This window comes from Amblyomma americanum, chromosome 3 (assembly GCF_052857255.1).
Source record: "Amblyomma americanum isolate KBUSLIRL-KWMA chromosome 3, ASM5285725v1, whole genome shotgun sequence".
Classification (NCBI taxonomy): Eukaryota; Metazoa; Arthropoda; class Arachnida; order Ixodida; family Ixodidae; genus Amblyomma; species Amblyomma americanum.
Window position 1 is genome coordinate 215,890,088 of NC_135499.1, and position 576,716 is coordinate 216,466,803.

Below are 576,716 nucleotides of genomic sequence, written 5' to 3' on the forward strand. Positions count from 1 at the left end.
ACAGGCTCTTCTCGCTATCTGAAGTGGACGAAGTGAAAGCGAGGACTCGCTGTACTAGGAAAAGAGCATCGCTATTGAGGAACGGGTTTGGCGAGCGTGATGGAAAGAGGGAGCGGCGGAAGGGTGCTCGGCAGCCAACACTTCGGGATGGCGATCGACGAAGGACGCGTCGCGGATGCTGTTGACCGAGCAAACAGTTCACTGGCCGTCGGTGTTTGCACGCCCCGTCGGGCGCGGGTGTCCTGGAATTCGCTCGTGCCTAAGCCAGCGGCAAGAGCGTCGACGACTGACTCGCGACAAGGGGCGTGCCAGCAAAGCCAAACTCAGGCTGCATTTTTCGCTCTCATGACATTTCGCATTCTGACGCAGTTTCTGTCTGCGCAACATATCGTTTCTCCCTGCTGAGCTAACTACTGCAAGAGACAGCTTGGGGAGCGTAATGAAGCAAAAATCTTATATTCTACTCATGCGCATGGAGACGTTAAGCCTATTAGGAGCTTATAAACTCGGTTCACGTTGGGAACCTAAAAAGTCGGTCGCGTTATGGAAATATATTTAAAAACAATCCATATGGCGTAATTCTCTGGCTGAAGACAAATCATTCTTATTGTAACTGTTTCCGGCTTTGACCGTGTTAATTTGAATAAATACTGGAGCATGAACGTGAACATCTTTGAGGAAGTTCGTCTGGTTGTCTTTCTTACACGGAGGGTACTGTGGCACCAAAAAGGTTGGAAATGTAAACCGAAAGTTAGGAACCAGGTCGACCAGTTTTTCAGGGTCGACTAAATGGTCTGCAGGCAGCAAGCAGTTAACGGCACTGCTTCTCTGTTGTCAAATTACGGGATCCATTCATGTAGACGGAGGGCAGAGGTCCTCATGCACCTGTTCACGCTCCCTTTTGGTTTTTGGATTTCATTTTCAACCCTTGGCTCGCTCCAGAGTGTCCTCTATGCTAGACCTTAGTACGCTTAAAACGTGAAAAAAGGCAACAAAATGCACCGAAGGAGGCACCATATTGTGAAGAAATTCGCATTCTTCACACCTAACACCCCGTTATCATAACCTCATACTCTCACAAAGGCAGCCAGGTTTTGTAAATGTGATTTCAGGCCGATACTCGATAAACACAAAGCAGAACACTTGATTCCATAAAATCTATAAACGGAACACCATAATATTTTGTCATCTTGCATTATTACTCTTTTCTTCATACCACAGGTGAAAACTGTTACTGGGTTAGTGATGTATTCTCAATGGAAACAAGTTTAAGCGACATAGAAAAACGTTCAAGAGGGAGGCACACACAGCTAAGTGTTTTTTCTTGTGTGCCTCCCTCGTTAACGTTTTTTCTGTTATGTGTTTACTTGTCCACGACTAATTCTGCTGAATTTACATTTTAAAAGAAGAGTGAAACGTTTATTCGTCAAAATACTTAGCAAATACGTTTTAAGCTAGTACGCAGCAGCTTCCATGTAAAGGCATTTCATTTGCATTTTAGCTTGTAGTGGGAATCTCATGCCTATCCTAAAGGTACAAGCCTTTGAGTTGTGAAGAGAGCACGCGCAGACACCTTTGAAAGCTCTTTAGTTTTTAGGGGTTTCGTAAGTGTTCCTCTATAGGGTCCAGAAGTAAATCATGCGGCCTCAAGACTTTTAACAAAGGCTGCACATGCACTCTGATGCAGAGAGATTTGGGCCAGGCGGTAAGCTGATGCAATGCTGAAAAACAGTTAAAGAACTTGACGAACTACAAATCAGTGGTGAAAACGCATGCCCTCGCCATAGAATAAGTTTTTTTTTTTATAAGGCAGGGCTTTGTAAATTCCTGCGTCACAGTTTTCCTGCGAAAAACTAAAGTATAGTTTAGACACTTTTATGTATGTCGGCGATATTTGCCCATCACATGCCTCTTAGATGCCACGAAACGTATTTCTACATAAAGCAATGAGAACTCTCCCGGGCGTGTCTCTATTGTCTCTTCTCGTGAAAGTTCGAGCTTAAGGCTTCATTCAGATAGGAATCTGCGTTGCGGCGCAAGAGAGCCAAGGAAAGGCGATGAATTCAGTAAAAAAAAAAAAAAAAACGCCCGGGTGAGACAAGCACTATTTCAGTCAGAGCTTACCGGGCGCCACAGGTCCATGGATGCCAAAGATAGGTCTTAAAGATCTTTCTCCGAGATGTCTCAACAGAAGTAAGCACCAAACAGAGGTCAAAATGATAGGAAGCGTCACTTGATACGCGCAATAACTCGATAGCCTTCGCCCTCGAGGGTCGCTCAAGCTGGAAAGTTGTCTCCAGAATCGGGATCAGCCGCGCGGAGTGAAGGATGAAGCCTCCGCTTGGATCACGTGCAGCCAGCGGGGAACACAGACGCGCAGAAGAGCTGCGAAGTGCGTAACCGGGGTGTCAGAGAAAGAAGGCAACAACCGTAAAAAAAGAAAAGAAAGTGGGAAGATGTGGCGGGAGATCGGCGGATGGAGGATTTCTGTCGGAGAGCCCAGCGTGTTCGGTCATCGGTGTCTTTGTTCCGTTGCCGTGGGCAGCAGGGATCAAGGAGGATTGGCTCTGTCAGCCAAGAGAAAGTGCTTGTAGCGCATCTCGCGTTGTTCGTTTTTTGTGACCTTTGCGCTAATCATCTTGTGTGCGCAGTTTCTCACCTAGCATGTTTTCTGTGAGAACTTTGACCAATCGTCACCGGTACTGACTGGTAATATTGGGTTACCACTCGTTATATCAGCGAAGTTTGGCTATGAACTGCTGTCTTTTGCTAACGGGTCACGTGCCCGTCGCTGGTCACGGGACGACACGCGACGTCACGTATCCGCATATTGATGGTATATGTTATCACGTGACCGGGCATGAACAGTCTGCGCTCCAGGATCCATATTTCCAGGATCCATTATTTCTAACAAAATAAAGAATTGAATTGAAACTGAATTGAATTAATTCGTTGGGAAGGGCTGTGTGTAAGAGTTTTTGGCGCTACGAACTGTCACGAACCGCATCCGAGTGCATGTCCCACGAGCTGGCCTGCAGCAAGCACTTTCTGAATTAAATAAGTTCGATATATTTCGTCGCACTTGTTTGTGAGCTTCTTCTTCGTTACAGGACCCCGTGCCGGTTCGCTGAATTGTGCTATGCGGCGAGTGTCATAGCGAAGCTTTGCTTTGAAAATTGCTCTAATAATACGCCTTTTTTATTTAGTGTTCGCTCAAAACAACAAGCTGCTCTGCTGCCTTCACCACTTTTTCTCCGCGTACCGAGACCTGAAACACGTCGCACCGCTATCAACTGTTGTTGTTCTGCTCCAAACATGAGGCGTTTCGCTGGATTGTAACGAGTGGTGTTTCGGTTCGACTTAGAGGGCCTATATCACGAAAACGTTATTTCCAAAGGCTCATAAATTTGCGCATTGCTATACAGGTCGAAAGGTTTTGTGGTGGAATACAGAGTAAAAGCAAGAGGTCGCTGTGAAAACACACGCTGTCAAGGGGTTTGAGTGCTGTCTACGCTAGCACAAAGAATGAATGGTCTACAACCAATGCACGCCAAAAAAAAAAAACACACTGATCGAAATGGTGTGTACTGAAAGCTCGAAGCATTTGCAGAAAAATGAGCAGAAGGAAAAGACCTAAAGAGAGCGAGATAGACTGAAAGAGTGTGTACTGAAAGCGCGAAGCATTCGCAGAAAAAGTGTGCAGAAGAGAAAGACCTAAACAGAGCGAGAGAAAAAGAGGTTTCTGCGTAAAATACAATGCTCAGACAGGGCCAGGAATGGGGGCGGCCACGGCAAACAGCCATATCTGAGCCCAGAAACTGTTCGAAACGTTCGCGGCTGACGCCAAGAGAGCTGCAATTCAGCTAGAAGCGATTTGTTCGAACGCTCCAATTTCGCAGCGTTGCATTTCTTGTCCAAAATGGTCCCAGTTGCTCACGTTATTTGTGCTACTATTTTTGAGCAACGGGGAACTCTTTCCTTTATGCGCGTCATTTTTGCCGCATTTGGAGTCAAAGCAACTTGGCCATATCAACTGTCGGAACAGGAAAGTTTCGTTCGTTTTCATAAGCATAAAAAGAAGCACGCTGGGAAAATAATTGCTGGAGCATCTCAGTCGTTTTGCGAACTGCACGTTGTTAGGCAGAGAAAAACTTGCAAAAATAATAGGTCTGTTATATTTGAACAGTTGAAATAAGTCGTCTTTGAAGAGTTTTTTTTCTGCCAGACTCGAAAAGTTCTGGTAGGCGGGAGAACGTTAAATGAGACCCAACAAACAACATAATCAAAACTACTGTGAATCATGCTTCTTCACTTTTTACACTAGAAACATCCATCGTCATGTAGTTATAGCAAGTGAGAGAGCCCATGTGCACAAAGTAATTCGCACGCAAATGTGGTTTGTTTTCAAAAATAAGGCGTTCCAACCCCTCTGCCCCTGCGTACGGCGCCAGACATCGGTATCATAGACGAGGCGGTAACAGTCAACTTTTTTCTCTCCTTTCTTTCCCTTCGTCTGGCACACGTTGCTGCATTCCCACAAGGGGAGGCTGGATATCTGCCGACGCTTTTATTTTTTATGGTGGCGGCCCTGTTTTAAAGAATAAAAGATATGCCCTCTATTATAGCTGACGGGGTCAATAAGCAGGATAAAAAGATCGCAGTCATTCCTTAGACACACAGGATTTCACACAACTTAAGAAAGCACCGGGTGCTGTGCGATGTCAGAGCACGTTAAAGAACCCCAGGTGGTCGAAATTTCCGGAGCCCTCCACTACGGCGTCCCTGATAGCCTGAGTCGCTTTGGGACGTTAAAGAAAAAAAAGAGAGTAAAAAAACAACTTAAGAAAGATAGGAAGTAAGGTCGGCATAGATGTTTTTGTTCTGATCCAGAACGCTTGTCAACTCAGTGCAAGCGCGTGTATCACGTCGCTGCAAGTATCCATGGTTTCTCCACAAACTATCGCCAGCGGTTTGAAATGTGTGCTGGTGGCGTCGTTTATTAGATTTCTTTGTCATGCGGCCATGCATATGTAAGCCAAACCGGCCGATGTCTAAAAGTAAGATTAAAAGAGCACAACTACAATAGGACAAGACAGATCTTTACGCCTGGGTGTTTATTTCCGCGATTCTGGATGTATACTGGAGTTGGGAAACACGAGAGTGTTGCCCATGTGCGGAGACAAAATCATTCGTGACATTATCGAAGCATCGAAAATAGTACCGCTACGTCAGGCCGCCTTCCATAGCCCTTTTGTATGAGCAGTTGTATTACTTATCAGGAGTGGAATGGTTCTCGTATATTCCTGTTTAATTGATGTCACCAATATCTGGCTGTCTGTGTTGCTACATGTTGTTGTTATTGACGTTTTCCGTATGCTTACCGAAAGGCCAGAGCAATAAACTTAAGTTAGTAGTTCAGCGATTCTGTCGCACCTTCTATACTTTTCGTTCTCAGTGTGTGTGTTTTTGCGATGTTTTTGGCCTTCGATAGACGACCAACTGGATAAAAATGTGGCATTAATTACCTTGCAAAAGCGCAACGTGGAATGACGAATACTAAGTTGGCATAAGAAAGGCAACGTTTGGAGCAAATATCGTTCCTGTGGCTAAATCCAGAGTGCGTTACCAATTCCAAGTGATGCAATAAGAGAAATTCTCTGCTGATGATATAAAAAAATAGGTCTACCATATCGACAGATTAAAAGAAACGCTTGTGGCAAATTAAGAGGATCCCGGAGAACCGATAAATATTTAGAGTTGCAACATTTTTTTTTTCGTGAGTTTCTGGCAAATCCATGGACGCGATGGATTCCGCCCATAGAAAATGAGACAGAAGAAACAGATTGTCTTGAATGCAAACAAAAAAAAAACTGTAATTAACGGTATTGTCCTTTCGGAAACAATATTGTACTCGAATGCGAAGGTAGCGATAGCGCACTCAATTGCTGCCCTTCAGACACCGAACCCGTCAGATCGACGATCCTGTGGGCGGTTCTCTAAATGAGAACATCAATGATTCACAGGAACTCCTAGCCTGCTTTTCTTTTTTCTCCCACGAAGAAAACACATTCTACGCAATACTCTCCGCCAAAGGAGGCGGAGATGGATTCGAGAGCACAGTCGGGTCCCTGTGCCCCAAGACGCCTTATTGGGTTGCCCGACCTCCTTCGACGAGCAGAGCCGCTGTGCGGGCCGCTCGCTGGCTTCGACTGTTTTGCTCCGGCTTCTAAGCGACGTCGAGAAAAAAGTTACAGTGACAATATCTTTGTTATCGCTGTTGTGGCTTCTGAATTTGCGTTGCCTTCTTCACGATAAGGTGGTAGGGTTCTAACCTAGTTAAACCGAGTAGACGCGCGAAAGCATGTGTTCATTCTTCGCCTCCTCTTTCCGGTATGTTCATGTGCACGCAACCGCGTATCTTGCCTTTCATCTTTACACCGTCTCTCCACTCGAAGGAAACTGACGCGTCTCACTCTTCCCATTGGCTACTGCTGGCGCGACGCTCCTTCGAACTAACCCGAGCTTAGCCGAGTGACTCCGAGGCTTGACACAAGATTCTTGGTTGGAGCCGTGTTAAGTAGTGCTTTCGCAGTAAAGATTATAGACAGACGAGAAATTTGATCACAGTAAAAACCTACCACATGCGGAGACAAACAACACGGCGATAATTGCAATGAAATGAAGCAGCGCAGCCTAATCTGTTAAGATAGTGAATATGCAAAAACCACTAGAGTTGTATCTTTGGAGGCTGTCCTGTATCAGAACATAATGATGGACGGAACATTTGTGCACTTCTATGTTTGAAGTATTAAACGGCTGGAATACACCAGTTGGCGAAGGGCACGTACCTTGGTGTTACAGCCTCACACGCTTGAACAAAGTTAACTGCATCGCGCATGACCGCTACATGCTTACGTCTAGAAGCTGTGTAAGAGATTCCAATGACGCAAGTAGAAACAAACGTAAAAGAAATATTGGTAAGCGGAAATATTGCAGCATCTGTATCGCATTCTCCCTGAAGGTGAGCGCGTTTCTTGTTAAGAACGAGTATCTGCAAAAATGGGCCCTTTGTGTCCTGTATGAGAAAAAAGCACTCGTACAGCGACGTAGTAGAGTCGTCATTATGTCATCTGGCACTGGAACGATAATCTCTGTCTGAATAGATATTGAGCAGGAATTGTCAAATATTAAAATTTTAGACTTCATTAGTCTTGGCGTCCTCCTTGTTTCGTTGCGCTTTTAATTTCTTTTCACAACACAAGCCGGAGTGAGATCTTGCCTAGAAGCTTACAAAGTAGAAGAAAAAAATTACAAGACGTTTAGCAATGTGTAACGCGAGATGCAGCTACAGCTGCTTACGGCGGCGAATGCAGTATTGTCATATGGTTGTGTTGAGATTACGGATGAAGGCGTTGACGGCAGAGAAAATAATGATGGGAAACCCGGAATGTTCACTGGGCTAAGCTTTTTGTGCGTAAGCGGTGCAGGCGAGGGCTCGTTGTTTTCCTATCTTTTTTTGCATAGCATCAACCTCATTATCATTAGCAGCAGCCTGACTGCGCCCACTGCAGGACAAAGGCCTCTCCCATGTCTCTCCAATTAACGCTGTTCAGTGCCAGCTGCGGCCACCGTGTCCCCGCAAGTTTCTTAATCTCATCCGCCCATTTAACTTTCTGCCTCCTCCTTCGACGTTTGCCTTCTCTTGGAATCCACTCTGTTACCCTTAAGAACCAGCGTTTATCTTGCCTTTGCATTACATGCCCTGCCCAAGCCCACTTCTTTCTCTTGATTTCGACTAGGATGTCATTAATCTGGGTTTGTTCCCTCACCCACTCTGTCCGATTCCTGTTCCTTAACGGTGCACTCGTCATTTTCCTTTCTACAACCGCAACCTATCGAATGTTTATTGAACTAACTTCCGCCTCCAGATGGCCTTAAGTGGTGGCGATAACAGCATGCGTTCTCAGTGGTCGTCGAAGGCCCGAACAGCGGCCATTCTTGGCCGTGTTAAATTTAAAGGTAGCGAAAAACTCTCGACATAACGTGCGGAACGCATCTATAAACCTCGAAATTCCCAGAATCAGTTTTACGTGGCTACAATATTGCCAGAAAAATCTGGGTGCTTCTCGCGTCATAACGTTGAATAGCAGCGTGCCGGCCGTTTGGAGCATGAAGCAAATAATATCCCAAGGACACCTAATTACGTAATGTTTTCGCAATGCGATAACATTAGAATCTGGTAAAGAAGTGACGTCACTCTCGCTCTAGTGACGTCACTGAAAATATCAACAAACCAACAGTAATAGTTAAAAATTTAATTGGTAATAGTTAACCAGCCTAGTAGTAAGCCCGACTTAGCTGTAGCCTTGTAGTTCGCCCTACACCGCTGATAATGATATGGCGAAAAAACGCTTTTCTAACTCACACAACCTTTTTTCCAAAATTGCAGGACATCTCAGGTGAAACTCCGGGTATCTCGAACATAAAATCAGCCAGCAGTTGATCAGTTGCTTTACTTTGCTAATGTGTTCTTTTAGAGGCAGAAAAGTGATTTAGCAAGAAATAGAAGAAATCCGTGAACGAGATGCCAGCGAATTTTTGTAAAAAATAATAGAAAGCATGGCATTTGGATGACTTTCCCAGAACACTGTTGTCTTTCCAAAATAGATCGAACATCTATTTTTCAACAAATTTCCTACGTGCAAGACTTCGCTACGAATCCTCACACCATTTTATTACCAAAGACTTGCAGCAGTGAACGATGAAATATGCGATTGTTGAAACTGGGGAAACGTTTTTTTTTTAAAAAAAGCGGACATAAATGTTTCATGAGTCTCGGCAGGTGGAATGGGCCATACACGAAACGTCTTTGTAGACAGTTTCTGAGGTCATAACCTGGGCACTGAACGGACATAAGCTGCAGGCTTCCGGTCTGCCCCTAACGCTATACCCGCTAGAGCGATGCGGAAGTAAGCAACGATGCTCCCGAAACGCGCCTAACATCCGAATCCCTACACGTGCCGGGGATTCTCAGTTATGAAGGAGCATTTATCACAGCCGTGTCACACGCATGGTGCTCGTACGTAGGGGTGTCGAGAAAAAGGCCATTTCGACGGAGACGAAACGATGCAGCTTCCATCACACGTGTCCCACTATTCCACAAAACGTTTTCGTCCTATCGATGTAGTGGGTCTGTCCTCGTTGTTCCTCTGTCCATCTTCAGTTTCGTTTTCCGAACAGGATGTAATTTAAGTGTGGAGTAGACGAAAAGAGAATGAACGCTTTGAAAGAGGCTACACAGCAGTGTTTTGAGGAGAAGCATGTACCTTGAAAGTAGAGCGGAGTTGCGTGATTTTGGCAGCAAGGAAACTTGTAACCAAATGAATGGCGGATGTAAATTAGGCTGCCATCGCATCCTCCAACTAAATGGTTCACAGCGCAGTCTTACATTGCCGTATTCAAGAAGTTTTTTTTTCCTGCTTTGCTCTGATTCGCTTGTACTCCTCTCACTCCTGCCCACCAAATGTCTGCTGAAGCTTCTCACAACGTGCTGTGAAAGAGGGCCTCTGCACTTCCTTGCTCGTTAGACACCGCTCGCTATTTGGATTCAAAAGAACTATTTTTTCGCCTAAATAGCCCATAAATGTAAGTATGAGCAAATTTTCGGGCAAAGTGCGCCTATGTTTCGAAACAGTGGCATCGAAAACAGAGGAAATGTGAGATAAACGCTCGAGGGATACTGGAGTCAATTTCTCTAGCTAAGATGCACGTAAACATAGGAATTTAGAAGAAAAAAAAATGGCCGTAGAAAATGATGATATTGCTGCAGGCAAATTCTGTGTGCATAAAAATGACTGAGGACGTTAAAATATTCTTCTCGTTTAGAAAATTAATATTTGCTCCGTTCGTTGGTTGATATAAAAAGCACCTTACTGGCTATACAAAGCACTAAACGTTCGCCAGATACAAATAAATCACAGCGAGGTGTCGCACACTTCCAATAAAAGTGTTGAGTTCGCAATTTACGCAGTTGCGTACAAGACGTTTTCAAGAAATAACCCTGTCGTGGCGCAGTTATTTCTTGTAATAGCAATGGTGGGGAAGTGAGTGCTCAAGCAGGAACAAAAACTCCTAAATGTGCGACAGTTTTCTAGTTATCACGCAGTACTAAAACAAACGAAGATATTGCATGTGTGCACAACACTGCGACAGTTACGACGTGTCCCCCGCATAAACTTCGACACAAACAAGCTAACGGCACGACGAACTCACAATTCTCTTGAGAAGTGTCTTCAAACCGTTCGTGTGTTCCGGCCATTCCTCGCACTAACGCAAAGAGCGGCCTTGTTAATAAATAAAAGCTGCAGGAAATGATGAACGAACGCTGAACGTGATTATCGGGCGAGGAATTCTGGACAGAACACGTGGCCTGAAGAGCTCGTAATTAAACTTTGCGTGTCAGATCGCGTCCACCACTTCGTCGATCGAAGTTTTGTTTCCGCCCTAAGATTTCTGTTGTTTATTGGCAACTAATTTTGGAGCTTTATTCTACCTTTCATTTTGCCTCTCTCCGGTCGAGTACACGCTGCCCTTTGTAGTTCTTTCAGTCTCACTTTGTTTCATGTTCTCGTTAGCTGAAACATGAACTGTATGCGCGAATGTTAAGGGAAAATCTAAAACTAGCAACTGCCTTTCGCGTAAAGAACTTTCATGACGTACGTTACGCAAATTTGGGTAAGATTTACGTAACTTATGCACATTTCAAACATCATAGAGAAAGCATATTTTGTGTCATGTCGTGGTTCGAGGCTTGCGTCGTTCAGAAATGTTTCGTAATGCCACCTGAAGAAATTACATTTTATCGAAATTAACACCAAAAATTGTCCACACGCGTGCCTAGATCGCTTGGACGGGGCGCTCTGCTCTATATTTATGATAATCCCTGTTGCCTGCCGGGCCCGAGGCAACTTTCAAGACATGGTTATTTACACGCGATGCAAGAAAATATTTATGCACAATAAATATATGTGTCCAGCCCTAAGGCTCTTAAAATGATATTAACGTACTTCCCGGTGCGCTGCTAGAGTGCTCTAGCCAGGTGTGCGGACGAATGTACTAGCACGGCGGTATTTAAGAGATGCCAACGCTAACGAACTGTTTTATTACTGGCCCTAGAGTTAACCCCCTTCCCTACCCATGACTACCCTCCCCGATTCCCCCTTGCACACACCGTAAAAGAATGTTATTTTCAACTGCGCAACATGTATTCATTAAAGTTACCTAATTTTATACAGCATGCTAATAGAAAACCAGTTTTTTGGAAAACAAGTTGTCTTAGTGAAACAAAATAAATGTCGGTAGTACGGAGATTATTTCCGGTCAGTTATTCATTAGTGGAAAATCACGGCAGCTGGTTGTTCTTTCCGTGCTTTCCATTTTTGAAAATCTTATTTTGTCGAAGTGGCGGGATCATCATGTCTAAGCCTTTGTTGAATATTCGAGACAGGGCTGATTCGTATCGTACAAAAGAGAATAAGTCTGCGAATGTTGGTTTTCATACCTAACAAGAAATGATAGCGCACAAGAGAGGACAGGACGAACGTGGAGACGCGGACGAGCGCTAACTCGAATCGTGCCTCACTAAGAGAACTCGTATCGCGCATCACTAAGAGAACTCGTATCGTTCATCACTAAGAGAGCTCGTATCGTGCATCAACGAGAGAACCAGTATCGTGCATCATCAAGACAACTCGTATCGTGCATCACCTCTTAAGAGAACTCGTATCGTGCACCACTAAGAGAAATATCGTGCATCACCAAGACAACTCGTATCGTGCACCCTAAGAGAATTCGTATCGTGCATCACAGAGACCACTCGCATCGTGCATCACTAAGAGAACTCGTATTGTGCATCCCTAAGAGAGCGCGAATCGTGCATCACCAAGACAAATCGTATCTTGCATCACTAAGAGAGCTGGTATCGTGCATCACTAAGAGAGCTCGTATCGTGCGTCACCAATAGAACTCGTGTCGTGCATCACTGAGGAAAATCGTATCGTGCATCACTAAGACAACACGTATCGTGCATTACAAGTTTGCAGTTCACTCTCAGCTAGGCCGCCTACACTGGCTTCGTCTGCAGACTTCTGCTCTTGCCGATGCGAAGAGACAGCGCTTAGGCGTCGACTCTCAGTACTTCATCGTGGGAATGGCACAAAGTTGAAGAGAAGTCTGTCTGATAAAACTAAATGAGTCTCTGGAGGGTTTCGCCTCTAAACATTAATCGCATGCGGAAATTGAGCCCTTGTGCAGATAAAATGTTCTCTTCATTCTTTAAGCACTCCCAATAGAAACAGCACGCACTGATATTCCTTCGCATTATTTTCGGCACTACTCACCAGGTCGGTTCAGCCTTGAGATTGCTCAGGGCAGACCTAAAACAGGCAGCAAGAGAAAAACAGTGTTTTGTGATAGAGCGTACCAATAAATGCGCCGCCATCTTTGTTGCCAGCACTAGCAGCGGTGATAGGCGTGAAGAGACAGAGAGAGACGGAAAATTTTCATAAAAGTAGCGCGAGCCAAGGAAAACAGCGTTTATGGTGCAAGACTGAGTGCCTGCTGGAGGGTGCGATGTCATGTCAGCGGTCTTGAATACCCTCGACGTCGTCTGAGGCCCTTTTGGCTGCCCGCTGTGCCACTTCTTTGAATCCTTAGGAAAGATAAAAAGAACAGCTTCATATCTGTCAATAGAGCTATGACTAGCATACGGATAAGCTATGATATGTTCAGCACGAAAAAAGATTTGTCCTTGATTATTAATAGCATAGTTGTTCAGCTAAACACAATGCTGGGCATGATGCATCGATATTTTTTATATATGTGTACGTCTCGTGGACACGGCGAAGTTTCTATAACGCGCACTTGAGCGCAAGATACAAAGGAAAGCTGCAACTTGGAGGTGAACGGGACTGCAAACTTTACAATATCCCAATGTTTAAACGTAAAATTACGACTAGAGTAATAAACTTTACCAGCAGCACGCATGGTGATCTATCATCATTTTGTTCTAATCATTCATAGACGCTCCAAAATAAACGGCCGCTAGAAATTTTCCCATCTATACACCAGGCTCAATGGCTGTCTATGCTTTGTAAACAAAAGCATAAAAAATTTGCCCTCTTTGGGAAGAAAAAGTTAGGAGTCTTGAGATCGGAAGATATGTGGCTGGTTTTAAGGTTTATAAAAGCAACATTCTGGTTTACATATCTTTAAAAAGGTTGGTATGTTTTAACCTAGCATGCATTTTCTGCCAATATCTTCGTGGATATATATATATATATATATATATATATATATATATATATATATATATATATATATATATATGTATATATATATATATATGTAAGTACAGTATTACGACAAACGCGACTGTTCGTTTTAAAGGTTTATTGTGCCAACAGTTTCGGGAATGGTATTCCCTTCGTCAGGGCAGGCTTACAATGAAACAGTCTTGTCAATATAAGGACACAAAGCGGGCGAGGATGTATAAACTCCGCCCTCAAAGCAAACTGGCGCATTGGAACCCCTACAGAATATATATATATATATATATATATATATATATATATATATATATATATATATATATATATATATATATATATATATATATAGCATTGACATTAACGTCAAATATGCGTCAAATATGCTTAATTCGCGCACTGCGAACACAATACTGAGTTGTTCTGCTTCAGTGTTCGTCGACGCAGTCTAATAAAATGTGCAAGTATATCTTTAAGATGCACTTTTAGATATTCACTTGTTCTTCTAAGCGAAGTACACTTAATACACATCCGTAGTTGGTCACGGGGAAAGAAAAAATCATGCCTCTTGCGTCAGTAGAAAAAATGCACATCCGCTTGTCTAGTTACGAGAGCTAGTCTTCTTCCTAATAAATTTCATAATTACTTTTGCTTTTAACTCTTGAAAGACAATACCGACTAAAGAGGCGTCGGTTTTGTGCCTTCTTGAAATGACAAGTATAGCCAGGCTGAATTTTTTTCCACTTGTCTACCGAGATTAGCTGCTCCGCCAGATTGAATCATGCACAGTGAATCATGCAACCCAACGTACTATCGTTCAGATACACATCTGCTTGCCTTAGGTTCAAGAGCCTATTAGGAAATTCGCTTTATGATTGCGAACAGTTGAAAAGGACGTATCTTTGGCTCAACATCAAATTTTGACCCGAGACGTAGTACTCGTTGAACGTTATGCAGAATGAATACACTTTCAACGTTGTGAACCTTACCGAGCGTCCCTAATGGTCTCCTTGGTACCCACCCTCGAAGTATTAGAAGTTGCTGTTGCCACAAGAATCTGATTTTATCTGTGAATGCGCAGATATGCGTTAATTTTTCGTACCTTTTTGTTGTCCTTGTTCTTTCCGGGATGCCTACGATTACTTAAACTGTGGCATTCTAAATAAATGTATCAGTTGTAAGTCAGCGCTGCGTCTTGTCTATTTTTCTCTCGCCTTTGTGGTGAAGCACTGTTTCGCCTACATTTCTTCAACTTTGCTGTCAGTGGCTAACTTTTCACAGGGAAGGCAGTGTCAAGAACACAGGATAGTATAGTGATTTGAGACCGGAAAGCGAAAACAAGCACAGGTTAATAAATTATCAGACGACGTATTGGGGCAGAGAGTCACAATCAGGAAGCAAAAGTAGCGTCGTAATCAATGACAAGTAGAACACTTATTCTTCCAACGACTCAGACTGTCAATTTACAAACGCGAGCAACGTTTTTTCACGTAGCAAGGAAGTTTCAGAGTAAGCAAGCAAAAATCTTCCTCAGCTGTGCAGGGATGACTCAGGACACAGAAAGTATTCTTAATAAATGCTGAATAAGCAATCGCAAAGACAGCACAAGGCACTAATCAGATTTTTCAACGTGAGTTAACGTTGTGGCTCCGCTTGCCGACCATGAAAATATAATGAGATGCGATGCCAAGGTTTCTCTCTCTTTTCAGATAAGAGAAGAGCTGCATGGACATGCTATGCAGACATGAAGAAAGAATGATGTCAGACGAAGAGGATTTTAACAATGGCTTTACTGCACAGCTTCGACGCGAAACAAAAAACTTAGTTTTATTTCTCTTTCGTTACGCATATTACAGTTGTACACACCCAGAACGGGCACGACATTTGATAAAAAATGAAGAGGAAACAAACAACTATGATTGTAACAGAGTGTGGTACCAGTGAAATGGAAAGACACCAGCATACGATTTTTACTGTGCTCTTCTAACCATTTCTAACTTGCATTGAGACTCAATGCGGGATTGTGGACACGGCATGGCTGAATTTCTTTTGTTCGTAAACACTTTCATTCTTCTGATAAATTGATTTCCTTATACTGTTGCCCAGCTGCTAGTCAATATAAGTGGATAATTTTCTCAATCAGATGTGCTCATGCAGGGTGCCACCACAATGAAATTGCTTTGTTACGTGCTGGCTACATTGCAGCGGAAAGATCGGAAACGCACTTAACGAGGCTGAACATTGCTGAACACTTATGGTTTCTCGAGGCGGCCATTTAGACCAGATGTTCTCGCTATGCAAGCATCTAACAGATTTGCTCACTGGGCACCTCCTGAGCCATGACTAAGCCTCCTGAGGAAAACACTGACTGTGGCGAAAGGAGAGTAATGACAGGAGCAAAACGAGAAGATAAAGAAAGGCAAAAACAAGTTTTCTCAGGCGCAGACCTCAAATCAACTTAATGCCCTTTAAATTCTGTCAAAACGAACTTTATATCAGCATGAATTTATACCAAAACCACTTCGCGGAAAGCAACCGCCCATTAATCATTTAATAGCATTTTGCACCAAGAAACTACACCATGCACATCAAAGCAGTCATTTTTCCAGAAACCGTCTACTTTCTTCGTCTTACTTAGTGTTTGCTGCCGTCAACGTAATACAGAAGCGAGATTCCTTCCTGTGCCATTGATCAAATGCGCATATTCTCTTGATTTCAAGAAAGTAGTTGGGTTGAAATTTTGAAATGCTCACTTCATAGGTGATGAGATTCTAACATGTCTTAACCTAAGACTGTACACATTCATGCGGCTTTTATTTCCCCTTTTCTCTGGCGTCCTTTTACAGGAGTAGCGTTTAAAGCAAGGCTTAAAAATAAAAAAAAGAGGGGGGATTATTCGTCGCCGAAATTGAAAGGAATCGTCCCGACGAACATGCTTTACGAAGGCTTAGAACGTTGTTATGAATGACGTTTTGCGTGTAAAAATTTCAAATAAAATATGAATGACGTCACTCAAGTCTAGCTTACGCTGAAATTATTACCGCTTTTCTTAACAGCGTTATATATGTCAACCTTAAAATGGTCATCACTTTCTATTAAAGGACTCCTCTAAAACTCTGGCGCTCTGCTTCGCTTTGTGCCAGGGCAAGAAGTCGGCTTTCTCGCTTAAAGACTGCCATAAAGGCAGAGCACGCTTTACAGAAGCGCGCGCCCTTTGCAGCTCCTATCGTGACAGGCTGTCCGCAGATCTCGCACGCGCGCTCGCACTCGCCTCAACACGGTCACGTGGAACTTGTATGAAGACAGCACGTCGCGAGGCTGGAGTTCATCGCCTGCATTTTTTATACTGTTAGAGAACCAGCAAGCATTAAAGAAGCCGTGGGAGGAATCCGCAACACGAATACTGTTGACAAACTACGCAGGAGAGAATACAGGCAAGAAAAAGAAGAGAGATGTCAATTAAAACCTAATTTTTTTCTATAAACGCCGCGCACATATTTAAAGATCCATCAGGTCGTTTGTGGCTGCCATTTGTGATTGATTCTTTGCTCTTAATTCTGCACTCGGTAGTTTGAAAACCAAAGGAAAGAAAGCCTGAATTCTGACAAATATATTTGCACTATAACTGTCTTTCTTTTGAGCTGAAACACAGCAATCATTACCGTGGAATACGTTGCCCGTGCCATCGATTAAGAGCCCAAATCCTGTTTAATTTTCGAAAGTAGTTAGGGTGAAATTTCGATATTCTAACTTGATTGGTGACGTGCTTCTGACGTGTTCTTAATGTTGGTAATTTTTCCTTCGTTTAGTTATTTTGATTCGTCAAGATTACAGAGGTCTAGAAATGTGAATATTAGCAGGACTAAAAAAACCGACAAGAAAAAAATGTAAGAGGTTTTTTGAAATCCGTAAGACTGAATATAGACTACTGTGTCGGTTCCCTCTGAAATAATGACCGGGAAATATATTCGTATGACTATCAAAGAGAGATATGTGCTGTCCATGTTCAGGCGTGAAATAGTTGCTCTTTTCGCTGAGTTCTCGGCGGTGTGAGTTAATTTTGTGGTTTGTCGTGATGAAAACCGCCTTTGGCGACACAAGAGGGGCAGCCCGCTCAACAAGCAGGAGAGTACGCACAGGAAAAACATTTCGTTTCGTTTGCTCGGACAGGCTGAAGCGCAACACCACCGTGTCCCTCACCTCTTTGTCTTAATATGTGCTACGCAAGACGTGCGATCCGTGTTGAGTGCGCACCATGGCGTGTTGTGTTTGTGGTCACGTGAGGTGCCCCTGGCACCGGTATAGAGTCACGGCATGTGGTCTCTTGTACATGCGCTTTTGCACACGCGTTCTTCATATGCTTTTTTGTACGCTGATCGCGAAGAGCCATCGTTTAGTATTTCGGCAGCTCTCGTCCCGTCTACCTTTTCCCGGCCACCTCAGCACACCGCTATCAGGTGTCATAAGGGAATATTGCCTAGTCAGGCGACAAGCTCTAAGCAAAGATACGCGCGAACACTGAACCAACCGGGACACCAGTGGCCACCTCGTATAGGGGCGCCTTCTCTGCTTCTATGATGCTGACACACTCTTCATACCGCTAGCTCAACCTGAAAATCACACGCTGAGCTGCCCGTTATCGATAGATGCTGTCCTAAGAGTCTAACGCGAGAACAAGACTCACGTAAGAGCAGGCGTTGGGAACAGTACTAAACTGACGATACATTTGCAAACTGTGTCATCCGTGGCTCGCGTCCCAGCCATTGTGCAGAGAGCGAGTGCTCCCTTTAGGCTTTTTCGTTTTGTCCATCTTATGTACCTTATCGATGCCGGTAACATCAAAGCCAGCAACAGAAAAACCTGCAGGAGTTTCGTTTTCCGGCGCCTTTCTCTTCTTTGTACTAGAGAACACGTCGTTCCTCTTCCTGGTCACCTTCCATGCGTTGTCACTGCAGTTGGTGCACGTTGCGGCGGCTCAGGCGTGCGAAAATGTGATCTGCCATTGCCCTGGTGACGCGCCACGAAAATAACATAAATAAAATTGGCGCCTGCACTTCCTGAGATTATGGAAGTAGTGTGGTCAAACACGCAGCCAGAATAAAAACACAGAGTTATTTTAGAAGGGATACTGTGTGCGAGGCATTCCCGTACGGAAGGGAACAGCCAGTTTGCATAAAAAGACGAACATTCGGTTACTTCTCTCCTGTGGTTGAAATTTACTTTTAAAAACTATATGGTCGAAAAGGAAAACCAGCTCCAAAGCAATCAAGGGTGTGTTTTTCACAGAGAATGATAGAGTAATTATAACTGAATCCTCAAACTTTGTTGCCCTTTGTTTTGGGCGACCCTGTAAGTATATGAGAGAAAATTTTGGAGGAAAACGCTGTGGTTTGTATGATGTAATGGTGTGAAACAAATTCGGCGCCAAGCTGTTTGAACGCAGCCACCTAGAAAGACCAATAAAAATGTTCGCTCATTCAAAAACGCACCCATTCAAAACTCATTCATAAACGTCAAAAACGCACCCTGTTAGTTTTCAAATGCAGACTTAGCTACTCGGTGCGAGAACAGGACAGAATTTAAACGCGAGATTTTTGTGCGCATCGGAACGTTAGAACATTTACATCAATATTTTAATAACAATACCGAACAGCATTCCACAGCTGGGTCACAGTTAAAAGTGATATCCAAGAAAGCTTGACCTGATAAGTTTTCCCACGGTTCACGACCTATACATGAATGGAACATGGGTCAACGCGGTCCTACCCACGGCGCAATTCGCGGCAAAACATGTCTGAACAACCTGTCCATATGTTTACGATTCTTTCATTTAGGTAGATTACTGATCTGTTGATAGTATTCAAAGATCAGTGTACTTTAGGCTCGCATTTGGGCAACGAGGCTCGGAACTGAACACATTCTGCTCGGTCAATCCGCTGCACCAGTTTTCCAAATACTTGTCCTGAGCTCCCTGACCAGTGTAAGTGGATCCGCGGATCACATTTGCCACTTCCCAGAGGCCATTGGGCAACCTTCTCTCTCTTCTAGCTTATATTACTTGCTTGTGTGCCTGCCGTCCACTGGTTTGCGTACTGAACCGTATCATTTCAGACGTCAACGTGCGGTGTCCTCGTAATTCTTTCCGACGATGTCAGTTTTTGTGATGTGCCGTTTTTATTTTTTCACTGTGCTTTCAGAAGCCACGCTTTGCAATATTTTCCCGTACAGAGGCTTCGATTGCACGCAGTCTTTCGAGATACTATTTCTGACTTCCAGGAATTTGGCATGGCCGGACCTTTCTTCTATTTTGTTGTAAAGAATTTCAATTTCTCTCTTTATTATTGACAGGTAGAATTGTTTCACCTGCTTACAATGATGTCAAAGCACACTGAGAAGCGCGCTGCATCTTCTGTAGTTTATCTATTATGCCTAGTCTAAATAACATCTCCCGTGACTCTTACCCAGCACTGCTAAATTTTTTTATTGGTTTGCCTGGTTTTGCTGCCGCTGCTGGAACAAGATGAAACCACTTGGAGGCTATGTAGCTATGCTTCTATGCCGTTACGCTCTGGAGAACTAGGTCGCGGTTCTACTCCAGTGTCTTTTGACCACGTTTAAGTGTGGAGGCGCAATGTCCAGTCCAGATGTGCAGTCCAAGTTAAACAAGAAGGGCTTGCCCTTTAGAGATATGCTGAATGATCGGAGACAGAAAAGCCTTCCGTGTTGCAGGCAGATGCTACTATAAAAGGAACATTGCTATGACGCCTGAGGCATCTCCTTGATATACAAGGACGTGGATAGGTGCACTCGCGGTTGGTGCAAGCCTGTACGCGTGCACAGAGAAGCGCAGAATGAACTTCGGGTTCAGAATAGGAAAAATGCGTACCTGTAATATTGAAAAAAAGGTTTTGCATCCTCTAGCCCTGCGGGAACAATATAGAGTGACAGCTACAACGCCGGCGGCATAAAATAAACTGGGAAGCAAGAATTTGTAGTTTTAAAAACACGAACTAGTTGCAGAAACCAAACAGGATAGCCAGAGATACGTGCGATGCTTAGAAGCACAGTCGTCCACATTGTTGTCTAGAGCGCTTGAGCGGCGCTTTCTCTTGTGGACTTGTTGCAGTCGCCACTGCTTGGAGGGCCCAGCAGAGCTTTTAAAGATATCTGGAGTTAAACACAATTCCCTGTAATACATCCGCACGATAAGGCCACGTTTCTAGCTCCATGCCACTCGTAAATGATACAAGTGAAATCCCCGGTGCAACGTTCGAGAACTCTAGATAGGTGTGTGAACGACTGCACACATTTAAAAACGAAAATCGGTTCACCCGTTGCAGTGAATAGATGATTGGGCGTGGTTGACACGGGGAGACAAATGAAAAGGCGCAGAATCTAGTAAGCGAGCCTTATGCAATAAAGATTATTCATGTTGTTCTCAGAGGATCAACAGCGAGAGATGGTGAGATGTACAACACTGGCACATGATTCTTAATGCCTGGGAGCGTTGCCTATGCAACGCCGAGGCTTTTGATGCAGCACCTCAACGTGTAGTGTCACAAAGAGCAGATGCTCACAAAACAAAATGCTAAAGTCAATGAATGGCTGTTTGCGGCACTCCTTCCTACTCAACGCATAGCTTTGAATAATTACGGGCGCAAATAGAAGGTCACCAGTTCTTATAAACTTTAAAAGGTCTGCCTTCTACAAATGCTCCTTCTGCAATGCAAATATCAACGTAAAAAACATCTTACAAATTAAGAAGACCAAAGAAGCCAGACACATTTCACACCAACGAAGGTAGGGCGTCTACAAAGCATGCAGCCTTCAGTGTGAGAGAAACACTCTTTGCAATACATTTTCGTTATTCATGAGAAGGCCTTTTCCCACCTTGCGTATAAAAAGGAAACGAAGTGCAAACACCATAACAGAGTGATGCACGACCAGTGTTATTATGCAAATCGCGCGGGTTCTGCGTCCTTATTCAGTCAGTGTGGCACGAGTTGTACTCAGTAGTGCATGCACCCGAAAGAAAGGTGCCGTACCAAAGCAAGTGAACAAACTGAAGTCTGGCAATGCACGCACGCTCTTTTATTATTCTCATCTTATTCATGCATGCTTCAGAAAAGAAACCTGCAGCTACGAGAAGGCGGGAAGAGATTCCACTGGAGACTCGAATTACACGTGGCACACGCTACGGCAAAATTTTATGCTGTTGTCCCAGCGACGCGTTGTTCCTCTGCCTATCTCGTTGTTCGTTCTATTCTCCAGTTTTTGTGTCCAGAAAATGCAACAAAAGGCCTTTCAGCTCGTTTCTTTTGAAACAAGTCACGTATAGAGCTCATCAATTCTGCAAGGTATTCCGAGTTTCTCATTAAGCTTCCATCAAAAACCTGATCACGCACGTTTTTAGCGCAAACAATAGCTCGCAGTTTTATGCCATGAGATATGTGAGGAATAACGACCAATAGCTTTGTGTAAAGACGAGAAGACAGCGTCTTGTGTAATGGTGTTCATCGCTTTCTCTAATTTGCCGAAGGAATAATACCATTGTACCGTGGTAATTTAATCCTGCGTTCTTTGCAGCAAAAAAGTAATTAACATTGAAGGTTGTGGCTTGCGTCACACTATTGTCGCAATATATATTATAGTGTTATTTTACAAGACTGAAGTATGGTCGAATTTTGAATATGTTATACTTTTGTTTGGAATGTGATTCACTGTGAAAAGTGTCAACTCCGAGTACGAATTTATGGACTTTCATGGCTTAAACACAGGCGTCCACTGGCTCAGCGAGCGAGATTTCCTTGTACACTCCCTTCGTTACCCAGAGCGGCGTTTCGGTAGCAGGGTTATGAGCTCCAATGCTGCAGGCCATTGATTCATTCCTGCCGATCACATCGTCGGCCACGTGTAGCACTTGCCTTAAGCTGTGGCGCTGACTCGCATTCGGCGCTGCATGTCCTAAGAACCATTTTTTTCTCATTGTTTCATGTACGTGCGAACGCTATAGCAGGTAAGTAAAACCGACGAGAAATGGCTCTGCATTACATTCTGCAATGCAATCCAAAATGGGCGCAAAAAAACTTAGATACTCTGCACTTTGTGTCGCTGTTGTGTATTTATGCAGAACATCATCTATAAGTTCCTTATTACTGCGCACCTGTTCCCTAGCGAAAGGCTCTCTCTTTGGACAACATCTCTCCTTGGTGTGCCAGCACAAGCACATACCGCCATCAACGGCAACTGCCGCGCAATCATAGGTGAGGCTACTGCCCCGTAAGCCTGCTTATTCTAACAAATCCGCAAATGGAGCTCGCTCACCGGTACCGGTAGCGCGCTTACAACCGTAGCAACAACTAAGCCCCCCCCCCCCCTTTCCCCTCTTTCTCTCTCTAGTATTCGTCCATCTCCACAGCAGCGCCTAGACGCTCTCACTTTTCTGCGCCACCTGGTCGCTGGGCCATGTAGGGGAAGTTGATACCTCACGAGCTCTCCTAACCTAAGTTGTGTCTTTGTGCTTCCACGTGCTTGCCTGATTCGCAAGCGCCGGTTCACGCCACTAACAAAGGCACGAAAGGCTCAGCATATTGTGCTCTAACTCCAACGATGGACGATAACGCGTACACTAAACGACCTTACGGTTTAGCTACTGCGATGCTTTGCGCACTCTCGAGGCACCACGCACGGTTGGCTTCTGCGCGCATCGCATCCTTGGACAAACTGACCCCACCACCTTTCCTCACTACCCAAGCTGCGCACTGATACACACGAAACGGCGGATGCCTCGAAAGCAACACTTCACATTACTTCATTTCTCTTACTTCAACAACGCCCTGCAAGGATGGGAGAGCGCAATACAGCGGTAGCTAGTTGGTGCTCAACCGTTCCGTCCTTTTTCTAAACGACTGCCATATTCCCGGTCTCCATTACATAGAAAAACAACTAAAGGATTTGGGTCAGCGACGAATGGCTTTTTAGTTAACTAAACAACTAAGAGATAATTTGTTAGTACCCGTCTATACGGTAAATAGCAACAAGAAGAATTGGAAGGCAAACACACCGCCTTACTGGTATGACGCGATAGCGTCTTTGGGTTAATACCCGTATAAGCGGAATTCCTTATACCTTTCCTGTGTCCTCATACCACTCCTAGCGCAGTGGCGCAATGGTTAATCTATGCGCGACTCTCCTGCGATTTCAACTGCTGCCACTGATGTGACTTGTGCGACCCAGCTTTCTCTTTCCGAGCAACCCCTCGCGACTGATCATTAAAATAAGTGTCGCCTGCCTAGTGGGCAATCTTGACACAGTACGGTGGGTAGGCTGTGATGACGTTACAAGGTCCCATGACCTAGCGGGTCCAACTAGGTTGCTTCTCCGGGAATTTTGCGTAGATTTTTCGCTCGCGGTCAACGACGCCGACGACGACGTCCGCTTTTATGTGACATAGGTTTCTTAACGCTATCTCGTTAAAAAAGGGAAAGAGGCACAGGCGTATGGTTATTAACCTTTACCCACACAAGGTCACAGGACATTTCTTCTGTCCGCTTCCTAGCGATTACAAGATAGACATTATTAAGTGCAGTCATTCGAAGTACGACATTTGATCATGCCTATCTCGTTATCACCGTGATTACTACTTTCTTAGTACTGAATAGAGGATGTAAATACAGCAAAGTTTGTTCTAAGCCCTCGAAAGCTCTATCGGATATAAGCGCAGTACCTTGAAACTACGACAGCGCACCTATGCGCCTCACATGAAAGACGGCTCCAAAACCGTAATCCGCCCAGACACGCAACGGCATTCGGCAGCCAACAAAGGTACGGAGGCATTCTCCGGAAGGACCTCAAGTTTGCCAAGAAAGCGCCGTCCAAATTGCGGCCCGTCTGCCGTCGCAACAGCTCATCAGGAGAGCACGACAATAGTGCTGTCCACAGGAGCCGGCGGTAGCACCTCACGCTTGACTCCCTCCCTTTTTTTCACAACGCACGAACAATGTGCCTCCCAAAAAAATGAAAAGAAAACGGTACAGTGTGTGGTGCTGCAAAGGAATCGTTTGTCATCGATGTTGCTGCTGCTGCCTCCTTCTGCTCGATACCTCTCGTGTCTTATTTTTCCTTCAGACAACCCCCCCCTCCCCCTTTCTGTGCTTCCGGCCAGCTCATGGTACTGTACCGGAAGTTGAGTGGTCCTGCAGGGGACGTGCTGAAATGCTGCAATGGGAGGGAGTGCTGGACCACAGTGGGTGCCCGTCGCAAGGAGGTAAACACAAGCGTAGCAGCATTCTGGTACCAAAATCTAGCCACGCAGTTAATATGGTAGGCGCTCTAAGCACACAAGAAGATCTTAGCGCTGTTGGCGGGATTTGCACGAGAGGCAAACTCCGCTAAAAAATTCAATAAGAAGAGCAAGCTCTCTATTGGTGTGCGCTTGTCTTCTATATGGTGTTTCTCGTTATGAACCCTCTTATTTAAGCGTCACCAGCAAGAGCCAGTCGTATTGTTGTTAGTTTCTGCTTTCATCTCCTGGGTTTCTCTTTTCATGATTTCATGCGGTTTAAATTCCAAAAGGAGCTCAGGCTATGATGGGCGCTGGAGTGGAGTCCTTTGGATAATTTCCACCGCCTGCAGTTCATTAACGTGTACTGACATCGCACAATACACGGGACTTCAGAATTTCGCCTCTATCGAAATGCGGTCCGAATGGCCGGGATCGAACCCGCGTCTTTCGGGTCAGGAGTCGAGCCACCTGCCCATGCTTGCTTTAGTGTACTAACATGACAATCCGAATAGATCTATCCAAAGGTTTCCTAACTCTAGGTTGCTAACCTGCATATTTGGAACTTCCTTGGGCGAAAATGTAGGTGACTATATTACTTTCCCCTAAGAAATTTCTCGCACGAGAGGACAATAAGTTTAGTTCCTCTCCCTCGTAATGTGCTCCTAGAAAATCCTGTCATCCGGCTTCGTTCCGAAGGTGGCGGAGCACAAAAGGCGCCCCTGTGTAGTGAGATGTCAGTGCTTGGTGAAGATGCCCAGATGGTTGAAATTATTCCGGGGCCCTCCACTATACTTCACCTCTTTCTCTTTCCTTCTTCTTTCACTCCCTGCTTCCTCCCTTCTAGTATGGCGCGATTGAGGTGTTCACCAAGAACTGAAACAGTTATCGCCTCATTTCCGGTTTCTTAAGTAATTTTTTTTACCCTCTGTCCTCTCCCCTTACAGCTCTCCACTCTCCAACCTCCAGACTCGCCATGAAGCAGCTTCTTGCATTAAAAATATAGCGTTCACCCAATTCACATTCCCGCATTTCCTATCTCCACTCCTTTAGGCCCCCTCACCCCTAACAAAGCGGTAGAATGGCTAAGCCACTGGCGAGGGAGGCTCGGAAGAAAAGGGACCCAGCTGGGATCGTTTAATTAACACGGCCGACCAATTAATCAGGCGCGGCAGTTAAAAGCGCCATTATCAAATGGCGCCAGCCGACGAGCGCCGACCGTTAGCCCGCTTTCGTCTCGCCGCGTAAGCCGCATGTATTTCTTATTTTTCATGGCCTCTGAGTCTCGTTTATGCCTCTCCTCTCTGGGAAGCTCTCCCTGGTGCAGTAGTGGCGCCGCGATACGCAAGTTTTAACAATGCCCTCGGGACGCAGCTCTGCTCAGCCTTTTAGTTACAAGCTCCGGAGCACGGTGCTGGATCTCTGTCCAGTCGCACCTTGCACTGAGCGTCAACGAAAAAGTGGTAGGGTTTTAACGTCATTAAACCGTGTAGATATGCGAAAGCATGTGCTTAGCCTGGTTGACCCGTGGGTTTGCTTTGCTGAGTCGTTGGCCCGTCTGGCGACGATATTAGACTGATGATCACGATCATGATTAGATAAGCATGATAAAATGTCGTACTTTGGCTGACTGCACTCAATAATGTCTATTTTGTAATCGCCAGGAAGCGGACAGAAGAAATGTCCTGTGACCTTGTATGGGGAAAGGTGAATAACCATGCGCTTGCGCCTCTTTCTCTTTTTTAACGTTAAGAAACCCGAGTCGCATAAAAGCGGACGTCGTTAAGTTCTAATTAAATTAAGCTGAGCAGATCTCTTCGCACGGTAGATGGAAATATGTGAAGACGACGATGTGCAATGCACAGAGAAAGATTTACCTGGAGGTCCCTCTCTCCAGGTTAGGGCTCCCTTTATCTTTGCCAGTATTATTATCGATTGGTGCGAACGCCAAGGGATTTGCATTGGGTTCTATTTGTGTGGGTTTCTCCACGATTACATAATTGCAACTGGTAGGTTGATGTGCTGATTCTTTTAAAGTTCTACGAGCTCTTCTTTTTTCACCAAAATGCTCTCTGTTATTTAACTTTCAATATTGTTCTGTTGTTTTTATTCATTGATTTTTTAAAATTCACGATTGGTGCTGCAATATTGTCGTCATCTTCCATGGAAACTTCTTTGTTTATTCAACTACACTTTGGCCAATCCCCCCGCGTGGGTATGTGCCATGTTTACTAGGGTAAAGAAGAAGAAGCACGAGAGTGTGCTGCAGTTAAACATGAGGCGTGTTCGACTGCTGCTCTCGTGCAGTGGCCAGTGTAGCCGATCTCTTAGCGCCGCCGCGAGTTCTAAACCCAGTCGCGGGCAGTATTAATTTTATTTCTGCACCCTCATGGTCATGCAAACTCAAGATTATTGGTTGGATTTGACCCCGTGAAGTAATGCGCTCGCACTAAAAAAAATACAACATCAAAGCTATACTGCGGAGCTATTGTGCTCGAGCGAGCAAGTAAAACAGGTTCGGACTGCGGTGCACACAAGAGGCACTATACGTCAGGTGACCTGTAGCTTCGAGGTCCAAGCGTCCGCGCAATCACAAACACCAGAAGAATCCAATCGTCGTCCTTTCAGGGCAGTCGAGGCGATGCGGCGATTCTAGACATGCGTGAAATCGCTTCCCGTAATGGCAGCGTAAGTATGTTTTGAATTCTATTGTAGCCATTGTCTTGAAATTCCAGACAATAAGTAATTACATTTCGTGTGAAACAGCTGCATTGATTTCACTAACTTTTTGCGAATTGAAATTCCCCGCATGATGCTTCCCGTGGTTTTGGGGCGTAGGGAACTACTTTCAATCAGCCAAGAACGGAATGAAATAAGCAGTTTATAACGATTGGTTGTGAAAATAGTACTCCGAAGCCTTCCATCGTCCGGGGTGAGACTTTGACACAAGATTTGCATAACCACGAAATAGCAACTAATAAACTGGCAGTGGCTTATCTTGGATAACCCTGGAATTCAGCGAAAAGCAAGCACGCTTGCTAAGCGTCTAAAGCTCGCCCATGGCAGCTCAGCTACACGCTCGCGACAGCCGTTCTATATATACCCACACGACCGCGTGGGTATGACATGGTATCACATGGTCTTACGACACCCCGATCGGATGTTATCACGTGGCTTCAGTTCAACCCATCGGATGTTCTCAAGGTCAAAGGTCAACCCAAAGGTCACCAATGTCTAATGTCAGAGGTCATGAGTCAAGGTCACCGGTCAAGAGTTCGATGTCATAACTATACTGCATATGGTCATACACGGCTAACGTGGCTGGGCTAAAGGTCGTTCAAGGTCATTCTTCGGCCTACGCGACGACTGCTTTACCTAGCGCAGTGAAGCTTTTCGCTTCAAAACTGACTCGATGCACCAATGAAAGTGGCCATACCGTAATTTTTTCTCTTTTTACAATGTTCTGTTCTGGTACTCGATCATTTTCTCCGCTTAAGTACACAAAAATTAAACGGTGTGGCGATCACAAAACTGCGTAAGCACGTTTTGGGGGCCAAAAGAAAATAAACTAGTCTGCTGGGTCTTTCTATAAACGCCATCTTGAAATTAAAGCGCGCGTTTTTCACCTTTGCGTAGCAATACCGCTTTTCAAAAATAAGCGCTGTCATTACAGCGCAAAGACCTGTGTCATGGAATAACGTTCGTTGCATCGCTTCACTTTAATAAGTGCAAACGAAGCGCTCTGATTGGCACAGCGTTGCACAAGGAGTCCTACCTCGAGTTCCTGCTGGTTTAAATCCTGTTTGAATGGCCTGAAGGCTGAGCGGAAAGCAACAGAGGCGAGTAAATGAAGCGATGCAGTGCGAGGAATAAATTAACTACGAAGTATTTAAAGTAGTTTTTGTAAACACAAGATGCGTGAGAGTTAGAGGTGGCAGCTTATGCAGATGGCTCTGGTTAAGAGCTAGGAAGACTCGAGAGTTTGTTCCCGGTGACTAAGTTAGCGCGCTTGAACTTGCGGGTTTTAGGATTTTTACTTGTGCAGAAGTTTGTTAGGTATCCTTTCGTCATCACTTTCATTTTCGCAGGTGCTGCCAGGTGGCGCTGCGCTTAGACTGCAAATTAGTGCGTGAAGCCTGGACACCGAGTTTGCACAGATCGAAACTAAGGCAAGTTTGTAGAAATTAATACTGATTAACACGGCGCCAAGCTGGAAAAACAATGCTACAGAAGCACAGGTACGGGAAAGATGTGCAGTTCTTGCTGAGCCTTCATCTAATCAAGCACTTTTATTCTTCTCTGCCGTTCAATATTTAATCTTCATCAGCTGTGAATTTTTACGCGCCGGCCAAAACTATTCATGTTTCATTTCATATCCTGTTTTTCCAGTCTATGTTGGGGTGACAGATTCTTTGTCCTTGGTAAACCGAGTCCAACAGCTGTCTTTACGGATGTAAGCTGTAGCTGCAACAGGGTAGAAAACAGCAGTATAGTTTACAAAATAGTTTATTTCAGAGGTATCTAAAGGCCAACGATGAAGCTAACGAGCGCATCAAACATACACTAAGCTTTCCTGTAAACCTTTGACAGTTACCTGCAATAAATAATCTTGAGCCAATATACCGGGTGTTACAGGGAGGACTAATTTTCAAAAATAGGATTTTTGAGGTAAAATAATGACTTTTGTGGCATGGCATGGCTAGGCTTAGCGTACCTCAGAAAACCGGTGAATCATTTTACTAGTAAGGTGATAAACTAACTTTCAGAATTTAACTTTTTAACTGATGAAGTTCGGCGCATGGTTGCAAATAGAGATTTGCAGCCCGTCGTTAGTAACCGTAATCTCAGTTTTCAGAATTTGGAAAACGTGATTACCCTCGGCGTTGTTGCCCAACAAATTTTGGCTACATAGTGCCATAATACATCAGCGTTTGAAAACCATGCAGGCAAACTGACCCTTCCAGTGCACGTAACTAGTCGAAATAGCCAAAGTTTGTCGAGCCACAGCGGCAAGGGTTTGGTTTTTTTTTTGGGGGGGGGGGGAGGAAATGGCGCAGTATCTGTCTCATATATCGTTGGACACCTGAACCGCGCCGTAAGGAAAGGGATAAAGGAGGGAGTGAAAGAAGAAAGGAAGTAATAGGCGCCGTAGTGGAGGGCTCCGGGGTAATCGCGTTTTCGAAATTCTAAAAACTGACATGGAGGCTACTAACGACCGGCTACAGGTCTCTAATTGAGACAGGAAAGTAGGTAAAACAAAACAAAAAAGAGATTTAAACACCAACAAGGACGATGCCATCGCAACAACTAGCCTGTGATGGAGCCTGTTAGTTGAGGTGTTCAGTTTTCGTCGGTTCCGCACCACCATGCGACTTCCATGTTGCGACTTTGCAAGGACGATTGCTGCTTTTCTCATAATTTTACGCTGTGCTGCGATTTTTTTTCGTGCTCGTTTTTTCACTTACTGCTCGCATTTGATCCGCTCATTGCTTGCATTTTTTCACCTCCACGTCCTGACATCCACAGAGCTTCTAGAGAAATGCCAGTGGAAAATGTGTACAGTCAGCATACAAGGGGTGTCTTTGGATAGGGGTGCTTCACTGCAGCCTTAATACGCCAGTACAGCGGGGCAGCAAGCTATAGTTTCAAGTACAACAGTATACGGCTCATGCGAGTTCCTAATGAATGCAGCCTACTTTCCCTTAAAGTAAGCACTATTATTTCCCTTCGCTTATATTGCCACAAGTGTTAGTTACAGTTGCAGCGCTAAGAGCAAACGTGCAAAAATAACCAGAGTCACAGAAAAGTTTTGTCAGGCCACGGTCGGAAGCCCCGACAAAATACGACGCCGAGACAAAGAGTGCATCCGCAAGGCGACGCCGGGAAGACCCACACCGTCGCACTGCTCAGCGGCTGAAGGAAAGCGATTTGCGCTCTGACCCGTCGCCCTGAGAAGAACCAACCGCGCTCGCTGCATAATGCAAGCGTCCACGTCGGGAGCTGCTAAATAAACGATGCGGCGACGCAGATCGGCTCACGAAGACGGCTGCGCTCGACTGCTGCTGCCGTCGAGCGATTGTGGCCTCCCTCGGTGCAGTGCGCGCCTCCCGTTGCAAACGCGAAGGTTGCGACCTTTGGAACGACAGAGCGGTCACTACGGGCGTCCACATTCACGAAAGGGCAGGCTGCCTGCGATGATAGAATTCTGCAGAAATAAAATAATGAAACGAAAACTTCTCTGTACACAACTTTCCTCAGCCTTTTCGGTTTATTTAAACAAAGCAATGCATTCTGGGCCCTGCGCACCGAATCGAATGCACGTATGCGCCCACACCACAAGCTCACGAGCAATGGGCAGTTCAGGTTCAAGCTTAACCGAATAAGGATTAAGAGCAGCCATGCATTCTACACTTAGGGGATGACAGTGTACGCAGGAGGATGAGTTATCGATCTTCTACAGGTAGGGCTTGGAAAAAAAGGAAGAGTAATCCAAAGAGAAGAAGAGAGCGTCGATATAATGCAGGGGCTTCTACAGGAGATCCCGTGGAAGAATAGCAAAGCAACTGTGCGGTAATACATCATGTCTCCTTTTTACTGTCCACGCACACTGGAAGAAAATGTGGGCGATGAAGAGAGTGAGGAAAAAGAAGATAAAATGGAGTATTACTCAACAACATCAGCCAGGTAACGCCCAGTGCAGGACAAAGGCCTCTCCCATATCTCTCCAATAAGCCCTGTCCGGTGAAAGCTGCAACCAACTTATCCCAGCTAACTTCTTAATTAGTTTCATCCGCCCATCTAACTTTCTGCCGCCCTCTACTACGCTTGCCTCCTCTTGGCATAGAGTCGGTTACCCTGAACAATGGTCACTTATCTTGCCTTCGCATTAGATGCTTTGCACAAACCTATTTGTTCTTCGTGATTTCGACAAGTATTTCATGAACAAGGTGAAGAGAAGGAAGGCATAAAACGCACCCCCCCCCCCCCCCTCTGTGTGGGTATGTGCCATTGTGTGAGGGTAACAACTACAACAACAACAGCAACAACGACAACAACGACAACGACGACAACAACAACAAGGACGACGACGACAATCATCACAGCCGCTGGGTTGGAGGGGCGCGAGTTTTCCCAGCCGTTTCACCCAGCCTATCCTGGGAATGGCTGCAAAAGGTTTCTTGTTGTTCTATTAAGACAAAACAGCGAAGCAGAAACAATCTTCTTGTTCTTTCTCGCAGGTTTCACGGTTAGAGTGGAAGCGTTTATGAAATCATGAGTCAGTGATTGCTACATGCCAGAAAGGTAATGAAATTCATCGAAATAAGAAACATTTTGCGACGTTTATAGGTTTGAAATGAAGTCAATAAACCAGCGAGCACAGCACAACACTATGAACAATGAATACTCAAATGAAATGAGGGCATCGGAGAGTAGTTCGCGATACGACAGCGAAACAACTTGGTAACACAGTTTTGTGGATCTGCATACATTATGTAAAGATGCTACAACGAAAAGGAAGATGTCAATTAGTTTTCAGTATTAATGGACCGCGCTTGTAAAGTGTGCACTTTGAAGTCAGATAATCACAGAAATGCCAATGCGGAAGCAGAAAGGCGCAGCATAAAGCGTGTACTTTGTTCTGCAGCCACATGTGCACGCAAACGCACAAAATGAGGCCCTCTACGAGTGTTCTGTAAAGACAAACCAAAAAATGAATGTCGGAGACTGGCCAACCACGCCCGCCCAAACAAGTTTCGGTAAACATGACATAAACTGCGTCACAGGGTTTTACTTTGGATCTCTAAAGAGAATTCAATACAGTAGACATGCTAGGCTGTGTAGCTGTTCACGAAGCATAAAAAGTACAACTATAGAAGTCTGTCAAAGAATCCAGCTATTGAAAACAACATTTGTCATCAATTTTAATTCGATAATTCAGAGGATTCATACTAGCAAATGAGATACTTTTTTTCAGACGACAGTGAACAAATCAATACAACCGCAGCTAGAACCGTGTGTTTTGTGAAGGTACTTGACAGCTAGTCTCGATATAGTCTAAACTCCCGGGCGCTTCTCAGAGGAACAAAACCAGTTGTTGGGCGAGTTGGTGCTGACGATGATTCATAACAGCGCGACAGACGACAGCGCGACAGCGCTGTGTGTTGTGTCTCCTCTTCTTTGTCCCGTCTGTCGCGCTGTTATGAATCATCTCAGAGGAAAATTTTTAATTTTTAATTAGAGGCTACAATGTGTCTGCGCACGCTTAATAATCTAAATAACTAACGTTTCTAGCTATTTTCTTGTTTTTCGACAGCTAAGCACAACTACACTTTAGAAAAGCAACATGATTTTGTACAAAGAATGAAATCACAAGCGTTTCAAAGCAATCCGTGATCCTTCGTACCAATTTACAGAATAGCCGTTAAATAATAGACGTAATTTAAAACCTCGTGTGGTGATTTTTTTTTGTAGAAAGCGGTCGGAAAAGACACAGTATGCGAGTTACACATTATTTGCTATGTTCTCGATTTTGGCGTGGTAAGCGGCTTTTATAAACAACCACTTCCCGTCGCGCGCGTGCTCTTGTTTCGACGACAAAATCAGAATCGTGTTTTCACTTAAGCCTCGTGTTCATCGCAATGGCTTGTGCAATGAGGTAAACCCGAATTCTGGCCGAGAGCATCGAGAAACTCAGAGGTTCCAGGAAGGAAAAGAAATAAGTGTGGGCGTAATCTCGCGAAAAGAGAGTGGGGGGGGGGGGGGGGGGGCAGCGAATTGAGGAAAGCGATGTGACCGTTGCGTGAAGAGCTAGAAAGAATCAGCAATGTCTGTTTTCGGCGCCTCCAAAAACGTGAACAGCAAGCCAAGATTTCTAGTCCCTGCGCCTTTTGTCGTTTCCTTTCTGGCACCTGTGATACGATGCTGTAAGATAGCGCATTGAAGTTTCCAGCGGGATTTGTATGAACGCGCCAAAAGTCGGCCAGGTTGGTCTTCACAACTGCGATTCGTCGGTCGAGTTCACGTGAACTCATGTAGGTCAGCCGCGTGGATGTGTGGCATGATGATTTCACCGGCCTGAGAAAACGGTTTGACTCATTGTTGCTTCTCAGGCCACACAGATCAACGCCGCAAAAATTCCACAAACTAAAAAAAACTATCAAATTGTATGCGCTGGTTATATACGAGTCCATAACCCGAATGTTCTGCGTTAGCTGGCGCGGGGCATTGTAGGGATTTCAGAAAACGTACTTTCGTTTGTGGGAAGTGGCGGCAATTGGGGGGGGGGAGTTGCCGTTCTCTTATATTCATTCTCTTCTGCATTGCCCAGGCGCGATGACATGACGTCATGCCTGACGTCCCCGCATGCTCACCAATCAACTTTTCGAGTGGTCAGGGCTTGCGGTGCGGACAACAACGACAATGCCGCCGTAAAACCGAGGTTAGGGCGAGTAAGAGCTTGCGCCGTAATAACGAAAGGGGAGAGGGGGCGGGTGGTATGGCAGGTGACACATCACCTGACTTCATAAGATTATAACTTCCTTGACCATTCAGCCAATTTTACAACAGACCACAACGCCTGTTTTTTTTTTTAAGCTGATGAGGCTTCTAATGCTACCGCGATAAAGGGCGTCATGAGCAGCTTGGCTAGGCCGCAGCACCTTTAAACCAAGCAGCGGCGACAGGCAATAAAAGCAAAATTGCAGGCACGCGCCGACTTTCTGTTTTACATGAAGGAATAAAACTGTGAAATTCGTAGCAAAATGAAAGAAATATGTCCAAACAATATTTAATATGCATTTCTTACATGCAAACAAATTTCATGCTCATCTTCGACATATGTTCAAGACGTTTATGTATCAAATAAAGGCACAAATCTCTAGAGCAATGAAAAACAGTGCAAAATAGGGAAAGTAAGACATACCTATTGCAGTTTAAGGATGCTGAATAATTATTTGATAGTACGTTCTATGTATATACAACGCTGCTCTCGATGTGAGCAGGCAAACAAGGATATTATAGGTATAGTAGGCCTATTCCTTTTTTGGGAGAAAAACGTCTTTAGCAGTGAACGACACATGTCTACTATTATGAATCTAGGAGCTATTCTCAGACTATAATTACGTGAGAAAATAAAGTTTCAATAAAAAAAACGTTCAAAATGCCCTTTAGGTATTTCTTTAAGCTGAAGGAAAAGTTATTGAAATGTAAGCTTCATTTTTGTTTAAGTTGTTACTTACACGAACTAAAGGAACTGAAGCTTAAAAACCCAACTGGGTATGCTCGTTATAGCGTTAGTAACGTATTAATACAGCATAATTGTCCACACCATGCATAATGACTATCCTGCACGCGTAAACGACGCAAGAAATACCACGGACAAGACAGGAAGGTCAAAAGTTTCGCTTCTTAATCGCCTCGAGCCTGCAGTGTGGGCTTGAACTTTTTGCACATCCTTTCTGCACAAAAGCGCAGCTTGCATCTCAACGCAAGAGAGCCAGCCGCCATCCAAAGCAGGTTTTCATGCGTTCGCGTTAAATGTTCCAGAAGAAAAGCGCCGAGTTAAGGACACGTCAGCTGGATCAGCATTTGCCGGGCTGTCTGCTGTATATAGTTAGGTGCGCCTTCCTAACGACCTAAAGTGCTCGCCTTGCGAAAACAGACAACTAGAAAGAAAGGACGCTGAACGTCGCGTCGCGTAAAAAAATAAAGAAGTTTCGAATACGCAGTATGCAAAAGAACTGTCCATAAATAGTGATAGGGGTAGAATGCAGTAAAGCTTGGTTAAGTTTATTGCAGTTAGGCGACGGATTTAGTTTTGGTAGGGAATGAGATGAACGGGATGGTTTCTAACGAAAGGAAGCCGTGGCCTGAGGAGGCCGTGAGACAGGTAGTGAGAATGAATTAGTTTGCGAAGGTAAGGCGGCGTTGACTGACGCAGGGTGGGATTGATCGGCTGTTTATACGAGGGGGGGGGTCTTTGGCCTTCAGTGGATATAATAAGACTGAAGATCATCATGGTGTGGTTGACGGCATATTGAGACTCGTCAAGTGATTCCTCCTTCGTGCCTGTACTCATTAACTGTTATTGCATACATGGTCAGACGGCTCAAGACATCTTGTTCTGCCATAGAGATCAGCCTGATACTTAACGTTGCTTTGTACTCTATGTACGCACGCAAACTGACTCGCAGCCAAAGCGCCGCATTGCCTACCGAAATAAAAAAATAGTCAGTTCCATGCTACCTATGTAGGCACATGATTTCAAATCGATATCCAGGACACTTGGATTCATCTGGAGATCACTTGCCCTGTCTCCCCTAGCCATCAAAGAACTAGCATATGTAACATATTTTCGCAGCAAACTAGAATACAGCTCAACAATATGGAACCCTCACCAGGCTTACCTGATTGACTCACTAGAGGCCATCCAAAACCGGACAGCACGTTTCATCACCTTACAGTGCAAACCTCGGCTTAGTGTTACTGTCATGAAATCATCTCTCGGTCTGAAATCATTAGCCCTTCAACGAAAATTTTCAATTCTCTGCCTCTTCCACAAACTGTACTTTAACTTTCCAGCACATCGGGAAAACCTTCTGCGCACTCCGGTACGATCATCTCGCCGCTTATTTAATTCCTCTAGCATACAACGCTTGAACGGTTCCACCAATACATTCAACAAATCGTTTCTTCCTTGTGCGATTTAATTCTGGAATAACCTACCCGAAAACATTGTTGTTGAGACCGATCCTTCTAACTTTAGGCAGTCACTCATCGAACATTTTCAAGAATAATAAAACTTTCCTATACCCGGTGTCAGCTACAATGCACTGTAAAACGACCAAACACTTTGTTGGACACGTTCTATTACTGTAGTGTGTATTTCTGTGTGCTTCTTCTTCACGTTTTCTTTGATTGACTATATTAATTTGTTTCTCTTTTACTTTGCCTAGTTTTCTCAATTTTGTTTGCCTTTTGATATGTATGGCCATCGGACACTATGTATCCTCCCCCCTTATGTAATTTCCCTACGGGACTCTTAAGGGTTAATAAATGATGATGATGATGATTTATATATTCTGCGCTTCATTTAAAGGGGCTCTGAAACACCTTCCGAGGAGAGCACATTAACTCACTTAATCACTGCACTGTGTTGCCATGAAAATCAAAGCCAAATAATGGACTTCTACACGCAGCAGACGACCCGCTATCACACGCAAAAGTTGTCGAGCCATCCCCGCGACTTTTTCATGCTCGCACCCTCCTCCGTTGCTCGCATCTACGTGTACAAGGTGAGAGGTGGCCATTGGTTAGATTCTTTCAGATGTCGGGCAGCTACCGTGGCCCCGGCCAATAAGCAGCTCCGGCGGGTCTGGAAGCTCCGCTCCCAGAGGGGGTGTCGGCGGAAGAGCGCCTACCTTTCAGCGTGCAAAAAGTGACGAGAAGAGAGGGAAAGGCGCGATGTCGCTGAAATTCAAATTTTGACTACATTTAACTCAGCTTCTACAAAGCGCATTTGAAAAATTTTTGAAGGACAGTATTCGTGAAGCGGCGTGCTTTAATATCCCAGCCATGCCGTAAGTTTATTAGAGCCCTTTTCACAGCCCGTTTAATAACTGCATAAGCCCCCTTGCGGCGTGCCTTGCAGATCAAACACATTATTCATAACGCTATTTGCAGAGCTTTCCTTGCGCCAATCAAGTGAAGTCATTATCACATCAAAGGAAAAATACGCCATGTCCGACTTGTAGAGTGAGCACAACTCAAAGTGTGCTTTACAGGCAAACGTTACAATCCCGATGACGGGTAGTGGTCGAGGAAGAAATAAGTATCTTGCGCTGGCACAACGTAATGTACGTGATCACAAGTCAAATAAAAGCCTCCGTGGTGGCTGAGTGGTTACGGTGCTCGGCTGCTGACCCGAAATACGCGGGTTTGGTCCCGGCCGCGGCGGACGAATTTCGGTGGAGGAGAAATTCCAGAGGCCCGTGTACAGTGCGAGTTCAGTGCACGTTAAAGAACCCCAGGTGGTCGAAATTATTCCGGAGCCCTTCACTACGGCGTCCCTCATAGCCTGAGTCGCTTTGGGACGTGAAACCCTCTTAAACTAAACAAAACAAACAAGTCAAGGAACATATCTAGCTTAGAATCCTTCCCCGATTATTTTAGTTCGCGTCTCTTCACCCTTTAGATCGTGTCATTCTTTATTTAACGATGAATACGTGTAATATACAGTTATCTCCGATGTCAAAGTGAACAAGTTGTCAGTAGTGAAGGAGGAATTTTGTTGTTATTTCGTCATTTAAGTTGAAAACAGAGTTTGCACATGATACGTCTAGAGGAAAACTTCTTAGATAACACAAAAAATTCTTACTTGTCACGCATACTTACAGATTAGTTATATGATTGAAAGTCATAATATGTACGGGCATAGGCGCGGACCTTACTAAAGGGAAAGCGCAGTTCAGTTTCAAGTGCAATGATGCCTGCCGCAGCAGAAATTAAGAAACACTGCGTGTCCTCGTGAAGCCCCACCACTGATAGCTCCCAGCCTTAACAAATATATCTGTCCGCGCCTACACTTTTCTATCAATCTTTTCAGACCAGTTCCTTTGCAAACCACTTCCTTCCTTTCCTCCGAGTGTCTTTCGTTTTCTCAAAAGCGCGGTTACGATTCCAAGAGCAGCAGCGATTTTCATGGGCATGCAACGCCAGTTTATGCTGTAACGCAGAGCACGAAGATGGATGTAGCGGTACTCCTCGCTGCATTTACAACGCCCATTGAGGGTGCTAGTGCATGGGCATACTGAGAAGAAAATGTTATAAAATGCGCAGCAGACTGACTTCGGGCTCTGAATGCACATCAGCAGTGATGCTGCGGAAAACTAGGGCAGATGCTCTATACTGAATCCCTTTATGGGGATTTAACATCGCTGTAAATATTTCTTACTATATCATTAAACGCTGATTGTGAAGCGGGACTTCACGCAAGAACGCACCCACACTCATAGCTGTAGGCAGCAAATATCCTATGGCATCCCGATTGCCGGGAAGGGACCAACACAGCAGCCCATTCCGCTCCGCTCAGCTAGAGCACAGAGAGACGCTGGTCCTGGGCGGAACAAGATAAGCTGGCAGCCCAAAATAGCCAGGACGACTTGTGGGCAAAATAAAACGCATCCCAAAAAAAGACAAAACAGTGGACCTTGTCTTTATGGTAACTTTTTCGCGCGTGAAGGAGAATAACAAGCCCTGCAGCGCTTGTTTCTTGGTGGCACCAGAGGATAAGCAGCTTGGTGTGTCGTTCGTTGGACGAGGGCGCCACGTGTGACGCTAACGAGGGCAGTTGGAGAAGCGGGTGAACAGCAAAGGATTCGCAAGGCGCCAGAGTTGGGTCAAGGTCGAAGGAAAACAGTGGGGGGCGCTTGCCTCAGCCCCGCTAATTGGCTGCCGTAGCGTACTAACACGCGAAGGAGAGGCGTCACCGTTGGTCCGGCAAGCATCTTCGTATTGCGTTTGGGTTCATGGAACAGACCTTCCGACTAGCCGTCAATAATTTTTTTCAGAACATTATTTGCCTTTTGCGGCTCTGCTTATAAGCCGCGACATCATGAGCGTTCATATATGTTGAAACTGTTCTGATAGACGGTTGTGGCTGGATTTTACAGCGTACTCGACAAAGTTCCGTCGTTATTAATTATTTAATTTTTAAAATTGATTTCTTGATTAATTTAACATTTATTTTCAGTATACTTCCAATCCAGGCGCCTTATTACAGCAGTGGAATGAGAGGAAATTGTCCCTTATTAACACTTTCATCTCTAGCGTTTAGAGCCACAGTGATACAATAGCCTGGGAAATATACAGAGACGCAGACACCTTCAGCAACGAGTAAAAGAAAACACTGCTTTCTGAGCATGCTCAACAAATCTATCGTACGTTGACTGCCTAGTAATGTATAGGCGCAGTTCATTCCATTCGCGTACAAATTTCGGCCAGTTGCAGAACCAAGTCGAGACGGAAACCCGGCCCGTTGGGGATTGGCGTGAAAATGAAGGCGAGACACTGACCAATGAAGAATTGAGGCTTCGGTCCCCACATGGAAGTTTTAATCCCAATGAAATACTGAAGCAAAAGGTGGTTATTTAGGCTTAAAAATATGCCCTGTGCAGTGGGCGCATGTGTTGGGAAGGACACCGTCGCTATGATTAATTGTGTTCTCGGTTGTTTGAAAGATCAGAGATCCCAGATTCGAAAATTCTTTTCCGTATTTTTTAAGATCTTTGTTATGATTTATATTATGTTATTTCAATCTATGTTATGAGCACTGGCTTCAGAGTGTTCGGGAGCGGGTTAGATGACAGTTTTTGTGACTGATTTCTGTGCTCCCGGAAAATGACCACTGTCAGCTTCACTCTCATCAATACTCTATCTATTAAATATGATCTGCAAGAGAATTCATTTGTCGGACGTTTTTTTTTTTTTCTTTTAGGTCTCTTAGGCCGCCAAGCCGCCGCGGTGGCTCAGTGGTTATGGAGCTCGGCTGCTGACCGAAAGACGCGGGTTCGATCCCGGCCGCGGCGGTCAAATTTCGATGGAGGCGAAATTCTAGAGGACCGTGTACTGTGGGATGTCAGTGCACGTTAAAGAACCCCAGATGGTAGAAATATCCGGAACCCTTCACTACGACGTCCCTCATGGCCTGAGTCACTTCGGGACTTTATGCCCCATTAAAAGAAACCATCTTAGGCCATCAAGTGTGTGTGGCATAAACAAGGATCTGGTTTACTGTAACGGCGGGGAAGAATGAGCTCCTTCAGAACGACATCCATGTTTCATGCTTTAGGTTTTCGGCAATGGCTTTGACGAGACGCCGCATGTCTTCATCCCTAAATCCTACAAGCGCGCGCTCGAGCCCGCTGACAATTCTGAATTCTTCGTCTAAAAGTAAGAACTGTGCTGGTGTTTCTGGCGCGAAAGGCCGGCGTATCAACATTTTTGCTGTAAAGTGTACATTTTTAGACTGTGCATTCAAGCGTCTAAATTACTGTCGATGCACAAACAAGGAAAGTGGCAATGATAACTCCTCTTAAGGCCGACAAAGGTTAGTTGGTCGAGACTTGCAGCAAATGAAGCGTAGTTTCAGCGACACGCTCTAGATCCTACACCCCCTCAAACGACCACGAGGAAAGGAGGTTCTTGCTAACATGGCTTCAGTTTTTTTTTATGCACCTACTTCCTTACTCACTGACATCTTTGTTGAAAAGCATTTCCTAATTCTGGCAACAGCCGCTTGCACGGGCTGTCGCTCCGGCTTTTTATCTGTCCTCGAGAGGGCGACCGTTTGTCGAAGGGATAGGCCTAACGCAGAGAGACCATTCAGCGGCAGCGCCGCTAAGGGTTCTGCTGAGAAGCAACGAGGCTATGGCGGCAGCTCAGCGGGTTCCAAGAGAAAGTTTGGAGCGAGGTGCACAAGGGGCTGCGACAGAGGGAAGCGGCGCAGGCAACGCCTGCAAGCGGTTCCTGTATGGCGAAGAGAACGGAAGCGGCTCCTTTTGTGAAGCAGCTCATCTCTCTTCTGGCCCCGCGACAAAGGCGACGCTTCGGCCAGAGGCGTCACCGCTGGCCGCCGCTGCAGTGGGCGCCATTATCGCGCTGTTTTTTCGGACGGCCAGCTCGGCGACCAACGGGACACCATTTGGACGTCGCGCAGTCGTGGGGTTACCTTTTATACCGCTGCTTTGGGCGGAGTTTAGGTGATGGCCTTTGTTGGCTGCCGAACATTGATGGCCACATTGGCTGATTGCTGCCTTTTCTGCCCGTGAGATGAGACGCCTTTTGTTTCGCTTCATAGGCGACCGGTGAGAGGAGAAAGTTTAGTAGACGGGCACCCGGAAAAAGAAAAAAATAACAACGGAAAGATGAGGAATCAGGCTTGGCGCGCCCAACGAGGCGTCGTTCAGACGCCATCTTTTCAACGGCTCGCTTCACGCAGCTTAGCTCGTAGCGTTAAACTTTGCCGAAATTCAGCATTTTAGCACTCAAAAAAAATTTTGAAAGTGTGTACTTTCTTAACGCATTCACTTTCTTCAGTCACGTTAAAGAATTCGTAGGCGTAATATCATTTCTTATAAAACGCGCTATTTGTGTGTGTGTGTGTGTGTGTGTGTGTGTGTGTGTGTGTGTGTGTGTGTGTGTGTGTGTGTGTGTGTGTGTGTGTGTGTGTGTGTGTGTGTGTGTGTGTGTGTGTGTGTGTGTGTGTGTGTGTGTGTGTGTGTGTGTGTGTGTGTGTGTGCGTGCGTGCGTGCGCGTGTGCGTGCGTGCGTGCGTGCGTGCGTGTGTGCGCGCGCGTGTGTGTGTGTGTGTGTGTGTGTGTGTGTGTGTGTGTGTGTGTGTGTGTGTGTGTGTGTGTGTGTGTGTGTGTGTGTGTGTGTGTGTGTGTGTGTGTGTGTGTGTGTGTGCGTGTGTGCGTGCGTGCGTGCGTGCGCGCGCGCGCGCGCGCTGAACACTACGTGATACGAAGAGTATTCACTCTGTTCGTTTTTGTCGCCCCGCCATCGTTTAGCATGGTCCCAAGCTGTAAGCTTCTACTTTGCGCCCACGATATCACTGTGGCGTCAACATACAGCCGCTGCTGCCTCAAAATCAGTTGTTACTGCGCATGACATTTATTGTGTCATTATCGTAAAACGGAGAAGTGAATAAAAGCTGTTCATACAAAGCCTTTCATTCCCATCTTTCTCGGACGTCAGCAACTGGCGTCATCTGTCGGCTAGCACTACCGAACTCTGTGTAACAACATGGGGACATTTTAAATGTCTACTTTTGTTGAAACCTAAATGTCTCGAGAGATTCGGCGAAACCGTGATATCATGGCCTACTCTCCTTCGTTGCTGCAAAATTAGTTCTATAAAGTGCATCCTACGCGCACACTAACTACTTCCGATGGACAGAGAAAATCAATTGGGTGTACCGAAATTTCGAATTCCATAAGCCATGTTGGGACCCGTGCTAACTAAAACCGTTTGTTCAGATCTCCCGGCCTTGGGCTGACATCGCCCCTTATTAGCGTCTGGGGCTCATATGCCGATTCCACCACTGTATCATTCTTCATTGTCAAGCCGTGATCGAAGAACAGTTCCACAAACTTTCCTGTGATGTAGAGATTTGCAGTCAGTGATGTTATTTCTGGTGATTCAAGTTTCAAGCAATTTCATATACATTTATTGCTGTTTAACTTGGAAATGTTCAAGCTTATACTTGTCTCGACTCACGAGGCAATAATAGGGCAGTATGGGTAGTAACAGGCACGTACACTGTTATACTCTCGAAATCCAAGCGTAAAAAGTTACTTTAAGTCAGCACTCATCCCGTTTTGGAACTTGTGAGCGCTAGACAACATCACACAGACGCATATGCCGGGTGCTTCAGTGCTTGGCAGCCCCTGCTCACAAACGTGGACCACGAAGATAAAAGAGGAACCGTAAACATGTGCTAGCGCGGCTGCACAAAAGTGCACAAGTTTTGATAAAGAAGCACTCCTGTTAAGCGCAGTGCTGGATACACTCAATGCAGATAGTGAGGAGATACAAATATGGAAATTGATTTGTCCTCACCTTCACAAGAAAACAGCTCGGAGACGAACCGAATTGCTGTAAGTCATTTATATTTCAGCAGAATTGCTCTGCGCCAGTGTGAATTTGGAACTCTAAAATAAAAGGCTGTGGCACAACAACCTGCCGGCTGAGAAACGACTATTTTGTGCTTCAAATAATTGCAGCACACCAAAATCACTGCACCTATCTGCTGTAACTGAATACTGCAGCCATTTGTATAGTCAACTGTACCTGAGTAACGTTTGTTGCTGGCCTAGTTGGATATGCATGAACTTCGTTCTCCGAATGAACAGTTCGAACTTGGCACCTGTATCGTCGCCCTGCCTTGTCTCGTGTGGTTTGTTGCGTCTTATTTCTTGAACTGTAACTGTACCTGAGCGTGCGAGTTCATCACCTTGTTTGAGAAGCACGGTGAATCCCCGAAGAATCGCTTAGATTGACAGAGGCATGCCATGCCAGCTGTCGCCATTTTGTAACAATATAAATGCCAAAAATCACGATTTTTATCTCGAAGCCGCGTCTTTTTATCTGAAGTTAATTAGTTAAACCTTAGCTAACAGAACAACAATTTATTAATTATTAAGGTACCACGGTGTCGATATCAAAGTATTTTCTTTCTTTCTTGTTTTCTTGCTGCAACGTGAACGTTTTAGATGACAGCAGGAGTGCGTTTGAACGGAGCACGTTGTGTCATATAGCTGGTAACACTCATCTGCATATAGTGCAGCCGCTCATCAAGCTGTCAGCTGCCTTAATACACAACGCCCTTTACGAACTCTCTGGCACCATTAGCAAGATGGTGATGTCTAAAGAATATTTCTAGTGCACGTACGCCGATGCTTCTTTCTCCGTGCTTGTCCTCGCCTTTCATGCGCTCAGTTTTTCATCAAGAACAGATCGCTCCCAAGTTCTGCGACCAAGACGGGCAAATTTGCAGCAGCTTAAAGGGGTTTTCGGTTCCGCTGACATCTGTTTAAGAAAATTGTTGTATTTCATTTCTTATATTCCGCAGAACATGCATACGTTTCGAATAAGTCCTGCAATCATTCGTTTGCTCCCTTTTCCTTGTGTTTTTGTTTTTGTTTCACAGATCGCACAACCCGCAATAGATGCATAACAACGTGTATAGGCATTGCGGCTCGCTCATAGGTACACTAGTTTATCGTATGCATTGTATTCGGTTGTAAGCGTTACCATGACATTTGCTTGTTCTCTATTTATTCAAGTGTGCAGGGTCATTATTGTCAAGTATACGCGCTAGCGACGGCTTTCATTGCGATTTTCTTGCACATAATCCACGAGATAAGATTACCTAATGAGAGCTTGATGAGCGACGGGCGATACCCCGCCGATCGGCGGGCGTCGAACGTGACTGGCGTCGGAAAGAGAAGAACACAGTCTCCTTTGTTGCCTTGCCTATAAAGCCGAAGGGTGGCTAGATGGAGGGCTGTCTCGCGACCGCAAGAAGGCGAAGAAAGACGCTGGCCTACTATGCGAGACAAACAAATAAGACATATAATAAGCCGCACGAAAAAGAAAAGAGAGATGAAAGTCTCGCAGCCACCCGGCCGCTATCTGCCTGTCTTTGTTTTTCCTTTGCTTCCCTACGACGTTGTTCCAACGTATTCATAAGAGCATCGCCCCGTCACTTATGTCGAAAAAGAAGCTTCATACGGAGCATATCAACTTTGTCTCCTTGAGCTCCCCTTCCCGTCTAAAAGCATCGTCTCTCTAAATTTTTCAAAACATGGCTGCCAGCCAAGGAAGAATTTGTGCAAGCATGCCTGCACATCCGAAGTAAGAATAAAGCTGACTAACGCAAAGAAGGGGTCTTCGCCGCTCTCTTATATTTTTATTTCTATCACAGGGCGTGCCTTTCTTCATGCATGTTTCACTAGAGGTCTTTCTCAACGACGGAAGCGCCTGGATGATGCCAGCGACAGCGTCTATCGCCGTTTCCACTGGAAGGGCGCCTCTTTTCGCTGCTTGTTTCTGCGCTGTCGTGCTGCTCGCTTATGGGCGAATATCTTCTGCCTTCCCGTCTTGTTGGTCCGACCATAGCCATGCGACGTAGCTGTATGTCCCCGGGGTCGCCTATACGCATTAGGTCTCTGTCAAGGCGAATAACATCGGGATTTGGCCGTCCGTCCGTTCGGCAGGCCTGGCTTGTGCATTTGCGTATGTACGCATTGTCCGTGCGTATTCGGCCGGCCCTAGGCGAGCCTGGATGCTCACAGCACGCTAGGCATATATGACACATGCTTTGTATAGTGGACTCGTGCCGCTGCGAGGCAATCGCAAGACCTATTTTGCACTAACAAAGCCTCGTGCACAGACGAAATACGACATCGGCGAGATGAAGAGAGAAGAATGGACTGGTGTGAGGCTGAAAGCAGGCAGAGAGCAGGAAGTAGCAGATAAAAAAAAATTCGCCGTCTTTCGACGTTCATTTCGCAAAGCCGTCGCGGCCATTGTCTGTGGAACTCGGACTATTCGCGTCGTGCGCTCTCAGCGAACCAGCACTGATCCATTCGTGCACCGCTGCCACGGCATTCCTTCTTTCATTTTTTTTATATCTTAATGTATCCGCGCTACGCCTCTCGTTTTACCAGGGTACTGCTTGTGGCAAACACAAGGTGTACGTGTTTGGGAATGCCTGCTTGCACGTCGTACGCAGGCACCTGGGTGTCTTCGATGATTTGTAACATCGGCGTAGTATAAATATTTTTTCTTTTCCTGGTTGACAAATTCTTGGTCGGTACCAGGTGCTCCGCGCAGCTGCTTCTTTTCCAGTTTTCAAAGCCACCTCGAAGGGAGTTTGTGTAAGGAGAAAAACTGACGTAATCACATTGCTGCCGCTGTCGCACCCCCCTCAATCGGTTCAGGAAGCAAAGCCTGGTTCTCATGCTTCTTCATTTTTTATTGTTCAACCTTTCAATTGATTCACTTTTGCATTAGCAGCGAACTCCTGTTGCTCAGCTTGCCTTTTTGACTGCGCTGCCAACACAGCCACCGCAGCATCGGCGTCAAAGCCCATTCTTCCAACCCAGACCAGTGAATTAGGTAGCGTATAGTTATGGGTGCACGCTGTGCGTTTTGAAGTTTCATAGTGCACTCATCAGACTACAATGCCGTTTTGCTTGCTCTGCTCCACGCGCACATCAGCAGGCGAAAAATATTTCCACACACTTTCCAATGCCTCGATATCCTTGCGTAGCTTACTATAGTCTGCTTCGATTTTCGTCTTGAAAGGGGCCACCTCTTTCTCTACTCAAACCTCTTGCTCGTAGCCAGTGCGAGACAGGTTCCCAAACCTTTTAATGTGGCAGCGTTATGGCTACCGTACAGCAGAAAATTTGTTGTTGTTGTTGTCACCGCTCGTGTCGTCGTCATCGTCGTTGTGAGCGAAAACGCAGAGGTCGCGTGACCTTGTGACGCCATCACAACCTGCCCATCGGGCCAGGTAGTAACCTGGCCAGTGGATAGTGTGCAAACAGCCTCCGTTCCAGGTGACAGTTCAGTTAATAATTTATAGCTAGAGGTTGCTCGGCAATAGAAACCTGGGTCTCACAAGCTCTACCGGTGGGTATGTTTGAAACAGCCACCTGCCTGTGCAGTGCGGAATCGCTTAACTGCTGCAGCACTGCGTAAGGAGTGGCATCTCCTGGCGGTCTATGAATATGAAGTACAGAATGACGAATTTCGCATATATGGGCATGTGGATAGAGCCTAGGCGAGAGAGGAGTACTTGCACGGGAGAAATCTCTATTCCTACCGCATTGTACTCTTAAGTGTAGATGTGCTTTACACGTATAGAAAAACGATTCAGACTGAAGATGCAGTTATCTTACGTGGCCTATTACAGATCAATTCACATGCACTAAGGGACTCAGCCAATATTGAACAAGACCGATAAATTGATGTTCCCAGCGGTCACGCACTGCAATCCCGCCAGATAGGCTACTGCACATTTTATGTATCCTACTATATTTGCAAGGCGACAGGCAGCACTACATGTAAGTCAAAAGACACAGGCAGCTGATTTTGAATCGGAGGTCAACCACGAGGCTTGCTTAAAATATCTGCAAGCGCGCAACGTTCAACAGCTGGCCTGATTCTATTCACCATTCCAATAATAACCTCATCTTTCGAAAGAGGGAAGGAAAGGCTCTTTAATGACCTTTCTCTGCAATGCCGCCTTTCATCATCTTATGAATATCGGATATCTTAATTCTTGTTGAGCAAGGTTCTATAATAGCGGCAGCATTTATATCTCCGCCGTGTAAAGAAAAGTTTACGCTTGAATGGCAAGCTGTATACAACCGCGACCAGTTTGGGCTGGCTATGTTGCGTTAGCTCGTCTCTGGCGGCTCGTGCTCGGTATTCATTTCAAGGGTGGCGTGTTCCAACGGGAGCCAGCCTTTCTATGGCGCGGCAGAGCCTTTTCAAAGTTTCCTTCTGTCGTGGGTTTTCAAGACACACCCGCCAAAGGTAGCTTTGGACACGCAAAAAATGCAAGTCTAGGTTTCGGTAGAGTTTTTCAATAGTTTTGAAATTTACTATTTCCCCGCTGCTGCAAGCTTAGACGGTCAAATTAAAACTACGGCTCAAAAATAGACTGACCAGGCATATAGAGTGATCTTAAAGTTTGTACTTTTTCGGGAATGTTTGCCCCTAATATAGAAAGCGCACTGCACCGGTCTATCAGCGAGATTTTAGGAGCGGGAAATTTTGCTTTTTATTGTTTTCACAAAAAAAATATTAATCCGCTGTTGCGTGAAAGCTACTCCTTACTTGACAAGTCAAACGAACAAAGAAACAAAATAACAGTAATTTTTCAGCAAAACAAATGTGGCCTTAGCAAAGCTGGCGGCAATGAATATAAACGAATGTCGAAATCGAGCGCCATATGTCACCGTCGGAGTAATCGAGTATCGGCACTTGCCTCTGTCGACAGGCAGTTGTTTGCTTTTACCCTTTGACCAATATTCGTTGACGGCCCCAAGTTCTCGATTTCACTGCTCGCTACGATGTGCTGTAAGCGCGTAGGTTGTGCCCATTCACCTCCCAATCCAGGCCTTCCTCAAAGGTAAAAGGCCTCTTTTCATTAAGCAGCAGTCAAGAAAGCCGTTCATATCGTGTCATTTTTTGCAGCGATAGCTACAATACGCTAGCATTTCGAGCCTTCAGCGTGGCGGCGCCGTGGCTGGTGACGTGGTTGGTCAAATGGTGCGGAGCCGCTGCCGGAGGCGCGGCGCGCCGGAGAAACCGAGTGAGAAGAGGGGGTGGAGAGGGGGAGAGGGAAGGAGAGAGTGAGTGCACGTCCAGGGACGAAGATGAAGCAAGAACGCCCAGCGAAACGCATACTGAAGAAGTTGGCGCGGAACAACGAGGACAAGCGAGACAAACAAAGACGAGCGCCTCGTTGTTCCGCGCCAACTTCTTCAGTATGCATACCAACCAACTAGCCCAACTTGCTGCCCCCCAGCGAAACGGAGCGGAGAAAGAGAGACTTAGCAATTCGACTGAGCGAGTTCCATTCGGCCAGCTGTAGCTATCGCGTCACTCCAGGTTTAACCAGAGCGAAACCACAGCCAATTTTTTTACGGAAGACCAGTTTCTTCGGGGGGGGGGGGGGGGGGGGAGAATTGACCTCGCTTCTAGCTTGACGATCACAGCGTTGTCAGCAAGATTTGTCGTCGAAACTTGTACAGGTAGATCCCACTTTCATGTATACAGCACATTTTTCAATCAAGGCTTGCAAACATTTGCCCTTCCCTCAGCTGGGCGTCCGGTGGGAAGTATGCCTTCCCGACGACAATTGTTTGGCACAGGTCAGCAGCCCGACACTTTCCTTTCATCTTGCTTCACCTCACGGCATCGACGGAGCAAACAAATCGGAAAACGGAAACTGCAGCGCTGCCGGCACGTTTCCGACGGGTCTCGCGGCGGTCGTAAAACCCATCGCGCGCGTGACCCCGTCCCTGGAATGCCTCATTTTTTTCGACTACGTCACATCTGTGTCGAGCCGGTGTGCGTGCCATTGGTGTATCCACACTCGGCTTAAAACAAAACTAAGCAGCGCAGAGAAGCATGACAGTGGACGCAATCTGGGGCTAAGTTATGCACTCTTAAGCAGTTGACACTAAAGAAATCGGGAACAATACACTGGCTGCAGGGAAAAGGGGGAGAAAGGAAATACGTTTCGGCGCTTCAGTTTTACTTTTTCGTTCTTTGGCCAGTGTTTTCCACACGGCAACCTTCCCTTTTGGGCCAGAAATTAGTACTTGTGAGCAGACGTATCGCCACTGTGTTGCAATGTTTCAGGGAAGGGAACGTCGCCAAGGCTCGAGTTTTTTTTTTTGACGCGCCCATACACTTCATAAGAGCCCATACGCGCACGGTATGCGTTTACAGAAAAAAGGTGCATTTACCAACCAGACGTTCAGTGTTAAGCAAAATGGTAAACGTTGTACCTGGCGTCGAATTGTATGACCTTTAGACGTAGAAAGGCATGAAGATTTTCTATTCATTTCTCATTTCACCTTTTGTGTTCAGCGACCCCTTACCCGTTTCGTTATTCGTTAAAAGTTTCCATATACTACGTACATTTTTTAAATCAACTTTATTGTTAAATGGGGCACAACAAAGCTCAGTTATTTTCACAAGTTGTTGCTTTTGAAAAAAAAGGTACTGCGAGGTATTAAGGGTAACCATAGCAGACAGAAAACTTTCCAACGTTACCACTGTATCATAGGTCCTAACCGCCCTCCTACTAAATACCCCTTCCGGCAACAAAGAATCTTAGTCCCTAACACAAGGACTAATTACATAAAACGACCACTCAATTGTCATATTTCAGTTCTCAACAACCCTTTTTTAAGTCTCATGTTTGATCTCTCTAAGAACAAATTAAAAAATATTAAAAGCAATGAATAAATGCTGGCTTAAAAATAATTAGATTTTTCTTTAGCAAAGCATCTTTTGTCTGTTTATAGACGTAATATTTTCGCTGCAAGACTGCCGCTTGCTGTGACTATATTGTTGGCTATTGTACTTTGTTAATATATGAAATATTTGTTTTGTGCATTGCTGTGTGCCCTACTTTGGGGAACTGGGCGCTGTTGTATGCATTGTTTTAGGGAATTGTGACTCCGTCAGGCTTTACCGCTTTTTCTCACAATTCCTTTTTTCATCCCTGATAGAAATATAAAGTCATCTTCAACGCCAACGTGAAACATAGTATATGCTCGTATTCTAATGCGCGAGTGATAATTTAGGAGCACAGAAAAAACGCATACAAGGACAACGGTCTAATCTGTTAACTGGATGTACAGACCGAGACATCCAAAGCGCGATGATGATGAGGAATCAACATTTATTGGGCCCGAAATAAATCGGTGGTGCACGCAAGCACCACACGGGGTGGCTCCCTAGTTACGGTACCCGTATGTTCCCAGCAGCTCCTCTCCCCTGTCCGTCAGTGGGAGCTGAATCGGTAGGGCGGGGCTGGATAAGAGATGTGTCACAGGGGCGGGTTGGTTTACTTTGTTCTTTGCATCTGAAGCATTCTTTCCGCGTTCAGGGGCCACGTTTCGGACAAAGAAACACTCATATTATCCCGTGAAATCGAGACCTGTGAGCACGGGCTTCTCTTCCTATTCAGCGGTGTCTGATTACTGGTTTCTATGAATATTAGCGTGCATGAACTTGCGCACGGTAACACTGGCTCCAGGTGCGCGGGATCCATTTATAGAAACAACGAGTCGCTCATTTGTCATCGTCAGTAACCCAACAGCAAATTGCGCTATCGCCACGCCATCTAGCTGGCGCGGATAAGCCTTGGCACGTTCGCCTCTACCAAACCAGATCCCGAAGGATGAAAAGCTTCGCTCGTCTCTTGAGCCTCTACGGGGCCGGAAGCAGCTGCTGATGCTGCTGCTTCCGTGTATAGCGAGAATCTACCTTCGTTACTCCCCGGCAGTTCCTCTATTCAGCTGGTTTTGCGCGCTCGCGTATTCCTCTCCCTGCCGAAGCCCCGTGGCGGGTGCGCTCGTTGCGATGCCTCCTGACTTGGGCTCGCTTGTTTACGCAAGCCTCCGCGGTGATCGCAAAGCTTATGGATGAGGCGCGGCTGCGAGGCTTTTGTGGCGCCGCACCAAGATTCGCGCGCTCGGTAGAGAGCGCTGTAGCGGCGTCCCTTTATCGCGCGCAGCATCGGGAAGCTGCGTGCCGCAAAGAGCCAGTAGCAAAACTTGCTGGCACGTGGTGTTAGTTCACGTCTTCTTTTGTGCGTTTCTTTTCGACGTGTTTTTGGCGGCTCCTTTCTTCTCTCATCCGAGATTCTTTTGGGGCGCGAGCCCTATTCAGATGCGTAAACCCTGAGCAAGGTCTTACGATGTTTGCGGGTGTGCGATGATTGTGCGCTTGTGCGAAGTGAAATGAACATGGGTTTCGATGTTTGTGGGTTTGTGCCAAGTGTAATGAAAGATAGAAATAAATCAGGTAAGTATCTGCGACTGCGATTCGAATCCGCGGCGGCGCGAACAGATCAGCTTCGCTGGCCACTGCGCTAGAGCACCAGGCTATCGCCGCTACCGATCACGGCTCTTGTTAAACTGCAACGCGCTCTCGCGCTGTGCGTTGCACCACTTTCATCATTTAATACTGCTATCAAACTAGTATTCACGCTTTGAGCTACGTGGCGATAGTGACAGAGAGATGTGCGCTGCTTGCATTGGCGAGGCCAACTTCGTGGCAGAAACACGGCACGAGAACAGTACGCGTTGGTGTTGACAGCACTGCTGCAGAAACATGGCACTGCAGCATAGGCCGGTGGCAGACATTAGTTAAATCGGCATTGATCGGCAGCGATTTACGTCAGAGTCACGCATTGCCGCTGAGTTACATTGTGAAGCCACCTATACCGGGGTGGCTTTTTCTCGCTTCGTAACGCGCGCTGAAAATTTGTTCATGAATATTTTTTCTTCTCTAGCCTGTTTGGAGGACGACCTCCAATTCTACTAATACAACATACCCCTAAAATAAAAATTAAAAATTAGTTAACGTATTCAGCTATTTAGCGAACTAATTCAAGTATTCTGCGTTTTACATGGCGTCAGCCGTAACCCCAGTTAGACCAATAACATATTGATATTGGTTAGACCCAGGGCTAAAAAATGTCAAGGTAAAGTTGCCTTTTTTTAAATATGAAACTTCAAAAAAAAATATCGCAGGCACGCAAGCTGTGAGAGGGCGCATGAAAACTCATTAAACTTCTTGAAACTCCTACAAAGAAGAGCACAGGCCGTCCGTGAGGCGTTTAAAAGCTTTTGGCGCCATCTAGCGACCGTGCGCTCCATCTGAGGTACCCCCTACTTGTTCGGGCTGGTCTCCAGATTGCGACTAAGACGTACGCGTGGTCACGTGACCCGACCGGCGCAAGACACGTGCAGGGGGTGATCACGCGATCGGTTACGACCACATCGGCATTCTTCCATCAGTGCAGCGCTGCAAACATCTCGAAAAATCGTTACTGCCGACATTTAGGGGCTTTATTTCTTCATTTCATGCTCATATAGGCTCTTTCGACTGTTATCTTTGAGTCCTTGACTCAAGAGCCAGACTACATGAATGCAACTGCACATGTCTTTTGAAAGATGAAACAACGCTTCATCACCAGGATGCACTCAAAGAGCGCTTATTAAGAGAGTTAATTATATACGCTGCACCAGACAGAAAGCAGTAGCAAGGCGGTTTGGTGTGCGAGAGCCTGAACGGAACTCTCACAGGCCGTTTTTGAAATTTAGTCGCCTTCTGAGCCATACGTAATTAAGCCGCAGACGACCCGATTATTCATAATTTATCCGGCAACAGAACTTGAGGGAATTTTGCATTGAACTTGTTGGTCGGTCTGCAGAGGTGCTGACATACATTCATTTTAGGGCTCTTTGCACTTTTTTACGATCCTTCATTTCCGCAGGATATTTAAGGAAAAAACGCGAAGACCAGCAGGCACCTTTTTTTTCAGTGTAGGCGTGTAGCAGCGTCAGCACAGATCACCTAAGAGCATCCTTGATCGCCCAGTCGTCCCTTTCCTTGCACAAATAAAATTTCTTTAAAATTTTTTCTTAAGTATATCGGAAAACCTCTAGTTAGCCCAGCAGTGCTCATTTCTTAATAAGTACAGCTGTTTCGTATTGATCCTGTCTGTGCTTTGGTCTTAGCTCAAATGGTTTTTATTCTTACGGCATGAGATATGAGCATAGACGCATATCGGGATTCAAACCGGATCCTTGTCTTTATTAAACGTAGGCTACAAAAGCTTATTAGTTTCTAATGCTGTCCTCTGTATATTTTTTTCGACGTCTCAGCAGTACAAGACCTACAGCTAAAAATACGCTCCGACATCGGAGTAGCCAGCTAGTGACACTGTGCAGCCTCGTCTTGTCAGGTTATTTTCTGCACTGACGCCAGGAGGATACTGTTTTCATGTTTATTTCTTTGTAGAATGATGTTTTTTGGAGGTATAATATACCCCTATGCTCCATCCAGGCGATTGCCGCCGCCGACACAACACTACCCGAAAACAGTCATTCTTGCATGGCCTTAGAGTTAAGCGGTTGTAGAATATATATTTCGTTGCTGTTTGAATGCGATCTGCAAAACTGGCAAACTACTTATCAAGCTGTCTGACTTGTAGGACACCAGAAAAAGAAAAAAAATTGGTAGGTTAAACATGCAATAGGACCGCCCGAACACAAAGACGTGGTAAATTTGGCGCTCTTTTTTATGCATAACTGAAGAAACTACAGCTCACGAGACGGGACGAAAGAGGAAGAAGCGACGCACACAGCTTTCTTATCAGTGCTTTGTGTGTGTGTGTGTGTGTGTGTGTGTGTGTGTGTGTGTGTGTGTGTGTGTGTGTGTGTGTGTGTGTGTGTGTGTGTGTGTGTGTGTGTGTGTGTGTGTGTGTGTGTGTGTGTGTGTGTGTGTGTGTGTGTGTGTGTGTGTGTGTGTGTGTGTGTGTGTGTGTGTGTGTGTGTGTGTGTGTGTGTGTGTGTGTGTGTGTGTGTGTGTGTGTGTGTGTGTGTGTGTGTGTGTGTGTGTGTGTGTGTGTGTGTGTGTGTGTGTGTGTGTGTGTGTGTGTGTGTGTGTGTGTGTGTGTGTGTGTGTGTGTGTGTGTGTGTGTGTGTGTGTGTGTGTGTGTGTGTGTGTGTGTGTGTGTGTGTGTGTGTGTGTGTGTGTGCGCGTGTGTGTGCGTGTGTGCGTGTGTGCGTGTGTGCGTGCGTGCATGCGTGCGTGCGTGCGTGTGTGTGTGTGTGTGTGTGTGTGTGTGTGTGTGTGTGTGTGTGTGTGTGTGTGTGTGTGTGTGTGTGTGTGTGTGTGTGTGTGTGTGTGTGTGTGTGTGTGTGTGTGTGTGTGTGTGTGTGTGTGTGTGTGTGTGTGTGTGTGTGTGTGTGTGTGTGTGTGTGTGTGTGTGTGTGTGTGTGTGTGTGTGTGTGTGTGTGTGTGTGTGTGTGTGTGTGTGTGTGTGACGAATGATAGTGTTTTCATAGGCCATTGCAGAGCCATGAGGTTGAGTCTTACAAAAGCAAACAGTCAGTGTTTATTTTTGTTTCCGTAGGCTTAATTTGTGACTCTGTTGTCTGCACCATGTCTGTTGTCACCATGTGTGATGGCTCAGCCTTCAGTACGCCTGCATGTTTCTGGCATACTAAAGAAATCTGTGATGCCGGTAAGCTCACAGAAGCAACTTCCTCTTGCCCATACATCTGGTCAGAATACCAAAACTGTGTGCACGTATACACTGATGGATCTGCGTCACCAAAGGCATCGACAGCAGCTTACGTATTCCCCGCTCCGCAGACGACCCGGAAATTAATTTTGAGAACACAGTTCTACTTCAACCGCTGCAGAGCTTGCGGGCCTTCGAGAAGCGATTCGCCACATCTGCGGAGAACCGCCTCAGTAGTGCTGCATTTTCACTGACTGTAAATCTGCGCTGCAAATTTTGAGATTCTTCTTACGCCAGACCGCCTACCAAGCTCTGGCTCTTGATATCATTAGACTCCTGTCATCTGCTCAGGCAAAAGGCCACCGTATAGTTTTCGAGTGGATCTCTGGACACTGCGGACTCGATGGAAATGAGACCTACGACGCTGAAGCAAGGAGCGCCTTCAGCAGTGGTCTGCGCACAGCTGTGACGTTCTCTAGACCGGACACCACTTGTCTCATTACGGGATCTATGAGGAGTGCGATGGCTAGATACTGGGCCCTTCCAGGCACTCGACACATCCGCCTTAAACGGCTAGATCCGGCGATGACCTTTTCTGTCCCTCGCGCAATTCCGCGCCCTATTGCATGCATAATATGTAGGTTACGTTTAAACGTCGCCTTCACGCGCAATTATGTACTTATGTATTAATTTGACGCTTAATTATGTATTAATTATGTATTAATTGGACAAGCGGACTCCCCGGACTGTGCCACATGTGGCGTGCTAGAGACTGTAGAGCATGTTCTAGTTGTGTTCCCAGCATATGTACTAGAAAGACTCATGCTAGCATCTGCTTTGACGTCTTTTGACACCAGGCCCCTCTCGGAGGATTTGATCCTCGGTGCTTGGCCTGATCGTTCGAAAACTGTACAAGCAACGCGAGCGCTCTCACGCTTTTTAAGCGACACGGGCCTTGCCTCGCGTTTGTGAAGTTACAAAGTGGGCCTTGTCTTTTTTGTCTTTTTTCATCTGCCTCCTCCCATCATCAGCATCCCCCATCGTGACCCTATTTTCTCTCCTCTTCGCATTCCCCAGTGCAGAGTAGCACACCAGGCATTAATTTTTCGGGCCAACCTCTCTGCCTTTCCCGTCAATAAACCCGCTCTTTCTCTGTTGTCTGCGACTGGAGCTATTTATTTACGGAAGTTCAAAAAGCAAAGCTAAAGCAAAAACTAGTTGTTGTTTTTTCACAAGGCTTTTTAGTGCACCTGTAATAGAGGCGCAATCAGAAGTGTTATCGTCCGCTCTCAAGCGACAAGTAAAACGCGACTCCTTCGAAAGGCTCTATGCGTTCAGGCTAAAAATTTACGGTCTCAAAATTTTAGTTTCCGTTCTGCTAAGCGCTGGTGCATAACGGCACATGCGCGCTACAACCAACTCTCCATTTTAACCATCACCTCGACAGGCCGTAACAAAAGCTACCCTGAAACTTTCCTCCCCGCCTTTTTTTTTTGTCCAATTGCGCGTACTCGTGTTCTATAGCTTTTTTTATCCTTTCTACGCTTGTTGATGAGTTTTTCGCAGTCCCATCACCCGTTTTAAACATGCAGACATCTGATAGAGACCTCGTAAACGCGAACAATGCAGGTGCTGAGAGCCACGCTCAGCAGCAAAATGAAGAGCGTGCGGCTTCTGAGATGCACTTGTTTTTTATCGTGTGTGGTTGCGCGGTGCGCTGCAAGCGAACTGCTGCTCTTACCCGCGGCGTTTCCTTGCGCAGTCGCGCACTGGCCGAATAATGCCCTCTGCATATAGCGAGCTCTGTATGCATATATATTCTTTCACTTTCGTACAAAGCGTCTGTTTTCTTTTATGGTTTAAAGCTGGGTGGAGGAGCATTTTCCCATAGAATAAACGAACAGATAAGCTTTCCTTTTTTTTGTTTGCCAACATTTTACACCGATGAAATAAAACGCAATAAACTTTGAACAGAATGAGCTGCCAAAGGCACGCCGTGCAAGGAACCACTTAAGTTTCTCATTAGGCGTTATCAACCGTTATGAGTAGCTTGTTTATGCATTTAAATAAGTCGATTCTCTTCCCTCTAGATCCTTTTGTCGAAGCGGTGGTTCGGAGTTTCTTTTTTATCCTTTCATTTGTTTGGTTGCCGCTGTTTAGTTTGATGGACCTTTTTTTATAGTTTCCAACCGCTAGCTCGCTCATTTTGAATGCAGCGATGTACCTCGCGCCTAAGGCGGTGTTCGCAGGAGCCAGTTTCTCCGCTCTTGCTAACGTTTCGAACAATGTGTCTTACAGGAAAGCCCCCCGTGGTGTCTTTTTCTTCTTTTCGGGAATGTTTTTAAGGCGCGCAGCTTTCAGAATACCAAGCCTAGTGTTTGCCTGCTTGTGCGTATGTGCAACCCTATCTGTTTTGGCTCTGTGTGCTGACAGCGCGCCCTCACGTATGGTCGGGACTGCCATAAGCTTCACGGCGTGCCTTCTCCCTGTGTCTATCTTCGCACAGCCGCTGCGTAAGGTGCATCTCTGTTTGCGATCTTCCGGAAGCATTGATCGCACGGATGTTTGCGAATACGCGAAATATTTTCGCTGCCGGCTATATGTGAAAGGAAAACGAAAAGCAACGCGTTGAGCGTGTGCACGAGCGGCACCCAGCGCCTCCTCGTGGGCGCTTCCTTTCTTTGCTTGAACGACGATGCGCGTAGCCCGAGGGCGAAAAGCAGTTCGCACTGCTGCTCAAAGAGCGCGCCGCCTGCGTTCGACGTATATAGCGCGCAGCCTTGGAACATGCGTGCAGAAATTCTGATGGGCATAGCATAAACAGGATGCTTTGAAACGAGCAAGTTGCATCTTGTCATACGGAGCTGCTTTTCAATGTTTCGCGCTGGCGATACCGGCAGGGCATCTGCGAAGAAGTTTCTATAATGAGAGGCATGTTGGGAGGGCGTAGCCAAAATTATAAGGCAGCAAGTGGCCGCATGCGCGCTACCACGCCTAAGGCCCCAACTAAAAGAAACGTCTATTTTCCTTAAAGGTCCCCTTTGTAATCAACTAATACGAGCACTGAGATTACTTATACTTAAAATAATATATGATTATATAATGCAAGCGTTTTCTTGATTATAACAAAGTGTTTAGTATATTAATGGGAATAAATGAGCTTTTAAAAAGCATAAATCAGTTGAAAACGCGCTTTGGTCGATCAAAGACACAATCACAGACACCTTCGAACACAGAACCTAACCATAGGCATATTTTTTTTTTAATTTGAAGAAGGCTTTGAATTCAGTTTAGCAAAATATTCGGCTGAAAATGAAATCAAAGTTACTTAAAACGTAGGCACACCATTAAAGCTTATTAAATAAATATAGGCCTTCAGAGCCATCCTTAATTTATTGAAATGAATAATGCGCCTTCAGCTTAGGGAATCGAGTAGTGCAGGATTCCGGAAATTTCTGCAGGGGGTCCGCTCGTTTTTTTTATTCTAGATTAATAACTTTGTTAATATTCCAGTTACGCAAACGGTTATATCATACGCATACGACACAAATATATTCTTTTCTCAATAAATCTCCAAAAGATTAGAAAAACAAGTAGTATTCGGTTAGTCTAAGTGATGGTGTGGGTTACTGCTAACCGGCGGCAATTAAATATTTTTAAAGGTAAGTAGGCGTGATTTATACGCATAGAACAAAATAATTCAACATCAGAATTCAATATAAGTCCACTTTTGCTTTGTAGGCTGCTGCTTGAAACAAAAATTATCGCAGCCATTTTCCTTGAGCATCTGTGCTGTATGCCCATGTACCGAGTTTAAAGAGAGGTCTCTCAAGATCCCTTGGCATAATCAACAAATATTAACTGTCTGGCATAAATTATTGCTGTACTATCGGTTAAGGAAATCTTACGAACAAGTGAAGTTTTACCTCACCGTTTTCGTAGAAAAAAAAAAGGCGATTCGCGATATTTTTTAACGAACTAGAGATAAAATTTCTTTCTTCTTGAAATCCGAAATGCTACATCATTAAGACATGACTATGTTTTGAACTGCTGCTTTTGTTTGCAAGTACATACGCAAGCACGTGAATATTTTCAATTCAAAGTCCATAAAACATAATGCTTACTCCCTCAGACACACACGTGTAGTCACTTCTTCCAATTTGTACTAATTAAGGAATGCAGGTGACCTCCTTTGCTGTCTGAGCTTTTATCAATAAATTTCAAATGATATGATCTTATCTCAGGAGTTCTGAACGGTTCGTTCAGTGAAAAAAAAAATTGTTGAACTGTAGGTTCTTTCATGTGCTTTTAATTAATATTTCTTTTAATGATTCCTATTCATCGAAGTGCTATAGTTTTGTTCCTGGTGGTTTCTTAATTATTGCATCATTTAAGGTAGTAATTTTTGTTTGGTTTATGGTTTGTGCGGTTTGATGTCCCAAGGCGACTCAAGCTATGAAGGACGCCGTAGTGCAGAGCTCCAGGCAATTTTGACCGCCTGGGGTTCTGTAATGTGCCTGATATGCACAGTACACGGGCCTCTAACAATTTGATACCATCATCAAAATGTGACCGCCGCGGCTGGGATCGAACTCGCATCTTTCGTTTCAGTACCACCACGGCGGCTAAGAAAGTAGTTTTCATTCTAATAGATTTAATGGTTCTTGTTTTGTGCACATGGATCATTATATTTCTGTATATGATTACCCCAGTGTTGCTAGAAACGTATTCCTGTATTCGGCATTTTTTATTTTTGGTCCAGAGCCCCGAGAGGCGAACTTAACTTCCATTATTCCTTGGGCCCTGGATTCTCGTAAATACGAAAAACAAAATTACAATTACTATTGGATAAACAACGTTAGTGAGCTCCGTCTTTATGAAACTCTGCTAGGGTCATTCTAGCGGCACTGAAGGGGACGTAAGGCGAAAGCTGCATCGTTGTAACCGCTGTTTTAAATGGAAGCTGGTTTTATTCCGTACTAAAAATACGAACACGGGCAGAGACGTCGACATGCATTTCTAAAGGTTTCTTCTGTTTGCATAATAGCATTCCTGCCAGAATCTGCGTTTTTGACGCCAAACACAGGTCATTTAGCAATCAAGATCCGCCTCGTTTCCTATATAGGGAGCACGTAGTCCATGGCAGCATGCGCAGCCACAATGATAACACTTTTTCAGCATGCATAAAAGCGTTGCCTTCCAGGCATTCATGCAGTTACCAGCAAATAACCTCAATCTTTTCACCCTGGTTCTAAAATGAAAGAAGTTCTTCATCTTCGGTCGCGTGCATTTTTACATTGTCAGCCAGTCCAGTCTGATATTTATAGGGGCGAATTCCTGAGTACCTTATTCTTCTTTTGTTTTTCAAGCAAAGTCCACCTCAATACTCTCCCCGCCAGACAGGTTTGGATATCAGGGCTTCAAGTTTAACGGCATTCATTTTTGTGTTGCCTTTATCAGCTGCTTTAGAGTATTGCTTTCCGAGATGATAGCCTTCATGGCAGGAAGAGCACGTTAAAAATTTTCCTTGTAAGGGTTACATCTTAGAGCATACATGTTGAGAAGACACTTCAGCACAATTTGGGACAAAAATTAACCTTCAAACAGATATGCAATGATCCAGCTTCTAGAGTAGCTTTGCCGCTGACAGTGAAAATTAAGAGATACTGCCCTTTAGCAGGCACTTACGAGGGTCAGGAAGACAGCCTGATAAAATTACAGCCGGGTGATCTCCCGCTTGTAAATACTGTTAATTCCACATTCACATTCACTTTATTGCGAATTTCTTCTGTACAGGAAAATGCGAGGACAGGGAGTAAAACTGCTATGTAAGCACGTTTACTAACGCTTCGGGTGGCACCTGCATAGATCCCACTTCGACTCTACTTAAAATTTGCACTGTTCATGGCTGGATGACACGACCGATGACCGCTTGCCGCACCTGTCAGCAGGAACAAAATGCTTTAGCTTCAAGAGCGGATTTGCCTCTCACTAGATGGAAAGGTTGCATGCTCCTTCATCATCCTTTTTCTTTCAGTGGCTCACTTGAGTAGCCCGAACATAAGCGTAAACTATATAACGTACAGCGGTTATCGCTGTTATCGTGAACATGTCAGTGTATTTCAATTTACACTATCGCGAATATATCGCGATATTCAAGTGACCTCAACCAGTATCAGGAAAAAATAAAAAGCAGACGGCGCGTCTGCAGCTGCCTAAGCGGGAGAGTCTGAACGTTGTTCTGCACGCTAAGAAGCGTGCAACAGTGCTAGAGGTAACAACGATTCCAATCGTACGTTCGCAGCCATTGTATTTTGGGTCTCTTTATGCCAAGTCGCCCACGATCAGCCCTGTATACTTGTAATCCAACTGACGAGGCGTTGTTACGCCATTTTTTTAGTACCACATGCCGTTGCACTGAGGAGGAGAAAAGAGGACCCAAGCTTGAAGGCTACGCCAAGCCCTGCATGCAGGCTACCATAGGAATAAGACGACCATAACCACGTGGATAACAAAAAAAAAGTCTCTAGAAGGCCAAACAAAAGGAAAGAGTAAGCCAGTAAGACCAATCGTAGAGTGATCTGTGGGTTCAGCTGAAACCTTTTCCATCAACCAGAGGGGCAAAATAATATAACAGCACGAAAAACGAGGACGGGACAAGAACCGGACAACAACATTGATCGTAACCAATTTGCCCAGAACAAAATAAAAGGGGTGGTTTGACCTTTCATAGTCAAGATTAGCTACGGGAGGAAGACTTCCAGCAAAAAGTGGACAGTCGCATGGAGGCACGAGTCAGATCAAAAAGAGAGAAAAAAAGAGAGGCTGAATATTTCCGCTTCAACTGGGTTTCCGCGTCGCGGAATACGTTCTAGTTTTCCCTCTCGCAGCGCGTGCACAAAAAATTAGACAGAAAAGAGTAGTGCGATCAAGGAACACAACGACGTGGAGCCAGAAAACTTAGTGAAAAGCGCCTTATTTCTTTATTTGCTTTTTGCTTGGTCTCCTCCGCGGATTCCACCCTTGCTTGATCAAAATATTGACTCGTAGCAATTATCCCTGGCGGAACACGGGAGCCAACGAGAAAGCGAGGAGGGATCTACGCCTCAGAGCTACGCAAAATTAAACAAAAAAAAATTGTGCGCAAAAGCAAGCTGCGTCTAATCGTGGCGGAGAAGGGAGGGCAGCAAGGAACGAGTGGCAGTAAAATTGAAATCGAACGAGCACCAGGAACAAGAAAACAAAGAAAACATGCGAAGTAAGGCGAACACAGAGAGCCCACGGAAGCGCAGTAGCTGAAATGAAAGTAGCGAGCCGCCGAATACGCAGCAGTACGAGCGTGCAGAAAGAGATTGAGAGAAGGTGAGAGATCGGACAAAGGCGGTTGGCAACGCAACGTGGTAATATAGGAGAATCCCAAACTTCTCTCGTTCCTCCACGTCGTTTCCATTCTGCTTTCACTGTTCTCGCATTTTCGACTCGGTACGATTACTTCCCTTCCCGGCTGGCTGTTTCCCTCCACAAACCTGTGCGCTTCTGTCTGCTCCGGCCATTGAAGAGTTTCGCTCCCTCGTGTTCCCTGCATGCGCTACACAGAAAATGGGAACGAGTGCTAGTTGCGCCGGTATTGCAACGCCACCACGTATTGGGCTGCGACAAGACGATATTCTTATTCTAGTGGGAGAGAGGGGAGACAATGAAAAATGAAAGGCGCCACAAGGGGCCTTAGGCGGGGTCCCGCTAAATCGATACGGACATAGTTCAGCAAGACACTGGTGCCGTCGCATGGTCTTTGTTAAGAGTAGGAAATAAAACCAAAGGTTTAAAGAAAGGGTACAAACTGAACGCTTTAATACGCTAGAGTAGGTAAAGCACTGAGCAATTCTCAATGCGTTTATTTCTACGTTTGTCCGCATGTGCGATCGTTCTTTGTTGTTCTCTGTGACAAGGGGTGGAGTCTGCCTTGTCCCTGTCGCCTTGGATCAGCGTTGACAGGATGCTGCTGAACCTGCGGCCGATGATACAGCGGTTACATGTTATATGCTTACAATTCGATATGAAGAACTTATAGGTTGTCAAAGTTATCACGGTACATTGAAACTCGTCTGTATAGCACAGGCAGCCCGTATCGTTTTCTGCAACTTGGGAAGAACACAATGGAAGTACAACGCTGAGTATTGGAGCAGTACTTTCAGGAGGTGCTCCTATTAAAGCGCGTTAGTAAAGCACAAGATGTCTTCTGGGTCTAAAACGGCTCATCGAAGAGGGTCGAATAAATGAAGTGCAAGCAGCCAGCACCCACTCTCTATGTGATCATGCCCATGAATTACTTTACTCCAAATTTCGCTCGGGTCATTTCCAAAATTTGGCTTGGGCCATATCTGGAATTTTACCCCAGCCAATTTGTACTGGAATCGAATATCCAACCATAACTGAGCATGCCCGACGCGATGGCGGCCTCTAAATTTGACCCATGCTATTGCCAAAATTTGTCCTTGGCGATTTGGGCAGATTTTTCAAATCAAAAGAAGCTTTATTTCATAACCCAAGAAAAATTTGTACAAAATATTTGGACCGATAGCCTACATGGCTAGTGTCCGGTCCAATACAAAACAAGACATTTAGGCAACCGCATAAATATGTAAAGTAAAAAAAAATTCAAACAGAGAAATAAGACAGCAAAAGTATCCAGTGCCCGATCGGATGCAAAACAAGGCATTTGGGCAAAGGTATAAGGAAGCTGCACACCAGCATTTCAGCAAACTATACGCGGGGAATACAGGCAAAATGCAAACACAGAAACACAAAAGAGAAATAACACCATTACTTTATTATGCAAGAAATATATATTCGAAGACAGTTTAAAATTTCTGGCAAGCTTTATTTCCAGTGGCAATGTATTCCAGACTTTCGTCCCAATGAACTCAATTAATCTCTCACCGTATGTGTTGTGATGAATCGGAAGATTAAAATTACCGTTAACAGCGTGTCTTGTGTTGAGAGCAGGCAAAGTTAATAAGCTCATCGGGAGTGGAGAGTTAGTTGTTAACATGCAATTTACTAGAAGGGAAATTTTGTGGTCGCGTAGAGCGGAAAATTTTAGTACTCGAATTTCTTCAAACAGATTGTTGCTTGGATGATGCAATGAACAAAATGTTATAATCCTTAGTGCTCGTTTCTGTAAGCGTAGCAGAGGTGTGAGATAAGTTGAATATGTGTGCCCCCATGATTCGCTGCAATAACTCAGGTGACAATGAACGAATGAAAAGTACAAGCTGCGTAATATGTTGCGTGGAAAGTATTTTCTACCCTTAATAAGGACGTAGCAGCCAAACGCAGCTTTATTACAAACGCTGTTCACTTGATTCTTACAGTTAAGGTTGTTGTCAAATATAACACCAAGATATTTAAATGAAGGAATTGATTCAAATACACAACCGTTCAAAAAAATCCTAATATGATTAAGGTCAATGTTTCTCCTTCTTGTATGGAAGACGACATATTTAGTTTTTGCAATGTTTAACGTTAATATATTGTTACTGAACTAGTTGGAAACGGCCATTAAATCTTGCTTCATGTCGGTCTTCATCGCAGAAACCGAATTACCCGTGAATATGAGGGCCGGGTCGTCTGCATACATGAGAATCTGCGAAAGTGAGACTGAACATGGAAGATTATTTATATAAATGGAAAACAGTAGAGGCCCTAGGACAGATCCTTGGGGTACTCCGCATTTGATATAGCTATATGTAGAGTCAAGGTTGTTAATTACCACTTTCTGTTGTCGACCTGATAAGTAACTCTTGAAAAATTGCAGTGTGTCATTAACAATCCCATAGGCGGCTAGTTTGTTCAGTAATATTGGATGCGATACAGTGTTGAACGCCTTTTTCAGGTCTAAAAATATATCAATTGCGATTTCGTTTTTATTAAGAGCTGAATTTATCAACAGGGAATGCGTTAGAACGGCTGTAGAGGTCGACCTGTTTGGGACGACACCATGCTGCTGATGACAGATTGCATTATGCTGACTAAGGAATATTTTAGTTGGATGGCAATTAGTTTCTCAAAAACAGTATTTAGAATGCTTAGTACAGATATTGGACGATAACTACTTGGGTTGTTTTTGTCTCCAGATTTGTAAATAGGAACAACTTTAGCGATTTTTAGAATTTTTGGATAGCAACTAGTCTCTATCGCATGATTTTCTTAATTAGTCATGGAAGAGGAGTCGAGACCGTCGATCTAGCCATGTAAGAGCTATCGCTCGATCTTTGGGTATAACCATGCTTAAAGGCTGCCTAACGTTTTTGTAACAACACGCTTCCGTCCAACGTTAGCTCTGTATACGTCCGAAGCCCAGGACTGGGTGGCTATCGTCTGCAAGGCTGTTCCTTAAGCTGCATCCAGCCCCCAATTCTTTCCTTCGATCACCGTATTGCTTGGTTTGTTAAGGACAAGCCACGTGGCATCAATTTGCTAGCAGCTTGCTCAGCGTCTTAAGGGAATCTAGTAACGTGTATTTCGCTTGTTGTTATTGACACTTTCGCGAACGGGTTCGCCCCGCGTTTTTAACAACTGGGAGCTAAAAACGAAAAGCAGAAGAATTTAATATAAACATCAACGTAACTTGATACGTCTGGTGATCTCCGGCTTTCGGCGGCAGGTGTTCCTGTAAATGCGATTACAGAAGGATCGAATCAGGGGCTTCTCCTAGCTTTAGGAACAACCAAGCACTATACGATCGCTTTAAACTGTGGTTAATCCACATGCGGCAACACTCGCCGAGTTTGCCGATTCATTCTGTCATTGGGCCTTGAACAAGCTCGCGTGATATTACTTAAAAATTGGTAGGGTGTGCACTTTAAGACAAGTAAAGAATATATTATACATATTACGCTTACCGTCTTTTTTGTTCTTTAAATTCTCCGAATATATGATTTGGAAACAGCGTAAGTGGCTAAATAATTCGAAGTCTTGTTTCCACCCATCTCATGCTCATTGTAGTTTAATTCGCCTCTCGGAGTCAAAACCTTGAGGCCACTTGAGGCTAGTGAAGAATTTTTCGAGGAATCCTTGCAATCGTCGAAGCAGCCTACATGTGCTCATGAAATTCTTTCTCTTTTCGCTGTCTCAGACTTTCACCTTTATGTGTTATTTGTTGAAGGCGCAATCTAGAAAAACAAGTGGCGAAATCTCACAAATGACTACACACTCTCGTTACCTTTGCTGGTCAAACACTTCATTTCTCTCTTTTTTCGAAATGGATGTATAGAGAGTTCTTTTCTGTATTTGTTTACAATAAAAAAAATATTTGGGTGCCAAAAAGGTTAAAATACGTTATGCCATGTCGTGGCTCAACAACTTGGCTTGGTTTGAAGTATGTTTCATGGAACGTTTAGAAAGTGCAGTGCCGGAGAATATAGCGGTATGATGAATGCTTTACCAAAAAATCGAATCAAAACGCAGTCCTAATTTCACGCACAAAACTTGTATTCGCACTTGCGGAAACTATGGCTGCTCCAAACCTGACGTTTGCATTCTAGAGGCAGTTATAGAATTGAAGTTCATGTTTTCAGAGGGTCAAGCAAGTTAAGAAAGGTGTCTGTATGGCCTAGCTGGCTGCTAAATCTCACTCAGTTAATCGTAACTTTATCCTACCAGCTAACCCCCCACCCCCAGCTCGTTAGTCAAGGCCACTTAGATGCCATAGGGAGGGAAGGGTGTCTTAAATGTGCTTTTCATTTAATGCTTCTGCGCGGTGTAAATGAAACGATGTCGGCTGCTAACACGCATTTGTTAGCAAGCCGCGGTGGCGTCACCCCTGGACGCCAAATCTCAGAGACAGAATTTTGGCACGTCCAGAATTTACTTGACCTTTTTCATATTCCTGTCATTTGCCAGAAAGCCACCAGCTTATTTTCTGTATTTCAAAAGTGCTAAGCCAAAAACTGTCCAACAGCTTAGCTACCAACTAAGAGCATACGTGGTTGCTAAGAAGAAACTCCAGCAAACAAAGTTTCATCCTTTTAAGTCCAGCTACTGAAAGGAACGTTTCCTTGGGAATAACGCCTTGTTCTCTAAGCTCTTTTGTCACATCCTCGTAATACAGCTAGTTAACTGGGCGAAGCGAATTACCATACGTTCGCGCGCAAATTAAGCAGTAACAGAAGAATAGCGTCACTTTCTGTCATAAATAGCAATTTCCTGAATGCTTGAGGACACAGTGTAGACGAAACAATGTGAATCACTTGTAGCAAGCTGTGATAAATAAGAAGAACAGCGCTGCTTCTTGTGCTGAAAAGTCAGTAAGAGTAATGTTTGTTGTTTTTGTTTTTGATATCAAAGGAAAAACTTGTGAAGAAAGTTACATATGCCAACTGAGTAATATCGAAAATGCTAGAGAAGTTATGGGGGTAGTTGTAGAGCAAGTTCGTCCATTTACTTATTTGTCTCTTTGTTTGTTTGTAGATTTATTTATTATCCATTTATTTGTTCAAACTACTCCGAAAAGCCTTCACAGCTGAGATTATTGGATAGAAAGTAATACAGAAAAATAAAATACAAAAATCTCAAACTTACCACCCTCGTTTCTCAGAGTTGCATACACTGGTACGGAGAAATAAACGCTTGTAAGCTTCCATACGTGAATGGAAAACTTTGCACTGCCATTTGCAAATAACCACATCAACATTTAATTGATTAAATAAGCACACACCGATTGGGAATTCGCAATTATTAAGTGAAGAACTGAAACTAGCGTAAATAAAGTAAGAAGCTTGAAATAGAACTGTAGATAAAGAGGAAAAATGGAGAAAAATTGAGGTTCAAATATGCAGGAGTTGCATGAAACTTTAAGAACATCCGTAAAAGAAGAACTGCAACGCAAGAATTGGGCAACAACGGATATGTGCTAAAACCAGTGTGCGGTTATCTTCACGGTTATATCATTTTCAAAATTGTTTTATCGACCCGAAATTCAACAATGAATATCTGCCTTATTTACGTCAAAGTGTCAGTGCGTCAATCTCCCACTGGAGTATGTGCCACTACATCAGAGACCAACAGCAACAAAATTACATAAGGCAATTACTGAACATCGATAATGCATATGAAATTATGAAATGCAGCAGGATCACAGACAGTTACGATGAATTAAGGCAGAGCATTTCATCCGGGCATTGTCCGTGGCATGAATGAGCGTACTTAGTAAAGTACAATATGTCAACCGCTTCACTTTCGGGGAATTACTTTATGAGTGAAAAGTGAAAGTCGGTGAAATAAAAAACCGTCATTGAGCGCTGCGTGATGGTGAGGTCAATAAAAATGTTTAAAGTTTGCCACATTGGAGCTGTTTTACAAATCATGATGCCTTAGGAGTTGTGTTTTTCTTTTGCTTTTAAAGCTGTGTTGCTGGTGCGACATAAATTATCAGAGAGGAATTAGACTGCGTGGTTCAGTTGGGTCCATTGGGATTCATCAAGTATACTTGTTCAGGGACCCAAGTGCGTAAGGCTCATACAACGTTTGGTCGCATAAGCGTGCACGTGGTGTAAGCAAGTTTACATAGGTGGGCCAAAGCAAACACTAGGCTCTGTGTTAAAAGAGTGAATAAAAGATTAGTGCACGCAATAATAAATTTAATGTGATGATTCTATGCTAGGTCTGTTTGACAGTGCTGTCCTGGGTACTTGTAGGTGGCAGCAAAATTAACTGGAGCAGTATTTAAACAGTAGGGTGTTAAAGATATAGACGTTCGGTTAGTATAAACGACGAAAACTTTGTTTTCCAATGGTAAAGTTGGATCAGCCAGGTCGTGCACCAAGATGTTAATGACCCAAGGTAAGACGCAAGAACATTGCTGTTACCGTCAGCGAAAATTTTACAGAATCATCAGTGAAAAAAATTCGGAAAGAAATTGAGTAAGCTAAATCACTCATAAATATTAAGATAAGGAAGGGGTAAAACGCACTTGCTTTTTTACGACAGCCGCATCGCTTGGATTTACGCAAAATTAGCGAAAACAGGCAAGAACGCTTAAGCGCATTAACCGTTATTCTCTGTCTTCGTCAAATATAGAGGACGGCTACAGCTTAGGATTCCCTGGCAGGTGCAGTTAACGTGGACCGATTAATTATCGCAAAAATTTTCGTAATAGCCTGAATTCCCGAAATTTTCATTCATACGTGTATAAGTGACAGTATGCATGCGCAGCCCCTTGGAGTTATGGGAATCGCACCCCATCAAATTCGACCGTCTCGCGTTCTCTGACGTGTTCTCTACCTACGGTATTCTTTACGATCCTGTGCTGTTGAAGAATGGACCTATAAGGGGGCGTTTTCGAATTTCGTCTATATTGAAACCGGCCGCCATGATCACGAATCAAATCCGTGAGCTCCTTCAATGTCATGCCATTGTCACTGTATCACTTTAGGGCAAAAGTTCAGTAAATTGCGTGCGCAAGGGCCCCATTTCAGCGCCTCGTCCCAGCCTGCAATCATCGTTAAAGGTCGTTCATCCCTTGCATCTTTTTAAACTGCGAAAATAGATAGTAGTCATTACTTTGCGTCCGTAGCTAGCAAGGATTGGAAGCGTATCCTTCACCGTAGAGCACAACAATTCTGCGGGAATTTACACAAGCTTTCGCAATCGTCTACAGCACTGCCTCGTACATTCCGTGACCTTCCTAATCTTGATCGTGCACATGCGGCCGAAGCAGAGGAACTCTTTAGAAAACGCTTAATTACGTGTTCCGCGACCCGTCCTCCAGACGCAGACGGCGCTGATTACGACCCTCCGAGTGTGCGGCAGCGTGGGAGGCTCGTTTACAGCCTGCGCCGCCATGGTTGTTTGCACAATTCTTCCGACACGGCTCTTTTGCGATGCCGCCATAGCAGTGCAGAATCCAAGACAAGGGCGGCGGAAAACGTTCAGCCTAAAGTGCTAACAACGCGGCTGAAAATCGCGTCGTTCTATGCTTTTGTTTTCTTGTTGAAGCCTTGCAAAGAAGAACCTGCATAGTTCAGTGAGACAGGCGGATTGAAAAAAGGCAGCGAAAAAATGACCGCTAAGTAGCGAAAACCGTATTTCTCTAAATTAAGAGAACAGGAAGACAGAGAACAACGCAGTGCTATAATCAGTGCACTAATTGCTTTCCTTCTAATTCGGCGGGGGTCAATGCTCGTTGCGCAAACAGAGATGGCGAATCCGAAATTACGAAGGCATGAGAAACAAGGAGAGGAAAAAATATAGCTATTGCATGCTGCCGACAGAACCGATTTCGCGGCTGGATGGTTTCGCCAGAGAATGCATTGGTTGCCGAAGAATTAAAGCATCGCGCCGGACACGTTTGATACCGCGCGAAATATATATGGGCGCACAATTTTAATCACTGTTGCTTCCCACAACCAGATTAGTTATATCATTACTGTGCGACCATTCCTCTTCATTATTTATGAATGCGGCATCCTGATGTTAGAGACTGAAACAAGCTTCTCTTGATGAGGTGTTTTTTTGTTGGTTTTTGTCATGTTTCTTTATGCTGGAAAAATAACTTGACATTACGTGTTCAACGCTTCATAACATCACGGTGAATATTAGCCCAATGATGCTTTTATGCTTTCATTATTTCATCAAGACAAAAAGTATAAGAAGTGTACCTTTGTCTGATCTACTTATTGTTTTTATGTTCACTGTCCGAGAACGCCATGACAGCTTCCAGAAAGTTCAGATTCAGGGGGGAACTCAGCACACGTTAGCACATGGACACATTTAGAGGTGCCATTGTATCAGACAGCACACGTAATGCGCACCTCAAAAGCACACACACTCCCTCCGACCTCCGACCCAGACCGGGTCACAGTTAAGTGGATCCCTTGCTACTCTGGTGTCTGAGGCAATGAGCTGGTCCACAAGCCGCCCTCGGAACTCCCATTCAGGCTCCTGCAATCCCCTAGTCAAGCCCTCTAACCTGGTGCCAGGCTCTGCGCTACAAGCACTTTCAGGCACGACACATAAAGCTTGGTCACTATTTTCAGACGCTGGCACAGTGACCGTCTCACATATCTCGGTGCACACCTGAATCGTGCCGTAAAGAAAGGAATAAAGGAGGGAGGGAAAGATGAAAGATTAAAATGAAAATTGAAAGTTGAATTTTGAGGAAAGGCGCGGCGCTGCGCAGCGGCGGAACACCTGTGGCTCGGTGCTACTAGTGGCGCATGCGCAGTTTTGACTAGGGAGCGGGATAGAGAGGAACGCGCCATGTATCGTCACTGCTCCTCGCGCATGCGCAGCACGGCTCTCCAGAAATCGCGCGAAACTGCTCGACCTGCTGCCAGTAAAGCTCTTGCTTTAAAAGGCGGATATCGCGAGAGCTGAGGAATACGCAACTTATAAATTATTCCATTGGAAGGAGGAGATTATGGCGAGCGCATAAGGCGAAACCTGCGGTGGGTTATGCCACCGGATTGTCGGGTTGCGCCACCTGGATAGCAGTTACACTAAAGGAAGGAGAAAGGTTACCGTGCAAGGAGGAGGGTAATGCGAGGGTGTGCAGTGGCGTCAACGGAAGGTGGTTTCCACTGAAACAGTATGAATGGGGGTTACCGTGCAAAGAGGAGGGTACGGCGAAAGCTCTGAAATTGTAACAGGAGGATGGTTTCCATTGGTACCACCCGGAGAATGGTTTCCATGTCACCCACCGGGAGTGTGGTTATCGTGGAAGAATAGGAGGAGGATATGGCGATAGCTAGGGAGGAATGTGTAATCGGAGGTATAACCGGAACTATCTGAAGGATGGTTACCACAGAAGGAGTAGAGCTTGACGAGAGAAGAGAATGCGCAAGCGGAGGATTGTCACCGCAGAAACCATCCAGGGAGGGCAGTTATCCTGGAAGGAGGACGGGGAGTAATACTTCAACAGCCGTCCCTGAACCTTGCGTTACACAATAGTAACCATACTGTGAGTTTTTTTTTCGCGTGTTTTTAAGCGGTATTGCATTTTGACAACGTAAGCTGTCTTTAAGTTTTTTCGTGCCTTCCCGGCGCTCTTTTACCGTTTCTTTATAATGCGAGAACATTAGGAGGGCCTTGAGGGCGAAAACTGTCTGGAGTAGGCGTCAGCGTCTGTGTGAAACCCCTACCTTGCAACCTTGGGAGCTGCATTAATGGCAGTTCTCTCTCCCCACCTGACATCTCCCAGGTTAGAGCGGAACACTGGCTATAAAACACCAGCTGTAAGCCAGCACCACGGTTCTAATAACACTTCAGTGACAGGTAGCAGCGATTGTATTCTAGTGATAATATTGGCTTAGTGAAGTAAGAGGAGGTAGACAAGAATGTTCTCGCATTTCGTTCGTATCAATCGAAGTGACCGCCCCTCAAATTTTTTCTCTCTTTTTTTCATGGCACAGGCCACCTATATTTAACCTTTCCCTGGCACTTCGTCATTCCGCTCTAGTGATGCTGTGCCTCTTTTTAATTTCGATTTCGCACTTCATTCAAAGTTATGTATTTGTGTTCTCTGAGCCCTGTTAGTTTATTTTGTTTGGTTAAATCCTATGAGAGCGACGCTGAGCCTGTAGTTCTCTAAACTTTCTTTATTATTTAGTCATGGCTCATGCTCTCATACGGAGTCTAAGATGAGGAAAGGAGGCGCTAGATTTGAAACCGACGCAGCGGAGCTAGTGGGGGCGCCGGAGCGACAGCAACGAATCTGTGCAGATAGAGGGCGCCACGGCTGACGCGACAGAGTGGCGCGTATGGACGTAGCAAAGGCACGGCGTCGCCGTGCTTTATATGAACGGCAGTGCAATGAAATAAGCATAACAACGACGTACAGAAGCTCGCTCTCGCGGCGGGGCTCGCTAGCGATCGCTCAGATGGCGGACCGTCAACAAGCGAAGGTTAATGATGAGACCGTCACAAAACATTACGCAACCTTAAAGCAAGCTACAACACCACGCAAAAGTGACAGCATAGCGCAATACGTGGGTGCGTTCCAATACCTCCGAGTAGACGGCTACTTATGGTGACTTCCAATCGCAGAGTTGGAGCACTTCTAGAGCAACGTTTCCTGCTCTTTTCGGAGCAACTGTATTTCAATCGCAGATCTGAGGCACGGATCGCGTCTTCCAATCGTAGACAGGGAGCGGTTGCCGAGCCGAGATTGCTCCGTGGAGCAGTCGGGACTGCTCCGCCGAAATCGGCGGATCGGACCGGAAGTTTGCTGACGTTCTTTTTCGGCGGCGATAGCGGCGCCCTACATGCTTTGGCCAGAGCAAGTGTAATCCAAACGCAATTTCAGGTCGCGCGCTCTGCGCCGGATTCAGGCGCTCTGTCACAGAGCGTGCAGACCGCCCCGAGCCTGCGATTGGAATTCACCATTAGACGTCTAGCCGGACAGCCGCCATCTTGGGACGCGTTCCATTTCTCACGAAGCCGTCTAAGATGACTTCTTCGCCGAAGTCTACATCGATGCAGGTTAACTTGCTCTCTAAAGATGGCGGAGCTGATGTACGCGGATGAGCGAGTCGTGCTCTTGCGGGCGTCGGACTGTACCCAGAGTATAGGAAAAGAAAAATATGAGTCATTCTATTATGTTATTTGAAATGCAAACTAGTGGCTATATAATCTTCGTGGACGTGCGATTCCGAGCAGTGAAACACGCAGGAGAAAATCGTGACGTTGAGAGCTTTGCTACAGCAGCGGACGCTGTAGGTCTGTTTACGTGATCCGGCATCTGACGATGCCGGATCTTAATTAGCACCTTGATTTTAGGGAGTAATACTCGTCGCTGTCGTTGGGTTCCTCGACGGGCGTTAAGATGGCTGGCGTGACGGTTAACAAATGTGTTTTTCTGTTGCTGTATTAGTTGCATCAACTCTTTCGCGTACATTCTATTTTATCTCTAGTCTCAGAACAAACACACCGGCATGTTGCGAATTGATTTTAGTCTTTGCAGGATTAAAGCTCGCTGCTTTCTTTAGGTTGCTCGCCGTCGCAGAGTACCACGTACGGCAGACAGCACGTTTAATGGCACGCATGTCCTGTTCCAGTGTATATTAGCCGTATCGCATTTCGCGCATATTGATTACAGTCTTTCGTATTCTTTCTTATGTTTACAGGACCGTCTGAACGAGCACGTTCGAGGAGCATGTACAGTTTAGCATCAGTAATAAAAGAATATTCGCATATCTTTTTAGTGTCGTCTTCGGAGAGCGGCCCCGTCTGCTACAAGTGGACTGACCGATAGGCGCATCCACCAGTTCGATTTACGCGCTAAGTTATGGCAGAAAAAATGTGCAGACTTGTTGAAAACACGTTTCTAATAATCGTTATTGCTCAGTTCAAGAAAAAATGTAGTACAACTGTTTATAAGCTTTAGTTACATTTATATGCCGCGAGGCGGCTTGAGCAGTAGACAAGTTCCAATATTTTGACATGTATACGGCTTCCTAGACGTCTCACTAGACGTCTTGTCGGACGTCTAGAGAATTGGAACGCACCCCGTGATCCGCTACCACGGCGCACTGCTGTGTACACGCTGATTGGTCCTGACGCGGCTGGCGCGCGCACCTGGCGGGAACGTGGCGCCATCTGGCGCTCCCGAGCGATCTGCTCATACGCAGTGGCGCCTAGCGGAAGCGGATCACGGTAGCGGATCGCGGATCGCGCTATGCTGTACACCATAGCGTGATCCGCTTCTGCGGGCACCACTGAAACAGTGACACGTGACCATTAGTACGCGATGATTGGTCTCGATGTGGCAGGCGCTCACGCTGATGACGTGCACATGGCGCCATCTGAAGCCCTCAGGGCGCTCTGCTCATGCGCAGTGGCATCCCGCCGAAGCGGTTCACGGTAGCGAATCGTGCTATGCTATAACTCTGCTGGCACAAAACGCCAACATTTTGAGCTGACCATCCTCATTACCGCGAGTGTAATCACCCTTTAGGCTTCTCTTAAGTAACTTATTTTGCTGTTACGGGTCAGACAAGGTTTTTCCGCCTGCCGACGAGCTTGTTTACCGTCCTCATGACAGTTTTCAAAGCTGGAAGGGTGTACTTTACGAGCCATGTAAGTGTTTACAGAAAAAGAACAAAACCTACGCGAACATGAAACAAATAATTAGAACCAGTATTGTGTATATAAGCACATGAGCACGTCTTTCGAACATATCGAAGCAAGAGCGCCAAGGCGAATGCGCCAAAGGCTGCAAAATAAGCGAGGCCTGATCTCCGCAGCACTTGAGACAGGGCGCTCCGAGAAACATTATGCAAATTGGATGCAAATCCGGACTTGAGATTTACTCGTGCGTCCTGCCTGCTCTTTCTTCTTTTTCCTTCTTCTGCTGCAGGCAGCGCTTAAAGCGTGAAAAATTTGTCGCGCCATTGTTTCTATTCGCCTGCCATTTAATACGGTTTCCTCCTTCTTATTTTCTTTTTGTGTCGAAAAATTTTCAGTTTCACTTCCTTCGTAAATGCTTCAATGCTGTGCCAATTTTAAATACGCTGCTCTTCTATTTTTCGAAAAGAAAGTACAAAAATGTGGAGAAGCTTCCTTCCGTGATGTCATTCAAGCGCGTTCACCACAAAGCGAGCCTTGGTCGATCATGATAGCTGCGATCGATGCTCGTCGCAGTGTTGTTTTTTTTTGCTTTGCTCAGAATATTTTATTCTATATCACCTCCTTTGCCTCCTTGCGCCTCCACGGATATTCAACGCGGGTGCAGGAAACGGGAAAAGCTATAGGCATTCTCTGGGTAAAGACGCCAAAGGGAAAATTTGCTGCACAGCGATGGCTTGTTTTTTTAATAGGGTTATCTTTTACAGGTTCACCCATATTATGAGTTCGAAACCAATTGCTTGCTTAGGTTTTTGCTTCTTGAAATTTACTGTTTGGGCACCTGCTCACGTGTTTTGCGCATGGATTGTGCTTGCACCTTCGTAACGGCAGCAAAGTAAGGGTGGATCGAATGTTGGGGAAAAGTAACACAGGAAACTTGCCGCAAGGGAACATTGTATATTCTGCTACTACCCATCGGTGGCCATGCAGCTTGCCGATCAATGTAGTGAACTACATTCTCTTAACGATCCGAGTAAGGTTAGCTCTTTCGACCAAATAGACTGCTCATCAGAACGGCAACATGATTTCGCAATCGCAGTGCGGGTAGCATCCAAATTTAACGGCCGTTAAGGAACACTAAAGACAACTCCATTCAATTTTGATTTCCCCTAAGAATCAATTCTCTGGCTGTATCCAGCAAGAAAACACGCATTTGGTTTTGCTGAAAATATTGCATTTAAAAGTTTTCCTCCACCCGATTCAAATCGGTGACGTCTGCAATGGAACGAAATCTATTATCTGCGTTTTGAAGTGAATAGGGGTGTAGACTTGTATCTGTGATTCGCGAAAAAAAAAATCAACCTGTGCTGATGCACTGCAGTTTACCTGTCAACTCGCCTTGTGACGGGAACATCCGTACTTCATTTTTAGGTACTTTTATGCTTATTAAATTTCTTTTCTTTATTGAAACAGCGTTTTTCTCGTTAAAATGCGGTAATAAAACGATGCAGGTAAACTTTTATTGTGTCCTCTCTCTTCCTTTAAGACAGCGCGCTCACAGGTGCTGACGTCATGTCTTTTACACTGTCATTAATGCAATGAGACACTAGCTGCACACCAAAGAAGCATCCAGAGTACCTCTATTGAAGGAGAAGAATACACTTCTACCGAAACTGAGATTTATTACATTCACTAACCGAAATTTTCTTCTTCTATTAAAATTGCATTAAAGTATTTTCTTTTTCTTCTTCCTTCGTAACTTATAAGCCACTAGCTGTCATTTAGGGATAAAATACTTAAAGATTACAGTGCGATTGGTACTATTTGAAGTCCTAAAACGTAAAGGTTATATCGCGCCATATCGTAACGAATTTCACCTTCGTGATGTGTTAACCGTTATCTTTGCCACAAATATAGCATACTTACAAGAAAATTGCACTCATGAATTAAGTCATAGAATGAGTGTGTTGTAGACGCATTTAACGTTTAGCCTTCTTTCACCAATCAGTGTGTGCTCTATTGCTCTTTTGATAAACAACTCTTACATTAAATGCGCTCATTACGCATTATAGGGTCTTTCCTAGCACTCTTGAACCAAACATGACCCGGGATACTATAACCCAATCGTCAACATCACGATTATGTTGTCGCTCGACTAAAGCTGTAGCAATTTTTAACGAATATTCATGCCTTCGGCTAGTAAGAAAAACTGCGTTGTATTTTTAGAGGCCATATTTTGAAAATCTGAGCGTTTTCCCAAAATATTCCTCATGATAAATTATGGAATTAAAATACAAATTCTTTAATCCCCTTAACGAAGCTACGACGTCATGGTTACATATCTGTGTATCAGTATATTAAGGTCGGGATTAATGTGCTTCGAAGACTTGGTGTGTCACGAGCCGGCGGCACAAAACATTCTTGAGAACATTTGAAAAGAGGAACATTTCGCATGATTATGCGAGAACATTATAAAAGAGAAAATTTTCGCTTGAATGAGAAAAATCTGAACCATGGTTTGGATTGTAGTTAGGCTCGAAGCCACATCCTGTCAGGAAGTCTAATGGGGAGTCTAGTTAATATACACACAGGTGTTTGCAGTTATTTGAAACCTATGGAGGCCAAAGCGACCGATAATTGAGCGTCGGCTGGTGATCAGGAAAGCTTAGCCTTGCAAATATTAAGGCACGGAACACTAAGTCCCACCCGGTGGTGAGAAACTACGACAAAAAGTACCAAATGATCAACGAGGAGAAGTTTCCACCCCACGGAGGTGTGAAACATAGTTAGCAACTTCACATTACATCTACTGAGGTTCTAAAAAGCAGCTTCTTAAGCCATGTGGGAAATTCAGGCTTGTTAACCTGATATCATTTGTTTCTACTTTTTGAGCAGAAAGCTAAAGACTGCGGCAAGAGTGTTATGTGCCTTAAGCCAGAGAGAAAAAAAAAGAAACCGGTAGCAATATAGATCTCACCTGTTATTTGTACCTTTTCTTTTTTTTCTGTGCATCTTTTTTACTTTGTGTCCAACCTAATAGCCTCTGTATTGTTTCTGCTCGAAAGTAATCCCAAATAAATAAATGGCTGGCAGTTTAGCATTGCTCAGGGCGAAATTTTGTGTGATAGCAGAGTTTTTTGCAGGTGGACACTATCGCCACGTACCTGAAAGCGCGATTGAGGTGTCCACTCACCCAATGAGCCAGTTGTGGGCGTTTTTAATTTTTTTCAACGTCAGTGCCAAGTTACCCTATATACGCCGGCAGCCTATGCTCCATTGCTGCGCTCCTGCAGGAATGTTGTCGATGCAAATGCGTATTGCTCTAGTGCCATGTTTCTGCCACAACGTTGTCCATGCCAACACATCCAGCGTATATCTCTCTGTCACTACCGCCACACAGCTCCAAGCGGGAATATTAGTTTAATAATATGGTATTTTTTGACAAAGAAGACAATGTGGAATGCACAGTGCGAGAGTGTGTTGCAGTTTAACACGAGGACCCGCCGCGGTGGCTCAGTGGTTAGGGCGCTCGACTACTGATCCGGAGTTCCCGGGTTCAAACCCGACCGCGGCGGCTGCGTTTTTATGGAGGAAAAACGCTAAGGCGCCCGTGTGCTGTGCGATGTCAGTGCACGTTAAAGATCCCCAGGTGGTCGAAATTATTCCGGAGCCCTCCACTACGGCACCTAATTCTTCCTTTCTTCTTTCACCCCCTCCTTTATCCCTTCCCTTACGGCGCGCTTCAGGTGTCCAACGATATATGAGACAGATACTGCGCCATTTCCTTTCCCCAAAAACCAATTATTATTATTATTAAACCGGTTGCAGAACAAAATATTTTACTGCAGTGCAAACTATTTTGAATCATTGGCTGCGTCATAGAATTGAGCTCTGCGTTGCGGCCATCCGTATAATCACTTGCTCTCGAAAAAAAAAAAAAGAAATGGTAAGTTTTTCTTTTCTGTTTGCTTGTGCAGTGAGCAAAATTTGTGGCACACTGGTATTCCCGCAGTCCAAGTTCGTGGTTTTTTATGGTGTGACTGGTTTGAAACCGCACTGCAGTGAACGTTCGCCGTATTGCAAATGGTTCGATAAATAACTTTGATGTACTGTGATACTCATCAGTTGAATAATGGAAAGATTGCTCTTTGCTACGTGATCCGCCATTTCTTATAGCTCCATAGTATACCTCGAATGAGTGAGCAAACCTTAACGGGTATGGAACCCTGATCACAAGAGTGGCTTAATGTTATGCGCCATAAAAATCACCGAGAGAAAACTGGCGCCTTGAAGCATGTAGATGTGTTAATTGTCTTCAGCTGCATATTTCGGAGCGTCCACTCTCTTGGTACCAGAATAACGTAATGGTTTTCTGACTGCAACCCATTTTTGGCTGCTTACAATTCACATAACCAGTGCCCCAAGATGTTCTTTACTAGGATCGATCTAATAATGACGAAGGAACGTGGAGAGCAGCGTCGCCCAAGTCCTGCCTAAACTATGAAAAAAAGTAATTGAACGAAATTTTATCTTTAGTGTACCGGCGGTGCTGTTTTTATTTGGTTCGCTTTTAACTATTCTACAATAAGCAATACGCGCTGACCTTTTAAGAAAGGAATAACTAGGTACCCTGCTTTTAAAAACATTCCGTGAGGTCGTCTTGATGACTACGAGTAGCCATGTACTAAGTTTCTTGCGGCAGTTAAGGACTTTAGACCGCAGGAAGATCATTGCTAAACACTACCTAATGTAACAAGCGAAAATAGACGCCAGTGCTTCACAGTTGTGCGAACTAAAATTGTAAAGAAAAGTGGTCGAGTATTCTCGAATTTCGTTTAAAAGCAATCGACAGCAGAAGATCTAAGGTCACTTTTACATTATTATAACCAATATTTGTGAGCGGTTCGAATCAGGGGTGCATTCCGCAGCCCAAAGTGCATGTGCTCCTGTTCCCCGAAGCCGACAGAAATCACAGCTTGAGTGTCCCCACCCTGCATCCTCTGTACTTACCTACGCACTAGAAGCTTCCTCATATGAAGGCAGAAGACTTCGCCCAGCACAACAGCGTCGTGGGCGGACAGGCCACGAGTCTGAGCCGTCTTCCAGAATGGAGGGGGAGAACAAATACCGATGCCCCGAGATGCCGGCAGGGGTGAAGGATGCGGAGGCAAAAAAATTCCACTTATTTAATTAAAAGCAGCGTGTGCTTCAACTCTGCTGCCGGTGCTGTTGGCCAGTTGTCCGCGAGCACCGCAGACTAATCTTCTTGTCTGGTGGCGAGAGTCTGTAGGGCTGACTTCACTCACGGTGCTTGGGCGCTATGCACGACGGGTAAAGTGCGCCGTCGCTGGTTTTAGCTGCACCTCTCGTCCCACTTTCTCACTCCTAGAAGCCATCGTCTTAGCAACTCCCCGCTTTATTGCCGCCGAGTTTGGGGAATGCCGGGGGGACTGAATTTATTGGGCGTGAATTCGTGGTCCACTGCTGTGGAGGCAATTTGAAAGCGGCGGGCCAAGTTGAAGCCGATTTTCATTATTTTTCTCTTGTTTATTTCTGCGCATGACAGGACGCGACAAAGTGACACTAACACAATGTCTTCCAAAAAGGCGAGTTTTTGAGCGTGTGTCCTATAAGAAAATTGTGGACGCATGAGAGGGGAAAATACAAGACCAAGAGGAAGGACGAGTCTTCTTTTACTGGTTTGCGAGAGGCATTCCATAAAGGAATAGGAAATATTCTTTTAGTGTCAAAGCTATAGAGAACTCTTCACAACTGGCGTGTTTAATATGTTTCGTCGTTCATACCAACGTAGATCAAAAGCAGATATGTTACGTAGAGAGTTTAACACCTTGTATTGGCGATAATATGCGTTATAAGCCTTTTATACATATAGGTAGCCAACTGTTATATGTAAGGAGGTATGAGCATGCGTATCGCCATCGTTTTCATTGTCGTAAAATACGATACCAAGCACCGAAGACATAAGCACGCAAAGTTTGATGCTAGAATTAAAAATCAGCGTTCGACATTCTTCCAAAGAAACAACGCATTCTGATATGGTTGGTGAGGTGCCGGATGTTGCAAGCGAATTGATAATTTTGAACCAAGAATTAATAATAGGTCCTGAGCTTTAGAAAGCAGTTAGCAGGAGGATACAAATAGGTTTGGTAGTGCTCATCAGACAATGCGAAAAAATGAACGGCAGCTTGTTGATAGGCCTCATACTGAAGCTATTTCAAAAATACAAGCACCCTGTGTCAATTACTGTGACTGAACTTTAAAGGTAATGTTCCCATGAAAGGATCACCGTAGTTACTCGAGCGACAGCATTGTATGATAATATCCTGCCTTCCATTATCCCCCCCCCCCCCGTTTATACATATCATAAATGTGCATACATTATGCGACGTGTTCCTTGCAAGACTGCCTTTCTGTCGGCTTTGTGTGTTTTTTCACTGCTGATAATTTGTGTGCCAAAGAATAATTAAAGCGAGAGTCAGCTGTTTGGGAGGAAGATGCCGGTATATGTTCTGGCTCGTTATGCATTGTCTAACAAAGAGTGAAATGCGTCAGAAAAAAAAGAAAAAAGCAGTTCAGCGGACAGTGCCCGGCGGCACATCTGTAACCACGCGCCGCCTATGTAATGCAGTGACGGCTTGGTCTCTGCGTGGCACCGTATTTCCTAAAAAATACTGTGAGCAGTCTAGCGCTGCGTGGGTGCCCGTCAATCCCCATTCTTTACATGCGTTGCCGTGCGGTTCGTTCAATCGCTCTGATCGAAGCGCTAATTTAAGGCGGCGTGTGCCTTGCCCAGCGTTAGTTCAGTGGCCCAGGCACCTCCTCCCCACCTCGCGTCGAGTCCGTCGATCGCACTGAAGCACCGAGGCGCGCTCACCCGGACGAAGAGGGCACAGCGCCACGTGCAAGCCAGCCAGGGAGACGAGGCCTTCAGAGGCCACGGAGGCGAAGAAAAGGACGGGAGGAATGTCGCCGTCCCCTCCGCGTTCTTGTCGTAGTACATCGAAGTAAATTAATGTTTAGCGAAACCCGCTGGATAGGGGCCGATTGCGTCGCCCTCTGCTGGCCGGCAGGACGCAAGGGCTTGCAACACTGCTACCATTAGTGGGAGAGAGTAACGGGTACAGCTTGCTGCCCTACCTGCTTCGCGTGCTGTTCGATCGGCGGCCAACCCCTGATTGAATCCCTATCCTCCGCCGCTCTCCATTCCTTGAGTTCGAGGCACTGACTGAATCAGCCCTCTTGTTAATTTTCCCCTTGGCCTGTATTCTGATTCTTCCGAGATCTAGGAAGACTGGCTCGGCCGGAAGCCGCCAATTGCCGTGCTTCTGGCTTCGGTTTTCCTGTGTGAGAGTGATGTGAGGCTTTATGGCGTTGTGAAGCAAAACTACCGGTCCCAGTGACGAAGCTTCGACGTGAATGCTTGCCCGTGGAAAGCATCTTTGTTTTTTCGAGCGTGTGTCACCGAAAGGCGAAAAACAAATGCGAAGTGTCATCACATAAATTGCAACAGCACGCGCTTAATGTTTATTTTGCCATATTTCCGAGCGATTCACCGTCTTTGTTTACGCTTCGCTGCCCTATAACCTCTCCTATATTTTTCTGCTATCTATCACCGTGTGTCCTGTTTTACTGCCTCCTTTCTCAGACTGCACACAGTGCTAAAAGATCATATGGCGATGCGCGGCTCAGATAAACGCAGCTATGCTTACATTGATAATGAAAAATTTGGTACTTCTGGCTGTGTGCAGAATTGTCTCCTGAACTTTAACTTTCAGCTCAAGCACTCTAACAGCATCGTTGTTGAGTGCCTTGGAAAAAACAAAAATGGTCGTGTGGTCTTCGCGAAAGCGGCATTCCTGCTTCAAAATTGGCTCGTGTCAATCATGGAGTGCATGATTAAAGAAAAAAAAATAACGGAGCCGCCCAATACAAATGTGGGTTTTCTAAATGCATGCTTTAAATCAATCAGCCAATATTGCCTTGGTTTGGTTTCGTGTTTGCAGTTTAGCGTCCCACAGCGACCCAGGCTGACGACGTAGTGGAGGGCTCCCAATCATTTCGACCCCCTGGGGCTCTCTAACGTGCACTGACATCGCTCAGTACACGAGCTTCCAGCATGCAGCCTCCATCGAAATTCGACTGCCGCAGCCGGCATTGAACCCGCGTCTTTCGGGGCAGCAGCAGAGCGCCATAACCACTCAGCCATCGCAGACGTAATGACTGAACAGGCAGCTAGTAAAGGAAGCGCCTCTACGCTTTCAATCCGTGATTTGAGCTTAACAACATAAGCATTCGATGAATTGTCTGATCCAGGTGCACTAATTAATTTACCTCAGTGAATTCACTTAGTTCTTACAGCAGCGGCGCAAAGCGTGAAGAATGATGTTCAGCTAATTTTCCACCTGTAATAGCAGAAAACTTTTCTTGAATCGATAATTATCGTACCGCAGTGTCCGGAACTCTCTTAATATTGTGTCCGGTGATGAGAAACATTGACCTCGTGTTTGTTAATAAGTAAGACATCATTACCACTGACTTGTTTTTGTGTGTGTGTGTGTGTGTTTTGAGAGCCTTAGCGCGATAATAGGGAAGACCAAAAATACACATACAAACATCTATGTGCTTTCTTTCTCTGTTTGTTCGTTAATGCGCTATGTTTTCAATGATCATTTTGTCTGAAGCACTATGATTATGAAAAGGGGAATCCCGTACTGCTTTGAAGAACACTACGTCTTCTCTGTTTTGGGCCTATTTCGTTATTGATTTTAAAAATCCAAGGCACCAACGTATCGAGCAAGGCAGAAAGCCGCACGCGGCCAGTGCGGTCGTATGAAATCGTCTCGTGGTCGCCGCCGCGGCAGCGCACTGCGGGTTCCTACGCCCTTCGTGCAGCAGCGCACATGGTCCAATCGATCACGCGACGCGGGTCAGAGAGCAGGAGCTCGGCGGGGTACACGCTCGCCGGTCGGTGGCCGCGCGAAGGGTTTATCGGCGGCGGATCCTCGTTTTGGTCTCCGATGGAAGACTACTCTTCCCTTCATGGCCCCCTCCTGCCCACCTCGCGCAACTACTCCCCCCCCCCCCCCCCCGCAACCCTCCTACGCCCTCACCTCCCCCAAGGGAACAATAAAGGCCGCCTTAATAAAGCGCATGCCTCTATCCGTAGGTCCTGAGGTGAGAAACGACCCCATCGGGCCGTTCAATAAATTATAATTAAGAGGATTTGTAATAAGCACGGCGCCCAGGCCCCACGTGAGCAGCCGCCTCCGGCGCTGCCCAGAGCCTCGCCCGGGGCGAGAGATGATGGTGAACACTGGCTTCCCGGGCTGGCAGCAGCCTTTCTTAGCCTCTCACTGCAGGTGAATGACGACCGGTGGCTGCGATGAGGAGGAGAAAAAAAGCGGTTATTCGTAACGACGTTCACTTCTTCACGAATGGAAAAAAGTAAGAAGCCACTTTTCCTGGGCATAAAGAACGGGGGTTGGAAGATTCAGAAATGGTTGCGTCAAAAAGCGCGCAAGACGTGATCGAAGACAGATCAGCATCCCGAAGAGGAGAGAAAAGGAATATAAACAAAAGAAGATTGCTGCTCAGATAGCACCGATCGATTATGGCCTCGACATGCACTGTGACCGGTGAAAGCTGAGTAGCATGATGAAATAGAAGTGGAAAAACAGGTTGCAATAAACGCAGTGATTAGGTATAAGTTACGAGGCACATACGCAGCGAGCACGAAGTTCTCACGCGGGTGCAATTAAGGAAATTGTTAAAGGCAGTTGTGCCACTACGTCTAGTAGAAAAAAGCCTTAGAAGCGCTCCTTGTGAATGCAACGAGTTGGTGTGTGCGTTTCAGCATTCAGAAGCAGATCGCGAACAAAGTGCCGTCACGTGCCGAGCGCTGAGCGGCGCCGCCTGGAATGAAGACAATGCGTACCGGCGCGCAAATGATTAGAGGACCAAAAGGAGGTCGCGGTAAAAGAAAATAAAGCTGAGCTAGGGGAAGAAAGGCGACCGGTGTTAGGAAAATAGGATAGAGAGAAAAAAAGCAGTATAATAACGTGCTTCGATCAAATACTGTTATCGGAGCTTGCATAGCATGCAAGAATGTTTTTTTGATTTTGTGCGGGCCTTTGCCGTCGGCCCACGTAGCAGGCAGCTCCCTGCATTGTTGTGCTAAGGCCTCTCACGCTGATGCCTTCGCTGCTCCTGGCGCCGCTAAGAGCACAAAGGCGAGCATAGCTCGATGAGGGTCCGCCATTGTTCGCGCTTTATAAGTGGGACAGTGTGAAGAAGCTCTCGCCGCGTAGGATAATTTTATTGGAGACAGCGTGCTACGCTGCTTTGGAAAACAAAACAAAAGGAGCCCAGTTTTTGACGAATGTGTTCTTTTGTTTTTCTCTGCGTTTTGTAAAGTGCGCTTGGCTCAATGAACCGTGCTGGGCGCAGTGACGACGGCGTTGCACAACGCTTGTTCGACCACGCCGCTGAGCAAGATAACCCGAGGCAGTCGGCCACTCACATGGGCAAGCTTTCGGGCGGAGAAAAGCATACACTGCTTCGAAGCTTGTTTGCTTTAATGCTTTGCCACCTCTTTCTTGGGTTCGACAAACATTCCGCTTTTAGCCGCATCGTGCATCCACTGAACAGCCGAGATCAGTACAAGGTGCGCGCAAATTGTCAGCGTCGTTGAGGGCCTTCTTTTCTCTCCTGTGTTTGTCTGAAGGCTTAAGCTCCAACTCCATAAGAGTTAAAGGCGTACGCGCCGCGCGCCCGAACACACGGGCGTATGCCGTCGCTAGTCTGCGCATGCGCGTGGCATTGTACACCAGCAGACGTGACCGCATCGCGCAGATCTGTACATGAAGACAGACATCAGCGCTCGCTTTCAGGTCCAGGCGCACGCATCGTAAGCGGCGACAGGTTTCCAACAAACGAAAGACCGGGCGGCTCCACCTGATTATTTGCTACAAGGTGTGAAATTTATTCAGTTGACGCGAGAGGGAGAGCGAGCCAGTCCCAGTCATTGAGAGATGCATGCCTGCTTCAGGCGCCTGGCGTCCAGCGGCACTGTGCGTACAAGCGCGCTGCTGTAGCGTGCTGCGTATGCAAATTATGACTCTATGTTCGTTTCTTCATCAATGAGCATGTCGGAGCTAAGGCGAGGAAGAACCAGCTCCGACAGCGTTCAGGTTAGAACTGTTTATTTGCGCTGCTCGCGCTGCGGTGGCCTAGCCGAGCCTGCGAGCCGAGCGTGGCGCGAAGGGCGCTACAAGCATTTTAAGCCTTCCGGTTCAGCAATTTATCAACTGATCGTTACAGCAGCCTTCTCTTTTCCATCAGCTCAACAAAGTTCTTTTCCATGCTAGTCAGTACATAGCGCAGAAGAGATAAACACCTGTAATGGCAGGTTTAGGCGTCGTCGAGAGGGACTATGCTGCCCGAAGCTGGTTTCAGAATTGAAAACTTTTTAACCCTGCCGTTTTCAGAAAATGCATGTGTGCATTACCCAACAGCGGCGCACGTCCATGATTTTATGGTTTGAAAGAACAACGGGAAAAATAAATACTGAGCTACATAAGAGTCGATTACAGTCCACTGCGCCAGCCTTGGTTTCGCCGCCACCTATCGGAGATTATGATTTTCACGTTATTCCGCATGACATAGACGAGTCGCAAATGCTAGTGCTAAAGACATCCTGCACAGCAGAGACAGTCGATGTGTTAAATCACTTCTGCCAAAAATGAATGCGCTGATGGAAAAGGAGAGGAAGGGAGACGTGACAAAGTGAAAAAGATGGCGCGGTAACTTTCTACTTCTTGGTGCACACCTGGAAGGCGCCCAGAGGGATGATATGGCCGAGCGCTGACGCTCACTTCAGCAATCATTCGAATTATGTCCTTGCATGAGTGGCATGAGTGGGCATTTGTGTAAAACTCAATGTGTGGGGCAGGGACAGCCGTGGGAAGAGAGGTAGGAAGAAGTGAAAACTGTTCTCGCGGTCACGCGTCGGCTCACACAGTGCATGGTCTTGCTTCTGGGCCCATTATTCTTTCAGCTCGCATTTGTCAGACGGATTACGGACAACTTTAAATCCAGCCATGACACCGCAGCGTTGCTTGCTACCGAAGATCGAAAACTGCGGAAAGAACACACGCGGAACAAAAGAAGGGAAGACGAGACAATTTACAATCGGTCCCTAAGGATTTTAAACATTGTGTATGTGTCGTCCCTAAATGTTATCTGCAAACATTGATCTAGGCTTCTAAGCTAGACCACTGTAACTTCCGTGAGAGGTAACGAGTTTCTTTGTAAAAGCGCCAGAGAAAATGCGAAATTCAAGAAGCTAACTTTTCGGCGTCTGAATCCGTCGGCCAAGAATCGGGAGTACCAAACTCAAGGTGAACGAAGGCAAACATTTCATCCGCCGCATCAGATGTCTACATATTTTGTGGTCAATATGGAAGAAGTCTTCCTCCTAAGACTTTGGTATACAGTTTTCTCTACACTACTGCAAATGTGTTAGTTTACAAAATTCGGCTTCTTTATTCGCGATAAGTGCGCGCACGATTTTTTTTTATCAGTGCTTAGCAATATAATGAAACTGGATGCCTAGCAGCGAAGCCGTTCGTCTTGCCCTCGGAGCTGCAGGAGCGACGAAACACTATCACACATTGTCTGTGCATACCATGCATACAGTGCCAAGAGCCAGTCTCTTGTGCTCGTGTGTGTGCGTGTTTCTTCCTCCCATCCTGTGCTATTCTGCGCAAAGGTTTTTTAATTATGTCGCTACACCAACTGGTCCAACGTTCTACCCAGTCTCTGTGTCGTTCACAGAAGGACCTTGACCCACACTGGCCGACGGAAATGATTGTTCTCGGACTGTGGTCGCGATGATCGTCGGAGGTGAAAGCCTGCCAAGCTTCGTCCCGTTTCTTGATAACGTCGGGCCTGCATGACAGGCCATGACTTTGCTGCATATTTTTGCCTACAAACTTCATTTTCTTCTTTCTTCTCGCCTTAACCTTTGTATGCTATTCAACCGTTCCCTCTGTGCAGGGTAGCAAACCATTTTTTCTCCGGTTAACCTCTCCACCTTTCTTTCCGCAAGGGAGATTCACTGCGGTGACTTCTTTCTCCACATTCTTTATATTTTTTGCGCGTATGTTACGTCGAGCGTGCAACGAAAATGATCTGCGGCAAGGGACGGCTGAATCGGCCGAGCAGAGAAGAACGGCAGATGGCGTCCCCTTCGCGACCGCCACGCAGTGAGCAGGACTGCGAGGCGAATCGATTCCTCCGAAAGAATGAAAAAAGCGCGAGCGAAGAAGCTCGCTGTTTCACAACAGCTTCGAGCATAAATCTTTTCCTTCTAATTCCTCACCATCCCTTACTCCCATTAACCACTGCTTCAGTTTGTATCATCGGCCTATATGAATTATACGCGTGGGATTAAATTATGCTTTTTTTTTCTTCGGCTCTATACCTTCTTCTCTTTCCTTCTCATTTCATTGATGTTGCAACACACCTGCAGACACCGAACCCTGAAATAGATCCCACGTATTACTTCGCTGCTGGTGCTTTGCCTGTTCTCGCTTGGGGTTAGAACGAGTCTTGCTCTGGCACCACATTCGAAACGCCCTCACGTAGCGCTCAGCGATTAAGCTTCTGCGGGCCCTATTATTTTGGGGACTTTTTCCCGAAGCGCCGGCCTGAAGGAAATTTTGTCTTTTCTAACCCTTTCACAACTTCGGAGAGAGAACAAAAATTCGGCAGGGCACGTATTCCTATATTTCTAAACGGTGTGTGCAACTTGCCTTATCGTTTCGGAACCCTTTTTCCTCTTTCCACTTCTCTTCGGGCGCAGGCTTGGTTATCGCGAATGCACACCTCATAGACACGTGAGCTGAAAATGCGTGCGAAGCGGCTGGCCAACAAAAAGTAAGACGAAAGAAAAAAGAAAGTATTAGGGAACACTCGAAACGATCTCTTTGATTCATGCGCAGAGCGTCCATTTTGGGCAACGTCGGGCTTTGTCCTTGGGGAAAAAACTTGGCGAAAGACGAGACCAGCTTCAGTTTCCAGTTGGCTACATCACAGCCCGCTGCTCCTGACCTCAGAAAACGCACCAACGTCGCTGGCGTTGGCTCACTGGCTGTTATTTTTTTGTTCCCAGAGTTTCTAAAGGACTTAAGGTTCTCCATTTTGTAGTTTTTTTGTTTGAGTAATTCATGCGGGCTGAGAGCCAAAAAGTGCGAATTGAGACGCCACACATAAAAAAAATATGTATGTCAGATACGAAAATATATTATACAGGCAGGTTTCACGACGAGAGTAACGATTGTGCCTGTTTTGAAATTGAAAAAAAAAAATGGTGCTCGATGGTCACTCGTCAAAACTAATCGAAATAAAGAGGCATAGGTGGAGATAGGGTTTCGACTCGATGCCGAGAACTGTGCTTGTTTTGAGCTGTATGTGAAATTCCTTTCAAATTTTCCAGACTTTTTTTTTTTTCCAGACAGCACTCGTCTGGCCTTCTTAAGGACTTTTCCCGGCTTTAGCTAGGCGCTACTTGGCTTTCTTGTGCCACATTTATGTATTCGTTTCTTGCTTTTGCATCGTGGCACCTATAAAATTTCGGACTCTATTGTTTTTCTTTTTTTTCGGTCCTCGTTCGATGGTGTGACGTACCTTGGCTGCCTTTTGGCAACTTTCAACACTTTTTTGTAGCGATAGCTGCATTACGCTCGCCGTTCGAGTCTTCACTATGACCACCATTGAGCTGAGTGGGCACCCTTGAGATTCGGGGCGGCGCCGTGGCTGGTCACTTGGTTGGTCACGTGGTGCGGAGCACCTGCCGTCTGCGCGGCGCGCCGGCGAAACCGAGTGGAGGGGGAAATGGAGAGGAGGAGAATGGGGAGAGAGTGAATCCACGTTCAGGGACGAGGATGAAGAAGGAACGCCCAGTGAAACGGAGCGGCGGAGGACTGACTTTTCAATTCGACTGAGCGAATTCTACGCGGCCAGCTGCAGCTTTCGCATCACTCCAGGTTTAACCATAGCTAAACCACAGCCATTTTTTGTATACACACCGAGTGTCCCTGTTTAAAAAAGACCCTATTGAAAGCCCCTATTGAAAGCGTCTTCAACAGCGTCACATTCAGCTCCTGTTTAAAGTGTGCACGCGAGAAGCAGAATGGTGGAATGCAATACAGAACTAGGGAATGGATTTCTTCTGATGCTTGCGAAGATGGAAGGATGTACAGCAGGTTGACTTACCATCTTTAAGCACGGATCACTTCCAAGTTGCGCGCAAGAAAGCAAGTACAATGTTGAACGGAGATATTACAAGGAGGATGAATAAATGGCTTTTTTTATTCAGTAAACCCAATTCGAGTGATGATGGTGATTATTAAATGTACTCACTAGTGTCTTCTGCTGTCCTCTGGATCCCGTTATTGAATGAACACAAATGAAAAAAACCCAGGAGTTGAAAAACGGGCAGGAGGAGGCAGGTTTGCACACACAACATTCGGCTTACAATGCTTCGCAATTTCGAAGGTTTCACGCATTATTCCGTCCAGATAATCTGCAAGAAAAGGTAGTAAGAGCAGAGCCCCAGAAGCTAACTAACAGGGCTGTGACGCACGTTACGGTGCCTTCCGCACATTGACATGGAAAGCATGCACCTGGCTGAGATGGCGTGCGGAAAGTGTACCCGGCTGTTGGTTATAGCTCCGATGTACATACAGCTCGATAGCAGTCAGGAAAAAAAACGCCTAAGTACCATGCGTTTTAGTATGCTGCCACCCGTCAGAAACCTCGTCCAGAAAAGAAATGAGTATGCTTCTCACGAATGGTGAATTCGAGCTACAGAAGTGCATTTAATCAGCAAACTTCTCTCCAGATATATGTGAATGGTACTATTAGAGCGATGTCCTCAACTGCTTTATTTTCGTAAGCTTATTTATACTATAGTTACGCGCGAAACGTTTAATTAGCGGGACTGGGAACAACTGAAAAAAGACCAAAAAACTGCTGGAGGCTACTCAGCCTAGAGAAGCAATATAGCGCAGGTCATTTACTTGGGGTATATACAGTGGCTCTAAAGTGAAGGTTTACGGCATCTTGCTTGTACCCTCAAATGCGTTTGCACGGTGAGGATTATACTCTACTGGCTTGCTTTGCGGTTTATTGCCCGAGCCAACAGTGCGCTAGCACAGCTGCATCTCTGAAGCTCTGTGTTCTGCAAGGGCTTCGCCGCCTGAAGTAGAAGCGGCATAAAACCAGACCGACGTTTGATCAGGCACATTATTACTTTGGTGGTATCTCCACAATATCAAAAACATTTATTTTCATTCAAAGCTTTGTTTTCTGCCTTGCTCATCATGACTTTTCAGAAAGATCCACGTATGTATACGCAGCATGAAGCAGTATTCTACGAAAAGAGCTGCTTTTAAGATTCTAGTAAGGTACAGCATGGAATGCTAAAGAAGCCATAAAACAACTGCTGGGCAAAATTGCAAATTCTCCTTACTGTCGAAGGATATTGCTTATGAAGTCTGCTCCAGCTAGAGTATTCTGTAGGTGGCTTGCATGTCTGGAACCATCAAGGGAAAGAATAATGATATCTGTGCTTGCAATACATTTATGTATTTTCTTCACTCCTGTTTCTCCTGAAATGGCATGCCTGCGCCATTACTACGATTTCTTGCTGTTGCTACGGCCAATGACACGCGCAGTGTAATTTATTGTGCTTTTTTTTCCTCCTATTTATGCGTGAAACGGATACTGCTACGCGAGTCGAATGGCTAGCTCATTTATTTTTCTAGTTTTTTTGCCGCCCTGTTGTCCTTTCCCCCTGTCTTACGTGACGCTGTACGAACCTAATTATTGAATGCCATCTGCCCAGCTTAAAACGCAGGCAGCGGAAGTTTAGATTAAAAATATGAGGGATTGCGGGTATTTGCGAGATGCACACAAAATAGGGAGAAGCTCTCAGACTGATAATATGGGTTCGCTTCCAACAAAACGGACAAAACTGACCCAAGTGCATTCTTGCACCTATGTCAACGATTGTGGCTGTTTGCGTCGTTCTCTACCTCTAAGGGATTGACCTTTGTTTTTGGATAAAGAGCACAGCAATAGGCAAACCTTCTTTCACATGCTGGCAAACAAACAAAGGCTGCCATTGTACAGGTAGCTGGCTGTGTTTGACAGTGACAGGAAAAAAAAGGGACGAAAGGTCGCTGCGAAAAGAGCAATAAAAGAAGCGTTTGAATAATGCGGAAGAAGGAAGGTCGTCGCCTCCTTCCTCTTCTTCCTTACAAATGAGATAACGAGGACAGAGCAGAGAGGAGAAGTGCCTTGTCCCAACACCCAGAAGGGAGGCCGTGATAAAAAAGAAAGGACGACCGAAAGAGAAAGCAGGCGTCCAGCTCGGGCCGAGTCGAAGCGAAGGCGCCGTCGGCGCGGTGTTGACTGAGAAAACAGCTCGGTGGCCATCGCTGTTTCAGGCCGCGTCGGCTCGTACTGCCTTGTGATTCGGACGCCGGCCTTCGGCGAGCACTGTGCTTCAGAAGTGTCCAAGCGACGACTATACCGGCCGAGCTAACACGCATGCACTTTCAAGCCGACAACTGGCGCCGGGCACGAGCTGGAGGGTGCCGGCAAACTCAGCCTGCCGTTTGCACACGCGCGTAGGCTGAGGTCGGACGGTTATGAAGCCGAAAGGTGAAGCACTTCGCACTAAATAATTTCGGGCTTTCAATCACTCTTTGAAGGAGTTCGTCAATGCTAAATGTTATATCAAATGCTGGAGCGTATTCAGCTATTGGATTAGGCACTCGACTGGATAACTACCACCATTAACTTTGCAGTGTGAAGGTTACGTGAGATAATCTCGAAAGACCGGTCGGTTGGATTTCAGAGCACCACCCGGCTTGTGCCGAAAGTGGGAACACGTGAGATCAGAAGCAAAGATTAGCAAAAAATTCCCTGCAATCAAATAACAGCTGACCGTTTCAGCCATCTATAAAACATATCAATGTTCATACTCAGTGGGAAGTTAATAAAGGGCAGCAACAATTTAAATGCAGATTTCTTCTGCAGCATGCGTGAGTGGCCCAATAATTACAGTGGGCGACAGAAACAAGAAAAAAAGAGAATTAAGGCAGCGTCTTTGCTTCCGACTTTTTTCTAACAGCAGGCATGACGTACTCAGTCAAGGCCGATTGATTAGAATTTCACTGAGCCGGAGAAAGTGTCTGAATTAACCGAATGTCGAATTATCGGGGTACAAAAAAAAAGTGGCTCATATCGAGTTCTTTTTAAATCTTGAAAATTATGAAATCGTTTACTGCTTCGTGCAAAAAAATTTGTGAGGCAATAAATATTATTGTAGTTGCACCAAATAATGTATGCAGAGCTCGCACGTTGTCATTAATGTAAAGCGATTGCAGGCAGCGCGATAACACGGCCAACGCTGACAGCACGGTGCTTGACGCACACACAACGGAAACAAAGGTGAAAATGGTAGAGCGATGTAAGACAGGAAAAACATCAAACAGTACTTTCACAACTGATGACCCTGCCGATGAGTTTGGTACATTCGCATTTCAGTTGGACACAAGCACCACTCATGCTAAGTGGCCAGGCTTCTGAGTCACTCACCCACCATCACCGTCACCCCATTTTCTGAGCCCTATGAAAATGTAGCCTCGCCGCATATCTAATTAGCCTAGGTGTAGACAAATCCTTCTGTTTAATTAGGATTTCAGGGCATAGAATAGTCTATACGTTTGACTGGACCGCAGGGGATGTCTCATTTTACCCTGTTTCCCATTTAAAAGGAGTCGAAATAATGAGGTATTGCTGTACATCGGGAAGTTTTCTTTTGAGTTATTAACTGCTTGTCTCACTAAGAACCAACAAAAGAATTATTATCATGGTATTCGGCGCTCTCTTGTGAATTTTTTCAGCCTGAGCTTACCGGCGCTGTCCGTACTTTAGCATTTTACTCTTATTCTCTTTTCTTTCTCAGGACCTACACCTTTCTTCTTATATTTTTTTTTTGCCAGCATACAGTTTTGCGTCGTGCCAAATAGCCGTGCCTGCAAAGTTTACTGATATAACGCATTCGCTGGAAAACCCAGTAAACTGTTTGCTCGAAAATTACGGCCTTTACGCTTCATCGTACACACTGAGACATGGTTGAAAATACAACCGTAGCATTGCAAACAAAAACACGCCGGAGGTGAAAAACAAGAACGTTAGCTTCCCCAAACGTTAGCATTCACAAAAAGAAGCTATTGAATTCCCCATAACAAAGAAAAGGCGCAGAAGAAAGCGCTTCGTAAGAGCAGCCATTCGGAAAGGTTTTCCGCCCCAGTGCTCAGTGAACCTGAAAAGTTGTTTCTAGGATCGGGATCAGCGTCGAGGCACCAAGGATATAAAGTCGTCGCGAAGGTCACGCCCCGCCTGCGAAAGTGAGGAAAGCCGAAACAGGACGGAAGCTGTGCGTATGAGCGTCGAGGGAGGACGCAAAGGGCGGCCGGAGGCTTTGTGTGTCAAATACGCCAGCGCTGGCCCTTCGCTGATTGGAGCCTCCCCCTCGCTCCAACGAGACGCGGAGATCAACGCCGGCTTGCTCGGCCACGTGGCAGCAAGAGCTTCCTAGCTCGCTTTGTCCTGGGTGAGCTTCTCTAGCTTTCCGCTTGAGCTGAGCTATTTGATCGCGTATACAGTTTTTCTAACTTTGTACGTGTCACTTTTGCTAGGCCTCTGAGACATTTATTTCTAGCGTAATATTTCTGAGAATGAGGCACCCAGCAAGAATAACCCTTCCCAGCAGCAGTAGCCGGATTTCATTCTCTGAATAAAGCGAAGTTAATTATTTTTAACTAAGGGTTAGAAGCTGCTTAATTTAAAATCCTAATAATCTATGCACTTACAAAGCCGTAATTTACTGTCATCAATACACAAACAAGCAGCGATAATTTAGAAGGCAAAAATAAGCTCAATTCTGCTCTCCTGAAAAGTTTAAAGCCTTCACTTTTTGCCACTATTCGATCTCATTTATGGCAGATTTAGAATGCGCGCCAACTAGTTCGATTTTAAAAGCTCCTTAACAAGGCTCTCAACAAGTAGAAGGTCGAGCGTGAAGGGCATGCGCACTGCGCGTTTCCTAAGTTCGGATACGCGTCTCGGTTCAATGCGCGGGCACACACACAACAACGCGTTACTCCAAATTTCAAATTCTGACGTCACTCTCTCACATTCACAGCCTTGACTTTCCGCTGTCGACAGAAGAAGAGAACACACTAACCTAAAGCTGCCTATGCATCATACAGGAGTTTAAATGGAAGGCAAAGGGAATTATGGGAATAATAAAACCCTTAATTCGTTTTTGGTTGTTTAAAATAGCATTCCATATATGCTAAAGATGTTAAAAGAATGTCGGAACAAAGCGCAGCATTCAGGTGTGAATAACATTTTGAGTTTGAAGAACTAGAACCGGATATATTGTAAAATTGGTGATGCGATTGTTTCCATCCTAAAGTTATGACTGCAGTCTCATCATCATTATCACTGCCACCACCATCAGCGCTGTCATCATCAACATGATTATCATCAGCCTGACTGCCGACTGAAGGACAAATGGCTCTCCCATATCTCTCCAACTACGGACCTCGAGTGTGACTAACGTTCTTTCCCCATTTCCGCCCACAGTGGTCTTGTACCTTCCTACCAAGACACCGGGGTGCATAAGCAGCGCTACGCTGAATATTATCGCAGATTTTAAATATGTACGTACGTACGTACGTACGTACGTGCCAGTCTCTACTCATCAGACGGGGCACTGGCTAGGCGGTGAGAACTACCGTACCACAAGCGTGGCTTGCTGCCGACGCTGCCGACTCCTCGGTGTTCAGACTATCCTGCCAGACCCGCCACCTCAGCCCTCAAAAGCATCGCGCACTGTGTTGGTTCGAGGTCACTGAAGTACAGGCCTCAGTTCTTTGCGAGGACATCGCTGTCGGGATGGGAACGGGATCCATCGTAACGTTGATGCAAACACAAACGAAGCGACGACGGCTGATAGGGACCTTCGACGTCCGGCCGGTAGTAGTTTTGTTTCGGCTGCTGCTAGGCAACACCACTCTGCTAGCAATCAAGGAGCCCACGTTTACGTCAGTTTACGTCACTTTTCGGGTATTTCGTCATTAGAGACTCCAGAGTTTGGATCAGAGTGGTGATTAAAAGTTTTTCAACTAGGAATCTAAACCTCTTAGCAATAAATGCATCTTTCGCCGCCGAATAAGCGAGAAAAAAGCCTCGAAATCCCAAACTATTGGGTTTTTCTAACGAAATGATTTGTTACAGTTTTCCTCAATGTCCCTTGAAAGCCGATCGCAACACCAAAACACTGGAGGTGAAAACATGCCGTGTTTGCATCCCGCAATAAGCTACGGCGCTTGTGGGAAAACTGCACAGCTAATGGACGAGATCGCAACTTGTTGGAGTCTCTTCTGTCACCTTGAAACGAAAGTATAGTATGATATTTCAACGTAATTACTAGTACTTGTTAAGGTATTCTGCACAGAAATTTTAGCGTCTGTGGCCCGCATGCGACACTGTGCAAAATAGAAAATAACCTTCTTTAAGGTCTCCGCTCTCAGTTTTATGGAGCGTCCGCTCATCGTGTTCGTCGCTTGTTCAGCAAGCACGTCACTGATGGTATGCAGGCGCTTCAAGAACGCGACTATAGTGTATGCGACAACTGCCCAGTGACCTGGGAGCTGTGCTTTTCATGCACCTCAAGGAATGGCTTCCGTAGCTGACAGCATTTACTTTCTGAAAGCTGAATCCATCATATACAGAATATCAATCCAGCCAGGCGTCTCTTTTTTATTGTTTTCTTCTAGGTTTCATCAGCCGTCGTATTAGGAGTTCGCATTCGATCTCGCATGGTGGTGCGACTGCGATAAAGTGTGATTTGTTAGGTTTTTTTTTTTTCGGCGAGAGCCGTTACTGGGACCTCGCTCTGAATTATAGAGTTACTGAAGTCCACTGCAGCAGTAGCTGTATTAATCCGGAAACCAAGGCAAGGGAGAGAAGAAGAAGAAATGAATGAAGAAGAGAAGAAGACGGAGAAAGGAAAGAAAGACGGAAGAGAAAGAAGACAAGGAAAATGGAAAGAAAAAGGCAAAAGCCAAGCCAAGAGAGAAAAGAAGTGCAGAAAGACGTTGAAAAAAAGAAGAATAGAAAAAAACAAGGTGTGCTTAGGTGCGGGTCCTGGCAGCTGGTTGCCGTGCTGGCTCAATGCGGTCAAGCCCTGAGGATTATACAAGCCCCGGTACCTGTTGTTGTTGTTAGCCTTTCCCTTTAACCTTTTTATCCGTACACCGTCACATTGAGTCATTGAAGTTTCTGCATGGTATCGTCAATTTTCCACGTACTATTGAATTCTCGAACTTAATTCCCGGAACAATTAGGTCACTGCCATTAAACGATTTCCTGTTAAAAGTTAACTGTACCTGATTTTAACTACTTTGTTGTCGTTACAGTGTGTTGACTCATTCTCGTTTCTGTACTGTATCGCAGTGTTGCTGTTATTTCGAGTTTCATTTGTGTCATTTGTCTTATTTCTCTTGAATTTTTAAATGTTACTCTTTAATTGTTTTTATTACTTCCTTTCGTCTAACCCACTCCTGCAATAGCCCCATAAAGGGGATGCAGTATGCATTAATTAATTAATTTTGGCACATACCATTACTGGAGTTTATTTTACCTTTTTCTGCACTTTGCGCCTTCGTCTGCTACTCGGGCGCAGTAGTCTGCTATCCTCATCATGACACCTACGTAGACCATTCGGTTGAGACAATGCTTCCTACAGTTTCTGAAGCCGATCTGAGCACTGTCAGTTGCCACGAAAAAAAAAAGAGAAAAGCTTTTTCAAAAAGAACTCACATGTTGAGTCTTGACTACTGCATGCCTCGCCTTCCATCGATAAGAATGGGTGAAATGGTAATAAGATCAGAAGTAGAGGATGGTAGAAGGGGATGACTACAAAAAAAAAAGGTAGCCCCGTAGGAATACACGAAGCGTTATCTCCTCAGACTGTCTTGGACAATAAAAGAGCCTCATTGTACATCAAGTAATTCCCGGAAATGTTTTACAAAACGCGAGCATTCCGATAGCATATCCGTATCGAATGTCTACTGTAGTACCGTTGGCAGCGGAAACATGACATGCCGAGCTTGCACAAGGTTTTTCGCTAGCGCCGCGCGTCCGCTAGCAGGCAGACCGCGAATTACTTGGGAAGAAGGCGATAGTGGCCCGTGACCACCCCTGTCGTAAGCTGCGGAATACCCCGCCAAGACGTTATACAGCCATTCCCAAAAGTGAGGGTTCCTTTTTGCGAGCAGCCTCTTGGTTGTATTTCCTCTTCCGCACAATCGTCGTCAAACTGCAATTGTTTTCCAGTCGCGGGCAGCCTTTTCGTTCCAGTAAACCACTACTCTACGACTGCGACCCCTGCAACGAGATTCTGCTTTTGTAAAGCGTGCTCTGCCTCCAGCATAGCTATAATGCCAAAAAGCCGACTTCAGTTCCATGGTGCGTACTGCGAAGCTGAATTGGCGACAACGTTCCAGAAAGCCCAACTGTGATAAATGCAAAATATCTAAGAGATACGACATTCATCGCTGAATATTATGGCGACAAAAACAAATGATACAAATAACTGATGTTTCCGATCTTTTATAGCTTTTTTTTTCTCTTTTCTTTTCACGGCGTGTGTCCTGTGTCTCGATTTAAAGCATCGAAGACTTTTAACATTGATGCATTTTTTTTCATCAGTAGGACATTTCTGACAATATACACGTTGTTCATGCGTTTTTGCATGCCTCTATTAGGCTAAACCGGAAAAGTAGCTGTAATTAGGCTACTAGTAAAAAGAACGAGAACTTCCCTGGCATCCACGTTAGCTAATTTCATGGCAAGTGGAGCCCAGTTTCATATTCGATACTGCACCCGCTGGCTTCCTGTCTTTTTAAATATGCCCTATATTAACTTTTCTACTTACATTTCTCGTAAGTTTGGCTGCCGTCTCATTGTACACAGGCCTTGCTCTGTGTTCTCAACGCCAAATCAAATGTCGTCATGTCCGCTTATGGGAACCTCCTATCGCTTTGCAAGAAACCACTTGGGAGAAAAGAAACAACAGAAACGTTCTTTTTCTGTATTTTTACTGCTACGGAGGTTGAACAGTTTCTTTTCGTAGGGCTTAAGAGTAATTCCTGAAAGAGGCATATCAAAATTTGCACAGTAATGATCCTTTGCTCCGCTAACAGGAGTAAAAAGTACGCCCAGTGCGCTCTCGTTCAGTTTAGAAGCTTCCTGATTGGGATCATAAATAATTTATATGCACGCCGCGCCCATCCCGCTCTTTGAACGGGATTGCAGTAACGGCCGTACTGTTCTGTGGGGAGGCGAGTCGATTGAGGTGTGACCCACGGCAGCCCACGCAAGACAACGGGTGCGCCCTTTGTCTTGCGTGTATCCCTGCGCATGGAGACCAACCCTCATTGATGCGACATCATCTCTTTCCGCATCCTGCTCTGTCATGAGAGAAGTCACGTGACCTTGTGAAGGCATCACAAACCACCACGGCATGTGAAAATTAAATATGTTCATTCAAATAAAATAGAATTCCCAGCTGCCCACGTTGCACTGGACGTCTTGCCAGTTCACATCTTGAGTTAATGCCAGAACTCTCTGATTGGTCGAAAATATGATGACGTCACAAGGTCGCGTGAAAAATGCGGGAAACTTCCACACTAAAAACAAGGGGAGAGTGCGCAACCGGGAAAGGGCGAGACATGCAGGTTGGAGCAGGGAACTCAGCACATGAATATATGTGTGCAAATATAGATACGTTGACAGTGACAATATTATGTATTAGTGTCAGTACTTCCGCCACATACACAAACATGTCGCGGTAACGTTGGTTGTAATGCGCTCGCATTCCACACCTATGGAGATGTTAGCGTATAGGTAATTTGTTTACTCCCAACTTGTATATCCGCTTCCCATACGCGTTATAAACTACTGCTGAAAATTCGGGCTTTTGATGGCGCTTATTTCTTCGTGGTTTGGCGATAAGCATCACACACTAAATGTCTTCGAAATGCCAAAATGAAAGTGCTTACGCTTTATATTTGCTTCACCACACAAGAAAGGTTCAAGTGACCATAGATGTATTGATTCCATGACAATGGCTGACTTGATTCTGAAGGCCTTGTTAAACAGGACATGGTGAAATGATGGCACGAACAAACCCGTGAATCCTGATCAGATGGGAGTAATACGAAGCGCGTAAAGACAAACGCTGTGCTCTCTGTGCATACAAAGGTAAGTATAGCATAGAAAAATCACATGAGGCATTCATAAATATTCTTTTCTAACACATGAACGCTTCGGCTTTCCTTCCACACGTCTTATTTCTGAATGCGTTTCTTGTTTTACTGCGATTCACTTGTAATTGTGTACTTAATAAGACACTGCTCTGTTTAAAAAACAAAACTCGGCAATCGCAGATAAACAGGTTTTGCATACTACCTGCATTGATCTGTTGTTAAACGCGCCCTCAACTTTAACCTAAATTTCCTCTTCAAAAACAGCAGAAAAAGCGTTGAATAATTGCGAGCAGCGAGTGTCTGTCTACCGCATTTAAAAGCAGCGGCACAACAGGAAATATAGTGATTCAAACTAATTGCTCTCGCCTTGCATGCTGAGAGCGGGAATCATACATGCGTGAGTTTCTGTCTGTCTCTCAGAGTTCAGGCTAACAGCGTAAAATCAATCTGAAACAGGTGGCCGCGTACTCAAAGAAGACATCGATTTTTTTTTAATGCGCACAGTAGTATCGATGACGTCTCTATACCAGTAGTCGTAACAAAGCAATGTTTAGACCTTCTCGACCTATTCTTATTGAAAAACAATGTAAACGCCGGGATCCGAGGCATCGCGATCATTCTGAGAAATTTCAAGGGGTAAAAGAGCAATACATATATTTTGTAGACAGAGTCAGCCACAAACCATGCGGCTACCGAGCACTTGACAAGACTGTTTAACTGCTACATCATAACGAGAGCAATTGTCCTCTTTTATTTTAGTTTTGTTTCCTTTTGTCTTTCAACTGGATATTGATTTCCATCGTGTGCCCTTGTTCAGTCTTTAATGACGACGCAGATGAGCTCTGCACTAACTGTGAAGCAACAGTTGTTTTGCCGCAAATGGGGTAATTGATTCCAATGTGTGCTTTAGTTGAGAAGTACGAAACACGGCTTGTAAGCGGCAAATTTGAGTGTTGGAAGGGAAGATGAATGTAGGATTAGCTAATGACAAGTGCGAAGCCCTCAGTCTGTTATTCGCATAGTTCGCACTTCTCAGTTTTGTACACCAGTGGCTTCTCCGCATGTGCACCATTGGAAGAAATTCGATCAAAGCGCACATTAACAACACCTGCTACGCTTACAACGGTCTAGTAAATATTTATTGTAGCAAGAGTTTGGCCAGATGGTTCTTAATAATCACGAAATGAGTAAGGGAGGCAAAACCTCAGGGTGCTTGCCAACGTTTCGACAAGACGACTTATCTTTGTCTGGGGACAGCGTTCATCATTAGCATAGTTTAAAAAGGGTCATCCCTCCGAGGAGGAAAGCCCGATGAGGGGAACGAGGGTGTGAAGTGGGAATGGTAGTAGGATGGGGATGGTGAATCTCCCCCTCACCGGGCCTTTCTCCTAGGAGTGATGTCCCTATTTGAAACCGTCCAATGATGTATGCTTCGCCCAGACGAAGACAAGTCCTCTTGTCGAAACGTTGGAAAGCAACCTGATGTTTTCTCTCTCTTATTCACTTTGGGATTAGTAAATTCTTACTAGGTTAATTATCCAGCTATAATCATTGTCTTACTACTTCAAGGTCTCTTGCGTATGGACATTTCCCTGCAGCAGTCACAGAGAAATTCAAACAGGTACCAAGCGCCCTTCGCAACTCAATACATGACCAGAGAGGCACAGGCAATAATATATGCGTTTACTACACTTTCTTGTTAAATGCAAACCCACTCTCATCTCCTAACAACCGAGGAATCAATACATACTTTACTTTTCCAGTTCGTTCTTTTGCCTGTCTGCATTTCCAGCGCCTTGAATACCAGACCCACCTAGACATATTGCTCGCTAGCTGATATGAAATACGACTGTGGTTGTATGCAGTTGTCCGGTAATTACCGCTTTTTTCGAATGCCGTATTGCGCATTGAAACTGACAAAGAATTACTAACTTGAGGAATATAAAGGCTAACGAGAAAAGATAAAAATGTGACGAAAAACTTAGTATGCCACGATCAATATTGTAGCTAGACAATCTTAAATGGATGTCTTCAGAGATTAATAAGAATCAGCTTTAGGTTTGCAATCCCTTACTAGTAACGAATACTGCAGGGAGAAGAAAAGAAGAAAAAAAAGCTGATAAATACGTTCAGGTATTGGGACATACCTTGAGGCACCAGCAAAATAAACCTGTCTTGAGCAGGCAGGCAAGAAAATTGCAATTCCAAACCTTGTATGACCTCGCGGACGATAGATTGGAAGAGAGGCCGTCTTTATCGACGAAGTAATAATAGTCGCCACTATCGTCGCAGCTGTAGGGTGATGCAGGAGTCCGCTGCGTGCCGTCCATAAATCCGGGAGGAGAATATTAAAGGCCTGAAATGAATGGTGCTTCAACGTCGAGCGGTAAATGAAAGATGGCAAATGAAAAGAAGGGGGGGGGGGGGCACTAAAAGAAGATTGAGTCGAAGACGCCAGCCCTTTTGGAATTTAGGCCCCGTTCTCTGGCACCCACCCTTTCCGTCTTTCTTTAGAACGCTTTTTCTTATTTCTACTGGCCATCTGGAATCATCTTTTTGTTTCGGTTTGTTTTCTTCTTAGAGTGGGAAAGCTGCGCTGCCTGTGCACCGCTGTCCGAGTTAAATTTGTGAATAGAGAAAACAGCACTACTGTTTGCCAAATATTTTGCCATAGTAGCACTACGCTTGTGTTGTTCTCCGTCAATTCCAGTCCATTACATTTTTCAGCATTGAATTTCAACGTGCACAGAAGGCGTTCTGAAGATCGTAAACCGTCCAAAACATAAACCTCTCGTGTTGTCGACGGAAGATACATTTAGAGACCGGTAATAAAATTTTTTACATACTTAGTTCTTCGTCAGTGTAGACAGTGGAAGACTTCCAATGCATTGGACAACTCTGAAGCTGCTGTCAGCCTTGAAATCAAGTAACAAACAGTCAGCAAGGAACTACCACGTGTTATAACGAATTGCAGAGGAAGACATAACTCGCGAGTTTTTCTGCTATAAAACCTGAATGTTCCCCAGTTTTTGCCGCCATGTAACTTTCAAAACAAAGCAGCCATCCTAACACACTATTTTTTTTTTGCCTTGGGTATTCAACGACTAAACATTTCTGAACGTTCGGACAGCACGCGATTGCCGCTGCCAAAACCGAAAGTCGTTTGGGGGCTTGCATCTTCGTGCTATGTAGTGTACCTCCACGGTCCAGTAGCCAACAATGCTTTTGACTCGCTTTATCGGCAAATGCACAGACCAGCAACAACTCCCAAGCAAGATTGCAATGAATAAAAATAATTTTTATTGACCGTCGTATTCTTTCAATATTTCTTCGCTGCTCCCTGGCTACTTCAATTATAACAGGCGAATCATTAATTAAAAATGTAGAGATGGTGTTTGTGTCGCGTCGCAGGACGAAAGATGCGGAAACAGGACCTTTAAGGCCTCGCCTGTCCATCTCTTATTTAGTTTCTTTTCTTGTTTCGTCATTCCTCAACCTAATACACGATGTTACTTCCACATTTTTTACGCAACTTGAATGCTTTTCCGCGCATGCCTTGATTTATTTTTCCCCAACCTGCCAAAGCAGTCCTCACTGAGGAACGTGGTCGTGCTCCTTATCCTGTCGAATCTCATTTGTTTTCGCCGGGATGACTGGTGAGGTCTGGCGCTCCTGCGGACGTTGGCCTGCCGCTATAGAACGTCGGCTGTATAAGAAGCGGACAGATAAGAGATTTATCTTGAAAGAAAGTAAATTACGCTGAAGGCGATGCAGCCGTCGAAAAAAAATGAAGTTATAGCTCAAAAAATGCTTGACTAATTAATTTTTCGACTGTTGTACGGAAGTAAGCTTAAAGCGTTTATTGTTCCAGTCCTAGGACTTAAGGCTTTAACCGAAATCCGCTAATTCTTCGGCGTCAGAACACCTGCTTTTGCCCTCATCTTCTGAATAGCAAACAGACTTGAGCAATATTTAGAAACTTCAGGAACGGTTCGTTAAAGTTATTAATCAGCCTGCTCGCATTCAGCTGGCGAAAAGGTTGTGATGAGTCTAGCTCGTGAGCCGATCAGATTTTATGCGGCTAGTTTCCACAGTGAAACTTAGGTAGGAAATATGTTCTTATATTACTTGAACAATCAAAAGAAGTGTAGCTTAGCCCGGAATTTGAGATCAAAAGATTAGTATGCTCAAGGTGCAAGGAAGTGATGCCGCCTTCAACAAGAATGCCTCACAAACGTATACCAAGGCTGTCCTTATCCAAAGTTCGCTGCACGGGTAGCATCAAGGGAGCAGATTGAGAGGCAGAACAAATAAATAATGAGCTTTTGATCATTATTTTATGCCTAAAAATTGCAGTTTTCTGCTGTTATGCCGCGGAAAACTTTTTTTTTTTTTAAGAGCTCAGCTCTTGACGCCCGTTCCTGCTTTGAGCGGCGTGCCTCGACGTAGCCGAGCGAACGAGGAGCACAGGGAAGGATGAAAGAGAGCGCGAAAGAGCAAAGCGAGGCTTACAATGCAATCGACTCGAAGTTTATAATGCAATCGTTCTAGACTAATAAGAAGTAGTCTTTGAGAAAAAAAAAAGGAGTTTATCAGAACATGCTATTTGATATCAAAGCAGTGGTATCAATATCTCGACATATCTTGATATCCCGATATATCAAGATATTTATGGTCTCTAAAAGAAAGAAAATTCAATAGATCAGGCAGCTTTTTGAGACTGCAACGCACTTAGAGCTTATACTGAGTGAGTTGGCTGCATTAGATCCCTGATGGAATTAGTAAAGTGCGAGGGCATCAATAAACTGACAATGCTGAGTAAACGGCAGAAGGAGCACTGCTCGCAAAAAATGGCCTCCGTGTTAAAGGCTTCAGCGAGACTCTAATGGCGAGCCAATAAAGAATAGAAAGAATGCATTCGTTTGCAGAAAACGTATAGAGTACGTCTACTACTGCGTACCATGAAATAGAGAGGTCAACAGCCGCAATCATGGAGGAAGCAAAGCTTAGGAGAGGCTCTTGCTATCCGAGCTCGAGGAGAAAAAAAATTCTGCCTGCACTCACGTGTTTCCGCAAGGACTACTCGGAATGAGTGACCGATGGCGCAGGCAATAGTAATGCTGGGCGCAGCAGCGTCCTGTGCTTTATTTTCTACTGCGCGTGCGCAAGCGTATTGGGACGGCAGCCAACTAGCGAGTGGGAACCCTCGCGTCTGGCTTCAAAAAATGCGCCATAACTGCGTCTCTTAAACTATTTTCTTACTCTATGGCTGCAATAAAGACTAATTGTGGGAACGTAAGTAATCAACGAGTACGCTGATACAAGCAGCAGCTCCGTATTGTTAGAACATCGATTGCTGTGGGGTGGCTTCTAGGAAGTCTAGCGTCTTGTACGACATGTGGGAGGTCTAGACTAAGGTGCCAGAAGAATGGCCATCAGTTCTGAAGTTGTCAGCACCACTGCTCAGTTGCACGATGTGTGCTGAATTTTGAGATTTCGTCACTCTTCACAAGCCCTGTCTGGATCATCCAGCGTTTCTTTAAATATGTCCTTGCATTGTCAGCATACTGCATTCTAGGGTGAAACACGCTCACCCCTGCCCGAAGACCTGTGTGAAGGTTCGAAAAACGAGAGTGTTATGAAAGCCTAGGCGACTGTACTTTAAAGCATGTAGCGATGTGGGAACGGGGATAATACATTATGAAATCGGATTAACTAATTTCAAAATTCATGTCCTCAGCGATTAAGATAAGAGCCCAAAGACTTGTGATGGCTGTTCTACTCTCGTTCATTCCTGCGTGTGTGCAAAAGCTGCTTTGAGCGCACGTGCAGAGTGCCTAGCGAAATAGCGCAGGTGCAGCCATGAGCTGGAACGCGTGGATCGCAGGACAAAGCCGGCGGGCCGAAGGCGCCCTACTCAAGAAGTGCCCCTTGGGGAACAGCACAGCACGCGTAGTCTTATTGGGCGCGGAACGAGCGAGATTCCTACGCCCAGGAAGCGGCGCCGTTCCATAACATGGGGCACGATTCACTGCAATATGGGAATCGGTATCGATCCAACGACGAGCTCCACCTTCTTGGCTCCCGGATCCCCACCTTTGCCGCTCCTTTCGCTCTAAATAGCTCCGAAAAGAAGGAATAGAAAGGAAGGAAGAGAAAGGAAGGAAAGTTGTTATCAGAAGCCGACCGCGGTGGCTGCGTTTTTATGGAGGAAAAACGCTAAGGCGCCCTTGCGCTGTGCGTTGTCAGTGCACATTAAAGATCCCCAGGTGGTCGAAATTATTCCGGAGCCCTCCACTACGGCACCTCTTCTTCCTTTCTTCCTTCACTCCCTCCTTTATCCCTTCCCTTACGGCGCGGTTCAGGTGTCCAACGATATATTAGACAGATACTGCGCCATTTCCTTTCTCCCCAGAAAAACCAATTATTATTATTATTATTATTATTATTATTATTATTATTATTATTATTATTATTATTATTATTATTATTATTATTATTATTATTATTATTAAATAGAGGCGTTGAACTAAGACCTAGCTCGGCTGGAATTCCAACTGAGCGAACGCATCTCTTGCTTTAACGTAAGCGCTTCAGCATGCCATAAAAATGAAACCGCAGTTATCATCATCATCATCATCATCATCATCATCATCATCTCAACTCTGTTTATTAAAGAATGTGCGTATAAGCGGTACTGATTAGGTTCAAGTCAAAATCACGCGGACCCTTTTTACAGCTTTAGTTTTACGCAGTCAAGTGTTAAACTGGTGAAACTGTGTTCTGGTTAAGCTGCCTGGCTTTCTTTTTTCCCCTCTTTACCTCTCAATCGATTGCATACCCTGACATTTTGTCGTGGCCGCAAGCAGCATCCTTTATAGAGAACCAGGAGACAATCTAGTCAAAAAGAGGCATGGATTCCTGTTTAAAACCGCATCCTCAAGCCGCAAGCAGCATCCTTTATAGAGAACCAGGAGACAATCTAGTCAAAAAGAGGCATGGATTCCTGTTTAAAACCGCATCCCAAAGCTTGACCGCCAAAGCGGGAATGAAAACCCCAATGGCGATGGACACAGTGAGGGTGACCAAACGGATGCCAACTGTGTTCCAATTTCTTGTCGTTTCACCATTTTTTCTGACTTCCTTTGCGGCAGGGGTTATAAATTTTTCGTTGTCAACTTTGTGTCGTCACAATTTCTCGTCATTGTAGAGCGCAATTGATATCTCAGAGCTATTCTCTTTTTTTTGCCACCAACAACAGTCGCTTAGCTGACTTTGTTTAATAGAAACAGTGCCGTGATTGTAATTCCTCGTTGCTGAGACTCCCATGCATATCACATGGAGTCTTAAAACGTCATTCGTGCGTTTGTGGTCATGTCACCCAGGTGGGGGGAGGAGTTTCACCAGGGAATTGTTGAAGTGGAAGCTATAAAAACTCCCAGTTCATTTGGCGCTCGGTGAGAATGGTATGCAAGTGCGCATTTTCAGATATGTGTCCCATATTTCCATACTATCGAAATGGCCCTGTCCCGCGTGTGGTTTTCAGTAGCACCTCTCAATAAAGAGGTCCTTTTTCTGCAGCGCAGAGTAGCCAAGATCAATGCTGTACTTGTTAACTTTCTCGCCTTTCGTATACCTTTTTTCTTCTTTATCTCATAAAAAGTGAGAAGGGTAGAAAAAGAGAGCACAGTTCAGGTATCGTTGCCACTTCTGCGCCCAAAGGGTTACGAGAAGAATATTTCATTTTGTTATTTTTGTGCTGTGTGCTTGTCTAGTGTAGGGGGGCATGTGAACGTGGCAACTTGTTTTCATCATCGCCCCTTCAGGACGTGATCGATCTGTGATGCCCACCAGTCCCTTTTAATATTTGAGCTTCCGGTTACAAGCGTACTTGGTCACAAGCGTAATGAAGCTACAGTAGTTATATTTATTTTTCGTAATTTGTAATGTAATGAATTACTTTTCTGCTCTGTTAATTTAGTTTTGTAATTGTTAGTTGGGCCAGTTACTTTTCATAGGAAGTAATTAATTACTTTCGAAATTACGCGTATTTAAATGCACTACCTCTCTTTCTGTCGGCAAAGCTGGGGTCTCTCGTTTGCCGTGTTGAGCATCTCTAAAGCAGGAGCGACGGGCGAAAAGTCTGGGCCCGCTAGCCCCAGAGCCGCCACTTGGAACTGGAAAAAAAGAAAGTTACTTAGCTTCTGCAGATTCCTATGAACGCTAGCACACCGACCTGCGGATTGGAGATTTTTCTGTTGTATCCAAGGCTGAAAATGCTTTCGTCATGTACAAAGCTGGAGTGCCCTAAACTGAGCCAGCGAGGTCGCTTTTAATAACGGCGAAGGGCTGCTTCGTAGTAAGAATAAATTTCACGCGTTCGCATTGAAGCTCAGCTGCTCCTACGATGAGTAAACTGAGATCTGAAATGCTTGTCGGAGATGCGTCCAATGCGCTTTCCCTATTCACGCGTGAAAATTGAAAAATCTAATTGCAATTACCCGCAAGTACTTGTAATGCTATGTCATTACTTTGTGTGCGCAGTAATTTGTTATGTAGTTTAATAACATTTTACGTTCTCCAGGATAGTAATTAGCAACCGAAATAATTGCACTTGAAAAGAAATTTGGCCATGTATGGTTACAAGTGCTACTACTACTCCTTGCCAGTCGGAAAAACTGGCGAGGGGCAGTACACTGCAACCAGTGGCGCCCTCTTGCCACAGCTTTTGGCTTTCATGCATACGAACGTGAAGGCAACTGCAGCTTGAGAAATCATTGCAAATCTGTAGAGAAAAGAGAGAAAAATACAAAAAATCTGCTGTAGACATTGTCTTCTTGTGCTTAACCGCAAGTTGGTAGCATGCGATTTAAGTATGATTATTAAGTATGTGCGTTAAAGTAAGCTTCTATAACCATTAAAGTGTCCATGTTCTGGTAGGAGGGTCGAAAGCCAGGCACAACAGTTTTTATGGCTTTTTATACAAATTGGGTTGTACGTCATTTTTATTGGAAAGATTGAGCCCGCCCAAGGATGGAAAAAGTCGCTCAGGTTACAGCATGAACTGGTGTGCAAAAAACGAAAGCACGATGCCTTAGTGTAGAGGATGACTTAGGGGGAGCTGAATTGTCGAAGGACGCCCTGAAGGCAGGATTTTTTCTCGCAAGCTATTTGACACCTCGTAGAAGCCTCAGCAAGTTATAGCTCGAACAAAGACGGCTAAGCACTCGTTATTAAATACTGAAGACCTGAAGGCGACAACAGAGGGACGCGTCAACGGACGGACCCGAGACCGCGGTTATTGCTGCAGCACGTCCTCAGAGACGTCCAATCTGCGCGCTCCGTAATTAAACGCGTCTTGTCGAGCCGGTGTAAAAACGAGGAGCCTTTCTTCTGCGTCTAGACCATCACCCTTAGACCTCTGTGCTCTTAGTTTCTTCATGTAAGTCCGGATTTCGTACTTCGCTCGCTGATCGCTAATACAAGCATTGACATTTCTTTTCGAGAGTTGAATTTAAACACCATGTGATCATAATCGAATAGCGTTGAATCGCTGCCATCAAAGCGGCAAGCACTCACATAATTCCTCATACATTAAACACCTATCCATACTTAACAGAATTGTCAGTACAAAATATGTCCGAGGTCAGATTTAGGAAATCTGTTCATGAATATTTTTGTTATAGCTAGTTGTGGTGTGTTTTTACCTAATCAGTTTTTGTCGTTGTTATGTTTTGCTCTTAGTTTTGTTGTGCTTAGCTCTGTGCATGACTGATTTCTGTTTCGTTGTCAATATATCCGCTGCTTTTCTAGTTTCTGTTACTTATGGAAATTTTGTACCATTGCCAAGTGCGACTTTGTTTTGTTTTTTTTTACATGGGGAGGGCAGGCCTCTGTCAGGCGCTACTAGGCGCCTTTAGCTTGCTCTCCCTTGTTTGCAGTCTCTGTACTGGCCAAACAAAACCAATAAATGAAATGAAATGAAATATGTTAGGGACTAGTGTTCACGGGATTAAACAGAACAGGAACAATAAGTTTTTAAGCACTGAAGCTGTCCCCTGCCGCTGTTAATGTTTTATTCCGAGTCGCTCATATGATTCGCAATTTCGACAGCTTTCATGAAGAATTGTGCTCTCTAGGCATTTACTCCAGCATCAGTCTCAAAAGTGAGCACTTTCTTTTTTGTTAAATGTATAGCCTCTAAAGAAACATAAAGTGTTACACATGGGGCGCAGAAGCGCAATATTTTTTCTGCCTCGAGTAAAATTATTTGGGAAACATCCAAAAATGAAAGCATAACACAAAGGCATAATTGCTGCACTCAATATGCAGTCAGATCACTGTAAAGAAAGGGAAAGAAAAGCCGGAGAGATAAAAAGAAAAGAAGAAACAAAATAAAAGAGATCAGTCATGTCATCCATCCAAGCGCATGCCTCATACACTTTCCACTATCAGCAGGCACGCTGGAGCACAAAATTTCTTTCTAATGTGCATCCTTACACAGACTGCTACAATTGTGTTATTAACCTGTTCTCTTAGTATTGTTTGGAAACATGCCTGGGCCGCGTTTATAACGGAGTTCCATACGCTCCTGCAGGGTTAGGAATGTCGGTTATTATTTTGCCGTTATCAGCGGGCAAGGCTAGCAAACATATAGCGCTGACAGGCCTGCACACCCCAAATACATCTAGCACCTTTCCGGCAGGGTGCCTCAAGCGGCGGTGGAGAAACGCACCCTTCGTGCAATTTTATCAACGGCTGAAGAAAACATCGGCAGAAAAAGGGAAGCAATAACAGGGCAGCACATGTATGCAGGCCAGTACAGCATTCACCCCTAAGTCCTGCACGCAGCGAGGCGGTGGAAGGTTGCGCACGTAAGCTTTATTTGTGAAGACGGTACGACTACGAGGCTGCAGTGCGACGGGCTGCGCGTGTCTTCCGAGCACCGGGCGCAATTCTTCCTCGCTCGTTTCCGGACGCGCACCTGTCGGAAGCGACACCGTGCAAATGTCTCCGCGACACCCTGCTTAGAAGCACACGCGCGTGTGCAGATATTTTCGACCGGAAATGACATGACGTGGCGAAACCACGCTCCATGAATTTGCCTGCATCGAAAACAGAGGACAGAGTAGGTGAGAGGGAAAAACGATCAAAACAAAATGGATTGTGCGGAACAAGGGCTACCCAAGATGTGGACGAAGAAGCAAAGAGCGTCAAATTGGGCCAACGCGGAAGTGGGGTGGAACATGATGACCTCTCATGTGCATTCCTACTTTTTTAACTCGGGATGGGAGTATCTAAACAGGCCGACCGACAGATGGGGGTAAATAAAAGTGGGAGCACAAATCCGGACGATTCATGAAACTAGAAAAGGATTAGGTGCTGTCTGTGAAAGCGCCCCGAGGTCGAATTGAGACTAAGAATGGGAATGTAGCAATGATGCTTCAAAACATCAGTAATGAACAAAAGAAGAGATATGAAGGGACACCTGTAGGTACGAAGAAGAGGGGAGGACAATTTATCATCATGTAGGCGATGAATAGAATGCAAGGAAAAATAATAAAATGAAGCCAATGCCAACAAAAGTTTAAAAAAAAATGAATGAAACGAGGCTGCGTTGAAGGGCAGTGTGATCAATGTGCAATAACAGTTTTCTCTTCTGGCACGGTTAATGGAGTTCAACATTTCAAATTGACACGATATATACGAGTGACGCTGTAGTGGGGGGCTCTGAATTAATTTAAACCACGTGGAGACCTTCAATGGGCACTTGCATCCCAGAGTACACGGGCAACTTACATTTTGCCTCCATCAACGGATCAAAGCTCCCGCAGCCGCCACAAAAGTCCTGGACTAGGGATTCCACCCATGAAGAATGTCAGGACCCTATGAGCAGTCTAAAAACGTTTTTGCTCTCTCTGTCTCTTTCTTCCTCGCCTCCAACGAAACCCGGCCGTCGTAGCCACAGTATAACACACGTCCCCAGACTCAGCAGTCGAGCGCCCTAATTACTGAACCACTGCAGCTGGCTAGGTTTTGCATATAATGCGCCCGAATACAATTTTCCGGTTTCGGAAGCAATTAAAAGTAGTAGCCAGAATAAAACAGTTGTGAAGGAGGAATACTTGCGAGAACCAAAGACCAACTCTGATTATGTGAAGCACTAGATGCGGAATGGTGTCTGTTAAAACAAGCAGTACTCAAATGGTGAAATCAAGAGATAATGGGACTGGGTAGGTAAAGCAGAAAAATCGATCTCAAAAATAATCGTAAATCACCGTTGAAAAGACAGAATAGCAAGCAGGTATTTAAACAGGCGGTATTACGTTGTAGTAGATACAGAAGAAGCAAAGCTAGAAAAAAAACAACTAAAACACACAGTGCATTTAGGCTGTACAAAATACGGCACAAGGCCAAATTTTATGCTTCGTTCCGAACAGAAAATCTGGGCGACTACGATGCATTCATATATTAAAAGGGACGAGACACGACTACGTTAGATGAGGGACGTCACAACGCAATCGCGTCTCTGGTGCCTCCCCTCTTATAATGTTTCTGCGTTCCGCGCTTCTTCAAAGGTTTATTAGGGGCTCGTCAGACGCACCAAGCAAACTTAAAAATATATTTCTCGTGCTCTCTCTATCACCGACAGTTGCGTACTGCACGTGGCTCAATTTCTTGTGGAGGCCTAATTGTCACGTTCTCTCGCGAGTCGTCCACACCTCGCTAGAAATTGGTCCCGCGAATAGTTTTGGGCAGAAAGTGGAATTTTGTTTACATGATGCCTCCGAGATCGGCACTTTTCTCCTATCTGCAACTGGAGGTGTAAATGCGGCTCTAAACGTAGAAGGACCAGAAAATTCGACAGAGCTTTGAAAAGCGTTTCCGAGCGGCAGCGTGAACGAGGTCAAATTACAAAGAGAGCTCCCGACTGAGGCAGCAGAATTCGGGGGAGCTTTGGTTACTTATAAACACACTGCATTACAGGAATAACAACCGCTTGTACGTTTTCTGTTCACACACTGAAAGCGATTGGCGTGATGAGAGAGGGGCTGGATATAGCGCTAAGCAAAATTCATGCGTTCGCAGCGCCTAAAGATTGCTAGTTCACGGGGAGAGTGGAAATATTAGAAGGGCTGACACTTGTGCTTTACGATTATTGGAAATATGCCACATATAGCCAAATTCATGAAACAAATAAGTTTTCTTTTCAGACTAAGTTTTTCTTTGCAGAAGCGAAATTTTGATGTTTAATATATGTATTAAGTAAAATTTTTATTACTGTTTCCTTTTTTTGATATTACTATTCTTGCGTATTCATGACTGCGTAGCCCTTTGTTCCCGCTGTTGCGTTTCTATTTGCTGGGAGCCGCCAGTCGAGCTAACTTCTGTCTTTGGTAGGCCCGAAGTTGTACTCGACAAAAACGGTAAAAATGCAATTGTTATTGATAAGTTTTTTAATTAGGTAGCCCACACTTCGATTTGACCTGTTCTTTCTCTAAAAAAAATATACAAACAACCCGTATCGGTGGAACGCAGTAACGAGCTCGACAGTTGTAACCAATGCGCCTATCTTCCGTCCATCGGATCACAGGCATCAGTCACATTGAGCGGTGGTGCTTAAAGTTGAACGCTGCTCTGTTTCCTCACTCAAGTAAGGTGCACAATGAAAGTTCACTCACAAAACAAGATCACTTGTTTCATCTTATGAATCTTCCCGAAAAAGGAAATCCTTGTATTCTAGCAGAAAGCGTGTGTTGCGTTGTGTTTTATGGCGCATAAACAGCTAATTATATCATGCGGCAAGACACAACATTTGAAGGTGCACGGTTTGCAGAGTAGCGGAACTTTCTCGGTGTCTCTGGCTAGCGCCGTGTCCCCAGAGCCGGAACACCTAATTTAGTTGAATTTCTTGGTTTTAAAAATGTTGCGAAGCGCCATTCAGACCGCTAAGGTAAGAAGATCAACATTTATCTAACGTTGTTTGATGCATACACAGCTACAGAGCCTCAGTGTTGTGCTTTAGGCCTTCCTCTCTAAATAGGCTTATTGAAGAGCATTTATGGAAGTCTGCTGCATGAAATGTTTGCTGCTTTATGAAAACACGGAAATAAAAACCTGAAGCTCAAGAAGAGTTTCATAACAGTAAAATGTTTGAAAAGCGCACAAGTTTTACACAGTATCCAAAACAAATAGCTCGCACGTACAGACAAGTGAACACATGTACTTCAGCCTGATCTGACAGAAAGAAAAATAGAAATGATCGACATGCATGCTGATGCTGTTACGCAGGGTCTCGTCTATTCCCGAGCAGAGCAGAGAAACCGTTTTCTCCGCTGAGGTGCTGCCGCTACTGGAGGCTCTGTTTGCCTACCGGAGACGTGCCATGGCGACGTGATAGATTGCAAGCCGGCTACAAGATCCTACTCGCGTCTCGCGCAAAGAATGGCTTCCTCCCTCGTACCTTGTTTCCTTATTCCGTTCCCCTTTTTATGTGTGCTCTTCTTTCGAACGCTGTGTTCCTTTCAGTTTTCGCGCCAAATCACGTCCGTCGTGTCGGCGCTGTGAGCGCGGGAACGCCGTATCCGTTCATAACATCGACCGCAGCGAGGCGAAGCGTCAGTCGGTGTCCTGTCTCTCGGCAATCTTTCAAGCACAACCGGAGCTTTCTGTGCCTCTCTTTCCAGGCGCCGCTGCTGCTTCACCTACCCGCTTCCTCGCGAGTTCCTCTGCAAGTCCCTTCATTCTGCAAGCTTCTGCGTCTCACGTCATGATTGAAATGGACTTGTGCAAGAACAAGATATGTCTTTGAGCCGCTCTTCAACTTTTGTTTTCTCGAGCGCCCGAGTGAGAATTACTGGAGCATATATGCGGCCATTTTACTCACAAAATATTCCTTCAGCAGTGGTTTCAGAAAAATCGTGCACGGAAATTCACGATGGTGCCAAGTTATTTCCTACGCGCGGGAAATTCTCACTTGTAGCAAAATTTTTCCTTTCTCAGAGGGCTATTATCCGTAAACACTTGTCTTTAAGTAAGATTATTATAAACTTGTTGTAAGGTTGACTAAAATACATTAAAATGATAGAAAAAAGTGATCACTAAAGGAGTGTTAGCTGAAAGCATACATAGTGATTCTGTATTCTTTTTCTTAATGGCAGGCGTTTGCTTTGAGAAAAAAATATTACTGGACTTTATAAATGAAGGAAATGAAAGGTTAGGTGTTGCAGAGCCAGCTGATACCAGGACAATAAATCATGAAAAAACTCAGAAGTCCTAAATAAATTCGCTGAGAATGTAGCTGCCCCTGACTTTGAGCTCGGCAATGTGAAGGTTGCACTTCTATTTTGTATAACCTCTTTTCCCTCTTCGGCGCTTCCTCAAGCACCTGTTAACTTCCAATATCGCCAGGATCGGCTGTTTACGAAGGTTGAAGGTGCAAATGATCAGAAAGGAATCGACTCAGTGAAATAGGAAATAGGAAATGACTGACGCCATAGACTTTACATTTGATGTTATTGTTAGATTACAAACTTCCTTACATACTAGCCACTATTTACCTTACACGTTTCTGTGTTTACGCTTTACGCGTAATCTGGTCTGGTTTCTTATCTTTTTATCTACACCTATCCTTGTCCCCAATATAGGCTTATGTGGCTGACCTCCTGGCTAACCTCCCAGTCTCTTTTCTATCCCCTTCGTTAAGTGAAATTTCGTGCCGCCCATAATACACCACGTACAGAAGTTTACATAAGGAGCAGTGTCCGATCATGTTGGTAACAGCGCGAAGACGGGACTCTAGAAAACCACAGCACAAGCGCCACCAACACAACACAACAGTTACCAACATGATCTTGAACAAGAACAACTCGCCACTCTTATTAAACAGTGTCCGAGTCGTGTTTCTTCGTTAATGTCCGTGTGCAACTTCGGCTTTTCTAACTAAACTAACTATGTCCAAAATTATAAAAAAATACTATAATCGTTGCGATGCGCACCCTGTGTTCACAAAGAGAACAGAATAGTAAGAGCAGATGTGTTTCGCTTGTGCACTGAGGGGGAAAAAAGGCAATGATTGCGCACCGCTGAATATGGGTGTTACTACTGAGACAGCCACATACGAGACAGAGCACTCTGAAACGCCAAACAACAGTGCTGTGTTTTCAGTTGTTTGTCTTTACTTTGATTCCTTGTGTTTACAAATCCCCAGCAGCATCTCTGCTTCCAGTGAAACCATAAGCCCTGAAAGCCATGCGCCGATCGCGCAGACAGGCAATGGAAGTTGCCCCGACTTAACGCCTTCGCTCCGGGGTACGGAGCGGCGTGGAACGGAAACTCGATCAAACAATCGAGAACGCAGGGAGAGAATTAACCGACTGTCGCAGGATTTTTGAATGCCGCCTCAGGACCCTTCGTGACTTCGTACTGCAACACAGTGAAACGTCAGATTAGGTTGATTTTTCTTCAACTAGTTGTTTTAATACCACAAATAAGGAAAATGGGTGAGTCAGTGAAAAGAAAAAGAATAAGAAGAGGCAAAGTTCTGCGATCAAATAATAATAAAATACTGAATGTTGCGGATGCTTTTCGTATCGCCATAAAACTACACGGCAGCGCACAGCCAAGGTTTTTGGGAAGTTTATACGAGTCGCCTGGAGAGCTCTCTGCGCTACGCGTCAATTTGCCTTTTGGTGCCAGAGGCTCTTGGATGTCGTAAAGTAGGAATCAACGCATTGCCCAAAGCCTAACGTATTTTATGCTGTTGGCAGGGACTGGCATCGCATCGAAGTGGAATGGGGAGAACTCACGGCGGTCTTGGCTGTTGCGACTTTTCGAGAACGAAATAAAAAAGGCTTGCGAACATTGAAGCTTCATCATTACTTTGTGCTCATGCACTGAATAACCCATTCGGTCCGGATATTGCCTCCCAGAAGAGGAAATTAGCGAGTTTCGGCGCCGTCTTTCCAACTTGCTCATACAGGGAGCGACTATATCAACAAGTGAGAACTCGCGCGTCTGTTGCTGCTTTGAGCCGCGATCTGGGCTGGAGGCCAGAGGGCGCGAGCACAACGACCAGAAAGAAGAAAACACGGAAGGCTACACGGGCCATGGAAGCGGGAACAAGGAGTCACAAGTTCAAAAGAAACACAGGTCCCCAGGGGGCAGCGTCGTCGCGCAGCAAAGCCCTGTCAAAATAAACTCGCTCCGGGGTCATCTGTATTCTCAAACCTGCTGCGCACTGCGCTCTCTGTCTCGAGTCATCCTGTTTTTTTTTTTCCGTCGAAAAACCGTGGCGCCTCCCGTGTTTTCTCAACTTTGTTAACTCGCTGCCGTCCGCCGCTGCGCTCAGAGAGCCCTTTCGCGGGTAAGCTGTTCTCGCCTGGCTATCGGTCGTTAAGAAGGCGCCTCTAACCCGAGGGCACTCGAGGCGATGCTGACGCTGCTGACGTGTCGTTAGCATGGGCGCTTTATTTCTGCTACATTTACCAATAATGAGCCAAACCTGGTACTAAAAGGTGAGGTGCATTCGCGATGCTTGCTTACGAGCGGCTTAGAATCATAAATAAAAAGAAAACAGCGCGTGGCACTGTAGAATGAATGAGACCCTTCCAACTGTTCCGTATAATACGAAAGAATTCTTACGATGCTCGTCGTCTAGTTTTCCTGTTTTGTGCCAAAATGTGAATGATAGCGAACGGCATAGCGTTCATGTTTTTGTTCCATTTTAAGTAAGTTACATTGGAAGCATCCCCCATCAATGATTTGTACTAGTTTCAATCTCTAAAAGGTATTTTCGGAGGTTAACTGCAAATAGTATACAGCCTGAAACTTAATGACAGTTTAGGTGCATTGGACGCGTGTACAATGATACGCCGCAGGGGAAATCTCGTCACCATGCGCTCAAGGAGGGTGCCACACAAACGGGCCCTCGTCTCCAGAGAACATTCATCACTGTTTTTTTTTTTTTGCGGAAGTTTCAATGTAGCAATAAATTTTTCCGGCAATGCTTTTTTTTTTCCGCCGACAATACTTTTCTTCCGAGGTTATTAATTGGCAGCGTGAAATAAGCATTCTCCGTCTACTGCGAACACCACTGAGAATGTTCGCGTACGCTTCGTAGTCCTCAGGTTGCCAAAGTACTAACTTGACCCAACTCGGCACGCTCAACTCAGGTGTGTTTGCTACCTGAGACACCGAGAAACGTGCTATTTGCCTGCTTGATATTTGCCAAGGCGTGATAACAAGTGATCCAACAGCCTTGCTTCATCAGCTTCGTCACCGACGCTCCAACCTGCGGAATGAAATCCAGTGCTTAAAACTGCGGCTGTTCGCGAATGATTTGTTTTCGTACTGGAGGTCTCTTAAACGTATTTTATTCGTGCGAAATTTTTCGCTGCCCATAACAGCAGAGCCACGCGGATCCTTTTACGACCTTCTCCTCACATCACTGGGCCAGAGAAATTGCGCGTTGTTCTTGGTTTTACGACTTCCGCTCATATAGCGCAGCAAAGCAGTATAAGAGTTGGTGCAGAGTGCTAGCAGTGCAAGGCGCTGGAACCACTCCTTAATGAGCACAATGTGCACCCTTGCTTGAACATTTTCACAGTTAAAATTACATTCCTTTGCATCATTCTCACTTCTATGCTTCATAAGGTTTGGTTTACTCATTAACATCTACCAAAGCGCAGCCAAATGGCTTAAAAGCAAAGCTATGCAGCTTCTACACAAACTTTGTAGTTAAAGAAAAATTCTCCCAGGTCCGGGGCTCGAATTCGAGACCACCGCCTCATCTGGGCAGTCGCTCTACCAACTGAGCTGACCGGGACGGCAAGCTTATGGTAGGGTGAGATCTATTTGATCAGCAACTCGAAGTAGAATCGATGTTCGTCTAAATGATTTATTAGAATCCGCCAAGGTGGAGTGTATTTCTAACAAAGGAGTAATTATTCCTTAGCATCCGTACGAGTGCAGCCATATGGCTACAAAGGGAAGCTATGCAGAAAACAATATAGCTTTCCTTTGTAGCCCGTATGGCTGCGCTGGGGTGAAAGCTAATAAGCAATTAATTCATAATTACAAATGTTCTTCACCTTAGGGGATTACCCAGAACATTGTACCAAAGCTTAGGTGTAAGTATCAAGGGCTTAACCTGCACCCCTCTTCTTCCGAACAACATTATTTTTCTTTCTTTCCTGTCTCCAAATCTGCTTTCCTACCATGCCGCACAGCACTGCCACGAATAAATTTTTGCTTCTTTCACTGTTAACTGCACATTTCTTACAATAAGCACACACAAACAAGTTAGCTAGACTTCACTCCAATTGGCATAATGTGCGGCGCACGACATGGAAACTGCGATATGTTTGCTTTAACTGAATAGCTAAAACGATTAGGGACATCTATTACAGTTTATTTGACAATCGTAAAAATTTTTGACTTTCTTGACTTCCTTTGGCAAAAGAGCTTACCTCGACGCTGTTAAAGTCTCGACGTTTTTTAAGATACGGTTCCCATCATGCTGCTCGTATATCGTGCCTTGATCTGCTGGAATTGTTTCGGAATGTTGTAATGCATACATTTTCAAAGAGGTTGACTCATAAAATGCGCTGCGCAACATGAAACGACACTTTTACCGCTAGAAAACCGGTCTGTGGGATGCTAAAAAGTTTGAAGCAAAGAAGCTTGAACTTTCGAAACACATTTAGGGGCCACAAAAAAAGTGTTTATAACATGACATCTCGGCATAAATTCCACATGTGATTTATTTTGATACCTTTTCTTCAGTTGTAGGCTCTCTAGGGCGAACTCCGTCTGAAAGTTTCTTTCTTCAACTCCTAATACGTTAGTTTCATTTACCTTGCTTTTAGTCTGAAAGTCTGCTCTCCGGCTTTGCCTTCCATTACATCTCAGAGCTGGCGAAGAAAAATGTTGAAGACTTCCCCGCACTAGACGAGACATCGCCTTTTGGAGCGTACGTCAGCTGTTACTTGCTCTCTCACCGGTTTTAGTGCCCCCTCTTTGGTGCTGTCGTTGGCGTCCGCACCGAAAGAAGAAGGTGCTCATAAAAGCATGCTGAAATGAGCAATACAAGCAGTAGAAAGAGAGGAGGAATAATATTAACTCTTATTTCCCAGCCACCTCCCTCCCACTTCACCCCTTCCCCAGACCAAACCCTACTTTCTTAAATTACCCGACTCCCTTAATAGCACTGAACATTTGAATTGCGGATTTGTAACTGTCCTATAAGTTTTTTTCTTTAATTTCAATTCACTGCTTCTCTCTTTTGTGTCTATCTGTGGAAACTGCACGTAATTTTTTTCTGAATGGAATCATCCCACTCACTAATTGCATATGTTAATCACTGAGCGCAAATTCAAATGCATAAATAAGCAGCATAGAAACACTCGTCAGTAGCCGCTTTGCCACAAGGGAAGCCTGCTCGCGGTTTCTTATAGTCAGGCGCTCGGGTTTGCAAGCTTAGCCGCACAAACGCTTCCCTTTGTCTAGAGCAGCGGAATTGAACTGCTATTGAATTAAGTGCTGCGCTTTCATTGGTGCACATGTCTACACTGACATTTAACTGCATCGGTCCCTCAATCATTTAGTTCGTCCCAGCAAAGCTATCAAGGTTAAAACGTCTCCGGAACTCTTTCAGTGGGTTAAAAACATAAATTATTGTTCTCCCTTGATATAAAACAGGTCTGGGAAATTAACATATTGCTGTGTCCTTAAAGCCGCTTTGTACATGCCGCTCTGCGCTGCAGATACCAGTAACTACGGCAGCAGCAGCAGCACAGTGTCGTCATCTAGGGCACGATACGATGTATCAATAGCTGTACTACAGGAAATCGCACTTTGGAAGAAGCCACCCATTGTGCCCACAGAGATGGTCTTTGCATGTCGATCCCGATTATGAGTGTGGGCGGAGCGCGCATCGGCGCGATCTTGTGTTAAAAAATTCGGGCAAGATTTCCAGCTCGCGCCTGCATACCCTGGATTCTTTCCAACTGCCCTGTTCTCCTCTTAGCCAACCACGGCAGACTTACATCACTAACCTTATTGAGTTGTCTGTGGCACGGCATCGCGTTTTGCGAAACATTGCTTTTCCTTTGTTATGAACATAGCCTTGCTTGTGGTTGTGATGAGACTATCAGGCATGTACGCTGTCAGTGTAGTCAGCCGCGCTACAGTTGCTCGCTGTCAGAGTTATACTTGATCTCCTTTTTCTTTTCCCCCGCCGCGGTGGCTCAGTGGTTAATGCCCTAGGCTGCTGACCAGAAAGACGCGGGTTCGATCCCGACCGCGGCGGTCGAATTTAGATGGAGGCAAAATTCTAGAGGCCCCTGTACTGTGCGATGTGAGGGCACGCTAAAGAACCCCAGGGGTTCAAAATTTCCGGAGCCCTTCACTACGGCGTCCCTCATAGCCTGAGTCGCTTTGGGATTTTAAAAGCCATAAACCAAACCTAAGCAAACTTTTTTCTGTTTCTTATTAGTGATTAGGGAATTGCAATCTTATTGTAATATATTAAATTCCGCGCCTTTTTTTTCTCATCTCTCCTTGCGGGGTGTAATATATAAATATAATGAGAAGTGATGATTTCCTATCGCAAATTAACGTGAGAAAAATTACTTGTGCCAGACTAACAACATGATAGAAGAAAAAAAAAGGAAGATGCATTTTTGGGGCCGGCAGAAAGTTGAGTGAAGGGTGACGGCAGAAAATTCGCTCGTAAAGGATAACTGCGGAAACTTTGCCGTGTACTGCTCTCGTCTCCTCAGGCTACGCAAAGTGATCCGTCGTTTGGTGAATGCAAGCACGTTAACTGCATGGAGCAGAGTTAATAGCATCCGCTCTTTTCAGCTTCATCCAATCAAGTTATAACCTAACTTCTTTCCTCACTTTTCTCAGGGTCCATCGTTTTCCCCGTTCCCGCCAGCGCATCGATTAAAATGCTCCTAACCATGCCGCAGTCGCATCATCCCCCTCAGCCTTTTTTCATCCCAGGGCGCTGATCGAACGCCGTACCCCGGGGTCCGGACCCCTCTAGCGCCAGGCGTGAAAGGGCGCAACCAGGAAAGGGCAGGGTGGGGTGGTGGCGAGGAGAGCCGATTCGCGTCCCCGCGGTTTCCTTGTAAAGCATGCGGATCGCGAGCCGCCGGTTACTGGAAGGGTCACGTGGACAGCGTAAAGACCAAGAGAACTTGCGAAAGAAAAAGAAACTTGCAGCTCACGCAACTCAGTGGCAGCGCGGTAACGACATGCATTAGTGAACGCCCGCAGCGCGATAACGCGGGCGATAAAAGCAGGAAACGCAATTAATTGGTGGAAAGCGGTAATTACACGAACGGCTTCTCAGCCTCTGAACTGACTCTTCTAGATCCAGAACAAAGGGGGCGGCAGAGGGCGAAAGGGGGATCTGTGCGGTTAACTGGCGAAATGACTAATGTGCCCGGAAGCATAAGCAAAACTAAATTAGAGGGAAGCCAGAAAAGTAAACAGTGTTCGTGAATGAGAAAGAAGTGTATAAAGAAAGCGATCAGGGCATAGGGCGGGTCGTTAAGGGGTTGCGTCTCGTAGCCACAGGTCTCGTAGTCAGGTTGGGGCCCTGCTTGTCAGGCTCTCACTTGTAGGGCGCTGCGGTGATGTTACGGGGATTGCGGGTCCTCGTTTTATGTATAATGACATTATCCCAACCCCCTCCCTCAATCTGTGCCTCTTACTGCCGGCAGGCCGACAGCATTGATGTCGGACAGGAGCAACTCAATTTCCTGCTACGTTATTCCCATCTCCGTTCTATTGATTCGACTAAAGACACCACAAGACGAAGACTTTTGTAAGCTAAACGTGGCAGATAACTCCGCGTAGGGACCGGGCAAGAAATAGACGGCGCAACCACAATTACTGCAGCGTTTACTACCCACTAGCGAGCCCAACACCAGGCTGTTGTTTTGGGAGGTAAGTCTGTTTGTCCTTGACTTTGTAACACAATTTTCGGGTTCTTCTTGATTGGTTCTTCTGCTCTATCGAACGTTAGACTACGTAAACTTAGTTCCCAGACTACTTTATTTCTGATTACAAAAATTATGTTTAGAATTCTCAAGCATGCGCTCTGTTATTTGTACTCAGGACAGTCAGTGCAATTTTTGCGAAAGAATAGTGTAAGTGATATCGAGCATGACGTTCTCACCAAACACGCTATCTAGTGGGGAGCGGGGAAGGACTTCTGTCTGATTGTTACGCACCTGTTTGTGTGATACGACTCATTTAAAACTAATGAAGCTTAGTCGAAGTTAGAACGTGCCCATGATTTTGCGAAAGAAGACTGCACATAAAAATCATTGCTGATGTATTGTAATCGAATAATGTATGATACCGCAATCGGTATGATTTTTGTGAAATCGTAATATCACAGTAAAGAAAAATGTCAAACAAGGCAGTACTCTTCAATAAGAGCATAAAAGTTGCGAAAAAATGTGAATAATTCAATTCCTCATTTCAAGCGCCGTTCACAAAATGATTATAAAAAGAAATCACTGATTTAGTAGAGCAACATAGTTTCAGATGACAATTCCTCAATAAATTTCTCTCGCACTCTAACATTCCGCACGAATTGAATAAGTATATGACCCATTTTGCAAGCTTTCGGCCCAGAGAAGCCGAGCACCAGGCCAGGGGAAAGCTTAGGCACATTGAGAACCTATGGGAACAAGTGGAAGTAGGGATCGAACCCTGTACCTCCAACATGCGACGTTGACGCTCAAGCAAGGCCACTGCGGTAGCCTGCGTTTCCGTTATTCATTGCTTTGCACCGCCTTCAAGGTACTTATTTCGGCTTAATAGCGGATGCTAGGGCACATCTGGCCTCGAAACGCCAAGCTAGGCGCACCTTAGACGCGTTAAAGATTTATAGCCATGATATTCGTCCCAGACGCGTGGTCACCGCATGTGCGGAACCCGCAGCGCGGCCTTGTAATGATGTTCCCCGCAGTGCCAGAAATAACGCGAGGCTCATCCCAAGTCACGCCGTCGAAGTCGCCCCGTACCGTCATTCTCCTTCCCGCCTTCGACTATTGGTAATCCCTCAAAAACCAAACAACAAGCAAAAGCGGAGATTTGATGGAGCGAACTTCCTATCGCACGTGAGTCGCCAGTTTATTAATAACGCGCTGCGCCAAATAACAACAAACACCACGTGACCCCGAAGGAAAACGCGAAAGCGGCTATTTTCTGCGTAATGGTTGCACGGGCGCTTACGCAAACACGCGCCAGGTTGACGAATATATATTTTTGCGACAGGGGACTTTCCGCGCGACAGCACCCGCGGCGCAGGGGAGGACGGATATAGCGACTCTCCGACCGGCCACGCTTCGAAGCAGTGGGAAGCGGGTGAGAACGTCGTGGTAGGAAGCGGCGAATGGCGACAGGGAGCGTATGTGGCTGAGTTATCCGCCCGGACCTGCACTTTGCGGAGGAAATTAACTACTCTCAAGCGCAGGAAAAACACCCGTTGTGGCGCGTGGCTGTTAGGGCGATGAAAATAAGGGACGGTGAGGTGCTGCCTGCGCAGCGTCAATGCCACGTATGTCAGTGCGCATGAAGTTTAACGAGAGTTGCTCTGCGGTGTGTTTCAAGAAGGGACTGGAGGAGGGATTCGGGGAGAGCTGGAGATGTTTCGGGGCTCCCCCTCTGAACTGTCAGCTCGGACCTGTCAGCACAGGAAAACAGAGGAGTAGGAATTCGTGTATACAAGCATCTCCGTGCCGCACCGGAGATAGTCGATGTGGTGTCGTACTTCAGAGCTTACTTTCCTCGCCTTGCCTAGCTTCCTTTCCATGCGCGCGTGTGAGCGGTCGGTGCGCTGTGCGAGACGGAAGAGGCCCTGTTGAATAAATAACTTTGGAAAGTGTCTGCCATAGAATTGTACTGCCGTGCTATGACGGCGAACAGTCGCTATGGCATACGTGGACGCGGACAGTGGCCAGGTGCTAGTGAGATGGGGCCCCTTGCGTCGCGCTTGGGTGACTGCACACTTCTTTAGGAGCGGTTACACCAAAAACAAAAATCATTCATGGGTAATATCCAATTACTTGCTGACGTCATGAACGAAAACTGAGGTCTGCTTCATTATGCGTGAAGTGTTAAATAAATTCTTAGATTTTATATATATCAGCATTTTCCGCAAACTTGCTCTTCGTGTTCCTTACGCTGTCTGTTACTTATTCGTATGAACTGCGTAGTAAAAGCGACGTGTAAAATTTCGTTCAGTCCTGTACAATTTCCCAATGTTCACACACACACACACACACACACACACACACACACACACACACACACACACACACACACACACACACACACACACACACACACACACACACACACACACACACACACACACACACACACACACACACACACACACACACACACACACACACACGCACACACACGCACGCACGCACGCATATATATATATATATATATATATATATATATATATATATATATATATATTTATGAAGGGAGCTAACAGTCACCGAAACCAAGGTGCATAGGGGAACGTTAATTTTTTTTTTTAATGTGTTATGCTTATCAGTAGGATAATAATTCTTAGATTAATAAATTGCTTAAAGAAAATTACTTATAAAGCAGCAGAAAAAACAACCACGCCGCCGGTGGGATCCGAACCCACGACCTCCGAATATCGCGTCCGGTGCTCTTACCAACTGAGCTACAGCGACGGCTGTCCAATCTGCTGCTCTCGTGGGTATTTATGTTTACTGGGTGTAAGCGAGCCTTGAGAGTGTTCACCAGCGGCACCCTCGACCATAGCGGCGGACGTAGCACGTCCTGTAATACCGCGAGCGTGACGTAGAACGTCATCTAACGGCGAGGGCGGAAACTGTGCGAGAGCCCTCTTATGCTACCTTTGGCATTAAGACTGCCAGAACCGAGACCCTCGTTAAGCTATCAGCAGACAAGTTAAAGGAAATGAGGGGCCCGTTTGACAAATTTATGAAGGGAGCCAACAGTCACCGAAACCAAGGTGCATAGGGGAACGTTAATTTTTTTTTAATGTGTTATGCTTATCAGTAGGATAATAATTCTTAGATTATTTAAATTGCTTAAAGAAAATTACATATAAAGCAGCAGAAAAAACAACCACGCCGCCTGTGGGAGCCGAACCCACGACCTCCGAATATCGCGTCCGGTGCTCTTACCAACTGAGCTACGGCGACGGCTGTCCAATCTGCTGCTCTCGAGGGTATTTATGTTTACTGGGTGTAAGCGAGCCTTGAGAGTGTTCACCAGCGGCACCCTCGACCATAGCGGCGGACGTAGCACGTCCTGTAATACCGCGAGCGTGACGTAGAACGTCATCTAACGGCGAGGGCGGAAACTGTGCGAGAGCCCTCTTATGCTACCTTTGGCATTAAGACTGCCAGAACCGAGACCCTCGTTAAGCTATCAGCAGACAAGTTAAAGGAAATGAGGGGCCCGTTTGACAAATTTATGAAGGGAGCCAACAGTCACCGAAACCAAGGAGCATAGGGGAACGTTAATTTTTTTTTAATGTGTTATGCTTATCAGTAGGATAATAATTCTTAGATTAATAAATTGCTTAAAGAAAATTACTTATAAAGCAGCAGAAAAAACAACCACGCCGCCGGTGGGATCCGAACCCACGACCTCCGAATATCGCGTCCGGTGCTCTTACCAACTGAGCTACGGCGACGGCTGTCCAATCTGCTGCTCTCGTGGGTATTTATGTTTACTGGGTGTAAGCGAGCCTTGAGAGTGTTCACCAGCGGCACCCTCGACCATAGCGGCGGACGTAGCACGTCCTGTAATACCGCGAGCGTGACGTAGAACGTCATCTAACGGCAGGAAAAACACCCGTTGTGGCGCGTGGCTGTTAGGGCGATGAAAATAAGGGACGGTGAGGTGCTGCCTGCGCAGCGTCAATGCCACGTATGTCAGTGCGCATGAAGTTTAACGAGAGTTGCTCTGCGGTGTGTTTCAAGAAGGGACTGGAGGAGGGATTCGGGGAGAGCTGGAGATGTTTCGGGGCTCCCCCTCTGAACTGTCAGCTCGGACCTGTCAGCACAGGAAAACAGAGGAGTAGGAATTCGTGTATACAAGCATCTCCGTGCCGCACCGGAGATAGTCGATGTGGTGTCGTACTTCAGAGCTTACTTTCCTCGCCTTGCCTAGCTTCCTTTCCATGCGCGCGTGTGAGCGGTCGGTGCGCTGTGCGAGACGGAAGAGGCCCTGTTGAATAAATAACTTTGGAAAGTGTCTGCCATAGAATTGTACTGCCGTGCTATGACGGCGAACAGTCGCTATGGCATACGTGGACGCGGACAGTGGCCAGGTGCTAGTGAGATGGGGCCCCTTGCGTCGCGCTTGGGTGACTGCACACTTCTTTAGGAGCGGTTACACCAAAAACAAAAATCATTCATGGGTAATATCCAATTACTTGCTGACGTCATGAACGAAAACTGAGGTCTGCTTCATTATGCGTGAAGTGTTAAATAAATTCTTAGATTTTATATATATCAGCATTTTCCGCAAACTTGCTCTTCGTGTTCCTTACGCTGTCTGTTACTTATTCGTATGAACTGCGTAGTAAAAGCGACGTGTAAAATTTCGTTCAGTCCTGTACAATTTCCCAATGTTCACACACACACACACACACACACACACACACACACACACACACACACACACACACACACACACACACACACACACACACACACACACACACACACACACACACACACACACACACACACACACACACACACACACACACACACGCACACACACGCACGCACGCACGCATATATATATATATATATATATATATATATATATATATATATATATATATATTTATGAAGGGAGCTAACAGTCACCGAAACCAAGGTGCATAGGGGAACGTTAATTTTTTTTTTTAATGTGTTATGCTTATCAGTAGGATAATAATTCTTAGATTAATAAATTGCTTAAAGAAAATTACTTATAAAGCAGCAGAAAAAACAACCACGCCGCCGGTGGGATCCGAACCCACGACCTCCGAATATCGCGTCCGGTGCTCTTACCAACTGAGCTACAGCGACGGCTGTCCAATCTGCTGCTCTCGTGGGTATTTATGTTTACTGGGTGTAAGCGAGCCTTGAGAGTGTTCACCAGCGGCACCCTCGACCATAGCGGCGGACGTAGCACGTCCTGTAATACCGCGAGCGTGACGTAGAACGTCATCTAACGGCGAGGGCGGAAACTGTGCGAGAGCCCTCTTATGCTACCTTTGGCATTAAGACTGCCAGAACCGAGACCCTCGTTAAGCTATCAGCAGACAAGTTAAAGGAAATGAGGGGCCCGTTTGACAAATTTATGAAGGGAGCCAACAGTCACCGAAACCAAGGTGCATAGGGGAACGTTAATTTTTTTTTAATGTGTTATGCTTATCAGTAGGATAATAATTCTTAGATTATTTAAATTGCTTAAAGAAAATTACATATAAAGCAGCAGAAAAAACAACCACGCCGCCTGTGGGAGCCGAACCCACGACCTCCGAATATCGCGTCCGGTGCTCTTACCAACTGAGCTACGGCGACGGCTGTCCAATCTGCTGCTCTCGAGGGTATTTATGTTTACTGGGTGTAAGCGAGCCTTGAGAGTGTTCACCAGCGGCACCCTCGACCATAGCGGCGGACGTAGCACGTCCTGTAATACCGCGAGCGTGACGTAGAACGTCATCTAACGGCGAGGGCGGAAACTGTGCGAGAGCCCTCTTATGCTACCTTTGGCATTAAGACTGCCAGAACCGAGACCCTCGTTAAGCTATCAGCAGACAAGTTAAAGGAAATGAGGGGCCCGTTTGACAAATTTATGAAGGGAGCCAACAGTCACCGAAACCAAGGAGCATAGGGGAACGTTAATTTTTTTTTAATGTGTTATGCTTATCAGTAGGATAATAATTCTTAGATTAATAAATTGCTTAAAGAAAATTACTTATAAAGCAGCAGAAAAAACAACCACGCCGCCGGTGGGATCCGAACCCACGACCTCCGAATATCGCGTCCGGTGCTCTTACCAACTGAGCTACGGCGACGGCTGTCCAATCTGCTGCTCTCGTGGGTATTTATGTTTACTGGGTGTAAGCGAGCCTTGAGAGTGTTCACCAGCGGCACCCTCGACCATAGCGGCGGACGTAGCACGTCCTGTAATACCGCGAGCGTGACGTAGAACGTCATCTAACGGCGAGGGCGGAAACTGTGCGAGAGCCCTCTTATGCTACCTTTGGCATTAAGACTGCCAGAACCGAGACCCTCGTTAAGCTATCAGCAGGCAAGTTAAAGGAAATGAGGGGCCCGTTTGACAAATTTATGAAGGGAGCCAACAGTCACCGAAACCAAGGTGCATAGGGGAACGTTAATTTTTTTTAATGTGTTATGCTTATCAGTAGGATAATAATTCTTAGATTAATAAATTGCTTAAAGAAAATTACTTATAAAGCAGCTGGTGCCGCTGGTGAACACTCTACTGATAAGCATAACACATTAAAAAAAAATTAACGTTCCCCTATGCACCTTTGTTTCGGTGACTGTTGGCTCCCTTCATAAATTTGTCAAACGGGCCCCTCATTTCCTTTAACTTGTCTGCTGATATATATACATATATATATATATATATATATATATATATATATATATATATATATATATATATATATATATATATATATATATATATATATATATATATATATATATATATATAATACTTGGCAGAGACTGGTCGAAACGTTGAATAAATTCGTTACGTTTTTCAATGTGCCTTCTCCAGCTTACTATATATATATATATATATATATATATATATATATATATATATATATATATATATATATATATATATATATATATATATATATATATATATATATATATATTATTTTTCTGTTCTTTTATGAAAGCAAGCTTTACCTGCTTGCAATGCTAATAGCTCTGTTGAACCTCTCTACAATATTTACAAATTAAGCTACAAAATACTCAGGCCTCTTTCTTTGCTTCTCGTTTTGCTCTCAATAAACACATTATTCGCACTATTAATCGGCCAATCTATCCGGAGTTTTTGATGCAATACAGTAGTCCGTTTCTGCTGAAGGTGTCGGCTGCAACCGGATTGACATCGACACCGTAGTCTCGCTTTCGCGCCTTACATGTGCAAGAGGCTCTTTGTTCTCTCCCTCTCATCATTCACGCCCACCTCACCCGTCTCAAAGTATGTCAAAGTTTTCCGAACAGTAGGCAGCCAACACAATTACACTCTGCCGAGATTGCTGTTTGAGAGCAGTCGGGTTAGATTTTTAGGTCAAAGGCAAATAATAAACCACCAACTACGAATGAAACTTTTTTAGACGGCCAGCCAGAACGATACTCTTTTTTCTTCTTTTTCACAGCCCGCCTTTCGCATTAGCCTAGCAAGCATCTTGACGCCATTGATGAAGGCAGACAGACTTCGTTTGTGGCGTTTCATGCCCCGCGTAGTAACACTAGGTAGCATGTCAAATAGCGAGCCCCTATTTTCTATTCAACATACTCGTCTGCTGACAATACAAAAGTAACTAAGCGCCAATTTTGTATTTCTGGTACCAAAGCAGAGCTTCGTGGGAACGCCATCTTTTACCAGTTACCAAGTTCGAATGACTAAATGGTGCTGAAGAAGCGTGACAGCAACTTTGCATTGAGCCCTTCATTCGATTCTTAGATTGTGCGGTACAGTAAATAAGACGAAAACAACTGAAGGCTTGTTTTAATATCATTAATATTCTTTCGTTGCAAAAAAAATTTATCAGCTCATTGACTCCTGCATCACATCGACAGCTTGGTAGTTCTACAGACCTCATGCCACCGATGAATATCCGTTTTTTTTTTCAAGTCTTTCTTAGAATGCAGATTTGCGCAAAACTGTGTCTACCTTAACTCGGTTGTTCGTTGGTTGTGCAGTCAACCGCCGTACAGGTTTAGTGCTTTGTTAAAGTAGGCACAGCGCCGTTTAATGTGTGCCAGCGGTAGCCTTGTAGACTGCGGGGTACAAGAAAATATTCCCCTGTCCTAAAAATAGGCGGCTTTAGATCAGCGATAGCGTAGCGCACCATATTTAGGCATTGCTGTGAAAGAGTATGTTATTTCCTTCTTCAGGCTGCTTCTTGTATCTCACAGTGGGAAAATACCTCAAGCCAAATATTATTATGCTTAAAACACATCAAATGCATTCTTAGAAGGTTCTGGTTTATTCATGTTGCAGGCGTTGCAGGCGTCTTTTATTACCCGTCGCTTGGTTTCAACCAGCCTTGCTACGGATCCCGTTCCCAATCCCGACAAAGAATTCCTCGCCAATAACTCCGGCCTGGAATTCCGCGACCCCGGCCCACAGAGTTTAAGATGATTTTGGGGGCTGAGGCGGCTGCACTAGGTGGATATCAAGAATGCCCGAGCGCCGACGAGTCGACGGTGTAGGCAGCAAGCGAAGCTACTGATGTGGACGCTATCATCACCGAACCATCGTCACGATTTTTTAGTATAGAGACCGGTACAATGTCATAGAGACTGGTACTGGTAGAGACTGCTACAGAGACTGGTACACAACAAACAGGTTCATAAATACTGTGAAACACACATGGGGTTATTACAATTACAGGTACTGTGCCGCAACGGTAGTGCAAAGTTAAAAATGGCGTCGGCAGCTTTTCGTATGGTTGTTTAGCTTCTCTCCAAGAGCGCCCCCCCGCCCCCCCCCCCCCAATAAAAATAATTGATTAGCGTCTTTTAAAGCAATCAAAACCTTTCAAACTCTAAATCAGTAAGAAAGAGGGTGCAACTGTAACTATCCCACCATTACTATGGATGTGACAAGCATATCTTACACCATTTTCGAAGGGTGCAAAAATGCCAGTTATAGACACAGAAATCTATCCTTAAGGGTGCTGTTTTTTTTTCACAGTGAACCTTGCGTAATATAAGTGCACTATAGTGTTTTCAAACCACTATAGTGCATTATTCAGACGCGCAACCTTCATGCCCATTTTTCAGCCGCAGAGATCCACAGCCATCCAGCGTTTTTGTCACAGCGCTTGTAACAGTATTTGCGAAACTGGCGTGTTGTGGTGGCAATATATATATATATATATATATATATATATATATATATATATATATATATATATATATATATATATATATATATATATATATATATATATATATATATATATGAGGTGAAAGTACTACTTCACGGGGTTTATCCCAACCACCAACCTTGCGGCGTTCCTGAACTTGAGGGTGCAGAAATAAAATAAACATTGCCGCGACTGGGTTTCGAACATGCGTCGATGCGAAAGGATCAGCTTTGCTAGCCACTGAACGAGAGCCCTATCCTATCGCCGCCGCCAATCACGCCTCGTGTAATGATGATGATGATCACAGCTGGAGATTGGCCAAGATGCATTGCGAATACAGGCCTCATGTAAAACTGCAACATACTCTCGCGCTGTGCATTGCATATCACCGATTCATCAACTTCCATCTTCGGCACGAACAGATCAGATCAGCTTAATGTCGATCAGAGTTTAGCCGGAATCTAATATGGTCGCCAGACGTGCCAACGACCAAGCAACGCAAAACAATGAGCCAATAGGGCTAAACAGATGCTTTCGCACGTCTATTCGGTTTAACTACGTTAAATCTTTACCACCCTTTTTGAGTCCCTTTTTGAGTTCTTACTCTTTTCTACATTACAAGCGCTTTTTCATTAAGAGTGCTGTCTCTTTTATTAGGAGGTCGTAATTTATCAAAACATGCCAACTTTAATTTCTAGTTATTATCCATTTAACAGTCTGGCCTTGCGGCCTCGGGCAGTTGAAAAGCGCTCTTTTATGGTTGCAGCTGAGTGGGTGTTCCGGGGTCAATGAAGCCCATCGCGTTTGAGCTCCGTATTAGAACTTTTCGCCAGAAAAACATATAGCGAAGGGAGGAGGGGGGGGGGGGGGGGCATGGACTGCTAATAAAAGTGTCTCTGTTTCGTAATGAACCTGCAGCATGGCGCTGCATTCTCTCCCTTATAGCATTTTGACATTAACCCGACGTTAGCGTGCTACGATAAAAGCGAAATTAGCACCGTGAATTGGCGGACTAGGCAAAAGTAAAACAGGGTAAGAAGGCCTAAAAGTGAACCCAGTGTGGTAGCCGTAAGAAAATAAAAATAAGGGAAATTAAAAAATTTTCAAAGCGAGAATATGCGCCTGATTAGTCGAGTGCGTTTTGTGATTCTCACGTCCGCAAGGCAGCGTTTTTTGGATCACCCGACACATTCACACTCTTTTCCTTTCAGCGAGCTCTCCGTTCTTTCCATCATTGCGTTCCTTTTTCCAACTGTTTTTTTTTTCATTCTTCTCTTGCTTTAATGGCCTTACCTGCTTTTTGCCCATCTTGAGCTGCGTAAAAACACGTAGAGCACCTTGTACTTTTTTTTTTCTTCACATAAAAACAAAAATATTCTGACATGGAACTGCAAGAACGAGTAGAGCTCCTAACAGCCACGTTTTAGAGCTACTCTTCGGCGTTTACGTTTTGATGTCACTTATTATGTGAAACGCTTTATAACTGCTTATAACATTGGTCGGAGTGAGCTGCATATAACTGGGTTGTTTGTTACTGGCAGCATCAAGACAAGTTTCACTTTCTCTGCGTTCCAAGAAAAAACGTGGCGAAGCAGGAGGTTCTTTTTTCTTTCCTGTCTCTCCAGCTGCGTATCTGCAACGAAAAATTATCACCGAACGTGGTTCGCTGTAAAAGCGGCAGCACGCGAGAGCGATCATCGTTCGTTGCTGCATCATGATTCGGGGAAAAAGGGTTCACGTGTAAGAGACAGGAAAGAGGAGAAAGAGGATAACATCAGGAAAATTAAGAGATTAAGAGGAATTAGTTGCATATTCTGTCACGCTAGATGTGCCTGTCTTTGTGTCAGCTCCTCGGTTAAGGAGTGCAGACTTATCAGTCACATGCTTCTGCTTCTCGCCAACTAATCGACTGATAATGTGCAGAGGTGGAGACTTTAAGGGAGAGAGAAAAGCGGTAGAGGAAAGGCATGGAGATGTCAGTGCACGTTGAAGAACCCCATGTGGTCGAAATTTCCGGAGCCTTTCACTATGGCGTCCCTCATAGCCTGAGCCACTTTGGGAGCTAAGCCACATAACCGAAACCATAACCGGAAGAGTCTTTCGGTTGGCTACCCTGCGCTGAGGGAAAAGGGATGAGGGGGGCGTAATGGATAAGAGGAAGTAGTGAAATGCGCTCCGTAGCGAGCACGACAAGCAATGACACACCGACTAAAGTCACAGGCCGCCGCAGCTGTAGCGTGCACACCTCCAATGCTGTCGAGCGCTGCGAATTGAGTAGAACACATCGACCGTACTCCATTGCTAACAGAAGGCAGATCATTGCTAAAAAATTATCCAGGGAAGAGGGCCGCCATTCTCTCACCCATGAGAAAAGAATAACGCATAACATACCCGCACATACTCAAACACTCGAAACTGGATGGAAAGTCTAGTTGAGTTCTCATTTCATACAGAAAGCCACCAATGTATTTGCTGCACGGAAGGAACAGGCTTTGGCTTCCTATAACTTGTCAAAAGCGTCCTTCTGTACAAGGCATAGGTCAGGACGTAAGCATAAAAGCAGGCTTTAATAGAACATGGTTTCCAAACGCCCGGCTGCCAGCGTTAACAGATTGCTCAGAATCATGTGCACATTTCACCTTAAAAGCAATGGAGCAGCGCCGTGCACTGAACATATTTGAAAAATTGAAAATTGCTTTTTGTGGAATTGAAATGGTGCAGTAGCTGTCACACATATCGGCAGATACCCGAACCACGCCGTAAGGAAAGGGATAAAGGAGGTACTGGTGAGAAGAAAAGAAGAAAGACGTGCCGTAGTGGAGGACTCCGGAATAATTTCGACCACTTGGGCATCTTTAACGTGCACTCACATCGCACAGCACACGGGCGCCTTAGCGTTTCGCCTCCATGAAAACGCAGCCGCCGCTGTCGGGTTCGCACCCGGAAACTTCATTTCAGTAGCTGAGCGCCCTAACCTGAACATCTTTATTTTGAATTTTGGGGACATCGGACTAAGTGAAAAACTTTAAAACTTCCTTGCTTCCGCTGTGATATGCATTCGCCGTGCAATCACCTTTTTTCCAGCCCATCTGCGGGACATCGAACTTCATCACTAAGTTTAAAACTTTCGTGCATTCTCATTGATGTGTATTGACTCCATTTAAATTTCGGCCTATTTTTAGACTGTTTTGATTTTACTGTTTTCTGCACATTCTCTTGCTGCCTTTCTCTCCCAAAACTCCTCTGTCTGCCAGAGCATTGAATAGGAAACCATTTAGGCTTGACTCTATGATCAAGCCTAGATCGTCACACCCATACTCGGTCACACCTACTCAGGCTTTGCGGGAAAAGTTAGTCAAGACTAGCACCAGTTCTGTGGTAAAAAAAACAGAAGAAATGTGCTGGTGCCCTGCGTAACACCAGAGAGGACACATGAATATTCCACACCGCAGTACACAACAGTCACTGCGCACTTTCTATGAGAGGGTAAGCCTCAGTGAATTCGCCATTATGGCAAATTTATGCAGGAGAATGATCGAAATCCAAATTAATCGGAGAGTGTAATGCACAATATCCTTTGTTAAACAGGCAGATGTTGTTGTCTAGTACTTCATGGGCACCTAACGATGTAAGATATTACGGAGTACCTCTTGATTTGCTAAAAAGGAACAATACCCAGGCAGACTGCTGGGAAATTCAATTGAACGGTACGGGGAGTGCGGGACTCATTAGCGTGAATGTACATGGGAGTTTAGAGGACGCCTAGACGGAACACAGACAGTGATGAGAGGTAGCACGGAATTCACGGTGTCGTGAGCGAGGATGCGGCCCTAGCACTCAGCGGCAGGCTTTATCGCGCAGCACTATTTATGCTGGACTCGATATAAGAGGTCAGGTTTTTCTTCTAAAGTCACGAGTAGATGTGTTAAGGTAGTCAATAGAGACAACGCCCACACACCACTTGTGCATGGACCGAATGCTCAGGCAGTGCAGAAACCCCAATACCTGGCGATCTTGTGAATATCAGCCAGCTTGCACCTGAGTACCTCGTTCTCCGACCATGAACCCTATTTGAGCAAGTGACGTCTTACGTTAACCGTAGAAGGCGACAGCGAGCATCACGCTGAAGTGACGCCGAGGCGTTCGAAATAATGGAACCCTTTCTGATAAAGACTTCGAAAAACTGAGCCACTGACACGTCTGTGGCCTTGTACAGAAGCGGGTCAGCCTTATTGAAATCTGCATTGTAGTGTGTGGCGATGCACGTTTACCACCCATGCCATGGGAGTATCAGATACGCGACGATTTTTCTCTTTTATTCGTAGGTATAATCCATTGATTAAACCAGTTTTTAGTTCGCTTATGCGCCGCCTTTTTTCCGCAAAAAAACCTGACATAGCGAATGATGAACGAGGCTGCTGCGAGGTGGAGGGTTTGTGCGTCGTCGATAATTTGGTGCAGCACATCAGGTGACTCCTCCTCTTTTCACCCAGTGTGCCTGGCGCTAGATTTGCTGTCTTCGGAAGGGAAGCGTGCACACCGCTGGTCACGTGACCACGCATACCTCTTCCTATATACTGGGTAAACTTCCCGTGCACGAGAGCCATGGCTCGCGCATCGTGCAAACTTTCTCGTCATTGGGTGAGTCGCGTGCTTGAAACACACTCTCAGACGCTTTTAAACGCCTCTTGAACAATCTATATGCGTCTGTATAACGGCTACAATCATTCCTACAGAAAGACGAATTATGGGCCATACAGCGAGCGGATTAAAGAAGGATTTAAGAAAGGCATGAAAGAGGCATGATTACGGCACACGGCCAAGCGTAACAACAGGGCAGCTATGTTAAACGCACAGTTTGATTGTGATACAGTGGTGCCTCGTTAAAATGGACACTTTTGTCCCCGAGCAAAAGTGTCCGTAAGGCTCGTCGCACATAATAACGAATCGTAAAGAAAAATAAACAGGAATAATGCAAAATGAAGTTATAAACGCTTTATGAGTACGGGCTGCTTCTGTGCGTGGTGGCGGGCAATGAAGCGGAAAGCGGGAAATTTTTGAAGCTCGAGGCGTGTTACTGTCATCGTCATTATCATTAAATGCGTGCGGCGCAGGTTAACACAGATTTGAAACGCCTAGTAGTCCATGAGACGCGTGATGGTGGCCCTTGGTGCGATAAAATATCTCCTGCTATATCTTTTCGCATGTAAAGAGCTGTGTACTTTTTCTGCGGACAGCTTCTGAATGTGGTTTTCAATGCAGCGAGCAGCCTTATATTTTTTCGTAGCCATTTATGCAATGAGGGAAATTGTAATACGCGCTGATCGATCACCTTGAAACAATAATGCATGAAAACACCCACATACTGCAGCATTTGCCCTTTAACACTAGAAATGCAAAGGTCGGAACATTCTGCAGAGACTCTCGGGATTTTTTTCACATCGCTGTCCGTATTAACGGGGCAAGAATGCATGGGCCGCAATGGGCTCCGTGCATTTTCACTCTGTCCATTGTCCTATTTTTTCTGCGAAAAAGGATTTAAAATTAAGTCATCTTTTGAAAACCGCGGTGAACAGCACGACGCGTCTTTTACTACCGATACTTGCTAGCGCTGCCTTGTTGCTTCCTCTTGACAGCTCCACAAGTGCGCCGCTACGGAGTACACATGCGTATTGCATTCAAGCGTCGATCATCCCGTCCAGATCACTTATGTGTGTTGACCTGATCGTTAATGACTGCGCTGACTGACGGCACTCTGCAACGATGTGTAAAAAATTTGCATTGAACTTTAATCTAGTTCCACATTACGGTCATTAATGACTGCGCTGACTGACGGCACTCTGCAACGATGCCAAAAAAATTTGCATTGAACGTTAATCTAGTTCCACATTACGGTCATTAATGACTGCGCTGACTGACGGCACTCTGCAACGATGCCAAAAAAATTTGCATTGAACTTTATTCTAGTTCCACATTACGGTCATTAATGACTGCGCTGACTGACGGCACTCTGCAACGATGCCAAAAAAATTTGCATTGAACGTTAATCTAGTTCCACATTACGGTCATTAATGACTGCGCTGACTGACGGCACTCTGCAACGATGCCAAAAAAATTTGCATTGAACTTTAATCTAGTTCCACATTACGGTCATTAATGACTGCGCTGACTGACGGCACTCTGCAACGATGCCAAAAAAATTTGCATTGAACTTTAATCTAGTTCCACATTACGGTCATTAATGACTGCGCTGACTGACGGCACTCTGCAATGATGCCAAAAAAATTTGCATTGAACTTTAATCTAGTTCCACATTACGGTCATTAATGACTGCGCTGACTGACGGCACTCTGCAACGATGTCAAAAAAATTTGCATTGAACTTGAATCTAGTTCCACATTACGGTCAAACGCAGGCGCCCACACACAGCCGTTTCAGGAGGTAAGCGAGGCTAGTCACGACTGTTCCTCCTGACTTTCTAGCCAACTGGTCATTTTCAAGTTCAAGTTCAAGTTCAAGTTTATTTTCCTTTCTTACAAAGGAGGAGCCGGGACTAAAAGCTGTGGTAACAGCTTGACTGGAGGTCCCGACTCCTTGAGACAGTGGCAGTACAGAAGGAAGGCGAGGGTCACATCATTTACATCAATTAGTAATGTCATGGGTATCCGATGCAAATCCACATTTACGCGAAGCGCGAACACACATGCAAAACAAAAGTCGCAATACACACATGTACTCAAAGCAAATGTTTTACATCACTAAAATATACTAAAATATATCATGTCTGCTTCTTTCACAGATTGAAATTGTCTCGGCAGTAGTCACGGATATTGTGTTTTGAATTTCTGGTAATATCAAAATTGTCATGGATTAGTTTGTTTAGCAAGAGGGGAAGGTTGTAACTTAAGGACTGGTTCATAGAGTAAGTTCTTGGTGTTGGAGTGATCCAAGTTTCTTTGTATCTAGTGTTACGGCAGCTGTTATTTTCTCTCAGTTGTCCAAGTACAATAAAGGGATTGTCACGTTGTTGTGAAGAGTATTTATAGCATAATAGAAGCCTGTAAGAGTATAACGCGAAGATTGGAAGGATATCATACTTTATAAAGATATTTCTTGTGGGGAAAAGGAATGGCACATTTGCTATGGACATTTGCTATGCACATTTGTCACATGAAAAACTTCCGTCACATGTGTGGATGTTATGTACCGTTTGCGAGCGACGCTTCACGAGGTCCGAGTGTGTCGAAGCGTAGCGGAGTCATTAATTCGAATCGCCAGCCCGGAACGCACCTCAGTCCGCGGAAAGGGGACGCTGGCTAGTAGCCGCGCTTTAATTTCAATGAGTATGGGGTATGGACCGCTTTTGTTTTGCATTGCTGCGTTGCATGTATTTATGCTTCTCCAACTCCAGTGACGGAGTTAGGGTCTTAATTTTTCCAGCTCCTAGAGTACCTAATGAGTACGCGGGCTTGTTCACGTCTGCCTATCTAGCGTCATCCGCCGCCAAGTCATTGTTTCCTGTCTACGACATCACAGCGACAGCCCAAATCACATTCTAGTGTTCTCGAAATACATTGAATTACAAGTTAGGTGAACGGCATGAAAACGGCAGAAATTATATCTACTTGAAAATCATGAAATGGAGTCGAAGACCCCTGGAGGCGTTCTTGACTTTTTCGTAAACGCCGCCAACAAGAGCCACCAGTAGGGTTGTGAGGAGCAGTAACAAGGCCAGGTTGTGGATAAGAATAAACAATGAGCTGATAATTCGCTAAAAACAACCAGTAAAAACAAGCATACATTTGCGACCGAGAGCTTAATCTCCAGCCTTACCTACAACAACAGCAGCGTCACTCACGCGACCACTCAGCGTGAACAGTAGGTGTGTAGCCGGACCGCTCATCGGAAGGAGACAGTCACAGGACCGTAAAAAACAACGACACAAGAAGATGGAAGACGAGTGGGCTAAAGAAGAAGGCGCAGCCGAAGGGAATAACGGAGCGCCCAGTGGAAACTCTTGCCCTTGCGAGGAGAGGGGGCGAGAAAGGAACAAGGGAGTCGAGGACGGAGGAAGTCGGCCTTGGGGCGCAGCAGTGCGTTGGTGGCCGAATGGAAACGATTGGCGAGTCGGCCGGGCGTCTTAAGAGGAACCAACTGGATCCGATCCATAATGCAGGCGGCCACGTCGGGCCGCCGCTAAATAAACGATGGGGCAGCGCAGATAGGGCACACAAAGGAAGAAACCTCCCCGCTGCTCCATTCCAGACGGACGCGCTCCACAACTGCTGCAGCTACAGCGGCGCCGTCTTTTTTTTTGTTTTCGCCAGGAGCTGTTGCACCCGTCTGCGCAGCTCGGCGATGCGGACGCCTGAGTGGTTGACCACGCCACGCACGACGAGTAGGAAGCAGTGCAAGAGCGGGGGCACAATGGACAGAGTGACCCGTTGCCCGTTCAGGATGCAGGATCGATTTACTGAGGTGCAGTTGGTGCTTTATGCTCTGCGGCGCATTCTGTGTTTCTGCTCAAAGAGTGAGTGAGTGAGTGAGTGAGTGAGTGAGTGAGTGAGTGAGTGAGTGAGTGAGTGAGTGAGGCAGTGAGTGAGTGAGTGAGTGAGTGAGTGAGTGAGTGAGTGAGTGAGTGTGTGTGCGAGTGAGTGAGTGAGTGAGTGAGTGAGTGAGTGAGCGAGCGAGTGAGTGAGTGAGTGAGTGAGTGAGTGAGTGAGTGAGTGAGTGAGTGAGTGAGTGAGTGAGTGAGGCAGTGAGTGAGTGAGTGAGTGTGTGTGCGAGTGAGTGAGCGAGTGAGTGAGTGAGTGAGTGCGTGAGTGAGTGAATGAGTGAGTGAGCGAGCGAGTGAGTGAGTGAGTGAGTGTGCGAGTGAGTTAGTGAGTTAGTGAGCGAGTGAGTGAGCGAGTGAGTGACAGACAAGTTGGAGAGGAACTATAAATGTTGTTAGGCAAGCGTAGCAGAGGGCGGCAGAAAATTACGCAGGCGGATTAGATTAAGACATATGCGGGGATACGATGGCCGCAGCTGGCAAAGGACAAGGTTAAATGGAAAGACACCGGAGCGCCCTTTGCCCTGCAATAGGCGTAGTCAGGCTGATGATGATGATAACGAGGAGGAGGAGGAATGTTGTAAAATTACTGACACACTGGAATAAAAGAAAAATCATTGAGAAAGAGAGAGAGAGAGAGAGAATCTTCGAGTGAGGGCCCGAATCGGCATAGAGCAGGGTATATTCTCATGTACCGGTAAAACAGTTAAGGGAAGCTGTCACCTCATTTCGCCAACTAGGCTTTGAATGCATCGCCGTACATTTCGTAGCAATAATAGCGAAGTCGACTTCTTTTAGGCTCTTTCGCTGATTTCTACACTAGTCTTTTTTCATTCAAGAGGATAGAATTACTTAACGCGCCTAAATACGCCAGTAGCACCGTATGCACACATATGAACTGCAGGAAAGCGCCCGCAAAGGTAGCTTTGATCTCTTGACGCTCACCGAAGAAAGGATTCGAATAAAGATGGCGAAAACGCTTCACAGGTTCCCAGCGCGAGAATAATCAGCCTTTACAGAACTGGTATTTCTGAATTGAAACTTGGCCCAGGTCTGTCGCTTATAAGACTTACGTATTCCCTGAAAGGCTGTCTAAATGCTAAGGCTGAAAGGCAGTCTAAATGCTAACAAGAAACCTAATAGAACAAAACATGTCATCGACGAACGCATCATACTGCAAAAACCAATGCCTTGGAAAAAAAATTGCGGCCACGCAAGATAAGTCTACGCAGCGTTTGGAGCTCAAAACCGGCATGTGTTGATACACGAGTGTTTTTGTGAAGTTTATATTCGTTCTCGAAGACAGGTGCACATAATTTCTAACATCAAAGGCAGGAAAGCCGCCCTAATGAACGGTTGGCTCTTAATATTACACATTTTGCGCTGCACAGTTAAAGACAAATTGGTGATAGAACTTTAACTCAAATCTATCCATTTAAATATAACCAAAAGGGCGCTTAGTAAATAAACAAAGACCACAGCTATTAGAGACTTCTGCAATAAACGTTCTGTTTTGTCTCAACCTCAATCTTATCGCCAAAAGCACGTAGAAAAGAGGAGCGGAGCCAGATGAAGTATTGAGATGTCATCGCATTAGCACAACCGAGAATTGATCCAAATGGAAAAGAATTTAAGACACGTGCGAAAATGGAAAAGGAAAACAGTAATGAAGTATTACTCTTTATGGAACGCAAAGCAGTGCGCATGCACGCGAATAGGGCAATTTTCTTTCCTTACCCAGCGTCCTGCTCGAGTGCGAAATGTAAATTTGCGACTCCTTGTAGGAGTTCCTGGGTTCGAACCCGACCGCGGCGGCTGCGTTTTTATGGAGGAAAAACGCTAAGGCGCCCATGTGCTGTGCGATGTCGGTGCACGTTAAAGATCCCTAGGTGGTCGAAATTATTCCGGAGCCCTCCACTACGGCACCTCTCTCTTCCTTTCTTCTTTCACTCCCTCCCTTATCCCTTCCCTAACGCCGCGGTTCAGGTGTCCAACGATATATGAGACAGATATTGCGCCATTTCCTTTCCCCAAAAAACAATTATATAACTCCTTGTAAGCACGTTGACATTGCAAGCTGAGTATGAAACGTTGCAGCGAAACGTCGCTCAATTGCTGCATGCAATAGCAGGAATCCTGATTGAGTGGGTGACTTTCTATAGTGACAAACCCTGGAGTTTAAAATGTGTTGAACGATGTGACATTAAGCGTAATGCCTTAAAAAAAGCTTGTGTTTACTATGCGGAAATATGCATTCTCTCTCCTGGAACTCTCCATTAGCTGTCGGAGCCTGCCGTATCACGATAGTCTGCAGTGTCTAGCAGTATGAAACCGCTCATCGTGTCGACAGTAAGTCACCAGCGACGTGTCACCACACCAACGCGTTTTACATGCCAGAGGTGGTTTTCCGGCGTCACTTAGCGGTCTACGACAACCGCGCTGCTATAGCTCTGCTCTCAGCTCGCGAGTTCGCGCGCAAGTTAGTTTTCATGCGTTAATGGACACGTGAGCGGTTCGCTGCATGAGAAGCCTCTGAAACCTTCGTATATGGCAGAAACGCATACATAAAGAAAAACGCATCAAGGAGTGTTTTAGGTCATCTCTTTTTACTTACTGCAGAAAAAAGCATGAATAACCGTGGTCTCTCGCGGTTGTTGCTGCGCCTGCATAACAGGAACGCAAACCGTTAATTACGTCGGCACAAGGTTCCGATCACAGCAGCAACATACGGTTAATGATATTGCCAATGGCATGGTCCTCAACGGCACTTGCTGGTTCAGCATGGTAGCGAGCGTGCATTGTGTATAGCGAGTGAGTGCACGCCACATATCCTTTTCTCTGGCTTTTCCCCTCGAGCTAAATGCCAAATCCCGTGCTATGCGAACAAGTTAGCTGTCTCTTATTAGTCACCGGCGTTCGGCGGTTGCAGCGGCCGCCATCTATCACTGCAAAGGCATGCGTTGTTGCGCACGATATTCTTTTTTTTTTACTTCCATTTCTGCCCTCTAGATGTATCTGAAGGTATCTGAGATATATATTGTTTGTATTTATTGAAGTCGACTGAATGAATGGAGCCTTGGTTTATTATCTCTGTACTGTTCAATCTTATAGTCAGCTTAAAAATTTACGTTGGGCACTTAGGATCCTTATGTCCTGTGAATGCCAAAGGATCATGTGACATGAAGGTCTTTACTCTGAAGGGCTCCTTCACGCTAAAGGCGTTTACCATATACACATTTGAATTAAGATCATTTGCCATAAAGGCCTTTGACCTAGAGACCTTACCATAAAGGCATTGCTACTAAAGGCCCTGAACCTAAAGGTTTTTATCCTGAAGGCCTTCATCCTAAAGACCTTTGTCAATGCCATTAATTACCGCCTTCATTATTTAGTAATGTCCTTTATCACTCCATTACTATCACTGACAGTCACAATCGCAAAATATCACTATAACTGCTACTGTCTCGTCTAATGTCTTTGCTCCATCGCCAACGATCACTCATTACTATTTTAAGGTATCTTGCTGACATCATGCGAGACCATGGTGACATAATTGCGGTTTTCGAGCCACTGCTGCTGGACAACAACGCCGGGTTTCTTTGCCGATGAGCCACACAATGCTTTCGCATTGATAAGACTGATTTCTTCCTTCCTCGACTTCCGTTTATCGGCATAGAGCAATAGTGCATGGTGTGCGTTTCCCTAAGCCAAATGTGATGGAGTGACATCCTGCCACCGCTCACAGTCGCAACCGAACTGACATCCGCCTGGGGCGTTTCTAACTGTAGGGTGTGGCAGAAAACACCGTTTTCAAAAACAGTGTTACTCAGAAGACGGACCCTACTTAAAAGCTAATTCTTGCCGATGAGCAGATATAGGCATTCACTTATAGGACCTACACTGAGAAACGCGCTCATTCCTCTCAGTCACCGGCTAACTGACTTCCAAATTAACGCATCTGACAATGGACAAAAACCAGTACATATAGAAGTGGAGACGCGAAACGGTTATTTTAAGATGCCCACAAAAGCGCCCACTGAAAAATGCCGGAAATACACCGGCGATCCTAAAGTACAAAGCGCAGAATTGTTTCATGCGCGCTTTTTCGAAAACGGTGGAACCCCTTAGAAGTGCGCAAATCTGCACAACAGCGTACGGATTTGGCTGTTGAAATGTCGATAAGTTAGGCGCATATCGCGTGCCTGCACTTACATCGTGCTCTCCAGACTTTTATTCAACGCTAGAGTGAGCCTTGTACACCTTTCATTGTTTCTAAAATCCTGTGTGTCTTGTGTCATTATCTCCAGCCTCTTCGTCACTTTTCCTCCCGCTCATTCCTTAGTTCAGGCGTCAGCACCTTTTCCTGTCAGTTCGCACGTAAGCATCGGATTCTCCCACTGCAACCGCATTACGTTTCAACCACGCAGAACACACGCTTTAGCGCAGGCATATCCGTTTGACAAACGTCGGCAGATCTCTATTTGCACAGAGACCAGAGAATGTGTGACCAAGCACGTTTCCAGCTCGGCAAGAATGCGCACACAAAAAAGAGAGAAACTGCCCGGTTGCTTGATCTGCGATGCGTGCGAGCCTTTATAGCACCGGTGTAGTTGACGCACGTACGTGGACTTGCAGCCCCCCCCCCCCCCCCCCACCAAAAACATAAAAAGAAAAACGATTCACATAAGAGACGGAAAAAAGCCCAAAGCCAAAACCAGGCATCGTCGCTTCCGCTCGCAAAGAGAGACATAAACGCGCGCTTATTGCCACGCATGTTTTATTCACTCGTTATGAGCAGCGGACGGCGGCGCTTGGACGTGCGCGCTGTCAGCCGGACGCCGACGCATGCAAAGGTAATCGCGGCAGAACGGAGCTCAGGTTTCGCCGAAATGAAAAGGGCGGGAACCGGACCGCGCGGTGGAGAGTTAAGAACGGCGCCACGTGTACATCGGGCACTGAGCGCTGCGCTTTGCTCCGTGCACCCAGTAAATAATGTGTGACTCTCACCGTGGGCCTGCTAAGGCACGCGGAAAGATAGCAGTGCGAAGGAATAAAATAAGGGCATGCATGTGATGGCTGCTGTCGAGAAGCGACCGTGCGCGCTTCGCTGAATTGTTGAAACCTCTGTCGTTGTCGCACCAAGCCTTGTTTTCGTTCTTTGCGTTTTCTTTGTTTTTCTTTTGCGTGCGTATTGTCAACTGCGAACTGAAAGCTCGGCATCTAACTCGCACGCATTAGCGAATACCTCTGCCGCCTGAAGGCGCGGGCTATTGTCCTGTCGCTGCTGCGCGGTCCCTGCGTGTCTCGCTTAATTAATGGCACCGCAGTATATTGCCAAAGAAAATTACGAGCGGCACACTAGTGCCACCGAAGCTGTGTGCTGTCGCAGCGAATTCTGACCGCTGGACGTGAGATAATTGAGTTTCCCAATGCAAGCGCGCAGGGATTAGCTACGAAGTTGTGCTGAAGGAAGGCAGACGCACTAAGGAAGCATCCTGATTCAGATTACACAAAGCAAGGTGGCTTGCGAGCTAAATTACGGCTATGACCCAATTTTCTTCAACTGCACAACATTTGTAGTTGGTTACATTGCCTTCGTAAAAACGAATTGTCAGTAATGGCAGGTTTCTTATATGACCGAACAGCAAAGCCCGTCAACGAGTAGGACTGAATTTATTTATTTATTTGTTTATTTATTTATTTATTTATTTATTTATTTATTTATTTTGCCCTCAGGGCGAAGCATCACAGAGGGGAGGGGTAATACATAATAGCACTGAAATTACAAAGAAGAGCAAAGAACAATAAATTACCAAACAGAGATAACAGTTTGACTCAGTGATCAACACAAAACGGTAAGTGCAGACCGAACAATTCAGGGTCAGAAATTGTGGCAATTGAAGTGGGAAGGTGGATCCAGTCATGTGACGTGCGAGAAATACAAGAGAACAAGAAGGTTTTAGCTTTGCATGTAGAAATGCCTACCTTATGTATGTGATCTGTAAGTTGTGAAATATATGAAGGGGAAAGAAGTAACGCGTAGCGAATGGACTCGTCATGAAAATGTTTGTGAAAAAGACGCAGCCATGCAATTTTCGTCGTGATGGAAGTGAATTCCAAGGTAGTCGTCATAGGAGTTACTTGTGTTGTACTTGTGTTATTTGTGTTGTACAATTTCCGGTACGTCAATCATTGATGAAGCTTATTCTAGTTCTGAGCGTACGAGTGTGGTATGGAATAGAAGTTTGATGTTAGTTGTGGCGGCGTGAACCGCTCAAAAACTTCCTGAGACAGTTCACTAAAAGTGCTAAATCGTTTCTTCCAAATATCAGTGCGTATAGATCGTCAGGTTCAGCTAGTAGCATGAAATGCGTGATATTAGTAGCGTGCAAACAGGCTGGCAAAGTAAGTAATCTGAAAGTTCTTCAGCATTTCTGATTCCGCCCTCCTAGTAAGGAAGCACGCCAGAATGAAGCACGGGCAGTCATGAACAGTCGATCGCTACCGAAGGTGTCAGGTAGTTTCTCCTTATTGGATAATTTTATCATCCATGCAAAAATCACTGGCTTTCCAATACCAGTCAGTCGACCGACCGACCGACCGACCGACCGACCGACCGACCGACCGACCGACCGACCGACCGACCGACCGACCGACCGACCGACCGACCGACCGACCGACCGACCGACCATCAGTTGTGCTAAATTATTAGTTCGCATTCGGAGTCAAGCTTAATAAAAGTTCAACGCAGGCACAATGCAGCTAAACAGCGTTCTGAGCCCTCGCCAGAAAAGAGCCTGATTTTAATGAATGCAAGATTCTAAAAATTAAATTTTAATGTATGTGTTTCTTGTTTCGCCGCGTGTTTCTGGCACCTGTTCTTAGCTTTTAATTCCAAGGCGGTCTGCGTAGCTCTGTCGCGATTACCTTATAATAGTGAAAGCGCTGCTAATCATGTTTCTTGTTACTTGCAATAAGACAGAAACACGTTCCGAACAAATTAGTTTTCGGTTTCTGGCAACACGTCTTCAAAGCCTCTTTGTTTCGCACGGCTTAACGTCTATCATTAACCTGTCTGCCATTCGCTTCCCATATAGTTCTCTTGGAATACATTCTTTCTAGCCTGTTCACGCAGAGAAAATGTAAATGACAAAAAGAAGACAGTTCAACAAAAAGGTCCAAGATATATAACTTGGTGCTTCAAGGAAAATTGATAAGACAGCACCTTCCGCGAAAACAAATGTCATAGTCTTTGTTCTGGATTTCACAACCGATGTCCTAAACAGGAGAACTCATTAATTTCGATATTTGTGCGAGCAAGATCGAATAGTTGAAAGAGAGCAAGTCGATAGTCATTGACTATTATAGAAAATACTGCACGAGCTGAAGCAAAACTGTGAAAAAGTTAAGAGAGGTATTGGAAGCCGTACAGTGCTTACTGACTTTACGGTGGACATTAATTTTCTTTACCTCATTGTAGTAAGAATACGAACATTATTTGAGCGCGAATCACACATTTAGCGTTCGCGAACACCTGACATTAAAGGCACAAGAAAAACGAGTTAAGGGAAATAAAAATAAGCAGGTAGGGGCTTTAAATCAAGGTTTGGAGGAGTGCGCTCGGAATAGAGAATAGTTTATCGCTAACAGCGATTTTCAAAGCAGAAGAGGGAAGGTGGGACTACTGGAAACACTGATTTTTTCGTGATGATCAGAGGGCCAGCTAGGCTTCGTAAGCCAGCCAGGCGCACTCCAAGCAGTTGGTGCTGAGTGGTCGTGTAGCTCTTTTTTTTTTACATTCAGTCATTTGCTCAAGATATTGCGAATAGAATGTTCACGAGTTTTAACAGACTGCATGCGAGTATAAGCAGACAAGACGGATAGCCTGAACACGCAGTGTACAGAAGGGGACAGTAGGCTTGAAATTCCAGATGCGGCACCGTCGTGTTGCTGCTTATTTTAGGGCCAGGAAACTGTCCAGTAAATATTCGTATTCGCGAATTGTTCGAATTGTCATATCGTTGCTACTAATGTCTGTACAGTTGTGAGTAAAAAAGATTAGCACTAGTGACGTACGACAGGAGCGACAGATAGCCACACTGGCCGCTGCGGTTACGAACACTCCGATAACGAATGTGCCAGGTGTGTTCGCAAAGCACGGCGCCCGGCCAGCCGCACGGTGCGATTTTCGCCGCTCCGGTGACGTTATTGGGCTAATATTTTTTACTCGCGACTGTACGTGACTGCAAGGTTAAAAAGGCGCTCTGCGACGCTGTAAGGACACAGGAAAGCATGACAGTCTTCGATTGCATAATATGCCATTTAATGTGCAGCTGTCATGGCGCAAGACTTGAGGCCTGCACGACATTGCAACTAGTTCATTTTCTATTCACCCATCCTGTCTCACTCTCTAACACCGCAAACACCCTCAGAGATTGCTTTGCGACGTTAAACGCGCAACGCTCTCAGGAAGCGCCAGGCACGGTCTAGTGCAACTCTCGTAGAGTCTCGCACAGTCTCGTTATGAGGCCCTGTGTCACCGGTCATCAGGTAACCAAGAAAATTGATGATGTCCTAGCCCAGTTAGACCAGGATATACGTTGCGTAAGCGCGGCGACATCTGGTTCGGAGGAGTTAATATACGAAACGCGCGCATTCACCACAAGCGCCTTTATTCACGGTTAAACCTTGAACTGTCGTGGCGGAGTGGTAGCGTCTCCGCCTCAGACACTAAAGGCCCTGGTTATACACAGGGCTTCTTTTATTTAGCAAGTGTGCGGAGGGTTGACCACGTGGTTGGCCACGTGGTCGGTCACGTGGTGCGGAGCACCTGCCTGCCGCGCGGCGCGTCACTGGTCACGTGGTTAGTCACGTGGTAGGTCACGTGGTGCGGTTTCCAGAGGATTCGCAGACCGGCGAGGCGCGCGCGGCGGCGGCTCCGGCGCGCCGTGTGACGTCACTGCTCCTCGCGCATGCGCAGCACGGCTCTCCAGGAGCCACGCGAAACAGCTCAACATCGGCCAGTGTAGCTTACGCTACAAAAAGAAAAGGCGGCACCTCTGGTCGAGCCAGTAATCAAACCTCTGACTCCTGAGTTCAAGACCATAGCTCAACTAAATCAGCCCACTAGTGCCATCATGCGGCGCCAAGAGCTAGATCGTTGGTGGCCACGCTTGCAACACTTTTCTGAGGCCGAAGAAAAAGCACATACGATGCCAGGAAGAAAACGCCAAAGAGCGTCCATTGTACGTTCACAACGAATGATAACAGCCGCTATTGATTCTAGACTTGCCTTGCTTACTGCACTGTTAAACACGGCATTTAGCTTGAATTCTTTTTTGTGTGTGTGTTCTCGAAACGTTATCTTAAAACAAACCAGGAAGGGAGGCCGAAAATGGCCAGGCCGAATTCAGAAAGGTTTAACGAGCGAACAAAGCCGCTTCCAGGCTTCTGAGAATACCCGCCTGTTTAATAGCAAAAGAAACGGCACTTGCCGGTACAATTTCTCGCGCTATAGACGATAACAAAGATCTAGGCATGGGCTAAAGTTGTGCGCACGACTTGCTGCTGAAACTGACTCTGAAATGAGAAACAACATCCGACTAGGCAAAACCGAAAAAACCGACGAGTCTCTCCTGTGCACGTAGTGCAAGCCTCGGCGAGTCTCGGCTGCTTTCAGTGCTGAACGTGTCGCTCGGCCCCGCGGTTTCGGGAGGCGGGGACGCGAGAAGAATGTGCCTCCTGCGCAGTGGCGCACATACGCACAGACAGGCACGCACGCTGCGCCGAGGACGGCTCACGCAGGCACCAGAAAAGCAGTACGGAGCGAGCGACCGAGCGCCGCCGTCTCGGGACAGGTTAATTAATAACGGCTGATTAATCGAACCGGCATGCCAAGCCATTGCCGATTCCCTTCTGCCCAACTCCCTCGTACCGAGGAGCAGCTTCTGACCCGAATTTTCTGATCCGCGCGCCGTGCGCAGTTCTTTCTTCTGCTTTTGCTAGACATTCCCGTATGGTTTTACGTATACCTTTATCAAGCAGTTGCTTAAATGAAATAACGTCTCAAATTTCTTCTATTGACTCAATCTATTTACACGGCGTATTTCAAGGGACTGTTATAAAGCACAAGCCGTTCAGTTAGTAGCTATATCTTCGATCTTTTCTATTGTTTAGGCTGATCGCACTTCTCGCTCTTGTTCCATAATGGCGCAATATTTTCCCGCGCTGTTCGTTTGTCTCTTTTGCTTTTACTGCATAATGTAGCAGGTCTGGCGTTTTGCCGGCGGTTGCGACAACTGCGGCTTGGGTTTGAGCAAAGGCCACGCGTTCCAGAACGCAGCAAGCGGTCCAGGCCTGAAGCCGCGGCTAAAGATTGATGACCCGCAGGCCTGGGACGCCAAGGTGCACTGCAAAATGCGATAACGGCTATGGCGAGCTCTGAAGTTCGCTTTATTTTTACGCCTTCACGTTCCCATCCTAGAAAAGGCCGCAAGCGCAAGTCGAGTGAGTACGTTTTAGGCGACCGTTGTACAGCAGCGAAAAAGGCGATGACGAAGGAGTCGGGGTGCATACTTCTTCCGATCGATAATTTACGTGTTCGTCCCTCGAAACTGCACAGGTACACCTCGACAGATTTAGTCTCACCAAGGGTTGATGGGCTCTGGAGTTGGCGGCGCTTGCGGCCTTCCCCAATTGGCCACTTTCAAAGCAATTTGAGGAAAGCGGGAAAGCATGTAGCTTTCAAAACTCACTCAGCCGAAAACAAAACGACGCAGAAAATTTTGCTGTGGATTCAAATACTAAGAGATTTTGTTTGCTTCGTTTTTATTAGAACCGTTTTCCACTACGCATAGAGCTAGAAAGGATGATGTATGTCATATGATAATGTTAAAACAGTAAAGACAAGCTTCGCTAATAAACGTGCAAAGTGAGTGGCCATAACGATTCTCCACTTACGTCCATTCGGACCTGCCGGGTAATTACGTACGTGAGCTCTTAACTACGTCTCATGTGACTAGTTCTGGCAGTAAAGCAACGTTTACACATATTTCACACAAAATATTTCCAGTGTAACTCAAGCTACGCCTGGCCTTCGCTTCTGCACGTATGCAGATGCTCCCATGATGTGTAAACCAAACACTGAGCATCCGGCTTGTCAACAGCAGATGTGTAAGCGAGGCGTAGCAAGTACTATACTACAAGTTTTCTGTCATTGATGAAGAACGTCTTTATTGCCTTTTTTTTGTAAATCACAGCTGTGTATTCATGCTATCTTCATTGTAACTCTCGCTGACTACGGAAACTAAAGACATGAGGTAGTTAAAGCTGTCCTCACAAGTCATGCTATTGGCATCAATGCTCCTCGCTCCTCCAGAGGCCGCACGCGAAGGCATGTAGTACGTGCGGCCTCCAATGATCACTGGAGCGGTCCCTCCCACCAGTGTTGTGCCCTTGGCTGCCACAGGCGGTGTCCTTTCTGCTCTCAGGGCTCTTCAGTGATAGTGGCCGGCGCATCGTTCAGGGAAGCTAACACTCACGTCTACGGACGTGTGTGTTAGCTTCCCCGGTTCCACGGCAACCGACCAAACTGACCCGCGCATGTCAGTGCCTGGTGTTTTCACTCCACAGATTCGCACGCATTCTCGCTCCCAAGGTGCAACAATGTCACTCGCGCTTGTAATCGCAGGCACTCTGGTACCTGCTCAGCCGCAGCTGCTATCGCGCCACTGAGAGGACGCTCCACACCTGCTATTCGTTGAGAAGCTAGAGGCGTTCAACACTTTCGGCCCAGTGTCCTCCTATGAGGAGAAACGGACAATATTTTTTTCTTGCAGCCTTGTATTCAATACAGCCAAAAATATCCCACGCGAAATTGACACAAAATGGCAGCGTAATTTATGCGGTTGTACTTTTCACACGTTCGTGCTTTTCCCTGTGGTTAAAAAGGACGAAGAAATTGTTTCTCGACGCAAATCAAGGATGTCATGGGACGTGCATGTTATGACGTTTTTTTTTTCATTAATTCCTACTTACGCATGCTAGTAAGCTGGTGCATTTTTTTCAGTTTTACTGCAGTAAATAATGCAACTATAATAAAATACAATATACTACTGACAATAACAATAAAAGTAGTCCAGCTTTCTTTACAGGTCCTCAAATCGGGACGCCAAGGTTGAGAAGCGAGGGTGTTACTCAGAAGAAGCCCGGAAAGACATGTTCGTAAAATTGGTTTGCTTTTTTATTCCGATTAGTTAATCTGCACATCAGATCTTTTTCCCGGCTAAAGTAGAAGTTGCCGAAAGAGGCGAATAACTAAAAACGTAGAGACAGTACAATAAGCAGGTGTAAAGACCGAACATTCACCAGCACGCGGTCTTGTGTTGTGCGCACGCGTGACAATACGAAAATATTTGTGAAAACGGCTAGGAACAGATTTAAAGCCTTCATTACATTCCCATTCCACGTGACGCGCAATTACAATCGGCCCCTTCTAGGCCACTGCAGCGCAATGATTCATTTTCTACGATGGCGATAACAATGCTGATGACGACGAAGAGAGAGAACATCAGGATCATCACGAATGATCAGGATGAAGCCACTTTCGTCGACGCTGCATTTTCGGTGCAGTGTTTGTCAGCGTTACTCGTCTTTCACACTGGTCAGCCTGCGCTACTGGTCAGCATGGGTAGTACACGCCGTACCTGGCGAATGCATCATTGTGTTGTTTCTTTTCATTATCCTCGTTTAATGATACACTCTGCAACGCCTTTTTTTTTCATGTGGTATGAATCTCAACACTACGGAATTCTGTTTCCTGTGATGCAAAGTTAACCAGTTTGACGCCTTATAAGCGCAGAGAAAAGTAATAGCGATAAATGCGGGAAATGGTCCAAGAAGAGTACGTGAGGACTTCTAGATGCGGTAACGTTTGCTACATCCATTGAGACAGTGGTAAGAGCGCTTGTGGCGAGCCCATTTTTGGGGGGAAGCTTATCTAGCCCGTCATAGTAAGAAGCCATATATATCGATCATTAGAGCTCAACAATAGCGCATGCTTTCAGCTATGTTTTTATTCATGTAAGCAAGGCATATTTCACAAACAAACAAAAAAAAACAGTCTGCAGGAACTGCCTGTTCCGCCGAATTAAGTATTTATAGGCCTTCCTGTTTTCTTTCCTCGTGCGTGTTCTGATTTCCTGTTCTGATGACCGTGTACCTAAAAAAAAACGCAACTTGAGAGACCGACGAACACCATACTTTATACTGAAACAAAGAGAAACAGTTCAACTCTAAGCCTCAACCAAATCAACACCAGCAGACAGTCGTGGAGAAAAGAAATCAAGATTCTCCCACTCCTGTTGTTTCCCTTGACCCCAGCGCTTATCTATGGATCCACGATGTTGCAGGAGGAAGCTGGCTTGCGTGAGGTGCCCTCATTTAAGCATGAAACGGGCTCGGAGAAATGGTATCGAGCTATTGCTGCTTAGCTGTTTTGCGCGGGCGAGCGCATCGACTGTGCTCGCATGATGTGGCCGTCGATACACAGAGACGATCATGCCGCTGTGTTGTTGTGCGGCAATAAACGGCTATTATTGCAAAGTTCGGCTGCTTTTCTCTGTCCTTCAGGCCAGTGACGTAGCAGTCACAGTTGTGCACCAATTATACCTGTACAGAGTAGTGATGTAGCTTATAAAGCTGCGCAATGAACTCCACCAACAAAATTTACGTTTTTTTGTATGATATTTGGAGGTGATCAATTTACCCTTTTCGTACTGCATCCCAGTCCTGTAATGCCCTCACAGCCAGCACTATTAGTAATTAAATAAATAAATAAAACATAAATAAAAGTTGTTAAGACAAGTGTTATAAAAATTACTGGCGTTTAAAAAGCATTTCTTTATTATTGCGAATTGAGGAATTTCCCTGTATTTTTAGTTGGCCAAATAGTTGAGAGAACAAAAATCTGGGGTCCTAAACCTAAGCACCACTTTGTATCCAATGATCTCTTTATGCTTCGTCCCACTCCCCTCCGCGTCATCTCCTTAATGATAATAAATCCTGTTAGTGTTAAGGAAAGACGCGTTCACAAAACTGTCTCAATCCAGTTACTTTGATCGTCTTCCGTACGTTCCCCAAGCCTATTCGCACTTAGTAACTCATATGTACAAAAGTACAGACGTCCAAAATGTACATCACATAATCTTTCTTATAAAATGCCGCTCGCAATAACTGCTAACGACCACAGCATAGAATGCACCAATAAGCGTCAAGTTATACTGTGTTTCTTTTTAAAGCGATTGCTTAAAAGATTCCGTTCAGCGAAGAACCCGGCGTCGTGGATGACGTTAGCGTGTCGAAAGAAATCTGGATTGGTCGGGAGTGCCGGGAGACACATGACACCCTACAACGATCACACAGTAAAGCAGTGATGACGTAACTACAAAATTCATTATTGGTCTACAGGATCGTAACGTCATTCCAGCACCAATACATAGTGCCTCTGAAGACAGAAAAGCAGTTGCTCTGAAAACAAAAAATGGTCGAGTCGGGACTCGAATTTCTGCTCCCTGGGTCATGAGCTGGGCGCACTAACCCTCGACCACTTTTTTTTTGTTTATTACCAAGGTTCGGCATTCTAATTGGACGAAAACAACCTTGCGATGGCTGATCCCAACGTCTTCAGATATACTTTGTGTATATATACATTGTGTTATGCGTATTCTTTGGGTTTTCCTTGTTGCTATGTGGTGTTTGTTGTTTTTGTGAAATGTCGTGTTATGCCGACGGTAACCCTCGACCACTGAGTAACGTTCGTTTAAATTGTTTAAAGGGAGGCCTTGTGTGTATTGTGGTAAACAACAAAACAAAATAATAAACGAAAAAGAACACAAAACAAAAAATACAAAATTGAATGCAATTAAGAACAGTGCACGTGTCGGCGAAGTGATATACAAAGACGACCCGAGGCCGCCTGAGGGACCTAAAGCCCCAACTCAATGGGCACATCCTACGCGTACGCGCAGAGCGCCTGTGCGTCCAGCGTCGCGTCGCGACGGGCGTCGCAAGTGGTGTGCACCTCCATAGCCTGTCGCTGACTCGCGCTCGTGCGCGCACTAGCACGTTGTTGCTAGACCTCATAGATTGGAACTGGCCAAAACAGTTAGACTGCCACTTGAAATCTTTAGATTTTGAAAGTAGCAAGGCAAGTTATGTAATATATAAACTGAACTGTAGCTTTAATAGTAGCTTTTCATTCAAACTGGCACGTATTTCAGTGCAGTTTTCTCAGGTCTTTATTTTAACCAACAGCATCATCGAGCTTATTTTTGTGGTGTTTGTGGCTGGCAAGCCACAGCGAGCGGCGCCTCTCAACAGCAGCGATTAATTTTTCATTGCTTATTAGGTACGACATGTTTGCGCAGGGGGCGGTCGCAGCTCGTTGACAAAAAAAAATCAGTCGGCGCGCCACGGAGGCTCATTCCGGATATTGCGGGAACTGTGCCCTCTCATTGGCCACAAACCAGCGAGCCACTTCCGGCGCGTGCGCCAGCGCGCCGCCAGGGCCGAAAATATCTGACATGAACAGATATCTAGCAACGCGCGCACCTGCGCGCGCGTCCCGCTTTGCGCATGCGCAGACAGGATCCAGCGTACGCCCGTGCGCGTAGACGCTCAGCCGGTACGCGTAGGATGCGTCCATCGAGTTGGGGCTTAACAACAATATCGCGTCGTACTCTTGAGGCGGGGCTTAAATGTCCCCCCCCCCCCCCCCCGTATTGTTTAAATCTGCGACATGGTTTCTGTTTCTCGTACTTCCGAATCTCCTGGATGCGATGTCGGCGTCAAGTAAAGTAATACGTACAAGTGTGCACACTTTTCGGGGGAACGTTGGAGTCGCGCTTGCGATCATCATGCAGTGCTCATTTTGCGGCTGTAATGACTTCCATTCTGCTATAATTTACTGTAGAAACACTGAAACGTGCGCAGTGTTTTCCGGCAAGTCAATATTTAAAGAAATATTAATTTATATTGCATAGTTCCAGATAAACGTCTTATTTTAATCGAAATAAAAAAACATTTTTTCTGTATTTCTTTTTCCTACTCTTTCTGAAAGGCTGAAACTGTTGGTTTCCCACGCTGTTACATCAGATTCCGTATTTGTCACATTCTGAGAGCACAAGTCGTCAGGCGAATTAAAGATCTTCATGCTCCTGCTTTTCGGTACCAAGAAGGCAGACGCTTTCAAATTCTCGGAGTACGGATTGTTTGTGAGTCCAGGTATATCCGTTTTGGCCAAAGTAACGACTCCACAGACAATGACGCGCGGACCTACCGTCATGTCGTTACGGGAAATTCATCCATCATTTCTTCGCTTGAAAAACCTTCCCTTCACGGGTTTTCGAGAGTGTATATATTTTTTGTTGCCTCTCCAAGGCAAGGCAAGAGCGCGCTCAGCCGCGATAACGCTTGTCGGCAGACAAAGAAACGAGAAAATAAGACAGCCGCCATTCCTTTCGGCTTAGAGCTGCCCATTCAATCGCTGTTGTTCAAAGACGTGAACAGCGAAAAAAAAAAGAAAAACTTTTCAGAGAGACGTCCAGCTTTAGCTCGGAGTGCTGTAAACAAAGATACACGCAAGGCAATGAAAAAGTTAATAATATGTCCCTAATTTTTTATTTACAGCTGTAAGTATTCATCAAGCACGTATTACTGCGCCTAAGGTTTTTTTTTTCTTTTTTATCAGCTCCATAAAGTGAGACATTTTCAATGCACCAACTGTTTTGTTTTGTTTTTTACAGCGATTCCTCGAGGTATTCGACGTCATTTCGTGCATCAGCGTAATACGCAGTATGACGGAACTGTTAAGTACGTTATTTTCCTGCCGTCCAATAGGAGCGTCGTCCTGCCTGTCACGTGGCTGCAGTGCAGGACGGTTGGCTGCCGCACTCGGAGATGTGCCATCTGTGGTCGCGCTGTTCACTGGAGCCATCGCGAAAACGAGCTCTATGTTGTCATATGCTCAAGGTGAACTTCGACTAGGGCGCCATCGCAGGAAAGAGGGAAGGAAGGGGGGGGGGGGTGCGGTGTAGCTAATCGCGGTCACTCCTTTTAAATGTAAGGCGAAATGACTCCTCGATACAACATTTACATTATATTCGTAATAGTTGACAACGTTCGTTTTAATCGACCACGCAACCCAATATTCTTGTGTCACCTTGCACTCTTAAACTCAACAGAAGAGGATTTCCGAGCGCATGGCGCCCCTTTCGATCCACGAAGTCAGCTCCTCCGATAAATTTATGCGCCTGCCGTCTCGGCCGTTGTTAAAATATAGCAGCTAAAATATATTTGATTCCAATGTGAATTAGAAAAAAATAGCGCAATCAAGGTGCCTTGTAGAGGCATACACAGATTATTTATTGCACTTAACACTGACTTGGCGTTCAGACTACCCCCCTCCCCCATATTGAGTTACTCCTGAATGCCAAATCTCTTTTGCAGCCGGTGTCGTGAACAAACCCCAGAGGCCCGCCAGCTATTTTCACCATAACTGTAGGATGACGTCCATCACCTGATATGGTATGATATGATATGATACATGATATGATATGATATGATATGATATGACATGATATGGTATGATATGATATGACATAACATGACATGATATGTTATGCCGTCCTTCGCCTGCATGAGCGCCGGCCGCCTTTCTCTTTTTACACACAAATTGATGCTTACAACTGTGTATCCTATTGAGAGGCCCCATAAGGCGTCTGACCAGATTTCTTTGCCACATAACGGGACACTTTCGTTTTAGTGTAGAAAGTCTATTATTCCTTTTCTTTTCTTTTTATTTCTGTGCAAAACGAAAAGTAGAGCAAATTTTGTTTGCTGTTAACAGAAGGAGTGCTTTGTTTTTCTTAAAACGCGAAATGATCGCTCTTCGACAAAGATGATTAGCTCTGCTGGTATTTAACCTAGATAGAGGCCAAAGGCGACTTGCTCTTACATTCTCACTTGCATTACCTAGTGATTCCCACAATTTCTTCGCACCTATGCAGAGTGCATTCGAGCGGACATACCTGAATGCGTGGTGTGTTTTTCTTTAAGTCGTGGGGTATTCATCTTGAACGTCGTTATCATCCATGCTCTATTCTAGCAAGCTGTACAGAACTCAAAATGAGTCAGGTTTAACCAACTGCGCTTATTGCAGCTCTTTACATACCATGCAATTAAATGAGAGCACCGCTAGACCCAGAACCGTGGTTATAGGCCTGGGCGGGAAAGATGAGGGAGAAGTACCACCCTAACGTTTTCATAGCAATGAAGTTCCAAAGCTGTCACCTCTACGCCCTTACTCTGGGAGTAGTCAAGCTATCATACTTAGGATTTCCTAGAAGGATTGGGTCTCCGAACGCGGCTGCGTTCACTCGCTTTGCCAACGTGTGCGTTATATAGAGGGTATTTCACCTAAGACTTTACACAATTTTTTAAAATAGGCTTTTGAGTTTGAAGAGCACTTTTTTCGGCATAGCACTGTCAGCGGTGCAGTACATCAGAATACAGCTAAGATGTGCTAACTAGCAGGCGGCTTAACTTATACTGTATAGTCCATTTTTAACTAACAATGTTAGGCGTAGGCTCCGTAATTATTGAAAGGCGTGTAGCCCATCATAATTAATATCCATATCAGTTTTTATAATTTTGAAAATGCGGTTACCCTCGGCGCTGTGGCCCAACAAATTTTGGGTATTTCGATTGGTTACGTGCACTTGAGAGTTCGCTTTGCCTACAAGCTTCTTGAAAGCGGATATATTTTGGCGCCATGTGTAGACAAAATTTTTTGGCCCACTGCGCCGAGAGTAACTGCGTTATCGAAGTTCTAAAAATTGATATGCATATTACATACGGTGAGCTGCACGCTTCTCAATAATTAAGAGGCCTAACAGTAACTGTTAAAAATTCCCTATTCAATATTCGTTAACTAGCCTGCAAGTTAGCACATCTTAGCTGCATTCTGAGCTACTACACAGCAGACAATTTTATGCCGACAAACAGCTCTCCGAACTCAAAAGCCTATTTTTATAAATTGTGAAAACTCCTAGGTGAAATACCATGTATGCCACCATTTCTTTCACTGGCCCGTGTGTCGCGCAGTGAGAGATGTCTCAGCACATTCCACAACGTTACATACAATCATCATCATCATCATAATCATCGTTATCATTAGCTTGACTACGCCCACCGCAGGGCAAATACCTCTCGCATGTCTCTCCAATTAACCTTATTCTTGGCCAGCTGCGCCCACCGTTTGCCAGCAAACTTCTTAATCTCATTGACCCAGCTAAATTTATGTCTGCCACTACTACGCTTGCCTTCGCATTACATGCCCTGCACAAGCCCATTTCTTTCTCTTCATTCCTACTAGGGTGTAGAAATAGCGCATATAAAACCAGGCATCGAAGTCCGGTTGATAAAGAAGAACTCGATAACTTGCTTCAAGGTTGCGCCGCATTTTTTTTTTCTCCCGACAGAATTTCCGGTGTCCAAAGAGCGCGTTATAGCCGCCGGGGACAAGCCCGTAAAAAGACGCGGCAGATGCAGTTTTCCCGCCCGTCTTGGGTGCCCTGCAAGCGCTTCTCTCTATTCCCAACACGGCCCTATCACAACGTCCGCCATTTGTACGACAGGCGTGAAGCGGTCCGCGGGATCTCTCTCTCTCTCCCTCCGGCCGCAACCTCGGGGCAATATACGTGTCGCATCTCTCGCCGACTGGCCACACTCTGCGGGCTGTCCGCGGTGTTCCTTGCTATTATGTCTCCGAGAGGCGATACAATTTGTTTGTGCCGGGCCGTGTGAACGTACATAGATACATCTGTCCGTTTATATATCCGCTCGAAAAGCGAGTGGGCGTTGAGATCAAAACGAGCGTGGCCGGAGAGACGGAGCGACACTTAGCGGCAAAAGAGCGGTGCGCTTCTGAACAGCGGTCATCAGCGGCGCTGGATGCTGGACACGTCCTCCGAGTTTTGGGCCACGCCGAAAAAACGGCTGTTCTGTTGGCTCCTGCGGTTCGGCGCTGGCACCGCCCATTTCCTGTTTTCCGCTCATTTTTGTGGCCCGATGTGGGCGACAAAATGTGCGCCTCCCGCGGGCACTTCGCCAGCCGATCCCGGGAACAGTATAGGCGCTGCCGACAAAGTTTGATATTACAGACGCACGCCCAGTTCCCAGCAATTTGCTTCGACCAACCAGAACTTTCGCCATTTAGAAAAAGACGAAAAACACAAGCGAGTGAAATTTTTGCTTATGGTGCCAGGGGTTCATGTTTCATTGTCTGTGATAATTTCGTACCTTTCAAGTATCGTCTCCATTAGCAATTAAATGCTGACTACACCCTCCGTAGCCTTCGGTGTAGTTTCAAGTGCGGTGCACATGTTTGTACTTAGTGCTTCACCACTTCCCCAAGAGTATTTCTTCGTGGGCTTTACTGCGGGAAAACGACTGCGGGCCCGATTTTTGCCATTTACCTTCAGCTTCGGATTTTCTGTTATGTCCGACGGTACCTAGGCGCCACAGTTGTCAGCTATACTAGTACGTTTGTTCAGCTCTAAACATGTTGCGAGACGGTTGGGAATGATCCTCAGGGCTGTTGTTTGGAGACGGGTGCGGCTTTACAAGGACATAAAGACTACCTGCATTAGAGTAGATCCCGCTCACGTTATACTGGGCCCCCGCATGATTGACACATAATGTGGCACATGTAAACCCTCCTTACACCCCTCATATAAAGCCCTCAAGGGCCCTTGAGGTATCTATAATAAATAAATGTGCGCAGCGGAAAGCTAAGGAGAAAGACTTTGTTTGATATATTCGGCATATCGCCCATAAAGAAAAAAAAAAGGTGCGTCTATCTCATCGCCTATAGTAGGCGTAAGCTTGAAGTTGAAGTTGAAAGTTCATTGATGGTTTAGAACAAATTGCAGAATGAATACACAGGACACTTCGTAAGGCAGTGAAAAATATGGAATCATATTGTTTTCAAATACGAAGGCAGCTTCCGTTCGAGCAGGGCTAGTAGCTTTATAAAGTTCAAACACTATTCCAGATCCCAAGAGAGGGGTTCGCAATCTCAAGGGCCACATCCGCATGGGTTACGCAAAGGTTGTCCGAAAAATACAAAGTTTCTTTAGTTAATCAGCTTTTCGTACGTTAGGAGCGCAGGCGAAGATACGATTCTATTCAAGTGGAAAACATACACCGTTAAAGAATGCGGCACAGTATGCCGTATTTAACTGTGCGCTTGGGACACTATGGACGGGTTTGTAACTGGACGGTAAGGGTGTTTCGCTAGGGGATGTTTGGGAGCCTTCTCTCATCGACTGTTCAATTTGCTCCACTGTATTGCCCCCGCTCAGCTCGGCTTTTGCTGATGGCGGCGGCTTTCTGACTACCGGGCCATATCCGCATCTGGGAGTTGTTAGTGCGTAAGGGGCGGGGGGGGGGGGGGGGGGAGGGGGGTAGAGGGGAGAGCAGGACTTGTAGCCCTACGATCTGGTACTGAACTATTACTTCGTCTCATGGATCCTCTCCTTCTCCCGCCCCCCCCCCCCCCCCCCCCCCCCCAATCTTGGACACAGGCCTTCTTCTGCCTCCATAAAAGTTTATTCAATCATTGTTAACCAACTTGCAGCGCCATCATTAAGCAGACTATACCGGATGGGGTGAGCAATAGACACTTTAAAGACTCAGCCGCCGCAACCGGATACACGGCTGGGTTTCTTGCGGCCGTCCTATTCGGACGGAAAGAGCGTGTAAATAGGAAGGGGGGCATGGCTGCTCCTTTATCTGCAAAGCAGCACTCGCCGCCTACCCTCGAATTCATTCAAGCGCGTGTTAAAGTGCACCGCGAGGCAGTCTTTGGCAGCTTGAAAGTTTCGTTCCACAAGCGAAAACGGCGGGAAGTTGCGTACTCAACACAAAAGCAGTAATGCTTTCTACCTCAATGTTCTTCACTTTTTAGATCGGTATCACTAAGGCTTCTGATCTCAAAGAAAACTGTTGTATTTTTACACGCTACATAGCGATGCATGTTAGGTAGCGTTGCTCCCTATGTATTAAAACGAGCATAGAACCCTGAAGCTATTTCACGGTTATTCGCTCCCGTTATCAAGTCAACTCATCGCAGCTCCTCCTTCACGAACTGTCAAGCTATTTACCTGGATTAGCCGCAAGAACCAACTGTGTCCCGAACGCATTACGCTGCACAAAACAAGACGCGCCATTAGAGGACGATTTATGGCTGTTTAAGAACTATCGTTGCAAACAGCAAAATACCCCCCCCCCCCCCCCCCCCCCAAGCACAAAACGCACCGTGACGCCCTGCACGTGCATGGTTAGGTACGTGCTAGTGTGGGGTCTGTCACTTTCACTCCAGATAATACCTTGATTTCCGTGCCGTTTCTTGTAGATGTCAAGGGGCCTTTCCACCTGCGCTGAACTCATTTCCACACACCTAGCTGTGGAATATAACATGCATTTTTTCAAGCTTTTGTGCTAAAAATTCCTCAAAACAGCTTTCGCTATGAAAAAACCTTCGAAAGAATTCAGCTAGCAGAGAAGTAATGCAGTGCCCTATTTTACCTAAGGTGCGCGCGCATCCTTATTGGCGCTGTACTCAAGGCATTGGATGAATTTGTTAAGGAAATATTGACATCTGCTAGTAAGACGCAAGGCTAAGAACTTTAAACGCTCCCTTGTGATCAGCAGGCTAAAGCGGATTGGGCGATGTGTGCTCCTGTGCAAAAATCTCATTAAGAGCTTTCGCTGTAAAAAGAAAAGTATGCATCACCTACTGCTTAAATTAACCCCCAAAACCAACATTTGCATTTATTTATCAATACCGCGGAGTTGCTTGACTCCAAGCAGGGGTGAGCAGAAAATAACAAAAAATAGCATAATGAGCAAACAGATGATACACGAACTCTGTACAGTGACATACGCATGATACGAATACAATAAAAATATCACACACGCGAGGCTCTCAGTTTAGCGACCTCCGGGTTATCCCCAACACACTTCTGAAATTTATTCCAGTCGCTAATTGTTTTGGAAAAATATGAGAAATAAACGTATTACTGTGTGCTAGATATTCTTGAATCATTTTTCCATTATTGTAACGTGTGCTTGAGTGGGAAAGAGGAGTAATGTACTCGTAACTATTTACTCTGATTTTATTGAGACCAAGAAGACAAGCTGTCATTGGCGCGGTACGGAGCGCTCACGGTAGACCAGCGGCCATCAAATAATCTCATTGTCACCGTTGATCTCGACTCATTCTTCGGCTAGCCGCCACGTAACGGTATTTTATATATTAAATAAAAAAATCAGCCTGGCATCTGCGCTTCTCGTCTGGAGCGATTCGAAGCCACGAAAGTTTATCACTGATGTTGCGTTGTCGATTTTTATGCCTATTGCACAAAAATCGGGCTGCGATTCTTCGCACTCGATTTCAAGTTGGGGCGTTTTTTTTTTTTCTGTGAATGGGTCCCATAAACATGATGCATACTCGAGGCGAGGCCACACAAAAGCCTTTTACTCTGCCAACTTTACCTGCATCGCAGCTTGTGGCAATTTACGCCTCAAACACCACAGGGACTTTGGAACACTCGTGCATATGAAGTCAAAATGCGCATCCCAGTTCAAGGTATCACTGATTTGAACCCCTAGGTATTTTACAAGTGCTGATTATCTGAGTAGTATTCCAGCTATGTAGGGTCTGAAATATGGATTTGGATTGCAATGTAGCTTGGTTAGGCGACAAGTGAACCATGGCTAGGTGTGTAGCATCTGGTTGGTTCTATTATATTAAAGAGCGCGGCCTGGACAAGGTATGACTCAGCTCGTCGCGTCGTCGTCTTTCCACCTTCATTCCCCACGCTGGCTGCCGTTTCTTGCACTGGCTCCCAGAAAGCAGTCCCCACCCACTGCTGCTGTCTGAATTCCAGGAGGCGTCTGGATATTCCTCCTTACAAGCGAGTCGAAGCGAGGATGGGAAGAGGCTTAGGGTAGAGAGCTTTCATTCGATTCCGACGCAGCGCTAGAGGATGACATGAAGCAAGGTAAAGGATTGCTCTTTTTTTTCTTATACTCAGGAGCGATCGGGATGATGTGGAGGAGGGCTGCGTTGCAAGAGATGGATATGGCTGTGAGCTGTAGGGGAGCGGGCATGGAGGAACGCAGAGGTGAAGGGGGGGGGGGGGGGGGGGTGCCGCGGCGCTGCTCCTGAAAAATGCCTCTTCGCTTCGCCCCAGGCCCGGTGGCGCACCTGCCCCAACTTCCCGTGACGTCACTCGTGACGACAGAGCCGGCGCGACGCCCTCCTTACTCTCGGGCGCACGACCACGGCGGCACCCCGCGTCGGCGGCGGCAAACATTGATCGCAGTGTGCCGGCTGACTCGGGCCCCGGAGGTGACGCTGTCGTCGTTCCTCTCTGCCGGAGCTCGGGCTTCTCCGCACGACCGATCCCGCGCCTCCCTCTCCGCGGCGCTCGTCTTCGGAGGCGCCTCTTCCCGCCCGTCCTCTGCGACAGCGCCGGGCAATGCCAAGCACCGCAGCACGCGGCCCTGGTACCGTGCCGCGTCGGCTTCTGCCGCTGCGCCCCTGAGCCGCACGCGTTTGTTGCTCGAGCTGCTGCTGTTGCACCGCGCTTTGAATCGCGCAAACATTCCTTCGCCCCTCTTGCGTGCGTCCGCGCAGTATTCGACGTTGAATCGACACCGGCATCGAGGGAAGTGACGGTGCAGGACGTACGGGCTTGATGCTACGTCGTCTGCTGGCTCCTGGATAAGGTTCGGCGCCGTTTCGCCTGGAGTCTACATTTAGTGTTCAGTGGTACTGCCTGTCTCGCAGATATTGGAGTGCTGCGGAAGATTGCGTGTATTTTGGGGGCCGGGGACGTACGATCGTCTTACTGTGTCGTGAAAATGCGAACACTAGTCAAGTCGCTTGACCGGACCCTGGATTAACCTCGCTGAGTTTTGCGTACTTGTGGCGACTAGAAAAACATCAGGGATTACCTTTTGAGTGATGGATTAGTGATCATCGGCATTCTGGATTATAGCGCCCGGGCTCACGTTCATGACGGCGGGGTGCGTGCAGGCGTTCCGTCAATCGCCCATGGATACCTGCAGCTTCTCTGACATGCGGAAGAGTGCTTAACTGATTTGTGCTTGCGCTCGTCGATCACTATCGCTAAAGCGATTTCATATAAGACACCTTGTCCAGTTAGTCCTTCCCTTGAGTATCCGTTCCCAGTGCTGCAGCAGTAGAAACAATACCTTCTTCAGGTACATATCGCAGGGTGCCCCCTGTTAAACTAGGAAGACCGCACAGTACGTCACAGAGCATATTGCGAACAGCGGTAGTTTTGCGAGTTCTTCTCGTCGATAGTGCAAACGCGTTCGCGTGAAAACATGAGGCGTGCCTTGGTGATCCTGGAGCGACTTTTGCTGTGCCTCGTCGTCGGGTTTGAAGTGAAGGGGACGCAGCTGACAGATACGACGGAGACAGCACCCACGGCAACCAATGCGTCGCTAGTCCTACCCGGACCAGGTAGGTGACGCTTGGCTCGCTTGTCCTGCGCTTTTATGGGTCCTTATGTCGACAAACGATCCGCTCGGTCGACATCCAACGTCTCTGATAGCAAAACCTGCCCTTCACATATAACAGAGCCTGTTCCGGTAGGGCTCACGTTACCTGTTCCGTTTTGACTGCACTCGTCGCTTCATTTTGCGAACAGCATATCTTAAGTGGTGCTTACGTGAGCCGTACAGTCATGAAATTTATGAGCGTGAACACGGGAGAGCGTGGCAGATATCCCGGTCCCTTCTTATGGCCATGCGCGGCGGCTGCTTACGGCAACGTGGTGGAAAGGGTTATGCCACTTTGCCAGCTTCCGGCGAGCCGAAGGACACACCTCCCTTTTCACCTTGTTTATGAAAGCGGCCGCTGCGTATCGCCACGAGTAGGGTTTGAGGCTATCGTGGCACGCGCTCCCGTGTTCACGGTCATAGAATTCATGACTGTACTATCAGCAAGAAATGAAACGCGAACAAGACAACTGAGCATCGACCAGCAAATTAAGAAGCTTTTAGGAAGGGGAAGCTCAATACTAACTCAGGTTAGTTTAAGTTCCAAGGCGCGGAGACTCTTGTTAAGGGTTTGTTGGTGCTTTTGTGTTGCTACGTCAGTTTTCTTGTTCGCGTTTCATTCGCTGCTTGTAGTACATGCGGTATTCCATTTAATACATTGAATGATAAGTGTGTATGCTCATCTGGTAAAAAAAAAGACTGTGATCTATGTTGATTGCCGTCATTGTTCACCCGCCTATCAGGCTTATTCACACATACCCATTGAGCTTGGGCCCTGGAGTACGCCAGTCAGACAGCCCTCGTAGGAGCTCGGCGCTGCTAATATCTTCTATCAGAGCACTGAAATGGAACTCATGTAAGGGGTTGCTGTATAGCTGCACCCCGTATTCAGATCTAAGAGGTAGCACCAAATTCTTTTCTGCGCTATTGAGTGCAGGCCAGAGGATAATATGTACGATCACTATGTTGTGGGGGCACATAAAAAGTGCAGACGAGATAACGCAGGCTAGCTCTTGCATGCATAGTTTCTTGATGAGTAACACCCTCCTTGCCTTTCAGTCTCCACTTTCGTCCCATAATGTCGTAGTTTGTTATTGGTAGTTCAAGGTCCCAGCGACACTGCTGGCCACTGGCAGGCGGCGATAAAAACGCCGCAAACTAGGCATCTTTAAAGGCAAAAGAACTACTACATAATACAAATGTTAGAAGCATACTTGAATACGCTTGCACATTCTGGAACCCGAAATCCTTGCTTCACATTAAAAAGCTAGAAAGAGTTCAGAATTTCTCCGTTCGTTTTGTTTTCAATAACTATTGGCAATATTTCAGTGTAACGACCGCTAAAAAAGCTTTGGGTTGGGACACATTTCAACAACGTAGGAAAGTTCTGCGTTTAAAATTGTTTCAAAATATATTTCATTCAAGAACATGAATAGACAGAAAAACATATATAGTCAACCCTGATTATGTGCCTGTGCGGATAGATCATTCACTTAAAATCAAAGAATTCAGGTGCCGGTCTGATCTTTTTAAAATGTCATTTTTCCCCAAAACAATTTCGGAATGGAACAAGCTGCCCGAGGAAGTAGTGTCCATACAATCAAATGAATCATTTTCTTCCATGCTGTGACAGTTTCTTTACTTTTATGTATAATAATTCCGTGTTCTTTCTATCTGAATGTTATCTTCTTTTTTTCTAACCACCTGCACGCGGTGGTATCTGGGGAGTTTTTCTTTGTACCCCCCCCCCCCCCCCCCCCCTACTGTAATGCCAGACAATGGCGCTGTGGGTATGATAACAAATAAAAAAATAAATCTTTGCATTTACGACAATGCGGAGTATCTCATACACACATTGTTTAACGCAGCCGTTGACTAATCATAAACGACCATCCTTCTTTATGTTTCATCATTAAAGCAGTGCCACGTCTACATGTGTAGTCACGGTTGTTAAACTTCGGCAAGTCGTGTGATTTTAAAGCATTTCGGCGTTACCTGTCGATATCAGGAAACCGCGTTCACAAAACTAAACGCAGAGAAAAGCTCATGAAGGAAAATAGGTTTCTCATTATGCTGCGCAACGAAAATGAACCAGGTCCAAACAGATTATAAATTTTATTTATAGTAGTAGATTAGGCCGCGGTATAAAGAGTTAGAAAAGCTTATTGACCAAGAGTTTGTTTTATTTACATTTTTAGCAAGTTATTTCGCCCTTGCGCTGATGTATATTACTACAACTTCTTTATATTCCTGTGTAGGTTTCAGGTGGCTCTAACATATTGTCAAAGTGATTTTTATACACACAAGGAACAAAGAAGATATGGCACTTTCAGATGCAGATGTTTTTTCTTTCTGTTTCAGATTGTTGTCAACGACAACATATATCCTAATGTGGCTATTATGATTCGCTTCACCACTTGCAACTGCAGTTCTTGTGCTCCCTAGCAAGGTTCAATAAGTACCCACATTTGCTAAGAACGATAAACTTCGCGCTACAAGGTTCTCGATTTCATCATCTGAGGATTATTCTTTTTTAGTTACCATAAGATAGCAAGCTTGCCTTTAGGTCACTGGAAATTAAATAAATCTTAGAGATGAAAGGTTTATGGCATACTTCAGAGGTGGTGCAACCGTTAATGTCCCGCTTTTCGCATGAAACAAAAGCATGGCAGGCGTCATAAAAGACGCGGAACTGTTGTTGACGGAAGAGCGGCGTGTTTGGTCGCTACTATAAGATTCTCACTTCGTAAAACAACTCACTGCTTCAAATACTTGCACAATCTGTGCAGTTTGGTGCATAAAATCTTGGAACAAAAAAATACACATCTTGTTTGCATGTGTGTTCGAATGCGTCGTCTTACTTCTGTTAAAATTATGGAATGCAGCGTTATTGCTGCCTTCCTTTTTGTTTTTGTTTGGACCTGTCACGATTCTTTTTCGTCACCAAAGCAAGTTCGCCAGAAGCGACGAAATAACCAACAAAAAATTCTTTGCGAGCTAAATGTTCGGAATTCGGGATAGATGTACCAAGAGGGCCATTTTTCTTTGTAAATCAATACTAGGTGACTAGACAAACAGTGGCTTTAAGTATGTTGCATCCATTGTATTGCGGCTGATACCACCGACGATAAAAGCAAATTACTCATGCACTCGCGATATAACAAGTCTAGTATATTCATGACGGGATGCCGTGTGACAAGGACTGTATCAATAGCGGTAGAGCAGTAAGCCATGCTCGTACGTATTGTTATTGATGATAGCGTCTATTATAATTCTGTCATTTTAGCTTTGCGAAACGCTTAAATTATGACCCATTTCGTTCGAATCTTGTATCCATCACTTGCTTTACATAGTGGGCACTGTGCGGCTATTTCGGTACACTTACCTTCATATTTATATTTGTTATTCATATCGGCGCGCTGAAATCTGGCAGGATTTTAAGTGCAAAACTTGGTTTGGTTTGGTTTATAGGGGTTTAACGTCCCAAAGCGACTCAGGCTATGAGAGACCCCGTAGTGAAGGGTTCCGGAAATTTCGACCACCTAGGGTTCTTTAACGTGCACAGACATCACACAGCACACGGGCCTCTAGAATTTCGCCTCCATCGAAATTCGACCTCCGCGGCCGGGATCGAACCCGCGTCTATCGGGTCAGCAGCCGAGCGCCATAACCAGTCAGCCACCGCGGCGTCTTAACAAACCTTCAGTTAAATGCTAAATAAATCATAAGACTCATGCCAAGGAGTGTCTTTCTTGGAATTTTTCGAGAAAAAAAATACGGCAGACTTTTAAGGCGGTCAGGTGGCCCGATGAGCTATTAATTACGAAGCCAGAGGCCTATGTTTCTCCGTGAGAGAAATAGTCGGCAACAAAACGAAACAAAAAAGCAACATGGAAAAGAGGGGCTGAGAACACGGAATAACGGATGTAAGCCTTCCTTTTATCCATTTGTTCACTATTGCAGTATTAATGACCACCCGAGGAGCTCAGCGCAGACTATCTCGAATCGGCGACTGCATACAACATGGAGCCCTTCTATAATCACCAGAATCAAAATACTTTCTCAGTAATGATGGCAACAAGGAAGACGGAATGCGTTGCCAAGTGCTGTCGGATAAGATAGTCATTTTAGGAGCAAGGCATACAAAGTGAAGGCTTCCTACTCTGCGAGAAACCGATGCGGAGCAAATTTTTGAAATATTTTTATTTTAATGGCACTGAGGCAGGACTGTGCTTTCCAGAAGGAGACAAGCTCGAGCACTTAGGATAACATTGCAGACAGCCAAGGTATAGATAAAGGCTGCAGAAACATTTTATAAGCTTAAACAGAAAAACAACAAGCAACTTGGTGCAATCAAAGCAACAAAAAAAAAAAGATGCAACATTTCACCTTCTTTACGCGGGGCCGCGCACTTATACTACCGCTCAAGAAAGCGCGTGTAGCAACTTTCAAACAGGAGTTACCAGCCAATCACGTTGCATCCTCACTTAGTACATATGTGAAGTTATTGGGATTCGTCCACTGATAATGGCAGAAATATTCAGTCTGAGATGGAGACCTCTAGTCGTCACAACTTCAGTAGGAAGCGATTCGTAATCAGTGTTGTAGACTGCAGCTCAATATCCGACAAAGTCAAGGTATTGGATCTCTGCTGCCGGATATTCGCTTGCGAAAGAAACAAGATTATTTCTCTTTTACTTTTCGAAAGCTTAACTTGGGAGAAACGGAGCGCTGTGGTGAAGGCTTCCGCGGTAATACTGGTTCCCAGAGTTCCATAACGCCCGGCAAAATAGTACAGCAGTATTGGTGTTTCCTTTTATTAGAATGCGCCAGCTCACTTTCGTGCTCAGCATCAGAACGCCATACCAACTGAGCCGAAGCGGCAGTATTGTTTCACCGTTTCATAACACTATATATTGATGTGTTACGTTATAGTGGAAATGCTGGGTACTTTTGGGGGGAGAATAAAAAAAACTGTGGCCTGTGTACAGCCAAAAAAAGGATAACGTTACACAACTCGTCATCCCCGCATCGACGATCGCGGGTTCTTATATTTTCACCATACAGGGGGTAATTTCATCACACAAAGACTCCTCGAGAAGCGCAGTGTCGCAAAGCGCATTTTTCGCGTTCGCAGCATAGGCAATAATCTTTTCATGAACAACGCAGCTCTTTAATATAGGCTGCTTTCGGTGGCGCAACTGCTTCCCGCGAAAGGCCCCGTAGCTTTCATCACACGTTTTGTTGGTTTTACCCGGCTGCTTTCAATAAAATGCGCGCTCGCCAGCACACTGCTGCACTTGTTGAAATAAAGCGCCTAAGTCTGCTGTCCTCTGTATACTGTTGCGGGATGCACGTGTCCCGGACACCCACTATATATATATATATATATATATAAAATCACCAAAAATTGAAGAAACATAACAGGATTTAATTCACGACGTTTCGGCTGGTCCTCCAGCCGAAACGTCGTGAATTAATTCCTGTTATGTTTCTTCAATTTTTGGTGATTTTATATTATATTGACCAAATCGGCTGCCAGAAATCACTTTTGGTATATATATATATATATATATATATATATATATATATATATATATATATATATATATATATATATATATATATATATATATATATATATATATATATATATATATATATATATTGAGCAGTTATATATATATACCAAAAGTGATTTCTGGCAGCCGATTTGGTCAATATAATATAAAATCACCAAAAATTGAAGAAACATAACAGGATTTATTTCACGACGTTTCGGCTGGTCCTCCAGCCGAAACGTATATATATATATATATATATATATATATATATATATATATATATATATATATATATATATATATATATATATATATATATATATATATATATATATATATATATATATATATATATATATATATATATATATATGCAACAGATAGAGATGCAGTGGATACTCTGAAGCCGATAATACAGTTTTCTGCGCTCTAAACATGAATTAGCTTATAAATAGGAATTAGAAAAATATAAGCTGTCCTCTAGAACACTCACCTTTTGGGGCAGGGTATTCTTACACTGATATATGTTTCCATAACTAAAAATACGAGGTACGTACGGTTGGCAACGGAAACAAGTTTCCTCTTGTTGCGAAGAATCTAACCGAGGTTTCAATTTCCTCAATTCGCTAGCCTTTAAACTCTCTGCGTTGCGATTAAAAGCATCCTCTCGTTGCTAATCAACGCAGCTTCTAATCAGAAAGCGGTGCTTTTAACTACGTGGGAATATGCTTCTGTTTCCAAGTGTAAGTATTCGCTTCATGTAGTGATCGAAATATACCCCAGAACTTGGTCAGCAAACCTTACCTATGGAAGGGAGTGGGATTGAGGGCACGTCACTCCCTATTTACTCCTTATATACGCTAACTCCTGTTTAGAGGGTACTGACATCGTCACAATCCCTATCTTTCATTTGGAGCGAAATTTGCAATAGGAAGGCAGCACGATCACTGTATCTTCCCTGTTCCGAAAACGCTAAATTTATATTTCCACTTGTGTATTTCTTGAGCATATAAGGCTTTCTTCTGAGGAACCTTTCGTGTTTCAGTCTCTTTTGAAATAAATCTGGTTCTTCTGGTTGCTCTGTTTCGCCCATTAACAGAGCAAAACATCCTCGGTCCGTGGCCACAGCAGTCGACTGCCCTCAAGGCATACAAGGCACTCTTTGCTTACTTGAGAGCGACTGGATTGAGTGACAAATTGTGACAGCATTGTGCGTGTGTGTGTGTGTGTGTGTGTGTGTTATGCCTTTTTTCTCTTCTCTCTTCCTCCTTTTAGTCCCCTAATCCCTCTTCCCCAGTGCAGGGTAGTCAACCGGAACCCCTTTCTGGTTAACATCCCTGTCTTTCCTTTCTCCTTTTTATCTATCTATCTGGTTCTTCTGGAAAAGTTAGACGAATCAAAGAACTGTGAGATCAGGGAGCGGCGTGCGTTTAAGAGTACACGCGGGCTTTTGTTTTATTACTACAACAGAACGCTCACCACCACCGTTTGCGCCCGCACTTGCGTCGGCTAACCCTGGGACACATACCCATTCCTCGGTGCGTATCTATGGAGTGCTTTTAACTGAATCTCCGGAGAACTCAATCCTATATTTGTTTCTAGTAAAAATTAATTCTATTCCTCTTTCCGTGTGCGTTGATATTTGTTAGGAGTGAAATCAATTGTTTATTGTGGGTAAATTTTGATTAAAGAACTTTACAGTCGCTAAATTGCCGCTCGTGAAGTCAAGACGAAAAAAGTCTCCGTGATAACAATTTGGAAGGGAATGGCGGCGTAACCTAGATCAAAGTTAAGCCTTTTCTAAATTACAACAGTTCCGCTTTCCGCTAAAGTGGAGTTTTTTTCGTTAGAATCGATTCAGGCCATCTTTATTTGTCCTCAGTGTCCCTATAACTCTGTAAATGTATAATTTTTTTAAGGCACTAATCCTGCTTAGCTTCAACCTAGGTGCCATACTACTGCTTTGAATGAAAACTTCTTGAAAAATGAAAGCCATTCTTTGAATTTCCGCTGTATGAGGCAAATTGTTCCTGATCGGGACCCGAAACCGAGACCATCTACTGATCAGGGCAGTCCCTTTTTCAGCTAAGCTTACCAGTACGGCTAGCAGATGGCACGGCGAGCCCAAATCGATCGCAACAACTCGAGGCGGGATGGACATTCTTACAGTGTGTTTTGAGAAATGCCCCGAAGGGAGTAAGTTCAGTCGAGGAACTGTTTGAATAAATTCGTTGAAATTTTTTCGCACCAGAAATTGGCTGGTGGGCCTAGGACGGAGGTATGATGACGCACAATTCTGCACGGACATCTAAGCTGTGAAAGGTCCACTCATCTTATTCCGCGTACATAGTGCAAACTAAATGTTTCTATTGCTGGCACCAACATAAGGTCATAGGGCGGGAAAACGGCCACTTGCGCGAGTAGGCAGTAGAGGAGCTTCGAAATACCCGTGAGAAGAAACCACCTTTCAGTATAACTACGCAGTGAAACATGGAAGCTCACAATGTATTTTGCTATATCCAAATCTCGCTTTAATCGCGTATGAAGCCAGTTTTTGCAGCCGTAGATAGAGTTCAAAGCTTAATATGAACGGTAGTTAAACAAAGCCACGAATGGTGAATCAGCGAAGACATTTTCGGGCACTAACGGCTTTGAATTCGGCAGTGACGCAGTGTGCAGTGTCTGCTACAGGCTGCGCACAGAGGCGAGAAAAAAGGAGCTGGGTCACTGACCTACAGAAAAAAAAATATGGTAACGATAAAGCTTCAAGTGAGAAAGAAGACAGCGCAGCATGTCTCGAAAACGAAAATTACAGGCGCAGTCTTGATCGATATAAATTTTGGACAATCGCGAATTAGAAAGAGAAAACCATGCGGTCGTAAATATTGCATCTAACTGACAAGTACAAATAAAGGAAGCGAATAGTCACCGAAACAATATAAGGCTTAAAAGGTGCTTCCTTTTTATAACTTGTGGTGCTGATCAATGAAAAAGTATTAGTATAATTATTTATGGCTGAACGACAAATTAATAGAAAGTAGAAGAAAATGCAATTGCATGCTGCCGGTGGGATCCGAACCTTCGACCTTCGAATATCGCCTGCGGTGCTCTACCACCTCAGCTACGGCTGTTCAACTTTCTACCAGCGGATGTATTTATATTGCGTGAAACCTTACTTTGAGAGTGTTCACCAGGGCCACCTTCGCTCATAGTGGCTGACGTAGCCCGTCCGGTATTGCCAGGAGTGTCACGTGGAACGTGATCTAATGGGCAAGGCGGAAGCCGTGCCGCAACTCTCTTACGCTGCCTGTGGCATCAAGGCTTGCAGAACCGAGGCCCTCGGTAAACTATTCAGCAGGCAAAGGTAGGAAATTGAAGTTCTCGTTATGACATGCAAACAAAAGTTTTCTACCAGTAAATAGCTGTACATCAAGTACAGCTGTCTAGAACTTGGAATAGCACCCACTCTGTAGTCGAGGCTTGAGAACACAGCGCGTAAACGACCTCTGGCACACAGCTGAAACTGATTCCAGAACGTAGGTGCTGCGCATTGATAAGGAGCAAAATGGAATAAATAATTATCAATTCGCAGAACTCGGTCTGCATGTTATACGCACAACCGACAAGCATCTTTATTAAAACAACAGCGTGACTACCAACACTGGGGCAGCGCAGCAGAGGGAGGTGACGAATGAGGTATAGCTATGGGGTAAGCGAAATTGAATAGATTAGGGCGAGCGCAATTAGCGGTGAACATGCTAATAATGAGAACGGTAAAATATACCTTTTTCCTGGAGAGAACAGAGTTCGGAATTCGGCTCATTTTAAGAGTGATCATAATGATAATGAAAATCGTGCTTAAAACAGCGCTGGAACAGTTTCTGAAACATATGGTGAGGGCCAAAGATTCACGATGGAGCTACTATCGCTCTCGAAGGCCAGAAAAATATGCACTGAATTCTGGAAGTCAGATTTTAAGAAACACTATAAGGAAAGAAAAATGACAAGAAGGGATGGTGATGATGTAAAAGGGTGTTGACGGAGGTTCGAAGTATTGACCGACCGACTCTCCTCGGCGTTCCATTTTGCGCTGTGGCGGAAAATGTGGAGCGCGCCGGTCTGTACGGGGATGCTGACACGAACCGCGAGTCAAGCGGCAGGAGAGTCGCATGGTCGATATTGGCGGCGTAGGACGGCGTTCGATTATCGGCGAAGACGCTGCATCCCGCGGAGTGCGCTGCCGAGGACGCTCGCTCTACTCGCTTCCTCGATCGAACGGCGCGTTGCCGAAGCTAAGCACAGTCCCTCGCAATGTGTTGCGACGCAACCTTCCCCTTCCGATACCTGTGCATGCGGGCGCCTGCATCAATCATTTAGGCAAAGTCCAATACTCCTCTCAGCCGAGGAGTGCCCTGGGAAAGAGCGAATCTGCAGTAGCAACCGCATAGGTTCGAGTCGCGTGTCGTGCAGCGATTATTACCTTGCTTAGTCGTCCGGAAAACTCGTCTCTGCTCTTGCAGTTGGCAATTTCGCGGCAAACTTTTGCTGTAGGTAGTGAAAGCTGAGCGCATGGAAACTTTCTAGCTCCAAGCACAGGAGTGAGTGAGTGAGTGAGTGAGTGAGTGAGTGAGTGAGTGAGTGAGTGAGTGAGTGAGTGAGTGAGTGAGTGAGTGAGTGAGTGAGTGAGTGAGTGAGTGAGTGAGTGAGTGACTGAGTGACTGAGTGACTGAGTGAGTGAGTGAGTGAGTGAGTGAGTGAGTGTGTGTGTGTGTGTGTGTGAGTGAGTGAGTGAGTGTGTGAGTGAGTGGCAGGGGAAAGAAGTCATAATTTTTGTCTGAGGCGGCTAAAACCTTTGTAATATCCAAGTTACAACTGAATAGAATAATAAACATGCACGACCAAAATCATTTACTTTTCCAGCGAGTGGGTGAGTTAGTGAGTGAATGAGAGGCAGGGAAAGAAGGTATAAGCAATTTTAGTCTGAGGCGGCTACAAATTTTGCATATCTAAGTTACAATTGAATAGAATAATAAACATGCACGACCAAAATCATTTATATTTCCAGCGAGTGAGTGAGTGAGTGAGTGAGTGAGTGAGTGAGTGAGTGAGTGAGTGAGTGAGTGAGTGAGTGAGTGAGTGAGTGAGTGAGTGAGTGAGTGAGTGAGTGAGTGAGTGAGTGAGTGAGTGAGTGAGTGAGTGAGTGAGTGAGTGAGTGAGTGAGTGAGTGAGTGAGTGAGTTGAGTTGAGTTGAGTTGAGTTGAGTTGAGTTGAGTTGAGTTGAGTTCAGTTGTCGGACAAGTAGAGTGAACGAGAAATGGATAATCTGCGCTTAGTGTCGTAATTAAGCAGGAGCCTGTTATTCGGCGGACTTAGTGAGTTTAAGAAGACTATAGCAATATTGAATCGTATGACGAGTAAGCCGCCTTGGTAATGGGCACTCGTATTTAGTTAGCGAGCAAGTTATTACACAAACAGAGTGAATGAGCCAGTGTGGGTTAAGCAAGGCAATTGTTACGTTAAAATTGTTAGCGAATTATTAGGCAGACAGAGTGAATGTGACAGTGAGTCGTTAAACGGATTAATATAGAGAGCTTACTTTTCAGTTTTTTATTTGAAATGGCATTCAAGAATGTGAGAGTGCATCCTCATATCAACGTCGTACATGAGTTCGGGTTAAAAATTTAAAGCGCAAGTTATTGGTCAGCACAATGAAAATGGGATATTTAAAACATTGGTCACTCCTCATTGCCAAAAAACGAATTCCAACTGCCGCCGGAAAATAAAAGTGGCTTTTTATAGATAACAAAAAAGGCACCTAGTAATTTCCTACCTGCCCTGCCATTCGTCAAGTGCAGAGTAAGTACGGGGACTGCTTTTCAGTTTACTTCATCTAGTCTAGGCCTTCGCAAAAACCCCACGCTTGCTTATTTTGCCTCCGTTTAAACTGTGCAGCTGATTTGAAGCGGGCCCTGGTGCATTTTTTTTTTTACGAGGACCGAGCCAGAATTTTGTGCCTGTTTTAACTTTAATTCATTTTCGAGGTCTTTTTTTTCTTATAAAGGAATTGCTTCTACGAAAGTCGACCCTCTGAACGCGAAGAATGCTCCGGTAGATCCCGCTGGCTTATTGCGAAACCCTTCGATCGAAGTCCGGAGTCTGCGACAATCTGATGGATTTTGGGTGTGCGATTTGCTGCAGCTTGCTGAAATAAACAACACCCGAAAGAGAAGGCGGAGCAGGGCGAGAACAGACCGCAACATAAGTTTACTCTTTTCTTCGTTCATTTTTTTTTTTCAATTGCGAAACCGTTAGTGTTCGGGTATTGGAGGGAGCAGTAGATGAAAGAGAGTGCAGAAAGCTGTTGTGAGGTGAGAAAAAACAGCGTCGCACGTATCTTGCGATAGCGTATCTGCGTTAAACCTCGGGCTTAGTTTGGTCGCACATTCGTTTTTCAAACGTATGCAAGAAAAGTTGCTATCAGGGGCGTGAGAGTGCAAGATTTTGCGGCTTAGATGACGCTGGCATTGACCTCACAGCACCCCTTGGCCTCAAGTTGACCCTGAGCGATTTTGTCGGAGTTAAAAATCAATTAAAACTGTAGCTTGGGCGAGTTGGTAATCCACTGAGTACAATGAAAGTTTTATATTCTCTTCCTTGTGTGTCTTTCTTCGTCCCTGTTTCAATTCGCGCTGTATTACTCATGATGAGCGATATTATATTTAATTATTTTTAATTTTCTCGGGCTACCTTATCAATTACTCAATAAAACGCCACATTTTCAGGGAAGCGTAAGTGCTGAACAGAAGGCAGCACGTGTTAATATGACTGTAACGAAGAAAAGCGGTGCTCATGGCATATTCCGTTACAAACAAGCAGCCGCTCTCTACCTTTTAGTGATTGGGTTACATATTGGGCCACTGTAATAGCGCAAAATATTTCCTTTTTCAGAATGAAGGCATTTGAGTACAATGAATGTTTTGTATTATTGCGTGCACTTGCCGGCGGAACTATTCATGTGGGATGAAGCTGTCTAGTCACTGGAATTAGGCGGGCTGCTCTTGCAGCTTCCGGCACCACTCCGGTTCTCGCTGAAAACGAACGGTCGGGTTACGAAAAAAAGCATGAGCTTCAGTTCACACTTAAGTTTTCTCCTGCTGCATATGCAGCGCTGCTGAATAATTCAGTATTAAAAAGAAGCATCGGTACAGAGCCCTGATGCAATGTCAGACGTTCACTTATGTAGGTGACGAAACAAGGTGCGATTGTACGGTGTGATACTCATGAAATGAGCATTACCATGGGAACCATTCCAGATGGGCCACTTTGTAACCAGCAGTGTATTTTTTAAAGTTTATTGTACAGTCGTGGAAAAATTTTACGGGCTGAATATTCGCAGGAAATAAAGCTATTTTTGCCTTGCCTCGCTAGATAGTCACCTCTTATTCATTCAATCAGATGGAGCGCGTATGTGTCCCTTTATGCTTCTATTGACATTCGTTGTCGTTCTATTGAAAATCATTGACATTCTGTTTACATTCATTGAACAGTTTTCTCTTACCCCTCAGAAATAAATTTGTTTCAGCAAAGCCACATCCAGTAAACGTTTGTTCATGACTGCACCACGAGAGCCCTGTCATGAGGCATGATATGAAGGGTCTGCTGTCTGCTGCTGCTGTAACACCTGGAAAAAGACTCTGAGAAACGGCAGTTATTGGCGCTTCGCGTATTTCAAAGGCGATGTCGAAGGTCCCATATAGTTTTCGTCGCCTGTTATCCGGTGCTGTTTCCACGCCAGTCTCTATAAGCTCCGGTCGAAGCCATTCTGAATAGGGTCTGAATAACTACGTGCCGAGTGACTGAAATTGAGTCTTGCTAACACGCTTCAGGCTTACCAAAACACTTTTTTTTTTTGCTGTATCAAGCCCCCTTCTTTGCTGCCCTATTTTTCACTCTTAGTCTTTACGCTTCAAACATACACGATGAGACTCAGTTGCCTATATATCGGGCTGACAAAACCCGATATTTCTTCTGTTAGTTTTAGAGGAGCTCGCTTTAAAAATTATCGATTCTTTTTATGACTAGAAGATTGAGTGGAGCGCCGCATAGTGTCGAAATAGACATATTCAGGTGATGTATATCAAGAAAACGAATATAAGCAGGTGTCTAGGGTGCCGTTAACACAAGCGTTTGGAGATATCCGCATGCACAAAAAAATGACGAAACTGACTAGCGATTTAATTCGAATTAATGCACACCTGCCGATAATCCAAGCTGGCGGCTGTAAAACGCTCGATGAAGCTTTCGCAATGGTCGAAGTGGAGCTGTCCAGCGCTTCAAAATAAAAAGAATATTGCCACGAAAGCCACACGCGACACGGTTTATAACAACAAAGGACATCACGCGAATCATACGAAAATTGCACCATTGCAGGAATCCATGACCACTAGATATCACGCATTTATAGTTTTTCTCTCGCCTGCAACTTTTTTTGCTGCGACGGTCTCAGTTACTAGCATTATGAGAAAAGTCAGTAGCACTTTGGAACAGTATAGTGACCATCCTCGAGAGTTTTTTTTTTTTTTTTTTGGGGGGGGGGTTTAGTGCCGCGCATGTATTACTAGCATAACTATGCCGCATTAACTATCAACCACTATCGCGTCCATAATATTGTTTAACTCAAACGGTGCGTCTACAGAGTAGTTGCACACACATCCAGCGGTTAAAGGCGTACTTGCCGCATAATTCGTCCAGCGCATTGCACGGTACTCTGCGACTTTCTTTTACTCGACATAGCTTCCACTCATTAGCTAAGCCGCATAGTGCGGCCCTCTGTGCAGAAAAATTACCTGCGTTCTACATTAGAGCATTCCTCTAAATAGCTCTTCCCGCGCTGTTTGCCACACAGTTCTGTGCTGCTCATCTTCGGCAATGTCCAGCTTTGCCGTAAGGAACTCTTGCTGGTCGGCTCCGTTTTTAGGTAGCCTTCCCGTAATGGTCCTTTATTTCCACAGAGTCAGAATGGACTTAAAGCACTCCAGAGGAGCAAAACTTACGACGCGAATCAAACAGCGCGCAGATTTATTTTTCAATATGAACCTGAGCCTGACTTTGGCAGTCACTTTTTTCACGAACGCTGCTGCGGGGACTAAACGAGCCAAATGAACCGCATGATGCCAGCTGCGCTAGCTTGCTCAGGTCGGTAGTAGTTCGCGCCCGTAACTACAACTCAGACCGAGCCGATTAGCAGGTTGCTAAACGTGGCTGGACTCTATCAGCTCGTTTCCGCACCGGGACCCAGCGTGAACGCAGCGGTCGTTAGTAAGTCCGAAGTCGGTCGTCTGCCGTGCGCGGCTTGCGAGCGACATTTCCGGCGGAGCTCGGACTGCGAACCATGAATGCAGCAGCGAGGCAGGAGAGGCCATCTAATTCAGAGGAAGGGGAGAATGAGGGAAGGACGGAGGCGAGCAGGGTGCCGCAAAGACGGCGAACTGCCAGATTTTTTTCTCAGCCGCTGGGAAATGCCGGCTGCGCTCTTCAGGTGGCCTCGTTTGGTGGCGCGTCCTGGCATCGTCGAAAACGAGCGACTATGTTAGGCCTAACCTTGTTGCCGAAGCAACGCACTGCAGACGCGGCACTGAGTCCTTACTAGACGCCAGGCTTGCGGCTTGCGTCTTGTGGTTTTCGACGTTTGCCTGTATGGGGCATCCACTTCTGTTGCCTCGGACTCTCTGGGAGTGTACATATCGTTGGGCGTGAATAAAAATAACTAAAAGAACTAACGTAGAGGATGTCAGGGCACAAGTTCAGCATGCTCACTTTCAACTACTTGAAGGGCCCTCAAAGCATCCATGCCGATCAGCACTTCTTTCAAGATTCTTTCAACCGTCATTACACTACGGTGCATAAAGCCTGCCGTTCAGAGCAGCTTGAAGATTAGACAGTTTTTCTAGATGGCTTTCTTTTATTTGCTGTGAGTGGAGAGGGCATCATGATAAACAAAAAGACGGCAACATTGAACGAAAGCTTGTCATTGTTTCTAGTTAGATGCGTGGTCAAGGAGCATATCACTTCATCCCATATCTACGTCCCGTTAGTTGCGCTGTAGTTATGGAACATAGAAACCAACTCGCCCGACGACTTACCTTGTCGAATATCACTTCACTCTTCGCTATACTCCTTTAACCCGCCATGAGCCTCACTGCAAGGAAGAGAGGACTTACAATAAACAGCAACGGTTACAATAGGGTGTTCCAGCTCTTTATAATAAAATGCAGTGTGGCGTTTTCATCGTGATGCATGATGCAAAGGAGCAGAAGCGTCAAAAGAATGCCCTTTGTCATGCCGTAATTGCTTGAAGAGGCAAAACGCATGCATTGTCTGTAAAAGAAAGAAGTAGTTACGTACATACTACTATCCACTCAATAACAGTCATAAGGCAAGAGTATAAAAAGCTGCACAGCTTTCACAACTTTGTAGTTCAAAAATAATCCGTCCTCGTACTCTGCAGCCTTTTTGGCAGCGCTTGGTTTGGACGGTAATAAGTAATCACTTCATTATTTGAAAAGTACACCACCTTTGGGAACTACTTAAACGCATTGGATTGTCTGTAACACTGGGTGGAAAGTTCTTGTGTCATTTCACCCCCCCCCCCCCCCGCGCTCCCGCCCCAATCCCCCCGCTCCTTTTTTTTTCCTTCTGCTCCTTATGTCCTTCTTACGCCGTGGGGATACTCAAGAAGATAAAAGAGCGCCCACGGAATGATACAGAACACTTGGGCCCTTCTTGACCGCAGTCTTAAGCAAGAAAATGCATAACCATTTAGGCTCCCTGCAATGATGTTTAGAACAAGTGTTTAGTGTTCTTCGGACGATTTTCCCGCCAAACTTCCGGTTGAAACCTATTCCATTGCCCTTACATTATATCCTTGAGTCATTAGCTTCTAAATGTTCTAGTACCTTCCATTTGACTAACATATGGTATTATACAAATCCTACCCATTATTTTACCTTAATCCACTCACTAGTTCCCACTAATCTACGTACATCTATTTTTCTGGGGTGGGCCAACTTCCATATTTGAATTGAGGTAATAGAATGAGGAGAAAGCTGATATTCCGCTGAGATGGGGCGCCAGGCCTAAAATGCTCTAAGGTGGCGCTAGAACCCAGATGTATGTGGTCGACTTTTCGACACTGGCATCGCAGCTGGCAGTGACTGGCTTTCTAAACACGCTTTCCAGGTAGTCTATTGCCCGGCGGCGCGGCCCTCTTGTTAGTGCTTGTTAAGAAAACAAAAAAAAAAACGTATCAAAAAGCAGAAAACAGAATCCTTACACTCATCTTGTTGGAGAAACCAATAAAAATTCGTCCTACAGTGGCGCTTAACGTTAGAAAGCCGCGCGCTAACGAATACGAAGTGATTAGTTACGGTAACGAGCTCGTTGAAAGTGCGTCGCGACCCAGCCGCTGAGAGCCTTTTTTTTTTCTAAAGTTGAGATATTATTTGAACCTTAATTTGTAATCTAATGTCTACTACTGTGTTCAACGACCGAGAGCAAAGCTGCGCGTATTTTTTCTTCTCGACGGTGGCGTCTCGGTGCCATCATTTTTTCCGCATCTCCTTTCCCACGAGGAAAAAGCTTCTGATGCTTCGAAAAGGAGAAAAGCTTGCCTCTCGCTATTTATTTTTTCCTTCGTAAAACATTAAGGACCGCTACTCTCAAGAAATGAGACCCTTGACTTTCGACCCGTCCTTGTTTTCGTGCTTCGGCGAAACGTATCGCCTCATTGGTGATTGCTCAGTCCGGGAAGCTTCGGTTCTTGTCTTTAGTTTTTTTTTTTGTCGTCCCCCCCCCTCCCCCCTTCACTGTGCTTGCTTTCTATCGAGATCAAGCGTAGTCGGCATTGTCAAATCCTTTGTTTTCGTCGCAATCCTCGCTCCTTTGTTTCTACTTTCTTTCGTTCCCCGTTTCTCGGGATTTAATTTCCTTTCCGGCCCGGTGCAAGAATCGGAGCAGAACCGAACCATTTCTCTTCCGCCGTCCCTTTGTCGTGTGTCTGCTTGTGTGCCGACGAAGGGTTGAAGCCAGAGACGAGGATACAGGCGCCAGAGCACCCAGTTCCTGAAAGCGCACGCAGCGGCGGGTGGCACGGGGTCGTGAACTGTTCGATCAGGTGCAACGCACACACACTGCGGGGATCCGCGCTGAGTTTGAGAAACAACGCGAGAAGAAAGCAAGACTAAGAAAGAGAGAGAGAGGGGGGGGGAGATAGAAAGAGAAAAACGTATCCCAGTAATCTCTCGCTCGAGCTCAGTAATGCTGTACTAAAATCAATCACTCACGCTCCCTGCCGTTTCTCCTGCTTCTACATTTTGGTATTCTGTCGTAGTTTGACTGCTCTAGTGTTCTCGTTTGCTGGAAGCGGTCAAAGGAAGGAGTGAATTCTTTGCGTCCGAACGGCCGCAAGGGTGTTCGCAGGCCGAAAGTATTGGAAATTGATTTAGACTGCACGAATGGCCTCTGTATGCAATGGATGCTCGACCCATAATTTAATTTATGCTCAATATCGAACGTAAGATAACTGAAAATATTTGCGAGACACGGGTTCGTAGCGTAGTCCTCAGCTGTCGATCTTCTGACGGTTAAAGCGCTCCGTTTAATGCTGTGAATACAAAATTGCAGCTCTGTGAGAGCTCGCAGTGGTATACGAGGAAGCAGTGCTAATTCGCAAGGTGTTCATTGTTTTGTTCCAACCCTTTGCGTTGCGAGTTTAGAACATTGCATTAAAAGCTAAAAAAATTAAAAAAAAACTTCTGTTACGCAGCACCTTCCATAGATATTGAGCACAGACAAACTCAAAAAGGAAGAGGTAAGAAACAAGTTTAATATTTTTGCTGCGGATGTGGCGCCAAACCAAACTTTGCGATCGAAACTACGTAGCGTTCGATTTTTACGCACTTTCTTTTTTCAATATTTCTTCGCAAAATTTCACGTGACCTTCTCTCAACTCGTCCAGGGCGGCGCCTGCTTTCGGCAGCAACGTATATTCTGCCAGCGGTGAGTTCTGCATTCGGCGCTTTTTGAAGTTTTTCACGTTGACGCGGTCACGTATTTATAGATCCGGAGTCGCATACGCACGCACGCACGCACACTCGCATCCAGTCGAGTATTCGCGCGCTCGGGCCGCTGGTCTGGGTGCAGTGACATACGCTCTCCCTGCCGGGCTCGGCGCACAAAAATAAGTCCGCGCGCTGAATAACAAGGAGCGCTCGCGCGCACGTGGATATCCGCCATACGGCGCAGTCCTCCGCGGCGTCGGTCGGAGCTTCTTGAGGAGAGATGAAGTGACCGAAAAAAAACGGGCAGCCTCGAAGTGCGCCTCTCGCCCTCTTTCCGCCATTTTCGGGAAGCGAAGGTGCGATGGTGGCACCCGCCTGTCTGCCGGGGCACACGCGTTTTTTCCGTGCAGACGAAGGATGCGGAGAGCGGCGAGAGAGAGAGAGAGAGTCAGGTGTCATCGTTCAAACGGAGGAGTGCGGCCACTGGTTGCAGTTCCGTGCAGTGTGACTTGGCACTCTCCTTACGGCGCCAAACGAAATAGTCCTGAGTTCGGACAGGAATTTCACTGCATGTTTTCTTTTCCATTTTATGTGCTGCCGCAGGAAATGGGAGAGGTGGATTCGAAGACACGGGCCGCATGCTTAAAAAAGTGTTGAGAGGGCTAAATTGCGTCATTTTAACAGAAAATTGATCGGAGAGGAATTAATCTTCTGTCCGGTGAGCGCATTGCCAATGATGGCTTCCCGAAGCTTAATTCGCACACCAATAGCTTAGCCGTTAAAAGATATAGGTTTGAAAGGTTTCTTGACCGAGAAACGACCCTGGAGGGCGGCTCAGAAGCTCCAATACCGGTGAAGTCGCGTAGCGATTCACTGCATTCTACTGCTGCCATCGAACGAGTGGCTGCGGTATCGTCCACAATGTTGCACGGCAGTCACGAGTGCTGTACCGAGCTCTGCTTTCTTGTGTATGCAAATGACAATCAGCTCACAGCTGTATCCATTCTGCATCTTTCATTCTTTCTTTTTTCCAGTCTCACGGGTTTTCTGCTCCATTCTTTTTTTTTTTCTTTCCTGCGCACGAGAAGAGATCAGCTTGCGGCCACAAGAAGCCCTCTCCTTCCGATGCGGGCTGCGACGCTCGCTAGAGGCCGCTAGCAGCTCAGCCGGCGGCGGCGGCGTCAAAGTAAAACGCACGAAATTGAATCGTCGTTTGAGAAATGACCCTTTTACTTCCGGTTCCCCCGCTCGACGCGCGTGCGGGCCCCATCTCCGCCCGCAAGAAAAGTGACACGCCTTCCCCTCCTTGGACCATACCTCCTCTCTTCCCCTTCCCTTCTCTCTCTAAACCTCCAGCGCCATATCTTCGCTCTCTTTCTTTTGTTGGTATCTCAGGGGCGCCGGAAGAGAATGTCTTCTACTTGCATCCTTCCTTGTGTATCAGCCGCCTCGAGTTGACGGCTACCTTTTGCGCCTTTCTTGTTCTCAGTTTTACAGCTAAAAATTGTAAACTATTATTCCGCGCCGCTTCGTAATTCTACGCTCTTTCAGTGTTTCGCAAGATTTTGGAGCTTCCTTTATTGAAGTTACCGATATAAGCGAACCCATTAACATCCACTGGCTTCTGTATTGCTTGATGGTGCAGAAGAATCTGCCTCTGAGCAAGTTGGTTCATAGCGAAAAAATAGCAACAGGCGAACCTATTAACATCACTGCACTGCTGTCTTGCTTGATGGCGCAGAAGAATCATTGCTCGAGATAGAAGGTTCATAGCTCAAATATAGCAACAGCCAACCAAAGTAGGTCATTGCTATCTTTCCTGCTTGACGGTGCCGTTTCTTTTACCTAAGTCGAAATGGTGTGTGTCCCTGATAGGATATCAACCAAAGTTTAGGGCGTTAGTTGGCCAGTAGGAAAGTTCGCCGGTCTTGTTTTTTTTTTCCGCTCCATTTTCTACTAAGCCAGTTTTTCTACTTTTCTTTTCGGCTTATATTGGTGTTGAGCGCACTTTTCGATTACCTGAAACAGCATCTAACTTCGTCACGCTTCCTCTTTACTTGGCTTTTTTGTGCTTTAATCTAATACCACTTCAGTAATGCTGAGTTCTTCGGCTGTTGTAACAACAGCTCCTCCTCCTCCCCCCCCCCCCCTCCCCGCTACCCACCAACCATTTTTTTTACCCTTAACAACAAGGGTAACGACTGTTAAGTTTTTCAAGTTCCTGCTTTCATCAAGCAAGAAGGAAGACAAATCAAAATTATATAAGGCGCAAAGCGTTTCTCGGTTCCTTTCATACCGTTTTGTAAGCACCAAATTCCTCTTATTTAGCCGGCGCGGTGAGTCAGCGCTTATAGTGCTCGGCTGCTACCCGAAAGACGCGGGTTCGATCCCGGCCGCGGCTGTCGCGTTTTGACGAAGACGAGATGCTAGAGGCCCGTGCACTGTGAGCTCTCAGTGCACGTTAAAGCGGCCAGGAGGTCGAAATTATTCGGAGCCTTCCACTATATGGCCTCTCTCGTAGCATGAATCGCTTTGGGGCACAAACCGGAAAAAACCAAGCTCCTCGTGTTTGAACCTCCTTCACCACCCCTGTCGTTCTATTTGCTCTTTAGAGCCTCATCATCCTTGGCTCGCCCACCAATAGAGCGCCTTTCTTTTTTTCCTCCTTTGTATGCCACTTCGGAGCTTGGTGCGTGCGTCCCAATTGTTTTGTCCATTTCCATAACCGCCCATTTAGTTAACGAGGCGGCGCGAATGGCGTCGCGCCAGCTTGTGTCTCTCTCTTTCTCTTCATCATTGCGGCCGCGCTCGCGGGAGCCTTGCGCGCTGAGCTGAGCTTCCCGCCCATACTAAACAGCTCGCGTCTGATGCCCGTGTCTTGCTTATGGCAGCTGCACTACAGGCACGCTCCGCAGAGCGGGTTCCGCTCTTGCTTATTCGCTTATGCCCGAACGCATCCTTCCGGAGAGGTCGGTAGGTGAACAACGCTTAAGCGTAATGGTTCCTATTCTCAACTCCTGCTTTTCGTGTAATTTATTGCGGCATAAATTCCCGGTGTAAATTAAGGTTGTCCGCCGCTTCGATGGAAAGCCAGTATTATGCACTCGGCCGAGAAAACGTTTGGTTAGGGTTTGAACCGTGGGAGAAATAGGTATCAATAGGCAGCGGGATATATCTTTTGTGAGGAGAAGCATCTGTGCGCATGCATGTCTGTGAATGTCATGCACACTTTTTTCACGTTCAGAGCAAATATTCCTACTCGAAACTTCTTTACGTTGTATTTAGTGGCCACTAGACGCGAACAAAATCTTTTTTTAGTCTTAAAAGACTGCGAACAAAATATGGGGAAAGCGAAAGATAAGAGACAAGTTGGGAGATCCCATGGACAGGGAGGGCTCATAATGGGGGGCCTAGCGAAAGAGAGAGGAGCCCGAATGGATACAATACAAATCGAGCGTAATTACACACCTTATACAGGGGCATAACTAAATAAACTCTGAACCGTTTTCTGCTATTATCGGCGACGTTTTTTGAAATCCTGAGGAAACAAAAGTGTGCAGTAAGCAATCTCACCATCCCAGCAGACCAGCGGTTTACTTTAGGAGCCAACAACCGACTAACCCGTCGTTTGAGGCGAAGATATAAACCCGCCTATTTCATGTAGTACTCCCGGTTACATTCTGCAGTGTTTTTGTGTCAAAAAAGAAGCGCAGTGTAATCAGAGGGCCAGCGACGCCCCCGCTAGGCGTCCTCCTGGGCGCCTGTTCTCGATACGCGCTCGTACGCAGCTCGCGCATGAGCGCGCTGGGATCCATGATGAAGGCCTCCACCGCTTCTGAAATAAAGAAAGGAGGCGAACGGCGGAAGTCTTCCCTTCCTCATTTGCCCTCCACGAGGCCGATGCGGAAACTGGGCCACGCCGAAAGAAGCCGGAGGTGCGGAATGGAGAGGGTCTAAGTGACATCGCTGGCTGCGCTGAGTGCTCATGGTAGTGGCGGCTCCTAGAAGTGCGCGGCCGGAATGAAGGCGCCCGAGCGTGCGTGTGTTTGCGTTAGAGAAGGTCTCTTCCCCTCGAACACCGAAGCACCCCTTACCCTCGACGGCAGCGCTGCACTCGCTGGCGCGGCGTCCTTCCTCTTAACGCCCTAAACGGGAACACGCTCGTTAGCATAATTAGGCACCGGAGGCCGTTCACCACCTCGGACGGCGCCGAGAAAGGATGCGGGTTTCCGCCGTCGCCGACCAAGGCGACGCATCTTCACGAATACTGCCGTGCGCGCGTGTGAGTGCGTAATAGCGAGAGCATGTACACTACGGCCTACCGTGCTCTCCTACGTCCCTGCTGTTGACGTTGCGTTGCGCCGCCACACATTAAGTCGCGTATGCAGCCAGCTTAACCTCGCTCTAAGGGCGAACGCACGTTATAGCTTCTGCCTTGATGCCTCAAAGTGTCTTTTTTCTCTTATACCCGAATATGTCTTCATTCGTTGCGTTCTCAGGATTGAATGTAAATGCGTTACGTGTGCACCCATGATTTTGTGTGCCGTTTGGACAAAAGTTATCTAGGGGTGCTTGAAATGCGACGCTTTCAGTCGCAACCCTGCAGATTGTTCATCATATCAATTCGCGCTATACCTCTTGTGATTCAATAGGTGTTGCTCATTTTACGCAGTGAAAGTAGTCAATTCGTTTGAAATTCCGTCCCTAACCACACGAGCTGTAATTTTAATCTGCCTGCACCTCACAATCTACACGGGAAAACGCTTTTGTAAATTAAACGGGCACTAATTTGAACTTCAATAGCAGTACACATATGGCAATCTTTTAATTTTAAGGCAGCAAGAACGCATATTTCGGCACATGCTCGCATTACTTCTATATACGCTTTGTATGACAGTTTTCTAGTGGCACTAGAGAATGTCTTTTCTGCCCCTTTTCTTTCTTTTAACGCGATAGCGTTAAAGGCCCCGTTCTCCAGAAAATCCGGTGTCGGCGTTGCGGGCGTCGATGTTGTGAGTGAAAAATCATGGGCATAGCTCTGGTAGGTGGTCCCCAGAGAGCAACCTAAAAGACAGGGACCTTGCGGTGTCATCCGAGCCTGCCCACCGGATAGTGAGCAAACTGCCCACCGTGGCAGGTTGCATTTAAATTAATGATTGGTTTCTCGGAAAGAGCACCACACAAGGCCCACCGCTGTGAGCACCTGCCAACGCAGGGCAGGGGCGCATCGCTTAACCGCTGCATCACTCCGCCGGAAGGGGTATGAGGACTGCCGGGCATCTATGAATATAGGCAATGACCTTCTGCATATAAGGAAATTAACTCATTACGTTATCGCATCATATCCTTAAAGCGGAGCTTAAAGGTGCACTAAAGAGGAATCTCAACTCGTCCTTTAACCACGGGAACTCTATCTACACGTTGCGGGCATTTTTAGAAACTTCGAATTATTGTCCTGCGCGGCCGATTGTACTAATTAAATCTGAATAAAAGTCCCGGCTCCTACCTTTTTTTTAACTCAACGCGGTAGGTAAGCGGAGTCAACCAACGCGTGGAGTGCCTTTCAGCCAGTCCAGTGGCGGCTTCGCGTTGCTTTTATTTTGTTTTTTAGGTTTCTGTGAATAAAAATTTTCAGTCACAGACAATATAGCCGCAAAATAGGCCCACAGAAATAAAAATGCACGTGGACTTTTTGATTTACGTATCACTCCGCCGCTGGCAGAGCGGCATGCCGCAACGGGACTGGTTGACGCGTTGGTTGACTCCTCCTAACTACCGGGTTGAGTTTTAAAAAAAAAAGGCGGGACCCGGGGCGTTTAATCCGATTTAATTAAGGTCAATCGGCCACGCACGACAATAATTCGGAGTTTGTAAGAATTCTCGAAGCGTGTAGATATATTCCCCGCGGTAAAAAGACGAGTTCAGATTCCTCTTTAGTGCACCTTTAAGTGTCCACCGAAATCTTTTGTCGTTGTGAGCACAAGTGCGCTCAAATAAAGCTTGCCTTCAAATTTTCACCTGCCGCACGGCTTGTTTGCCGTCAGCGCTGGGTGAAGTTATCCTCGTCGCCAATCCACCTGCCGCCGTTTTTTGTGAGTCCAAAATGTGTACAGTGCATGTGTGGTCATGCCACGCGACAGGTAACAGCAAACGCCAATTTCGAAAGCCAGAAAGCAAAGGGCTTATAATCTTACTTTCGGTACTGCGTGACGAAGACCGGTTCCGAGATCACCAGTGTTCGTCCCCGGAAACCATTATTGGCGCTTTGCTGTGCTTTGATATATATATATATATATATATATATATATATATATATATATATATATATATATATATATATATATATATATATATATATATATATATATATATATATATATATATTGTATAGAAAGATAAACGTATTTGGTTGCTAGAGGCAAAAATTCAAAGTTGAAAACGCTTCATTTAGCCATAGATTTATTTTGAGTCGACGTTTCGGACAGAGCCTGTCCTTTCTCAAGACTGAAGTTACAGGGGTCTTCTTCCTCTTCTTAAGGAGTTGGCACTGGCACACATGTACGACACATGAACAAAAGAAACAAAACGGTGGCAAAGAATACTAGAAAAGATACAGATAGAAAGGGAAAAAAGGGGGAACAAATAAAAAAGAAAAACGTGTTGTACCCCGCCGCCCACCCCGAAGCCGCGGGGAGCCGACCCCGGACGAGGGAAACAAAAAAAAAGGAAAACACGGAGCGGGAGAGGATAATGGCTACCCATCAAGGCAACAGAGCGGCGGCGTGTAAGGTGGACAGGAGCAGACGGTGGCGGGATCGCCCTACACACAAAAGTTAAAGACGCGTGCACTCGCGTGCCCCGTACACAAAGAGTAAACAAATAAACAGAATAAAATGCAGACAGGGTCGGAGCTTCCGTCATCTTGAACCACTCCGGCAGCCAGAGCCAAGGCCGAATCAGCGGCGCCGTGAGCTTAACTAAACACACGTGCACTGTGCATGAAAACACCCAGACACACAGCAGTAAAACATCCGAGCTCATGCCAGTGTCGTGTGGCGGCTAAATGACAATGGCGGGAGCATTTAAGCGAGTAAGGTGTACAGAAACAGACGGTGGCGGAATTGTCCAACATATATAAATTGGAGATGCTTGCACTCGCGTGACCTGGCCAGAAAAAGTAAACAAATAAACAAAATAAAATGCAGACAGGACAGGAGACTTCCGTCATCTGGAACCATTTCCGCAGCCCGAGTCAAGGTAGAATCAGGGCGCCGTGAGCTTAACTACACACACGTGCACTGTGCCTGAAAACACCCACAAAAGAAAAAAAGTGGAAAAACATCCGAGTTCGGCCAAGTGTGGTGTGGGAGGTAAATGTGAATGACGTGAGCAATTAGGCAAGGGTTCTTCAATTGCACCCCGTCGTCAAGGTAATCGAACTGGGAAGATAGGGGCAGGATGGGGTAGGGAATGAAGAAATTTGTGTGAGCTTGAAAAAGATGTCGCTGGCAAGAAACGACCGAGGTATGTCAAGCTGGCTCTCGTAATGTCAGCAACGGCCCTGCAAGGGGCGGATGGAGGACAATACACCTGGACTTTCATTAATGCCGTGAGGAATTGTTTCAAATTTGTAAATGAAGTACGACTCGCGTTGTTCTCTTTCCCGGGTGTTGTGGAACCCACCCTGTAGGACTGTTAGCTTAATTGCATCAAATGGGTGGTTTCGCTCATTAATGTGTTTTGACAAGGGAAGGTTGGGTAGGGATAAGATATGCGCGCGGTGGTTATTAAAGCGAATTCGTAGAGGGTTGACGGTCTGTCCAATGTACTGCATACTGCACACACTGCATTCTAGGAGGTATATTACGTTGCAGGAATCACAATCAAAGTTGCCATTAATTTCCCATTTGAAGCCTGAAGCTGTGCTTACTGCACAGCTTGATGTTTGTATGTGTTTGCAGACCTGGCATCTACTTTTTCCACAGGGCCGGCACCCCAAAACCGGCTGGTTATTTGTTTTTGAGTGTACAAGAATATTTTTAATGTTTTTTGGTCGTCTGTAGATCACGTGAGGGGGAGCAGTGAAAATTTTGGTGAGGCGCTCGCTTTGTTCGAGGATGTTGAAATGTTTTCTGAGGATTTTGTTTACGTTAGGCGGGTTACTGGTGAAGGTAAGTACGAGATTGGCCCGGTGGTCTGTTTCGTCGTTGTAGCGACATCCCTCCAGTATTTGCTCTCGGTTGAGTTTAGATGCCTTTTCAATGGCATCGTCGACAATGGCGGGGGGGTATCGTTGCTTAATGAGGACTTCTCGCATGCGTTTGGAATTTTTTACGAAGTCCTCGTCTTGGGAACATATTCTTTTAAATCGATGTGCCTGAGAGTATGGGATGCTTGTTTTAGAGTGACGAGGATGGCAGCTTTGGAAGTGTAGGTATTGTTGGCGGTCCGTCGGTTTTCTATATACACCGGTGGTAAGTGAGCCTTTGTTTACCGAAATCTCAACATCTAGAAAGTTAATTTTGGTGTTGGAGTACGTGTAAGTGAAAGATATGTTGGGGTGGACGAGGTTGAAGTTTTCAATAAAACGTACGAGTTCTTGCTCTGTGTCAGTCCATATTAAAAAGATGTCATCCAAGTAGCGTTTGTAGCGACATCTTTTTCAAGCTCACACAAATTTCTTCATTCCCTACCCCATCCTGCCCCTATCTTCCCAGTTCGATTACCTTGACGACGGGGTGCAATTGAAGAACCCTTGCCTAATTGCTCACGTCATTCACATTTACCTCCCACACCACACTTGGCCGAACTCGGATGTTTTTCCACTTTTTTTCTTTTGTGGGTGTTTTCAGGCACAGTGCACGTGTGTGTAGTTAAGCTCACGGCGCCCTGATTCTACCTTGACTCGGGCTGCGGAAATGGTTCCAGATGACGGAAGTCTCCTGTCCTGTCTGCATTTTATTTTGTTTATTTGTTTACTTTTTCTGGCCAGGTCACGCGAGTGCAAGCATCTCCAATTTATATATGTTGGACAATTCCGCCACCGTCTGTTTCTGTACACCTTACTCGCTTAAATGCTCCCGCCATTGTCATTTAGCCGCCACACGACACTGGCATGAGCTCGGATGTTTTACTGCTGTGTGTCTGGGTGTTTTCATGCACAGTGCACGTGTGTTTAGTTAAGCTCACGGCGCCGCTGATTCGGCCTTGGCTCTGGCTGCCGGAGTGGTTCAAGATGACGGAAGCTCCGACCCTGTCTGCATTTTATTCTGTTTATTTGTTTACTCTTTGTGTACGGGGCACGCGAGTGCACGCGTCTTTAACTTTTGTGTGTAGGGCGATCCCGCCACCGTCTGCTCCTGTCCACCTTACACGCCGCCGCTCTGTTGCCTTGATGGGTAGCCATTATCCTCTCCCGCTCCGTGTTTTCCTTTTTTTTGTTTCCCTCGTCCGGGGTCGGCTCCCCGCGGCTTCGGGGTGGGCGGCGGGGTACAACACGTTTTTCTTTTTTATTTGTTCCCCCTTTTTTCCCTTTCTATCTGTATCTTTTCTAGTATTCTTTGCCACCGTTTTGTTTCTTTTGTTCATGTGTCGTACATGTGTGCCAGTGCCAACTCCTTAAGAAGAGGAAGAAGACCCCTGTAACTTCAGTCTTGAGAAAGGACAGGCTCTGTCCGAAACGTCGACTCAAAATAAATCTATGCCTAAATGAAGCGTTTTCAACTTTGAATTTTATATATATATATATATATATATATATATATATATATATATATATATATATATATATATATATATATATATATATATATATATATATATATATATATATATATATATATATATATATATATAAAAATAACGTGAGCTGGGCGCACGGAGCAGTATATGATAGCGAAGAGAGACATTTGAAAGACCAATTGAAAGGCACCGATACCGGGAACCTGCCCGGTGTAAACCGTTGGACGTGTCACCTGCCCGGTGGCACTGTGGGACGCACAAGGTGTGGTCTTACCCCCTGCGAACGACGCCACCTTATTCCTGCACCAGGTTCCGAGGGGACGTCGGAGGGGAAGGCTGATTTACGACTTCAATATCCCGGAAACGAGTATATATTTCCACCAATGCTTCCACCTCTCCCTCCCCTCGTTCCCGTGTTCATCCCCTCCCTTCGTCTCTACAGCTTCCTTTCCTTCCTCATTCCTTGAAAGTGCGAGGGGACGGCGTCTTTGCGAGACGATCTTTGGCGGAAACCCCGTCGGCGGCTGTACGCTTGATCGGGCGCTCTCTTTTCACGCAGAGCCGGCGAATCGTAATTTTGCCCCAAGACCCGCCGGTAATATGCCGTTAGTTCGAAGCGACAAAAAAAAAGTAAAAAGAGCGAACGTGCTCTTAGGAACATAGCCAAATAAATAAAAAGAAGAAAAAGAAAATAAGACGTACAGCGGCGAATCAGAAGAGAGAAGAGGCGACGGGAAATGGCGGGTATATACGCTCAGAGTAAGAATGGGAGCAAGAACTCGGTTTCTGTGAAATCTTCTTCTTGTAGTTCTTTTTTATGGTGTGTACATCAGTAAATTTTCTCTCTGAAAGAAATGCAGCCGCGCTCGTAACCTTTCTTCGAAGGCTGCATTTATTCTCTCTTTCTCCTAGCACTCTGCCGCGCTCACCTTTATGTCTTAGAAGCCTCCCTTTTGTTTCCAACCTCGACGGCGCTCACTCAGCGTCTCCCCCAACCTTTTATGCCGCGCCAGTGGGCCGAGGGGGAAGATAGAAAGAGAGAAGTTCGCTCTGGACGTCTTCTCGAGATGGTGGTTCTCCTCCGGGGTTTTAGGAGGTCTCGCGCTCGCCCCTGCCTTCTCTACAGCGCTGTGATATCCCTACCGCGGTGACCTCACTCTGAGGAGTGTCGGTCTCCGCGACCCCGCAGAGCCTTTGTTTCGCTCAGCCCGAGCAATATTAAGGAAACCCGACCTCGTAGCCAGCCGGAGCCCTTTCGCGATTTACGGTAATGAGCAAGTGTGCGGCGTCTAGCTCCGCGCTCACTTCCACGCAGTTAGGCGTTTCTCTCTTTCAGAGCAGTCTGCGGGAAGGCGGTTCCTCTTCGGTGTTACCGGTTCCGATTTCAAATTGCACCGCGGAACGAAGTTTTCGTTTAGTTTGCATCTAACCGCATTCCTTCCTTTCCTCTTTCTTTTTTGCCTCCCTCTTCTCTTTCCCCCAGCCTCGGGTAGCCAACCGCAATACCATTCTGGTTAAATGGACGCTGCGGGCGAGTGCGCCTAATTTTTGTTGTTAATAATAATGTATGGCGTGTATATTTCTGGTGATGCTGGTATATTGTCGGACATCAAAAGACGCATTTCTTTTCGAAGATATTGTACTGACAACGTTTCCCGCCACACAGTTTAAATTTGTGGCGTCCATACCGACAACCAATTCGTTACCTCCATATGGAAGTGCATGGTGGTGTAGCATAGCCTCAAGGGTCTAGGTGAAAAAAAAAAGTCCTTACATCACGGGGAGAACGCAGGAAGTGGCGACACCTTTATTTAATTCTCTTACCTTTTTTTACCTTGCAAAATCTTCTTTTTTTTTTCAGTGAAAGGGGCGCTTTGTTATTAGATATCAGTAGCCTATTGATACAGGCCAACTTCATTTTCTCCTCAGTGTCTCTTAAAGCTCCTTTTCCGTCCTCTTCCACTCCTCTCTCCCTCTCTCTATGTCCCTCTCTTGACCAAGAATGCTCTTTCCACAGCTTGCCTGAACTAGCCTGTGGAGAAAGATGCGAAAGTGAGCACACATGACGCGCACGACAAAATGATCATCGGTCCTATATAACGGTGAATTCTTCATCTGTCGATACAGAAAGCTGCGCAAAACGCTTATGTGTTAAAAATAAATAAACCATGACAATGTTGTTCTCTGTCAAGCACCTTATTTATGACTTATTTATGACGCAGTTTCAGTAAAGAGCCTTTTGGGTGACCGATCTGCCCATGTGCCAAACCCTAGCGGCGCATGACAGAATCGATCTGTATTGCACTCATCCGTGCAGCTTCCATAGAAACCGCATCGGAGTTTTGTAAGTAAACGCGTGCACTTAAGGGACTTCTACGATCACGTCGCGATCTGGCGCGACAAGGAAAGAAAGCTACTTTAGTAGCATTTGTTTAGGGACCACCTGGCTCATCATCTAAGACGAACTGCAACATCTTTAGCGCTTTAGGACGTTACCACTTGCCCCGTCTACCTTTTTGTTATGTGTGCTTTGTGTTGCACTATGCAGTAGTCTACCCTAGATAAAGAAAAGGTAACACGAGCGTCGGTCGGTCAGCAAAGCAACAACAAGTTAGCGATTGAGGCAGCGTAGAAGACGGCTCGAAATCGTACTCATCGTGAGCATTATAATGACGCTACGCGTCACCACTCGCGCCGACCAACAGCCACCGACTCAGGACTACGAAGTGGCGCATTGCTGCTCTGGTGCGATTGCTACAGTTTCCGTACATGTTGTAGGTGCTGACTTTGGTATCTGGTTCTAGTTTTGTTTCGCGGACTTCTTAGCAAACAACTCGTGCATTAGGTTAGAGAATCCTTAATTACAATACCCGATCGCTAAATATCTACCCAGCGTACGCGAAGGTTTACTTTTCGCTATGCGATAACACTAGATGCTGCGTCGTTGGTGCTTTTTTGCCAAAAACGCAGGGCACGTATGGCTTCGACACAGAACGTACGCTCATACCAATAAGCGCATGAAGGTGGCATGGAAAATCACCACGAGTGCACGAAAAACTGCTGGCTCCTCTCACTTAGCTGTGTGTTACGGCGCTGCCATTGACACGGCAAAACGCAGTGCAGGCTCTTTATGCAGGTCGAAGTCTCATATCAGCTTAAGTCCTTTTTTTTCTGATCTGCCGAAGACCGGGGCTGCAACACTCCTGCATTGTTTTTCTTTTTTTTTGTATGGCTGACCTTAACTACAGTCACACTGCGGTGACATTGAGTCGGCGGTCATGCTGGAGCCGTCCTTGGTCTAGTGTGATATGCGGTGCGTATACGGAAGTCTGTCGACGTGCCCGCCAATCGACGACGCCGAAGTCGCATTAGATCGGTGTCGTATTTGCCTAGTGTGATGGTGCTTAAAAAAAACCCAGTCTTTCTTCAACATCATCATTGAGAATGCAGCCCAAGCTGACCCTCATGTCTTAGATGGCGTGCCTTTTATTTATGCTATACCATTAATAGCCTCATAAGAGAAAAAAAAATTTCATTACTCATAAAATTCGCCCATTGGCTGGAGGAAAGTGACCACACCAGACCGCATAATTCCAATTAACTTGAGGGCAATGACTTCAGCAGAGCGCAAGTGACGTCACCGGACCGAAAACTATGTCACTTCCGGTAAAGGCATCAACAGCTTCTAATACTAGCAGATGGCTAACACAAAATGTAATTAGGTGCCTTTGTGAATCTTTATCCGGTTATTTATTCTTTCTTTTTTGAGGCCATTCACATTGCACACTTGGACAAATCTTGCATTCGCTAGACACCTATCTTGTCCTCCTGGTCGTTGTCTTCCATTGCACATTGTGTCACGCATTTTCTTCCCACCAGTACTACGGTAGCCCCTCTAGCACGATGCGCTCTCGGCATCGTCTGCTACGCAGGATGGTAAGCGTAATGTTTCGAAAGGTCACGTGTATACACACCAGACAAGTTAGTAGCCACAATGTCAGCCCAATTAGGAGTCAAACGAAAATTTATAAACCAAAAGCGATAGTTGTTAAGCTGTTAACACGTGATCCTACCATCTACGAGTGGAGAACATTGCTAAGTGAGAAGCCCCAATGAACTTTCAATATATGATAGAAACTTCAATCAAATTTATAGTGAGGTGTGACATTTGATTGTTAGGCTCAGTAACCAGTTTTCTCTTAGCCTTCTACATTGATAGTAGACGACAACCTAATGGTCAAAAAGAACAAAAACAAAACACGAATTTTTCGCAAAAGCTCCGTCATGTTTCTGCAGGGCAAAAAAAAGTCCAGAATAGCTGTCTTTTAATTCGCCTTAGGTGCGGACACAAGGAGCCTGCAAGTGTTGTGGAACGGATTAAGCGGACGCAGCAGTTACGATTGATGTTGTCCAGAACACTCCGAGGTGATCGAGTTAAGCACAGAATCTAATTTACCAACGCCGTATTAACGAAGTCAACTCTACAGCTCCCGTGCACGCGAAGCAGGCAGGACGTTTGGACTAAAATTCCCCTTGCACAGCGGTTTTTCAGGCGCACTTGGTGTAGAAATAAATAGAATCCCTACAAAAGACTGCGTTTCTTCGTTCTGCGAACACAGCGAATGACAGACGCTATATCACTTTTGATACCCGGAACAGTTTCCGTTCACTGATTATGGACAATTAAAGATCGTTATCAAGTGCACCTTAGTATTCCTCGTTTTATTTACTGCTCCCAAAAAAGTTTAGAAACCATATTTTCCTTCTCAGGTTCTCGGGCGCATTCGTGAGCGAGAAAGGGGATAATTACAATTCTGTAATGATACATTTTTAATTCCACAACGGCGATTTCCAAGCAGTTTTTCCATCCTTCTGGTATGTATCAACGTGACCTTCCTTAGCGGCCAATGGTCACATGTGGTCGTTGTAGCGGCAATGGATAACTTTAAACTTACACAATGACCTGCTTCTTGCTTTCAGATTAGTATTTGTAATGCTTCCTTTAATGTGTGGGCTCAAGTAATGAATGGAGCGCGCAGAAGGCTACTGCCCCGAAGCAACAGTTATGAAGGGAGAGCATGGACCATGTGAATGCAAATCTGAGCGAACACGAAAAGTTAAAAATGCTTCGCGTAAATGTTTTTCTGAGAAATGTTGCTGCAGAAAAAACTTCCACGTTTTGTTTTGAAAGTAAATTATAGGGACACTGCGTGATTTAGCAACTGAGAGAGATAAAAAGAAAAATAGGGAGGTTAACCATACGGCACTTGCGATTGTGTATCAGCTGGGCAAAGCTAGGTATAGGCTAGCCGGTTCATTTCGAATCTTCCAAGCTGCGAGAGATAGCTAGCATTAACAAACAAAAAGCAGGAGGGGCACTAAATTTCAAGACAAAGGCTCTAAACTTTCAAATGCAATAAGAGGTTAATGCCTCGTGCTCTGTTATTTGTGTCTGGGTTATTTCGGGACTTTTTTTATTAGTGACTCCAAAGTGATGTTTCTGCAGATGTTACCCCGGATATGAGATTGACGTGCTTCAGCAGGTTCAAATGGCGAGCAAGATAAATAAAACTAATAATACCGCCTAAAACAAATAATTCAGATATTTCACTGAAGTGCACATCACGGAGAAAACTGTAGCTGTTGCTTGAAAGACAGCTCCTTCTGTTTACCGGCAATGCTGGCTGAACGGCAGTAATGTAAGCACGATTGTCAGTGAAATCTAAATCGGCGCACTCGTAAAACTTGGCGAGTAGCTCTTTTGGAAACCCTCCTTCCCAGGAATCAGCGGTGCTTCTGCAATCACCTACCTACGGTAGGTAGTGTTTACCGTTGTTAATAGCGCTGCCTGAACAAAAAGTACCCAGGCGCAAAGGGAGCAAATCAATGACCAGCGTTTGCATTTCGGAGCTCTCTGGTACAAAAATGTTGCAGCCTCGTGCCTGCTGCAGCATTTCATAGTACTCCTACCGAGCAATCACCCAATAAAATAAAGCTTCAAAATGCATAGTTTGTTACTCTCTTGATCGCTGCGTCGACGTCATTGTTAGTGCCCCTCCATTTAGTATTTTTCCTTTGTCTCATCTTCCTATTAGCGTCGTCGGGAAGCATCATTTCCGGGAATGTTTGTGCGCATAAATTCACTTCTGCTATATACGGCCACTATACAGTGTGGCGGCTGCAATCTTGCTCTGTGCTGCAATTTTGTTTCTTTTCGCTCTTCTCTCCCTAGCAGACCTCTCATTCTGTTTAGCCAGAGTTACGCAAACCGCAATCGACGTGAAAGTTTGTTTCTGGGGCAAAACCTTATTTACTGGCTCATTTCCTGCGCGCTTCCATTGCTTCCGTGCCCATTAGTCCGCACGTGAAAAAGAACGTCTATTAGGCAGGACGTCGCATCGCGCCTGGATTTCGATGTCATTCGTACCGAGTCGCAACAAGTTTATCGACTCACAAACGTACAAAATTACTCCTGTTGCGGGTATCTTTTCTTTCTAAAAATCTCTGCTGACTCACCGTGCGCTGGGCGGGCAACATTAGAAATACGCTTATTCTGTGTGCGAAACGGTTTTCATACGCATTCCTGAAGGATGTCGGCAACGCGCGAGATACTGCGCTGTCTGCAGGTAATCCGGTACGCTGGCATGCAAGAGTGATTTTCACACTCCTGCCCACATTGGCTGACTGCCTGCTAAATTCCAGAAGGTTGCTGGTGCGTGCACTTGGATATTGGAGAGTTTTAGTTTATTGGACGCTTACTACTATAGTCGAATGGAACTTGAGAACCCAGCTGGTTATCCCCGCCAAATGACCCTCTTCCAGCCAATGGCGTCGGCTGATTCTCATGATCCTGCTAGTGTGACAAATCATGGAGTGGTGGATGAAAAGGGATAATCTCTTCCCTTTATGGCCTGGGATAGACCCCTCTCTCCATTGGGGCGGCGCTCCTTGCATTGTCACGATAGCTGAGTCATGAGAATCAGCCGGTGCCATTAGCTGCAAATGGGGTCCTTTGAGGGCGAAAAGCCGGTGCGTTCTTGAGTTGCATCTGACTATAGCGCAGACGTATGCCGGATCACCGGATGGCCTGCGCGCCTGGTTATTCGGTATGCATGCATATTTATGTGCATGCGCTTGCGTGCTAGCACAGATGTGCGGGCAGCCGCATGAGTTGAAGTTTAACTTAACGTGAACTTGTTAACTGATATGCAGCTCCGGTGCGCACGAGCGCAGTTTACCACAGAGGTGCTCCCCTATAGGGAGCAAGCATCTGGCATCTGTTAGCAGGGCGTCTCTCCATCGTGCTCTTCCGCATCGCAGCGTCACAAGCGTGGCGGCAGATCGAACGGCGCTGCTCGCGGGGAGGAAATGAATCCCACGTCGGCGGCGCGGCGTGTTTCGTTTTGTTGGCTCGAACGCGCTGTTACGGGCGCCGTCTGGAGCGGGCAGCGAAATTGAAGGAACGACGACGGCACAGCCTGAACTTATGGCCCCCACCTCGCGGCGCCAGCAAGATTGAGAAATCGGGAATCGCGGGTGTGTCTCGCGTTTGCGACCCTCTCTCGCTCCACCCTTTCCCGCCCGAGCGTCCTTTGCCTAGAGAGCGTGCCGTGCAATACAGTCCTTGCCTCCTGCCTGCCTGTGTTGAGTCTGCGTCGTTTTTCCATCTTTTACATCGGCCCCCTTGTCCGATGGCGGCGACGCTGGGTGGGCGGGTGCGAGCACTCCCATACCTGTGGAATTGGTTTTTGAGGAACTGAAAGGCGTGGTAACTGTCGCAGTTCTCGGCGGACACCTCAAGCGCGCCTTGAGGGAAAGGACGGAGGTTGTAGTGAAAGAAGAAAGAGAGAACGAGGTGCCGTAGTGGAGAGCTCCGGAATAATTTCGTTCACCTGGGAATCTTAAACCCGGGTTCGAACCCAACCGCGGTGGCTGCGTTTTTATGGAGGCAAAACGCTAAGGCGCCCGTGTGTTGTGCGATGTCAGTGCACGTTAAAGATCCCCAGGTGGTCGAAATTATTACAGAGCCCTCCACTACGGCACCTCTTTCTTCCTTTCTTCTTTCACTCCCTCCTTTATCCCTTCCCTTACGGCGCGGTTCAGGCGTCCGCCGATATGCGAGACAGATACTGCGCCATTTCCGTTCCACAAAAACCAATTTTCAATTTTCAAGTAAGTTGTTAAAGTGCTCCAACGAGATAACAGCAACGTATGTGGGCACAATCAGCTCGAAGTTGTAGGTGTGTAGTGTTGTGACCCTTTAGGTATATATAACACATATGAGGAATGGAATGATAAGCTGAGGTGTGATTACGTTATAAACACGTGAAGGAGGCAGTTGCGATAGTACGTCAGCTGGTTTTACTACTTGTTAGGGCTTATACTAGCTATGAGCAGCACTAGTTATTACTACAAAGCATAAAATGTGAAAGTGGCGGTTCGTACTAATTAGTGATTTGTGCTAATGAGTGGTTAGTGCAAGCTGTGGGTAATACCTTTTAGTCGTTGTACCGGCTGGGGGTAGTAAGGGTGTGTAGAGTGACTTCGCAAACCAGGATGTTGGGTAGCGTCATCAAAGTGGCTCTGAAAAAAAAAAACTGAAGTCCACATTGGCCACGTGACGTAAAAACAGCAAATTAGCGTGGGATAACGGTAACGCAATAGTCATCGCATAATGTCGACTGCGCGCCCCGCTAATTTTTTCACCCATATCTCACGAGCACGTCCTGTGCCGCCCCTTAGGGCACTCCCTTCTCCATCCCCAATCTCCTCTATGCTCTGATATGCGTAGCATTCAGTTTCCTGTTCCCCTTCCCGCGCTTCCCCTGTGCTGCTGCCAGCAAGCTCGCGAGGTGGCATTAGTATATGTGTCCATGTGTGGGGATTGGTGAGGAGGCTGTAGTTGACTCAGGTACAAAAGCCTCCCTAGAAAGAGTCGGGCTGGGCCACACGCCCGGGGGTCGCCGGCAGCGTCTGCTTGTTCGTGTCTCTACTGTGCCTGTCCGGGTTTTAAACCCCACCGCAGCGGCTCCTGGCGTGCCCCGTGTGCTGATTTGGCCAGCTGTGTTGTTGTTCCGCCTTCGCGAGCGCGCTATGATTCCAGCGTGCGCGTATTTATCTCCAACTGCGCGGCAGAACACGAGCGGCTGAACATCGCTCGGTTAAGCGTTGGGTGCGACCTAACGGAGCACCGAGATCGCAAAGCGCGGTGCACCCTGCTTTGCCGTGTGTTTACCTCCACCGGCACGATTGCGTGTGTCGAAAGTCGTTTTCGCACACTCGCACAGCGGCGTTTATCACTTTGCTCTCACTTTCTTTTATTATTGTGTATGTGATTCAGCTGCAGCACAAGAAGGATTCCGCGGTGAGGCGCAAAAGCCGTTGAAATCAGAAATAAAGAACTGCGAGAGCTCCTGTTAATTTTGTTTTCATTAATGATTACCTCACCGTTCTCTTGACTTCCTTCAGGAATTGCGCTTTGACTCCTGTTCAGAGACTCAGTCTTGTCGGAGAGTTGATCAGGGCTAACGTTTGGTAGAAATTCATTGAAACACCGGAGTCCGGGCTTCGCTCTTCGCGAGTAAATAATACAACCGATGATGGCCTCAGTGACAAATTCAGTGATTTCAGTTTTGTGGGTGCAATTAAAGAATGACAAGAAGGAAAACGTGAGTGTTTGGACTGATATGAGACTAGCATATAAGGTTTCCATCAATCGCAAAATGTTAACAAATCGTCCACGACCATTTGTGTTGGTGTACGTATATGGTACAAAAGGAACTCAAGACTGGCAGAGGGCACGTAAATAATAAAATTGCTGTTTCGATACTTAACGTCACCGTTAATTGAAACAAGGAACCTCGAAAACACTAATGGTGCTTCCTTGAATCAAGATAACAGCTATAGAGGGTGACAACTAAATGGTTCTTTTGTTCTTTGGGTTGTGCTATATTTAAAAAATGCATGGACATAGCAACTGCATAAACGCGGGCGGTAAATAATGGAACCAACGTTGAATAAACCAAGTTCATAATACACCATACCCGAAACAAACTACGTTCCCTTGGCTTATCACGACGACGCACAACTAAAAGAAGAATCCCCATAGGAAGTGACCAAAAAACGCTTTACATCACGTTATTGGGCGACTTCACCTCAATGCCCTGCAGACTTAACCTAAACGAAATTTATTTTATAATATAGATAAGGAGGCTGCATTCATCGATGAAGCAGGTCAAGACAGTGCTGTGGAGGCGTAATTGACTGCAGTTCACTTGTCGTGCAGCGAACGAAGGTGCACCGCATAGCACGGGCGTAGTGCGTTGCCATGAATAATTAAATTGGTTACCAGAAAAACGACGCCGCAGTAACTGTCTCGCTCTTAAAGATCCCCTCAAACGCGCCGAGCGGGAACGGATGAAGGAGAGAGTGAAAGATGAGAGGGGCCGTTATGGAGGGCTGTGGAAAATTTCGATACACCATGGGCTTTCTAACGTGCTCTGACACCGCAAAGCACACGGGGTGTCTTCTATTTCACATCCATCAACGCTACCATACATCGCGCACCGGTCCACGCCGTATAACTACGCTGTAAGGGCAAACGGAATGTAGACCCGCGCAAACACCAGAAGAGATGCAGCAGCGCCGAGACCTGGCCGCAACGCCGGTGTTGTAGGACGCGCGCGCAAATCGCTGGGCTCGTTTTCCTGGTTATGCTTTTCCGTGCGTCCCCAAGTTGCCAAATATGACGGCTCATCCATCTTTCTTCCCTGATTCGCGCAGAAAACGTGGAGAGGGAGGCCAGGAGGGGTCGGCAACCGAGAAAGGGAAGGCAATGCGAGGATGCGAAGAGAAGGCGCATATTTACACGCACAGATACGAGGGTAAGGCGAAGAGAAGATGACGGGGCGAATGGAGAGAAAGATAACGCGGGGGGGGGGGGGGGGGGGGGTGAGGGGGGGCGTGCCTTCTCCACCCTCCACGTCGATCGCGCCGCCGTTACAAATCTCGTGAGCGGGATCCTAGGCTCTGCACAAACGCGCACGCACGGGCTCGCCCTGGAACATACACTGCACCGGCAACACTGACGATGGCAAGGGGATTCTCCCTCCTCCTGTTTTCGCGCTGCAGCATCAAACACACACAGGCTCGCGCGAAGCCAAGACGGAGCAATGCGCCGCGAGCGCCAGGAATCGAACCGGGCCCCCAGGAAATTAATGGCCCCGTCTTCCCCTGCAAAGGAGCCCCGCGGTAAATAATAGCCCGAGGTAACAGAAAGTACACTTCTCCGACAGCCGACGCCAGCGCCACCGGTGACAGCTTTTCTTCATTCGTCGTCCCTGTCTCTTTTGTGTTTATTGCTCTGAGCCAGGGAATCCGTTCTGTCATCGATTTTTTTTTTGCTTTAGCTTTGCTCTTGTGTGCGTGTGTGCGTGTGCTTGTCTAGGTGAGGAAGGCAAGAGCTTTTGTAGCGCGGCTTCAGCTGCAGCCGGGACTGGCGCACGCAGGGGCGAGGCCACTCACCCATGTGAAAGCGGAGCAGCAAAGACGCTAGCGCGCGTGCCGCGTTCCTCTTGGCGTTGCATCTTCAATTCCGGAGATTCCTTGTGGTGTAAACCTCTCACGCTCTTGCCCGAGGCAGTGACGCATTTCCTTTCTCTCTCTCTCTCTCCGTGTCTTTCGCTTTCCTGGTATTCTGGCCCTGACGGCGCCAGAGCTCTGTCCAGAGTAAAGATGAAATATTCTATTTTCGTCCCTCTCAACGACGATTTATACTACGGCCGAGGCACTGAAAACTTGATGCTTCGCGGCTCGTTTGTTGACCATCTGCTGCTCCCGGGCGCGAAAAGTGGTTCAGGCGCGGAAATGGCGACAGAGGAGCTTTTTACGAGCCAGAGCAAACGACGTGCGAGTCTCTTGGCACTGCGCCTTAACTTATGGCTTGCTCCTTCTTTCCTTTTTTTTGTGATGCCGTAAACTCGGCCAATACAAAGGGCGAAATAAAGTACAGACGATCATACGACGTGATGCGACAAATCTCCGTTAGCAGTGTTGGTTGTGTTGTATTTCACTTCTGCAATGATCACCTTCCCGTTGCATCTGTCAATTGGCCATCGCCATAGCGTTTTTGTTCCGGTGCTGCGTAGGGTTCTGATGGGAGAAGGCTTCTGAAGGGAGGAGGTGGGTGCTGACCTACTTGATGGTTCAGTTGGGTGTATGGCCGTGGGTGAGGGTTCTGGGGGGTGCAGGAGGGTTGGAAGTGAGGGCGATGTTTCTGGAGGGTGGATGCGAGTGCGCGGTCTGAGGTTTAGTTTCTGGAGGGCGAGCTTCGGTGAAGGAAGGAACTGGTGAGTTGGTGGTGGGCGGGGAACTTCAGGAGGGGGCGCACTGGTTGGTGGTGAGGGTGGAGTTTCTACAGGTTGGCGGGTGGAGGAGAGGGCTTGAGGGGGAAGTCGGGTAAAAGATGGTAGAGGGTGGGTGAAAGCCTTATACAAGCGGAAAGAGGATGGAGCTCCTGAGTGGTGTAGGTGGATGGCTGGGTGGTTGGTGACCCATAGATTGGGAGATGGGTACCTCCGGGCATCCACCGGGGCTGGGTTGTGAAGGATCGGTGGTGACTTTTTGAGGTTGAAGCTTGTGGGTGAATGGCGGTGGGTGAAGCTTCTATGGGTGAGGGCCTTCTAGTGGGCAAATGTGGCTGCTTCAAGGTGCTTCTGGAGGACGAAGTTGAGTGGGTGGAACTCCTGAAGGGCGGCGTAAGGTTGGCGCTTCTGGTGAATGGCGGTGGGTGGAGGGCGTAAGTAGGGAAGGCGGGTGGATTACGGTGAGTGGATCTTCTGCAGGAAGAAACTGGGAGGCGGGTTGAGCTAGGACTATACTGTTAACACAATAGAAAAAGGAGACTAAGACCGATAACTTTGGTATCCTTTATTGATTACTTGAAAACGTTGCCCTTAGTTTACACGCTAATGGGATTGTTATATTGCATGGCAGCGGCACATACTTAAGACGAAGAGCGACAACATTGAGCAGAACACAAACGGGATAGGTCTTTCGACAGACGTGTTACCTTGCGGTGCCTGAACGCTAAAAGCGTGCTGTAGAACGTCGCCGTTCGAGGATCCTAAAGCACGCCCTTACGAACCGTACCACTCACGACCTCACCTCTTGGTTTTGCCTAAACGTAACCGCCACTAATTACTTATCAATTCTTTCGCACTTTAACGAGATTAAGTGCAGCGAGTTTGATTTTAATCAAATACAAAGCGGTCTCTCCGATTGGCTGTACAAGGATCGACTCACTCGGATCTGTGACCATACCATTTGTGGAGCTCAACATGGGGAGGGAGTCAATGTTTGACGACTATAAGTTCGGAACGGGGAGGTTTGCTGACTGTCATGCCGGCTATGCAATTGAAATGAAGTGCCAAGGAGTGCTCGAAAACAAAGACGCAGAATGAATATTTGCCGAGCGCCACAGCTAGCTTAGTGCAGAGCTCACAGGTGACGCCACCGATCAAGCCAGTCCACATTTACCTCTTGAGTCCTTCGCTAACGAAGCCTTTTCCCATAAGTCAGCTGGCTGGGAGGGTAATATTTTTTATTTTTATTTACTTATTTTTGACATTCCCACATCGATAGCAAGACATTATTGTTTACAGGGTTTTTTTGCAAAGTTACATACGAAGGCAAGGAGTTGGGCCTTTTTTGAGTCAGGGACACTGCTGTGCGGGTTTCGAAACGAGTTGTAGCTGTGCGATGTCAGTGCACGTTAAAAATCCCTAGGTGGTCGAAATTAATTCCGGAGACCTTCACTACGGCACCTCTTTCTTTTTTTCTTCTTTCACTTCCTTCTTTATACCTTCCCTTACGGCGCGGTTGAGGCGTCCGCCGAGATACATGAAGCAGTTACTGCGCCATTTCTTTTCCTCAAAACAAATTTTCAGTTCTTCAAACCGTAAAGCAAATGGGGAAATTTTGGATAGCCTCTTTCTCTTTAGTGACCGCCGCATGAACAGTGAGCTCTTTGTGTTTCCTTGCTTATTTTCTTTGTCAGGTGTCCTAGCATTCATGATGTTGAGCATGGTTCGAACAATTGCTGTATTGCGAAAGATTTCCGTATCAAACACAAAAAACGTCGGTTGACTTTGAAACGGTGGGGGTGACGTAAGCAAATAGTCAGTGAACTCCTTAACTTTTTTATGAAAGCATGAAAGCCCGTATGCAAATGCCACGTTCTTGCGAAGCAGGCCATCTCAATGCCTATGTATGGCGAAAGCAGAGGTTTCAACGTGTGCTATATTTATCCGCACAGAACCGTGCCAAACTTTTTATGACCATTTCTTACCAAATCACCGCGAAGCTTAGCCAGCCCAACCAGGCACATATTTAGATTTAGCCACGTCCATAGGTTTGTCAAAAGCGCTCTATGACCTTTCAGGCTGAAATTTGTAACCCAGCAAAGAAGATAAAAACTACCGTGTTCAGAGCTGAATAGAATTTAATCGCAGAAGAGGTAAGCAAATATTCTTTATTCGGTCCTGTTTCGTGCGGAGCTGCCTTATAATAAACTCTCGACCCAGTTCTCGTCTTCTCAATAAACGACTCACATAGCCGCGTTAACTTTCTTCACTGACGAAACTAGAGTAAAGAAGAAAGCCCTCACATATTTAATCTGTGTTTCTGAAGCGACGCCACATTTCTTTCTGCTCCCTCGGCTTCACGACTCATGTTCCCTTCATCTGAAAGGGAATAGCAGAATCCCCTTTCGCCCATTTCGACACTGCCGTTGCTGAGCGATCATGCAGCGTGAACGTAATTTGTAAAACGCAACAAGAAATGGTTAGCGAAGAAACTCGAGAGTACGTATTTGCGTCACGTGTTCGCTCGACCGCGCAGAGTGCTCCGAGACGCGGCAAAGAAAAACCATTCATGTGACAAATCGCGACTTCTTTTTTTTTTTTGCCATGAACGAAAATTTCGTTCATTCGTTCTCTTGCTTTATTTCTTGTCCCTTCTCTTCCTCTCTTTTTTTTCTGTCCTATGCAGCGCGCCATGCCGCGCTATCGTGATTTGTAGAATCGCTGAGAAAGAGCTATCAACATAAGAAAGTTAACAAGCGTCTGTTCTGTGCGCGCTCCGCTGCGAATTTTTATTAAGCTGTTTTATTCAGTTCATATGTGTCCATACCGCTCTTTTTTTTTTTCTGGCATGATATCAGCCTACGGCAGGTTGCAATCTGTTATTCTGTTTTAATATTTTCCCCGAAGCTTCCCTTGTCTTTTCGCGTGCTTTGACTACCGTCGCGGGAACGTAGACTCGTCACTTCATTAGTCCCGGCACGACCAAAGCGCCCTGGAGCTGTCATGACTACGTGCGACATGTTCTGAGATATTTCTGATTGTTGTGTTTTAAGGGTGAGCTGTCGCCTTTTAAACTGATTGTGGCCAATAGCGATGGCCATTTTGTTCATGATGTCCGTCCAGTGCGCTGTTGCTATCGCGGCAGGCGAGTTGTTTTCTTTTGAAGGCGTGAGTTGTGGCGCCACCATGACAGTGTACTATACTGGAACGAATAGGAAATGAAAACAATTCGAGCCTACCCTTTCCCTGCCATTTGAAATGTAGCCGGTTGTAGGTTCGCAGTGTGTGCTAACCAAGCGTAAAATAAATAAATATTTCCGTTCAGGTAGTCACGTGCAGCACCACATAGAGCTACTAAAGAAAGAAATGTTGCAGGTGAAGCTTCAATTAGTTTTGATTTGTCTTCCTTAATTTACGCTTTATATTCAGGCTTGAATAAACGTCATGCTTTTCGTATTCCCTGCAGCAGGTCGAAGGTAGTCATCCATGGTACCCTGACGTGCGTACTGTAACGTGTTGGACCCCGTAGAATATCTGTTACGGGTTCAATTGGACTTATTTTTGGGAATGGAGCGGAGAGTTTGAAGGTTGCTTCACTTCCGCCACCGGTTGGCCCGGTATTGCACTGCCTCCGGGATCGGTCTTGTCTTTAGCGCGTCTTCACTATCCTGTCTTTTTATCCCATCTTTCAACTCTCCTACTATCTGCACGTGGTAGCGATTGTGGCTCGGCTTGAGCCAGTGAGCAGGCCTGTGAACTTTCAGACAGAACGTGTTTGTGCGGCTTGTTTCATAAAGGTGAGCAGAACGCATTATTCGTTTGTCAGAGATCGTTGGACGAATCCAGTCGTCTGCATTTTGCGATTTCTCTGCTCTGCGTCTTCGTTTTTGGCTTTGCGTCACCTTTTTGCCGCAATGCTCTTTGCGTCCGGAGACAATGAACTGACTTCCCTAATGTGCCTAGTCTCTCCTCTCTGGCAGCCACTCCGAAAATTCAGCTCATCACATGGTGCACAGACATGCCATTGGCCGTATTTTTAGGACCAGCTTTTTTTTTCTTACGTTTATTCGGGGGCTGAGGTGCGTTGGTAAAGCAATCCTTGAAACAAAAATGGGTGAACGGGAAATAATAGTAAAAACGGGACAGAGCAAAACTAGGAGAGCAGCCATCAGTGTAGCAAATTTCAGTATGTGCTTTTAATTTCATAAAGCTATTTACTTTTATTCGTCTGATCATAGCGCATGTTCTTTGCGCGCCAGATGAGCAGAGAATGGCGAAGTCCAGTACTTCTTCTGGGACAAAAAACAAACAAACAAACTACCTGAGCGTCCCTGGTTCGCCAATGAAGTCTTTTATCGCATTCTTTTTCTAGGCTTCCTTTTCAAGGCGTCGTGGATATAAGAGGAATGTTCCAGCGAACTATTCTGTGATAAATTTGATGATAAATTGAAAGTACGCCCGAGAACCGCGCACACTCAAATTGGGTTGGGCAGAATTATGCAAACCGTGCACTTTGCTTGCAGTGTGCGGGTATTATTATTATGCAAATGTATGAGCGGAGACCGTAACAAAATGTGTTTAGGGAACATTTATTCAAGCCTTACGGGGCAGAAGCTCGCTCTCTGTGGGTTAAATCTTGTCCTTCTTTGGACACAGGGCGATGACGTCGTGGGCTGTGAACGAAAGAGGCGAAATTTTTTTAACATGCTAACAAGACGTCACGAAAGTTTCTCCGCTGTGTAACAAATAATTCTCAATAACAGGGCACATTTTTAGCCCAGCTACTTTCGGATACAATGAGAGTTGTTTTAGCATGAGCAGCAGCCTCCTAACTACCGTCATTTATGCAAAGGATGGATAGCTGAAACTGAAGGCTCGAGAATCAGATATTCGATTAGTGCAAGAAAAGAAAGAAAGAAGGAAACATATCCAACATTGCACATGCTTCGCCTGACTTGTTATAAATTCAGTATTGTGTACCAGGGGCCCCTGCTAAAGATAATTAAGCTTCTAAAAAAGACGGTGTGTACTAGCCCTATAAAAATCAATAATGCGCTGTTGAGAGTCGCATGGCTTAACCTGCAGTGTACTTCTCTTTTGTCAAAATAAATAGTTCGCAAATCCTAATTAGTGAACTCCTTATCTACCGATTTAAATTATAAATCTGTGTCAATTGAGAAGTTGTAGATCGCCTTGAAAAGTAGCTGGCAGAAATATTTGCACCAATGTACCATTCACGAAGTTTTAGCCGCCGCGGTGGCTGAGTGGTTATGGCGCTCGGTTGCTGGCCCGAAAGGCGCGGGTTCGATCCCGGATGCGGCGGTCGAATTTTGATGGAGGCGAAATTCTAGAGGCCCGTGTGCTGTGCGATGTCAGTGCACGTTAAAGAACCCCAGGTGGTCGAAATTTCGGGAGCCCTTCACTACGGCGTCTCTCATAGCCGGAGTCGCTTTGGGACGTTAAACGCCCATAAACTAAACTAAACATTCACGAAGTTTTATTTACTGGCCTGAAAAGAAAGCTACTGGGACATATGAAAGCACACACAGAGCCTCGTCGAGGACACCGTCTTTGAACACTGAATGAGCGCCCCTGCCACGTAGAAGCTTTTTGTTTTTATGAGTTATCTTTTAGAATTGGTAAAAAAAAACAAACAAAAAACACCTTGCACTAATGGTACCTTGGCGCGAACATTTCAGCCATCTGTTTTTCAAGGCGATCTACAACATCTGAAGTGGCAGTTTATTTGGCTTAGTTTTATTTTGATTCGTTGAGTGCCTCCACTCCTTGCCCAGCCAAGGACGGCTAATGAGGTTACCTAACCCCCCTTGAAACCTTTAATATAGGCCATTTGTGAATCTTTTTTTTCTCACAATACTGGGCAGAAGGAAATAACTTTTAAGGCTTTCTACACTGTCATATTTTTATACCTTTGTAAAAATTTACAGAAAAGAATTTCTAATATCTAGAGCTTGGCACATGATAGCCTTAGTTCCTTATGTGCCAATAAACTCAACGCAACACAACAACAGATTTGGTTTGGTTTTGTTTTTGGTTTTATGGAGTTCAACGTCCCAAACCGACTGAGGCTAAGAGGGACGCCGTAGCGAAGGGCTCCGGAAATTTCGACTACCTTGGGTTCTTCAACGCGCACTGACATCGCACAGTACATGGGCCTCTTGTATTTCGCCTCCATCGAAATGCACCATAACCACTAAGCCACCGCGGCGTCTTGACATTTAATTCCTGCATGCAATTATTAAAATGTTATCTAATTATTCACTTTGACGAATGTAATAAATGCTTAAAACTCGGCCACTTGACTCTTAACAGCTTTCAGTTGGTTACACGTGATTGGGACACTCCTTCTTTTTTAAATTGATGATCTTGATCTGCGATGTCTGGTTTAATGCACAAATAAGTGAGCCAGTCGCAGCTTTGTTTCTTAAGTTTTTGCAATGCCGACTGACTTTTACTTGACAAGGACTAAATAGTAAACGAGCTTTTCAGAGCGTGAAACACGTTGCAGTCATTTCGTGTAGTTTGACGTGCTATCAAATGCGTAACAAGAAAAAAAAGTGTTCCTAGAGAATAAAAATACGTAAACAGAATGTAGGCCTTTTAATTTTTCGACGGAAAACCCAATAATTGGTCAAGGTGACACCTCCCATCATCCCATTCCTTTCCCCCTTCTGCCCTTGCCTCTAACAGGTTTTTCCTTTCGGACACCCCCCCCCCCCTCTTAACAGCAATGGCAACGAATGAATTTACTTTTTTAAAGGTAAACTGAGGACAACTCCATCAAAATATTTTTCTGAGTAAAAATTGATCATCTGGCTCTTTCTGGCTAGGCTAACGTTTGGTCTGCAGCAAAAGACGTATTCATAGCTGGGATAATTGCATTTAAAGTTCTTCCTGCCACGTAATGTCCTTATTGAAAAGGACGGGTTGTTACCGTCTTGAGGTGAATGACGCTGTAGCATAGCCTACGAGATCAGCGTCGGAAATTTGGTGTTGGCGCCCGCATTTTACTTGCGAAATCAGCCGGTGAGGGCGACACCTTCCTTTCGCTCTGTCGTCTTTTTAATCTTATAAAGCTCTGTTTTCGGTGACAGTTTGTACTAAGCACACGGCACCTTATCGCTACAGGACAAATTTTATCTGCCATAACGGTTCCTTTAACGTTTAAGGTTTGTTGCGCAGTGCCTTGACACAAGTTCCCCCATCGAAAATCATGGAAGGAATACAAATATTTTTTTCTTTTTACACGCGGAATCATCCACCATCCGGTGACAGAAAAAGAAACAAGAAACAAATAGAACAAGAGGTACATAGGGCAGACACAAAGAAGAAACTAGAGGCGGTCATGACGACGCTAGGCTGTAACGGGCCGTCACGTATTGTCAGCGCTGATCACCTCTACCGTGGGGTAATGGTCGATCGGAGCCACGGGACAGGCAGGGGCACGGCGCTTTTCTTTATTCTTTATGAGGAGCTCTAACCATGCCGGGCTGTCATCTCGACCCATAGCGCTCTCTCCTGTTTACTTGTATTTTTGTCTTGTGGTTGGTCCTGCTCTGCAATGTTATGCTTTAGATGGCACAAAGAGAAGCTGCTGTGTCCCCCCCCCCCCCCCCCCTTACCCACTTTCCCTTGCGTGAGCCACATTTCTACCTCGCTTTGCGCCTTGTCGTAAGATATTGTTGAACCAGCACTGCTAATTAAAAGAAAAAATAGGTGTTTAAAGAATCTTCTTTTCTAGTACCAGTACACTACGACTGAAGCACCAAAAAAAATTAGGTTGCTGCTCTGAGCATTTCGTGCTTCCGAGTGTATTGGATGTTCTAAGCTGGAAATTATAGTTCTAATATAAAAGGAATTTAGGGTTCACGCTTGAGGAATAGTCGAGGGAGACATACTAGCACTTTGGCCGCAGTTCTTAATAGAGAAAAGTAAAGCTAGTGCCTTTCGCTCTTTACTGCTATTTTACTGGAATCGTTAGGAAGAATTTCATATGCTTACATGCGCAAAATTGCATGGGTTAGGCGGGTACGGCATGAGATAAAATCGGGAATTTTACAATAGCGGTACCGTATTTAACTATAGTTCCTGCATACCTTGGGCACTGTCTACTCCCTTGCAGCACGCGCTTGCCTGGTGTTTTGTAGTCTTGCTAACGGGAATGGTAGGGTGGTGACTGTAGAAGTTAAATCATTCTACTATCTGCGCATGCAACAACCATGCATAGTGCTAGTGACCGACAGTAGTGGTTACGGTATCGGTATAACGAAAACCTATGCTAAAAAGCGTGATTTGTGAACCATGCGCACTATATTTTACAACAATGGAAATTTATTAACAACACAACCACGAATGTTTCCAGTAATTGAAAAAAAAATTCATATATGTAAAGGGTCTTTGAGAGAAATTGTGCCTTGTTAGTTTGGTAAACCGAAAGAAGCACACACAAGAGGCGTAATTACTCGCAAGGGCTAAAATTTGTTTTGGCCTGTTGTTGAGCACAGGCTTATCTATGTCATCTCACTCGCCTCTCACGCATGTCTGTCGGATGAAAGTTCTGTATTTTACTATATTGATTTATTGGTTAATGTGATCAGGGCCACATGCATTTCAGAGGGGAGCGCTTTAAAAAATTACAGTGATTAAGAAAACTAAAATAAAAAATACAAGCGTCATGTTCGTGGTTTGAACTGCATGGTTGTTCCTGGTTATACCAGGTTTGAATATACGACTTGCATACGAGGCCTTGCTCGAAGGCATTGAATATATTCCTTCCATTCAGCGACACTGAATGCCGTCTATAGTTTTTGGAGTGTGCTTCTGTACATTGTGACGCTGGAAACTATTTCTAGGCGCGTGTGTACATGCAGCATGTATTGCATATTGGCCCCGGCTTTCGTATGCAGATACTTAACGAGATATCTGAATAATTTGCATGAATGCTTCCGCTGGAGGGCATATTTAAGCTTATCTCGGTGACTGATAGTGGCGACACTCTTCTCTTGCTCGCAATACCCTTTGGCGCTTACTGGGGAAAGTGCAGTACTTTTTGGCTTCACCTGTAACAGTGAAAATGCATTCCAGACATTAGATGCACAGCACCTGTGAGTCTTCAGTGCAAATCCCCTTTTATTAAAGACAAAAAACAGAAAGAAATGTCCCTGCAAGAGAAAATGTCGCCTCTTTCCAAAGCTGCATTCGTGGCACATTGTCCGGAATAGTGACGTATCGAACAACCAAGAAAATCTAGAAGCTATGTGCGGAAACAAACGCTTGAAAAACCAATATAATTCTCAAACTATAGAACAGCTTGCACACTTCCGCCTTTGCTGCGTCTATGAAGATGCTGCTGCAGGATATTCAACGTCGGTATAGCTCCCCAAGAAGCCAAGCTAAACCTAACAATAGCTATGCGGGTGAGATTGGAGCACAGGCTTAGATAACCTGACAGATGCAAGCAGGTACAGTCTGTAAAGCAAAATAGGGCTGTATGGGAAGGTGCTTGCATATGTTAGGGCCTTCCTTTGAATGTGTTAACGCCACCAGGCGGCAAAAAGTCTAGGATTCAGTACATTTTGCATGAACTTTGGCCGTACTCTTTAGCGAATCGGGAAAAGGAAAGAACTAGAACAGAGACGAAAGGGCGATGAATTTTTTTTTTTATGTGGTGCTGCAAAGTGTTTTGGCTGCCGTTGAGTGTTTATTCAGGAAGGAGTTCCGAGAATGCGCCGGTTGTGTTGTTCTTGCTTCCGCCGTTCTCCGAAAGAGGGATCAGGTTTATTTACTCCCCAGAAATGCCGGATTAAAGTGAAAAAGAAGTCTGGGCGCCATGTGCGCAAACAATTTTTTAAGCAGCTTTGCAGACGCTGCGATCCGATCCCTAGAAGTTTTGTGCTATGCGAAATAATGAGAAACAAAATCGCACAATGGCCGTAAAAAACACCAATTTTAAGGTTTTTAAACTGTCTGCCATCTAAATATTATGCGGATTACAATAATCTTCAGGTCCCGAAGATGCGAAAGACGAATGTGAACGCACTGCTTCCGAAACCCTATTTAAATGCTCTTTTCACGACAGCCGCTGAAAGCAGCTCACCAGTGCTAGGGCCCTTGCCTCGGTCCTATGTTTTCTTCTATGTGATCTTGTTGCTAGCAACATCTTGCAGTGAAAGGAACGCATTACTTTTGCAAAAACTCGAGTTCCAGGCGTCGAATAGCACTATGGAAATGCGTACACACAACAGCCTCTATCCCAGAGGAAGCAGCTAACTAAGGTTTATGCTACTTAGCTATGTTCACTTTCAAACGAGATTGAATTCCAAACAAAACAACTCGCTTCGACGCACCAGCCGCCTATGCAGGAGTACATTGCTCGTATGGACACGCTGCCAGAGAAGCGCCTGCGGGCAACTGAATTCCCTCCCGCCACCCGCGAAGTTACCAAAGCGATCAAGCCATTCGGCACTCCCTTATACATCGAAGAGTTTGGTCGCCAACATCTTCGCCGCCAGAATGGCCGCTGATTGGTTCAACGCATGGCCAACTCGCCTCGGCCTCGATTCTCTCCGTTGCCTGTGGCGCAACTTTTTCCCTGATGGATCCAAAGTTGAGGCCGGTACTCTTCCACGCGCCAGGGAGAGGAGGACGGGGGGAAAGAGCGCAGTCTACGAGCACGTTTCCCTGGAGGCATTTGGTTCGTCTTCCGGCAGGAGAAGCACGCACTCCCCAATTCCATTTCTCTTCCTCCTCGGTTTTCTAACACTCTCCCTTATTCTCTCTCTCTCTCTACCTTTTTTTCCCTGCAGACGCCGGTGCTGCAGTTCAACGACGCGGACACTGCGGCTCGAAATAGCAGGCGACGGCCTTTGATTGGGCTTCGCGTTTGATCCGCGCTGGAAGCTGCGGATCGATTCTTTCGGTACGGCGTTTCCTCGGCCGCACGCACCTGGAAGTGGTAGGTGGGCGAGGGAGTAGGGACGGATGAGGCAATGGCAGAGAAACGCTGAAAAACATGTACCCGTTGGGGAGGGAGGGAGGGAGGGAGGGAGGGGGAGGGAGGGAGGGAGGGAGGGAGGGAGGGAGGGAGGGAGGGAATGCCGGAATGCCGGGAGAGAATGGCTGAGCGGCGGCGGACCTATCGCAATCTTGTCTTGCTTATTATTTTTTTTTGCAAAAGTGGCTTTCGCTCCTTTCGGAGCTTTATTATTTCACATTTAGCGTTCTCTGCGTTTTTTTATTCCTTTGTATCGCCCTTGTGCGTCCATTTGCTGTTCTTTAAAGCTAAGGCCATTACTGGGCGCCATCTTGGACGCACCTTCTTGTCTCCCGAGGGGACAATCCCGCGCGGGGGGCGCGTGTCGGAAAACGGTTTGCTCCCCCCCCCCCCCCTACGTTACAGTCGATTGGAGGACCGGTAGCGGGCAAAAAATCGAAGGAACAAAACCACTGAAAGACAAACCAAGCCCTATAAATTCACCGCATGCCCTATGTTCTGCCATATTTTCGTCGTCCCCGTATACCAGGCGATAAAACAAGGCCTGTGTATTCTTTTTCTTTGTTTCGTTTGCTGCCATAAAAGAAAAAAGAACTTGGAAAAAGAAATATCTGCGGCGATGACCCCGTTTACTTAACCGATGAGTATGGAACTAGAACGTGAATGGTGTTTCGTCATACGTCGGGTGATCGCTTAGATTCAACCGGCGGAAGATTTTACTAAGCGTAGACAGCTGGGCTAGTTGGTTCACAGTCGCATTATGATACATCGTTTTACGAGGGCTTGAGCAAGTTTGTTTCTTTCTTGCTCTCGGAGCAGTTAGCAGGGCTTCTTTATTCCAGCAAAGATACAAGTGCAGATGAATAGAAAGATCGGGTGAGGCGTCGACGAAACTCAATATCTCATAATTGTTGAGCTACGTGTTTCTGGAAACTAAAGCGGGTTACAGCTCGTGTGCGCTATGATAATCGGTTTGCTGCCGTCTTCATTTTTCTTTTCCAGTATGCAAGCAATTTATTAAAAATAACATGAACTGGCCACTTCATTATATACTGCGTTTTATCTTTTGGTAGCCTCTGACACACCGCTATCGCATTTTTTTGGCGCGTGCAGAAAACACTTATACACTTCTTACTTCACTTTCGCCGAAGAAAATATCAGAGAAAGTTTTTCCAAATAAATTTTGTGATGGCAGCCATCACTATAGCTGATGGGCGCGAAATGCTCTAAACTGAGAAAAGTAGTTATTTCAAAGCGATCTATGAATCTGAATTAGAGAATAACTAATTCGCGTATATCAGCATATTACCCATCAACGTTATAGCCTCATTCCTTCACGGCGAAGCTACAACAGAATCTGCAGCAACAGAAAATGTTAACGCATTCAAACGATCCACCGAAGATCGCCTAATGTTTTTACCATAAATGGCCACGAATGACACCGGGAAGCTTGCGGTAATAAAGGCGTGAGGCAAGCGTAATATTCGTTTTTCTTTTTTGTTCATCGGGCTATAGGACATAGCTTACTCAAGCATAGCATAAAATAGCTGCAGTCCTTATCCATAACAACTTGCTGTCACGATATATCTCATGACCATTGCGTTATAAAATCGTACGTAGATCGTTGCTTCCATCACTGTGCACTGCTGTAGCGGTATCCAAAACTGGTATGGAACACGCTGTTGTTGCGTTTTGATGTACCTAGTCGGTAGTTAGCTCAATCCTTTCTAATACTGCGGAGTGCCTCAGCAAAAATGAAACCGAACTCCCTAATATAAGCGCTCGCTCCAAAGGAAATTCATTTTTAAGCTCAGTCGAGAGTGGAGTGAGCTATTTTTAGTTGCTTCGATTTGGAGCTAACTGACAGTGTTTCGGAAACAAACGAAAACCTTTTTTGACGTTAACGGTTATTTGCAACGCAAGTACTGAAACTAGAAAATCTTTAGCTTCCTTTGGTGCCCCCTTTTCTTTTGGCCGTTTTGTACTGGAGGCCATAAAAGTTGGGCAGCAAATGTTTTGGCCTATATATGGACACCAGAAAATTTCTTTATTCTCAGACATGCGCGTCGGCCGATGTTAGTAAGTGGCAAAAAGCAACAACTGCGGAAGGAGAAAAAGGGCTGGAGGAAACTAAAATTGATCAAAATACTTTCAACGTCTTCGACGGTAAAAAGAATTTATTCTCTTAAAACGACGAACACAGCTTGTTTTTTCTTTGTGCGCATTTTAAGAGCGACTGTTCATTCTTGCTTCGCTAATTTTCCCGTGCATTATTTTGCACCAGCAAGTGAGCGAAATCTCGCGTGACACCTCACTGTCCTGGCGCCGTTGAGATATGAAGTGGAGGTACGCTCTCAACACAAATTCGTCTAGATGGTAATAAAAAAAGAGTAAGATGTCCTCTAGTGCATTCTCTTTTATAAAAGGCAGTGTGCTAGAGGGCAGTGTTACTCCCTTCTTACGGGATAAAGGAATGGAGCTTGCGGCAGGGAGACTCCTGAAAAGGCAGAACAAAAAAAAATGGTAGAACGTCCATGAAACCTGATGCGAGAAAGCTGCGATCGCAATTGGATCTGTCCTTGATGATTACTGTGATAATTTTACTCCAAGGAGCACTTTTGCTGTAATCTGGGGCTTCACAAACTAGACAGAATTCGTCTGGAAGATGAAGGCTGGCGTAAGTGGGTGGCCTTCTGGGGGGAAGGGGGTCTGGTGGAGAAATGGGTCGAGGGTGGCCGTAGGTGGCCGTGGGTGGGCGGGCAGCCCCTAATCTAAGGGGATGGGATGGGGAGGAGGCTGGTGGTTGGTGCTTCTCGAGGGTTGAATTCTTCACTCTCTGAGACTACCCTCACACAAAAAAAAGAAATCCTCTCTTCTCGCAAAGAAAATTCCCTATCCGCAAAGAAAATTCCCTATCTTCCCACAGATAAAGCTGTCAGTTTCGCTAAGTGCCTCCCTTACTGCTGTCGCATTAAAAAAGAGCAAAAAATGAGAACAACACTAAGCGAGCAAACAATGACACTCAGCTCACATATCAACTCGGTAGACTGGCCAGGGGCGTTGAGGAGCGTGTTAGCAGAATAGGAGCTTCTGTGATGGTTCTGAAAGGGGCGAGAAGGTGAGAACAGGGGTAGAACAAATGGCGGGCGTTTCTCCATCGCTGCCATTTCCCTATCTAGACTGGTGGGGAGGGGGAAGGAAGTGCAGCGAGTGTGCAGCTCGACAAAGAATCTAGGTCACATGACGTGGTCAGGAGGCGTGGACCATTAATTTGGAAGCTAGGCCAACAAAAGAGATTAGTCTGCTCGCTGCAGCGCCCCTCACTTAGCGCGCTGGCTGTCTGCGACCGGAAGAAGAGGAGGAGGAGGAGGAGGAGGAGGAGGAGGAGGAGGAGGAGGAGGAGGAGGAGGAGGAGGAGGGTTAGAAGGTGGGAAGGAAGAAGGTCTACAACGTCCGCCGTTGAGGAGGAGGAAGGCAGAAAAAATGAGCTGTAAAAACAGTGAAGAAGAAAAAAAAAAGGAAAACAAAAGTCGCGGAATTCTGCTGCTTCTCTTTTATTCCAGGACTGATATAATAGAACCACTAGCGCCAGCCACAATACCTCCCTGGACGCAGGGCTAGGCTAGTACGTAGAAAGTTGGGGAGAGGAAGACGAAAAATAAAGAAGAAAACACTCGGGATGAAAGGAACAAGACGAAGGAAAGAAAACAAAAAGACTTACGAGCCTCAGGGTGGAGACACCAGAGGCTGAAATTTGGAGGTCGTGTAGAAAGGGGGACGCAAGAGTGGTGGTAATGGTGTGGGTGCGGCGAATGTCGGAAGGGAGACGCGAGGGGGAAGCAGAGAGGAGATGGTGAGCGGTGCAAAGCTAGAAGTCGACATTTGTGAAATGAGCAGGACGACAGCGGAGGCTCCGAGCAAGAACGTAACGTGACAAGCTTGAAATCGGCTGGGAAGAATTAGGGCCGCCAGAAATATTTGGCCCATGCCAAGTTTTTAGCCGTTTTTCATGCGTGTGAGCAGCCATAAATGATCACGAAACCGGATAAAATGCCACCATAATAGATAGGAGGGAGGAGAGGACGAAATTTTGTCTTTTTGTTGTCACTACAGCCGCATTAAAACGGCAAAAATTCTTGCATGCCTCCTGTCAGCGTATAGCTGCGCCTCCACATCCCTTTCATAGCCGCTAACTTTTCTTTCTCTTGCCATCGTAAAAGTTCTGACCGCTGTATTTTGTTTTCTTTGGGGTCTTCTCCGTGTTCTGCAATGCGCTATCCTTTCTTATCTCATGTTCTGTCTTGTTAGTCCTGCACTCATTTTTTAATGAAGCTATACAATTACATGCCATTTGCGTTCTTTAAATGGTGTTTGCTGAGATTCGTAGTAGAAGTATCATTTGATTGCAGTTGATAGTACAAGTTATAGTTCATCGTCCTCCTTCTCACTGTGCAGTAACTCTCATTGGAGATCTTGCAGTTGTCTAAAAGTAATAAACAAAGAAATCAAATCTGCATCGTAGTCGCTGAAATGCTTGTACGTACTGGGAGCTGACAAAAGCTATGCAGCTCGCCATGAGCGCCAGAAGTTTGCGCAGACAGGTGCAGCCTAGTGCCCTGTAGGCACGTTTTCTTTGATGGGATTTAGTGAAATGCCGTTATAGACAGAAAAAAATTGGCAGAGGCTTAACTTGGATATCCTTGGAATTAATCGAAAAGCAAGCACGCTTGATAAGCGTCTTTGACTCTTCCATGGCAGCTCCGCTATACGCTCGCGACAGCCGTTCTATACATACTCACACGACTACGTGGCTATGACGTGGTATGACATGGTCTTACGACATCCCATCGCATGTCATCCCATGGCTTCACGTCATCGGATCGGATGTTCTTAAGGTCAAAAGTCAACTCAAAGGTCACCCAATGTCAAAGTTTAAAGGTCAACCAAAAGTCATGGGTCGAGGTCAGGGATCAAAGGTTCGACACGATAACTGTACTACATATGGTCTTAAACGGATATCCTTGCTTGGGCTGAAGGTCGTTCAAGGTCGTTGTGCTGCCTACCCGAAGACTGCTGTACCTAGCGTAGTGGAGCTTTCGGCTTCAGAAATCCCAGTCACATATTCCAGAAACCAGAAGTTTTGGTTATTTGTTTATTTATTTATTTATTTATTTATTTATTTATTTATTTATTTATTTATTTATTTATTTATTTATTTATTTATTTGTTTATTTATTTATTTATTTATTTATACACTAAGCCCTACCTCAAGACCGGAAGTGTGGTTATAAAACAACATAAAATGCAATGTACACACGCATGCAATGAATTTTGCAGATATTTATCGGTTCAGTACATAACCTTCCGGATAAAAAGCATAACATAATACGACTTGAACACAACTGATTTCCTTCAAACAAGTATAAGCAAACGAAGACTAATTTACCTGCAGTAACGTTAAAAAGTAAGAATAGCATCACAACATCATGTCAGGCAGAAATATTTGCTCAGCCTATTTGGGACAATATAGTGCACTGGCAGGTGCAACAGGCAAGCAACAAGCCGGATCGAGAACACAGGCAGATTCTCGGCAATTCCAGTGTGTTTACTTTATCGATTTGTTTATGGACATTATAGATGAACATTTATGAACATTTTAGCTTAGCAAAAGGACCAAATTAATGTACACACAGTGTTATGAAAAAGTAAAAGTACTGCAGGAGCTAAAATGTAGCGTGAGTTGCAGACTTCAGGAAATCTAAGCGGGCGGAAATAAAAGTGAGTTTAGTTTTTTTGCGTGTTTTGAACAATTTTTCGTACTTGGCTAACGGTCTTTTATGCAGTACAAAATCCTTCTTGGATATTCTGCTCAAAAGGCACTGCATAGCTTCTGTATTTCTTGATATCACATCCTAAGGCGTTTTCTTCATTCTCGACGTCATGTTTCGTTAAAACGCTTTAAATTTCTATTGCACGTTGCACCATCGACTTGCACAGTAACATACTGCTTGTCTCGTACTGTCGAGGATATCTTTGTACTGATGCAAGATTTAATTTGTTCACTGCAAAAAGCAAAAACCTGCCTGTTCACCCGTGTAACCATTCACATATTGTAGGCTCTTCCAGTGTTAAGTTAGGGTTACAAGTAGTCGGGGACGTATTTTGGAGAGTTTCGAAGAAGGGTCCATGCATTCTCTATTCAGACTTTTTATCCTCTCCTATAAAAGCGTCGGATTGCGAAGGAGCTTGTTGTAGACTTTACACTTGTGTGGTAGACTTTACTGGCACATGCCCAACATTCTTGCACAAAAATATTGAATATTGGAAAATTGTAAGGTACTGGTATTGAAATATTGAAGGTAGTGGTCCATTCTTCTAATATGTAACAAAACCTTTTACAGTGTTTCCATCTCTCGCATGAAGCATTTAAGACTCTCATAGAAAACCAATGAGGAATGCTTCTGACGATAGCTAAAACGTTAGTAGCAAAAGATACATGCATGGCGACGGGAGATCTGCAGATGTGCCGATTTTTATGCGTAATTTACAATTTACAATGTATGAAAAAATTACGCTCATAAACTCTTTCCCGTTCAAAAATTCTTTCGCCCAAAATTGTTGGGTATGATTCTATGGACAGTCTATAGACTCTAACGTAAGCAGACCGTAAGCTTAACTTCTGCCGTACTGTCATTAAAGTCTGCAGTTCGCGCAACGCTTTCGAAAAGTATGGAATCACGTAAGCAGACCGTAAGCTTAACTTCTGCCGTACTCTAATTAAAGTCTGCAATTCGCGCAACGCTTTCGAAAAGTATGTAATCGTGTACGCGGAGATGCGATGGGCGTTTCCAGCTTCGTGTATGTCATCCAGACGGCCTCCCGGGTTTTGCGAGACGCGGAAACTGGGGAGAGAAAGAAATGGGGCTAAAGATGCAGACTCGTCTAGTCTCGACCTGAGGCCTCAGCGGGGTCACGTCTCCATTAGGGCAGCTAAGGTAAGCACCTTCCCGCAGGCACGCGCTCTGATTTCTCTGGGGATCGAGGTCGCCGCCACTCGCTCAAAAGGGCGCCTGTGCCGTCGGTGGGTGAAACCTTTTTGTCCTGATTTCCCGCCGCTCCAAATCTCTGCTCTCAGACGAAGGTTGATGACGACGAAGGCGATGTTGCCTCGACTTCGTCCCTGTTTCAGCGAAGTCCTGCACAGTGAAGCCCTCGGAGATGAAAGATAGCGTCCGGAACAATTCAATTTTCAACGCATGCTACTTTCGGGGTCGTCGCAGAGGTGCAGACAATTCAACCGGGACTTCGGACCCGTCTGCAGAATTTTTGATTACTTCTTTATTCTTCCTAGCGTCTCTTCGCAATGCTCGGAGAGTGTGCGATACCCCCCCCCCCCCCCCTCCCCTTTTAGAGAATTTTGCTACTCTTGTGATGAGCTCTCGTCAGATCTAGAACAAAATGCTGTCGCTGAAAAGTGAGCACGGTCAAGTCTTTTTTTTTTTTTGCGTGCCCGCTGTGAAGGAATGCGATTGGAACTAGCACCAAGAAAGGACACTGGCGTTGAAGTCAATACCAGCCGGGAGGACACAGTACTTTGTTTGCGCATCGTTTGAAGCTACAGAGTGCTGAACGATGTATTAATGCGAAAGCATTCTTTGCCTCATGAGTGGCGTGGACACGAGGTGTCGCCACGGGCTGTGGACTGGAAGTGTGGACCGAGCGTGTCCTCATGGACTGTCGATCTACCAATAAAAGTGTAATTGTTATTTGTGATGAATAATAATGATTAAATGGAAAGTTTAAGTGACCGAATTACTGAATAAAAATTTATTCAAACATTAACACAATTAATTTCGCTAATTCCTTCGACTAATTCACGAATTGGTAAATTACCAGGAATTTATCCAGAATTGAAGCAACAATAACAATAATAAATTAATCGATTAATAAAACCGATGGGTTATTGATTAAAATTAACAATAACTAATAACAATTTCTAGATGATTAAAATAAATTTCTTAATAAATAATTAACTAATACGTCTGACAGAGTAATTAAGTAAAAAGTCGCCATAAATGAATAATTACATTACTAACAGAGGATTCAACGGAACTCGAAATGCTTTCGCATTTCCGCACGTAAGGAGCTTTAGTTTTTGTGTTCTCATTTCTGAACCTCTCTTGATTTCTCTTGCATTCAGTACACTCATTTATTATAGGTTTCCATCCTCCTTTTCTATTCTTTATCCCTGAAATACCGTACACCAAACAACGTGACAGCGGTAATGAATTATGAGCGGCCAGAACGGCAATAAGAGAAGACACATGGCGTGGTCTGAATGAGCGGCTGGAAAATTAGTTCTCCTTAGTACGCCTTGCTTTGTTCTTTTTGGTGTTGTTCTGCGATATCAGGAAGCTGGAGCAGCCACCTGATAAAGCAGCTAGTTTATCTTGACGAGATGGTTTGTTCACTGCGTTTTACTTCAACCAAACCCGTGACGTATTTCGGGAGGTACAGAAATGGCATAATCCGTAGCGGAGCCGCATGTTTTTATAGAATACCGCCTCGCTGTACTCTATAGTGTCCGTGTATTCGTGAAAGATGAGTGGCACCCAAATGACAACTGTTCTACTGCCAATCATAACTATTGCTGATATACAGCCTCGCCAACTCGGCTCTCGATTGGGTGGCAATATCTGTACTGTATGTGCCGTAATGCGTCCCGAATTCGCCGGTGCGGGTTACACATATCTCCACTTCTTTTTCTGCTGCTCGCTCTTTCGAATGAAGTGCTGCAACATTTTCTTTCATTCTTGCAGAGAAATATCACCTCGCGTAACGTGTACGCTTCTGGAGCTAGGAACCACCCATTCGAAATGGTAGCAAGGTATATTTAGCGATGCCTGATGAGAAATCAATAGCGGCGTTTCTCTCAGGCCCTAATAAAATTATTCGGGAAGGAGACCCCGCGCAGGGGAAAGCAAATAAGGGCACCGGTTTGATCGAGGGATGCGTATTAGTTGTGGAGCCCTTCCTGACTGCAAATAGGTCTAAAAAAGTCTGCAATCCTGATAGCGTTCTCTGGAGCTGGCACTCTTACATTGCGTATGTACCCTGGGCTTATTATCAGGGAAGTGACATCGAGAGTGACTTTGTAATCGATACACGTTCGGGCAATTTTTGCTCGATATTCTGGCGTTATTCTGCGTTGTGCTGTGAATGCACTTAACTTATACGTGATACGTGCGCCGAGAACGTTTTCATACTGCACGATGTGTAAGAACAGTTGCCGTAAAGCTATCAAAATCGAAAGGCTACAGGAGTCACTTCGCTCTAAAGTTGAGGCCCATAAATGCACTGCATTTTGTGGCTAATCGAGATATCTGGTATGTTACAGTTGAAACATCTTCTTTACTGCAAATTTTTAGAGAGCAGTCCTGTTGAGGCTCCTACCACAAGAAAAAAAAATCACAGGCCGGTTACGTGTCTCTAATTCAAATCATCCAGCCTTAGCTGGTTTGTGATCGCGAAGAACTGGAGGCACATTTATGGTGAGGAAATATAGGGAATGTTCTAAGCACTGGGCCACAGCAGCGGTGGTCCAGTAGTTAGAGCATCCGTCTCGTACTTGGGGGATGCTGGGCTCGTATGTCAGAGGTGCATTTTTGGCGATGGGCGCCCAAAGGTGCAGTTTTACACGTGAGTGCACGGAGGCAGGCTTTTGGGCGCCGTGGCCAATAGCCCAAAACTGAGGAAAAGGCTTAGGACAGCTAACGCTGTAAGTACTATAGTCGGCTACAACTCAAGACCGAAGCGGCTTTTCCCCTTCAAAGGATCCTGTTCCAGCCAATGGCGTCGGCAGATTCTCATGAACCTGCTAGCGTGACAATGCAGGAAGTAGCAGAAGAAAAGGGGTAGCCTCCTCCCTCCATAGTCGAGGATAGTACCCTCCCTACATTTTTCACGTTAGCCGGGTCGTGAGAATCGGCTGACGCCATTGGCTGGGAGAAGGTCTTTTGACGGAGAAAAGTCGCTTTGTTCTTGAGTTGTATCCGACTATAGGACACTCCAGTGGGCGCCAAAGGGTTAGAACATTCGCCTCGTACGGTGGGAGCCACGGGATGTGCTGGGCTTTCGCGTTGAAGGTTAATTTTTACCGGTTGGTGCCGCTGTTCGGAGGGCAGTGCTGACGGAGCCACCGGCGCTACGTTTCTGAGGAAGCAGCTAAGAACGACTAACGCTGTAACATGAGAATATAATCCGCCGTGGGCTGTAGCTGGCAGGCTACTTTCGAGGCCTCAGTATTGATAACAACCATTGTATTCTGTTTTTTTTTTCTGTTCTGCCTGGTACTGCTGTTAAAGAAGAAAAGAACGAAGTTGAAAGAGATAAAAAAAAGTTGTAGTTTCTGGGCTTATTACGTTTTCCTTGAAGCAAATATACTGTTCTTAAAATTCCCAGCAGGCTTGATATTATGGTTAAAGTTAGTCTAGAAGTGTAAAAAAACAAGCTAGCCGTAGACAAAACCCGGGGGGGGGCAGAGACGGAGACTAGGCGGCCCACACACCGAGAGCAGCTCTATACATAAGCTGAGGCGGTGATGCAAACGAGCACGTGTGGAACGAGGCTGACTTCTTACACGCGCGGTGAGGGATCGCCAGAGAAAAGGCCAAAATACGAAACAACGTCGCAGTGGGATGCTCGCTCAATCACTGGCTCGAGCCACGTCCTCACGGTTAGCAGGTTGAGCTGCAGGAGGGACGCCTGATGGGGTCGGAGATGTCCGGAGAGAACAACATATAGAACAAAACACAGAGAGGAACAACGAGATATACAGAAGAGAGCCGCGGGCTAGGTTCAGCGACAAAAACACCAGCAGCAGCAGCAGCTGCCGCATCACCCGCCACGCTGGAAGGCGACTCATGGCGACCAATCGACCCTGGCTCCCCCTCACAGGCACTTTTTTTGGCCCGAGGCTTTCGGGGAGGCGTGTCGAGAATCCCCAAGTATGCAGGAGGGGATGATGCAAGAATATCGGCACGCTACACGCAACGGTTACTTCCGTCTTCTTTAGTGGCATCTTTTCCTTCCTTTTCCCCTGGAACGCCCTCTAACCTCTCGCCTGGTCTTGTTTCCTTTTCCCACGCTTCCGGGATGACACCGCCCACCTCCTTCTCCTCTCCCTTTACCCCGTTTCCCTCGCAAACCTTGGGCTGACTTCCGAAGCGCTGCGTGATGAGTCCGCCGCCACCGCGGCGCTTTGGGTGCGCGCGGCGGTCGCGCATCCGAAACTCATTAGCGAGGCGGGAGGTTCGGGGAAATGCGTCGCAGGCGTTGGTTGTTGCTTGTGCTTGGATTTTGGCGACATGCACGGAACCGCGGCGTTGGGGTTGGCTTGCTCGCCTCGGTTAAACGGGGGTAAACGAAAAAGTTTGTCACGTTGCTTGTTCTTTAGCGATGAGGGCCCGGGGCCCGAAGGGCCGTGTACACGAGAATGCAGGGGCGCACTAAAAGGACGGCTGTCCGACGTTCCTTCACTTTTCTCGTCGCTATGGAGCGACGACGGCTTGCTGCAGACGACACTTTCAAAATTATTTTTTTTTGTGTGTTTATCCTGTGATGAAAAGTGAAGGAAAAGTGTGTTTGTTAGCGAAGACTGCGTAGGAAATGCCTCTTATTTCAATGAAAATCTCGTTACCAGCAATGCTACGGTGAACGCGTCGGTTCTGCCTCTCTTCGCTCTTAGTTCCCATCGCTCGTTCGCGAATAAGCCTGCTGTATTTTTGAAGCCCGCAAAAGAAACAAATTGCTTCGTGAAATATGGCGCCACCCGTAATATGCATATGAAAGAGCGAGTGAAATATAAACGTATCGGAAACACATTAGAGGGCCTATTATCGAGATGGTGCCTTGGGGGCTGGTTTGCATTGAAGTTATATTAGCGTCTTCCGCAGCGATTCTACGTACTGATATCGAGGCTGCCGCCTTCACACGCACGAATATCAGCTTATTTTTCGTGGAACATATCCAAAAAGCAGATTGTTTAGTAAACAGTAAAATCACCATTATTAACCTACATAATTGCACGCTGGCTTTGGCCCGTGGAACTTATATTGCCGTATTGACTGGACGACAATTGAAATGTCGACGATTTGTTCTCTTCATTACTTATTAGGTCGCGGTCTTTAAGCCTCAAGACAATGCGGATGCCTGTGCAAATCAGCTTCACATATCTCCCATAGCTTTTGAAGTAACGTGCATGCGCTGGTAACAAAACAAACCCTTTCTCTGCTGCACCACTGCGACAACCCTATCCATTTGCATAGATGACTGCAGCCCACGAATGCATATTGTCATCAGCAATTCAGTTATCGACTCTTATATCAAAGGGACGCTGAGGACAGATTCAATTTGACCTGTAACAATTGGCTACGGCATTCTTACAGCAGCGATACCACTTTTAGCGGGAACGGAGCTTTTATAAGCTAGGAAAGTCTAGAAAGCGAAATACAAGTGTCGCCACCACCGGCTCATTTTACAAGTAAACTGCCTGCGTCGATAGCTAATTTTTCGACGTGGGCCCCGGAGGCTATGTTGTACCGTCATACACTTCAAAGCGGCGGAAACCAGCAGGTGTTCTCAGTGTGGACGTCACAAGCTTGTATCGACTGGCAGGAAAAAAAAAATTTTCTTACTGCTGGACAAGCGTTAGTGCGCCCCGCAAAAGCCAGAGAATTAATTTTGTTCTGAAAATAATAATTGCATGGATTTGTCCTCAGTGCACCTGTCACATTTTTCTGGCGCATAATACGAAGCAGCTGCTCACCGCACTGTTGCACTCGTGCTTTGGTTCCTCTTTATTCCTTCTTTCCTGAGTGATACCGCAGCCACTAGAGAGTGCTAGATCTCACTTACTTGAACAGTCATTGAATTTACTTCTAAAATTTGAATAAACGAAATTTTTATAATTGTTATTTGCTGTAGAGCAAACGAATTAGAAAAAAAAAAACTATCGCCATACCATGCACACCACAAGAAAGGAACGAAGACGAGACACAAGCGCTAACTCACAAATGAATTTTATTGAAGCCAGGGAGCACCTTATATAAGGTCAAGTTTCAACGGGAAAGAATGGTGACTTGGAGGAGTAGGTGAACAAAGGCAACTTATAGGGAACGCAGAAACAGGCAGGCAGCCATAAATCGCAAAAAAAGAAAAGTTACTTGATAGCTGAATCTAAAATTTTGAACTCGGAAGCAAAAAGAGTTAAAGATGGAGTGCCGACACACCTACAGTCAAATTTCTTTGTGTAAAAAGACTCCAGAATAACACGTGCAGTTTTATCTGTGCTCTTGCCAAGAATCTTCGTCTCATTTAACCGCGCGTCGCAACCGTCGCAGCTCATTACGAGCGCAACCAAATACGTGTAGTTATCTTTCAAATCTGATCAATTTCCGGCATGGTCCCCCAAACGCCCGTTGAAGCAGCGGCCAGTCTGGCCGACATAAAACTTCCCACACGCTAAGGGGATAGCGTAGACCACTCCTACGGAACACTTGGTACATGGAGTATCGCGGTTCATCTGGCAGCCCCGCTTTTTTGAGTTGCAGATTCGAGGGCACAGCTTTTCCAGCTTGTTAGGAGCCGAAAAGACGACCCTCACGCCGTACCTGTTGGCCACTTTCCTCAAGTTGTGCGAGATTTTGTGCACGTAAGGCACAACTAGCGGCTTCTGGCTGCGACGATCATCTCCGGTGTTTGTTCGTGTTCCGCGCTTAAATTTTTGAAGCAGGGTCTCGCAAACGGCGACCAACACAGTGCAGGGGAACCCAGCCGCCGAAAGTCGGCTCATCAGATTTTGAAAGCTATCTTGCAACTGATGCGGGCACGATTTCTTGAGAGACGATTCCAGGCAGTGCGACACTATTCGTCCCTTTACTCTCCTTACGCTTCTATGCACTCCAAGACTGTAAAAAGAGCAATAGAATCGCACCATCGGTGGCCTCGATGCATGCAAGTAATCGCATTACGTGACAGGTCTCAGGTCATGCTTGTCATTATAGCTTGACCAGCGGCTCAAGCCACAAGGTGCCAAGTCGCACTAAACAATGGCCTTCTTGTTTTTTTATCCAAAACATGAACATTTCAGAAATTTATATTTCTGAAATCTAGTCTTGAAGGGCCTTGCTGGGTCTTGCACGGTTCTCAAAACGGAGCCACCAGTAATGTTACCAGGCGCATAGCAAGCGTTTGAAATGAAAAAAAAAACGCAGTGCAGTCGCTTAATAATTTCATCGACGGGCATAAAACGCAATAAACATGCTCTGGAAACTCTCAATTGCGCGTTATCGAAACTATAAATATTGTATAAAACTGCATTCAGTGTATATTGCGCTGTTATTTTTGGTTCACATAATTTTGTTCTTTTTAAACGAGCCGTCCCAGCTGCTATGTGTCTCAGAAAAGCATACATTTTATCACGTTGGACAGGTTGAAGAAGGTAAAGTTTTAACTATGGCGCACTGCTTGATTGCCGACAGTGGCCGTGAGGGAAGTAAGCAGGATTCATTAAGACGTGAGGCAAATCCTTATTGATGGATTAAGCCGGACCTTCTATTGTCCCATTAGGAAGGAAACGGCCACGCTTTAGTGGAGGACCGCGCTGGTCGCGGAGATTCCTGTTATTATTCTATCCCAGAAGAATTTCTTGGCTGCCGTAACCTAGCTGTGACAAATTCTGTCCATTTCTCCGCACTTGAGGTGTAAACAGTACCAAAATAAGCTTCGAGCAAGAAAGTATTCAGTGCTGTTTTCTAGCAGTAATTAGAGCGAATAATTTACTTTTTTCGCAAGATGCTGAAGTCGCGACCCCACACCCGTGCATTCATGTGTGTGATTGCTTGTGTGCGTGCGTGCGCGTGCGCGTGCGGGTTTGTACCATCCGTCAGAACTTGAAGGTGAGATTGAAGAGCGCTTATGCTGCCTAAATTTATACCCCTCTTTCTTTTTGCTATACTTTGAAACGTTTAAACTGCTATTGCGAGTAAGTCTGTAAGTTACCGTGGCTTCAGGTGCTACCCAGCTACTTCTGTAGCCATAAAGTTCTACGTAGCGTGCACATAGTCTCAGAGGATGATTCTTGGCGGCTCTTCGTACAGAACCACGGCGGTTCGTTTTTTTTTGCGCTGCTCGTTTGCGTCACGTGTTTTTTCGTGTGGCCTATGTGCGGTCGTTGCATCATCGATGACACGCGCTGAGCGAACACGCACGCTCGCATCATTCGCCCTTACTCCCTGCGACGAACACCGCGTGAGTAATGAGATTTTAACGAGACCGAAGACGACCGACAAAAGATTCGAGGCTACAGGCCCCAAGGGTGGGCCCGCTTCCCTGATGCGGTGTTGCGGAGTCGACAGGATCGGACAGCCTGGCCCTGAGATATGCGTGCACGCACTGAGAGACACAAAAAAGGCGTGTGTGAGAACCCTAAAAAATAGGGTATGTTGAAATATCCAAAAAAGAATAATATCAGGACTTGGATCGATGAAGCAGCTTACCTTCTGGCAGAAAAGCGAGCGACAAAATGCAAAATGAGAAGAGGCAACAGCGATGTCGAAACTTAAATCACATTTGCTGCAAAGTATGGAGCACGGGTAGGCACTGAGCAAAAAAAAAGCAGCAAGCAAGTAGAAGTCTTTTACGTTCTCACATGGCGCGGTGCATGCATTGTCACGGCTTTCGTTCCACAAGCACCGAGCTTCCTTTTCTGACGGAAAATTTCGAAGTCAGGAGAGGAGGAGGAATAAGGAGACAGACACGGAGATGGGGAGACAGACAGCGCACAGGAACAGAGAGGTAAGAGCCGCATGGAGTAAGTTCCGTGGTACAAGCGAGGTGTGGCCCCGTACACCCTACCCGTGCTCACTGGCAGATCCTCTAGCGCAGAAATAATTGGATTCTTGACGGCTGCTAAGCCGGGCTTCCGAGGTTGGCGCATCGAAAAACGATACGCGTTCCTCCGGAGGGAAAGGAACGCAAAATACGAAAGTCGTTCACTCGCTCCCACTTTGAAACCTTTCTCGCGCTTCGCCGAGCGTGCTTGTTGCCGCTGCTGCTGTCCATCCTTGCCGGCTGACATATAAATGCGTGCGATCGAAATCTCTAACGCTTTTCGGCATCTTTTGTCTTGGTACGAGCACTCCATATCTGGCACCTTAAGTTTGTGCGAAGTTGGACAACTGTTCGGTATTCAGTTCACTCCTCCTTAGCACGAGTGCTGTGTGCACTGAGTCGCTGAGTTCACAAAAAGCATGTCAAGCCTGCGTATGGCTGTAGACAGTCTATAGATTTCTTATAGACTCTATTGCCTTCCTAGAGATATTTCTTTTTTTTTTGTCCATTCATAGTCTATGAACACTCTACAGACAAAAGTCTACTCAAAAGTGTATGCCATAAATCTATAGATTGTATATAGACGGTCTCTAGGATTGGTATTGCCTATAGACTGTTCTCTAGTGTTTGTCTAGAGAGGGTATATAGACTTTATAGACAGGAGTCTGTGGACAGTCTATAGACTCTCTAAAAATTTTTTTGTAAGGGTAGCCGCTGATAGTCAGAAGCAGGTGTGCGGCGGCTTCCTCAGGAGTAGCACTATACCGTCGCCGAAGGTTCTGCTGCGGAGTGACGAACTGCATGCTCAGCGTCCTAGTTGGAGTTTAAATCCTGGACAGGCCTCAAGTTGAACTCTTCTCCCGTCTGGCATAGCTGGTGTAAATTAGCGGTTGCGGAAAGTCGTAAAGGCGCTACTGATTTTTTTCTGACGTCCGCTCTCGCACATTGTACATTTCCTCATCTTGGTTCAAAAAATTGGATGGGACACTTCAGCTCCACCTTAAAGGTACGATGCGATCCCGTAAATGGGTTAATGCCTGAATATGCAGAATCGGTCATTCTCTACTTTACATTCATAGACCACTGGGAGCCCTCATACCACGGCTTACGCAGTGGTGCATCGGTTAAGCGATGCGCTACTTCCCTGCGATGCAGGTGCTGCTACCGGTGGGCTTTGTGCGACCAAGGTTGCTCTTCCCGAGCGACCAATCATTAATTTAACTGCCACCTGCCATGGTGGGCACTTAGCTCACAATCCGGTGGGCAGGTTGTGATGACGCCTCAGGGTCACGTGGCATAGGTGGCCCACCTGCCCCTCTGGGAATTTTTCGTGGATTTTTCACTCACGGTCAACGAAGCGACGCCTGTTTTTCTGCGAGACGAGCTCCTTAACGCTACCGCGTTAAAGTATCAGTTCTTGAGCCTGAATTGTGAAGCCGCGGAACAAGCGCAGCGAACTTACCAGGCAATTCAACACTAGCGAGATTCATACAAAGGGCTCACCCCTGCATCTTACGTATGCGCCAGCTCGCTGGCCAATCACAACTACCAAAACAAAAAGAAAGAGGCAGGATAATGGAAACACATAATTCACCACTTGGCTGCCCTACACGTGGGAAAGGGCGATGAAGGAAGTGAAAAAGAAAAGACAGAGCAGGAAAGTTCAGTGTACCCTGGCCATCAGATTTGGCCGTAAAAATGGTCAACCATGCGATAGCTGAGGAATGGGCCAATCACGGTTCAATACACCTCACATATGTTAGTAGTATGAGAGGTTCAATCTGCAGAAGCGATACATGGGCTACGGAAGACGCTGTAGTAAAGGTCTCCGGATTACATTAGACCAGCTGGGTTATTTAACATGTACCACTATCGCGCAGCTTTCGGGCGTTTTTTTCCTTTCGCCCTCCTCTAAATGCCGCCGCCGCACCCGAATTCGAACCTCCTTGGTATCAGAAGCCGGAATGCCAACAATTGTTATGCCTCTGGCTTGATTAACAGAACCAAATATAAAACTGCTCATTTCGTTTTCAGCTGCAATTGGTGGACGCGGTAATACAGTACCGCGCTATTCATGGTCAACTGTTACAAGCTGCTGATCTCTTTAAGTTCTGTCGTACTATAGCACTCCTGCACCACGTTTTAAGCTGAAGAAATAGCTTTAACGGCAATCAAATCACTTTCATATGTACTCTGGGAGGGGGGGGGGGATGATTTCCACAGTACCTGAAACAAGCTACCTTGTAAGATGAATGCGCACAGTTCTTCGACAAAAAGTAAACAAAGCATAGCTCTTACCAGTAATCAGTACTTATTCCACACCCTCAAAACACATTCAATTTCTGGCCGCCGCGTTTTCTCAGAGGTTATGGCAATCGGCTGCTGACCCGAAAGACGCGGGTTTGATCCCGACCGTGGAGGTCGCATTTCGATGCAAGCAAAATGTTTGAGGCCCGTGTACTGTGAGATGTTAGTGCACGTTAAAGGGATAGTGAGGAGACCTCTATCAATTTTTTTTTTGCTAGCAAAATCTGATAGTTCGGCAATTCATGGCTTTGTTGCCGCTTGTCCGGGAGGGAAAGATGCATTTGTTTGAATGAAATTTGAATTCGAAGTTCAAAAAGTTTTTCCCACCCTCTGATTCAAACTAAGCGCCCTCTTATGACGTCACGGCAACTCTTATGACGTCAAAGGACGGAGTGACGTGAAACGTGACGTAAACGCAGACTCTGTGATTTCTGGTGGCTACCGGTGCAGTCTAGCAGCAGCCGAAATGAAAGCTACCGCCGCCGCACGTTTAAGGCATCTATCGGAGGTCGCTTCGTTTACGTTTGCACCGGCGTCTTGCCAGCGTTACGATTGATCCCGTTCCCGAACCCGCCAACGAAGTTCTCCCAAAAACTCCGGCCTGCATTTCAGCGACCTCAGACCCACAGAGCGTGCGATGCTATTGAGGGAGCATGGTTAGGTTAGGCGCCGGCAAGTCGTTTCCCCCTTCCGCCGTGAGCAGCCGTTGCTAATTAAATGCCTTCACCCCAGTGCGGGAAGTCGCCAGGGGCGAGGACAAGGTCGGCACGTCGCGCCCATCGGAGGCTGGCCGAGGCTTTGGGGTCAATGGATTGTGATCCCTTGAAAGGCGCTGTTGCATGGTGCAGCAGGCGGCGTCGGGAAGGTTTCTCACGGTTGCGAGGGCCAGGTTATTTATTTTCTTTTCCACAAAAAACGGGTGGGTGCTCAAGGGCGCTCGCGTTTAAAGTTGGCTTCTTTAAAGTAAAGCCGACGCACGACGCTTCAACGGGTTCCGCGCGTTTCCGGAGGTACAGGGTCCACTGGATCGTGTTCTCTCGCCCTCTTGCATGTACCTTCAGATGTGTACTGTGAATGGATTAAATTAGCCGAGAGCTCGAATAGAACAGCTCCGCCCAACTGCCGAATGTATTGAATGGAGCCGCGAAGAAACGAGTCGGCAGACAGCGGAGTCACGCTCTCTGCAGGTTCCAAATCTCTTTTAAAGCGAAAGCTTTACTGGCCGCGAACTTGCGATTTCGCCGTGGCGGTGCCCCGAGGAGGCACATGAGGTCACAACGCGCGCCTCGCCGCGGAGCCGAACCGGTCTGCCCGGGCCGGCGGCGGCTGGCGCACTCGGGGCGAAGTAGAGACGTGCTCCAAGCCTCCGCCAGTGCGGTCAGAGTGCGCCGAAGCCGACGAACGCGTCGGCGGTGAAGCGCAGTTGGTGTATAGAGGGTCTCGCTTTGGCCGACGTGATGTCGCCGTGCAGCGCGCGCGTTACGCAGGAGTATAAATGCGCCTTAACAGAGCCTGCCCTGAACCGCTAACCAACGTATTCGGTGGCGGCATCTATGGGAGCCACTGAAGCCCCCCGCACACTCACTGAATGAAAAAAATGAAAACCTGTGGCGAGGCTCGGAATTGAGCCAACGCCTTTGGTGTTTGAGGCGGAGACGCTACCACTCCGCCACTACGGCTCAAGCTTTAAGCATGAATGAAAGCGCTCTAGTGAATGCACTCTTCCGATGCAGAAGTCTCCGCGCTTACGATACGGATATCCTGGCCTAACAGAGCTAGGCCATCAGCAATTTTTTCTTAATTGCCTTGTATCCTGTCTCCCGTCCCTAATAAACGATTTCCGCTAAGTAGTTCGAAGTTGACTGACACAGCCGGGAACGTTTCGCCGGGCAAGCGTCCGAAGACACAAGTGCTCTTTACGCTGCTAACTGCCTTGTACGATCACCGACTTTGGCGATCATCTGACCAGCCTTAACAGGCTCCTTCAAAGGTTGACTAGCGCTTGAAGCGGCACTTGGAGATGCTCTGCTGTTCGGCGCTTGCAAATCAAGGCGCGTCAAAAACAAAAACCACGGGGCACGCAAAGCTCATAGACGCGAAGCGCCATTACAAACCAAAACTCTCCTGGACGCCTCTGGCGCCACCACGCATAGGTTTTCTTTGCTTCCAACATTCAGGTTGTCTTTTGCCTGCCTTCCTCTTGTGATAAAAGTGCACTATTGGTTTTAAAACAATACATACTTCAATATTGAACTGCGCAACCTTCCTTTGTCAGCCTCAGAGATTCGTCGCTCCATGGAGCAAGGAAAATTCCTCCAAGGTGGCGTCTCTTGTCCTATGACGTAATCACGCTTGTACTTGCGAGATTATCCTGTGGCGGCGATACCTGTATTTTGGTTCTTGGTATTTTCTACCTTACAAGAGCTTTGTTTTCAGTAGGAATGGCGTTTTTGTGATCAGGAGCTGGTATTCTAACGATACAAGCCAACTTCAATTTCCCCTCAGTGTCTCTTTAACGAAACTCGAGGTGGTCGAAATTTGCGGGGCCCTTCACTGCGGCAACCTTCATAGCCTCAGTCGCTTTGGGACGTTAAACCCCATAACACCATAAAAACGTAGAATGACGCGGCCTGGAAACGGGTTTCCAGAAGAACGGGAGCGCAATTTTGGGGGCATGAAGTGTCGCTACGGTACAAAACCATCGAAGGAGCAAGCCTACCTCCTTTAATGGAGATTCACTGTACAAAGCAGGTAAGCTTCCATTTTGCAAGAAGAACTGCGAAGAGGCGGCTGCGTTGCGATATTTAAGGAAGAAAAAAAATATGTTCTAGCAAAAAAAGCAAAATCCCGATCGTTTCATTGCACAGCGGTTGCGCAATGCTTGGAACACAGATAAGCATGTCGCAAGACCATTGCAACTGCAACCACAGGTTCACGCAGCTGTGGAAGAGAGAGAGAGGAAAAGGAAATGGAGGGAGGTTAACCAAAAGGGTGTTGTTGCGGTTGGGAAAGTGGAGAGAGAAAGTAGAAGGGGTACAGGGAGGAGAGGGTTTGAGCCGGAGGCTAAGACATCTCGTAACGACCTGCATTCTGCAATGTAAGTCTGTCGCGCAAGGACGACCTTTTCAGGTACCGTATATAACTGCGTAAGAGTTGGGGCTGCGTGCTTACGAAAAGTTCCCCTGTCACAGTCCCGACTTGCGTTTCGCGCCATTCGTTCCAAGGACAGGACGTCTAGTGATGGAAAGAAATATTTGCAGAGCGGAGCAACGAGGCAGTTGTCTCCGTTACTCTTCTTTCCCGTTCTTGTTTTTGATCACCCAGTATACTAAAGAAGACAGCGAGTTTCCGAGAGAATACTGCAAGGAACACTTTCCTCTTTCATCGTATATTTTAGGAATTTATGATTACTGGAACATACTGGCAGGCGTTGCAAACTGATCTCATCGGAAACTGCACCTAAACAATCCATTCGAACTAGTAAGATGTCAATGTATGCTGTTTTTTTTAGTTTCGATAACGATTCTGTTGGGCCTAGTTGGCGCATGATAATAATACAGATGATCGATGTGCGCAGAACTTTAGACGAACAACGTACACTTGTTTCTCTCGTGTACATGGCTCGTTCATTTTCTGTTTGTTCTCTGTTTTCCAGTTCCTGCTTTGAGGCTTGAAATACAGTGCTGTCTATTACACCTCCAAATTCCTTGGCGTGAGGCGCACATACAATATTTATCTTATTTGACTAAGAGCGATAAAATCTCGTGCACAGTAGATATTTGTTGATAAAAAAATAGAGCGATCGACATAGAAAATAGTGAAAGGTGATTACAATATCTTTTTTTTAAAATGACAAAGAACGTGAACAGCCAGTGCATTGCTGTGAATACTCTGCGGAAAAAAAGCGGAAAGAAGAATATTTAGTAATGAGGGCTTTCGTGTCCCTGGTGGAGAAGAAAAGTGCTGTGATGAAAACTTTTTTTATGCGCCTCGTGTTTCCCAGTGTTTCGGGAAAGCAGACTTTTAAGGGAGGCTGAGGCTCAGAAACGGTTGACTGGTGCGCGCTTTGCGAGTCACTCTTGCGTGGAGGTCGACAGCTCCCTCGACAGCCCTTCAACGCCACGAGGTCGTAAATCTTCCAAACTCCATCAATAATGGTAAAGGAACGTTTCGCACTTTCTGTCATTAACCGCATCAGCCGAGCTTACAGTGACCGTCGTCGGCAAGCGCTGATTGATTGTTCTCGCTAATGCTGGCGACAGGGTTTTCATTACATTCACTCGCCCTGCCAATGCCACGTGACGCCAGGCGAAAATTCCTCTCGGGCGTAGTATTTTTTCTCTGTTTGTTCGTCATGTGACTTAGTGTTTCCTTACATATCCGGATTCTGGCTGTGGTACTACCGATCTGAAATGCAAAATGGAAGTGCTTTTGAAGTGCGCGTAAATAAAGGCAGGCACGACGAAACGTTCAACAAAGTCATTTGGTTAGGCGGGTTTTTGTCTCGCTCTGCTTTTTATTGAAGTTTTTATTATTCTAAGTAGCTTCTTTTTCAGTTTATTCCTGCAGCCGTGAAGAAAGAAGTGTCAAATTTCGGAATAACAGTAAAAAGTTCTCAAAAAGGCGTCTGTGATTCGCTCAACTTTAAAGACACATCTTTTGTGAACTATTCTGAACTTTAATGCCTTTTTTTATCTCTCAGTGTTGCGAAAATAATATACCTGTATTTTAAAACGGCGGTGCAAATGAACCGTGCCTGAAACTCTTACCGTCAGTGCACGTTAACGAACCCAAGGTAATCGAAACTTCCGGAGCCCTTCACTACGACGTCTTTTATAGCCTGAGTCGCTTTGCGACGTTGAACCCCCATATACCATAAATCTTAGTTTTACCGTTTTTCTCTTCATCATATGTCGAATTTTTTCACAAAGAGAAAAAAGTGGCATAAAGCACAAGATTTCAGTCCATCCTTATCCCACGCATACAATGCATAGTTATTTTCATTTTTATATTTGAGGTCCCGTGATGCCATTTTCTGTGTGATGGCTGTTATCGTGAAGGCAAGATTTATGCTGCGAAACACTGCGTAGCGCGTGACTTGCTCATGATGCTTGTTACCAGACTAGACCGTAGCACTTGTTGAAGCTCACGAATTTCGTGATCTATAGCTGAAATCTTACAGCTGACAAGATTTGGTGTCCTTATTGTTCTGCGCCGCGTGGAATCGCACCAATAATATCAGCAGGTTTCTCGACCTCGGGACTTTATTTTCAAGCGCTGAATGTTCTATTCATTCTATCGCTATTTATTCTCATCATCAGCGTATCAAAGCACCTCCATTATTGTACTGCTGGGATATAAATATATCAAAAGTAAAATATCAGAGAAAGGAACGAGTGCGACAATTTTCTCAACAGCAGGCTTCACGAGTTAGGTTTTTTTGTAATGAATTTTTCTGCGCTTTCATTTCACGAGTTGATCCGTTTTGCTTCTCGGCTCATCATCAGAAAACAAAACAAAAAACAATGAAACAGCAGGCAGCCGACTTCCCCACAGCCTTTTAGAACTCAGATACTTTCTTTCAAACCAACTTCCGCTTCTTCCTGAAGCCTTTCCTCAAGGAAGCTTTTCTATTCTGCGAAGTCCCGCCAGCCATCGGGACTTCGCAGGCGCCCCGCTCGGGCGTCTTTCATTTGCCGCGGCGGAGCCAGTGTTCACTGCCGATCGCTGCAGTTCGGCACCGCGAGTTGCTGACGGCGAATGAAGCTTTTATAATGCACGGTACGCAGCTCTGCTATGCGCTCCGTCGTTGCATCGTCCGCTGCCTCTCCTCACTCGATGAGCAAAGGCGCAGAGAAAAAATAAATAAATGCAGATAAACCGCCGCCTTTCCTCGCGTTTCGAATTATTCATTTCCCGAGGGTGCACATCAGACAGGCCTGATCCGGCTGATGGCAGCACCAGCGCCAGCGGCGGAGAGGCGGCGAGATTGCGCATCGTTTATAGCGCGAGGCGCAGCCGAGGAACAAAATAAGAGATATCGCAGGTACCGCGTCGAAAGTTGAGTTCACGTGCGCGTGGCAGATAACGCGCGGGCGGATGAAATATTACGCGTGATTAACTCGGGTGTTTCAACAGGATGTTCGTTAGTTGCGCGCGCCATTTTAGGATTAAAAACGCTAATGAGAGAGGGCTTTTACCGGGGGGTAAGGGAATTGGGAAAGAGCGGAGGTAAGCTTTGATTGGTCCCGTCGGGAATTATCGTAGTCATTAGCGGCGAAATGTTCGGTACAAGTGGCAAGGACGCCAACGTGCCAGCGAGTGCTGTGCCTTTGTTGCGTTGGATTTTTATTCCAGACTATATTTTTCTCTGTGATTAACGTTAACAACATTCGTGTTCTATATTCCTTATAAAAACATTTGTAATGCAGATTCTGTAATGTTAACTTCAACAGCAGTTCTGATCAGTCGCGATTGTTTTATGCAACGCTACGATCGCCACATGCGGCGATTTAAGCAAGCCTCAGAAAGCGCAAAAGCGTCTGAACCGATTGTATAAGTTTTAAAAGTGTGAGAAACAGATCAGGGGTAACTATGACGAAGACTGAACATACCATCACCTGCAGGTTGCATCCCTAACTTTCAGAATGCACAATTAACCTCAACGCAGCACTTTGCAGGAGCGACTAGACAGAAATATTCGTTAATGGTGGCTTTATCTGGCTATTTTTTTTATTTGGCAGCTGGTTAGATTTTGGAGATTTTATACTAAACGTGACTTTAGTGGAGAAAATTTTCTGAAGGCATTTTGCGTTCTGGATCTTTTCGCATTAATATGCACGTAAATGGGCCTTCAACTGTCACTCAGCCTCGTTTTTGTTCTCGCTTTTATGTAAGGCTTGCGGGCATCTTCCTTCGTCAGGCGACTGGCATCCAGCGTTTGTATTGTCTGCCGCTCTCGTCATATCGCCACTTTTGTTTTCGTTGCCATCGCCTGGTAAGCGCCTTCAAACCAACAATAGAAAAGAGGCTTCTGCGTCCGTCGCTGGCAACCTGGAGGGACTCCGGGCTTTCGCCGTGTCCCAATATCGAATGCGAGAGAAAGAGGCCACATGGCCTTAGTGCGAATCTCGCGTAGCGAGGCACTCGTGGGCAAGAGGGAGGAAGAAAGGGTGGGTGGAAAGGCGGAAGCAAGTGCGGAAGTGTGGCGGCATTAATAATTCCCTCGCTGGCAGCCGCCATTAGGCCGCCAGAATGGCCTATCCGAGGCTCGGATATATGATGTACGCGGGCATGTCGGCGCCGGAACCTCGCGTTTCTCCGGATCCATGTCGGCGGTCGGGGACTTCCTGGTCGCACCGCGCTGACCCTATACGTACATATAAATCGCGCCCATATCCTCGCCATCGCCGTCAATCGCGCACCCGTCGTATTAGCTGTGCTCTACCGCGGCGGCAACATTTACTTACGCCCCACCACACTCCTCGAGAACTGCCACGCTTCACTGGGCCGTATCTTTGGCAAGAGAGGGCGCTCGTTGCTTGTGGCGATTGATGGGCAGTTCTGCGCCATTAATAAATAAATACCTCGCGCGTTTGACAATAAGGGAGGTGCGCAAAGATTGCTTCATCCGATCGTAGTGATGGCCGAGATGTACCAATGCTTTCCCGGTGACGGTTCGGATGATTACTGCCTCATTCATTTCGCTGCAATAGACGCACTTTGAAGTACGCAAACCTACTGGAAATGTCGTGCGCGTCGAGTAACTGCAAAGTTGTAAGACCTAACGCTCCCTCAATCCGAATACCCTCCCAAAATGTGATATGGCCTTCCGGCTTACTATGGAAATTAGATTTTTATAAAAAAACGCTGCCACTTTAAACAAAAAGAGGCCATTTCTATCACAATCTTTATCGCCGTTGTCGTCACAATAACCATATTTATATTCTATTTATTGGCATGCATAATTTTCCTAGTCGTTATATCGTCCTGCCTCTGCTATATTTTGGTGCGCCAGTAACACAACAGTGCCCTTCTGCAGAATTCACCAACTAATGTCGACTTATTCCCGCTGGTCTCTCACTCTGGAGTGAAAAGAAAATGAGCTTCAGGGACGGGAACCATAATTAAAGCTGTCTCCAAAAAAAAAAAAAAAACGTGCGCGCAACTTCAACGCGTCAGCATACCTTAGCAGTGTACGAAAGAAGGAGGTTAAAAAACGTCGCCCACATAACGCACGCATAAGTTCGTGACAGTTTTCTTGTCTTCTTCATTTCAAGGGACGCACTTTGTTTTACTTTTTTTCGCGCGTGTTTGTAGATACTGCTTTGCGCATGCACGCTGCGGATAAAAACGTCACGCAGGTTTATGGCCATGAGAGCCTGGAGAGAAAGCAAAAAGCATTCAACGACGCAACAAAGGCAGCAATGCAGAGGAGGACTAAGGCAGCACGGCGGCGATGCGGCGGACGTTGATCTTTCTTTCGTGCGTAGCAGTCGCCGCGAGCTGCAGAGACTGCGGCGCGTGAGGTGCGCGGCGCGGGCTCCGCCTGGGAGGCGTTTACGACTGCAGCTCTCTCGTTAAGTTATTTTATCGCCTTCCGGGCTGTAAAAGGCGAGGCGCGTCCGAGGCGAACCGATCGGGGGGCCTAATAAAAACAGAAAGCCGTGCGCCACTCCAACGGTGCGTCTGCAGGCTGCTGCGAGCCGCAGCCGATCTCACTGCACAACCCTTTCCTACCGGCCTTTCTTCCCGTTTTCTACCACCGTGGATCGCGTGACTGGCTGCTGGGATGCAAGGCCGTTTCAATTCCGAGCTCGTTCTCGGTGAACGGGTTTAGGGATTTATACAAAAAGAGAGAAAGTGGATATCGAAAGAAGTTTTCGTACAAAATTGGCGAAAATGAGTCTGAAGCGGTACTCGGAGCGCGGCTCGTACCAGGCCACTTCTTTTCGATTGCTTCTCGCTCTTTTTAAGTCACTGTCGCGACCGTTCGCGACGAGATTTATTAGCTTTTTTAGCGTTTGTGTGCATGTGTGAGTTTAGCCTTGGCTGTTTGCTTTCTTAGCACATTTTTGTGCCCGCGCGGCCTTGTGCAATACGGCGTAATTTCTTCTGAGAAGACAAAAAACTTCTCGTTTCCCCTTCCCCTCTCAGCCCTTTTCTGCCTGTCCTTCCTCTTCCGGTGGACATTATGTTGAGTTCTTTTTCTCAGCGCCCACTGAACACGATGTACGATATAGTACTATCTCGCACTCAAAACCCTACTGGCACTACTGACTTCCCTGGCGTGATCGGGTTGGCCAGGGTTGCTTGGACTTTCTTTGTGTTTATATATTATACCTAGTAACCTCTAAGATGTTTCGTCCAGAAGAGTATGCTTTGCGTTATCGTTTAGTGCGTGTTGCAGCTCTCAACCTTTTAAAGCTTCTTAATATTGGCATTGCTTGATATCATTTCACCAAATGATCACTGAGGGGTAGTCGAAAGTTATATCTGCTGACCGGCAAAGCAACGTATAGCCAGCGAAGCACAGCACGCCTTTGGCACTACGTCAGATCTTTGCCTATCATAATGAAAAATAAGGCAACAGAGGACCATGAAAGAATAAAAAAGAAGGAACCTCTATTTTGAACCAGTATTCGAGCGTAAAAGGGAAAGGATATATAAAATGAAAGTGTCCGCACCCTTCCTTCGCCGAGGTTATCGCTCGTATACGCTTCTTCCGCGTATAGTGACCCGCTTGTTTCGTCGCTTACGTTTTACGCTCGCGTAAACCACCGGCACACACGGCAGCACCTACGTTACCGTACGTGGGAGCGTGCACCCAAGACTGGCGTTGAGTCCTACAGCTTCCGAACTGCACTTCCGTTTCGCGCCAGTTTCGTCCCCGCCGTAACTTGCGCTCTTTTTCGATGAGTCTTTCTTCTCATTTCTCGTCTTTTTTTCAAGTTACCTTTTCAGGGTTGGAACGCCAAGTCGTAAACTGGAGATTACTGCACTTTCTGGCTCTTGATGTAGCTTTTCCCTTTCTTTCTTGCCTGCTTGACTTCATGAAATCCTAAGCGGAATACGTTTATGAAAGGAAACAGAAAATAGTGAACATATACACAGAGAAAAGCAGGAATCGAGATGCTACCGCGCGGGGGTTGTTGATATGCGAGCACATATCTTTTCCTGCATGTATCTCTATTCAATTGCTTGGCCCCTTACGGGTTCATCCTGTATGCACTCGAAGGCTGACTGAGACTGTTGTCATTGACGGAGGCGTAAGCGTTGAAAAATATTTTAGCTTTGCATCGTGTTTCTAAACTATTTGTGGATTTCTGGAGCCCAGTATGTGAATGTAACGAGCAGGTCCCGAGAAAGTCGTCGGATGAGAGAAGGGCTTCTGAATCGAGTTGCTTCTTGGCGCCGAACTGCGCATGTACCTGAACTCCCGGAATCGAGGAGGAAAAGGCTCTCGGCCACAACGTCAGAAGCTGACAGCAGCTTTTCTCGGAGACCGATTTGGTGCGGCGCTGTATCAGTCAACTGAGGCGTCGAATTACGTCCCGCGCGTTGCTCGCAAACAGCGGCCGAGATGCCTGGACAAATAAATGAAAATCCTTGGGCACGCAACATCGAGAAAACCACCACGCTCGTAGACCTTTTTTTGATTTACACAATTTTTCGGATTTTCGGACAATATGTAACATTTTTAATAGAAGCATTTCGCACTCCATTCAAGGTTTTTCTACTTTCTGGAAAATTATGTAAAGATTTACATAGCAAGCAGACAGTCCACGCAGCCACCAGCGTAATAAGAGAAAGAGAGAGAGAGAGAAGCAGCCAGAGATAAAAATAGATTCAAAATGAATGGAGTGGTAGAAATAGATTGTGGAATAGCCGCTCTATAAAACCGCACCTCCAGAATGAACTCTTTCAGATAAACGCGACTTGTGTGTGCGTCAAATTTCAGTTGAAGTGTTATAGAAAAGTTGACCTTGTCGGTGACTGTGAACCGGCGAAACAAATGCTGGTGCATCGTGCGAGGCTTGAGGGACTGTTATTTTCAGAAAGAAACCGCCGTCACATGTGAGACTTCCTTCAAGTTCATCATTCGGACGACAAGTTGCACAACCCGCAAGTGATTCGCTTTTTTAAAGTGGTAATTATGTGAGCTCCTTCTTGCAGAATTTCACTTTATTCGAGAACCAAATTACATGGAATAAATGAACGTACTCACTAAGTGTTGAGGTAGCTCTACACTGTCACGTGCTGAAAAGTTTGTATTTGCAGAAGATCCTTATCTCTAAACTAAACCAGTTCTGCTGACCGTACCCATATGTTCGAGTACTAGGAATCTCAACCGTCCTTGGGCATCATTAAGAGACCGGCACGAGGAAAAGTATAGAGCGCAAAAATAACACCAAGAGATATCTTCCTGCTCCCTTGTTACAAAGCTTCCAGTTCGTAGGCAGGCCAACTCAAGCTTATGCTATGCTGTCTCTCTTCCCCCACAAAAATTGCAACCAAGAATGAACAAGCTATTGCAGGAAATGAAACTGGAAGCAAGGTCGACAAAAGGAAATAATACTTTTCTAGCTTTTTATGGCGTGGCCGGTAACCTTGCAATATGATTAGCATGCAATGGCTGTTGCCTAAAGGATAACGTAACTGCTCGAATACACGCTCAAGCTGGGGCTTCCAGTTCTAGCGTAGAGGAAGGAAGCACAAGTTAGAAAACATTGGAGTGGAGTAGCAGCAGTCGCTTTGTGAAAAGAATTCGTAAATAACTTCTCTGTACTTCTAAATGGACTCACGCCGATCGATTCCAAGTTCCACTTCGCCTGAACTACCCCCTATTGAATATTACGGAACTAATCAGCTGCTGTCGCCGCGCAAAAAAAGCAGTTTAAGTTTCGGCTTTCACATTTCATGAGAACAATAAATACAAAATAGTAGAACTCTAATTGCACTTTAGTGTGACCCTATGCAGGCCTTGAACTTCTTCGTCCGCGTGCCAAATTTCCACTGAAACGTTTGGTATTTTAAAGGGACATTGAGGACAAATACACCCATTCATTTTTATTAGTAAAGATTGATTATATGGTTTCCTCTTCGTATGGTTATGTTTTTTTCTGGCAGCAAGAGACGCTTTGACGTTTCCCGCCATTCGATTCAAACTTGTGACGTGTACGCTGAGAAGGACTGGTTGCCGTCCTTTCGAAGTGAATTGCGGCACAGCATAGCCTCTGAAATCCCCGACAAATCCATTGCTGACGCACGCAGTCTTCTTGCGAAAATGGCCGATGGTGGCGCCACCTGTATTTCGCTTTTTTCGGTGTTTGCTAGCATTAAAAACTTAAGCTTCGGTCAAAGTGGTCTCTGTGTTGTTAACATGCCGAGGTATGTCGATAAAGGCCAACTTCAGCTGGGCCTCGGAGTACATTTAACTTATTAAGCAGTGTTGTTCAGAGTTTGTGATTAGAAAATTGTAGCTTTTTTTTCGGGCGAATTCTTGGAAAGGCTCTAAGGGAGACGGTCTTTATTCTTTGCTGCAGTGAACTTTACGTTGTTTTTAGGCTATTGCAACACACAAGATATCCGCCTCTATTGATCTGTTACAAAAACTTAAGGCAAAACGAAAGGTGCTACAGCGTAGTAAATGGAGACAAATTGGCGAGCTGTCACTACCACGAAAAACGAAGTTCGCTAAGCAGTTAGCACACAATGGAGAAAATGACGCAACTGGCGACACGAGAAGCGTTCGACCGAAATCCAGCCCAGGGTCGACTCACTTCAAAAGATATCGTCAGGCTCCATAAAATGTCTGCCTGAAGACCTGAAAAGACCCGATTTCGTAACTGCATGCAACTTTCTTTTCTGCATTCTGACACGTGACTTTTTTTTCTTGAGTCTTCGCGACGCAGCGGCAAAGACTGACACTAAATTGCAACAAAATGCATAAGAGCGCGAGTAATTTGTCATATTTTGCTCGCAAACGTGCCAACACTGTCCATAGCAGGCGGGCTCTATGACGCATTCTGGGATAGCGCGAACTTGAACAAGCACTGACGTGTGCCCTTTGGGATTGTTGGTGTGGCATAGTGAAGAGATGCAGCGTTCACGGTTTCCCGTCTTCCCGTGCTGTTTCTATTCGCTGTTTGAACAAACTAAATGACGGAGGGAGACCCCTTCTTGAAACGCTGTTCACCGGATTGAGGCCTCCTTTCTTCCACTTGTTGAAAATTTTGCTTTAAACAATCACCCTTTTCTCCTTCTGCTGCGTACCGGCATAGACGTGCAAACAGAGTTATTCGCCATGAATGGTGAACTACTTGGATATAGTTAAATAAATAATTCTTAACAATTTACGTGACAAAGAACAACAAGAAGGACATCTGAAAGGACGTTATGCGAGACCACGGACTTTGTTATATTAGTGTCAATTAAGCTGGGAACAGTTGCGCAAAGCTGACTGTTTTTATTCAATGCTACGAATCAGCACATCGGTTATCACCGCTAAAGAAGGGACAACCTTGTTATGGAAGATAACAACGTAAGCACCACTTCATGCATGTTATCGCCGTAATCATCATCGCTGTTATCGCCATTCCATATACGTTGACTACAAAACAAATGACTCTCTCATTGATCTTCAAGGAGTTCGGATTTATTTACCTCTTTATTCTGCTCTCGAACCTGTCATGGTATATTGCATGAGATGCGGGTATGGAGATGGCACTTACGGGGAGAAGCGTAAAGGGTAGGCACAATAGTCATCGATACTCATTAGGACGGTATTAGTTTATCAAAGCAGTGTCGCAGTTAGGAAATTCACTCTAGGCTGAACGTAGGAAGAAGACATTGCCAGTCTCACTCCAGTTCTGTCTAGTCAAAGCCATTGACGGCTTATAGTTACTAGCATTAGAAATTAATTACCAAATTTCCCCATAGCAAAGCGATTTTCGGGAGTTTGAACCTGATGAAGCCTAGCTTTAGTACAAAAAATCACAAGCGATCTGGGGCAAAGTTTTAGATCTGCTGTTCTTCCTCACGATTTTGCTAATCTTTCCTTATTTCTACTTCTTTCAGTGACGTTAATAACTACTGAATGCTCTCGAGACTATAGGAATGTCAGTGCTCTCTGCTGACATCAATCGATCATGTCAGTGTGATAGAAAAGAGTTGAAGGGCGACATAAACCATCAGCATGAAGTCGTCAGACTATATTTCATCACTTTGTGATTTAGAAAAAAAAAATGAGCGGCACAGTCCTTGAAAGAACAAAATTTCGAGCGGTTTAATAATAATAAAGAATTACCTTTGAAAACATGATCCTTTCGTTTTGTTGCACCATTTGACTTCATTCGCGGTCTCATAAAACAGATAAGTCAGCGGAGAATTCTTGAGCAGGGAAGGAAAGAACGCGTTGAGAGAGCATGAACAGTCAGTCCTATCTGCTTTCGTGCATGGTAAGCCTCTCATCTGCGACACCGTTCCCGGCAGCGGCTGTTATCTCCACTGGTTACGCCACCGCATCGTTCATCAAGGCCCCCCCAACGCACACTGAGTAACGCCTCTGCGCCGACTGAATTTTCACGGGGACCAATGCGCACGCGAGAAAGAGCAAGTTGATTACAGCTAACCTCAAAGCAATCCATCCGCCTCGGATGGATTGACAAGCGGTGGTGCCTCGTAGAATATTCGCACGACACTGCTTATGGATAGGTTCTCAGGGAGTCTGTGTGCAATGTGAGCGCCTCCGCTCAAGCGGCGTTGCATGCCCCTGGCTTAGCGTTTCATCAAAACTCTCAGAGGGGCCCGTCGGCGCTCTGTGTAATAACACTGACTACGCCCTCCTTTCGTCTTCAAGTTCGAGAGCATAAAAAAAAGTGCTGCAGTTAACTAATGCACAGCCCCCCTACCCGCCTCTTGCTAAGTAAACAAACTTGAATCATCTTGCGTTAAGCGTGTTTGTTTGACTTAGGATACAGGATGCTCTGCTAAGAAACCAAACACATCAGAGCTGGTTTCCTACAGCAGTCATAAGTAATGCTCTTCGGCACAGACTGTATATATCAGAATATCTACATATTCCTCGTCGCCTTGCTTATGCCACGCTCGTCTCACTGCACGCAATTCCGGTCTCTGCCAACCGAGCATCGAATACGCTGAGCGATGTCTCCCAAGAGCCGTGTCGCCCGCTTCCCTCCTCGCGCGTCCCTCATTGATTGACGGGAGCAAAGACGCGGGTTTCTACGCATAGAGATTAATTTTCTTGGGCGACTGCACCTCTTTGTTGTCTTTGCTTTTAATATTTACGCCCATGGTTTTCACTGACGGGAGCAAATCGTGCCCCGCTGTGAGCAGGAACACGTCGCTCAGAGAGGAGCCTATCGCCACATATCGTAGAGAACACACTTGTATATCTTCCTGCAGTAAGCATTCAGCGCTGTCGTGGTCTAATGAAGGCTGGCTTTGGCGGCTAACAATAAAGCAAGTATCTAAATAACACGTCGTGTGACTATTTCTTGGAGTGGAATGCCTACAGAGCGATTCCTGAGCAATGAGAAATACGCTATTACCTTTCACTAGTCAATTCTATTTATTCAATATACGAAACAATGTGTTACCCGGATAAGAGTGTGAAGGCTTTTTTTATGCCTTAGTTTTGATGCAAACTTTTTCAACAGGATCGGGGTTTTAAGTATTCAGTTTTTGTGAGCGCTGGAGAGACTTCGAGAAACAATGTGAAAGCATGCGCTGATGTGCGAATGCGTTTTGAACAATGCGGCTCTGCCTGGAAATCGCAACGGCTATGGTCGGCTCCAAGCGACAGGAATATCACTATTTCACTTTTTTTACATGGTTTCTATTTTTTTCTTGGTTTTTATTTTGTTTTCCATTTGAGGCAACCTTAATGCCGTGGCTAGAAACACTTTGCATGCTATTACACTTGTCGGCAATGATAAGAAAAACAGGCTTAGCGACGATGCCAAATCGTTGATTGCATTCACGCAGACAGGCACCACAATTGCTCGCGCGGAAGAGAACACATCTGGCGACTCCGCGTACATGCATCGTCGGTAGAGCCGCTCAATGCGGATTAGGGTAAGAGGGAAGGGGGAGGGGGTGGTAGAGAAAAGTGAATGACGCAAGTGGCGGTGTGCTGCAGAAAATCACCCAAGGCCGGTCATTCATCGGCGTTCACTTAATTAATACCTCGTGTGGGCGGGATCGCGGTCGTCCTAATGACGAATTCGCGCGCGATTAAACGAGAATAATTGTAATTCCTTAGAAGCGGTGTCGGGTGGGAGGAGCGGCGGTGAGTGTAATGACTGCTGCGCACACCTCGTCCCCCGGAACTAATTAGGAAGAGATTACGGATGAAGGAGAAGCAGAAGGGAGGGGGAATAAAAAAAAAAACATCATTCCACATTATACGACGTACAATGACGATCGAGAATCACGGTGTACGAGCACTTGTACCATGTGTGGGCTAATTAGGCGCCTTGAAAGTGTTCTGCAGCTGGATTTTACTAGCTCGTGGACGTTTTCAGCTTAAACTGAGTCTGATCATAATTTTTCCCTCTCTTTCTTCTTTTGCTGACTGATGATGACGGCCCATTTCCGTTTAAGGGAGCAGATAGGAGCAAATTTAATCGCAGTTTAGATTGAATGAAATCATTTATTCAGCCAAAAAAAACACGAACGTCTAAATATTTAAACTCGCACAATGCTAGTGACCTTAGTGAGGGCGAAGATCTTAGGTTTCTACGATGTGCTGCTCTCTAGGGATGTTATTCCGAATTGATAGTAATGAGAGAAGTTTGCAGTAAACCACGTTTTGCTGTGGTCCTATTTCAGAACGCTCCGAGGTATTCAAATTCCCCTTCAAGTGAGATTCGGCGGTCGCGCTTTCAAGGACAACTTCAATCCTTACGACCAATTTGGAGTAACCTTTAAAATTGCTTATGCTAATGGTTTGAAGCATTGCCAAATAGGACTGTTTCTGAATTATATGATAAATATGGCTGCCCAACGAGCAAGCAATACACGCGTTGTCAGACTTGGTAATAAAGTATAGTTGTAGATACCCACGATATGCTTGGGCATGGCTGAAAAATGGCGGACAGTGTATACCCTAAGATTTTTCGTGAGTTTGAAACGTTTGAATCCTTGTTCTATTCGTTAACATTGGGAGAAGCGCCAAAAGCACAAAGCCATTCCTTATTCATAGGCGCCAAGAGCAGATTAGCAACTGCAGTTATGGTGCGGCTTCTTGCCAGCACTTTGGACAGTGTGTGATACATCACATAGTGCGCTGTTTTAATTTGGAACACGTTGTATAATAACCACCATAGCTGTGATCCGGTTATGGCATCGTCGTGAAAGTTGAAAAGTGATAGCCACACAACGCAATATAACTGGGACACCACCAAGCCGACATTTCTGAGCCAGTTTTCACTTACCCGCCAGCAAGCTTGCCAAGTGCAGCCCGAGAGTTCAATTATTAGTTAATGTCCTACAATACGAGGTTTCTTGAGGCGATGCTGCACACAAAGTTACATATTACATTGTAGACGCCAGCATGTACAAACATACGGTTATTGTGTCACGCTGAATATACATCATCAGCAGCAGCATTCGCTGGTTTTAGTTCCAATGCAAACCAAACAGCCCTTTTACCACTAATTAGCACTCTCCTACGCATGCTGCAACCACTCCAACTACAAAATTTCATAGCTATAGCTCACTTCACCTGGCCTTCTGTCACCGTTAACGTTTACCTTCCGTTCTGTATTGAATTATCGGTTGTGCCGGTATCGTGCGTGTATTACACACCAAATGTCAGAATCCATGACAAGACGGTTACTCATGCGTCCCTCGTTTGCTGCTATCTCTGTGCCGCTTGACTGCCTCGACGCCGCGTTTCGGGTCGATCGTATTCCGGACACACCGTTCTGAGCCTTTCGATCCTTCGCCAGCGCTTTCGAGCCGTGCATGTAGTAGTACGTGTAGGTCTGCACGGAGTGGCTTGCGGAGACGGTTACACAGCCAATCGATGTCCGGTACTTCGCTAGCGCGAACTGACTAACGTCATGTCGGGAACGCGGTACTTTGATACGTGTCGCGGCTGTGTCGATTGAATGGCCTGACACCTGCAACAGAACCCGTAACGCCGACGAAAGCAATGGGTACTTGTGCCATATAGTAGGCAAGACTGTGATTGTTACCGAGTCATTCTAAGAAATGAGAACACAGCAGAAAGACATAGGACAAGTGAGCCTGTTTGGTTGTTTTCTGATCACCTGATTTCATTTTTGTTTCTAGGATAAAACAAGTAACTATTGTATTCATTCATTTGAAGTCTTAGCCGTGTCCTTAGCGTGACAGTAATCAGGGGTATTTAGCCAGCAATGTATGATCAAGTGGTAAAAGCAGGGAGCCTGTCTACAATTAGTACAGGCCGTGCATGGGCGTCTGGCGCGTAGGTGTACGCCCCTCAGTCCTGTCGGCATGGACATGCAAGTTGCCTTCAATTATACCGCAGCGTAAGTGCAGTGTATTTTGGGAACTGATAAGGGTTCAGAATATTTCAGTCTAATTATTGCTGTCATCCCCCAGATGAGCGAATCCATACGCCTAAAAATAAAAGCTGGGCAGCTCTCCCGGAACATAATGGTTGTAAAGAATTGTAACCACGCGTAAGCACTCACCACTGGAATAATTCGCGCTATCAACCAGGCTAAGCATGGCCGCTAGCAGTGGGCAGGACGTAGCCTAGTGTATCTGCAACTCGAAACGGAAAATTTATCAGTCCATTGATGTCAGCGGGAACGAAGTTGGGCCAAAATCGCATCCGCTTTGAACTTTTGCTCTACGCTGACTCCTCCTTCAATTTATCAGCGGTCCTGGTTAACGCATAGTCCGTAGAGCAACTGCCGCGAATAGCCGGTGGTTGTGAGTTCAAGCTCTAGAACACGATTAATTCTTCTTCGACTATGCAGGCATGAGAGAGCCGCATATTTAGCCTATTTGCTGGAGTGAGCTTTTTACTATTGACAACTATTGTGTTGTGTTCGGAACTGCATCGCGTCATTGGATACCGAGTGAAATCCCTGATGTACGAAATATTTGTTACTGTCCTTCCGGTCAACTAAATCAGCGGCAGAGAGTGAGCAGCCAGCCAGTTAAGATAGACAGCTTAAAATGACGGCTCTCTTTCCGGCCTAGCAGCTTCTGTTGGATTAACTGGTTGTTTCATGCAAAATGGAGCAAAACGCTGCAACAAATATTACACATCGTAAAACGCGCGCATGGTAGGCGTAACTTTGTCTTCGCATGGAGATGCAAACACAGCGACTTTCAGGTCCTCTGGCGGAGAGCGCTCGCATGGGCGCCGTAATGAGTGTGGTTAGTGCTAGGAAGCTCGTTCCCGCAGTACAGTTTGTGAGACTGCACCTTCGAAGAAGAGGGCGCCCTTTTTTAAGACACACTTTCAGAGAATGCAGCTCATTTCCTGTACATGCCTGGCCATGCTTGTTTCGCGGCGCTGCTGCGTCGCTCGATAAAGCGAAAAAATATAAAGATAAAAGCTAATAGAAGGCTCTGTGAAGCGGGATTTTCTTGTCGCAATTCCATGTGCAGATTAGAGCCGCTAAGCGGGGAGAACGGTGCAGGTTCGGCGAATGCTGAAGCAGATAACGCACCCGATTTATTGCTTGCAGGTAATCCCGTTAAGAATTTCCTTGGTATGTGCTTACGACTCCTGGGAAACAAGCAGTCAGTCCGGAAACTTGCCGACGTCTTTCCGGACGCAACGATCGGAGCCAAAAGGCTTTCAGTCTCTAGTCGCGACGCTTAAGCACTAGGTAAAGCTGAACTTGTTGCTGCTGAAGGTTGTAGCATTGGCCTATAATTAAGGCTCAAGCTTTTAGCCGTGCATAAGGAGTAGAAAATTTAGAGTAAGCAAAAAAAGGATAATTCATCTTTGGTACAAGGTGCGAACACACAGAACACAAGGAAGGAAACGTGACAAAGCGCCTCCCGTTTCCTTCCTTGTGTTCTGTGTGTGTTCGCGCCTTGTACCAAAGATGAATTGTGACCAACTCGCCACAGAAGACGTTCTTTTAAAAAAGGATAAAACAAAATATTGTAAAACACATGAAATTAGAGCTCGTAGGGATTGACAAAAAATTTCAGGGGCAATCAATTCGATTGATGGAGAAGAAACTGAATAACATTCTTCCTTCGCCCGCCAATCTTTTGGAATTCTGGTTCTATTTCGAATCTGAGTCAATATTATATCACTCCCCAATATATTAAAATTCTGATTCTATTCCACGGTCGATAACGCAACTGCGCAGAATGTGTGACGTTGCTTGATCGCGGCAAGCCGTCACACCACTACCGGCGCAGTGGCGCAGCGGTTAAGCGAAGCACCACTGTACTGGCAGGTGGGTTTAGGACAGCGCATTAACGTTTGCTGCTAATTTTATCGTCGGCGCTAGTTTTCAACAAACCGTGCTATTCTTCACATGTCGTCCGGGGGATTCAACGGTGAGGCAAGTCCCGCAAAAGAATAATTACGGTACGTCAAGACGGCTCAGATTGCTTCCTCATATTTTCCCCGAAGAGAAAACGAGGCGCATTCTCTTCACTTTTGCTTTTAATTTTGTGTTGAATCTCTTTCAATTAAAGCGCTGAAAGGGAGCTGTTTTTCGCGGATGTTTTTCCTCTGACTTCTAATATTTTTCTCAGGAGTGCTTGATGATTGTAACTAACAAAAAAAGGAAACTGCTCTGAAACAGAAACCGGTTAATTGGGTTTACAAATGCACTAAAATTGTAGAAGCCTTTTTCTTCAATGACATGCTCTACATTTATTCATTGTTCCGTTAGTATGTTTGCAAGCTAACATTATCAACGAGATCGGGATCGCTGTTGCGCCACAGTTACCCGTGTTTCGGGCGCAAGCTGCTAAAATGTAGAAATGTGAACAGGAAGTCCACAAAAGTCAGCAGCTGACTTTCCTGCTGACTATCAAATTTCAGCTGATAGTCCAGATTTGGTCCTGCTTTCTTCTCTTATCCAGTGTTGCGCCTTTTGGCTGGTTTTAAGGTGTACCAGCAATTGAAAAGGACCTGAATGAGAAAGCGAACGCTGATGTGAACATTTGCAGCCTTATCGTTTGCCATTTTCTCTGCCTTGTTACAGGTAAATTGCCCAAGCAAAGGCATCACGCATCGAGTGTTAGGGGCTCGGTTATAGCAGGGGCAAATTGTTATGCTTGTTATTCTTTCCCTGCTACAGCGAATGAGTTTCACATTACAAGTTCGTTCTTTCTGTGCACCTTTCAGTACGATGCACAGAACCTGCATATTTTGGGATGCAGACTGAAAATGCGCAGCCAAAAAGAAAGCAGTCAAGAGAGCCCAGCACTATTATATTGTACGCCTGAAGTCAGCAAAGCGGGGCCCTTGTAACAAAAAAGAATAATTTTTTTTGTTTGGTTCTTTTTTCGCCTAGTAAACTCTTTCTGCTTTTCTTCTAAGTTTTCTCTTTTTCCCCGAAGGGTAATTAGGGCACGATTGTTCCCCCGCGGATTGGCCGTTTCTTTCTCTGTTCCATTTCTTTCTTTCTTTATTCCTTTCTTCCTTTATTTTTTTTCTTTCCTTCTTTTATTCTTTCTTTCCTCCTTCCTTTCTTTCTTTCCTCCTTTCCGTCTTTCTTTTTCCTTTCTTTCTCTCTTCCTTTCTTCACTTTCAGCGACAGCTTCTCCGTAATCCGGGCAGAGTAAATCGGAGTGTGCTCGTTGGATGAGCTTGTCCGTAAAGAAATAAAAGAATTTGCAGCTTAAAAAATTACGAGACACTTTGGCCACTAAAGTATTGAGAGGCGAAAGCCTACCATTCTGTGACAATTTTCACTATGCCCTGACAAGTTCCGGTGGATGTGACGTCACACCGTCCCCGTGGCTATATCAATACCCAGATTATACATATTTCAAGAATCTTAAATATTAATTACGCTTAATTACACATTTTTGCATCTAATTTGACACAAATCCGACGTTTTTCTCACCATTCTGTGATAATTTTCACTATGCCGTGACGACTTCCGGTGGATGTGACGTCACACCATTCCCGTGGCTATATCAACGTCCGCGCTATTTCGACGCATTTTCGACATTTTTGCCCATAATTAATTAACTAACCATTCTACAGCCATCAAGCTTGGCTTCTAGGTTTGTTTTTTCCTCCTCTATCTGAAGCAATTATTCTTTTTCTGCTATGTTTTTTAGTTCATGAGTTAACCGTGCGGCGCTCTCTGAGAACGGACGGACGACAGTATGAGCCAATAAAGGCTTTCGTATTAATACAAAAACTCTGGCCTCTTCCGGATGACATCGTTTGCGTGATCTCAGACGAACAAGCCTCGCTTTAAAATAGCGATGCGCTAATTTTTTTTCTTCCTGTGTTGATACAAGCTCTGCTTTGTTTTTTAACCTCTTCATCTATCGCCAGTTGGGTCGATGATGAAATAAAAAAATATGCTTTCTTTTCACAGCACTAACTGTTACTATGTCATGTCTAATAGTTTCTGGTCGTCTGAAGGAGTACCGTTTTCTGACGTCAGTATCATGGTGAACCTGACTGAGTACCACTGCCATCTTTTAAAAATAACCCGGTTGTTTCCATTGGAATAACATTTTCTATGGCGCTCGAAAATTGGCTCGTAAAGTTTCAGACTAGCAGCATGCAAATTTGGTGTGGCCACCACGCTTTAAAAAAAAAGTAAGTGAGGAATTGAGCGCCCGCGAAGCCGAAGACACTGTATCGAGACACAAGCGTGGCACAATTCGGAGACCTTTCGCCAAGAGGCAGCCTATTTCTTCCTGCCTTTAGTTACTTTAGTGCCTACCTGCTTTGACCTCAATTCATATACTCCCCCTTAAGGTGCCGGCGATGTCAAAGCTTAAAGCGTTTTTCTTCGCTGCAGTTGTTCTTTTCCTCTGTGCCCATTGAGCGAACAAACTTACCAAACATATCTCCAGAGGTTGAGGCTCCAAAGACCAATCCGGTGATAAAAGTGACTAGTTGTCGAGTTGGCGCAACGTGTGCACTCGAAGACTACACGGATCCCTCGGAGCCTCTTGGTTCGCTAGCACCCTTTAATAATCAGTCATCGTTGCTGCGAAAATCCCAAATGGTGCGAGAATCGTCCAAGGAACGGCGAACAAATGAAGTGTTTTGGGGGCGCCTCCTGGACCCCCAAAGCGAGAGCACAGCGCGAAACGTACGCCACACAGAGCTTCTTCTCCTCCACATCGTCACCAGTGGGGAGCGTACGTACACTCCGTGCTGGCATCCAAGCACAACGATAAGCAGGGGATTCCCGGGTCGACACATTGCGGCGGACTGTCGCCCACCGGCGCGGAAAACGTAATGAGAAAGCGCAGCACGCGGTTGCAATACACGGTCGCCCGCGCGCACACATAGGGATGCCACGTATCGCGCATGCGCCACATCCTACATATGCATACCGGTCTACAGTGACACTATCATCAGTCGCATCGTGAGGCAACGGACCGCGGGTGCGAAACAAAGCCCCTTCGGCGCTCGCGCCTGGTTGTGCCACCGAGAACGCGATGGGGACCTTGCTTCCCTTCACCTTCCTTTCGTTATTTTTTCCCGCTGCGTTGCCGCATGGCACCCCCCGCTGGCTCGAGTGCGCGGCGCGAATGGGGAGAGCGGCGGCCAACTAGCGAGCGAGAAACGAGAGACAGAGATAGTTCTCTCGCTTCGCTTGTCTGTTTGTGCTTTTCTGCGTCGGTGTTGTGTTCTCAGTACGGCGATGGGATGAAAGGAAAGGAAGCAGTTAATAGGGAGGAGAGGAAGCAGGTTCATTTATTCACTGCTAAGCAGAGTGGGAGAGGGAGTAGGTAAGGAAGAGCTTTGAGAAGCTCCACTCCCGTACTGCTAGCCCTTTTGCTCCTGCGCGCGCCAGACAGGGGCTCATTGTGGGAAATCTGTGGGGCGATTAGCACTAATTCCCGTTTCCCGGGAGACCACGCGGAATTGGGGGAAAAAGAGATAGAGGAAAGAAGAAAGGCGCAGGAGAGCTGATAAAAAAAAAAACGGAAAGAACGCGGAAGAAAGAAGGAGAAATAAGGATGCAAATGCTGGCAAGAAAGGGCTACCAGGCGCGGCAGGAGAATGACCACTCCGAGCTTTTTCTCGCTCTTTTCTTCCTCTTTCTTACCATTTCGGCCAAAGAAACAACGTCCGGGCGGCAACGGCTACAGCAAAAGACAGGAAGACGAGAATGAGGGAGCTAACGGGGATGATGACACTATTTTATCCTAGCGTGTGCATAGCTATTGCAGCGTTGACGACGGTAAAAACCAGCTTTCCCTGCAAGGAAGCTCGATGTGCAGGTGCGGGCGAAAACAACTGAGGAGAGACCCTTCCCGCTTTTGTGAGAGGCGTATAAGCCTTCCAAGTTTTTCAGAGCCGAGCTCTTAGGCGCCCGTTCCTGGATTAAGCGTCGTGGTCGTCGGCGTAACAGCTTGTCCAAGCACTAGAGAGAAACGCCACCTGGAAGGCGGCTGCCACGAGAAGACCCAGGAGTGTGAATAGCAGCGTAACACGCTGCCTGCCAGCATTACCGGCTACCGAATCGTCTCTCTTTATTTATCTATTTTTTTTGCCGGAGGAATGGTCTGGGCACTGGCTGCCATAGACAAATGACGACTTGCTCTTCAAAGGACCCAGAGGTTCTTGTCAGGCCGTGATTTCAGGATTGTTCTTCAGTCGAACCTCTGTATCCTGTCTAGTGGATCCCATTTCATTCTATTCGGGAATAGCTCTTTGTGCAGGCAACCTTGCCTCGGGATAAATCCCTCCGCTGAGATTGTGTGACACCGGATGACATGGTGTGGACGGGCTGATTAACAAGACACACATTAACGCCCCGCGAACAGATACGGATGAAAGAAGCGAAGCGTACAAAACAGACACCGACTACCAGCTGATTTATTGTAGCATCATATCATCATTTATTCCTAGACAGCGGCATTAACGGTGGCACAAAGCAGCAGAAAATGAGAAATGATACAAAGAAAAATAGGCGAAAAATTCGCAAAGCGAACGCATGAAGTCATTGCTTTCTTGATCTACATGCTCTGTAGGCCTACACGTGTAAAAAGAACCGCGCTGTTTTCATTTGCGTTGGTGCAATATATCTGCCTGCCGCGTACTCCCTGGTAGTGCTATGTGTTTCCCTTTTGTTCCTACTTTTATTCGATCTTTGCTTGATTTTATCTTTGTTACTGCTTTTGCGTTTGTATATCGTGTTTGTGGCAATCGCAGTCATGCATCACCTTTGTTCTGAGCCGAACCTGGGGATCTCGCGAAGTCTCGGGGCGCTCGGAAAAAGCTTCTGTTCAATCCCCAAATGTACACAGACGAGCACGACTGAGCAAATGAAAGACGCTAAAGCCGAAGAAAATAGCACCTAGGTGTTTTTCGTAAACCTGGTCCGATTTTTTCACATTTATTCTTGCAGCGTTCGCGCTTGCATCGCATAATATATTGACGCAAACTATCTGGGTCATGTATTCTTTTCATCAGCTCTTCTACGCATAGTGTCAGCGGAAAATTCGAACATGCATGGTCTTTTTCTGATGGCTTAAAGATATGGCGATGCATGTCTTGATAAAATTGTGATTGTATTCGTTCAAGGCACTAACGCCACTATTTCTCCTTTCTTCAGTTATGGAAACGAAGCCGATAATAGTCCCTGCAGTACGGGTGCCTGTAAGCGTAATAATTTATTGCGGTATTCGGTTAGTCATCATTCGAGGTTTTGAAGAAAGGTAAGCTTGGATACCTGGTGAAGCAATAAAAAGAAACCAAGGAATGAGTGCATCCGCAAGAGTCTTAGCTCTTGAGGAACATATTTTAAATGTAATGGTGGGATTATTCGACAAGAATCACATCGTGTAAACCGCGTCTCCTTCGTTACCCAGAATAAATAGCCGTTCTATTTTTAAAACACAAAATGCCCTTTCAGGTATAAAAATGCATAAAAAAGGAAGGCATGCTGCACATCTCGTAGTTACTCCTTAAATCAACGGGCGACAGTGGGCTGGTCAGTTTGTAGGTTAACTACCGACTAAGCACGCGTGGTATGCGTACACCTGGCTTTTCTTTTGCGTAATGTGACAAGCATGCGCCTATCACTGCTTTCGATTGTTTTGGGCGCTTTTCCATGACATAGCTACAATCAGGCCAACGTTTCACACTTTCACGGAAATCCCACTTTTCCCGAGTTACTTTCAAATCACTTGGCATTCTAAAAAAGCTGGCTGCGAGAGCGCGATCGTTTTTTTAATTAATATAAACACTCGAAAGCCTATCTGAGTAAAGAAAACAGAGTCGGACTCAGCGGGATAAATCTTAAGCTGTAAAAGCCGGTGGGAGGCTGGAATTTTCAGTCACACATTTCACTTCCGAAATCAGTGATGGCCGTGAAGGTTTAAGGTCGTTGCAAATTGCATTTGGTGCATTCCTGAGTTTGAAAAGGAGCAGTAAAACTGTTGTTTGGGAACAGACATTACGCAAATGAAATTGCAGCTCTGTCAGGGTGCGTTAGCTCGGGTGCTGCGGGTATGCGGAGCCATCCGATAAAGGACTCATCGCGGGCCGGGGTGTGCTGCGCAAACGTAGGAACGAAGGGAAAAAAATGGCGGCCAGTCGTTAAAGAAGAATAACCAGCACCATTAAATACTCCCCGCGGCTTCTTTCTATTTCCGTGCTGCCATTTTCTGCCGTCGTTCATCGCGGCGTCGCTGAAATCGCGACCGTCATAGACCCTGACGCTTCCTTTTCGGTTCCCGTTTCCCCATTTGCCATCCTCCTCACTCTCGTTGGCTTCGGCTGAACAGAGCGCGCCATTGAATTACCAGGCTGTTTCTAGCAAGACTGCGTGATAACGGTAGTCTGAAACGGCGACCCTTTTCGGGAGCGCGGCGGTGTCGTTAACGCGGTTCTCTCGGTTGCATATACGGTCAATGTAAGGAGGTGGGAGGGACGCTGGATGGTGTAGGGACGGAGATTGATACTGCGTCGCTTCGTGCTTCCCTCTACGTGCCACCGGGGGGGGGGGGGGGGGGGGGGGGGGCGCAACGCTCGTCAGAAGCGATAAGCGTGTTGCTCACCTTATTCCAGTTCTTGATGCAGCCACGACTACTGAAAGCGTTTAACGTTTCCATGCCATGTCCTCCAATACTGTTCGTAACTCTGTCTAAGTATCAAGAAAAAACATTTTACAGCTGATGCTTATAACACCTGTTCACAAAGTTTTATGGAATAAAAAAAAATAATTTAGCCGCTACCATTGTTGTCTTCTTTTTTTTTGCATGTCAGTCGCGCCAACAGTTAGCATTTGCGCAGATCAGGTGAAACCCTAACTTTTGTGTGTTCGTGAGAAAGGGAGCGCGAAGGGAAGGGGATGCAGAGAAAATAGCTCAACTTCAATTCCGTGATTTAACCAGAAATTTCTGGCTAATTCGAGCACAAATATAGAGCAGTCCGGGGTCATTCATACGATCGTATTTATTTGTTTATTTATATACGTCCATACTGCAAACGTGGTTACGTCGAGGCGGCCAAGGCACATTTATGAAAAAGAAAATTATAGCAACAAACAACAAGATAGCAACAACAATGTACAAACTATAATATAGCAGAAATAATATACAAATACAATAATATAGCAGTACAACGTTATAGCCGAAATAAAATACATAACACGGACACATGGACTATGGCAAAGAAAGTAGGTTTGATTTTTTGGGGGTTGATAAGGTTCCTTTACGTTAATGAGTTCTAGACCGTTATAGTGCGCGGAAAAAAGCAGAACTTGTACACATAGGTCCGGAAAAAATACGGCATTATAATGTTTAGTGATAGTGTCGTGTACTTCATGTAGGCGTGCTAAAGATATTGGCTTCCTGCATGTCGCAAGGAGTGTAGCAACTAACAATATCTTTCAGTGCTGTGGGAGGTCCTCCAGTGCTTGTGCTGAGCTTCGATGAATCAGATCAAGCGAAAAATTGGAGAGCAGGGGGGGGGGGGGGGGGGGGAGTGGTCTGTATCTTTTGTACCTCTTTCGTTAATGACATTCAAGAGTGTTTCAATATTCGCGTTTTCTGTCCTGTGTGGGCACCTTCTGCCCATTTTATTATAACAAGCTGTGTAATCTGTGGCATAAAGCCGTTGTCAACAGCTAACCGTTGTTGTTTATGGTCATTAATGTAGGAATCAATCTGCGTAAGGAATTCTTATTCGGTCACCTCAAAGGCTCTCGGAATGACATAGACAGCCTAAAAATCTCCCTCGAGTATTATACATTCCGGCCATGATGCACGTCCATGCAGATAGCAGCCGATGGCGAGATTAACCCCCGTTGGTCTTGCGCTCTGAAGGCGGCCGGAAAAGCATCAGAAGAAACGTCAAGCTGAGCCAAGAAAGACCTCATCTGCCGTCCTTATTTGAGACCTACGCGCTATTTTTTTGGCGTGCGCTCTTACTCACAGCACACAAAAGTATAGCCGGCTCTTTTCAAAGGAAGAGCTGATAGAATGGGGTGGCAGGAGCCGGGCGCGGAGGACGCAGAGACGGCTTCCTTTAAGGAGTGGCCGGAAGCTGCAAAGAGCGTGTTGAAGGGGTCTGAAGGAAAGAAGGAAGCAGGTCCGTTTCCGGGGACGCATTTCCGGTGAGGACATCACGAACGCTCGCCGCTTGCCATTTGACCGGTACTTTTTGCATTCCTGGGTCTTGCCTTATAAGATGACGTGTTTTATTTCATTCTCTTCTCTCCACCACTGGTTCTTTCAGAACGTGCTGTTCAGTGCATCGTGCTTCCTGGAATACATAATCGATAGGGTTTGCACCTTTATGTACACATGCTGGCCATATTGTTACATGCAGGGTGTGCTTTCGTAGGGAACACAATCATTTGTTTTTAATTTCATGGATGCTGTTTCTGGCACGTATATAAATCTTGTTTGTGAACGCTAGCTGCACGCATGACAGTTAGGCTCAATGACACAACTCATGATGCAAATCACTGAGAGTGTACGTGTATTCATAGCCAATCTGGAAAACGGATTACAAAGGTCTTCACCATCGCATTCTACTTCTTAACACGTTATCAGTTATCTCTGCCGCTATTATTGAGCATATAAAAATGTGGGCTTTTTAAGGAATTAAACCGGATGATTTATACGCAGCAGTGCTCGCAAAGACGATATGAACAGTTTTGGTCACATTGTTTCACCACAACCGGCCTCGATTCCCAAGCGGGGTGGTATTGCAGATTAGGCGCATGCTGAGCTTACCATGGCGCCACTTTGATCACTGAATAAATCAAAGGATTCATTATTACGCTACAAATTGTGTAAGACGTCGCCCACTGTTCATTCATAACTCAGCCTTTAGGCGCCCATTTAAATGAAATCGCTCGAGAGTGTTCTACCGCTGCTTCAAACGTAATCCGCTTTACCAATTATTCACGCGCAAGTTACTCAAGTAATACCCGTTTTTTTTTTTATGTAGCTCTATCAGTTAAAAAAAGTGCACCAAGGCTTCGAGCAATAAACGGAAAGAAACTCGTTCAAGGCTAACCCCTTATCTGGTCGCTGCAATGTCACAGCCATACATTTCTGGACCAAGCAAACAGTCAGTGGCATACAGTGGCCCACTTATCACGCGATGACGTAATTTACGCTGACGAAATCTGCTGCTCTAAGAAGACGATAACATCAAACAGACCTCCTAGCTATATTTCCCCTATTTACAACTACTGAGTTTTCGAGCGCAGTGGCAGAGGGCCGAAATGCAAATGAGCGTTACGCATGCAATTAAATGGGCGCAAACATTCCATTTCTGCCTCGTTGCTTTCTGCCTTCATGCCTTGCTGGCGAAGCCATTGTTTTGTCGCTATCAATTCTTCCTTTCAGATAAAATGCTCGTGCCTCAGGTGGGAAGGATGACTTTCGCGAACAGCGCAGCAGAAATTTGGCGCTTGCTAGAGAACAGCCCGTTGAAAAGGCGCGACGCGCTCGTGCGAGGCAGGAAGCACCAGAGCGGACCACAACACGGACGTGTCGATACCTGTGCAGGTGCCGCAGTGCGCCGAAAACCGAGTTATCAGCAAGTTAGACTTGCCGAACGACGCGCCACAGCCTTTCTTATCTCGCGATTCAGCGCTTTCATTGTACGATGCTAACGGCTCTTTGCCGACCAAATTCGCTCGCGGCGATTCTACAAAGTGAGGCGCCTATATTACGGCACGCGCACCTGTCGAACTCCTTTCCCAGCCAGAAACTAAAAAGAAGTGCAAAAATAAAGAAAAAAAGGCCCACCTTTTTGTGCGCATGCTCTGAACGTTCGGCGCCGTTCGGAAAGGAAGATCCAGTCTCAGCAAACAAAGCGCGAACTTAGCTTGTGCGTTCATCGTGCTTTGTCCAGCGGTGTATGAGCATGGACGAGCGAATACGTTCATGAATAGATAGATAGATAGATAAAGAGAGAGAGAAAGAGAGAGAGCGGGGCTCCGGTAGCTGGTTTTGAGAACCGTGTGATGTGTATTGTCGCTGCGGGGATCTACACCAGCGAATCGCTTGGGTGGTTTCGTGTTGAATATAGGCGGACAGAAAATAGCGATACAGTGAAGAATGTCTCCGATACAGCCGTTTCCGTGGTAGCGAGATGACTGAACACATGGTCCAGAAGAGAACGAATAATGCGTCGCGGCTTATAACAAGAGCGTGCAACAAAAATGCTCATTTCGGGCTTAGGAAAACTCTGCAAAGTTTTAATTTTGATATAACTGGACAAAAACCGCAAAGAAACGGAAGAGTTATTAAAAAAATCATTATATTGTGTTCTTTCCCACCCACCGCAAGCCACTTGCATTGTTGGTTCTCCTACATGACGGTAATAAAGTTACCAATTTATTTGTACGGTTGGTTCCCATAAACGTCGACTGTGGTGATTGATTTGTGGCGGACCCGAAAGCAACTCGAAACAGAAAAATCGCATGTGAGAAACAGCTCAGAGCACACGGAAAAAACTACACACAAAAAAACAGTAGGAACAGCGGACAGCGTAGGAAAAAGCAACACGAAGACAAAACAGCACAGCGCAGTTCGGTGCTGACTTGCGGGAGGAGTTACGACTTCTGTACCGGTACAGCGCAAATATTAAAGGCTAATTCTCAGTCTGTAAACGCAGCGAAAGAATATTGCTTGATCTCGAAACTGGCACATGCTCATAATTGATTCTTGACTGCACACGACACGTTTACGGCTTCTTTTGTTGCACTTTTAGGCGCACACCCAGTTTTTACCCGGTGTAAAGGGGAAGGCTTTAAGTAATTTTCAAAATAAGAATTTTGAGGTAAAAATATGGCTTTTGCGGCATGGTATTGCCAGCGTTGGTGGACACCAGAAAACCGGTGAATCATCTTAACTAGTAACCTGGTTAACTAATTGCTAATAATTAACTTTTTAACTGTTAGAGTTAGGTGCCTGGTTGCAATTAGAGATTTGTAGCCGGTCGTTAGTAACCGCGATATCATTTTTTTCAGAATTTCGAAAACGTCATTAGCATTGCCGCTGTGGGTCGCCAAAATTTGGCTATTTCGACTAGTTACGTTCACAGGAGCGGTTGCTTTACCTGCATGCTCTTGAAATGCGCATGTATTTTGGCACGACGTAGCAAAAATTTGTTGGCCCACAGCGCCGAGGGTGTTTTAGAAGTTCTAAAAACTAGTATGGCGGTTACTAACGACTGGCTGCAAATCTCTAATTGCAACCAGGAGCCTAATTCTAATAGTTAAAAAGTTAATTATTGAAAATTAGTTTACCACATTAATAGATAAAACGATTCACCGGTTTTCTGGTGTCCGCCAAGTCTGCAATACTATGCCGCAAAAGCCATAAAAATGAAAAATGCTATTTTTGAAAATTATTTAAAATCTTTCCTGTAACACCTGGTATATAGAAAGCACGGTATGCCAATGGAAACTTACGTCTCGGAACCTGCTGTGTTAGATCCCGCCCCACAGCCCCAGTCCGGAAAATGGTAAGCAAGCAACGCTGCGTAGTTCTCGATGCGTCTACCGGCTCCATCTTCTTTTCAAATATATCAGCCTGAAATTTCCCGACTCGAATTTAACAGAGTTATCATAAGCCGCAGCGCTGTGGTCGAAATCGCGAAATCGCGTTTAGTAGCTCAACTCAGCGATGAATGAGCCACTTGCAAGGTGTAAGGGAAATATTTCAGTTCTGACACATCCAATACTGTGATAGCGCGCAGCTGCTACAAATACCTAGAGACTAATGTTGGCCAATAAAAGTAGTGCACGTAAAGCTTGAGCCCAAACACATCCACAATGACAAAACTAATAACGCCGGCCGAATCGACCAAAAATTCGAGTTTTCTTGGGGGGGGGGGGGGGGGGGGGGGGAATTCTGACTGACACCTAATTACCTTTTGTGTTGGTAAGAAGCGTGCGATGCCTTTATCGGAAGTGACGTTACTTAAGGTCTGGTGAGGTCACTTTCTTCAAGCCAGCCCTGTCCTATACAAGAATTTGTTGATGCTAGCCATTTTCTGCTCCATTCAGGTGAACACACAAGAATACCAGCGCACATGCCACCACTGTCAGGCGGTTTCGGCTGCACTGAACAGCAGCCCGCAAATAGTCTATCGTATGTATCAGCGTGGGGCTTGTGCATGTCTTACGTTTTTCTGCGTCTATGTATGTCTGAAGCATGTAACACCAAGAACGAAATACGCAGCAAGATGTTTTGTTTAAGCTACAGAATGGGTATGAAAGTGGCAAGGCACTGTAAGTTCTTTAAACTGAGCGTGTAAGTAATGGAAAAAAGAGCATATTTGGCTTACTCAAGGATCCTCGAAAAAGCAATATCATAACGCAGTTAGTCTCAGGCAATTTTCTGTGCCTCGGTTTCAAAATTTCGGTTACGTAGATTACTGGTGGCGTAGCAATATGCTTAAATTTTTTTCTTGTTGCTGGCTGTAAAATTAATGAGGCATCGTTCCATTCTCGCGAACTATTCCGCGGATTACAATGAGGCGCTGCCGGAACCCATATATGTATACAATGTTTGGCAGTTCTCCAGGTCCCCACGCGTGACGTATCATGCAGGGTGGATAAGCGGTTCCTATGTATGCCTAGGCCCCAGTACCCTCAGATCTGAACGACGCTTGCGTGGCCCGGACTGCGCATCTGGTATCCACAAGAGCCGTCGTTTGAGGATGATGGGTGCCGAACGAAGCTTCATGGTATAGAGAAACGTCTGGGACATATCGAATCCGTGCCGCCGCCCGCTTAGCGCCTGCAGGACTGTAAATATTTTTATGGTCGCCTTCTCTTTCTATCCCCCCCCCCTTTTTTTTTCGCACCGTACTTGCTGCTTCTGAGCTGTGATCAGCAACCGCCTTCCTCCTCCTTTTTTTTTCTCCCTTTTTCTTCTTCAGTGTTCTTTCCTCCCAGGCTGCCCTTATTTGTATCTCGACTCTTCTTTCGCGATGACTGCGCTGCTCTTGATGCCTGAGGCGATGATGTGATTCACGCCTGCTTTTAGAGGCCCTCCCAGGAGGCGCCGCGTTTTCGGTTACGTTTTATCTGCGGCACAGGAACGCAATGCACCAATGGAGAGCGAGAAGTGAGGGAGAGGCGGGAGCTGTTCCAGAAACTAGGCCGGCGGCGTCGCCTCAGGGGGTAGTTGATTCGGTGCGACCATTGCGAGCATTTAAGTGGAGCGGTTTGGTTTGGCGTGCCAATATGCCCCCATTTTGAAGCGGACTGCTTTTTTTTATGTCTGCTGTGCTTTTTGCCACTTCCCTTTGACAATGCCTCTAAGTTAAAAAGGCACGGCGCATATTATGGGTCGACTTCACAAGGAGATCAGACTTTTCAACGAATGTCCATCACATTTAGCTGGAATGTGTGGATGTGCACAAAAGCACGGTACGTTATATAAAGATTTGCACGTTTATACATACTACTTCTCCATATTTTCAGAGTACATTTGTCGCTGCAAAGGATGTTAAACCCCCTTTCCTCAAAAAAAAAAAATCTGCACGTGATCATACATGATTAACAATCAGCGGATATGTAGAGTGAGCACTAATTAACGTGCAGTTCGTTCTTTAAATCATGCGTTGATATGAGGTGTCACGAAATCTACAGTGCAAACAGTTGTGCTCTCGAAAACTAGTGCAGCTTGCACAATAAATATCGTAATATAAAGTGTGAATATTTTAGAGTACATATGAAATAAAAATTACGTTACTATCAGAAGATACAAAATCACTTCAGTGAGTGAAGCCTGGTTATATTTTCGACGTAGTCGCTGATACTTCCACTCAACAAGCAGACGTTACAAGTACGATTTCGTCAGCGGCTGCTTTTTCTCACAAAATCTGTAACCTGTGTTGCCACCTGGTCTTCTGTAAAGTGCACCACGGGGCTCTTAGAGACACCTGTGTGTAATGGACGCACATACACATATTCGACCCTCGTGGCGGAAAAAGGGCGCCACCGCCTTCTAAAACCATATATTTCTATAGCCAGGTTCGGGTCTAGAATAGTTTGCCGACGAGTCACAGATTATTTCATAGAATATAGAATAGTATACAGAAAAAAAATTAATGCGTTGCCAACCAGTCACTGGCAGCGTGATTTGTACAAGTAATGCTCCCACAATTTCTTCGCCTCTTCTTTCGAAATAACACAAAATTTTGTACTTGATGCACTTTATGTATTTAACACTCTTTCCCAAATGAACCTACTAAGTCACCTGCATTGTGGACCCTATCATATAAAGCTTTGTTTCTTTCAAACTACACCAGGGTTGGTCCTGAGGAATGGCAGTCTGCATACCCGGTCGCCATTTTCAATTTCAATTTGAAGGTATTTGTGCAAGCGCCGACACGCAAACCAGGCTAGACGCTTACTGATGAAACTGGCCGTCGCGTTCCTAAAAGCTTCGTGCTCATGTTGTTCAGCTCTCGAGCATATTCCTCCACTGCGTGCTTCAGTCGCGTGTTCTTCACCAGAAACACAAAAACAGCCCGGATATCTTCAACAAAACAAGAAAGTCTGAGACTGCATCAGCCTTCAAGAAAAGTTTGAAGGGTTCCAATGCCCAGAATTGATGCACGCGTGCTGCTTTGAAGTTCTGCGTTGAACAACGCCAACAAGGACCTTTCCAGTGTCCTCTCCTGGACTAAAGCGCCAACTCGGAAGGTAGTCACGTTCCAGACGGAGACATTGCAAGGGACAGAGATAGCCATATGAAGAAAATGAAGTTCCTATAGCCCGCCATCTAAATGCGAGTTCTCGTCAAGTGATGAAAATCCTGTGTTGATTTGGCGAGTATGGTAAAGAGAAGAGAAAAGGGTATCAAAAAAGCTACCGGAAGCAAGGCCTCGATCGGAAAAAGATCAGTGCCAAGGATGGAAAGAAAAATCATGAAAGACTTTTGAGTTTGGAGCTCTTAGTTACGATAGTTGTAAACGGAACAGGGCTAAAGCAAGGCAGAAAGAAAACATGAGGAGGTGATCCTAAGAGTTGAGAGAGTGTGACGGAAAAAAGTGAACGTAAACACAACATTGTGAATAAAAGTAAAACAGTTGAAGGATGGTACGTGATCTGAGCCATTTATCTGCACATCAGGGCTGAAGTTTCAGCTAAGAGCATTCCTTTCTTTTTCTCGAAAACATCGAAGATTTCTTTTTCGAGGAGAATACTCGCGCTCGCGCGTGTCTTGTTTGTGCTAGAGCAAAAAAAAAAAGAGGGAAAGTTGTCTTCAGACCCAAAAATGGGACAATACAAGTTTCTCGTGTTCCTGTGATACGTACTTATGATATCCCAGTTTTGAAGTGTCGTTGAAGGACGTCTTTCTAGTGGCATGCCAACTGGCACTCCCCGGAACAAAAAGAAGCAGTGTTGGAGGTGAGTTTAAGAAGAAAGAGGGTCCTGAAAGCGAATACTTGGATGGGAAGCGTGCGGAGATCATCTGAACAAGGATTGCGAAGGGCGGTTGAACGTGAGCAGCATAAACTAGCGAATATCCACAAGAAGGCGCGGCCTCATTTATATCGCAGTGAGAGGCCACTGTTCTTCGCACAAAACAGTAAAAATGTAAGGTTTTGCAGAAAAGAAAACCAAACAAGAAGCAGCTGAAAATCAAGGAGAAGGACATATAGTATGAAAGCAGGTTCCTTACTTTGGCTGATTAGAACTAAAGTATCATTCCCTCAACTAACGCATTCTCTCTTTCAGTCTTCTTAAAAGCCCGGCAAGAGTAGATCGGGCACATTTTTTTTGTCACATGGAACCCGTGTGTGCTTAAACGTTGGTGCACGAAGGTCCAAATAAAAAATCCGGAACACATTCACGACATGCGCACACTTTGCGATCCGACGAAAAAAACGCACATGTAGAAAAAGAAAAAAGGAATACAAAATTTCATCCTCGTAAAAACAGTAAGATCGAGACGAAGTGGCAACATTTTGAAGCGAAAAGCTCCAATACGCTGGGTAAAGAAGTCTTCGGTTAGGCATCACAACGACCTTGGACGACCTTCAGCCCAACCAAGGATAGCCGACTATGGCCATATGTGGTATAGTTAAGGTGTCAAACCCTTGACCCCTGACCTTGACCCATGACCTTTAGTTGACCTTTGACCTTTAACATGTGGTGACCTTTGACCTTAAGAACATCCGGTGGGGCCATGTGAAGCCACGTGATGACATCCGATGGGTGCGTCGTAAGACTATGTGATACCACGTCATAGCCATATATAGAACGGCTGTCGCGAGAGTGTAGCGGAGCTGCCATGACAAGCCTCAGACGCTTAGGAAGCGTGCTTGCTTTTCGCTGAATTCCAGTGTTAGCCAAGCTAAGCCACTGCCAATCTTTCTAGACACCGATCCATCAGGGACTGCCCACCTTCGCAGGCGCAGAGCCAGTGGTCGATCCTGCCTGGAAAATCTGCTGCGCCTTCAGCGCCAGCAGCGATAACAACAACGGACGCTTCGGGAGTTAACGCGAGGCTCCTCTTCACAAACGCCACCAGCGTGAAGTAGAAACAACACACCTTCCCCGCCTACTCTTGCAAGGCGCACGAACAGCTGATTACAAGCGCCGCAGCAGAAAGCGTCGCGCACGCCGGAACGAGCAAAACCCGGCGCCACTTTTGGCGGCGGAGAGGTGGGCTGAAAAGCCTCGGATTTCGAGGACCTCTCAGCGTCCCTTGAGCCCCGAATCCCTCGGGTCCACCTCGCTCAAACCTTCTCCTCGATGTTCCTTTTTTGAGCAGAAATCCCTCGGAAGGGCTCTTTAAAACGTCGCTGCTAGCGCCCCCCGTGCCGCGTCGAGCCACCCTGCCCATAAAAGAGGGATTAGCGTTGGGGCTCCGGGATTGATCTAAAACGCGTGTATTGTATCCATCTTCCTGCTTCTTTCCCCTCGCGCCTCAAGACGCATGAGCAGCGTGTGCTCTCTCTCTCTTTCAAGAAGACGCACCCATGGACTACGAGCGCCGTGAAAAGAGGCGCAGCTTTGTTGGCAGGCCATACTTTCTATGCTTATGCCTCTATACTTCACACCTCACTTCATATGTGGTATTACGCTTTCGTTTGGAGTGGTACACTTCAGTTCTGCTGTTACGCTGTGAGAAAGGAATACATTCCCTTTCCCTCTTTAGATATCTTTGCGGGTGTGTTAGAGGGGCATAAGCAGATTTACTTGGTCCTGGGAGCGTGATGTTTCCTGATCTCACTGGCGGAGCGCGCACCGGATTAAGTCACCGGAGGCATGAAAAGATGAAAACTGTGCAGGCTTAAGGGCGGGTCGTCCATCGCAGGCCTCGTGATGTAGCTTTCACGTCGCCTCCTACTGTGAAGTAAGTGCAGGAATAAAGTAACTGTACACATAAAATCACACAACTTAAACGCATCGAAGAGGCTCTCTAGGCAGCTAGGAATGATTTTATTGCTTGAAAAGCTCACCGCTAAAACTTCAGTGCATCACCCGTGTAGGTCGTGGATTGGTTTATGCACTCGATCTGAGCTCATTGTCCTGCTGAAGTACGTTGGCATATAGACGCGTATAGTGCAATGGCGTACTTGACGCTCCTGTAGCGCTCGAGCGTTGTGGCACACGTTTCCCACCATTCATTCGGGCAGTGCTGCTCCTAAAGAACCAAACCTCCCAAGCCGAACTCTGCTGACACGTGTCGGTGGGAACGTGGGAATCTTAACAAAAAAAAAAAAAACACTTGGCCACTTACTTCAAAGGTTAAAGCTAGTGATCAGCTCTATCTGATTCGCGCAATTGCTGACAATCACGTCATGTGTAGTCTGCCTCTTCTTGCGTCTTTCTTCTTCTCCTACACTCCTCTGTCCTCTTTACAATCTTGTTACATGCGATGTTACCTGTGCAGGGGCGGCGGCAACAGTGTTTATTGTAAAACAGTGCAACGGTTCGAAGCCATACAAGAAAGGGACAAACACCAGCATGTCTTTTGTCCCTTTCTTGTATGGCTTGGAACCGTTGCGCTGTTTTACAAGAACCATGTCCGACCAACTCGCCCACCAGTTCATGTTGTAGCAATGCGAAACCTAAAAACATCAAAACAGCCGCGATTAGTTCCGCACCTGCACGAAACGCGAGTTAAGCCATTTGGACAAAAACTGCGATAATGAGAGTTTAGTTCGGGCACTTATGCGCATAGCACTCGGCGGTAGTGAGCCATTCTCACGTGGATTTACTGGAATATATGAGATATGTGATGGTTGAAACATGATGACCGGGTTATCCTGTGCGTGCGTATATACGTGCCCTTTGCAGTGTCATTTCTGAGGCTTTTTTGTGCAGGTCACGCACATGCCACGTAGTATTGTGAAAGAGAAACTACAACTAAATTAAGGTGGACTATAATTTCTTGGCACTGGCTTTAAACAAGGCCCGAGGTAGACAGTCGCCGAGTTTACAAAGTTAGCAAGCTAAGCTCTCTATAGCGTTCTTATCACGCAAGAATTCTAATTACCAGTGCTGTAAATTTCACTTTTTTATTCCTCAGCACGTCCTTCCTGTCATAATATCTGGCGTTTGACGAAAAAACGTATTCTTTCTGATACTTTAATCCTGAAAGCACGCAAGAACTCCCTGTGAATTTTGTTCGCCGCTTTCGAACAGAAATTTCAGAAATATTCTTAATTTCACCCCGTAATCAGTGGAAACGAACGCACATAGGTGGTCGTATTTTCTATCCCTGTAAAGTTCCAAGGCAGCAATATAAAATTGTATAATGCTTAAGTTATTGATTACAATTTTGCTACATTTATGCGCTGATTAAGTCTATAGGCGACATTTCAGAATTCTGGGTCGACCCGCCGCGGTGGCTCAGTGGTTAGGGCGCTCGGCTACTGATCCGGAGTTCCCGGGTTCGAACCCGACCTCGGCGGCTGCGTTTTTATGGAGGAAAAACGCTAAGGCGCCCGTGTGCTGTGCGATGTCAGTGCACGTTAAAGATCCCCAGGTGGTCGAAATTATTTCGGAGCCCTAGGTCCACTACTTCACCCCTTTCTTCCTTTCGTCTTTCACTCCCTCCCTTATCCCTTTCCTTACGGCGCGGTTCAGGTGTCCAACAATATATGAGACAGATACTGCGCCATTTCGTTTCCCCCAAAACCAATTATTATTTAAAGGTTTTTATGTCCGCATTTTAAGCTCTCACATCAAATATCGCATAAGGGGTCGTAAGTATTTCCATAAAGTTAAGTTTCACAACTCTCAGAAGATATAAGTTCAAAATATATCTAGCGACAAGTGCAATTTTTGATGTGTTAATTAAGGCGTAGGGATAACAAGGAAAATGCAGGGTTCGAGCAGTTTCCTTGGCACCTTGCCAATAACGCTTCACTTCTGAGCGCTTAAAGTGAACAGAGCACTGGCTTTCTCCTCGTCTCCTCCTCTCCTCTCCGCCTCTTCTCGCCCCGTTTTTGGTGCGTTTTATCTCCAGGTTTGTCTGTGGTTTCGCCAGAATGAAGTGCAATCTGCAGCATATGAACTCGGGGCCAGCGTAGCTTCAGCATGGCAGAAGGGTGGCGAGTAGCATTTGGCTGAGTTAGAAATGAAAATAATGTAGAAGCATAAGCTGAGCGCACTCTTGGCCTCAATACTCGAGCACTTCTTTTGGAGCTTCACCTTTACTAGGGTTCCCATGGAATACAAGATCTATTCATTGAAGCACTCGAACGCACTAGTGTTTCATTGCTTCGTGAAAATCGCGCTAAAATGAACTCCTCAGGACCCGGCGATGCCTTCCGTTTTATGCTGCAAACTTCAACGAAATCGTTATGGCATGCTAATTTCGCATTCTAAACGCTATTTCCGTGAGTATGAGGTAGGCTCTTGAGGTCTGTTCTACATTTAGATTAGGTTCTTGAGATCTTTTCGACATTTAGAAGTATCCCTAATAAAGTATTTTATTAATATTTTGAGTGTTGCTCCATTATTTCGAGCTCCTCAGATGGAACTAATTTAATTTTTCTCACATTTCCTTGGACTCATGAGGTTGTACCTTCGATCCAGCTCTTTTCAAAACCTCAGTCCTGGGCACGAATGCATGCGATTGGATTTTGTTTTCGTTTATTCTCAAAGCAGGCCCTCATAATTGATTTTCTCGCACCGTCCGACTTTCGCTAGTCTGACTCAAATGGAAGGCCCTCCTGCCACAGATAGCTCGAACCGCAGTAGTCAGCAGTTTTTGGCGCAAAACATTTCCTAGAGCGACAAGAGAATATAGGAGCCATTAAAGGCAAAAATTGAGTTTTCGAGAAAAGCAGGTGCATGAGCTGTACCGCTGGTTGTTAGCGGGCTTTAGACTAATTGAAAAACAAAAGGGAACTGAAATTGAACTTTCCCACTCTGAACAGAAGGAGACATGCGGTAAACGTGGCGGCACTCTTTAGAACTCAGTGAACATCTGAGGAGCCGCCCACAGTTTCGATCGTATTGAAAAGCGAAACCGGCTATCGGCATGGAAGTTCTGTGCCGATGGGCGGCCGCCATTCTAACTCCGCACAGTGGGGTTGTCCGTGCGCACTCGCCCTTCGTTTCAGTACTACTTCCCATCAAGGCTCTAACCTAATTCGCCTTTTCCATCCACCTTCCCGCCCCTTCGGAGTGCAGGAGAGTATATCCAATTTGCATTCCGGTGGAGACATAATGAGCGCCACCCTACGGCAGGCAGTTGTAAATTGATTTCCAGGCCCTCCACGGCCGCTATACATACGGGCGGCAGAGTAGAGTGTGCTCCAATCACACAGCGCCGATCCTTATGGCGGCCACGTATGTAGGGCGACACGCTACGAGATTGCCTGTGGCACCTGAAAACTAAAATGAGGATCCAGACACGGCACGCACTTCAAGAAAGAAGAGAGAGTGGGGCTCGGCGGTACAGCGAGCTGCAGTTTGCCCAGAAGCCCGGCCAGCGCGCACCGATAATAGTACTGCCGGATTCGGGGGCAAGAGACCAAAGTGCCTGCCGGAAACGGGCAAAAAGACTTGTGAGCGCGTCGTGTGTGTGCGTAGAACTGCTTGCGCTCTTCATGCATCCTTCGGTCTCTTCCTGCCCGATCGTTATGTGCGTGTGTGGTGTAAGTGCTGCGTGCAGCTTTTTCTGTGGGTATTCGTGAGCGTACGAGTATGTGTCGTGCCGGAGAAAAGAGTCGTTGAGTGCACCTCTACTGATGACGTCTATGCTTCGTGGCCGTCGAACAATACCGCCTCATATAAACAATTTTGATGGTTTCTTGGCCTTCTTTTCGTTTTGTTAATTGTACCTGAAGCCAACACACACAGGCCACTCTCCTGTGGTACTCCTTCACACAGTGCAAATGAGCAGTTTTGAAGTTTCGAGTTAGCACTGAAGCAGGAAATTATTTGTTGATATATATATATATATATATATATATATATATATATATATATATATATATATATATATATATATATATATATATATATATATATATATATATATATATATATATATATATATATATAAGAGGCCTCCTCGGTGTGTTCGTATTTCATAGCATTGACGAAGTTGGCTGATTAGGTCCGGCTTCAATTTAATTTTTTACTAAATATTCTTTCTTCGTTTCCGTTTAAACTTAGACCCGAGCAAAAAAAAAGTAATTTTGTGAGTCGCTTACCAGCGAAGCCACTCGCAGTGGTACTTCCACATGCTTATGAGTGTACGGTGGTCTTTTACTATTCAAAAGTTCAAACAAACTTTGCTGACTAGCACGTTAAGGCCTAATGAGCGATATGCAACTCGAAACTACGTCTGCAGGTCACTGTACGTTTATGCATAAGCTTGTTTCTTCAGCAAGAAAACAAAAGTGCAAATGTAGAATAGCAGTAGGCGATGGAAACGGACGGCAGGCGTTCAGGAGGTTCACGTAGTGGAGTCGGCACAAGTGGAGTACTTCTGCTACGTTATAGACCTTTGAATCTTAAACTACCCAAAGAGGAAAGAACGGCTGTGATGTTACGTTGTAAAATTATGATATAAAAGCCGTGCCCAATAATAATAATAATAATAATAATAATAATTGTTTTTTTTGGGGGGGAAAGGAAATGGCGCAGTATCTGTCTCATATATCGTTGGACACCTGAACCGCGCCGTAAGGGAAAGAATAAGGGAGAGAGTGAAAGAAGAAAGGAAGAAGGAGGTGCCATAGTGGAGGGCTCCGGAATAATTTCGACCACCTGGGGATCTTTAACGTGCACTGACATCGCACAGCACACGGGCGCCTGAGCGTTTTGCCTTCATAAAAACGCAGCCGCCGCGGTCGGGTTAGAACCTGGGAACTCCGGATCAGTAGCCGAGCGCCCTAACCACTGAGCCACCGCGGCGGGTTAAACTACCCAAAGAGGAAAGAACGGCTTTGATGTTACGTTGCAAAATTATGATATAAAAGCCGTGCCCAATAATAATAATAATAATTGTTTTTTTGGGGGGGGGAAAGGAAATGGCGCAGTATCTGTCTCATATATCGTTGGACACCTGAACCGCGCCGTAAGGGAAGGGATAAATGAGAGTGAAAGAAGAAAGGAAGAAGGAGGTGCCATAGTGGAGGGCTCCGGAATAATTTCGACCACCTGGGGATCTTTAACGTGCACTGACATCGCACAGCACACGGGCGCCTGAGCGTTTTGCCTTCATAAAAACGCAGCCGCCGCGGTCGGGTTAGAACCTGGGAACTCCGGATCAGTAGCCGAGCGCCCTAACCACTGAGCCACCGCGGCGGGTTAAACTACCCAAAGAGAAAAGAACGGCTGTGATGTTACGTTGCAAAATTATGATATAAAAGCCGTGCCCAATAATAATAATAATAATTGTTTTTTTGGGGGGGAAAGGAAATGGCGCAGTATCTGTCTCATATATCGTTGGACACCTGAACCGCGCCGTAAGGGAAGGGATAAAGGAGAGAGTGAAAGAAGAAAGGAAGAAGGAGGTGCCATAGTGGAGGGCTCCGGAATAATTTCGACCACCTGGGGATCTTTAACGTGCACTGACATCGCACAGCACACGGGCGCCTGAGCGTTTTGCCTTCATAAAAACGCAGCCGCCGCGATCGGGTTAGAACCTGGGAACTCCGGATCAGTAGCCGAGCGCCCTAACCACTGAGCCACCGCGGCGGGTTAAACTACCCAAAGAGGAAAGAACGGCTTTGATGTTACGTTGCAAAATTATGATATAAAAGTGGTGCCCCAAAAAACTAGTTTTCCTCGAACTTGTTCTGTCTTGCTTCTACAAGTGTCGCGATAGCAACTCCTCGCATAGTGCATCTTGTACGTTCGTTCATACTCAGTTTTCTTGATTAGGCCCCTATAAAGCCGTTCATGTGGACTGACAGCCTCCCAAACTATAATGGTTTCAAATTTGCGGCGAAGTTCTACGGTCAACATTTGCGAAAATAGAAAAAAAACTGTGCTTTTGACAGTAGCTTTATTTGTTAAACGCTTAGGTCTGACTGTCCTCTTAAAATTAAGCCTGTTATACTTAGTGGCACAGGCAGGGGCATATTGGTTTACATTCTTTTTCTGGCTGCCCCACCATAACTTTTTGTCTATGTGATGTGTAAGCCCTGTTATACTTAGTGGCACAGGCAGGGGCATATTGGTTTACATTCTTTTTCTGGCTGCCCCACCATACTTTTTGTCCTCTTAAAATAGCGAGAACAAATAGCGCGGCCCATACGCCGCGCGAGTGTCTCCCCGCCAAGGAGCACGCAACAGGGCAATTTCGACGGAGCTCCTTAATTACGACATCCATGAAAGCACGGGCGGCTGGTTTTCAGGGGGAAAAGGTACCGGCGCAATTTTTTGCGTTGTGAACAGAACGGCGTCTCCCTGGCTCTTGCTTTGGTATACGCCCCAGCGATGACGAAATGTCTCTGCCGCTGCTTTTTCTGCCAATAGCCTGTAATTACGAGTATTGCTCTCTGAACACAGTTCATATATATTGTTATATTGCTTGCTTCTTGTTCCCACAGTAGCGGTCTGCAAACCATATGCGTCGCTTTGCTATTTAAGATAATTCTTGTCATGGACACTTAAGACGGCTTACACGTGAGGATCGGAAAGTATGTCATGGACGCAAGTCGTAGACTTTTGGTTGCTGTTTGCGAATTGAGTTTATTTCCGGAGATGGGTGCATTTTTTGTCTCGTGGTATATGACACCACCCACTCACACAGGCGCGCGTATGGCACCACCCGAACGATGTACGACGAACGGTTGCATCGTAATTTCGATGCGAAAGTCTGAGAAGCCATAAAAATTGAAGGTGTATATCTCGTCGGTTCGAATTCCTGTCGCAAGTGAGGCCCTAACATGTCGCAAGTGAGGCTTCAACAAGAACTTTCTAAGAGAAAGTTTTCAAGACAGTCCAAATAAATTTTGAAACTTGCGTTATATATGGTCCCTCCTACTTTTCTGTAAGTTCACAGCAGATGCTGGAAGCAGAGAAACGGTCGGTTTAAGGCTGGACATTACTGAATATTATCTGAGTTGTCCATAGTCGCGTGCTTTGTATGCACACGGAGCCGCGTCTACTGCAGCGCACTTCATGATGAATACAAATGAATGAGCTCATGAAATGGCGGATACCAAAAGGCTGGTAACTTATGAATATTAATATTATAAATGACGATGTACATTTAAAGTTTATTATGTTGTGTTTCTGCGCTAATACAAGGTTAATAGCCGGTAAGTTCAGCTGCCGTTTAAGACAAGCAGCTTTAAGCATCCTTTGATGCTTGAGAGGCGTCTGATGATGCTGTAAAACAACATGCGGTCATCTCGTGGTGACATAACATTACTTGACAGTGCGGTCACCGGCACGTCACTGGTCTCGTGACATCACGTGGCCGTGGCGTCACTGGGAATACAGATCTGTCCGAGAACGCACCCTATACAGGTGTTGATGGAGTGTTGTCATCGGCGTTGTTGTTGAAGTCCATCGCGTGACAAGCGCTACCCCACGTGACCAGCGCCAGTCATGTGTCCCTGCGACGTGACGCCACCACTAGCATTCAACCATACGGGCGTGACCAGCGTGGCAAATACACAGGGCCAGCATCGGTCGCCCACGTGATCAGCGCCAGTCACGTGACTTCTCCGTAACGGGGTGGCGAGCGTGCAGCCATCCAAACATTCTCGCCGCCGTGACGTCCCCACGGGATTGGAGCCGTCCGAGGGAGCTCACTGCCCGCTGATCACGTGACTAATTTATGCGCACTCGACATTGAAGTTAGTTACCTTGACAAAGAAGATGGAGCAGAAGGGGCTAAAAAACGGGGTCGTGGAGCGTAACTTCCTCCAGGATGACGCTGCGCAGTTCCCGCCGCAAAAGCATTAATGAGGAAACATAATCATAAAGTCATTTTGTTTTTAATTCCTCTCAAAAAAGTTTCATTCATTTCAGGAAGCCTAGCACGGCTTACGTTCACAGTCTAATTACTGACTTGGACTGTGTTTGAAACGGCTTTTATCCTCCAAGAATTGTTTGCGTAATCCTGCCGCCTTCAGCATTTCCGAGAAGAATGCGAAAGCCAGTTTGGTGATTGGGAACAGGCAGCGGGAGAGTGAAAATCAGCTACAAGGACACAACTTTCTAGGCCCGTTTGCGGTTCTCCTCTGATCATAATAAGATAGGTAGCCAAAAACAAGCGTAACAGTAAAGAAATGCAGCTGAAAGCAGGCCCGAGGCGTCCTTAATACGTGGGCGGCCAGCTGCATGCCGCAACAAAGATATTCCGTCGTCGTCCATGCCGTCGCCGTCTGGGCGGCGGGGGTGCCGGTGGTGCCGGTGGATGGGGAAGAGAGGGAAACGCCGCACAGCTGCCGATGCAGCAACAGCAGCAGCGGCAGCCGGGGTCAGTCGGTTGACGCCGGCGCAGCCCCAAGGGAGGCGGGCGGGCTGCTGCCCGGTCGGCGGGCGAATCGATTCGCCTTCGTCTTCGCCAATCAGAGCAAGAACAAAACGGGACCCAAATGGACGCCGGAGGAAGTTTTTCCCGAAGGGAGCAGCGCTGGGGACGGCGCATAAATCGAGCCCAATTTATGCGGCTGGGATTAGGGAGCGTCTTTGGGGAGGGGAGGCGAGTGCCTTGTTTGCATCGTCTCGTGGCAACGACGGCGAGCGCACCAGTCGTCGGCTCTACTCCCTCTCTCTCTCTCTCTCCCTTTCCTCCTCCCTCCCCTCCTTACTGTCCGCCTCATTTTTTCATCTTCATCTCTAACACTTTTTCACACAAGACGCATCTGAGGAGTCTCTCGGTGTCCAGATCTCCCGCCTTATCAGCTTGCTTTGTGCTTCGCTTTGTGTGCTCGCGTGGCATCTAAAGCAAGTCCCCCGAGAAAGGAAGAACTTATTCCTTACAAATTGAGGAATACGACTGGCAATGCTGCGCATCCACATAGCATCGTTTTCCTTCTACGGCCACTTGTCATCGCTTCCAGAAAGTGAAGTATCCGGAGAGCCGCCCGTAAGTCGCGCCCGTTCTTTCTGTTACTAAATCGATGTTGGGCCAAGGACATCGCGCAGTTTCCTTTTCTTGCTTTACGCTTAAATAAAGCCCGTATATTGTTATTGAAAACGCAAACAAAAACTATATATAATCGCCAGCGGCTCGAAGACTGGTTTCTCGAAGGTCTTCACCCGATCGTCCTCACAGCTATCTATAAATACATATAGAGGAGTCAGTACAAGCAGGGGACTCAAAAAACGATGTCAAACCTCCTATAAACAACCTTTCTGCGATTAAATTTTGTCTTGAGCATAAAACATTGTCGGATTGTCGCAATTTTTTATTAAGCGAGAATGTGAGTCTCCCTTTAGATAATTTGGTGATAAGAAACAAGTGTGTAGGCTAAATAGAAATCTGACTTCTGAGAGGTAGTTAGCAAGCAGACTTACTATTAGCCTTCAAATCAGTTATTTTGCTTCCAGAGCATTCATTTTTGACGGGAACGCCAGTTTGTGCGACGCTGTGTTTTCGAAGGTTGTTAAAACATAAGTGCTGCTGCTTAGTATAATTGCCATACTACGAGGCCCTGGACCGCTTCTCTGTCTTTGTGTAGGGAATAAAGGCCTGTTCGAATCTTAAGCTTAGAAATATAACAATAATTACGAAGAAAGGCTAGAGAAAAAACATCGTATGTATAAGCTCCGAGCTTGCGCTCCGACAATGCTTCTTTTACTTCTGTCGTCTGCTTACGCCGCTACAGCTTTTCCTCTGAGTTTCGACCTATGGTTGAAACATTTTCGTTATAAAGGAAGGGAATTTAAAGGGAGTGCATAGTTAAAGGTTATGTGCAATGCGGTGTATACTAAAATTTAGAAATAGTTCGAAGTTCGTCTAGTCGCTATGAGATCATGTCGCTGTGGAAGCGTTGTTACAGGGCGTGGGAAAAAAATGGACACGTACAACACGAATGCTAAACTGTCGTGTATTTTGGCTCGCAGCCAGAACATCGCAACTTACTTTATCATAGGTGGGCTTATCGACATAAAGCGTAGACGCTGCAAGATCACAGTGAAGAACGTGCTTATTAAGCGTGGATATTTATTCTGAACACGGTGAATTATTGGACGAGTTCGTTAACGTGCAACCCGCAGTGGATGCACATGACTGCTTGCGCCAATGGCTGGTGCCCATGCGTGTCCCTCCGCATGCACATATAATGCATTTAGATTTACTCGATGCGCCGATTATCGCGTACAGTGTGTTTCGTTTTCAGGGTCCCTTAGGCTGCTTGCGCATGCGACGTACTACGGCACTCGGAGGTGTTTCCGAACGACCAGTAGAGTTGCCGTCTGAGATTATTGAAAAACATGACTTCGATTTTACTTTTACTCCCTGTATGTGGGCGTTTTCTTCTCTTTGTAGCTTTTTTTTATCTCTGTCATATTTTACCGTGAGCAAAATAAATGTAAGTTGTTACACTGATGGTTGCTTTAGTTTCACATTCTTGCTCTGCGCTGCTTTGTGAGACCGATGTCTTTAGCGAAAGAAACGTTGAGTTGGGAAAAATAGTACGACAGCAATAAGAGCATTAAGTAACTAGAACAACATTAGGGAGCCTAACGGCAGCGCCTTGAAGCAGGCCGCTCTGTTCCAAACAAAGGGGCATATCAACGCCGTGGTGTGAGCGTTGCCGGTTTGATTGACTGTCTTAACATGGCGCTTCTGTCCAGGGGTTTTTCTGGCTCTCCTTTCTTCTTTGCACACGTCAACAACCTGCCGTCGACGCCGTGAGACTGTCGCGTTGGGATGGTGATCTGCGCATTGGCTCAAACCTTTGTCTCGGCCTCCTCAGATGCGCTGTCATGTAGCGACATCTATTGGCCCGCAAGAGTAAACCGGCGCAATTCTTCTCTCTGGCCGAGACATCTTGACGGCTTGGCGCTGTCGTGGGCAGCGGGAGAGCATCGGAAGGAATCGTGAGAAAACAAAAACAAAACAATTATTCCGGCGCTATGGAGAGAAGAATATACAGGATCCATAGCGCTCGGTCTCACAGGCAAGAAAACAGCTCTGCCAGCGCAAACGGAAGGAAGCCGAGGGGTTCTCGCCGTCAAGCAGCCTGCGGAGGGAATCGCAGCGTCAATTCCTCGTAATTCTCTACCCTGTTTCTGTTCCTTTCCTTCAATTCCCGCTGCTGCTGTCGCTGCTGGTTTTGTGTTTATTTTCTTGCTGCCTTCGGTCCCTGCAGCCCGTTCGCGAGCCGCACAAAGATCCGTGGAAACGAAGCCGTTCCAGCGAGAGCTTGTTTTCTTCACGCGACAGGGCTCACCTGCCAATCCGCCAAAACCAGCGTCTGCCGGCTTTTCCCTCGTTACCGCCCGAAAAGCCTTTCCGTCTCTACGTGGGTTCTTCGGCGGGTTCGGTTGGTTTTTACTTGCCGTCTCCACGCTTCTCTGTAATGGGAAGTGCTTTGTTGTCATTTGCGTTAGCACAGTAAATGTAGCAAACGCAGGCAGACTACTGGGCAAAAACTGGAAATAAACGCCAGAGAGAATTGATCGGCCACAAGTAAAAAACCCTTCTCAGTGCGTCCTTTCATAACATAAATGAAGAAAAGAGCACGGTTATTCAAAATATCAAACAGGTGATTTCACTGAATTTCGTCGTTCCAATGCGATTTGTTTTCGTCGTTGTTGTTCTTAGCGATATTAAACACTTCCGTGTTTTCGCCTGAGCGGAGTGCCGTTTGCAGCGACTGCAAAAAACGCTACTTAACCGACAGAATTCATGCTATCAAAAAAGGTTCGGCGCACTGCATCTCCCAGTGAGTTCCTCGGGCAAAACTTCTACACAACATGTATGCACAGGTACCTTCGGGCGGAATTCAGAACGCACGTTTTTTTATTGGTGCCTCCCGTCTTCCTCCGTGCCCATTTCGAAGTTGTTTTTTTTTTCATCTCTTTTTCTTCTTTCGTTCTATCTGTTTATTTTCTTTCCTGTTTCATTCTTGAGAACAATTTTTTTCCTTTAATTTTTTCTTAGTCAATGTTAACGCTTTGTGAAAACTTACGCTCGTACGTAATATCCTGTACAACATTGGCCGTTGGCCAGTGCCACACTCAGATGAAGCTAGCCTGTCAGTCCTCACTCGGAAAGAGTAGCGTACGGAAGGCAGTGGCCTAAAGCTGGGCAGAGGTGTTATTCGACTGCAATGCAGAAGAGAACACTGTACAATGTGATGGCAGCTTGGTGGACTCAGCCAAGTAGGTTTACTTTGGTTTATGACAAAATTTAAAAGATGCAAAATGCAGCTGGGTATGGTAATCAGTAAGAGCAATATGATAAGGCCATCGCTCGCTCTGAAGTGCTGAATCTTATTGGCTGACTAAGCACAGTTTCCATAGCGCTAATGAGTAGTAGTTAAAAGATGTGCGCTGTTTGGCTTTCCTTGCACTGGCTCTTGGTGTTACAAACGAGAAAAAAAAAACGAAACAAAAATGCGAAGACAGGAGCTATATAGAAACCAAGCCGACAACATTGTTCCTGTTACTCCTTTCAGTTCGCGCGTATATGTGACCCTGTGGATTATGAATTCAATAGAAATAAATAGCTGCTGGTCAGAAGGGCTTCTAACTGCAATAAGGAACACGTATGAGGGAAAACCTTCTCAAGAAAGACACGCGGTGCTAAGCGCTCATTCTGCCCTATGCGGAGCGAATTCCCGAGTTGTTGCGTATTCTTACCGTCCGAAGCATTGAGTACTCTCCGGGTTTTTTAGGCTGCGCACCTTGCTGCCTCTATATCATGAATTGTAAAGTGCCAACTCGGAGCTGTTTTCCAGCATTCGCCGGAAATTGAGAGGCATTAAAAATTCGGTCAGCGCAAAACTAACAGGAACCTTGAAAAACACAAATCAGGTTTCGAACAGGAGCGATTACGACAAAACAGTGACGTCACCGAAGCCCATTGTCCAGCAGGGCGTATGCATGCATAAACAGAAGCATTGGATGCGCTAGGCTGCTTAATAATGAATAACACGCGGAACGCGACACAGCTGCTAGGAAACTATGTTTGCTCCTGGCGTGCCCAATCTTCGCCCGTAAGCGAGGCCAATTAATAAACCCTCCGGCAAACAACTACGAATTACCTTTTCCGGGTAAAACAACGAATAAATATTCGATGAGTCTCTAGACAGCGAACTACACAGAGAGCTCGGAGGCGTTTCCCACCCAGGGCCATGTAGGCAGGAATTGCGCCGTCTTGTTTATGAAACAAAAACAGCCCGGTTACAGCATGGGTAGCATCAAGTTCCCTTTGATTGGGGAAGGGAGAGTCACTGGCCGGTGCGGAGCGAGGGTTCGCGTGTGGCACCAGTCACGGCTCTTTTCTATGCGGTGACCCCGCTGATCGGGCGTATATCAATCATCCCCAGCGACAGCCCTTTGAGAGGATCGTGCCCTCGCCCTCCCAATTCGCTCCTTTGTCCAGCTGACCGTCGAACCCGAAACCCATTCTCTATAGGATATTGGAACCGCCTTTGTTACACTGCGGAACGTTGCCTGCCAAGTGCGCTCTCATATATACGGCCTACCACGGAAAGCAATTACGCATTTACCTCGCTATGTCGTCGAGCAACACGATGCACGTGATGGCATGCATATCGACGAAACGTTTCGCATCGTCTGCAGTGAACTGCAGTCAACAGTGTTTCCATCATCGCGGGCGATTCTCTCTCGTCCATCAAGAGTGATGCACGGTACCATTACTTGATTGGTGAGGCAACGCGAAGAAGAAAAGAAAGGCCAAGACGTGCTGAGCGTAAAAGCCGCTTACTTTTATATCAATGCATCTAAAGTACTTCACATAAGCGCTCACATGACATCTCAATACCCGCGCGAAGCTATCCTGCACGTGTGTTTAATCTGCAGAGAGCTCTCATATTATGACACTGCCGTGATTATATCTGCCACTTGTTCGTTTTGTGTTCTAGTTCTGCTCCTGCTTGTGTTTGAGTACCTGATGTCCGTGATTGCGCGCCTGCCTGTGAGTGAGATTGGTAAAGGCAAGAAGGGGGCATTTTTTCTAACTTGTGCCGTGTTTTCTGAGTCCCAAATTGTGTATACGGGAGGTGGGGGAGGGTGAGGGGGAGCGGAGGGGGGGGGAGGTGTGGCTGGGTGTGCGCGCATTCTTGATGACTTATGCTATGTTTTCCGAATCAAGGAGAGCGGCACAATTTAAACGCGTGTACACTGCCGGCGTTTATTGCTAGCTAGAGATGCATAGCACAGAAATAGAGGAAGCTATGCTCGCCTGCATAGCGCCGCTCGCTTGATCCTTCTGAGAGCGAGTGTGAAACATTTCTCAAATATAATAAGGCACAGAATTGCAAATGAGCAGTCATAGAAGGAGATTATATCGCGTAACACTATACAGGAACAGTGCACATCCTCTTCGCAACAGAGAATGCTGGTCCAGGCTCAGAGCCATGACCTGCTCTTACCTTGTGTTTTCCGCCGCAGAGCGGTCGTGTGAACACAGGGAAGCGGTGCCAGTAATGCATTTTGATGTCAGTGTTGCCTACGTGCGAGTTCCGACCTGTGGCGGCGCTGGCAAATTGACATATGCATCCTCATGGGTGCTTGTCAAAGTTCCACGGACACCATGTGCGGGACGACGTACAACGTACAAAAAGAAAAGAGCGACCGAGACTCTCAACTGACTTTGAGCGACAAGAGCGGACAAAGTTCCCAAAACCGCGCGTTCCCCAGACGCGCGCGAACTTTTTTCGAGGCCCCATCTGGATTTTCATGCGCGAACGCAATGACGGCGGGCGGTGCCACTAAAACTGTCAAGCTGTCAAACGACGGGGCGACACTCCACTTGGCGCCGCTTTCGCAGCGAGCCTGGGGAGTTCGCCGAGGCGCTGATTCCCCATGAGCCTCGCAAGGCCGCGGGACCGGATGTCAATTTGTTGCGGCCCTCTTCGCGGCCCGTTGAGCCGCGGCGCGCACTGCCACGAGCCAAAGGGCCGCCGCATGGACTTCGTTATACGGCGGAATTTTGGACAACTCGTAATCGGACAACTAGCAGGCTTTATCCTGACGGGCGACAGGCCTAAAACCTCTAAGCGAGTCCTGCTTTCACAATGAAACTTACGAAGGGCGGTGCACATTCTGCAAGTATAACGAAAGCAGATCCGCATCCCCTAGAAAACACCTCAAAGCAAAGCTCCGCAAAGGGAAGGTTCCAGGCTCTCTGGACTGAGAGGTCTTAACGCCCTTAAGTGATTTTTGGCTATGAGGGACGCCGTAGTGGAAGGCTCCGGATTAATTCAGAGCTCGTGGGGTTATTACCGTGCTGTCATTGCACAGCGCACGGACGTTTCCGTGTTTCGCCTTCATCAAAATACGGCTGTCGCAGCTGGGGTCGAACCCGCGACCCTCTGGATCTGCTTTCGGACGCCAAAAGCACTGAGTCACCTCGCCGGGTGGCAGCACGCTTGCATTTGGGATGTCAAAATAAACCGAACGGCTAACTCGAGACTGATGGCTTTGCTGCAGTACACGACCTTTACGCGGGAAAACCAGGTCAACAGAAAAAAAAGAAGAAAACATTGCGGACGGAGACTGCAGACAGCTGCAATGGCGCGACTGGAAGCTGGCGACGGTCAGGGCTCGCACCAGCACTTCGTTACAGCAGCCGTCCCTAATGGTTCTGTTTGTCCCGGCGCCGACATCGAGAGTCGGGCTCCCCAGAGCGACGACGCAACGCGCGCACTAGCGCACCCGCCCACCCCTTTCCCGAACCACGCCGCGCCAGGCCGTCTATCGAGCAGGTCGGCCTGACGAGGCCACGATGAGTTATCGACGACGGCAGACGGACGCCGGGTACGGAGAGCGGGCAGAGCTACAGCGCGCTTCGTCGATTCGCGGCAGGGCCTGCCTTGTGCCCTCTTCTGAGGTTTTGCGCCTCCCGTGCTTGTGCGCTTTCTTTCTGCGTCCCCACGAAGCGCGCGGACTGGGCGTGTCCTCTCACCGCGGCGGTGGTCGCTCGTCGGAACGGGGGCCATACGTCATCGGTGCTTCCCGGACGTCGAGGCGAAATCGCTCGCGCGTACGTGTGTGCGTGCCGTATGACTCGGCAAAGTTTTCTGTGTGCGGCAGAGACAGGATAAGATGCAACAGAACGGAGTAAATTTGTTCTACAACACGAATCAAAGCAGAGAATAATCATACGATGAGAGACAATTAAACTAAGCGCTCTCCTGGCGCCAGTGCCGTTGCTAAAGTGGGATAGACGGCAGCTATTCTGCGCACAGCATTCGCCCGATCACTCCCTTTCCTACTTTTATCGAGTGCTTTCTGTGTGCGTGCCATTTATGTGTGCCGCTCATAGCGGCTGCCATCATGAGAGGGCATTTTCTATTCACAGCAAACACGGCAGTGTGTTCATGCAGAAGTCGGCGCACGCCACCCCCCCCCCCCACACACACACGCACGCACACGGACGCACACGCACACACACGCACGCACGCACATGCACACACTTCCTGTCACTCTCTCACGTACACGCGCGCGCGCATATAACTGAGTAACGTTTAGTCATGTCTCTGCAGTGTATCGCTTGAATGCAAGCTTGTAAACGGCGTTGCATCATCAAGACTACGTGCGAATGCGCGGCTTGTTTCACTAAACGGTTCGCGCTCGGCAGCTTGGAAACGCGCCGCACAATAGCCGGATCCCGCCGCTTACTCGGCCTGTGGGAACTGCGCACGCTTATGCGCGGAAGTGCGGATTTCTGGCCGCCGCTTCCGACTAAGCCAGACTTGATCGCCGCTACACCTTTCTGCCCGGCTAGTTGCCAGTTAGGAACGGAACTGCACCGTCACCGACGTTGGTACGGTGTCAGAGTGTTAGCTGAGCAAATAAATACAAAAGGCATATAAATCAACGCAGTAAAAAATAAAATTTTGGGAGTGTTGCCATGCCCTTCACCTAATTTTAGTGTAAGAACACATAGTATAATGAAATAGGAGATCATCAGGCGGAAAAATATTTTCCCATGAGCTTACTTCAAAAGTGTTCGTACAGAATTCATCTTTTGTACGAAGGTATTGGGGGTGCCAGCTCTAGTTCGTCGTTACTACATAAACCATAACAGTAGGACAGAACTGCAGCTTCAGGAAAATACTTGCTTTTCATGCACGGCATTTAAGTACGCTCATCACATCCGGCAAACATGCATTTAAAGCGATGTCACGCAATAAAAGCTTCTACATGAGGTCGTTCAGATAAAATTTCAGGTTTAGTCCGGTTTTGGTCACGGTCTGAGTCTCTTCCCCACTGCACCTAAAGCAATAGGCGTCACAGTGTACTTATCACCTAGATCACGCCCTTGTAGTGCCGTTTCATCCTCACTCTCTGGTGATGTGCTCGTGGTTTTATCGCCAATCTCCATTGCGGCATCCCTCATGGACTGAGACGTTTTGGGACGTTACACACCATAAACCAAACTAAACCCACGCGTTTGTTTCTGGAGCTGTCAAAGATGATGGGTTGCTTTTTGTTTTTTAGGCGTTTCCGGTTTCTCTCCAGCAGTCGCTCTTCGGTCCCTCACAACCGCGCCAACCATTATGAACGGGCGCTGTAAAGGTGAAAAGTTCGGCCAGGGGCTACGCTAATGAATCCTTAAGCTCAAAGCCCCTTCTGTCGTCATCAGGAATAGGAGAGGAAAGCGGGGAGATAGCGAGGCCTTGTTAAAAGAAACCCTTCTCTCCCACCTTCTAACCCTTTCTCTTCGGAACTTCCCTCGAATGGCGTCCGTTCCACTGTCTCGCGTCGCTTTTAAAGCGAAAGCATTACTACGCCAGCCAGTGAGCCATTTCGGCTCGTCGCGCACTTCAGCCGTATGCCGTGTGCCGTGGCCGACGAACGACCTTGAGGCGCCGTTGCCCAGCAACGCCGCAGCCGCGCTTCAACAGATGGCGCCGCCGTCAACGCCGCTGCGTCGCCGCTCGCTCCACCAGATGTGTTCCGCTGGGGTAGAGGGAAAGGAGGTGTCGCCCCGGGGGCGAAGGGTATATATATATATATATATATATATATATATATATATATATATATATATATATATATATATATATATATATATATATATATATATATATATATATATGCTCTTCGCCTTAGTGTATTGTAGTCGTTATGGAGAGCGCGAGACACAACGACAGCACGAAGCGAGGAAGAGACAACGCGCTCAAGAGACGCTAGACGAGCGCGCCGCACGACTCGAGAAGCGTCGTAACGATGATGCGGCTAGAAGAAGTTGTGCCACGTCCCGGAGTGACTCTTCAACTGCGGAAGAGACCGGTTTGAGTTCTTGAGAGCGTCGGAATAAGACGCTGCGTAGATGACGTGCCGATGAAGCGAAGCTTTCGCAATTCAACTAGGGTTAACGAGAGCTAAACCACAAGCAATTTTTGTTTGCCGCAACGCCTGATGGGTGTTAATTCACGTCGATAATCGGCGCCCAAGGGCTTTCGGCTGTTCCGGCATCCTTATGTCTTATTTATTTCTGTTGTTTCGTACGCCACGCGCCCAGCCGTGTGTTATAAAAGCCCGCAACCGTCAGCGCCGTCAGCCAGCACATTTTCAAATTCCAGCTCAGGCCGTTTCTTTGGTTTCACTCCTTTTCATTTTCTTGTTTATCTCTTCATAATTTTTCATCACTGCTCAGCTTCACATTGGGAACTGAGGCCGCATAAGCGAATTTGAATAAATCATGATGCGTTATTGCGCAATATTTTTAAGCAAGCCGCTATTATTTTCAGAAACCTTTTTTACTTTCTTTTTGCGGGAAGTGACGACAAGATATTTATTTTCACTTCTCCTATTCTGGTGGTGTAATTCGTTTTGGTGATTTCTAAAACTTTACAGGCAGCGTAAGCGCTCGAGGTGGTTCATGCATGTTTTAAGAGGTGATTTGGGACGAGCAAGAGCATTATGTATTCGTACAATGAGAGGAGAAAGGTATTAGGTGTCGTAACCAAGCGACGTAACATTTGCGATGGAATTGAAAGAACAAAAAAAGAAAGGCCAGCATTGGACTCGCGGCGAGAATGGTGACATAGAAAAGGCTTTTCAAGTAGTATAAAAACCCAGACGTGTCCTTCTAAACCTTTATTCCTAAGTCGAATCTAGTGCTTAGAATTGCGTTTAAATTTTGATCACCAGGAAAAGTAGTAGATTTAAACTCCTTTGCAGTTTGCTTTCTTAGTAGATTCTGATGATGGCAAAGAGGGGAGAAAGATGGCTGGTGGTGTACCATTGCTAAGCGGCCTGCAAGCAGTTTTTGCAGGTGGACACCATCACCACGTAACTGAAAGCGCGACTGAGGTGTCCACTGAAACGGGGTACCGGTTGTGACCGTCTTCAACTTTTTCATCGTCAAGGGCAATTTACCCATAGTACGCTTTCGGCCTATCCTCCAGTGCCACGTTTCTGCAGCACTGTTGTCAACGCCAGCGCGTATGGCTCCAGTGCCGTGTTTCTGCCACAACGTTGTCTACTACAGCTCATGCAGCCCGCATCTCTCTGTCACTGGCGCCACTTAGCTCAAAGCGCAAGTATTCGTTTGGTAATAGTATTAGTTGATGAAGAACACGATGTGCAATGCACTGCGCGAGAGTGGGTTGTAATTTAACTTGATGCATGTTTGGCAGCGGTGATAGCCTGGTGTCCTCGCACAGTGGCCAGCCAAATTGATATGTTCGCACTGCCCCAGGTACGAATACCAGTCACGGATATTTGTTTGATCTATTTTTATTTCGTTCTTTCGCCTGGCAGAAACCCACAAACATCGCCAAACCACAAACACCGCAAGTTCTTTCGATGTTTAGTCGTCGGAATAGAGCTTTTCCACTAATAATGAAAACGTAAAAAACGACACAATCAGGTGAAAGTACAGAATGCCTTTTGAAGTGTAAGGGGCATTCCGTGAGACTCGGACCGTATCACGTTGCCAGAGAGCCCCTGAGTGTCACAATAAAACAGCGATTCTAATATACAAATAAAAATTCTCAGCTTTTCCAAAACAAATACGCTGTGTCAGCTCGTTTATTCGAGCACACTTCGATCTTGCTGAAAGAGCAAAAGCTAGTATGGCCGGAGGCTCCAGGCAGTCACGTCGGGAGGCAGCTCCACTGCCTGTAATCACATCAGCATCTCCATTCAGATGCAACCTAGGTCAGGTCAACCTTAAGCAATCAAGCCACCCTGGGCTAGGTTTATCGGTTGTATTAGTTGCTTTATGTTGTTTTCAGCTATTAGCTTCAGCCGGCGTTGCTTCGCAGCACGTCGACTTCCTCGTATTTGCATTTCCGGGCTTCCTTCGCCGGCGACTATGTAGTGATCTGTCCTGGAACCGTGACGCCATGGCATTCGAAGCTTCCCTTTCTTCCCTGCTTATCCCAAGAAACGTAGACATTGTAATAAAATTTTGTCACTGACAAATCTTATTATGTGAACATAGCGCATCCTATAGCTTGAGCAGCAGTCGTTATTAATATTAAGACTGTGCTGGCGGGAACTATAGAATATATTTGTACGCCGTATTCGTCGAATATTATATCGATTATGTTAGGCACTGGCTTTTTTGCCTCTTCGACACCAGTCGACCTCAGGTTTAACACCGGTGGCGGCTGTTTACATTGTTTTCCTATTTTAAGCTCTGGCGTGTCAGGCGCTAGCGATCGTTTGAGGTAAAAGAAAGGAAATAGTCAAGGCAACAGTTCTTGCAAGCTACTGCCTTTGGGTTAACTCCTCTTGAACTTTGCACATAATGTACATCGCAAACGTGGAGCATGCATACTGCAAGTGTGCGAACTTAGAACGAGCCAGCTGGTGCACGTCTTTCAGAAGGGTGTTTTTAAGTTAAAATCGCTAGCACGTAAAGGGGCTACCGCGTGATTTTTGTAATGTCCTCTCTTTTACAACTGCCGCGAAATCGGGTACTAAAAGCCTTTTTATCGCAGTTCTATGACGCAATGAAACACGAGAAAAAGTTTTTTATTGTACGCAGACTGACTCAGATACATGGCCACTTGCTTTCCAACATGTTTATTTGTTCCTTCAGCGCGCTCCTTTCGACGTACGGGCACTTTTTCAATACCGAATGTTGGACGAACACGAAGCTCTTACAGGCTCTTTAGGTTGCAACAGATATTGTCGCTTCGGTGCTGGGACGCTTTGTACATGATGCAACGAAGCCCCAAAATTGCGCGGGAAAGCTTTCTCGTGTCTTGAAGGCCTCCACTCTTCACCTTTTTATTTATACGCCCGACATAGTCTCTCTTTCTTTGATGCGCATGCTGTTTCAATTACATCGCTCATTTGACGACACGGGGAAACCACGAAAGGGCTTTCAGGGCAAATAGCCATCTTTTTTTACAATCAGCTTTAACATTTATTGAGGCTATCGTTCAGTTTAGTGCAGCTTTGTGTGAAGAAGTGGCTAAGAAAAATACTACAAATTTGAGTGGAAAAGAAAAAATAAAGTGGAGCAAGCACAGTGCGTTCTTTTTAACTTTTTCAATGCAGTAGACGGGACAGCTTACTTTTTGGCTTTTAATGACTTTGGACTAATTAGATCTATTTGTGAAGCAGCTCCAAGCGACATCAGTTCAACGTGTTTTTTTGCACATTTTCCGCTTTAGAGAAAGCTTTTTACTTTCTTTTCTGGCTTATATATACTCGACAACTTTGTCCACTGAATGAATAAAACCTTTATTTCAAGGAATCCATGGCTCTCAGCCGCTTTTGGGGAGCTATAAAGAATGGGGCTGTAGGTGCAGAAGCAACCTTTAGTTGATCGTTTTCATACCCATCAGAGTTGCGCGTCTTAAGTGAGTCGACTTCTACATTACCCGAAGCAGTCCTCTTTCACCCCTTTATGCCGCGATGGCATGTTGTGCTGTAGCGCTTGGTCGCATCTTGTATGCTTAGGTGGGCATGTCCTCATGAGGTACGTGCTGAATTTTGTGCCTCCCTCGCTTGTCAAAGAAAAGTCATGGTAATATCAGTCGATGTAATTTTATATGCTTCACCATGTCTCAGACACACTGATATCCACGTATGCAAGTTACTTTAAATTACGTGATAAAAAATGTACGCAGTTGGTTAAAGAAATCCAACAGCAGGCCTACGCCGATGAATACAATCTGCTTTTCAGCAATACTGTTAAACTTCACCGGTAATCGCATCAGTAAATCTGAAATTTCCTTCCTAAGTTATGATTTCTTTAGAGGTGGTATTGCATACTTACCTTGCTGGAGCGTTTTAGTAATATGTGAGGCGCTTTGAAGCAACTTACAGGCAAAAACCACCTCTTGTATCCGTGAACTTCCATTAATTGCTGGGTCTTGTCGCTGTTATTTCAGTTAGCCGTATTCTACATCTAAGTTAAGAGTGAGTGAGTGAGTGAGTGAGTGAGTGAGTGAGTGAGTGAGTGAGTGAGTGAGTGAGTGAGTGAGTGAGTGAGTGAGTGAGTGAGTGAGTGAGTGAGTGAGTGAGTGAGTGAGTGAGTGAGTGAGTGAGTGAGTGAGTGAGTGAGTGAGCGAGCGAGCGAGCGAGCGAGCGAGTGAGTGAGTGAGTGAGTGAGTGAGTGAGTGAGTGAGTGAGTGAGTGAGTGAGTGAGTGAGTGAGTGAGTGAGTGAGTGAGTGAGTGAGTGAGTGAGTGAAGCAGTGAATGAGTTAGTGGGAGGGAAGGAAAGAGAAAGGGAATGAGCGATCGAGGCAAGGACAAACTGGCGATGTTAACAAGGGAATCGCAAGTGGGCGAGAAAGGACGGATGAGGGGCTTTTAGTGAGGTGTTAAGTTTTATACTGAAGCGTCGCGCAAGGTTCATTATAATCTCTATCTTTTCTTACTTTAGTCACCTGAAGTTACGCTTATGCTTTACGTGATCGAGCGCTTCGTCAAGGCGCTTTCAGCGTAGCGCTGTTATGCAAAAAACCAAGAACTACGCGTGACGTCAAAGCATCGGCATGCCCTTTTTTCTGACTCTGCTTCCTTCAGGCTCTGCAACCCTTTTTCTGCTGGTTGGAATGCCGTTGAAACTTTATGCTTTTGCTACAAACACTGGAGACCCAGAACCATTCATTTCTTTCTGCTTGAATGGACCGTCCACATCGCTACATGCACCACGGGCTGAGCTAAACGCAGAAACCAATTTCCCTTTCCAATTCCCCGCGGCGACACGGTACGAAACAGTATGTTTTCCACGTTTGTTTTTCAGCTACCTCTTTCTCCAAGAATGGCGGTGTCCGGATGCAAGCGGACATTTTTCTTCGGCGCAAAACGATGTTTCCAGGGAGCGCGCCGAAACAAAGATAAATGTAAAGTGCCGACATATTATATCCTTTCGCCTCCCTGTTTTCCCTCGCTCGGCGGCGCACTAAAACTTGAGATAGTAACAGCGTAAGAAAGAAAACGCTGGAAAATAAATGACGAGGCGTCCGGGCTCTCAAACGGGCGCTCGCTCGTGCAAAAGAAGGCGAAAAAATGCACGAGGAACGGTGAGACGAGAAAAACAGGTGTAGCGAATATTATGCGCGCAAAAGGTGTTTCGTTTTGCCGTATTTGTTGCCCCAATGCGTTCCACATCGCGACTGCTAGTTTTTTAACTGTGTCTTCTTTCTTTTGTTGCCTTAATTTTCTTTGGTCGTCTTCTGTCCCCCAGCGTTCTTTATCGCTTTTTGAGAACGTGGACGTGACCACGCAATTTGTTGTGTGCAAAATGCGTCGTCGTTCCGGTATCGGGGTCCAAACAAACTGCCATGCCTACAGTAGAGGGTCTTTTAAGCTATGCGAAAATGTATTTACTTCTCATGTAGGAACGAACGTTATATTGCAACGTGCAACGCGAAGGAGAACCTCCTGAGCACTGTGTTCAACGTGTGGTGTGTGTGGTGACATAGAACATTACCTCTTGTGCTGTACTTTGTACAACGCGGAACGGGCTGTGTTATTCGGATCCCTCAAGAAGGCAGGAGGTCCTCACAGTTCTCTTCAGGACATTGTTTTCCCGCGCGGGAGCCAGTCGAGTAGAAGGGATGCTTTACCTGCAGGACACGGATTTGGCCTCCACATGGTGACCTCAGGAGTGTCTATTTGGGTTTTTGCGGACAGTGTTTCTGTGATTTCTATTTAAGTGTCGCTACGGTGGAGCAATTGCCGGCAGCAACTGCAAGGCCAATCCCACCGATAGTTTACAACCACTCAACTCAACTCAACTGCGGCGGTCTCTAAGCGGTCCGAGCGCGCGAGCGAGAGGGAACAAGCTTCTTCCTCTACTAATGCAGTGGCACGTATCAATATAAACGCTGTATTTAAAAAAATTTTCCTTGCTGCAAAGAATGAAGCCACCTGTTTAACCAGCGATAGCCTGCAGGAGGCTAGGTAGCTACACCACTTAAGAAAATGATTAGATGACGAATACACTCCAGTGCAGTGGGCACAAGGCTTGTGCGCAAGCATTTTTTTTTAGCATTGGCGTCACTTTAATAATCTGACAAAATGGGAGGAAAGCGAAGCGAACAGTATGCCAGGTCAGCAAAGTGCGTGATCCAATGAGCAGACTAATGGCACTCTGAACGTCTTGGAAGTTTTGCCGTAAGAATGAACTTTTCTGGAGTTATCCAACTATTCTCGTAGTTTAGTTTTGTGTTCGCGTGAAAACGGTCTAATAGAAGAGCAAGAAAAAGCTCTAAACAATGTGTTTACTATTACACAGCCCCATAAAACCTACAAAACTTCTTATTGTCGGGCCAACGCCTAGGTGCTGTGCTGGAGAAGGGAGCTCGTATGACAAGCTCCACTAGTTATAAATCTGGGCCCATTGTGACGTAACACGCACCATCGGGATAAAAAAAATATATATTACAGGACGCGTGTTCTTGGGGAAAAGTTTATAGTTTATAGGATCACGCTTTGTGCTGATAGTTTTTCTTTCTTCCCCTTTTCTATTTCGTCCGTAGTCGTTTATTTATCACGATTCAGGCAGCAAAGTGCAGGTATTTGACTTAAACCCGAAGTGAACTATCTTCTGGGCCCCCCAATCGCTGCTCATCAATGGGTCCAATCATGCTCTCAGGAGGGACTTCACTCTGAGGTTGCTGCGTTTGCATCTTCCAAAAAAGTATACACGTAAATTGACGGGATTGGATGTACGCAATTTGATTGCTCCATTATTGAGTGCGAGTTGATCGTTAATAAATAGTGTACAGCGTCACACGCCAGTCGTACTGTTAAGTTACCAGATAGCCATGCACTGTAGACGTGTAAAGGTTTTATCTCTACGCTTTCATTTTGATTAGCTTACAAAGCTAACCTATCTGTAGCAATTGAAGTGTGAGACAGGATAAAGTAGCTTTAAAAGCTAAAGGAGGTGCGATGCCACCTGGCCGTCTGCAATGCTTGCCTTGCTAGAGGCATCGCTTGTTGCCGGATATACAAATAAACCTGATGTTCCAGAAGAGCAAAGGCAAACTGATGGAGAACTGAAAAAAAATCATAGGTAAACAGAAAATCGTATAAACCTCTCATAGAGTGCTCGCTACATCAGTCACACCTCACAAGCAACACTGTTCTGGGATAACAACGCCCGTAGCTTCATAGCGGAAACGCATCACCGTGAGCCTTTTTCGTTGCCTCCCATCACACCGTCCCAGAAGGCGTGCGTCCAAAAAATAAAATTTAAAAAAATGTTTAGCTTAAAGCGAATGGTGGCGCTGAGAAGTAGGAAAGAAACATGCGAGTGATAGTATTAGGAGCAATAGTTTAATAATAAAAAAATGGAAGGAAATGATGTCGCCGTCCACGGAGATAGCCATCTACTGTCTTGACCATCGGAGCTGCTACCGGCGGTTTTAAAGGAGATGGAGACGATAGATAGGAGAAAACACAGGTAGCAGCGACAGCGGAAAAAAAACGGGAGCATTCAAGGATGTCGGTGGAACACACGGCTATGAAATGGGAGACCTTATGCGTGTCAGTGGGCTCCACTTTTTCTTCCATACGTTTACTCTCAGTTGAGGATAAAGACTTGCGACCATTCTAAAGTTACGTGACCTGAAACACCATCGAAACGTTGATTATTTATAGGAAACCTCGGTTCCTTTCAAAACACTGTGAGGGTATATTTTGTTAATTCCCTCTTCCTCACGTGCCGAGATGCGTCGGTTTCTCCCGACCTGAGATGATCTGTGGCATGTTTCTTCAGGTTGCCTAAGGACATACGGTCTGTTGCTTGTTCATTCCTGATACCTACGCAGCGCGGAGGTTTATATCCTAACCTCGAAAGAAAACATTCGACAGAGGTCTGTCTGGTTGTGAAAGTAGATTTAATTTAAGTGAGGAAAAAACGCCAACCAAAACTGAGACAACGCAAAGTTTAGGAACCTACTCGGTTCTTTCATCAGGCATGACTTCGGACGAGTTGAAGTTTGACTTTTTAGGCCCTCGTTTAGTCAACTGATGGGTCACTGAAAGTAAACCTCGTGTAGGCAGCCAGGAGGTTGACTGTACGAGAGTTTAGTGGAATAAATTTCATTTGCTTAAACTGTTGGAGATAAAATTAAAGCTTCTGTACCACCAAGCCTTAACTCAAGCAGCCAGCGTGTAGGCCGACGTGCAACAGCAGTGTTTTTGAGCCTCTTCCCGTGATTTACGCATTGTCAAAAAGTGCATAAAGTGCAATTTATTGCAGCTACCTCAGCCGTACGAAGGCGTTCAGACATGAATTCGATCTCCAGCCTTTCGCTGCCGGAGCTATTTATCGATATTAGTAGGTGCAACGACAGACAGGTATTCCCTCATGGTCAGTGCCTCACTGCAGCAGCTTTTTCGCTATTTTAGCGCCAAGTGGGAAAAAGTCATGGCAGCATCCTTTTATGAAGCTGCTGTGCTAGTTTGTGCGAAACCACGGACGCTTTATTGCCGATGGTGTTTACGCTGCGTTAGGCGGACCAACTCTCGGAGCTCAGCGATTTCGTTTAAAGCTGGCTCAGCGCATGAGCACGCTGCCGCCAAAGCACCGCGAGTCACTCATGCATAACATCGGGCATAAAACGTTATGCTGTGCTGTGTTACACAAGAGGTGATTTCAAAAGAGGCCGGGAACCCGTATTTCCTAGCTTTTAACCACAAACGCCAGCGCAAACTGGAAGTGGGATTGCGGAAGGGTAGCAGACACGGGACTATTTGCTACTTCCAACATATTTATTTGTTTATTTCCTGAAAACGCGCCAGGATGTGGGGCCTTACATGAGCTGACTGTATGTAAGGCAAACAAACTGCAATAATTTCCGCTTTGTGAGAAGGTGTTTTATGCCCAGTTTTTGCCGTCGTTCTGAATGTGAACGGTTTTTCTTTCTTTCAAGGTCGCATATTTTCTTTTTTTTTCATCATAGTCCACTGGCATCTGCCTTATGAAAGAAGGAAAAAAAAGTTTTTTTTCAAGCCATGTTTTTTTATTTAACCACAGTCACTTATTTCACACCAGCCATCTTTTATACTTTTCCTTTTTGTTTGCTTGTTTGCTTTCTTTTCAAGACCCATCATCAGTCATCTGCGCTTCACCACTTATAATTACGTTTTATTACATCGAATTGGCATCACTTAGTCCATAACCTAAATCTGTGATAACAAACACCCGCTGCCAGCGGCGATGACTTCGCCCCGCTCCTAGTGTGAAGCGAGCTTATAGGGATAGCGTAGGGGGCGCTGAAGCTAGATGTAAGTGCCGAGCATCATAAAATGAGACACCCAACATAAAAATAAACACTAAAGAATCGACGGGAATGGCGGAGGGAAAAGGAGAAAGCAAATGTTGAAGACTACCTCCGGCAGCTGGAGCGCGGAACTAATGCGCGAACGAGATTTCGCTCGCTTCTTCGCCCTTTTCATTGTTTGGCTCGAGTTGCTCGAGTAACGATTCTCTTTCGGGCGCTGTCGTAAATATGCGTTTTAATGGCGTCCGTTGGGGGTCGTTATACGTGACGCAACCATCTGCGAAAAATTATGCGAGACAAAGAAACTGAAAGGGTCTCGCGCGGGGTGACGAGCTGTTATAAGCACCTCACAATGAACCATGGGCCACGATGTGGAACGAAACGTTGCCGCCAGCTCTGTGCCTCGCTCTGGCTTTCTTAATGAGATTACAATGAGCCTCCCTCGCGTCGCGGGTGTCAAGTCTGCCCAGCTAGATTGTTGGTTCAGAAATGGAAATGAATGTCCCAAGAAAAACTGAATGCACTCGAGGAAGTCCTTTGGAAGCGCTGGTGAAAATACACTTTTCGGAGCGAACACGCAATGGTTCAATGCGGTGTTCGTGTCTTCCTTTTTTCTTCATACATTGCGCGATTTTTTTTTTTGAGTCCACACGTTCAAGCTTGCTTCACATTCTGAGTTGTAAGTGCCTGCTTTGCACTTCTTGACTTTTTGTGTTGAGCTTTGCACCGTAACTCCGAGCTTTAATTTACTTTTCTGCTATAGAACTAGCAAAGATGTGGAAACTCAGTGGCATGTTATTCCGCATGAACATTGAATATACCGCCCGATACCTTATTTGCCTAAACCATGAGCTCACTAAACACGAAAAAACCGGGCTGTTGCTTACATTTTTTTCGCGAGTGCTAGGAATAATGTTTCATTCCTAAGATTGCAAGTTTAAATCATCACTGTTAGGCCACTTTAGAATATTTTAACCTCACTCTAAGAAAGGAGACCTAGAAAATTTCGGCACCGAGCATCGAAATATTTTTGTTTGTGTGCGCATGCATTCGTTTGTTTATCGATATTGTGCTGGAGTTAGCGTAGATCAAGCTTTGCGTGAAATGACGTGCCATTTCAAACAGCTCTGTCCCCATATTAAATCTCTACATTTCTGCAATAACGCCGCACGTGCGGTGATTCGAAGCCAGTTGTTCCTGTAAAATAAGCTCCGTCTATGCATCGCATTTTTTGGGAAGGTACGGGAACGTTCTGCAAATGTATTACCTAAAATAAAAGTTAGCATCTCAGCGGCAGTAATAATCTGGTCATTCTTTACTTCAATGCAGAGCTCCACTTGGGTGGAAAGAGCAAATTTCTTTTATGCCTACCGAATGGAATGAAACGGCGGGAGCACCTGCCGTCTATCTGGAAATTCTCCGCGCACGTTTTAATCTCGGGCTATTCTTAGACGTGTGAATGTTTTATGTTAATCTTGGCCCAGGTGGCCGAATACAGAATGAGCGATGAATATTTTAGACACTTCGCTCTGTTTAGAAGCCAGAGTGGCGGATACAGAGATGTGACCACGGCGACCACCTTTAGAGATTCTGTTCTTTCTTGTTCGCAAGACAGCTTTACTTCCGCTGTCAATGGCTTCGTTTCTGTGAGGGCGAATGCTGTAGTCAGGAGATGATGCATTATGCTCTGCGAAACACTTGAGAACCACGGTAATGTCTCCCGAGGAACAACGAAGGAAAAGGCTGACAAAAGAATGAAACACCAAATGACTCGGAGAACCTGGCCGTACGATCGCAAAGCTTTTATCAATTCAGCGAATCTCCAAGGCGGCTTCGCAGTGAGGCACCTCCTCTTAAAACTTCCTCGAACTAGCTCTTTCCATCGTGTGGCCTGAACATGGGAAGCTGTTCCAAGTTCCTCTCTACACAGAAACCAGCAACATTTGTGGGCACATGTAGCAGCGTGTGGCCTTAATTAAACTAAATAGACAGCGGTGCTTTCTCTCGTCATCTACAAGATGCTTTAAACTACTGTCAGTGATATGCCTTTGCCTTCCGCAGCAAGCTAAATACACATAAAAACATTTTTGAATACCGACGTGCACCTATTTTATGAGTGACTCACTAAGCTACAACTTAGGTGGAGGGTACTCATATATAAAGAGAGATTCGGTTCTTTACACATGAATTCTTTCAGGTCATTGAAAATTCCGCTGCCGTTTTCCTGAAAGCTGCTTGGCTTTCGTACACTTCAGAATTTTAAGCAAAAACGCCATGCCTCCTGCTATACACAGAGACATACCCTATAGGCTCTATTTGGTTTATTGTGTGTTTCATTCTCAGCTTGGGACCAGTTTGGACTAACGGTAAGCTATTCTTTTTTCTTTATCAACTCTTGATAGGAAAAAAAATGCTCACTGCAAGTCTTGACAAACTTTAGTACCTAATGATACCTGGAAACTGCTGGGTGAAAGGCGATACATCGCTCAGGCAAAGATACCCTCAGCAGAAAATTTTCTGTAGGGGACCGACGTACTTAAGTCCGCTTCACATAGCTTGAATTTTTCATCTAGCTGAAAGAGAACGCACTGCCTTTGAACTATTTCAAACAACTGAAAAAGTCTCGCACTGGCACTTCGTATGTGCTAGCACGCACGCACACACGGCGGTTGAAATGAAACCGGCTGTTTCAATTACACAGTGCATACCTTTCATTTTTACAAAGGCTCAGGAAACTTGGAAAAACTTTGAAAGAGACGCTAAAGGCGCAATTTCCGTTTTGATGCAGGCAGAACTTTACACATTTCAGTTTCTTCTGAACTAATTCTAAAGCACCTAAATGAAAGTCAATTGCTTGCTAGAGCTTTGCATTGAGACAAAAACTTTTTTAAGCGCGATGTAAGACTGATCAATCTTGAGGACAAAATTGACGCTTCGCGCACTCGATGTTTTCTTTCTTACTAATCCTTATTCAAACCAGGATCTTGCTCGCGACTTCATAATTTCGTGTTTTCGCTTATTTACCGGTATTTCTATTATTTTGATACTCTGCTTTCTTTTTCGTAGCTGTCTCCTCCGGAGCATTCATTTTTCACGGCACCTGCAGTTCTTGATTGCGAATTGTGTCGGAATGGCGTTGGTAGAAACAAGTAGTCATCTGAATAATCTATCTGTGAGGGAAATCTCGTCTTCCCGTAAGACAAAGATTTGTCGCCTCCTGTTCTGGGTCCTGCATAAGTGGTACGCTGAGCAGATTGCCTGGTTTCCCTCTTTTCCTGTCCAAAAATGACATATTTTAGCATGGTTCTGCTCCTTATTTTTCTTGGTTATTTCCCGCCCTACGAAGAAGTACTAAACATGAAATGGTGTTTTCTTGGCGGAGTTTTTATATCGCAAGTTCTTCCATAATTTTTTTTTGTTTCTTTAGGTTTTTCCTTGATTATTTTTTTGAGTTCTTGTTTCTTTCTAGCGCCTCAACTGTGCATTTGAACAAATAGTGCGGAAAATATATGTGATGCGATAAGTAATCATCAGAGCCCTTCGAAGGGTTGCGTATAAAGCATTCCTCAGCCTCGAATATTTTTATTTTCACCTAACATCACAAATATGTATATACTGCTTACTACCTTCAGCTGTGCCCAACCGAAGCTTTTCACATGTAAATCCACTGACAATAATACCCACAGTGATAAATGATTTGAAATATTGTGATAGAAAATATGGTGTGATTCTAGTTTTTAACACAAAGAGATGCTGACATTCTAAACCTAAATGGGTAGGGTAAGTTGTCAAGGAAATAAACCGTAGTACAATAGGGTCTTCGTTAGAGAGCAAAGCGCGTGAAGGTGGAAAGCGATTAGTCTTCCAATGTGTTCAAAATTCTATTAGGAGCCCCGAAAAATTTTTCATTGCAACAAAAGAGTGCACGACTGTTGAAAAAGAAAAAAAACTTCTGATGTCACTTAACTGCATTACGTGCGGAGAAAGCGATTGCATTGAAGTCAGTGAATGTCATCACAGACCAGACAAATACAGCGGTTCTTAACACGATGTTAAGACTTGTACCACTGGAAGCTGGAACTTGTAAGGAGAAGATTAAGTTACTGAGTCATGTATCATGATTATCGAGGATGTTAAGCAATAAATAGAATGGTAAGACACGTCTCGACGTTTTATTCCTAACATCAAGTAAGGACATATGCATTTGAAATGAACAACAAATGCTTGCCTGACAAAAAAAAATCCTTCCAGAACTTGGGCACAACTGTAGACAGGATGCGGCTAGAACATCTTATTACACAATAAATAGAGTAAGCAGAATAAACAATCCCCCTGCAAGTGTATCAAGGCCTGTTGGAGGGAATAAAAAAGGAACAAAAGCGAATCACAACAATGTCTCGCAGGAGGGAGGGAGCTAGTGATTGACCGGAGCCGCTACCGAAGAAGCAGCGCTGAATCTGGCAGGAAACAAGCCCGGCATAGAGAAAAACAAAAAAAAAAGTAAACGGGTGCGCAGGGGTTGCGCGAGAGATTAAAGCTGTCATCTCGACATGACAGGCAGCCGCGCGGGCGCGGGAGATGGGGGCAGAGAACATCTCTCTATTTCGGATGTCTATCGGAATTTCTATGTATCTGGGCTTCGCATTCGCGCGCGCCCCCTTTTGGCACAGATACCCGTGTCGCCGCGCCGGCTCGGAGCGGGCCACCCCCGCTTCGGCTCTCGCTGCCGAGGAGGGTGTACTATTACGGCGCGGTAATCTCCTAGAATCGCTTTCTTGGGACCTCGCTGAGACATCTCGGCTTTGCCCTGGCTTGCCTTCCTGCCTCGGCGCAGCCTGTTCGTTCTCCGCGCTGGCTCTCGTCCCCATCCGCGTTCGCCTCACCCCTCCGGCCTCTTCCGAGGCTGGTTGCCCGGCTTGGTTGCCCGGCGATCACCGCCGTGTCACTCGGCGCACCAGCTTCTTTTCGCTCCCAGCGTCCTCTCTTCTCCCCCGGCTGTCATTTCCCCTGACAGCTCGGCAAGCGGCCACGTGATACGCGGGGAGAAGTATAGCACAGCGGAGGGGAATAAATCTATCGCCGCGCCATGTTTTACGTGCTCACTTTTCGCTGATATTTGGCGGAATGTTCTTTCCCCTTCGTTTTTTCCTTTTCCTATGATTTAGGGCGATAGGGGCCACATGACTCTGATGGAAACGCGCCAGCATCGATTACCAGAGTGGTGTTGGAGTCAAGTGCAGGAAATATTGGACACGATGTGTCGATAAAACGGAGCTCCCAGAGAACGGCTGACACGTTAGGCGGACACGCCGTGGTTTCCTTAAAGCGCTCTTCACCCCTAAGCATGCGTGGGCAGTGCACTCCGTCAATTCCCGCGGATAGAGGGGATGGGAACGAACCTCTTCTGCAATGAAATCAGTGGCGTCGGCAATGCGAGCACTGAAAAACATAAAAAACTGGTTACAAATATTGCTTCCTCCCTTTACGGATACATCTGATTCTACAGACACGAGCCCCTCACGTCTATACTCGTGTATTTTGTTCAAGGCTGTCCATTTATACCCCCTGAAACCAACTTTTGTCGGCATGGGTAAATACATGCAGTCTTAATTGAACCATCATATTTCAACTAAAAGCTGTATCGGCTGTTTGCTCCGCGGCAGCAGGGATCGGTGCCGTATCTTGTGAAGAAAAGAAGACACCGGCGTTGCCCTGAGAATGTTGTCCGAGTGGGTCGGGAAGCTCTTAAGGCTCTTCTTCGTGTTTTTGGCATCAGATTAAAAAGCAAAGAGGGATATGGGGCATGACAGGGTGACAGCACAGCTTTAAGCTTCACATCTTTCTTTGGCCGACAGCATTAGTGAAAACTTTAGGCGCTACTTTTTTAGTAATATTGCTTTTCAGTTAGTACACCGCTTACTTTGAGCTTAATTTGCTCCCGAAAGCATTGCACAAATTGATCATTATAATAATAACAGTGATACGCAGACGAAAACTCTACGGCATGTTCTAGGTTGCTGACAAAACATTTATATTATTACCCTCGATATGCTTGTTTCAAGATGTGGCGTAAAATGACAGAAATGTTTGTGGTCTGTTAACCTTGCGAGTCCCCTTTCCGGTCTGCAACAAAGATTGTCGTCCGTTTTGCTTGTTTCTTCAAAACGTATTGGCCGTCATTGAACCTGCAATAAAATTGCAGGAGATAATGAGAAAGCAGCCCTGGTGCGAATTTATCTGCGCTCGAGAGCCGGTTTCCAGCCAATTAAATGTAATGCCAAGTTTGATAGGAACAGAAAAAGACAGTGCGACAATTCACGAACGCAAAAAAAAGACAGACATTGCCCACGGTGTCTGCACTGCAATCTACCCTCAATCAGTGCGCGTTCCCCTTTCAGGCCAAGCTGGACAATATTAACACATATTGTGCTTGCTCACAAGCACGCACACCGCGCTCAATACGTCCTTTATGTTTTAGACAGTCCCGTTTACAGGCAAGGGCCCTCATTTGTGCAATACAGTTTACTGGGTAGCAATAATGTTTTTTCTTGAAGTTCTGTCTAAACCTACAATTCTCGGAAATAGATTTTGCTATCACTAGAATGAAGCCACTTTGAAAAACAAACTTGTGTAAGAAAGCTGACACACTAGATAAGTGTATGTTTTGAGGCTGCAAGACATGGGAGAAATGCCAAGCTACCTATGCAGAGGACATGTGTAGGACAGCGAGGATTTGTCTGAATGTTTAGTTCGTGCTGAGCTAAACACAAGAACCCTTCTGCCGGCCTCAGTTCAGTGCCTCCGACAAAATCGCTTGAATGTACGTTGCCACCTGCATCACTCTCTTACGAAAATCAATCACAATATCCCCAGGTGATATGATCAGAAGCTTAGATCGAAGGGGGCATGCCTTATACAATTTTAATTTCTTTTTTTTTCCTCGCAACATGAGCACAACTTAATCATTTCCCTCACTTTCGCGACGGGTACGATTTCATGTGTTGCAAGCTGATAACCCAACTCTTTTACCTATAGCTGAATATGCTTTGTTTGACAGCGTTATTTTTTTAGCCGTCGGCCTTCCGAGTTATGATCACTTGCTGGTGCAGATTAAAAACGCGCAGAAACTGCGCAAGGAGAGGAGAAAAATTTGACAACACGTATGCTCTTCCTTGTACGCCACGATGCTAAAACAGAGCGTACTGGTGGTGGGGAAAACTTTTATAGTTAATTACAGTGGAGTGCGATTAAAGAAGTTCCTTGGCCTGCGGGGCAGCCTGGGCCCAGATGATGATCTGCGCCTGTACAGCTGGGTCCGTGTTGAGGGGCAAAGCCTGCCACTGCCCGTTCCTGAGAGTTGTTTCTTGGGAGCTGCATTTTATCATGTTTATCGTAATAGATTAGAGAATTTGCCGCATATTCGACATATACGGAAGAGCAGAATTTATTTTTTAAGCTGGTGGCGGGGGGGGGGGGGGGGAGGGGGGAGGAGCGTTAGTTTGTAGTTGTCGCCAGTGAACTTATTTCGATTTACGTAGAGAGTGGTGAGCCAGAGAGAAATTGCGGCGGCCTAGTTTGTAGTGTTACGTTATTTCATTGTAGGTCGATGGACGTTCCGTGCCCCCTTCATCATCCGCTGTGTCAGGTGCTCGGTGCGCTAGAGCTCGAGCGGTGGCGTCAGGGCTTTCATTGCTGGGGAGCGAGAAGTGACGACGAGGGGGGGGGGGGGGGGGAGAGATATGATGTTGAATAATCGATTGGGGGAATGTGTTAGTAGAATTTATTGGGCTTTCTTGTTGGTGCGGCAGTGGGAGTAGCTACGGATGACGCACCTAGATTGGGATGATATGGCGGTTGCTTCTGTAGTGGCTATAGCTAGGGAGGCGGCGACCTCTTCCGCCTCTTCCGGCAGGGGGGTATGGATGGATGCGCAGTTTAGTATTGCAGCGAAAGCTACACTACGCCAGCTCTTCGAGCCTTCAGCGTGGCACCCCTTGAGCTCCGTGGTGGCGCCGTGGCTGGTCACGTGGTGCAGAGCAGCAGCTGCTGCCAATCCAGGTTTAACCAGAGCTAAACCACAGCCCATTTTTTTTCTCGTGTTTTCGTTTGTTACTACCGCCGTCATGCGTTGATGATTTTGACATGTGGCCGGGTCGGTAGCGATTATGCCAGGGTTGAGTGTAACCGGGAATATAGGGCCCTGCAAGACGCTTAGAACACTACAGTGCTATAGGTGTCTTGCTTCGTAGTTTTGTGCGTTTTTTTTTACGTATCACACTAACGAGGAGGAATGTCTCCTTCTGGGGGTCCCTTGCTAGGTTCCAGGCTGTCTAGGACTGTCTTGCCTGCTGGAGTAGTTAGATGACCTTCGATTAGTTCGATCAGATGGTTCTGGACGCCTAGTGCAAGAAGATTTTTCTCTTCAGCTGTAAATTTGGATGCCGATGGCTTGTTGTTAGCCATTGCGTATGAGGGTGTTGATTTTCGCTCTTTTAGCTCCTTTAAGGGTGGAGCATGGGGCCGCGTGCAGTACCAGGCTAAAGACGAAGGCCTGAATTAGCCTGAATACCATGATGTCGACTGCTTATTCGTGATATAGTCCTAGCGTCTGGAGGTTGGCCGGGTTTAGTCACTGGATTGCTCGCGAGTTGGCGCCTGTAGGTTTTAGATGAAGACCGAGAAGTATGGACAAATAGTCGTATGGGTTGGCCCACAGTGTGTAATCAAATTTCGTCGTTCGGTCTTGCGTTGTAGTCTTTTCTTTTGTTGTTGCTTTTCAAAATGGGATGAGTTCCCATTTGTTAGTGGTGCACAGCGAGCCGCATGAGCCGGCGTATTGTTATACCGCTTCGCCCGCTTTCTGAACGCGATCTTGTATGTCACCGCCTGAGCCGCTGTAGGAGCAAGTATAGTGTCCCTTTCATCTCTTCCTTAATCATTTCCTTCACGGTACAGTCCAAAAGCCCATCCACTGTAAGACGTTCTTCTATCGCAACTTTCCTCACTACTACTTACCTATAACTCCCGCATCGGCACTCAGAGAGTGTCTGAAAGGCGTTTTGAAGAGCTAAGGAGAGCCTTACGTTCGCACATCCCACAAGATGTCTACTTACAACCCGCACATAGATGGGAAATCGGCGTCCGAAACGTGTTTTGAAAAAGTTCGGCGATTCCTTACGATCACACGTCATCCGCTTTGTTTCCTTAACAGGCTTCATAGAGCGCGCAGGGGGATTCCATGTGCCATTGTCTGCCCTCTTGCCGCTGTGCGCGTCGGTATTACTGCGTTATTAGCGACTCGCCTGTCCTTGGACGACCGCCTAGAACCCACAGTTGACCACAACACACTATGCCTAAATTGGTTGTAAGTAGACATCGGGTGAAATGTACGGATGTAAGGCTCCGCCTAGCGCTTCAAAGCACCTTTCAGACGCTCCGTGAGAGCCGGTGCCGGAGTTATAGGTAAGTAGTTGTAAGGACGGTTCTGATAGTAGGGCGTCTGTGAGTGGAACCTGGACTGACAGCAACTCCATCCCGTGTGAGTAGTACGAAGCCTGCTGATGGATCGGTTGCACGCGCGCGACCACTGCGGGCGGCCTGTGATAAACAGCTCTCGCTGTAAATGCCAGCAACGTGGATAGACTGCACGCAGAGCCCAGGCGTCTGAATCGAGTGTCTGCCTGGCTTCCCCACGGGCAGCTCCGAGAGGCCTCAGCGCAAAGAAGACGCGTGCCGGACGTCTCGTGTCAGCGGGGTACACGGAAAAGCTCTCGGATAATTAGGACGTACCACTATCCTGCCCTGAAAGGCGCACCCGTAAGGACTGGGCGCCGCTTCCGAACTGGGGGCTCCCGGCGTGCATCGCGTCGACTGAGGCAGCGCTCTTATTTGCCCTTTGACATCGCCACATTGGGGCACCACTGACGGAGCCTGCTAAGCACACCTGAAGGCCAAAGGTATATATGTGCTTCACGGAACGTTCTGCAAGCGACGTTAGCGAGGACCCCGAACCTCGTCTTCCGCCAATGGGTTAGCGTGGCACCAGATGTGCGCCACTTGACGGGCGCTTCATTGCAACTTGACTTGCAAACACCTAGCTTCTCTTGAAATGAATATTAAAGTGATTTATTTATTTATTTTATTTACTTATTTATTTATTTATTTGCTTGCTTGTCTGGCATGATGTGCGCGTGCGTGGCTGTGATTGCTAACTACATTGACTACTTATCAGAAATAATGAAGGATGGGCACAGCTCCTGCTCTGTTTAAGGCTGCTGTTCTTTGGCCCCTTAGCTAATGTCGCGTTCGATGCATAGTGTTCCCGTAGTATATCTCATTTGGTATTATTCAATGCCGAACAATAGCCCTGCACCAACACTAATTTGTACATCATATGTAACACATACACATACTCTAAATCATTATTGTTTCCCTCTAAAAGTGCGATCACAGCGCGGAGGTTTTTGCATTTTTCATTTTAGGTACTCGTACCTGCAAGGAGCGTACTATACTCGCCATATTAGCTCTTGTCGAGCTGCGAGTTTGAGACATCTTGTAGCAGTGATCAACCATGTTTTTGATTTGGCTGGGGCTACAGCTCATTCTGCTGACAGAGTAACTATTGGAGCAAACTCTCTTTAGCGTATATAACATTTTGCGATTCTCTTATCTAGAAATTTATAATTAACTGCTAAACGAACAAAATACCAAAAATACCTTTCGCTCAGAAAATGCTTGAAATTCAGAGGTGACAATAAACTTTTAATTGCTGTATGCTGCATGTTATTTATATTCCTTATGCTATTCCGGGAAGTTGCAATCTCAATATCCATGCAGATTTTTGTATGCAGCAGAGTTTCTGGCTATAGTGGTTCCGAGCACAACTTCAGGGCCGACAATAAAGACATTATCGCTTTTTTGAAACAGTTCTTGAGAGCCTAGTAGCTTCGCGCCACTTGAGTCAACACGCGCACTCATCTTCGCCTGATAACAAAGACACCTGGGGACATATCCTCCTGCTGTGCTCAAGCTTTCGGCTTTGAAACCACTTAATTACGTTTAAAACCTCGAAATTCCGAACGCACAAACGAAACCCCGGCACACGCTTGGTTTCTTTTGAAGTCATCTGCGGTGAGCGTGTGTAGGTCTACGCGATGTTTCGATAGTGCCACGCTGTTTCCTGATCTCACGCCCGCAGGGAGCTTATTTTCTCCGCTGCAGCGGTGCCACAACGTGCCTGGAGAGAAGAAAAACAAACTGTCAACTTTAGGACAAAATCAAGGCGCCGAGAACGCACACAGAGTTCTTTACGACCACACGCCCCGAAGCATGGAGGAAGGAAATGCCACAAAACCAGGTACAAGTAAAGAGAAAGAAGTAGGCAGTTCAGCCAATCTCATTTATTGCTTTTTGAATCTTCTTCTTTCATGTAATTTTGTTTTTATTTCGTTTTATCTCCCGAAAAAGCGGTGCTTCTAAGTTTTCCTTGCCACTTTGCGGGATGTTGGGAGGAGGAAAAGGGAGGACGCCTTTGAAGAAACTCGCGTTGTGCAGCTGCCGTCTTATCTCCGGTCTGGTAATTGAAGGGGGCCACAAGTTTAGGCGATTATTTCGCTGTCGCCATCGCCCTCGCAGTTTTTGTGTCTGCTGAAGCCCAGTGCTCCCGTTTACGTTCTCCTCCTACAAAGAAAGAAGGGCCAGGGAAATGAACAGAAATATAAAAAAGAATGTCTAACGAGAAAAAATCAAAACGGAGGACAGAGAAGGTGCACCGAAGGCTTCCTCCAAACGCGAGTCACGTGTGAGCCTTTCATCGATCTCGCTGAGCTTCTTTCACCCCATTCTCTCTCTGCTTCGCTCTCATGCCGGTATACACACGCGCAAAGCGTATCAAAGGCAGCGGGAGAATGAGAGAGAGAAGAGAAAGAAGAGGCCTCGAAAGGAGTCACACAGCTGAAGTACGATGGAAGCAAATGAATACCGCAGAGAGGGAAACGTATCCGGAAGCATCCGCGACGTGAAAATGGAGGATGGAGATCAAGTCGATCGGGTGAGGCAAGCGACAGAGAAGACTGCGGCAGCAGAGGCGCCGGCTGCAAAGATGGAGAAGCACGGAGCTGAGGACAGACGGCGCGAAAGGAGAGCTCGCTGTGACCTGTTGGTTGGTTCGTGGAAGAGGAACGCGAGTGCAAGGAAAGAAAGGAGGGCCCTGAGTTTCCGAAGCAGCGGCAGAGGAAGAAGGAGCAGCCAGCAGAGGCGCTGTCGAGAAAAGCGCTCGACAAGGAAGCGAACGCGGGGACGGCGAATAACAGACGGGCTCCTCAGCTCGCTCCCGGATTATCTTCATTTGGAGGCACGAGGAAGCGCTGCGCAGCCTCCTCCATCCTCCCCTCTCACGGAGAACAAAAAACTAAGGTCTCTCTGGTTTACTTGCGCGTTTTCGTTTACTCTGATATTTTCGCTGCATGAATTTATTTTTTTTTGTCGCTATAGACATAACTGGGTTTTGATGGAAGATTCTTGATTAGAGAATCTCAAGCAGAGATTTTGCTGCTACACATTGCGCTTCTAGCTTGCGCATAATAATGCAGAAGACTGGAGTTCCTTGAAGAGCAAGATCATTTGCAAAGCTACGATAAGACTCCAGAACTGGCAGCATCGATTCATCGCTGATGAATAGGAGATCAGACCTCCAGCATGTGAATCGCTGGGTTGATCGTTACGAAACACCCAGTCAGTGAAGTCTTGCGTGTTATTCTTCCACCGGCTTCGTTAAATTGTTTGTCAGAGTAAAGTTCGAATGCCAGTTGTCTTTATTTGATCTTTTATTTTTTTCGTTCGTGGGTCTGCCTAGCGCGTTTCGACCCACGTGGTTGAAGACGGATGACAGTGGCATGCGATCTTAGATGCTGTGCTTACAGCTGGAGCAAGGCTGATGGGTATTCGTGTTTACGTAAAGTTCACAACAGTGTTGATGCAGATATACAGTTGAGAGCTTCAATTTCAGGCTTCATTGTTTGCTCTTCGTTGGCGACATTAACTGCGGCATTTATTCCGGTTATATTGAATTAAACTAAGACTATATATATGTATATAGTGGGCACTGCCCGCGGACACTGTCGGTGGTGAGGGAATGGCACTGTGCAGTCTTTAGGTTTATGATTTATGGGGGTTTAACGTCCCAAAGCGACTCAGGCTATGAGAGACGCCGTAGTGAAGGGCTCCGGAAATTTCGACCACCTGGGGTTCTTTAACGTGCACTGACATCGCACAGCACACGGGCCTTTAGAATTTCGCCTCCATCGAAATTCGACCGCCTTGGCCGGGATCGAACCCGCGTCTTTCGGGCCAGCAGCCGAGCGCCATAACCACTCAGCCACCGCGGCGGCTGTGTGCAGTCTTTAGATCTGGAAGCATATAGCGGGGGCTAGCGACACTCATTAAACAAAAAGCCCGCATGCAACCATTATCTCCGTAATGTGCATTTCACGTTCTGAGCCCATAATTGGAGAACATGTGAAGTGTGCATACCGGCCTTGACGCGGCGACAAAAAACTTCTTCGTCATCTTTACTGTGTTCACGTTTATACGTATAAATAACTGAGTTTAAAAAAACAAGAACAGAAGAGAAAATGCACTTGTCAGAACGTTGTAAAGCATCCCGAGGCTCCCTCCTTTGTTCACTTCTTGAAGTAATATGAATGTTATATGTTAAATACATTGCTTACACTGAAGCTCACTACTGCGCGTAGTTATTTGTTATTTTTTGTTTTTACCTGACTTCTTTAATCACATTATCAATTTAAAGGAACCTTGTCACAACTCCGGCACGTGTTCTGGCATAAATTTTCTGCCTGAAGACTGACTGTACTGTATATGCACTTACAGATAAACTATGATTTCAACATTCGAAAGCAAAGGATTTTCAGCTAAATGCTATATAGCTCACACTCAATCACCCTGTTTATGATCCCCGAGAGAAAACAAAGTAAGCCTTTCTCACCTCATTTGCGAGCTCGGAGTAGTGTCACCAGAAGGCATAGTGCGCCCCATTTAGCGTATTACATTTCCACGAGGCACACCCCATCCAAACCGCGCACCATTTGTCTCTTCCTGGAAGCCAAACTCGTCTTTGCTCGCAATTTATATGCCCTTCTCTGTCTTCCCGCATGGGAGAAAAGGATGGCCGCATATACACACAACTCCGATACGTGACCGCTCCCTCGCTGGACGGACCGTGCTCTCCTGAAGGGGAGCCAGCGTCCCACCGACACGAAGCGAAGGATAACTGGCGAGACAAATGAGTCTCGTAAATGGGGTGGGTTACAGTCCCGCACCTATTTATTTTCCCCGTGTCTCGACCGACGCAGCGGTGCCGCGGTTATCGGCATAGCACCTGCACTCCTCCTCTTCGACGTGCAAAGTGGACAGCACCAAAGCCGGCGGCGCCTCTGGTTTGAAGAGAAAGCACGTGCGAGTGGGTGAAGGAAAAAGGAAATAAAAAGCAAGAAAGGAAAAAAAAGCTGGCCGCAAAGAGCAGTCTGCGGGAAAAAACTACCTATTTGCACTTCGTTCGGAATGCGTTCATAGTGGCGGCGGCGAGAGCGCTTGGCGGCCGTCTGAGCAGTCGAATGAAGCTTGCCAAAGAAATGATAGAGAGAAAAAACGACCGAAAAGAAAAATAAAAAAAGAAAGATGACATAGCGAAGCAGGGCATCGTCGAAGCGCGCATATGTCCAGCCTTACGGATAGAGCTTTCCTCTTGTATTCTCCCATTTTTGTTGTCTTTTTATTTTTTTATTTCTCGCGGGAACAGGCCGCCTAAATCTGACGTTTCCCGATCGGCCAAATTGCAGCCGGCCACGTCGAGCCGGCATGTCATATTTCACGCTGCTCGCTCTGGACCAGACACCCTTTCCCCCAGCCAATGGGGAAAGAAGGATCACGGGCTCTTCGAAAGGAGGATGTAGGGATGGAGAGGAAAGTGCGCTTGCTCGGGAGGAGTCGTGTTCTTACTCGCTTGTTTTCACATCTTCTCAGCATTTTCCTTCTTTTCTCTTCTTTTCTGCGGATGAATAAGGGGGGGGGGGAGAGTGAGGAGGCACCAGCTCCTTGTCCTTAGCTCCCGACCACTCTTCCCTTTCTTTTTTCTCTCGACTCATTTTTCTCTCCATCTCCGAGGCGACAGAATGACGCGGTCGGCGCGTAATTCGTTTTCCTCGCCTCTAGATGCAAATGACCCGCCGGATCTTCCTCCCTCTCTACCCCCCCCCCCCCTCCATACACACACTGGTCGATGGGCTGAGCCGCAACGTGTTCTTTTCAAGTACCCCTTCTGGTACAGGCCTTTGCTTCAGTCTTTTTCTTTCTGACCGCGTATTAAGCCTGGTTGTTTTATTATCCCTCAGCGTGAACGCGGCTTGGCGAATCATTAGGACGTGTGCACAAGCCTGAACAATTGTGTATACTTTAGATAAAACTTCGGTGAGTATTCATTATTTCGTAGCTCTTTCTTTTTTACTCTTTCACTCTTTTCCCACAAGACAACTTTGCCACTTGGTCAAAACACCTACTTGGCTATTTTTTCCTCTCCAGTGAGCGCGATATTGCTGCAGGTGAAGAGCCCCAGTTGAGGAAGTGTCCAGGTGCCATTGTGAACAATAGCGGTGCACGATTCGTGGGTCTCTTTCTCGCTTTTTTTGTTATTCGTAAACGGAGTCTAACTGGACGAGAAAAATACGGGAAGTAGCGGAGGAATATGCTTGCAAACTCGAGAAAAAATCGCAGCTGCTGCAAGATGACAAAGCTTTAATATAGCTCAGGATACTGAACGTCGCACTGCTTTTCTCTGTCTGTTCGCACAGAATCAGTGGTGACGCCAGTGGCGGGTAATCTCCAATGTGTCTGAATGAAATGTGTTAAAAATGGCGGACGTCATATATTTTCTTGTCTCACACTCACCTTTCTCTCTTCCCTTACGGCGCGGTTCGGGTGTACACCGAGATGTCAGACAATTACTGCGCCGTTTCCTTTCCTCAAAATCCAATTATCGTTTTCATTTATTTTCATAATTTATAGGCGGAAAAACTAAGAGGAACGAGGAAATATCTGAATTGCTCAGATATAGGCTTGGGAGTTTTTTTTTTTTTTTGAGTTCGATAACACTGTTAGCCGTACCATCCGAAAAATTCCACTGTTTGCCTGAAGCCTCTGAGTCATGAATGGGACGCAAAGGCGCTGTAACTGGTTCCCTGGGTCAGTGGAGACGTCAATTGAGCTACGTGGCAATATAGTGACAGAGAGATGCGCGCTGCATGCGTGGACGTTGACAACGTTGGGGCAGAGACGCGGCAAAATTATTGACACGTCTGAAAACAAATGTTCAAAGTAGTGTAGAATTAAAACTTTCTTATAACTTCTGACGTGTTACGCATAATCAAGCCTCAGAAGAAAAATATGCTGTTTGACTCCGTAATACAATAGGAAATCGTTCCTTTATACTTTAGAAAGGCGCTTGGAATCCGCTTTATACCTTAAACAAAGAGGAAACAAATGTTTGTGCGCGACATTCTAGCACAGAAATTTGAATGAGAGAAGGTACTTTTCTAGTCGACTGGGTAAAGAGGAAAGACAATTAGGACGTTCTCCACACGAATAAAATTTCTGTGATTCAGAATTATTTATAAGTCCAAAACACGTGGAGATTAAACCAAGCGCCTGCTTTCGCTGGTCGTTTGATTTGCGGTGCTTTACATCGGGTCGTTTTTTCTCCTTTTCCGAACAATTTCGAACATCAAATGCGCACTTACTGCGTAAACTTTGAAATTTGCCTGTTACTTCTGCGCAACTGCATCAACGATAAAATCTCATGGTGCTCTGGTGAGTTTTTTAAAAGCAAAAATGCGCAGGTTACTCAGCGGCTCAGCATCACTTTCTTTCTTCATTTCCGTCAACTTTTTTTATTGTTCTTTTCTGCCGGAGAGAGCTAATCCCGCATTAGTCACTGGTAGATCAAGCTCGTCTTTTCTGCAGTTTGTAGCTTGATTTAGAGTGTGTACGTTGAAGCCTTTTTGTTTTTATTTTTTATTTGTCAGTTGTCTGAGAACACATGCGTGCGTTTGTTTTATCGCATGCACCCGGCGAAGTATCGTCTCGGGGTATTAATTTTATTGTTACCAGCTTTTCAAGGGATTTCAGCGGACTTTTCTCGCCTGAACGTAATGAGTGGAAACACAATAAAAATGCGTACAAACATTTCCAAACACAGCCGTAGTACCAAATAAACGGAGGATTTGCGTCGCGAACGAAGGCGTCATGCAAATTACTGATTCCGCCGCCGTCTTGGAACGCCGACACGAGCGCCCACTATCCGCGGAGCGCGGCAGCTCTTTTTTACGACCCGTCATCGCAGTGATTAGATCGCGCGTGGCGCGCCACTGAATGAAAAGAGAAACACGAATGTAATCAGAGGGTGCCAGAGAGATGGGGCGAAAGAAGTAAGAACACGTATGAAAAAATAAAGGTGGAACTCAAAATGCTAATGTAGCCTCAAATGACGATTGCGCACACAAAGCAAGTGAGTGAAATAGACTAAAAGAATTGTTAGAGGGGACAACAGAGAAGAAAAAGTGCCGTCGAAATGTGTCCTGCAGCACAGGAGTATGGGAGAGATGGAAATGAAGCAGTACATTTGGCAAATCTGACGATGCTCGCAACATTTATATTGCGTATGCTCTCTTGTTTGGGTATTATGCAACAATAATCGAGATGTGGTCCGAGTCTGATGAACGTGAGTTAAGAAAAAGATTTTGTCTTGTACTCATGCATCCACTACGTCCAGCATAATGTGACGCAATTGCATTACTTGCTCCGATGAGTTTAAGAGAGCACACGTTTTAAAAGTATGTTTTTGGGTCAATGAAATTTTAATCTGAACAGACGATCATTGACATACTGTCGGTCTCTTTACTGCAAGATCCTAAATACCAGAGCATATCTTTAATAGGGTTATCTTCATATGCAAGGTCTCTTTATTGCGTGGCAAACCTCTCAGGAACGGACAGTGTTTTCCAGAACGGCTCCAGTAACACAAACAAAGCAGCAGGCGAATGGGAAGACGAAAGCAAAAACACGCTGCATATTCAAATACTGTTACAACAGATTCTCAACATTGTACTTTGATGTCTGACATTTGCTTTCACAATAAGGTGCTTTGTGCGGGGGTTTTGTATATGTTCTGAAGTCGTCTACGATGTCAGTACTCGAATGTTGGCTCACAGATCCGTCGCTGTCCATTCTATGCTTGAGTGTGCTTTTTTGTTATATACTGCTTATTATATCATTCCTGATACGCCGCGATATTTTCGCATTTCACTGATTTCTCGTAACCAACAGCTCCGCACGCTTGGCCTCAGAAAGGAGATAATTATCAGCAAAGTATTCTTTTTTGACCCTCAGTTCGTGATTCATTGCTTCCTATCATTCGAATACTTGACAGAAATCTGTGCAGCTTTCATACGCAGAGTATGAAAGCTATCTTCCAAATCAGTCTGCTAGGCCACTGCGTCTCAAATAATTCTGACAAGCCACTGTCGTTGTCCCGATATGGCACCGCGCTGACTTGTATAGGGGAGGGCGAATTCCGCTAGTGACTGTCGTCGGTCTCTACACTCACAGAATCCGCTTGCGTGTTTTTCCTCAGCACACCGGGGCACTCCATATTGCCTCCTGCAGTCACGCGCCCCGAAGAAGGGGAGAGAGAACGGGGAACGAGGCACGAACAAATTGACATCTCGGCGGGAAAGGAGGAAGGAGATGTGAGGGCGAGAGAAGCAGGCAGGTGCAATGGGTGCCGCCGAAGTGAACATCGTTCGGCCGGGAAGTGCCCAGTCTATGCTTGAACACTCTCTGGCGGACACCCTGATCCCCACCGCCCCTCCTGTCTATCGATTTAGCGCAGCAATGGCCGGGTCATCGTGCACGGGGTGACCTCACCATGAGCCGCCAGAGTGATACCGCCCAATCACCGAGTGCGAGGCCAAAAAGTGACCGAAAGAAAAAAATGTAGTACGCCATATTTTACCCTTTCTAACTTTGACTTTTTTTTAACGTTCATTTTCCTGGCGTCCGGAACGAGGAGGTCATGAGGAGCTCGTCCGTGGACACATTGATGCAACAACAAGCACTCTTGGCCGTCATTCAGCGCTCTTGTGTTGCGCAAGCTTGTCCTTTGGGTAAGAGACGTCCCCGGAAGCCTTTGTCGGCCTGCCGGCAACCACTGGCGTGTGCAGTGTCCTCGAACCACAAGAAAAAATAAACTTGACAACTCTCGTGTCTTCACTCTTTGGATACGTCAACAGCGCATTCCATTTTTAGAGCTTTCAGTGCGGATCGCAACAGCTTTACAGATCTGTGAGAACGCAGCATTGAATGCGTCAAGGCTTCTCAAAGATGCTTTGCGAACGATTCAAAACGCAGCGCGAGAGCGAGACAAAGCATCAATGGTTGTCAAACGAGGAAGAGCTGTATTCTATTTTTTTTCTTTGCAATCTTTGCATAGGTTGTAGTGCTTGTACACTTCTCATTTTTGACTCACGTTTTGTTGGAAGCCACGTGATTGTGTCGCGTGGAAATGAAAACATGATCACGAGCACAAGCAGGAGCACGGCGCCCAGTTTAAGTTACTTTATTCGCGCCTCCACATTTAAAGACTACATTACAAATGTTCATACTCAAAAGTTTTAATTACAGAGTGCCTTAAATATTTGTTTTCATCACCAGAGATCATGTACGATCCACCTACGCGTGGTCTGAGGGCGTGTTCTGCGAAGCAGCTCGTGCACGGAGAACATGTCAGACCGTCATTTGGCGCTGAAGTCAGGCCGACAGCGACAACAGCCGCTCTGTGGAGCACATGACGCTCAAATACGGCGCCCCCCTTCCCCCCCCCCCCCCCCCCATCATGGGACGCTATGTGCAAAACATTTCCCAGCTTTTCGCGCCATTAAACATGCGGCACCAGCAAGCGCTCATTGCACCCTATCAATCGTCCCGCAAGCATAGTTCAGAGTGAGAAGCCTCCTGCGTTGTCTGACGCAAGCTCACACAGAGCGCTTCTCGCACACGCTGACATCATTTTGTTTCTGCTGATATTCGACGACAAACAACTGCCGTGCAACTCATTTTTTTCACGCGACAAGACCTTAATTGACCTCACTTGTATAAGACGCGTGCCCGTATCGCGCTAAGAGTTCCGTTTTCGATTGGTACTAACGTGTCATCCGCTACTCTCCGCTTTTACCTCTATTTTTGTCCTTCAGCAAGCAGAAGAGGGCACATCGGCACCCTCTGCTTGGGACCTATTCTTCTTTTCTCTAATTACTATGAGCGTAATTGCCGCTGTTTAGCTAATAGCAGTGCACCAGTTGCGAATGTCGCGTCCCGGGCGCACACGTTTCAGCGGTAATCACAGCGTCCGCTGGCAAATACAAGGGCAAATAATTAAAGCAAATGGCTCGACACAGGCATGGGTCTCCCCGTACGCCCAGTGGGCAGTGGTCCATGAAAGAGCGCTCACCCCTGGGAGTGGCCACTTGCGCTGCTCGCTGTCTTCTACTGAGAGTGCCAAGAGAGGGCGCCACCAGAGGAGTCGGGGAGGTGGGGACGAGCAGGAGAAATCTAGGGGAATGAGAAAATAAATAAACCTAGAGAAAACGAAGAGAAACGAAAAGTGATGGTCCTATTCGAGCAGCACAATGACGCCAAGAAAAGACATCAGTACAAAGAGTAAACAGAAGAGGCGGGACTTCGTAAGCTATGAATACGTTGGGAGGCTATATATACCAAAATACTACGATACACAAAACGAAATAGAGCCGCCAGTGCCGGCCAAGAAAAGAGTAAGCAACGAATGCAGCACAACGAGAACAGAATGAGGTAGAGAAAAAGCATATAAAAGAGGCGAAAAAGAAGCGTATTAATTCCTTATTTACGAGGAGCGGGTTCCAACGAGCGGAGACCGGGCTATAGCCGGGGTTTCCCTGGAACACGGCAGTCATTAAGTCGGCACATCCTTGCTGGCCGGTCGGCTGGCAGTGAGGAGGATAAGAAGGAGGAAAAGGCGGACGAGTGGGACGCGCCGAGCGAGGGCGGGTAAGTAGCCGAGGCCAGCTCTGACAAGACTGGAGAAACGTGACTTTCAATAAACCAAGCGTGTACAACATCGCATCATAGCTGCACTTTTTATTTCCGGGAGTGTTTTCTCTGTATCCTTCGTATGCTGGGGCAGTGCGGCTGTATTCTCGGGCGCTGACTTACTTTGTTCACTGACGTCCAGACTCTGGCGTTGCGACACCAAGAGATCGCGTTTTGTTTGGCTACTTGGTTGAAAGAGTTGGCAGCCAGAATGACCGCCCCACTGGCGCCGGCTTAGCACGAAAACAGCGCCGTACTGTACACAGGTCAGTGCTGTACTAAGTCCAGCCAAATGGGACCGCCATGGTACGGCACCAGCACAAGCGCCACCATCAACGACGGCAACCAAAGTACACAAATAATGCCCTCTTGCACACACAGCCACGAATAGCTGAACCGCCTAGCACGTGACGCAAGCGCGATGAGAAACTGCCGCCCATCGGGGCTCTGTTTCACGTGCATGTCTGTTTTAATTGAGAGTTTCGGTGGACCTCCCCCTGCAGCCACGTTCCCGGTCACGCCAGGCTGCCTCCTAGCGGAATAGGGGTGCACTCTCGGGCCACTGGCGTGTTGTCGGCGTGTCCACCGCCACTGGGCGGTGTGACTTAATTGAGTGCGTGCGGGAACAAGTCACGGAGAAGCAACCGCGACAAGGCCCACTACTTTATTGCCTCTCTCCCAGACCATGCAGTGCAGCCCTTCAAAGTACACGAACTATAAATTGCCAAGCGGGTCATTAAGCTGTCCCGTTGAGCAAGCCTAGCAGTGTGTCGGTAAAAGGAACGTTTGACTGAAAAGGAGAAAAGAACGTCGTAAGCACATCTGCAGTTGATGTTCTGTGCTGATGATTTTGCCGGCTATCATCTGGAACTGCTGTACGCAGAGGCTGGTGCAGTCGCCACGGGAATCCATAGAGAGACTTCCACAGGTACTTTACTCGAAAATGTCAAGTTTTGGCAAGATGTCACTATCGCTTACTTCAGGGTCATTCACACTGCAATCGCTCACGATATTCTCTCCAAAGTTGTAAGTATTCTGTCAAGCATACTTTAGCGACGCACAAAAAACTAATTGTCTTTCTGCAGCTAGCTTGTGAATCAATAATAATTATAATCGAAAGAAAAACTGGTAATGGCGCAAGAAACGGGGACACAGAAGGCACACAAAAGACAGGACTGACGCCAACTCAGACTTGAGTATCTTGCAGACGCGCCTGACGTGCCCCCAAGATGGCTGCAGAACACCGAATAATGACTGAACCTCGAAAGGAACTATTTTCTGTTTCAAGCAGTAGGAGACCACTCGAGACTGGCACCAGTTTTTCTTTCAACATGAACCAACTCGCCCAAACTAGAGTTTTACTTAATTATAATCGGTTATTTATTTATTTATTTATTTACAAATACTGCAGGCCCTATTCGGGCCCAAGCAGGAGTGGGTACATACAACAACGTAAATTACCATTGCCAATTAGCAATTAAGAACACAATAAACATGTACATACATCTTTGTAACACTATACGTAACAGAAATAAACATGAACGTACAATAGTGCAATACGTAAACAAAATAACAATAAAAAAGCGTAACGCAAAAGAAACTGCTCTCATTGCGGCAATTTTAGAGGTCAAAGAAAAGGTTATTTGAAAGCTGAACGAACGATTCTATTGTTTTAGCGTTAACTACTTCTTCGGGTAATTTATTCCATAGTGAAATTGCATGGGGAAAAAGAGAATATTGATGGATGTTAAGGTTACTTAATGGTTGCTTAATTGTTTTGTTGTGGTTTGTACGAGCAGAGCGCATGGGGGGCTCGGGTAAATAACATTCACGCGCTATTTTGTAGTGACCATGGTACAGCTGATATATAAATTTGATGCGAGATACAATTCTGCGATGAACTAGTTTTTTCAATTTCGCCCTGTCGCGAAGAACGGACACGCTTGAAAAACGCGAGTATGTGTAGTATATAAACCGCAAAGCTAAATTTTGCACTCTTTCTATTTTCTTGATTAAATATTTTTGATGAGGGCTCCAGATTAAATCCGCATATTCTAATTTTGGTCTGACAAGAGCTTTGTATGCTGTTAACTTAACGGTTGATGAAGTACGGCGCAATTTCCGTTTCAAAAATGCCAGCTTTTTTAGCGCGTTGCTGCAAACGTTTTCTATATGGGGTTCCCAACTTAAATTGCTTGTGAGTGTAACACCTAAATACTTCACTCGCTGGGTTTTATGAATATAAGAATTATTAATAATATAAGCAAAATCTAAGGGTTCTTTCTTGTTGGTAAATGTAATAGCTGCCGTCTTCAAAGTGTTTAGCTTCAGTCCCCATGTTTCACACCATACGCTAATTGAGTGCAACGCGTCATTAAGTCTTACTTGGTCGGAGTGATGATTTACATTAGTATAAATAACACAATCGTCCGCAAACAACCGGATCTTCACAGGCGATTGAACAGATAAATAGATGTCATTGATATAAACTAAGAACAACAAGGGACCGAGGACTGACCCCTGTGGCACCCCTGAGTGCACTTCCAGTGTACTAGAAACACAGTCTTTAACAGCAACGTATTGTTTTCTTGAGGACAAATAAGATTCTATCCAACGGATGATATTGCGTTCAATGCCCATTGAGAGCAGTTTAGTTACTAAATCGGCATGCGGAACTACATCGAACGCTTTGGAAAAGTCCAGAAACACTGCATCGATTTGACCCCTAATATTCAGCTCATTCATAAAATCATCCGTTATCTCAGCTAACTGTGTTATTGTGGATAAACCAGCCCTAAATCCATGTTGATTTGCATGAAGTAAATGGTTATTCTCTAAATGTGTTATAATCGCTTTAAATAAAATATGTTCTAGCAGTTTACAAGTTGTGGATGTTAAGGAAACTGGTCTGTAATTATTTAGTTCTAGAGGGGATCCAGATTTGTGAATCGGAACTATCCTTGCAAGGCGCCAGTCATCTGGTATCACACAGGATTCTAACGATGTTTTATATATTACATATAAGTACTCTGCTACCCAGATTGCGTATCTGTTAAGGAAAACATTAGATATTTTGTCCGGACCTGATGACTTTTTTATGTCTAGATTACGTAAAAGACTAAGGATGCCGTTTTTGCTTAAACCTACTTCGGGCATCGGATTACGAAGCGTGTAAGGTTGCAAGTGCGCGTGCGATGCGTTTCTGGTAAACACCGATTGAAAAAAGGCGTTAAATTCATTAGCAATGGTCAAAGGATCGTCAATGCCTGTGCCAGATGTTCTGATCTCTGTGATGCCGCTTTTATCTTTAGATAAATATTGCCAGAATTTCCTTGGTTGCTCTGACATGAAAGAAGTCAATGTGGAAGAGAAGAACTGATCTCTTGCAGCGCGCACTTTATCTTTGAAAGTGCGTACTAGACTTGCAAGTTGTTTCCTGTCACCCCGTTTTCGAGAGCGTTTTATTTTGCGTTTCTGATGTATCAGATTACGATCCATCCACGGGTACTCCCTGTTGATGCGCTTTTTCTTCAAAGGCACGTAGGTGCTTTCACAGTGCATGACTATGTCTTTAAACTTTGTCCACAGCACATTAACGTCATTTGTCTCATTAAAGGAAGGGAATAAAGATTCCATACAACTAATAATTCCGTCATCATCAGCATGCGTATAGTCTCTTACAAATGTGTCAGAAGGTTTAACATACGATCGCAAGCCCGAAATAGGACACTCAAGAACAAGTAACTGATGATCAGATATACCGTCCTTGACACTGACTGAGCAGTCTGGAAGCGAGCTACTTGCAAACGCAAGGTCAAGTACAGCAGAGCTGGAAATTCTTGTAGCATCCAAAACCAACTGGGTTAACGAAAACGTAAATGCAGTTAGTAGTAATGACTCAGCATTTTTGGAATCTTTGCCGTCATGTGAAAGGCTGCACCAGTTAATTCCTGGAAGGTTAAAATCTCCTGTTATAAGGATGTTGGAAGGCGAATTTGTATTTTGCAGCAAATAATCATATAAGGAATCTAAGTATTCCTGAGGAGCATTCGGAGGCCGATAGACCCCTCCTAGTAATATAGTTTTTCCAAAAAACTTTATTTTGCACCATATGCTTTCATGATCACTGATGCCGTTTAAGCGTGTGAATTTAATGTTATTCTTTATTGCAATTGCAACTCCGCCACCCCTTGATCCTCTGTCCTTACGGATAAGCGTATACGAAGGAGGCATTATTTCTGAATTTTGCACATCGGAATGCAGCCAGGTTTCAGTTACCACTAGGACGTGTGGTTGATAGGTCAGAATTATATCTTCAAGGCTCTGGATCTTATTCAGTACACTGCGTGCGTTCAAGGAAACAAGCCGTAGCGTCTTGGATTCCCGTCATTTGTTATCTAGCTTACGCGTGTTCGCACGTGTGGGTCGATGAGAGGAAGTTTCGGGTTGGGCAGGCGCAGATGATTTGGACAACTCTATTCTGCGATTGCGCGTTGCGTCCCATACGTACAGCCTGTCATCAACTTTGAGCTTATCGAAACGAAGGGAAACCTTAGAACCATTGTTCTTTTCTTCAGCCGCTGAACGCCATAATTTTGCACGAATATCCCGAATGTTTTTTGAAAAATCTTCCGATATAGCTACTTTTGTGTCCTTTAATTTGAAGCAGGAAGACATAACCTTTGTTTTGTCTACGTAGTTAAAAAACCTCAAAAGGATCGGACGATGTCGCTGTGCATGTTTTAGGCCAATTCGGTGAATACGCTCTATTGAGTTTACTTCAACACCTAGAATCTTTTTAAAAATTTCTTCGTTAACTTTCCGCTCCAGTTCTACTGAGTCCTCCTCTGGATCTTCCTTTACTCCATATATTACGATATTGTTGCGACGACTTCTGTTTTCGAGATCATCTACCTTTTTGGTTAACTCAAGAACTAGTTTGTTCGTGTTATTGCAAGCTTCGTCCACTTTCTGCAACCTTTGCTCACAATTCTCAATTCGGCACAGTTCTTTCTCAATTTTGGTAATCCTGGTTTGAATATTCTCGACTGTCGATTCTACCTGTTTCAGATTACTAGTCAGCGAAGCCAGAGTCTTATTAGTCTTTGTTTGCTCTTTCAAAATTTTCTTAAGTAATTGGTTGTTTAACTGTGTCTCAGACTCTGAATCAGAAGTAGGACCAGGATTTAGCTCTATGTCTCCGGATGTTAGTAGCAATAACCTGATCACATGTAAACAGTCACATAATAGACCAAACAAACACTGGGGGGAAAGGAAATGGCGCAGTATCTGTCTCATATATCGTTGGACACCTGAACCGTGCCGTAAGGGAAGGGATAAAGGTGGGAGTGAAAGAAGAAAGGAAGAAAGAGGTAGTGTAGTGGAGGGCTCCGGAATAATTTCGACCACCTGGGGATCTTTAACATGCACTGACATCGCACGTACAGTACGCGGGCGCCTTAGCGTTTTGCCTCCATAAAAACGCAGCCGCCGCGGTCTGGTTCGAACCCTGGAACTCCGGATCAGTAGCCGAGCGCGCTAACCACTGAGCCACCGCGGCGGGATATTTGTGAATCAAGAAGCAACTTTTCACGTCGCTGTTCTTATTTTATGCACGACATGCACCAAATAAACTTCCATAAACCCCAAAGCACTCGAAATTTTATCGCTAAGTTCTTGACTCAAAGGGTACAGTGAAAACAATAATGTAAGTATAGTAAACATGTATAAGGTTTTCAAATAGATGGAGATTTCCACAGCCTTTTGTGCGTAGCCCAAGTGAAATTTGATTTCGGAACACGGCGCGAAAAAAAAACGCAAGCTGTCATTAAGTTACAAATAAGCAGCGCTTGGCAAGGAATGTTCTTTCCTCTTTCTTATCTAGGAGAAAGGAGGTGAGGTAGAGGCTGCAACAAGAATGGTCTGAAATATCCCCAAAATGAGACTGCAACCCAAGGGACCAAAAGGGGCAACGCTCTTGAGAGAAACCGAGGCAGATGTCGTCACCGCCGAGCGCACCAGCGAGCGCGGAAATGATCCATGCACTTCCCTCGGCGTCAGTAATTATCTTGGCGAGAAAAGCGGGCGAATGTGTGTAAAGCGGGCCGCGCTTCTACGAGCCGCGATGGTTGGGGCTCAGTCCGCAATGTCGGCGATCCTATGGCTTGCGTCCGCAGCGTATCCAGGCCGAGGACCCACTGTTTTACGACACTGCAGGACTTGGCTGGCAATGGCTCCCGCACTTCCTCTCCCCTTCCTGTACAGCGAAATTCACTGGCTGGGAAACTCATGAAAAACAAGCTGGCTTCGGCTATGAGCCAACACGTATATCTTGCGATTTTTAACTTTGCTATCGTTTTCAGTAAACTGCTCTTCACAAAGAGGATTAATGTCGCCAAAGAGAGAGGCTGTTCTCTGTTAACAGCAGCGTTAATGAACATTATGAGCCTGCTATCGGGTGTTAAACTGGCCTGTCCTCCCTATTAATAGTGACACAGCTCCTTTTTCTGGGAATCATATCCAGAGCACTATTTGTATGGTATTTGAAGAAGCAGTAATCTGGGCGCTTTGATGAAAGGTGAAGACAATGGCTTAAGCGAGACATAATGCTCCGGTATGAAAATGGCTGAGATCCAGCAAAAATTCTGGCATTTGAAACGCATCCTTGACTGAAATTATAGAGGGGCATTGTGTCGCTAATAATAATTTATCATTTACAAAATTTGAAACAAAGATTTAAGAACTGTCATTTGTCACGCCATTTTTGCTATCTCCGGAAACGCCACGAGGTTTTCTTAACAGGATGAGCTGACACTTATAGCCAAAATGGGATTTTTGTGTACTTGAAGTGAAATGAAAAAGTCACAGAAAAATTTTCTGCGTGCCACTAACAGAAGACTGTGATTTCGTAGTACGTGATAGAGCAACGAGTTAACATGGCAATGTTAATGCTACGTATGTCGTTTTATTGATGTCAAAATGCAAATGATTGGAATAACCAGCGAAGATCAAACGATAATGACTTTGCACATACTGTTGCTTATATTGCAGCTATGCCAAGTTTTATTCCTGTTGTTAAGTACTTGTTAGATAAGTATGTTCTAATCCTAGGACTCGACTGCGCATCGGCGCTTTTGTCTTACTGGTTATTCCTACCTTGATTGTTGCAAGAGTGGCAGATCGGGCTAGTTGGTAATTTTCCATAATGCACTAGACAAGACACCAGCGCTGTGGTGTCTTGTCTCGCTTCGTCCCCGTCTTGATTGTTGTGGGATTTCCTATTAACTTATTACCCTATGAATTGCACTGTAAATCAAACGTGTCGCCGGTTGGAGCCCCAGAAAAACCCTGAACGCTTGCTTTCTTTGGTAGGCATCTGAAAGAGGCGTTTTCGGAAGAATCGTGTAACAATATAGCAGCTGCAGAACAGAAAATATCTTCCCGCTTTTACAAGTAAGGTTGCATGTCCTCTAGTTTGAACAGAGCAGGATGAACCACAGTAATAGCGTTGAATGGTGCTAAGGGTATATATGTGACGATCACGCCCGTAGCCGGATATCGTTGCGCGTTTTACAGGTAACATAAGAATCTACTAGGCTTCACAGTATCAAAATATTTATACCGAGAATCGGCTCCGGGATATCTAGCGCGAACAGGACGAAGGACAAAGAACGAGGTGCACAACACAGGCGCTTTCTTTGTCCTTCGTCCTGTTCGCGTCACATATCATGGATCATCGTTACCGACTCTCCCAACTTTCCACCCTTGTAAGAATCGGCTGGGTGTCGGCGCCTGTAAAGCGTGCTCTGCTGTATTAAGTGTTGTATGAAGGGGAAGCTGACAGTGCGGAAGTGTTGAAAAAAAAAAAAACACCGAGCCCTCTCTCTGTATGCTTCTCGCCCGATAACGAAGGACACACTTAAGATTCATAATTCATACGGAAGTTCGCTACCAAATTTGAAAAATTTGTAGCATTCGCCAGAGTGCACTGCACCAGAAAAAAATGTCAAAGTATTTATGTTCAAGCAAAGAGGAGGCTCTTCTAGACTAAAATATCTGCATAAACGAGAAAAGAAAATTGTGTTTTGTTATGACATCTAGTCACATTGGCAGTCTGTAGCTAAAACACAATAATTAGCGAGAAATCGGCGCCCAGAATTTCTCTTGCCCGTAGTCAATGTTTCGTTTATGTTGCTACTGAAAAGCAGAGTGAGTGAGTGAGTGAGTGAGTGAGTGAGTGAGTGAGTGAGTGAGTGAGTGAGTGAGTGAGTGAGTGAGTGAGTGAGTGAGTGAGTGAGTGAGTGAGTGAGTGAGTGAGTGAGTGAGTGAGTGAGTGAGTGAGTGAGTGAGTGAGTGAGTGAGTGAGTGAGTGAGTGAGTGAGTGAGTGAGTGAGTGAGTGAGTGAGTGAGTGAGTGAGTGAGTGAGTGAGTGGCAGGAGAAAGAAGTCATAATTTTTGTCTGAGGCGGCTAAAACCTTTGTAATATCCAAGTTACAACTGAATAGAATAATAAACATGCACGACCAAAATCATTTACTTTTCCAGCGAGTGGGTGAGTTAGTGAGTGAATGAGAGGCAGGGAAAGAAGGTATAAACAATTTTAGTCTGAGGCGGCTACAAATTTTGTATATCTAAGTTACAACTGAATAGAATAATAAACATGCACGACCAAAATCATTTATATTTCCAGCGAGTGAGTGAGTGAGTGAGTGAGTGAGTGAGTGAGTGAGTGAGTGAGTGAGTGAGTGAGTGAGTGAGTGAGTGAGTGAGTGAGTGAGTGAGTGAGTGAGTGAGTGAGTGAGTGAGTGAGTGAGTGAGTGAGTGAGTGAGTGAGTGAGTGAGTGAGTGAGTGAGTGAGTGAGTGAGTGAGTGAGTGAGTGAGTGAGTGGGGTTAGTGAATAACAGGGGAAGGAGATATAAACAATTTAGTTTGCGGCGGCTACAACCGTTGTATATCCACGTTACAAATGAATAGATTAAAAACATGCACGAGCAAAATCATTTGTTCTTCGAAGTTCTGACCGGCCTTACTAATGCCAGTGAGAACTACTTCAGTCGGGTTACGTCAGCCTTCTTTCACTCTGCAGATTGAGCGACTGAGGATGCAGAGAGCACGGCTATCCTTCCTCGTTTTGGCTCACGAGAGCGGTAGTGCCGGAAGATGCATCGACAGAGTGGAGATGGAGCGGGGGGAGCGAGGATGCATCGACGGTGAGCGGGGATTGAGGGTCCAGGAGTGTAAGTGCTGCGCGTATGCTCAATAATTCTCAGCGCGCGGCTGAAGCTCACGGGAGTTTAGCGTGCATTTCGCCCCGCACGGAGTCATTCGAGTGGGGCGCCATGTTAATCTGGTTGAAAGCATGTGAACGGTCCTCTCGTGCGGAGCCCGTTTCCATTTCGGTCGAGTTCCCATCGTTCCCTACTAGAATCCATGGACGAAATGGGCGGGAGTGCGGCGCGTCCAAAAACGAACAAGAAGCGCTTCAAAAGGGCAACCAAAGCGTACGAATGTTGTAGAGGCAGCAGGAATGGAGGGATATGGAATCGGTAGTTCGGAAGTGGTGCCGCTCGCATCAGCAGCAAGCAGATATTTTGGAAAATGGGACAAGTTGAGTCGCTAGATTGGGGAAAAGGCACGCCTGAATATCAACTATTTTGAATTTTGTCGTGTGCGGCCTCCAGTGCAAGGCATTTTTTCATCATGCATTCAGTGTGCACTTTTTGTCTGCCTCGGAGGCACCTTTCCAGCAAGCTATAATTTAATTAGTCATTACTCAATGTATGCTTAACAGCAGTCATTACAGCGGACTACACAGTATTTGTGAATAAGATCCTGTTTCTCAAAGTAAATTTTTGCTTGTATTCTGGCGTATTCATTGTTATAATTTTACGTGTTGTGAGACCACACACAGGGTTGTGTTCCCTTACTACAAGCTTGATTATACACATCTTCAAGGCATTATTTTTGGTCAGTGAACACAGGGAAAAGATCCTTGAAAACATGCAGTGAAATGCATAGAACATCCTCTGAATAATAATAAAATATAATAAATGACTATGCCGCCTTATGAAAATACAGTTTAAGTAAGCTTATAACGGTTCGCCTAATTAAACCCAGCAGAACTGATACGTAGTAGAATCAAATCTGTTATTGGTGCTCATTTTTGTTTTTGCGTAGGCATGGCCGGTCTCATAGTCGTTATTTATATAGCATGCCGCTCAGGAGTGACATGTGCTCAATGTCAGAAAATAATGTTCCCTAACGCTTTTTTTTTCCTAATAATTTTTTCTACATTGAGCTCAATTCCTAAATTCTCTTCGAGGCAGCGCAGAACCATAATACGTGGCCGCATCGAAGCTATCATTATGAAATTATAGTAAAGACAGTAAATAAGGTATTTCAACGTTTTAGCGGTACGCAGTACAGCCAATAGCGACATGTTTCAGTATCTTTTATGACACACGTACCATATAAATGCGTAGCTCTTGGAGGAAGCCCGCACTCATGACGCATAATTTAGCTTGTTACTGACACTCAAGGCACAAATTAATTACGTTTCTCTTGAAAGCTTTCTCCATTTTCGTCTAACAGTGTGTAGAAACACAAGGTAGCCCACTGTACCGTACGGTCCCGCTTCGACTGTGCTTGGTTCGGACGCTCTATGAAACGGCGGAATTATGACGAGATACTTGGTGTACTAGGTCAGTGGATTGCTCGCGCCGAAGAAATTCATCTGCGGTTATTACACTGGTCCTCTTTTGATAAAATAAGGGTTAAAGAAAGCACCCGAATTTATATATTTTTTTATTTGTGAATTAGGTCTTAATGCCTTTAGAGCGTCTTAATGGCGTTAGCTCTGATTATCGAATGAATAAAAGGATAAATTACCCACAACTCCATTTTTATATCCTTCGCTGAACAATAATTATTTAGAAAAATGATCTATACCTCCAAGCATGGTTTTCTTCTGAGGTTCTCTGTCGAGAAAGCTTTTAGGATTGGTTGGGTGACTACTTGATATTTTGGCATCATGATTGCGCATTCTCATAAGTCATTATTAAACGTTGCATAGTTGAGGCAAGAAGGCTGAAATATTTATCAACTTTTTTGACTTAAAGAATCACCTAACCTTCTCAGGTCGACGAGAGTCACTGATATTTTGATGTTCCTGTCATAACCCTTTCAAGTATTTTTGTTTAAAAACCGGAGTTGTTTAAAAAAAAATCAGTTTTTTTCCTCTGTGGCAAAGTAATTATAAAAATGATGACAACGGCTTTTTCAGCTTAGAAGCGGTATAGTGTGTGGTATGTAAAGTTTAAGACTACATCGACTGTGATGGACACGGTGGTGGAAAGCTTCGGATTACTTATACCGCTGTATTGGTTTAACGCGCGCTGGCATTGCACAAAACACGAGCGTATCATGCAACTCGCCTCCATCTAACTGCAGCTGTCGCGGCCGCGATTCCATCCCAGGATTTGGAGATTAGCAGGCGAATGCCAAATTCACTGGGCTGCGTGGCGAGTTCAGCTCCAAACGCCTGAAGGAATGAATGTCAGTGATTCATCGACCACAGCGTCAGTCGCGCATCTTCTTAGGCGCGGATGCGGCTGTCCGAGCACGCGCATACGTGCACTAGTCCAGATGCACAGGCCGCACACCCTGATATCCTCCATCGTCAAATTGGATTGCGAAGACTTCGGACCAGCCGGGTGGCTTGCAGAGCAAAAGAGGCTTTCTCCGAGATTGTGGCTTTCTTCCTGTCGCATCTATTCTTTTCTGGCACCCACATCTACTCTACGATTCTCGCACTTGGCTTCTCTGGCTTTCCTTGACTTCTCGGGAGGCCCCACGGGTCCTGCTTATCGAATTGCATTTTTTGTTCATTGCGTGTCTTGTACCGTCGGCTCCTGTTCCTCCTCGAGGCAGAGGCATGGGCTGCTGCCTCGGCAGTGCCGCTTTCATGGCTGCTGCGTGTGCGATATCCCGGAGCCAAACATCCGAATCCGGAGTGGTGCAACGCTTGTTTTGTTCAGCCTTCTGCTTTTCTTCAGCGGCGCACGCTGGAAGAGCTGCTGTAAACTGCGCGCGTCCTTTATCTCTGCCTCCTAGCGGCAGCAACCGGCGCATTCTGAAGTGCCACACCATGCCGCGCTAGCTCTGTCGCTCCCGCCTTGTCCGAGATTACGCACGTCCACTGTCGGATGACGCCGGAAGTCGTGTCTGTAGACTGCTTTCTTCTGACGCTGTTGATTTCCGCATTTTGAAACGCGTTCCAAAGCTCTTGTTTGTTCTTTCTTACACATGCCCACGGCTTTGAAAGAAGAGATCGGAACAACTATGGGCTCAGCCCTAAAGGCGAAAGGCTCAAAGTGCTCCTAAAATGACGTGCGCACGGGCCCTAGTTGCAGTTTCAATCAAATGTTTGCATCGCTGAGCTGGCAGAGGCCAACACAAGATCGACTGACTGACTGACTGACTGACTGACTGACTGACTGACTGACTGACTGACTGACTGACTGACTGACTGACTGACTGACTGACTGACTGACTGACTGACTGACTGACTGACTGACTGACTGACTGACTGACTGACTGACTGACTGACTGACTGACTGACTGACTGACTGACTGACTGACTGACTGACTGACTGACTGACTGACTGACTGACTGACTGACTGACTGAATGACCGACCGACCGACCGACCGACCGACCGACCGACCGACCGACCGACCGACCGACCGACCGACCGACCGACCGACCGACCGACCGACCGACCGACCGACCGACCGACCGACCGACCGACCGACCGACCGACCGACCGACCGACCGACCGACCGACCAACCGACCGACCGACCGACCGACCGACCGACCGACCGACCGACCGACTGAGTGAGTGAGTGAGTGAGAGAGAGAATAGAAAAAAGCGCGCTAGCATGCTATCTGTTACCGCATTTGATACCAACAACGAAGACATGTAGTATATAGTGCGGTACATTCTCAAACTACATATATAAGAAAAAAAACAGTTCCGCCTGAAATAAAAACCAGAAACGTCTGTAACGATTTCAGTTTGCAGTTTCTCAACGGCGGCGCTACATCATACCACATTTACGTTACGCTGTTTTCATCCCGATAAATATATCGCAAAAATTAACCACCAAGCTTTGCAAACTGCCGTTGTTCTTGCTTTCTGGCCTGGTTTTCCATCAAAAACGAGATAAATTTAGTCATAAAGTAAGCTGCGTTGCAATTCTTGTATGTGAGCTTAGATTGCGACGCTGTGATCTGCCGCGCGGCGTTGGCCCAGCGTGTTGTGTAAATCGATATGACGCGTCAATAAATTTCCCGCATCAAGGCGCATCGTCAGGCGGTCTGCCCAAATGATGGGCTCAACCTCGGCCATAGACGCCTCGGCGTCTTTGGCGGGGCTAGTGTGCGAGACCGCTTTCGAAACATCGCTGCAAAGCCGTGCCGTGTGGGTCGCTCGATCGAGTGGGCGTGCGTCCAGAGGTAGCGTTGTGTGAACGCGTCCCGCTTCCAGGCGCACGCTCGGGTTGCGGAGCCGAGCCCTCCGTTACTGACGACGGGGGTCAAGGATCGCCACGATGGCGGTTTAATGAATGCAGTCGCCTCAACGCGGATTTCATTTAATGACGCGTGAAACGGAGCTGCACGGGAGAATAAAGAACCGACGTAAGGGGAACGCGTTTCGACAGCCAGGCATCTCGTTGTCTATGGGGGGTGAGGGACGAAAAGGGAGAGGGTGAGCCCTCTATCGATAGTATACGGCACTTGGCGCTAGATGTGCGAAGCTGGCCACAATTCGCTGTTTGGTTTACTGTACAGCGCCATCAAGGCGGCGGCTGGTGGGCCGGGCCGTCCAATATGGAGGCGCCTTTTCAGATAGGAGCGGCTGGGTGCAGGCGATGAAATACCAGCCCTTGTTTTATAATAATAATAATAATAATAATAATAATAATAATAATAATAATAATAATAATAATAATAATAATAATAATAATAATAATAATAATAATAATAATAATAATAATAATAATAATAATACTAATAATAATAATAATAATAATATTAATAATAATAATAATAATAATAACTAGTTTTTGGGGAAAGCAAATGGCGCAGTATCTGTCTCATACATCGTTGAACACCTGAACCGCACCGTAAGGGAAGGGATAAAGGAGGGAATGAAAGAAGAAAGGAAGGAAGAGGTGCCGTAGTGGAGGGCTCCGGAATAATTTCGACCACCTGGGGATAGGCGCACATCACGTCTGCGACGGCCGTAGACTTGCAGTGCAGTTGATGTCGAGACCGCACGAGTTACTGCTGGACGTTGCTGCTGAGTCCTTGACAGCAGTGCGCATTCGTTCGCGGGCGCTTTTCCTTTCAGCTTTGCTGTATTGCTCATTCCTATTCTTGCAGGGTTCAGTGACTAAACGAAACGAAAATGGGTGCAGTATGATGCAACCGAAGCGTTCTGTGCAACTCTGCGAGAGTTTTGGTGAAGAGTAATGCGGTTCTTGCTGATCGTGCTTGTTTCTTTTGCTTACATCGTGCGGCCCTTTACTGTTGATCTTCCAAAAGAGAACGAGGATACAGGCCTGACATTGCGGAGACGTACAGAAGCGAGAGCCTGTTTGAATAATGCATGCCCCAAACTTGAGGCCTCCATCCGAAAAGTTCGGTCATGAAGAGCTCTTTCTTTCTCATTTTTTACAAATAGTGAGCAATATTGTAGAAATACCGTGTAACAAACTCATGTCACTCTCGCTGCTTAATACATAGTTACGGTCTGCTTTGCTTGTACAGTTTATGAATAAATTAGCAAGTCTACGAGTGAATATACGTTTTTACAAAATGTCGGCAAATAGAATTCAGGACTGATACTCATAGCTTCCATATCTGCACGCTTGCAAAATATGGCGCACATAAATTTAGGCGCCCAGCATGCGCTTATTGAGCAATCGGTACATGACTACTTTCTATTGGGACGGGGGGGGGGGGGGGGGGGGGAGGGGGAAGGGAGCGACCCGGCTGAATTCCTGAAGCACGAAAGTAGGCCAGCATTTACGGACAATAAACGGGACCTATATATATATATATATATATATACAGCCAAACGTTCTCAAAAGCGGGGCCGACTGGCCATGTGTGAATACATCGTGTATACCTTGCGTGTAACTCTTGTGTATACGTAGCTCATCTTGGTTGCTTCTCATTACACGTCACTAATCATCATTAATATTGGATTGCCAATCACGCTTTGACGAGAATGCATTGCACTCCCTTTTCCTCTCTCTGTAGCCATGCAGCAACGATGTCGTCATATTTCAGCTCTTGGGCAAGACAAGCTTACGACAAGAAGTAATTTATTTTTACTTCTATCCATTCTTCTTTTGTCATGACTGCTTTGGCTTTTTCTAAACTTTCAAGGGCACTGCCCAGACGGGTGAAATGTCGATGGGTGCGTTTCGGGTACGACGAGGATGTCAGCATTCCATGGATGACAGAGCGTTATACTTGTCAGCTCAGCTTCTTCAATGCGTCTTGACAAAGGCGCCCGATAACCTTATGCCTTCTCAAATTTTTAGCCGGAGCGATTTTTTGTTACGAAATTCTTCTCTTGGTTCGTTTTTTCAGACAGTTCTTTTATTAGCTCTCTCCTGTCGCGTCAGAGGCAAGTATCAGCACGTTCGGTTGCATCAACCGGCCGTGGTAGCAGTAAAAATCACTCATCAAAAGTGGCGGTGGTTGGAGTGTGGTGTTTCTGCAGGATGGAGCTTTCACTCTTTGAGGTGACAGACAGACAGACATGAACATTTTCGCATTGTGACACTGGTATTGCTTTCGCACGGAATGGAATTGAAATTAACTTGTCTATTTCTCTAGCAAAATGTTCTTGTGGGTGAGTTGGCACATTTTAAATAAAAGGACGACTGCGTGAAGAAGACAGAACAGGAGACATATAAACGTGTTTTATTCCCTCTTTCGTCAATAATAAGTTTTGAACACTCCTCTTTCTTTATACCATATGCTCATGCCGTGAAGAGTGTGAGCTTATTTGTCGCTACGGAGTCCCCAGTTCTCACAGGCTAGTCGCTAGGATTATGTTGCACAAACTATCTACATCATAAATGATTGTGCAGCCCTTGAATCATCTCTTCTAGTCTTTTTTTTTTCGTGTTTCATCAACAGTTGAAAGTACCATGTGCTATGTTGAAAATAAATTTTACTACAGAGCCGCATGAAATTCCCGTAGGTGATGCCCGTAGCAAAAAGTATTTTAAAGCAAGAATAGACGCTTCTGCTTCGGTGCCAAGTTTTGAAGTGTCGCGCCCGGTTCCCGTGCCACCAAGTTCCTACTTCTGTATTTTGTCACAGACCACAGGAGGTTAGGCTCGCAGTATGGCTTTTGCCCAGGGCTGCTCTCTCGGCTCGAGTGGGCCTCCTTCCTTCGCATAATAAACAGGCTCGCTTGCGGGAACCGATCCGGGGCTACGGGCCCTCGACGGAAGAGGAACCCGAGTCAAAGCATCGCCTCGCTTAATTGGCAGCGTTCGAAACGCGCGGGCCCTCTACCCGGCTGCGCGCGTCAGCTCCGTGGCGGATGCCGCCGCCAGCCGTGGCCGCCGTCGTCTTTCCAAAAAACAGTAGGCTTCCTCACCTCCATCTGATCCCTTTCCACCCTCCGCTTCTGGGCATCCAGTCCTTCCCCTCTCTCCCTGCCCTCTTCAGTCCCCCTAACCCACATTTCCGCGCCCAACATGGTGGCGCGAATTCTCGGGAGAAAAATTTCACCATCGATCATCCGGCATCGTCGCAGCCAGAGTACTGGATATCATTCCGCCATCTATAGAGAGGGAAGGCAAATGCTTCCAATTTTGCATAGTCCGCGGCTTGGCGCCTGCACTGCGTCATCTCATCGATGATGAATTGGTGTTGGGGCTGCCATGGAGTTTGAGTTTATAGGTGTGTAATAATTACGCGAGATGTGTTGCGCCATTAGATGACGACTTCTAGTGAAACTTCGACACAACGAGCGTTGTGGAAGGGCTTATTTGTGGTTGGGCCGTTCGGGTTTACGTTCTCTGCGATTACAGCTCGGCGATGCGTCGCCCTATTGACCCGCCGACGTCAGGGGGAAAGACGCGAGTCTCTCAGCCGTCGGTTCCCTTTCGTAGCTAAGAGGCCGGACGAAAGTGCGAGCTTACATGCGTGTGCACTCGCGGACGTGAAAAACAAGGGTGACAGACATGCTGCAGCATGACACATGGTTAAAGTACGACATATTTTGGTTGGCCCACTCGTGAGCCCTTATACCACACGGTAGGAAATACCAAGCAACCGAGCTGCTGCTGAACGTGCTGCTCAAGCACCGGCTGGAATAGAAGGAGAGAAAATAAAAAAGCACGAATAAAAGCAACCTTGAGAGTTGGAGATACGCCAAAGCTTCCGAATACGCCAAGTGCACCGAGCATCATCCGAAGCCTGATAACGCACAGGGGTTAGCTTACCTTTCTGAAAAGAAAAAAAGGCTAAAGCTCAGAAGCGCCTGCGCACCGAATCAGGACGGTGCAACTGTAACGACGTTGCTTCATGCGCGCAGATTCATCTCTGATTGAGCATCGATCGGAAGAGCGTCCGCCCTTACCTGTTGTGGAACTATCAGAGGTGTCTTCGCAGTGACACGAGGAGGTTGCCTCCCCTCCTCGCCTTGGAAAAGGAAATGCAGAAACAAGATTTTGAACAGATCGTGGGTCTCAAAATTCACCCTTGTTTGCACACTGATTTACGTTGATCCTGCCCACCCTCGGAATATCGGAGCAATCGTTGCATGTATTGGCATTCTTTCACGACTACATGCGGACCTGTCCATTGCACCACCATTTCTTCTTGGCTCTCGTATGGTCTTGCGAAAACCGGTGGGCTGCGTACGCTCCAAATGATGAGGCGAATGCGAAGGGTTCATCCGTATTACTGTACACGTTTTAATTATACAAAGCTTGAGCAGCATGTTCCATCCGATGACGTCACTGGCAATTTCATGGCACTATACTTGCACTAAAGTTTTCTTTGCGTCTCTTTGCACAATAAATTCATGCTTACAAGTTTGAGACTTGCCGTTTTTGTCTTACCGTACTTTACGATCAGTAAGTGCTCGTTTCCTAAATCCGCTGATATTCATGCTTAGCCCCTTGATGCGCATAGGCATGCGCACTCTGCAAACACATACACACTAATTAGATGCTTGTGTCGCACGATCACCAAGTAAGAGGCATGTTGCTTTTCCAAACTGTCCTTGCGACAGCATTCTTCTTGTGCCTCTTTTATCATCCACGTTGGACACGAACGAATAAACGCACGTGTGTGCATGTGTGTGTGTGTGTATGTGTGTGTGTGGGGGGGGGGAGGGGTGGTAGAGCATCCGCCTCGCATTCGGGAGATGGTGGGTTCGATCCCCAGTGCCGCCGGGTACCCTCCGATTTTCAAATTGGTACAAGATTTCCCCCGTCCAAGTGCTCGTCTTCTCTGGGGCGAGATGGTTGGGAAAAGGTTTGGTTTAGGGGGGTTTAACGTCCCAAAGCGACTCCGGCTGTGAGAGACGCCGTAGTGAAGGGCTCCAGAAATTTCAACCGCCTGGGGTTCTTTAACGTGCACTGACATCACACAGTACACGGGCCTCTAGAATTTTGCCTCCATCGAAATTCTCCACCGGGATCGAACCCGCGTCTTTCGGGTCAGCAGCCGAGCGCCATAACCACTCAGGCACCGCGGCGGCTGTGTGTATAATTTTAACCGTGCAGCTAAACAAAGATCAGAAAACAGCTTGTTACCACCAGCGCAGCTGCCTGGAATCTCATCTTCCCTTTTCCATCTGCAATATTTAAGCGTCGAATTGCTGAGAGATCCGCCTCTGTGATAGTCGCTCACTTAGCTCGAATAACGGGCCAGGTGCAAAACATGAATTATTCAGTCTTACTTCCGATCGTTCACGAAGCTCGAATAGAGGGGGCTTTGAACGAATGTGCTACAGCGTTCTTTGTCTCCACATTCTTAAAACGTTGCTCAACCGCGGCTCCAACTACGTTCCGTATATAGAGTGTTCCTTTCAATTTTCACATTTATGTGTGTGTTGTGTCTTATTACTGAAGAATAGAACAACGCCTTCGGTATTCCTTCCTGATGCGTCACTAATTCCAGTGCAAGAGCTGGTGGTCGGAAAATGTGGCGGCTGCGACAAACGAAACAGACAGCGCGAACGTTTCTATCCTCTCGGTTTTGCACAATGGTTAATTTTGTATGTTTTTACTACTTTTTTAGCGCTAGCCAGGGTTTGTTCTCGTGTTCCTTTCTTGTGTCACTGCGCTCAGCAAGAGACACAGAACTGACGTGCGTTAATAAGTAATGCCCTTAGAAGAAGCAATAAATGAAGCTTGAAAGCAAGACAGCGAAATGTTACTTCGCTCCGATATGCGCCACTCGAAATGCTTCGAAGCACAAAAGGACTAACTATGCACAAAGGTAGGAGTTCAATTAGAGGGCAGCCTAAATTAGCAGCAAGCGACACAAAAAGCGAGTCTCGAGGTTTTTCACGTTCTCTTGCTCCGCTTTCGATTAAATTTGAAAGCCTGCTCGATTCCAGCTCGGTTGTTCATGCTTTGCGGAGGGTTTGTGTTGTTTTCCCGGTGCTGCTACTTAACCCTAGTGACCCACCGAGCCCGTGAAGAAGCAAACGAAGAGCTGTAAAGGTTGAAGCCTCTCGTTTGACCCCTCTTCGTCTTAATTATTTGCTGAGCTACCTCCGCACTTAGACGCTCCCCCTCATGTGTTCTTGTCTCTCTTGAAGAGCACAAAGTTTGTGTCGTCTGTAGGGACCTGGCTCTTGTCATGGTCCTTGAAAGGGGAGGCTTTCCGTCTCTCCTAAAGGGCGCTGGGGTGAAGACGAAGAGGATGTCTGAGAAGAGGGAGCCACTGAGAGTAGGCACTGCAGTTGCGATGCTGAAGCAGTCAGTGTCTCCGCGACGACCACGAGATTTATGTCACCTCGTTTGGTCTGGAGAGCCCACGTGCCACCTTCGCCAGCCTCAGAACCTTATATGACAGAACCTCGTGTGATAGCCGTTCTTTCGTCTCTGCTTACTGTACGTATTTTCAGTTTTCGCGCTGCATTCACGCCCTTGTTGTTTTATTTTATTTTGACTTTAGGACCTTTTATTGCCTATTTGCAACGTATGCTTGTCCTTTTCTTGCATATCCAGCGAACAACCCTTTGGTGGTAATGCCTTTGATTTGGGCTCGTTGGTTCTTTACTGTAAAGGAATCTCAACATGGCGTCTAAGAGAACAGGCACAAAGTAGGCACATGAAAACAAACCCGGCACCAGTTCCGTCGCTTTCATGCGCCTTCTTTGTTCCTGCTAAGTTTTGCGCCGTTTTCAGAATCGTTTCCTTCTTTGGTTGTGGTGAGCTAAGGTGTGAAGCGATTCCTTATGTGCGTCAAGGGTGAAAACAAGGAAAAGCAAGAAGCACGTTCTCCGCCGAAATCACAGTCATAGACAAGGAAGGCTCCCGCAAAGCTAGCAGCGTCAGGAGCGTTGCTTCCAATGAGCCGCCGCAGGAACTGCACCGAGGGTCAATCAGCGAGCTGGAATCGAAGCACAAAGCGAACTATGCTGCCGTCTTCATGCCTGCCGCTGCCATCATCTTCGCACTGGCCCTGCTACTCTTGTATATTGAGCTCGCCGCCATCACGAGCGCCATCGAGGATGGCCGTGACCCAGTCGGCGCGTGAACCAAGACGTAAAGCACCTCGACCAAAAAGCGCAGCGCCATGATCAACAGCGAGCTCTATATTGCGTGCTCGACACGTGTTCGATGCTCGAATGCCTCAGGTTAAAGCGCAAGGACGGTACGCTGATGCTGCTCAAGGGGATAGGACCGGTGGGCAATAACAAAATCTGGCCACGAAAATCGCGTCATCGGTCGTAAATGACGGGCAGGGCAGCATCATAATAAACTACCACAAAGTCTTGACTGAGGTAACTACTACTCTGTCGTCTGTTTCCTGTACACGCTCCAGCAAGATAGAGACGGTGGCTTCTGCAGGTCTTCCAATACAACAATGAAGTGGACACCTTCTCCACAGGGGAGTTTGTAAAGAACCACAATGCACCTGGGGTCAGGATTGGACACGGCTATCTGCAGGATGACGTCGGCACGCTTGTCTGCCCACCTACTTCGATAGCGGCGAGCAGGACACATGGTCCTTCGACACGAAGCTCATCGAGTACGCCGTGTTCAACAAAGCCAGATTCGGCCACAATTGTCTGGACAGGACGACGGTAACCGCGTCCTTTCGTGGCTTCCCCTGTAACATTCGTGGCCCCAATCGCAATGTTAAATGATTCGGCATCGCGTCGTATGCGTCCATCTGTGCAAAGCAGCTGGAGCCCAACTATTTTGGAGGGTCACCGATCCTATCAGTGGTTGTTCCTTTTGGGACCTAACCAGACTTATTTTTTTAAGTGGCCCGAAGCTCAAGTGGCTGATCGCAATTCACGCCAAGCAGGAGAATCACGCGAGCAGCTGTGGAATCCACTCCACTCTTGACGAGGCTACCAAGGCTCAGCTGAGGCAGTACTCGAAGTGTTGATCAGTTACTTTCACCTGAGGGTCGTAGAAAAAATATGAGCCAATAAAGGTCCAGTAACACCACTTGTCAACGGAGATTTCACTTTCAGGTTAAATGAAGTGGTCATAGAACGCGTGTCTGTGTCGGCATTTTCCTACCGTCTTTTGTATTTGACGGCGCTGTTGGTAATTAACTGCAGGCTTCAGTGCCCGTGTAAATTATTTCACTTTTCAAGAAAAGCATGCAGTTAATTATCATGCATCTTTTCTGTACTTTTTTTACTGTTTACGTCGTTGGGTACGCAATTGTAACCTGTTATGATCACGTACCTGTGAGCGTGCGTGAGCAGGCACTGCTTCGGTTCCTAACACGGTGTAAGAATATTCTTACACCGTGGTTCCTAAAGGCGTCGTACTTCTGCGGCAGATTGTGACTTTGCAAACATATGTCGTACACACGTCGTACACGTCGTACACGTCGAGAACAGATGTAATCAATTGTCTCTTTCGCGTCTACATTCCTCCTTCCTTTTTCTTCAGTGCACGGTAACTCTCCGGAACCCACTTCCTGTTTACCTCATCTCTATTCCGCTTCCTCTCTCCCCAAGTAACGTAAAACTCGCTCGCTGAGAGCTCATCTATGCAGCCAGCTTTACAGTCCGTTTGTTGTTTTTTTTTTCAGACCTTTCATTCTGGCATTTTTTCCTTACGAGCTTAAGTTGCTGCAACCCAAACTGGAAATACGAGTGCCTTCGTTGTCAGCAAGTCCCAGTACGCAGTATTCTATTCATTATTTAATTTTTATTTGTTCACGTATTGTATTTATCTCGCGCACTTACATCGCTTGAGCTGCAACTTCTACGATCGGCAGGTTATACGACTTCCTTGCCTGGCAGCACCATCAACGGCTGTTTTATTCTTTCACTAAAGGCAGCACACAGCAGCGGAAGTAGCTTCGATGTCCGGTGTGCGCTATCGGCTTCGACTATAAAGCCATTAAGCTCAGCTTCCGCTGTGCCTAGGCGACGTGGGAGTGAAGCTTCGCCTGAGCAGAGCTAATGTGAGCCTCCGATAGGCGGTGTCAGCCCATTGGATTCTGATTTGCATGACAAAAAGCGTCATTATTCTACAGTTGTGTTCTAGCAGATAGCCGACAAATACGTATGTAGCTCATGTGTTTTTCTTTTCGCCTTTCATTTTTATCGCAAGAGCTCTCATGCATCCACACCTGAAAGCACTTCGAAAAAGAAACAACAAAATTCTATTTAATCGTTTTTGATTACATTTTTTTTTTTACTTTTGTTACAATTGCTGTATGAACAATGTCTTTGTACACAAACAAATTAACAGCCTTTTATGCTTGTTGTACCAGGCTGATTCTTAGATCCCATTTGTTATAAAGTGTTGCAGCGAAAATTACAACTTAAAATGAAAAAAAAAATAAAACGCGATTGTATAAGAACAGTTAAAAATCAAGTAGCTGGCCTAAAATATTTTTTTTCTTATCTTCTGATCTTAAGTTTACGATGGTTTCATTTGCTTACATATTTTCGACAAAGCTCGAAATGTTTAGTTTCCTTAAATGAAACAAAGCGTGCTGTAATCGGCACAGAATAGAGAAGCCACTGCGCTGGGCTCATCTCTTTTGTTTAACATACAGTTTATCTCGAGGTCGTTTGTTCATATACCTCGCTCCTGCCTGTGTCAAATGAGTTTATGTTCTCATCTCTGTCTTTTCCGCGCAGTTTTCACTTCGGGCATCGCGTTCTAATATGTGTCCACATTCGTTCTTGCGTTCACAAGTGCAGCCGAAATAGCGCCTCAAAAGAAACAAATTCAAGCTTTGCTTTTATAAACGTCTCGGAATGAGTGGTAGCGCTGGCTTGGGCTGACAAGGCATCAAAATATACTATAAATCTTTTGTTCAAATGAGGCGTTTAGGATGGGACACGCTTGGAGGCAAAGAAGAGTGAATTTTTGTGCAGGTGGACGGATTACAGGGAGTGTGATCGATCATCAATTGGTAAAAACTGCGCACTGTTAGTTTCATGCGGACATTTGTTATTGAGCAATAGAATAGTCTTAATATTTCAATTATTACCAGCCATGCGACTAGGAGAGAACGCTGAGATTCCTCTCCCTCTTTTACTGTTCGCACTGAAAAGTCCGTTTTCATCTTAATGCGGTTGCCCCGCCGCGGTGGCTCAGTGGTTAGGGCGCTCGACTACTGATCCGGAGTTCCCGCGTTCGAACCCGACCGCGGCTGCTGCGGTTTTATGGAGGCAAGATGCTAAGGCGCCCGCGTGCTGTGCGATGTCAGTGCACGTTAAAGATCCCCAGGTGGTCGAAATTATTCCGGAGCCCTCCACTGCGGCGTATCTTTCTTCCTTTCTTCTTTCACTCCGTCCTTTATCCCTTCCCTTACGGCGCGGTTCAGGTGTCCAACAATATATGAGACAGATACTGCGCCATTTCCTTTCCCCCAAAAAACCAATTATTATTATAATGCGGTTCGTCTAAAAATAGCATCGTCAGCTCATACAGCCGTTGCTTCGAGAATTACATTTCCTTCCCATTTTTTCTTGACGCGCAGCATATTCTTCGGATGATAACCACACTGAGAATGACTCAGCTTTTTCTCATGTCGACTGTCCTTCAGGCACACTGGTACAAATATTTTTTCACGATATATTCTACAAAGATATCTTCATTGCATGACCTATGCGGAGCTGCGTTACTTGTCAGCAGAGTCGTATCGTTCAGCGAGGCGTAATAATATTGCCCCGTCAAGGTAATTCGCGTGAAGCTTCGCGGCTTGTATCGTCTTTTCTTTTTTTCAAATAAAAACGTTTTAGACTTGAAGCAGAGTTGATCTTGATTGCTTTTCTGTAGACTGAAACGTGCGTGTCTTGCTGGAGTCATCCACGTTTAAAAAAACATACTGGACACCACAAAGGGGACGAACATTGGCTCGGAGGAGTAAGATTTCATGTCACTAACACCAAGATGATGTGACAAGGGCGGCTGAATTTTTCTAAAAAGACAGCAGTGGTGGACGATCAGCACCTCAGCCGAAAAGGCGAAGGAAAAAAGAAACCCTGGTCACCCCGTGGAGTAAGATTTTTTTTTTTTTCACTGCTCTCTGCCATGTTCTAGGTTTGGAAGCCTTGTGTCACATTCTCTTTTTATATCTACCGTTCTTGGACTCGTTAGAAGATGAGAGGGAACATCATCCCGACAAACCTATCGCACACGACATTGCTGATCCGTCAGCAAACCGAACATGAAGGAGCCGTGATTCCCACTTCCATCGCGTAGGTTGTGGTTCAAAATCCGAGTCATCGGCCCTCGTCTCGCGTTCGTTGCCCCATAGGCACTGCGCTCGTCACACGCTCGCCACCTAAGTGCCGAGCGCCGGCGGGCGTGAAACTCGGCCCGCTAGTCTCGCCTTGAACATCCACGGCAAAGGTGACGAAAAGTAACCAACCAGTCCGAGGCGCGAGCCCTGGCGAACGCTAACAAGGGATTGGTCGTGCGCCAGTCTCCAAAAAAGCTGCCACACCCTTCCTCGCACCGCCATTATACCCCCAGGTGGACCGGTGTCGCTGATAGCCCCGACGGCCGCATTCGCCGCAGCGTGCGCCGTGGGTGTATCGCGCGCAGGAAACGAAAGCGGCGCGGCCCATTAAGCCTTTCTCGCTCGCTGTCACCGCAAATGATAGGTGTGGGTGTGTGTGCTTGCGCTACCTACGCACGCTGTTGGGTGCAGCACTGGCACAAGTACACAATATCAATGTGAACCCCTACGCATGCTCACGCGCTAGGCAAAGTAGACCCTTGTTGGATGACCTCCAGCGAAGGCCCACTTCCTTGTGGGGTTCTACCGCAACGCCACAGCACTTTGTTACTGTGCCCTAAGGTCTGGCGACGGCGTAGAGCCTATTTATAAGCAACAGTGGCACTTAAGTCTCTCAAAGAGGGAAAAAATGCGTCTGTCGGCAGGCAGCCGAATGGTCCAGCGCATAACGTGTCCAGCTTGCCGTCCTGATTGGACGCTTCTTAACTGCTGGCTCGACTCTACTGCACGGTACTCCTCGCAGCCGCTCGCCTTTTCTTTCCTTTCGGTTCGTCGACGGCCGGCGCCGGCGTGTTGAGCCTAAATTCTTGTTCCTCGCCGCGCGGACGCTTATCTCGACCGGGGCATCCCAGAAATTTTGACGGACGATTTGTGAAGCTCAAGCACGCACTGGAGCCCCTCAGCGGGCTTCGCTTGCCGTTCCCCAGCTCTCCCCATTTTATGATACCGATCTTTTGCTTCGCTCCGCCTCGGTTCCCGCCTCTTCCCTTCTTACACCATCTCTCCGTTGTTCCTCTTGCGACGAAAGGTTGCGTTTTCTGTTTCTTTCTCGAAGTGCGTGCATGTTTCCTGTTCGCTTCCGCAGCCTCGTACGTATCCTACGCCCTTTTACTTACCGTACTTGCACGTGTCTTTTTTTTAACCTTTTTCCCCCCTGGGCAGAGCACGCAAGCGCAGCTCCGTGCGGCTCAGGGCCAGATGAGAGCGCCGCCCACAGGCTTTGTTCCTAAGCTGCTCCTCCCCAGGCTGGCCGTTTCTTAAGGTTTGCGAAAAGGCGAAGAAGGGAAGTCTGTTCTTTGGAGTGAATGAAAGGAAAGGTCGTTAGGATAATTCTTTCTACTTGTACATTGCATTTTTTTCGGCCAGCCTATCTTTACTTTTGAAAGAGCTGATTCTGTTGCCTTTTCATCTACTGGATGCTCCGGTTGGGGATAACAATGTGTGTGCAAAACGCTATAGTATGGCCTGAACTAGCGTGAAAATAATTGTAAACATTTCGCTGTTAAGTACCTCTCAAAAATTTGTTTTTTCTATGTCGTACTCAACAAGAGTGGTCATGCGCGAGACAGAAACGACCGCTCACAATTACTTCAAAAAGACAGTTGCGAAGCAAACCTGCTTTTCAAAGTAGTTTCCACGGACAGAACTGAACAACGATTAGGCTTACTTGCGGAAGCGCATACTGCTTATTGAAGAATCGCTAGAGGCGGGGTGTCCGCTTCATGATATACACCACAATTCTCTTTAATTTTTTATCATGCTTTTTATTTGTTCCAATTTATTCAGACAACTACTGCAGCCTTGCTGGAATTAGTGTAGGAGGAGGTGGGAGGGTATAAACAACATTAGAGAACAGATGACACCTCAAAGTCAGTGTCGTATCCATGGCAAAAACATTATAAGAATTCAACAGTTTGCCTAAGATATTTAAACCCTTCGATAACACATGAAAACAGCAACAGGGGCAGCAATAACAAAGTTTAAAAGGGTTCAGACAAAAATTTCGAACGCGTACAATTGTTATGACTTGTTTCACATGCGTGAACAGATGCGTTCTTGTGAGCTTCAGTCGTAGGCGTTGAGTGTAACATATTTTACATGATTCTAAATATTGTCTGCGGAGCCACTCGGCATTTCCACCCGCATCCAGTGATGTCAAGGTGCACTTGCCCTACTATTATGACGTCACCGTACATAGTGGTTGTTCACAGTTACAGCCAGTGTTGCCGAAGACGTGATATCATCAGAAATGTGGTAGTCCAGGTGGGCGGGTTGACCATGACGTCAAGGTGTACTTCTGCGCTGGTGCCGACCGAGACCAGGACTGCTGGTTCTGTGTGTGACTTAACGGCCATTTCAGAGATATAATGGGTCTCCTAGAATACGTGGCGCCTGCTTAAATGTTTGCCTGAGGAAGTTAGACACGCGATTAGCCTTCAGCCTCAAGTAGTGAACATGAGCATTACAAGTCAGGTTGCCAGAAAAAACAAAACTCCTAATTATTTGCACTCCGTTGCAACTGATAAGCTGGTTTCATACGTGAGGTAATTTTTACGCATGGGATGCTCTTTGGTATTAAATCTTACGAGAATACATTTGCACAGGTGAAAAGCCATCTTCCATGAGGGGTAATACAACAAAAATGAGTTGAAGTTGTTTTCGATGGCTCACAGCTCATCTCGCGGGATATGAAGGAGCCGTCATGGTGCAATCTAACGCTGCTGATGGTACGGTCTGCAAGATCATTGTTATAAATCAAGAAATGAAATGAACCCAGAGCAGGCCTGCTATGGGGAACTTGATAGCGCCGACGCACTAGAATCACGCACTGTTTTCTTTCAGACAAGTGTGCTTAAAGCCATTTTAAAATGTTATTTTTGGTATGATAGGTGCGAATACCTCCGTAACAGTAGTACATGAGGCACAGAATGGTATACCTTCAATAAATTGAAAGATAGACAATCGATCTCTTCACCTGAGTTATACGAAGCTGTGATTTCGAAAATAAGCACTAGTTATACAAAGCTGTGATTCCAAGAGGAAATCGATGAGTTGTGCATCACAAGACAACCTAGATCTGCTAGGTTGAAGTAAGTGCCGCCGTAAAATATTAAATTCATTACGCAGCAGTTGATTTATTTAAACAATGTAAATACATTCTCACTCTTTTATAGAGAGCTCTTTAATTGTGTCACCTTGATCACACGACAAATATCGCCTTCCGAAAAGTCAGCTGTTACCGCGCACGCGATACGACTTATTCAAGCATCTAATAACTATTACTCCTAGATGGGCACTGCTTTAAAGCAAATATCCACGAGTCCGTCCATTTCCGCGTGCTTTGAGCTGCACTGATTACTCGTAAATAAAAAAAATCAGCTGCCTTAGGTTCTGCGAGTCGTTGAGGTATAAGAGAAAACAGTGAGGCTTCTAACGCAGTTTTCTTGGGCTCGTTTGTCATTCAGCGACTTCTTTCAGAAACCGAGAGGGGGTACACACTGCTAAAAATAAACAAGTAAATAAAACACGATCAGTAAGCACCGGTGTTTCTTCATATTGTTCCCTAGTGCACAACGTCCGAGAAGAGGTACAAATAGCCCAAGATACTACACGTAATCTCGAGTTCTGTAGGAGCGAACGCACTTTGCAGCAAGGTAGCTTTGCAGCACGAAGTCTGCTTTCGTTCTCTCGCGCACACACGCGAGATAAAAGTAATAACAGGCAACAGACTTCGAACAGTTACTTCTCCCTTTTCCTCTCCGTCTTATACGGGCGGCATTAGAGTCTCTTCCTTTTGTGCGGGCCCAGCGGCATTTGGAGGGACACATTTGTGGCCGCTCGCTCCTTGGCGCGATAATCCAGGGGGATGTATGGCGCTGGGGCGTGTGGCGAGGAAACCGCAGGGGCGATACAGCACTTCGCTTCGTGTCTCCGCGTTTCACACGCTCCATGAAACTCTCCGGGCGGGTGGGCTCAAGGCGAAGGAGAGGAAAAAGTATGGGCAAGAAGTGAAACTTCGGCTCGATGTCGCTTTATCTTGAGCGCCCAGTGAAACTAAGCCAGCGTACTCTACTCACCTAAGCCTTGGTCAATGTAAACGCGAAAGCCCGGCACTTATCCTCAGCGAGAAACTCCTCTGTGTCACGGGTTCACTGCCCTTGGTGGAAGGTGAGCCTGTAGAAACAAGCTCACCCACTACACACCTATCCGTGGCTCTTCTGTTGTGGAGAAAAGTCTCTTGTGCCGGTGGGCGCTGTGAATGTGTGGTGCCTTCAAGCGGCAAAATCTTTAGACTGCGGCGTTTTTTTTTCGAACTTTGGTTCTGACTCTTGAGCACTGTAAAATTTTGGGTGTTTTTAAACGCGTACCCAGTATAAAATTCTTTACTTCTTTTTCTCATTTAAACTTTCTGATAGAAACCCCAATTGTCTTTCAAACTCCACCAGTCTAAATTTAGTAAAAACTCTACGTCGGTGGACAAAAGTGGGGCGAAAGTCTTGATTAGTGGTAACTTAAATGAGCCTCCAAGTTTTCTCAGGAAATCGAAGAACAACTGCAAAAATACGCAGCTTATTTGACGCGTACTGCGGCGTGTTAAAGCGTCTCTAAGTGTTGGCAATACAGTCGAGCACCGCGGGATCACGAATTCTGAGAAGGTTTAGAGCGTACGGCGCAGTCCGTAGGTCCGTGCATCCACACAAGAAACCAAACACACACACACACACATATAAAAATGACGCTTGTTAGCTATGCGTGCGCTGATCAATTTATCAGACGCCGGTTGCAACCCCGGTCGCTTATTTCACCGCCAAAGCAAAGCTCGTCGTGCGTTCTCAGCGACGGAGTTCTTTTTTTTTTATTTGGTGGCGCACCTCGGCTGGAGTTTCCTGGCAGCCGATTTTTTGTTTCCTTTGCATCCAGGAACCTTTCCACCTTTCTTCTTGCCCACGCCAAAAACGCGCCAAACTGCTTGGTTATGGTTACAGGCCGTCACCTTATGCGGAATATCGCCACGTTAGCTGTTCACGCAAACCCCACGACATGCGCATTTTTTATCACGCGTGCCTGAGCACGCAGACAATTTTTCTCCGGTTCGATAGCAGCTCGCAAACAAAAGTCTCTACGTTCGGTGTACCTTTTTGCGCAGTCTAGCGAAAACCAACCTCATTTGTCAGAGTCAAAACGTTCTCTTTTTATTGCTTACAATCTTCCTTCTATCCCTGAACCCTATTCGGCGGTTTTTGTTTAAGTTTATCTTACTGTAGACTGAGCCTCATTACGACTGTCGTGTCCCGACAGCTCAGCGGGACGAGCGCGTGTCACGCTTATCAGGAAAGGCCAGGACCTTTAGGAGAGCGTGACGGGACCCGCCCCGACGCAGCCCGTGTACTCTCCGCCTGTCTCGGCCCGGTTGTCTGTGTTACAAAAACCGTGTAATGTTGATGAACTAAAGGCTGCTCGCATATCCAAGCGATGTCCTTCGCATGAACGGCGGTAGCTCGTGAGCTCCCCACTCATGACAGTCAATGACGAGAGAGGCAAGGCGCTGGTCAATCGCTAACCATTCTTGCGTGCAAATTCCTGTACTAATTATCTGATGCCAGCTGGGACACCATCACAACAGCGAGAAAAACTGCACCAGAGTTGACCGTTGCAGATACGCAGTGGCGGGCGGGAAGTGCTGCAGATGAAGGTCGACACATAAAAGAATTTAGGGACGATCAAATGTGTTGATGAGGAGGAAATGCCACAGCATTTCTTCGTTCACTCGCCAATCTGTTTTGATTTCGATTCTATTCCAATTTCGATCCTATTGCAATTCTGATTCTATTCTTATTCTATTTCCTTCGTAATTGCTTATATAATTATAATTGGTTTTTGGGGAAAGGAAATGGCGCAGTATCTGTCTCATATATCGTTGGACACCTGAACCGCGCCGTAAGGGAAGGGATAAGGGAGTGAAAGAAGAAAGGAAGAAGGTGGTGCCGTAGTGGAGGGCTCCGGAATAAATTCGACCACATGGGGATCTTTAACGTGCACTGACATCGCACAGCACACGTGCACGTTAAAGCTTCTTTTATTGATTTTAGCTGTGCCATTCTTAGTCCGGCGTCTCCCTTCTATATCCTACAAGTGGAGATGGAAGAGGAGGAAGAACGGGGCGGTTGGAAGGTCTCAGGCGGAGAGAGGAAAATCCCTTTAAACACGACTTGCCACCTGCCACGGTTTGCAGGTGGAGGTTTTACACAGACGCCGCCGCCGAAGTCCTAGAATTTTTGCTTTCATGGCGCTCCTAATATTACCACATTAAAACTGATTTCAAGCTTTGAGGAAGCTCAGCCACGGAGTAATTTGTATGAGAATTCACTCCAGCCCAAAAGCAATGCCCCATCTTGGCAGGCACATGCGAAAGTTGTCGCAGCAAGACTGTGTTCGCGCTAAGAGCAGATCGCCAGTAATGGAGCTTTGGAAATTCTCAGGCCCGTATTTGTACTGGATTCCCGAAAAGCCTTAGGTGCACGTATTTTTTTTTTTAATTATGATTTTTCATTATTTCTTCTCCTGGTTCAGATATATATATATATATATATATATATATATATATATATATATATATATATATATATATATATATATATATATATATATATATATATATATATATATATATATATATATATATATTAAGGAAGCCAACAGTCACCGAAATCAAGGTGCATAGGGGAAAGTTTTTATATTTCCTTCACCTTGTCGTCCATATATATATATATATATATATATGCGTAGCAGTAGCGACTTCTAACAAGTTAACTCAGAGTTGAAGAACAAAGCACATTTCTGGACATGATTTTCTAACCTGTGTGTTCACTATCCAAAGCGAAAGCATCCGCAGTTTTTATTTTCAAACCCTGAGAGAACTTGTTTCCCTTAACGGCCTTTTGACGGGGGTTTCTAATTAATAAATAGGTCATTAGAAAGCGAAATAATGGAGCGAGTGTACAGAAAAAAAAAGAAATTTTTCTCACCCTTTATTTTTATCTTTATATTAGGAGGGCTATGAAGCGAGTGTGCAAAAGAGATCAACTTTTGTCACCCTTTATCTTCGGACCAAGGAATGTCAAGCCCCCGCGATCACCGTGGTCTCCAATTCCGCTTAAACCTTGACATTCGTTTAAAATGTAATAAAATCAAAATAAATCGAACTTGACCGGCTTGAAGTTTAATTCGCGCAGCGGTCGGGGCAACACGCAGTGACAAGCATATTCTTTTTTTTTAATGACAAGACTATCGCAGGAGCTTAGCCGCCACCGGAAAAAGGCTGCTGCCTTAGGCGCCGACCCATTAAAAAAGTCGGAAATCTTGAGCAAGATATCGAAGTTTCAAGAGCAGCTACGGCGAAGCGCGATAGCTCGTCTCGAACCGATTAGGAAATAGCGAAAAAGAAGAGAACATAAGTAGAGCGTGAAAAAATCCGCGGGTTTTTTGCGGGAGAAATCAAACGCAGCGGCGGCTCGTCATCCTCTCTGCAAGACTTTTCTTTCCTTCGTTGTCTTTCCTTCTCTCGTCTATTTTTCATCCTTCTTCTCCTCTTCTTTCTTCGGCCATTTTTAATTTCGGTGAAACTGCGCCTTCATAACACGACTCTGCCAACTGAACCACCCTTGCGACGCAGAACTAAAGGGATCGCAGGAATCAGCAACCAAATCGCAGAGCCAATCAAGATAAGACAGGAAGAACATTTGAAGAACATAAGACAGCAAATTCGAACAGGCATTCAAAGTGCTCATTTTCGCTCACAGCGCAACACGAACGGGACACAAGACGAAGGACTAGCACAAACAGGCGCTGACTATCAACTGGTTTTTTTATTGAAGAACGAAAAGCGTATAAATACGAACACTGAACTACTTATCAATCACCAAAAAGTTATCTGGAGACACAAGTCCTTCGTCTTGTGTCCCGTTCATGTTGCGCTGTGAGCGAAAATGAACACTTACCAACTCGCCAAAATTTCCGCCTTGCTGAACATTCAAAGTGCGACTCTTTATCAACGTATAGTGCGGGAAAAAAGTTGTTCTTATTTTGTTTTTATTATATTTATTTTCATCCGTTCTTTTCCATTCCCACACCCTATTTTTTTTCCTTTTATTTTTCCTTCTTTGTCTCTCTTCAGGTAAAAACTGCGGTAACCATAAAATGAGAAAACGAAGCACATGTACCGGGGCGTCTCTGTTTTTTTACCTTCCCTTGATTTTTCGCTTGCGTCTTCTCCTTCCGGCTTCCAACCTGCCTCATTCTGTCAGATATTAATAATAATAATTGTTTTTTTTGGGGGGGGGGAGGAAATGGCGCAGTATCTGTCTCATATATCGTTGGACACCTGAACCGCGCCGTAAGGGAAGGGTAAAGGAGGGAGTGAAAGAAGGAAGAGAGAGGTGCCGTAGTGGAGGGCTCCGGAATAATTCCGACCACCTGGGGATCTTTAACGTGCACTGACATCGCACAGCACACGGACGCCTTAGCGTTTTTAATCCATAAAAACGCAGCCGACGCGGTCGGGTTCGAGCCCGGGTACTCCGGATCAGTAGTCGAGCGCCCTAACCACTGAGCCACCGCGGCGGGGCTCAGATATTTCGCAAAGTCTGCTTTTTGCAGTCGCTACACCGCATCAGTTTCGTCAACATACCGTATTCTATCTGAAAAACTCGGCTTCTCAATCGCGACCTCAATCCCATGTAGGTATATATTTACGCAGCGCTGCCTCTCTTTATGCCCTGGAGCATAACGCCAAACTCAATTGCAGTCACGAATTGCGGCTCTCTGCTTCCCCTTTATTTTTCTCTTACTCCGCAGCGCATTGCAAATGCTTCGGTTCTGTAGAGAACATTTCTTGTTTATCTGCTGCCTTATCTCAGTTTGGAATGCATGGCGAGTAAATGACGGCCGGTCGTATTTGGAAAATGTCACAACAATGTCTCCCCCATGACCCTTGCAGCAAGAAAAACAGCCTTATCTGCTTTTTCAACCCCCGCATCGTAATCTACCCTTTTTACCTCTCGGCCCCCTTTCTTTTGTAATACTGGAATCAGCTCGGTGTGCCAGGTTCTCTCCGTCCCTTATCTGCAGGCGAGCGCTTTTGTGCGCTCGGCTATCAATTTTCCACAGAGTTATTATTGAGATTATCGATCATGCTGGGCGAACCCTGAAAAAAAAGAGGGGCTGGACATTTTGCACGCAGCACATTCACACAGACAAAAATAAGGAATGGAAATAAATAAGCCCAGTGGATGCTAAGAGCTGATACAACGCATTCTGTTGGTATAGAAAGGCATGAAAGAAGAGGAGCGCAAAGGTTACTAGTCTTGAGAGACTAGTGTATAGATTTTTCTTTTTTACGTTTCATCGCGTTTCCTCGCTTCTTTTAACCAAGCCATGTTATCCTCTTCATATACTTTTTCTGTCCTCGTTATCTTCTTGATATATTTTGTCTTCCGTCCGGCACCGTGGTCGCACTGGTTACTCGGTTTGGCAGCAGAAAGGCGCAGATATAAGCGGCAAGAAGAGATTATCAAAAGAGGCGCCGTCAAAAGGCAAGCGCAAGCAGCAGCCAATGAGAATGGAAAGCGCAGGCGGCAGTCGTGTGTGCTCCTCTGCCTGCTCTATATCGCCATGTTCTCTTGAATGCAATCGTTGCGTGGCGCCGCCGTCAGACGCTGGCGACGCGATGCGGTAAGAAAGCTGGGAGGGAGGAATCGTTTTTGTCGCGCACAGCGCCGGTGTCGCCGCCAGGCGGGGGTATTTCCGTGCTCCTGCAAAGGCACTCCCGCAGGAAATCGATGCTGCAAAAAACGCGCTGAGTGGATGGATGCTCTGCAGTTCACGTTTCATAGAGAACAGAAAGAAAGGTTCGGCTTGGTTTCAGACGCAAGGAGGCTATGGTCTTCGGTAATTAGGCTGGTTTTCATAGTTGTCGCGCTTTTGCGTTTTCCATGTTGTGTTTTTCTCTTCTGCAGCCATTACTAGCCAAACTGTCAGAATATGGTGGCGCTAATAAAAGATACTGAGAATGAGTTTAGGAGGCAGCACAGATTATTGCACTCGCCGTATAAACAGTGCCGACGGTGCCTCGGTGTAGTCTGTTCCTTTCCGACTCTCAGCTAAGCCGTCTGCTTGGATCAAACTCTTGTGATAACAGTAGTAGGAACACAAGATATACCGTAGTACAGCATCCTTGCTCCACTATGCCTTTGCAATATATGCACATTGCGCGAACAGGGCGCCCCACATTGCAACAGGTAGTGTAGAGTGACGGAGCCCCAGTGACAACAAAGGTGGCGTGCAGAAGCAAACCAACCTCATGCCGACACTAGCTGCCTTGGCGGACTCAGGAAATAATGAAGTGATCCCAGCAGCAGTGACTTCTTTTTCCATTAGTGCTTCCCGCCCGTTGATCGACCTTCTGACGTACCGGTTCTGATTTTTTCGTAGCCCTATAAGTGCACAGGGGAACTTTTCTTGTGCGAAATGCCCCGGACTGCGTAGGAGACGTACCATGGATGCTATAGGTTGAAGCGTTTCTGTGCTCCTGTGACTCGAGAGGTCTTGGAAATGTGTGCTCTAATGAAGATACAGCACAGCTATGTCTGCTGTTTCCTCGCTCTTTATAAAATGGTGTGACATTTGGATGTTTTTTTTTATATTTTTTGTTCTGGTTAAAACATATGCTTGAAGTCTAGAGTCTGACGGAAACCCGTCTGGTCGGGATGGTACATGACGAAAGAAGAAGGCGCCGACCAAAAGAAAAGATGGGATGACGTTTCGGATGGTGAACAAGGCTCCCGTGGGGGAGCCGAAACGTCATCCCACCTTTTCTTTTGGTCGGCGCCTTCTTCTTTCGTCTTGAAACATATGCCAGCAACATGTCGATACAGGATAACTCACTGTGCAACAGCTCATTCCACCTCCGCCTCTGCTCTCTCTCTCTCCCCGCTGCAGGCGTGTCCGAGGCGGCTCGCACGGAGCGCAGCTTCCGCTCGGACGCTGGTGCACCCAGCGCCGCGGCGCACCGGGCGGCAGCGCCGTCGCCTGCTCCGGATGCGATGGCGCCTCCTCCGCCTCCTCCTGGCGCCTCGCTGGTCACGGGCGTGGGTGGCAGCAGCGGCGAGCCGCCGTCCCGGCCGAGCGCCTACTGGGACGACCCCCACTTCAGGCCCCGCTTCGACAACAGCACCGAGCGAAACGTCACCGCCCAGCTGGGGAAGTCCGCTTTCCTGCACTGCAGGATCAGACAGCTCGGCGACAGGACGGTCAGTGCAAAAACTCTATTCTCTAAGAACGCCTTACAGGCCGTGTCTCTTCCCCCCAAAGCAGCTATTTACACGAGGTAGACATTTCAATAACTATCCAGTATACACATATCAATCCACTGCCTAATGAAGGCCCACAAAAGGGAGTCCATCGCGCAGGGACCGGAATGGGATTCCAGTTGTCCTTTAATAGTTATTACCGAAAATTTGTCTTTAGACGCTACGACAACCGTACACAATTAACGCGTCGTACGTTCATTCCGTGCGCATTACATCAGCTCGAGCTATCACTGGCATACAGCGTAAGCTGTGAGGAGTCTCTGATGACGCTGTGCAAGAAGAAGGCGGATGACTCAGAGAAGATACAAACACGGGCCTTCAAGTGCGCTATCAACGGCCACGTTTGCGCCTTTTCTGCGTCTCTCGTCTGTGTTTTTGCATTATTTAGCATATAGCAGCAGGTTCACAAGTGATTTGTGAGACAGATTTCTCTATAATAGCTAGCACGGATAAAAATAAAACACATATCAGTTATCACGTTTCAGCTTTTATCGACTCAACTTGATTAATATCAAATTTTACCCAGACTTCCAAGTCTTCGTCTTCTTCTGCATTTCCCATTACACTTTTATCCGCCTTATATCTGCCAGTCAACGAATCAGGCGAAGCTTACGCCTTACGACACGCTCAGGTTCCGCCACAGGAGACGAAGGAGATGTCAGAGTTGACCCGCCGGGCCATACTAGATGTCGCGATATCAAGGAGGTTATATAACCCCCTTGCGTGCCTTGCAGGCCGCCTAAATCGACCAGGCCGATTTACAGGCCGATGTAGGAGGCCTGTATACGCATCTAGATATGTATACCACGCATACGTGTCTTGCTCATCGACACCATCACATGGCAAGCACCCTCAGATATATCGGCTGCCGGGGTTACGGCCCTCCGCTCGTAAAAACCGGAGAGCAGTGACGCCTGCTGAGAACGCGGGCTGCCGTGAGCAGAGACGGGACCATTCCTTGTTCATTGCGGTCCACACGAGGAGTGGCGTCGTATTTTGAGATGACGAGGGAGCTGTCGCGGCGACCGGTCACTTAAGAATAAGCCGAGCTTCGGACCGGGATATTTGCCTTTTTTTTCTGGGTTTCGCTTACTCCAGGTTGTTTTGCTAATAAACGCCTGCTTTTCTAATGCTTGTAAGACCCCAAGTTTCGACTAAAATTTCTTGAATTTCCATTTTTTTTCTTTATTTAATAATTACCCCGCATTGTCTGAAGGCCTTACAGCAGAGGGGTTACAAATTCGTAAAAAGACATCTTAATTAACAGAGTATACTTGAACTTCCGATAAGTGATTCTACTGTTGCACAGTCTTGACAAAAAATGTCAAGCAAGTTTGTCCTGGCACAGTACTCTCGAATTTTGCAAGAATGATCATGTCGTTTTGAAACGTAAAAGGGCTGTATAAAATAAATTTCCCGATTTATGCCAGTTCTATTGTGAAATATTGAGTAGAATAATCTTAGCCTTAATTTCCTTCTACGAGAAGGTAGAGATTCCTGTTGCAAATAATTCTTCATTTCCGTACAACTATATCTTCACCCGTACCTTCCCAATACAAACCTGGCTGCCCTGTTGTGGATTCTCTCCAGCTTGTCAATCAACGATAGCTGTGCAGGGTCCCATACAACACAGATATATTCCATGATAAGTCGCACACACGACATTAAAGCCATTTTCTTGAGGTTTTGTTGCGAACACTTTAAGTTACGTTTAAGGAAATTCAGCGCCCTACCAGCTTTGCCAATCACATGATCCACATGTACACTCCATGAACAGTCATTCGACATTATAACACCTAAGTATTTATATGTGCATTGCTGACTAACCATTGCATTATTTATTTGATACTGAGCCAGAATTTTGTTCTTTTTTAGTGAAAAGCAAAAGTGGGCACATTTTGTTGTATTCAGATACAATAATACATGAGCGTCGATCATGTATTATGTTTTATTACGCAAATGTAACGTGCATACAGATATGTGGACTTCTTTAACCGGCAGTAGTTTATTTTATTTATTCTTTTCTATCAAGAAAAAAATATAAAGTGCATCCAGGACAACGGACAAGGAAGACCAAACAACACAGGCGCTTACTCGCAACTGGGCATTTATTCAAAGAACGCAGAAAGAGAGCGAAAAAAAGCCACAAATGAAACTTAATCCTTCACGCAGGCGCATCAGGATAAGTATTCATGCAGGCGCATCAAGATAAGAAAACACCCTTTCATGCAGAACCACCATGGGGCCCGCAACACAGGTGTACTCATTCTTACGAATGTGATAGGCCTCTGAAACCTCTCTAGTTAGCTGATTAGGGTGTCTAAACAAGATTTTGGTTTGTTCAAGCAAAGGCTTGCAACCACTGCATTTCGAGCAGTGCTTAGCAAGATTGGATGAAGGCGACTTTTTCAAGGACAAAAAATGCTCCTGCAGGAGCACCTTAAGGCAGCGGCTAGTTTGACCAATATAGGTCCGGACACAAGAGAAGGGGATGTAATACGCCACTCCTTTTGCCTATCTGACATAGCGGTTCCCATGGTTCACTGTGCACTGCTTCCTTTTATCACATACGCTGCTGCTAGAGCGCGCGGCGTACAAGCACTATTAACTTTTTCAGGGGCAGAAAAAGAGACATTAACACCATATCTGTTGCCCACATTTTATAGTTGATGAGAAAACCGATGCACATAAGAAAGCACTTCAACATTTTTCTTTTTCTTCTCCTCCTCTGAACCGGTCAAAAGTGACCTATTGAAATCTTTAACTTTTTTGAGCACCTTGCTTGATGCTAGAGACAACACGTCCTCTGGAAACCCAGCCAATCTTACTCTATTCACTTGCTCCCAGAAGCTATCTTTCTACATGAGCGGCATAGAAGAATAAAATGACCCATAAGCCTCTGGAGGTAAAATGAGACGCATTAGGCGTTCGTGCTAATTTCGACGCACCTGCGGTGACTAGGGAGTAGTAGTTTGAAGCCGCCACAGCTGGCAGAAAAAAAGTCACTGGTGAATAAAACCTCGAAGTCTCTGCAGAAGAGTCTTACATACCTAGCGTATACCTGGCATTGCCGCAGAAATCAGAGACTTTTCACCACACGCGAAAGAAAAAAGCATAGCAGTAGAAAGGAGATGGAAACATTTTATCCTAAGTTCGTGCAGGGCTCGCTTTGTTGCCTTCCAAAGACACGCTGTAAAACAAAACAAAGTTAACATAGGCCTCGAAGATCAGGAGCGAGATTTATGTATTTTTTTCCAGTTCTGCTTTTGCCCAGACTTCCATCAATTCCATTTACTTCTTCATAGCGGTTCCGCAATTCTCGACTGGTTAGTCGCGTAAAAAACTGTTTAACAGGTAGCTGACTTGATCCAGGCTTGGAAATTACTGCAGCAGTATTGCTTCCCAGTTTCAAAGCATCTTCTCTGTGAGTGCCCTGCATTTGCGAGTGCAAGACGTACACTGTGTTGTGCCCTGGACCGCCTCGATCCTCGCCCATTAACAGAGCAAAAGATCCTCGGTCCGTGGCCACAACAGTCGACTGCCCTCAAGGCATACAAGGCACTCTTTGCCTACTTGAGAGCGACTGGATTGAGTGACAAATTGTGACAGCGTTGTGCGTGTTATGCCTTTTTCCCTTCTCTCTTCCTCCTTTTAGTCCCCTAATCCCTCTTCCCCAGTGCAGGGTAGCCAACCGGAACCCCTTTGTGGTTAACATCCCTGCCTTTCCCTCCTCCTCTTTATCTGTCTATCTTTTGAAAGCACAATATAAAATAATCTAATAAGAAGAGATACCATCACGAAGCAACAAAAAGCAGTCTACGAACACAACATGAGAAAAAAAAGTGGTAGGATTTTAACCTAGTTAAACCGAGAATACGTGCGAAAGCATGTGTTTAGCCTCGTTGGCTCATGGTTTTGCTTTTCTGGGCCGTCGGCACGCCTGGTGAGCATGATGAAGTTGATGAAGACGACAATCTGCAATGCACAGCGCGAGAGGTCATCGTCAAGGTCAAGCCTCACACAAACTCGGTCAGCCGGTCAGACCTCGTGAAGTAGTGGCTTCGCACTAATAGCAAAACAAAAATATGCACAACACACTTCTGTGAATCACCTGAACTCCCCTCCCCCTCCGGCGGTGCTGTGTGGCACTGGCTCGTGTGGATGGCGACAGCAAAGGTACTGCTGCCGCACAGTTGGTTAATTATAGGATCGCCATCACAGGCTTAGTCTCAGTCCAATCCCCACCTTACCCTCATTCAGGCCCTCCCCCGCGCGAGAAGAACGAAACATCAAAATTCAGTCCCCCCCCCCCCCCCCCCCCCCTCATATCACCTCCTCTCCTTCCCTCGTCCCGCTTACCCCAGACTGCGCCACTGCCTTGCCCGGTGGGCACATATGTGCACGGTGCTAGCCTCGTTAGCTCGAGCTCCCACAAAACTACGAGGGGCGGGCAGGACGCAGATCGAATTACCGCCCGGCGCATTGAACCGGGGGCCGGCAACGTGACATGGAGGTTGCGGGGGGGGGAGGGGGGGGGGGCACACTCATGCGGAGCTTGCCGCCGCTGCGGCGCTGCGAAAACGTTGGGGGATAACTGCACTTGGTCTTCTCCTCACTATCTTCGTTCCATCTGCTCCCACATCGACATTTTTTGGTATTTTTGAAAGCCGTTTCGCCCGTTATCTCTTTCTACTTTAGTTCTGCTTTCTCGAGGCGCTCACTTGTGAAGAAATTGCGTCTGAACTATGTGGAGACTCATCTATTATCTAATTAAAGAGTGCAGCTGTAGCAGTTCAATCGACCTCATGCACTTCTCTTGGATCTCTCACTCGGCCTGTCTTAACACCGGCACATTCTTTTACGTTAGCTCTCATGCTTTCTTTTCTCCTTTTACTCCATCCTTCATCGTATTTAGAACTTTCTATTGGCAAGTGGCGCAAAGTTAAATGCGTAGATGTTTTCCTTTCACACGGAAAACGAATTTCGTTAGTTGGAACTGTTTATATGCTGTCGGGATAACTTCGCGCGCAAAAAAAAAAAAAATTCCTTTCGTTATTTCGTAGCCCGTCCAGTCTGGAACGAGTAACTAGTATACGTCGTGAAGACAAGTTCTCGTGGTCGATGACATGATTCAATACCTTTTTCCCGTTATTTCCCGCCGCCACGGTGGCTCAGTGGTTATGGCGCTCGGCTGCTGACTAGAAAGACGGGGGTTCGATCCCGGCCGCGGAGGTCGCACTTCGATGGAGGTGAAATTCTAGAGGCCCGTGTACTGAGCGATGCCAGTGCACGTTAAAGAACCCCAGGTGGTCGAAATGTCCCTCATAGCGTGAGTAGCTTTGGGACGTTAAACCCTCTAAAACAAAACCAGAACCATTTTTCCCGACTGCCATTATTAAAATTCTCTTCGGGAGGTACAATGCACTAGCCTTAGGTCCTTAGCCCTATCCGTCAAGTATATGCGGTGCCCCAAAACATCAGTTCATGTAAATTTACGTTTAGCTCACAGCATTTAAATTCCACCTGCTTTCCATTTACATGAACCGCTCGCGGCGTCTGTATGAGCAGTAGCGCGAGAGCCGCTTCGTTGAATGGACAGCGCTTATTCAATACTTAAGAGGATAAGCGCTCCGGCTGTTCTTTTATTTCGCTCGTGCAAAACATCTCATCATTCGCTTCTTTTCACTTTGCTACGCCGATCCACACTGCGTTATTTACTGAAGCGCCAAAGAAAATGGCAGACGCGGTGAACTGTTTTGCACAGGGAGCGCCTGAAAAGGCCGCTGTCAGATCCCCTTAAGCCGCTTTCCGGGTCGCCCTGCGAAAGTCCTGAGCCGCAACAACCGCTGCAGACTCCGGGCAGTGAAGGGCGAATGCGTCTGAAGACGGTCATCAACCAACGCAGAATAGGAAGGCGACGAGCGAACTTGAGCACAACCGCAAGTGCGCGAAACGAAGCGCGAAGGCGGGACAAGTCAATACCACCTAGACTGGACAAGTCGCCCGCTCTCCTTCCTTCTCTCCAGCAGCACCCGAGATGGAACAGAAGAAGGAGGGAAGAGTGGCTTGCGAGGGAGGCAAGCCTCATGCTCTTCTCTCTCGTGAACGATGAGCTGTGCTGAGCTGAATGGCGGAGGTGCGCTGTACTCGGCGAGGCAACCAGCTCTGAGCTCTGTTACTGAAGCAGGAGAGAGGAGGAGAAAGAAGAAATGAAGAGGAGATACGACTACAAAGGGAGCTACGCCTCTTCTTGGCACAGAAGGCGGCGACCATCTCAGGGGCTCCCCTTTCAGGTTGTTTCGTATTTGTTTATTTTTCTCCTCCCGATTCCGATCACGTATGTGTCGCCGCTAAGGCTCTCCGATTTCCACCACTCGGGCAAAAGGCGAGGAGAATCCCAACCTGTCCTTTCCGTCAGTGCACACTTTTTCAGTATTTTGAGTTTACGATTTCTTGCTCACTCGCTGATATACACACTGGGCATCGGTAACTGGCTGTTGCTGCTGGTGCAGTCCCTCTCGAAAAAACTGCAAAGTCAGCCCGGCGGCATTCAGCAGCGTAGTGCCGGCCTGGTCTTTCTACGCTTTGTGCGCTCACATTGATGTTGTGTTCTTAAGCTGTTCTGACACCCCTCCCCACTTTCTTTCTTTTTCCATGCTACCAAGCTTGTCTGTTTTGTCTTCTTTTTGTTCCCTGTGGCTTCGACTCCCGACCCATCACTGATCCTAGCCGCTGCTGCTTGTTGCCGGCGCTGAATGTACGAGGCGTTCCTTGCCCTACCCACATTCTAACCTTCTCTTTAATTCCTTTGTTTTTGCACCCTGCGCACCGAAAATTTTAGATGTCGCAACGCCATGCTATGTTCCGAGCTCCTTTGGTCGCCACATTCTTTATTGCTCGCGTGTATTAAGTCCCGTCTAAATGCTGCAACGAGGGCGTTTTCAGGACTGCGCTTGAGCAGGCTTCCGCATTCTGTTTTTGCGAGCCTGTTGCTTCACAGTCAGAGGAAATAAAGAAGATCCGTATAGGCAATAGATAACCACTCGCAAGAACATACGCCTCGTCTGTATCCCTGCAAGCTTTCACTTTCTCATCTCCTATACTTCGCATTGGTTCAGAGACTCAACTTTCTTTGTTGCTTTTTCTTTTATGGTTTTGGTCACTTGGGTTCTTACTTCCTTGCCTCTTCCTCCTTGCTTCTACCCCCTTATCTGTCTTCTCCTCCACAATTTTGTGTGTGTGCGTGACTGAGTTCTTTTGGACCGCGTAGCGAAAACAGAACCGAATGAGGGGAATAGTATCAAATAACGGGCAAGAACAACAGAAAAGTACAAAAAGAGGTGGTTGTCCGGCGGACGTGGCCCGATAAATTCGCCGTCCTCAGCGAAAACTGCTTTTCGCGAATTTGCGGTCGGTCAGCGACAGTGAGGCTCCACGCAGACCAACGGTTCGTCCAAGCAGACGACGGAGGCAGGAGCAGCAGCAAACGTCATACCGGTCGTCTGCGGCTAGTGGTGCAGTCGCTGTCCTCCTTCCGCGCTTTCTTTCTTTCTTCCTTTCTTTCTTTCTTTCTTTCTTTCTTTCTTTCTTTCTTTCCTTCTTTCTTCCTTTCTTTCTTTCTTTCTTTCTTTCTTTCCTTCTTTCTTTCTTTCTTTCTTTCTTTCTTTCTTTCTTTCTTTCTTTCTTTCTTTCTTTCTTTCTTTCTTTCTTTCTTCAGCTTCTCATCTTGGTACGCCGCATGCCAGAGAGGAGGCAACGCGGTTCACTTATTTCTTCTGCCTCTTCTTCTGCACAGCGCTTGCTAGCATCACTGAGCGCGTCGCCGCTATATGAGGAATGCACTCGAGTTCGCCTCCGTCAGACATTCCTTTTTCTCTTTTTCTTGTTTATCTCCCTGTCGACCGTACATGAAAAGCAGGCACGACCAAGTTCGTTGAGAAGCGATGACGCCTGTTATTTTTGTATTTTCCTGAAGAAAAACGGAACAAGGGGCGTTCGCTGCCGAGGCTCGCTGTCTTGCACTGAAGGTAAAAGCGCTGTACAAATTAAGGTTTCTATAAAGCGTTTATGGAACACCCAAGACGTGTATAAGAACATCGGAAACTAAACTGCTCGCGAAAAGGCAAAGGTTTAGCACGTCATTGTGCGTGTCTGCAGAGCACTTTTGCCGAGAGACGCAAGATACGTGCTTATTTTTATTGGTTCGTTTGCACACGGAATGTCACTCTAAACTTCGCACTGTGTTCTGGGTAAACTTGAAGCGTGTTGCTTAACTTCTTTAAACGCAGGCGATTGTCCTCCTGAAGCATCCGCACCTTCGCCAAATGACGGTTCCCAAAACACTTTTCGCTGCTTTCTCCCTCCTTTATCCCTTCCCTTACGGCGCGGTTCAGGTGTCCAACGATATATGAGACAGATACTGCGCCATTTCCTTTCCACCAAAAACCAATTATTATTATTATTATTATTATTATTATTATTATTATTATTATTATTATTATTATTATTATTATTGCTTTATACTTCGAGATAGTATATCGTCGTCAACTCAAAAGAAAGTAAAGCACGTTATGTAGGCATTCCACCGTTGTAGACATGGAAGGTAGGAGAAACGGTACTCGTTCGGAGGTCGGCTTCATCTTCGTTATCGATCGGCTAGAGAGACGACTAAAAACATTTCGCTCGGCACAATGCGTCATAGCTAGATTTCTTTCATTGTTTTTCTTTTTTCGAGCTCGTTTTCAAGGTTTGGGTCTCGTGCAAGCTCGCAGTGGATCAGTCGGTCTGATATCTTTTCACATTTCATCTTTTAGTCACTGCTAACAGCATTTCATTTCCCCGTTTTATTTTTTTTAATTAAGGCGCTGCCGCATTCTTTGTTCTTAGGCACACGATGAATCAAAACCTCTTCTTTGAAAAGCTTCCGTTCTTGCAGTCGCAGGTCTTTGTTATCTTTAATTGGTCTCATTATTTTCTCATTCTGAATCACCGAAGATGCTGGCATGCACGAAATTCAACAACAGGACTCCGCGCTTGTGCGTACCTTTAAAAATGAGCTGCGTCCAGAGGAAAAGGAAAAGTCGCGAGTAAAGAGAGGTAAAGTAAAAAACAACGTCCGGTTTTTCGTTATTTTTTTTGCGTTGACTTATTTTCTCTGTGGGCGTCGATAGGATTGCGTGCCCCACTGTTTGATCATGCCATGCGAGAAAATCCAATCACAGCGCCCGTATCCCGCGCCTTCCTCCAACCTTCGTGATAGAGCGCGACTGTGCTGCCCTGTTTGCTCCTGTGCCAATGTGCGTTTACATCGCACAGTGTGTGTCGACATTCCAAGTTTTTTTTTATGATTCATGACACAGCCTAGCGCACTCGGTAATTCGACACAACTTGCCCGTGGTCGAGCGTAGAGTGTCTCCCCATCTCCGCTGCGTTGTTTGCTCCTGAGGGCTTTCATGTGAAATGATTTTTTTTTGTTTCACTTCGTTTAGTTTTCTGCAGGACGTTTCTATAGTAACGGGCACTGTCAAAGAAAGGCAAAGTGAACATTCATGCACCATTCATACTTCGCACCTTTCTACGCGTTGCGAAGCAGCGACATTGTTGTAGGTATTGAAGAAAAATTCGGGAGACAAAGAAATAGTAAGAGCTCTGACGCCACGGAGCTCTCACATTCGGAGAACTGCTTCTCCGTTTTTTGCATTTACAACGCCTGAAGATTTTCTCTCTGTTTTGCGGTGATCTGGACACTTTACTGCGCTTTTTTACAGTTGCTATGGGAAGATGCGCAGTTCGCAAGCACTGGACTCAACCTGCTCGCCTAAGAACAACGTACTAAATATTTGCGATCTGATAAATGCAGCATAGCAGCTGAACAAAGCGCGACTTCTTCGGTGCGGGTACTGGAACTGTAATTTTATTTGTTGGACTATCAGAAAAATCCTGGAGCCCCGAGCAAAGGCAGATAAGACTGTACTGCTGACGGGACTCTGGGCACCATGTAAAGATACAAAATACGCGGATACGTTCAAAGCAACACTGTGGGACAATGTTTACAAAATGATAAATGCATCGATACAAAACAGGAACCAATGCATTTCATCGAAGTACCAAGAGCTGAAAGAAGATAAACTCTAACAACATTTTTAAATGAACGAAGTTTTAAAATTCTGCTGATATAATGTGTGGATGAAAGGCAGTTTATTGACAGAAACCGAAACAACATAGGAGGTCATCTGCGTATCATAGACAGTTCTAATACGTTAGTTAGTTCTAAGCAGAGGACATTTATTAACATGCAACCAAATGTTGCCGCAAAGTACGGGTGTGAAGTAGACTTTACTTTTCAACATGTTTTATTCTGGACAGTGAGCTCCAGTCCGTGACCAAAAAAAATTTTTTTACGCTTTTTTCATGAAGTTTGGAAAGCTACTGCATTTGTTTCTTAATTTGATAGTATTTGTCGTTAACCCTTCTTGTTCGCGGGGACTAATACAGTAGAAAGTGCAGGAATTAGCTAAATATTATTCGTTGCGTGTGTTTGTGTTCTCCTTCCCGCGCTCCGTCAGGTACTTTAGGCAGAAGCAAAACGTTGGTCACCATCAATGCCCCAAGCTGTGTATTAAAGGAAAAAAAAATACTTAAGCATACAATTAGAAGCTTGATCAGAACGCACATTTTAATGAAAGCGAATGAAACAACTTCTTAAAAGCCACCGTTAACTCATTTCTCGCACTTATGTGACTTTTACAAGCGATATTACTGTCAGCCCACCATAGCTGTAGTATTTACTGGTAAATTGGTCGCCACGTCGTGTAGGTCGAGCCCCTAACCTCGGGAAGTGCAAAAAAGTGCAAAAAGCTCTGAGGCTGCAACAAGTAGTTACTCTGACCTGCACAGCGCGTTGCTATTGCTGGTGCAGAGGTGACATGAGAAACGCGTCACCGAGGGTACGTACCACTGTACAGTCGGCGTTAACTTGGCGGTGGTCGTTTTCACGAAGGCCAGCGAAAACCAATAAACTCTTTTTTCTCTTCAGACGATGCCTCATTCTCTCCAAAGAGTAGCGGTGAGGGATACAACGACGAAGCAGCCGACTAATTTTTTTTTAAATTTCTGTGGTTCTCTTTGAAATTTAATTCTTGGTAGGGTACCTTATCTGAGTAGGTTTGCCGTAATGTGATCACCTTCATGTGTAGTCCGGTGCACTTTCGCCCAGCGCAGAGATAGCGTAAATACACGATACATATCAGAGCGCGCCAGAAGGCGCGAGCTTGAACCAGCCTTTTACTCGTTCTGTTAATGTTCTTCAGACAAGATAAATGTCCGCAGCGTGACAGATGGCGTACAGTCAAAATCAAAACGAAGGCGATCACTTCATGGCTAACGTGCTCAGGTAAACCTTTACACCAGACCGAAAATCTACAAGCAGACTGATGAAATACATAATTATAGCTGACCCCATCGCACCTATATGTTTATCGGCCCCTTTTTTTGGATAACGATTGACCGTCATGCTAGAAAAAATTTGATATTTGTCGGCTTCAGATCAACCTTCAGATTAACGCTGACTGTACATTGCCGGCATTAATATATAGAGCAACGAAGAAAAAATTGTGCGAACATATGATCGGCCACGTGACGGTACGGAGAGGCTCAATGGTGATCGCCGAATCCCACTTATTTTGGGACTTTTTTTTTTTGCTGGACTCTGAGAAAGAGCTTCCACGCGAAATTTTCGCATAGTGTAGCTGTGGTCGCTACAGTGGTCGCTACTGTGGTCGCTACTCTGATAGACTCTAAAAAGCTGTAAGCAAGGCTGTCCGCGTTGGCATGGATTGCACAGCTCTCTCCTGCATACTTTTTGTAGCCGTAACCGGGTTCGCGCCCTATTCGGGTCTTGACTTTTATCTTTAACCAAGGAAGTTACTCTGCCTTTCCGGCTAATTTTTGAAATTCACTGAAAACTAGTGAAGATTTCTTTTTCTCTTTATGCCGAATTGTGGCAAGAAAAATCCCTTTCAATGAGGAACATTCACGAATGGAACACTAATGCCTCTGCGCGTTTGATGAAGACGATAATTCTAATTCTTAAATGAAAAATAAAGATTCTGTTGCCATTGAGTCAATGCTGTCAGCGTTTCTTTGCGCTAGTTGGCTGCAAGCTAGACACTCGGTTTAATATTTATGGTGTCGTTAACGACGAACTAAAAAATCGCCCCGCTATATAGGTCACGTAAGCGTTTCATATTCCCTTTGTCGCTGCTGCGTTTACTTCTGGTCATCCACGGGAATGAAACAGTAGGGATACAGGTCCCATGCATTTTGTTGGGAACGGCACGTTAGAGCGTCGCTATATGAAGACTTCTGGCGTCAGTGAAAACAAAAGAGAGATTATGTGCATCCAACCAGTTCTTTGAAGGTGCGAATCTCTAGACTAAATGCTCATCTTCTTCGCTTCCTGTCTCACCCCGCACGAACTTTTTTTTTTAATATAGGGCGCGTGGCATGCGTTCCACCAGCAGCATCATAACTCATCGGAGCGCATGCTGGCACTCTTGGACCCTCGGCAGCTTTGTTTTGTGTCGCGAGGCTGTTAATTTTCGTTCTGTTATTAGGGAGCGATCTAAACAGAAAATCACCATTCGACATCGCAGTACTCGGCCTCGGCCAATAAAAAAAAAGAGCTCTCGAGCGCAGCGCCATCTTTCAGGTCGTCAGGACAGTTCAGTCTCCGGGAGAGAAACATGACAGGTCGCCATGCACAGTCACTCAGGCTGACGACTCTCTATTCCGGGCGAAAAGTGTTCTGGTACGTACACTGTACATCCCGCACAAATCAGCCCTGCCTAGATGTTGCTCCTGTTAGCGACGTACGTCTGCCCAATGCGGAATCATCGTGAACAAGCTTGACACCAAATGGAAAATCTAAGGGGAATATTAATAATAATAATAATTGGTTTTGGGGGAAAGGAAATGGCGCAGTATCTGTCTCATATATCGTTGTACACCTGAACCGCTCCGTAAGGGAAGGGATGAAGGAGGGAGTGAAAGAAGAAAGGAAGAAGAGGTGCCGTAGTGGAGAGCTCCGGAATAATTTCGACCACCTGGGAATCTTTAACGTGTGCTGACATCGCACAGCACACGGGTACTGTTCTGCGATCTAGTGGCTGTGGTTTTTGCAGGCAGAACATGTATTGTTTTGTTGTCGTTCCCATAGCAGAGCGAAATCGAATAGGCTTTGCACTATCCTTTTCTTTCTCCCTCTTTCTCTCTCTTTTGTTTCTGTTTAATGCTCATGGCGAGACAGTGTGACGTATGTCTTGTGTTCAAACGGACGTTGTCCTGCTCGATGCTACTCGACTGTTGCGTGATTTTTCCTTTTATTTTCCTCTTTGTTGTTTATAATGTTTGGTAGCTGCTGACGGGCCGTTTTTCAGAGCGGGTTTGGGGAAGCGAACTCTCTACACTCCATTTCCTCCATGCTAAGCCTAGAAAGTGGTCGTCGTTTTAATGTTCTGCAATACATTCTTAGTCGTGAAGTCACCGTTTATACAAGACCGTTTTTCCAATAACTCAGTCAGTTGCACGCGTGTTTGAGATTAAATGTGCCCTGAGAGGAATAGATTGATTCGAAGCCACACTTACCGCTGATTTGGCTGAAGAATAACGATGTGTATCTTACCTTCGACGGCACCAATCCCTGTTACAAGTGACCGCCTACCACGAACCGAGAGCCGAAAAGCTGGTTCAGGTTTTTTCACCGTTGATTTTCGCACTGCCTTGGATAAAACCTGGAATATCTAAAGGTGCACCTCAGTACTAGTGGGCTCCAAGGCATCCGTAAGAACCTTCCTTTTTTTAGGGAAAGACGATAATGAGCTGTTCGGCACTATAGGCTTGGTCATGATCGCTCTATTTTCGAACAGACCCACTACAGCTCTTTTGACAATTTCTTGCGGCATCATACCTAGCTCTTTGTTCTTCGGCTCATAACCATAGCCAGCACGCACCTGAAACGAAGTGAAAATGAAAACAAAAGCTGCTAGCTGCTCCAAATGAACTCCGCAAATAGCATTAGCTTCAGACCACATCCTCTCTCCCTCACTCGCGAATGACATTATCAGCGGCATCGTTTGCCAAGCTGCCAGTCGTGCGGAACAATATTTTGCTTAAAAGGCGCGTCTAGATACTGGAAACGGCTTACGCCGGATCTCTCTGTGAACGATAGCGAAAAATTAACACCGTCCTTTTCATTTTTTTTTTCTCACCATCGTTCTCTCTTCTATCCATTTCTATCTGTTTCTGCTGATTATTCAGTGAGAAACCGAGCAGCAGAACGAGAGGGCTAAAACAGATAAGCGCAGGAGCCGTGAAAGCGATCTTCGGCGGGGGCGCACACAGTCAGAAAGCCATTTAGCTCCCTTCACCGAGCGCCCGTACTGCGTCGTACTCAGCGGCCCGTGTGCAGCCTCCTTCACAGAGCCCGTAATTCCGCACCGTTCGGACGTGAGCTGACTGACGTCCCAGCACTCGACGAGCAAAAGAACCGGCGCTCAGTCTGTGGAGGTAGGTCGGCGGATCCTGCAGGTCTTCTCTACACTCACGCGCCCATAGCTACCACGTGGAGAGACTCGCTCTGCAACTCTTGATTATCAATTCATGGCCGCTGCAATCCGTCTTGTTCGAGTCGTGCAGTATAGCGGAAGCTCTGCTCGGAATCACATAATCGGGTGCCTTGTTGGCAATGCTGTTCACACCTAAGAACGGCTCGCGACCGGTGAGTGTCTGTATACCCTGGCCCATCAGGATAGCCAAGAATGCGACTGCAAAGTTAAAGGCTAATCTCGAGTCTTCCACTAGTGCGAAAAATTTAAAAATCCGATTCACAGTTTGCTCAAACCAGGTGCAGCTTCTACGACAGTGCATGCTTCTATCGCCGGAAACCGAAAGTGCAGCGCCCTCTTCTAACCAGGTACCCTCGCGGTGCGGCGCGCTTCCCAGACGTGACGGGTCGCGCGGCAAGCCTCTGAGCAGCTGCTTTGACCGGAGACACGCATTAGCGGTTTAGAGTGCGCTGCTCCCCGTTGCCGGATGAAACCAGTCACGCTTAATCAGGACTAACGTTGAAACGTCCGCCGTCCTTCCACGAGTGCACGCGCGCGGCAGCTCTGCTTTTCGCTGCTGGAAAATCTCGCGCACGTGTGCGACCTCTTTCAAAGTTGTTTCTTTTCACCGTCTCTCTTTTACATTACCGAGGCCTTGAGCAGGCCATTGAAAGAACTCTTTGTGCGTCTACAGAGTGGACGCCCGACATTTGTGAGCGCGTGCCGGCGAGTGCCTGCTATGTCAACGATATAAATGTCAATACTGGCCAATTTCAAATTTCTTTTTCCGCATGTCAGGGAACGCTGTCAATAGCTCACGACAGCCTTCAATCTATCTGGCGACCAATATTGCTTAGAGAAACGTTCATAGGCGAGCAGACATTGAGCACCACTCGTTTGGCCAGTGAAATGGGAGGTGTGATTAATTCTGGACAAAGCTGCCGCGGTGGCTGAGTGGTTATGGCGCTGGGCTGCTGGCCCGAAAGACGCGGGTTCGATCCCGGCCGCGGCGGTCGAATTTCGATGGAGGCGAAATTCTAGAGGCCCCTGTACTGTGCGATGTCGGTGCACGTTAAAGAACCCCAGGTCGTCAAAATGTCCGGAGCCCTTCACTACGGCGTCCATCATAGCCTGGGTCGCTTTGGGACGTTAACCCCCTCTAAACCAAACAAATTCTAGACAAGGGCGACTGCCGTTTTTAGAGGCAAAATATCTGTACTCCGCAAGTGGAGTGGCTGTCGAATGTTATAAGAAGTCGTTTTCAGAGCCTAAGCATTTTACTCTAATTTAGCGTGGAGGACGACCAAAGAATGTACAATATTTGGTTTTAGTTTTCATGCACACAAGTCCAATGTCATCGTTTCGTGTCGATTATAGCAGTGCATCCTGCATTACGGTTCACGATGCTGTCTTTCATTAAAGAAAACTCTGATATTATGCGGAATCGAGGAATCAGTGGTTTGACTCGGTTAACTCCAGTTCGAGTGCGCAACGTCTTGAGGGCATTCACTGTTACCTTTAGATAGCGGAAACATTTTCATATGCATTCTTTGAGGTGACTCGTATATCTTTATTCACGCTCGCTGACGGAGATGAGGATTGTCGCACAGTGGCCGCAACAGTCTTCGGCTTTGCGGCCTCTCAGGCACTGCTGCATGTTTTGAGGGTGTTGCGACCGCGAAACAGGTCATGGTAATGCTGTAAGAAAAGTACGCACTTCCTTTCTATACTTCGCCCTCTTTTCTCCTTCTCTTTGATACCCTCATGTGTTTATCCTCGGTGTGGTGTAGCAAACCGATACCTGCTCCTGGTTAACCTCCCTGCCTTTCTTTTTCCACTCTACCTCTCTTTCTGTCTCACTGAAGCAGGAACCTGTAACTAGTTTGGAGTATTCATTCATTCAATTAGCTTTATTATTCGTGGAATCACTGTGAGTTTCCTAACGCAGATCGTTGGTGTTGTAAGCATCTATAGAAATTTTTGCGAAGTGCGGCACGTAACGTAGACCTGCCAAGTGTGTAAATTATGGCTTAGCATCATTACCACAAGAAATTTCCCATAATTTTTCATTTACACACATCGAATTTCATTAGCCATATATAATAATAGGAAGCTAGCAAGGCCGTAAATGTACTTTAAAAACCAGATCGGTCTCAGCTTTACATATTGCGGAACTCCGGAGGTTTCAAGACATGAGAGAAAAGTCACTTTTGTGAAGCACTTGTCACTATAGCTCTCACCGGTCTTCCTATTTCAGTATCATTGTTCTGCACAGCAATACAGTTAGCTTCTACGAACGGACTCTTTCTAGGGCTAAGGTTTCTTCATCCGAACCTTTCAAGTCAGGCGCCAGGTAATGAAACAACAACTATTCGATCGTTGATAATGCTGGCGCGCCATCTTCATTTTTCTGGGAAATTATTTTTCTTAAGCCGTTTGTGCCAAGCAGCGAGATCTGCTAAACAGGTGACATTTGACTTTCTACCGAATCCTGGGTTTTAGTGACATGAGAAAGAAAATACACAGGCTGATAACGCATGCCGGGTCAGGGCTGCCAACACCAGCAAGTATCTTAAGGACACTTTTCTGTAAATTAATAATAAAACATCAACAGTCACCGGGAAGACGTGCGCTGATACACGCCGTCCACATCGAACTTCGCAATGGCGTTGGCTGGGTTTACTTCAAATCTCTGCCCGGAGTCATCCAGTAGTGAGTTTTTGCGCTTAGAGGCAAAATTGTTAACGCCAGCAGCATGTAAAACAGTTGTCCTGTTCTGAAACTGTATCATAAACCTGATCTAAATTTCTCTTTCAGGGAAAATGCACTCTGCACAAGTGTTTATTAGGTGAACCTGTAATGTAATGCTCAGTGATGCGACGAGGCTGTGGGTGATAGTGATAGTTCCCAGCGCAGTATAGCGTTTTACGCATTGCCATGAAAATCATCTTAACATGCGCCTATGTTTGAAAGAAAAGTAACAAAAAAAACTTACGGCCACACTCACACAAAAGTTGTATTATAACGACATAAAGTGAAATGAGTTTCAGTGTTGTAATATGGACGCAACCTTGCCCCATATCATGTGTTAGCTGCCTTTAAAACAGAATGATTTTCAGAGTCCGTTGCCGTTAATTTCTTTTTCTTCATTTTTCCTTAAATGCACGTTTATTTCTCGATTGCCGGTTCTTCACAATAAATACACACACTACAGTAAGAGAGTAGGCTCCATGCATGTCAATCTCTGCTTTTGTTCGCAGTCTATGTATTGTGCGTGCGTGCGATTGTTCTTAGTTTGCTTTTATGTTCCAATACAATGCAGAGATGACTAGTTAATTTGGTGGCACGCGTCTGTCACCAAAAATTGGTGATATATGACTCGTGCTCTCATCCTCACCCTCCCATGAACGGCGTCCTACATTGCCTCGCTCTGCACACCACGTGGCGAGCGTCAGCTGCTTACGATACCACAGCGACGCCGCAAAAAGAACAAACGTAGTGCAGGCGAGGCCGAGGGGAAGTTGTGGAAATCCCAAAGGGGGCAGCGTGCGCGTGCCTTGAATCACGAGAGCGCGGCCGCGCCCAGCGGCATTGATCGCAACGTAGAGCACGTGGCGAGCACAGAGCAGCCAGCATTCGGTACTACGAGTGTGTTTGCCCTATGGCCCTATGACAGCACTAAGAACGACATGATAGGCATGATATCTCCGGCGAGAATGGGACGATGATGGAGTGCGCACCGTCATCATCATCATCATCATCATCATCATCATCAGCCCGACTGCGCCCACTGCAGGGCAAAGGCGTCTCTCATGTCTCTCCAATTAACCCTATCCTTTGCCAGCTGCGGCCATCGTATCCCCACAAACTTCTGAATCTCACCCGCTCACCTAAAATTCTGCCGCCCCTTCTACGCTTGTCTTGTCTTGGAACCCACCACTCCGTTACCTTTAAGGACCAGCGGTTATCTTGCCTTCGCATTACATTTCTTCCTCCCCGATGGCAGGGCACTCAACAATAAAATGACCGTTGCAGTGTGGCGTGCTCATTGCCTCGCTCCGCACACCACGTGGCAAGCGTCAGCTGCTCCCGATACCACAGTGACGCCACAAAAAGCACCCTTCTTAAAAGCACCCCTACAAAAGCACCCTTCCTAAAAGCACCCCTACAAAAAGCACCCTTCCTGATCCCCACGCATTTCATTGTTTTCTCAGCTTTAATTGTAGCAAAAGTGGCGCTTTCCTGCACACGGCACTCGCTATTCGGACAAACCCTTTCGAAATGGATGACTCCCGCTGGCGACGCAACGTCGGTCGCCGTGTGGCTTCGTCCTGTCGCCCAACATTACTGCAGGGGCGGGTGTATGGGTCACTCTTGGAGCAGATGGTCGTGAGGGGTGGTCCCATTTTAAGGCGGCATTTCTTGAACTTTTTTCGTCGAAAAAGTGGGGCTCAGGATAGTTTTCTTATGTGAAATTCGGTACCGCCCACCTCCCTCCACAGCTCACCTTTGAAATCCGCCCCTAGATCACATTGTTGCCGCAGTCATCGCGGGGGCAGCGAACAGTGCATGCAGCAACGGAACTAGTTTATGGAAGAAGCAACTTTCTGTGTAAAGGTATACCGAACATGCCGGGATTAGGAACCAGGTAGTCTAGTCCGCATGCATAAGCCTCTGCTTTTCATATTGCAAAAAGCGACAAAGTCATCGGAAGTATTCTCGTACGTTTTAACATAGCTGGCATAATAATTTTATTTCGTTTCGCCGGGCTTTTTGTTATGCGACGGCGCTTACAAAAACTACGCTGTCCAGCCAACCGGAAAGGATTCTTTTTCTCGGGTAGATGATTCGCTGCCTGCAACCACTTGGCGCACTTTGACCATATTTCCTATGTTCAATCAACTGTAGCGCTCTGCGCTACATAGTGTCAACGTCATTGTTCTTTAGACGAGAGCACCGCATGACCTGTGACGACTCTGTGCGCATTGATTCTAGTCGATCATTAGAATTGAAGGCACGCTAACTTTTTAAAAAGTGAGATAAGTTCTAGACTTCCTTCCGGCGGTTCTCCAAGCGTGCTTTTCAGTAACGTCGTTAGCTTATCATCAGTGATTCTGTGCCCTCCAAGGTTCTTCACGTATGTTCCCTACCATCAAATTATGCCCATATTCAGCTTTTTTTTGTGCGATTAAAATGTGCGCAAAATTTTATTGGCAACTCATTTCTTAATAACCGCGATTAAGTATTACTATTATTCGCTGTCGCGCCTTTGTCTGAAGCAGAGGCCTAATTGATACATTTTTTTTATCGCCTTGACTGCTGCAATACTTCACTTGATTATCTTCCTTTGTGAGGAGGTGAATGTGCATTGTGTTTGTGTGTGCATGCGCGCATGCGAGTGTGTGTTTGTGCGTGCGTGTGTGCGTATGCGTGTGCGTGTGTACCAGCACCAAGACCATAAGGTTGTTCCTGGCCACCGAAAATAAAGATTGATTTTTTATTTATTTATTTATTTATTTATTTATTTATTTATTTATCTATTTATTTATTGATTGATTGATTGATTGATTTGGCAGTGTGAGAGCGCACGCGTAGATTCAGCGCTCTGCTGCCTACAACTAGACACGACGCTGCCGCAGATGTGGCTGCGCCCGGAACCCGCTGCCATGGTAGCGTCGGCTTGCATTGCGTTTCGACCCGAAGGGTTAGAAATTAACAAAAAGTAACCGGCTCAAGAAGCCAGTAATCAGGTATTACTGGGCCGATAACTGAGTTGCGCTAATAGCTCCCCATGTGACGGTTTCCTTAATCCGTCGCCAAATTAAGCAGCCACGCGAATGCGCTTCCTACGCGTATAAGGAGGCTGCTGCAAAACGATAGACGGCAGGGGAGAATGAGGGAGGCAGTGATTGAAGTTCATAGTTCTTCAGCGCAACGGCACGTTTTTAGCCAAGGAAAGGAAGACAGAAGACAGAAAAGAAGAAGGACGAACAAGGACGAACACAGCGCTGTGTTCGTCCTTGTTCGTCCTTCTTCTTTTCTGTCTTCTGTCTTCCTTTCCTTGGCTAAAAACGTGCCGTTGCGCTGAAGAACTATGAACTTCAATCAACAATACCAACTAGCCCAAGAACTAACTCTACTGGAGGCAGTGAGCACTCTTCGCATATTTCTAGGTTGCGTGTCGCCCTATGGAACTGGCAGTGTTCTCTTTATTTTCATTTTTGTTTTCATTTTCTTGCCTGCCCCCCCATCTCTTCTAGTACCAGGGCTAGCTTGCCCAAACTTGTAACTCCCTTGAAAGCTCCCTTCCCCCCCCCCCCCCCACCTCTGCGCCCTTCCTTTCCTCCCCTTCTGTTCGTCCTACTTCTAATTTTCGCTTACATTGCATATGCTTTATAGTGTCACGTTTTGTCTCCCCGTATCCCCTTGTATACTGGTTGCGCGTTCGCTCAATCGCCACCTTTTCTTTTTTCGTGTTCTGATGCTCCTGTTGTTGCTTTTTTTTTGCCGGAAGTTGTCATCCAGCGTTTTTTTTTTATGCGCCCCTTCCACTGTGACTCATTAGGGAGTGTTCTGGGCAGATTGAAGTGAAGCGAGGGCTGCCTTCCTGGTAGCAGCCTTCATTTATGTTATGAAGCGACAAAAGCTCGACTGCACTCTATAGCTGCGCGTCATTCGGTGATTGTCCCTATCAACCCGTTGATGATGTTGGTTGGAAATGCGAGCTGGAATAATACAGCACGTTGTGCGTTGTCGTACCCTTTGTTGCCTGTTTCTCTTGCTACAGGACGGAACCGAAGCGCGTCCGCTTGCAAAGTGCGCTCAAATGCTGCAACTCAGCCTTAGATGGCGATATCTGAGATTGGCCAATTTTTTTTTCAGAATAAGCGGCATGTCCAATGTGGCGGTCAATAGCGAATAGCATGACGCCATAGTAACGCGGCCACCTTATGATGGCCGATCACGTGACCACCAATGAGAAATGGTTCACGTAGAAGCAGCCTGCGCGCGTTAACACCACAAAAATAGTGCGACATTCACGGAACCAATCAGATGGGGTGGGCTCTTGTCAGCCTATCAGCGAGTGCGGGGTCATTTGGCGAAAGGCACCCATCATGAACAACGTCGATTAATCTTTGACCTAGGGGGTAAATGCATGGCAATGAGTGGCTTTAGGGGGTCATGGTTAAAAAATGAACAGCAGTAAAGGTTAACGTCAAACACGTACAAGTCGGTATCTGAGAGGTACTATACAGCCGTCCACTGGATCAAAAGGCTTCAAGAACCCCAGCAGCCAAACTTTTAATACTCTGGCCCGAGACGCCAAGGTCCAGGCCCCGAGAGCTTTGCATCATCAAAGGATTCGCTGGGAGTTTAAGTGTGTCTGCAGTTTTGAAAGAGAAGAGCGCAACTAAGGGCACGCACAGTCCGTTATAGAACGCCAGAAAGAGCTCTATCACTGACACCACATTAATGGTTCTGATTCTCGTCTGCTTCATATAAAAGAAATCAATGACTCTTACAACTAACGCACTTCGATGTCGCGTGTGAAGCTGCAGTCAAAGATCTAACTATATTGCTCGCATATCTTGTATTTCGCCGAATACAGGCGAGTACAAGTGATGCTTCTTCACTTGCCAACATGTGGACGCTGTCTGAATAACAGAGACTCTAAAGCAAGCCAACGGGGAGAGAGAAAATACTAAGCGGAGATGGAGTGGTGCTTGTTTTTTCACTTTGGCATTCATACGAAGAGAATTCAAAAGCAAATACGTTAGATGTCCGAAACGCCTATTTTGCGAGTTAGCGGCCGTCCTACAACTTCCTTTATTACAGCCAAGATATATTCATGTCTTCTATAGGTTATTTGCCTAAGCGTGACTCTGAATGGGGGCAAAGCGCAAGACCAATTGTAGACGTCGTTAGCCTAAAGATGCCAAGAATTTCTGTCGAGCTCCGATTAAGCAAACCCTCGTGCATTCACCTGCTTTCATTATGAGCTCAGCTGCAACAATCCATCCATGAATCCGTGATCTATGACTGGAGCTTTCAACATTCATGACCCTAGTCACCACATGCCTTCACCTACGTTTTTACATACCCTATTTCCGAGCTGTGTCTTGCTTTTTCTCGTTCTGCCCCGTCATCCACAAAATTCAGGGACGACTAACTCTATTCGCGTTCCGGGTCGAACTCGGGCTCATACTCCCAGAATGGGGGCGAGCCCTCTCAGGCAAAGGAGAAAGTTCGCACATCTGTCATCCAGCGATTTGGTATTGTATTAGCATTGTACACCTTCCTTGCACAAGGCGCATCGCTCTCTTACCGTCATTCGACGTCGCCTCCAAAGTCGTTTGGGTCCTCTTCTCTGCACTGCTTCATTAGCGCGGACGGCCCGAATGCGACACAGATGCGTTTTGACTAAGAGGCGCACACGGTGCCTAGCTCTTCTCCAGCCGCACTTCTCTACATTTAGTTCGGTGGCGCGATTAAAAATATGGCGGGCTTAAAAAGCCACCCCTCTCTTCTATAAGGCGTGCTGCTTGATTCGGAGACTGGACTCGAGCGGATGCGCTTTAGAACAACTAAATATTTGTGCTCTTTTCTTCGTCAGGCTATGAAGGCAGTTTGGTGACCACTAGGGTAAACTACCAGACCATCTGAGAAATGTACCTCTGCGCATCTATGCTTACTTCTGTGTCTTGTTCCATTTACAGGTGCTACTGTCACCTTTCGCGTGTCAAATCTGTGCATGCAAGTCAAACGACAGTACACCGGCGGTCTGTGAAAGCCGCATCATTATAGCCTACAAAGTTTACCGCCACTTAATCGATCCAAAAACCGAGGAGTCAAGTTTATCTTTTGATTACTCACGCAATACTGCACCTTCGTCTCTGCTGTAGATTTCTCAAGAATGCACCAACTAGCTCAGCTATCAATTCTGTCATTCGCATACGTAATCATAAAAACGCCAGGCGCACAGAACCACAGCGCCGACAAGATCTAACTGCGAACGCTGCCGGGACATAAGCACAGAGCCAACGCCGACAGAATCCAGCTGGGAATGCTGCTTCGGCTTGGCTTATGGTTTATGGGGGTTGAATGTCCCAAAGCGACTCAGGCTGTGAGGGACGCCGTAGTGAAGGGCTTCGGAAATTTCGACCACCTGCGGTTCTTTAAAGTGCACTGAGCATCGCACAGTACACCGGCCTCTAGAACTCTGCCTCCATCGAAATTCGACCACCGCGGACGGGACAGAACCCGCGTCTTTCGGGTCAGCAGCCGAGCGCCATACCCATTGAGCCACCGCGGCGGAGAAAGCTGCTTCAATACCTCAAATTGCATAAATATGAAAAAAAAACATCCGCATTCAAACGCAGAAATTACCCGCAACATCGCAGCTGTAATAACACTTTAGTGAGCTTAGTAGTCATACCCCCGCACGCTCTCCGCTGTGAGCCGCAAAGACGAAGCGGCCACGGACACCTGAGGAGCGCTCCTCATGTTGCTGCATTGACGGTCTACTTAAGCCTATCGCGGGTGAGCTCTCTGCAGCAGCGTTTTGCTGGAAAAGTGAGACTATATTGAAACTCTATGAAAGGCCGGACAGCGTTGCAAAAGCCGAAAGGCATTGTCATCGTTAACGCAGTGGGATAGTCAACTGCGTCATCTTCATGTTTTTGTACGCTTAAACCTTTTTTATACCAACAAGATCTTCTATCTGAGCATGTTTTTACAACCGCGTAGTGCTTAGTCCGAATGACATTCACAATTCAGAGGAAAAAAAATATGAGCCCGAAAGATATCCGTACATGGAGAGAGAAGGAACTAGACGGGATATAAATAAAAATAGAAAGAGAAAGAAAGGCTCCAGGATGCCATTAGAAGTCTCGGTGCTGTTGTTAGTCCAGGATGCGAGTGATGATGGCCACCACAGGGACCTTCTCTACAATCCGTCTCTATACGTCAAAGGTCGTGCTGCTCAACCGTGTCTTCCAGAATTCGGGTGTGAGATAGGGGGATGTCCTGAACGGTCTGGGCAAGACCAAAGATGATAAAACTGTCGGCATGGCACCGCAGAAGGTGCATTGTGCCGCATAGAAAGCATGGTGGAGGGACAGTAAAAGGAAGTTGAGGTCGGAGCCTGTCTGCAGCATACGCTACGCTGACGCTTCCTGCCTAGACGGGCTCCTAAGGGAAGGAGGAATTGGGATTCTATTCTCATGCTATGTGGGAAGGATACCTGCAAAGAGGGGAATAGAGTCATATGGGAAGGGGAGCCTCCCCATCGTCTCTAGTTGGGTATCTTTCCCTCCGAGACGTAGCAGAAAAACATGTGCTTTAAACTCTCTATACTAAAATATTCTCTCATCAGAAGGCAAGTCAGGCGATAAAGTTGCGACGTTCGTGCGTGCCGCCCATACGTGACTGCGTGCAAACACTCCGGCACCGCGTCAAGTATCTGCCGCCTGTCAATCGATCCCGCGGCAGCGAGTACGCGCAGATGTCATACAAAGCATCCGTTTCTCCCACAAAGGTTTCTCGCATTCAAGATGGCGCGTGCGCTGCAAGACCCCAGAGCTCGTCTGCGGCGTACGCAGCAGCGTCGTCGTCGTCGCATCGATCTCAGAGAAGAAGGCAGGCAGGCGCAGCTACTGCCGCCGTCGGTTATGGGCCAACAGATGAGTCTGTCATAAATCAGCCTCGCTCGGGCGAGTGCGCGGCTATCGGAATCGGCCGGTCCAGTGGGCACGACACCCGCTGCCGGGGGAACGGGCTTAGTGGCCTCCGTCTTCGGAGAGAGGACCCCGACCGCTGACGAGTCTCGGAGAAACGAAGCTTCGGCCTTCATCGGGGAACAGAGGCGAGAGGAGTACAGGCGAGGGTCAGTTTTGAGATAAGGTTTGACTTGTAGCCTCGTTATAACACTGCACGTCAGATAGGTCCCAGTCTTCCTTCACTAGGAGTTCCTGATCTGTTAGCGTACAGGGTGATCCACCAAAACTGAGGGATGGAGTAAGGAAGAAGATATACTCGTTCGCGATATCAAAGATGGCTGGAGCATGCGCCACAACACGGGCCTGTAAAAGGCCAGAATTCTAGCATGAAGACCACCTCTTTTATCATACGGTATTTAGAAAGAAATGCCACGTGGCGTGGTGCCGCGTCAGTGCTCGCGCATAACAGCTGTTATTTTTTAGGTGTGTCCGCACTGCACTTTTCTTCACACCGCCCTATATCATCTCACAGCTGCTGCACAGAAGAGGCTCTAAATCTCATTCCTGCCTCATAAATCAGCACGCACACACATACCACATTCACCCGCCCTCCCCATCGCCACAACTGCAAATACTGCGGTGCACACTATCATACTGCTCACACGTTCTGAGAGTGCTCCCATATTTAAACTGTCCTTGCCTGTAGCCGGATACAACTCCAGATCGAAGTGGCGAGTGACTCTCAAAGAAGGCCCTCCAGCCAGTGGTCTCCCCTCCCCTCTCCCCCTCCTTTTCGTGTTGTCGGTGTTTTCGTCGTATTGTCTTCATGCCGCTTTCCGCAGCAAAATGCTCGACAGGAAACTATATGCATTCTTACGCAGCTTCTCGTAAGAACATGGCCACCCGACGGTTCACTTTACGTCCTCTCTTGACTCCACCCTCCATCGTAGGCCGGATTGCGCATCCGCTTTCGAATCATGCAGAGGTCCCTAACCCAGACCATGTTGCAGAGAGCACTTGCCCTCACCTACAAATCCACCCACCCATTCATAGGCTACTGCGGATGTTTGCATTCGACGACGGGCAGTTTAGTAGCAGTGGCAAAGTAGTTCACTGGCAGCGGCAGTCATGCGCGGTGTCATTATTGTATTTATCATTTCGCGAACCAGCTCCTTCTGATTACTCGTCTTCTTACCGTTAGGGCAAATGCAGCTGCAATATTTCAGGCCCTGTTCCCCTACAATATCGCATTCGCGCTTCCGGGGTACACATAGTGAATAGGGCTCATTGAAGGTTACATAGTCAGCAAACATTCAGAATGCGCAGCTCAGAACATAATTTTTGTGACGCGTTATGACAAACGCGATGCGACGGCGATGATGGCGGCCATTGAGGGACGCTGCAGTCCGAACCTCCATGGTCCGAACACACTTCCCGCGGAGTTAGATGAAAAAGGAATGTGTGGGAGAAGGCGGTGACGCAGGGAAAGAAGTAAGCAAGAGCATCAAAGAGGCAAGAGTTGGTCGCGCCCCATGCGTGCATCTTTTCGCTCACTCTGATGACAGTACATGTTCGCAATCATAGATGTATGTTCGGAGCTACAAAACAGCTGGCGGAATAGTGGGAAGTGCTAGTGGCCTGGAGAGAGCGGCGCGACAGCACGGGAGGCTCCCGAACAACGGCAGTGCCGCCACTGTCTGTGTATTGGTGCCAGACGCTCCCACGAGTCAGGAAGGTAGCGCCGAGCGAGCCAATTGAATTTCGCCTTCTAGTCCCGAGAGCAGCTTTGGCGTGGGAACCCGTGAGCGCGCAAACGCAATCAGCAGCTAGGAAAGACGCGCTTCACGCGAGAATGCTCTCTCGTCGCCTTTCCGGTCCTCACGCGTGTACCGAGAACGTGCCTCGCCGCAGTACAACCCCCCCCCCCCCCCTTTTTTCTCTGCGCCACCCACGGCAACTCTTCGCATAGTGGGCATCTGCCTCTGTCGTCGCATAGCTAAGCGAGTCGAAGCGAGCGTCTATTATGAAGCTTCTCAGCAGGATATGATCCGACACTTCACAGAGAACCTGAAAGACCTCCTCGCAGGGTTAGAGACTGATGTTCTTTATCTTGTGTACTTTCTTCACCTTAGTGCAAGGAAGGGCTCTGCGCAAACTGCGCGAGGAAAAATTTGTGTTTGTAGCTCCCCACATTGACAGAAACGAAGTACAACCCTCCTTTTTTTCACGGTGGAGTCGTTTTCAGGTTTTATTGCTCTCGCTACCGTCTCTGCAGAAATACTGAGAAGAAATCACGTCGGCAGTACAAGAATTCCTTGCGTCATGACGAAGCAGGCGGCATCAAATCGCGCAGCGCTTTCTTCGTTTCAAAACGATACGACTCGACGCCTGCACGCTATTCCAACGAATAATAGTCTCGCATTTCACACTGGTGAAAGACGATACATTTAATGTGCCTTTTTTTCTTTCAGAAAGTGCGCAACTAAGCATGTGCACAGTCGCTCCTTGTGTCGCACTTTGTGGAAACAGCGCATCTAAGACAGCATAATGTATTCACGTATGCAGCGCAATAAATAGAAATCTGAACGTGTTCACCAGTCACTTTCTTGTATTTCTTTATTAGATGTACGTGAGCAAATCTCTTGTCGGAGAGGAGTAAATCAACAAGCTCGCCTGATGCGATTTGAGTGGACGTTTTTTGCATAATGACAGGACAGTTGGAAACACTGCAGAGACCAATGAAACTGTCTGTCAATTCACTCAGGCCTACAGGCTTGCGTGACGTAATGCCTCAGAGTAAACGTACTTACCATAATTTGCCGTGCTTTCACGAGCGTTATCGTTTCTTTCGATTTAAACGCTGTTTCCACTCATACGTTTCGTTTCATGGGACCATTTTTGCTTGTCCTTTGGAGAACTGTGACATCAGAACTCGATTTCGTTTTCCCATTAAAGCAGCCTGTTTTAATCATCTATATGCGCCATAATTAAAACATATATCCAATATTTGCCTTCTATAGAATCTGATACGTATAACTTAATTTTACTGCAATCCTGGGCTCAATAGGCTTAGTTGGCACAGCTAGCCCCACTGCTAGTAAAACACAAGCCGCAGGCGTGTAATTAAAACCGGAGGAACTCGTGAACAAGAAAACTACTGGATTTTATGTTTCTCGAAAACTTCTAAGTATCTTAGCCCTCCGACAGCCAGCAATCTAATATCAGTTGCTTCAACCTGTTAGCGTCACAGCAGATTTTTAATTTAGGCTTGCAACATAGTATTTGACCTACATTCTCTTACGGAAAGTGCCGGTGTGTGCAAGCCATCTAGATGCCAGCGAATCATGATGGCTAGCGAATCATGGTTTGCTTATTAAGACTTGTTTAGTATTGCACGTTTAAAGAAAGCAAGCATTTAGGGCAAGATACATTTTGAAGAAAACAGTAAAGCACGATTCGCCAACCTGGAAGCACTAATGTACATATAAATTGCGCAACAGTTAAGGTAAACAAAATCACTCATGTGAAAATCTCGACTCAGAAGAAAGTGAGCGATAATAATGGATCTAAGCAGTCAATGAAAGCTTAACATGTGAGATCAATACGCAATAACAAAGGAAACGTCCAGAGCTAACTTTAGACGTATTACTAAATGGCATGTTTTGATATGAAGCAGCCATGAGCACTAAAATGTGTAAACTCTGATATCTTTCAGAGGTTTTTAAATGCAATATTCACAACAAAACCAACAAAATATAAAGCCAGGATCATTTCTCTGGTGTAACGCTCTGCGCGTAGTAGCCTCAGCCATGCGTTCAGTTCCGTTCACGCCAACTGTTGCAAATCGTAATGAGAATATAAGCAAGATGGTGAGCATTGAACTTGTTCATTGCTTGAAAGACATCGCGGGAGCATTTCGATTAGAGCTTACTGTATGTAGCACGTGCTTCATTGAGGTAATAATAGTTGATTGATACTAACAGGGTACGCTAAGCGGTTCACTTAGCAGTTCTTTGAATACATTAAAGTTCTGTAAAATCCGTCGCTTATTCTTACGTGCGTACAAGGAAGAAATTTAAGCATTGTTATTTTAAACATCCGCAATTAAGAGTCAAGCCGGACCAATGGGGATTCATGGGGTGGTGGTTTATAAGAATATTGCCCCTGCCATACGTGCTCTTTGGCCGAACTATACCGGGCTCAACGAGTTCGCCGACCTGGTCTACTTATTCCACCGTTCATGTGGGAAATAAATTGATTGATTGATTGATTGATTGATTGATTGATTGATTGATTGATTGATTGATTGATTGATTATTTGATTGATTGATAGATAGATTGATTGATTGATTGATTGATTGATCAATCGATCTATTGAAATTTAAGATGATCACAAATTTTCGAGTGGCGCTGACTGAAAGGCATACATTAGTACAAACTCTTTTCTGCACGCAAACTAACTTGTTACTCATATCGAAGAGCGTGTTACGTGGGTGCGGTTGGGAAAGCACGCCGCCATTAAATGACCACGGAAACGAGATGGAAACACCGCATCTTCCTACAGCCACCGCTTTGCACAGAATAACGGCTTCGCCCGTAATTACGGCGATATCGGTCACGACTACGACCATCGAACAAGGCACGCTCGAGCACGCAACGTGTATCGCGCATCCGGTTCTTCCGCCGCTTACTCGAAACCGCAAATCAACAGACGATTCGTTCTGATCCGTTATTTTTCTTTCCTCAAATTTGTGAGCGCGCACGAGCCCTTCATCTTGCGTTGAACCAGCCGCTCTCTCGTACGGGCGCTGTGCAGCCCCTCGGTGCCAGGGCCCGTGCTCGCTCCGATAATTAAACCCGGCCGAACGCACCGTACCGTATAACCGGTTTTACCGCGATTATCTTACGAGATGATTGCGCCAGGCTTTGGGTACACAAAGCGACCCACTCCTCATATTACATACTTGTCGCGTCCTTATACTTTCTCTTGCACTTTCTTCGCTATCTCTCTTTCTAAATTTTTGCCATTGTTTTCATGGCAGCGCACATTTCTACAGTTCAAAATGAGCCCCCCCCCCCTCCCCTCCCCCTGGCATGCGTGTCCTTCTCGGCTCGCTTCTGCCATCCTCTCCGAAGTTCAATACTGCTGAGTGACGCAGTATTATTTACTTCTCCGGTTGGAAATAAATGTCTTTTTTGAGCCTTTGCCGGTTCCCGGTTTTCGTTTTCTGCTTCAATTCTTCCTTCCATCTTTTTCGCTGCTTTCGTGAGCAGAAAGGCACAGTAAGGCGACGAGTACATACTGCGCATGGCGTGCAAACTGGCCTTTGGAAATTTCTCCCTGAGAATTTGTCCATGTGCGGCGGTTGACGTTTGATGGCAGTTACTGTACCTGCTATGTTTTTAACTTTTCTGTTTGTAATTCTGCCTCACAATCGCCGTTTTTTGCGAAAGAGGTCAAAGACTGAGGTTTTTGGCGAATGAATGACTATGAAAAATTGTCGCGTGCACTCAATATTTCTTTCGTGGCAAGTGAATGGTAATAACGATTCGAATCGCTTAGAGAGCGGAAGATTTCGTCTTGCATGAAGCGTGGGCACAAACTCTATTTTAAAAAGCGAAGAAAGGAAGAAGTTCGCAGTTATCAGAGTTTGAGCTCCTTACTTAGGTTTGATTATGCTACCTGGGGCCGTGTTCGACATGCTCTGCAATTAAGAGGAAACGGCTTTGTGAGAATCATATAGGTTAAGTGAAGAACAAATTTTTCACAGTTTGCTGGCGTGCACTTAGCTGACACGCTGCGGATAGGGCTTACACTTTAGTGGCTCAGTGGAGAAGTTCTGCCCGCGAAAGCAAAAGCTCACCAACCATGCCATAGAATCTATCGCTGAGTGAGAAAAACTAGACTTCAAATGAGCGAGACAAACGCTAAAGATTGCATTCACTCAGCAGTATTTTTTTAATGTTCATCTTAGGGCGTCACACATATCTACGAACAGTTAATCTACGTTTTCTTTCCTAGTATCCACTGGAAGACGATGTCATGACCCTCTTCCTGCGCCTGGTGTTGGAGATGTCTTAATTCAGGTACGAGTTGATCGTGATCGCCATGGCGTAAAGCAGAATTAAGACACTGTAAGGCTGCTTTTGAGTCACAGAACACAGCCCATTTGTGGGGTGTTTGTGCACCGATGTACTGCACAGCCGCTCGAAGAGCGGTCAATTCTGACCCAGTGGAGGATGTCCCATGCGAAGTTGGCTGAATAATGCTGGTCTGTCTTGCAGGAATGACCACGGCGTAGGTTGAACTTGTACCTGAGACCGAACCATTCGTATACACATGAGTGCGGTCACTATATGCGGCGTGGAGTAGGCAGAGTGTCAACTGTTTAATGGCCGGTGTCGATAAGTTCGATTTTTTTGTTATGACCGGAATTGTAAGGCGCACGCATGGCTCCCGCAGACACCACAGCGCAGAGGAAGGCCGTGCTGCCGGGGTGAATTGCGATGGGATGGACGACTGGTGGGCTGCTATAACCATTGAAAACGCTGCGTGTGGTCTTTGATTCACCGCTGACACAAAGTGGTGCCGTGGAATCCTTGTTAGATGCCGTATGTGGATCCGCAGGGTTTCAAGGGTTATATACGTCGAGAGTGGGTAGTCCTGGGCGATTGCAATGGTAGCAACTGCTGTTGCGCTGCGAGAGAGACCCAGGCATGTGCGAAGTGCCTGACCTTGTATAGCTTGCAGGGCACGCAAATTCGTCTTGCATGTGCTTGAAAGCACTGGCGCACTATTCCGCAAAAATCCCAAAAAGAGTGCTCTGTAGAGTTGCAGCATTGATAGAATCGACAATCCCTATGATTTGCCACCAAGAAATCTGAGCAGGTGTGTGATAGAGATTAGTTCTTTCTTTACAATGCTGCAATGCACGCTCCATGATAAATTAAGATCTATAACAATTCCTAAAAAACTATGAGATGCACGATAGGCAATGACATGGCCGTCAATAGTTAGCGGATAACAAGCCATACTTTTGCGCGTGAATTCCACTATAGCGCACTTCTCGGCTGACACGCTCAGACCTTGCTCTCTGAGATAGGAGGAAGTCATGTTTGCTGCCCTCTGAAGTCTTGCTCGCACCTGGAGACGCGTCACAGAGGAGGCCCAGATGCAGATGTCATCGGCATACATAGAGATATGGACGGTATTAGGTAGCTACTCCTGGATTCTTATAAGTGTTTGATTAAACAAAGTAGGACTGAGAACTCCGCCCTGGGGCACACCCCGGTAGGTGTAATGCACGGGTATGGAGCCATCTTCACGCATAATAAAAAATGTCCTTTTGGTCATATAGCTTTGGATCCACCTATACATCCGTCCACCGATTCCAACAGTCTCTAGCGCATCAAGGATGGCCTCATTTCTCACGTTATCGTATGCACCTTTGATGTCAAGAAAAAGTGCCGCGCACATGCGCTTCTGGCATTTCTGTTGCTGTACTCTGGACCTCCGGGACACTCTGGCATTGTTGGAAACGACGCAGCTGACGCTGCAGCTCGAGCGGCTCACGGCAGTGCCGACATTGTCCTGATACCGTTGACAAGAGCCGACACAGCAAGACACAGATAGACAGCAAGACAGCAAGACACAGCAAGAGGCAGGGCAACACAGACGCCCTGCCTCTACAGGTGATATCGGCTGTTGATTTTGACAAGGCACTCTGTGAGCTATTTTAAATATATGTACTACATTGCACAATTTAATTGTTCTATGTTTTACGATGTAACTGTTTCTGTATTGAGTGAATGTATTTTTCTGCCCTCCCTGCCTGGACTCAAATGAGGGTCGGCACTATTGTGGAAATAAATAAATAAATAAAATCTGCGAATGCTTGGCCGAAGAGAGCTGTTAGCGTCATGGTCCTCTACTAGCAACTCCACATGCCGTCTGCACCGCCTAGACCCCGTATTCCGACTCAGTCCTCCGTCCTGCCTCTCCCGTTGCTGTGCTACCCTATTGTTTCGCCTGTCCTGGGAGTGGCGTTCACAAATGCCTACTCCCACTTAATCGCAATGGCAGACTCTCCTGCGTGTGAGATGTGTGGGTGCGACGAAACTATAGAACACCTTCTTTGCAACTGCCCTCGGTTTCAGCGTGAGCGTGCACTCCTGGCTGCAACACTCCGCCGTTTAGATCCTCGGCCCCTTACTGAAGCCAAGATTCTGGGCCCTTGGAGTAAGCCTTCAACACGGAGGACAGGCACTTATAAAGTTTTTGAAGGACTCGGGACTGAGTGCAAGATTGTGAACAGTCAGTGTGTGCCCTGTGTACCCTGCAAGTAACGGCCAACGGACAGGTGGAAAAGTGATCATATCCCTTTGTTCTCTCCCTTTTCTATCTCTCCCTCCGTTCCCCTCCCCACGTGTAGGGTAGCATACCGGGCGCTGCCTAGTTAACCTCCGTGCCTTTCCGTCTCTCTCTCTCTCTGTCTCTCTCTCCACGTTTTCTTTCATTAAATTTCTTTCTTTCTCTCTACTAACAGTTAAAAGAAGTTATTATTGAGTGTAATAAGACACTACTTAATTTTCACATAAGCGGTCAAGGTTCTACAGATGCTGTAGGTACTGTATTAGTGTATTAAGAAATGGTTAATTGGAGAGGTATGGGAGAGGCCTTTGCCCTGCAGGGGATGTAGTCAGGTTGATAATGGTTGTGGTGAAATAACATAGCTTAATAGAGGATTTTTTTGTTTTCTCACTCTTTAAAGAAAACACAATTGCACTTCTATCGTCGTTAGGAATAATGTGGCCGCGGAGGCCACTTCTGCATAACTGTAAGGACATTCGTTGAAACTACAAAATCACGGTGAGCCTCCAGTATAAGGTTCGGACACTCACTCATAGCAGATACCCCATATTCCATACAGAGTATCGACGAGTTCTGCTGTGTCCAAGCGGACGCGTGGGCCCTCTACTGTTTCTACGAAGCCTCCTTAACGCTGCGCTAATAGGTGCCACGCGAGTAGTAGTACTTAATAACAGCCTATCAGATGGTGTGATGTAACTTTGACAGCAGCCCTAGAATAGCGTTCTCTGGCGACCTTTTCTTAATTTTTTTTTTGGGGGGGAGAGCGTCTATTGGGCCAGTTTTGTGGCCTGCAAGCCTACTTTTCGTTGCCTGCCATGATTTCTCCCGCCCATGCGCCATCCCTTGCCGGGATGCTTCGACTGAACACACTTGGCCAATCCGACCTAGTTTGTCTACCGCGACGTGTTCGTCCCCCATTCGAAGCACCGAAGACGCCCTTCGCCATTCGGCGGCTATGCTACCCAAAGTGCCTCGCTAAGCCTCCGGGCAACAACTCGAGCGGTGCCTTCTCGATTGCCTCCCCGCGTTGGCAGCATGCTCCATTGGTCCTATGCCCGAGGTGCTCCTCGTTATCGGCGCTCAGTGTGTGTTTGTGGTGTGTGTGTGCCCTCACGTGCATGCGTTCTCGCGTCGTCGGCTGGCGTTGTGCAACAGCGGGGCCATCGACCGCGCGTGCGCCTTCGAGAGGGAAGACGCCTCGCATCGGAGACAGCGTGCGTCGATGTTCCTCCCAAGGAGCATGACACTCGCTCTGCCCGCGCAGCCTTCACGTGGAGAGGAGAGGGAGGAGTCCCCGTATGCCACGCAGGTCGCTGCTCTTGCACCCACATATTCCCGCTTGGCAGTCGTCCAATGCACGACAGGGCCTTGAAGCCTACTTTCCGCTCGTGCGATGGAGGAGGGGGTGGCATCAATACCTATGCCTAAGCTGATGCTTGGAAGAAAGCAATGGGCCACCCGAGAATAGCCTGCGTATTCCGCAGCACGCCTTAAACGCAATCTACATAAGCAGAACTAAGGGTGGATATAACGGTTATGTTGTTGTGAGGTGCTTTTATGCCATTTTTGTCAACTTTGCGCTTGCCTTTTATGTATGCAGCACCCAATGTTCGCCACTGCATCGGTAAACCAGCACACAGAATGGCCGACGGGCTTTCCTGGTTGGGCCAGTCTTGCTCTATGCGCTGTCCTACCGAAACAACTACTTCCGCTCAGGGCTCTCGCTTGCTATAATTAAGGAATTCGTGACTGATGCACCCAATCCGCTGGCAAGACTTGCTCGAAGATGACGAGGTCCGCGGAATCGATGCCACGGCGCGCACCTGGCCAGGACTTGTGACGGATGCGGTGAGAGGCACCGCACGGGAGGAAAAACTGTCAGCTGCAGTTACGGCAGAGCCGGGCCAGGTCAGCCAGTGCCGGCTGCCACTGCAGGTTACGTCACTGGGAACCTGCGAACCAGTCGAAGGACGAACGGCTTAGCTCACCGCGCCTCTCGCGAACGAAACATGACAGGTGCTGTTCAGTGGCGATTCTCCCGGCATGCAATAAGTGCCCGAGTGCTGTGACTGCTTGGTCTTAGTGGTGGCCGTGACTTCCTGCTCCTTAATGGAGCGCCTGGCGCACTCGGGCTCGGCAGATCATCAGCTGTCCTTGGCGCAACAAGCGCTTTTCTTCAGTGTGCTGTAGTGCTGGTCGAACTAAAGTTTTTTTTCCCCTCCTTCCTCCTCCAGTCCATTCGAGGCGATCACTCCAGAAAAAACGACGTCATTCTAGACAGGTTTTTTCAGGAGCGCGAAGGCACATGCACTATTGCAAATAGATTGATAAATCCCGAGAGAGAATCAAGCATGGAGCTCACTAAAGAGGAAGCCTGAGACGGGATGACGGTGGCTGGCACAGGAGAAGACTAACTTATTATGGCTAGATGATTGTCTTGCAGTGGGGTAACCTTGGTGATGATGATGATGATGATGAAGGCAAACAAATGCCATTCTTTATCTATAATGTATTCTTCAGTTTGCGCTCAATAAGGTACTGGCTGCTGGTGTTACTTTGCTTCTCAGCAGAGGAATGCGTATGTAACGAATGCTTATCTTTTACGCCGTAGGCATTCGGCTGTGCAAAAAGTTTATCAGCTTTATACGACGCAGAACCTCTATCTTTGTAGCGACATTCGTGAGGGCGTGTAGATGGCTGAAGAACCTCCCCGCAATCATTAGCCGTCAACATCGTGAGCGTACAGTTCTGACACGTGTCGCTTACAAGTTCATGCCACTTACAACCGAAACGAACTTACCTACTTTGTAGTTCTTTCTGAACTAAGTTCTCTTAAAGCTTGCATTTCTTCAGCCCACAGCGTCGGTATCAGTCTTGTGCTTCTATACGAGGAGATGAAGGCGCATCAAAGGCACCACTCTCTCTAGCATCCAGTCGTGATCGGATGGGCCATTGTCAATTCAAGAACTGCGCAAAGTAAGCAGCACTATGCTGCGCTGGACCATCAAAACTCCTGACGTCGCGGCCGCCACCAGTATTGCTGCTCCCGACCCCCAATTTCAGGAGCATCAGGCCTCTCTGCTCTTCCTCTGCTCGCCTTTGTCCTCTCTGCGTCGTCTGAGCCGCCGCTGTTGGATCTTTTATTCTTGCTCCGCTTCGAGCACAGCCGGGTCTCTTCCTTTTCCGCGCTGGTCTCCCGCGGCTCTGCCCCGAGCTTTTCAATCTTCTCTGGCCGGCCGCCTTTGTATCTTGGTCCCGATCGCCGCACAAAAGCAAAGAGGATGCTTTCCTGTTTGCGTTGGCCAGTGTTGCGGCCGTTTATAATGCGCTTCGTTATCCAGCTTTTGTGCCGCTGCGCCTCGTTTGATTCGTTCGAGATCTTTTTATTTATTTGCTTAAATATCGAGCTTCTTATCTGTATGACGCGTTTTCTTTTTACGAATGCCTTCGGTTTTTTTTTTTTTTTCGGGGCGCTTTTCTTCACTTCCCTCTCTTGAGATTGGAAGTGTGCACCGCTGTTTTCGGGTCATTTTTTTTCGGGAGCACCAATCTTTTACACCAATATTGATATTTTCCAGTGACTGCGACTTAAGCCTCAAAATCACGATTCAAAGCTGAGCGAAGATGCGAGAAGTAAAGAGACACTGGGATTCGGATGCCTTCACGAAGCTCTCTGCTTACCTCGTAACAAACTTAAATGCACTTCGCAGTGCCTTCCAGAATTTGAGGTAATTGAAATAAAATTGAAGTGAGTTAAATATAAGAGAGACGCGTTGCGGAACTTTTCATTCAAAATGGTGCGCCGGTTTTATTCATATCGCCCAGTTCGGTAAACATTAAACCGAATGCCACTGAAGTATAATGAAAGCGTTCAAGAGAAAATAAAACCAGCCAATTAACAGATGAGGATTGTTCTACTTGCGCTGGCATTGCACAGTCCTCTATCATTGTGTCAAGCACGTAACGAAAAATTCGCATTGTATGCATGACAAAGTATGCGCCAGATGGTAGAGCTATTTGAGCGGGAATTCTGAAATGCATAGGCCATAGATGTGGAGCCCCAAGGCTAAGAAATTTAACCTCGCACCTAAAGAGAATGTGCGCTGGTATCTTAAGCTGTTTTTTTTTCTCCGTCATCGTAAGAATGTACTCGATGACGAATAAATTGTTCCCACGAGCACATTTGGCCGTCTCAGTTAATGTGAAATGGCAATATTGTGTGGGCAAACTGTATTCGACGAGGACATACGTATTTAGCCTAATCTCCTGGAATATCAAAACAAGATACATCACCATTATTTGCCCAAAAAAGACATTAATAACTATGCATTGTTAGAGTAATAATCTTCCCACCAGTATAAGCATCCATTCATGATATACTCTAACCTAAAACCCTGAGAATACATATTCCAACTTCTGTTTAAATGAATAGAAACGCTAAACTACCTTTGACCGTGTGGGCCTGCACCTATGGTCTCTATGCTATAAAGTATCGGGCGTTCACCGGGCTACCTTCTATATTTCGCTGTTTCACTTTTCCTATAGAATTCAGCTCACCTACTGTACTGCACAATGTCAGTGCACGTTAAAAAACTCCAGGTGGTCGATATTTTCGGAGTCCTTCACTACGGCGTTCCTCATAGCCTGAGTCGGTTTGGGACGTTAAACCCCCTAAACCATAAATCATAAATACTGTCCGTAGCTGTTCATCAGACATAAGAAAGAAACAGAATATTGTCCTCCATTTGCCTCGCCGGGAATCGAGACATTCATCTATTATCACCACGATCCGTGGCTTCTAGCATTGAAATCATAATAAGCGATCTACGAAGCAGAGCGTAGTAACAGGTGTATTAATTATGCGGGTGGATGAGTTACTAGTGGTCCCTGTTTTAGGAACTGTATTCTTTCCTGAGTGTGTTTTCAGTAGAATAAATTTAGATGGCTCAGTTAAGATTAGTAGTAATACATGTTTCGCTTTGCAGGCTAATTTGGTTGTTGTTGTTGTTGTCGCCTTAGTGACATGGCACTAAAAATGAACACGTCTTCTTGTTTGATAATGTGTATTGCTTTTTTTAATTTCCTATGAATGCCTCGTTTTTGGCAAGCAAACAATTGCTTTCCTCATTTTCAGAATGGTGCGACTTTTGACCGCGAACTTCACTTGCTGCATTAATTTGTTGCACTCTCGCCTACCGTGGCATGCTAAGCGAAATCGCTTCCTATATGTCAGTGCCAGTGCGTCCCTTTGTTACATTTCGCCTTGAATGCTTTTATGTCAACAAGCTTTGAATGTATCACCGCCTGATGAAAGAGGCGTGTGCGCTGCAGCCGGTACAGAAAGAAACCCATCGCGATGATGAGCAGCACGACAGAATAACAGCATAACACGCCACGTGGTCTTACTCGCAGAAGAATTTCTTCACAACTCACACTAAACTAAAGCGTTCGCCGTTCAACCCGCAGTGAAGAACCGGTGACAAGCTCTTCGCAGCTGAACACGTTCGCTGCGTATCGTTGTCACGTGTACGTGATAATGCAAGGGTTCTGTTCTTATTTCTCGCCCCGCATGGCAGGTGACGAGCGCGCAATGTTCGGCATTTGCTTTACTTTCAACCACTCTTCCACGCACAGCGCAGTTCTCCTCAATCTCTTTTCTTGCGCCCTTATGGCGTAGGCACGTAATTCACTCGAGCAGGTGCGATGATTTATCGCTCTATTCCCGCAAGGAAGGCAATCGAGCGTTCTTTCATCCCGCTGCGTGTTACCGCTGCTGTTTATCTCGGTTGTGGCACACCGGCTAGTACAAACCTCGCGTGGAACAGAACTTCCCTCTTCTTGATTCGATCTCATATCCGCGTTATAGTCGTTGGTCGTTGTTGTAAACGTGTGCGGTTATGGTTACAGCAGACTCTTGCTTGCTGCGTTTCCTGGCTTGGGCTGGAGGACAAGACTCGCCGTCTTCCACACCCTGATTCTTTTACTTCTAAGAGACACGTCGAAAACTTGTTTGTACAGCATGTTTGGTTTGTACCTGAGTGTTGGACGCTCAAGCTCTGCTTCACAGTACGTGTAAATGGTAGACTATTCTCCATGCGGGGACTGCATGCGTGCAGTGTTACTCCAGGTGGCTGTCAGTCTAGCCTGCGAGACCACCTTTCCTCTCAATCACCGAATGAATTTCGCCCTCATTAAATCTGCGCTACTGTGTGGAACCCACAGTAGCTGCCAACAAATCAGGAACGGAGCTCGCAAAGCTGCTTCTGCGACACATGTGCTTCGCGATGGGTGGGTATTTGCTTTCGCACCTGTGCTGTCGCTCTTGGGCAGCGTAGAGGGTGGCGATCGACAAATCAAGAGCCGTAAGAGTTCTTTCAATTGTTGCCTCTATAAGATGGCGCTAGTTCTAGCTTCCACAATCCTGTACAGTTTCAGCACAGTCTGACGCCGCTAATTGTCGCGTAATGAAGCAGCGAAGCAGTATTGCGCTTTGTGCCACGCGAACAAAAATTCTCGGACTGTGGTCAGTGGAAGGCGTGGGATGTTAAAAGGAAGCTGGAAAGCCTGTCCAATTGCACAACGCGCGAGCATCTGGATGATATTCGCAAGAACTGAGCTGTTTTGCCGATTCTATTCTCAACAGCGGCGCAATCCCCGGTTAGGATTGCGGTGCCGCTTTCCTTCCTGCGTGTGGAAAGAGCGCCTACATGCTGGGCAACATCGAGTGAAAGGCAATAATCGAACAAACAAAAGTATTGGGCAGAATTTTCGCATTATACAAAACATAATGCGCAGTTTCTTCTTTGCTGCCTTCATCGTCTTTCACTACTTAACGACGACCCGCTTTGCAGCGTTTCTATTTCCGCGTATTTGTTGATTCTTTCAGTTGTTCTCTACGACTTGGTACGTGTGTTGTGTGCGCAATTATTTAAAAAAAACAATAGGTGAATTAGTCTTTGTTTTAACAAAAAGACTGAAGGGTATAATTTCAACATACAGATTGGAAACAAAAGCAAAACAGTTAAAACTCTCACAAACTGAGTATTGAAACCCGTTTCAGCCGAACTCAAAATCAAATTTTCGGCGTTACTGAAAATTTCATTCCTAAGCCATACGTTGCTGAATACTACATGAGGCCCGGGTATGCCGAAGACGGAGCGTCTCTAAACTTTTTCTGTCTCACCGATCGAACAGTAGCCGAAACTTTTCGCTTCCGACAAACAGCGCAATCGTAAAATGCTTGCGCATTTCACAAAAGTTTATGTTCGCTTTCAGCTTGAGTGCTCCGCTCTCCTACGCCAGTACTCCCAGCTTTTTCCAGTTACAAATGACCGGCCGAAACTCAGTTTTCTCAAATCGGCCCATGTATTCTGGTAGCGTTCTCCGCCTCCCTTTCCCCCATTTGTCACAAAACTATAACACATCAAGCCACAACAGAATTCCGGTACGCAGCAGCACTTCCTCGTATATTGCCGACCGTCGGCCGAACGCAGAGATGCTTCTTCTGAGCCTGTCATGCGACCTTCCGGTGTGGTTACGATAGTAAAATAAAAAGCTAAGTTGGGAACCTCGACTGCTGCATATAGGGAACCATGCGGATCACTCCAACCACGCGGAGGGTAAGTAATAGTACAAGTTTCTTGGTAGAGCGGAAAAGGTGGAGTACAGAAGGATTCAAGGAGGTTGCCTTTCCTACATTTGAATTCTGCGATCTTTCTTCTTCTTATATTTTGTGGACCGGCGAATCTTAGGTTGTGGCGCGAGTTGCTCCAGGAACCGCGTCCGTATACTGCGCGCATTTCATATCCACCGACTCCGGCCAGCGTTTCTACGGGTGCCGCCATTGGCCTCTACAGAGCAGCATGTCTGGAAAGGGATGACGATAAATGATGGTTCGCCATCATCTACCTGCTTCCTGCCCCAAGATATATTCTTGAATGCCAACCAGTGTGTTTCTGCTCTTCACAGTGCCCCAAAAAGAATGCTGGCTTTTAGTGCTACTATTGGAAACTTCATTAATTTTTGTTTTGTTGCTAAACCTCCTTCTTGCTTTCATTTCTGCTAATTTGTCGTTTTTATATCAGTAGCCAGAAATAGTTCTTCGAAAGCTTAAAGTTCATTTAAACTATGTTGTTTCTTCACAGAGTGGTGCAAGCTTATGAAGAACAACAGTGCGTGTGCAGTGCTACCTATCCAAATTACAGTTTTAAGCACAGGTTAATTCGCTTAACGTAAAGCGCAGTGAGGGGACGGGCGAGAAATATGGAGCGTCTGTCCCGACTGCCGGTTCTGTCTTAAGCCCCGTACTCCGCGATCTGTTTTAATGAACACTTACGAGCTTTCTAAGCTGGCAATGCTCTTACTTGAGAAAGGAAGTTGAGAAATTTACCTTAAAATGCCGTACATTCGAACCTGACTTCACGGAATTAATGAAACCAATGGCAAAGAAAAAAGTTTTTACGAGTAGGTTAACTTGTTTGAGTGTAAATTATTTAAGCGAATGCCAAAGCTCTTCCGAATATTTCAAAAACTTTCTCACTGCTCGTTCAACGAGTTCACAAAGCGCCACCGTCGGGGGTGCGAAAGTCAAATTTACCGCCAATCTATTCCAGAACCAAACGCGGCCACAAGGCGAGCCTTGTACGATAAATAAGAGGCAGGAAGCAGAGGAGATACGCACACTGCACTCTCGCCACTGCGGCGCCGCTTTTGTCGCCGAGAGGAGGAGGAAGAGGAGGAGGAGGAGGAGGAGCAGCAGTAGCATCGCAAGCATAGCAGTGGTGCCGTTAATTACGGCGTCTTGGCTTGAATGCCTTGCCGAGCTACGGGGCGCTTCGTTGCCATGACGACGCGGTTTAGGTGACCAGCACGTGCCCCTCCCTTCGGGAGCGCTATCTCGGGCAGCGCAGTCTCTAGAGGAAAGGACGCTCTATAAAGAACCTCCCCCGATGCGACGGCGACAAAGCTGGCTATCACGCTAAGCAGGTCACCCGCATACGCACTACTTTTCTCTCGCTTCGAGGGAATCTGCTCTGCGGGAATGAGGCAGCAAGGTCGGGGAAGGTATGTGTGTGCGTGTGCTGTGCACTTTTAGGGCGTTAACCGAACCCCAGTGATATCTGTTTCCTGGAACCTTAAGATAGCGATGAAAAGGGAAGCAAGCAGGGAGGTAGGGTTCAGCAGCCTCGTTCTTCTAGCGCTTCTTCTCCCAGTAGAAGATGAATATCCTCCCTCGTATTCTTCTCGGAAGCTGTCTTCAATTGTATATGTTGCCTTTGTAACCCTTCCTGCATCATTATATACCTTCGGCCCATGTGTGACCACATCGTCGCTGATGTTATTAGTGGACAGCAGTATGAGGTGAGCTTGAGGTTTAATCTATGTTCTTAATGTTTTCCTGAATTCACAAGATGCTTGCATGCCAATTTTTTTTCCTGTGGAGGGGGGCTCAGCATCAAAATTCCTTTCCGTATGTTTTTGTCATAGCATGTTGACTCGCCTCACATCAATGTCGTCTAGCTTAACGCAGTAAGGAGTCTTGTACTTGCATCATATAGGAAACCTACGTCGACTTTGCACACTAACTCTAACGCGGATGTGGAGCCCTACTCATAACAATAAAAAACCTCCATTTGCTAAAACCACGCGCTAGGAGTAAAGCGCAGAGAGAAAAAAAAAATGTCAGGCATCTTAGTAACTTTCCAAGAAATAGCAGATGGTCCCTTGAGGCAACGGACTGGATTACAAGAAATAGCAATCGTTCCATGGGGCGTTGAGAGTCAGGTTTGCCCGCAGCTGGCACAGGACATGGTTAATCGGAAGTACATGGGAGAAGCCTTCATTCTGCAGCGGACGTATAGTCATTCTGCTGCTGCAGCTGATGACGATGATGATGACATCTTGCATGGCACGGGAAATTTTCCACAACGGCTCTTGAAACACCGAGGACTAAAGTTGAACGGCAGCGCCCCTCACTAGTCGGCTGCATTAGTTTTCAAGAGAGATTCGCAGCAGCGCCCGCAGCTTCAGCAGTGCTGCCATGAACTGCCATTTACATGGTTAGTTTCAAAACTGAGTTACATTGCAAACTGCACTGACTGCAACGGATGCGGAACGCGCCCATGGAGTGAAGGGTAGAAAAAAGAAAAATGAGGATTTTTAAACTCATTCAGCATACAACGTTTGCACTGTTCAGCAAATTGTTTTTTTTAATAAATCTTCACTTTTTAGTGCCTCAAAAAGATGAAACAACTTATGCGAATACGTTGTCATTTATGCTAATCCTTCCAGATTCAGACAGCTACTAACCGACCATATTTCTTGTTTACCCTGTATTGTACTGTGATCAGCTTTTATTACTGCACGAATTCCTGTTAGTGTGTATTGCTGCACGTTTCTTGCCAAAGTTTGTTTTTACTAGAACATTTTTAACCTGTTTGTCTGCTGGATTATTGTAGAAACCTTGTTTATCGTACATTTTGTTATTTGCCTTTGTACTTGTGTGTATGACCACTCAATACCGCTGCCTCCCCCTCCTTCCATTATGAGATGCCCCTAATGGCACCTCTAAGGGTTAATAAAGGATGATGATGGTGATGATGATGCGGTGACGGCAAGGCTTCGCAGTAGCGTTTGATAAGAAGCTGGTTGTGTGTAGTGATAGTGCGATAGTGCGAGTAGGTATAGGAATAGTGGATACGGTTTGCGGGGACAGGAGTAGCGCTTCGAAATATTTGGATAAAAGATAGCGCCCGGCAAATCGCTATTGCAGCATTCCCTATCAAATGAGGATGTTTTTTTTTATAGGAAGTTGCTGCAGGCCAGCAAGCTGCATCGCTTGCAAACGTGACATCTTAGTACATACGCATGTAAATAGTGCGAACACACGTGGTCGGTTTTAGAGAAAGTAAATTAGTGAGAAGGTGATTTCTGCCGAGGAAGCCGCGGTACCCCCTCCTGTCAATTTTTCCATAACCCTAACAAACGGAAAAAGGCTAGAACTATTTCTATGTAAAAACAAAAAACAATGCACCCAACATAGGCAGGATGCTCTCATATCGACATGTGGTCACATCTACTACTACTACTAATAATAATAATAATTGTTTTTTGGGGGGAAAGGAAATGGCGCAGTATCTGTCTCATATATCGTTGGACACCTGAACCGCGCCGTAAGGGAAGGGATAAAGGAGGGAGTGAAAGAAGAAAGGAAGAAAGAGTGCGTAGTGAAGGGCTTCGGAATAATATCGACCACCTGGGGATCTTTAACGTGCACTGACATCGCACAGCACACGGGCGCCTTAGCGTTTTTCCTCCATAAAAACGCAGCCGCCACGGTCGGGTTCGAACCCGGGAACACACACACAAGAAAAGTTACTTGTGCGCATAAGTTTTAAGAATTGTGATGCATTTCGAACTGCAGCTTTGACTGCAGATGTCTTGCATCATTCACTGTTAATTTTTTGTAATGCCTGTCACAGTCATGGAGTCTACTGGGAAAGAATAACGGAAGAGAACAGGAAGGAAGACCTACTCAGCATGGCTACTACGTTGCCTTGTCAGAACGATGAAAAAAGAAAAGCGACTTCCATATTTTTTACACGGTGAATCACAGTGTTTACACGTTTGCCGAGTGCTTTGACTTCAGCCCTCAGTTTTTCCTATTCGTAAGTTCTCATGTATTTTCATGCGCTCTCGTCCGAAAATTATCTCCAACTTCTTTTATTTGGACATCCCATTGGAAACTTGTGCAGTTCCTGTGCGCTGCAGCGGGCGGCGTTTTTTCCGCACCCGACCACCGAGGTCCGTGCAGCTTGACGGGCGGCCGGGCAGCGACGACACTCCGTCCGCAGTCGCCGTCTCCTCTCTGACCACAAGGACGCGCTGCAGGCGCACGGCTCCATCCATAACCGCGTTATCGGCCCCTGGAAATGGCGCGGCCGATTCTCGTGGCCTACTTACTGCCTTCGCGCGGCAGTGCTTCCCAATGGCGCCTCTCTACTTGCATTTTTTTCTCCCTTTCCATTTCTCTCTTCTTCCTCGCGCACTCCGCCCCTACCGTCGTTGTATTCTGGCCCTTTTATCTCGCAGACTTTTCGATCTCCCTTTGTTCTCCGTTGTCGTTCTGTTTTCCCTGTGCACATTTTTAACTGCTTGTTTCTCCGAACCAAGGCTTCCTTTGAACTCCTTCTTTTTACCCTTTCGGTGTAGTTTGATTTTGTTTTTGCAGCAGCTGCTTTGAAATAGCCGTTGTGTGGTTCCCCTTAAGCTTGTATACCCTCAATACTCATCGTTATTATTCTCCCTAGCGTGAGGTGTTTCTCTTATTTAACGCGTCTTTTACTGTGGCTTACTTAAATGCAATGTACCACCTCTTCTTCAAAGCTTAACTCAAGGGCGTCTTATCTCTGTCATGACAAGCCCGCAACCAGGAACTCCTCCGCGGCGGCTGCGTTTTTATGGAGGAAAAACGCCAAGGCGCCCGTGTGCTGTGCTATGTCAGTGCACGTTAAAGATCCCCAGGTGGTCGAAATTATTCCACAGCCCTCCACTACGGCACCTATTCTTCCTTTCTTCTTTCACTCCCTCCTTTATGCCTTCCCTAACGGTGCGGTTCATGTGTCCAACGATATATGAGACAGATACTGCGCCATTTCCTTTCCCAAAAAAACAATTATTATTATTATTACTCCTCCGTCGCTCGCACGGACCAGTTGTATCAGGTAAACGAGCGCAGCACTGTATAGTCTGTCACGCAGTATAAAATTCCCGGCATATCAAACGAATACATGAATGAATATATGAATGATACATGAATGTATCAAGCTTCAAGTGGAAACATGTCAGCTTCACCAATGTTTAGAGCTGAGACGATACCTTGTTTACGCATACAAAAATGGCCTTTTGCAGATGTGAATGAATTTACCAAGCAGTGGCTATTCTATAGGACGCCGACGCGACGAAGGTTCCGAACACATACCGAGACGACGTCACCTATCAGCGCATTCTTTACCGCGCTCTTTTAGCGGTTTGATGATGAAGACTCCCTATCTACCGCTATTTATGCACTATTTAATTTCTTGTTTTATGTATTTTAATGAAATAAACTGCGTTAAATGTCCCTTCTATGCTAGTTTCCTCGTGCTGATTAAGAACACGTTTAACGAGAATTTTTGTTTGTAATGCATTCAAAGATCATTTCATGCGGTGTTGGTTTTTTTCTTGCGTTTTTATTGCGCTTCTTTTCGAGAGGAACAATGTTGAGTGCACAGAGCTTGCATGCGGAGAAAAATTTCCCTGAAAGGAATCGTGCATGTTCAGGCCAAGTTTATAGTAGTGTTTAGAAGCAGGACACAAAACTTAGTCAGAATAAAAGATAGGCAAGATATCTTAGTACAGTGTGCAAGGTACGACAAGGTATGACAAATAGAGGGATGATCGGAATTCTTAAGAGTTTTCCAAGAACAAGAGTGATTGTAGTCCGCCTTGTTTCTGCGGGTAATTTTATCCATGCTAAAGCACGAGCATGCTCGCGCAAATATATCGCTAAAAACACGCGCTACCACAACGCAAGAATTTATCTCCAATAAAGAGTGTGAACGTACTCATCAACTCAACAGAAGAAAGCAAAGTAGTTCAGGTTGCTACAGAGATAAGCTGGAAAATTGTGATGTATTTAAATGTCAGGCCGCCTTTACAGCCTGATGCAGGTTTCCATAATAAGGGGTACACGAGATCATCCGGGAGAAAATTGGCAAACGTAAACGTAGAAAATATGCCTTCAAAAGCGAGGAACTCGAGCTCACACAAGGATAAGCGATTCGATGTACATTCTAATTCAGGGCTCACGTATATTACCGAGGCTGCTGGTAGTGCCGCAAAGCAGCCGCCATTTACGCACACAGAGCACGTCAAGATACTCGCGTAAATGGGAAAGTGAAAATTCCGGACGCAAATAACAGATCCTCGCGCTCTCTGGCGGCCGCTCATCGCTTGGCTGAAGGCACACGCCACGTATACGTATTTTTAACCTGCGCGACCTTTCACGGCGTGCACGCCGCATCTGCCCGAGTTACCTTGAGAGCTATAGGAACGCGACAATACCTGCAATGGGCAGAACTGGTTGCAGAAGGAGCAGGCATTATTTATCGCGTGCATGTATTTTACGAAAACACGAAAAGTTGTGCCGTCATCTCGCGCTATTTTCACTTGCTGAAATAAAGCATACTTGAATACCTGCCAGTGATGTTGGTCTAGACATAGACTTAGCTTGCTATTTCCCAGGCGCGAATAATCTGTCTCAAGTCCACAAAAACGCGCGCCCACATAAGTTCGGATTTGGATCATAGAGCAAACAGAGCAGGCTCTGTTACCTGAGTACAGTGACGCGGGGCTTTTAAATTATTTTAGTGTCTTACTGTGCTTGTGTGTACTCGTTTGAGTTTCACATGTTTGTGCCGTCGCACTACGTGCCCGAATTTACGTCACCACCAGACGCAAGCGGAAGCGACCCAAAGAAGTGCGCTCAGTTTAGTTTTGACGTGATTGGCACGCAGGCAAATATGGATGCTGAGCTACACAGTATTTGACTTATCTTGTGTTTTATTATCTTTCGCAGCGTCGCAGTGTCATGCGGTATGCCGATAAGGAGAAGGCGTATGTTTTAGTGAGAGAGAGAGAGCAGAGGGAGCTATGGTGGGAGCAAAAAACCTCTACCTGCTCTAAAATACGATTTCTCAGAGCCAATACATTGCAGCCTTTCTGCAGAGAAAAACTGAAAAGATTATGTTTAAAGACAAATAAATTACTGGCACAATTCTTTGCTTACCTCATCCCTGTCACTTACTATATTGCGGTAGGCCTATTCAGGTCTGAGAATTGTTTCTAAATGCGTTACGATAATAATTCCTTAGCGCATTATTGTTTTGGCTTAGTCGGTTGTTTTGGGTCAATCAGTTATTTGCTTCATTTGGCTCTATCATGAGACAAATTTTTCTGTATCCTTCTTGATGTTATGCTGTTCTCGCAAATTCGAGTGAAAAGTTGAATGCAATTGTCAGTTGCAGTGGGATGGTGTTTGTTCATGTGTTTAAAGCATATGAGCTCCGTTCGTCTGGCCGTTTTATTCAGTGTCGATTTAGAATTTGAGTTTTTATAATAAAGCTTCTCGACTAGGTGGCATGAAGAGCACTAAAGGAAAGGGACCTGCGCTTCGGGAGAAGTGCAGAGATGCTCTCACAACGATGGCATTGTAAAGAAGAGTATTCTTTAGTACATAAATCAAGCTGAATCGCCACTTACTTATTTGATTTTTTCTAGCTTTTATTTCTTTATACCTGCAATTAAGTGTTTGCGTTCTAAAAGAATTGAGACAAGTTTATCTTTTTTATCTTCCTAATAATATAAGATTTCTTGAATGCAGTACTTCTGTGCATGTCTTTGTGTATTTAACAGCGTGCTCATTAAGACTACGAGTTCATCATTTTTGTGCAGTGGTAGTAGCAGAGTATTTTCCTTTCTGCGAAGGCCATATTCCTGCTCCCGTATTCATGCACTCTTCATATGTGCAATTTCAGAAACCCTGGCTGAATGGCATAGATTCGGTATATTTAGATGCATATGTCTTGGTTTCTAGCAGATGCTTGATTTCATAGCCCAGGCACTCCGGTTATTGTGTCAGGATAGGTTGATAGAAACGAAACAAAGTGTTCGTTATTCAGCGACGGGTATCGGTGAATAATTTCTTTTAGAATGTTACTAACGGTACAACATAAACAGAGCACGTCTCCAGTCACTTCATTTGCCTGCAACTTCGCTCTCGCAGAAAGTTCTTTCAGTTTTGTAGCCACGCTTCTTTTATTTGTTTACTTCTTTCTTTCCCCTGGTACGGAAAGTGTATATGTACAGCACTACGGAGATTGGCTGCGGTCGCATCGGGTTCAGCGCGACTAATATATCTTCGGCACGTGGCGAATCCAGCGTCGTGTGACGAACCATGTTGTGCAAGATGCATACGAACCACTCCGCTAATTGCAGCTTAGCGTACATGCATACACCAGTATTGACGCAGCGACCAACAACAGAGTCGACGCTACGTACACATGTACTCTACTTATCGTACGATATTGGTCGCTATAGCCAAGCGAAGTTATTGATCAGTCCTTATTTAACTCTTTATAAGGCGCAAGCTCAGTACATCGCTCACATGTATACAAAAAGTAAAAAAAAAATTAGCGACATCACTTTGAAGCTGTTCCGAGAAAAACTGTTCAGCTTTTGAGCCTTTTGTTCAGTAAGCTCCCCCATAATATCTCTTGGGACATTTTTCAATTCTGATGCAAGTTGCCTTAAACCGTCAAAAGACTAAGGCACGGATAAGCATCCTATTTAGGGTCGTTTTACAAAGTCATTGGTAGAACTCTGTACCCCGTCTAGGTGAAAAACTATTGGATAGATGAAAAATAAAGTTTTAATCATCCGCGAGTTCTGTAGCAAAAAGGGGTACAGAGTTGTACCCATGCATTCGTGAAAGGACCTCAAATGATGCACGTATCCGTACGTCTGTCCTTTAGAAGTATAAGACAAATTGCATTACAACTGAAAAATGTTTCAAGGAATATTACGAGGCAGTTGACTAAATAAAAAGACTTAAAACCTCAACAACTGCTCAATTTTTTTTCGCGCGGAGATCGGTATGTCTGAATTGTACACACGCCCTTGCAAAAACACACATAACACCTAGGAGGCCTATTACGTGTCGATAAAAACACACTGAATGTTTTTGTTTGTTTTATGGGATTTAACATCCCAAAGCGACTCAGGCTATGAGGGACGCAGTAGTGAAAGGCTTCGGAAATTTCCACCACCCGGGGTTCTTTAACGTGCAGTGACATCGCACAGTACACGGGCTTCTGTAATTCGCCTGCATGGAAATTAGACCACAACGGCCGTGATCCAACCCGCGTCTTTTGGGTCAGCATCCCAGCGCCATAACCACTGAGCCACCTTGGCGGCACAACCCATTGAATGGTTTGTTTGCTAGTTCGGTAGAATTCAGCAAGCAAAAATATTGTAGATAAGTGCACCGTTTACCGTTTTCTGACACTTTAAGCAAGTGCGTCGCATGTGTAGCTCTGCTCTAGAAAGGGTAAGGGAACGGCCAAGCAAAGTACCATGCACATATATTCTCAATCGAAACACATGATGGCTAATAACAGAACGATGAAAAGAGGATGGCTAACTTCCCAAATCCAGGCATTGCGGAACGCCGGCCCGCCTGACGAAGCTCTCCATGCCAGTGGAAATGAGAGTCATGGAAGTTCACAACATGGCGACGTTTACGCAAAGCAACACGAGACAGCGTGATGAAGTGTAATGCAATACAATATTTCACGACTAGTAATAACGCGACAGCACACACACACACAAAAAAAAACATCAAGTAGGCAACAATGAAGTGTCGTTCACAAAGCAGGAAAGGTTTATCGACCTGGTCGATCATTTTTTTTTTTCGCACAATTTTCTTGGACATCATGGAGGAATATATCGCCGAATATCAGAGGGTCTGGCACCAGTTTTTGATACCGGAGCAGTCGGGTACATGATTCATGTAACTTGCTCATTTTTTTACACTAGCCTTAAACGGCGCCTTCAGCGTATGGAACAAACCCTATCTTAGGCATTTACATCATCATGCAAAAATGTTAAGTAGAAGAATCCTGCCTTACAAAAAGAAAGAAAGAAAGAAAGAAAGAAAGAAAGAAAGAAAGAAAGAAAGAAAGAAAGAAAGAAAGAAAGAAAGAAGGAAAGATAGAAAGGAAGAACGAAAGAAAGGAAGAACGAAAGAAAGAAAGAAAGAAAGGAAGAAAGAAAGAACGAAAGAAAGAAAGAAAGAAAGAAAGAAAGAAAGAAAGAAAGAAAGAAAGAAAGAAAGAAAGAAAGAAAGAAAGAAAGAAAGAAAGAAAGAAAGAAAGAAAGAAAGAAAGAAAGACGATTTCAAAATTTACGTCGTGTTCGCTATCCAACTCTCTTTTTAATATCTTTCTTTTTAAACCCGTAGCATGCTAAATAGAAACCGCATAAACATACGCGAGTTCCAAGAAGCCACTAATAATGCAAGCAAGCAAGAAAAGAAAATGACACCGCCCAGTTTCTCGTGAAGAGCGTAATGCAATAGAAGGCGAGCTTTTTTCCGACGCTGTCGCGCGGGGCAACCGCATTTGTCACTTGCCCGGAAAACGGAAGCCGCTTTCTTGAATCGCCGCCGCCGACGCTCTCCACTCAGTGACGCTGCGTTGCCACGGCTCGCCGCACTCAGCAGCCCGCTTGCTCGCTGATTCTTTTTTTTTTACTCCCTAATCGAAGAAAAAAGAACTTAACGATATTTTCTCGTGGCTCAAGTGGGCCGATGCGCTTTAACCAGAAAGAACGGAGCGTCTGCCTTTATTGGCGGTTCGCCTATTTACGTCACGTTGCTCACAACGTGTTCACTGCATTCAACCGCCCCTCTTTAAGAGTTGAGCTTTTTTTTTTTTCGTCGCGGAGCAGCTTCTTGCTTCAAAGCGCCCCATTTCGTCGTTGCGGCCGAGGAGAGGTTGAGTGCTTGGTGCGCCACACTGCGGCTTTGTTCTTAACTTGGTCAGGTAAAATTCCGGAAGCAGGGAATTACCTGTATTGCATACATTCGCATAGATGACGCAATACATGCGTTTGATATTGATGAAACAAATTACTCACGGTGCACTCAGTTATGTGTGCAGAGTTGAAAACAAAAAAAATATGGATTCGATTTTTGTCGACAAAATTGTGTACAGGCTAGTCTGCAAAAAAAAAAAATGGACAATAGCAGCCGGGCAGAACAAAAAAAAACGTTGTAAATGGACAAGGAGAAGAGAATTGAAAAGTTTTCGCCGGTGCACAGCACTTTTCAGGAGTACATTTATCCTATTCTTGTGACCTTGAAAAATGCAAAATATTCTTGGAAAGAAAGAGCTATAACACAGATGTGACAAAGATTGTGGAGACTCTTTAGAGTAAGAGCTCCTGCTACGGCCAATTGCACGCTTGAGAAACTTCCGCTATTTCAGGTGGAAATATATGCTTACAGTTCTTTTATGGCATTTGGCAATTAGGTGTTCGGGTTGTTTTACGAAGGTAATTTTTAGTTATCGCTTTTCAGGGTCTCTCCAGCCGCGACTATCTCAGAGCGCTTGTTGGTTGACTTCATTTGTTTCTTGTTGAGCAACTACAAAAAATGAAGTGTCCGTGATATGTTACGCCTTAATCAACGACGCACTGAAGCAACAAAATGGAGTCGCGTCAATGCTATGAACATTAGAGAGAGCTGAAATGATAAAGAAAGTATGCTTTTCAAACCTAATTCTTTCCGGCATGAATTATGTCTCCACCTGTTTATGAAATGCTGTGTACATGCACTTGAAACCGCTTATCATTTACCTGCTTATTATGCCGAAGTTCCTAACAGCGGGCAGATCATGGTCTTTTCATTTTTGTACCTGAACGCCTTCAGGAGGGATTTTCTGTTCTTTCGTGAACTCGTTGAAATATAGGTGAATAAGCGTCTCTAATGTTGGCAACTTTCGACTGTGGGCACAAAGGCTATCTCATTCCTCTGTTCGGATGCACTAACTTTAAGCATTCATACAGATAAAACAAGCCTATAAAACACCTTCGCTGCTTGCGTATCGGTCGTGGCAACGTCAAACGCGGGGCACCTGCAAGACACAAGTCTTAACATCATAGGCAGCTGCTGTGATTAGCTCAAAATAAATGATGGCACAGGCATTTAAAAAAAATCTTAGTGTATTTATCTTTGTGTCTTCCTTCAAAGTACTATAGTATTTCAATAAATTTCTTTCATATTGGTTCCCTCTCTACTCCCGTCTTTAGGAATAGCGAGAATATAAAGTTCATATCTTACAGTTTTTCCGCAATTTATCGGTGCAAGAAGGGTCTGTCGCTGATAGTGGCCCGAATGCTTTTGATGACGTCACTTCTCATCTGTCGCGATCGCAGCGAATAACCGGAGCAAAAACGAGCAAAAAAGGATTTTCTTTTCCCTACATTTCCGAGAACTAAAAAGTGTGTGTGTACGGGGAAGGTGGGGGGGGATTTCAAGGGTTGGGTTATGCCGAAATGTCAGAGGAGCGCAAAGATCCGACACAATATTCTCCTCTATCGCCGGGATGTATTTCATTTGTCCGCACAGACATCACCTTGCCAATATACGGACGGGACGAAAGGAACTTCTATTACAAGAGTTTTGTATCAGTAGCGTGGGACGACACATATTACGCTTGCGCCAGCATAGCAGTGACGGTTTCTGCCATCGCATTTTTTATTTCATTCTTCGAGATTTATTTCTCTGACATTTCTACTTGCGTGGATTTCAGAGCTTGGGCGACGCTCTTTGATGGAGAAGAGCGGAAGGCATATCTGTAGAAATACTGTCTTTCATGATCATAATCATGTTCCGCAATATAAGAAAATAATCCCGATGAGCTGGCAGCGTTCTCTTTTGCCGTCCGAAAATGTCGAAAGGGTAATTAGAGGTACGTTCCGGTCTGAAAAACCAAACGTCTCGTGTGGGCCTGATATAAAAGATTGCAACACAAATACGCAACATCATCATAAACAGAAGACAAGTAACAATAATAAATAAAAACGAGCCAAAAAACGCACCACTCGGAGGGGAAAACGAGAACACGTCGGAGTGGGTGGTAGGCACCTCAACCCTCAGCGAGTTTCATCTCCGAGAAAGCTTTCTCTAGACGTAGACCGGCTGTGCACGGTTCTGTTTTTGACGCAGTACCTACTTTTTCTAGATCTTTGATCGATCGAAGCGTGTTTCTTCTTCTGCTTGTGTCATTTTTTTATTTTACGCCTTCGTAACTATAGAGTTCCGTTCACCTGCCCTCTTTTTATTTACTTGAAATATAGCGCAGTCTCGCAGAACGATTCACCCCATCTATTCAAAGGAGCGCAGAAGCCGTAGAGTCGCCCTTTATTGCGTTACAGACCCACGGCAATTCGTAATCTTGCCACACGGGACTATTTGCAATCTCTTCACGGGGGCGCGCTTCTTCCATTCTGAAGCCACGGTCTCACTTTATTACGAGATTCTAGCTGTCTTACATTTGTACCGGTCCGTTCTCTCGGAGCATGAAAGCGTCTATCCTTTGCTTTGACTCTGATATTGTCGCAGGGGTGTTGTCAAGGCGAGTATAAATTTTGGGGAGAAAGCGGCATCGCGTCAACAAAGAGACCCTCTTGGAGACACCTCTGCGACGTCTTGTGCAATTCTTGAGCCAGCTGATAGGGCAAACAAGCCGACGACTTGAATGAAAGAGATAAAAAAAAACTTCCCCTGAACAGTTTTGAAATGGTGTCCCGCTAACCCCAACAGCGCACAAGGAAACCAGCGAGCATAGCCTTGTGTGCACAGGTAAACTGACATATTTCTTACGCTTTACTGCGTAAACTACAGCGCTGCAGACATTTGCTTGCGTCAGCTACGCGATGTAGAAAAGACATGTTGCAAAAAATGGTATTGGATGTCCTGAAAACAGGGCAGCAACAGCGATGCCTTTTCTAGCTATACTTTCATCACCGTGGTACAATGAAGGTTCTACATTCTCTTCCGGTGTTGAATTGTATTGCGAGATATACGAACGACGAAGAAATCACAGATACTAAACGTTGCGATAAGAACTTCACCTTAAAAAGTTTACCGAAATTTGGCGAGTCACGTCAAAGAATTCACTTAGGCATTGTAGCGATGTCGACTCTGAACGTCGGCAAAAAGAAAGCTCGCTGAAAGCTCTATGTTAGCAGTTCACACGACAAATGTGTGGAAGTAAAATTCCAGTTTTTATATTGCGCAGGAGAGAGAAATTGCGGTTGTTTCCGTGATAGTCAGAGAGTCATCTCAGTGCTTCCTCTCTCGTGCTTCAGGAAACCAATAATATTCTTCTACCGCCGAAAATAAATTAACAAATTGGGGTACGCCTTAACCACTCTGCGTTCTCCTTACGCAATAAACCGGCCGCGTTAGGAGAAAGCAACTTAATTTTGTATTCCTGTTCCTCTTCTTACATAACAATGTGTTCGCGCTGCCTTATCCAGCTTTTTTGCACTTTTTATAGGTTTTTTTTTGTTATATGCTGTTCCAGTTTTGGCTTCGCTTCGTCAGCGGAAAGGCGCGTATGTCATGTGATTAAATCTCCAGTTGCTCGGACGAACAGCATTTCTTCGTTTTGGCTCGCAACGAATGCCACGCGCGCTACTTAGCACCGTTTTCCCAACAGGGTATTTTTCCCCCAAGGCTAACGTGATCCCAAGCTCTGTCTGCACGCACACACCGTTAAATGACGGCTGCCCTCCGCAGCACGCTCCTGAGTGCTGCACAAGTTTTCCATCTAATCAATCTTTATCAGCCTAGACTCGTATACATTCTGCATACTTCCTCATTTATCCTATCTTGCTCACCGCTTCAGTTTCCTTATTCTTCAGTGCTGATCCTCCGTCATAGCCCCTCATACATCCGTGTGGGCCCGACTTGAAATCTGCCTCATGCATTGCAACGATTTATTTTTTCGCCGCCATTCTTCTTTGGTTTATTTGTTCTCATTTGTTTAAGCTTGTCACGCGATTGTTGCAGCTGGGTGTTTTATGTCGATAATCGCTAAGATAATCGCAGGCAAAAAGCAGACGCGCAATTAGCCGGATTACTATGCTGCTGCGCCCGTGCCTATGGCGGCCAGCGGTGCCATTCGACTGACTTGAGTGATGGCTCCCGTCGGGATAATAATGACTCGTGCGCCGAAGGTGCTGCGCGGCGTTACGTGCGGCTTGTGCCCAATGAAGGAAGCTCGGGTCCCGTACTTGTTGTTGCAGTCTTCAGCTGCGGACACATTCTGCGAAGGAAGGTTTCTTTATGCGCAGTTCGCTTGCCATGTTCTGAGTCATAATTCGGAATAACCGCTATACATCAGCATAATCAGACCTCAGCAGTGTTCTGTCGGGGACCGAAACTTTTAGTTTACCGCGCAATATTGCAGGAACTGTCGTTCTCGACTGTGCGTATTAACTTGCCCCAAATTTACACGACACCACCTGGTATAAATGCAGTGAATACCATTCCAGCGGCTCCACAGAACGCTGTCACTCTGAACTGAAAATGCAGAGCTATGTTATGGTCACCTCGCCAACTCTGTTTCTGTGGTGCAGTGGCAATTGGCAGATACGGGGTACTTCAGCATATTAGGAGTTCTTTTCAACAGGGTTTTGCGCTTCAACCCTTTTATAAGCGATAGAAATGAAACATGTTTCATTTTAACGAACTTTTCTAATGTCTGTTTTTCACGCGAGGCCATCACTTTCTTATAAATAACCCATGACAGGCAATGGCGCGAAATTCTTCCTGTCCAGGAATTCTTCGGGAAAGGGTTATAACGAAAAATGTACCAGTATATCGCTGTTGGGGGCTGCCCTATCGGAAAACGATGTGTTCTTTAAAAAAAAAAGCCATTGCACGCTTTCAAGTGAGTGAAATAGTTTTTTTTTTTATTCCACTACTTAAAGGTGGACTAAAGAAGAATCTGAACCGTATTTTTACCATGGGAACTCTATCTACACATTCGGGGCATCCTTAGAAACTTCGAATTATTTTCCTGTGTCGCCGATTTCCTTAATTAAATCAGATTAAACATCCCGGCTCCCGCTTCTTTTTTTTAGCGCAACGCGGTAGGTAGGAGGAGTAACCAACGCGTCAGCCAGTCCCGTGGCGGCTTGCCGCTCGGCTATCGGCGGAGTGTTACGTAAATCAAACAGTCCACGTGTATTTCTATTTCCGTGGGCCTGATTTGTGACTATAATGTCTGTGACTGAAACTTTTTATTCACAGAAGCTTAAAAAACAAAATAAAAGCGAAAGCGAAGCCGCCACTGGACTGGCTGTAAGGCACTCCACGCGTTGGTTGACTCCGCCTACCTACCGCGCTCAGTTCAAAAAAAGGCGGGAGCCGGGACGTTTAATCCGATTTTATTAGGGCAACTGGCCGCGCAGGACAATAATTCGGAGTTTTTAGAACGCCCGGAACTTGTAGGTAGAGTTCTCGCGGTAAAAAGACGAGTTCAGATGTCTCTTTAGCGCACTTTAATTCGAAAAGCAAGAGCAACGCTGTCAGAAATTCTTAGAGAAAAACCCTCCTCCACTTTCATTCATAATTGGTCGCGGCGCTCGTTGCTACCGGCACAATCTCGGTCAGCTTTAGAACAAGATCAAGATTCCAGCACAGTGTTGGTGTACAAACGGTTTCGCGCAATTTACTTTCTTCTCCCGCGTGTTTACGTTCGCGTGTTTCCCGCGTGTTTAAAAATGAGGGGACGTTTAATGCTCAGGAACACTCAGTGACCTACACTGCATTGCAACAAGGTAAGAATCGCTGTAGCTCTATCAATATTTTTCAATGCATATCGTCGTCCGGCACGATGTCTGTTTGGATTTTTCATCTCGGGATCAGATACCTGCCGCAGCGATTGCATATCAAGAGATGTGGAAAGCAGGAACATACATGCTCTGCGTGTTGTGCGATGCCAGTGCATATTAAAGGTCCAAATTTGGTCGAAATTATGTCCACAGATCTGCACCACGGCGCCTCTCATGGCTCGCATGCAGCTTCGGGACGTTAAACTTCACATACCGAATATTAATCATTGCAGGTTATGAATGGAACCAGCTAGGAGGGGTAAAAGCGCGCAAGATTTTCAGATCTGACAGAGAAAGCAAATGAATATTTCATTTACAGAAGCTGTTTATAAGTGTATTTTTGTATAATTTTAATTTGTGCTGTTCTTGTTCAGCTGTGCCGTATTTGTTTCAATTATTCTTTTCCTTCTTGTACAGTTCGATGAGATGTCCACACGGTCTCTTTTTGCGTCGTATTGCAGATAGTATCAGCGAAATGCTTTGTTTTGCGCGTACCTGTATGGAGAGTAAACAGAATGAGCATTGATGTCACCTTCCAAGTCGGCGTCTTAATACGTCAAAATCCAGAAGAGTTGCTTTCACCTGTTCGCCAGTGAGTCTGACGCACATAGACGAGACAGCTGTCACTCTCGAAACTTTGCCTTATTTTGGTGACGTGATGCAGGTGGGCGTGGCCTACGAGGGTCCTGGTGAGTGTGCACTCATAAAGTGAGATTAGCGCAGTGACATCGTCGCTATTATCCATTTCACTCGCCTGGGCAGCAATTAGTCTAAGCGCGACTCCGTGTCAAGTCCAAGTGATTTTAAAGCTGGCATTTAGATTCGTGCCGTACATTTTATTACCTGGTCATCTAGCTCTTTACTCTGACGTGAAAAGCCGGTGATAAATATTGACAACGCTCACAGTTTCATCAAAGCGAATAAATTAATCAAATCCTCCACCCAAGAACGAGCCATAAGCTGTCACGCGACGCGATCAATGATTCTCTAATGCGCACTAATATTTCTCAGCCGCTTCATAAAAAAAATATTTAGGCTGCTGACGTTCTGAGCGCAACCGCATAAATCCTGAGTGCAGCTTTCAAAAAAAAAATGAAGGAACTCTGCTCTGACCTGCGTAAATGAGGTAGGCGTTTCCCGACCTCGTGTGATTCTCCGCACATGCAGCAGACGCGACGTTTTCCCCCGACATCCGGTTTGTATCGGCAGGGACCATAGTATCGGCGCAGCCAGGAAATGGCTGTGAATCAGTGTCCATTTCAGTGACTCAGTCGCTGCGCAGTGTGAGAGCCGGCAGTCTGTTTCGTGCCTAGCTCTAATGGCTAAGGGCGGCCGGAAGACGAACTGGGGACCGGTCCCAAGTCACGTGACCTTTAGCCCTGCACCCTGCAGACCGGGAGCAGAAGACTGTGCGAAAAATAAGTCTGCCGTCATGCGGGGCAGGCCGGGGAGGGTGAGCATCGCAACGTGATACATCACGAAGAAAAACGTCAACTTCTTTATTAATCGTCATCGAGCTCTTTGTCCGTGTCCAACGGAGCGCGCATAAAGATCTCGCTCTTTTCTCTTTCGCTGATGCGGGGAGACGAGATGGCCGCCAGAGGGCATCATCGAGGCTAGGGGCAACAAAGCAGAGGAGGATCCCCTGTCAGGGAAAGAAAGCCATGGCGGGTCGTTCACGGTCGCTTACGCCGCAGCAATCGGACCTGGCTGACGAAAGCATCGTCCCCGAGATGTGTGCAGGCCCCCGGCGCCGCTGCGCAGTCAGCGTGCAGGGTAAGGAAGGCTAACGTATATAGTGTGGTGGGAACGAGTCCTTATGGGGAGGTCGGCGCACTCTTGCACTTACCGTCGGAACTGATGGATGTTTTTTTGGAAACGTGAGCGCACAAACACTGCCTATCAGGCATTGGTGATTAGTAGGCGTGGGAAGCGCGATTTGCGCACTGAAAATAAAGACGTCACTTAGCGCACCGAGAAGCATGTGGGTTCGCATTGCGGCAGTATCGTACTTTTTTTAACATTACGCTTCACACTCGCAATATCCTTAGAATATGTGAAATATTATCCTGAGAACTGGTTATGGTTGTGGGTGTACACGTATTACAAAAAGAGAAAGTTAGTGAGGGAAGATGAAGGGGGCACGGATCGGCGTAGCTTGAGTAAATAGAAACGAGAAATTAGGAATGAAACTTTCATTTTCACCGCTAAACTTGATACCTAAAAGTTTCTATTTTTTTTTGCTTGGCTTTCTCGCCATTTCCGTTTGCACACCATTACCTCTGCGTTCATAATGTAACTGTGTCGCCACATCCCACTCGCTTCGATCAAATATTGGTGTTTTTTCCTGGCGTGTTCAGCTTAGAAAGTCGGTCCTCTCGTGTTTCAACATCATTACTCTCTGTTTGTTATTCCTCTGCTTTTGCACTGCTGTAAGGTTTGTTTTCTCGATTATTTCACGGTTGTCTATGAGCTGTATTAGCTATAATTGCTTCAGCAATCCTGAACAACTTGATATCGTGTTGCTCACTTTGCAGCGGCAAGCATAGGCGCGTTTCGTTTCAGTTCAAATGGAGCCCATTCAGAGTAGACTTTGACGATGCAAACCTGCATGTGATAGCCCGCGGCAATTTGATTGGCAGAAGTAAACTTAAGCAAAAGCGAAGCTAACTCTTAAATGTAGCAAGACGACGCATTTATCTTGACACCTAGTAGCCTGCACATTCTACTGCCCAATTTGATTTTTGCCATTAGTGACATTTTCGCGAGACATCTCTAAGAATCCAGGGTAGCTTCCAGACTGGATAAAAAGAGATTAGGAGCAGATGAGATGTTGATGAGAGTAGATGTTCAGTGCCGGTGCTAGAATCTGTTTACGGTGTCGGACTCACTTTCGAAGTACTTCCGCTCCGTTGTCGCACTTACGTCCCATGGGAGATGGCTATGAGCCGGAGCAGAAGGCGCCTGCAGTGATCACCGAAAACAAAAGGAAGCAAAAGCCGCGGGTGGGAAAGAGCCTGCACAGATAAGCCCGGAGTACAGTGCTCGAAGATCGAAGTGGGACAGGAGGCAGGAAGACGGGGAGCGGGGTGGATTGGGGGGGGGGGGGGGGGGTGAAAGCAAAACGCAAACGAACAGAAGCGATGGCAACGAAATCGAGAGTTGAGACGATCGGCGCGGCAACGCGGGACGCCCCGGGAAGCACTCCTCTACGACGGCAGCAACTCAGCCCCGAGGAAGAAGCCGTTCGAGAGATGTGTAGCGATCTTCTGTGCTCTGTTGCTCTTGCACAACCATGGCTTCGGTGCTCGTTTGGAGCATGAAATATTTCTGCCGTTCCCCGGCGTTCATCTTGCTCTGGCTTTTGTCCTTTGTTTCTCTTTACATGTTCGGACTCTCTGATGCGATTGTGTTTCGAGGACGAAGTGAAAGAAGTGAGGCCGAAAGTTCTCGACTTGTTAGACCCAGCCCACGCTTTTGCCTTGAGGGAGTCTGTTTGCCCCATTGTTGCGTTATTGATCCAAGCTGAAAACGTCATTATCCGCATACGACCTGTGTTAGATGGTGTGCCCTGGGTCTCCTTCGCCACAGCAGAAACAAAACAAATGATTGCGTACAAGGCGGACATCTTTAGATAATTATCGCTAATGTTTACCTCACGTCCAGTGTAATTAGTCAAAAGCTTGAGACCTAATAGTTTGCACGGAGTATACGCATGTATTCGTTTCATCAAGGTGATAACGCACATCAAACATCAGTAGCTGGATGTTCCCAAACCACTTAGGAATTAAAAATCACAATAACAATTCAGCTCGTAAATCAAAGCCTCCACATTTCCTGAGAACTTTCTTTGTATTGCTTTAATCCTAACCAAACGGACAAATGTGCATTTTGCTGTACTTTGTTTTGTTCATGGTCCGTGCGCAGTGGAAGTATAATTTGTTAGCATATGTCTATATATTTGCTTATTTGGTGTATTTAGTAATCACGTAGTCTCATTTCTTGTTTCGCATGTTTTACCACGAGGAGAACGAATACTTCTCTGCACCACAAAAAAAAAAGTATTAGGGACTCGCCATTAATCTGCCTACACATGCGCATCCCTCCCTTCGCGGTTAATCGCAGAAAAAGCTGTTGCTTGAATTTTTGCTTCAATCTTTTAAGCGATGCTTCGCAGCTTTAGTGTATGCAGGGATTAGAATAAAGCGATATTTCAAGTTTCACGCTATCAGTGAACAAAATATGCGAGAACAAAATGAAGAAAGCAAACATATCCGCGCTGGCTTATGTGAAAAGCCAGACATTCGCCTTCACTACGTCCGCACACCCTGAAAAGCCGCGCTAATTTATGATAAACGATCGAGGTGAGAACCGCGTGGTGCAGGGGCCAGATAAGGGTCCACGGACATCCCGCGCAAGACTCGAGAGGCGCGCGAGAGGAAGCTTTGCGGAGAGGCGTCGCCTGGACGTCCTTTGTTGACCCGCTTGCAATCTTGCTTGACTGTTTACCTGTGGACTAACGAGTTACCTAAGTGCCGAGGAGGTGGCGGGCGGCGGGTGAATTTCGGTAGGCTGGCTCCCAAAGCCATTCGGGCTCCATTACGCGATTGGCTGCTGGCGGGCGTCTCTGGTCGACAGAAATGATCCTCAGCTTCTCCTGTGCGGCTGCAGAGAGAGGAGAAGGAAGGAGAGCATTTCAGCAAACCATAAAGACACTAGAATCCTCTACTGCAACACCTTCTCTCCCTCTTCTTTTCTTTCTGGAGGCGATGCAGAGAGAGGCTCGTCAATTATCCGGAGACTCTGCTCTGCCAAAGCGTCCAAGTGAAAGGCGCGAGAGGTAAGGGGTGGGAGGAGAGCTCCGCTTTGGGGCTCCACCGAATCGGGCCACCGGAAAGCCTCGCCTCGCCGCTTACGCTTTGATGATGAGGCGTCGCAGGTCGCACGCGAAGGTAACACTCTTTCGTTATATAGAAATTGCGGCGCAATTCCATGCGCTGTGGAAGTCTATACTTTCAAGGGATAGAGAGGCTTGTTTCAAAAACGTAGCTTTATGCTGATCTTTTCCCCATCACTCATATTTGTTCAATACACCGGTGTGCACGTTGCAACGAGATATCGAAAACTCGCCTCGCTCTCTCTAGGTTTAGCTTCAGTAGAATACTTCGAAGAAAGCCATCCTGCGGTTTTGATTGCGTCATCGACGTGCTGCGCCAGAGACAATAAACGTCGCTGAGATACGGTTGCTTTATTTCAAGCTCTTTGAACGCTGATGAGCCTAGCTCGGTTGCTTCGCGCTCTTGGAAGAAGTGCGGTGTTGACAAGGCGCCAAGTTCAGCGTAGCTGACTACTGTTCACCGACTACCTTTGAAAGCTACTCCGAGGCGTTGCTGCATAATCTTACAAATGGTATTTTGCGTGACGTTTCATGATTACAGGCTTTGGTTGCCGTTAGGAAAGGTATGTCGTCAAGTGCCATTTGAAGCTTGGAGCATTAGGCGCATACACTTAAGTGGTGGCTAGGTGAGATAGCTATCTCTCGCGCGGGTGCCGACTTTTCTTGCCGGATTTGGTTCCATAAAGCCCGTGTCCGACCACTCTTGCGTTCTCCTATCTGCTCGATGGCGGCGCTTGTCGACGCTACTGAAACCTACACAAAAGGACACATGCGAGGATAGCGCAGCCCATACTCTCGTTCAGCACACACGGGATAAACTCCCGATGCTTTTTTTTTACGACTGCTGTTTCGCCAGAGGCAACTAGAACGGCGGTCGATCGAAGGCTGTCGCTATGAACTTTCAGCGGAATGTTCCCGTCCTGGTTGTTCCTCCACGAAGGGCGACATTTACCATTTTTGTGTTTTGTCCGCCGCATTCTGTTTATCCTCTCCTGGTTCCTTCCTTCGGCTCCTGACAGCACTGCAGGTACCCGCTTGAAACCAGGCCAAACCCTTCAGAATGCGCGACTGTGGAGAAGCGGAAAACAAAGCAAATATACACGTGTATACGAACTTGTCGACCGTGGTTAAGTAATGGGACTATTGACTCATAAGCATTTGTTTAGAGTCCATATACCAAAATAGTTCCGTTTTCTCCAGCTTAATTCTTTTGCCATGCTCACGTTACATGTGATCGTGGTAGTGCATTCAGAAGGCCGAGCGCCGTTTTCAGTAGCACCGGGTCACACTCCAACTCGATGCGAACTAGCGCTTGTGAGCTGCCCTCTGTCAAACACCTACCTTGTATAAGCCGAGAAGTGCGCAGGACAGTCAGAGGCCTCGCACCCAAATTGCGAGGTGGCTTTGGTGTCTCATTCCTGCTTCATCTATCCGCGTCTGTGCTCTGAATTACCATAAACAAATTGTCCTGACACTGATGCAGGTGGCAGCTCACCTGCTGTAATTAATAAAACCTATGAATGTGCTAGGCGAGTGGACGCTGACCGTTGAGCTCAGGACGAGTAGTTCACGACATGTGCCGTAATTAAACCTACACTGCGATGGCAAACGGGTCGAACGCGCCTCGCGCGCCCTAGGCGACGCGTTTATTGCGATAGCATCCGCGCATGACGGACGTGACGGAGACCGGGCGAGAGACAACCGCCCCGCTAGCGCAGCGGCCATCGAGCACACGGTTTTCAAGGCGTGGTACGTGCTCGGAAAAGTTTGTCTTTGTGAATCACTCACTTCGGCTATTCCTCGTTTGTTTGTTATTGGAGAATGAAGACGTTGGCAGAATTTGTTGGCAGAATTTTTGACTTGAGCGTGAGTGGTTTGTAAACTGCTCAAAACTAGTAAACGAAATATGAAGCAACAAAAAATTCTAGAAGAACTAGGAATAAATCAAATATAGAAAAGTGTCTTTTATCAGTGAGTCTAAAAAGTTTTGATTGTTTTTAATCTGTTCAATCCCAGAAAAGCGGCCTTATTCATACAACCATTCAAAGTGATGGAAGTGCAACGTCACGGCTATGAATCTGCTTCCAAGTTGAGCTGAGGTAATGTGGCAGGGTGAAACCATGGCTTCAGGTTGGACCTGGCAGAGATTGCGCCCTTTACGCGATGCGTGCAGAAAAAAGTTATGCTCTATCGCGGCGGTTTCATAGAGTTAATCACTGATGAAGCATTCATTCTGCATGCAAAAGTTATTCATTCGCCTGTCAATGCTAATTATCAAGTGGAGCACGTCCAGTGAGATCTTGCTTCACTACCACTGCACGGAGACCACTAACACACCACCTTGTGACCTCAAACTCAGCCGAATTGACCCTCTTTCCCACTTTTCTTATGATGCATCGTTCGTGGCATAAAGGACTGCTTCATGTCGACATTTCTTGCAAAAAAAAAGAGACTCTAGTCAGCCATTTGTGATGATGTTTCCCCGGGGTGACTGCACAATACAATGTTCAGTAGAAGCAACCGTGCTCTACAGAGAGGTATAAAACTTATGCACACCTCGCATCTAGTGCTGAATGTCAACCGCTGTCTTGCTGCCTTGCACATAAGCGTACTAGGTTATAGACCTTGCTTCCTGACTTTTTTCATATTTTATGCACGAATTTTATAGCTACATATTTAAAATATAAGCCTCATTCAACACCATATCCGGGCGGCTTCACACACCGAAAGACGACCCATTCATAATGTTGCAGTCCCTTAAAAAGATCCGTGTGAAAGACCGCTTGTCTTGGTCCAGTGCAATGTACTGAGATGGTGTATCGACTAACTTCACCGCAATGAAGCGCTTCTTATATTGCAAAGCAGATTCGGTGCGTATAGGTGTGACAGGCGCATAGGATCGGGTATTGTTTTAGCTAAAACGGAGCTTACTGTGTTCCGAATCATGCACATTTTCCTTGTGGGTAGCTTTTTCCCTTACTCCGAAAAAAAAGGGTTATCCCCTCAAATCTATCCACTGTCATTCATAAGAGGAAATTGCGCTCTCTGCAAAAGACAAAGAAAAATTGAATGAAAATAGTGCAAATTGCCATGTTAACCAGAAGTAACTTAAGAATATAGACAATCTTCACTACACGGCTCTCAACCGAGATTGCATAGGGCCGTAGCAGGTGGTAGCGTCGTCTGTTGACTCCCCGGAAGGGGCTCAGGCACGGCAGGAAGTCCACGATGCGATGTCGTAGAACGCGAGCTCACCGGAGCAGTAGCCTGCGTCGCTCTCTTCCAGCCAAAGTCCCTCAAATGTATCCAGTGTCATTCATAAGAGGAAATTGCGCTCCCTGCAAAAGACGAAGAAAAATTGAATGAAAATAGTGCAAATTGCCATGTTAACCAGAAGTAACTTAAGAATATAGACAATCTTCACTACACGGCTCTCAACCGAGATTGCAAAGGGCCGTAGCAGGTGGTAGCGTCCTCGGTTGACTCCCCGGAAGGGGCTCAGGCACGGCAGGGAGTCCACGATGCGATGTCGTAGAACGTGAGCTCACCGGAGCAGTAGCCGGCATCGCTCTCTTCCAGCCAAAGTCCCTCAAATGTATCCAGTGTCATTCATAAGAGGAAATTGCGCTGCCTGCAAAAGACAAAGAAAAATTGAATGAAAATAGTGCAAATTGCCATGTTAACCAGAAGTAACTTAAGAATATAGACAATCTTCACAACACGGCTCTCAACCGAGATTGCATAGGGCCGTAGCAGGTGGTAGCGTCCTCTGTTGACTCCCCGGAAGGGGCTCAGGCACGGCAGGAAGTCCACGATGCGATGTCGTAGAACGCGAGCTCACCGGAGCAGTAGCCGGCGTCGCTCTCTTCCAGCCAAAGTCCCTCAAATGTATCCAGTGTCATTCATAAGAGGAAATTGCGCTCCCTGCAAAAGGCAAAGAAAAATTGAATGAAAATAGTGCATATTGCCATGTTAACCAGAGGTAACTTAAGAATATAGACAATCTTCACTACACGGCTCTCAACCGAGATTGCATAGGGCCGTAGCAGGTGGTAGCGTCCTCTGTTGACTCCCCGGAAGGGGCTCAGGCACGGCAGGAAGTCCACGATGCGATGTCGTAGAACGCGAGCTCACCGGAGCAGTAGCCGGCGTCGCTCTCTTCCAGCCAAAGTCCCTCAAAAGTATCCAGTGTCTTTCATAAGAGGAAATTGCGCTCCCTGCAAAAGACAAAGAAAAATTGGATGAAAATAGTGCAAATTGCCATGTTAACCAGAAGTAACTTAAGAATATAGACAATCTTCACTACACGGCTCTCAAGCGAGACTGCATAGGGCAAAACAATGCTACCCGTATGCATACGAGGGTGAAGGCTGACCAACGTCAGGACATGCGGTTCGCCCTGACAGTACGCGAGCCCTTTAAAGCGCATTACAAGCAGCGCGAATATGCTCTAACGACGGGTACACCAGAAAGTAACGGGGAGTGAGGGAGCTTATTTGGGGAGTTAAACTCGCGGTTCTTTCCATCGGAAGCTCCTTTCCGCCGTCCCCCTGCTTTGGTCCCCGCGCATGGGACAAAGTAGGCGGCCATGGCAGTCATCGCTCAAGCGACGCGTACTGTCAACGCTGCATAACGACTGCGACGGCTGTGCGCACACGGGCGACCGCACGCACGGCGCCCGAGCGTTGTGGACGTAAATGCTTTCCCGCCAGCATCGCGGGAAGCGCAGCCTTGCGGCATACACACGTGCGGAACTGCGTCGTGGGCAGATTCTGGCAGATTTCAGGCGCTCTCCCCCCACCCTCCGGCGCTGCTGTCGCCGGAGCTGAAGCGACCCGGCGAATGAAACGAGTCCTAATGAGTGCTTTCCCGCGCCAACGCTGTCACGCGCGCTGCTCTCTTTATGCCGACCCAGCGCGAACTGCCCGCCGCGGCCGCAACGTTTACAGGCTGAGCAGTCCGTCACGACCGCTTTGCATCCCCAGTCTAGGGAGAAGAAGGGAGAAGGGGAGGGGAGAGGGAGGAGGCAGAGTTGGATATCTCTCTCTCGTCAGGCTGTTACCCGCCCCTACACGCTCGTTTAGAGCTGCACACGTTGACATGCGTGGCCCCTAGATGTGCACGGAAAGAGGGAAATCAGCGCTGTGAGCTTTCGCTTGCCTCAGCGCAACGTGTCGTGCTCGGCACTGTGCCGACCTGCGCAGTGTGCCTGCTCATTCGACCCGCCTCGATAGTTGCGTGCATCTCAGCCGCCGAGCACAACGGTACCGTATATAGTATGCATTAGTGTGGATTGCGCATTTGGGGCGGCCGGAACAAGAGTCTGAAGAAAGCGATTTGAAATACACCCATACACTCACGATAATTGGCGCGATATTCCGGAAAGCCGAGAGGGGCACACTGCTAAGGGGAAAAGATCGTCATCAAAGGCTTGGAAACAATGTTGCACACTTCTCAGCCTGTACATCTTATGTACTTTACGCTCCTAATATTTGTGTTGCACGTAAATAATAGCAAGGAATGAATCGTAGTTAATCATGGAAGCCTGTTCATGTAAGCAGCGCTCTTTTAAGCAATGGCTAGGCAGCGCGTGTTTGCTGAGTGCGCATTTTCCCCTTGTTCGTATTGACAAGCGCGCAGTTAGGAAAGCTTGCTGTTTGCTTGGGTTGATTGATCGAGTCTCAATATTGTTAGCGATGCTGCTGAAACTCGAATGGTTACGTGAGCGGGCAGTGCTGAATAAGCCCTGAAAACTCTCCTGCGACCCCATGTTTATTCTGCGAACATGGTTTGCCCCTTGTTGATCTGCTATTTTGCCCCGCTTAAAGTAAGGACAACGCAAACAATAACATTGTCCTTGCTACCCTGAGAACAGTAGTTGAAGGCACACATTGCTCGCACCTATTTTTTGTTTTGTTTATTGAGTCTATACTACGAAAGCCGTATTTCTGGCTTCCAGCGTAAACCTTGCAGCGGCAACATTGAGGCATAGAGAACAAATCGCTTAACCGTAGTAATCCGGTTCATATTCAGTTCAGTAGAACGCATCCCAGCCTCTGCAACATAGACCACACAAAAAAAAGAAAGAAAAGAAGATCAAGATGATATAACGCAGGGCTATAGCACAAACAGGGCTTGGGGGCTGGGGGAAATTACTTCACCCAATGTTTATACAGTATACGTGACTTGCACAGGTTTTGCCCTCCTCCATGGTAATATATTGCTTTTCATTTTACCTTTTGCGTTGTTAACTTGCTTTAAACATACTTTTGGTATGCTCAATGCGAAACAACGTGTTTTTTATGGGTCTGTGTGTGTGGACGAAACAGAAAAAGTCCTACACGTTTCGTTTCACCTCTAAAAAAATACATGGTCATTGTTTTCATAATATTTATGAATACTTAGTCCAACACATAAATGTGTCATTTGGCTGCAGGAAAGTTTCTTCAATGATTGAGATTATTGGCCGATGGACTGTTTCAGCTCTCTGTAGTGTTATTGCTCTTGAGCCTGGATAAAAATCCAAAAAAAGCAGGAAGATATATTTTTCCAACAGGTTTTGCACGCAAACTGCCTCACTGGCTGTAAAGAACCGGAGTTGGCTTTGGTCGGACAGTACAGATCGATGCTTTAGTCGACACTGATGAAAATTGTCTGAGCGGTTTGTGACGAGCATTCTCAAGAAACCTCCTTATTGCCTCGTTTTATGGCCAGTTATTTCGCATAACATTTTCCTGCCATCAGTTTCTGACTTTAAAAATGCGCTAACATGCCAGATTTATATTATATCATAGAAACCGATATTTATAGAAACCTGACAGCAGCAAGTCTTTTGACAGCCCTATTAAATTCTAGGAACGAATATAATGGTTATGACTTTGTTCGATGCGCGTAGAGCGGAGAAAGGCATTCATTCTCCTGTCGAGACAAAAGCGTGGCCTGCATGGTCAGCTGCTTAACTACAATGCCGGTATCATGTTTCATCATGTATTACCGCATCTTGCATCAAGTTATGCACCTTTCACTCATAACTACTCTCTGCTATTGTTTTGACAGCTTTTATGTTTTGACAGTTTTTCACGCCGATTTGTCAAAAATACTGATATTGTTAAACATCTACTTATTCCATTTCCTCTTAATGATTTCATACGTTGATGGGCTTGGGAACGTCGCTTAGTGCCAGTAAAAAGGTAGGGTGTACTTGTGTTGACCACTTGAGCTCGTCCAAGGTTTATGATGTAAGCGGTAACCAATCAAGTCATGGTTACTAAGTCTTGTTTCTATGCCCTAATGACTGGTACCTGATAACGACAGCAGTGCAGAATGTATAATGCCGTTGCCCGTACTCGTTGTTGCGCAGGTGTCGTGGGTCCGCCAGCGTGACCTGCACATCCTGACTGTGGGCACTTACACGTACACCTCGGACCAGCGGTTCCACTCGATCCACCTGGAAGGCTCCGAGGACTGGACGCTGGAGATACGCTACACGCAGAAGTGGGACGCCGGCGTCTACGAATGCCAGGTGTCCACCGAGCCCAAGATGAGCCTCAACATCTCGCTTTCCGTGGTTGGTGAGTATGACCCACGTGACACCTTGTTTTTTTTTGTGATGCCACTAGTGACGGGCGACGGAATTTTCGAGCTTCATGGATCGCAGCTTTCTAAAGCTGCCATATAAGAGTAGAATGAGCTGGGTTTTCTTGACGTTCATCGCAGTCACGCAGAAACAATCCCGTTGTGAACATCTGTTTCTTGAATGCGTAAGTCACGACTCCAAAGCCTGGTGAGTGCCCAATCTGGAGTAACTGAGACGTTAGTGAAACATTTCAACGTGTCGTACGAGGATGCTGTTGAATTGCCGCTCCCAAATAGACCCCGAAAGATGCAAGCGAAAGAGAACAAAAAAGGGAACAGGCGCGGTGGCTTGCAATCTATTCCGCAGCATAGGAGAGCCCGAGGTGCACACACGGCAGCAAAAGGATTTATAGGTCGAACAGGTAAGCAAGATGAAAGTGCCGTAAGGGCGTTTGAGATTTACTTTTTCAAGGACTTTTTTAAATTTCAGTATTATTTTGGTAGATAGGTAAGTGTTGAAGTATCTCAGACTTTTTCCTCCTTTGACTCTTCCGAGGAGGTGCACTCGGTGCGAGGTTTTTTCAACGAAATGGATGATAAATAGACGTTGACTGATGAGCCATATAATGATTTAGCAGTAAAACAACTCTCCAGAAATGAATGAATCACGCTTCGTGATCGGAGACTCCCGTGACTGATCGTAGAATGTGCATCGCATATTCCTATGCCTCACTGTCTCGAAGCGCAAACTATATTAGTGTCTTTGCGGAACGCCTGCTATTGGTATCATTGTAGAAAACACATTCATGGCTTTGCAGCTTCAAAGCTATGTGACGAGCGGAGGCAATGAATGTCTTCGCCGTAATATTCACCCGTGCTTACGTGCACCCTTTGTGTAGCCGAGCAGTGTTGAGGTTCTACCTCTCACAGCATAGCTCAACAGCGGTGGTTTCCGGAGGTCTCATCAAAAACTCGAAAGATTCAAAGCGCTGGCGAAGAACAAAGATACACAACACTCGGCGTAGAACAAAACCCAGTGGACTCTCTATTTCTGAAAAAAGGGCTTTACCTGAGGCCTGTCTAGTCAGTACACCAAGAACCACCGCCAGGCATTGCTGAAGGGACTCTTGAGTGCACTGGCCCGCAACCTGCTGAAAAGAAGAAAAACAGAGGACCACGATCAGTGAGATAGAGAGACATAATGAGTTAGAACGCAAAAAGAAGAGAGAACACTTCGGAGAAAATAAGGGGTTCTTGAAAATCTCAAAATGGTCTTTGTTGCGTCTAGTTGCAATGACTCTAGCTTCCAGGCATCCTCGTAGAATCAAATTCTTATTCTCTCTAGCTTTCCTTTTTCGTTCTTATTCATTTTCGGGTTTTACTTTAGAGCCTTCTCTTATTTTTCGGAGTGCATGCTGGAAGGGAAACAACAAGAAACCTGAGACTTCAATAAGCGCTAAGGCGAGCGAGACGGCGTACGGTAAGGACCAGCAAATTAGATTTACGGCACTGGAACTGCACTTTCGGAGCTTGCCATTTGATCACTCGCCTGGCGCGTTTTTGTTTGCCTGTCTGCTATTTGTTTGTTCGCGTGGCTTTTATTCCTGCGAATTCATCGCGGAACGTGAAGTGAGGCGTGAAAGAAGAGAAGGTTATTGAGCATGAAACGAGGCATAGCGAAAAACTTACGGTTCTTGTTTTTGTTATTTCCCTCAAGTCCCTCGCAGTTTTTCTTTTCTTCTCCCTTTCCTAATGGAACCGAGAACCTCTGCGCACGCTCTTTGAGAGCGCAACACAGAGTTTATAGCGCGCGCACAATTGAAGGCATACTATTCGTCGATACCAGAGTTGAAACCTTTATGCGTCTCTAATGACACCTCCTCCCTTTTTTTTTATTCTCCACCTAAGCTGTCTTAGGACGCCATTGTGACTTTCCCATGCACCCGGAATCCCACTCTGAACGAGAAGGCAGCTCAGCCTGCTTTCTTGCGTGTTTTGCTGAATGCCTTTCACAACACTTTCCGGGGCAAAAAGAATAACAATAAAGGCTACAGAGAAGGAAGTTCAAACGACGCAAGTATACCCTTATCTTGCTCCATCCGCTGCGCCAGGTATTTAAGCGGTCGTTAGGAGCAGTTTATCACGTGTCCACGCTTTCCTGATAGCGTCGAACTCCTAAAGCATAGGAAGAACCCCCTTTCCCGGCCGTTTGTTTCTCATCATCGGAGCTCGCCGACTCAAACGCGAAAGTCCCGGATTACCTTGGGCAGCACTGGTAACAGCAGATTGCTAGCCAGGAAGTGCAGTCTCATTTTTCACCAACGATTCTGGCTTCTTCCTCTTGTGTTTCACACTCTTCGTGTTTTTATCAGAATGGCCAAGCATTATGATCCTTATCTGCAATACTCTCCGTCCCGCATTTTCTAGTAAATGAGGGGCTCTGCTTTCTTTTGGAGTTCTCATTTTCTTCGTTTACAGACTTCAATGCACCGTCAGTGGGGGACTGAGAAGAATAATTCTTGGCCGCAGTAAAATATCGCACTCTCGCCTGGACTGACCACGTATCTGGTTTGATTATCGATTTCGCGTGAGGAGTCCCGGCGCCTGCTGGAACAGCCCAGTGTTTGATGTCCTGTCACACCGGCAGCGCCTCTACGACTTATCGCTGCACTAGTACGCCAACGCCACTTCCCGGCCCTGACGCCGGCATGCAGGATGATACGGAAGGGCGCGATACGATCTCCCCGGCGCGGGCCTTCGGCGGAGGTGTACAATGAGTGCTACGTGCTGAGATGCATGACCAAGGTAGCCAGTCAGGTACGCCGTCTAGGGCACAATTTACAACGACCTGAGGAAGCGTTTCTTTCCCACGTACGGCTCCTGGAAACGAGGAAGGTAGGAAGGAAGCTTGCAGCGTCGATTAGTCGAGGGGCTGCATTCCGCACTCACACTTTCCGCGATGACAAAAGTACAGCAACACACAAGCTAGCGAGCGAAGGAACAAGTTTTGAGCAGTGTAAAATTAGCATGTCTTTTACAACAGCTGCCATCGCATGCGTGCGGGCATGTAGTCCTCATCCGTCCGATGCCACTCGGTCTGCCTGTATGTGCAAGCTGTGTTGAATAAAGCAACGTAAGAAATCCTGATAATTAATACCCGTACAACTCCTGCCTTCTCGAAGGACGTCTCGATTTCGTTTCGCCCCACGCAGCAACCATTAGTTTCCAGGTGAACGCTAGAACGATTTCTCCGTAGGCTGAGCAGCGCAGAACATTGCAGCTCTGATTGAGAAGATGGCATTCGTCGCTTCTCGACATCGTGCGTTTAAAAGTAGCTCACACATAGCGTCCAGACTTTTTGCGCCAATAAGAAACAGCCGTAAAATAGCGGTGGTGATGTACCAAGCTTTTTAGGAGAAAAATTCTCTCTTAACCTGTGAGATTGAGCTCGACGGCTTGGTCTATCTTGGCAGCCTTCAGGTACGACAAAGTGAGTGAGTCAGGGAGCAGTGGAGACGATGCCAGCGCGCGGTTTTAAAGTCTAAGTAATAAACTGATCACCTACAGGACCAGTTTTCAGTGCGCAAGTATGCGGCCTGAGAGCCGAAAGATACGTCACCACTGTACACCACCATGTCGAGATCCTTCAGACAAGAGCAGCGAGACATGCCCGCAGCAATGAGGAATAAGATCTGCAAAGGTAAAAAACACACATGCAGAAGACAAAACTGAATGTTTCTGAGACACTTGGCTCAGTACACGCAAATCCTTTTTTTTTAAATTACTTTCGGTGACGAATCTAAGCAGCTCTTTTCAATTTGCTTAATTTTCGCATTCTGGGCGGATGTACAAAAAGGAGGTCTTGCCATATACTTTTCTTTTCTTCCCCAATACCAGTGGCCAAGGCGCGCATTCCGGAAGGTAGCAACCTCTACATCCAGAGCGGCAACACCATCAACCTGACGTGCGTGGTGACGGACACGCGGGCACCACCCGTGTACGTCTTCTGGTACCACGACGACCGGATGATCAACTACGACTCAAGCCGCCGCGAGGGCATCCGCGTCGTGACCGAGCGGGGGCCCGCCACCACCGTGTCCAGGCTGCAGGTACGCCGGAATCACCCGGCAGACGGCGAACACGGGCATCCTCAGTTTTTGAAAGTTTGTGGAGAATACCGACTGCTACTGGTACTTGCCCGCCAGAATACGCTCGCGGGCAGCATACGCCCGGTCAGCACACGCTGTACGCTATTTCTAAGGTTACGTGCAGTGCACTCTTTTAAGCGCACGGTGCGACTTAGCGCCAGGTGTATTAGACCTGGAATGAAGATTACCTGGGTACCACGAATGCTTAAAAAAATGGAAGTCTGGCGCTGATGTCCAGCTCGCATTCGTTGCTTGTCTGCTGAACTACCTGTCATTCAGAACCCATTTTGAGGTCTGCTAGCTACAAACCACGATGTTTGTAGCTAGCAGACCTCAAAAGCGGCCAATGCCAGCTCATTGCATTTTCGAGCGTGCTTCGCAGTATTCGCGAACGTCCGTCTTCCCTCCGGCTTTTGTCCTTGTGTTCGCTTTCCCTGAATGTGCCACAAGCAGCATCCCAGTAGAGTTAAGAATATTCCGTAGATTCGATAGTTTCATCAGGCGATCGAAGTTGGCCACCAAAACTTACATCAAACCCGCTTTACAGTTTCTAGGGGCACGCGAATTACCTCATTACATGCATGAAACATGAGAGCATGCACTGATGCTCGTTCTTTTGTTACCCAGGTTCTGGATGCGGCCACTCGAGACTCGGGCAATTACTCGTGCATACCATCCTACGCGGATCCAGCAAACATCACGGTGCACGTGCTCAACGGTAAGCCTCGATCACAGACTTGTGGCTCTTTATCTTACAAGCACAACGAGGAAATAGCAGTTTTGTAGACTGCGAATAAGTGATCGCGTTTGTGCGGTATTCTTTTGTTTTGGCGCTCACAGGCTCCTTTTTTTTAAGGGTGTCGGGGAGCTCGGGAACTGGGGAGTTCGGAGAGCAGCCGTGTGAAGGCTACCACGATCTGATACTGGAGCTAGTCTTCCAAGATGGTCAGACCGCTAAACAAAGCTGTCTGATCTGGCGTCTAGCGCCACAGCAATACCGTAGAGCTAAACCACACTCACGGGGCGAGATAGACGGGAGAGCCGAATCTGCAGATAAGAGCATGCGACATGGGATTCATTATATGTGCCTTCGTAGCCCATGCGATAGAAGGCGCGCATCTTTATCAGGGGTGGTGTTAGAATGCTCCTGCCTCCCTGACTGCCGCTCAACCCTCTATTTTGTTGCACAGCAATAGCTTCGTCTACCTGAACCCGACAGGAGCGGGCCGAGTCAGGCGTCGGGCTGAGCATGGTCACCCCACATCGACGACTGCGCGTTTACATCAACTCAATCTTAGCGAATCATGACCGGCGCGACTGCAGCGTAGCCTAACGTACAGTAGCGCATTGACAGCGTGCAAAGGCAGCGCCCAATATTGCTGCACGTCGCTGCTAGTACCGATTGCGCCACGGTACCAGCACAAACGTGGTACTTATTCCTTCTATCTTCTCCCACTAACCCAATTCTCTGACTCGACAGCTTTACCGGCACCATGCCAAGCGTGTCGGGATGACCCATCTCTCCCCGATGGCCATTTAGCCGGTTCGCTAATGTTTTCATAAGTCCGGCAGGCTAATTCCAGCAGTTGAATTTCGGGTCCACTATACTCGATGTTCTCAAGCTCATGTAAACGCCCAAAATGCCAATATTTGGCACGTCGATCTTAATCTCGTCAGTGAGTAGCAGGTCAAGAGGGAGGAAACGTGTACAAGGGAGCGTCAGCGTGAGAAAAAGAGCAGACGGGAAGAACACAGGAAAATGCTGATAGCGTGATCCCAGCGCAGTAATATCGGCGTAAATCGAATGCTTTGGTTCGCTGGCAAATTACTTGGTGACCACAGAGTTTGACGTCATACAGGGAGCGTTGTGTGCACTTTACAGATCGTCATTCTCTTTCATTTTTTTTTCGTTGTAAGAAGAATAAAAAACAATGGTTTTCTACAACGGAGTCTTTGGTTTTTCCTCCGGTCTTTGCAGGCGAGAAGCCGGCAGCCATGCAGCATGGTCGCCAGGGCAACCTGGCCGAGCGGTCGCTCTCCTCGCTGCTGCTGGTGTCGGTTGTGCTGCTCCTACACCGGGTCTTCTCCCTGTCCGTGGTGCACAGATAGTCGGACGACGGACATCGCTTGCGCCGCGACAGCCGCCCTGCCCTCGGACAAACCGACCCCGACTTGCGTACACCGTGCACGGACCAAAATGGCGTCGCTGGCCTCCTGCTTCCCAGTCGACCCATCGAAAAGGATTTCACCGTGCGGATTCGCCGCTAGAAGCGTGCGCGGTGGTGACCCTAGGGCACACAGCTGAGATCGCCCGCAGTTGCGTGTCGAGCGGATCACCGATGTCGCCGCTCCAGTGTGGTGGCCCGCCCTGCGGTGTGTACGAGAACGTGCTTGTGCGAAAAGCTGTGGTTCTAGCGACGATGCGAACACTTGCTTTGTGTCGACCCCTGGACCAAAGGGCGGCGCTTTTGGTGACGGGGTGTCTGTGGCGACTTTTGAAGATCAGGAGAGCCCACAACCGCGATGCCCTCCGTGCTCTGCGCGAGCGCTCCCTGTCGCCTACTCGGCGCATTTAGAACGGGACTCTTTCCGCCACGCGGTAGACCCGTTCAAATGAGTCTTAGTTGCTCTTTGTTATATTATTATTTCTGTTCCTAAATTATTCGCGGATTTCATCGCATAAGATTTCTGTGGGATCTCAGTGCAAGAGCAGAACACTCGAAAAAACAAAGGGAACCAGAGACAGCTTCGCAGGTCAAAACGTCTTCGGACTGCAACAGCTGCTAGTCACTTTCGTCACAGTGTTTATCGTCGCTCGTGCACGACGCCGCGGTCGATGCACCGCTGCGAACAGCAACACAGGCAACGCTCCATAGAGTTTCTGAGTGCTTTCTGGCAGTTATCAGTATTCGACAAGCGGAGGAGAGGAATTTTCACAACGGAACGTGATTTACCTTTGTCGTGCAACCAACTCCCCTGCTCAGGACCCTTGATTTTCTTTAGAAGAGACGCAATTAGGCACGTAACACTTTCTGGGGACTCATGTGTACACAAAGAAAAAAAAGGCGTCCAGTGGAATGACACGCAGTTGTGTTAAGCAATGAGTGATTTTTTTTTAAATAATACGCAAACGCAGATGTGCAGAAAGCAAGGCCGCATTGTACTTTTTCCTTTGCATTCTGCGAGAGGAGAGTGGCAGCTAGAAGAGAGAATGCCCCGACGCAAGTTGTACCACGGCTGGAAAGACAGCCCGTCATCATTATCCTGCATACTTCATGGAATGAATGCCTTTGTCCAGCGAGTTCTTGCTAGTGGGTTAGTGAACTCCCGTCTGAAAGGAGGCAGAACATCCCGGGAGTTTCCTTGAGTGGCGTGAGCCATCGGCGTTGTTTCTGTACCATAGCCTTGCCATGTGCGGTTCGGACGAGAGCAAGTTGACATCATCCATCTGACAGCATCGCCATTGACGCATTTACTCGTTGGCGTTGAATTGACGCAAGGCCAACCGAATCATATACGTATACGCACTTTAAGGACACCAGACAGCGAGGCAGTTGCTGTCGTCGAATGAATACAGGCGATACCGAGATCATTTCATGGCAAAGATTAAAGTACGTTTTCTTAGCCTTTCTATACTGTTTGTCAGCGCAGCTAAAGATTCGTTCGACTTTCCATCGTAGTGCTTTTCTTATTTACTGTGTTTTTGCCTCCGCCTTTTAATTCAGAGAGAGGTTATGAGCCCGTCTTGAAACAAGAATGTTAAGTTTTTCGGCACTGAGGCATTCTAGTCGTGTTCACAAGCACAAGCTACATTGGCGTTCGTCTCCTCAGAAGTATACGCGCCGTAGCCAGATGCGCTATTTTGTCACAGAGAGCACTTTTTTATGAGAAGGCCACGTAGCCCGCAGCATGTCTGGGACTCTTTCCTCAAAGGCACGGAAAGCACGTGGACATGAACGATATTGTAACCAACTGAAGTGGGCAGCACTCGAGGTCATGTCAAAAACCGAACCTGCATCCCGATTTGCAGTAGCCACGTCGGCAGGAGCCATAATGCGTGCGCATTCTGAGGCACGGCCGGTTGCACTTGCAAGCGAGCGTCGTTCAACTACTGGTACGGCTGTAAATTGCAGGGTCACGTGGAAACTGAACGTGCAATTGCTGCTACATTGCAGTTGTTCACCGATGTACTACTGTGAGGGTTTTAGAAACTTTCGTTTCTGTAACACCCAGTTTTACTAAACTATGCGATGGCACGCGTCTAGATGCACTTCCTTTGAAAGAAGTAGTTTGAACCAACACTCACAAATGTGTGCAGAGCCGTAGCTTGCTAGTTCCGGATGACGACGGAGCAAGGTGCAATTAGGAAGGAGGGAGAAAAAAATAATGACCGTATATCCCAGTTGATTGCATTATTGACCCACCGAAGCCAGCATGTAGAGAGATGGCGTGTCCAAAAAGTCTGCTTCCTGAGTGCTCGAAGCTGCCCTCAGATTGCCCAGGAGGCCTCCGAGGGTCGAAAGTCACAAGCTTTGAGCTACCTTGTAGAGGTGTACTCTCGTAAAGAACCACGCTACCTTCCGAAGACTGCATTTTTGTTTTCGAGATGAAACACTTTCCGGGTGAAATTCCGCGTGTTTTTTTTTACAATACCGGCCTTGTAGTGACCCTAACGCAGGGAGTACATTTGGTCACGCTGTTCAAGTTTTCGTGCGCATGACGGAATCATGTGTCCACCTCACTGTTCAGCGTTGTGGTCAGTGGTGTGGGATGCGGCAGATACGCTGGAACCTCAGTTAATTTACCTGCGCCATTCAGATGGCGCAGCTACCCACTCCTCTCTTTGGAAGCGAGTTTCTACCGCCCCGGATCGACCACAGAATTCGCCTCGGCAGGAGTGCACACGTCAAAGACGTAGCAAGAATGACCAGAGAGGCACAACCGCCGCCGTCGCTTTGCACGCCGGGTAGAGAGAAATCCCCCACGCAGGGCTATTGCTCCCGGTAAAACCCCTTCGTCGTTGAAAAGCGGTCTTAAGGGGGCGGTATATAAAGTCACAAACTGCTCCCTTCTCAGCGACCGCCATTCAAAGTGGGCCCTCTTGTCGACGCCTCTGCCAGAGTGACCAGCTGATGAGTACAGATCTGAGACGCGCCCCAGCGGCGTGTGCGGTGTCGTCCCTCTGTCTGGACGGATCAACGGCCGCAGCCAAGGCGTCGGTCACTGGCGTGTGTGTGTTTGTGTGCCTGTGTTGTTGCATCCTTCCTACCCCGTCCTCCCTCGAGATCGTCGTCACCAAAGAAGCCGCGGCAGTTAATTAAGATTAGCCCGTGAGACGGATAAAAGAAAAAGAAGACAGTGAAGGAGAATACACTCGCATGAGGCGAAGCCCAAGTCCTGGACGAATAAAGGCGTTGCCTCGCGTAGGCAGCCATTGTTTGAACTGGCGCGACTCCTTGTGTTTCTATCAACGTCAATCCTTGGCGCAGCCAGCAAGAAACGCATTGTTGGTTTCATTATAGAGAAAGCAAAGGGCGGCTGGTCGTCATTTTTAATTTTCTGTCTATTTAATTCATTGTATGACAGCTATGACAAGTTTATTTGCGATTAGTTCAGGTTAAAAAAATTTGGAACTTGGAACTGCGAAAAACTGTTTACACCGAAGACGCGGACCGTCGCACTTACACTTAATGATTTTTGGGCAAACTTAAGTAATGAATACGTACATTATTTTTGGTGCATCTCTGAAAATATAAAGAAAACGCTGAACTTCCGAAAGAGTGCCTGATTGTTTCTCCCGATTTCTGAAATGCCATTTTTTTTTAAATTTAGGCGAACTTGGTTCGCAGGTCGAATATATTACTTAGCTTTGCAATTTGTTATCTAAAATAATGTAAATTAAGGCTGACAAAATTGCACGATATAGTCTAGTCAAGCTTATAGATTGTTCAAAACCTGAAGGTACGCTTAAACCATGCTTTAAGATTGTGACGCGATTAGGTTAGCGGATCCCTACTGAGGCCTATGTTCTAATTTGCTTATCACATCCCAGACATGGTCTTGCTGTACTTTACAGTCCTCATACTACTTCTGGCACAGTGGTGCAGTGCTTCAGTGGTTAAGCGATGGCTCCACTGACCCGGCAGGTGGCTGTTTATAACGCAGCCACCGGTGGGGCTTGTGACACCCAGGGTGCTCTTCCCGAGAAACCTCTCGCGACCAGTCATTAGTTTAACTGCCACCTGCCATGGCGGGCAGCTTGCTAACAATTCGGTGGGCATTTTGGGACGAGGTGACAAGATTAGGTGACATAGGTGGTAGGTGGAGCAACTGGTTTTTTCACTGACAACGCCGACAACTCCCGCACCGGATTTTCCGTAGAACGGGAGCCTCAACGCTTTCATTTTACTATGAAGTTCATCCACGCATGCATTATTAATGTGAAATATTGTCACGAAAGCTTTTGGGGAACACAGAAGGAGACCTCGGCCACTGGAGTATCTTTTCTACCGGCAGAGTACCGCTGTTCGTAGGCAGGTGAGTACCGTCAATTGGAACTCGACTGATGGTGATAATGAAATACTGTCGCCGTAGGTGCAACTGGTCGTAACCGGAACATACCGCGTTGGTGTGCTTGCTGATGCAGTTGCTACCCAGGTGAGGCAGAGCTTCAATGTAGTGAGTAATGGGGTGGTTGGGAGGCGCAATGCAGCTATGGTGGTTACTTCTTCGCTACAGAAGTAGGTATATAATTGAGGCCTGATATGATATGGTGTGGTACGGGAAGATACAGTACGATGTGCAGTGGTGTGGTATGACATGTTGCGATGCGGTACGGTATTGTGTGAAGTCGATGGTTTACAGGATACCATCTCAGGAAGCATAGAAGCTGAAGTTCACGGGTCACTTACGATGGTCAAAACGGAATCAACATTTCAAGAGAGCTACGCCTCTTTCAAAAACACTCAAATGATAGGCTCGACGTTTCTGGCTTTTGTGGCACTTTAGAAATACATTTACTGATTTGGCATAGATACGAAACAAGCTACCAAAACTCCTGATAAATGTGTTGGCATTGACTTGGCGGTAAGTGACTCCAGGTTTAGACGGGCTCATAGATACTATTTCGTTGACAAAATCTTGGCGGTGTCGCAGTTAATCTCCTGGTAATATTTCCTAGCCTGCTTGGCGATTATGTTCGTTGCTACTTTTTCGTTTCGCACGTCGTACCTGCGCTCTCAGGAGTTTCTTGAAAAGTTTAGTTTCGCCTAAGTATACTCACGCACAATCGGCGCAGTCAATTTCGTGAACGCCGCGTGGAAACTTGCGACGAGTTACTGATCCTTCACGTCAGAAAGCTTAGTCCGTACCTTGCTCGTCGGGACGTGTGCAATGTGGACGCCGTGCTTGCTGAAAACACGCGCAAGCGCCTCGCTGATTTCTGCTACAATGTAAGAATTGTGTCCATTCAATGCGGTGACGTGAAGAGAACGGTGCTAAGTTCAAGGACTGAAGTGTGGAAGAAGGGGAAAATTCGTGATTATAACGGTAACATATAAGATGCGATAGTTTTTTTTTTCTGGATTGCCTCTAACTTGTTAGTCTCTAATTGCTTATAAGGGTTCCAAACTACAGATTACGTAATCTAAAAGATGGTGGATTAAAAATTGGCTCATTAACAACTGTGTATATTTAGCACAATTTTTTAGCGTTCGCTAAAGGTAAACTAATATTTTAGTCCTTTATTACATATGTAATCAGTGTGTTCAGACAATGATAAGTTGTGCGCAAAAAAAGACTCCATGATACTTGTACTTAGAGAGCTTAAATACAGCATGATGATTGAAAGAGTAACTAACAAGTTTGCCTAGATTACAATATAGTATTGCAATAGGGTATGGTATGGTATGGTATGGTATGGTCTGGTGTGGTATGGTATGGTGTTGTATAGTGTGATATGCGATGAGGTGTAGTGTGGTATGGTATGGTGCGTTATGATACGACACGACTAGGTGTAGTATTGTATGGTATGGCATGGTATGGTACGGTACGGTACGGTACGGTATGGGATGGTATGGTATGGTATGGTATGGTATCGTATGAAATAGTATAGCTTTCTTGGAATGGTATGTTATGACACGATATGGTTTAGTGTAGTATGATATGGTAGAGTAACGTAGATTAGAGTAAGGTGTGTTAGAGATTAGAGTAAGAGTACAGTACAGTACGGTATGGTAGGGTATGTTCGGGCATGGTATGACATTGTACTGCATGGGATACTATTTATACACATATTTATTATTTGCGTACATTCGGTGTACATAAACAGCACTCCTGCCTAAGCAGTGGTGCACCATAATAAAGCCAATAAAAAAGCGGAACAAGATGTCAGGCCTGCATGGGGTACACTGAATGCTTCATTATGCAGTCAATAAAAATAAAAAATAGAACAGCTGTGCCAGGCCTTCGTGAAGAGCATACAAGCGCACATAATATATTGCTTCATGCACAATGAGACAAGAGAGTGCATCTTGAAACTGTTTGGAATAACATTGTCCACATTTGGATTATTGTGCAAAATATGAGTGTTCAACCTATTTTGAATGCGCGATTAAGGGCAGTGTACCTAACGCCACAAAATACATTTAGACAGTAATAGACACGCAGGACAGCGCTTCTAGTAAGACTTCGCGTCTTCCCAGCTGTTGGCACAAAAATAAAAGAAAACGAAAAATTAAGGAGCCATGCAAAAACATGCGAGACGCCTCTGCGCGAGTCCGCTCCGATGATGAAGTGAGGCGCGGGGCACAGCAGAACAGGAGAGCTTGCGAAGAACTGGCGAAGAAATATGAAAACAAAGCAGCTGCAGAAAATAAGACGAGGTAACGAGAATGCGACAGAAGACTCCGGTGCTGCTTGAAAGACTACCAGGAGACAGGACATGGGCTGACGCGTCGCCAAGCTGCGGTCGACGTTATGAACGGGTACAGCGTTCCCGCGCTCACACCGCCGACACGACGGACGTGATTTCGCGCGAAAAATAAAAGGAACACAGCACGTGAGACGGGGAGGCAAAATAGAGGAGAGCAGTATAAGGAAACAAGACACATGGGAGGAAGCCCTTCTTCGGGCGAAGGCGCGAGCAGGATCCTGTAGCCGGCGAGCAATCTATCACGTCGCCGTTGCACGTCTCCGGTATACGCAAACAGGGCCTCCGGTCGCGGCTGTGCCTACGCGGAAAAAGCGGTTTCCCAGCTCGCAAAGAGACGGGCCTCTGCTTAACGGCACGCAAGTCGACCTCCCGGCTTTGTTCCATCAGATCAGGCTCAAGATGCGCCAAATTTTCTGTATTTGCAGCTGTTGTTTCTTTACTACCATGAAATCCCTCTATCATTCTACTTGCTCTATTATAGTGTTGTTCATTTTCCTCTGCACGTAATCGAGATGACAAGTCGTGAGTAGCTAGAATTTTCGCAAGTAGTTTTCAAGCAGCGTAATCTGAAGCAGCAGCGGAGCAGCATAATCGGGGTGGTATTTAGCTCTAAACTCTGTAGGAAGCAACAGCCATGAAGGGGAAGCTACTTAACACAAGCCCAGGGAGCCTGGGCAAATTATTGTACTTTCGGCGGCTGTCAAGACGTGCCGCATGACGCTAAATACTCAAAACCATCGCGAGAATTTCAAATGTTCTGTACCTTCTTTTTAATTTCTATGCTTGTCGGAAATAGTTCATGTGAGCTTAGGAAGCATTCCATAGCCCAGTTTTTAAGCGATGAGGAAAATTTGAAGAATAAATAAAAGAATTTTATTCGGTGATATAAACTGTACATCAATGTACGTACATACTATATAACTATACACACAAAAGGAGGTGCCAGAGCACGAAGGCTATATGAGGACCCCCTGTCGGTAGTTATAAGAATTCAATTCAATCAAGGTCCTGATTCTCCATGAAGCCTCTGTTGTCAAGTGCTTGACTAAAGGGGTATTTTCAAAGAATTTATTTATTGAAACAAGTGAGCGATCCGGTTCATCCGGAACATCAAATCTACCTGAAAGGATTTCATAACGTGAGCCCATTGCGGTAATTTCACCAAAAAGTGTTTTTGTATATTCTCTCTTTTTGTACCAACAGCCAGCCGTTTTTGACAGTCGCACAGCGAATAAATTGAATAGAGAAAGATTAGACCGGCTTCCTCAAGCACCCAAGGCAGTAGGCTACTCACACCGCTGACGCAGCTCACTTGAAGTGCAGGAAGCAGGCTCATTTGACACGCAGTCATCAGGGAACAACTCAGAGCAGCGGAACACGAATTAAAAGGACTGATTAGCGTTCTTTATGCACTCTGCATGCCTTGTGTGTGTGGCGTTTTTTTATTCGCTGTTAGTTTACCCTCACAGTCATATCCGCAGGTCTTTTGTATTCTAGAAGGCCACAGGCAGTGAACCCCACACCCCGGCCTGAGCATTATCTCTGCATATTTGGTCAAAGACCACAATTATTCTAAGTGAAAGAAAGTATTAGAAGGACAGCGATTCCAGTCTTGCTCCAGAAGCCCGGTCATTTCCATTTTCAGTGGCTGTCCCAAAGGACAAGAACTTCACTATGCAGACAGTGATGCAACACTTTTCTGCACTTCGACCACCTCTGCACCTGTCTAGCGTTGCGCAAGGCTTGTCGCGCGACAGAGCTATTCTCTTGTATGGACTGCGCACGAACTCTGCCTATACTCCTGTATGAAGGCACAATCTTCACCGCGCCATCTCGCCTATGTGCGTGCACTACGATGTTGTGGGTGATGTGAACCATTTCGTTTTAGAGTGCCCGCGTTTTTATGCCGAACGTGAGACACTCCTGTGAAACCTGAGGAGACGGAACGTTCCCTTGGATGACGTCTCTCGCATCGTGTACCCTGAGCGCTCCCGAACTGAGCGGCGATTTGTATCACCACCAATCTTCAAGTTGTTTAGAAGAACTTATTGCTGGGCTAGTTGGTGCATGGTAGTTCTTAAGACGTATTGCGCACACAAAAAGACACAGGCCGACGAAAAGGGTGAAAACTATCAACTGCTTTGTATTAACGGCACTGCTGTATATATAGGCAGTGCGCACACGTGCCTAAAGAAAAGGGAACACGAGAGAAGGATGTCAGATCAAGCCTGTGCAAAGATCAACCGAAGCCACCTAGGAAGTTCTTTACCACATTGTACAGCATTACAAAAGTACTTGTTGTGAGCCACTGTTAAAAAGCATTAAGATTTTGGGCACGAGAAAAGACAAAGTAGCGCTTGAGCTTTTAGAAGCTACCACATCAAGAAAAGGCGATAACTGCATCAGTGATACTTCTGTAATGCTGTACAATGCGGAAAAGAACTTTCTGGGCGGCTTCGATTGTTCTTTTCACCGGCTTGATCTGACATCCTTATCTCGTGTTTCCCTTTCTTTAGGCACGTGTGCACACTGCCTATATATACCGCAGTGCCGTTAATAAGAATCAGCTGGTATTTTCCGCTCTTTCCGTCTTCCTGTGTTCTTCCTGTGTCTTTTTGTGTGTGCAACTCGTCTTAAGAACAAAAAAATCTTCAAGTTATTACAGGACACTGCCTTATGGAACAGTGATACAGACACAGCGACTTCAATAAGTGACTCAGGCGGAGCAATTGCAGACAGACCACTGTAAGAATAATTCCGCCTGTACATTTACACCACCACCACCACTACGTGCAGTCAGCAGTGTGTTTATATTTAGTAAGTAAGGACGACCCAACTGCAAAAATATCATACAGCTTGCGCAATAATATCAGAAAAAGCAGCTTTCTAAACGTGAAATATAAAAGCTGTTCGGACGTTTTTCTGACGCCCCAAATGTGGCGTGGTCCCCTGGATACCACCATGCGCACATGTCAAATGTTATCGTGCATGATGAATGTTTCATCCTTCTTCGACGCAGGCCTTTAGTTAGGCAGTCCGCATTGCGGGGAAACCAACTCACACTGTGCTCGGAAATCTTTATAATATTCAGGGTTGCATGGTAACCGCAGATATATTGTTTAAAGCAAGCTCAATATCGACAGTTCCTCGGCACCACATTAACCCTTTCGGACACGCTTTACTTTATGATATTGACAAAAAATATGAACATTTTTTGTATGCATATTTCCAACCCCCTATTTAACAAAAAATGACATATACGGCTCGAAAACTAAGAATTCACGCATGGTGCACACATTCACACTCACGGAAGTAAAAAAAACATTTATGCCCTGCTGACTATTTTCCTTCTTCGTCCTCGCTTTATCCTCGCTACGCTTGCCTTCTCGTGGAATCCACTCCATTACCCTAAAGGACCAGCGGTTATCCTGCCTTCGCTTTACATGCAATGTCCAAGCCAATTTCTTTCTCTTCATTTCGACTAGGATGTCATTAAGGATCGTTTGTCCCGTCACCCACTCTGCCTCCTTCCGGCCTCTTAACGTTACACCTATAATTTTTCTTCCCCATAGGTGAGTACCGGTAAGATACAACTGTTGCATTCTTTTCTCTTAAGGGATATTGGTAATATGTCATTCTTGATTTGAGAGAACCTACCATATGCGCTCCACCCCATTCTTATTCTTTTAGTTATTTCCCTCTCACGATCCGGATCAGCAGCCACTGCCTTTCCTAAGTACACGTTTTTCCTTACCACGTTCAGCACCTCGCTACAAACTGCTGTTCCTTTGCGAGACTGTTGAGCGTTACTTTGGTTTTCTGCATGTTGATTTTAAGACCTACCGTTCTGCTCTGCCTGTCTAACTCATTAATCATGAATTGCAGCCCATCTCCTGAGTGAATCAACAAGGCAATGACAGCAGCGAATCACAAGTTAAGTATTCTCCATTAGCTCTTATCCCCAACTCCCATGCAAGGTGGAGGCTTTAATATAGATCTGTAAGAGTGGCGCGCGGCAAAGATTCAAGACAGGGTATGGTAGGCGGGGTAGGACCCACAAGAGTCCTGAAAAATGCCTCTATGGCTCGCCCCTTGCACGGTGGTGGATCTTCGCCCAGCTTCCAGTGACGTCACTTGTGACGAGAGCGCTAAGCGACATCCTGCGTTCTCGCTCTGGTTCTAGACCACAGCGGCACCCAGCGTCAGCAACGAAAACCATCGATCGCCGTGTGCCGGCCGACTCAGGTGCACTCGTGGTTCGTCTCTGCCGGAGCTCGGGCTTCTTTGCCCGACGCCCGGCCGATCCTGCGCTCACCTTTCCGTCCGCATCCCCGCGGCTTCAGTCTTTGCCACGCCTCAGCCTTAGCTTCGCTGACCGGAGAATTCGAAGCACCACAGCACGAGCACTTCGTCTCGCCCACCGGACCACGCAGCTGCCGCTGTACAACTGCCCAGCACATTTTCATTCCTACTTTTGCTGCTGTTGTTGCCAGTGGTGTGCAGTTTGGATCGCACGAATATCCTGCGCTGATTTTCTGCATCAGCGCAGACTTGAACACTGAAGCAAAGCCGTCGTCATGAGAATGACGAGGCTGGACGCGCTACCTTTATGTATCTACCTTTGCTGCTTGCAAAATGCTTTAGGTGACATTAATTACGAGCCCTCCTTTGTTGCCCAGTGGGGTCATTTGTCTTCTAGACATCGGAATGCTGCCTAACGTCGCGCGTTTTGTTAGAAGCCAGGAGCACGTGATGTTCTCACTGAAGTGAAAATGCGAACGCTCTTCCGATTCACTTGGCCCAACTTTGGATAGAATCGACTTTTTTTGGCATGGGTCTTCTTGTGGCAGCTCGACGCACAACCGGAATTGCACTGGTCATCAAGAATCAGTACTTTTCGTCACCCTGTTAGAAGCTTCGTGTCACCTTTACGACGAAGCGTGCGTGAAGACATTTGATACGCCATAGTTGAATGTGTCTTATATCACTGCCTGAAGCGTGGTCAAATGATTCATGTTTGACCACGTTAATGTCCTTTCCAGAAACGAGTTCACACTCTTAGCCTAGACCAGTTCTTGTCGTCAAGTGTCCGTTCCGAGTGTTGCGACAATATTAACCATAGTTTGTTCAGGATTACAGGATAATTGAGTTAAACAATGGGTTGGAGAAATGGATTGGAAAACGTTACACACCAGGTTGCGAACCACCCTAACATTCGAGTTCTCATAACTCACAGGGGAAGATGGGCACGCTGCGATGCATGAGGGGCACCTTGGCGATACTGACTTGACTTTTCTGAACGTTGTACTCCAGGATACGCTGGAGGGGACGCAGCTGACAGAGCCGACGCTTGCAGCATCTGCGATAACCAGTGTGTCGTCAATACTACACAAGCCATAGAGATTGTTTTTCCATTCTCTGTCTCTTCACAAACGCCTTATGAATAATTTTATCATCAAAGGCTCTGGTGGACGAAACCCACCTTTATCCTATCATAGAGGCGGTGTTGATAAAAGGCAGTAGACTGGTTTGGTTTCGACTGGAACTCACGTTCCATGCAAAGAGCTTAATATATGTGGTGCATGCCTAAGGGGACCATTTTAGGGCGATAGCGTTAAAGGGACAATGCAATGAATAAAAAGTCGCTTGTAAATGTTATCAATGCTTAGAAACGATGGTAAGAAGCATTCACACCAAGTATGAGTCTTCGGAACTTAGCCGGCAATTTATTATGAATTTTTAAAAGTGTGTTTTTTTTTAATTCGCGGGCCGATTGGTGCGCTCGTAGTGACCGATTTTGAAACTAAAATCGTGAAAAAAGAAGTCACTCTGCCCATGACGTCACCAGGCCACCACACACTGTCATTCGCTGGAGCCAGGGCAGCCACGACGTCACGGGCACACTCCCGGTAGCCGTGAAAATCGTCTGTTCGTGCCGACACGCGACCCTCTCGGGCAAGCGCGAGCCAGGGCATTTCCTTCGTCCCCTTCCAAGGAGGCAATTACCGGGCTGAGCTTCCCCATATTTCCCCCATCCACATCCTGACGTACCTCCTCCAATCGAGAATCACAATATTTCCTTCGCGCATATTGTTTCAATTTTCCTCTGCCGCCTCCTTCTGTCGGGAGTTCCGGAGCCACTCGCAGTGGCTCGCCGAGTCGCTACTGTCATCGCTGGCGTTCCGCCGGTACGGCGTGAACGCATAGTGCTCGATGCCCATCGCGGCCGTAGGAGCGAGCAGTCACGCCTCGAGGTCCGGGTCCATTACTGCTAACTACAACAGACGACAAGCAAAGAAACCCCACGCGCGCCGCAATCACGCCGCCGACGCTGCTGCTGGGGTGCTAGGAGCGGCAACCGGAAGTTGCAAAAGGAACGTCAGCGGATGACGTATTCATGGGCGGAGCCCAGTCCCAGAGCTGTTTTCTTTATTTTTGTGTGGTGCCTCGCGGGTGCGAGTTGAGGGGGGAGAGGAGGAGCGTATTTGTAATCGTGTATATCTTCGTTTATTTGATGCGAGCTCAAAAATTCTTGCGTTGGGGTGACGAGTGGTGAAATGCCTATCTCTGGTCTGATTCATGTAATCTCAATTAATTTATTGCATAGTCCCTTTAAAGGACCTGCTGCGCAGAAATCCGGTTTCGGTGTTTTCGATGTTGCCGGCGTCGGCGTTGTGAGCGATAAATAGGGTGGCTCAGACAGCCACCCCTGGAGAAGCAACCTGGGTGGCCGACCTAGGTTACGTGACATTGCGGGGTCATCACAACCAGCCCATTGGATTGTGAGCAAACTGCGCACCGTTTCAGGTGGCGGTTAAATTAACGATTGATAGCGACAGGTTGCTCGGGAAGAACAACTTGGGTCGAACAAGACCCACCGGTGGCAGCATCTGCCTTCGCAGGGAAGTGGCGCATACCTTGCCCGTGGAACTATTGCAAAAGGAGTGGTATGAGGACCCCTAGGGATCTATGAAAGTAAAGTTGGGAATGACTAATACCGCATACATGGGCATTAACTCATTAACGCTATACCATCATATCCTCAAGACGGCGCTTAAAGGTGCACTGAAGAGAATTATGAACTCTTTTTACCGCGGGAAGTCAATCTAGACGTTTCGGGCATTCTTAGAAACTTCTAATTAATATCATCTGCGGTCGATTGTCCTAATTAAATTGGATTAAATGCCCCGGCTTCAGCCTTTTCTCGAATCCAACGTGCTAGGTAGGCGGAGTCAACCAACACGTGGAGTGCCTTTCAGGCCGTTCAGTGGCGGCTTGGCGATCGCTTTTACTTAGTTTTTTAGGTTTCTGCGAATAAACAGTTTCAGTCACAGAGAATATAGCCGCAAATAAAAATACACGTGGACTCGTTGATTTACGTATCATTCCGCCGATGGCAGAGCGGCAAGCGGCCACGGGACTGGCTGACGCGTTGGCTGACTCCTCCTACCTACCGCGTTGAGTTCAAAAATAATGCAGGAGCCGGGACGTTTAATCTGATTTAGTTAGGGCAATCGGCCGCACAGGGCAATAATTCGAAGTTTCTAAGAATGCCCGGAATGTGTAGACAGAGTTCTCGCTGTAAAAAAACGAGTTCAGATTCCTCTTTAGTGCACCTTTAAGTGTTCCCTCCAATTTTTTTCCGCTCCACTAGTTTCATTCGGTAAACACAATCAATGGCTTAAAAAGACATTCAATCGGGAATTAAATAAAAATATTTTTCATTGTCCGTTATTCACGTACTGATTGGAAACGCCCGTAATTCCGCGCAGAACTATTTACTGATGCGTGCTGTTCGTGAAACAACAGCAGCTCTCCGCTCATGGTCGCCGTTCTGCATCTATACTCGCCGTATCAATATTCGAATTAACAGCTGTTAGCTGGACTGGTGAGTGCCTTTTCTTTCCTTTCAGTCTGCTGTGCCTCCTAGTTTGCCTCCTCAGGATCCCCTCATGAGCTTCTGGGAGGAGGGAGCAGGAGGTGCTGTTGTGCCGTTCCAGGTGGGCGGAGGAATGTAGGCTGTTAGTAAAAAAAAAAGATGAAAATTAAGGATCTTGGTAGTGAGAAATGAACCGCAGAGAAATTTGGAGGACTGAGCGAGGACTGTCTCCTCGATTTCTCATCTCACACTCAGAACGAAAAAGTACAACGTGCCAGTCTCTATGGCCACGCTGACAAGAAGCGAGAGCCAAGCGGCCGCGTCGCATGGTCGATATCGGCGGCGGCAGACGGTGTTCGATTATCGGCGAAGACGCTACATCCGCGGAATTCGCTGCCGAGGACGCTCGCTTCTAGGATCGAACGATGTGCTGATGAGGCACGACACAGTCGTTGGAAATCTGTGGACACGATGCACCCTTTCCTACACCGGCACTTGCACATGCTTTCGCCTGCATCAATCATTCAGGCAAAGTCGAACACTCCACTTAGCAGAGGAGTGCCCCGAAAAGGAGAGAGTCTCAGTAGCAGCGTCCGCGCAGGCTCTTGGGTCGCATGTCGCACAGCGATTATTGGCTTGATGCCAGCGCAGGAGCTTCATTTTGCTTTCCGCGCTTCTGTACCGGATCCATTCACTTCCGGTTATGCGGCTGGGCCACCGGCTGGGTCCCCCTGGGGTGGCCATATCGACACCCGGCTCAAGGCGGGCACTAAACGAAGCTAGCTAGACGATGGGGCGGAGCTCCATGCTCAGATTCTGTGTTTTGCGTTAAATACGGGGCATTAATTGGAAAAGCACTATCTGGAAAAGATGTCAGGCTGCATCGCTGTGCCAGCGGGAAAACTTGCGTCAGTTCAACAGAATTTCTAATCAGCGCTAATTTCTGGAAGATTTAGACACTCCGGAATGTCGAGCACGGATTCCGACAGCCGACAAAAAAACAAGTAGCAATCTCTAGGCGAAAAAAAATCTCATAGCTCGATTACCAGTGTATACATAAGGACAATGTTTTAGCGATAGCTTTGGTGTAAGAGCAAAGGTTTCCTCTGATGCTGAAGCGCATGTGCTTCAACATGCGTCGCTTTGTGCGCCATGCCACGGCGCAGGCAGCTCCAGTAATGCCTTGGTGGGGTACCAAGTTCACCAAGCGAGACACCGGTGCTTTCGCTCTCGTCAGAACATAAACGCGCCGTGCGGTTACTGCAGCGCACCATCGTAGCGGGATGCCAATGTCCTTGCTGCGGACGGCGCCGACACCGACGGCGCTACAACTGAGTAACAAGCTAAGAAGAACTGCGGCATTGAAAATGTTATTATATTTCAAGAGGCGATTGACTGATGATGAGAGAACGCAAGCACACAGAGCAGATAAGGCTGATCGGGCTGGAGCCAGCGACAACTGCAAGAACGATGCAGCCAGTGTGGGACGACAGAGTGGGGTCCACCGAGCGAGCGTAGCTTGCGGCAAGACTCCTCTTTTCGTTCTGTAGCTCTAAGCTTTACGACAAAACTAATGCGTAATTTGCAGGAGTGTACGCTGATTTTGCGTGACAAAAGTAGTTATCCCTCTTTTTTTAGAGGCGTATATATGTTTAACGGATGCGTGGAAGCGTTATTTATCTGCAGAATTTTTTGCCCCTGCAATTTGTTCATCGCTGTGGAGATCATGTTGTGGACGCCTGGTGAACCAGCCGCAGATTTCACCCTCTGCAGCAGATAGTGCACTGGAACTTTTTTCGTCGACAAAATGCTCGTTGGGAAAGGCGGATACCGCTGCCCACAGTTAAAAAAAAGGTGACTGTTTCTCGTTCAGACACATCTCTCATGCCGCTGGTTTGGCTTGGACCAAATTTTGTGCAATACAGAATACAGACTGGCCCATACCAAACTCTTGCTGGTGGCCTCCGTTTCCAAGAAGCCTCCCTGAAATTTTCCTTTATTTTCATGTAGGCAGAATAGACTAGAGCACGCAAGGGGATCAGCTACTAACGACGCGATAGTCCCACAGCGGGCATGCGGGTCCATGTTTTCAATAATGCACATGTGCTGCTGGATAGGTTGCCTGGCGATTTACGAGCACTGCTGCGTGAACCAAAAGAACAAAATGAAATATATGAATCTAGCTACCCTAGGCTAGCCCAGGTCATCCTCATCAGCCCACCTCATCAGAGTTCCAATTTGTCATATCTGTCTTCAATGGCCAACTTTATTTCAGTGCTTTGCGCGCACTGAAATTTCGATGTTGAATATTAGTTGGTGGTCCAAGATCCTAAAGCAGACCACTTTAGTGCCCGTGTTTACGCATTTTCATTAGTCCCCCATTAAATAATGCTTTCCACGGCTTGATATCTGGTGTACGGGACATCTTCAGAAGTTCTGTTTTGTAATTTTAGCTATGTGAAAAAACGATACGCAAGATCCGGCACAGCCAGAGTTACATAGAAAAGAAAAAAGAAACAAAGAGTTGATTTATAACTGAATGTTATCCGAACCAACTACGCGCGAGTCCAAAGTAAGGTCATATTTAACTGAAACTGTGGTGCCAGCATCACGCACTCATTTCATGACGTTTGAAGTAGCCTAGGATTAGGCTGCCTCTTTTCTACTGACGACAAGGCACTCGCCGACTGGGCGTTCTACATACACGTTTTCCGGACGTTAATGCGTACGGCGGGGTCATCTTAATAATATGAAAACACTTAGGAGAACTATTAATAATTTTTGTTTCGAGTAAAAATAGGTTTTGTATCTCTTTATGGCCATGTTCTCGCATTTACTGCCGTAAAGATTTGATTTAAAAATTATCCTGGCCCTCAATTCAAACTTGTGAAGTCCATACCAAAAAGAACTACGCGACCACCGTCTGTAAGTGAATAGCGGCGTTGCCTAGCCTCAGTGATCCATGCTCAGAAATATATCTTTAGGCACCGCAGATTGCTTTCGAAGACACCTGTATTTTATTTTTTCAGCTTTTCTAACCTATACCAAACTTCATTTTAAATAAAAGTGGAGTGTTCTTATAAAACGGTAATAGGTATATCGACACAAGACAGTTTCAATTTCTCCTGTGTTCCTTCTAGCAGTAAAACATATAATAACTCGGAGACCAAAGTTCTTCGCATGCCCATCGAGTTGGAGGATCACGCAATCTTATCTTTATAAAACATAATATATAACCCCACACTCGTATGGGAGATCTCACAATCATATGTGGCCGCTCACCCACAGAAAACATTCCGAAGGTCTAAAAAGAAAAGAACAGAGAAGCATGCCTCGCACCTTCGTCTCTAACCGTAACGCATTGAGGTCAACGACTCTCAAGAAATGAATCTGTCGACTTTCCCTCGTTCTTGCTTTCACGCTTCAAACGAATGTATCGCCGATTTTCCGGTGGTTCCAGAAGCCTGGAATTTTCGCCATTGCCTACGTTCGCTTTCTTTTGCCATTGATTTCTTTTGATGCCAACGTTGTCCTCGTCGCAGGATCCTTTGTACCCATCAGGGACATGTGTTCTGTGATTTTGTTTTCCCACTCTTTACTCTCCCTCTCTTTGTCTGGATTTAATTTTCTCATCATTGCGGGTACAAGAACCGGAGCAGAACCGAACCATTTCTCTTCCTTCACCCTTTCTCTTGTATCCTTGCGTGCTGACGGAGACTGAAGCCGGTGGCGTAGAGACGACGGCAAAGGGGGCTAGTTCCTAAAAGGTCACCGAGCGACGGGTCGCCCGGGGTCGTCAACTGTTTGATCATGTGCCGCACGCAGGGGCTGCGTGAAGACCGAGAAAGGGAGGGCGAAAAGCAAGAGAGAGAGAGAGAAGCAAGCGCAACGAAGTGCGCGTTTACTCGCCTCTCGTATTGTTTCATCGAAATCAATCACTCGCTTCCGTTTTCGTTTTTCGTGTTTCTATTTTTTCCTAGTCTGCTGTAGTTTGTGACCTATTTTCCGAGGAGTCAGGAGGAGACAAGTTTCTGTTCGCGTACAATGTGTCGCTGCCACGTTCCGGAGACGACGGTATTACAAATTGGTTTAGACTTGAAGAATTCTCTATGTATATAGGAAATAACCAGATAATTAACTTGCAGCGGGCTAGAAATTTTGAATAAATTCTTAATATCTGCAGGACACGTGCGTGCCTTAGTCCTCAGTCGTAGAGCTACAGACGAGAAAAGCTTCTTGCGCACCCCTGCTGGTAGCCCAGTGTTCTAGTTAGCCGCTTAGCCGAGGCGTTAGCAGACATTCCTCTGCACTTAACAATATATACCGAGTATGCGGCTATTATTATAACCTACTACACATGACACAATACCACTTCCAAGAGAATGCCCTCACAAACAAATTGTCGGGTGGCCTTGCTGCTTAGGTCGGACCCAAAGGTATGAAATAAGAAAGTAATCGAGACCCCCGCTCTCGCTCGAGCCGAGAAACGTCAGAAATGACCTATTTACACCCGGTTCTCTCACTCGACGCGCGCTTAGCCCATCTTGGCCATCTTGGCGAGAAAAGCAGCAGGCTGCTCCCTTTTTCGCCGGTCTCTCTTCCCTTGTTCTGTGAACGTTCAGCGCCGCACCTTCTCTCCCTCTTTCGTTGGCGCGACAGGCACACCGGATGAAAGCAGCCTATTACCGCATCCTTCAGTGTGTATCTGCTTCCTTGAATTCGGTCTACGCTTTTTGCCTTCTTTAAAAAAAAAATGCCTAAATCGGATAATTAGCATGTTTGCCAGTAAACCTAAACTGCTCTATGCTTGCTACACATTTCTCGCTAACCTAACGCACTACATCTGCCTTTCTCCGGTTTAATTTTTCTTTTTTTTTTTCCTGTAGTACAGTACCATTGCCGCAAAACTGCTTCCTATCTTCACTTTCGTAGGGATACCTATCCCGTCGTTCCTTCTTAGTCTTAACTTGAACGATAATGAATTCCAAGTTTTGATTTGTCTTGAGGCAAGCATATAATGAATTGCTTAGGAAATTCTTCCCGAAGCACCTCTGTGTATCACTTTATTTTCTCTTTAAACACCGAAGTCCTTCTCTTCGCATCTGTCCTTAACTTCAGGTTCTGTCCTTTCTCACTCCAATTTCCTTCACTTCCTCCGTCCTTGCCTTGCGTATCAGGGGAGCGGGTTTCCTTTCTTGTTTCTTTTTATTTTAAGCACCTCTTCGGAGCTGGGTTCGTGCCTCCTAAATGTTTTCTCCATTTCCATAATCGCCCATTTAGTTAACGAGGCGGCGCAAATGGCGCCTCGCCAGCTTGGCCGCTCCCTATCTCTTCATCATTGCAGCCCCCCTATCCGTGTGTTCGCGAGAACCTTGTGTATTTGATGTCGCATATGTTGTCCGCATATGTTTTCTCTGTTGTTCTGCTGCGCGCAGGTCTGCACGTACGCTCCGCATCGCGCATGCAGTTCCTCCTGATTCGATGATGTCGGAAAGCTGGTTTTCGGACAGTGTCTTATGTGAAGAAGAGTAAGAGGCCTGTTCTCTAACCCTGGTGCTTCATGTCACTGACCACTGTGAAAACTCTAGGCCCGTTTTAACCTAGACTAAACTTCGACTGCCGTCTCGATCGAAATATTAACGTAAACACGCTGAGAAAACGTTTATCACTTATAATATTGTTTATATCGCGCAAAAACAAAATGGGAAAAAGGAAAAAGGAAAGTGGGAAGTTGGTAGATGCCATATGCAGGGAGGGGAACGACGGCCGTCTTCCGCGTTGGAGAAAACGCGGGATGAACATAAGATAGAACGAGGAAATTTTTACAACTCATCCGAGGTGTCATAAGAAAAAATGCGTATACCGTTTAGCTTAGGACTTATCAGCTAGATTTGCTGAAACCAAAATGGCCCTATGAGCAATACCATCATCGCATTCCGAACTCTGTGCCTTCTGAAGCCTGTGATCCACTGACCCCATATCTGTCTGAGCTGAGTGTAAAACCGAGTAGCGATAATTCCACCTGTTTTTCTCGTAAGTACGCCCGCTTTTCGTTTTGCTTCGTGACTGTTCCAAAGCAGGGATACAGTGCACACGGAGGCAGTGCAGTCTAGCTGCGCCTTCCAGTGAAGTCCGCCCTCTACTCGTCCTCATGCTTGTATGCTGTTGATACGTGCTCGTACACAGCACGCCCGCATGACAGCAGTCGGCTTCATATGAAAGCTTCCGCTGCTTCTGAAGAGATTGAAGTATGTAAAAGGAGGCAGACTTCCCTTTCTTATCTGGCCCGAAGAAAACCGGTGCTGAAAGTGAGCCACGCCCTAGGAAGCAGGAAGTGCAGAATGGTACAGGGAGGTTTTAAGTGGCATCACTGGCGGCCCTGAGTGCTGGTGGCGGTAGCGGCGGTTGCACCGGTGATAGCCGAGCGGAAGCCGGGCGCTCGAGCATGCCTGTTTGTTTGGGTGTTGCTTTCGAAAAAATCTCCCCTTCACATCCCATAGCGGACCATTGCCCCCTCCCGTTGTCATCAGCAGCCGGCGTTTGCGCGGCGTCCTTCCTCTTAAACCCTAAGCGGGAACACGCTCGTTAGCATAATTAGGCTCCGGGGAACGTTAGCCACCTTAAGCGGCGAGGAGAATGAGGTTTTCGCCCACGATAACAAAGCATCCTCAGAGAGCAGTGTCCACGTGCATGTGTGAGTCCGTGAGAAAGTGCGTGGGTGTATTTCGCATCGTTTTGCGAGTCGTCGCCTCCCGCTGTTTTCGTTGGGTTGCTACGCTGCCCATTAAGCCAAGGACCGGGACTACGGCCAGCTTAACCCCTCTTTAGTAGGTACCTTTTAAATCTTCCTGCTCCTTGCTTTGAGCGTGAAAGTGCGTGATAGGAAGCTTAGATTTCAAACCTGGTTTGACTCTCTTTTAACGTTCTTGAACACTTAAGGTCTTATTACACTTAAGGTCTCTCCAGTTTCCTGAGTGACTCCACCGCTCCACTCATTTCAGTTCGCTGCGGTTGGTTTTACGCATAGAGTGCGGTTAGGCGTACTGCTGCTAATGCGAATATGTAGCTTTAAAGGCAGGGGAAAAACAGGACCTCTTTTTTTGAGAAAGCTTTTGCAGGCTAGTAGGAGCATTACTGGAATTCCTTTTTAGCGCAGAAAGACATCACAGGAAGGAACGAACTTGACAGAGAAAAGCCGTCAGATACAGTGACAGGAAGATATTACGATATTAGAACTGCTTTTATGTCCTTGTATAGAAGAATGTGTCAAGAGTATGCTGAATAATTTTCGAAAAGTTCTGTTCGAACTGCAAGTAACGTTTATTAGGTTCTCCCTCCCACTGTTCATTTTTTAAAATTCATATAGCTTCAAGCTGTTAAATTTCAGGGGAAGGTAAGAGTTCTATTCAAGCGAACTTTAATGCTGCTTAATAGCAAAATGCCCCTTCTTTTTCCAGAGTCCCCAACACTGAAGTAGTTGAAGTAGTGTGAAAGTAGTTCCGTCGTGTTGCAAGAAACACCATCATTGCATTCGTAGCATCAGGGAAAACGATGATCTTTCAGAAATCTTTGCAGCATGGTCTTTTTATTACTGAGCTTTTAAAGTTTTTTTTTATATCTCAGCCACCGAGGCGGCTGAGTGGTTATGGCGCTCGGCTCCTGGCTCGAAAAACGCGGGTTCGATTCCGGCCGCGGCGGTCGAATTTTGACGGAGGCGAAATTCTAGAGGTCCGTGTACTGTGCGATGTCAATGCACGATGTCAATTTCCTGAGCCCTTCACTACGGCATCTCTCATAGCCAGAGTCGCTTTGGGACGTTGAACCCCCATAAACCAAACCAATATCTCCATCGGCATACGGCCTTATCATTTTCTGTTCACTTTGGGCTTGTCATGTTGGATAGGGTTCGATTACATAATTCCCACAAGATCGCGATCGGGCGCGCAGCCGATAATGCGACGTTCGGCGCTGTTCGTTACGAAGCAGGTTTATTATTTATTTCTAAGTATGACCACCTGATGTCGGCATACTCAGTTGGATGACGTCACGAAGGAAGGTGTCATTGTTCGTGCGTGCTTGACGTGGTCTGCAGTGTTATACTATAAACCTCGGAGTTAGGTAGATGGGTGCGGCAGGCGTGAAGACTGACAAGGTGTTCGTGTTGACTGCACTGGGGAGTCGCGTTCTTTTCACTGTGGGCAGAAATTTTCCTGAATTCGCACTTTACCATCGAGCTTTCGCCTGCCGAGCTGACTGTCTGTTACAGCTTGGCACAGGCAGGGGCATATTGGTTTACATTCTTTTTCTGGCTGCCCCACCATACTTTTTGTCTGTTACAGCTGCGTCAACATGAACGGACACCTTGTGGTCGCCGCGTCGTTACTTTGAGGCTATTCCACGTGAAGCGCAGGTTAGTGCAAGTCCAGACGAATTCATTGAGGTGTTGCAACCCTAACTTTATTAACGAGTACTGTAAGGCTTGTTCGTAGGTAATTTCGCATTGCGTCGAGTTCCACAATGTGGCGAGGAACGCATCGGTAGACAAGCCCTGGGGCTGTTCTTTTTTCTTTTCTGCTGTGTTCCTCGCCGTCTTAAGTTTCAAAATCCATTTTTTTTATGGCTGTGCTGCGCGGCTTACAGAACCGTGTTAGAGAAGCGGGGTTGAAAAGACATAACGATGTGTATTTCAGTATTGCGTGAAAAATATCGGCTCCGAGATCCCCGTATTCCCCTCCGGAAAGCATTCGAGGAACTTTTTTGTGCAAAACGAAGAAAACGTGAGGGATTCTTGCAGCATCAGCATAGCAGCGATGCCGAAGAAAAAAGAAGCAAGAGAGACTGCCGATTGAAAGTCACCGAGACGGGCACCGGCCCTGTGTAAAGCGTGGGACGTGTCACCTGTTTGCCGGCACCGTGCGAAGCGAAATGTGTGATCTTTCCCACTGCGAAAGACGCCGGGCTAACCCACCCCGCGATAGGTGACGGGGACATCGGAGGGGAAGTCTGATTTACGACTTCAATATCGCTGATACAAGTGTATATTTCGCCGAATGCTTCCGTCCGCCTTTCCTCTCTTTCACCTACTGTTTCTTCACCTTTGTCTATGTAGCCTCCTTTCCTTCCTCTTCTCTTCACAGTGCGAGAGAGTGCCGCCTCGGAGACGGCTACCGATTTTGGAAGCACCGTGGGCGGCTCTACGCTCGACGGAGCATTAATTTTTAAGCAGAGGAGGAACTGGCACACGATACCTTCGAATCCTAACCTCGCCGGAAAACGCACCGGTGTTAAGCCGTTGGAATAAAGAAGAAAAATTTCACAACGAGCAGGTTGCTCGGGTAAATCTAGACAAAGAGGCAAATGCACCATAAAAAGAGAACGAAATTTAAAGCAAAGAAGGCAAGATACGGAATATGGCGGATATACGGTCGCCCTAAGGCACCGAGCCAGGAAACCAAACTGGATGTTTGTGACGCGATATTGTCGTTGTTTATTTTTTTTCCGAGGCTCCCCTGTAAAATTCTCTTTGGGGAAACACGTTCCCGCTCGCAACCTTGCAACGAAGGTTGTATTTATCCTTTCCCTCTCGGGGGTCTTTTCCGGTCCCACTTTTATGCCTCCAAAGACTCCCTTTTGTTTCTAAGATCCACGGAGCTCGCTCGACATTTCCGTCCAGCCTTTTATGCGCTTTCGCGATCTCGGCGAAGAGAGGGAGCGAGAGAAACTCGGTGCGGATCTCTTCGCGGGTGGAGATTCTGTTCCGGTGTTTTAGGAGGTTTTACGTTTACGCCTGATGTCTCTGCCGTGGGCGACACCTCTACCGCGGTGACCTCGCCCTGGCAGGCGTCAGTTACAGCTTCCCCGCAGGGCTTTTGTTTTGCTCAGCCAGATGATATAAGGGAAAACCTGGCGTCGAGGTCGAGCTGAGCCGCTTCGCGATTTACAATAATGACAACAATGGCCTTCACCACGTTGAGAAATTATCTCTTTGTATTAGCTCAGTCTCTAAATAGCGGTCTCTACTTGTGGCCTAACAATAAATAGTGTTGGCCAACGTGATTTCGTTCTTCGAGAACGCTTTTTCATAATTGAGCCTGTTTAGCGGTCACAAGAGAGATCGCAAAAGCTACGGCTGGCGAAAGACCGACACATCGCTCCGACAGGTGCACTCTTTGTTGCCAAAAAAAAAACTACTGAAAGTACAGCTGCAGAAGTAAGCAAAGAAACCATGACACCATTCCTGTAGTTCCAGTCCCCTATATTGCGTTCTGACTTTCATGTTTCTTTACCTGTGAGGTTAATTTGATGAGCTTCACGTACGAAACCTCCAAATATTCAGCACCCAGCTTTCTTCACGGCGTTTATGCGCTCTTTCGTGCCGACCGCAGAACTCAGTAATGTCAGAGATAGCCCAGTTCAGACACATAGGCGGGAAGCAATTAAACCCAAGAGTCCTTGCTAAGCTTTTCAGCGGGGTAGTATCAATTTCAAGCGCGGAATTCTCCTTTAGGACCTAGCGAAATTTGAGGCGAACACTGCATTTTGCAGCTTGCGCGACTAGCTTGCCTGCTACTCTGCAGAGTGAGAGTGAGCAGACTGAAAGTTGAGCATAGAAAACAAGTGAATTGACTTTACACATCATGTTACATCAGGTTGCCTCCACTTAGCAATCATGCATGTGCTGCAATATGTCTGAAACCCCGCATTTCCTCCAAAAGTTCATTTGTGTCAGCAACCAATTTGCGCTTATTCCCAGTGTTTTAATGTAGGAATGCATTTCATGTTTACATCTTCACCTCACCGTACGTCAATTTTGTAGCGATAGCTATATTACGGTATCATTTCGAGCCTTCAAAGTGGCGGTGGCAGTGACGGTGGCGGCGCAGCCACGGCGTGGCGGTGCCACCACGTGGTCACGAGGTTGGTCCCATGAACAGCCACGTGGTGCGGAGCAGCTGCTGCTGCCTGCGGCGCGGCGCACCGGCGAAACCGAGCTGCAACAGCTGTGCGCATGCGCCGCGTCAAATGGGACGAAGGCGAAGAAGGAACGCCCAGCGAAACGGAGTGGCGAAAGACTGACTTTGAAATTCGACTGAGTTCCACTCGGCCAGCTGTAGCTATCGCGTCCCTCCAGGTTTAAGCAGAGCTAAACCACCGCCAATTTTTTTGTATGTCCGCTCGTCCTTCCGACCGCACCACGAAAACTTCCAAAAATAAAAAAAGGCCAGAAATAGTTTGAGACCTTACTGGGTTTCGAACGCTCTCCCACTGGGTGCGCAACCGAAGTGCGTGCAACCGGCCAAAACAACATGGATTTCACCGTATTTTTTATGCACAGTGTTTATAACAACGAGACATGTTTTGTGTACAAGAACTATTTGCATATAAAACATGAAGCGATACTAAATCAACTTGACAAAACAAAACGCTGCACAACAGCCCTTTAAAAATAAGACAGAGCTGAGCCGGCGATCAAAAGGGGGTAACAGTTCGGCTTGCGGTCCGTCTGATCGCACGCATCTCAGATATTAGCAATCATTTTCCAAAACTGTGGTTTTGTTGAAACAGCAGACTCCCATTGGCGTCCATTGTAGACGTTTTCCAGGGGCAATGGAGTCCAACGAGAAAGAACCTGTCCTGGTGAGCACTGACAGAGTGCAGCGCAGTAAAGCAACGCACGTTATGAGAGTTCTATTAAATGCGCTTCTTCACTTACAACACAAAACCTCCGAAAAGAGTACGGCGTCAGTACAAATAGTAAAGAAGCGGACAATTGTTTCAGGACAATCACGGAGGAGACAGTTAACAGACGCCAAAGAAAAAAATGCCACTTCATCTTGCGCACAGTAATTGTTCAAGGCGAGAGAGCCACTTTGCGTACTCTCAGAAGTAGGTCTTGTCCAGACAGGCCAAAGTTTACAGAACGGTGCAGAGCGTCACCTCAACGCAGCTGTGAAAGTTCTTACGCGGCATTTTCTTTCGCGAAAATCCGTGGTCTACGCTCACCGTTCAGAAGCTGGGCTTCATGGCAGGAATGTGACGTGCAGAAAGGAGAAACGTACTAGCCAAGAGACACAAAACCAGGGTGGATGCTGAGTGAACTCTGAGGAAAAGTCAAAAGAGGCGAAAAAAGGCCATGAGACTTCGATCAGCGCCACTACCATCAGGACGAATTAACGGTGGGGCAGAGCTACTGGCGCGGCGGAGCGTCAGCTGGATGGTCTTTATAAGTAGCGGCCAAGAACCAATAAACAAAGACTATCCCACGCAGTGACGTCTCCAGCATGTAGACCAGCAAACTATTCACGGCACCCTTGGACATTCGGCCGCGGAGGAAGCTTAGGTGGTTGAGGAGCTCTTGCTGAAGTTCATGTTGATCACTTGGTCGCCATCTTGGGCGACAGTGCAAAAGACAACCGCAACAAAACGAGTGCATAAATGTGCGTTTACTGGCAACGCTTGGTGAGTTCACGTGACAAGAAAACACGGCAAAGTCTCGACGACGTCTAGAGTGGGCGGAGAAATTGAAGGAACGACGATGCCGCAGACCGAATTTATGGCCCTCACCTCGCAGCGGCGGCAAGACTCAGAAATCGGGAACACTGATGTGTTCAATGTTTGCGAATTTCTCCCCTTCAAACCATCGTCGCCCCAGCGTCATTTCAATAAACACAGTGTGTCATGCACTACTTCCCTATCCCTCATGTTTTTCTCTGTTGCGTATGAGGCGTATTTTTCATATTTTACCAGGCAACGTCAGATACACGCGTACGCGTATATACGTGGCCAGCTTTCCTAGGGGAGAAAGCCTTGTCTTAGGGCGCCACCTGTCGCATCTCAGTGCGAGCACCTTCTCTTTGTTGGGCACTCTGTGTGCGAGGGCTCACTTTAGGCCGGCGTTTGTTTGCGAACGCCTTCGTCGCTCGGTACTGCTTATGTTTCTGAGCAATTTTTCGCATGTGCTTCGCGCGTGCGTCCCGTGCCACCCTAGGACAATCCCCTCCTCCCCACATTCCCTCAGTCCTACTTCTGGGCTGCTGCTGTGCGCAGACGTGCGCGGCATTCAATGCCGTCTTTTCTCCTCTCGTGCCTCACTTCCGCTGCTGCCAGCAAGAGCGCGAGGCAGCGCTAGTGCGTGTACGCTCATGCACCCAGCTATGTTCGCCCCGTGCACAATGCTTCTTACAGGTATCGCACCGCACCTCGGTCCTTGGCGTTGTCGTCGACCAGAACGTGGGGTCCTACGAGAGCGTCTAGTCCTTCGTGCCTTGGCTACGACGCTTCGGGCTTTAAACTTCCCTGCAGCGCATACAGGCCGACACCGGGAGATAGTTTCTCCGGCTTTGTTTTGGTTCCCCCTTCCAGAGCGCGCTCAAATTACACCGCATGTGTTGTTCTGCTGCGCGGCAGTACGCGCGCTGGAAAAGCAGGCCTAGTTCAACGCTGGCTCCAGCTTAGAGGAGCACAGATATAGCGAACTGCGATCGCGTTTACCTCTGGTATCTCTGCTGGCGCTAGCGAGAGCAGCGCAAGTCGATTACTTGCTCCGCGACTCTGGCCTTTTTTTTTCTCTTTACGTTCAGCTGCTTCTTTAATTTTTCTGCTTAATCTTGGTACGTGACTCGGCTGCAGCAGAAAGAGCATTCATCGCCGACCTCTTGCAAAACAGGTAAAAGCCCTGAAAAGAACTTCCCTAGAGCCTGTCCAATGCATTTGAATGATTAAATCTTTCTTCGTTTTAGTAGGTATCGGAGATTTGAGTCTTCTTTCACTATAACCGCATACTGACACTTCGTCGCGGAACTTGTGTGTGTTTGATATCATATAAGCACGCTAGCACGACGACCTGTTCGGCGAGTATACTTAACTGAACTGACGGAGCTTTCGATAGCCCGCGCACTTCCTCCCGAAGCATAGGTTGTAGCAAAGAATGGTTAAAAATAGAAACCTAGCCCATGCGTATATGTTGTCCATTGATATAGGGCATGTCCATTGATTCAGAAGCGCCCTATTGTGGCATGTCCGGCTTCTTTTATTCTGTGATGCAAAAAGAAATAGGATTCGCCATTTTGCTGCAGCAGCATCGGCATAAAAGATCCGCGCGATACATATACAAAGCAATCAAAATCAAAACAGAGGTGTTATTCCAAGTTTATTACACATTGTCAACAAAGGAAACTGCGCACACACAAACGATTGGACGAGAAGGGTACACAACAAGCGCAGGCTCACATCTTATTTTTATTCGAAAGAAGGCGCATCTTATATAGCTGCATCCAGGGTCAAATTTACCCCCGCACTGCGGCGAATGACCGGATGCTACACGCAATAAGTTGTGCCTGCCTTTGTTGGCGAAAGTGGAAGAGAAGCCATTTCCTGGAGGCACGTGTGCTGGCCGAGGCGTTTTTCGTAAGAAAGAAAAGGGATGATTGCGCACGTGACCCATCAATGAACTTGTATCACAAATAAGGCACTTTTCTGTACTGCGAATAGTCCTTCATATGGTGAGGTTATAAAAGATGCACCTTCTTTCGAATAAATATCGGTCATCGATATGCGCTTGTTGTGCACCCTTCTCTTCGTTTTTTGTGTGTGCACAGTACCCTTTGTTGATAATGATTGTCCGACTAGCCCAAAAACGAACTATCTTAATTATTACACATGGCCGCCTATTAAAACATAGAACCAGTAAGATACCATGCGATACCAGCAGTGCTTCCTTGGCCGCAATAAATGCGATACAACGATTTTACTTAACCACAGAAAGGAGGGGGGAGAGGCAGGAGAAGAATATGACCGGTAACTTTATTTATTTATTTATTTATTTATTTATTTATTTATTTATTTATTTATTTATTTATTTATTTATTTATTTATTTATTTATTTATTTATTTATTTATTTATTTATTTATTTATTTATTTATTTATTTGGTAATTATGGTTTGCACACTGCCAGCTGTTTTGTAGAATGTGGTGTTTGCAATGCCAAGTTTTAAAAAAATGTTGCAGGTGATCTAGGCCATTGTTGCGGCAGAGTATACGTTAGCATTAGTGTGTACTACCCCCGCGCGGACGGAGCAGCAGCTGCGCTGACGTGTTAAGACCGTGGAACTCTCTTTGTCTTCACTTTCCCACTCTCTCTTTCCTGCAAGTGGAGACCCAGATTTTTCCTTTCTCCAAATTTTCATCCGTCGCCTCCCACTCTCTCTACGTCTTCCATCTCCATCCTCTTGCGTGCCCTCTCCTTTCGAAGTGGGAAATTTTCTACCTATTCTGCCATCTGCTAACCGAGGCTTCAGAGGGATGCAGAGATTTTTTAGACATGTGGGTTCTTATCTTAACGTAATAATGCAAGTAACATAAATTGTTAAGTGTGCACGCTCGGCGCTCCTCTCGCCGTGCTGTTGCCTATCTGTCTTGCTAATGCCTAAGACCCACACTAATGTGAAAGGCCTACAAACTTTGTGGCAAGTTGGGCCACCGCATTGATCGCAACGAGGGCACTGTCACGGGGGTGGTGTTAGCCACGTGATTATCTGTGAACTTACTGCGGTCACGTGACGTTGAATCTGTTACCGTCACCTGACAGCGGTGTTTAATACGAGGTGACATGGGGATTTTCACCGACTGGTGTCCCGGTAACAGCTTCCAAGGCAAAATGGCCCAGTACCGCACTTTTAATTCCCTGGTTAGACGCTGGCAAATTCTGAATCTGACAGCTGGTGGCGACGAATCCACCTTCATAACAGCTTTTATAATTTTTGTTGCCTCTGCCCGAATTTCTTCGCCTCAGGGACTTGTAGATTGCACGTAATATAAAATAAATTTTCAATTATTAAAAATAAATGAGGTTACCATGCCTGCCGCGTAAGAGACAACTAAAAGTGTATTAGAGACACGAGACACTGCACCTCGCTCGTCAAGGTGCGAAGCAAGCGCTTCAGTTAGCTGGTGTGACATACAAGCCCGTCGTCTCAGCGCACAGCCATGCACATCGTACTGGGGTGTGAGGAAATGCTGTAAAATCCGCTCAGATATCTATCATAGGCCCGCAGCGCCGAAACCTCAATACATCGTCGGGTTAAGGACACGCGCGAAAATCATCAGACTTGCCTTCCCGTCTATGTTTGTTCGCACGTCTAAAGTTGCCAAATGGGAGGGTTCATTCATTTCAGTTCCTTGATGCTCGGTGGAGCCGCCGGAACAAGGCAAGTGGAGGTTATCGTCAGAGGAAAGCAAAGGGAAGGAGGGCGTGCAATGAGCCGGCGTATGAATTTGCAGGGATGGACAGCAGCATAATGCGCAGATATGGTGACGCGCGCAGAGGAAAAGAGAAGGACCGGGTAGGGAGGTTGTAGCTGCGTGAAACTTTCGGGAATATCGTGAGCGGGAAACTACCCCGAACATTCACACACGCACACACATACACACACGCACACAGACACACACACACACACATGTGCCCGCACGCACGCACGCACACATGCCTATACAAACTACAATGGCACCCACCCTCTACGGTATCAGGGGGCTACCTCCCACCCCCCGACGAAAAGATTTCATGATTCCAGCGTCGCAGACACACACGCGCTTTAGCACACCCGAAGCAGAGCCACAGCATTGTGCCGCGCGCCAGAAATCGAAGTGAGCCCCGAGGAAATTAATGGCCTTCATCCCCTTTCCGCAGAAGCCCTGCAGTAAATAATAGCTGGAGGTTGGAAAAAGTACACTTCTGCGACGGCAGACGCCACTGGCACCGGTGAACGTTTCTTTATTTTCGTTCGCCTCCTCTTCTTTTTTGTATTCTTTACTGCTGTGTCCCGAGGGCTGCGTTACACCGTGTTTCTTTCTGTTTGTTCCTTGTGCCAGTGTGTGCGTGCCCGGGTGAGTGCTTGCGTGGCGTGCTTTCTACTGCAACTGGAACTGGCGCGCGCAGGGGCAAGACCAGGCACCCACGTGGAAACGGAGCAGCAAAGACGGAAGCGTGCGCGTGCCGCTTTCCTCTTGCCGCTGCGTCTTCAATCTCGCGGATGCCTAGCGATGCAAACTGCTCGAACTCTTCCCTGAGGTGGTGAAGCATTTTCCTTCTCTCTCACTTTTACCCTCTAGGTATCGCTTTCCATTGCCCCCCCCCCCCCCCCCTTTCCAGTGCGCTGGCTGTGATGAAGGCGTCGTAGATGCTGTCCATGCGGAGAGGTTAAATGTATTCTTTGGCGAGTGTTTTCGCTGTTTTTCGAACCCGGTGGCAACTTATGCTCCGCACGCGACACTGAAACGTTGATTCGCGACTCGTCTGCTGGCCATCAACTGCTACGGCAAGAACGGCGGTGCAGGCGCGGGAAAGGCGTGAGATAATCTACTTACGAGCGCCAACAAACGACATTTGAGGCTCTTGACGCACCACTTTAACTTGTTATTTTGCTTTGTTTCTCGAGTTGGACTCGGTTATTTCTGAGGGGAAAAAAACAACACTGAGGCGGATGGTCTTGGCGACAATATCCTTTCTTAATCACGAAATTTGAGCCAGGTTTTACTGCCTATCAGTGCTTCTTTTCTCTAAAGGGAACTCAATACGTTTTCGCTTCCGCCTGTGGTTCCTGAAATTACTGACGTGAGGGCTCTGATACATTGTAGCGCCGATACCTGGCTTGTTCGTTTCTTCTGGCCTGCGCCTGAGTAGATGTGTGCCTGCTTCAGTTACTGCTGAGATACATGCACACACTCTACTAACGTAAAATATTAAGTATACCTTTTTATTTATTAATCAAGTCTTTCCGACGTAGACGCCATCCGGTGCGAAGAGACCAATCTAGGATTTTAAATCGATAGCTTTTTCTCTCAAGTCCAACGCGCGACCAACGCCGACGACACCGGATTTTCCGCATAACGGGGCCCTTAAAGCTGTTGCTTTGAACCAACAAAGGCAGACATCGTTGGACGCAAAACTCGCTTTCTACGGTGCACAAGAAGAAGTTTGGAAAACGTACCGGAACAATGCTTCAAGAAAATTGCTGTTTTCTTCTATTTTTTCAAAAATTACGGCGTTCGCTTTGTTCACGGAGTTTAACGCCAATCAGCTGTCGTCGTTCCCAGCATGACAATTTTCTGAAGGGAAAGCTAAATCTAAAATTTCTTGTATTACCGTATGGCGAAATTAAGTAAGAACTATATAAGCGCTTTCGGCGTCCGTCGAGGAATGGGGTTCTTATGCATTTAAAAGTTGCTATTAAAATCACCCGTGCCCACTCTTGAAAGCATGTAACGCAGCACGTAATGAAGCGACAGGCGTGCTTTACTTAAAAAAATTAGGCCCTTTAAAATGTAAAACAAGTTCATAATAGAAAGAATAAACGCAATTTTTGCAAAATATATGAGCACAAATTCTTTAAGTCCGCAGACACACTTATCGAAAATTTTCAGAAATGAATTGTGTCGTTCAGGCCTCCCTCTGCCTTTCTATTCATTAGTATTTATAATTTTATGATTGTTCTAAAAAGCCTTTTAAAAACTTTGCAAGTAAGAAGAAACACATCTCGCGGACACAATTGTGGGGGCTTCTGCCGACTCATCCTAAGCGATGACGTTACGTGCTAGAAATTCAAGCAATAGACAAGCGCAGTTCAATCTTCTAGAATGTGGGCCGCTGCGAAAAAAATGACAAAAAGTACGAACTACGGGGCGTTTATAAGGCTTGGGACGTCTCTGTGCCCTGCTTTGCTACTGAGCCTTTTTTTTTCAGCGACCGGTGCAGATAAAGTCTGTAGGGCGAAGAAAAAGCGGAACAGGTTACCGTTCGATCGACACCTACGCCTCTCGCGGAATTGTACCCCAGGGAGACATGAAGATGCCTCCATGATGGCAACAAGCGACAGCCATAGCGTTAAAGGAAAGACAAAGACACACATACGGGTTGCAAAGAATAGATGAAGAAGTAAAGGAAAAGAGTGCAAGAAGAAAACAACGGAATCTCTGAAGCGGGCTGAAGGTATGAAAAAAATATATCGCAAAAACAAAGGCAAGAACGCAAGACATCGAAAGCGACGCCACCCGGCATTCGGGAATTCTTTTTCTCTCGCCCCGGTGGCTCCATATTTTTCTGCTTCTCCTGCGCTGCCTCATTCATCCTATCCCTCTCGCTCACCTTCCTCCTCCAGGTAAGAGCGGCCACGGAAACGGTGTCCCGAAAGAATTGATCGGCAGCATCGAGCCCGGATAAAACGCCAAGTCTAACCAAAAGTCGTCGCCTGATATTTCCAGCCGCAACGCCCGCGTCCCTGAGCTCCGGCGCCGGACACTGCAGAGAAGAGGGAAAGAGTGAAGGAGAGAAAGTGGCAGAGGTCTAGGGAGGATTTATTTATTTTCTGCAAATGATTTCGCACAGTTGCCGCTCGCGCACTTATTTTCGAACAGAGCCTGGACATTAGCGGGCGAGTGGCGCGAACTTTGTTACTTTTTGTATTCTGTTAATAGTTTACAGAGCTCTTCCCTGTGCTTTCTTGCCATCGCTCCCATCTATACTTCTCCTCGATATCCTCTCCCTTTCCCTTTCACCTTCGCCGGCTGCACCTCGGGTGCTTGAGATATTAGATACCAATTGCAGCGGCCGGCAACATTCTTTCCCTTAATTTTTTTTTAAATAAACCACTACTGCCACTTCTATTAGGAAGAAAGGCGAATTGAACTGGGAAGGGGCTTGTGCCATGTTTTAAGAGTAAGAAGAAGAAGCAGGTGCTTTTTCTACCACTAGTCGTACCTGGCATGTGGGGTTTATGGTCCCGAAAGCTCCTGACTAATTCAGACAACCTGGGGATCTTTAACTGGCGCTGGCACCACACAGCCATGAATGTTCTTGCGATTCGCATACATTTCAACGCGGCCGCCATGGTCAATGTTGGAAACTGCGACCTTGCGGTCAGTAGCCGAACGCCAAAGCCACTAATCCACCGCGATGTTTCTTTTTCAAGTAGACGAGCTAAGTGCTCGATATAATCGTGCCCTCTGACTCCTCTTCTCCCGTTCTGCTTCTCCTTGGTGCGCGGATAAGTGCCGGCCTTAAGACTGGATGCGCCAGCAAAAATGTTGCGCCGTCTCAAATGGGGAAAACGTGGGCGGTGGCGATCCAGCCGTGCGTAAAGCAAATCAGCGGCAAGGTTCTGGCGGCAAAAGTGTCCCTTCCAGTCGGCCTAGGGGCTTCCATTGACGACTGGATCGCTTCGTTCTCTGTATTGGCATTCGTTAGACGTTAGAGGACCGCTGAGTTGCACGAATGTTGCTTGACTGCTACTTCGGCGTAGAGGCGAGCGTGTGCGTGTCCTTAGAACTCTCTGTCGCCTGCAACTCAATTTCCTTCGATTGGCAGGCTACAGATAATAGAAAACACGTGCCACCATCGTGTAAATAAAACAATGGTCAAGGTTACGAACAACACAGCTTTAGTACGCCGCTAAACGCTGCTGCGGTTGGACGCCAGCAGCACGCTTGTAGGACGCGCATGCGCAGACGCACTTCCTGGCAATCGCTTTAAGGGCAGCGGTAGCGCGACAGTAGAAATATTTGACCAGCAAGGCGGAATTTCGGGCGAGTTGGTAAATATTCATCTTTTTGCTCACAGCGCAACAAGAATGGGACACGAGACGGAAGTCTAACAAACGCTGACTATCAACTGGTTTTTTATTAACGGACGAAAGGCATATGTAGACAGACATTGACAGACTTATCAAGACCACAAAATTTATCTGTAAGGCACGTGGGAGGTGAGACAACTCAATTCTTTCTCGGATAAAGCAATGGAAGGGCTTCCGATACACATCGCACCCTTGTGGTGAATATAGAAGGCCTCCTTTACCTCGCGTGTTCGTTTATCGCTTTGTCGTACCAGGATGCGCGTGTTCTTGTAATCAGGAACGCATCTGCACTCCTTGCACTCCTTTCTGCATATTCTTTCTCATGCTTGCATTGGCGTTTCGTGCAGTGGGCGCCTCTGTGGGAAGGGGATCATTTTTCCCGGTGTTCTCATGCTTCATTACACGTTTGTTGACACACCTGCCTGTTTGGCCAATGTACATAGCACCGCATGAGAAAGGGACCTGATATAAACCCCCTCCTCGCAGGGTATAGACGGCGGCAGATGACGTGCCTGACAGACACCACTCTTGCCGTCAGGCCTCTGACTAACCTGTTTGCGCATTGTGCTAAGTTTACTAGGCGCCGGAAAGACGACATCGATGTCGCATCTGCCTGCAACATTTTTCAGCTTATGTGACAAGCAGTGTGCATACGGGACCACATCCGGCCATTTATTCTCTTTGCCTTCTTTCGGCTGAATCCCATTTTTAAGCTGTCTAAGAAGTTTCTCCTCTGCCCTGGAAATGAGTTGACCAGGATACCCGTTCACACGTAACCTGCTTGTGCGCGCCAAAATGCTCTCTTCTGTCCTTACATGGAAAGATATCCTGAGAGCTGATTGCAAGCAAGAAACGGCAATGCCCTCCTTTATGAGCTTAGAATGACCAGACCGGAAGTTTAGCAAAGATTTGGCATTCCTCAGGCGATACCACCTCACCACGCAATTCTAAACCCATGAACTGTAGTTCTCTGTTGCTGGGAGCCACAGTTGTGAACTCCATCCCACGTACAAATTCCTTAAAAGTCTTCAGGACGTCGACCAGACTTCTAGGCAAGCTGCCTGTTCGGGTGAACACCAAGCAGTCGTCGACATACCGAAGAACCCGAGTGACTGACTCATCCAATGCCGTTTCAATTGACCTATCAGTAATGCTTAAAAAGATGTTGGCCAACACAGGTTCCACCCAGGAGCCTATGCAAACTCCCGACGCTTGTACAAAAGCCTCTCCCACCCAATCAACCGCTGTTGCCGATAGGTAAAAGGACAATATTTCTAAAAGAACTGTCAACTGAGACACCGGATTTATCAATAAAAGCACCTTCATCATTGTCTTGTGTTATGCAAATCTATACAGCTTCCATGAGTTCACAATGTGGCAAGAAATATTAAAGGTCCACCACGTCAATGCTGAAACACATGCAGTCACCGGGGTTATCCGCTTTGAGAAACTCGGCCAGCAAGTCCGAATTGGAAACCGCGAAAATGTCCGGCAAGCACAACGAAGAGAGTTGCCATTACGACACCCTGAGACGACATGCTGCCAAGTCCGTTCAGAGACGATGAAACCAAAAGGATAGCCTGGCTTGTGCGCCTTAGCCTTGAAAAAAAGACTTCGAGCCACTGGCTCGTCGACTTATTGGCTGCTTCAGGCAGATTGTTCACGCTGTGGTGTCTCAGAAGTTTTACTGCCTCTCATTTCACCTTGGAAGCCTTGATGGCAAGCTTCCTGAAGTTCCCCCGCAGCGCTTCGGATGCTTTCTCCGCAAAGGCCCCAGCTGGAAGGACCATAAAACATCCCTCCTTATCAGCTGTCATCGACTTCAGAACGCTTCCTGCCAGGAATTCTACGATATGCTTCATGCTCCCGCTATTTCGCTGCTTACCATGGGTTCTTTCCAGCACGTCAACGCAATGCACGTTACATCGGGGGCGCTAGTCCTCTGGTGTCATGTGAACAACGTTCCTCAAACATGCCACCTTCTCTGCAGGACTCAGACGAGGCTCAAAGGCGAACTTTGGTCCCATTCGCAACACTTCTTTGTGTGTTTCCGGTACCTCCTTGCCCCGAGGTTGACGAACATTCCTTGCTTCATGTCAGCAGATTTCGCTGAACGGTGTTCCATATGAATTCAGTGGGGAAAGGTTTCATGTCTGAGGAACATTTTTCGCATGGCACCAGAGGACATGCGGCCCCAATGTACCGTAGATTGCGTTGACGTGCTGGAGAGAACCCATGGTAAGCAGCGAGACAACGGATGCAGGAAGCATATCGTGAAATTCCTGCCAGGGAGCTTTCTGAAGTTGATGACAGCTGATAAGGAGGGACTTTTCAGCTGGGGCCTTTGCGGAGAAAGCATCCGAAGCGCTGCGGAGGAATTTCAGGAAGCTTGCCATCAAGGCTTCCAAGGTGAAAGGAGAGGCAGTAAAACTGAGACAGCACAGCTTGAACAAGCTGGCTGAAGCAGCCAACAAGTCGACGGGTCAGCAGCTCAAAGTCTTTTTTCACGGCTAAGACGCACAAGCCAGGCTATCCCTTTCGTTTCAATGTCTCTGAATGGGGGACTTAGCAGCATGTCGTCTCAAGGTGTCTTCAAAAGCGACTGCCTCAGTTGTGCGTGCCGGACCCTTTCGCGGTTCCCAATTCGGATTTGCTGGTCGAGTTTCTCAAAGCGGATAACCGCGGTGACTGCATGTTTTTCAGCATTGACGTGGTGGACCTTTATTATTCCTTGCCACATTGTGAACTCATGGAAGCTGATTCAGATATGCATACCACAAGACAATGATAAAGGTGCTTTTATTGATAAATGCGGTGTCTTATTTGACAATTTTTTTCTAGGAATATTGTCCTTTTATTTATCGGCAACAGTGGTTGATTGGGAAGGAAAGCTGTACAAGCTTCGGGGGTTTGCATAGGCTCCCGAGTGGCCCCTGTGTTGGCCGAAATCTTTTTAAGCAGTGCTGATAGAGCAATGGAAATGGCATTGGATGAGTCATTCATTCGGGTTTTTCGGTATGTCGACGACAGCTTGGTGTTCACCCGAACAGGCAGTTTGCCTGCAAGTCTGATCGATGTCCTGAAGATTTTTAAGAAATGTGGACGTGGGCTGGAGCTCACAACGGAGGTTCTCAGGAAAAGAGAACTGCAGTTCTTGGATTTGGAATTGTGTGGTGAGGACAAAAACGTGCGCTGGTGTTATCGCCTCAGGAATGCCAAACCCTTGCTAAACTTCCGGTCTGGCCATTCTGAGCTCATAAAGGAGGGCATTGCCGTTTCTAGCTTGCAATCAGCTCTCAGGAAAACTTTCCATGTAAGGACCAGGGAGAGCATTTTGGCGCAAGCAAGCAGGTTCCGTGTGAACGGGTATCCTGATCAACTCATTTCCAGGGCCGAGGAGAAACTTCTTACACAGCTTAAAATTGAGGTTCAGCCGAAAGAACGCAAAAACAAGGAAAGGCCGGATGTGGTCCCGTATGCACACTGCTTTTCATATGAGTTGAGAAAAGTTGCAGGTAGATGCGACATTAATGTCGTCTTTCCGGCGCCTTGAAAACATAGTACAATGTGTAAACAGGTTAGTCAGAGGCCAGACGGCAAGAGTGGTGCCTGTCAGGTGCGTCATGTGTCGCCGCCTATACCCGGCGAGGAGGGGGTAGTTTTTCAGGTCCCCTTCTCATGCTATGCTATGTACATTGGCCAAACAGTCAGGTGTGTCAACAAACGTGTAATGAAGCATGAGAACGCCAGGAAAAATGATCCCTTTCCCCACAGAGGCGCCCAGTGCACGAAACGTCAATGCAAGCTGAGAAAGAATATGCAGAAAGGAGAGCAAAAGGTGACCCCCTCTTGCCCAGTCCGCGTTTCGGTGCAAGGAGTGCAGATGCGTTCCTGATTACAAGAACACGCGCAGCCTGTTCCGACACAGCGATAAACTAACACGCGAGGTAAAGGAAGCCTTCTATATTCACCACAAGGGTGCGATGTGTGTCGGCAGCCCTTCCATTGCTTTATCCGAGAGGGAATTGAGTTATCTGACCTCCCACGTGCCTTCAAGATAAATTTTATTGTCTTGATAAGTCTGTCAATGTCTGTATATATACACCTTTCGATCATCAATAAAAAAACTAGTTGATAGTCAACGCTTGTTTGTGTTAGTCTTCCGTCTGGTGTATTGTTCTTGTTGCGCTGTGAGCAAAATGATGAGAGGTTTGTCATTGGGTTGCCGTTCACTTGGACACCATAGTTACCGAAAGCATTCTTCTGCACACTCGTTCTGCCGATGGGCTTATACAGTAGTTGTATACGGTTGTGGTGCACAGTAGGGCTGTGCTAAAACATTCTTACAGACGGTTTCAGCATAGCACAGTGGTGCACCAGTACTTTATTCCTCTACCGATAACAGCGGGCAGGTCATGGGGAAATGGCACCTCAGGGCCATTTGCGTGTACACTTTGGGCGGTAATAATACATAGCAGCGGTGCGCAATAGAATCCTAAACATCTGCGCTCAAAGCTGTGTTATTATTCGACACTGCAAAACTCTTGCCTGCTCGACTTCCTTGCCATACCAAACAATTAGGTTTTCAGGTAGTATGCTCGTCGGAGTCGTTTTTACGTAGCACATGTAAAACAACTATAAGAACTTAAAAAAAAACTCGAAAATACGGGTTGCATAAAGTACTCTCGGATATATTTGGGGCCTTCCGCCGTGGAAAAAGAGCCTTTATTATTACATGATTTGCGCCAATGGGTCCGCACCAGCAATATATGGTCTCCCAAAATTCACAAGGCACGAATCCCGTTACGACCCATAGTATATTTACCAACATCGCTTCTCCATAGGCTCTCGGGTTACCTACACAAGGTCGTTGCACCGTTGGTCGGTAAGATACACACATGTCCGCAACACAGCTGATTTCGTCAGCAAGGTTGCCGGCACCGTTTTAGAAGACAAAGATGTACTGATTTCATTTGACGTCTGCTCGCTATTCACAAGCATTCCTGTGGGGCTTGCTGTCAACACTTCCTGAGAAGTTCTGGCCAACGACGCTTCTTTTTAAGACCATACACTCATTCGACGCCAGGCAGCTGCAATCTTCTAAGCTTCTGCTTAAGGAACAAGTACTTCTCGTACAATGGGTCCATATACAAGCAAACATTCGGAACAGTTATGGGTGCATCGATCTCCGTTACTACGACTGACTTGATGATGGAAGCAATTGATGAGAAAGCCCTGCCGACATTCAAACCTCGACAGAAAGTGTCCTTGAGGTACGTCTACGATTGCTTCTGCATCCTCGACGAGGGACAAGTGCAACGCTTCCTGGATCACCTGAACAGTATAGAGGCCTCCATTAGATTTATTGTAGAGAAAGAAGATAAAGGAAGCATTCCATTTCTGGATGCCCTCGTAACACGCTCGCCCTCCGGCCTAAAGTTTAGCTTGTACAAGAAGCCCACCAAATCAGGACGGTACCATGATTTTAAATCGGTGCACTCATTAGCTAATAAAAGCTCGGTCTTGGCGCCACTTGTGAACCGGGCAGTCCGCACGTGTTTCGATGAGCACACCCTCAATTAGGAACTTCAAGTAATGCGGAAGGACTTGCAAAAGAACGGATATCCGAAAACATTTATTGAAAGGGTGTCCGGACGTCAGTTTGGCAAGCACTCGTAGCCGCCACCCTCACAAAATGCAACGTCGTCATCTTGTTCAAAATGCGCGGCCATTCCGTACATCCCAGGCGTAAGCGAAACCTTGGCATGTGTCTTCAAGAAGAACAATGTGCGTATTTCCCACGTGCCTACCAGCAAATTGCGCGGGGCCCTTGTTAGTGTGAAAGATGCTTTGCCCCGTTCAAAGTTTCCGGGTATCGTATATAAGATACCTTGTGATGATTGCGACTCCGTCTACATCGGTGAGACGGGGAATTTGTCAAGGCGACTAAAAGAGCACCGCAATGATGTCATCAGGAACCGGACCGCATCTGACGCTGTGGCCGAAAACACGCAAAAAGATGGGTATGAAATTGCTTGGGATGACGTAGAAATCGTTGCTACTGAAAGAAGGCTCCCAGCGAGACTGCACTTGGAATCACTCTTCATACAGTTAACGCTGAACACTATCGACAAGAGTAAGGGAATTGTTCACCCGGCTTACGCAAAATCATTAAGTCGACTTTCGAAGCTTCTTGAGGTCCTTCTTACTCGGCCAGTTCTTCATTGTGAACAAGGAACCAATAGGGGTTCCGAAACGTCAACTAACTGTTTTGTAGCGATAGCTACATTACGGTAGCATATCGAGCCTTCAGCGTGGCGCCGCCGCCCCCCTTGGCTGCGCCGCCACGCTGGCACGTGGTGAGGAGCAGCTGCTGGCGCGGTGGCCGATCACGTGGTTCGTCACATGGTTGGTCACGTGACCGAGTTCCACTCGGCCAGCTGTAGCTATCGCGTCCCTCCAGGTTTAACCAGAGCTAAACCACCGCCATTTTTTTTCCAATTGGCCAGAGACCCAAGACTTGTTCAACCATGCTACTACCTGAACTTACGGCGTTCCGTCAACCCCTGGATTACACCATATTTTTATAGATCAGCTCTCCAACTTTTTTCGTGCATTATTGAAGTGTGCGGTGATTGTGTCCTGTTATGACAAGGTCTGCCACTATTATTGTGCCTGTTTAGCATTTGGACCCATTACTTGCCCTAATGGCTACGAGTACAACCAAATGTGTGTGTACTGATTTTGAAAAATAAAAAAATTGCCGGTGGTTTACCTTTGGTTAAATCTGGAGTGACGCGATAGCTACAGCTGGCCGGGTGGAACTTGCTCAGTTTAATTGCAAAGCCAGTCTTTCGCCACTGCGTTTCGCTGGGCGTTCCTTCTTTATCTTCGTGCCACTTGACACGGCGCATGCGCACAGCTGTTGCAGCCCGGTTTCGCCGACGCGCCGCGCCGCCAGCAGCAGCAGCTGCTCCACACCACGTGCCTGGTCACGTGAGCAACCACGTGACGAACCACGTGATCAGCTACGGCGCCGGGCCGCTGGCAGCTGCTCCGCACCACGTGACCAACCACGTGACAGAGTGGCGGCGCAGCCACAGGGTGGCTGCGCCGCCACGCTGAAATCTCGAAATGCTACCGTAATGTAGCTATCGCTACAAAACTGGGGAAAAAAGTGAAAAAAAATTCAACACACTTTTTTATGGTACCATTTGAAATTCACCAGGTTGAATCATTGGCTTTGCTTCCCGAACCTGCACAAGTGCTCTTGACTGAACTCTTGTTGAAGTGTACGCATCCGTTCTATGCTCAACTTGCGCAAAACTGTGGTTAGGAAGTCGGAGCATTAAAATGCCACTTGTCCGATAATTTCAGCACTCGCCATTTTTGCGACACGTTAGCGATAGTTAAAAGAAAAGTAAACCGTAGAGTGGAAGCCTTTGCGTCTTTGTATATTGCACCCATAGAAGATGTAAAAAAAAGCAGGAGCTCTGCGAATTCTGGCAGCGACCCTGCAAAGACACCAATACATCGCTCGCAGTAATTGAACTGCAGAAGCCAGCGACATTGGTAGAAACAAAGGCCTGAAACAAACGTGAATAAAGAAAGCCTAAATGCGATCAGACTCCTTCATAGCAAGAATGAATTCACTTTTAAAAATGTGAATATGACATGTTTATTGCGCCTGCTTTAAGAAAATCTCCCAATTTTGGCTTTGCTTTTTTTTACCTGCTTTAGTTTGTACTAGTAAGCGAGCGAAACCAGCGTTCACGGCACTGGCCGGCCGTAGCTGTCCGATGTCCAGGTAGTGGCGAGGGCGGGTGCGTCTGAAACAAGGAGGATAAAGGAAAAAAAGTAGTTGAGAGGGAACGGCAAACATTCTCGCGGAAGAACGAAAGCATGCGCATAGCATACATATCATCTAAGCAGTCTAGCAGAGACGTTGTCGAGGGTACTCGCAAAATAGGAACCTCTTTGTTTCCACACCATGGGGTGAAGGCGCGAGTACAGAGTTTAAGAAAGATGGCAGGCTCCTCAGCACAGCAGTCTGCGCCCTATCCAAAGCAGTGGAGAGGAATGGGCGAGGGGGAGCAGCGAGTGTGGACCTCGACAAAGAATCTAGGTCACATGACATGGTCGGGAGGCGTGGACCATTAATTTAGAATCTCGACCAACAAAAGAGATTAGCCTGCTCGGTGCAGCGCCCCTCACTTTTTGCGCTGGCTGTCTGCGAGCTGAAGAGAAGGAGGTTCTCGTGGAGCGGGAGAGGGCACATAATCCACAACGTCTGCGGTTGCTGAAGAGGCCACTAGCAGGAGGAGAGAAGCGAGAGAGTGCGCGAAAGCAAGTATAAAAAAGAGACAGGCAAAAAATGGTCGCGGAATGTGGACACCGCCGCTCTGCTGCTCCACTCTTTTTGCTTGAGTAACGTTATAGAACCACCAGCGCCAGCCACACTGCCGTCCGATGCGCAGAACGAGGCTAGCACGCAGAACGGCCGGGGAAGGAAGACGCAAGAAAAAGGAAACAAAAGGCTTGTTTAGGGAAGAGGGCGTGGAGGCCGAAATTCGGGGGTGGTGTAGAAAAAGGGGCCGCAAGAGAGAAAGAGGTGTGGTTTGGTTGCGGCAAATTCCGGGAGCGAGACGCGAGGGGAAAGCGGGGACGAACAGGAGGAGCATGATGCAACGCTGTAAGATGTTGGTGCGTTGCGAAATGAATGAGGTGGCTGCGGTGGTTCCAAGTAAAAGGTAACGCGACAATCCAGAAACACGCAGGAAAAGATTAGGGTTGCCAGAAATAGTTGGCCCGGGTGGAGTTTTTAAGCACTTTCCGTGTGTGTGCGCAGCCATAAAAGATGAGGACACCGGACAAAGGGCCCCTCTCAGCAGAGTAGAAAAGAGGGGAGAAGGGTAGGAGCAGATTCTCTCCGCTTGTGTCGCTCAAATCACAGAAAAAAAAGTAAAAAATGCAGGCTTATGATTGCGTCAGTGTACCTGTGTCTCATTGTATTTTATTTCTTCTCACATAACTTTGCTTTGTTTCTCGAGTTCTAAACTTTTCTGCAGCATCTCCCTCGGCTTTCGAAACATCTAATCATTTGTTATCTCGTGTCCTCTTTTCTATTGCCCTATATCATTTTGATGCACCACTACATAATAATCTGCCGTGTCACTTGGGGTTATTTGAATTCGTTTTGTTTAGAGTTGTGTCGATAGTATGTCGTAGTAACAAATATATTTCGTGCTCCCTGCCCATTTTTCTGCAATACAATTTTGTTGTCAGTAAGTGACTAAAATAATAAAAAATGCATTTCGCATGACACATGCTCCACATGCTCCTGCAAGACGAGAACTAACAAAATGTATGTGGCGGGGAAACGCGGGCACGTTCTGCGTGCACAGGTGCACCCCAGGCTCCACAAGCACTTCTGGTGATGGTGACAGAGAGAGTTGTATGGTAACAACCATAATCTAGTGGCAAACCAAATAGAATCAGATAGAATTTATTTTAACATTGGTACAATGTTGAGTTCTCTGACAAAAAGCTGTGAACACAGCCTGACCAGGTCAGGGAGCTATTTTGACCGCAGCGACGTGACATACACAGTACAATGGTTCAAATGCAAATGAATATTGCAGTAGAATGCATACAGTGACCTTGCACATGCAGTACAATACTTGAAATACAGGTGAATATTGCAATAGAATATATGCGCTCTGTTCATCAGCATAATTTAGCCAGAAAAGGGAAAACAATCTCTATAACAGTAAAACTGAGCCAGGAACGAATGGAATTAGTACTATAAAGCGTTGTACATGTGAGATCCCGATGAGAAGACCACCAACACACCCACTGCGTATGCCCAATCACACAATTTTCACTTCTAAATCAAAACTGAGTACTAAAAAAATTCCTAGCAACAAATACGTCACGCAATGCTGTACGCGTTAGGGCAATGGGACCAGAAAAAATGTGGTTTCAGCTTGTTTAGCAGAAATGGTGCATTTTACATTAGAGTTTGCAGAAGATAATTTGTGCGCGGTCCCAAATTAAAGTATATTTGTAATCAGGCAGCAATTACTCATTAGTATCAACCTAAGCTCAGTGATACGGCTGAAAAGGGCGGCATCACAGCTTTTACCGAAGCTTCGTAGCCGAAGAGAAAATCCGTCCTGGTCCGGGATTCGAACCCGGGACCATCGCCTGACGGGAGCAGTAGCTCTACAAGCTGAGCGTGTCGGGACGGCTAGCATATGATAGGGCGATAGGGAATAGATCAACAACTCGAAGTGGGAACAGTGGGAACAGTGGGAACGGGATAACAACAATTTTACAAAACACCGGCATTAAGATGATGGATGACGAAAAGACAGAATGACAAGAAAAATCACGGTCACATATCAGTGCCCACTGCCGTCCTGTAAACTCGAAGAACCACAAGTAATGGGCGCTTCTGTTGTCGGATACAACTCAAGAACGCACCGACGGATACCCATCAAGCAGCCCTCGAGCCAATGACGTTGAACATTTTTTATGGCATCGAGGCATACCTCCTAGTGTGACATCGGACGTGCCTGGCAGATGGGATTAACCGCAACGCCATCACAATCGGTCGAATCCAATGGCTGGACGGCCTCCTTTGGCGGGTTTTTGCCGCTGCTTTCTTGACTTGTATTCAGCTGTAGTGTATTTAATTTATCTATTTATGGAAACTATGCCTCTGAGAAGCTACGGCTGAAGTAGTACAAGAATATAACACATATAAAACGACGAAATCAATGTATACTCAAGGTTAAGAACAAATAAAGTATAGAAAACAGTAAAAGACACCATGCATTGCACAGTGCATACAGAGGAAGTGGGGCAGTAAAAACTAAGTTCAATTCTTCGATGTTCTAGTTCGTTGTTGGCCTACGCTTTATCGACATTGTAAAATAGTTTCTTGGTTATCTAACCGAAATATCTAGATATTCAGTAGAAATATACTTTGTTTCGTTTTTCCAACAGGCCTTATCAAATACAGTGTAACTATACACTTTTCATTTGTACACTCCACCGCAGCGGTGGCCCAGTGGTTGAGCATCCGCCTCACATGCGGGAGGTGCAGGGCTCGATCCCCAGTGCCGCCTGGTACCCACCGGTGATACAATGGACACAAGCTTTCCCCTGGCCTGGTGCTCGGCTTCACTGGGGTGAAATGCTTGAAAAATGGGTCTTTGACCCCACCTTGTGAAGTCGAAAATACCTTGTGCCATGGCGCTCTATGGCGACAGATGCCCTCGAGTCATAAAAATCCATAATCATATCTGCACACTCTGGGACAGCTTGTGTTACTCTACGAGATATCTTTTGACTCCGCGAGGAAGTTTAATTGGTTGACGGCAGGAACCAAAAACCTGAATTGTCTATCCGTGTATCAGCCCGCACACAGCATGAGCTTCTGATGTCAACTTAGTGGACTGTTTACAAGTAGTCAGGAAAGTGTTTTAGGTGGAGGGAAATTTGCTCAGAAGCGTCTGTGGACTTATGATTCTTTATGCACTATCAGAATGGAGCCGGTTTTGGCTTCAGTGCTTAATCGAAACCGGCAGAGGAGCGAAGTTACCCTCGACACTCGAACCATGCCACTGCAATCCGCCTTTCGCGTATAAACTGTTGCAATTTCAACGGACATTTCCACGATGGCACTATCAACGCGCACGACGCGCGGATGCGGGCTGGGTTTCTAGCCTTGTTCAGACTAACACCACGTTTATTAACACAGGAGCCACTCCGCAGACGCTTGAGGCTTCACTTGAGGTGACTAGGGGTATCGCCTGCGCCGTCGTTTGCTTGCTATGTTGTTTGAGAACTGCTTTGAGAATTAGATCCGCCGCGGTGGCTGAGCGGTCATGCCGCTCGGATGCTAACCCAAAAGACGCGGGTTTAATCCCGGCAGCGGCGGTCGAATTTAAATGGAGGCGAAATTCTAGAGGCCCATGTACTGTGCGATGTCGAAATTTCCGGAGTCCTTGGCTACGGCGTCCCTCATAGTCTGAGTCACTTTGGGACGTTAAACCCCCATAAACCTAAACCTGCTTTGAGAAATAAGAACAGGTGACAGTACTTCCAACGCATATTGCTCGCATCATAGATCGGTATTGGTACATACCTAGACCAGACAGTTTCCCGGCCTTTCTAGACGCGGAAACTGAGAATAGAGAAAAAAAATGACGTGCAGATTTATTCTCGTCTGGTCCCGAACTAAGGCCTCAGTGGGGTTGCGCTGTCATTAGAGAAGAAAGGCGTGCCATTTCGCCGTAGGGACGTGTTCTTCATCTCTCCGGCGAGGCCGCCGCCACTTGCTCGAAGAGGAGCCTCTTTCGCTAGTATGAAAAGCACTGCACCACTTTTCAACGGCTGAAAATCTTGGCTAATAGCAGAAGTTTGATGACTACGACATCGCCGCAACAATTTAAGCCTTGTTTCACAGACTCCATGTCCAGGAACGGCCTTGGAGATGTATTATGGTGCCTGGAAAAACTCAACTCTCAACTTGGACTGTTTTTTTTTTGGGTCGTCGGGGCAACGAGAAATTCTGACTTGTGTGCTATTACATCCCCAGATTTTCATAGCTTTTCGGCCTTGCATTTTTTTTGCGATGTTGGAAACGCGCATAATACTTTCCGGATAGACAGCACTGCTGCTCTTGCGATGACCTCTCGTCGCGTGAGAGCGAAATGTTGTGAATGAAGAAAGAGCGCTTTATTTCGTTTGATTTTTTACGTATGCACTTAAGCGACTAGCTTTCAAATGTGCGCGAGAAAAAAAATAAGACACGAAAGATGAAAAGAATATAAGCGGAAGTAAATCAATTTTTCGGATTGATAACGATAAATCTTGAACAATATGTTGTACAGAGCTCTACCTTGCGTGCTTTATTTTCCGAATATTAATGTTTTCTTCGCGTTTTGCATAATCATTAACATTAGCATTCCATCTATACTTTTTAACCGTGTCTTCCTGAAATATTTCGTGGCATCTAAGGCGGAAGCCAAAAATAGATGAGAGGAAAATACGCCACTAAGAAAGGAGCGGCGATGTGAATCGAATGAGCCCCGCAAAATTAGTTGCCAATTCCTTCTTTTTCTTTCCTCGCACTAGAATATCGGGAAGCTGGAGCAGCAACGTGAGAAGGCAGTTCGCTTGGCTTGATAGGAGGGGTTTCTTGCTGTTCTAGGTTTCATTAGAACCGAGCTATTTTGAAAATCCTGCAGAGCAGTTATATTGCCTCTTCTGGGACCGGAACTTTAAGCCTGCTTGTGCTCGAGAACGGTTCGCAGGTGGCTGGCGACCTCGTAGCTTCACTTGCCAATAGTAGCAACCAGCGACATCACAATAAAGATGATGGCCAGCCACAATTTGAGCTGATGTGCAACCGGCCCTGAAAACACGGTGGTCGAATAACTGGTGCCAATTATAGCTGCCGTAGCGCTGCGCAATTCAAGCGAATCACGGTAAGAATGTCTCCAGTTCATTGTCTGTTATTAATTCTTTCTAATCTCGACCTCCGTTATATCTTTCTTTTCTTTTCGCGTGATGTGGCTCGCATAACGTATCCGTTGCTGGCGCTAGGAAGCCTCGACAAAAAACGGAAGCAAAGGCAGGCAGCTAGGCCTGATGGGAATTCAATACACGCGCTTATCGGAGGCCCTAATAACTATACGGGAACGCGACTCTGCGTGAAGTAAGTGTAGCAGCGATTCGATCCAGGGGTTGATCGTTGGCCATGCAAACCTTGCCGGTCGCCAACGCGTCTGAAAAAAAAAAGAGTCTGCGCTCCTGATATCATCCTTTGAAGTGGACCCACAGACAACGCGCACGTACCAATGTATTTACGTGGAACCTATCCCAAGCACATGATGTATTTGTTACGCAATCGTTTTCTTTTTTTATTTATATTGACACAAGAAGTACATTTTCGGCTGTGTTCGTAATGTGCTTGAGGCTAACGAAGGAAGAGTCACAGAATGCTATAACTTGTGCATGCTTTAAAGCTCTTAGCGTAGTGTTATAGTGGACAGCACGCCTACCCATGATGCCAACGTTCGAACTTATAAATATCCCGTGCTTCTTCTGCTTATTGAAGCACCACCCTAGCACTATGATGTGCTACGTGAGAAAATATGTTCAACTGCTAGTGTCCAAAAAAATTACTCTAAAGAGTGTACCAAGCATACAACAACGGTGCGCGTAACTCGATGTGTTGTCTAGACGACAAGTATACTTTCTGGAACTCAGCATTTCTAGCAGCGGTCATATTATGTTTTTTGTATTGTGTCGCGATGACTGGCCAGTCACATGTCGGATTGTTAGGAAGGTCCCTGGGAGTATATATTTTAAATGAAGAAAAGAACCCTTTAAAGAAATAATAATAATTGTTTTTTTTTGGGGGGGGGGGGAAAGGAAATGGCGCGCAGTATCTGTCTCATATATCTTTGGACACCTGAACCGCACCGTAAGGGAAGGGATAAAGGAGGGAGTGAAAGAAGAAAGGAAGAATAGGTGCCATAGTGGAGGGCTCCGGCTTAATTTCGACCACCTGGGGATCTTTAACGTGCACTGACATCGCACAGCACACGGGCGCCTTAGCGTTTTTCCTCCATAAAAACGCAGCCGCCGCGGTCGGGTTCGAACCCGGGAACTTTAAAGAAATAAAGGAACGGTATATAAATGCTGACTAGGTTTCGCCCTCTGTAACTCAGTTGTAATCGCTCTTTCCAATCAGTGTTCTCAGCTTCGTGTCCTGAGGGGCAATAGCAGAGGGGAGAGTGTTATGTGACGACTAACAAGTGATCGTTCGTCCCCTTCCACCCCCCCCCCCCCCTCGCTCCTACCTGACGTAGGCGATAAGGAAGTTCGGCTGCCCTTTGTTGTCCAAATGCAAGGATCGCTGCTGCCAGTCACCTCTCCCTCAAATTTGAGAGTAAGTTTCTTCCACAAACTCCGCTGCCAAGTATGGGGGCAAGTCTGGAGAGGTCAACGCTAGGCTTTGTACGAATCAGGACTTCATTATGAGGCCAACATTCAAGAGCCCAGAAAATTACAAGCAGCGCGATCTACATCTCAGTGCGAAAAGCGTGCCACCCAGTCGCTGCGAGTCAGTTGGTTTCCGGTTCAAGAGAGCCCGGTTCCTCGTGCATGCTGCCACCTGGTCGAACCAAGCTGGGCCTCTGGGGAAATCTCCTCTGGCTGAAAACGGCGGAAAGAGCTCATGCTACAGTTGCTGGTCAGGGGGGTTCTAGTAAGTGCCGAAACTGTGGCAAAGGCGAGCGCTCAACGAAGAGCGACAGCTAGTACGCCCGGCAGAAATATGGGTTTACGCCGACCGCTAGCCATGGTCATCTCACCTCTGTAGGCGCGAATGAATCAGGGCTGAGTGCCTATTATTAAACAGCTCCTATTAACAGCGGCAGTTCGGCGTCGCGGGGAGCAGTTCCCGAATCGCAACTAATGTTATGGTCACCCGTGTGGAAGGTAAGAGGCCCTGGCAGGCGTTCAGCGGTGATGAGAGTGTGCTTGGCGACTGTGGGCCACGTATTTGGAAGAAAACAGGTTCTTTCTCTTTACGCAAGCTTGGAAAAGAGCTTTTCTTTATCAAGATCAGTTACCAAGGATCTCATTGTCCTGATATCCATCCCAACTTCCATAGCCCATTCGCGACATTCATAATCCTCTCTTTTAAATACCAACCCAGTCCATCTTTTACCAAAGAATACCAGGACAGACCCCCAGGACCTGCTTCCTATCAGTGGTTCCCTAAGTAACTGCAACAACTGATATATTTTTCGATTTTCTTATGTGCAAAATTTCCCTGCACCCTATCTCGGGTGCATTCATTCATGATTGCTATAGTTTCCCGTGCGCTATATGTAAGTGGGGAGGGCTGAATCACGTTATTCCTGTTCTTTCAAAAGGCCTCATTGTATCATATGGGCTGAGTTGTCTTCATAGAAACTTCTCCCTAAGGTCTATATTCACCATTTATTTACATCTCCTTTGTTGACGTACACTCTTTTCTTCGGTGTCGACGGCTAACGCACCTCTTCCGCCATACTAGTTATTCATTGTTCCTGATCGCATGACGGAGCCTTGACTTCTGCAGTTTCCATACTATATTCGTCACCTTAGCCCTGTCTCTTGTATACGATCATTTCCAACTCGTAAACGAAAAAGAGAAAGTAACCCACCGTTGAACAAAACAAAGAACGGTTTGGTATAGCATGAGACGAAGCAGCCCAGATGAGAGCGATGCTGGAAAGTGAAGCTGCAATGCGGGCAAGGACGTTTGATACTAGGCTAACTGCTGAAATGCACACTTAGAGCCTTGGAGAAAAGAAAGCCCAATATATGTAAACACGTCGCGGTGGGTTATGTTCGCTCAGTCACAGGCCCAAACGACGTCCTTGCGCGTAGGGCGTTGTGCTGAACCTGCTAGAGGAACACCGGATGGGGTGGAAGAGAGACGAGGGCCATACAGAGGTGCAACAAAGAAGAGAGATACGGAAAGCGGAACAGAACACAACAACAAAACTACCCATAGACCAAAACAATTCAGATAACTGCAAAGAACCGCCGGCTCGCTTCAGCGAGAAAAGCGCCAGTAGTGGCAGCAACACCACCCGCCACGTTGGAAGGCGGCTGATGGCAACCAATCGAGCCTGACTCTCCCCAGTGGCAGTTTTTCTTGTTTGCGGCAAAGGCGCGTTACACGCATGGTTCGGGGCAGTTGGTCGTGATGCCCCACGAATACGGGAGGTGGTGATGCAAGAAGACCGGCGTGCAGCGTGGCAGTCACTCGCGTCTTGTTCGGTGGCGTATCTGTCCTTTCTTCCTCCCAGGAACGCGTACACAGCCACCCTCTCCTCTCAGCTGTTATAACCTCTGGCTCTTGTTTCCTTTTCCCACGCTTCCGCTATTGCACCTTCCACCTTTTTCCTCCTCTCTCTCTTCACACCTTTTCCCTTTCAACTTCTCCTGACTTCCAAAGAGGCGCGTGATAAGGGTGTCACGCGCTAGCTGCGTGGGCTGCTCGCGTATCCGAAACTCATTAGTGAAGCAAGGCATTGGCTGAAATGCGTCGCAGGCGTTAGCTGCTGCTGCTGCTGTTGCTTGGCTTCTAACGATGTGTACACAACAACCCATGGGTATGGGAACGCAATGGTATGGGGCTGCCTAGCCTAGTTTAAACTCGAGTAAAGGGAACATTTTTCACCTCCTTGCTCTTTGTTTACAGCGCCGGGCGCCTAAAGGTCCGCATACACAAACACGCAACGTGCACCAGCAGCATGGTTATCTGGTGTTGCTTGGTTTCGCGTCGATCTGCTGCGACGATGGCGCGCTGCAAGCTGCGTTTTCGAAGCCATCCCCCTGCTTTATGTCTTTACCCAGTAACCGAAAGTGAAGCTGAAGCGCGTTTGTTAGCGAAGTAGCGAAGACTGCGGGGTAACGCCACGCATTTAAAAAAAAGCCTCGTTACTATAAGACTGCGTGAAGCCTGCTTCCTTTAATCCTTATTTTTATTAGCTGTGTCCCGGCGAATGAGACAGCTGCGTTCGTGAAGCGCGCCAAAGGAACAAAGAGCTTCGCGAAATCTGGCGCCCCATCAAAGTGTGCATAAGAAAGGACGTGTGAAATATAGGCGTATCGGAAACACATTGGACAGCCTATTGTCGCATGGCGCCATATGGGTTGGTTTGCATCAAAGCCACATTAGCTGTTCCCACAATGACTCTGTCTCCTGTCCACGAGGCTGCTGCCTTCGCTTTTATAGGCTTCAGCGCATTCGTCGCCGCCCATAACGAGCAAGCCGCTCTCTTAGTCACCAGCAAAACTAGGAGTACTAACCCAGATAGTTTTTTGCCAGCTTTGGCACATTTCCACGAAGGCATAGCGTCGTCGGACTGCTCAAATGATGGAATTCTGCTGCGCTGAATTGTGATAGATTGTGCAATAACGCGCTGGGACGTGGGCGTGCCACATGAGAGCATGCACCAGTTTTGTGCTTGTGTTGCTATCACCGGGTGTGCTGATGACTGGCCCCCGCCGTAGCTATTTAAGTAGTGGTATTCTTCCAATAAAGCGTTTTTGGTTCTCTGTAGTGTGACTCAAGCGTAAGTCTGTTACAGAATATTTGTTTGGTTGCCATCTCCAGGTACTAACATGTAGACGACACCTGTCCGGCATATCAGTTTGCTGCGTTTAGTTGCACAGCAACATAGACATCCTGTTATCGCAGTGGAGCCATATGGGTTGGTTTGCATTGAAACCATATTATCGTTTTCAACACGTGCTCTATCTTATAGCCTACATCGTCCTCCGCTCTACAAATACGTAGACGCAGGGGAACAGATATAGTCGGCAAAAAAACAGTTCTCGTTCACTTATATGCGGGAAAGATATTTGCGCATGATATGAAGCATTTGTCAACTCTGCCTCCAGCATTGTTTCACTCGTGGTTCATTTGATTTTTTTCTTCGTTATTTAGGAATAATGGAGTTACCGGCGAGCGATATAGCCTCATATTGTTTCTAAGTTAAACAGTCCAAGTGTTATGTGAATAAAAGTTTGATAATAATTGCATGTTTCAGAGCAAACTTGAAATCACCAATTAGGCTGTTCGTTCTTGCTGCACAGATTTCCCATTATTATACACCTCATAAACCGAACAAAGCTCTGGTGACATCCTCGGTGCCCGCTTCCAGATATTTCTTTCGGCCATGGTGTAAAAAAAAGAGAAAAAGATGCGTGACTTTGTACAGATGCTAGCGTTCTGAAAAAACAATTACACGTAAGAAACATCATGAGTCACTATTTGAAATGAACACATGGACTAATGCTTCCATTTCATACCCCAGCATACGGAATGCATTTCACCGCTATCAATTACATTTTTGTAATCCTGAAAGAGGCCACCTCCGAAAGAAAGTTACAACTATTCTACGACAGAAAGTCAAAAAATGATTACTCTCGCAGTCATTCGCTATTTAATCGTCATCCCCAGAAAGCGTAGAACATCTTTTAGGCTCTTTTCCATCTGTCCGCATTAGGTCAACGTAGCAAGTCCAGACCTTCCGTACCGCAAACAATTAAACAGTATTCACATGCGCATGTCGCGAAGTGTGAGCAGCTGGATCCTAATTCGCTGTGGCCTGATGACTGATACCTAAAATAGAGGAAAGTGCAAAACCACGTTACTAAGTTTCTGTGTTGCGGTTGTCCTGCGCATTTTTGTTTTTCCTTCCTTTTTTGCGTATCTGTTGCGCCTTAATCAATAGAAAGATAAACAACTGAGTGAGGTGTTGACACAGGGAAGGAAGACAGATGCTTTCTTCACATTGAAAAGTGAACAAGGGAAGGGAAAGCCTCAGGGTGCTTGTCAACGTTCCGACAAGAGGACTTGTCTTCGTCTGGGCAAACCGTTCATCATTGACGGGGTTTACATAGGGTCTTCACCGAGGAGGAAGGTGCTCCTATAATAACGAGCTCCTCAGCTCGTTATTTATTCGGAATGCCAGAGTTTCATATCATCTTTTTTTTTCTGCCAGGATATAAGGGTGTCAAAAAAAGAAAAAAAGGAGTGAGAAAAGTAGGCGTGCGATTTTTCTAAACAGCAAGCTTACAAACCTCCGTTTCATTCCTGTCAGCCTTCCTGCAGTTCGAGTAGCTCGGTTTTGCTTGCCGGCTCTTTATTAGGAGCCCCCTCGTCACCACCGGCGGCCATCATTCCATTATTTTTCAGAACTCAGATACTATTCATTCAAAATCACTTCCTTTTACCCTGAACGCCATTCCTCTCGGAAGCTTTTATCTTTGGTCGCCGGCCACCGGGACTTCAGAGGCGTCCCGCTCAGGCTTTCTTTGATTTGCCGCCGCAATCACCAGGGGTCACTCTCCAGCGCTATGCAGTTCGGTGCCGCATGTTGCTGACGTGAATGAGGCTTTCATGATGCACGCTGCGTAGATGCTCTAAGCGCGCCGGCGTCACAACGTCCGCTGGCTCTCCTCACGCTAACAGCAACGAAACAAAGAACAACAACGAAAAACAGAGCGAGTCGAGATGATGCGTCGCCTCTTCATGCCTTCCGAATTATTCATTTCCTGACGACGCAGCATGCAGGCAGCGCCAGCGGCGGTGAACGGGCACGGTTCAGGCCAGCTTATGCATGGAAACTTGCGCAGCAGTGCTCGATAGAAAGTAAGGGAGAAATGGAAGGTGCCTAGTTGAAACTCGGCTTCACGTGCGCATCGCAGATAAGGCGGAAGCGGGTGAAATATTATGCGTGATTAACTTTTGTACTTCAAAGAGATGAGCGCTACTTGTGCGTGCCATTTTAGGATTAAAAACGCACGATAAGAAAGGATTTTCAGCAGCAAATCAACTTTCGAAAACCGAGAGCGGAGGTACGCTTTTTGAGGGTAGCGGTAGCCATTTAACGTAGTCATTAAATGCAAAAGTAGGGGATGTGACAATCCCCTAAGCATCGGGCAAGCGGATGCCGGATTTATCCGGCGCGTCAGGAAGGATGCCTGATTTCTAAGAATAAGTGTGGTGAACATTAATAAGTATCGCGCTTTGAATTCCTCGTATCTTCATATTGTAGAAGAAGAAATCTGTAAGGCTGGTTGCAAGTCAAGTTCGGTTCGATCATGATTGCCTCGCAAGGGGCTATGACCACCAAATACGTCAATTAAAGCAAGCCACAGTAAGTAAGATTAGCGGTCTGCAGACGCTGCTTTTTCAAAACCTTGCGAAATAGTTATTTGTACTGTAACAGTAACAAAGACTTAAAGTCACCTCTCTTGTCTTTAGTTTAGGCAATTATGAAGCACGCGCATTAAACCACAGTGCACCGCAACGCACCAGTTCACAAGAGCCAGGTGAGAGGACTAACAATGAACATTATTTAAATTTACTTTTTCTTGTGTGCATTCGGACAATTTAAGTAAAGTTAATTTACCTAAGGTACGCCGGCTGCCTATGCTTCAGTGCCGCGTTACTGCAGCAATGTTGTCAACGCCAACGCGTGTTGCTCTAGTGCAGTGTTTCTTACACAACGTTGTCCACGCCAACGCACGCAGAGCCCACCTCTATGTTATTACCGCCACATGGCTCAATGCTTGAATGTTAATTTGACAGTAGTATTAGTGGATGGACAAGACGATGTGCAATGCATAGCGCGAGAGTGTGTTGCACTTTAACACGAGACGTGTTCGGCTGCAGCAATAGTCTATACAGACTGTAGGCTATAGCCTTTATAGCCTCTCGAGAAGGCAGATGACTCAGGCACTTACAGAGTATTTGTTCCCTGCACCGTTGCATCGGCAACCGTTTCTAGAGTTCCTTGGCACCAGTGTTTTAAAACGTGCTAGGCGAATGTGCATTTTTTTCTCCCAAAAAAACATTCTTCTTTAAACTGCACACATACACGCTGCCTGTGAAGGCATGGCTTCATGCTAAGGAGATGCTTGCGCCATGGACGGTGAATTGCCGCCTGTGCGATACACAAGAGGCAACTGACCATTGTTTTGTTCAGTGCATTGACGCTGTCTTCTTCTGGGACATTTTACAACGAACAATAAAGAAGGAAATTGACATCACACCCTACAGTATCCGTTTTTTGCCTGTGTAGAAAAACAGTGCTGTGCCATATGATCTATTTATACTTCGGGGGCTATTTAGTGTCTGGAAAAGCCGCATGTTGGACCGTCACGCCGAATCACCACGGTCGTCGAAATCTTTGTTTCGTGAACAATGAATGCGCTTTGGTGCGGGGAGTATATGCTGCCCTGCAATAGCCGCCTAGTTGGCTCCCTTATCTGAATGCATTTGTAATCTGAATAATAAAAAAAAATTTCGTTTCCGCTTTCAAGAAAAGCACTGGGTTGACGGGTAAAAACCGCTTAACTACGACTTGACGATCCCGCGTCTTGGAATAACAAAGGTGTGCAATTTTTTATTGATGTGATCGTATATTGCGAAAAATATGCCAATACTTGAAGGCTGACGATTGCGACGCTTTCGATTCTATTCATTTCGCTACAGTACACGTATTTCTAACGAATGCTCGGTATGTGAGAAGGGATGTTCTGCATATTGAATGACTTTGGTCTTGAAGAACCTAATACCGTCATAACCATCATCAAAAGGTTGTGCGTCGTCATCTGTGTAAACCTCTACCTCCTAGGTGGTGGAAAGGAGAATTCCCCCCTCTCCACCTGGCACGTATCAATCGTACCCCTCTCTCCTCCCCCTCTCTATTTGTAGGGGAGAGGAAGGAGCCACCGAACGCAGAATGACTCAGCAAAAACCAAACTAAGAAAATCACTCAACATCAGCTGCTGGTGGTGGTGGTAGTGGTTTAATTAAAAATAATAGCAAAAAGGAAAGAAAAGATTTTTGCTAGCCCCGGCATCTGCCATCGATACTGAAGCACCTGAGCTGGGGCAGCGGAAATAAAGGATAGCAGGCAGAATGGAGAAATGAAATGAAAGAAGTGAGGGGACAAGAAGAGAGGATAGGGGGAGAAGTAATATGTACAAACTATTTACACAATAAGAAATGTGTCCAGGTTGTGCGCGTGATTAGTTCATTTTAGAGGAATTAAATCACACATCCGCACAGCACTGTGTTGGTTACAACTGCAGTGGGGAGTCCAGCTATTAATCGTTCAAGGTAGAACTCGCGGAGCGTTCGGTCACTGCGTGTAACTACCTGACGGAGAAAAGACGGGACGTCAAGCCCGTGTGTTCGAGGAATGCACAGAGGCTCACCAAAGTTCGCTCACGAGTGCGCACACTGCCCTGCGGCCACAATAGCGTCTTGATGGAGTCTGGTAGTATGCCCTGCGCCCTATAGGCCGCGAGCATATCGCGACGAGCATCGGCGAACGCGGCACAGTGAAGGAGCAGGTGTTCTAGTGTTTCCACTGCATCGCATCTGTCACACACATCACTCGTCGCGATTCCGTGACGCACCCGTCGTTCCCCGGGCCACACGCAGCCAATGCGCGCGCGGAGGATCACTGCACGTTGTGGCCGTGTAAGTGCGCGACAGCCGGTGACACTGTCGATGCGCTCACCTTCCTCAATGCGTGGGTCGGGATGCTGCTTTCGGAGATGGTCATGGATGGCCGCACGCACGTCCTCCAGCGCAAGGGGCAGATCGCTGGCAGGTAGTTGGTGTGCAGCGATCGCGAGGTCGTCAGCTTCTTCGTTGCCTGCGATGCCGCAGTGACCGGGCACCCACTGTGCACGCACGGCACAACCTCTCTGCGCGAGGCGCGCGCTGCGCGAACGAATTTTCCGCACTAGTGGGGTACCGTGGCCGTTAGATTGCAGGCGGTTGTGGGCGACGCTGGAGTCGCACAGCAGAGCACTCCTGGGCGGCGGAGGGCCGAGGGTGAGCAGCAGGTCTAGCCCGAGCCGGATCCCCATCAACTCCGCCGTGGTGGAGGAGCCCAGGAATGATGCGTGTTGCTGGCTGTGCAGTCGCATGGTGGGGATGGTGGCCGCCGCAGCAAGGGAGCAGCTGTCGCGGGCCACTGAGCCGTCGGTGTACACGAGGAGATGGTCCTAGAGCTCCTCGTGTATGGCGGCTCTGGCCAGCTGCTTCACAGCACAGAGGGGTGTGCTCCGCTTTCCCGCAATGCCGGTGATCTCTCGCTGTACCTCCGAGGCAGCAAGCCAGGGCGCGCAGGAGCCGTAGGGGGGTGGGCCTTGTGTCAATTGCTCACACTCGAGCAGCGCCGCGCCCATTCGTGAGCGCGGGTGCGAGCGCATACGCTGCAGCAGCGAGCCGCCGTCCGGTGCGCGGTGAAGCCGGTCGATGTGATTCAATGCCCTGCGCGCTGCTTGGAGGTCAAGTGGCCACGCTACTGCCTCGGCCAACGTTGCGGCGCACTGCGAGTTTTTAGGCAGGCCTAGGCACACGCGCAGGGACTTGCGGTGCTGAAGCTCGAGTTTCTTCCAGCACGGCTTGCGCACCGTGACGAGCGGCAGCGCATAGAGCCCCGCCTCCAAAGCTGCGGCATTGTATAGACGCAGCGCGGCTTGCTGGGAGATGCCCTGGCCTCGAGCGGTGAGCTTGTGCACGGCGGCGGTGATCCTCTTCATCTGCAGACAGGCCTTGGTCGCCGCGGGGCGGAAGGAAAGGCGCCAGTCGATGTCCAGGCCAAGGTACCGCACCGATTCACGCCAAGGAATCGGAGTCCCGTCCAGTGACAGGGGCGCAAGGTGCGCGCGCGAGCGCGAAACGCAGGCCATGGCCACCAATTTGTCTGCGCTCAGCGGCAGACCAAGGCCGCGCAAGCTGGCATCGATTGCGGTCAGGGCTCTCTGAAGGCGCCCCCGCACGCGGAACGCCTCGCCCGGTGGTCCCCGGCACCACAGAGCTATGTCGTCTGCATATATGGACATGTACACATGGTGTCAAAAGCAGCGATGGCGTAGAGGTAGAACATCCGCCTCGTGTGCAAGAGGACCGGGGTTCAAATCCTGGTGCCGCGCAATTCTCCACCGGGTTTAAAAAAAAAGAAAAAAAATCCGCGTGTCGATGGAATTGCATAACCAGGCCTGGAGTGCGGCCTTATCTCGGTGACCAGAACCGACAACGCACTCTCTCACCAGAGCAGGATTTGGCCACCCTGGTGTAGTACTTGGCCACAACCTTCTATGATCAAACCAATTAACCCTCGGCCCTCAGTCTCCAGCGGCTGCAGAGCAACTGACCACGGCGGCGGTCAGACCTGTGACGCAGCGGAGGGTGCTAAGAATCTCTGGCTCCGGACAGGCCGCCATTGGAATCTGAACCTGGCGACGTTTAACGCTAGAACTTTAGCTAGTGAGGCTAGCCTAGCAGTGCTGTTTGAGGAACTAGCGGGAATTAAATGGGATGTGATAGGGCTTAGCGAAGCTAGGAGGACAGGTGAGGCGTATACAGTACTAAAGGACGGACACATACTGTGCTATCGCGGGTTAGAGGATAGACGAGAACTAGGTGTGGGTTTCCTCATTAATAAGGATATAGCTGGCAACGTAGAGGAGCTCTACAGTATTAACGAGAGGGTAGCAGCTATAGTAATTAGGCTGAATAGGAGGTACAAGCTGAAAGTGGTGCAGGCCTACGCACCCACATCCAGCCATGATGACCAGACCGTTGAAAGCTTCTACGAGGACGTAGAATCAGCAATGAATAAAGCAAAATCGCAGTACACTGTACTGATGGGCGACTTCAATGCGAAGGTGGGCAAGAAGCAGGCCGACGACCACGCGGTAGGTGACTATGCGATAGGTTCTAGAAATAGCAGGAGAGAGTTATTAGTCGAATTCGCGGATAGAAATAATTTACGGATCATGAATACCTTCTTCCGCAAACGAGAAAACAGGAAGTGGACCTGGAAGAGCCCCAATGGTGAGATTAAAAATGAAATCGACCTCATACTATGCGCTAAACCTGGCATCATTCGGGATGTGGCCGTCCTCGGAAGGGTGCGTTGCAGCGACCATAGAATGGTAAGGTCTAGAATTAGCTTAGGCTTGAAATGGGAACGGAAGAAGCTAGCGAAGAAGAAGACCATTAACGAGTTAGCCGTAAGAGGGAAAGCACAGGAGTTTAGGATAGCGCTGCAAAACAGATATTCGGCTTTAACTGAGGAAGATGATCTTGATGTTCATTCAATGCACGATAACCTGACATCAATAATTACGGAGTGCGCAGTAGAAGTAGGCGGTAGGACAGTTCGAAAAGATACCGGGAAGCTATCTCAGGTGACGAAACATCTGATTAAGAAGCGCCAAAACATGAAGGCATCTAAACCGATAGAATAGAACTAACGGAGCTATCAAAGTTAATAAATAAGCGCAAGGTAGCCGACATAAGGAAGTCTAATATGGAGAGAATCGAGCATGCTATAAAGAGCGGAGGTAGCCTAAAAACAGTGAAGAGGAAACTAGGCATAGGTAAAAACCAGATGTATGCATTAAGAGACAAGCAGGGCAATGTCATTAGCAATATGGATAAGATAGTTAACGTAGCCGAAGAGTTCTATACAGACCTCTACAGTAGCCAATGTAATCAGAGCGCTAATGAGAAAGACAGCAGTGCACAGCAGTGCACAGCAATGCGTCATCCCGCCAGTAACGAAAGATGAAGTAAAGAAAGCCTTAGAGGCAATGAAAAGGGGAAAAGCAGCTGGGGAGGATCAGGTAACAGCAGATCTGTTGAAGGATGGAGGGGACATCGTGCTAGAAAAACTAGCCACCCTGTATACGCAATGCCTTATGACCTCGACTGTACCAGAAGCTTGGAAGAATGCAAACATTATCTTAATTCATAAGAAGGGAGACGCCAAGGACTTGAAAAATTACAGGCCGATCAGCTTACTATCCATTGCCTACAAAGTATTTACTAAGGTAATCGCTAATAGAGTCAGGGCAACGTTAGACTTTAATCAACCAAATGATCAGGCAGGCTTTCGTAAAGGATATTCCACAATAGATCATATTCACACTATCAATCAGGTGATAGAGAAATGCGCAGAATATAGCCAACCTCTATATATAGCTTTCATTGATTACGAGAAGGCATTCGACTCAGTGGAAACCTCAGCAGTCATACAGGCATTGCGTAATCAGGGGGTAGAAGAGCCTTATGTCAAAATACTGGAAGATATATATAGCAACTGCACAGCTACTATAGTCCTCCATAAAGTCAGCAATAAAATTCCAATAAGGAAGGGCGTCAGGCAAGGAGACACGATCTCGCCAATGCTGTTCACCGCATGTTTGCAGGAGGTATTTCGAGGCCTGAATTGGGAACAGTTGGGAATAAGAATAAATGAAGAATACCTAAATATTCTGCGATTTGCTGATGACATTGCCTTGCTGAGTCACTCAGGAGGTGAACTGCAAATCATGATCAACGAGTTAGACAGGCAGAGCAGATCGATGGGTCTAAAAATTAACATGCAGAAAACCAAGGTAATGTTCAACAGCCTAGCAAGGGAACAGCAGTTCACAATTGGCAGCGAGAGCCTAGAAATTGTGCCGGAATACGTCTACTTAGGGCAGGTAGTGACAGCTGATCCGGATCATGAGAGGGAGATAACTAGAAGGATAAGAATGGGGTGGAGCGCATATGGCAAATTCTCGCAGATCATGAGTGGCAGTTTACCAATTTCCCTCAAGAGGAAAGTGTACAACAGCATAATCTTACCGGTACTCACTTACGGGGCAGAAACGTGGAGGCTAACGAAAAGAGTTCAGCTTAAGTTAAGGAGAACGCAGCGAGCCATGGAAAGAAATATGATAGGTGTAACGTTAAGAGATCGGAAGCGGGCAGAGTGGGTGAGGGAACAAACACGGGTTAATGACATCCTAGTCGAAATCAAGAGAAAGAAATGGGCTTGGGCAGGGCATGTAATGCGAAGGCAAGATAACCGCTGGTCTTTAAGGGTAACGGAGTGGATTCCAAGAGAAAGTAAGCGTAGCAGGGGGCGGCAAAAGGTTAGGTGGGCAGATGAGATTAAGAAGTTTGCAGGAAAAGGGTGGATGCAGCTGGCAAAGGATAGGGTTAACTGGAGAGACATGGGAGAGTCCTTTGCCCTGCAGTGGGTGTAGTAAGGATGATGATGATGATGACGACACATGGTGTCGGCCGCTCGTGGGGAGGGAGGCCGGCACCACCGACATGGCCACATTAAACAGGAATGGTGATAGGACAGAGCCCTGCAGCACGCCCATGTCCACCGGGCGAGGCTTGGAGAGCTTACCCCCTACTCGTACACGCATGGTGCGCCCGCTCAGGAAGCCATGAACGTATCGCAAAAGGCGCCCGCTCACACCAGCTCCCTCAAGCACCGCGAGAATTGGTGCGCGGTGAACGTTGTCAAAAGCGCCCGATACGTCCAGTAGTAGCAGCTGCGCAACCTGGCCTGCCGCCCCGGCATGCTCCAGCGCTTTAACAACGTCCGATATAGAATCAGCCTTGCACCGCATCCCACGGAAACCCGTCTGGCGCTCGTTAAACAAATCAGCCTCCGCAGCCAGCTCGTTCAGACCTTGCAACGCTATTTTGCTCCATGAGCTTAACTGCCACCGATGTTAATGCCACTGGCCGGTATCCGGTCAGCTCCGTAGGTGGGCGCCCTGCCTTTCGGATAAGACAAACGACCGCGGTTCGCCAATCCTCCGGTAGCGCCCCGCGTTCCCACACCAGGTTGATCTGCTGCAGGAGGATCTGTCGTTGCTGCGCATCCAGGATTCGCAGCATCTGGTATGTCACCCTGTCCGGTCCGGGCGCCGAGCGGCGGCGGCAGCGCTGCAGCGCATTGTTCAGTTCCGCCGCGGTGAACGGCGCATCACATGGACCTTCCGAGGCGACGGGCGAGGGACTGGCGTCGCTTCTGGGGCTCTCAGGAGTAGCTATGTTAGCGGCGTTTGCGGGGCTGGGCGGCGCTAATCGATCGGCAAACCGCTCTGCCAATTCTACAAAGCTGAGCCCGCTGGAGATTGCGAGGGCGGCCAGCGGTTGACGGTTTGCCTGTGGTTCGGTGATGCGCCGCAGGGTGTCAAGCAGCATCCGCGAGCTGACATCTTCCTCCATCCTTTGGCATAGTGAAGCCCACTGCCGGCGGGCGGTATAGCTTGTTGGCGTGGCGTCGCCCTGCCGCGTCCAAGCGGTTGTAGACAGTCCAGTCGGCGGTTCTGTCAGTCCGTCGCGCCCGTCGCTCTGCGCGATCTCTCTTCTCGCGCAGCTTGAGCAGCTTCATATCAGGTGTGGGCTGCCCTGAACTTACCTCTGCTCGTTGGGTGGCTGCGAGAGCGCTTCGGACTAGACTTGAAAAGAAATCTGCGCCAGTGGCCGCCGTCTCGTCGACCGACCGCCTGAACGCACTCCAGTTGGTAATGAAGTAGGCACGTTTGGGGCGCGCCTCCAACGCAGTGGGTTCGATTAGGATGGAGTAATGATCCTAGTCCCAGAGATATGGTGATCGGCGTCATGTCGCCTCGATGCCTCTAGATGCGAAGGCAACGTCGATGCAGGAGCCGGTTGTTCCGCGTCGTCGATAGGTGAGCTCGCCGGTGTTCAAGGGGGTGAGTCCCAGCTGCGTTGCTGCGTCGTGCAGGTTGTCTCCACGCGCGGAGTGGCGCGCACTGCCCCACGCACTATGGTGGGCGTTAAAATCACCACAGATGATTTGGCGCGGGGCACAGCACGAATGCACAGCACGAAAACACAGCGCGTTCCACGCGACAGCTGGACGCACATAAACACTGGCCACCGACATGTCAACACCACCGACGCGCACTGTCACCACCACGCACTCCTGGGCGTCAGATGTCGCCGCCGCCGAGCCGACGAGGGTGTGCTGGACGTCCTGCCGCACGTATATCGCGCACCTTGATTTCCCGGGGCGATGAGATGTGACACAACCGGGCACTGCGGCACAGGTGGGTTCCTCGCACGTGGTGGCTGAGTGGTAGCCAATGTAGCCAGGTAGCCGCATCTGGGGCTCCCCGTCATGTGAACGTACGTACGTCTCCTGCAGCGCGATAACTTCAGGCGAATCCTGTGCGATGCGAACTCGCATTTCGGCGTACCGCGCTGCAAGTGAACGCACGTTCCACTGCAGGATGGCTGGTATTCGGGAGGGAGTCCGGCGGCTAGCCATCATGCTGGCTTATCTGTGCGGGAGCACCCGCTGCTTCTAAGCAAGCCCGGTGTCCATCGGTGCCCTCCGGGAAAAGTGCGCTGAGGGCGCGCAACGCCAGCTTTAGGCGCGCGATCTCCGCGTCCCGTGCGTCAGGAGGCTGGCCATGAGAAGCGGCCGCAGGCTCGGGCCGCGCTGTACGGGACGCCGGGCAACCGGATCGCCGCTGCCGCTGCCGGCGCTGCCGTTGCTTCAGTGACTGCTGCTGCTGGGGTGTTCCCCTGACGGCCTGCGCATAAGCGCGCGCGGCATCTGCTGATGTTGCTGGGCTGGGGCCGCTGTCAGCCTGGACGACGGCTCGGACAACTCGCCTGGACATCGGTGCCATGGATGTGGCCATTAAAGTGGCCACGTGATCCTCTCGCTGCCAGTGCGGGCACGCTGAGTCAATGGCTGCATGCCGCCCCCCGCAGTTAATGCAGCGGGGCTTGCTCGCGCAGGTACCAGGCTCGTGCGGCCCACCGCAGCGCGTACATCGGGCAGGAGCCCGACACACCTCAGTGGCATGCCCCAGGCTGGCGCACTTGGCACACTGGAGCGGCATGGGACGGCAGGGGCGGACCGCGAGCCTGCGGGTGTCGGCGCCGCAAAACGGAGAGCGAGTGTGCTGCCCGACAGAGACGCCGACACCATCGGTACCGTTGACTCCGCCACCGCTAGCAGCTCTCCCGCCGTACTGCGCCCATCCACACCGAAGACCAGGCCGGAGCTTTGATTCCGAAGACGAGGCTCCTTGGCGCAGACCGGCACGCCGCAGATGACGGCTGTGGCTAGCAGGGCCTGGAGAGCATCGCTGCTCCCCGCGTCCACTGCCACCACATTCCGCCGCATGTTTACCCGTACGGCGAGGACGGCCGGGCGGGATCCGATCTCCTCGGCCAACTGCCAGCCCTGTTCCCTGGTGAAGGCGGTGCCCCGGTTCGCCGGCCGAAACAGCACCGTCCCCACCAGGCTGGACGGGACCTCCACGGCAGCCGCGGCTCGCTCCAGGGCAGCTCTCCGACGCCGCTGCGCCTTGGTAGTGATAATGCGCCACGGGACCAGGCTGGCCCCAGCATCAGCGTCGCCGCTGTCTGCGGCGCATTGCTGCGGCGCGCCGTGGAGTTTGGTGCGCTCGCTGCCAGCAGACGAAGCCCCAGCCAAGGGTGTGACATTCCCGTAGAGCCAATGGGGACGATTTTGAAATGCGACGGTGGCGGTGCCTGGGAGTTGGCGGTAAAAACATAAATTGCTCAAAACTTTGCTCGCTATGCTTGCGCCGGTCGCTGTCGTCTGCTGCCACTGCGCTGCAGCGTTGCCCGCGGCGGCACTGGCGGCGCAGACGCGTTGTGTCATTGACTCCAGCCGCGTTTGCTGCCAGATACCAGGATCGCTGCAATCGTTCCGACCGTGGCGACACTTATGGCGCGGACGCGCAACTTGCAACATGCCACAGCACTGCCCCAGCCGCAGCCTGGTCTCGTGCGGCGGGATTTGATGAGGTCGCACCCGGTTTTCTTCCGGACTCCGTCGCCCCAGCAGCAACAGCATCAGCAGCAGGCTGGAGGCGTGCTCCATGGGGCTCGTGCTGGGAAGGCCCTGCTCCTTCGAGTGTGGAGGGAGAGGGAACAGTGACGGTGGGGGGGAGGCTTCGGGTTTCTCGCTTTGCCACCGCGATGTCCCTTTTGGTTTTCGAGTCCCTCTCCTCCTCCGGAGAGCAGGCTCGTCCATTGGGGTGCAGATGCTCTCCTCGGCTGCAGGTGTCCGCGGTGAGCCCGCAGCAGCAGCATCAGGGGGAGAGGGCATCACAGCCGGTTCCCCAGGTGTAGCAATGGCGGCAGGAAGCGCAGGTGTGGCCAGAGGCGGGGAGGGAGCCGCCATGGAGTTCTGCTTCTGGTGAGTGAGCGCCATGGCGTCCCTCAAGGCTAGAACGCGTGGGTCCGCCGGCGACACGTCCAAGGTCCCGATGACGGACTCGAGGTTCTCCGAGGTGGTGATGACCACCGCCGTCAGGCACCTCACCGTGTCCCGCAGATCAGCGATCTCGGCCTGCATTCGCCTAATGGTGCTGGACGACCTTGTTCTGGATGGTGTTCGTCTCCGTGAGCGTGAGCGGCCTGCCCTGCGTTGCTCATTGTCACCGCCGAACACAGGCCTTCGCTCGTTCACGGTGTCTGTGGCCTCCATGGGGAGAACCCGCAACGCCGCGGACTTAGGCCCAGCGTCCGAAGGAGCAGAGAGCTAAAAAACACGTCCGCTCGCTTCGAGCGCCCGCCGAAGATTCAACATCAGCAGGCCTACGCGCGAAATCCAAAGCGTACCGAAAAACTTGCTGTGAAAAAATGAGGCGTGCCGGAGCTACTCTTTCTAGCATTACTCGGGCAGAGCGACCTGGGTTTCACAAGCTAATCGGCGCTGTGTTTGAAACAGGCCCCTGCCAGTGGAGAGGTGCAGTGGCGCTGCGGTTAAGCGATGCGCCGCTCCACTGGCAGGGGCCTGTTTCAAACACAGCGCCGATTAGCTTGTGAAACCCAGGTCGCTCTGCCAGGTAAAACCCAGGTCCCCTGCCAGTGGAGCGGCGCATCGCTTAACCGCAGCGCCACTGCGCCGGTGCTGGTATGAGGGTTTGCAGCCATCTAACAATGTGTGTGTAGCAGACTGATGCTGGAATCATACTGCACAGAATGAAAAGCGCTTTATTGGAAGAATACCATTCCTTAAATAGCTACGGCGGTGGCCAGTTATCGGCACACCCAGTGATAGCAACACAGGCACAAAACTGGCGCATGCTCTCTTGTGGCACACCCACTTCACAGCGCGTGATTGCACTATCTACCACAACCCTTCCCTCTTAGTCATCGATTCCGTAACGTCGCATGGGTGACATTGGCGAGTGGATTGCCGGAGCGGCTGTGATGTCCCAGGCTACGGAGGTCCCAGGGCGGGGCTCGACACAGACGGCAGAACGAGCGAGGGAGAGGTTGGATCGTCTGCGGCCCGGGGTTCAGAGCATCATGCTCGGCGAACGTGGTTCCGGCGGCGTCGGTGCACAGCTCCGTCTGCCGTCAGCAGCTCATGCATGACGTGGTCTATCCATCACAAAACGTGAGAACACAACCTCTCGGGCCCTGGTCGGAAGTTGCGCGCGTACACGGCGTCACCCGACTGGAAACCTCGTGTTGGCAGCTGCCGAAGGCATATTGCGTCACTCACGTCCGGGTGAAGGCTTGATAGGGCGGTCCTGAACCTTCGGCCCAGCATGACTTCGGCTGGCGATTTCCCGGTCTTTGCGCTTGGCATAAAGTGCTGTTTGAACAAAAACTGTGCAACCTTTCATCATACGGTGCCCTGTCTGTCTCCGTAATGCACACTTCAGTTCTCGGACCATCCGCTCCGCCATTCCGTTGCTTGCTGGGTGGTACGGCGCTGTATACATATAGCGTATACAATTTAGTTTCAGGAAAGCTTTGGTTTTCCTGCTTGCGAAAGCGGTGCCATTATCCGACACAACCAAGTCGGGCAAACATTTGGCGCAATTCTTAGACTTAAAATTATTTTTTAACAATCCTGACCACCTATGCTGGGCGTACATGCCTAAGTCAAAAAAGGCACTCCTGTCCTTCAAATCGTCTCATTCGAAACTACTCAAGAGGGGTATTTCGTCAACTTGCCTCAGGGCTTCGTTAACCAAGTCCTGCCTTCATAAGGTTAAGGTTAGCTTTGATGCACAGGTGGATCGCCTTCGGTCTGCCGGTTTTCCGCTGGCCCTTCTTCGGGCAACAGTGTTGCTGAGTCCCTGTTGAAGTCCTTCCGCCCAAACTCAAAGCCTCGAGGGGCGGACGCACAGGAGAGGCGGAAGTATGAAGTTATCCCCTATGTTCGCAGGGTCTCGCACGGCCTGAAGAGAGTCGCCGGTAAATTCGGCGTAAAGGTCCTTTTTCCGGCACTTTGCAAGCTGTCGTGTTTGTGTAATTTAGATATACCAGATAGACAAAAGAAGATTGAGTTTAGCACCAACCACAGGAACAAGTCTGTGCACTGCAGATTGAATATAATCTATCAGATTCCGCTGAGTTGTGGTAAGGTGTACGTCGGGTAAACTGGCCGCTGCATCAACATTAGATTATTAGAGCATGCCAATTCCTTAGCTGATTCTAGAGGGCAGCATATGCCTAAGCATTGTAAGACCTGCAAGCATGACGACAAAGATTGCACTCCACTTTTCAGCAAGACTAAGATTATCGGACGCGCGAGGGATAAAAAAAGAACGTGAAGTTATCGAAGCCTTGGAAATCGCAAGATTAGAGCCTGACAAATGTGTTAGCGAGGCTTCCATACACCTGTACCGCAAGGAGTTGGAGTTTCTTGGATTGACGCGATGATTATGGCTTTTGTCTTTGTGGTTGGTGCGCAGGCGCTTTGTTGTCGAAGGAAGGAGGCGTGGGTGCAATAAACCACTTGTTAGTCAGCGCTTGTCTCGTGTGATTATTCTCTCTTGTCCCGTCCTTTTTGTGCAGTTATTCATTGTTTCCATAATGGCGTACCAACTAGCCTCTCGCCGCACTCTTCTATAAAGGACGGGAGCATAGCTGGTTCCCTTTTTCAGTGAAAGCCTCATTCGCGCTTTGAAGTAGTACGTGGAGGTGGTTAGAGAGAGATGTAGGCTGCATGCATCAGCGCTGAAAATGTTGTGGCTGACACGAGGCACTGCAGCAATAGGTCGCAGCGTAAATTGAGTGACCAACCTCTCGAGATCAACCATTAACTGCCACCTGTCAGGGTGGCAGGATAAAAGCAAAATTGTTTTTTGGGGAAGGAAATGGCGCAGTACCGGTCTCACATATCGGCGCACACCTGAACCACACCATAAGAGAAGGGATAAAAGAGGGACTAAGAGAAGAAAGGAAGAGGCGCCGTAATGGAGGGCTAGAGGCCTCCAGTGAAGTGGCAGGTTGGGCGCGCTTCTATCTAGTGTGCGGAACGCAATCAAAGCAGCATTTTGCAGTTGGACACCAACGCCACGTACATGAAAGCGAGATTGAGGTGTCTGCTTACGTGTCGTTAGTGTCCACCTGTAGTAGTAAGTGGTTTATTACAAATAATTAAAAAGGAAGGAAAACATTTTTGCTAGCCCCGGCATCTGCCATCGATACAGAAGCACCTGAGCTGGGGCAGCGCAAATAAAGGATTGCAGGCAGAATGGAGAAATGAAATGAAAGAGGTGAGGGGATAAATATAAATGATAGGGGGAGAGGTACAATACAAAAATAGGCTATTTACGATATAACGTGTAAATGTTGAATGCGTGTTATGTTTTTAATAAAGAGATAAAAGCACATGTGCACAACGCTATGTACACTGGTGTCCAACTGCCAAGATCTGCTTTGAATGCGTTCCACACATTGGATAGGCAGCGCGACCACCCTGCCACCCTGACCAACGCCACGTACATGAAAACGAGATTGAGGTGCCCACTGACACCCGCCACGGTGGCTCAGTGGTTAGGGCGCTCTGCTACTGATCCGGAGTACCCGGGTTCGAACCTACCGCGGCGGCGGAGTTTAGATGGAGCGGAAACACAAAGGCGCCCATGTGCTGTGCGATGTCAGTCCACGTTAAATATCCCCAGGTGGTCAAAATTTTTCCGGAGCCCTCCACTACGGCACCTCTTTCATCCTTGCTTTCTTCTTTCGATCCCTCCTTTATCCCTTTCCTAACAGCGCGGTTCGGGTGTCCACCGAGATATGTGAGACAATTATTGCGCCATTTCTTTTCCACAAAAACCAATTCTCAAATTTCAAGTTTGCGCGAGGCACGTGTCTGTGGTTTTTAGTTTCCAGCAACGAAGCATACCCGGATGTTTGGATTTGGTCTTCTCCACGTTTGCTGAGCGCACCGATGTAAACACTTCAAGCTATCGTAGCTAACGCTTCTAAGCCGAACACTGAGGCAGTGTTGGCGGAGAATTCTTTTAGGCAGAGGGCGAATGATGAGATGGTCCCTGACGTATTGAGGAACATTGTGGAAGTTAATAAGAAGGAAATGGCGGAGTAATTTGCTCACATCTCAGTGGACACCTCAATCGCGCCGTAAGGGATGGGAGAAATTTGGGAGAGAAAGAATGAGAGAAAGGAGTGCCGTAGAGGAGGGCTGCGGAATAATTTCGACCACCTTGGGATCCTTAACCTGCCATCGAACAGCACAAGGGCGCCATGATGCGCCTTTGGGCTTCCATCGAAAATGAAACAGTTGCTGCTCCTTTGGAATCCAATTGATTGGAAAAACATTTTATTTCTTCAATAAGAGTTCGGTGATCGGAGGGCCGTGTTAGGTGGCCGTTAGTCCATGAATGTTGGCGACCTGGTGGCCCACTCGACGGCCCGGACTTGCGTCTTGCGGTCTGAGCTGGCCAGCACAGCCTCCCACCGCTCGAGAGAAGGGACGTGTACTAGCTCTGCCGGAGGCGGTCCCTCCTTACAGTCCCATAAGATGTGGTCGTAAGTGGCGCGTTCGCCACGGCGGAAACATTGGGGTTCGTATTACGAGGGATACATACATGCGTGACAGTTGCGCGGTGTTCGTGAGGGAGCGCACTTGAAATCCAAATGATTTATTTTCCGACCTACTGTAGCCCACGAAATCTCTTTCAGGGCCCTAAACTACGGCTATCCTCCACTGTAGCTCAATGGAGGCTCTTCCGACACAGTGTGTGTGTGTCTTCAAGCGTATTAAGCACACAAAAAATTGCCGATGGCCTAGCTCTGTCAGGCCAGGACATACGTAGCGAAAGCGCGGCGACTTCCGCATCGGAAGAGTTTATACATGAAACCCGAGCATTCACTAGACGTGCCGTTATTCACGATGAAACGCTGAGCCGTCTGGAGGTTGACAAAGTGAAAGCACACAACGCACAATATCTTACCCCAATGTACTCGTATTCCAACTGGGTGATCCTGGGATGAAATCGACTTCATACTATGCGCTAAACCTGGCATCATTCAGGATGTGGCCGTCCTCGGAAGGGTGCGTTGCAGCGACCATAGAATGGTAAGGTCTAAAATTAGCTTAGACTTGAAGAGGAAACGGAAGAAGCTAGCGAAGAAGAAGACCATTAACGAGTTAGCCGTAAGAGGGAAAGCACAGGAGTTTAGGATAGCGCTGCAAAACAGATACTCGGCTTTAACTGAGGAAGGTGATCTTGATGTTGATTCAATGCACGATAACCTGACATCAATAATTACGGAGTGCGCAGTAGAAGTAGGCGGTAGGACAGTTCGAAAAGATACCGGGAAGCTATCTCAGGTGACGAAAGATCTGATTAAGAAGCGCCAAAACATGAAGGCATCTAACACTACGGATAGAATAGAACTAACGGAGCTATCAAAGTTAATAAATAAGCGCAAGGTAGCCGACATAAGGAAGTTTAATATGGAGAGAATCGAGCATGCTATAAAGAACGGAGGTAGCCTAAAAACAGTCAAGAGGAAACTAGGCATAGGTAAAAACCAGATGTATGCATTAAGAGACAAGCAGGGCAATGTCATTAGCAATATGGATAAGATAGTTAACGTAGCCGAAGAGTTCTACACAGACCTGTACAGTAGCCAATGTAATCAGAGCGCTAATGAGAAAGACAGCAGTGCACAGCAATGCGTCATCCCGCCAGTAACGAAAGATGAAGTAAAGAAAGCCTTAGAAGCAATGAAAAGGGGAAAAGCAGCTGGGGAGGATCAGGTAACAGCAGATCTGTTGAAGGATGGAGGGGACATCGTGCTAGAAAAACTAGCCACCCTGTATACGCAATGCCTTATGACCTCGACTGTACCAGAAGCTTGGAAGAATGCAAACATTATCTTAATTCATAAGAAGGGAGACGCCAAGGACTTGAAAAATTACAGGCCGATCAGCTTACTATCCGTTGCCTATAAAGTATTTACTAAGGTAATCGCTAATAGAGTCAGGGCAACGTTAGACTTTAATCAACCAAATGATCAGGCAGGCTTTCGTAAAGTATATTCCACAATAGATCATATTCACACTATCAATCAGGTGATAGAGAAATGCGCAGAATATAACCAACCTCTATATATATCTTTCATTGAATACGAGAAAGCAATCGACTGAGTGGAAACCTCAGCAGTCATACAGGCATTGCGTAATCAGGGGGTAGAAGAGCATTATGTCAAAATACTGGAAGATATATATAGCAACTGCACAGCTACTATAGTCCTCCATAAAGTCAGCAATAAAATTCCAATAAGGAAGGGCGTCAGGCAAGGAGACACGATCTCGCCAATGCTGTTCACCGCATGTTTGCAGGAGGTATTTCGAGGCCTGAATTGGGAACAGTTGGGAATAAGAATAAATGGAGAATACCTAAATAATCTGAGATTTGCTGATGACATTGCCTTGCTGAGTCACTCAGGAGGTGCACTGCAAATCATGATCAACGAGTTAGATAGGCAGAGCAGATCGATGGGTCTAAAAATTAGCATGCAGAAAACCAAGGTAATGTTCAACAGCCTAGCAAGGGAACAACAGTTCACAATTGGCAGCGAGAGCCTAGAAATTGTGCCGGAATACGTCTACTTAGGGCAGGTAGTGACAGCTGATCCGGATCATGAGAGGGAGATAACTAGAAGGATAAGAATGGGGTGGAGCGCATATGGCAAATCCTCGCAGATCATGAGTGGCAGTTTACCAATTTCCCTCAAGAGGAAAGTGTACAACAGCATAATCTTACCGGTACTCACCTACGGGGCAGAAACGTGGAGGCTAACGAAAAGAGTTCAGCTTAAGTTAAGGAGAACGCAGCGAGCCATGGAAAGAAAAATGATAGGTGTAACGTTAAGAGATCGGAAGCGGGCAGAGTGGGTGAGGGAACAAACACGGGTTAATGACATCCTAGTCGAAATCAAGAGAAAGAAATGGGCTTGGGCAGGGCATGTAATGCGAAGGCAAGATAACCGCTGGTCTTTAAGGGTAACGGAGTGGATTCCAAGAGAAAGTAAGCGTAGCAGGGGGCGGCAGAAGGTTAGATGGGCGGAGGAGATTAAGAAGTTTGCAGGCAAAGGGTGGATGCAGCTGGCAAAAGATAGGGTTAATTGGAGAGACATGGGAGAGGCCTTTGGCCTGCAGTGGGTGTAGTAAGGCTGATGATGATGATGCTGGACAGCATCACGATCAAGATTGCGAACGTGATCCGAATGTTTCGGCGCATGATGAATAGGCACAAGGGACTGAGCGAGGACAATGCCATTATAATGTTCCACGCTCTTGTACTCGGTCACATCACATACGTGGCTACGATGCTCAACTGGAAAAAAAGACATCGGAAAAGGCTCGAAGTACATATACGCAGAGCTTTCAAGACAGCGTTGGGGCTCTCCAATAATGCCTCCACTGATCTACTCTTACAGCTAGGAGTGCACAATACCCTTGTCGAAATCATCGAGGCTCAGCACACGGCACAGATCGCACGCCCATCAAACACCACAACTGGCAGAGAGATTCTCAAGCTCGACCTGAACACCATAGCCGAAAGGGACAACGTCCTGCAGTTAACTAAAGTCATGCAAGAAGCAGTTAAGGTGCTCCCCTTCCCAAGAAACGTACACCCGATCCACAATCAAGGACGAAGACTTGCCCGCGCCAAATTCCTCGCTGTGGACGCGGCAAGGTTTCCCGACCAGACAGCTTTCGTGGATGCAGCGTACATACTGGGAAAGCATGCCTATTTGGCAGCAGTAATCGAAGGACACGGGCGAACGCGCAACTCACTCACGCTTTACACCAAGAAGCCAGAAGTAGCTGAACAAGCAGCGATAGCACTAGCTGGCAAAGACTCTAGCTTCACAACTGTTACAGCGACTCTAATGCAGCCACTCGACCTTTGGCCAAGGGCGGGATAGTCAAGAGGACGCTACGAATCTTAGGCGGAAGTAACATCACCGATCACTCCATCGTATGGTTCCCGGCACACACCGGTAGCTTAGGAAGCGGCCTGCGGAATCTCAACGATATCGCACACAAGGCGGCGCGAGGACTCATCGACCGCGTCCCTCCGGTTTTCCCCGCTACCCCACAAATAGAGTACAGGGATCAATTATTCACGTAGAACAAGCTCACCAAGCACTATTATCTAGGCACACGAGAGTTTTCCCTCCCGGATAAGAAATTAACCCGCAGCCAGTAGGTCACGTTGCGTTTGCTCCAAACGAACTCATACCCCAACCCCTGGCGCATGAAGCATGAAGCACATCGAGCCTGACTACGACGGGCAACACGTGTGTAAAAAGTGCAGTGAACGTGTAGACTTGAATCATATGCTGTGTGGTTGTGCATCGAGTCACGCCTACACCAAGAACAAGGAACATTGGGACAAAGTGCTTCACTACACGACCAGTTTCGGGCTGTCCAGGATGCCCGTGCGGCAGCGGAGAGCTGCAGGCTCTTTGTGCCGACGTGGGAGCTGCCCTCTACACCTGGCGCCTAGCAGAGTGTTCTTCAGGACCCCTACTGTAGGAAATAAAGTTTTACCACCACCACCACTCGTATTTATAAGAAACCCCAAAGATGAAGTAGATTTCAATGAAGTAATGTACTCATAACAGCATCTCCCTGAGCGCAACTATACGGCTTTCTAGCCGAATCGCTACACTGAGGTGCGCACTAACGAGTATTTACTTCCTAGTTGATGTTCCCTCGTCATTCTGGATTCAGCACGGAAGTTTGTTGTCTTATTAAGTTGAAAAAACAAGCTCTTTTTCTCATGTTTATTACTTGTATGTATACATTGCATTAAGAATATACAATTCAATCTAGGTCACAGCGTCACCTAGGTTTATGCTCATGAGAGCTTGGAGCGCAAACGAAATACCCACGTAAGAAAGTGTCGGTAACAAAGTAATGTAAGAAAGTAAACGTAGCACAAAGGCGGCATTGCAACGACGCGGCTGACGTGGGTTGCCGCCTGCAGTCGCCACGATCGGCAGCGTAGCAGCCCAGCGACGGAGGATTGCTTCGCACGAGGTTCACGGCGTGGGCGCAGCCTGCTTTACTGGAGGCGTTTACGACCGGAGCTCTCTAAGTTATTTTATCGCCTTTCGGGCTGTAAAAGGCCAGCGCTTCCGAGCCCAACTCATCGGCGAGTGTAATAAGAATGAAAACCCGTGCGTCACTCCAGCGGTGCGCCTGAGGTCTGCTGCGATCCGTACCCGAACTGAACGCAAAACCCCTTCCTCCTCTCGTTCCGTCCTGTTGTCTCTACCGGCCTGCAAAGAGTAGTCGGCTGCTGGGATGCAATGCCATTTCAATTCCAAGCGTGCTCTTGACGAACGGGAAGAGCTTCATAGACAGAGCAGGAAGGAAGGAAAGGATAAAGGAAAAACCTTGAGAAGAAAATACTGGTAAACAGTTTCAAGCGGTGCTCAGAGCGCTATGCTCAAACTGGAACATTTCCTTGCTATTCTTCGCGCAGATGTTTGAGTCGCTGTCGCTCGTGTTGACGTCAACTTTTGTTGGCTTGTTGGTGCTTGTGCGTGCTTGCAAATTTCTTGCTTGTTTGCTTGAGGAAGTTTTGCTTTGGAAGTATAAAGACAAGGTATGCTCCGCGTTCCATTCCTCTGCTCTCTTCCTATTCGGGCGTGCTTTCTTTCACAGCCCTGCACTGCGCAACTCCTTCGCCTCCGCCTGAGCAGCTGCACAGAGTGGGCAGCGTGCTCGCTTCCTTCAGCGCGGTTGTCGTGCAGCCAGGTTTCGTTCGGCTTTTCTAGATAATGCCTCTGGTTTAATATCTGATACACGTCCCATTGGGACCCAAAATATTGAACTTATTTTTTTAAATACGGCGGAGTGCTTGAAGCACTCTGGCACGGGTCGGCCCGGTATTGCACTGCCTCCGGGATCGGCCCGGGGCACACTAGCGCGCGTCTTATCTTTCTATCTTTACTCTCCAAACTTTAACTCTCCTACATTCGGTACGTGGCTGCGGTAGTTGCTCGGCTTGAGCCAGTGGGCAGGCTCGTGCTCTTTCCTTTGGATTCTCCCTGTCGTCACCAGCAGCAGCATCAGCAGCGCCTGAAACTATAAAGAGAGCAACGAAGGGTTAAACTGACTGAAACACAAAAGGAACCACCCTAAAGCGTCTAGGTGATATTTAATGAAACGAAAACCTTTTACGAAGGCATGTTCAAAGTAGTAACACCGAATCGCCCGGAACGGTAAATTTTACTTGAGTAGCCTTTAATCCCTCTTTTTGTATGTTGACATTTGGAGTTTCTGTAGATTTCAAGAGAAGGCAAGCGTTGTAGGGGCCGGCAGAAGGTTAGGTGGGCAGATGAGATTAAGAAGTTTGCAGGCATAGGGTTGGCGCAGCTGGCAAAGTAAAGGGTTAATTGTAGAGACATGCGAGAGGCCTTTGCCCTCCAGTGGATGTAGTCAGGCTGATGGCGATGCTGATGATTTCATTCACGATTATAACTATTTTTACACTCACTGGGCAGTCTGTGTTTTCGTTAATCGTAGAAACTAACTTCTGGCGAGCTTGGTTTGGGGTTTGGGCTAGCTCAGTTTGCAGTTCTCAATGTGGTATTACTGATTTTATTGCCGTTGTCGATATCATTTGACGAGGACGTCACCAAACAGTGGTCGAAGATCATTGTGAGGCCTATGTTCTGACAAGTATAACCACGCACAGCGAGCAAAGGACAGCACGCGGTTCGCACTACGTCCCTCCTATCGCTGGAGTAATGAAAAACGACACACCCAAGAAAAAAAAAAACTAGATGGAGATGGCGACGCGGCACTTTAAGTTGATCCTGGAGCATTAAACAAAAGAAAGATATCAAGCGAGAGACATCCGCTCCGTTTTTTTTCCCACTGCGGCTATCGCTCGTATACACCTCTCCGGCTCCGCCATATAGATTGTCCCGATTGTCTCTCACGTTTTACGCTCGCGTAAAACCCCAGGACAAGGCCGTGTCTCTACGTGTGTACGTGAACGCGTCTAAAAAGGACTGCTGAAGAGTCCTAAAGCTTCCGGACGGCTCTTCCGTTTCGGGCCAGCTTCGTCGCCTCCATAACTTGCGCGCGCTTTCGATCAAACCTTTCCCTTCCCATCGCTCTTTTTCTTAATGTTCACTCCGCAGTGTTGTAACACGAAGCGACAAACTGGGATTAGAATCATAACTGTCGTCGTTCTTGTTGTTTCCTTTCTTTTACAATCCTGGTCCCGTTCAGGCATCACTTTTACTTTTGTTCTGCTCACTAGGCAATACTGAACGAAATACATTAACACTTTGACACACTCTGGGTACACAAATGTGTAAAAAATGAACTCTAAGCTTTTTCTGAGAGTGAGCTGCCCTCAGCAGTGATTTCTTTGTTTCAAGTGAATTTCCTCTCTCTTATGCATCAAACAAGCTGGTTTTTATGGACTATAGTGAGCGACGTAAACAATACTTCGCAAAACAGTGTGCGGGTTAGCACGTTGTCCGCCATTTTTTTGCAAACTTTTTCAGTCACCAGCAGTAACATCGTGTTTTTTTTTTGGTCACAATTTCAAGCATAAAGTGCACTTCGAAATAGGAAGTATTGTTTCGATCCTTCGGGTGTTTATTTCAATAGTCGGGGCATTTCCATACGGCTACCTTCACCAATAACGACATATTGTACAAAATTGTGCACATCGCAAGAAAAAGTCAAGCGCAAGTATTTTTTTTTTTTTTGCTGGAAAACTAACAAATAGCTTTTGTTAAGTTCGTTTGTTGTGTTTCTTCGATATATTACTTCGGCATAAAATATTTCAGAGGTGGAGAACTCTTTATTTAAAACGATTGCAGGTGAAGAAGCGGAAATATGAAGAGATGCACCCCCCCCACCCACCCACCCCCCCCACCCCCCCACGGTGGCTGAGTGGTTATGGCGCTCGGCTGCTGGCCCGAAAGACGCAGGTTCGATCCCGGCCGCGGCGGTCGAATTTCCATGGAGGCGAAATTCTAGAGGCCCGTGTAGTGTGCGATGTCAGAGCACGTTAAAGAACCCCAGGTTGTCGAAATTTTCGGATCCCTCCACTACGGCATCTGTCATAGCCTGAGTCGCTTTGGGACGTTAAACCCCCATAAACCAAACCAAACCAAGCATTTCAACTTCGCGGCGTTTCCGTTCCCTCCAAAACGATCAGTGTTCTCGAAAAAGCGCAAGCAGCCTGCATGCAGTGAGTGACCACTTCCCATTCTGAAAGCTTAATGGCATATCCCACACGTGTATCATCCGGGAAACTTCCGACGCGTTCATCAGTTTTTACCATCCAAACGAGTGTTATTCTGCCCTGGTATCAGCCCTACCAGGGTTAGCTTAGGTTAGGTAAGGTTATATTAGATTAGGTGTGTGACAATCGTCACACAGTTCGCAAATGCAGCGTGCATGTGCCAAGCTGAAATGCCGCATTCGCACCGTTGTCTTAAGCGCCAACTCCAAGGGCCCTTCCTGGGCATACGCGCTCAGCGTCGGCGCTCTTGGCGTATGCCAAAACCGGTCTACGAGTGCGCACTGCAGAAGACGCCAGCGAGCCTCGGCGAGGCGCCGATATCTGTCCGTGCTAGATATCGGCGTCAACGCACGGGCGCTCGCGTACGCGTCGGAAGATGGGTCCGGTTTATAACAATGGGAGGATCGCGGGGCTCTCGGTGACTCTTTTCTTCATCGCTTGAAGCTCTTTCAGGTTCCCCGAACTTTTCTTCGCGGTTTAAGTCGTCCTTTCATCGCCCCCAACACCTTCTCTTAACGGCTTGAAATTCTCTCCCTCGGCTTGAGAGGGGAAGCGAGCCAGCGCCAGGGACATGGAGATGCATGCCCCTTTTCGACGCCCGTTCCGGCGTACACCAAGAGCGCCGACGCTGGACGCGTACGCCCAGGAAAGGTCCTTGGAGTTGGCACGTTAGGCCTTCCTTTCTTCTCTTTTTTTTTTCAACGTCAGGCGCGCTTATACTAGTACACGGAAGATTCAAAGCACGTAGTTCATCGGTTCTTTCTTTCTGTCGTTATTCCCTTCGGTTGTTCGTTCTTCCTTCTGTTCCCTTTTAGTACGCCGACGTATGTGCCCCCCCCCCCCCCCCCTTCGCCTCTTTCTTTTCATCTTTCTTCCACCTTCGCATTCAGTTCGGCTAGAGAGAGCGCGCACAGCCTCGGCCAGCAGCATCGCCATGCAGTGTTTGAGGGGCTAAGTACATAAAGCAACTACCATCACTTCTGAGTTTTAGAGCCCAGCTCCTAGGCGCTAGTTCCTGCATTCCGCATCGTCGTCGGCGTCGTAGTCGGCATTGTCGACTGACCGGTTGTCCACGTAGCAGAGCGAGACGCCACCTGGAAGGTGGCTGCCACAGGCAGATCACGGAGGAGGTTGGCTAGCAGCGTAACGTGCCACCTGCCATAGGTGGCAGGTGACGTGTGGAGAGCTGCGCTCAAAACTCGCATTACTGGCCATCATAATCGTCTGTAACTTTTTCTCCCCCCCCCCCCTTCCAACTAAGGAGATAGTTTGGAAAAAAATACGCAACAGGCAACTGCATTTAACGTACCCATAATTTCTTTAGGCGGACCGCTCTACATTGAGCTGCCCGTTGACGAAAACTACCTATTGCTATCTATTTGAATATTCCAGAATGTACCCGGAGCGCAGCTGTGCTTAATGGATGTTTTCAGGTTAGGAGACTTTCATCTTGAATGAATAGAACCGAAATGGCTGTATTTCGAAATAGGCGAGTACCCGGGTCCGAGGAGTAAAGATAAAAAAACTTAAATGTATCCGCAAAGAGGTGTCAGATAGAACGTCAGTAAAGATGACAAAACTTATAGATACCTGCACCTAGCCGCCATATATAGCGTGAGGGCTTTTGGTGCAGTCGAGCTCGGATACACCGAAATTGAAGTGGATCGCAAAACAGTTAGGCTTATCTATAATCACACAAATAAAAATAGTAAGTAAGCTTATATGCATCATATCAGCAATAAAACATCGCACACACGTTATTGTTGCGCATCTTGCAGCGACGTGCCGCCCGCCGGCGTGCTGGCATTGTAACGGGAGAGAGGCGTTACAACGCCTAACTTGCTTCGATTTTATTTTATTTAGGGGGTATCAAGTCCCAAACCAACTCAGACTATGAGGCACACCGTAGTGAAGGGCTCCGCAAATTTGGACCACCTGGGGTTCATTACTGTGCACTGCCATCGCACAGTACATGGGCGTCTAGAATTTCGCCTCTATCGAAATGCGACCGCTGCGGCCGGGATCGAATCCGCGTCTTTCGGGTTAGCAGCCGAGTGCGATAACCACTGAGCCACCGCGACGGCTACGCTTGCTTCGCATCGAAGCCGCTGAGGACGGTGCCGTGAAACTAGTAACAGCATATCAAAAGATGTATCATCTTATGATCAGTGCTATATCACTACAATAACTGTTCCTTATTTTAAGGTACAGTTGGATTCCACCACGCCATTGGCCGCGAAGCACACGGCACGGGAGTGTCGATGCTATAGACACTATTTTGCTAAGTTGACTTCACCGCAGGACAGCCATGCAGCGGTGAAAATTGACTACAATAGACCGAAGGCCACCCTCAAGCCCGATACAAGTTGATTTCGTCGTGCAATTTTACAGCTCCAGCGCTGCCACAGGTTGCAAAAGGCGGCTCAGCAGACACTTCTCTGCGCCTGGAAAGAAACAGAAGACTGCCGTTATGAGAACCGTCACATGCAGGCCGTGCAGTTCTATATATCCAACGGCCAGCGAGGTTTCAGTCTGATATACAGTGCGACTTTCCTATACTTATACATAAGATTTTCAAGGACATAATCTGTGTGTTCAATATAGCTAATACCTCGAAATATCCGAGCTCAATTTTACGGGCTTTACTACAAAAAAAATTGCCCTGGAATATATTTGGAATCTGTAACTAAAAACGCCCCCTTCTTGTATGGATCTGCGCCCCGCCAAAATAACGAAAAGAAGTGCAGCCCTTAGTCGATTGTATACAGATGTGGCTTACGATAGGGTGGACAACTTTCACAACTACACTCTAAACTCTGATAATTCATGTGCACTTCCTTGTATAATTTTATTTCATTCCATCGAAAATTTGTATGCGATAAATGAAATTCTTGTACAAGTTACAACATGGCCCTTAGCTGTGAAGCGCTAAATGTTAAGTGTTAATGGAACATTTCCATTTCTAAAAAAAACGCAGTCTGCTGGTTCCATGCAGTATTCCTAGTGCTGGGAAAATCCAATATTCTTCAGCCCTATTAGCGAGTGGGCAGGAAGATGTGATTCTTGATCACGAGCCTCTTGTTCACTTTGTTTTGTGTTGTCTTCAGTGCTCTAAAACACAAACGCAAGAACGGGTCTAGAACACAAACATAACTAAAAAAATTCCCCCTAATTAAAGAATAATAATTAATAATTGGTTTTTTGGGGGAAAGAAAATGGCGCAGTATCTGTCTCATATATCGTTGGACACCTGAACCGCGCCGTAAGGGAAGGGATAAAGGAGGAAGTGAAAGAAGAAAGGAAGAAGAGGTGCCGTAGTGGAGGGCTCCGGAATAATTTCGACCACCTGGGGATCTTTAACGTGCACTGACATCGCACAGCACACGGGTGCCTTAGCGTTTTTCCTCCATAAAAACGCAGCCGCCGCGGTCGGGTTCGAACCCGGGAACTCCGGATCATGATTACGTTTTGATCCCTTTTTCCTTTTCCCGCGGTACCGGCCACCTTTAGAGTATCTGTTACGGGTCCAATTGGACTTATTTTTGGAAATGTGGCGGAGAGTTTGAAGGATGCTTCACTCCCGCCATCGGTTGGCCCGGTATTGCACTACCTCCGGGATCGGCCTTGTCTTTAGCGCGTCTTTGCTATCCTGTCTTTCTATCCCATCTTACAACTCTCCTATCTGCACGTGGTAACGATTGTGGCTCGGCTTGAGCCAGTGAGCAGGCCTGTGCACTTTCCTTTTCTTTCTTCCTGGCAACAACAGACAGACAGACACCATTTCCTACCAATATCCAGCGGTTACATACCGTAAAATACATGGTGTTCCTGGGATTGTCAGTTCTAGTAGGGTGGTATGAAGCCCGAGTTTTGAAATATTAAGGTGCAGTACCGGCAGACGCATTGTGCAAACAATGTCGTAATAAATTCTAAGTATTTTTAAAACACCGTCATACCTACAAACCCTCTCCTGCTCCACCTAGGTGGCCCCCATTTAGATATCATAAGCGTGAATGTGTTGCTGTTGCAGCGCGAACAAAAAAAGGAAAATTCAGGTCGGTTTCTCCAATTAATGGCACTAAAAATATGAGCACAAAACTTTGCACTGGGTTAACTTGGCGAACCGTGAAATTAAGCGAAAAGCAAGCACACTTGCTGATAACACATTGCTAAAAAAACACGTCAACGACACACGCTACATGATACACAACATCGATGCACAACGGATCGAAAGTATTGAGATCAATTGAGGCGCTACGCATTCATTGTTGCTACGTGATATAGTGCGGTCACGTGGTGACTGTTTCGGTCAATCTGACCTCCACTGCAAACAGGCGTGACCTCTCTGTAAATATTATTAAATGCTTTTCATCATCACCATCCTTGACAAACGTAAGTAGTAATAGCCAACGCTGTTAAAAGGTTTCAAGGTCAGACGCGAGTCGCAGCGACTGTATGATCCGAAGCGACGACGACGGCAGTGAGAAAGCCGGACTAATAATAATAATAATAATTGGTTTTTGGGGAAAGGAAATGGCGCAGTATCTGTCTCATATATCGTTGGACACCTGAACCGCGCCGTAAGGGAAGGGATAAGGAAGGAAGCGAAAGAAGAAAGGAAGAAGGAGGTGCCGTAGTGGAGGGCTCCGGAATAATTTCGACCACCTGGGGATCTTTAACGTGCACTGACATCGCACAGCACACGGGCGCCTTAGCGTTTTTCCTCCATAAAAACGCAGCCGCTGCGGTCGGGTTCGAACCAGGGAACTCCTGATCAGTAGTCGAGCGCCCTAACCACTGAGCCACCGCGGCGGGTAAAGCCGGACTCTCTGATCTGATATTTGGGTCACCTCCACACCGGCCGACACAGCGGCTACTAAGTGATGTTAAGAAGGAATCCACGTAACACACGCAATGCCAAGCGTTGCAACGCCGGAGACCCGACCTTACCCGTCAATCGAGTACCATCGGAAGTCCGCTCGTTGCGCCTCCTCTCGCGGCGCGCCTTTCCCTTTAGCGTGTACCATCTCGCACGAGAAGTTCCGCAAACTTTCGCTTAAAGTTGAGGATCATCTTTTCCGTCATGTTCTACATCATGTTCATGGAGGGTCCCGTACGACGTTCACTTGAGTTTGACGGGAACGGGAATCGCAAGCATTACATGCTTAAAGACGCTGGGCTTAATAACACGAGAACGGAAGACCAGAAGTAGTCCTGGCATGAGCTTACCTAGCCGCTGCGTCTGCCTCAGTACATCCAGGAATAAGGCAACGTCCGGTTTTCTATTAAAAGACAAACTATGCTGCTGTTTAGGAGCCTCGCAAAACATCTAAAGTGTTTCGTACAACAGCCTAGCGCTCCATGGTATTTTACTAGCGCTATCTAGGGATTTTTAAACCACATGTGTGTCACCAATGATTGCCCACCTACGCGGACATCGTGCCGATAATGCGAATGGTAGTGCCAATTGTATAAATCTCAGCAGTTATTGTTGCTGCTGTGCGTTTGAATTTAAGTAAACGTGATTTATTCAGCTGCGAAATTACAAATAGAGATGTACATGAATTTTCAAGACTAGAATCGTCAGCATACACAGAGCTGTGATCGGGATACCTTGTGTACATCTGCTATAACACAGATGCTGCTATAACGCAGATGTATTGCAACAAAATTGCACTACTTAGCTCTATTTTCACCAGCAATTCTTTTTCACATTAGAGTATTAGAGAAGGAACAAGAAGCCAACAGGAGTGACATTAAAAAAATTATTGTCTCTGTGCTTTTTAGGGCCACTTTAAATGAAAACACTATACGAATGACCATTCTTATCCACTTCTTATTCATTGCTAACAATCAAACGGCTACGCTAACGACATTAAAAACATAATAGCCTACTTTGAACACTAGGAAAACGACCGCTGACCGCGGCTTTATGCATGTAATATTCTTCCAATAATTTCGGCCAGCAGAATCTGTTCTTGCCTGATCCACTTACATGCAACAAGGCTAGTGAAGCTTTTAATCGAAAATGACGATACTGAACCATGTCTACCCGCATTATTGACATGAATTTAACTATAATCTACTACCACAACCAAGTAATCACATGCGGTTATCCCTAGAAAATTTATGAATTCCATTTAGCTGAAGATCGCTTGGGCTCCCTACCTAACCTTAGCTTCTGTTTTTGAAGCGAAAAAGCTTCACTACGCTAGGTAAAGCAGTCATCGCGTCGGCCGGAGAAGATTTAGCAACCTTCAGTCCGACCTTGCTTATTCCTTCCTTAAGGAGCGGTTCGGGTGTCCACCGATATATGTGAGACAGTTACTGCGTCATTTTCTTTCCTCAAAACCAGTTTTCAAAACCAATCTTCAATTTTATTTGAAGGAGAAAGGAAAGGTGCATAACATGCCCCCTAGAACAGTGGGCACACCGTGAACTTCCGTGGCGGTAGTAACGGGTGTGCTCTGCATGCGTTGGCGTTTACAACGTTGTGGCAGAAACGCAACACCGAAGCTATAGACCATCAGCGTTCAGTGTTCATTAGCGTTGGCGTTGCCGACGTTCTAGACTTCGATTATTTTGAGGAAAGGAAGGCGCATAACTGGATCCCTGTGACAGTGGTCGCTTCAAAGCGCGACTGAGGCGTCCACTGTCCCAGGGAGCCAGTTGTGCACCTTCAGGTGTTCGAATTTATTCCGGAGAACTCACTACGGCACCTCTTAATTTCTTCTCTCAGTTTCTCCTTTATTCCTTCCCTTGATTTCGACCACCTGAGAAACATTAACGTGCACTGACCGCACAGCACACGGGCACCTTAGCGTTTTTCCCCCATAAAAAAGCCGCCGCCGGTCGAAATTATTCCGGAGCCCTCCACTACGGCACCCCTCTCTTCCTTTCTTCTTTCATTCCCTCCCTTATCCCTTCCCTTAAAGCGCGGTTCAGGTGTCCAACAATATATGACAGATACTGCGCCATTTCCTTTGCCAAAAAAATAAATAATATCCCTTACGCCGCGGTTCAGGTATCAGCCGACATGTGAGACAGATACTGCATCATTTCCTTTCCTCAAAAACCAATTTCCATTAATTTTTCCTGCTGGTCAGGAAGCTACGCCCGGGCGGTAGGCCGGCGAAGCATCGCAGACAGTTCAGCCTGCAAAAAGTGACTAATAATAATAATTGTTATTGGGGGAAAGAAAATGGCGCAGTATCTGTCTCGTATATCGTTGGACACCTGAACTGCACCCTAAAGGAAAAGATAAAAGAAGGAGTGAAAGAAGAAAGGAAGAAATAAGTGCCGCAGTGGAGGGCTTAGGAATAATTTCGACCACCTGGGGATCTTTAACGTGCACTGACATCGCGCATAACACGGGCGCCTTGGCATTTTGCCTCCATAAAAACGCAACCGCCGCGGTCGGGTTCGAACCCGGAACCAGTGACTAGAGGAGAAAAATTGCAAACGTTTAGCTTCCTCTTTAAGAGTAGGACGCGACAAAATCCACGGAACGCCATCGTCCGTTCGCCGCGGCGCCTTGCCCGGACAATTTGAGGAAAAGAAACATATCTTGGCGGACACCCGAACCGTACCGTAAGGCAAGTAAAATGAAAATAAAGTTGCTTTTAGGGAAAGGAAAGGACGCCTGTCTCATGTATCTCGCGGTACACCCAAACCGCACCGTAAGTGAAGGAGAACCCTTTTAAGACGACACGGTATCTGACACCTGATTTAATATATGCTACGGGTCCTTGGACCCAAGATATCAAACTTATTTTTAAATCTGGGGGAGTGCTCGGTTTGAAGCACTCTGGCACGGGTCAGCCCGGTATTGCACTGCCTCCGGGATCGGCCCGCCGCGTATTAGCGCGCGCCTTTTCTTTCTCTCTCCTATCCTTTAACTCTCCTACTTTCATACCGCGGCAGCGAACGTGGCTCGGCTTGAGCCCGTAGGCAGGCCCGTGCACTTTCCTTTCCTTTCTTCCTATCAGCATCAGCAACAGCCGTATTTAGACGTGCCTTTATTCATTCGAAACCATCGAGCTGGCGCGGCGAAGTGGATAGCGTGCTCGTCACGCACTCCGGAGACCCAGGCTCGATTCATCCACTCGGTTTCATTTATTAATGCTTCTGGGGTTTTTCGCTCACGGCATATGCCGACGACACCGGCTTTTCTGCGACACGGGGTTGTTGGCGCTGCCGCCTTAAAAAGGCGCGAATGCGAAAAAAACTCAAATGTAGACTACAGATAACTCAGCTTCTATAAAGCGCATGAATAAAAATTAATGTGGATTAGCGCAACCAATTCAGGATATACAAAGCGAAAGCGAGATTGAGGTCTCCACTGATCCACGGAACCGGTTGTGCGCCTTTCCTTTCGTAAAAAAGAACGGCCTTTGCAAAGTTGGTAACGCCAATGCACTCTATGAACGCCGTCGGCTCACTTATTTTGTTTTGTTTTAGAGGAAATGAAATTGCGCAGTAACCGTCTCACTTATGTCGGTGGACACCCGAACCACACCATAAAGGAAGGGTTAAAGGAGGAAGAAAAAGAGAAAAGAGAAAACTGAAAGTTGAATTTTGAGGAAAGGCACGGCGATGCGCAGCGGCGGAACACCTGTGGCTCTGTGATACTAGTGGCGCATGTGCAGTAGTGACTAGGGAGCGAGCGAGAGAGAGAATATTGGCAGTGGCTTAGCTCGGCTATGCCAGGATATACGTAGCGAAAGCTAATTCACAGCATGGTTAGCCTTGGTTGAACTTTATTGCAAGTGCAGGTTAGTCTGGTTGTCTAGCTATGGTGTTGTCGCATTAAAGACGACACAAATGTGGTTGCGGCGCACGCGAGCTCTCCTTTTCAATCCTCCGACATGTTATCAGGCATGCGACGCAGCTCGCGAAGCGAGCGGAGGCGAGCGCAACGACGAGGCACGCGGTGTGACGTCATACCAAACGGCGGCGGCGGCGAGCCGCGCGGCGTGACGTCATGCCAGATGGCGCGGCAAGCGAGCAAAGCACATTAACCCTCTCACAAATCTCGGTGAACACCCGAACCGCACCGTAAAGGAAGGGATAAATGAGGGAGTGAAGGAAGAAAGAGAAAACCGAAAATTGAAAGTTGCTTTTTGAGGAAAGGTTCCCGGGTTCGAACCCGACCGCGGCGGCTGCGTTTTTATGGAGGCAAAACGCTAAGGCGCCCGTGTGCTGTGCGATGTCAGTGCACGTTAAAGATCACCAGGTGGTCGAAATTATTCCTGAGCCCTCCACTACGGCACCTCTTTCTTCTTTCACTCCCTCCTTTATCCACCCGCCGCGGTGGCTCAGTGGTTAGGGCGCTCGACTGCTGATCCGGAGTTCCCGGGTTCGAACCCGACCGCGATGGCTGCGTTTTTATGGAGGAAAAACGCTAAGGCGCCCGTGTGCTGTGCGTTGTCAGTGCACGTTAAAGATCCCCAGGTGGTCGAAATTATTCCGGAGCCCTCCACTACGGCACCCCTTTCTTCCTTTCTTCTTTCACTCCCTCCCCTATCCCTTCCCTTACGGCGCGGTTCAGGTGTCCAACGATATATGAGACAGATACTGCGCCATTTCCTTTCCCCAAAAACCAATTATTTTTATTATTTATTATTATTACTTTATCCCTTCCCTCACGGCGCGGTTCAGGTGTCCAACGATATATGAGACAGATACTGCGCCATTTCCTTTCCCCAAAAACCAATTATTTTTATTATTTATTATTATTACTTTATCCCTTCCCTCACGGCGCGGTTCAGGTGTCCAACGATATATGAGACAGATACTGCGCCATTTCCTTTCCCCCAAAACCAATTATTATTATTATATTATTTTGAGGAAAAGTGCGGCGCTGCACAGCGGCGGAATACCTGTGGCTCGGCCGGTGCTACTAGTGGCGAATGCGCAGTTATGCCTAGGGAGCGAGAGAGAGAGAAATGCTCCACGTGTCATCAATGCTCCTCAAGCATGCGCAGCACGGCTCTCCATGAATCACACGAAACTGCTCAGCCTGCGGCCAGTAAAGCTTTCGCTTTAAAAAAATGGCTGTGGTTTATATACTCTGATTAACCATATTTTAATTGCGAAAGCTTCGTTTCCTCGGCACGTCGTCTAGGCAGCTAAGGCTTTCATTTGGGCTAGTTGGTTGTAGCGGATAAACATGACTAGCGCAACCACAGACAGGGACCAAAGTAAGAGTAAGAGATAGGTCACACGCTAGAATTGCAACTGGATATTTTACTTGAAACACAGTATTTATACACTTTCCTTCTAAGCCACCAGCGCCACGTATCATATGCTGTCGCGTCAAGTGACGATGAAGCAATTGAAGCTTGATGGAACAAATTGAACAAAGCATATGCACTCGAGAGCACCCCGAAGACATCTAGCATTGCAAGATAAGTCAAATCTAACGATAAACGAGGAGGGTCTAAAAGTAAAAAAAGGGGGGTGTGGTCTGCATCAGATGAAAACTTATCAGGAACCTAAAACCAGCACGACAGACCTGCAGAAAGAACAACCCGTGCCAACAGCACCAATGTTCAGATAAAGGAAGGAACACCAGGGTCTACTGAATGAAGATGACCACACCGAAAAGCGGAGAGAATGAAATATATAAAAACAACGGGACCTCTAAAGAGGCCTACACACGACAATACAAACAGCAAAATTGGATGGTACACTAAGCCCGAATAAACGTGTTCATAAAAACTGATCACACATGGTTCTAAAAAACACATCAAACGAAGCCCTAAAGACAACATTGTCAAACATAGTAAAATTAAATGGAATACTAAACACAGGAGGCTCATGGACTCAAGGTAGTGTGAACGAACCTACCAAGCACACACTGGACCATGAAACAAACCAATCTAAATAGCGCATTTCCTTCTTTGTTAAGGCCACAGACAGCTTACGCAGCATTCCTCTGCGTTAGCAATGTGAAAGGCTTCAAGGATATGTCCATATGTTTCACGTCTAGGCATCGTCTGATTCCGACGCTTTCGAGACCTCAAACGGGTCTCTTCCGCAGTTGAAGTTCTGAAAGGCGCAAAAGACACACACACAGGGCGCTCTTTGTGTCATCCCTTTTTTCCTGTGTCATCCCTTTTTTCCTGGGCGCCTCAGTGTTTTGCCTCCATAAAAACGCAGCCGCCGCGGTCGGGTTCGAACCCGGGCACTCCGGATCAGTAGCCGAGCGTCCTAACCACTGAGCCACCGCGGCGATTGCGACAGAAAGGGCACGACGCAGAAAGAAAAGAGCAACTGCAACGGAGCAAGCCAAAGAGTATGAAAGTTGTTTTACATATTCCTAGAATGGAATTTTTAATTATCATGATTAACACTTTGATGCAATATCCTGAAGGCAACCTCGGAGGTTGCCGGAGAAGAGCTTCGCTTTTAAATGTTGTAATATACCGCTTATGTGAGCCGTTCAATCTTTCACTCTTTTATGCGCTGTATACGAAAGCATATGGTAGGGAATGGTAAAATTGGTGTCTTCGGAAACAGTACTTTGCCTCTGAACGGTCTCTGGCATGTGTGCATATGTAATTTTTTTGTTATTTTATTTCTGAACAGCACCTACAGAGCACGAAGCAAACGCTCTTGAATATGTAACGGAGTGTGTACTTTTCAGAATGTAGTCGCCATACATTGTAATGGGGCCCACGTGTGAAGCAAGTCGCGTCACTAAAACACGTTTGACTGCCTCTAATTCTCTATGGCTGGCATAGGCAGACCTTGGCCGAAGGATGGCTTTGCCGCCGACATTTGGCTGTACACACTGGCCAGAGGTCTTTTGCCGATGGATGGCCAATGTCAATGCTCAAGCTCGGGGCAAGGTTGGCAGCTCATCTCAGCCCGAAAGGTTTGAGTCGGTCAAGTTGGTGGAGACAAGCGAAGACCAACCAGAATATTAACGCGGCAGCGTTAAGGAGCTCGTGTCGCAGAAAAGCCGGTGTAGATGGCGGTGGTTTTGGCCTAGTGTTCCTGTATATGCTCAAGCAGGGCAGGGAGCATATACAGGAACACTAGCGCCTCCCGCTCGTCTCGTTTGGGCGCAATGTGGCCGTGCGGGCACGCAGGAATCATGCGGTGAGTGGCGAACAACGCCACGAACCTTGCGGCTTGCTGCCCGTTCGTTCGGCGCGGAAGCTATGCTGGCGTTCGAGGCATCGGATTTGTCGAGCACGATGTGCCGACGAATTACGACTGCAACTTGAGTCCCGCGTGTTTCGGCAAGGCGCCTGCCAGCGCTTCTACGTGGTTTGCCGCTCCGCGCGTCCGTTTCACCGAACGTAGCAGAGCGATTCTTCTAACGGGCAAGGCGTCGCGCCGAACGGACCATGGCGTTCCGTGGACTCCCTGGCAGTGCTGCAACACGCTGTCGCGTTCCACTCTTAAAGGGGAAGCTCAAGCGTCCTCCAATTCTTACTGCTTGGGATGCCGAGTGTGTCCCGGGTGCGAACCCGACCACGGCGGCTGCGGTTTTGTAGCGGGAGCTACACCAGGCTCGACCATTTCGCGGTACAGGCGAGACGCCAGCTGTGCGCATGCGCTACCATGGTACATGCGGGAGGACAGTTGTGCGCACGCGCCGTTAACATAGCAACCGGGAAGGAGTGGGTGCGCCGCGCGCTTTGTCGTTTCCCTCCCTCCTTTATCCTTTCCTTTACTGCGTGATTCGGGTGTCCACCGAGATGTGTGATCATGGTACATGCGGGAGGCCAGTTGTGCGCATGCGCCGTTACCATGGCGACCGGGGAGGAGGAGTGGGTGCGCCTTGTGCTTCGTCGTTACCCTCCCTCCTTTATCATTTAATTTACGGTGCCGTTCGGGTGTTCACCGAGATATGTTTGACGGTTACAGTGCTTTGCGCGCTCGTGGCGCCATCTGGCATGACGTCACACCGCGTGGCTTGCCGCCGCCGCCGCCGTTTGGTATGACGTCACACCGCGTTCATCACCCGAACCGCGTGTCGTTGCATGCGCAGCATTGCGTATAAAAAATTAATTGTGGACTAGCTCAGCTAACCCAGGATATAAAAAGCGAAAGATGTCGGCGTTCACTGTGTTCATTGGCGTTAGCGTTGACAATGTTCTAGACGGCGTTGGCTTTGAGCAAAGGAAGGGGGCATAACTGGCTCCCTGGTTATGCGGACGCCTCATTCGTGGTCCAGGGACGCCTCATTCGTGCCTTGATACATTTGGCGCTGGTGAGAGAGAGATGTGGCCTGAATGTATTAGCACTGACAGCGCAGTGGCTTACCTGCGGCACTGCAGCAATAGCTAGGCCGCATCGTTAATTTGGTGATCAATCTCTCGCGATCAATCATTAACTGCATGCACCTCCCAGGATGTCAGGGAGGGCGCGCTGCCTATCCAGTGTGCGGAACGCAATCAAAGCAGGCTTTAGCAGTTTGACACCAGCGCCATGCCACGTACATGAAAGCGCGAAATAGGTCTCCACTGGCCAACGGAGCTGGTTGTGCGCCTTTCTTTTCGTGAAAATTAACGGCAAATGCAAAGTTGTCAACGTCGATGAACTCTATCAACGGCATCGGCTCACTTGTTTTGTTTGGTTTTTGAGGAAAGGGAATGGCACAGTAACCGTCTCACATATCTCGGTGGACACCCGAACCACGCCGTAAAGGAAGCGATAAAGGAGGAAGGGAAAGAAGAAAGAGAAAACCTAAAATAATAATAATAATTGGTTTCTGCGGAAAGGAAATGGCGCAGTGTCTGTCTCGTATATCGTTGAACATACGAGACAGATACTATGTACTTCCAAAACTAAAAATTGAAAGTGGGATTTTGAGGAAAGTCTCGGCGCTGCACAGCGGCGGAACACCTGTGGCTCGGTTACAGTGAACAGCTCGGTGCTACTAGCGGCGCATGCGCAGTAGTGACTAGGGAGCGAGAGAAATATCCGAGGCGTGGCGCGCTTTGTGACGTCATGTGCCTCCTCAGAGTACTGAAACGGCGAAATCGCAAGTTCGCGGCCAGTAAAGCTGTCGCTTTGAAAGCGGAGATGTAATCGGCGGCTGCACTGTAACGCTTGATAAGGATGCACAGAAGGAGAGTCCAGCCGCTACTAAACGGCGGTATAGACAAGAGAACATTAACTCTTCCAAACCCGAGGTTGTTGCCTGGCAGTTGGCTACTCAACAAAGAGACAATGAGCGTGAGAAGGCGAAGAGAGCAGTGGAGACGCCCGAGCAGATAGAGGAACGCCTTGCGAAACGGAGACGCCAGACTACCGAGCGTATTAGAGGCCGCATAGCCACCGAGATGGAGCCTATGGAAGGCGTCAGTCAACGGCAACCAACCGAAGAGGATGTGAAGACCCGTCGTGTGACTGATCACACCATTTGATTTTCCGAAAGTGCATCTGCGACCCGGACATTTCAAGTGGTCGTCTCTCTCATTGCTAAGCATACAGTGCCAACAACAAGTTCAGCCAGGGAAACGTACCTCCCGCTATGTATATCCTGGCATAGCGGAGCTATGCCACTGCCAATTTCTATGGAGGTAAAACGCTAAGGCCCCGTGTGCTGTGCGATGTCAGTGCACGTTTAAGTTCCCCAGGTGGTCAAAATTATTCCGGAGCCCTCCACTACGGCACCTCTTTCTTTCTTTCTTCTTTCCATCCCTCCTCTATCCCTTCCCTTATGGCGCGGTTCAGGTGTCCAACGATACATGAGACAGATACTGCACCATTTCTTTTCGCAAAAAAAAAACAATTGCCCGACTACTGATCCGGAGTTCCCAGGTTCGAACCCGACCGCGGCGGCTGCGTTTTTATGGGGAAAAAACGGTAAGGCGCCCGTGTGCTTTGCGATGTCAGTGCACGTTAAAGATCCCCAAGTGGTCGAAATTATTCCGGAGCCTCCACTACGGCACCTCCTTCTCCCTTTCTTCTTTCACTCCCTCCTTTATCTCTTCCCTTACGGCGCGGTTCGGGTGTCCAACGATATATGAGACAGATACTGTGCCATTTCCTTTCCCCAAAAACCAATTATTATTATTGTTATTATTATTATTATTATTATTTCTCTTCCCTAAAAAACAATTTTCAAAAGCGGTATTATGGAGGCAAAACGCTAAGGCGAACGTGTGCTGTGCGATGTCAGTGAACGTTAAAGATCCCCAGGGGGCCTATTCTCGACAATTCGCCATTTTGTTCAAATTGTGACGTAGGCGTGACGTAATCATCAAGGCGGTGCCAGGTTATGTACCCACAGAATCTGATTACGTGAAGAGAAAAAAAAGTAAAAACTGATCTAGAAATAAATACCGTCGTCTGCTACTATTGGCGCCAAGTACGGAATAGAACGCCGCTGCGGGAGCTTGCGCTGAGCCTCTGCGTTGCAATCTTCGGTGCATACGCGTCGAGGGGCAGTGCGAAGGAGTGAAATATGTTGCGGCCTCTTGCGCATCATGTCGGATGTCCAGCAGCAGCTAAGGGCAGACCGACTGGGGCTACTCAGTGCGAAAGACTGGCACGTCGGTTGTCAAATGATTCATCGAGTTCGATGCGACGGTGCGAGCGAGGGCGCAGCCTAGACGACTTCGCAGTCGAGGTGAACTGACGGCGTACCCGCGAGTCCCGAGCAGCGTTACACGCGTGCGTACTGTTGCGGAGAGAAGCTGGCGAAAGGGAACGGGGCCAGGGTACTCGTAATGGCGTACGTGCCGAATGGGAGCGGAAAGTTTGTGGCATTGCTCCTGATAACGATCGACGACAGCTTCGCACATTCGCTTACCAGCCACAGTTGAATGTAGGAACTAAGGCAGTTTTCTGGGGGAAAAGTCACCTCGTCCGGGACAGGAAAGGAAGCAACGAGAGCTATATTTTTAGAGTGGTGCCGCCACTGCTGAAAAGGCGCCCGAAGCGGCGCCTAAATCCGCGCAGGCCAGCAGTCCCTGCCCGAGGACAATGCTCGCATAGTTCTTAGCGTTGTAAACTCTGCGGAAACCCTGTTTCCTAGGCGCCGCGTCAGCTATCGTCAGGTCAGCAAGGGTGCTAAAGCTTTTAATCGCTACGTATCGGCTTTAACAGAGAGCGGGGTGCAGCGGAGTTGTATCTGTGTGCGCTTGGAAGGCCTCCAAGATGTGTTTAGTGCTGAAATGCATGCTTGGCATGGCAAGCCGATGAGCACATTTTAGGCAACGCGTTGCACCAGACTCTGTTGTTAGTCATGTTTGCATGCACCCGCGCACGAAAAGAAACTGCAAAGCTCGGAATATCCGAGTAAATCTCTTCAAGGAGAACGCACCGAGTGCGCATCCCTTATTACCAACTTAAATGTGCAAAGGCGGGGAAAAAAAGATTATTTTCTGGCATTATAACAAACAACCTAAAACAAAGCGAAAACTCTCCCCCCCTCCCCACACACACACAACATAATTTGAATAGAGCGTACCCTCACAAAATTCAGTGATGTACTCATATTTTGCTTCGTAAGCCTGCACGCATGCACTTTTGTGATGAAAGTGGCAGATATATTACTTCATAAAAATTACAAATGCTGTCAGCAATTTTGCTTGTTTTTCTCTTCCTAGAAAGGCATAAATCTTTTCTACTTGTTCAAGTGAATGCGTAACACTCACGACCACCACACAGAAGCAGCTACACTATATGTGGATGCAAGTAAGCACAACATTCTGGGAGGTGGGGCAAAATTATTTTCTTGAGCACTTACAGGCCGCCTCACCTCCCTTGCTGTCCACACAATAAACACGGGTCAGGCAGCGTCTTGAAGTTTCTTCGTTGTAGAATAACAGTTATGCACCTACCATAAAATCAAGCAGCTCCTTTAGATGCCTGATCAAGTACAGTACAGCAAGCTTCCAAGTAAGAGAGAAAGATATATTCCAGAAAAGGTGGAGAGGTCGGATAAGGAAAAGTTCCTTCACCTGTTATTCCACAAAGGGGCAGGGGAGGAACATAGAGGTAGAGAGTAAATATCGGTGACGACACCATATTACAGTAAGACACATGCAATGTGCAAGATACTTGCTTTATTTGCTTTGTTTTATGGGGTTTATGATCCCAAAGCGACTCAAGCTATGAGAGATGCTGTAGTAGAGAGCTCTCGATAATTTCGACCTCCTCGGGTTCTTTGCCGTGAACTGGCATTGCACAGTACACGGGCCTCTACCGCTGCGGCCGGGATTGAACCTGCGTCTTTCGGGTCAGCAGCAAACCAGCATAACCACTGAGCCACCGCGGCAGCTTTATTTGTATGATGCAAGAAACTTAATGTAATGTTCATGTATGCACACTCATTGCCTAGTACACTTCACACAAAGCCCGAACATGTGTTTTGGGGCCAAGCATTCCGGTTGGTCTTGCACGCAGTATTTAAAGAGACAACTAAGTGGCACCGTGAGCCGAAGAGCTGAAGGAGAACAAAAACATGACAGTAAACTTAAGAGCACTACAGACAAAGAGGAAATTAAGTTATTTCCATACTCTGAAGGCCCGGAGGCATGCAGAGGAGAGTGAGGGAACACATAAAATTGGTAACTGCTTTTTCGAATTTTATACAGCCAGACATTGCAGCAATAGAGGCAGGAACATGGCAGGAAAAACAAAAGCATAAGATTAGACAGAAAATAGGCAAGACATTCAATGTTGATGTCGCTCACAGGACAACATATGGGAGGCACCAATACAGACAGCGGTAGTGTTCTGGTTAGGGTACTATTAAGATAAAAGTCTTCAGGATGCACAAAAAGCAATCTAGCCAGCGACCGTAGCCACTGGCTTTCGGTAGGTTTTTTAATGTGTGCACCACGTAGGATGTATTCATGATAATTAATAAACCACAGGAGATTGTTCAACACGAAATAAATTATCCGCACAGCACCATACAATACACAGCTAAAAGGAGAAGTCAGCAGTAGGAATTGCAACGATACGGTGCATGTACACCCCTACGTGAAGACTTCACGCCACAGGGTTCACTTTTTAGCTGTGTAGTGGAGTATTCAAGGCACCCATCATGCTGTAAACTTCTGCAAGGTGAGCCCTTGTTTTAGCCTTTCAAGGCCCTTTAAGCTTCAAGAACACTGAGTGTTGTACTTCGGGGATCAAAAGCAGACCATGTGACCTGAAGACTTGACTACAACCCTGCAATTCATTACAATTGAAGACAGCTGGCGCACCATTAAATACCAAAACAGAAATGCCAAATACGAAGCAGAACAAGCATTTCAATTTTTGATCTAGGTATTGTTTACAAGCATACATACTGGAGCAGTTGCTATGCTGTTGTATTCTGCCAGAAAAATATGTGCTGCAACCATAAAAAGCACCCTGTTTAGAGGACGATGGATGCTAAATGGGATTGAAATGAATAAATCAGTGACAACTGAAGCAAACCCCGCGAAAAATGAGTTCGCAATGTACACAGTTGTGTACAAAGTGCCCTGAAGGGTTGAATGCAATTTTCTCATGCATTTAGTCATTTTCATCTTTTTTTGCCGAACATCAGCACAACCACGCATGCACAGATAATTTTACACAGAGGTTGGATTAGACATTGGTGGCACTGGCACAGTTAATCGCAAGGGAAGGCCTGAGTACTGGGTAAAGTAGACGATAAACTGGTGATCAGGATATATGTAAGTGAAACTGGTGCATTTTATTGACTAAACAACTAAACAAATCAGCTGTAATACAAAAGCAGAGAAAACTGCGATATGTTAGTTGAAATTGAGTGCACTGAAAGATATATTGCACAAAATTTGAGGCCCCTGAAATATTAGCTTGTTTGAAAAAAATAATTGCTTTGCTTCCAATATTCTTTTGAAGCTCAAGCAAAATTTCGGAGCAAGTCAGCTGTAGAACAAACTTCCCTTTTGCAAAGTATCACAACAAACACATTTGTTTTTGATACAAAAGAAAATTTCATGACTGCTGCAGGACATGTGATGGCAATGACAGTAATGAGCCGATTGCTGCTGCCACACAGCAAAAGTGGTAAAATCCCGCACACATCAGGGACACAGAGGCAGATTTCTCCGGTAACAAGACAAGTTGCAATGTGTGAAAGAAATGTGATGCGGTATATGTGCGCATTGATAATGCCCATTTCACGAAGTGCCAAATCCAATAGATTCCTGTGTTGAATAAAAAAATAGCGATGCGTCCATTGATGCCCCAGTTTTACCAAAGAAACATAGGTTGAACAGATTGTCTGGAATTTTTTTCAAATTCGCCTGACAGCATTAGCAGCAGCCAAGAAGCAAAGTGCCAGCAACAAGGTTGGTAAAAGCAGGGCCTTACACAGCGAAACTGGTCGAACTAGCAGACAGCAGCCTTGTCTTTCATTCATACAAGCCTGGCAGATGGCAAACATGAAAGAGTTGCCTCACTTTTTGCTCAGAGGAAAACTAGTGGATTGCTGTATCATTGCACATAGCATTTAAAAGCAACAGTAGAAAACAGGCACAGAGGCAAAGAAATGTCAGGAGACAAAGCTTGCTTTACTCTGTGAGCACACACAGATGACACATTAGGGACCTCCTACCGGACGAACAGTTGCCTACAAAATCAGACTGCGCCCTGAGCAAGATGTGATAAATGACTGCATACACAGCCCTATGTTTTGTGCATGTCAAGAAATTTCAGTGAAGCAGTAATCACGTCATGGAGCACAAACTTTTAACAGAAATCAAAGAGAAGTACTGGTTCAAAGCTCTGCTGGCAGGAGAAAAACATTTTGGTGACTTCCTCTGTTTCGCTGCACTAAAGCACCAACATGCACATTCTGCATAAAGAGAGCACACAGCAATGCAGTATATTAAGAATCAGCAACTGTTCAGTAGCGTTAAAGCATGTGTTTAAGCACACATCCGGCCAATTTGCAGATGGTAGGAGAAAAGTTTCTTCTACGCTTCCTGTCACGTGCAGAACTGCAGCACTAGAGAAAAGCCTAGTCTACACATCAAACACACCTTTCATTACACACTCTAGTGACAAACTGAAAGTAAAATTTGGTCCTGTTTAAAGAGCAGCATAAAAATCACAGACTTGAACAACTTTCTTGCTGTGTGCAATGAAACTTGAAGCATAAAAAATGTTAAAATAGACTGATCATAGCATGACTACATGTGAGAACTATGGTAGTGAGTCCTGCAGCTAAGTGCAGATGCATGCCATGTGTCGCACAGTGCAAGTTGTGATCGCCTTTGAAAAGAATCCTGTTTCATATGCACAGCACTTGACACCTGTGAAGACATCCAATGCAACTCTTCCAAAGAATGATTCTTTGCTTGAGAAGCACTCTAGCTGAGAGGTGAACGATGTTGAACCTTGCAGCAGCATTCCTCAGCACATGACTTCCTAGGATAGCAGCGATGCATCGAAGAGGCACAATATACACATGTCACCTGGAAGGCAATCAACACTGTCTTTAGTGCGTGAGCTTGAGTGCAATGCAAGTTTCATACACACAAGAGAAAAGACTTTCAAATACGAGACATAACAGGGCTGTAATTATCAAACTAAAGTTTCACGTGTGACTGTAACTACTCCTCAAATAAACTGCTTTTGTAACAGTTATATTTTATTGGTCATCTCTATCGAAATGATGGAGGAAGTAAAACAGAACTGTGAAAACAGCTTGACTACAGCCAGACTGATGGGTATAAATAATTATTACATATTTATTTTTATTGTGTTGCAGTGAAGGCAACTGCTACAAGGCACATTGTAGGGGAAGTCCAAGGTTAACTTTACTTCAGAATATTTAACTGCACTAAAATCTCAGTACGCGAATGCTTTTGCAACTACATTTATCAAAATGCAGATGCCAAGCCATTGTGTTTGTGTGCAACGAAAGAAAACCATAGACATGCAGACGCCCTACGAGTCACCCACATCCGCATATTGCAGTAATCTGAAAACTCGTTCTGTGTTTTACTTTACACACAAGACTATTTTGAAATGCTGTTTTTATTTGCACAAGGCTTCCTCGCTTAATAGGCTACAAATAAATGTGCCATGAGATTCATAGCTGTTTGCATGTGACCAAAAAAGGATAGGAACATAAAGGACTTGTTATTACACACCCGAAGAAAGCCACCAGCCATCAATATGAATAACCTTGCATGCAGCCATCTGAAGAAAGTCAACAGCAATTTTTCGTTGCTGTTTCCCTTACCTCATCGATGCTGGAGACGATGTACCCGGCACATGTTACACTGCCTTGCTGACACCGCTGTCTTCAGAAACTTCCCTTATGCACATAGACACTGATGCACACAGATGATGCACTGGTGAGCACAGTCCCGCCGACAAGCCGAACACATTCTGGAAGCATGTTGCTCAGCCGGCAGACAACCTTTTGTGCCACCCTCTCATCACTCACGCAGTTGAATATCAGGTCAGCGACAGCGTGTAAATAGAGGCAAACACTGAACTAATTGGTGTCCGGACGTTCACAGCTACCCATCGCGCCTTGAAACACAGGATCAGGGTTACGGCCGGAGCGCCTACAATCCCATGTTTAAGGCAGACCAAGGAGCTCACGCGCTGCCTCTTGCCGCAAAGCTTCTTGCACAGCCACCACACCATATAACACTGGCCAGGCCGTCAAACTCACGAACCGTGCAGTCCTTCGAAAACACTGAGGCGCACTCACGAATGCCTCGCTTCTCGCAGCCCATGACAACAAACGGCAGCTACGGACGCCGCGCTGTAGCAACCGCGACCGCGCGGACCGATAATTTCTTAGCATGAGAGAAGCGTTTGAAACGGGAGCGCAGCTAGAGTCCTCACGCGGGTGTAAAATTACGCTCTGATCATTAAGGCTTTAAAAGGCTGCTTAATTAAGAGGTACCATTATAACGTCGTTTCAATGCTTCTACATTCAAAACAACCATGTTTCTGAACAGTTTATTACTTGAAATAAGCGTCTACCAAACTACGGTGAGCTAAAAGCCGTATAAATCAGTGTGGTCATAATTCGACAATGTCCACCATAATTCGACCATCTTGCGGCCGTCTCAAATTACGGCGGCCAAATGGGGCATTTTTCATCAATGGCAGCATTTCCTTTGCGTCACGAAACGTAATTTTGACTTCACTGAATTACGCTTGCGTATCACGTGATTCACGTGACATTCCCCCAGCCAATCACATTCTAGGAAGCAACCCTTCACAGTACGAACTTTTTTTTCTCAAAATTGCTCAAACGAGCGAAGTTCTTTCTTTCCTGCCAGCTGTAGCTTCGTTTCCTCTCCACAGACACTTAAATTTACCAACCTGGCACCAAGTATAACTGTGCTAAAAATCAGTCTTCAAGGACACGTCATTTTGACGGCACAGCAGAAAGCGATTTCGAAGCCTGACGGTTTCGCGCCACAAATTTGAAACTCGTGACTTGCACGTGATCGCCCTATGAGCCAATCAGAGAGAGACAATATGGCGCCGAACGGCGGCCATGCGTGTCGAGAATAGGCCCCCATTTGGTTGAAATTATTCCGGGGCCCTCCACTACGGCACCTTTCTCTTCCTTTATTCTTTTCCTCCCTCCTTTATTTCTTCCCTTACGGCGCGGATCAGGTGTCCGCCGCTATGTAAGACAGATACTGCGCCATTTCCTTTCCCCCAAAACCAATTATTATTATGGCCTAGCTCTGTTAGGCCAGTATATATGTAGCGAAAGCGTGGAGACTTCAGCATCGGAAGATTGCATTCACAAAAGGGATAAAGGAGGGAATGAAAGAAGAAAGGAAGAAAGAGGTACCGTAGTGAAGGGCTCCGGAATTAATTACTCAGTCGCATCCACTCAAGCGAAGCCAACGGCTACACTGCTAGGTTTCTGAGAAAGCTTTATAGCTTTTCTTTGTAGCCGTATGGCTGCGCTTGGGTGGATGCAAATGAGTAATTACACCCGTATTACAAAACTACTCCACCTTGGGGGAATCCCCTAAACGCATGACGTGCGGTTTTTGAAAAATAGTTCCAGAAACCACCACTACGTGGTGATTATTCGGCCCACAAATTTTAGTTCTCCCGTTTTTTTTTTTGTAAATCAATAAATCACCGGCTACTTTCCAGGGACTCATACTTAATGTGAACACCTCAAAGCATTCGTTATACGCACTGACCCATTTTTCGGGCAATCTTCAAAACTGTTCCATAGGGCCTTTACGACAGTAGCGGTCTGTTAAAGCAATGACGTAGGCAGGAAAGACTCAAGGAAACGGGTCAAACGAGGTTGTTTTATTGCCTGTGTGGGCAGGAGTAAAAGGTGGAGGGGTGACGCGAATGACGAGAGAGGCGCAGGCAGCAGCGAATCACTCAGGTCTGGCCGTTCATCGGCATTCACTTAATTAATACCTCAAGTGTGGTGACCGCGGTCTTCCTAATGATGAACTCGCGAGCGATTAAACGAGAATAATTGCAATTGCTTGCCAGTAACGTCGGGTGGGAGGAGCTGCGGTGGGCGTAATGACTGCTGCGTACACCTAGAGCAGCGCTGCTAATTAGGCTGAGATTAGGGCTGAAAGAGAGGCTGGCGGGTGGGGAATTAAAAACGGATCATTCCACATCTGCCGACTTACAATGACAATCGAGAGCGAGGGTACACGAGCCCTCATACCGTCTCTGCTAATGAGACGCCTTGAACGCGTTTTGCAGCGGATTTTACTGGTTGGCGCACATTTTCTGCTGATCCAAGCTCGAAACCGAATTTTTTTCCTGCTTTTTGTGATTCGACCGAGGACCGCGGTGTCATTTCGCTTCACGAATCCAGGTGGAGGTAATCTAATTGCAGTTGATAATGAGCGAAGTCAATCGTCGTGGCAGGAAAAAAAAGCACCCCGACTTTTTAAAGCTTCCAACTGAGACAGCGGTACTGGCGTTAGCGATGAGCGAGATTCAGGTGTCGAAGATGTGTTCCCTAGAGCTCTTGTTCAAATCGCCCGCAATTAGTGAGGTTCACGACAAAGCACTTCCAAATGAAACCGTACCTCTCGATGTTCTGTTCATTTGAAATCGCTGTTTCAAGTGTGATTTCAATCTCATAATTTTCCTGAGTGGCTTGAAGGCTGGAATCAATTCATTCGTACGCTTCAAGGATAATCGTATAAAGTGTTATCACTTAAGACCGTTTTTGATTATGCCATGTTTGATTATTGAGCAAGGAATATAGGTCAAAGCCGAGATTTGGGACAGGTGAGGTGGATAACGTTACCATGGCAGACTGTGAAATTGATTTTTTTAGTCTCCGCATTGCATTGATATCCTTTTCGATAACGGGTCTTTTTGCTGAATTGATTATTTCCTAGCAATGAGTGGCACGTGCTGCTTACCATTCCTCTTTTTTCTTTGGACTTGGGCTTCCGAAGAGAGGGGGCCGCTTGCTTTATGTTGTTTTTCAAAGTGACTTGTATAAATTGCGTGTGTCATCAATAAACACCAGTTGCGTGTTAGCGCTTGTCTGCGTCGTTTCCTTTCCGTCCCTCGTGTTCCTTTTGCGCTATTTTTTCATGATGAGTATTATTCTGCTTCCAAAACAGAAAAAAAACAAAAGAGGCAGCTTTAGGTGCGTAAACATAAGATGTGACGAGTCGAAACCAAAGTTTGATTGAACCCAGTTCAAATATTGCAAACGGTGTCAACACTGTGTGATCTTCTGGAGTGAGAAAATGCAACAGTTATCATTCTATGCACTCATCCTAGGCTAAGAGCCACACGAATAATACTAATGCATCATAAGCATCAAGATACGATAACAAAATGCATTTATTATATAGCTTCTTTTTCGCACGTTGAACAGCGTTCGATGTACCATAGCGTGGGGTACTCCAGTGGGTAAATTGCTAAATACTGAATACTGCAATAATTGTCGCACTGCTAGGCGGCCGACAGAAGACCGATATTTTTTATAAAATTTTTGTTTAACTTGCGCTTTAATTACCACACTTCCCGCATGCAGCACTTGAGTGTAAGGTGCCCGAATATTTACATTTCAATCACTCGAATCGCGGTAATTATAACATTTGTTAATTACAATCTAAAGTCACATATAACACGGCAGATGAAATCATGTGTAAATATGTTGTTAGTGTCGAACATTGTCTGTACACCGTAATCGTCACCAACCGCTTCAAGTCTAGTGCGGAAGGAATCCTCCTTTTGACCTGTAATTGCCACTCTCATACGAGAGCCGCAGCCATTAAAACTCCAACGATTCCAATCATTCCGAAAATTTCGTAACCTCGTCACTTCATCTGACTCTGCCATCCTCAACTATGTTTGCCCTCTGCAGAGTATAAACTTACCCATTCCGGCAGTATCACACATGTACTGCATACCAGATATTGCAATCTGTGACAATACGGTTCCTCCAGGCAGGACGTTGCTCATGTCCTTCGGACCCACCCTGGAGTCTCGTTCTAGGTCCGTCATCTTCTCGATGCACGACCTTTAACCTTTATTCAGTGCCTTTGAGCCGCGCAGGCAGTGTGTGTAAGTCGGAACACTGTTACCCGCAGGGCAGTTCGACAGCCAACTGATGTTAGCTAGTGACTGTTATCCGGGCACCTCAATAGAGAGAAGTGGAAAATGAGAGCGCAAGCGCTCATTCATTTGCTGTGTGGTGCCCTGGTGTTGTTCGAGTTTTTTTTTTTGTTCTTAGTACTACGTTTATAAGAGCCGTGTACTTAGCATTGGTAATAGAGAGATTTAGCATAGCGTAGACAAACTAGCGAATATGTATACTGGTTTTACATAAGAGAGCTGCGCATGCGTAGTGGCAAATGCGTGGCCGGGTGGGACTATTGCTCGTGCGCCACAGGCGCACATAAAACCGGCTTACGTGTCCACTAGTACGTTTCCGGTATGCTAAATGTCCCTGTTAAGTAGATGTACTCCGTTTTGACGGTTGTATCGGCTGGTGGTTAAACTAACGCACCTCTGTATAATTACTAGAGGTGGCCATGGGCGTCGGGCATAGGGGCACACCACGCCGGCTCGGCAGCATGGGCATCCACGGCGCCTTCCGTTCTAGTGTAGTAGAGGAAAATACACTTAGTGAATTTCCAACGTTGCACTATATTTGTTTCGGTTATTAAACTGAGCGAAGACGTACGCCTATAAATGAATGCTGTGCAGCTCTCAGAAACTTGAACGGCTGACCCCCCAGAAAATTTCCCGGCTCGGAGGCTTTCACCCCGACACAACCACCTAATGAAAAAATTCGCTCTGTCAAATGCGCTAAGCAGGAGCGCGAGCGGTAGTCAAGACGAGGCCGAGTCAAACAGCAGCTCTAAGCGGGGATGATATTAGTCTAACGATCTAAGCCAGAAAGACGTTGTACTAATATCAGCAACACGGCTTCTTTCTTACTGTCTGCTAGCTCTGCTGGCTCGCCAAGTCGATAGAGCGACTGCCACGTCCGGTAACAAAACGAATTCTTCTTCAGCAACAAAAATATGAGAAAGCGGCAGAGATATCCGGATCAATGGACTAAAGTCAGCGCTAATATGACTTATTATTTGGTTCGTGTTGTATCATGCTAGTGGGTAGCGAGTACCAAGTACGAAGTGTCTGTTGTGCGTCTCCTGTGTCGATTCTGCAGCAGACCATAATAATAAATCACAAAAGATAGGGGTTGTAGAATTGAGACTCTTGCCGTCGCAACAGCTACCCTTCACATATCCCCCACTGCCACTTCGGATGAGGCTGAAGAGGCCGCTATTGCCCTAGCCATCACGTGCACGGAGGCCCGGTATATACTATCGGACTCTAAAACTGCCATACTAAATTTCGCCCGCGGGAGAGTTCACGTCCCTGCATTTCGCATATTGAACTCCGTCGCCGCACAGCCGCCCCACCACATGGAGCTCATATGGGTGCCTGTCCACTCCGGGAATCCCGGAAACGAGGCTGCCACCGCTTTAGCCCGAGGTTCTCTCAACCGGGCACCGGCGGCCTCCGATCTGGGATTCTCACGGGAGCGCATGCATTCCTTCACTGAACTGACGCAGGCCTGCAAAGCCGAGCGTCGGCTGTACCCCCCCCCCCCCCCATCCCTCCCTCGACAATTATCATCGGACACTTTGGAGACGGCTCCAAACACGCACCTTACCCTCCCCTTATATACGCTCGCGCTATCACCAAGTCCACACAAACCCCTCCTGTACCCTCTGCCACCACCCCAAAGCCACTCTCGATCTTTCACTTTTCCTCTGCCCGGCGGATCCTTTCCCGCGGGGCCTGGAGCACCTTACTTACCACTTGGGAGGCTTGGGAGACCCTACTGCTCTCCGAGGACCCGGCCAAGCAAGCCATCGCCACAAGCCGGGCTGCCAGCGTTATGAGCTTCCGGGACATGAACTTTTGAGTGCAGTGGGGCCGTGCGGGTTCCCAAGGACCTGTGCGTCCTAAACTCCCCTGTATCTAATGATGTTTACACCACCACCATCTTCTAAGTCGAATGCAGTGTTTAAGATCGCAAAAATATGCGCATTAAAGAAGGCAGCGCGCGACAAACGTGATCGCGCCAGCGCGAGCCGTAGGGATTGCTAGAACAATCTGAAGAACTCCTCGAACTCGGTCACCGATGGAGAAATTAAGGCGCAGCTCTGCCTGAGGATTTTAAGTTGAACGACTTGTTTTGACAGGAATGTGAAAGTTAACAACACGAAGGAGACAGAAGAGACCACATGCAACAAGCGGTGACTCGCAGGTTATTAAGAAAAAATTTGGAGGACGCTTAAGCTTCGCCTTTAAGAGCAGGACACGAGAGCGTGTTGCAACATTGCCAAAGAATCCACGGAACGCCATCGTCCTTCGGTGCGACCCCTTGTCCGGACAATTTAAGGAAAGGAAACATATCTTGGTGTACACACGAACCGCGCCGTAATGCAAGGAAAATGAAAATAAAATTTTTTCAGGAAAGGAAAGGACGCTTGTCTCACATGTCTCGGTCGACATCTGAACCAGGCCGTAAGTGAAGGAAATTGAAATGAAAATTGCCTTTAAGGAAAGGAAATGACGCCTGTCGCACAATGTTCGCTGGACACCAGTACCGCGCCGTAAGAAAAGGAAAATCCCTGCCCTTACGGCGCAGCTCACGTATCCACCGAGATACGCATTTTTCGCTCACGGCCAAAGACGCCGACGACACCGGCTTTTCTACGACACGAGCTCCTTAGCACTGTCGCGTTAAAAGGTATCGACGAACGCAGTGAGAGGTATTTTTACCTCGATGCCTTCCCACATATAAAGGTTAATTATTAGCCAGCGGTTGCAGTCCGTGGTTTTTACTTTGTCTCGTTCGCGTTGTTCACTTTTCCTTGCAATAGCTGTGCGTGCGCTAAGCGTATTCCCTCTACCGTTGGAAGGCAGCAGCGACGTTCCACGTTGAAGTGACTCACACCTGATCAAAGTTTCCTTCTCTCCTGACTAACCCTGATGCGAGAAATGGCACGAGGTTCAGAAGGTGTCTACATGGTGAAGGCAGTGCTTGTGCGCACGCCGTCATGAGGTTCAGCAACAAACAGAGGTGACGCGTGTAAAATGAAGAACGCTCAAAGCCGGAAATCAGTCCGTGCGGTAGAAACACCTCCTCTCAGCATCGAATATTGCTCTACCGCACGGGTCAATAGCACTGTCGCTCAGTGACCGTTCAACCGAAGGAACATACGCCAATCTTCGGGACGGTTACTTCAACTCCTGTGGCTCGATGGACTGTCGCAGTGCACGAGGATCATTTCCTCCGTATTTTACTTTCCTGTCGCGTTAGTATATTGTTGTAAGAGCTGTCTCTGTGTATAGAAATCCGCCCAAGTTTAACCCTTTGAATCTGTTCTTACCTGTGAGGTGTAATAGCTCTGTATTGTCTATATGCTGTATGAACGTTTGTTATTCTGTGAAACTCTCATTCCCACTCATCCTCAGCCTTGAGAGCAGCGTGCATCAAACAGCCACCCTCGTTTGTCATTTGGTACAGCTCTGTTCCGGCGGAGCCTGTCTTGTAAATCGAGGACATCTCACCGCAAGTGGCCGTAGCAACTGCCTCCAAACGCTCTATACTAGGCTGCAACTTAAGAACAAAGTGAAAAATGCTCCTCAAACAAAGCCCTCCAGCCAGTAGCGTCGACCGATCGTCACGACATCACGGCCAATCCGTTTAACCCGTGGATAATCTCGCTGTACATGCCTACTCCCTGCGATGTCACTACTAGCATGTGTAAGGAGATTAACTGTGATGTCATGACAGCCTGTCGACGCCATTGGTTGAACGACCTCCTTTGGGGAGCATTTGCCGCTGGGTTCTGCAAGTTACCTTCGCGTATATTTGTGTATGCGACAGCAGATACCTCTGCACGTGTCCGGAACGCGCAGCAGCAGAGATGACACATTATAGACGTGCGCGTTTAGGCGTAACGGTGTGTCCACAAGCACACTCGAGATTCGCAGGCCGGTGCCAAATGGGCGGAGCGTGCAGATGTTGCTTTCGAGATCAGCGAGCCATCCTACTTATTAGAGCGCTGAATGTGGTTTTAGTGCACGGCCGCATATTCCCGCGGCACTGTTAGTGCGCACTGCATCGGCGAGTACGAGGATAACTTGCTTGTCTTTATGGCACGATTGATTCGTAGGTAAGTAAAACAAAAAAAAGCATCGCGCAGCCTGTGATGTTTGTGTAAGTTCCCTGGAATTACTGCGCGAAGCCTCATGAAGCGTTCCTACGCCGAAATATGCTGGGCGAATAAGCGCTACTGAGTGGGGAGAACGCTGGCGGTTCGGCGAACGCCGATGCGGATAATGCGGCCGAATTCTTCCTGGAAAAGAACCAGGCTGGAAGTTGCTCGGTCTGTGGTGATGACTCCTGGAATCAAAGCACTGTTCCGGAAATTTTCTGGCCTCTTTCGCTAACGCCGCTTAAGTGCCACTCAAGGCTAATCTTGTGCTATTGGTCACCTTTGCTTCACTTAGCGATACTGCCGTCGCTTACTTATGGTCATGCGTTGCAGCACTTTTAGGTCTTACATTTCGCCAAAATAAATCAGGAGTATGCGTCGTGGTATCTTTGGCACGGCCAGCGGTTTTTAAATCAACCTAAAAATAAAAGTCTCCTTCCACATTTTTTTGCGTAACGGCCTGATGGAAGAATCGTTTATTGGAACATGAACAAGATAATTCGGAGTTCGAAGCAAATAAAATTCGAAGAGTGGTTCGTGTGTCCTCAATTTTACCTTTCAAACACAATGTTCATTCTCTGTTTAATTACGTGCCTCTCTTATATACACAACGCCTCCCCCGGAAGCCTAATGGGAGGTGATTAGGCGCCAATTCACGAAGTTGATCCCAGGTACAGATTGGCTTATTATAGGCCTACCATTGCAATATCCACAGATTCGATGTCTGTCGCTCAGTAAACTACAAGTTCTACAAAAATACAGCGTTTAATACCACAGCCTGTAGCGAATGGGTGATTTTCAATATCTCTGGAGTTCAAAGGCAAAAAAAAATTATGCTTCAAGTGTCTCTGTCGACGGTCAAACAAACCGCTACCATGTTCTGCTACAGATACGATGTTTTTCCTGTTTGGCAGCAGATATAATTTACTTGCGTGTCGCGTACTCCAACAACACGGGCATGGGCTTCAATTGAAGCGGGCATATTTACACACAGTCCTCAGCAAGAAGATATGTTTTCAGAAGCATAGCACCCCACTGAATGCTGTTATTAGTGCTGGTATTTTCTCTGTGCTCTTGAGAGGTCTCCTGGAGCGCAGAAAAAGAAATTAAGAAAGAGTATTAGGTGATTGGTACTATCAGGTAACCTTAGCGGAAACGACACATTTGCCCCGAGGTGGTGACAGTACTGTTTTCTAATGATAATTGAAGGAAAGCAAATATATTTACGACGCATGCACCGGCCATGTTTTGAGGACTGGAACAGTGTGACACTTCAAGGCAAGTCAGGAAGCTGTGCTAAAAAATAAGAATTGACGGCACACTTTCAGCAAGTGGAAGGCGTTTTAATGGGAAATTCATGACATGAAATGAGATGATAATTGAGGTTAGTTTTATTTATGTTTTTCAGTTGTCAGACTTTTGTTCTTCAGCTACACGAGGAATGAATGCAAAATTAAACATTCACACAATGCAACAAGAATATTCTTCTTATTCTTCTTTTCACAAGTAGCAGGGTATTGAGAATTAAAAAAATATATATAGAATTTCAATGAGTACACGTTATAGCAGATGTTTATTTGCGACTAACTTTTACTAAAGAAAAATACAGCCTGTTTCCGAACACTGCTTTTCTTCAGAGGCAAGTCGATGAGTCAGCGCAAAACTGTTCATAGCTTTCTCCTTCTGGAGAAGTCCTGCTGTCTGCCTAAGTCACCTGAAAAAATAAATCACAGGGACACCTTCACTGGGATACAGGCACATTATGTGATGGCAATGTGATAGCAAAGCAGCAGTTGATTCCTTCACCAGAAATGATTTCACTTTCGCTATGGTGGCCTCACCGCTCTACAGCCAGTGGCCAAATTTTATGAGCGACGACGCATTTTGGTCCGGTTGGGCTTCTAATTGTGCCGCATTAACAAGCAGAGCACAAGGTGCGCAAATAAAAGAACAATTACGATATGTCGCGATGCGTTTGTTCCTAAACTGCTTCCTCGCTTTTTTCCCATAAGTGGAAGCTATTTGCGTCCTCTTCGTTAGTGCTCTGAACTTCATTCTTAATCCCCGAATAATAAAATTCCGAAAGCAGCTAATTACTTCACATCTCTCATGTTTCACTTCTTTTTATTTTTTCCCCGCGCTGCCGCTGAACGTGAATGCAGCAGGAAAAAAACTGCTGCTGAAAAATCAAGATAAGAGTGGGTTTTGTTGTTAAAATGCTGAAAATAAAGAATAGCTGGTCTTCATCACCGTGCTCGTCATTATTCATTGCTCAGCCGGTCGTTTCTCGAGCTAACACTATCAGGGAAACCAAATTCCCTGCCTCTCTATCGTTACTCGTGTTTCAGGCGCATGCCCCGCAAATGTAAAAATACGACGAGCATAACTAAAAAAGTCAGCAGATGAAAGGGAGCTCAGTAGAAAAACAAAAGGAGAAGTGATCATTTGTAGACGTATCGTTTGCCTTACTCGGCCTCGTTTCAGGTAAATTGGCGAAACATGAGCGCCGCGTATTGGAACTTTTATGTTGTTTTTATTGTAGGGGCAATTTTTACGGCGGCCGCTCTTAAGCACCGCTTTCCGTGGGTTTTGCGTCTTTGTAGCCGTAGTAGTGCCTAACCAGGTGGTTATTGCCACGGGAACCGCTCGGAAGATGGAGGAGGTAACGGCGAGAGTGAGTAATGCACAACCGGAGGGTGGCTTTCGCGGGAACCGTCCCAAAAGTGCGTACCGTGGAAGGAGGAGGGAGAGTATACACCTTTAGGGTACCATGCACCGTGTTACCATTACCGGGACTAGAGTAGCGGGAGCCCGCGCGCAGCCAATGAGCATGCGCAAATCACCTTGGCGGGGCCAGATGGCGCCAGGTATCCGGCAGCTACGCGCGCATGCAGCATCGGGACCAATCAGCCCGTGCTCACCGGCGGTGGGTGGGTAACGGTAACACGTTTCATGATGTACTAGTCACCTTTAGTATACTGTGCACCGTGTTACCGTTGCCGGAGTACCGAGAGTCCGCCCACCGTTGGTAAGCGCGCGTTGGTTGGTCCTGTGGTGCAGGCACGCGCGCAGCAGCAGGCTACCTGGCGCCATCTGGCGCCGTCAAGGCGATTTGCGCATGCGCAATTGGCTCCGCGCGGTCTCCCGGCACTGCGGTACCGGTAACGGTAACATGGTACACGGTATGTGAAAGGTGTCTACTAAAGGCTGTAGAGAGCGGCGGAATATAGCACGGTCGGTCTGCGGCGGCTGTTGGGAAACGCGGCGCCTGAGAATAGGCTCAGCGCCGGTGGCGAAGCGCCCATGGGACAGCGGACTGGAGAGGAACGCCAATAGAAGAGCAAGTGCATGTGGAAAGCTAAAAAGAGCGGTCCATAGCAATACATATATGAATGTTCCTCTCAAATTATTTACCCCAATATAACTTTAACTAGAAATACCTCAACGGCTTTCTCTGAATATCGCTTTAAACCGAGGCAACAGTCATGTGAGCCTTTTATCTTTTTTTTCCGTACTGAGGAGAATGTGTTTCGCATCCCGCGTTCTTTCTTTGTATGCGCCTTTCAGTGAAGTGTAGACCATATGCAGTTTTTTAGTGTACATTTAAAACGAGCATCCAAAATCCGAGTGGAAAAGAGAGCCCAGCGCCATTATATTTAACATCAGCTAATCGTGGCTCTTCCATCGAAAATGAAAGCGCATTTTTAGTTCGTCTTTGGCACACTAACACCTTTCCGTTTTTCCTGCGTATTTTTTTTTTCACTGAGGGTAATTAGAGGTAGTTCATCCCCTGCTGATTGGCCGCTTGTTTATCTCTTGATCTGTCTCAGTCAACTTTTTTTCTCCCTCTCTTTCTTTTCTTTTGAGTCTCAGTGGCGGTGACTACGCAAACAGGGGGAAGAAAATTAGAGAGCGTTCGTTGATTGAGCTTGCTTGTTCCGAATTAAACGAAGCTCCCGCTAAATACAAAAGCGACGGCATCTTCCGGATCAAAGCGGAGGTGTGATCTTGAGGGAACGAAGCTCAGTTCATGTGATCAACGAATAAAGAAGTTCTTTTCTTCTCGCGTCTATGCAGTAGCATCTACTCTTTTTTTTTTACCTGGCCATTGATTGCCTTCGTGGCCGACAATGAAAATAAATATCTGCTTTCCTGTTATAGCGCTTGTAGTTAGTAGAACGTGTGCTAGTGGTGGTTTCGCGGTGTTCCAAGCCATGTGCACTTATGACGTCAATCGACAGTTTTAGTATAGCCTACTCAGGCATACGCAAAGGGATAGGGCACGCTACAAAATAGAGTACGTCACAGACATCAAAATAAAACCCTCCTGAATGCTTTGAATTGCTGAATATGATTAGTTTTTACATCAAAAAACTGAATAGATTTAATTACAAGCCTAAAAATTTTGTTACTGAAGCAAGAAGTGGTATCAACGGGTGAGGAATGCCGCGACGTTGAAAATACAGTGTTGCCAGTAGAATCACCTAAAGCACGGAAACGGCGATCATTAACATCGATATCCTCCTAAACGAAATGTCGCATAGCGTGCGAGTAATCCCTAACGAGTTAATAACCTGTAGTATAAGCTTCGTTGATGGTCGCTATTTAGCATCGCTAACTGATAGTTGCTGGCAATTTTTGGAATGCACGTTGCGCTCCTAGTGCGGCTATGCTCTGAAGATAAACAAGTATAATTCGAGCCCCCTGGGTCCAGTTTATCTGTTTTTAATTGTATTATCTGTGGCTATGTATTATTCCGGAGAACAAGATTATGCTAACTTTATTAATGTGTAGGTAATTTGTGTACTTTTGCGAGATATCGGCACTGCACATCATTTGATTGAACCATAAAAACGTGGCAAGCACACACAAGAAAGAATACATTCAAGGATTAAAAATGCGGGAATTACAAGGTGCACGCCGCAACTTTTAAATTCACCGATAACAAGAACACTAATCGACTGACATTTTATCGCAATGTAGAGAGAACAGAAAACGCGGTGACGTGGTCGCAATAAAAACTACACACCACAGGATAATTTAGAGAATAAGCGGTTATTTAGGATTAAAAGCAATATCTTTTTTCAATAAATATTCACTCATGGCCGCGTTGCGTACAGCGTACCGAAAGAAAAGCTGGTAAAATGTGTAGCCACTGGCCGTATTACCAGATATTGCATGGTCATGCGAAGACAAGGACACTCCCGGGTAACGAATCTTTGGTACCACGGAAAGAGGAATATTCGGCGGAAATAATTTGCGCCCAGGAAAGGTAATTTAATAATTTAGAGAATAAGCGGTTATTTAGGATTAAAAAGCAATATCTTTTTTCAATAAATGTTCACTCATGGCCGAGTTGCGCAAATTGGCTGCTAGACCACGAGTTATTTTATCACGGCTGAAGATACTTTGTGGCATTTGCCGAAGAATCATGAAAAGAAATGTTTCAAGTACATTATAAGCAATGCGTGAGCTATAAAACGACAACGACAGAGACATAAGTTGGTGCCCTGTGATGCAGCTGCTGGTGAGAACGGTTTCTGAATCTCCGTGTTCCATAAGTGTTACGCTCACATCTACGGTTGCAGATCGCCCTCATTTAATGGCCATCTTTTCCTTCCTTTTTTGGCATCACCTTGATTTCATCTTTAGTCGCAAGCCAAATTCTAAAGAGATCAAACTGTCAAATTTTTTGGCGTTTCGCTTTCCTAGAACCTGCCGTCTCCGCTGTGCCGAGTGAACAAAAAACAGGTCAAATTCACCTCGGAGACGCATATTGCAAAGACCAGTGCAATTATTTAAGTAGACTGAAGCGAAATAAACAAAAAGTCTGAGTACGCAGACTGCACAGTAACCCTCGGAATCAATACGTCCCTCCGCGATCGTTATGACAATCAGAACACGCCACCGCGAAAAACACAAAACGGTGAGAGAATCGGGGATGGAGCGGGTAGCAAATAAAATGTCTCGGGGGGCTCCCTGGTGCGCAAGAAGAGAGTACCGTGCGCTAAACGTCACACGGAGTTTCTCCTTCACGTTTTTGTTGGTGTCAAGCGCGCATGCTATCTCTGCTTGTGCCCGAGCGAGAGCGCGCACCAAACAGCACACATTCGCTGAGCGACGGAGTAAAGCACCGTCGCCCAGCGGTGCGGAAAACGTAATGAGGGAGCGAAGCGGGCGCCGGCTGCGATGCGCGGTTCCCCGTGAACACATCGCGACGCCTAGTCTCGCGCAAGCCCCACCCGCCAATGCATGCATATGGGTCTCCAGTGCCACTATCATCTGTCGCCTCGTGAGGCAACCGACCGCGGGTGAGAGCCGAAGCTCCTCCGACACTCGCGCGCCGTCTACAGGGCTATTCCGGAGGAGGAGGTTCAGCTATTCAAATCCCCTCTCTTTATATCTTCCTGCTACGCTGCTAAGTTTCGCCGTCGGCCTGGTTCGGGTGCGCGGCGCAACCAGGGAGAGCAGCGGCCAACTAGCGCGCGAGAACCGAGTCGGAAAACATTGTCGGGCTTGTTTGTTTGCGCTTGCGTGCGTCGGTTCTCCGCGCACAGAGGGCGGCAAGATAAAAGGAAGCAAAGGAGGCAGATAACGGGGAAGATGCAGCAGCCCGCAGGTTCGCTCATTCATTGCTGAGCAGAAGGAGAAAGAGTAAATGAGGGAGAGCTCTGAGAAGCTCCTTCTCTACCGCTGGCCCTTTTGGCACCGCGCGTGCCAGACGGGGGGCTCATTGTGCGAAATCTGTGGGGCGATTAGCACTAATTCTCGCTTCCCGGGAGACGACGCGGAAGCGGGAAAAGGGGCCGTCGGGAGGAAAGAGGAAGGGAAAATCGGGAAAAAAAGAAAGGACACTGAAAACTGGATGCCGAAAAATAGAACGACGAGCGAAATGAGGGCAAGAAAGAGTTACCAGGCACCCGAGGGAATGAACACTCCGAGCTCTTGCTCCTTGCTTTCTTTCTGTTTCTTTTTCTCCCATTTCGGTCATAAGAACAACGGCCGAGCCACGACAGCCACGGGAGAAAACAGGAAGACGAGAGGACGAGAGCTAACGACGATGATGGCGTCATTTTGATCTGAGCGAGTACATGGCTCCGGCGGTGTTGATGGCGATAAAAAAGAGCGTATACTCCGGAGGAAAGCGGTAGGAGCAGATGCGGGTGGGCAGAACTGAGCGGCGACCTTTCGGGCATTAGGTGCAGGGCACATAACACTTCTAGGATTTCGAGGAAGGAGAGCGCTGGACACTGGCTGCTATAAAGAAATCACGGCTTGCTCTTCACGGAATCCCTTGGCTCTTTCCGATGAGCTGCGATCGGCGAGGATGATCTTTTATCGACCATCTTGTATTCCCGTATGCTGGCTTTCATTTCAGGCACAGCGGTATTTAGGCTTTAGCAGGCAACTTGGTTTAACATGTAGTCCTCTACGTGACCCTACACGGATGGTTGGGATAAAAAGAAACGTGACAACTGCCCTGCGTTTCCATTTGCATTGGTGCAAGCCCCTTGCATGCCTTATACCCGATGCTTAGGTTGCTTCCGTTCCCTCTTTTTTTGTCCGCTGTTTCTTTCATTCCTTTTGTCTAACTATTTTTACATTTCTGCAAAAGCAGAAAGCACAGTCATGCGTCACTTTTCTTCCGAGCTGACGTTTGGGATCTTCCCGAACCCTTGTTTGCTCGGAAAACGCTGGTGTTCTGTCTAAAAACATGCGTACTGACATAGACGAGCTCGACAGGATGAACGAAAGAGACACTAACGCCGAAGACAAATACTCTAACGCCCGAGTGTTATTCGCAATGCCTATGGAAGCCTTTCGCATTTACTTTAGCTGTGTTCGCTGGTGTGTGTGTGTGTGTGTGCCACATGATGCATTGTTCGCAAGCAAATTATATGGGACATGTCTTCACTTCTTAAGTTCTTCTGCCTAAAACAACAGCGCATAGTGCGGACAGCACTGTCTTTTTCTGCTGGCGAGCAGATTTTCTTCGTATGTCTTGGCAAAAAGCATTTTGTCACTCTGAGAGTACTCGTTCATATCACGAATTTATATACTTCTTTCTAGAAAATTCCTTTGCGCCACTTTGAAAAAAAAAATTAATATACGTCAAGCCGTTGTTTTCATGAAGCCAATCATGCCGCCTACATTGACATCCCTGCTGGGCTGAATGGCAGGGCCACTCTATGTTTATGATTAAGAATCGCTCTTAAAACCCAAGAAGTCACCAAGTTACACGGCGCGCTTAGGAAGTGCTGTCTGGTGCTGTCACTTCTTCTCTCACATCGTAAATTATTTTCCTAAACGACACCACAGCTGATCATTCGCTTATAAAACAGCTTCGGATAGCAAACAAAATGGTAATTGGGCATAAATGGATTTCTTGAAATATAAGTCTGAAATGCCGTGAGCGTGGAAGTGTGCAGCGTGTGTGAATTCTTAAAGGTCTTGAGCTATTCGTGTTATGTTAAAAAAAAGGTGTTCTACGTATAAACGCACAAAATTACACATTTTCGTCCCTAATAGAGCAAAATGCGTGTCTGGTGGGGACAATAGAAACAAAGCTAAAAATGGTTGCTGGAACTGGTGAGCATTCAGTACGACTATTTTAACACAACGTTAGGTAAGCAAATATTCTTGAGTTTGGGAAAATCAAAGTGATATTATCTTAAATATCAAGATCATAATTAAGTAAACCAAAACCGCAAATAACTGAGCGCGCAAGGCAGGGAGATACAGTTCAATGCATTGCAAATGCAGCGGCCGCATTATTTGAGATGAATAAAGTGTAGTAAATGGCGTGCATTGCATAAGGACACTGAGGGCAAGTACGTTCAATTTTAGGACACGGATGAAATCGCTTTCATGACCCTTTCCTGGTATGTTGATGTTTGTCCGTCAATAAAGTCATATATGTTGCTGAGAAAATTGCATTTCAATGTTTTCCCGCCACTCGATTCAAACTTGTGACACTAACACCGGAAGCGACTCCGTGATTAGCATTTCGAAGTGATTAATGGCGCAACCTAATCTCTGAGATCCGCGCGTAAAAACTGTGTGGACGCACCGCACCTTACTTTTCAAACTGGCCGGTGGTGGCGACACGTGTGTTTCACTTTTCGGCCTTCAGCTTATAAAAGATTCGTTTTCAGCGAGAGAAGGGACATTGTTGTCAGAATGGGGTAACCTATCAATACACATCAACCTTAATTCGGCCTCACTGTCCCTTTAATGCAGGGTAAGGAAGTTTATATTCACAAAATACAACGTGTCCTTTTAGCAATGCTCATTCATGCGGAAAAAGAAACAAAGTTCGCGGCCCATTTGGCAGCAATCGCTGAAAGTGCCAGGTTTTGTGAACTGGAGAGTTTTTCGCTTTATCTATGAAACCAAGACAAAAAATGGGTTGTGTAATACGCTGCGAATTTTCGATTGCATAATTTTAGAATCAGTCATCAAGAGTTCACCTTGATTGGTTTGGATGCTTCCTCCAAGGCTGAGCTAGCTGCACGGTAACTGCAATCTCACTTTTCCTTAGATAATAGCGATTCTTTTGACGTGGTAACAGCACTTGTGGTAGGCACTGTATATAATTATGATTGACCAAGATTTTTGAAGGCGTATGAGACGGCAAAAAACAAATAGAGTGAGACCTTGCGGCGTAAACGAACTGTTATCAAAAGCAGCTGGAAGGACTAAGCATTCTAAAAAAAACTTTTGCGGCATAGCTCACAGACATCACTGCCTGCTGAAGGTCGCCGCAAGGTGAGCATTCCTCGATGTGAACCGGAGCAGTGAAAGCAGGTCATCTGGGAACAGACGTAACGCAAATGAAGCGGGGGCTCTGTCAGGGTGCATTAGCTGAGGCGCTGCAAGCGTGAAGTGCCATCCCATAAACGACGCACCGCGGCGCCGGCGGGGATGCACTGCACCCGTTTAGAAGCTACGAAAAAATAAAATCAAAATGGAATTGAGCCACCGAAGAAAGAAAAGTAAGTGCCCGACATTAAGGACTCCTCGCAACTGCCTTCTCTTCATACTGCCTTTTGGCGTCGTCGTTCCTCGTGGCGGCGCTGGAATCGCGACCCTGACGTTTCATTCCCCTCTTCCCGCTTCCCCATTTGCCATCCGCTTTCTCAGGCTCCTCCGCGTCGGATGGTCAAAGTGCGCCATTGACCTACTCGGGTCGTTTCTAGCCCGACTGCGCGCCAACTCAAGTGTGAAACGGCGACTGTGGCCCTTAGCATGGCGGTGTTATTAGCTGTTCCCTCGGCTGCACATATGGCCAAAGCATGGAACGAAACAATGCTGCTAGAAGCGTGAAACGGTTATCGTCCCGCTGGCCGTGACTCTGACTCGTGGGGAAGGTACTATTCCAGTTCGCACTGCGGGAATGACTGCAAGATGTGAAACGTCTCACTGTTTGCATGCCGGTAGCATTGATTACATTTTGCACAAGAAAAAAAAACACTTTTTACCTCGGCGTGCGTAAATACCAGGCGAATCATTTAGTTCGGTTAAGCACGGTTATTTGATGGACGTGCATGCGTCCGCGTGTAAGCGTGCGCTACTTGTCGTCTGTAGGCACCTCAACCTCTCCTATATGTGCCTGTGTCCATCCCCGCTGATATTGTAGCAATGCAAATAATATAACAGTCAGCAGTCCAAAACAAGGACTTCCGAAACATAAGTTTGAGCAAAATAAAAAGCAGCTAAACAAATTGTGTCTATTTTCCTTTCTGTGTCAATTTCACTGAAGTCTGCTCTATTTCGTAGTTTGCGAATACTTAACTGAAGTGCTTTTGCTGCTAGCGCTCCTGTGAAAATAACCCTCAACATTCTTTTTTCTGGTTAGGAGAGGTAAACAGAAATAATCGAGGCCCCCTTTCGTTGCAGAAAGAAACGAAAAAGCGCTGATTACTTCTAGCACAAAAAATAAATCAGGCCAAAATAATTCATACGGTCCTAGTTCAGGCATATTATCTTTAGCTAGTGACCCTCTATATAATGTAAGTGCTGTGGCACCTAATGCTATCTTTTCGTGCTGAGCGGGTGCTGTAGAAAGAGAGGTCCCCTTTCCTTGTGTTGAGTGGCCGTGAATCACATCATGAAGAAGTGTGGGAGGGCTTTTATGCAGCTTTTCCGCCTCTTTAGTTAATATGCACTCATGATATTGGAGATGCTTCAAACGCTTGCAGCTACTGCGCTTAATGCGCGCCCGCTGCTCGATTTATACATCACAAACTGTGTAATCTGCGACAGGAAGCCGACCACAAGAGCTGAGCATCCCTGCTTATGATCATTAATGTTGGAGTCGTTCTTTGTAAAGACCTCATATTCAGTCATCTCAAAGGTTTCCAGGGTGAGAGAGAAAGCCTGAAAAGCTGGCTGGAGTATTATAAATTAGGACCATAATGAGAGCCCACGTAGGCAGCACCCCTGGGCGAAATTAACCTCCGGTACACTTGCGCCGTGAAGGCGGCAACAAAAGCGGCAGAAAAATATCAGGAACCAAGTATAAAGGCCACTCCTGTCGGCCTTAAGCGAGATGCAGGTACTCTTATACAGACTATAAAAAATTATAGCCAGCTTTGTTCAAAGACCGGATGGAAGTGGCAGGAGAAAGCGGACCGAGGAAGATGCAGGGGCGGCTTCCTTTAAGAACTGACCGGAAGCTGGAAAGGAAGAGGCGAATGGGGTTGAAGGAGAGTAGGAAGCAGGACCACTTCCGGTGACGCATTTCCGGTGAAGACGTCGTGAACGCACGCTCGTAAGCTTTTACCTCGAACATTACTCCTTCAAGACTTTTATGTTAAGACGACCGGCTTTATTTTATACTATTTCCCCTCCCTTGGATTTCTGCGAACGCATCGCTGCGTGCTTAGTGCCTCCTGCAATAAATAAGCGATGAGGGTTTGCACTTTCGCCTGTAAGCACGTTTCCGATAGTTCTGTGCGTGCTGTGTGCTCTCGGAGAGTAGACGCCAGCATATTTTCCATCGAACGAATGTTGCTCTATTAGAAACTGAGAATTTTCATGATATGGAAGGGGCGCCTCAGTTGATAAAATATAGCGGCGTTAAGGATTGCTGCTTCCGTGGTAAGCCTTTAGAAAATCGCATTTGTTTTAAAATTTCACAATAACATCTAGCTTGTTTCTCGATAGCAGCTACTTTACTTTCGTTATCTAAGCAGTCCGTTTTTCCCCGGTTGTGTAAAGGAATACAGGAGAGATAAAGAAGAAAGTGCTGACTAGGGCACGAGCCAGGGGGCAGAGGCTTTATAAAGAAGCAGCCCTAAGACGCACCCACATTTTTTTTCTCGCACGTGTACAGATAAGCACACACACACTGCTTCCTCAAAAAGAAATTGCACAAGCACAGAAAAACTAAAATATAACCGTTTAGCATTGATGGTCGTAACACGATAAACCAGATATCAGACCACTGAGCTCCTCATACAAAACAAAAAGAAAAACACGAGCAAGGGTACAAAGATGGGAAAATGTAAATTAAGATACAACTGAAGTAAAGGCGAGCAGTGAGGTAAAACAACACGCTATGAAAACAAAGATGCCAGAGTGAAAAGCGACAGTGAACTGCAGTTAAGGCGAATGTGAGGGAGTAAAACGGGATATGAGGAGTGAAAATGAAAACAAGCATGGTGGGAAAGAGAAAGAGCGCACGTGTAGGCGGAAGTGAAGAGCACGGCCAAATAAAAAAGATTGGAGGGACGATTCCTAATTGGCCTAGTTCCTGATTAGCACACTGATAATTACACATATACACATGAGTACATGTCTCTAAGATAGTTTAGCAAGTCAAGCACCACATTGCTTTCGCTAGGTTCACCTTTATGCAACTGGAAGCAACGAGCCTTAGGAACCGATGGAAGCATGGCCGTTTCGCTGTCCGGAAGTCCTGGGTTCGATTCCCACTCAATTTAACCGGGGTTTCATTCAGTTCAATTAATTTTGTTTATTTACCGGAGTCACCTTGAGAAATATGGCGTAAATCAGAGCACACTTTCCCCTGTTCCTGAATCTTAATCTTTCTTTGCTTCCACCGGGATCTTTCGCTCACGGCCAACGGCGCCGACGATGCCGGCTCTTCTGCCATTCGGAATCCTTAAGGCTATCGCGTTAGTATGCGTGCTCAGATAAGCAGGGCTTGAAAAGTTCTGAAAAGGTTTACAAGTGGCCTTCCAGGAAAGTCGTCTCTTTCGGTAAAAGCAAAATAGACGGCGTGCTGACACACTTTTCTCAAGTATCGACAATCTGAAACACCAAAACCTCTATGTCGGTCTTGGCTTTTGATATAAAAAAAACAAGTGTCTTCAAAGAAAAGTTTGGAAGTAATCTTTTTTTTACCATCACCCTAACCTTTCTATCCCTTACAATCGTGCGCTAAGTGGTCTCCTGATCTGTTTCTTATTAGCCGCCTAAATTGTTTTTGGGAAACTTCAATGAAGATAACATTCTCTACAGCCATCGTCAAGGTTTTAGGCCTCGATCAACTTACTTGGAATGTCTCTGGCAAGTTCTACTGAAGCTTCACACATAATCTACTTAATAAATTAATTTCTGGCGACCTCACTGCCTCAATAGTCACTCGAGTATAGTTTTTGCAATGTAGCCTTGTTCGTTTGGTTTGGTTTATACAGGTTTATCGTCCCAAAGCGACTCAGGCTATGAGAGACGCCGTAGGGAAGGGCTCCGGAAATTTCGACCACCTGGGGTTCTTTAACGTGCACTGACATCGCACAATACACGGGCCTCTAGAATTTCGCCTCCATCGAAATTCGACCGCCGCGGCCAGGATCGAACCCGCGTCTTTCGGGCCAGCAGCCGAGCGCCATAACCACTCGGCCACAGCGGCGGCTTCCTTGTTCGTTTAAGACAGCGCACGAACTCGTTAACGGCTCACCTCCTGCGCAATCGTTGCGATGTGAAAATCTTACTTTTGAAGAGCACTGCGTGCAAACTAAATGTTTGCAATGGCCCGCTGGTTGCTTGCAGGTGTAATTTGAGCTTATAAAATATGCTGCGCCAAGAGGACAAAGGCACGAAAAGAAGACAAGTCCATGGCCATGTCTAAGACTATTCGAGCACACCTGTACAGAAAAAAATGCTAAAAGAGCTCTACGCTAGCAAATAAAGAAGCACAAATATTTCACTTGTTCTATATATGTTTCCGTCTTTTTTTCGCGCCTAAACGTACTGTTGGCGGTGCCATTGAGTTCCTACTCTCAATTCACCCTTTCAGGTAATCGTGTTTGTTCCTTAGTTATGCTCAGAAGTTTCGCCAGCAGAGTACCACCTGTGTATCGCTACATGAGGAAAGCTTCTTTAAAGAGACTTCACACGATTGTACGCGCCTAGAAGCAGTCGAGCAGACAAGTACGCGCTCGTGCCGAAACCTTCTCGGGGCTCACAGCTATGCAAGATGCCAAGTTAACAGCGCGTGCGAGGCTTGCTGAACAACGCTCTACAGCCATTCTTTTATATAGGCTTGCGCTACCACTTTCAAGCCTTAACCGACCTCTGCCGAAACAAACTGCTGGCGGCAACTCTGGGATGCGAGACGACTTCATTCCAGTATGCGCAGCCGTCTAAATGTTTTCCGAGCAGGAATGAGAAAAGTAAATGGGAAGAGAAGGAGGCCTATCTTCCGCTGCATAAGGTCTGAAAGTTCGATGCCGCTCGAAAAGGAAGATTAAGGGCTAAAACGTGACGCAGTAAACAAGTGCGTATTTCACATTCAACGCACGAGAGGGTACGTTGATGCATGCAGATAAAGCTGCGTGCCGGTAGCTCGTTCTCGAACGAACCATGATATGTTTGTTGCAGCTGCGGACGCCCGTGAATTCGGCGCCATGCGCTGTTCTCGACGGGAAAACGGGTAGAAAAGAGCCTCCTTTCTACCCGTTTTCACGATGGTGTGAAGTCGTTTTTAACGAGTTTTCCACGTGTAGCGATATACAGGTACTCTGCTGGCGAAACTTCAGAGCACACCTAAGGCACGAACACGATTGCCTGAAATGGTGAAATGAAAGTGCAAAAACAATGGCTCCGCCAACAGTAATCCATCCTCTTACCGCTTATTGTTCACAATAGCGACATTGTGAACAATAGCCGGTCTACTTCTGGTGCTGCGTGCGTGAAATCTTTGACATTATGGCCGGCAAAATAACGGATTATGCACCACGCTATATAATAAGAGCATCCAGCGAAAATGGCTCGTATTCAAACGATCCGAAATCTCCCAACTCTCAACTTTTAGTGTGGCTGTGACAATTTTAGTAAAAAAAAAGTAAGAGGCGGGAAAATGATATCTTGAATTTCTTATTGCGTATCGCAAGCCACTTTTACTGCTAGTCTTCTGTGTGATGATAATGAATTTACTCATTGAATTTTACAGTTAGTCTCTATGAAAATTGAATAATCGTTAATATATCGTGCGGAACGCATATAGATAAGATAACGCGTTCAGTGATTCCACAGACTAGCAAAATTATGAGAATTAAACAAAATTTTTGTGATCTTTTTCGTAAACATAATGAAGGCCTACACTTTTGAAACTGCTAAATTAGATATAAAAAGTAGGTAATGCTTAATAATCCGCAGGAAAAAAACGTGCGACGGATTAGCCTTTCTGGGCACTTCACTAGACTCTAACCATACAAAAAGTTTCAATCTCTTCGACTGCGGCGTTTCTTTTTTATGTTTGCACTGATGTGACATTGCGGTGGCATTCGTGGCCTTTATTATATTCTAACAATGAGGCTGGAATACCGACTACATGCAGTTTTCTCACATAGGGAATATGAGAACATGTTTTAAAAGGCTGCATTACACACCGTAACTCCAGCGCTTCTACGTTGCAAAAATATGTGCAAATTCCATAACCACGATAATTTCACTGTAATATCAGCAATACATTTGTGCACAGAATACACATTTCACAAGAGTTCTTATTTTTCTTTTTAGCAGTTATTGCACTACAAAACAACACCAGAAGAAATCATACCTATATAAACGTACAAGTGAACGAAAGATGAACATTATTACTTAAAAAAAATAGCAGCTGAGTGAACTAAAAATAAAATAAAGACAAATAAACCAATCACAAATGTAAGCCGGCAGTCGAAAGTTTATGGAAGGCGATACTGGCGAAAATATTTATTTCGCCCCACATTCATTTCCCCACATCTTAGAATACGTATATCCATCCTCATTAACACTGTCAGTTCCGTAGTGCACCTATAAATCTGAAACAATACGTGTTGAGAGGAAGAAAATTATTTTCTTTAACACAGTCACCTCTCGTAATCATTTCACGACAACTGTACACGAAAGACATGCTCTTTTAAAGAAAATAGCAGTTTAAAACTAAAATAGTTAGAAGTGAAAGCGACGTCAAAGTACGCAATATTTGAAGCATATCTTGTGTTCGTGATTTCCGGTGCCATGATATTTTCATTTCGTGCCCGAGTCATTGCAATCGTTCATGTTGGGCAAGAGTGGCGCAGTCTAGTAATCGCTAACTAGACCAGGCAGCTAGTGTGGTGTTAAAAAAGAAAGCAAAAATGCAGCGTGGCCAACAATGTGCCGCGTCTTTGCGTGGCGCAGTTGTAGTGCCATTCATACGAACTTAATTCTGCACACGCGCTCTGCAGTGCGACGCCGCGTACTGCGTGGTTGCCTTATGCGGTGCTTCATTGCGCAAGCCAGGCCGGCATTAGCAGTTGGTCCTTGAATGGCTGTTTCGCAATGGCCCTGCCTAACAGTCCATTAATAATGCGCCCGCAAGGTTGGCACTCTCGTCGTGCAGTGCTTTATTTAGGCGCTGCTTTTGTAGCACGGCGGTTATGGCATGCACTATTGCGGAATAAAATCGCATGAGACCTCTGCTTCTTTACCATAGTACCTCTCATTGAACTTAAGGATGGTCTCAATGCGTATTGCTCTAGTTGCGTATATGGCTTTTTTTAATGTATATTCCTTCTTCATCACTCAGCACTCTTTCAACTCCTTTCATACTGTAAAATGTGCCTCTTTGAGACTGGTGTAGTAGCAGTGCAGATGAAATCGTTGCCTAACGCAATCGCTACGCGAAAACAGTGTTCGCCTGCCTGGCATGAAGATGTGCATTCAGTTCTAGTATACGGCATCCAGTGTTCAATGAAGAAACGTAAAAATGGTTCAGTGTTATTATTTTAAATCACTGTCAGGGATCCTCGATTTTTTAGTTAAAATTCGACCAGTTACATTGCTTCGACCGGCACCGGCATCAGAACGCAATTTTTGCGTTTCACCTCTGTAAATATGTTGCCGCAGCTCAGGGATCGAACCCTCGAAAAGAGGCGCAATTAGCAAACAAACTATGTATGCTTTCAGCCGCCGCAGGTGTCAAAAGAGAATAGAGTGCTTTAAATCTTTATGCAACAGATATACTAAGACAGTAATGTGCTGAAAATACTTAAACGATATTATTGGAATGGGAAGAATGCAAGTGAAGCCACAGTTCAAGCGTAGCCTCGTTTCATCATCATCGTCAACCTAACTACACCCACTGCAGGGCAAAGACCTCTCTCATATCTCTCCAATGAACCATGTACTGTGCCAGCGGCAACCGCCCTATGCCCGCACACTTCTTAATTTCATTCACTCATATAACATTCTGCCGCCAACTGCTACGTTTCCTTTCCCTTTGAATCCAGTCTGCTACCCTTGAAGACCATCGGTTATCTTGCCTTCTCAATACATGCCCTGCCCAAGCCCATTTCTTCCACTTGATTTCGACTAGGATGTCATAAACCTGTGTCTGATCCCTTGCCCACTGTGCGCTATTCCTGTCTCTTCACTTTGCACCAATAATTTTTCTTTCTCCTTTATAGCCTTGCTAACAAATGACGGCTGAATCCATCAAAGTTTTCACTCCATTTTTCGAAAATTTTCGTCATTTCAAGGCGCCATTTGCCGCACGCCAGTCAGTCTTCTTAAATTAGGTGCATTTTGCGAAATTCAGCGACTGGCCTTCAGACAAACTGCTCTTAATAAAACCTGTCTCTGTCTGTCTTTCCCTGTCTTGCTGGATTGTGAAGGCCATAGAAAAAACGCCAGGAGTGTGGACAGAAGGAGTGGAACACCTGTCGCAAAGACCAAGCAAAAAATCGCGCGCCGTCGCATTGTGATCATCAGAAACCCATGGTTGTTCGCCTCGTTTGGGTCAGCAGAGGTTTTCGGAAAACCTGGTTGCGGAATTTCGCAAAACATCCAATGGAAGCATTGACAGCGCCTTAAATTCTGCAGAAATGTAGTACCGCCAGAAAGTAACAAAATCTTTCGATCCATTTTACGAAACTCAGCAGGTAATATAAAGCAGGATTTCATTACAACCAAGCAACTTTAGCAGCATATGTGGCGCCATGCTAAATTTATGCTTTTTCCACAGGTGCGCAGACTCACGCACATGCACGCACAGGCACACAAAAAACTAACGCGCACAATAACTGTTTTTGCTACAACACATTTATACCAATCTGGGGAGAACGGCGAAAAACGTCAGCCCCCGCGTTACCAAATATGGTAGTGACCGCCGCACTAAAAGCGCAGTAGCTGTGTGCACGCGCACGAGTGCTTGTCTCTATGTATGTGCGTTGCGTGTGTTTTTGTTGTGCGTGCGTGTGCGAGCAAGTGTGAGTGTGTACGCGCGCTTGTACGTGCGTGTGTGCTTGCATGTGCGCGCAAGCAGCGTAACACCAATAAAGCAATGTATGCCTTACAATGTTTTTAAAAGGTAAACAATTGCCAAGAGAAGTGGCAAGTCATTGTGAGAGCTTTATGACTCAGTGTTTGAAAGAAATGAAAGAGCGCCGGTGGAACATATACTGGTGCTTAAGGTAGCCATATCAGTCAGTGTGCTTTAAATTGCTTTGAAAATTTGGTGACTAAGATTACACTTGGTCGCAGCAACGATGTTTAAATTAGATTTTACTTGCCAGCCCTGCAGTTATTTAGGCATCGTGCCAGTCCAGACGACTTGAACCTCTATCGCACTGAAGCCCCGCCGGTATCATAGGGGTATAGAATATTTCAAACTAAATAATATCCCGCGTAATAGAGGGAACAGCATTTTAGCACTAAATTGCGGATTTTTTTGTTATTTTTAAACCAAATTCGGGGTCGACTTTTGATATTATCCTCCAAGAAGAAAACTAGTTAGAAAACAAAAAACTCTGCATATTCCACATAATTATGCAGTAATCAATAATAAACGATTAAACATTGTTCCCTCTCATATTGCTCACGACTGTACCGTAGCATTCACCAATAAAGAGAACAGGAAAATGGTACCACCAACAAAAGAACGCAAACATATTAGCTGCTGGAAAAGAAATACACACTCTATTTACCCCGTCAAAGTGAAAATCAAATGCACTAATCGCCAGTCGGTCTCAAATAATAATAATTGGTTTCTGGGGAAAGGAAATGGCGCAGTACCTGTCTCATATATCGTTGGACACCTGAACCGCGCCGTAAGGAAAGGGATAAAGGAGGGAGTGAAAGAAAAAAAGGGATAGGTGCCGTAGTGGAGGGCTCCGGAATAATTTCGACCACCTGGGGATCTTTAACGTGCACTGACATCGCACAGCACACGGGCGCCTTAGCGTTTTTCCTCCATAAAAACGCAGCCGCCGCGGTCGGGTTCAAACCCGGGAACTCCGGATCATTAGTCGAGCGCCCTAATCACTGAGCCACCGCGGCGGGTACTCAAATAAAATCTTGTTTTGCTGCTCCGATTTCCGCTGACTTGTTCGCGTTTCATTCGACGCTATAACCGCCCAGTTGACCAAACAGCCGTTGTGCGAGGTTGATATGTATCCGACAACGGAGCATCTAATGTCAAAGCGCGCCTATCGAAAACACGCGGACGTCCTCTTCACGCCTGCTTGCCTGGAAACCATTTTTTATGGATGCGTTTCCAGGGATTACACCGTGTTCTTTTGAAGATCTTCGGCTGTAATCAGTGCTCCACATCCCCCCGCTCCCCCCATTCCTCCCACTTCCTTCCAGGTCCCGTTCTCCGAGCTCCTTTTGATATTATTTTACTATTTTTTCTTTTCGCAATGCCTGTCAGGCTGTTAGATCCTGGGTTGATTATGTGAGTCAAACATGCTTTTAGACAGAATCCCCGAAGGCTTCCCATTTGGCGGTGTGTTTGGCAGATCAAAGATTGTAAGGCACGCAAGGAGAGCGAAATGTGACGGAGGGGAGAGAGCTGCTGTAGAAATGAAGCCGGCGGCGTGGCTTTAGCACACAGTTCATTCTGTACAAACTTCGCAATCGTTTAAGTTGATAGTTTAAGTTTGGCTGGCAAGTATGCACCTTTTATAAGTTGACTTCATTGGCAAAAGCACTTTCCAAAGCGCACGTCGAATTTTGGTAGTACGCTTAGTCATGCTTATATAGCGTGGATTATAAATTAAGTAGCGTCATTATAGTAACTAATCTCTGCTTTCAAAGAGTATCGGTAGCTACGAAACATTATAAATTCCAAACAAAGAATTGCGAGATATAAAATAGATAAACACAATGCTGTGGCGATCATATCGTTAAACTTTCGAGGGGATTGTAGCGAGCACCAATTTGCCTGAAGTAAGGGATTTAATGCTTGCGCTTACATGAAGTATCTCAATATTTGCAGTATAAGCCCGTGCGCACTGGAAAGCTAATGAAGTGTACGTCACAGATATTGCAATATAATACGTGACTTTGGATAAGTGCTTGAATATAGTGTTGCTGTTCTCAATTTTTTATTTTGTTCCTTTTAATTTCGTTTCTTGTGTTCTGTTTAGATCAGAAACGATGGGGGTAGATCCACTTCCTCTTTGTTCCTTACTGAGGACATTTAGTTATCGTGCATATTGATACACTGCATGTTTCAATCGCATATTACTCACCAGGAACACAGAAACATTCCGAGCGTTTGGGACAAAATAAAGAGTGCGGGTGGGGTGAGGGCAGGAGTGCATCAGCCCGTAAGAGAAGTTGGAAGAGTTCCCATCTGTAGAATACATGGAGGCGTGCTGCTTTGAAGTCCCGCTTTGGGCAGGGCCCATGATCGAATTTCCAGTGCTCTGTTTTAACGAAAGCGCCAACTAGGAAGGAGATAGCGTTCTAGGCGGCAGCACTACAAGCAGCGAAGGAAGCTGTGAGAAAAATTGAGTTATTCTCTCGCTACAAAGATGCTCTTATTGAGAACTGATGAACAATCCTGTTGATCCGTATTTAAAAGTGAGACCGAAGGAATAAAATTTTGAAAAAGATGCCAAAGAAAAGCACAGGGAATAAAATAAAATTGCGAAGAAACTCTCCGAGGGCTGAGTTCTTAATTCTGATAGTCTTTATCGGAATAAAGTCGAAATATAAAAGTCAGCAAACACGAAAAAGTACCTGTAACATTTAAAGGAAACGAAAATCAAAATACAACATGATCAGAAACACCGAGAATAAAAGTAAAAGAAAATGATGGCACGTGATGATGGCGGTTATTTGTCGCCACATCTTAACAAAGATTTATCTCCTCAGCTTTCTTAGGTTTTATAGTTATTTTTTTTTGCGTGGTAGAACAGCGATAATTTCCTCCCAAGCAAAAATACCGACCTTTTTCTCCTTAGAAAATCAGATCAAAAACAGGAAAAGTTGGCTGAAAGGGCCCCCTAAAAGTAAGATAACGTTGAAAGTTTCGCTTAAGACTGCGATACATACTTATGACAGCGAAGTTTTGAGGTGGAATACAGAGCGTTGCTTCAATGGCATAACGTTAGGCATTTACCCCTTCCCCCCCCCACCCCCTCCCCCAGAAAAAAAAGAAAAGACGAGTGTGTGAACGTGAGTTTAAAGACAAAGACAAATGTCGAAACGAAGGATAGAATGGAAAGCAGGGAGTGCAGAACTTCTGAACAAGGGTCAGAAAGCGGTCGAACGTGAGCAGCGTGAAAGAGGGAATATCGACAAGGGTACGCCTCCGCATCGGAGTGGGAGCGTAGGTGCGGATATCGACTTTGGGGAGAGTATTGAAATTTATAGAGACGCCCAATTACATTAAGCGTTGTCAACGAGGCAGCATGAAAATTTTTTAGGCATTTAGCAAAAGTGACGTCACATCCGCTAGCGTAACGTCACTTTTCTACCGAAAACTTAAAACAAAGCATTTCGACAGAATTGCCTGTCTGGTTGGGTTTGATAACTTAAATTAAGCTCAGACACGTATCTAACCAGAGCCTTTAGTTTTAATTCATGGGAATTATCTGGTCCGGTGACGTCACTTATCTCCAGCCAATGGGCCAATTTTATGACCCGCAACACAATTTTCTTTATGAGGCCACTAATAATATCACAGTAAAAAAGTAATATTGCTGAAAAAAAGGAGGAAACAAAAACAAATACTCTGTGGGCTTTACGTGACGTGTCTGGAAAGGAACACCTCGTGAGCAGGAGCCATAGTTTGCAAAGCGGACTGCTTGTTAAGACCGCAAAAATTTTTAATCCGAACATCTTGAACCATCACAGTGCAGCGTCGAACGTTCTCCTTCAAGTGCCCAAGGAGACGTACAGTGGACGTATATTGTTTCTTTTCAAACGCGAAGCGGCCTCCTGCGCTAAACTTTAGGGCACATATGTGAAGCAGACGTACAAAGTTGCTCACTACACGAACAAACTAACAAGATACCATGATGAGAAAGAGAAAAAGAACTGAAAATTTTTTCGCAGAGAAAAGTTAAAAAGCGGCCTCAACGAAATCACTTTCAACGCTCCCTGCCTGACGAACTAACTTTTCCTCACTGGCACAGAGCTGCTGGTCGATTCGTTGCCGAAAATCTGCTGCTGCTTCAGCACCCGCAGAGTCGACTACAAGGCAGGCTTTCAGAAAGCTGCCACGATTCTTCCAAGCGCGAGCAAGCGCGAGGTAGAAACAAGACTCTGGCGCCTACTCTCGCAAGGCGCACGGACAGCTGATTGCAAGCGCGGATGCAGAAAGCGGCGCACACGCAAGAACGAGCAGTGCTGGTGAGACTTTTGACGGATGAGCGATGAGCTGAAAAGCCTCGAATTTCGAGGAGCGCTCAGCGCCTGTTCTGCTCCGAAACCCTCACCACTTCCCCGCACATAACTACTATACATCACCCCCCTCCCGCAACCCTCACTCCAGAGATCCCTCAGAGGTGCTCTTTAAAACGTCGCCGCTTGCTCCTGTACCGGCGCGTCGCGCTCCCGTTCCCATAAAAGAAGGATTATAGCGGGGCTCCAGGATTAATCTAAAACACGTGCACTCTACATCTTGCTGCTTCTGCCCGGTCGTATCCCCAGGGGTGGCAGCAGCGCTCTGTCTTCCAAGCTAGCACATGCACGCACTCCGAGCGCTGCGCAAGGAGATGTGGCTCTGCAGGCAAGCCCTCTTCGTATCAGGTGTGGCGTTTTTCGTACATCCTGGCGCGTTTCTCTTCCGGAGTGCTGTTTCGCTCTCTAGAAGGCATAAATTTCGCTCTCTTCTTCGGAATTTTTTGCGCGTTAAAGTTTTGGGGCATGAACGGATTTACTCCATCTTGCCTCCAGAATGGTTCCTGATATCATGGACAAAGCGTGAACTGGTGTAAATGGCCACGTGCATGAAATCTGTGCAGTAGTAAGGCCTGCGGAGTTTTCATCAGATCTTATGTTTCAAAGTGTAGCGTTCTCAAAAGTAAATGTTTTGAAGCGGCATGTGTAGTCCCACAGAATAATAAATCCATAGAAGTGCACCAAGAATCCTGTACGGATTCCGCACTTTGAACGACTCAGCACGAAAATTTCGGCCAAGCACTCATGTATGAAGTAAGTAGTAAATTGATGAGCAGACTGTCCACCCGAAGCTCCTTGCTGATTAGGATTGAGTACTCCAGGGTCGCATTTGTTACACTCCTACAGCACTGGCGTGTCGGCGTGAACATTTTGCCTCGAGTATTCGTGCACCGCTGCTTTTAATGCGCCAAATGTACTCGCAGAAAGTATGCGCACTGATACACGTGAAAACAGGAAAATCTATCAAAAATAAAGAAGCAAGTGAACTTCTAAACTATTAATACTGCTGTGCATTCTATGCGCGCATCTTGGCGACAAGGCGAGAAGTATGAAGCAGCCATGTATTTTTTTTTATTATTATTATGAGTTGTGGATTAAAGCTTCGACGCCCTGAAAAACATACTTTTTCGTTTTTCCATCAACTTAGGAGGCCATAATTCCACTCCTAGTTATGTCTTCGTCATAAACTGTTAGTTCATTTTCTTTACATAACAGCAATCTCAAGCATCAGGCCTGCACTTAAAGAAAGGCTTGCTATTGTATGTTTTTGTCTCGTGTTGTCAAAAGACGCTCAACTAATTTCCTTTCTCGCGCCGACTAGCTCTCGCGACTCATCATCATTGGCGGTCTCGTCTACCACGCTGTGAAGAAGTCAGTGCAAAAAACCGACGAGGGACAGAAAACAGGCCACATAAGACTCCTTTTTTCAGTCCCTCGCCTGTTTTTTTTTTTATTGCGCTGACTTCTTCACAACATGCAACACCAACTAGCCCGGCAGCTTGTTCTCCTAAAACTGCATCGCCTACCACGAACAGTTCAGACCATTTTATTGCGTAGTTTCCGGCGGCAAACAGGCGTTACGGAGACAAAGGCTAAGGGAGAAGGAAATGCAAAGCGTGACATTTCACTGAACTGCCGGAGTATCTGATGAGCCGTTATTCTGGCCCTGATCTGCCATATGAGACTCACAGAAAAAGCTAAAAATTGATATTGAACTTTACCAGTCTCGTTTAAAGAAGACCGACAGTAAAAATTTATAACATTAAAGAATTCTACGCACCGCTAGGAACAGCCACTTACACTTTTCCTGCCCTTGAGCAGAGAAATTCGGTATCGACAAAGAAGTTCCGTACCGTTGGGCAGCCATCGCAATTTCGTGACAACGCTCGGTCTGTGTGCACTCATCCAAACCACCCTCCCTCCCCCTCCCCCTAATTTCACTATTCGCAGTATGGCTGCAACCGAATTCACCTTTTCCATTCACCTTCCCGCCCCATTATAGAGCAGGGGGATATATCCAATTTGCTTTTCGGCGGGGACGTAATGAGCCCCACACCACATGAGGCAGTTTGAAATTGATTTCGAGGCCCTCCACGCCGCCATATATGCAGCCGGGCCGGCCCTGAATGATCCAGTCGCAAGCGCAGGTTCCTACCGTGTCGAAGTATATATTGAGCGACTGGCTGTGATATCGCCCACGGCCGCACGAAGAACAGAAATAAGATGGTTCGTGCTCTTCAGGAAGCCAACGAGTGTGGTGCTCTTAGGAACCGAGGCTCCCCCGAGTGCCCTTTTGCCCTGAAGCTCGGATGGCGCGCACCGATAATGGTAGTGCCAGCTTCGATGGAAGAAGAACCCGAGTGCCTGCCGGAAACGGGACAGATATTTGCGTGCGTGTGTTCTGTGTGCGCGCACTAGAAGAGCTCTGCAGACTCATTCGTTCTTTTTCCTAACTTGCCCGCATGTGTGTTTGTAAGAGTGGGTCGTATTTGTGTGTGTGCATAATGGTGTGCATGCAGACGTGTGCCGGGAAGGAGGAAAGCCATTGGGGGCCCCTCTGGAGATGAGGTTTGTATTTCGCTGTGTTGGGACAGTGTAGAAGTATTCGTGCGATTTTAACGGTTCCTTGGCCTTCTTTCTCATTCAAGGTGTCATTTGTGAACCCTTCAGAATAACCTCACAATGTATAGCCTCCAGCGAGTGTGCTGCTCGTGACCGCCATGTTCACCCGAAATACTGAACATGACAGACCCGGGCCGCTTTTGCGGGGTGAGGCTGCACACAATATGTGTCATGGTCCAAAATAAAAACTTCACGATTTTTGGCCCAACACATCGCAGACAATTTTTTTCTTGATGTAAATTTGGTGTCTATTGCGCCATAGCATTCATCGTATCCACAAAGTTCTCAGATCTTCAATTGCACCGTTAATCGCATCTTTCACAAAAAATCATTTCTCCATTCCGCTTGCAGCATCATTCTCTCCTTACGAAGCGCACAAAAGCAAATTCTAACGTCCAGCGGAGCAGCACACATAATTTTATAGTGGAGGTTGCATTCACCGCTTCCGTTTCGGCGGCGGAAAGGATCGTTATTTCAAAGAATTCGTGCGGACGCTTCTGGCAACATGGCATCCAGTCATCGCTGGCTGAACGGTCGAAGCTTTCGCGAATGTCCCAGCGGCAGGGGGGGCGCGCAGTTCTTTTATGCGCTGATTGCGTAACTGAAAGCACTGGACTCCACATACGACGCAGTCGCTATTTGTTCTTTGGGCGCAATGCACTCGTTAAGGACATACGCACGCACACACGCACACACACGCACGCTCACTTGCAGAGAGAAAACATAAACGAATGTTGTATAAAATCTTAGGCAAGTCATTAAATGTTACTGAACGCTGCCCCTTACTGCTAAAGCTTACTCACGATCAAGTCAGTATCTGCTTCGCACAACTTGCACAGCGCTTCTAGAGTGGATTCATGCGACCGCTTTCCGGCGCGGACAGGCACAGGATAAGTTCTCAGCGGGCCTGAGGAAAAGGGGCTGGTTCAAACGCATGCACGACTAGAGCTGTGTGCGAACGGCATGGTTGCCAGCCGCCGTCATGGTTAGCTGCTCGTCTCGCTTGTGTCCGTGTAATCACGCAGCGCTGTCCATTCGAGAGCTGGCACCCGCCACTGAGGGGCCGAAAGCCGTGAAACCTTTCACACGTGAATTCAGCTAGGAACCGCCTGTTGTACTAGGAGCATTCGGAATTACATTTCACTTTGCTTTTGTGACATACGCTAATGCTTCCCTGGCCTATTTATTTCTTGGTAGTATAAATGTTTTCTGCTCAAATACGTAACCTGAACAAAAATAATCGATGTCCAAAGGAAGTCGTTGTGCGGCCTGTCTGAAATGCCGCCTTAACACTGATGCAAATTGTATCTTAATTTGTTTTCTTATCTTCTTTCTTGTATCGACTTCCCTTTTATAATTTTCAAAGCGTAGTTCTGTGTGCTCAGGAAGCACATTTGTTACGATTCCTTGTCCGCTGTCAACGCTCCAAGGTACTTCTAAAGCATGTACCACGCCAATTACATTATTTAATTATCCCATCATAATCAAAGCAGAGATATCTGGGCATTAAAGCATCTTCAGGAGCCTGGATATGATTGTCTTCTAGAACTTCCTTTGCCACTTTTTACAGAACAGATGGTCTGTAAGGCAGGTTGGAATTTTTCACTCAGCTGATTTGAAACATTAACGTGCCCCCCCCCCCCCCCCCTCCCCCCTTATTAGAAGTAAATGCAAGATGATGGTGAATGGAGGGGACAATGCAAACCTATCTACCCGCTGATCGCGTTATTATTGTTGAAAATGCGTGCGCACATCAGCCAAAGATTCTCACAGGGCCTTATATTCTTGTTTTTTATGCGTCAGTCATTTCCTTTACCGTAAAATGTATCCACGGTCAGTGCCACAGTTTCACCACAACGAAATCGTGCTTTCGCATGATCTCACTGGTGGCTCCTGTCTTGTGCTGCCGGGTATCTTAGTAGGCGTCGTGAGCGCTTTCTTTACGGTTCATCAAAAAATGATACTTGAAGAGAGCTGTCGCTTTGCCTTTTAATGGCGCGTATATATTACTATTGCCATTAAGACAGCCGCGCTAACAATTGGAAGCGCCACGTTTCTGAGACATAGGCTTCATTCCGCGAAAAGGTTGAGCACCCACAGCGTGGCTACAAGACTGCTTCTCCAGGTTGCTGGGCTACTATGGAACAAAGTTCAATATATGCGCACCAAAGCAATATATGGGAACTCTCACGGGGCGCTGAGTGCTGCACGACAGGAAGCAGGCGCCGAAAACGCTGCTCTTTAAAGTCCGCGGCCAAAGGGTATGAGTTCATAGGCACTGGCATGCACTCTCGAGAAAGGTCGAGTAAACTGATTTTAGCCTTTGGCGCAGAGCGCATAATTGAATTCTTGGACACTCGAAGCAAAGGTTTCAAAGAGCCGTCAGCAAACGAGCGTGAGAGGAAGCTCTTAAAGCGCTGAATGACCGCGGGAACGTTCGCTTTTGAGCTTTCCAGCAACCATCAAATGTAGCAAGGAGCCAAAAAAAAAAAGAAAACTACTAATTTTGGACTTTTCTAAGCGTTTCATTTATTCTCCTGTGGAACAGAGTGCTGCGTGAAGCTCAGATCAGGAAGTGCTTTAAAAGGAGCTAAGGCTGAGTAAGGATACTTCTTTACGGGACCTTGGGGTTTGGGGATTTGCTTTTGAAAAACTTCAAGATCACTTGACGTTCTCAATTTTTTTTTTGGAATGTAAATAGGTGGCACGGTATTCTGGCTTACAGTCTAAAATACGTAGCCGAATGTCATTCGCTGCACTGGGCCGTCGATGTTCAAGCTATGCAGTACAATAAAATGCGTGACAGGCGTTCAGTACAGGCGTTAAAATGAGGTATTCTTAGATTCGACATTTCAAAAACTGCAGGTATCAATTCAACTTTCACTTGAAGACACTGCAGTTTTTTGGAACATTAAATTCCAGGTCACTTTACCAACCTAAGATACCCAATGGCTTCATAAATCTCCTTTCAACCCCACAACCTGAAGTTAACATGTTTGCAGGTGAAATTTCCGATGCGATACCTTTGTTATACCAGACTGGCACGCTATCAACTAATCGAGAGCAGAAATATTGATTGGGCTTTCTGCCTAAAACAAGAAAATCTTAGGCTAAGCGAGTATGAAATCGAACTCCGGCTAAATAATAAGTAAAAATACTTACTAATTAGCCCTCTATCCGATTATTCTTTTTTTTCCAAAAGGATTTATCTCCTCTTTATAACGAACGCTGGTTTGAGTGATTCTTTCTTTTCGATGCTTCTTAAGGGACTAGCCCTACGGCATGGTAGTTGTCAAATTACGAGGCCGTGCGGCGAATCACCACCCTCGCATAGCGACACAGTAAAAGATGTTCATTATTTCATGACAAGGAAGATATTATTCACCAAAAAGAATTGTTGGAAAGAAGTTCTAAACGAGCCCAAAATACCTGTGCTACCTTCAGTGTTTCTTGTTTCGTACCGTCTGTTCCACTCAAACAGTCGCCGAAGGCTTTCTCGAGAAATTGATGGTCACATTTTGTGGCGGTATGGGGGCAGTCTTCCCCGCCGCTCTCCCACTCCGCGGATGCAGCGCGTTCGCCCGCTAACCATGGAAGGGATCGTGGTCGATCGGTACAAAGGGCCGGGGGACAACGTAGCGGGTACAATCAGTTGCTAGTTTTTTTGCGTTTGAAAGTAACACAGTGCGGGCGTGCTGGCTATAAAATATCAACTAGATCTTCTTAGGAAGGCAAATTCTACGTAATAAGGAATTCCAACACTCTAAGCAGAAAGAAGTAAAAGGACAGCTTGCTATCATTTTGCTCCCTAATATGCTTATTCGTGTTTAGAGTGTACTTACCAGCTGGGGCAAGGGCACATCTTCGGTGCCGGGTACTCCAGACCCTCTGGTTTTACTGGGTATATTCACAGTCTTTTCGGGCGTTTTTGTTGAGTGGTTTCTCTGTCTCTATTTTCTTTCGTTCTTCTGGTTTGGTTTGCATGCGTCAAAAATCTGCCATTGCAGTTCCGACTTTTGGGCCTCCTGCCGTATGTAAACCCTTTAACCTTGCCCTGTACCACAGATCTGAAATAAAAAAAAAGCCCAAATGTGAAAGAAACCTTGCGACAATCCAAGTGCGATAATGATTCAAGAAGCGGCCCAAACCATTCTCCCAGCGGCAACCAATGCGGTGTCATGTAGCGACAGCCATTGGCTCACGATAGTAAGCCCACACAATTCTTTCCGGCTAAGACAGCTTGACGGCCGAGTGCTACCGTGGGCAGCGGGAGCACGGCGGAAGAAAGCGAGAACAAAAAAAAAACTGAAATCACGGCGCAAATGGAGAAAGAAAGAAATATAGAGGTGCCACATAGGCTTCGGTTCTGAAGACACCAGAATCTCCCGGCGAACGAAGGGGCAGTCGGGGGATGGCCTCGCTGTCTACCACACCGTGGGTGAACTCAAGCGTCAGTTCTTCGTAATTCTATCGCCTGTTCCGCTTCTCGGCCTTTAGTTTCTTGCTACTGCGATTGCTGCTGCTCTATTTTTTATTTTTCTCACAACGGTCTCCGTAGAGCGCTCGCAAGCCGCAAAGCTCCAGGGAAGCAAAGCCTTTCTAGCGGAGGCTCCGCTCCGTGCTACATGCCTCACCTGTCCCTTCGCCAAAACAAGCGCAGGCAACTTATTCCTCGTTACCGCTTGAGAAGCCTTCCCGTCTCGACCTTTATTTTTAC

At 46.5% G+C, this 576,716-nt stretch overlaps 1 protein-coding gene across 1 annotated transcript; it reads left to right on the forward strand.

Moving 5' to 3' along the window:
* Positions 1-165,658: 165,658 nt before the first annotated feature.
* On the forward strand, positions 165,659-440,573 carry LOC144126057 (neurotrimin-like). Its single transcript, XM_077659961.1, has 6 exons — positions 165,659-166,829; positions 359,943-360,253; positions 430,770-430,980; positions 434,882-435,093; positions 435,760-435,850; positions 437,111-440,573. Exons 1-6 carry the CDS (start codon positions 166,691-166,693, stop codon positions 437,239-437,241), a joined length of 1,095 nt encoding a protein of 364 aa, XP_077516087.1. The 5' UTR covers positions 165,659-166,690; the 3' UTR covers positions 437,242-440,573.
* Positions 440,574-576,716: the final 136,143 nt, after the last annotated feature.

What these genes read in the sequence shown, in the direction of transcription:
- LOC144126057 (XM_077659961.1), top strand. Translation starts at nt 166,691, where the DNA reads ATGAGGCGTGCCTTGGTGATCCTGGAGCGACTTTTGCTGTGCCTCGTC. An exon ending in CATCTCGCTTTCCGTGGTTG is followed by an intron (nt 430,981 to 434,881) that starts GTGAGTATGACC and finishes CCCCAATACCAG; the next exon opens with TGGCCAAGGCGCGCATTCCG. An exon ending in CACGGTGCACGTGCTCAACG is followed by an intron (nt 435,851 to 437,110) that starts GTAAGCCTCGAT and finishes CGGTCTTTGCAG; the next exon opens with GCGAGAAGCCGGCAGCCATG.